Source organism: Callionymus lyra, chromosome 7, assembly GCF_982586985.1.
Source record: "Callionymus lyra chromosome 7, fCalLyr1.hap1.1, whole genome shotgun sequence".
In the NCBI taxonomy this organism is placed as follows: domain Eukaryota; kingdom Metazoa; phylum Chordata; class Actinopteri; order Syngnathiformes; family Callionymidae; genus Callionymus; species Callionymus lyra.
In genome coordinates this window covers 18929994-19454585 of record NC_141824.1, presented here as the reverse complement: position 1 = coordinate 19454585, position 524592 = coordinate 18929994, and the positions used below count along the sequence as shown (strand labels likewise).

General features: G+C 40.8%; 33 protein-coding genes, 1 long non-coding RNA gene and 4 pseudogenes across 57 annotated transcripts in view; 14 read left to right on the top strand and 24 right to left on the bottom strand.

Annotated features, from left to right (window-relative positions):
* Window positions 1-4045: 4045 nt before the first annotated feature.
* On the bottom strand, window positions 4046-17330 carry LOC148075330 (calpain-9-like). Its single transcript, XM_087796526.1, has 20 exons — window positions 17074-17330; window positions 16313-16382; window positions 16127-16245; window positions 14706-14839; window positions 13969-14140; window positions 12806-12877; window positions 12460-12548; window positions 12210-12284; window positions 11998-12140; window positions 10744-10898; window positions 10257-10462; window positions 8219-8267; window positions 8069-8143; window positions 7475-7538; window positions 7171-7235; window positions 6672-6740; window positions 6188-6266; window positions 5502-5618; window positions 5331-5389; window positions 4046-4834 (listed from the first exon to the last, which is right to left on the bottom strand). Exons 1-20 carry the CDS (start codon window positions 17287-17289, stop codon window positions 4808-4810), a joined length of 2055 nt encoding a protein of 684 aa, XP_087652652.1. The 5' UTR covers window positions 17290-17330; the 3' UTR covers window positions 4046-4807.
* A 5028-nt stretch (window positions 17331-22358) lies between these two features.
* Window positions 22359-45397, bottom strand: LOC148075328 (calpain-9-like). Of its 3 annotated transcripts, XM_087796513.1 has the most exons (20): window positions 45140-45397; window positions 41653-41722; window positions 41467-41585; window positions 40193-40326; window positions 37365-37536; window positions 36245-36316; window positions 35899-35987; window positions 35751-35825; window positions 35539-35681; window positions 34248-34402; window positions 33749-33954; window positions 31850-31898; window positions 31700-31774; window positions 31187-31250; window positions 30883-30947; window positions 29968-30036; window positions 29484-29562; window positions 23804-23920; window positions 23637-23695; window positions 22359-23151 (listed from the first exon to the last, which is right to left on the bottom strand). In XM_087796513.1, the coding sequence occupies exons 1-20, from the start codon at window positions 45353-45355 to the stop codon at window positions 23125-23127; spliced, it is 2055 nt and encodes a 684-aa protein (XP_087652639.1). In that variant the 5' UTR covers window positions 45356-45397; the 3' UTR covers window positions 22359-23124. The 3 variants fall into 3 exon arrangements, with proteins under 3 accessions (XP_087652639.1, XP_087652638.1, XP_087652640.1); XM_087796512.1 differs by having other exon boundaries at window positions 22359-23695; XM_087796514.1 differs by lacking the exons at window positions 22359-23151; window positions 23637-23695; window positions 23804-23920 and adding an exon at window positions 28877-29036.
* LOC148075329 (uncharacterized) lies at window positions 40344-40954 on the top strand. The gene is made up of 2 exons (XR_015711884.1): window positions 40344-40723; window positions 40839-40954. It is a non-coding gene; the product is annotated as an uncharacterized LOC148075329 (long non-coding RNA).
* Window positions 45398-55935: 10538 nt separating the features above from the next.
* LOC148075327 (calpain-9-like) lies at window positions 55936-69216 on the bottom strand. Its single transcript, XM_087796517.1, has 20 exons — window positions 68968-69216; window positions 68249-68318; window positions 68063-68181; window positions 66800-66933; window positions 66289-66460; window positions 65084-65155; window positions 64790-64878; window positions 64642-64716; window positions 64430-64572; window positions 63040-63194; window positions 62528-62733; window positions 61132-61180; window positions 60982-61056; window positions 60120-60183; window positions 59833-59897; window positions 58911-58979; window positions 58427-58505; window positions 57684-57800; window positions 57513-57571; window positions 55936-57016 (listed from the first exon to the last, which is right to left on the bottom strand). The coding sequence occupies exons 1-20, from the start codon at window positions 69181-69183 to the stop codon at window positions 56990-56992; spliced, it is 2055 nt and encodes a 684-aa protein (XP_087652643.1). The 5' UTR covers window positions 69184-69216; the 3' UTR covers window positions 55936-56989.
* Window positions 69217-71315: 2099 nt separating this feature from the next.
* On the bottom strand, window positions 71316-74308 carry LOC148075326 (uncharacterized). Its single transcript, XM_087794918.1, has 2 exons — window positions 73456-74308; window positions 71316-73390 (listed from the first exon to the last, which is right to left on the bottom strand). The coding sequence occupies exons 1-2, from the start codon at window positions 74306-74308 to the stop codon at window positions 71316-71318; spliced, it is 2928 nt and encodes a 975-aa protein (XP_087651044.1).
* A 9923-nt stretch (window positions 74309-84231) lies between these two features.
* On the bottom strand, window positions 84232-85835 carry LOC148075325 (uncharacterized; annotated as a pseudogene). The gene is made up of 4 exons (XR_015711818.1): window positions 85769-85835; window positions 85381-85474; window positions 85164-85251; window positions 84232-85025 (listed from the first exon to the last, which is right to left on the bottom strand). The product of XR_015711818.1 is annotated as an uncharacterized LOC148075325 (transcript).
* A 10300-nt stretch (window positions 85836-96135) lies between these two features.
* On the bottom strand, window positions 96136-118399 carry LOC148075324 (calpain-9-like). The gene is made up of 20 exons (XM_087796511.1): window positions 118090-118399; window positions 116934-117003; window positions 116748-116866; window positions 115658-115791; window positions 107583-107754; window positions 106883-106954; window positions 106544-106635; window positions 106289-106363; window positions 106065-106219; window positions 105390-105544; window positions 104774-104979; window positions 103580-103628; window positions 103430-103504; window positions 102236-102299; window positions 101927-101991; window positions 98975-99043; window positions 98462-98540; window positions 97848-97964; window positions 97677-97735; window positions 96136-96924 (listed from the first exon to the last, which is right to left on the bottom strand). The coding sequence occupies exons 1-20, from the start codon at window positions 118303-118305 to the stop codon at window positions 96898-96900; spliced, it is 2070 nt and encodes a 689-aa protein (XP_087652637.1). The 5' UTR covers window positions 118306-118399; the 3' UTR covers window positions 96136-96897.
* Window positions 118400-122728: 4329 nt separating this feature from the next.
* dhx34 (DEAH (Asp-Glu-Ala-His) box polypeptide 34) lies at window positions 122729-130214 on the top strand. Its single transcript, XM_087795156.1, has 16 exons — window positions 122729-123570; window positions 124471-124782; window positions 124869-125123; window positions 125197-125299; window positions 125798-126015; window positions 126079-126253; window positions 126318-126511; window positions 126584-126685; window positions 126837-127100; window positions 127177-127344; window positions 127954-128059; window positions 128237-128343; window positions 128896-129156; window positions 129232-129405; window positions 129520-129661; window positions 129732-130214. The coding sequence occupies exons 1-16, from the start codon at window positions 122896-122898 to the stop codon at window positions 129866-129868; spliced, it is 3393 nt and encodes a 1130-aa protein (XP_087651282.1). The 5' UTR covers window positions 122729-122895; the 3' UTR covers window positions 129869-130214.
* A 141-nt stretch (window positions 130215-130355) lies between these two features.
* Window positions 130356-139918, bottom strand: spred3 (sprouty related EVH1 domain containing 3). The gene is made up of 6 exons (XM_087795157.1): window positions 139544-139918; window positions 138257-138422; window positions 137981-138149; window positions 137853-137914; window positions 136590-136748; window positions 130356-134602 (listed from the first exon to the last, which is right to left on the bottom strand). Exons 1-6 carry the CDS (start codon window positions 139552-139554, stop codon window positions 133598-133600), a joined length of 1572 nt encoding a protein of 523 aa, XP_087651283.1. The 5' UTR covers window positions 139555-139918; the 3' UTR covers window positions 130356-133597.
* Window positions 139919-142778: 2860 nt separating this feature from the next.
* On the bottom strand, window positions 142779-145682 carry psmd8 (proteasome 26S subunit, non-ATPase 8). Its single transcript, XM_087795354.1, has 7 exons — window positions 145498-145682; window positions 144699-144771; window positions 144521-144623; window positions 144201-144366; window positions 143815-143915; window positions 143580-143691; window positions 142779-143183 (listed from the first exon to the last, which is right to left on the bottom strand). Exons 1-7 carry the CDS (start codon window positions 145600-145602, stop codon window positions 143046-143048), a joined length of 798 nt encoding a protein of 265 aa, XP_087651480.1. The 5' UTR covers window positions 145603-145682; the 3' UTR covers window positions 142779-143045.
* Window positions 145683-146172: 490 nt separating this feature from the next.
* Window positions 146173-148464, top strand: nup88 (nucleoporin 88). Its single transcript, XM_087796192.1, has one exon. It carries the CDS (start codon window positions 146175-146177, stop codon window positions 148317-148319), a length of 2145 nt encoding a protein of 714 aa, XP_087652318.1. The 5' UTR covers window positions 146173-146174; the 3' UTR covers window positions 148320-148464.
* A 2872-nt stretch (window positions 148465-151336) lies between these two features.
* ehd2b (EH-domain containing 2b) lies at window positions 151337-160010 on the bottom strand. 2 transcript variants are annotated; one of them, XM_087795210.1, is made up of 7 exons: window positions 159773-160010; window positions 158987-159298; window positions 157771-157947; window positions 156188-156303; window positions 153841-154253; window positions 153616-153780; window positions 151337-153298 (listed from the first exon to the last, which is right to left on the bottom strand). In XM_087795210.1, exons 2-7 carry the CDS (start codon window positions 159205-159207, stop codon window positions 152750-152752), a joined length of 1641 nt encoding a protein of 546 aa, XP_087651336.1. In that variant the 5' UTR covers window positions 159208-159298; window positions 159773-160010; the 3' UTR covers window positions 151337-152749. The 2 variants fall into 2 exon arrangements, with proteins under 2 accessions (XP_087651336.1, XP_087651337.1); XM_087795211.1 differs by having other exon boundaries at window positions 156206-156303.
* Window positions 160011-162232: 2222 nt separating this feature from the next.
* Window positions 162233-177339, bottom strand: bicra (BRD4 interacting chromatin remodeling complex associated protein). Of its 5 annotated transcripts, none has more exons than XM_087795142.1 (15): window positions 177301-177339; window positions 174707-174752; window positions 174413-174458; window positions 173972-174037; window positions 171750-173792; window positions 171383-171577; window positions 167329-167880; window positions 167069-167249; window positions 166089-166186; window positions 165887-166021; window positions 165749-165795; window positions 165522-165670; window positions 164641-164735; window positions 164463-164568; window positions 162233-164394 (listed from the first exon to the last, which is right to left on the bottom strand). In XM_087795142.1, the coding sequence occupies exons 2-15, from the start codon at window positions 174745-174747 to the stop codon at window positions 162740-162742; spliced, it is 5409 nt and encodes a 1802-aa protein (XP_087651268.1). In that variant the 5' UTR covers window positions 174748-174752; window positions 177301-177339; the 3' UTR covers window positions 162233-162739. The 5 variants fall into 5 exon arrangements, with proteins under 5 accessions (XP_087651268.1, XP_087651270.1, XP_087651267.1 ...); XM_087795144.1 differs by having other exon boundaries at window positions 171389-171577; XM_087795141.1 differs by having other exon boundaries at window positions 164463-164735; window positions 171389-171577.
* Window positions 177340-181348: 4009 nt separating this feature from the next.
* Window positions 181349-187698, top strand: napab (N-ethylmaleimide-sensitive factor attachment protein, alpha b). Its single transcript, XM_087795927.1, has 11 exons — window positions 181349-181533; window positions 182902-182981; window positions 183570-183686; window positions 184100-184146; window positions 184218-184295; window positions 184366-184421; window positions 185253-185337; window positions 185412-185516; window positions 185586-185654; window positions 186147-186197; window positions 186859-187698. The coding sequence occupies exons 1-11, from the start codon at window positions 181436-181438 to the stop codon at window positions 186958-186960; spliced, it is 888 nt and encodes a 295-aa protein (XP_087652053.1). The 5' UTR covers window positions 181349-181435; the 3' UTR covers window positions 186961-187698.
* Window positions 187699-188762: 1064 nt separating this feature from the next.
* On the top strand, window positions 188763-190172 carry b3gnt2l (UDP-GlcNAc:betaGal beta-1,3-N-acetylglucosaminyltransferase 2, like). Its single transcript, XM_087794917.1, is given in 6 exon segments — window positions 188763-188788; window positions 189538-189708; window positions 189779-189863; window positions 189865-189918; window positions 189920-190057; window positions 190059-190172. Coding segments are annotated over 6 exon segments (588 nt in total).
* Window positions 190173-190423: 251 nt separating this feature from the next.
* rasgrp4 (RAS guanyl releasing protein 4) lies at window positions 190424-206256 on the bottom strand. The gene is made up of 17 exons (XM_087795779.1): window positions 205921-206256; window positions 199514-199683; window positions 198440-198551; window positions 198306-198368; window positions 198105-198236; window positions 197900-198041; window positions 196769-196942; window positions 196594-196710; window positions 195271-195546; window positions 193576-193656; window positions 193259-193363; window positions 193058-193167; window positions 192598-192748; window positions 192489-192525; window positions 191865-191996; window positions 191612-191790; window positions 190424-190744 (listed from the first exon to the last, which is right to left on the bottom strand). The coding sequence occupies exons 1-17, from the start codon at window positions 205935-205937 to the stop codon at window positions 190652-190654; spliced, it is 2091 nt and encodes a 696-aa protein (XP_087651905.1). The 5' UTR covers window positions 205938-206256; the 3' UTR covers window positions 190424-190651.
* An 8421-nt stretch (window positions 206257-214677) lies between these two features.
* ryr1b (ryanodine receptor 1b (skeletal)) lies at window positions 214678-287393 on the top strand. Its single transcript, XM_087795154.1, has 108 exons — window positions 214678-214793; window positions 226997-227119; window positions 227226-227327; window positions 229092-229166; window positions 229228-229306; window positions 229398-229510; window positions 230314-230413; window positions 230527-230623; window positions 230709-230783; window positions 230854-231010; window positions 231079-231243; window positions 231328-231449; window positions 232691-232877; window positions 232942-233077; window positions 233146-233241; window positions 234400-234518; window positions 234655-234788; window positions 234847-235088; window positions 235835-236027; window positions 236089-236305; window positions 236381-236485; window positions 237137-237240; window positions 237307-237390; window positions 237959-238118; window positions 238183-238330; window positions 238404-238609; window positions 239224-239398; window positions 239458-239666; window positions 239740-240086; window positions 240957-241089; window positions 241161-241321; window positions 241812-241974; window positions 242041-242127; window positions 242434-242660; window positions 242730-243174; window positions 243509-244033; window positions 244109-244309; window positions 245492-245603; window positions 245761-245904; window positions 245970-246243; window positions 246380-246497; window positions 246560-246692; window positions 247086-247180; window positions 247253-247388; window positions 247447-247630; window positions 249399-249510; window positions 249577-249697; window positions 250328-250497; window positions 250567-250787; window positions 251197-251287; window positions 251354-251494; window positions 251558-251721; window positions 252426-252504; window positions 252568-252657; window positions 252731-252880; window positions 252953-253030; window positions 253190-253265; window positions 253671-253794; window positions 253863-253978; window positions 254059-254126; window positions 254846-254967; window positions 255125-255174; window positions 256216-256276; window positions 256364-256490; window positions 256560-256668; window positions 256740-256821; window positions 257538-257668; window positions 257741-258061; window positions 258823-259063; window positions 259131-259218; window positions 259804-259896; window positions 260183-260197; window positions 262668-262838; window positions 263146-263205; window positions 263279-263413; window positions 263960-264072; window positions 264147-264243; window positions 264314-264423; window positions 264484-264535; window positions 265104-265184; window positions 267613-267712; window positions 267878-267957; window positions 268119-268195; window positions 268263-268336; window positions 268789-268806; window positions 270834-270914; window positions 271035-271123; window positions 271198-271326; window positions 272293-272397; window positions 275032-275113; window positions 275530-276839; window positions 277173-277270; window positions 277571-277745; window positions 277819-277905; window positions 277971-278225; window positions 278952-279082; window positions 279155-279197; window positions 279259-279392; window positions 279465-279525; window positions 279590-279736; window positions 280615-280749; window positions 280813-280969; window positions 281539-281603; window positions 281684-281784; window positions 283790-283841; window positions 283917-284048; window positions 287147-287229; window positions 287338-287393. The coding sequence occupies exons 1-106, from the start codon at window positions 214746-214748 to the stop codon at window positions 284010-284012; spliced, it is 15198 nt and encodes a 5065-aa protein (XP_087651280.1). The 5' UTR covers window positions 214678-214745; the 3' UTR covers window positions 284013-284048; window positions 287147-287229; window positions 287338-287393.
* LOC148075313 (uncharacterized) lies at window positions 287200-292621 on the top strand. Its single transcript, XM_087794916.1, has 25 exons — window positions 287200-287229; window positions 287338-287426; window positions 288174-288388; window positions 288430-288550; window positions 288989-289036; window positions 289130-289150; window positions 289231-289266; window positions 289433-289468; window positions 289561-289590; window positions 289741-289767; window positions 289875-289901; window positions 289976-290002; window positions 290077-290103; window positions 290179-290205; window positions 290280-290306; window positions 290381-290407; window positions 290482-290508; window positions 290584-290610; window positions 290686-290712; window positions 290787-290816; window positions 290883-290903; window positions 290979-291011; window positions 291758-291796; window positions 292324-292412; window positions 292481-292621. Exons 1-24 carry the CDS (start codon window positions 287200-287202, stop codon window positions 292394-292396), a joined length of 1092 nt encoding a protein of 363 aa, XP_087651042.1. The 3' UTR covers window positions 292397-292412; window positions 292481-292621.
* LOC148075312 (galectin-5-like) lies at window positions 292482-292854 on the top strand. Its single transcript, XM_087794915.1, has 2 exons — window positions 292482-292646; window positions 292708-292854. The coding sequence occupies exons 1-2, from the start codon at window positions 292482-292484 to the stop codon at window positions 292852-292854; spliced, it is 312 nt and encodes a 103-aa protein (XP_087651041.1).
* A 44-nt stretch (window positions 292855-292898) lies between these two features.
* axl (AXL receptor tyrosine kinase) lies at window positions 292899-321759 on the bottom strand. The gene is made up of 20 exons (XM_087795155.1): window positions 321333-321759; window positions 314356-314566; window positions 314066-314166; window positions 313820-314002; window positions 310124-310204; window positions 309946-310061; window positions 306201-306390; window positions 299856-299995; window positions 299640-299784; window positions 299539-299556; window positions 298518-298647; window positions 298354-298445; window positions 296470-296565; window positions 296319-296396; window positions 296155-296247; window positions 295953-296074; window positions 295392-295501; window positions 294790-294949; window positions 294553-294689; window positions 292899-294486 (listed from the first exon to the last, which is right to left on the bottom strand). Exons 1-20 carry the CDS (start codon window positions 321409-321411, stop codon window positions 294033-294035), a joined length of 2736 nt encoding a protein of 911 aa, XP_087651281.1. The 5' UTR covers window positions 321412-321759; the 3' UTR covers window positions 292899-294032.
* Window positions 321760-324839: 3080 nt separating this feature from the next.
* On the bottom strand, window positions 324840-325803 carry LOC148075310 (uncharacterized; annotated as a pseudogene).
* A 569-nt stretch (window positions 325804-326372) lies between these two features.
* LOC148075309 (cytochrome P450 2B4-like) lies at window positions 326373-333149 on the bottom strand. Its single transcript, XM_087795097.1, has 9 exons — window positions 332907-333149; window positions 331405-331567; window positions 331185-331334; window positions 330819-330979; window positions 330570-330746; window positions 327375-327516; window positions 327134-327318; window positions 326926-327067; window positions 326373-326854 (listed from the first exon to the last, which is right to left on the bottom strand). Exons 1-9 carry the CDS (start codon window positions 333069-333071, stop codon window positions 326667-326669), a joined length of 1473 nt encoding a protein of 490 aa, XP_087651223.1. The 5' UTR covers window positions 333072-333149; the 3' UTR covers window positions 326373-326666.
* Window positions 333150-344209: 11060 nt separating this feature from the next.
* LOC148075308 (cytochrome P450 2B4-like) lies at window positions 344210-353735 on the bottom strand (annotated as a pseudogene). Its single transcript, XR_015711822.1, has 8 exons — window positions 353577-353735; window positions 351985-352367; window positions 351220-351380; window positions 350971-351147; window positions 345198-345335; window positions 344960-345141; window positions 344752-344893; window positions 344210-344680 (listed from the first exon to the last, which is right to left on the bottom strand). The product of XR_015711822.1 is annotated as a cytochrome P450 2B4-like (transcript).
* A 5656-nt stretch (window positions 353736-359391) lies between these two features.
* LOC148075307 (cytochrome P450 2B4-like) lies at window positions 359392-367810 on the bottom strand (annotated as a pseudogene). The gene is made up of 8 exons (XR_015711821.1): window positions 367652-367810; window positions 366157-366302; window positions 365937-366086; window positions 365371-365531; window positions 365122-365298; window positions 360494-360635; window positions 360045-360437; window positions 359392-359973 (listed from the first exon to the last, which is right to left on the bottom strand). The product of XR_015711821.1 is annotated as a cytochrome P450 2B4-like (transcript).
* Window positions 367811-369346: 1536 nt separating this feature from the next.
* LOC148075306 (cytochrome P450 2B4-like) lies at window positions 369347-376102 on the bottom strand. Its single transcript, XM_087795096.1, has 9 exons — window positions 375905-376102; window positions 374907-375069; window positions 374687-374836; window positions 374130-374290; window positions 373881-374057; window positions 370402-370543; window positions 370161-370345; window positions 369953-370094; window positions 369347-369881 (listed from the first exon to the last, which is right to left on the bottom strand). The coding sequence occupies exons 1-9, from the start codon at window positions 376067-376069 to the stop codon at window positions 369694-369696; spliced, it is 1473 nt and encodes a 490-aa protein (XP_087651222.1). The 5' UTR covers window positions 376070-376102; the 3' UTR covers window positions 369347-369693.
* Window positions 376103-384762: 8660 nt separating this feature from the next.
* On the bottom strand, window positions 384763-388959 carry LOC148075305 (cytochrome P450 2B4-like). The gene is made up of 9 exons (XM_087795094.1): window positions 388707-388959; window positions 387625-387787; window positions 387405-387554; window positions 386881-387041; window positions 386632-386808; window positions 385795-385936; window positions 385556-385740; window positions 385348-385489; window positions 384763-385276 (listed from the first exon to the last, which is right to left on the bottom strand). Exons 1-9 carry the CDS (start codon window positions 388869-388871, stop codon window positions 385089-385091), a joined length of 1473 nt encoding a protein of 490 aa, XP_087651220.1. The 5' UTR covers window positions 388872-388959; the 3' UTR covers window positions 384763-385088.
* A 7204-nt stretch (window positions 388960-396163) lies between these two features.
* LOC148075304 (uncharacterized) lies at window positions 396164-401935 on the bottom strand. Its single transcript, XM_087795093.1, has 5 exons — window positions 401887-401935; window positions 399573-399834; window positions 398257-398290; window positions 397905-398091; window positions 396164-396629 (listed from the first exon to the last, which is right to left on the bottom strand). The coding sequence occupies exons 1-5, from the start codon at window positions 401927-401929 to the stop codon at window positions 396274-396276; spliced, it is 882 nt and encodes a 293-aa protein (XP_087651219.1). The 5' UTR covers window positions 401930-401935; the 3' UTR covers window positions 396164-396273.
* A 1646-nt stretch (window positions 401936-403581) lies between these two features.
* LOC148075303 (cytochrome P450 2A5-like) lies at window positions 403582-415502 on the top strand. Its single transcript, XM_087796449.1, has 9 exons — window positions 403582-403813; window positions 412133-412295; window positions 412430-412579; window positions 412894-413054; window positions 413113-413289; window positions 414243-414384; window positions 414440-414627; window positions 414682-414823; window positions 415228-415502. Exons 1-9 carry the CDS (start codon window positions 403643-403645, stop codon window positions 415407-415409), a joined length of 1476 nt encoding a protein of 491 aa, XP_087652575.1. The 5' UTR covers window positions 403582-403642; the 3' UTR covers window positions 415410-415502.
* Window positions 415503-415737: 235 nt separating this feature from the next.
* Window positions 415738-423673, bottom strand: LOC148075302 (cyclin-dependent kinase-like 1). Of its 2 annotated transcripts, none has more exons than XM_087796450.1 (11): window positions 423359-423673; window positions 423250-423288; window positions 422856-423045; window positions 422537-422658; window positions 421486-421558; window positions 419052-419142; window positions 417718-417918; window positions 417540-417622; window positions 417426-417482; window positions 417217-417369; window positions 415738-416385 (listed from the first exon to the last, which is right to left on the bottom strand). In XM_087796450.1, exons 3-11 carry the CDS (start codon window positions 423021-423023, stop codon window positions 416290-416292), a joined length of 1044 nt encoding a protein of 347 aa, XP_087652576.1. In that variant the 5' UTR covers window positions 423024-423045; window positions 423250-423288; window positions 423359-423673; the 3' UTR covers window positions 415738-416289. The 2 variants fall into 2 exon arrangements, with proteins under 2 accessions (XP_087652576.1, XP_087652577.1); XM_087796451.1 differs by having other exon boundaries at window positions 417217-417324.
* Window positions 423674-424517: 844 nt separating this feature from the next.
* Window positions 424518-441147, top strand: tgfb1a (transforming growth factor, beta 1a). The gene is made up of 6 exons (XM_087795134.1): window positions 424518-425742; window positions 435854-436138; window positions 436218-436452; window positions 436526-436676; window positions 439122-439232; window positions 440314-441147. Exons 1-6 carry the CDS (start codon window positions 425412-425414, stop codon window positions 440359-440361), a joined length of 1161 nt encoding a protein of 386 aa, XP_087651260.1. The 5' UTR covers window positions 424518-425411; the 3' UTR covers window positions 440362-441147.
* Window positions 428727-463973, bottom strand: LOC148075300 (uncharacterized). 5 transcript variants are annotated; one of them, XR_015711837.1, is made up of 7 exons: window positions 463907-463973; window positions 462881-462978; window positions 457029-457098; window positions 455758-455836; window positions 454471-454571; window positions 437315-437468; window positions 428727-428779 (listed from the first exon to the last, which is right to left on the bottom strand). XR_015711837.1 is itself a non-coding variant. In XM_087795136.1 (6 exons), exons 1-6 carry the CDS (start codon window positions 463950-463952, stop codon window positions 437407-437409), a joined length of 456 nt encoding a protein of 151 aa, XP_087651262.1. In that variant the 5' UTR covers window positions 463953-463973; the 3' UTR covers window positions 436701-437406. The 5 variants fall into 5 exon arrangements, 3 of the variants coding, with proteins under 3 accessions (XP_087651262.1, XP_087651261.1, XP_087651264.1); XR_015711836.1 differs by lacking the exon at window positions 428727-428779 and adding an exon at window positions 430119-430141; XM_087795136.1 differs by lacking the exon at window positions 428727-428779 and having other exon boundaries at window positions 436701-437468.
* A 36-nt stretch (window positions 463974-464009) lies between these two features.
* Window positions 464010-470092, top strand: ppp5c (protein phosphatase 5, catalytic subunit). The gene is made up of 13 exons (XM_087795133.1): window positions 464010-464128; window positions 465999-466240; window positions 466520-466667; window positions 466781-466902; window positions 467053-467118; window positions 467206-467304; window positions 467405-467510; window positions 467585-467727; window positions 468610-468697; window positions 468768-468808; window positions 468888-469066; window positions 469144-469225; window positions 469296-470092. Exons 1-13 carry the CDS (start codon window positions 464029-464031, stop codon window positions 469356-469358), a joined length of 1479 nt encoding a protein of 492 aa, XP_087651259.1. The 5' UTR covers window positions 464010-464028; the 3' UTR covers window positions 469359-470092.
* A 511-nt stretch (window positions 470093-470603) lies between these two features.
* rsf1a (remodeling and spacing factor 1a) lies at window positions 470604-485102 on the bottom strand. Its single transcript, XM_087795969.1, has 18 exons — window positions 484485-485102; window positions 480878-480969; window positions 480643-480735; window positions 480382-480587; window positions 480093-480232; window positions 479922-480014; window positions 478010-479099; window positions 476837-477008; window positions 476581-476769; window positions 476412-476516; window positions 476210-476289; window positions 475288-475339; window positions 475114-475220; window positions 474986-475044; window positions 474767-474932; window positions 474489-474697; window positions 473318-473518; window positions 470604-473253 (listed from the first exon to the last, which is right to left on the bottom strand). The coding sequence occupies exons 1-18, from the start codon at window positions 484636-484638 to the stop codon at window positions 472463-472465; spliced, it is 3999 nt and encodes a 1332-aa protein (XP_087652095.1). The 5' UTR covers window positions 484639-485102; the 3' UTR covers window positions 470604-472462.
* Window positions 485103-485679: 577 nt separating this feature from the next.
* LOC148075297 (pannexin-1-like) lies at window positions 485680-494325 on the top strand. 3 transcript variants are annotated; one of them, XM_087795961.1, is made up of 8 exons: window positions 485680-485799; window positions 487271-487473; window positions 487891-488006; window positions 488599-488786; window positions 490235-490516; window positions 490580-490802; window positions 492068-492269; window positions 492853-494325. In XM_087795961.1, exons 2-8 carry the CDS (start codon window positions 487293-487295, stop codon window positions 492927-492929), a joined length of 1269 nt encoding a protein of 422 aa, XP_087652087.1. In that variant the 5' UTR covers window positions 485680-485799; window positions 487271-487292; the 3' UTR covers window positions 492930-494325. The 3 variants fall into 3 exon arrangements, with proteins under 3 accessions (XP_087652087.1, XP_087652088.1, XP_087652086.1); XM_087795962.1 differs by having other exon boundaries at window positions 485702-485799; window positions 487268-487473; window positions 492077-492269; XM_087795960.1 differs by having other exon boundaries at window positions 485702-485799; window positions 487268-487473.
* A 128-nt stretch (window positions 494326-494453) lies between these two features.
* On the top strand, window positions 494454-498244 carry LOC148075296 (mth938 domain-containing protein-like). 2 transcript variants are annotated; one of them, XM_087795963.1, is made up of 4 exons: window positions 494454-494543; window positions 495499-495636; window positions 495951-496046; window positions 497661-498244. In XM_087795963.1, exons 2-4 carry the CDS (start codon window positions 495505-495507, stop codon window positions 497799-497801), a joined length of 369 nt encoding a protein of 122 aa, XP_087652089.1. In that variant the 5' UTR covers window positions 494454-494543; window positions 495499-495504; the 3' UTR covers window positions 497802-498244. The 2 variants fall into 2 exon arrangements, with proteins under 2 accessions (XP_087652089.1, XP_087652090.1); XM_087795964.1 differs by lacking the exon at window positions 494454-494543 and adding an exon at window positions 494591-494613.
* LOC148075295 (mth938 domain-containing protein-like) lies at window positions 497954-500219 on the top strand. Of its 4 annotated transcripts, XM_087795965.1 has the most exons (5): window positions 497975-497998; window positions 498376-498457; window positions 499065-499211; window positions 499279-499374; window positions 499432-500219. In XM_087795965.1, the coding sequence occupies exons 3-5, from the start codon at window positions 499080-499082 to the stop codon at window positions 499570-499572; spliced, it is 369 nt and encodes a 122-aa protein (XP_087652091.1). In that variant the 5' UTR covers window positions 497975-497998; window positions 498376-498457; window positions 499065-499079; the 3' UTR covers window positions 499573-500219. The 4 variants fall into 4 exon arrangements, with proteins under 4 accessions (XP_087652094.1, XP_087652092.1, XP_087652091.1 ...); XM_087795968.1 differs by lacking the exon at window positions 498376-498457 and having other exon boundaries at window positions 497954-497998; window positions 499079-499211; XM_087795966.1 differs by lacking the exon at window positions 498376-498457 and having other exon boundaries at window positions 497954-497998.
* Window positions 500220-500351: 132 nt separating this feature from the next.
* On the bottom strand, window positions 500352-515168 carry ints4 (integrator complex subunit 4). 3 transcript variants are annotated; one of them, XM_087795958.1, is made up of 24 exons: window positions 515043-515168; window positions 513810-514004; window positions 512955-513072; window positions 512646-512752; window positions 511723-511837; window positions 511536-511624; window positions 511181-511231; window positions 510256-510344; window positions 510054-510174; window positions 509916-509987; window positions 509679-509853; window positions 509406-509611; window positions 509175-509317; window positions 507994-508109; window positions 503193-503326; window positions 502962-503119; window positions 502803-502896; window positions 502605-502685; window positions 502406-502536; window positions 501480-501539; window positions 501256-501415; window positions 501021-501164; window positions 500836-500956; window positions 500352-500767 (listed from the first exon to the last, which is right to left on the bottom strand). In XM_087795958.1, exons 1-24 carry the CDS (start codon window positions 515094-515096, stop codon window positions 500586-500588), a joined length of 2916 nt encoding a protein of 971 aa, XP_087652084.1. In that variant the 5' UTR covers window positions 515097-515168; the 3' UTR covers window positions 500352-500585. The 3 variants fall into 3 exon arrangements, 2 of the variants coding, with proteins under 2 accessions (XP_087652084.1, XP_087652082.1); XM_087795956.1 differs by having other exon boundaries at window positions 502605-502896; XR_015711868.1 differs by having other exon boundaries at window positions 500622-500767; window positions 501017-501164; window positions 502605-502896.
* A 444-nt stretch (window positions 515169-515612) lies between these two features.
* The window catches only part of LOC148075292 (leucine-rich repeat and fibronectin type III domain-containing protein 1-like protein), a 238486-nt gene continuing 229506 nt past the window's right edge, over window positions 515613-524592 (bottom strand). Inside the window, exons 15-16 of the mRNA XM_087795959.1 lie at window positions 520872-520909; window positions 515613-516580 (exon numbers count right to left, since the gene is read on the bottom strand). The gene's annotated coding sequence lies outside the window, so the exon portion shown is untranslated. The remainder of the gene's footprint in view (window positions 516581-520871; window positions 520910-524592) is intronic.

Genomic DNA, 524592 nt, shown 5'->3' with positions numbered 1-524592 from the left:
GAATTGATACAAAAACTTATCCCACCAGGATCGGTTCTCAATGGCAGTGAAGCATTTAAGAAAGTCAACGTTGATCTCAATGAAGTGGAACAGGACAGGAAGACGTCAAAAAAAAAACAGATCTTGAAATCAGTGGGCTAAGGTGCTACTCCACGAGTGCCCAACATGAAAGCATGGAATCTTGATGAGATGTCTTAAAGCATTATCTAAACAAAGTTGTAGGGCTTCGTATCACTTGCCCACAGCAGCCAAAACATGCCACAGATACAGCGGAGGACAGCGTCAAGTGGTGGAGTCCCTCATCATGACCATCTTTTGAAGTTATTCATTTATAAAGTTCTCGCCCGTCTGAAATCTCGAGAATGAGAGGTTACGAGAGCTAATCTCACCCCGCTTTGTTTATAGTCCCTTGTAGGCTGAGACTTCCAGGATTGATGACATGCCACATGGCGTGACAAACCTCAACACTCAAACCAGACTAGGTTTTGTTATGGTTAACACAATTTTACGTTTCAAGACTTTAAATGTCAAGAACTTCTCAGAGGTTTTAATTAACCTTAGCATCGATTTCCTTGTGAGAAAGTTTGTTGTTTTGTTACATGAATCACTTAAACATAAACGCAAATGTTGGGGTTTTGTTCCGATAAACCGACCCCGCCCCAGTCTCGATACGTGGTGGTGGTAAAGAAGGACACAGACACAGGAATGAGTTTAAGAGAATATGCAAAGGTTAGAGAAACAACTGATAAGATTTGTTTTTCTTGGCAAAGCTGAAATTTATCTCAGTGACATCTTGAAGTTCTAAGGAAACGGCCGATTGTTTTTCTCAGTGCACAGGTGGGGGAATTCAGGGGGAATTCTTTCATTCTCACGCACACAAGGAGCAGGTTCAGGCAGTGACACTTTAAAAAAATATACATTATTCAATTTTAAATTTAAGTCAGGGAGCTTTAACTTGTTACCTTCGATAAAAGTTACTTTTCTCTTGAAAATAAATTCAATAAATTAATAGAACAAATTAATAATTATAATATTATTAATAATAATGATCAAAATAATATTTAAAGAAGTAAGAAGAAAAATAAATCCTTTAAAATTTAAAAAAATGATAGAGGAAGATGAGAAAAAATCAAAATCAAAGAACCAAAACTTTAATTAACTAATTAAAATCCATTTTAAAATCAGAGATCAATAAAACAAAATAGTAAATACAGATATGAATAATTAAAACAATAAAATTAAAATCAAATGGAATAACTTGAAAATCGATAGTAATAATAACCAAGTCAGAAAATTGCTATTAAATCTAATTGAAATATTATACCAATGAATTAAAATCATTAAAGTCAAAACAATAGTCAATTAAGAAGGTATTATTTATTTAACTACCTAATTAGTTGCATATACATACTAATGTTTATATATATATAATGTATATATAATATATAATATATATATATACTGTATATATATATATATATATATATATATATATATACACAGTGGTATGAAAAAGTTTGGGCACCCCTGTACATTTTCATGATTTTCCTTTATAAATCATTGGTTGTTTGGATAAAAAAATCCATTTAAATCTATCTTATAGGAGACAGACACAGTGATATTTGAGAAGTGAAATAAAGTTTATATGATTTACAGAAAGTGTGCAAGAATAATTTAAACAAAATAAGGCATCTGCATAAATTTAGGCACCCTTATATCTTATTGATTTTAATACCTTTAGCACTAATTATTGGAACTCAAAATTGTGCTGTGTCTCAAATCGCATACTAGCGTACTAAAAGTTAGTATTTTTAGTGCGTTAGTGCGTCTCAATTCTTAGTATGCGAAATTTAGTGCGCCATGCACACTAAATTGGCGTACTAACACGCCCACAAAACTGAGCATGGTTCGATGGACACTAACCACACTAAACAGCCGCCATCTTAATGACGTTTTAAACGGAAGTTACGTCATATATAAATGCATATATATTCATATACTTACAGGTGTATTTTCCGCAGCAGTAGGAGGATAAACGCGTCTTCGCTGCTGATACCAGCTTAAATATCTCGTTATTATTTAGATTCTCATATTTTTCTTTATTTCTTTTTCCAAACTTGCAAAACGTGCTGCCAGCAGGTGTCGGCGATAGCGTTCAAACAGCTGGTTGAAACCATCTTTAAATAGAAGTAGAAGAAGAAGCTGTCATGTGATTTCTGGTTAGTGTGTAGCAGCAGTGTTTGATTTGAGACATACTATTTGTGGAGAATTTGCGTACTAGTTAGTACATACACTTAACTGATGCATACTAACTTCTAGCATACTAAGAGTAGTATGCGATTTGAGACACAGCAGTTGTTTGATAACCTCAGTGACCCTTGACCTCCATACACAGGTGAGTCCAATCATGAGAAAGGGTATTTTAGGAGGCCAATTGTAAGTGTTTTTCCTCTTTACATCTTCTCTGAAGAGTGGCAACATGGGAGCCTCAGAACAACTCTCAAATGACCTGAAAACAATGATTGTTCAACATCATGGTTTAGGGGAAGGATATGGAAAGCTATCTCAGAGACTTAAGGTTTTCAGTTTCAACTATGAGGAACATTGTGAGGAAATGGAAGACCACAGGCACAGTTTTAGTTAAGGCCCGGAGTGGAAAACCAAGGAAAATCTCAGATAAACAGAGGTGCAGGATGGTGCAACATCAACTTGCTGCAGATGGTGTCACTGTGCATCGTTCAACTATTCAGCGCACTTTACACAAGGAGATGCTTTATGGAAGAGTAATGCGGAAAAAGCCTTTTCCGCACAAACGGGGTCGCTTGAGGTATGCTAAAGCACATTTGGACAAGCCAGCTTCATTTTGGAATAAGGTGCTGTGGACTGATGAAACTAAAATATTTATTTGGGCATAAGCAGGCGCGTTATGCATGGCGGAAAAAGAACACAGCATTCCAAGAAAAGAACTTGCTGCCTACAGTAAAATTTGGTGCCATCATGCTGTGGGGCTGTGTGGCCAGTGCAGGGACGGGGAATCTTGTTAAAGTTGAGGGGCGCATGGATTCGTCTCAATATCAGCAGATTCTGGAGAACAATGTCCAGGAATCAGTAACAAAGTTGAAGTTGCGCCGGGGCTGGATCTTTCAACGAGACAATGATACACTGCTCAAAATCTACTAAGGTGTTTATGCAGAGGAACAAGTATAAGGTTCTGGAATGGCCCCAGTCCCCAGACCTGAATATTATTGAAAATTGATGGCGTGATTTAAAGCGGGCGGTCCATGCTCGGAAACCATCAAACCTGACTGAACTGGAGAGGATCTGTAAAGAAGAATGGTCCCAAATACCTCCCACCACAATCCAGACCCTAATTGGAAGCTATAGGAAGTGTTTAGAGGCTGTTATTTCTGAAGAAGGAGGATGCACAAAATATTGAGTCATTTTTCTTTTGTGATGCCTAAATTTATGAACATGCCTAATTTTGTTTAAATAATTCTTGCACACTTTCTGTAAATCATATAAACTTTATTTCACTTCTCAAATATCACTGTGTCTGTCTCCTATAAGATATATTTAACTGGATTTTTTTATCCAAACAACCAATGATTTATAAAGGAAAATCATGAAAATGTAAAGGGGCGCGCAAACTTTTTCATACCACTGTATATATATATATATATATATAGCACAATTGACAAAGAGGAATAAGAGTGACTGTCTGAACCAATTACAACACATATTAAATTATGTTTTTTTTAAATCAACAAACTCGAATCTGAATGGTTAACACAATCCTTCGACTGAATTGATTGATTTTTTTTATTTTTATTAAAAAATTAAATGTATTTTCTGATTATGTTTAGGCCGGCAGAGAAGGCCTTTAGGTACCCAAAATACCCAGTGCTGCTGTACATATACATATTTTAAAGTTCTGAATAAAAAAAATACTCATACTTTAATTTTATAGTTTGAGTTTTGGAATTTTTCCTAAACAGTTTTCCGATAAGGATATCAACGGTTAATGCATTAAAAAAATCCCACAATATTGACAATAAATGTCTGTTTTATTTTGGAATACAGTCAGTATTAGAGGTATAAAAACATAATTTTCCAGAAAATGTCAACCGCTTTCACAGACCAGAATAAACCAACATTTAATGTGGGCATTCAAAAAATAGAATCAAACTTTATTCCCATCATTAAACACACCAAGATAAAATATAATTACCCATGAAAGACATTATTTACTTTAAATTAAGATGTATTTCAAGAAATAAAGTTTTACTCTTAAGATAAATATTGTTAATGTTAATCGATCACCATCACACCAGAATAAACAGTTCCCAGGATAATATAGGCCCAGAAATCTATCCATGACCTCAGTGTCTATAATAAACATTTAAACGATATATCTGCACATACAAATGACCCGTTTATTGAACTTTCCCTTTGGGCTCTTGTCCCTCAAACAACAAAATACATTTAATCTATAGAGATGCGGACGTAACCAGTATTTTCCCCTTCTATTAACTCATTTAAAAATATGCAGAAACCCATAAAAAACATTAAATGCTGAAATCAAGATGTTTCGAATTTAATTGTTAGAGTTTAAAGTAATGACCAGTAACCAAACTGAAAAGCAACTAAATACAACTATAAAAAGGTAGTAAAGTTATTTTAAAACATCTAGAAATAGTTTTGAAATTATTTGATTCCACCAGAACTTCCATCAGAATCTAGATTTTGTGTTACAAGCTCAACAATCTTATCGTAGCCACATTACGGCTCAGTGGTAAACCGGGTCAGATCAGCTGTATAAGGTCCTGTAGAGCCACTAGAAGAAAGAAAAGGAGCAAATTATAAAGATCAAAATCATAGATCTTGAAAGAAGTTTAAATAAGAATCATGAACGGTGGCCAATGAAGAAGAGGATGTGGAGATTGTTCTTAGCATAACCGACTGCTGCCTCCCACTAGAGCGGTGTGTATACAGGGCGGCCATCTTGGTACAGTGCAACTCGCTCCTATTGTCCAAGGTCTAGCCATAGTTGCTAAATTATCAGAAACAATCTTTTTTGTTATTATTATTATGATCCACGCAAACTTTAGCATAGCTACCTGTATGACGTTTTGAACGGATCAAACCGATGACCAAAGATCGGACCAAAATTCAGCAAATAATTGTATTTTAAGATTGACAAGTATCTCCTTCCCTGCAGTTGTTAATGCGCCACTGCCTCTGATGACCCTGTACCAAGATGGCGGCGCTTTATACACATCTGTCTACAGTCGATGCGGCGTCTATGTATACATGTCCATGGTAGTTAGTACCTGTTTGTAGTCGAGGGTGATGGTTCCTCTTCCTGTTATGTCATGGCTCTGAAATGTGTCTGCGAAAAGAGAAATCACTGATACAATGAATCTTTTTATTTCATGTAATTCTTCCTGGCTCTTTAGGTGAATCTACCTGGATTTAAATCAGTTTGAAATACAAACACTTACGGATAGTTGCCTCCAGTTTGAGCATGAGGTAGAGGAAGCCGGGGTAGCTGATGGTCCCATCAGGCTCTGTGTATCTAAAAACCACCAGCTGCATGATGAACGGGTTGGCATTAACACCTGAAGCAGAGACACTTCAGATCAGGTTGGATCAGAAAGTAGAGGCTGAATTTAAAACAAAATCCTAACTCAAAATAACTATCTTGTGATGTACACTCAATCCTAACAATATATAGAGAACATCATATAGCTGCTGTAAAAATAACTGAACTATAGTTTAAAGTGCAAACGATTATCTAATAAAAGTATGAAAAGGGGATAAAATGAGGAAAAGAGATAATGTTAGTGTAAGTGATATGAAAAAAGTACAACATGCGATGACATAAAAACAAGCAGTAAATTAAGATTTCATTAATTATTACTTTTTATTGAAAGTTCTTTCTATTATGACACACATATATATAGAATAATTTATATGTATATTATTTTGTCAATTTATCATGCGGGACAATAAACACTTAAAAAGTGTAAATGCAAAACAGGAAAAAATGTTCAACTTGTATGTAGAGTTAAGTAGTAATTACAAGTGTTACCTGCTTGACTCTCCATCTATGAGTGAGCTACAACGGATATAAACAACTCTGCTGCACTGAAGATCAGGATGAACTGATGAAAGGTGAACGTCTAACCTGCAGCTATCAGCGCTGGGCGAATTTCTTCGTGATCCAGAACCATGTTCTTGTTTCTGTCCAGGGAGATAAAGATGTCCTGACAGGAAGTTGAAAAAAAGGATCAGAGTACAACGAGCCTGGTTGGCTTCATAATATCTACCACACATCTTCTTCATCCCTGCCCTGTCTTCCAGGAGCAGCCCCCATTAGGACCAAATTAAACCAGTCCATTGCACACACAGGACCCATTGTCAGCTGGAGTCAAGACCTGCTATTTCTTCAACGACAGCATCAGCTGTCAAAATAGCTGACTATCAGCTACTAAACGTGAGAATGTTTTCAGATCCTGAGACAAAAAACACATATTTTCTTTTTTACATCGAGTCAATTATTATAACCACAAATTAATGTAATTCTGGAGTTCGATTTCCTCGCAAGAAATCCCTTGTGCAAACTTATTTTGTTTTGCTGCTTAGACTTTACATTTATTTCAACTGCTTACCGTCCACTGACAGATCTTCTCCCACAGGCACTTGAATTCCTGCCAGCTCAGCCGGGCGTCCGCTTGGCTCTAGAATTTGAATTTAGGTGAAGGGAAATGTGCTGATAAATAATAAACAAACAAAATGAAGATGAATAAGAGTGCAGGCAGGATGGAGAAGATTGTGATGGACTGATTGGTTTCAAAAGGCAATAGATGGCACAATACATTTGAAAATAATGCCACGTTTCATTAAATGATTAGATTAGAATTAGAGAGCACCATCTAGTGGCCTTTCAAAATTAAGACACTGACAAGATCAGAAGGTTTGGAGACAAGGTTTATAAGGATATATGTTTAGATATGTGGAGAGAAAAGAAAGTGTTGGACCACGAATGTTGATGAAGAGGAAGAAAACAATGAGGTTCATTAAGAAATAGTGCATGAAGTACATGGAGGTGACTAGAAGATGATCAAGGCTTCATTCAACACGAAAAACTAAAAATCTCTGTAAGGATACATCTCTCAAGGCCACAAAGGTCTTGCATTGCTCTAGAGACAACATCTTCTCTGAGCCCTTCAGGTCTGTAACAACAAGAGGGAAAAAGATTAACTTTGTTTATGGGGGTGACTGTATATTTGTGTGCATGTATTGGTCGGGGTGTAATGATCTGCGTCAAGTTGGTTCATGCAGGTTATGTGTAAAATGTTCATAATACTTTAAATACAAAATATAAGTTTGTGATCAGGAGAATTAGAGAAAATGATCCTGTTGCTAATAGTTACATTTGTTTGTGTACCAGTGGGTGACAAACGTTACCGACCTCCATATCGAAAGGCTTCATTTAGAAGGCTGTAGAGATGGTGTGCTTTAAAGGAGCCCGTCCTCTGAATACACACAAAAGCAGGAGAGTGTGACGAGCAGGCAACATAACACAAGTCGACAGACATGAGATTTCAAAATGACTGATTAAAAAAGATGCCAAATACAAATCAAATAAAAAAAACAATAATACATTAAAATGTCCTTAATCACCATCTTATTCCATGAATCATTGTTCAGACGGTAGCGTGGTTAGCTTGTGGCCTAAGAAGCTTTGTGTTCAATCCCAGCTCTTGCTGAGATTGTGGCGTTGTGTCCCTGAGCAAGAGACCTTACCCTGATTTCTCGTGATGGGTTGAGCTGGTGCGATGCGTAACAGCCTACTCCCATCTTCGTGTGATTTTGTGTGTGAATGTAATTTTGTGTAAAGAGCTTTGGATGTAGGTATTAGTGTGTGTGTCAATGGTTGTCCGTCTTTGTGTGCCCTGCCTCTCGCCCTATGATACTGGGATACGCTCCAGTCTCCGCGAGCGATGATGAGATGATGATCAGAGAAAATGTATGAAGTTTTGTTTCCCATAATCCAGCCCACTACCTTGCTGCAGTACTTCTTGTACAGGTCTTTCATGAGGTCAGACGGTGGAAGAGCAGTCTTGTGAGGAGGGTTGTACTGGCAGAGACATGAACAAGACATTTGAGTGCCCTTCATTTTTCAACAGCGGTAAATGTAAATCCTGTGTCTTACCACCACCGTTCCTGTCGGGACCTTCGGCGGCAGCTGTTTCAAGGCTTCACTGTAACGAATGAAACCCACAAAAGGTTATCAGACGAGGCGATCACAGAAAGACGGCCAGAAAGCAGATTGAGCAGAGGTTGTTTCCTAGAAATGCATTGTGGTGTGCTCAAATGCAAGGCCTGGGGACCACAAAAGGCCAGAAAGACATTCTTTGCAGCCCACAAGAGCTTGATATATGTTGAACTAATATCTAATTCAAAATGAATAGTGTTCAAAATTAAATTGCCAAAATTGAGAAATTGTAAAAGTAGAAACAGCAGTGGCTCGAGTGGTGTTGAAAGAGGACAATGTATTTTACAACTAAACACAGAGATCGTTCATGCCAGGGCTGTCAGACTCAACCACACATAAAGAAATAAAGACTGATATTGGATGCTGTTGCACAGTTTGATTTTTTTTTTTTTTTTTTTTCCATGTGAGAGTGGCAAGAAGGAACAATTCTGCACAAATGTTTGTAAACCATTGCAACTGAGATTGAGGACATTCTTTGGGTGAGGGTCAGACCCACGACAAAGTTACTGCATGTGTTACAGATAAAGGAAGTAACTTGTTAAGTGCTTTAAGGAGTTGAAGTGTAATGTAAGTGTGAAGAGGGGGAATACCCGAGTAGGTTTTTTTATTTTTATTTATTGTATCTGTTAATTTTCAATTCTGTTGATTTTCTATTTGTTTGAAGTCTGCCAGAAGACCGAATGACTTTGATTTAATTAAAGCATTTTATGTCAATTTTATCTCATTGAAATATGGCATTTAATCTTTGGTTGGTCTGTGGTACGTACTACCCTAAAACTTAGAACTAATCTTTGATTTTTGATGAAGCACTAACTGTCGTGTTGCTTGGAATTCTCTGTGAAGATAAAAAGGGGAAACTGAAAAAGGGTTTGGCTTGTTTATACCTACATTTACACCTCACTGCTCTTTCAAGTCAGAATTAGGGTTACAATTGTTAGATTAAAATTATCATATGCGTATACGCCATACTTAAATTAATGCTAAAAGATAAAGTAGAAGTATAAATTAATCGCTTGATCTAAAGAGCGGGAACGTTTGACTACACATTTATAATCAACATTTCACTCCAGACTAATTCACTGTTTCAAGACAAGCTTGAAACAGAATTAGAGATACGAAACCGGATAATTCAAACATCTGTTTATCTGCAAATCACACCTTAAATTGTAGATCAAAGAACGAAGCAAGAAGGGGGAGCGAAAGACGAAAGAGAAAGTGACCCAAGCCTGAAAACATTTGAATAATTAGATTACAGGAAGACAAATTAGGATGACTCTCAATGGGGGATAGGTGGCACAGGGAACTTGAAAGAACCATTTGGCCGGAAAGGACGACCCCCTGGGCGGGAAATTTGACTTAAATGTAGCGGTGTTTCTACAGATCTGTACAGTCGCCGGGAGAAAGTGTGTCTGGTTGATCGTAATTGAAAGCTTGTATTTTCTTTGACTTGAAGCGGTGAAAAAACGACCCGTTACACACTCTGGATTGTTCATCTTTCTCCATTAAGCGAATAAGACCCCGGACGGCAGTGACGTCGTGGTTGAGCGACAGAAGCGACTCCGTGTTTTGATCCTTTTACAATAACCAACAAAACCATATATTTCACCTGTTATATGTCAAACTGTACAATATCTCTTTTGGGATTTTATTGTGCATGTGCATTAATGCAGCAAATATATTGCTGTACTGAAACACCAAAACAAGAATAATTAAAGTAATGTTCAGGTCATATTACTGTAGTGTAATGCCTTAAAAATTGTTATACAGTGATATTGTAATGTAACTTATCAATTTGAAATGAGATCAATAGGTGATAAATAATGCATTTTAATTCAAAGTTACTTATCCAACACTATAATATTAATAGGGATTTATCTATTAAGAAAGAACAATCTTTTGCAGAATGTGTATATCTCACACTGGCTTGTATATTATGTCCTAAATGCGAAGTGAAAACAATGCATGAAAAACTCACTTAGCAGCGTTTCCTTTTTCTGTCAGACAACGCAGAAGAAAGGCTCCCCGCTGATTGGCATTGATGGTGGATGGAATGATGATGTAGTTGCCGGGTGGCAGGGAGCCGCGAAGAACAATTTCACGGCGGTTTTGGTGTTGAATCTTGAGAACTGGCACTTGTTGCTCCAGGTCTTCAGCTTGTAGAAAGGTTTTGGTTGGATGAGCCTAAAGGAAGAAGATTCCGATTATTTTCAACTAATCAATGTCAACAACCACATAAAGTGACTGAATACAGGCATGTCTGAAGTGGAGCCCTGGGGCCATTTGTTTGGGCCTGCTTTCCATTAGGTACAGTTTTATCCAACTTATTTTAAAATTCTGTGTCAAGGTCAAATTCAGGGTCGAGGTGACAGAAGGGCCCGAAAACAAATGTGTTTGTGATATCCCTTTTTTTGCCTCTCGATCACCTTGACCCCGGGATAACACAAGGGTTAAGAAGTCTTTACCTTGTAGACGTGAAGACCGATTTTGAGCTGAATGTCTTTACGTCGTTCGTGCTTCTGCATCAGAGCAAAAATGAAGGAGCAAAGTTTTGAAGGAGTTGATCCGCTGTCCGTATGTTTCAAGGCGAAATGAAATTGTGTGTTTTGCCACAAATAATCTGAAAAACATCAAAGTATCTGTAATGACTCATCTGTTCCCAGGTAACATAAGCATTAATTAAATAAAAACATCAGATCATTCTACAGCATCAACAACTCCTACATTTAAGTCAAAGATTGAAAATGTGTAGAGCGAAAACACGATCTCTAAAGCACGGGTGAAATGGAAAATAGAACTTTAAATCAATTTATTTTGTGAAATGTTTCACTGAGGTGGTAAATTCTTCAATTGCATTCATCTTGAATAATTTCTTGTAAATAATAAAACACTTGTTCAAAGCTCTGTCTATCGGTTACCAGAATGATGTCAACGGGTGAAGATCTAATGCAAATGCTGCTGTTTAGTATGAAACATTGCAAATAATATACAGCAAATATTTTGACAAAATGCCTCGTAGATGTGTGGCAGCGGACCTCTCCAACATATATAGACCAGAAACATGTTTAAATGTCCTGAAAATGAAGAATACACAGTGGAGTTCAGCTGACTTTCATGACTTCACCTTGCTCAGATCTGTTCATACAACCATAATACAATTATAATGATTGTTAATATTACTGTGTAAGAACATTTAGCTCATTGTGAAACTACCTTTAACTTCAACACGGACATCCATTCATATTCTACTGCTGACGCCTAACTCAGCTACTTGATGGATACCTCAATAAACCTATGAATGTTTTAGAACTGCATGAGGAAACCCTCACAATCACAGGATAATGGTACAGACTCTACACAAAAAGGCCACAGGTTGCTCGAAGCAAACCAGCAAACTCTTTGCTGTAAGGTGGTTGTGCTAAAACAACACTGCCATGCGCCTCTTATTATGGACAAAATATGAAAAGAGTACTCATAGTTTGAAACATAAAAGATGAAGTTGTTTCTCTGGTGTTTCTAGTACTTAATTGTGAAACCTTTGCATGTGAAGTAAACAATAAACCAGTGGTCATTATCTGCCTCTTCTAGGGTTCTGGGATACACGTTTTTTTCTCTTTCACTTGAGTTAAGTCAAATACGAGATCATTCCGCATTTCCTATGAAGAGGGTTCAAAATGATGATCCGAGTCTACCAGAGGCACTCGTCACTTTGATTTTACCTTTGCATCCTCCAGCTGTGGACCCTGGAACCCAGGTCCCGTTACACATGGTCGTAGTCCAACTGCAGCCTTCCATGATCTCGTCGGTCATGTGACACACCTCAATAAGGTCAAAGGTTCGTTCAAAATCGGATACTGCCATCCTGTTGGATGGAGTTTAAGACAAAAGTTCAGAAGTTCCCATCACATCTTTTATTTATAATACAACCTACCAGAATTGCCCCTCATCCTTATCGATTCGACCAATTCTCTTCTGCTCCTTCTGACTCACAGTTGACCACTCAGTACTGGGGAAGAAAGAATGATGTTCAAATCAGCACATCATCGATGAGACAAGACAAATTTCTCAAAGTCCAGCAGCTTATTGCTCAATACTGAGCACCGGTGGAATGTATGAAAGGGAGGAAATTAATTGAATCATTCCATTTTCAGAAGTTCAAAATGTTAAAATTCTTCACTGACCCTTTATCACTCCACGGTCCTTCCGACTCAGTGTCTCCCCAGGGGTTGAGCACTCGAAGCAGTGTCACAGGACCATTACTTGTCATGACCTGTAACACACAAGTGAAGACTATTAATATAGAAGCATGTTTCGTGAGATTCTTGTTGACCTTTCCATCCTAGCAGAGAGAATTAGTGTAAATTCTGTCGCATCATTAAAGTAAACTCAGATTACTCATCCCTCGATGACAGGGAATATTTCAATTATAAGTTGGATCATGTTCCTTTATCTGATTAAACAAGAGGCTTTGAAAAACGCATTATATCCTCTAAAGCTGCCTGTGCAAACAAGAGTTTATCTACTCACCTGCTCGACTCCTGTGAGCGCGTAGGCATGTTTGAAGATGATGCAAAATGCATTTCTTTCCCCAAAATCACCCTGTGGGTAAAAACGACAAACAAGTCAAAGTTTTTCTATTTAAATGTGGGATAAAGGTCCTACACGAAGCTTATCCTGGGGATTTTATTTGGCCCCAAGTCATTTCTCTCAGCTCCTCTGATGATAACATAGCCTGGGTTTTTAATTTCCAATTTCCTTTCATATGTTAGCCACAACTTTTTATTGAGGCTCTTTCACAGGTTAGAAAAAAACATGTATTCATTGATTGACATTTTTATGTTATTTTGATACATCTTCAAATGGGACCAATGACCAATACTTTAATTGACATGTCATCATCTAATCAATGAGATGGACTAAAACATCTGGAGGCTCTTTGCATAAATCCTTCACCTAATGCATTGTTTTCAAAAACGAGCGATGTCAAATGTAAACAGTGACATCATCAAACCAAATGAAGAAGGTAAAAAAAGAAAAAAAAAAGCATGTTTATCAAAACAGGGAACTGACAGACATACACTTCTTTACAGTATTTAGGAATCAATATTGACACTAAACACTGGCAGTAGCTTCACACTATATTTGCCCATACAAACACACACAATGTTTGTGACAAAAGCATAACATTCATTATAAATTTTTTTTTTTTTTTTTTCTGGTCGAAAAATGTATGATTTAGTATTGAAATCTGCTGAAGGGATCCATATGTCCCTTGGGCTATATTCAGGACAAACATGAATTCTCCTTCAACTCAATTAAATTTAATTATTTTCCTTTTTTGTTTATGATTGCTGGAATAAACATTGCTGAAAAAGAAAAGGCGGCCTTTGTCCATCAGATGTGACTTAACTAGAATGGGAATTTCATGAACGAGCACAATTTTTATTTTAAATGAGTAATATTTGATATTTTATGTCCAAAGTTATTATAATTATTTTACTATAAATAGGCTAATGTGTTCCATTTAAGAAGGCATTTAAATAGATTAAACATAAATCTTATTAAGTAAAGTTAATCAGAAATCAATGCATTATTCTGTGACAGAAACGTTATGAGGAAGGAGGATAATCCAAAGCTACATCTGAAATAAACAGAAAAGGATATGGGCCTATTTAATGTCTCTACCAGACCTGGCGGTTGGCAATGTTGATGAGGGCACCTCGGGTCAGCTGGCCTTTGAGATGTGCTGCAAGGTTTCCTTTAAAACTACGGACGTCGATAACCTCAGTCACCCCGCCGGTCATGTCAACCATGGCCTCGTGTGGCATGCCCATGTCGAGCGATGTGTAGCCCCCTTTAAACCTAAGACAAAGAAGCTTTAGCTTTTGGCAAACATGAAATAAGGTATGTATGTATGTATGTATGTATGTATGTATGTATGTATGTATGTATGTCCGTCCGTCCGTCCATACGTCCTTACGTCAATCTAATCCATCCATCCATCCATCCATCCATCCATCCATCCATCCATCCATCCATCCATCCATCCATCCATCCATCCATCCATCCATCCATCCATCCATCCATCCATCCATCCATCCATCCATCCATCCATCCATCCATCCATCCATCCATCCATCCATCCATCCATCCATCCATCCATCCGTAATATTTGACAAAAGAATGTCGTTTTTGAATCCACAACTGACTTTTCACATGGTGCTGCATGAATCAGTAGCCTGTTGCAGAAGTTGCATCTCTAACATGTTTTTCCCCCAAACATTTTATTTGCATGAGCTAGTTTCTTTATCCCTTTTACATTTCCTCTTATTTTAATATAGCCTTTTACTGCTGCAACTTTGCAGTTTCCATGTCAGTCTTTATAATATGATGTCAATGTTAGATTATTTCTTTAACGTGTACTCACTTGGCATAGGCCTTCTCCAGAAGGCTGCTCCAGAACTCATTCCTGGTCGCAGAACGCAGGTAGACGAGTTTGTTATTTTTAACGGGCAAACGGTCGTCGACTACCACCTGCTTCCAGGTACCACAGCTCCAGAACTAGAGCAAGAGAAAGACAACAGAAAGATCTAAGTTGTCCACTGCTCATCGTGCTGACAGGCGCTCAAAGCAGCTAAATATATCTTACAACACACGGCTCATTCTATCTAACAATAAAGAAGATGTGGTAGCATGTTTGAAGGGAAATTATCCAAACAATCTTGCAGGTGTGGCATAACTCAAAACAACTTTTGGCAAATCTCCACCTCCAGGGTTCATGTCTAAACCTGAAACTTGCAGCTTTACAAACAGAAATCTTTGTAGACTTATGTTAATATCCTGTCATGTGTTTCAAAGACAGACTTTAAAAGGCCTCAGGTTGAACTACTTTTCAGTGTGACTAAAGTATTTGAATTGAAAAACGTTCCCAGTATGGATTGCTACTGCATTTTGCTCATTGCTCATGTAAGTACAACTGCTAATTTGGGATAACGTGCAATTTAAAAGTCCTATTTGATGTTGTAAAAATGTGTCTATGATAATTTAATCCTTGTGGTTCACCTTGACCCAGAGACAACACTTGGGGTAAAAACATGTATCTTTGTGTGTGACTGATACACCCAAGTTAACAAATAAGATGCACCCACACATTGTTTTATATTTGTAAATTCTATACAATCGTATACTTTGAACGATGCATTATTATTTAAATTGCATAATTTAAAATGATAAACATTTTGAACTCTAATCAAACATTGTTCAACTGTAATAAAATAAATATACTTAAATAAAAACAATTAAAAAAAAGTAATACAAAATTAAATTGTAGTAAAGCATTTTTTAACAGTTTTCAGCTGATTTTATGTGTATATGATATATATATATATATATATATATATATATATATAGGTGTCTATTATATTTGGATGTAAGGTGTTTTCAAAGAAATGCAAATCTCTTTAATAGACACTTAACTAAAGTAAATAAAATACTTCTTTGTTTATATCAGACTATATTCAGTTGGTCAATAAGATATTTTTATTTAATAAAAGGGAGTTGTTATTTACTTACTTGTTATTTTTTTTAATTTTTTTTTTTTAGAATCCCTTATTAGTCCCACGAGGGGAAATTCAACCATTCACACATACTGATGCGAGTAGGCTGCACACTTGCGCCAAGTTCACCATCAGGAGCAATCAGGGTGAAGTGTCTTGCTCAGGGACACAACGACACAAGCTTGTCTGGAGCTGGGATTGAACCTGCAACCTTTTGGACTGCAGGCAACCACTCTACCATCTGAGCTATGTCACAATTTCTCTTACCTTTCAACAGTGTTGAGATTTTTACCTTGAAAATGAACTGGCCGTTGTATCCATTTTGGAAGCTTTGCTCTTCAGGCACGACTTTCTTTAACAGACATGGATGCAGTGACAGTGAAGCGATGGCAGACAGTAACCAGCAGTCATCTGAGGAGACACGTGTCAGTGACCAACATACAAAGATGTCAAGTATAATGTTGAGTGTCTGACTTACTGACGCTTCCCTGGACAATATCCAGGTGTGTGGCTCCCCCGACAATAAAAGCAGGCGACTTTACCAGTTCCTGGAACAAAAAAGCTAATAATTCTTTTTTTTTAAAGAGTGTTGTATATGTTGAGGAACATGTAAGAAAAAGCCAGATACAGAGAGAAGCATATCTAAACCAGATAAAGCCAACGAATTACATATTGGAAAAAAGAGAGATCCCAGGTGGCATCCAAGCATCTTGTGCACTTATTCACAACTAAAAGAAAGATGGAGATAAATAGATGTATTTGCAAGAAAGAGGAAAGAGCTGAGCCAAAAAGCTCTCTGATAAATGTTACTCTCAACTACGGTTAGTGGGTATTGTTTAGGTTTTAACTGTTGCCACTGTACTTTTTTGTTTGTTTGTTTGTTTCAATATTTTTATTGGAAAACGAGAAATTAGATCATACTATACATCACAAAAACTTTATTTGACTTTTCCTTTTTTTTTTTTTACATACATAGAAGACAAAAACCGAAATAAATTAAAAAACAAAACAATTCAATAATAATAAAAAAAATAGGAGGAAAACAAAAGGACAATACAAGAAATCAAACAACTCACCCACTCGCACCCTCCCCGTATCCTGGCATTCGTAACGTAACCTCTAGATACGTTAAAATAAAGAGTAATACTTCTAACCACTCTCAGTCGGAACAAACAACGAGGTAAAAATCACAATCGTTTTTTGAGAAGAGCTCAGATTCAAGTACTTCAACTACTTTGCCCCTGGTCTTTTCCACGTGATTTCCCGATCCAGGTCCAACTCTGCACGGGGAAAGTTTGGGTCCACAAACAGCCTGTCTTGGACTTCATCCTGAGGCGGGCCAGAGTTTGACCGACGATTTCTCAGATAGCGCTCCGACTGTGACCCGAACAGCTGGTCGGGGTTAACCGAGTATATGTCATCATCCGTCGAGGACAATCTCGTGGACTTCTGCATGTCTGCACGATGATAGCTGGGTCTGGAATGTGAGCAGCGCCGTCAATTGGTCTGTCTGCTTTCTCTTCGTCAGGTCAGTTATATAGAAGCCTTCTACCCGCCCATCTTGGCTGAACCTTGTGCCGCTTAATTAAAAAACGTTCCTTTATTTTATTTTTCTTCAGGCTTAACCCACTTGTAACAACAGGTCTATTATGTCAGATGTGACTTTATATGCAAATTTACACGACTCTTTTCAAGACTGGTTCAAGCCTGGGTTGTGTAGAGGTAAATGAATGACACGAAACCGTGAATTAAGTTTTTTGAATGTATTGCAAAAATAAGTAGACAATGTTAGGACAGTAGGGGAGTGACAACAAAAAATATAGTAATAAAATAATAGGCACAAGCTGTGTGCAAAGAAAAACAATCCGACGCAAACGTCTTTAGTTTAAGTCCCTGAAAAACGCAAGAGTTCACGAGGATCCAGTAATCCATGGGACGCAAGTGTGTGATCATGAATTGATACAAAAACTTATCCCACCAGGATCGGTTCTCAATGGCAGTGAAGCATTTAGGAAAGTCAACGTTGATCTCAATGAAGTGGAACAGGACAGGAAGACGTCAAAAAAAAAACAGATCTTGAAATCAGTGGGCTAAGGTGCTACTCCACGAGTGCCCAACATGAAAGCATGGAATCTTGATGAGATGTCTTAAAGCATTATCTAAACAAAGTTGTAGGACTTCGTATCACTTGCCCACAGCAGCCAAAACATGCCACAGATACAGCGGAGGACAGCGTCAAGTGGTGGAGTCCCTCATCATGACCATCTTTTGAAGTTATTCATTTATAAAGTTCTCGCCCGTCTGAAATCTCGAGAATGAGAGGTTATGAGAGCTAATCTCGGCCCGCTTTGTTTATACAACAAGTCCCTTGGAGGTGGAGACTTCCAGGATTGATGACATGCCACATGGCGTGACAAACCTCAACACTCAAACCATGGTTATGGTTAACAAAATTTTACGCTTCAAGACTTTAAATGTCAAGAACTTCTCAGAGGTTTTAATTAACTTTAGCAAAGATTTCCTTGTGAGAAAGTTTGTTGTTTTGTTACATGGATCACTTAAACATAAACGTAAATGTTGGGGTTTTGTTCCGATAAACCGACCCCGCCCCAGTCTCGATACGTGGTGGTGGTAAAGAAGGACACAGACACAGGAATGAGTTTAAGAGAATATGCAAAGGTTTGAGACACAACTGATACGATTTGTTTTTCTTGGTAAAGCAGAAATCTATCTCAGTGACGTCTTGGAGTGCCAAGCTCAAAGTTCTAAGGAAACGGCAGATTATTTTGTTTTTCTCAGTGCAAGTGTAGGCTTGACCTGACCGTAAGAATAGCTGATTACATAAATTCTAATGAATTCTAATTCTGAATCCCGTAAGTTTTGACTTCAGGGAGAAGCGGGAAGCACAGGTGGAGGAATTCAGGGGAATTCTTTCATTCTCACGCACACAAGGAACAAGTTCAGGCAGTGACACTTTAAAAAAAAAAAAATATTAAATTTTAAATTTAAGACATAATGTGTTTGTTTGTTTGCTGCTGAGCTCAGTGTGTTGCTTGTAAGATCTGTGTGAATGTCTGAGAGTGTTCTTTATTAGATGAGTGTGTTCAAATGTGTTTTATGAATGTAATAGTTAGTTTGATCAGGTGTCAGTCAGACCTCTTTATTTATCTACCCACAACAAAAATACAGTATCTATTCTAATTTATGCTTTTGCTTATTCTTAACTATTTTCTTTAATTAATATTCACTTCAAGGAGATTTCCTCTTGGTCTGAAGGTGATTGGTTTATTCAACTAGTCATGTCACTAGAATGTCATATTTATTTTCTTATTTCATAGATGCTGCAGTTGTGGCTTCTTAGGTGTAGGCAGTTTGACTTAAAGGCTCTTCAACCTTTATTTTATTTTATTTGTGTTTATTTTCATTTATCTCTTAATCAATTCTTTTTTCTTTGACCTTCCCTCTTAAAGTATTTCAGATCTGATGTGAGTAACCCACTCATAATAATATTTACCATTGTTAGGGGTTTCTCTGTTCCGAGGAACCGACCCCTCCCCAGCCTCGTACGTGGTGGTGGAATGAAGGACAGACACATGGATGAGTTTAAGAAAAATGCTTGTTTAGTGAATTATGCAAAAGTCAGAGACAAACTTACGTGAACACGGGCGCTAGCAAGCAGAGAGATCTATCGCAGACGTCTTCAAATGCCAGAACGCAAAGATCAGACAAAATGGTGGATCTTTATAGTAGAATATTCAGGTTAACGCCTCTTGTCAATTGTGAATGTATGATTGGTCAGTAACTGTAAACACTTGATTCTAAGATGGCCGTCGCACGTGGTCGTAGTGGAAACTTACTGAAGGTTTGTTGTTTTCTAGAGAGAGTTTGTTCCCAGCTTCTTGCTGGACTGTTGTGTCTTTCAGTGGGAGTTTTCAAACAGGTGTCCACAGATTTGCTGGGAGTCTGGGATTGTTTAATCTTTCTGTGTGTGCAAGGCTTTGTGACCTCGGCCTTGTGTTGCAGTCAGTGAATCCAATGCAAGAATAGGATTATTTAATATGAATTAAATATGAAAGATTATCAGTAAATCAAGTGACTATTTGAAATGTGTTTTAAATCTAGATGATTGATTACAGTAAAGTTGTCATTTCCTTACACCATTAAGTTAAAACAGAGTAAAAGTTCTTATTTTCTTCCCTGTCAGGGAGCTTTAACTTGTTACCTGCAGTAAAAGTGACTTTTCTCTTGAAAAGAGGAGGTCAATAAATTAATAGAACAAATTAATAATTATAATATTATTAATAATAATGATAAAAATAATATTTAAAGAAGTAAGAAGAAAAATAAAGCCTTTAACATTTTAAAAAATGATAGAGGAAGATGAGAAAAAATCAAAATCAAAGAACCAAAACTTGAATTAACTAATTAAAATCCATTTTAAAATCAGAGATCAATAAAACAAAATAGTAAATTAAGATATGAATAATTAAAACAATAAAATTAAAATCAAAAGGAATAACTTGAAAATCGATAGTAATAATAACCAAGTCAGATAATTTCTATTAAATCTAATTGAAATATTATAGCAATGAATTAAAATCATTCAAGTCAAAACAACAGTCAATTAAGAACGTATTATTTATTTATTTATTTAATTACCTAATTAGTTGCATATACATACTAATGTTTATATATATAATGTATATATAATATATATATATATATATATATATATATTATATATACATTATATATATATATATATACAGTGGTATGAAAAAGTTTGGGCGCCCCTGTTCTTTTTCCATGATTTTCCTTTATAAATCATTGGTTGTTTGGAAAAAAAAATCCAGTTAAATATATCTTATAGGAGACAAAAACAGTGATATTTAAGAAGTGAAATAAAGTTTACATGATTTACAGAAAGTGTGCAAGAATTATTTAAACAAAATAAGGCATGTGCATAAATTTAGGCACCCTTATATCTTATTGATTGATACCTTTAGCACTAATTATTGGAACTCAAAATTGGTTTAGTAACCTCAGTGACCCTTGACCTCCATACACAGGTGAGTCCAATCATGAGGAGGCCAATTGTAATGCTATGTCTCAAATCGCATACTAGCGTACTAAAAGTTAGTATTTTTAGTGCGTTAGTGCGTCTCAATAGTACGCCAATTTAGTGTGCATGGCGCACTAAATTTCGCGTACTAACACGCCCACAAAACTGAGCATGGTTCGATGGACACTAACCACACTAAACAGCCGCCATCTTAGTGACGTTTTAAACGGAAGTTACGTCGTATATAAATGCATATATATGCATATACTTACAGGTGCATTTTCCGCAGCAGTAGAAGGATAAACACATCTTCGCTGCTGATACCAGCTTAAATATCTCGTTATTATTTAGATTCTCATATTTTTTCTTTATTTCTTTTTCCAAAGTTGCAAAACGTGCTGCCAGCAGGTGTCGGCGATAGCGTTCAAACAGCTGGTTGAAACCATCTTTAAATAGAAGTAGAAGAAGAAGCTGTCATGTGATTTCCGGTTAGTGTGTAGCAGCAGTGTTTGATTTGAGACATACTATTTGTTGAGAATTTGCGTACTAGTTAGTACATACACTAAACTGATGCATACTAACTTCTAGTATATTAAGAGTAGTATGCGATTTGAGACACAGCATAAGTGTTTCTGCTCTTGGCCAGTGCAGGGACGGGGAATCTTGTTAAAGTTGAGGGGCGCATGGATTCGTCTCAATATCAGCAGATTCTGGAGAACAATGTCCAGGAATCAGTAACAAAGTTGAAGTTGCGCCGGGGCTGGATCTTTCAACAAGACAATGATACACTCTCAAAATCTACTAAGGCATTTATGCAGAGGAACAAGTATAAGGTTCTGGAATGGCCCCAGTCCCCAGACCTGAATATTATTGGAAATTTATGGCGTGATTTAAAGCGGGCGGTCCATGCTCGGAAACCATCAAACCTGACTGAACTGGAGAGGATCTGTAAAGAAGAATGGTCCCAAATACCTCCCACCACAATCCAGACCCTAATTGGAAGCTATAGGAAGTGTTTAGAGGCTGTTATTTCTGAAGAAGGAGGATGCACAAAATATTGAGTCATTTTTCTTTTGTGATGCCTAAATTTATGCACATGACTAATTTTGTTTAAATAATTCTTGCACACTTTCTGTAAATCATATAAACTTTATTTAACTTCTCAAATATCACTGTGTCTGTCTCCTATAAGATATATTTAACTGGATTTTTTTATCCAAACCATCAATGATTTAGAAAGGAAAATCATGAAAATGTACAGTTTTTAAATCAACAAACTCGAATCTGAATGGTTAACACAATCCTTCGACTGTCGTTGATTTCAATTTACAAGAGCCACTTCTGAAACGACTGAAGGCCTCTAGTAGATTTCTTCTGGCAACACATGACAGCTCACGTTTTCCTAAACAGTTTTCTGATAAGGATATCAACGGTTAATGCATTAAAAAAAAAAAACACAAGATTGACAATAAATGTCTGTTTTATTTTGGAATACAGTCAGTATTAGATAAATAAAAACATAATTTTCCAGAAAATGTCAACCGCTTTCACAGACCAGAATAAACCAACATTTAATGTGGGCATTCAAAAAAAAGAATCAAACTTTATTCCCATCATTAAACATACCAAGATAAAATATAATTACCCATGAAAGACGTAATTTACTTTAAATTAAGATGTATTTCAAGAAATAAAGTTTTACTCTTAAGATAAATATTGTTAATGTTAATCGATCACCATCACACCAGAATAAACAGTTCCCAGGATAATATAGGCCCAGAAATCTATCCATGACCTCAGTGTCTATAATAAACATTTAAACGATATATCTGCACATACAAATGACGTTTAATGAACTTTCCCTTTGGGCTCTTGTCCCTCAAACAACAAAATACATTTAATCTATAGAGATGCGGATGTAACCAGTATTTTCCCCTTCTATTAACTCATTTAAAAAAAATGCAGAAACCCATAAAAAACATTAATTGCTGAAATTAAAATGTTTCGAATTGAATTGTTAGAGTTTAAAGTAATGACCAGTAACCAAACTGAAAAGCAACTAAATACAACTATAAAATGGTAGTAAAGTTATTTTAAAACATCTAGAAATAGTTTTGAAATTATTTGATTTCACCGGCATTTCCATCCGAATCTAGATTTGTGTTATTAAAACAAGCTCAACAATCTTGTTGTAGCCACATTACGGCTCAGTGGTAAACCGGGTCGGATCAGCTGTATAAGGTCTTATAGAGCCACTAGAAGAAAGAAAAGGAGCAAATTATAAAGATCGATATTAAAAGAAGTTTAAATAAGAATCATGAACGGTGGTCAATGAAGAAGAGGATGTGGAGATTGTTCTTAGCATAACCAACTGCTGCCTCCCACTAGAGCGGTGTGTATACAGGGCGGCCATCTTGGTACAGTGCCACTCGCTCCTACTGTCCAAGGTCTAGCCATAGTTGCTAAATTATCAGAAGCAATCTTTTTTGTTATTATTTTTATGATCCAAGCAACCTGTAGCATAGCTACCTGTATGACGTCTTGAACGGATCAAACCTGACCGAAGATCGGACCAAAATTCCGCAAATAATTGTATTTTAAGATTGACAAGTATCTCCTTCCCTGCAGTTATTAATGCGCCACTGCCTCTGATGACACTGTACCAAGATGGCGGCGCTTTATACACATCTGTCTACAGTTGATGCGGCGTCTATGTATACATGTCCATGGTTGTTAGTACCTGTTTGTAGTCGAGGGTGATGGTTCCTCTTCCTGTTACGTCATGGCTCTGAAATGTGTCTGCGAAAACAGAAATCACTGATACAATGAATCTTTTTATTTCATGCAATTCTTCCTGGCTCTTTAGGTGAATCTACCTGGAAATCAGTTTGAAATACAAACACTTACGGATCGTTGCCTCCAGTTTTAGCATGAGGTAGAGGAAGCCGGGGTAGCTGATGGTCCCATCAGGCTCTGTGTATCTAAAAACCACCAGCTGCATGATGAACGTGTTGGCATTAACACCTGAAGCAGAGAAACTTCTGATCAGGTTGGATCAGAAAGTAGAGGCTGCATTTAAAACAAAATCCTAACTCAAAAGAGTTATGTTGGGACGTACACTCAATCCTAACAATATATAGAGAACATCATATAGCTGCTGTCAAAATAATTGAACTATAGTTTAAAGTGCAAACGATTATCTAATAAAAGTATTGTAGCAAGCCAGTGAGCGTCAGGCAAAGAGAACAAGGGTGTCTTTTCCACACTGCCACAGACAGGTGACTTTAATTAACAGTGCACGTAAAGGCTTGTGTAACATGTAAAACATGGTGAGAGAGACTAATTCTCCCACACCTCTCAGTCATGGTGCAGAACTTGAGGACCCATAATGCACCAGTCGCTACATAGCCCCCACCTGAAGTCGCAGTCGTCCCAGACAACCTCAACATCTAGCACAAAGTCTCTAAACCTCCCAGGTCGCCGATGCTGTCGGGCAGGCCGTCTAGGTGCGACAGGTGTAGATGGAGAGTAAGGGTCCATGGGGCTCAAGGTGCCTTCTTCAGGAACATCACAACCGGCTGGGGAAGGACTCAGGGGACGGTATGGAGAAAGTCTGTCCTGGTGCAGTACCACCATGCGTCTTCTGTTTGGCAGCCGCACCCGATACACCACTTCAGACAAGCGGTCAATTACTTCACCAGGTCCTTGCCAGTGACTGTGGAGCTTAGGGGGAAACTCCCTTTTTGCGGACCGGACAGTAAACCCACACCTTGTCTCCCGGCTCAAAGGCACGCCCTCGGCAGCGTGTATCATAGGTACCTCTTTTGTCGGGTGCCAGCACTGTCTTGAGACTGCCGACTGCAGTCGTGTACCACCTGTAGTCGGTCCTTCAGTCTGCGGAGGTAATCCATCTCCTTTCCTCCAGGAATCTCAGGTTCTGGCGGGGCACCAAATACCAAATCCACTGGTGTCCGCAGCTCTCTCCCGAACATCAGAGCAGCAGGAGTGCATTGGCTGGATTCCTGCACAGCAGATCGGTATGACCACAGAACGAGGGGTAGGTGACGATCCCAGTCCTTTTGATGTTCACTCGTCAGGAGCGAACATCTCGTCCACCAACTTCTCTGCTGTTGTGATGGCACTTTGATCTGGTACTGCGTATGCCTCTGGCCACTTGGTGAAATAATCCATGGCCACCAAGACATAGCGATTGCCAGAGTCCGACACCGGAAAGGGACCAAGAATGTCCACTCTAACTCTCTCCATCGGAGCCCCCACCAAGTACTGTTGGAGTGGGGCATGGGACCGCTGTGTTGGCCCCTTCTGGGCAGTGCAGGCATCACAGCAGTGGACATACAGCTCCACATCTCGTCTGCATCCTGGCCAATAGAACCGGCTCCGAAGGCGATGTAGGGTCTTTGTATTTCCATAGTGTCCTGCCCCCACCGAGCCGTGGACATGCTGAAGAACTTTGGGCCGGAGAGCCTTGGGCACCATGAGCTGCAGGAGGTCTCTTCCTCCCCCTGGTGCCTGCCACCGCCGGTACATCACACCAGTGTGGACCTCGAAGTTGCCCCATTGGGAGTGGTATGCCTTCACCTCGGGTCCTAAAGCCGACACCTCCGACCAGCTTGGACGTTGTCTCGCCTCCAACCAACCCTTCACCGACGCCAAGGTTGCGTCAGCGGCCTGTTGTTGCTTCAGCTCTGGAGGTTTAAGTTCCAACCCATCCTCTTCCCCGCTGCTGGCGCACACCGATATCACCCTTTGTGCCACATGGTCCCGTTCTTCCTGTCGGCAACAGTACCGACACTCAGCTTCAGCACAGGGGCGACGTGAGAGGGCATCAGCATTTCCATGGAGCTTTCCTGCCCGGTGCTTGATCTCAAAGTCAAAACCTTGGCGCGTTTCCAGCCATCGAGCCACTTGACCTTCAGGGTTCTTGAAACTCAAGACCCAGGTGAGAGAAGCATGGTCAGTTCGAAGAAGGAAGTGATTACCTTGCAAGTATGGCCGGAATTGACGCAGGGCCAGGACCACGGCCAGCAGCTCACGACGGGTGACGCAGTAATTCTTCTCCACCTTGCTAAGTGCCCGGCTGAAATAGGCCACAGCTCGTTCTCCATCTTCCCCTTGCTGTGAAAGGACAGCCCCAACGCCAACATTGCTGGCATCCGTGTCCACAATGAAGGGCCGCTGCCCATCAGGATATGCCAAGGCGGGAGCTTCAGTGAGGGAAGTCTTGAGCTGAGTAAAGGCAGGGGAACAGTCAGCATCCCAGTTGAATGTTTTACCCTTATCTGTGAGACGATGGAGTGGGCTGGCAATGGTGGCAAAACCCTGGATGAACCGTCGGTAGTACGAAGCCAGACCCAAGAAGCTTCGCAACTGGCTGACATTTGCAGGGGTAGGCCAATCACGAACTACAGCTATCTTTTCTGGGTGGCGACCCCACGAGTACTGACAATGTGGCCAAGGAACTCAGTCTCTTTGGTCAGCAGATGACACTTTGCAGGGTTCAACCCAGCCTGACATAAAGCCGTGAAAACCTCACCTAGGTAAGCCAGGGCTCTGTCGTCAGTCAGCGGCATGCACCAGCAGATCAACCAGGTACACCACACAGCGGTCACGGGGCACGTTAGCCAGAACTCTCTCCATCAGTCGCTCAAACGTAGCAGGTGCATTGCAGAGTCCAAAAGGCATAACCTGGAATTGCCACAGTCCTTGTCCAATGGTGAAGGCTGTCTTTGGTCTTGCCTCCGGGGCCAATTCCACCTGCCAGTATCCACTGCGGAGGTCAAGGGAGCTGAACCAACTGGACCCAGCAATGTTGTCAAGCGCATCATCAATGCGAGGAGGGGATACGAGTCTTTCTTGGTGACTGCATTCAGGTGCCGATAGTCCACGCAGAACCTCCAAGTACCGTTCTACTTCTCGACCAAGACAACGGGGGCTGCCCAGGGGCTATCTGATGGTTCAATTACTCCAGCATTGCACATCTCCTAGATCTTTTCAACTGCCACCTTCCGCTTGGAGAGGGCTAACCGATGGGGGCGTAGACGTATGGGTTGAGCGTTACCAGTCTCAATAGCTTGCTGGACAAGTCCAGTCTGCCTACAGTCCTCATCCCTGGCAGCAAAAATGTCTTTATAATCATCAAGCAGACATTTCAACTGCTGGCCTTGCTGAGGTTCCATGCCGTCACTACTGCGCTGCCAAAGTTGGTGGATGGCTTCCGGCAGTCTCTGCAGAGGAAGAAGCTGGTAGGGTTGGTGCTAATGCCGGTTGTGGAGCACAAGATCTTGGCATCTCTCGAACTGCTGCTGTCATCCTCCGATGATCAGGCTGTGCCTTCTCCTCCCTACTAGACTTGAGCTCCACTTTTTCCTTGCCCAGGATTATGGTCTGTCCTACTACGTCGACTTGAGCTTCCCAACGACTCAACAAGTCCAGCCCAATGATACACGGATCATGGATGTTGGCAAGCCAAAACTCATGCTCCAACACTTGGTCTCCCGCTCGAACTGTCACCATCTTTTTCCCTAAAATTTAAAACTTTTCTCCAGTTACTGATATCAATTGGCTGTTGGTTGGGGCCCACATTTCGGAAACTCGGCTATTGGCCTCAAGGAGGGTGCCTGGACGGACCAAAGAGATGGTGGACCCAGTGTCCATCAAGGCTTGACATGGCTGACCATCCGGTTGGCAGTGCAGGTACAATCCTTGTGTATGTCCACAACGTCCAACCAATGTCCATCTGCCTTGGAGGGAAAGTGGATTTTGGAGTGGGCGGTCCCTCATTGCGCCACTCCACTGCAGTTTCCCACCACCCTGGTAATAGGGGTCGGAGCAGGGCAATCTCTTGCGAAGTGGCCGAGCTGGTCACACCGAAGGCATCGATCTGTCGGACGGGGTTGTCGTCTGGATCGTGGCGGCACTGAGGACAGGCGGACCTCCTCAACATCTTCATCATAGTCCAACATCCTGACCTGCGCCCGTGGACCAGGAGCCCTTGGTGGTGTATGTTGAGCAGCGAAGATCCCTTGTGCTCGTTCAGCTTCCCTCAGTGCCTCAGTTAGGGACACGAACATGCTGTCGTAGTTTTTCTGGTGCCAGCCCTCGTAGAAAAGTGTGGAGTGCTAGTTCTTCTTGGGATGTAGCATTGAAATGCGGATAGCCATGCCGGGCATACTGCTGCACGTCAGCGGCGAAGGTGCCCAAATTCTCCCCTTCTTGTAGATGGCGACTAGTCAGCTGCTCTCTGCTCTGGTCGGCATGGCACGGCTGACCAAACCGTCTCTGAAGTGCGGTGGTCAGGTTATGGAAGTCGAGGGTTTCCACTGGGGCTAGGTCTAGAAGCACTTGTGTCGCCTTTCCTTCCAAAGCCAGAGCCAAATGGGTCACAGCTTCAGCATTGCTCCACCCATTATGCCGCACTGTTAGTTGCACCTGTGCCAGGTATGGCGCAAGTGGTACCAGTCCTTTGTACTTGGGCAGCTTAACCGTTGGCTTGTGTGGAGGCGGACTCATCTGTATCATTGTGTCCTGGCCATCATCTGCATGTAGTTTTGTTCTTTCCTCCAACAGGTGACACTTGCCAGGCTGCTCCTCTGCTCCAACCCGCTCTTCTGGTGGTAGAGAATGCCGATCCAATCTTCGATCCGCCGGTGGCCAGGTCCTTCCTACCCCCAGGGGGCAGTGCGCAGGCAGCTCCTCTTCTCCGGTCTTCTCTTCCAGTAGAGGGCGATGTTTCCGTATGGCACTTGCTCCATCAGGTCTGTCTTTCATCAGAAGCCAGGCTCCTCCAGCCACCAGGGGGCGATCAGAAGTCATCTTTGGCATTGCTCTCTTCTCCACCAGTGGAGGGCGGTGTTGGCGCTGGAGCCCAAGATTTTGCTCAATTGCTCGCTGAAGTTCGTAGATTTCTCTGTCCATTGTTCAAGAGGAATCCCACATCTGACACCAATGTAGCGAGCGTCAGGCAAAGAGATCTAGGGTGCCATTTCCACACTGCCAAAGACAGGTGACTTAACAGTGCCTGTAAAGACTTGTGTAACATGTAAAACATGGTGAGAGAGACTAATTCTCCCACACCTCTCAGTCATGGTGCCGAACTTGAGGACCCATAATGCACCAGTCGCTACAGTATGAAAAGGGGATAATATGAGGAAAAGAGATAATGTTAGTGTAAGTGATATGAAAAAAGTACAACATGCGATGACATAAAAACAAGCAGTAAATTAAGATTTCATTAATTATTACTTTTTATTGAAAGTTCATTCTATTATAACACACATATATATACTGTAGAATAATTTATAGGTATATTATTTTGTCAATTCATCATTTATGGGACAATAAACACTTAAAAAGTGTAAATGAAAAACAGGAAAAAATGTTCAACTTATATTTAGAGTTAAGTAGTAATTACAAGTGTTGGAGGAAACCAGAGGCCCAGAGGTGAACCCACACTAGCAGAATGTACCTTTACCTGCTTGACTCTCCATCTATGAGTGAGCTACAACGGATATAAACAACTCTGCTGCACTGAAGATCAGGATGAACTGATGAAAGGTGAAAGTCTAACCTGCAGCTATCAGCGCTGGGCGAATTTCTTCGTGATCCAGAACCATGTTTTGGTTTCTGTCCAGGGAGATAAAGATGTCCTGACAGGAAGTTGAAAAAAAGGATCAGAGTACAACGAGCCTGGTTGGCTTCATAATATCTACCACACATCTTCTTCATCCCTGCCCTGTCTTCCAGGAGCAGCCACCATTAGGACCAAATTAAACCAGTCCATTGCACACACAGGACCCATTGTCAGCTCTAGTCAGGACCTGCTGTTTCTTCACCGACAGTATCAGCTGTCAAAATAGCTGACTATCAGCTACTAAACGTGAGAATGTTTTCAGATCCTGAGACAAAAAACACATATTTTCTTCTTTACATCAAGTCAATTATTATGACCACAAATTAATGTAATTCTGGAGTTCGATTTCCTCGCAAGAAATCCCTTGTGCAAACTTATTTTGTTTTGTTGCTTAGACTTTACATTTATTTCAACTGCTTACCGTCCACTGACAGATCTTTTCCCACAGGCACTTGAATTCCTGCCAGCTCAGCCGGGCGTCCGCTTGGCTCTAGAATTTGAATTTAGGTGAAGGGAAATGTGCTGATAAATAATAAACCAACAAAATGAAGGTGAATAAGAGAGTGCAGACAGGATGGAGAAGATTGTGATGGACTGATTGGTTTCAAAAGGCAATAGATGGCACAATACATTTGAAAATGATGCCACGTTTCATTAAATGATTAGATTAGAATTAGAGAGCACCATCTAGTGGTTTTTCAAAATTAAGACACTGTTTCGGGATTAAGTGTTTTCATTTCACTACAAATATGTTACTTGAAGACCCATTACTCCTGTGATGGGATTTATTTTAAAACATTTGTGAGAGCTCCTGCTATGTAAAGTTTAGAGCAGCATTGTGATAAAAATAATACACTGGTCCTTAAGGGCTATTAAATAGGTAGAAGAATGAGAAAATTCAAAATGTATCTTGAAAAACACTAAGAAGTCAGAAACTAAAACTTCATTATTAATTTACCTTTGCAGTTCTAACTGTTTATTTGAAGAAGAAAAAAATTCCCAATTATTTTTATACTGTCTTAAAAGTATGCAACAGGATTAACTTTGCCATGGTCAGAGTTCAGAGGACACAGAGTGAGAAGAGTCAGGATCGAAAATGCTGGAGTTCTCACTGGGAGTGATGAGATGGACAAGATCAGAATGTTTGGAGACAAGGTTTATAAGGATATATGTTTAGATATGTGGAGAGAAAAGAAAGTGTTGGACCACAAATGTTGATGAAGAGGAAGAAAACAATGAGGTTCATTAAGAAATAGTGCATGAAGTACATGGAGATGACTAGAAGATGATCAAGGCATCATTCAACATGGAAAACTAAAATTCTCTGTAAGGATACGTCTTTCAAGGCCACAAAGGTCTTGCATTGCTCTAGAGACAACATCTTCTCTGAGCCCTTCAGGTCTGTAACAACAAGAGGGAAAAAGATTAACTTTGTTTATGGGGGTGACTGTATATTTGTGTGCATGTATTGGTCGGGATGTAATGATCTGCGTCAAGTTGGTTCATGCAGGTTACGTGTAAAATGTTTATAATACTTTAAATAAAAAATATGAGTTTGTGATCAGGAGAATTAGAGAAAATGATCCTGTTGCTAATAGTTACATTTGTTTGTGTACCAGTGGGTGACAAACGTTACCGACCTCCATATCGAAAGGCTTCATTTAGAAGGCTGTAGAGATGGTGTGCTTTAAAGGAGCCCGTCCTCTGAATACACACAAAAGCAGGAGAGTGTGACGAGCAGGCAACATAACACAAGTCGACAGACATGAGATTTCAAAATGACTGATTAAAAAAGATGCCAATTACAAATCAAATAAAAAAAACAATAAGACATTAAAATGTCCTTAATCACCATCTTATTCCATGAATCATTGTTCAGACGGTAGCGTGGTTAGCTTGTGGCCTAAGAAGCTTTGTGTTCAATCCCAGCTCTTGCTGAGATTGTGGCGTTGTGTCCCTGAGCAAGAGACCTTACCCTGATTTCTCGTGATGGGTTGAGCTGGTGCGATGCGTCACAGCCTACTCCTATCTGCGTGTGATTGTGTGTGTGAATGTAATTTAGTGTAAAGAGCTTTGGATGTAGGTATTAGTGTGTGTGTGAATGGTTGTCCGTCTTTGTGTGCCCTGCCTCTCGCCCTATGATACTGGTATACCTTGCTGCAGTGGTTCTTGTACAGGTCTTTCATGAGGTCAGACGGTGGAAGAGCAGTCTTGTGAGGATGGTTGTACTGGCAGAGACATGAACAAGACATTTGAGTGCCCTTCATTTTTCAACAGCGGTAAATGTAAATCCTGTGTCTTACCACCACCGTTCCTGTCGGGACCTTCGGCGGCAGCTGTTTCAAGGCTTCACTGTAAACAAATGAAACCCACAAAAGGTTATCAGACGAGGCGATCACAGAAAGACGGCCAGAAAGCAGATTGAGCAGAGGTCGTTTCCTAGAAATGCATTGTGGTGTGCTCAAATGCAAGGCCTGGGGACCACAAAAGGCCAGAAAGACATTCTTTGCAGCCCACAAGAGCTTGATATATGTTGAACTAATATCTAATTCAAAATTAATATTGTTCAAAATTAAATTGCCAAAATTGAGAAATTGTAAAAGTAGAAACAGCAGTGGCTCGAGTGGTGTTGAAAGAGGACAATGTATTTTACAACTAAACACAGAGATCGTTCATGCCAATAAATAAAGACTGATATTGGATGCTGTTGCACAGTTTGATTTTTTTTTTTTTTTTTTCCATGTGAGAGTGGCAAGAAGGAACAATTCTGCACAAATGTTTACTTCCTGTACAGCCTGTAAACCATTGCAACTGAGATTGAGGACATTTTTTGGGTGAGGGTCAGACCCACGAAAAAGTTACTGCATGTGTTACAGATAAAGGAAGTAACTTGTTAAGTGCTTTAAGGAGTTGAAGTGTAATGTAAGTGTTAAGAGGGGGAATACCCGAGTAGGTTTTTTTATTTTTATTTATTGTATCTGTTAATTTTCAATTCTGTTGATTTTCTATTTGTTTGAAGTCTGCCAGAAGACCGAATCACTTTTTGATGAAGCACTAACTGTCGTGTTGCTTGGAATTCTCTGTGAAGATAAAAAGGGGAAATGTAAAAGGGTTTGGCTTGTTTATACCTACATTTACACCTCACTGCTCTTTCAAGTCAGAATTAGGGTTACAATTGTTAGATTAAAATTATCATATGCGTATACGCCATACTTAAATTAATGCTAAAAGATAAAGTAGAAGTATAAATTAATCGCTTGATCTAAAGAGTGGGAACGTTTGACTACAAATTTACAATCAACATTAAACTCCAGACTAATTCACACTGTTTCAAGACAAGCTTGAAACAGAATTAGAGATACGAAACCGGAAAATTCAAACATCTGTTTATCTGCAAATCACACCTTAAATTGTAGATCAAAGAACGAAGCAAGAAGGGGGAGCGAAAGACGAAAGAGAAAGTGACCCAAGCCTGAAAACATTTGAATAATTAGATTACAGGAAGACAAATTAGGATGACTTTCAATGGGGGATAGGTGGCACAGGGAACTTGAAAGAACTATTTGGCCGGAAAGTATGACCCCCTGGGCGGGAAATTTGACTCAAATGTAGTGGTGTTTCTACAGATCTGTACAGTCGCCGGGAGAAAGTGTGTCTGGTCGATCGTAATTGAAAGCTTGTATTTTCTTTGACTTGAAGCGGTGAAAAAACGACCCGTTACACACTCTGGATTGTTCATCTTTCTCCATTAAGCGAATAAGACCCCGGATGGCAGTGACGTCGTGGTTGAGCGACAGAAGCGACTCCGTGTTTTGATCCTTTTACAATAACCAACAATACCATAGATTTCACCTGTTATATGTCAAACTGTACAATATCTCTTTTGGGATTTTATTGTGCATGTGCATTAATGCAGCAAATATATTGCTGTACTGAAACACCAAAACAAGATTAATTAAAGTAATGTTCAGGTCATATTACTGTAGTGTAATGCCTTAAAAATTGTAATACAGTGATATTGTAATGTAACTAATCAATTTGAAATGAGATCAATAGGTGATAAATAATGCATTTTAACACTATAATATTAATAGGGATTTATGTATGAGGAAAGAACATTTTTTTGCAGAATGTGTATATCTCACACTGGCTTGTATATTATGTCTTAAATGCGAAGTGAAAACAATGCATGAAAAACTCACTTAGCAGTGTTTCCTTTTTCTGTCAGACAACGCAGAAGAAAGGCTCCCCGCTGATTGGCATGGCGGGTGGATGGAATGATGATGTAGTTGCCGGGTGGCAGGGAGCCGCGAAGAACAATTTCACGCCGGCTTTGGTGTAGAGTCTTGAGAACTGGCACTTGTTGCTCCAGGTCTTCAGCTTGTAGAAAGGTTTTGGTTGGATGAGCCTAAAGGAAGAAGATTCTGATTATTTTCAACTAATCAATGTCAACAACCACATAAAGTGACTGAATACAGGCATGTCTGAAGTGGAGCCCTGGGGCCATTTGTGGCCCTTGTGTTGCTTCTAGGTGGCCTTTCCATTAGGTACAGTTTTATCCAACCAGTTATTTTAAAATTCTGTGTCAAGGTCAAATTCAGGGTCGAGGTGACAGAAGGGCCCGAAAACAAATGTGTTTGTGATATCCCTTTTTTTGCCTCTCGGTCACCTTGACCCCGGGATAACACAAGAAGACTTTACCTTATAGACGTGAAGACCGATTTGGAGCTGAATGTCTTTACGTCGTTTGTGCTTCTGCATCAGAGCAAAAATGAAGGAGCAAAGTTTTGAAGGAGTTGATCCGCTGTCCGTATGTTTCAAGGCAAAATGAAATTGGGGGTTTTGCCACAAATAATCTGAAAAACATCAAAGTATCTGTAATGACTCATCTGTTCCCAGGTAACATAAGCATTAATTAAATAAAAACATCAGATCATTCTACAGCATCAACAACTCCTACATTTAAGTCAAAGATTGAAAATGTGTAGAGCGAAAACACGATCTCAAAAGCACGGGTGAAATGGAAAATAGAACTTTAAATCAATTTATTTTGTGAAATGTTTTACTCAGGAGTTCAATTCTCCAATTGCATTCATCTTGAATCATTTCTTGTGAATAATAAAACACTTGTTCAAAGCTCTGTCTATCGGTTACCAGAATGATGTCAACGGGTGAAGATCTAATGCAAATGCTGCTGTTTAGTATGAAACATTGCAAATAATATACAGCAAGTATTTTGACAAAATGCCTCGTAGATGTGTGGCAGCGGACCTCTCCAACATATATAGACCAGAAACATGTTTAAATGTCCTGAAAATGAAGAATACACAGTGGAGTTCAGCTGACTTTCATGACTTCACTTTTCTCAGATCTGTTAATAATAATAAATTATTTTATTCGTTCATTTTCTGTTGCTTATTAATGGGGGGTTGGAGGGGCTGGAACCTACCCCAGCTTCTTCACATGAGAGGCTGCGAACACCCTGAACAGGAAGCCATTTTGTTGCAGGGCACACCAAGACATACAACCATAATACAATTATCATTATTGTTAATGTTACTGTGTAAGAACATTTAGCTCACTGTGAAATTACCTTTAACTTCAACACGGACATCCATTCATTTTCTACTGCTGACGCCTAACTCAGCTACTTGATGAATACCTCAATAAACCTATGAATGTTGTAGAACTGCATGAGGAAACCCTCACAATCACAATCAATCACAATCACATAATGGTACAGACTCTACACAAAAAGGCCACAGGTTGCATGAAGCAAACCAGCAACCTCTTTGCTGTAAGGTGGTTGTGCTAAAACAACACTGCCATGCGCCTCTTATTATGGACAAAATATGAAAAGTTTGAAAAATAAAATATGAAGTTGTTTCTCTGGTGTTTCTAAGTCAAATACGAGATCATTCTGCATTTCCTATGAAGAGGGTTCAAAATGATGATCCGAGTCTACCAGAGGCACTCGTCACTTTGATTTTACCTTTGCATCCTCCAGCTGTGGACCCTGGAACCCAGGTCCCGTTACACATGGTCGTAGTCCAACTGCAGCCTTCCATGATCTCGTCGGTCATGTGACACACCTCAATAAAGTCAAAGGTTCGTTCGAAATCGGATACTGCCATCCTGTTGGATGGAGTTTAAGACAAATGTTCAGAAGTTCCCATCACATATTTTATTTATAATACAACCTACCAGAATTCCCCATCATCCCTATCGATTCGACCAATTCTCTTCTTCTCCTCGAGACTCACCATTGACCACTCAGTACTGGGGAAGAAAGAATGATGTTCAAATATGCACATAATTCCGGAAGTTAAAAATGTTAAAATTCTTCACTGACCCTTTATCACTCCACGGTCCTTCCGACTCAGTATTTCCCCAGGGGTTGAGTACTCGAAGCAGTGTCACAGGACCATTACTTGTCATGACCTGTAACACACAATTGAAGACTATTAATATAGAAGCATGTTTCGTGAGATTCTTGTTGACCTTTCCATCCTAGCAGAGAGAATTAGTGTAAATTCTGTCGCATCATTAAAGTAAACTCAGATTACTCATCCCTTGATGACAGGGAATATTTCAATTATAAGTTGGATCATGTTCCTTTATCTGATTAAACAAGAGGCTTTGGAAAACGCATTATATCCTCTAAAGCTGCTTGTGCAAACAAGAGTTTATCTACTCACCTGCTCGACTCCTGTGAGCGCGTAGGCATGTTTGAAGATGATGCCAAATGCATTTCTTTCCCCAAAATCACCCTGTGGGTAAAAACGACAAACAAATCAAAGTTTTTCTATTTAAATGTGGGATAAAGGTCCTACACAAAGTCATTTCTCTCAGCTCCTCTGATGATAACAGTTTACATAGTCTGGGTTTTTAATTTCCAATTTCCTTTCATATGTTAGCCACAACTTTTTGTTGAGGCTCTTTCACAGGTTAGAAAAAACATGTATTCATTGATTGACATTTTCATGTTATTTTGATACATCTTCAAATGGGACCAATGACCAATACTTTAATTGACATGTCATCATCTAATCAATGAGATGGACTAAAACATCTGGAGGCTGTTTGCATAAATCCTTCACCTAATGCATTGTTTTCGAAACGGAGCGATAGCAGATGTAAACAGTGACATCATCATACCAAATGAAGAAGGTAAAAAAAAAAAACAGGGAACTGACAGACATACACTTCCTTTCAGTATTTAGGAATCAATATTGACACTAAACACTGGCAGTAGCTTCACAATATATTTGCCCATACAAACACACACAATGTTTGTGACAACAGCATAACATTCATTATAACAAACAATATATTTTGCATTTTCTGGTGGAAAAATGCAGTTTATGATGTATTGAAATCTGCTGGGATCCATATGTCCCTTGGGCTATATTCAGGACAAACATGAATTCTCCTTCAACTCAATTAAATTTAATTATTTTCCTTTTTTGTTTCTGATTGCAGGAATAAACATTGCTGCAAAAGAAAAGGCGGCCTTTATCCATCAGATGTGACTTAATTAGAATGGGAATTTCATGAACAAGCACCATTTTTATTTTAAATTAGTAATGTTTTATATTTGATGTCCAATTTTATTATAATAATTTTACTATAAATAGGCCAATGTGTCCCATTTAAGAAGGCATTTAAATAGATTAAACATAAATCTTATTAAGTAAAGTTCATCAGAAATCACTGCATTATTCTGGGACAGAAGCGTTACGAGGAAGGAGGATAATCCAAAGCTACATCTGAAATAAACAGAAAAGGATATGGGCCTATTTAATGTCTCTACCAGACCTTGAGGTTGGCAATGCTGATGAGGGCACCTCGGGTCAGCTGGCCTTTGAGATGTGCTGCAAGGTTTCCTTTAAAACTACGGACGTCGATAACCTCAGTCACCCCGCCGGTCATGTCAACCATGGCCTCGTGTGGCATGCCCATGTCGAGCGATGTGTAGCCCCCTTTAAATCTAAGACAAAGAAGCTTTAGCTTTTGGCAAACATGAAATAACGTATGTATGTATGTAAGTAAGTAAGTAAGTAAGTAATTCTTATTTGTATAGCGCTTTTCTAGACCAGGGTCACAAAGCGCTTAAACAATCAAAACAATATTCAATAAAGTTTATATTTTAAAGATCAAGATAAAACTCATAACACAACAGGAGTTCCAGAAAATCAAGGAAAAGCCTGAACAAATAGAAACGTCTTAAGATGTTTCATAAAGGAGTCAGTAGACTCCATCAAGCACAAAGAGAGAGGAAGATCGTTCCAAAGCTAAGGAGCAATAGCCTGAAAAGATTTCTCTCCTCTGGTCCTGAACCGTGTGCGAGGAACCATCAGTAGATTCTGATCCACAGACCTCAGAGCTCGAGCTGGGGTGTAAGGCTGGATCAGATCAGTGATGTAAGGAGGAGCCTGACCATGAATAGCTCTGAAAGTAAGAACCAGAATTTTAAAGTTGATCCTAAAAGAAACTGGAAGCCAGTGAAGAGTTTTAAGGATCGGAGAAATGTGAGTTCTTCTACTTGAGCGGGTTAGAATTCTCGCTGCAGAGTTCTGAATCAACTGCAGGTGAGACAGCTCCTTCTTGTTAAGACATGAAAACAAACTGTTACAATAGTCCATACGAGAAGAAACAAACGCATGGATTACAAGCTCCAGATCATGTTCCGACAACATTTTCCTAAGTTTAGAGATTTTTCTCAGTTGAAGGAAACAGTTTCTGCTCAGTTTTCTGAGCAATCACTAGTGTTTCAGTTTTGTCCACATTTAGCTGTAGAGTGTTTTTTACTCAGCCATTGTTTGATTTCTAGCAAACAATTGACTAAGCTGTTCAGCCTCTGGGTCTCAGTTGGATCAAAAGAGCAGTAGAGCTGGATGTCATCAGCAAAAATCTGATAAGAAACATCAGGAAATCTCTGAATGATTATACCAAGGGGAATCAAGTACAGCAATAACAACAAAGGACCCAGAACAGAACCTTGAGGGACTTCACACAACAGATCTGCCGATTCAGACCTCATTTGATTGGCAGATACACTAAAACTGCGCCCAGAAAGGTAAGATAAGAACCATTCTAACCCAGACCCAGACAGTCCCACTTCATCCCTCAGTCTACTTAGCAGGATCTGGTGATCAACTGTGTCAAAGGCTGAGGACAGATCCAAGAGAACCAGAACAGTGGATTTACCCGAGTCAGCCGACATCATGATGTCACTGGACACTTTCAATGAAGCTGTCTCCGTAGAGTGATGTTTACGGAAGCCAGACTGAAACTTCTCATGGATGTCGCTTTGATCCAGGAACAAAGACAGCTGCTCAGACACCACCTTCTCCAAGATCTTGGAAAAGAAAGGGAGCTTAGAAATAGGCCTGAAATTACTGAGGTCAGTTGGGTCTAAGCCTGTTTTTTTGAGCAGAGCCTCCACAATGGCATGTTTAAATGCATTGGGAAAAACCCCTGTGGAAAGGGAGAGGTTCACCATATTTGTAACCCAGGGGCCAATTACATCAAATACTTTGATAAAAACCCTACAAGGAAGGACGTCATCTGAGCAAGAGGAGGGTTTCATCTTGTTCAATAGTGCTGAAATATCGCCCAAAGATACAGCAGTGAAGGAGGACAAAGAGGAGGAGAGAGGCTCAGAGACAGTAGGGGTTCCAAATAAAGGGGGAGAGATTTTCTCTTTGATCAATTTAATTTTGTCAATGAAAAATCTCAACAATGCATTGCTGTCAGCTTCACAGAAGACAGGCGTGATTTGAGGAGCAGTAGACACGAGTGAATTAATCGTGTCAAACAAAACTTTGGGGTTTTTCTTATTTGCTGCTACCAGTTTTCTGATGTAATCAGATCTAGCAGTTTCTACCATCTCATTGTAAGAAGACATCAGATCCCTGAGGTGAATTCTGTGCACCTCAAGTTTAGTGGACTTCCAGAGACGCTCAGTCTTTCGACAAAGTCTCTTCAGACTCAGGAGATCTTCATTTGTCCAAGGGCACCGTTTTTTCTGAATTTTCAAGTTTGATTTAACAGGTGCCACTTGATCCAGTATTTCAACACAATGATCAGTGAAACAGTGAATCAAACTGTCCACGTCTGGGCAGTCATAAAAGGAAAGAGCGTCAAACATAGCAGAAAAAATGTCTGCAGTACCAGCTGAGATGACACGTCTCTGACACTTAACTTTCAAAGGCTTAGGTTCAGGGATGAAGTCCAGGTTAAACAAGAAAAGAGAATGATCACTCAGATGGAAATCTGAGTGATGTATGTGAAGCTCATAATCAATATGTGAAGGATGTATGTATGTATGTATGTCCGTCCGTCCGTCCGTACGTCAATCTAATCTATCCATCCATCCATCTGTAATATTTGACAAAATAATGTCGTTTTTGAATCTACATCTGACTTTTCACATGGTGCTGCATGAAGCAGTAGCCTGTTGCAGAAGTTGCATCTCTAACATGTTTTTCCCCAAACATTTTATTTGCATGAGCTAGTTTCTTTATCCCCTTTACATTTCCTCTTATTTTAATATAGCCTTTTGCTGCTGCAACTTTGCAGTTTCCATGTCAGTCTTTATCATATGATGTCAATGTTTGATTCTTTCTTTAACGTGTACTCACTTGGCATAGGCCTTCTCCAGAAGGCTGCTCCAGAACTCATTCTTGGTCGCAGAACGCAGGTAGACGAGTTTGTTACTTTTAACGGGCAAACGGTCGTCGACTTCCACCTGCTTCCAGGTACCACAGCTCCAGAACTAGAGCAAGGGAAAGACAACAGAAAGATCGAAGTTGTCCACCATTCATCGTGCTGACAGGCGCTCAAAGCAGCTAATTATATCTTACAACTCATGTTCCCAGTATGGATTGCAACTGCAAATTGCTCATTGCTCATGTAAGTAAAACTGCTAATTTGGGATAACGTGCAATTTAAAAGTCCTATTTGATGTTGTAAAAATGTGTCTATGTGTCATGTTTTGGTGCTTTCCTGTTTTATTTTGTAGTCTGTTTCCTGTTTTGGTTCGTGTTTTATTTTGTGTCTTGACAGACGCTGGCAGGTGCGCGGCTGGGGGTGATTGAATGGCGGGTTCTTCCCACAGAAAAGGAGCGTCGCGGACCTGAAGAACTCGCCAGAGAATTGAGTTTCCAGACTAGGTTGGCATTCATAGATTCTCTCTGCTCGTGTTTCCTATGAACGTTTTCCTGAAGACCCCTGACGTTGTCAGCGCCTTGTTTTGCTCACGTGAGTCTTTTTCCTCTTTTGTTTTAGTTCCGGATCTGAGATCCCGATCTCCAGCCGCGTCCTGCCTTCGTCCCGAGTTCCTGATTTGTTTTTTGTTTCGGTCCCTTCCGACCGCCTGGAATATTAAAAGACTTTTGCTTGCACATTTGCTCCGGGAATATTTGTCCACTTCCGCTTCTGGGTCTCCTGCCGAGTTCCACCCGTGACACTATGATTATTTAACCCTTGTGGTTCACCTTGACCAAGAGACAACACTTGGGGTTATTATTTAAATTTCATAATTTAAAATTATAAACATTTTGAACTCTAATCAAACATTGTTCAACTGTAATAAAATAAATATACTTTAATAAAAACAATTAAAAAAAGTAATAAAAAATTAAATTGTAGTAAAGCATTTTTTAACTGATTAGCTGATTATATGTGTATTTTGAGATATATATACATAGGTGTCTACTATATTTGGATGTAAGGCGTTTTCAAAGAAATGCAAATCTCTTTAATAGACACTTAACTAAAGTAAATAAAATACTTGTTTGTTTATATCAGACTATATTCAGTTGGTCATTAAGATATTTTTATTTAATAAAAGGGAGTGGAGAGAAGAACAGTTATTTTTATTTCTCTAACTTTTCAACAGTGTGGAGGTTTTTACCTTGAAAATGAACTGGCCGTTGTATCCATCTTGGAAGCTTTGCTCTACAGGCATGACTTTCTTTAACAGACATGGATGCAGTGACAGTGAAGCGATGGCAGACAGTAACCAGCAGTCATCTGAGGAGACACGTGTCAGTGACCAACATACAAACATGTCAAGTATAATGTTCAGTGTCTGACTTACTGACGCTTCCCTGGACAATATCCAGGTGTGTGGCTCCGTCGACAACAAAAGCAGGCGAATATACCAGTTCCTGGAACAAAAAAGGTAATGATTCTTTTTTTTTTTTAAAGAGTGTTGTATACAGTGCCTTGCGAAAGTATTCGGCCCCCTTGAACCTTTCAACATTTTGCCACATTTCAGGCTTCAAACATAAAGATATAAAATTTTAATTTTTTGTCATGAATCAACAACAAGTGAGACACAATCGTGAAGTGGAACGAATTTTATTGGATAATTTAAACTTTTTTAACAAATAAAAAACTGAAAAGTGTGGCGTGCAATATTATTCGGCCCCTTTACTTTCAGTGCAGCAAACTCACTCCAGAAGTTCAGTGAGGATCTTTGAATGATCCAATGTTGTCCTAAAGGACTGATGATGATAAATAGAATGCACCTGTGTGTGATCAAGTCTCCGTATAAATGCACCTGCTCTTTGATAGTCTCAGGGTTCTGTTTAAAGCGCAGAGAGAACCATGAAGACAAAGGAACACACCAGGCAGGTCCGAGATACTGTTGTGGAGAAGTTTAAAGCCGGATTTGGCAAAAAGATTTCCCAAGCTTTAAACATCTCAAGGAGCACTGTGCAAGCAATTATACTGAAATGGAAGGAGTATCAGACCACTGCAAATCTACCAAGACCCGGCCGTCCCTCCAAACTTTCATCTCAAACAAGGAGAAGAGTGATCAGAGATGCAGCCAAGAGGCCCATGATCACTCTGGATGAACTGCAGATAACTACAGCTGAGCTGGGAGAGTCTGTCCATAGGACAACAATCAGTCGTGCACTGCACAAATCTGGCCTTTATGGAAGAGTGGCAAGAAGAAAGCCATTTCTCAAAGATATCCATAAAAAGTCTTGTTTAAAGTTTGCCACACACCAAACATGTGGAAGAAGGTGCTCTGGTCAGATGAAACCAAAATCTAACTTTTTGGCCACAATGCCAAACGATATGTTTGGCGTAAAAGCAACACAGCTCATCACCCTGAACACACCATCCCCACTGTCAAACATGCTGGTGGCAGCATCATGGTTTGGGCCTGCTTTTCTTCAGCAGGGACAGGGAAGATGGCTAAAATTGATGGGAAGATGGATGGAGCCAAATACAGGACCATTCTGGAAGAAAACCTGTTGGAGTCTGCAAAAGACCTGAGACTGGGATGGAGATTTATCTTCCAACAGGACAATGATCCAAAACATAAAGCCAAATCTACAATGGAATGGTTCACAAATAGACGTATCCAGGTGTTAGAATGGCCAAGTCAAAGTCCAGACCTGAATCCAATCGAGAATCTGTGGAAAGAGCTGAAGACTGCTGTTCACAAACGCTCTCCATCCAACCTCACTGAGCTCGAGCTGTTTTGCAAGGAAGAATGGGCAAGAATTCCAGTCTCTCGATGTGCAAAACTGATAGAGACATACCCCAAGCGACTTGCAGCTGTAATTGAAGCAAAAGGTGGCGCTACAAAGTATTAGCGCAAGGGGGCCGAATAATATTGCACGCCCCACTTTTCAGTTTTTTATTTGTTAAAAAAGTTTAAATTATCCAATAAATTTCGTTCCACTTCACGATTGTGTCCAACTTGTTGTTGATTCTTGACAAAAAATTAAAATTTTATATCTTTATGTTTGAAGCCTGAAATGTGGCGAAATGTTGAAAGGTTCAAGGGGGCCGAATACTTTCGCAAGGCACTGTATGTTGAGGAACATGTAAGAAAAAGCCAGATACAGAGAGAAGCATATCTAAACCAGATAAAGCCAACGAATTACATAAAAAAAGAGAGATCCCAGGTGGCATCCAATCATCTTGTAATAAGTGCACAAGATGATTGGATGCCACCTGGGATCTCTCTTTTTTTTAATGTAATTCGTTGGCTTTATCTGGTTTAGACCACAACAACCAAGAAAGATGGAGATATATAGATGTATTTGCAAGAAAGAGGAAAGAGCTGAGCTAAAAAGCTCTCTGATAAATGTTACTCTCAACTACGGTTAGTGGGTATTGTTTAGGTTTTAACTGTTGCCACTGTACTTTTTTGTTTGTTTGTTTGTTTCAATATTTTTATTGGAAAACGAGAAATTAGATCATACTATACATCACAAAAACTTTCTTTGACTTTTCCTTTTTTTTTTTTTTTTTACAAACATAGAAGACCAGAACCGAAATAAATTAAAAAAACAAAACAATTCAATAATAATAAAAAAATAGAAGGAAAACAAAAGGACAATACAAGAAATCAAACAACTCACCCACCCGCACCCTCCCAGTATCCTGGCATTCGTAACGTAACCTCTAGATACGTTAAAATAAAGAGTAATACTTCTAACCACTCTCAGTTGGGCAGAACTTGCAAAGCTTTAAAATATAGCAAAAAAGGTTCCCAAATACCTGTGAATTTTTGTGTTGAGCCTCTCAATGTATATTTGATTTTTTCAAGCTTGAGAAAAGATATGACATCTCTCAGCCACATTGAAATTGTTGGTGGCTTTGGAGATTTCCAAAGTAGCAGCAGTCGTCGTTGAGCAATCAACGAGGTAAAAATCACAATCGTTTTTTGAGAAGAGCTCAGATTCAAGTCTTCTGACGGGGTTCCAAAAACTGCTATCAGTGGGCATGGCTGAATTGTTTTCCCCAATACAGTGGATATACAGTTAAAGTAGCCTGACCAGTATGTGTATAATTTTAAGCAAAGAAAGAACATATGCCCCAAATGACAATCGGATTTGAAACACCTATCACATTTATCAGCTGCTTCCGGGTACATTTGTGAAAGTCTAAATTTAGAGTAGTGAATTCTGTTGATTACTTTAAAATGGATTAGTGGAGTCGAGCACACGATGAAACGGAACCGCCAATAATACACTGTACTTTTGTAATTATTGTATCACTATTGCCATTACGATCACCTGCTTTGAGAATTGACTAAAAGAACAAGATCACAGTTTTCTTTGTACAGTGTCTGCACCCTCTCTAAGATACTTGTGGCTGGTGAAAAGAAAAATTTGAAAATTCTAAACCTCCTAGAAATTAGGATGAATTTAAGTGAGCTGATCACAATCTAAGTTACAGGTTGAACAGGATTCTAGGGCGTCTAAAGCTGAAGAGGCGAAAACATCATGATGTTGGTTAATTTCCCCCTGAGAGCCTCACTGCATCCATAAATGTGCCAAAAACCACATGGTACCACAGGTAAAAACCTTTCCGGGGCTTTGTTTAAACCCGGCTTAACCAAGTTATGCTTGCGAGAAAGCATGTTTTGTTGCAACATGAATCCTTTAAGCATAAAGGCAAAACATGTCAAGTCAAGTCAAAATTGCTTCAGCACAATTTGTGAATAAATTAAATTATGAAACAGTAACTTTAAATATTCTTTTAAATCTTAATAATAGTTTCCTAACTATATCAGTTTTAGATCAAATAAATGTCTTTGCAAATTCAAACTACTTTACCCATGGTCTTTTCCACGTGATATCCCGGTCCAGGTCCAACTCTGCACGGGGAAAGTTTGGGTCCACAAACAGCCTGTCTTGGACCTCATCCTGAGGTGGGCCAGAGTTTGACAGAAGACTGCTCAGAGAGCGCCGTGACTGTGACCCGAGCAGCTGGTCGGGGTTAACCGAGTATATGTCATCCTCCGTCGAGGACAATCTCGTGGACTTCTGCATGTCTGCAGGATGATAGCTGGGTCTGGAATGTGAGCAGCGCCGTCAATTGGTCTGTCTGCTTTCTCTTCGTCAGGTCAGTTATATAGAAGCCATGTGCCCGCCCATCTTGGCTGAACCTTGTGCCGCTTAATTCTTCGGAAAAAACCTTCCTTGATTTTATTTTTCTTCAGGCTTAACCCACTTGTAACAACAGGTCAATTATGTCAGATGTGACTTTCCATGCACATTTACACAACTCTTTTCAAGACTGGTTCAGGCCTGGGTTGTGTAGAGGTAAATGAATGACACGAAACCGTGAATTAAGTTTTGTGACTGTATTGCAAAAATAAGTAGACAATGTTAGGACAGTAGGGGAGTTACAACAAAAAACAATAACAATAATAATAGGCACAAGTTGTGTGCAAAGAAAAACAATCCGACGGAAACGTCTTTAGTTTTAGTCCCTGAAAAAAGCAAGAGTTCACGAGGATCCAGTAATCCATGGTGTGTGATCATGAATTGATACAAAAACTTATACCACCAGGATCGGTTCTCAATGGCAGTGAAGCATTTAGGAAAGTCAACGTTGATCTCAATGAAGTGGAACAGGACAGGAAGACGTCAAAAAAACAGAACTTGAAATCAGTGGGCTAAGGTGCTACTCCACGAGTGCCCAACATGAAAGCATGGAATCTTGATGAGATGTCTTAAAGCATTATCTAAACAAAGTTGTAGGGCTTCGTATCACTTGCCCACAGCAGCCAAAACATGCCACAGATACAGCGGAGGACAGCGTCAAGTGGTGGAGTCCCTCATCATGACCATCTTTTGAAGTTATTCATTTATAAAGTTCTCGCCCGTCTGAAATCTCGAGAATGAGAGGTTATGAGAGCTAATCTCGCCCCGCTTTGTTTATACAACAAGTCCCTTGGAGGTGGAGACTTCCAGGATTGATGACATGCCACATGGCGTGACAAACCTCAACACTCAAACCATGGTTATGGTTAACAAAATTTTACGTTTCAAGACTTTAAATGTCAAGAACTTCTCAGAGGTTTTAATTAACTTTAGCAAAGATTTCCTTGTGAGAAAGTTTGTTGTTTTGTTACATGGATCACTTAAACATAAACGCAAATGTTGGGGTTTTGTTCCGATAAACCGACCCCGCCCCAGTCTCGATACGTGGTGGTGGTAAAGAAGGACACAGACACAGGAATGAGTTTAAGAGTTCTAAGTTCAAGAGCTCAAAGTTCTAAGGAAACGGCCGATTATTTTGTTTTTCTCAGTGCAAGTGTAGGCTTGACCTGACCGTAGCTGATTACATAAATTCTAATGAATTCAAATTCTGAATCCGGTATGTTTTGACTTCAGGGGGAAGCGGGAAGCACAGGTGGGGGAATTCAGGGGAATTCTTTCATTCTCACGCACACAAGGAGCAAGTTCAGGCAGTGACACTTTAAAAAAAAAAAAATTATTCAATTTTAAATTTAAGACATAATGTGTTTGTTTGTTTGCTGCTGAGCTCAGTGTGTTGCTTGTAAGATCTGTGTGAATGTCTGAGAGTGTTCTTTATTAGATGATGTTGTGTGTGTTCAAATGTGTTTTATGAATGTAATAGTTAGTTTGATCAGGTGTCAGTCAGACCTCTTTATTTATCTACCCACAACAAAAATACAGTATCTATTCTAATTTATGCTTTTGCTTATTCTTAACTATTTTCTTTAATTAATATTCACTTCAAGGAGATTTCCTCTTGGTCTGAAGGTGATTGGTTTATTCAACTAGTCATGTCACTAGAATGTCATATTTATTTTCTTATTTCATAGATGCTGCAGTTGTGGCTTCTTAGGTGTAGGCAGTTCGACTTAAAGGCTCTTCAACCTTTATTTTATTTTATTTGTGTTTATTTTCATTTATCTCTTAATCTATTCTTTTTTCTTTGACCTTCCCTCTTAAAGTATTTCAGATCTGATGTGAGTAACCCACTCTTAATAATATTTACCATTGTTAGGGGTTTCTCTGTTCCGAGGAACCGACCCCTCCCCAGCCTCGTACGTGGTGGTGGAATGAAGGACAGACACATGGATGAGTTTAAGAAAAATGCTTGTTTAGTGAATTATGCAAAATTCAGAGACAAACTTACGTGAACACGGGCGCTAGCAAGCAGAGAGATCTATCGCAGACGTCTTCGAATGCTAGAATGCAAAGATCAGACAAAATGGTGGATCTTTATAGTAGAATATTCAGGTTAACACCTCTAGTCAATTGTATATGTAGGATTGGTCAGTAACTGTAAACACTTGATTCTAAGATGGCCGTCGCACGTGGTCGTAGTGGAAACTTACTGAAGGTTTGTTGTTTTCTAGAGAGAGTTTGTTCCCAGCTTCTTGCTGGACTGTTGTGTCTTTCAGTGGGAGTTTTCAAACAGGTGTCCACAGATTTGCTGGGAGTCTGGGATTGTTTAATCTTTCTGTGTGTGCAAGGCTTTGTGACCTCGGCCTTGTGTTGCAGTCAGTGAATCCAATGCAAGAATAGGATTATTTAATATGAATTAAATATGAAAGATTATCAGTTAATCAAGTGACTATTTGAAATGTGTGTTAAATCTAGATGATTGATTACAGTAAAGTTGTCATTTCCTTACATTCCCCCTGATTGCATCATGAACTAATGATGCAATAAAACAAAGACAAGTCTGATTTCAATAATGATCGCAAATCTGATTATAAACTAAACATGCTAAACTATCATCCGTATAGTGCCACACAAAGATTACATATGGTGAGACAGCAACAGGGGAAACACAGATTCATTTAATTAATACAATTATACATTATGAGCATTTCTCTCAAATCACAAAAAAAAAAAAAAAAAAAAAGAAATCCAAAAAAAAAGAGTTTAATAATAATAATAATTCCAAATTATGCTATGAATTAAAACTGAAGTAATTGAATGCCAAATCATCAAAACAAACATATTCACACTAACTAACTCAAATCTAATAAGTCTATTTTGAAGTAGAGATTTTGATAAAATATATATTGATATGGAGCCAGTATCCACTGCTTCGAAAAACCTCTTTAACGAGGTAAAAAGAAAGAGCAGCCCCGTTGTCGGCGACTTGGATGTGGGCTCTTCGTGTGAGGTGTTGTTGACGTACTCCCCCGTCAACAGTGCATCATTGAGCTCGTCCTGCAACATAGGAAAGAAATGAACAGCATCGCATTCTTTGGACAAATGAGAAACAATACATCTTTAAATCATGCTTTTTATTTAGATTTTACTCATACTACTTCATGCAGACAAAATTAACCCCTTCCTATTTACTACCTAAGTCAGAGAGATAGTAAAACACAGTCGTACCTTATTCTCGAGCTGTTTTCTACATGAACTCAATTTAAACTAATTAAATGCAATCTGGACGAAGCTCCCTTCAGCAGAGTTGATCGGCAGAACCGTGCAACAAGAATCACCAAACATGTAACAAACCTATTATCCAGCTAAGTGTCTATCTAAGTCCTCCCCCTGAGGGACAAATAAAACAACCTCATTTATTATCTTTATTTTGAAGTTCCCCAAAGAACTGTTAAACTCTAGTATTAATTTGGTATTTATTATAGGTTAACACCTTTTAAGAATTCAATCAAATAATTTTGTCATGTGGATGAAGACTAGTAATTTTCAATGCTTATATAATTTAATTCCTTCAATAAATTACACTTGCAAGTCCATATGTTTTCAATTTAGAACCCAACTTGTTTGTTTTCCATCAATCTCTTGCTCTAGTTCTTTTTTTTTTTCAACTTAGATTTAAGGTATATTTATCTTTAACAAAGTTAATTTAAAGATTGATATGATTCTGTCATTTCTAAATAGATTATTTTCTTTTTTGAAGGCATCATTTATTTTATTTATTTCTGATAGGTCGTTAGAAGCAGCTTTAGAAACATATTTCCATTTCTTATTTAACTTTTTCAATTAATCAATTTAATTTTTAAGTTTCCAAATTTCATTTTTCATATTGTGTATTGTATTATTGGCTGCTATTAATGTAGATAAAAGCATTCTATTTTAATTTATTAAAAAATACATGTTCTTAAAATGATTAATTCGAAAATATGTTTAATCATAACAATATGTTTTCTGTTCTTTGAAACTTCCTCAATGTTTGGATAATTTCCAGCCCATCTGATTGTCCTTTTAAATATATATTACCAACATGTACCTTATTTTTGCATTAAGTAAAGTCTTATTAGTTTGAGGGAAGTTGTATTTATCTCAAATCATGATTTCTTGTGTTTGGTAATTTACACATCTTAGCTATTTCACCACATGTCCAAAGGGTAGTTTCCTAAAACTACATTTGTTCATGCATATATTTAAATGTCTGCTAGTCAAGTTTTTAGCTTTACTCATGTTGGCTCATGTTTCTTGTTCGACTTCTATGATATATTTAAGTCTGCAGTGGACAGTGGCTTCTTATTTCTCCCTCACTGGAGGGCTTCTCAACACCACCTCTAACAGGATAAGAATGATCAGAAGTTATGAGAAGGTCAGTTATGCATCTATTCAGGTGATGATGAGGACATTGTGTGTGTAATGAGTTGTGTATTCAAAACTTTGTAGATATGTGGATGTCTGTTAAAGTTTGTCATGTGTTTTATGTGATATAACCTTGAAGTTAGCAGAGAGTTCAAATGATCAGTATGTTTTGACTTCATGGTGAAGAGAGAAACAGAGGCGGGTTCGAGGGAATTCTTTCATTCTCTCACACACGCAGGGAGCAGTTTGTAACAGTGACACTTTTTTATCTTATTCAATTTAAATTGAAGACATCATGTGTTTGTTTGTTTATCTCTGAGATCACTGTGTTATTTGTAATATATATGTGAATGTCTGATAATGTTGTGTGTGTTCAAATGTGTTTTATGAATGTAATAGTTGATTAGATCAGGTGTGAGTCAGACCTCTTTGATTATTTATCTACAACAGAAATACAGTATCTATTCTAGATTACTATTTTGCTTATTCTTAACTAGTTTCTTTAATCAATATTCACTTCAAAGAGATTTCCTCTTATTCAATAGGTTTATTCAACTAGAGAGAAGAATGTCATGTTTATTTTTCTCAGTGTTTCTTTTAATTTATCTCTTAATCTATTATTTTTTCTTTGACCTTCTTACAGTATTTTAGTCTCCATTTTTAAGATTTTCACTATTTTAGTCTAATTCCCAAAGAGCAATATATCATAAATTTCACTCGCATCAAGATGGAGTGGTTTAGTATAGTCTAGTCTAGTCTATATAGTATAGTCTTTATTGTCTAGTCTCACTAGTCTAGTCTGGAGGTGACAAGTCAGCAGCTCTAGACAGAGTCACTTGTAATTAGTTAAAAATAAAATTCTGCATCAGTCGACCTCACACGTTTTTTTAAATTTTTTATTGCCTTATGGCTGCTTTCATCATAGCTCAGAGTATGTTATTCTGGGATTAACTGTTTACTGTTACATCTTAAGATATCATGTCTCTAACAGGCTAGATTTGTATGCTTTTTTCGTCAAATCGCAAACAACTTTGCATTTCTTAATCATGTGTCTCAGGGCCCTAGCTTCTCCACCAGCAACCACAGCAAGAGCAACACGAGGGACAGAAGTGTCAGAGAGAGCATAGAGAACACCTTGTTTGTTTGTTAGTTCAGCAGCCACACCATCAGGACCACAAAAAATGTCACTGCAGACAAGAGTCAAGTTCATCTTTGCGACCAGATTGTGCCATTTGTCTTCATCATCATGTTCATCATCATCCCAGATATAGTTCATAGTGCAGTGTGGGGGGTCCAAAGGTGGATCATAGGAATGAAGTCTCAAAAGTCCTTTCAAGATCAGGGAAATCATCAGATGTTCCATCATGTTGAACCAGTACAGCTGCCTCCCTCTCTGGAGCAGAAGTTCATTCTTGGTGGAGAGTTGGGTGAGGTTGAGTTCTTGTTTGTTCAACTCAGAAAAATTGCTTCAATCGTAGGTGTCACCAATAGGGAACTGGACCAAAGTTCCTGGACTAAAAGCCAAAAATGCACCATTGTTGACCAAAATTCTTTGTTTGTTTGTTTCCATACCCTCGTCCTCTTCTCCTGCCACACCCATGCACTCCAGTCAGTGGCCAATAGGGAGATATGATAGGACACTAGAACTATCATCAACTATCATCATCTCTATTTTTTAGAGAAGCTCTTTCAAGTCTTTAATTTGAATCTTAATTAGCTGTATCAAGCTAGCTCAAGAGCTCGATAAGAGCACTTTGTTTAACTATTTTATTTATTATGAATTCTCAGAAATCATTGATGTGAGTAACCCACTCATAAGATTTACCATTAAATTAAAAAACAGAGTAACGTTTCTTATTTTTCTTCCCTGTCAGGAGCTTTAACTTGTCACCTGTAGTAAAAGTTACTTTTGTCTTAAAAAGAGGAGGTCAATAAATGAATAGAACAAATTAATAATAATATTAATAATATTAATAATAATAATAATCATAGGTAAAGAAGCAATTACCATAATAAACAATTAAATGAAAATATGAAAGAGGAAGAATCTTAAAATCTAAATTAAGAATCAAAACTTTAATTAACTAATTAAAATATTATAAAATCCGAGATAATAATAAACAATAAAAGAAAAAGTAAATTAAAATATGAATAATAAAAATAATAAAAATAAAAATTAAATGGAATAATTTGAAAATAATAAATGCATTTAGATATACTAATCAATTAAAATTATTCAAGTCAAAACAATTGTCAATTAACAACTAAGTATTTATTTTTATTTATTTAACTTTCTAATAAGTTGCATATATATATAGCACAATTTACAAAGAGGAATAAGAGTGACCGTCTAAAGACCAAATACAACATATAACTTAATATTCCTCCAATAATTAACAAGATAAAAATCCAATCCCTAATTTACTAAAAATAATAAAATAGTAAATTTATGACTAATTGTTAAAATAATAAAATGTAATTTAAAGTAATAATTATAAAATTAAGAAAACAGAATAAACTGCAATTGATTCAATTAATTAATAATTAAATAATTACACCAATTGAGTCAGAACAAAAGTCAATTAAGAATCAAGCAAAGAGAAAACCAGCAGGGGGCAGCACAGCAAATACAACACCAAAGATCAGAAATTGAGAGTAGAAGAGAAAACAGGAACTAGATATCAACAAACGTACACACGTGCAAGCAGTCAATGACAAACTTGTTTCAGATAAGCAGTGTTAGCAACACAAAACAACCAAAGTTACACTCAATGTGACCAATTGTGAGTTGATCAATTGACAATGTGAAATAGGAAGAGAGGATGGTCAAGATCAATAATACATACAGCAGTGCGCCAACCATCAAGGTTAATTGTGTTATTGTTATTGAACACTGCAGAAGAAGGAGGAAATTGAAATGTGAGTTGTTTTTGTTTTTCTTCTTAAACCAATTATACCACTAATTAACTTTATATATTCATATATACCTCAATTAAGAAACAGGAATAATTGTAAAATAACAATTGTCAACAAAGAATGTTGCTTAATGAAGAGAGAAGATAATTATAGTAAACCCAACCAAAATACTTAAGAGATAAACAATGAAGGGAAGGAAATAAAGACAAATTGTTAACAATAATACTGATAACAAGAAATAATTGAAATCATTTTTTTTTTAAATTAAAAATAGAAATGACAACAATTGGTAAAGGTATAAGAGAAAATGTAAGAAGTAAAAAAAAAAAAATTGAAGGGAGGAGAAAAAGTAAAATTCAGAACACCAAAATAGGAACCTGAACAATCACTTTACACATTCACTTCAATTAACATTACTTTCTTTCATAAACAAACAGTCAAGAAAATAGAATTAAAGATGAAGAAAGAATTTGTGTGCGAAGATGAACCAGCAGGGGGGGTCAGTGAGGAAAAGAGGGAAGTCTTAGAAGTCCAACCTCTAAGTGAAACCACTCCCACCAAAAAGGAAACTTTCTTTCAGAGCTCAGTTGCCTTGCAGCAGCTGAAAAGACAACGTCTGCCAAGCAGCAGTGTTCTTATCAGCAAGAGATAGTGTCCAAAGACACACAAACCTGCACTCTCAGCTGAATCACAGAAAGTCAGAGATCTCACACAAATAAATGCTAATTTTTACAAGTACCGTGGCGAGAAAAAAAATATACAGACACAGACAATTTAAACAAACAATATGTCATGACAATACGACGACAACAGTATTTTACCAAAACAGGCCAGAGAGACACACTATGCTACGTGGAACGAGACTCTTGGCCAGCCTGTCGTGTCTAAAGTGTCGAAATCAGATTGGAGAGCCTCTCGATCCGTAATCAGTTTCAAAACACCCTGGATAGGAGACCGCTCAACTCATCCATTCTATTTCAACCCCCGTCGAACTAACTCTAAACTAATCATCAATGAGACTTTATCCATCACCGTGATTGTTCGGAAAAATTAACTAGCCCTAACTATACTACCAAATACCTGTGGAGCCCCTCGACACAGAAACAGAATTATTTCATTCTCATGCACACAAGGAGCAAGTTCAGGCAGTGACACTTTAAAAAATATATATTATTCAATTTTAAATTTAAGACATAATGTGTTTGTTTGTTTGCTGCTGAGCTCAGTGTGTTGCTTGTAAGATCTGTGTGAATGTCTGAGAGTGTTCTTTATTAGTTGATGTTGTGTGTGTTCAAATGTGTTTTATGAATGTAATAGTTAGTTTGATCAGGTGTCAGACCTCTTTATTTATCTACCCACAACAAAAATACAGTATCTATTCTAATTTATGCTTTTGCTTATTCTTAACTATTTTCTTTAATTAATATTCACTTCAAGGAGATTTCCTCTTGGTCTGAAGGTGATTGGTTTATTCAACTAGTCATGTCACTAGAATGTCATATTTATTTTCTTATTTCATAGATGCTGCAGTTGTGGCTTCTTAGGTGCAGGCGGTTTGACTTAAAGGCTCTTCAACCTTTATTTTATTTTATTTGTGTTTCTTTTCATTTATCTCTTAATCTATTCTTTTTTCTTTGACCTTCCCTCTTAAAGTATTTCAGATCTGATGTGAGTAACCCACTCATAATAATATTTACCATTAAGTTAAAACAGAGTAAAAGTTCTTATTTTCTTCCCTGTCAGGGAGCTTTAACTTGTTACCTGCAGTAAAAGTGACTTTTCTCTTGAAAAGAGGAGGTCAATAAATTAATAGAACAAATTAATAATTATAATATTATTAATAATAATGATAAAAATAATATTTAAAGAAGTAAGAAGAAAAATAAATCCTTTAAAATTTTAAAAAATGATAGAGGAAGATGAGAAAAAATCAAAATCAAAGAACCAAAACTTTAATAAACTAATTAAAATCCATTTTAAAATCAGAGATCAATAAAACAAAATAGGAAATACAGATATGAATAATTAAAACAATACAATTAAAATCAAATGGAATAACTTGAAAATCGATAGTAATAATAACCAAGTCAGAAAATTGCTATTAAATCTAATTGAAATATTATACCAATGAATTAAAATCATTCAAGTCAAAACAATAGTCAATTAAGAAGGTATTATTTATTTAACTACCTAATTAGTTGCATATACATACTAATGTTTATATATATATAATATATAATGTCACTGTGCATCATTCAACTATTCAGCGCACTTTACACAAGGAGATGCTTTATGGAAGAGTAATGCGGAAAAAGCCTTTTCCGCACAAACGGGGTCGCTTGAGGTATGCTAAAGCACATTTGGACAAGCCAGCTTCATTTTGGAATAAGGTGCTGTGGACTGATGAAACTAAAATAGAGTTATTTGGGCATAAGCAGGCGTGTTATGCATGGCGGAAAAAGAACACAGCATTCCAAGAAAAGAACTTGCTGCCTACAGTAAAATTTGGTGCCATCATGCTGTGGGGCTGTGTGGCCAGTGCAGGGACGGGGAATCTTGTTAAAGTTGAGGGGCGCATGGATTCCTCTCAATATCAGCAGATTCTGGAGAACAATGTCCAGGAATCAGTAACAAAGTTGAAGTTGTGCCGGGGCTGGATCTTTCAACAAGACAATGATACACTGCTCAAAATCTACTAAGGCGTTTATGCAGAGGAACAAGTATAAGGTTCTGGAATGGCCCCAGTCCCCAGACCTGAATATTATTGAAAATTTATGGCGTGATTTAAAGCGGGCGGTCCATGCTCGGAAACCATCAAACCTGACTGAACTGGAGAGGGTCTGTAAGATATATTTAACTGGATTTTTTTATCCAAACAACCAATGATTTATAAAGGAAAATCATGAAAATGTACAGTTTTTAAATCAACAAACTCGAATCTGAATGGTTAACACAATCCTTCGACTGTCGTTGATTTCAATTTACAAGAGCCACTTCTGAAACGACTGAAGGCCTCCAGTAGATATCTTCTGGCAACACGTGACAGCTCAAATATGATTGGATGAAAGCTCTCACATGAACGTACAATCCTGAAAGCAGTGCGCAACTTGTGCAAGCAAGAGGAAAGAAATTAAATGAAGAGAAAAGACTATGAGTTAAATTTAATACATATTTATGAAAAATAAACAATACATTTTTTTTTAAACTTTTTTCCTTTTTTTTTTTTTTAAAAATTACATTTATTTTCTGATTATGTTTAGGCCAGCAGAGAAGGCCTTGAGGTACCCAAAACTACCCAGTGCTGCTGTAGGTTTGTTAAACTAGAAACTAACATATGCATATTTTAAAGTTCTGAATAAAAAAATACTCATACTTTAATTTTATAGTTTGAGTTTTGGAATTTTTCCTAAACAGTTTTCTGATAAGGATATCAACGGTTAATGCATTAAAAAAAAAAAACACAATATTGACAATAAATGTCTGTTTTATTTTGGAATACAGTCAGTATTAGAGGTATAAAAACATCATTTTCCAGAAAATGTCAACCGCTTTCACAGACCAGAATAAACCAACATTTAATGTGGGCATTCAAAAAGATGAATCAAACTTTATTCCCATCATTAAACACACCAAGATAAAATATAATTACCCATGAAAGACATCATTTACTTAAAATTAAGATGTATTTCAAGAAATAAAGTTTTACTCTTAAGATAAATATTGTTAATGTTAATCGATCACCATCACACCAGAACAACAGTTCCCAGGATAATATAGGCCCAAAAATCTATCCATGACCTCAGTGTCTATAATAAACATTTAAACGATATATCTGCACATACAAATGACCCGTTTATTGAACTTTCCCTTTGGGCTCTTGTCCCTCAAACAACAAAATACATTTAATCTATAGATATGCGGATGTAACCAGTATTCTCCCCTTCTATTAACTCATTTAAAAAAATGCAGAAACCCATAAAAAACGTTGACGCTGAAATTAAGATGTTTCGAATTTAATTGTTAGAGTTTAAAGTAATGACCAGAAACCAAACTGAAAAGCAACTAAATACAACTATAAAAAGGTAGTAAAGTTATTTTAAAACATCTAGCAATAGTTTTGAAATTATTTGATTTCACCGGCATTTCCATCCGAATCTAGATTTGTGTTATTAAAACTCAGTGGTAAACCGGGTCAGATCAGCTGTATAAGGTCTTGTAGAGCCACTAGAAGAAAGAAAAGGAGCAAATTATAAAGATCAAAATCATAGATCTTGAAAGAAGTTTAAATAAGAATCATGAACGGTGGCCAATGAAGAAGAGGATGTGGACATTGTTCTCAGCATAACCGACTGCTGCCTCCCACTAGAGCGGTGTGTATACAGGGCGGCCATCTTGGTACAGTGCAACTCGCTCCTACTGTCCAAGGTCTAGCCATAGTTGCTAAATTATCAGAAGCAATCTTTTTTGTTATTATTATTATGATCCAAGAAACCTGTAGCATAGCTACCTGTATGACGTTTTGAACGGATCAAACCGATGACCGAAGATCGGACCAAAATTCAGCAAATAATTGTATTTTAAGATTGACAAGTATCTCCTTCCCTGCAGTTGTTAATGCGCCCCTGCCTCTGATGACCCTGTACCAAGATGGCGGCGCTTCATACACATCTGTCTACAGTCGATGCGGCGTCTATGTATACATGTCCATGGTAGTTAGTACCTGTTTGTAGTCGAGGGTGATGGTTCCTCTTCCTGTTACGTCATGGCTCTGAAATGTGTCTGCGAAAAGAGAAATCACTGATACAATGAATCTTTCTATTTCATGCAATTCTTTCTGGCTCTTTAGGCGAATCTACCTGGATTTAAATCAGTTTGAAATACAAACACTTACGGATAGTTGCCTCCAGTTTGAGCATGAGGTAGAGGAAGCCGGGGTAGCTGATGGTCCCATCAGGCTCTGTGTATCTAAAAACCACCAGCTGCATGATGAACGGGTTGGCATTAACACCTGAAGCAGAGACACTTCAGATCAGGTTGGATCAGAAAGTAGAGGCTGAATTTAAGACAAAATCCTAACTTAAAAGAGTTATCTTGGGACGTACACTCAATCCTAACAATATATAGATAACATCATATAGCTGCTGTCAAAATAATTGAACTATAGTTTAAAGTGCAAACGATTATTTAATAAAAGAATGAAAAGGGGATAAAATGAGGAAAAAAGATAATGTTAGTGTTAGTGTAAGTGAAATGAAAAAAGTGCAACATGCAATGACATAAAAACAAGCAGTAAATTAAGATTTCATTAATTATTACTTTTTATTGAAAGTTCTTTCTATTATGACACACATATATATAGAATAATTTATGCGTATATTATTTTGTCAATTTATCATGCAGGACAATACACACTTAAAAAGTGTAAATGAAAAACAGGAAAAGATGTTCAACTTGTATTTAGAGTTAAGTAGTAATTACAAGTGTTGGAGGAAACCAGAGGCCCAGAGGTGAACCCACACTAGCAGAATGTACCTTTACCTGCTTGACTCTCCATCTATGAGTGAGCTACAACGGATATAAACAACTCTGCTGCACTGAAGATCAGGATGAACTGATGAAAGGTGAAAGTCTAACCTGCAGCTATCAGCGCTGGGCGAATTTCTTCGTAATCCAGAACCATGTTCTGGTTTCTGTCCAGGGAGATAAAGATGTCCTGACAGGAAGTTGAAAAAAAAGATCAGAGTACAACAAGTCTGGTTGGCTTCATAATATCTACCACACATCTTCCTCATCCCTGCTCTGTCTTCCAGGAGCAGCCACCATTAGGACCAAATTAAACCAGTCCATTGCACATAGAGGACCCTTTGTCACCTGAAGTCAGGACCTGCTGTTTCTTCACTGACAGTATCAGCTGTCAAAATAGCTGACTATCAGCTACTAAACGTGAGAATGTTTTCAGATCCTGAGACAAAAAACACATATTTTCTTCTTTACATTGAGTCAATTATTATAACCACAAATTAATGTAATTCTGGAGTTCGATTTCCTCGCAACAAATCCCTTGTGCAAACTTATTTTGTTTTGCTGCTTAGACTTTACATTTATTTCAACTGCTTACCGTCCACTGACAGATCTTCTCCCACAGGCCGAGGAAGTCCTGCCAGCTCAGCCGGGCGTCCGCTTGGCTCTAGAATTTGAATTTAGGTGAAGGGAAATGTGCTGACAAATAATAAACCAACAAAATGAAGGTGAAGAAGAGAGTGCAGGCAGGATGGAGAAGATTGTGATGGACTGATTGGTTTCAAAAGGCAATAGATGGCACAATACATTTGAAAATGATGTTACGTTTCATTAAATGATTAGATTAGAATTAGAGAGCACCATCTAGTGGCCTTTCAAAATGAGGACACTGTTTCAGGATTAAGTGTTTTCATTTCACTACAAATATGTTACTTGAAGACACATCAACCCATTACTTCTGTGATGGGACTTATTTTAAAACATTTGTGAGAGCTCCTGCTATGTAAAGTTTAGAGCAGCAGTGTGATAAATATTAATAAACTGGTCCTCAAGGGCTATTAAATAGGTAGAAGAATTAGAAAATTCAAAATGTATCTTGAAAAACACCAAGAAGTCAGAAACTAAAACTTCATTATTAATTTACCTTTGCAGTTCTAACTGTTTATTTGAAAAAGAAGAAAATCCCCAGTATTTTATACTGTCTTAAAAGTATGCAACAAGTTTAACTTTGCCATGGTCAGAGTTCAGAGGACACAGAGTGAGAAGAGTCAGGGTCGAAAATGCTGGAGTTGTCATTGGGAGTGATGAGATGGACAAGATCAGAATGTTTGGAGACAAGGTTTATAAGGATATATGTTTAGATATGTGGAGAGAAAAGAAAGTGTTGGACCAAGAATATTGATGAAGAGGAAGAAAACAATGAGGTTCATTAAGAAATAGTGCATGAAGTACATGGAGGTGACTAGAAGATGATCAAGGCTTCATTCAGCACGGAAAACTAAAATTCTCTGTAAGGATACGTCTCTCAAGACCACAAAGGTCTTGCATTGCTCTAGAGACAACATCTTCTCTGAGCCCTTCAGGTCTGTAACAGCAGCAGAGGGAAAAAGATTAACTTTGTTTATGGGGGTGACTGTATATTTGTGTGCATGTCTTGGTCGGGATGTAATGATCTGCGTCAAGTTGGTTCATGCAGGTTACGTGTAAAATGTTTTTAGTAGATTAAATAAAAAATAAGTTTGTGGTCAGAAGAATTTGAGAAAATGATCCTGTGTTTGTGTACCAGTGTGTGACAAAAGTTACCGACCTCCATATTGAAAGGCTTCATTTAGAAGGCTGTAGAGATGGTGTGCTTTAAAGGAGCCCGTCCTCTGAATACACACAAAAGCAGGAGAGTGTGACGAGCAGGCAACATAACACAAGTTGGACAGACATGAGATTTCAAAGTGACCGATTAAAAAATTTACCATTTAATCATTTGAATATTTGTCAGTGTGTAGCAAACTGCAGCACTCCCTTCTTTACTACTGTAGCATAAGTGAGTACTACTACCCCCTGCTGTCACATTGAGCTCATTGCATAAATGTTTTATTAAAGGAAAACTAATGTGTTGATTTAAGTGCCTCTTAAATATAATAATAATAATAATAATAATAATAATCTCTATTTATATAAATAACCTCTATTATACTCATCAGTATGTGTCTTTTTGAACAAAACTCCCTTTAAAAAATATATATATTTACATTGGAGAATGCCCTTAAGCCCCGCCCACTGAAACCGCTTGCTTTTTGTCAAGATTGAGAAGTACCTCCTTCCCTGCAGCACTTCTGATGACACTGTACCAAGATGGCGGCGCGTTAGGCACGTCCGTCAACAGTCGATGTGGCGTCTATGTACATATGTCTAAGGTTCTCCCCGTGTTGCATGGGTTTACTCTGGGCTCTCCGATTTCCTCCCACAGTCCAAAAACATACAGAGGTTGATTGGGAACTTGGGGAAAATGTCCGTAGGTTTGAGTGTGTGTGTGAATAGTTTTCCGTCTTTGTGTGCCTCCCTGCCTCTCGCCCTATGATACTGGGATACGCTCCAGTCTCCCCACGACCCCCACAAGGGATAGAGCGGTAGAAAATGAATGAAGTTTTGTTTCCTATAATCCAGCCCACTACCTTGCTGCAGTGCTTCTTGAACAGGTCTTTCATGAGGTTCAACGGCGGAAGAGCAGTCTTGTGAGGATGGTTGTACTGGCAGAGACATGAACAAGACATTTGAGTGCCCTTCATTATTCAACAGCGGCAAATGTAAATCTTGTGTCTTACCACCACCGTTTCTGTCGGGACCTTCAGCGGCAGCTGTTTCAAGGCTTCACTGTAAACAAATGAAACCCACAAAAGGTTATCAGACGAGGCGATCACAGAAAGATGGCCAGAAAGCAGATTGAGCAGAGGTCGTTTCCTAGAAATGCATTGTGGTGTGCTCAAATGTTTACTTCCTGTACAGCCTGTACACCATTGCAACTGAGATGGAGGACATTCTTTGGGTGAGGGTCAGACTCACGACAAAGTTACTGCATGTGTTACAGATAAAGGAAGTAACTTGTTAAGTGCTTTAAGGAGTGAAGTGTAATGCAAGTCTGAAGAGGGGCGAAAACCCGAGTAGGTTTTTTTATTTTTATTTATTGTATCTGTTAATTTTCTATTATGTTGATTTTCTATTTGTTTGAAGTCTGCCTGAAGACCGAATCACTTTTATTTAATTAAAGCAATTTATGTCCATTTTATCATTGAAATATGGCATTTAATCTTTGGTTGGTCTGTACTTTCACTTTTTTTCCCCCTAAAACTTAGAACTAATCTTTGACTTTTGATGAAGCACTAACTGTCGTGTTGCTTGGAATTCTCTGTGAAGACAAAAAAGGGAAATGTAAAAGGGGTTTGGCTTGTTTATCCCACCTACATTTACACCTCACTGCTCTTTCAAGTTAGAATTAGGGTTGCAATTGTTAGATTAAAATTATTATATACGTATATGCCATACTTAAATCAATGCTAAAAGATAAAGTAGAAGTATAAATTACTCGCTTGATCTAAAGAGCGGGAACGTTTGACTACACATTTATAATCAACATTTCACTCCAGACTGATTCACAAGTTTGAGTTACGACACCGGAAAATTCAAACATCTGTTTATCTGCAAATCACTTTAAATTGTAGATCAAAGAACGAAGCAAGAAGGAGGAGCGAAAGACGAAAGAGAAAGTGACCCCCGCACGAAAACATTTGAATAATTATATAACAGTAAGACAAATTAGGATGACTCTCAATGGGGGATCGCTGGCACAGGGAACTTGAAAGAACAATTTGGCCGGAAAGGACAAACCCCTGGGCGGGAAATTTGACTTTCGTGGTCCTCGCCGGGAGAAAGTGCGTCTGGTTGAACGTAATTGAAAGCTTGTATTTCTTTGACTTGAAGCGGCCAAAAAAAACAACCCGTTACACACTCTGGATTGTTCATCTTTCAATCAATCAATTTGAAATGAGATCAATAGGTGCCTTAATAATGCATTTCAATTTTAAGTAACTTACCACCACTATAATATTAATAGGGATTTATGCAATAGGAAAGATTTTTTTTTGTTGCAGAATGTGTATATCTCACACTGGCTTGTATATTATGTTTTAAATGCGAAGTGAAAACAATGCATGAAAAACTAACTTAGCAGCGTTTCCTTCTTCTGTCAGACAACGCAGAAGAAAGGCTCCCCGCTGATTGGCATCGATGGTGGATGGAATGATGATGTAGTTCCCGGGTGGCAGGGAGCCGCGAAGAACAATTTCACGGCGGTTTTGGTGTTGAGTCTTGAGAACTGGCACTTGTTGCTCCAGGTCTTCAGCTTGTAGAAAGGTTTTGGTTGGATGAGCCTAAAGGAAGAAGATTCTGATTATTTTAAACTAATCAATGCAAACAACTGCATGACTTTTATTTAACCACTCTGCTTTCCATTAGGTACAGTTTTGTCCAACCAGTTTTTTAAAATTCTGTGTCAAGGTCAAATTCAGGGTCGAGGTAAACAAAGGGACCGGCAAACAAATGTGTTTATGATACCCTTTTTTTTGCCTTTCGGTCACCTTGACCCTGGGATAACAAGACATACCACAAACACATTTGTTTTGGGCCCTTTGGGTCACCTTGACCCCGGGATAACACAAGGGTTTAGAAGTATTTACCTTGTAGACGTGAAGACCGATATGGAGCTGAATGTCTTTACGTCGTTCGTGCTTCTGCATCAGAGCAAAAATGAAGGAGCAAAGGTTTGAAGGAGTTGATCCGCTGTCCGTATGTTTCAAGGCAAAATGAAATTGTGTGTTTTGCCACAAATAATCTGAAAAACATCAAAGTATCTGCAATGACTCATCTGTTCCCAGGTAACATAAGCATTAATTAAAGAAAAACTTCAGATCATTCTACAGCATCAACGACTCTTAAATTTAAGTCAAAGATTGAAAATGTGTAGAGCGAAAACACGATCTCAAAAGCACGGGTGAAATGGAAAATAGAACTTTAAATCAATTTATTTGTGAAATGTTTCACTCAGGAGGTCAATTCTTCAATTGCATTCATCTTGAATCATTTCTTGTAAATAATGAAACACTTGTTCAAAGCTCTGTCTATCGGTTACCAGAATGATGTCAACGGGTGAAGATCTAATGCAAATGCTGCTGTTTAGTATGAAACATTGCAAATAATATACAGCAAGTATTTTGACAAAATGCCTCGTAGATGTGTGGCAGCGGACCTCTCCAACATATATAGACAACAAACATGTTTAAACGTCCTGAAAATAAAGAATAGACAGTGGAGTTCAGCTAACTTTCATGACTTCACTTTGCTCAGATCTGTTAATAATAATAAATTCTTTTATTCGTTCATTTTCTGTTGCTTATTAATGGGGGGGGGGGGCTGGAACCTACCTCAGCTTCTTCGCATGAGAGGCTGCGAACACCCTGAACAGGATGCCAGTTTGTTGCAGGGCACACCAAGACATACAACCATAATACAATTATCATTATTGTTAATGTTACTGTGTAAGAACATTTAGCTCACTGTGAAATTACCTTTAACTTCAACACGGACATCCATTCATTTTCTACTGCTGACGCCTAACTCAGCTACTTGATGGATACCTCAATAAACCTATGAATGTTTTAGAACTGCATGAGAAACCCTCACAATCAAAGGATAATGGTACAGACTCTACACAAAAAGGCCACAGGTTGCTCGAAGCAAACCAGCAAACTCTTTGCTTGGTGGTTGTGCTAAAACAACACTGCCATGCGCCTCTAATAATGGACAAAATATGAAAAGAGTACTCATAGTTTGAAACAAAAAAGATGAAGGTGTTTCTCTGGTGTTTCTAGTACTTAATTGTGAACCCTTTGCATGTGAAGTAAACAATAAACCAGTGGTCATTATCTGCCTCTTCTAGGGTTCTGGGATACACGTTTTTTTCTCTTTCACTTGAGTTAAGTCAAATACGAGATCATTCTGCATTTCCTATGAAGAGGGTTCAAAATGATGATCCAAGTCTACCAGAGGCACTCGTCACTTTGATATTACCTTTGCATCCTCCAGCTGTGGACCCTGGGACCCATGTCCCGTTACACATGGTCGTAGTCCAACTGCAGCCTTCCATGATCTCGTCGGTCATGTGACACACCTCAATAAAGTCAAAGGTTCGTTCGAAATCGGATACTGCCATCCTGTTGGATGGAGTTTAAGACAAATGTTCAGAAGTTCCCATCACATCTTTCATTTATAATACAACCTACCAGAATTCCCCATCATCCCTATCGATTCGACCAATTCTCTTCTGCTCCTCGAGACTCACCATTGACCACTCAGTACTGGGGAAGAAAGAATGATGTTCAAATTAGCACATAATTCCGGAAGTTCAAAATGTTAAAATTCTTCACTGACCCTTCATCACTCCACGGTCCTTCCGACTCAGTGTTTCCCCAGGGGTTGAGCACTCGAAGCAGTGTCACAGGACCATTCCTTGTCATGACCTGTAACACACAAGTGAAGAATAATAGTATAGAAGCATGTTTCGTGAGATTCTTGTTGACCTTTCCATCCTAGCAGAGATAATTAGTGTAAATTCTGTTGCATCGTTAAAGTAAACTCAGATTAATCATCCCTCGATGAAAGTTGGATCTTGTTCCTTCATCTGATTAAACAAGAGCCTGTGCAAACAAGAGACTATCTACTCACCTGCTCGACTCCTGTGAGCGCGTAGGCATGTTTGAAGATGATGCCAAATGCATTTTTTTGTCCAAATTCACCCTGTGGGTAAAAACGACAAACAGGTCAAAGTGTTTCTATTTAAATGTGGGATAAAGGTCCTACACGAAGCTAATCCTGGGGATTTTATTTGGCCCCGGTGGAGCACTACCTTATGTTTCTGTAAGTCATTTCTCTCAGCTCCTCTGATGATAACAGTTTGCATAACTTCGGTTTTTAATTTCCAATTTCCTTTCGTATGTTAGCCACAACTTCTTATTGAGGCTCTTTCACAGGTTATAAAAAAAAACGTTTTCATTTGTAGTAAACTGGACATTTACATGTTATTTTGATACATCTTCAAATGGGACCAATGACCAATACTTTAATTGACATTTCATCATCTAATCAATGAGATGGACTAAAACATCTGGAGGCTGTTTGTATAAATTCTTCACCTAATCCATTGTTTTCAAAACCGAGCGATGGCAAATGTAAACAGTGACATCATCATACCAAATGAAGAAGGTAAAAAAAAAAAAAAGCATGTTTATCAAAACAGGGAACTGACAGACATACACTTCTTTTCAGTATTTAGGAATCAATATCGACTCTAAACACTGGCAGTAGCTTCACACTATATTTGCCCATACAAACACACACAATGTTTGTGACAACAGCATAACATTAATTCTAACAAACAATGTATTTTGCATTTTCTGGTGGAAAAATGCAGTTTATGATGCATTTAAATATGCTGAAGGGATCCATATGTCCCTTGGGCTATATTCAGGACAAACATGAATTCTCCTTCAACTCAATTAAATTTAATTATTTTCATTTTTTGTTTCTGATTGCTGGAATAAACATTGCTGAAAAAGAAAAGGCGGCCTTTGTCCATCAGATGTGACTTAATTAGAATGGGAATTTCATGAACGAGCACGATTTTTATTTGAAATGAGTAATATTTGATATTTTAGGTCCAAAGTTATTATAATTATTTTACTATAAATAGGCCAATTTGTCCCATTTAAGAAGGCATTTAAATAGAATAAACATAAATATTATTAAGTAAAGTTAATCAGAAATCACTGCATTATTCTGTGACAGAAACGTTATGAGGAAGAAGGATAATGCAGAGCTACATCTGAAATAAACAGAAAAGGATATGGGCCTATTTAATGTCTCTACCAGACCTTGAGGTTGGCAATGCTGATGAGGGCACCTCGGGTCAGCTGGCCTTTGAGATGTGCTGCAAGGTTTCCTTTAAAACTACGGACGTCGATAACCTCAGTCACCCCGCCGGTCATGTCAACCATGGCCTCGTGTGGCATGCCCATGTCGAGCGATGTGTAGCCCCCTTTAAACCTAAGACAAAGAAGCTTTAGCTTTTGGCAAACAGATGAAATAAGGTAGGTATGTATGTATGTATGTATGTATGTACGTACGTATGTACGTATATATGTATGTATGTACGTATGTATGTACGTACGGACGTACGTCCGTCCGTTAATCTAATCTATCCATCCATCCATCTGACATTCATAACATGTTTTTCCCCAAACATTTTATTTGCATGAGCTAGTTTCTTTATCCCCTTTACATTTCCTCTTTAATATAGCCTTTTACTGCTGCAACTTTGCAGTTTCCATGTCAGTCTTTATCATATGATGTCAATGTTAGATTCTTTCTTTAACGTGTACTCACTTGGCATAGGCCTTCTCCAGAAGGCTGCTCCAGAACTCATTCCTGGTCGCAGAACGCAGGTAGACGAGTTGGTTATTTTTAACGGGCAAACGGTCGTCGACTTCCACCTGCTTCCAGGTACCATAGCTCCAGAACTAGAGCAAGAGAAAGACAACAGAAAGATCGAAGTTGTCCACCGTTCATCGTGCTGACAGTCGCTCAAAGCATCTAATTATATCTTACAACTCATGGCTAATTCTATCTAACAATAAAGAAGATGTGGTAGCATGTTTGAAGGGAAAATATCAAAACAATCTTGCAGTTGTGGCATAACTCAAAACAACTTTTGGCAACTCTCCACCTCCAGGGTTCATGTCTAAACCTGAAGCTTTACAAACAGAAATCTTTGTAGACTTATGTCAATATCTTGTCATGTGTTTCAAAGACAGACTTTAAATGTTCACAAGGCCTCAGGTTTAACTACTTTTCAGTGTGTTAGTGCATAATGTTCATTGCTCATGAATGAGCACCATTTTTATTTTAAATGAGTAAAATTTGATATTTTAAGTCCAAAGTTATTATAATTATTTTACTATAAATAGGCCAATGTGTCCCATTTAAGAAGGCTCATTGCTCATATAGGTAAAACTGCTAATTTGGGATGACGTGCAATTTAAAAGTCCTATTTGATGTTGTAAAAATGTGTCTATGATTATTTAACCCTTGTGGTTCACCTTGACCCAGAGACAGCACTTAAAACATGTATCTTTGTGTGTGACTGATACACCCAAGTTAACAAATAAGATGCACCCACACATTGTTTTATATTTGTAAATTCTATACAATCGTACACTTTGAATAATGCATGATTATTTAAATTGCATAATTTAAAACGATAAACATTTTTAACTGTAATCAAACATTGTTCAACTGTAATAAAATAAAAAAAACTTTAATACATTTTTTTTAAAACAGTAATAAAAAATTCACCTTTAGTAAAGCATTTTTTAAACTGCAACAGTTTTCAGCTCATTGTATGTGTGTATGATAGAAATATATAAATACATTGTTATATATATATATGTATTACATTACATAAAACGTGTTTTCACAGAAATGCAAATCTATTTAATAAAGACTTAACTAAAGAAAATAAAATACTTGTTTGTTTATATCAGTCTATATTCAGTTGGTCAATAAGATGTTTTTATTTAATAAAATGGAGTAGAGAGAAGAACAGTACTTGTTACTTCTCCAAGCTTTCAAAAGTGTTGAGGTTTTTACCTTGAAAATGAACTGGCCGTTGTATCCATCTTGGAAGCTTTGCTCTACAGGCACGACTTTCTTTAACAGACATTGATTCAGTGACAGTGAAGCGATGGTAGACAGTAACCAGCAGTCATCTGAGGAGACACGTGTCAGTGACCAACATACAAACATGTCAAGTATAATGTTCAGTGTCTTACTTACTGACGCTTCCCTGGACAATATCCAGGTGTGTGGCTCCGTCGACAACAAAAGCAGGCGAATTTACCAGTTCCTGGAACAAAAAAGGTAACAATTCATTTTTTTTAAAGATTGTTGTATATGTTGAGGAAGATGTAAGGGAAAAGCCAGATACAGAGAGAAGCATATCTAAACCAGATAAAGCCAAATAATTACATTTAAAAAGAGAGATCCCAGGTGGCATCCAAGCATCTTGTGCACTTATTCACAACAACCAAGAAAGATGGAGATAAATAGATGTATTTGCAAGAAAGAGGAAAGAGCTGAGCCAAAAAGCTCTCTGATAAATGTTACTCTCAACTATGGTTAGTAAGTATTGTTTAGGTTTTAACTGTTGCCACTGTACTTTTGTAATTATGCCATTACGATCACCAGTTTTGAGAATTGACTAAAAGAACAAGATCACAGTTTTCAGTGTCTGCACCCTCTCTAAGATACTTGTGGCTGGTGAAAAGAAAAATGTCATTTACTAACAATTACTTTAACAACCAAGGGATAACACAAAAGTTTTTTTTTGCTTCTTTTGCTAGCGAGTGACTGAACTGCACACTCATGGTTTTTTTTTTTCAGACAAAATTGCTTCAACACAACTTTAAATATTATTTTTAATCTTCATGATGTTTTGTCCTAACTATATCAGTTTTAGATCAAATACATTTCTTTGCAAATTCAAACTACTTTACCCCTGGTCTTTTCCACATGATTTCCCGGTCCAGGTCCAACTCTGCACGGGGAAAGTTTGGGTCCACAAACAGCCTGTCTTGGACCTCATCCTGAGACTGGGCAGAGTTTGACCGACGATTTCTCAGATAGCGCTCCGACTGGGACCCGCGCAGCTGGTCTGGGTTAACCGAGTATATGTCATCCTCCGTCGAGGACACGCTCCAGGACTTCTGCATGTCTGCAGGATGATAGCTGGGTCTGGAATGTGAGCAGCGCCGTCAACTGGTCTGTCTGCTTTCTCTTCGTCTAGTCAGTTATATACTGTAGAAGCCTTTTCCCCGCCCATCTTGGCTGAACCTTGTGACGCTTAATTCTTCTTCCTTTATTTTCCTTTTCTTCAGGCTAAACCCACTTGTAAAAACATGTGAATTATGTCAGATGTGACTTTACATGCAAATTTACACAACTCTATTCACAAGACTGCTTCAGGCAGGAGCCTGGGTTGTGTAGAGGTAAATGAATGACACAAAACCGTGAATTAAGTTTTGTGAATGTATTGCAAAAATAAGTAGACAATATAAGGACAGTAGGAGAGTGACAACAAAAAACAATAACAATAATAATAAGCCCAAGCTGTGTGCAAAGAAAAACAATCCGACGCAAACTTCTTTAGTTTTAGTCCCTGAAAAACGCAAGAGTTCACGAGGATCCAGTAATCCGTGGGACGCAAGTGTCCTTTGACCACGTGTGTGATCAAGAATTGATACAAAAACACCCACAGTGAAGCATGTAGGAAAGTCATCGTTGATCTCAATGAAGTGGAACAGGACAGGAAGGTCGGAAAAAAAAAACAGACCTTGAATTCCGTGGGCTAAGGTGCTACTCCACGAGTGCCCAACGTGAAAGCATGGAGTCTTGATGAGAAATCTTAAAGCATTATCCAAACAAAGTTTTAGGGCTTTGTATCACTTGCCCACAGCAGCCAAAACATGCCACAGATACAGCGGAGGACAGCGTCAAGTGGTGGAGCGCGCAACTTAAAGGAAACCTCAGGTTTGTACTGAAAGCAACAATAAAACACAGTGAAACGAAAGTTACCTATGTAACTACGGTTCTATGAGTCCCGGATGACCGCCAGAGGCGGTGCTTCAAGCACTGAATGTATCCATCTCGCGCATGCGCAGTTCGAGTTTAATACCAACAAAGTCACCTGTGACCCCTGATGACCCCGGAAGGGGTATATCTTCTGGTGACATCAGAGGATCTTGTCCTGCAGAATCTTCTCGCGAAAACACAAGGATTCTGAGTGACAGAACGCTCTGGCGGTCATCCGGGACTCATAGAACCGTAGTTACATACGTAACTTTCGTTCTATTTCGTCCCTACTGACCGCCAGAGGCGGTGCTTCAAACACTGGATGACCCATAACAACAAGGTCACAAAGAATCCCAGTACATAACTCATTGAGGGGAAGCAACTGAGTCGGGCAACAGGACCACACCTAATGGATGAGGAGTGGGGACGTTCACCCGATAGAACCTGAAAAAAGTGCTTGGTGAGGCCCATGATGCTGCCTCACAGATGTCCTCCAGGGGTACCCCGCGTAGGGCTGCCCATGATGTAGACATCGCTCTGGTAGAGTGGCACCTCACCCAAATGAAGAGCTGGTCCGACCGTCTTATACTTGCGGTTGCAGCTACATAGGTTCTTAGAGCCCGCACAGGGCACAGCAGTCCCAACCTGTCTTCCCCTTCCGGGAGAATAAATTGTGCCACTTGAATGGGATGGTTGAGGTTCGATAATGACAGAACCTTTGGGAGAAAAGCCATATTTGGCCAGAGGGTAACCCCTGAGCCATCTGAGCTCCACCGCAGACATGACTCACTCACAGACAGGGCATGTAGTTCCCCAACACGCTTCGCTGAAGCAATGCCAAGGAGAAAGGCAGTCTTAGCAGAAACCCACTTCAGCTCTGCCTGAGCCAGGGGTTCAAAGGGAGGCAGACACAAAGCGTCGAGCACCAGGTGCAAATCCCATGCTCGGGCACGCTGTGTGCGTGGGGGGCGTAATCGCCATGTGCCCTTTAGAAAGAGGGACACCAGTCTGTGGGACCCCACTGTGTTATCATCTACCCGAACATGTCGAGAGGAAATGGCTGCCGCGTATACTCTCAGTGTAGCAGGAGACCGGCCACTGTCCAATAGTGACTGGAGGAACTCCAGAATCTTTGGGACTGAACAGTGCACAGGGTCCTCACCCCTGTCTGAACACCATGCAGTAAACAGTTGCCACCTATTTGCATACTGCAGACGTGTAGAAGGCGCCCTGGCGTTTAGTATAGTGTCGCAGACAGCATCTGAACACTGTGTCAGAAGCGGGTTGGGCCCTGCAGCGGCCAGACCCATAGTTGCAGACGAAGAGGGTCGGGATGCCAAATCTGGCCCTCTAGCTGAGACAGGAGATCCTTCCTGTCGGGGAGGTGCCATGGTGAGCTGCGGCAGAGCCTGCGCAGCAGTAGAAACCATGTTCTCCCTGGCCAGAAGGGGGCTACCAACAGCAGCCTGTGACCCTGCTGGAGGACCCTCTGTAGTGTTAAGAATAACAGAGGGATTGGGGGAAAAGCATAGAGGAGACCTTCTGGCCAGTCGTGCGCAAGCGCATCCTGGCCCAGAGGACTGCTTTCCTCTTTCAGGGAGAACCAGAGGGGGCAATGGGTCGACTCCTTTGTGGCAAACAGATCTACCTCTACTCTGCCGAAGGTGTCCCAGATATTGAGCACCACCTCTGGATGAAGCCGCCACTCCCCCGATGGGGGCTTACCCCGAGAGAGCAGGTCTGCGACCTGATTCCGGTCCCCGGGCAAATAAATTGCTCTTAGGCTGGCCAGGCGTGGAGCCGCCCACAGCAGGAGGTCCCGGGATGCTTGCAACAGCTGTGCAGACCTGGTGCCCCCCTGGTGGTTTATATGTGATACGGCCGACACATTGTCTGACCGCACAAGCACATGTCGCCCTCTCAGTAAGGGAAGAAAGTACTGCAGGGCCATATACACAGCTTGTAGCTCTAGAACATTGATGTGCTCCGAGCAGTCTGGAGCAGACCACAGCCCCTGGGCTGTACGGTTTTGCCACACTGCACCCCACCCTGAGAGGGAGGCGTCTGTTGTGATGGCCTCTCGGCGGAATGCAACCAAACCCATCTGCACGCCTTGGAGGAGAAAACCTCTCTCTCTCCACGGAGCCAGAGCAAGGAGGCAACGGTGTGAGACCATGAGTCTCCTGTGCCGGTGCCACCTGACATCCAAATGAAAGTTGTTCAGCCACCTCTGAAGGGGGCGCAGCGACAACAGCCCCAAAGGGACCACGGTGGCGGCAGCCGTCAGTTTGCCTAGGAGTCGTAGGAACTCCACGTAATGCAACCACGTGCCCCTGCAAAAGAGGGGAAGGAGGTGGAGGATGTCGTCCACCCGCTGTGGTGAAGGCCAGGCCTTCATTGAGACTGTATCGAGAGTCATCCCGAGAAAAATTGTGCTCTGTGAGGGAACTAGGCAACTCTTTGTAGAGTTCACCCTGAGACCAAGTCGAGACACATGGGAAAGGAGGCTTGTGGCGTCCAGGGTCGCCCGAGACCGGGACGACGCACAGATGAGCCAATCGTCTAGGTAGGGCAGGATCTTCATGCCCTGCGACTGCAGGGGCGAAAGGGCTGCCATCACAACCCTGGTAAATACCCGCGGCGAAAGGGAGAGGCCGAATGGGAGCACCCTGAACTGAAAATGACGTCCCTGAAAGGCGAACCTCAGGAACTGTCTGTGGTGTTGTGCTATGGGCACATGAAAGTAAGCATCCTTCAGGTCTATTGAAGTAAACCACTCCTGCCTGGAGACAGTGCACAGAACCTCTGCAGGGCTGAGCATGTGGAATCTCAAGACCTTCAGGAACTTGTTGAGTCCCCTCAAGTCGAGGATAGGGCGGAGTCCGCCATCTTTCTTTGTAACCAGAAAGTAAGTCGAGTAGACCCCTCCTGGTTGTAACAGGGGATCTATCTGCTCGATTGCACCCTTGTCCAGGAGGACGGACAACTCCTGGGTGAGGGTTTGGGCTTTTGCCGGGTCGCGTATGATGGTCATCTTGACCCGGCCAATGGTTGGGGGCCGGCGTCGGAACTGAAGTTTGTACCCGTTGGTCATGGTGGAGAGCACCCAAGGGTCCCGGGTGGAAGCAGCCCAATAGCTGAGCTGCTGTTGGGAAAAACAGCCGACGGCCGACCCCAATGCCTCAGCGCCGGGTCCCCCGGCCTCGAAAGGCTCTGGGGGTACGACGGACAGTATGTGGGGCCTGAGGCTGCCTAAAGGGCAGCCGCTCAGGGGCTCAAAGTCTGTGCCGCCTGCTGAGCAGGCTGTGGATGTGGGCGCTGAGACCTGAGGTAGCCTCTGGGGTAAGCCTGTGGATGAGAGCTGCGCTGGGAGGAAGCTGAAGATCCCCTAGGTCTGCCCGGAGGAGGCACACTCCTGCGAAGCCCGGACAGCTGCTGTTGAGTTTGTCTGGCTTGGACAGTTCGCTCAAGTGCCTCTAGCGCTGCAGGTCCAAACAGTTCCCCCGGTTCCACTGGAACACTGCGGAGGTTTCTCCTGCATGCCTCTGTCAGAGGTGATTGTGCCAGCCAAACCTGGCGGCGAGCCTGGACAAGAGTAGACATCAACCGCCCCAGCTCTCTAGACATCAGCGCGAATGCCTGCAGGGAAGCGTCGCTGAAATTATAGATGGAAGCATCCAGTGGGGTCTCCTGTATGGATGCTGATAAAGCAAGCATCAGGTGGGACATAGAATTACCTATGCGTCCCATGCGTGCCGCTGCGTCATAGGTTTTGGAGAGCAGGTCATCCGTCACCCGACACTGGGGATGAGGACACCTCACATCCGGTCTCAGAGCCTCATCAGGTGAGACAATTAACGCAGCTATTGCCGGCTCAACCGCTGGTATGCAGCCCAACCCAAACTTGGGTGCATCCTGCATGGCTGCCAGGGTCTGGACGTCTGAGTTTGCACGAGAGAAGGCTCTAGTGTCCCTCCAGCATGCATGCAACTCCCTCAAATATTCGTTAGATGGAGGCACAGTAAAGTTGACGGGAGCTGATCCGCGTCTGAAAAAGGCACTGGCCGAAGCTGGCTGAGCCTGCGGTATATCCAACTGCAGGCGAGCCAGGGCCGTACGAATGATGGCCCCCATAGAGCCGTCTTCAAAACCAACAGTAGAGCTGTGGGCTGAAGAACGGGAGCCCGCCACAGAGGCGTGGGAGGCTACACGCTGTGGTACCACCTCCTCTCCATTTTCGGCGAACTCAGTGGCTGAAGCTGCCATGGAGATTACATCTTCCTCCGGTTCCAAGATGGAGCAGGATCACCCAACTCTCTTTCACCAGTCCCAGACTTGAAGGCCAGGAAGAATGATCTCATTTGATCAACTTCCTCCGTTAATTGGTCCACCTTGGAAGCAAGTCCGGACTCTCTAACCTTCTTCCTAGAAGTGGGGCCTCTAGTCTCAGCAGCCCGCGTTTAGATCAGCGGGATTGAGCTGGAGTCTGCCGCTGGGCTGAGGTTAACTGCTCAGGCAACGAAATGAGGCCCAACAGTTGCTCTACCTCAGCAAGTCTGGCAGCCCTTATTCCCCGGGGCATGAAGCTGCAGTTCATACAGGGATCTTCTGAAAGACCTTCCCTCAGATGCTCGAGACCAAGGCATGAGGGACACATATCATGGCCATCTTCAGGCTGCAGAGAAGCCATACAGACTGAGCAGGAGTGGCCGCCAAGCATGTTAGCAACGGGCGAAAGGCCACACAGAGAAAAAACAACAAACGCTGGGAACGGGAGCGAAAACACAGCCTTCACCAACGAGTGTTACACATATGAGAGAAGTATTACAAACGCTGGGAGTGGGTGCGAAAACACAGCCTTCACCAACGAGTGTTTACACATATGAGAGAAGTATTACAAACGCTGGGAGCGGGTGCGAAAACACAGCCTTCACCAACGAGTGTTTACACATATGAGAGAAGTACTACAGACGCTGGGAGCGGGAGCGAAAACACAGCCTTCACCAACGAGCGTTACTCATATGCGATAGAAGGAGCACAAATGCTGGGAGAGGAAGCGAATACGCAGTCGTCACCAACAAGTATAAAAGAATCCACTTCAGTAGCTGAAAAGGCAGCAGTACAAATGTTGGAAGAGGGAGCGAAAACACCGCCGTGACCAACAAATGTAAAAATAACCAAGAGAGTGCAATAGCTTGCACCGGCACTCAAAGGTAGCTGTATGTCAGCGGTATAAATGTTGGGAGAGGGAGCGAAAAACACTTCCGTCACCAAAATAAATCAAAATACAACCAATGGCGAGTACGACAGGTCGTACTGATATTCAATGATATGTAAATAAAAATTACAATGTCGGGAGAGGGAGCGAACCCACTTCGTCACCGAAAGAAATCAAAATACAACTAATAGCGAGTACAACAGGTTGTACTGATATTCAATGATATGTAAATAAAGATTACAATGTCGGGAGAGGGAGCGAACCCACTTAATCACCGAAATAAATCAAAATACAACCAATGGCGAGTACGACAGGTTGTATTGATATTCAATGAAAAGAAAATTGGTACTTAGCCAAACGAAGACGATCTCCGGAAGTGTCCACGGCGAACCGCTACAACTTCTCCGCGTGAAAAGTTCGTTGCAGTCTCTGGAGGGCGAAAGTTTCGCAGCTCCGACAGAAGTCGCGTGACTACTAGCAACGAAAGAGCTAGTCCTTGAGCTAGCTCGGTGACATGCTACTTGCGCAGCGAGAAGATGAAAAGGAACAGATCCTCTGATGTCACCGGAAGATATACCCCTTCCGGGATCATCAGGGGTCACAGGAGACTTTGTTGGTATTAAACTCGAACTGCGCATGCGCGAGATGGATAAAATCAGTGCTTGAAGCACCGCCTCTGGCGGTCAGTAGGGACGAAATAGAATGTGGGTTACACACTGTTAGGGAAAAAAAATCACATGTAAATAAGACTTTCAACTCGGGAGGGAAACTTATCACTGAAAAGCTGATGTCTGCAGGTTTTGAGGAAAGCTGAAATGAAAGCAGATGACCAGATAACGATTCCGAATCAGAAATAAAAACTAGACATCAGCAAGTGGCCTAAAGATCTAGATCAGATCAAATTATTAACAATATCTATATACATGTGACAATGTGAAAATTCTATACCTCCCAGAAATTAGGATGAATTTAAGTGAGCTGATCACAATCAAAGTTACAGCTCGAACAAGCTTCAAGGGCGTCTAAAGCTGAAGCCACGAAAACATCATGATTTTGGTTAATTTCCCTCTGAGAGCCTCACTGCATCCATAAATGTGCCAAAATCCACATGGTCTGATGCCGACAGGTAAAAACCTTTCCAAGAATGTAATTATACCCGGCTGAGCCAAGCTATGCTTCTGTGAAAGCATGTTTTGTTGCAACATGAATCTTTTAAGCATAAAGGCCAAGCATGCCAATCATCTTCTCTGTATCCTTTTGTTCTGTGTTTTATCTCCATCTGTTGTTTTTCTCCTGACCTTATATTTTGTACTGTGTTTTAAAATCGGTTTCAAGACAAGTTGTAGTCAAAAAAAAATTACATACACCCGAGTGTCCAGAGACATTTTAGAAGTGATCCAGAGGCCAGAAAACAAACTTGACCAGAGAAAACACAAGGGATTTAACAATTACTTTTACAACCTCCACCACTGCATATGTATTTCTGTGGGACATCAAGTTCTTTCAACTTGGCCCAGAGACAACACAAGGGATACCACAAACCTTTTTTTTTGCTTCTTTTGCTAGCGAGTGACTGAACTGCACACTCACACATTTTTTTCAGGCAAAACTTGTGAAGAAACTAAAATATGAAACAGTAACTTTAAATATTATTTTTAATCTTCATGATGTTTTGTCCTAACTATATCAGTTTTAGATCAAATAAATGTCTTTGCAAATTCAAACTACTTTACTCATGGTCTTTTACACATGATTTCCGGTCCAGGTGGAGCGCGCAACTTAAAGGAAACCTCAGGTTTGTACCGGAAGTTGACCCGCAACAATAAAACACACTGAAATGTGGGTTACACAAAAAAAAAAAAATATGTTAATAAGACTTTCAACTCAGGGAAACGTTATCTCTGAAAAGCTGATGTCTGCATGTTTTGATGAAGGCTGAAATGAAAGCCGATGACCAGATAACTGTTATGTATCGTGTGTCTTTCCCGGTGTTTCACGTTTTTATTTTGAAACCTCCTCCCTTCTGTGTCTGTGCGAGTTTCATTTTCGGTCCCTTCCCCTGCTGATTAGTTATCGTATTCACCTGATCTGATTGCTGCAGCCTTCTTATTCTGCTCACTCTCCCTCAGTCATTGTCGGTTTGTCACACTCGCTGCCCCGTGTTGTCTAGTGTGTGTTTCACGTTAAAAACTCCTGATTCGAGATTGTTTTGCCTTCCTGTTTTTTTTTACTCTGGTACGTTCTTTCAGCCCTGGACTGTTTCTGAGGATCCCTCTGCCTGCTCCCATGAATAAAACTGTCAAGTTTGACAAACAGACACTTTCTGCTGCTGGGTTTCCTTCCGCACCCTGACGATAACGATATAACGATTCGGAATCAGAAATAAAAACTACACATCAGCAAGTGGCCTAAATATCTAGATCAGATCAAATCATTAACAATACCTATAAACATATAACAAAATGTCACCTGTCACCTTTCCTTTTTTCCCTCTACACGGCGGACTTTACCTATGACTCCAGCAGCTGTCAACTCCAGAGGTTTTCTGACGACTCGGCCATTGTGGGCTGCGTGTCTGAGGGGGGCGAGCTGGAGTACAGGTCAGTCATCAAGGACTTTGTTGACTGGTGTGAGAGCAACTACCTTTGCTTAAACACCGGCAAGACAAGGGAGATGGTGATTGACTTCAGGAAAAGTTCCCACCACATCAACCGGTGAGCATCCAGGGCTCGGACATTGAGCTAGTGGACTGCTTCAAATACCTGGGTGTTCACCTCAACAATAAACTGAACTGGTCCACACACATCAACGCCGTGTATAAGAAGGTGCCGAAGTCGCCTCCACCTCCTGGGGAGACTGAGGTCCTTCGGAGTGTGCAGACCACTTTTAAGGACCTTTTATGACTCTGTGGTAGCCTCTGCTATCCACTACGCTGTGGTCTGCTGGGGAGCAGGCAGCACGGACCGGGACAGGAAGAGACTGAACAGGCTGGTCACGAGGGCCGGCTCTGTCCTGGGCCGCTCGCTGGACTCGGTGGAGGAGGTGGGAGAGAGGAGGACACTCTCCAGACTATCCTCCATCAGGGACAACGCTCTTCACCCACTGCACCTGACCGTGGAGGAACTGGCCAGCTCCTTCAGTGGCAGGCTCAGGCACCCCCAGTGTAGGACGGAGCGTTATAGAACTGGTGTCAGGATATTTAACTCTCTACTTTAAATATCCTGATGCTAATCCGTAGTGTGTTTTTCTTTTCGTGTGTTTTTTTTTCCGTTTTTATTTCTATTTTATCTTATTTTTATTCTATTTTATTTTGTAAATAGTGTTAAATTTCTAATTTTGTAAATAATTGTATATTCTTAAGATCGTTTTTATTTTATTTTGTATTATCTCTTTTATTATTTCTTTTTCCTTGCACTTTATTTTTTTAAACTGCGCTGTTGTGAAAGTGTGTTTCCCCTCTGGGGATGAATAAAGCTTTTCTATTCTAAAATGTATAATTTTTAAGAAAACAAAAAAAAAGGTGGAAATTTGATACAATTAAAAGAAAAAACATACAATATACTTTCATATTTCCATATTTGTTTCCTGAATTGTGGCACCCTTAAATGACACAAAACACTGCAATGAAAAAAGGAGTCCCTTGCCGGCTGGTGTCATAAAGGGTCGCAGAGACTAACAAGAACAACCAAAAATTCGAACACTTCAATACAAATTAAAGAAAGAATACATTGAAGGGCAATTCAAGTAAAAACCCTCCAGACTCACTCACATATTTCAAATGTTGAAGTCTTCCTCTCCAAGATGCAGTAAGTCCCTCATCATGACCATCTTTTGAAGTTATTAATTTATAAAGAGAAAGGACACAAACACGGGAATGAGTTTAAGAAAAAATGCTTGTTTAGTGAAATATGCGAAGGTCAGAGACACAACTCACATGATTCATTTTGCTTGGCAAAGCAGAAATCTATCGCAGAGACGTCTTGGAGTGCAAAGTGCAAAGTTGTAACGAAACGGCAGATTGTTTTGCTTTTCTCAGTGCAAGTGTAGGCTTGACCTGACCTTTAGAATAGCTGAGCACATACATTCTAATTCTGAATCCTGTTTGTACAATCCTGTTTTGACTTCAGGGAGAAGAGGGAAGCACAGTTGGGGGGATTCAGGGGAATTCTTTCATTCTCACGCACACAAGGAACAGGTTCAGGCAGTGACACTTTTTCTATTTAATTTTAAATTTAAGACATCATGTGTTTGTTTGTTTGTTGCTGAGCCCAGTGTGTTGTTTGTAAGATCTGTGTGAATGTCTGAGAGTGTTCTTTATTAGATGATGTTGTGTGTGTTTTATGAATGTAATAGTTAGTTTGATCAGGTGTCAGTCAGACCTTTTTATGTATCTACCCACAACAGAAATACAGTATCTATTCTAGTTTATACTGTAACGATCCTGTTTGTTCTGTTCATTAATGTTGCGGGCACTTTAAGAAGCTGAGTCTGTGCGCATGCGCAGTTGTTGTTAGAAAGAGTTCGCGTTCAACTTGTGGTGTGAAGAACGAGCGGCGTTGGTTGTGGCCGAAACAATAACCTCTCTGTGAGTACAGCAAATAAAGAAACAATATCTGTGCAAGACAACCGTCTGGTCATTGTGTGGAGGACCAAACGTTACAATACTTTTGCTTATTCTTAACTATTTTCTTTAATTAATATTCCCTTCAAGGAGATTTCATCTTGGTCTGAAGGTGATTGGTTTATTCAACTAGTCATTTCACTAGAATGTCATATTTATTTTTCTTATTTCATAGATGCTGCAGTTGTGGCTTCTTAGGTGCAGGCGGTTTGACTTAAAGGCTCTTCAACCTTTATTTTATTTGTTTATCTCTTAATATATTCTTTTTCTTTGACCTTCCCTCTTACAGTATTTCAGTCTGATGTGAGTAACCCACTCATAATAATATTTACCATTAAGTTAAAAACAGAGTAAAAGTTCTTATTTTCTTCCCTGTCAGGGAGCTTTAACTTGTCACCTGCAGTAAAGGTTATGAGGCAATAAATTAAAAGGACATAGAATAATATTATTAATAATAATAAAAATAATAGGTAAAGAAGTAAGAACAACAATAAATCCTTAAAAAATTAAAAGATGAAAGAGGAAGATGAGAAAAAAAATAAAAATCAAAGAACCAAAACTTTAATTAACTTATTAAAATCCATTTTAAAATCAGATCAATAAAATAAAATTAACATCAAATTCCTTGAAAATCTAAAGTAATAATAACCAAGTCCGATAAATGCAATTAGATCAAATCAAAATATTATACTAACTTTGAATCTGATTGGTTGACACAATTTTTCGGCTGCCGTTGATTTCAATTTACAAGAGCCACTTATGAAACGACTGAAGGCCTCTAGTAGATTTCTTCTGGCAACACGTGACAGCTCAAATATGATTGGTGTCAAGGTGCGAAAGGAAACCCAGGAGCAGAAAGTGTGTGTTTGTCAAACTTGACAGTTTTATTTATAGGAGCAGGCAGAGGGATCGTCAGAAGCAGTCCAGGAAAACACATCAACAGGAACGAGGTACAAAAAACAGGTCAGGGGAACAGGCAGGCAGAAAGGCAGAAAAACGTACCAGAGTCAAAAAACTGGCAAGGCAGAAACAATCTCTAACCAGGAGTCTTACACGCGAAACAAATACTAGACAACACGGGGCAGTGAGTTTGACGAACCAACAAAGACTGAGGGAGAGTGAGCAGAATAAGAAGGCTGCCAGCAATCAGTGACAGCTGCGGAGCAGGAGAACACAAGATCAGGTGAAGACAATAACTAATCAGCAGGGTAAGAGACCGGAAAAGAAACACACACAGTCACAGAAGGGAGCAGGTTTCAAAATAAAAACAGGAAACACCGGGAAAGACACACATCAAAGACATAACAGTAAACCACCCCCCCCCCCCCCCCTGTCAAGGGACCGCCACTGGCGGTCCTAAGCCCACCAGATATCGGACGAAAGGAGGACACGGGATGAAAAGGCAGAAGAGAGAACATGACAGAGAAAACAAATTTAACGCAAATTAGCCTTAGCTCTTCTCATAGTTCGAGCATTGAACTCTTCAATCAGGTGGGGGGGGGTCGAATGTTCTGAGTGGGCTCCAAGGAACGCTCCACCCTAGGAGGTTTTGAGGCCGGTGGGGACACCCAAGCGGGTTTAACCTTTGACACGTGAAACGTGGGTTGAATGCGCATCTCCTTGGGAAGGCTTGGGCGGACCGCGACAGGGTTCACCACATTGCCGATGGCATAGGGTCCCATGAAACGGGGGGCGAGCTTGCGAGAAGGTAGGTGAAGATGGAGGTCTCTGGTGCTGAGCCACACTCGGTCCCCCACCTTGTAGGCAGGATCGTCTAAACGCCGCCGGTCAGCAGCAGACTAGGCGGAGGCCGCCGAAACTCAAAAGCTTTTGTCTAGCCTTGAGCCAGGTGGACTTGCACCGCTGCACCAGAGCCGACTCCGACGGGACTTGGACCTCCTCCTCGAGATCCGGAAAGAGAGGTGGTTGATACCCGTAGGCACATTCGAACAGGCTCATTCCCGTGGAGGAGCATGTGAGTGAGTTGTGTGCGTACTCGACCCACAGGAGAGCCTTGACCCAGGTGGTGGGGGCGCCGGAGACCAGGCAACGGAGAGAGGTCTCTAGGTCTTGGTTGACCCTCTCCGTTTGGCCATTGGCGATACCCTGAGGTGAGGCTGGGCCGGGCCCTGATGAGTCGGAAATACTCCGCCCAAGAGTGGGAGGCGAACTGGGGCCACTATGACCCGGGGCAGGCCATGGAGAGGAAAGACAGGACAAGTCAGGGCCGCCTTGGCTGTGTCTCGGGCGTCCCGTAGTTTGGGCAGCGGGACGAAGTGGGACGGAGTCCATAGAGATATGGGAACATGGACAATCAGGCACCAACAGGGGAAGCAGCTTCCCAGACGAGGGGGCGGATGAGGTCTTGCTGGTCGCACACAGCACTTTCAGGTCTCAGGAAGAACTCTGACGTCGTCGATATTTGATCGAAGTTCCTCTCACTGAAAAGTGTGACGACACGTCAGCGCTGCTGTCTGCCCAGACCTCAACGAAAGGTGGTAAGATTATTTCATTTCCTCTTTAATTCGGCTTTTTCAACCGAGTTGAACTTCAGTGACAGCTGGTACCCACGTGACCACTGCTGTTCGCCTCAAAAGATCCCGCTCTGCGCGCCTGTCAGTGATGTGGCGTCAGTGACGTCATCGGTGTTGAATGTAGTGCTGTGTCTCAAATCGCATACTAATCTTAGTATGCTAGAAGTTAGTATGCATCAGTTTAGTATGCATACTAACTAGTACGCAAATTCTCCGCAGATAGTATGTCTTTAATCAAACCCTGAAGCTACACACTAACCGGAAATCACATGACAGCTTCTTCTTCTACTTCTATTTAACGATGATTGCAATCAGCTGTTCTAACGCTATCGACACCTGCTGGCACCACGGTTCGCAGCTTTGTGAGAAAAAGAAATAAAGAAAACTATGGATAATGAAATATTCGAGAGATATTTACGCCGCTATCAGCAGCGAAGACGTCTTATCCTTCTATTGCTGGCAGAAAATGTACCTGTAAGTATATAAAATATAAATTATATATATATATACATATAGAGATTATTGTTATTATATATATATATATATATATATATATATATAGAGAGAGAGATAGATATGCATATATATATATATAATTTCTTTTTTTACCTGATAAACTGTGTTCTTTGCTAATAAACTTTATGTGAAGGAAGGAAAGATGGGAAAAGGGACCACAGACTAGAGTAGGGATGAAAAAAAGAAAAAACGTAGGTCTGTGATAAAGGGAAGGACAAAATTATTGTGGATGGAAGAAGGAAACAGATTGGGATATACATATCAGCATTGTAAAAATTCCAATATTAAAATAAAGTCTCAAAGTGGATACTGAGCAAGACTTATGCATTAATGCACTACTGCATTTTATAGCTTATTTCAGTCATTCAAAGTGCAATACAAAGGAAAACAAGAAGATTTACTTAATATAACTTTATTAAAACATGAACTTTTTTTCCTCCAACAGGCTCCAAACCCCAGGCAGTACTGCCAACTAAATGCCACAGTGCCACTTTTGGCACTGTACTTTGATGGTGGAGACCTCCGTCCCGACTTCCGCCTCTCCAGGGCATCTTTTAATGCCCTGATGGTTGCCCTTGGCGGGGCGAGTGACCATGGCTGGGGACCTGTCATTGAGGCCTTAGTTTTTCTTTTTTGGTTGGCCAGTGGGACCTCTTATCGTGTGGTCGGAAGAGCTTTCGGCATGCACCGAGCCACAGTCTACCGTGCAATACATAACACAAGCACGAAGGTCCTCACCCTCCTCTCCAAGGTCGTCCGTCACCCGACAGAAGAGGAACTGCCACTGGTGGGAGCTGGTTTTGCCCGTTTGGCTGGGACAGCAGCGTTCCACAATGTTGTTGGCAGCATTGATGGCTGCCACGTCCGGGTGAAGCCACCCGCCCAGGACGCAGACTGTTACCTGAATAGAAGATTATTTTATTCTATTCAATTTCAAGCTGTGTGTGACCACACAGCTAGATTCATTGATATTTGTGTCGGATTCCCAGGCTCTGCACATGATGCTGAAGCACAGCCCTCTCTACTATGAACGAAGGTACCCCCCACCAGGGTACTGTATCATAGGAGATGGTGGCTACCCCTGCCTGCGCCAGCCCATCGCCCTGTTGACGCCGTACCGCCAGCCTCTCCACAACCATCTTCAAGCCCTCTACAACGCCCGCCTGGCAAAAGCCAGATGTGTTGTGGAGAGAGCCTTTGGGATCCTTAAAACAAGGTGGAGGTCCATCTTCCTGAAGGCCTTGGAGGTGGTCGCCTGCTGCATCATATTGCACAATATCTGCCTCAGCAACGGCGATCAGCTTGAGCCAGAGGATGCTGATGTGGAGGGAGCAGCAGGCGACCACAACCGAGAACCAGCAGCCCCAGGTGCCATCTGTGGAGCAGACGACAGGCACAGGATGGCAATGTTGTGTGTTGCGCCTGAGCATGATTATATATAACAATAAATAATGTACATAGCAGTCACGACTCCTTATTAAAATGTGTCACAAATATGTCCTTACACTAACTTAAATGAACATTTTTTTTTTTTACAAAAAAGAAATACACAAAATAAAAATAAATTATTTTTTTAAAGATGACGACAGAATGTGAAGGAGATGCTCATCCCTGGCAGCAGTCTCCTTGTCTCTCCTCTCATCCCTCGCCCTCATTTCAATCATAATCCTCTCTTCTCTCTCCCTCATCTCCCTCATCATTCTCTCCTCTCTCTCCACGCTCTCCCTGTACCTCCTCTCCTCTTTCTCCGAGTCATCTTTTCTCTTCTTCTCTTCTCTCTCCATAAGCTCTCTTTTGTTGATTCGCTGGAGCTCCAAGAATTGTCCATCTTTTTCTTGGAGCTCATTCAGTGCATCCACAAAATTCACATCATCCACCCGCCGCCTTTTCTGGGTAGATGCTGTGAATGTGCTTTGCTGTGGGGTCTGCACAGAGGGGGGTTCAACCACAACCGCGTCCTGGGAGGATGAGGCGATGCGGTGTTATCGAAGGCTTGGCCCCAATCGCCTCATCCATCGAGGTGTACCACTTCCAGGATGCGGCAGTGACTTCACCCCCCTCTGTGCTGACCCCAGTTGAGGGGCACTTCAGCTTCTGTGAAGGAAAGAATTAGAGGGAATTATATATTTTACATCTCTATCCTTATTGTCATATGAAGCCATTCAACTTATAATAATGTTAGTACATGGTGTAATGTGTATGCCAGCAGGACATCTTAGCTTGAAAACCAACCTTGTACGCTTGTTTAAGGTTTTCCCACTTCTTTTTGGCGTAGGCTGGGGTCACCTTCCCCCCCAGCTCCCGGGCATTAATGAACACCCTGATTGAAATACAAGTTGACACAACTATGCAATGACACTCCTTACAGTAACATCAATCTCTACAAACATGTAAGTTATTAAGGTCTCATTCATGTTAGCATGATAAAATATGATGTTCATTCACTTACTCAAAGCCAGTGATGGCTGCATTACGCCTCCCTGTAAAAAGGGAGGCGTTAGCAGATCGCCACTCAATGAGGGCCCTTGTGTCTTCATCGCCCCCTGAAAAATAAATACATTTTTAAATGAAAATAAATACAATAATATCTATACTCACTCAATATCGTTTATATACTCTGTGCTGATACGCTAGCTTCAGCAATTCGGCTGTGAACACACATCTTATACCACAATAAACGTAACGTACATGTCATGACGTATGATTAGTGAGTGTTCGCTCGCAAGCTAGCGAAATAACATTAGCATTCACGTTTTCGTCCAAAATACACATAAACATACGTTAATGACGTTTCTATACAACAGCACTAGTGCAAACATATGAAATGAAAAACTTACATCGGTATAGAGTTGAAATATTGACCGAGGGGGCGTCGCTCCCAACGTGTTCTCTTGCCGCCTCCATTTGACTGGTAGTGACGTAACTTCCGTTTAAAACGTCAACGTCATTAAGATGGCGGCTGTTTAGTATGGTTAGTGTCCATCGAACCATGCTAGTTTTGTGGGCGTGTTAGTATGCCAATTGAGTATGCATGGCGCACTAAATTTCGCATACTAAGAATTGAGACACACTAACGTACTAAAAATACTAACTTTTAGTACGCTAGTATGCGATTTGAGACACAGCACAGGACTTCTGAATGTTCGCTCCATTACTAATAAATCCTTTATTCTTAATGATCTTTTCAAAAGAGTTAATTTGGATTTATTATGTCTTTCTGAGACTTGGCAGAAAGAGGAAGAGTTTATTCATCTGAATGAACTCTGTCCAGTAGGGAGCGCTGTCCTGGGGAAGCCTCGCCTCTCTGGTCGTGGGGGAGGTCTTGCTACAGTCTATAAGCAGAGTTGTTCTTGCAAAGTGATTCAGACACAGGAATTCACTTCTTTTGAGTCTCAGATGATCTTGGTTCTACAAGACCTTTCTATTGTGTGTCAATCTACCGCCCGCCTGGTCCTGCGGCGGTGTTCTAGAAAGACTTTAGGGACTTCTTATCTTCCATTATTCAAATGGAATCTGTTCTTATTCTTGGAGACTTTAATCTTCATGTTGATGACGTCACATCTTGCTCTGCTAAAGAACTTTTAACTTTAACAAAAGCCTTTAATTTTGAGCAACATGTTTATGAACCCACTCATCAAAAAGGCCACATTTTAAACTTGGTTTTTACTCTTGGCCTGGACATTTCTTATGTATCTGTACATGATGTCCATCTGAGTGATCATTCTCTTGTCTTGTTTAACCTGGACTTCATCCCTGAACCTAAGCCTTTGAAAGTTAGGTCTCAGAGACGTGTCATCTCAGCTGATACTGCAGACAGTTTTTCTGCTATGTTTGATGTCTTTCCTTTGATGACTGCTCAGAGGTGGACAGTTTGATTCACTGTTTCACTATTCATTGTGTTGAAATACTGGATCAAGTGGCACCTGTTAAATCGAACTTGAAAATTCAGAAAAAACGGTGCCCTTGGACAAATGAAGATCTCCTGAGTCTGAAGAGACTTTGTCGAAAGACTGAGCGTCTCTGGAAGTCCACTAAACTTGAGGTGCACAGAATTTACCTCAGGGATCTGATGTCTTCTTACAATGAGATGGTAGAAACTGCTAGATCTGATCTAGAAAGAAAATCAGATCAGAAAACTGGTAGAAGCAAATAAGAAAAACCCCAAAGTGTTGTTTGACATGATTAATTCTCTTGTGTCTCCTGCTCCTCAAATCACGCCTGTCTTCTGTGAAGCGGACAGCAATGCATTGTTGAGATTTTTCATTGACAAAATTAAATTGATCAAAGAGAAAATCTCTCCCCCTTTGTTTGGAACCCCTACTGTCTCTGAGCCCCTCTCCTCCTCTTGGTCTTCCTTCACTGCTGTATCTTTGGGTGATATTTCGGCACTAGTGAACAAGATGAAACCCTCCTCTTGCTCAGATGACGTCCCCCTGGCGTCCCTAAGGTGACGTTACAGGGGGGACAAAAACGTCGGTTTTAGCCTACCCGGGTCACCCAGTAATATACAGAGCACTCCCCGACCTCGGATTCAAACGACTTGGGTAACATTTGATGCGTCGCCTAACTCGTCGTTGCCATGGTAACGTGACGTGACGCTGTTGTCATTTGGCTACCGTAATTCTAAAACTATGAAGCGCACTTGAAATGTTAAATGTCAACACTGCGATTCTACCCCTGATTGTGCTTAACGACCTCGATCCACTTTGAGGTCATACACGACGACCATAAATTGGTAAAAAAAATGCTTCATTTGTATTTTTTGAAGCTTTGATTGTTCACGCATCGCGGAAGACAAGAGGCTCTCGCGGATTAATACATGCTTAAATAGGTCCTGTAAAAGTGACTAAATCGTATATTTTTAGGTGTTTCAACTCCACAATGTTTTATGAATGAGTAAAATAAAGTCTGGATGTGCTATTTTGCTTGATCCTCTTTATAATCCGGTGCGCTTTTCTATGAAGTAGAACCTTTCATTGAGATTGTGTTTATGGACATATGTTTTCTTTTTATTTGGCTTTAGTTTATTGAGCGTCTACGTGACGTTTGTCAACAGTAATTGCGATCCTGCAGAGGTGATGTCACACACGCTAATAAACTGATCGTGCAGGAATGTAGAGCTGTCCCACCACAGGAATAAAACGAGATATTGTAAGTAAGTAAGTGCTTGTTTGTTTAAAAGCGCCATGGAATACAATTGTAGATGTGTGCTTGTATAAAGACCGAGTTAAGTTTTGTAGTTTCAGCATCAGCTAAAAAGTTTTCAAACTGCCGCAAACGTAACTTCCGCCAAACCTCCGGATATTGACATCAGACTTGTTGTTACTCGTCCCAGAACATGCGTTTTTGTCCTTACGTATGTGCAGTAACTTAATAAACGTATACTTATATATTAAATACGATAAATATGTTATCTGTATTAATATGCGGAAGTGATAAATGAAATCAATATCTTAAATATTAATAAAATAAATCGCTACCATGACCTACCAATATAGCAAACTTTTTATTGGAATATAAATATATTTTCATCCTTTCAAAATAACAAAATATGTGTGTGAGTTACATTATAATTTAAAAAGCTAAGTTTTAGCGAACTAGCTCTCGTGTTAACGCACCACAGAAAGTTTCATTACAGGCAATGAAACATTATTTCTGAGTCGACTTAAAGCAATAATTATATCTTACCTCAATAGACGAGTGACGCGCACCAGGTTCCGTCAAGTTACTGCACAAACGTGGGCAACAAAAACGCATGTTCTGGGACGAGTAACAAGTCTAACGTCAACATCCGGAGGTTTGGCGGAAGTTACGTGTGCGGCAGTTTGAAAACTTTTTAGCTGACGCTGAAACTACAGAACTTAACTCAGGTCTTTATACTGTACAATCACACATCTACAATTGTATTCCATGGCGCTTTTAAACAAACACAATATCTCATTTTATTCCTGTGGTGTGACGGCTCTACATTCCTGCACGATCAGTTTATTAGCGTGTGTGACGTCACATCTGCAGGATCGCTTTTAAGGTTGACAAACGTTACATAGATCGCTCATAATCGCTGCTGAATAAAAAGAAAACATGTCCATAAACGCAATCTCAATGAAAGGTTCTATTTTCATAGAAAAGCGCACCGGATTATAAAGAGGATCAAGCGAAATAACACAGACTTTATTTTACTCATTCATAAAACAATGTCAACATTGTGGAGTTGTAACGCCTAAAAATATACAATAGTCACTTTTACAGGACTTTTTAAGCATGCATTACTCCGCGAGAGCCTCTTGACTTCCGCGATGCGTGAACAATCAAAGCTTCAAAAAATAAGCATTTTTTACCGATTTATGGTCACCGTGAACCACCTCAAAGTGGTTCGAGGTCGTTAAGCACAATCGGGATAGAATCGCACTGTTGACATTTCAAGTGCGCTTCATAGTTCTAGAATTACGGTAGTCAAATGACAACGTCACGTTACCATGCCAACGAAGAGGCGGGCAACGCGTCAAATGTAACCCGGGTCATTTGAATCCGACATCGTTGAATGCTCTGTACATTACTGGGTGACTCAGGTAGGCTAAAACCGACGTTTTTGTCCCCCCAATAACGTCACCCTAGTGATGCCTGGGGGCTATTGCACGGCGTCGGACGGTATGACGACTCGGGTGTGAGGACGTGTTGTTTATTCATAGGAGCAGGCAGAGGGATCGTCAGAAGCAGTCCAGGAAAACACATCAACAGGAACGAGGTACAAAAAACAGGTCAGGGGAACAGGCAGGCAGAAAGGCAGAAAAACGTACCAGAGTCAAAAAACTGGCAAGGCAAAATGATCTCGAACCAGGAGTCTTACATGCGAAACAACCACTAGACAACACATGGCAGCGAGTGTGACGAACCGACAATGACTGAGGGAGAGTGAGCAGAATAAGAAGGCTGCCAGCAATCTGTGGCAGCTGCGGAGCAGGAGAACACAAGACCAGGTGAAGACAATAACTAATCAGCAGGGTAAGAGACCGGAAAAGAAACCCCTGAGTTATCTATCATAACCTCAGGTTCTACGAGTTGGTGCGAAGCCCTCCAACGGCTTCGCTATGGGTTTACCCCGAGGCACCGCCTCGTCTCTGAGAAAGCTTAATCAACTCGCCACCCAGCAGGGGGCAGTCCCTTCCTATAAAGGCGGGAAGCACCCGCCGCACTTTCTCCAACTGAAAACTCAGCGAGAAGGGCGGCCGCTGGGCGACGAGGTTGGAGGGCTTCGCACCAACTCGTAGAACCTGAGGTTATGATAGATAACTCAGGGGTTCTACGTCATTGGTGCTCCGCCCTCCAACGGCTTCGCTATGGGTTTACCCAAAAGGCGAAGCCTGACGGGATAAATGTACCCCCAGCTGGACGCCGCTCCTGGAGCAGCATCACTAGGGCCCCGCCGGCCCAGGGTCCAAACCCACTTGAGCCGTGGGCCCTGAGGGGGGCACAACAGCGCTCAAAACAGTATGAGCTACTGATCCCGCCGTTACGTCGAGGAGATAGGCCTTAGCGAAGGTAGACGTGGACGCACAAGAGGCAGCAGAGCAGATATCCTCTGCTGCCACACCCCGCAAAAGAGCCACTGAGGCTGCCACGCCACGGGTGGAATGTGCCCTCAGACCGCTAGGAGCGGATCCACCCGCTGCTCGGTAGGCCCGGATAATGGCCGATCTCACCCAATGAGAGAACCTCTGGGGGGAGACCGCCTCTCCCCGCTGGCATCTACCGTGGCAGACAAAAAGGGCATCAGAGCGCCTAAACTCGGCCACCCGCCGCAAGTAACAGGCCAACGCCCTCACTGGACACAACAGGTGGAGACGTTCCTGACCCGGGTCCGAGTGAGGCGGCGGGTGAAAGGCCCGCAGCGTGAAGGTCGTCGCCCGGAACAAGGAACTCAGAATCTTCGGGCGGAACGCTGGGTTAGGACGCAAAGACACCGAAGACTCCTCGACGCCAAAGGAAAGACACTCAGGGCTAATGGAGAGGGCACAAAGCTCACTTGCTCTCTTCGTGGTTGTTAGTGCCAGAAGGAGCGATACCTTGAAAGACAAGATATCCAGTGGGACTTGGTCAAGAGGCTCGAAGGTCGGGCCTGTGAGAGAGTCCAGTACCAACTGGAGATCCCACTGAGGACTGGAAGGCCTTGCAGGAGGTCGAAGCCTGCAGGCACCCCGCAGGAAACGCACCACCAAGGGGTGGGCGCGAACCGAAGCACCCTCAAAACCGACATGCCTCGTCGCTATGGCTGATGCGAACACTCTCAGTGTCGCCACAGTCCGCCCGTTATCCAGCAAATGTTGCAGGAAAGACAGGATAGCGGAGACCAAACAAGAGCTGGGGTCCAAGGACCTGTCTGAACACCAGCGGGAGAATATCCCCCACTTTGAGGCATAAGCCTACGTGTTGATGGGGCCCGGGCGTTCTCCAGCGTGTGGAGAACATCCGGGTCCAAGGTCCCGATCAGCTCGTCCCGTGCAGGAGCCACACCTTGAGAGGCCGGCCCAGCACCGGGGGCGCTGTCAGAGTCCCCCCCCCGCCTGAAACAGGGCAGCGGGGCCCCAAGGGATGGCCCACGGGGCCCCGACCGCCATGCGCACCAGCTCTGGGAACCAGAGCGCCCCCGGGGAGTCTGGTGCCACTAGAATTAACCTCAGCCCCCCCCCGCCTCGTCCTCCGAATCAAGGGGAGAAGGAGCCGCGGAGGAGGGAAGGCGAACAGCAGACCGACCGGCCACCTCGAATGGGCTAAAGCGTCCACGCCTAGTGGGGGGCAATCCGAAGCCCTGAGGGAGAACCAAAGAGGGCATTTGAAGTTCTCCTTGCTGGCGAAGAGGTCTGCAACCGGGTGACCGAATCGAGACCAGATCTCGCTTGCCACTGCCTCGGACAGACCCCATTCGTCCTGGACGGCCCCCCTCGACAGTCTGTCCGCTACTGCATTCAGCTCGCCCGGGACGTGCTGGGCTCTGAGCGAAAGCAGGTGACTGTCCGCCCACAGCCAAATCTTCCTTGCCACACTCAGAAGGGCTGGGGATCTGACTCCACCTTGGTGATTTACGTACGCCACGGCGGTGGAGCTGTCTGAAAATACTAGGACGTTGGACCGTGACAGTTGGGGAGAGAGGTGAAGCAGGACATTGTGAATCGCCTTCAGCTCTAGCCAGTTTATGTGTCTGAGCACCGGACTGCTCCAGACCCCACTGGCGTAGGCCTGACCCGAGGTGCCTCCCCAACCTGTCAGGGAAGCGTCTGTAAACACTTGAGTGTAACGAAGGACGCAACCCAATGGAACTCTCCGCCTGAGGTTGGCGTGAGAGTTCCAAAACTGGATGTCCTGCAAAACCCGAGCGGGAAGGCGCACTTTCCGACCTCTTTCCCGCTTGAGGTCTAGCTTGAGACGACCAAACCATCTCTGAAGCTACCTCATGTGCATCCTGCCGCCATGAGCCCCAGGAGGGACATAACAGTGCCTGCTGTTGTCTAGTGACACCGAGCTTCCAGCAATGTGTTGTCAGTCGGAGAATGGGCTGGATACGCACGTCCGGGAGGCGCGCGTATCCTTCCTCCGAGTTCAACAGTACCCCCAGGTAAACTAACTGTTGAACTGGAGTCAGAGCGCTCTTGCTGAGGTTCACTGTGAACCCCAGGGTGGCAATATGGCTCAACACCTTCTGTGTGTGAGCGTAACTTTCTGCCTCTGACCTGGCAAGGATCAACCAGTCGTCCAGATAGGTCAAGATCCTTACCCCACTCACTCTCAATGGCTCCACTGCCGCTTCCACACTCTTGGTGAAGGTCCTGGGTGCCAGAGAGTAGCCGAACGGGAGTCGAGTGTATTGAAACACCCGACCCTCGAGGGCGAAACGCAAGTACTTTCGATGTCTCTTGACTATCGGTATGTGAAAGTACGCGTCGGTCAGGTCGATAGATGTCATCCAATCTCCTGGACTTACACCTGAAAGCAGTTCTTGACCGTCAACATGCGAAACGGGCGGGTAGCTATGAACTTGTTCAAATAGCTGAGGTCCTGAATGGGCCTCCAACCCCCGGTCTTCTTCGCCACGAGGAAGTACCGGGAGTAAAACCCTGTCATCATCTCGGCTGCAGGGACCAGTTCTACGACCTCCTTCTGCAGCAGAGTAGACACCTCGTTTCTCAACAGGATAATTTCTCCTGCTCCGCCATACGCGTCCAGAGAATCCCTGAAAACGCGGGGGTTGACGGGCAAAAGTAGCGCATAGCCCCGCCTGATTACTCCCCCCAGCCAAGTGGGTCTTAGAAGTAAAACCAGGCGACTCCAAGCCGAATAATGTTCTGTCAGAACCGCAGCCCTGGCGAACCTTGGGTAGTCCTCCGGCCCGCCCCCCAAGGGCGGGCCATAGACGAAAGGGCATCACACAAGCCGCGTCTCTATCTCTTGAATCCACAGAGCATGTACTCGAGTTGGATTCACTAGAACCCCCACTCTCATACATAAACCGGCTCTGTGGGAGAAGCGCGCAAGTGCGCGTGAGACACCTCAGATGCGCGTCGTGCGTGTTCCCTTCCCCCCCCCCGGAAGTCTTCCCAACTCCCTGAGCACTTCTTAGTGTCACCGGAGCTGACAAAACCCGCGATGTGGAGGAATGTGCTGGAGAATTAACCCGGAGCTGAAGTGAGTTAGGTCGCGCGCGCGTCGGCACCGCATCACTCACCCGGTCCCGTACATTCTCAAGCTCCGCTGGCGGTCCAGACCTGCTCGTCACTTGTGAGATCCGACCGCCACGCACCTCTCCAGTTGATCGACCAGACGGGGCGGAAGTACTTCGCCCTCGCCTGGTCTCAGGGCGGCGAGAAAACTTGCGCGTAAAAACACCAGGTTGCGCCAGTTCCATGGCGTTTCTCCGCCGCCAAACGTGACGTCCTCCACGGTGCCAGTGCTTGTAGACAGCGCTGTGGGGGAAGGAACAACCTCCGGTCAACATAGACATGTCTGGACTAGTTCCACTCACCTCCGCTGTCAAGCTCTGTCGGGCACGAGCGCTGGTCGACGCGGAAGTAAACACAGCTGACTCAGCCGGTCTCGCGGACCTCTGCTCGTCTGTAAACAAAACACATGTGGTTGGAGTCTGCCCCTCATTCGTGTGGACAGACTCCGTTATTACAGTCTCGGCATAACCCGGGTGAAGGGGTTTAAACCCTCCTTCGAACTGTGTTCTGAGAGGAAACTCTCGCCGTCTATGAACGGCGGAGCATGTTAGCTTAGCATTAGCGGCGAAAGTCTCTAATGACGCCTGTGAATACGTCACACTCACAGGCGGAGCCACATGCACACTACTAACATCTCTCAGAACGAACCACAGAAACGTCATACGTTCTCTTGTTTTATTCCCGACACATTCCCTTGAATGAATAGGGAGGGGGAGGAGCCCTCGGCCGTCGACTCTGCTGCGGCTGCTGGCTCCCCGGCTCGCGCTGCGGATCTTGGCGACGCTCACTCGTCGCACGCCGCCGCTGTTGCCGATGTTGTTGGTGCTGCTGGGGTGGCTGGTCTCTGGTGACGCTTCCCCCCAGCACCAGATGATGATGCCGACGAACGGGATCTCCGTCTCCGCGTATCCCCGTCGCGCATCGTCATCACGCCAAACGTGACGTCATCCATGACGTTTCTCACCGCCAAACGTGACGTCATCGATGGCGCCGGGATTTTTTTGACAACGCTCATCGGCGGTCAAACCCCGTCAGCGCATGTCAACACGGAAGTAAAGTAAACACAGCTGATCAAGCCGGTCTCGTGGACATTTGCTTATCTGGAAACAAAGCACATGGTTGAGTCTGCCCTTCATTCGTGTGGACAGACTCCGTTATTACAGTCTCGGCATGACCCGGACGAAGGGGTTTAAAACCTCCTCCGAACTGTGTTCTGAGAGGAAACTCTCGCCGTCTATGAACGGCGGAGCATGTTAGCTTAGCATTAGCGGCGAAAGTCTCTAATGACGCCTGTGAATACGTCACACTCACAGGCGGAGCCACATGCACACTAATACCTCTCAAGTGAACCCGTCGAGTGCGCTGCAGGAGGGCCATGAGACCTGCAAGAGATACTCACCTGATCGCTCTCGCATACCCCATGGTCGACTCCATGCAGCGAGCCAGTCGTCCTCCTCGTCGACATCTGTTCATGACCGATGGACGACTCAGCTCGACTCATCAGGGCCCAACACGTTGGAACGTGAGCTTGTCGAGTGCAGCTCACAGGACTGCCGTGTTGTTTTCTTAAACAACACGGCAGTCCTGTGTTGATCATAATCATGATCTGAGGCGGCGTGGGTCAACAAGCCTCGAACGCTTCCCAACACTGTCAAAAGCCGTGGGAAGCGCTCGGAAGGCCACATAATCATCACGTGTGATTTGGGCCTCTAGGCAAAACGAAGCAGACATGTGTGTCTCCTCTTCAGGGAGTCTTCGTGCACACATGGTTCACTTCAATATTCATTTGCCATCATTACATTCCACTGTCAGGAGCTTTCTCGCTGAGTTGAAAAAGGAGAAAGTGCGGCGGGTGCTTCCCGCCTTTATAGGAAGGGACTGCCCCCTGCTGGGTGGCGAGTTCATTAAGCTTTCTCAGAGACGAGGCGGTGCCTCGGGGTAAACCCATAGCGAAGCCGTTGGAGGGCGGAGCACCAATGACGTAGAACACACACAGACACAGAAAGGAACAGGTTTCAAAATAAAAACAGGAAACACCGGGAAAACACAGGAGACATAACAATTGGATGAAAGCTCTTATATGAACATACAATCCTGGAAGCAGTGCGCAACTTGTGCAAGCAAGAGGAAAGAAATGAAATGAAGAGAAAAAGACTGAGTAATAATGTAATACATATTTATGAAAAAAAAAAGAAAATTGAACTTTTTTTCTTTTTTTTAATTAAAAAATTAAATGTATTTTCTGATTATGTTTAGGCCAGCATAGAAGGCCTTGCTGGCCCCGATGGCCCGCCACTACAAAAATATTAAGGTACCCAAAACTACCCAGTGCTGCTGTAGGTTTATTAGACTAGAAACTAACATATACATATTTTAAAGTTCTGAATAACAAATACTCATACTTGAATATTATAGTTTGAGTTTTGGAATTTTCCTAAACAGTCTTCTGATAATGATATCAACAGTTACTGCATTAAAAAAAGCCCACAATATTGACAATGAATGTCTGTTTTATTTTGGAATACAGTCAGTATTAGTGGTATAAAAACATAATTTTCCAGAAAATGTCAACCGCTTTCACAGTCCAGAATAAATCAACATATATCGTGGCCATTCAAAAAAATTAATCAAACTTTATTCCCATAATTAAACACACCAAGATAAAATATAATTACCCATGAAAGACATAATTTACTTAAAATTAAGATGTATTTTAAGAAATAAAGTTTTCCTCTTAAGATAAATCTTGTTAATGTTAATCGATCAACATCACTCCGGAATAAACAGTTCCCAGGATAATATAGGCCCAGAAATCTATCCATGACCTCAGTGTCTATAATAAACATTCAAACGATATATCTGCACATACAAATGACCCGTTTATTGAACTTTCCCTTTGGGCTCTTGTCCCTCAAACAACAAAATACATTTAATCTATAGAGATGCGGATGTAACCAGTATTTTCCCCTTCTATTAACTCATTTAAAAAAATGCAGAAACCCATAAAAAACATTGAATGCTGAAATTAAAATGTTTCGAATTGAATTGTTAGAGTTTAAAGTAATGACCAGTAACCAAACTGAAAAGTAACTGAATACAACTATAAAAAGGTAGTAAAGTTATTTTAAAACATCTAGAAATAGTTTTGAAATTATTTGATTTCACCAACATTTCCATCACAATCTAGATTTGTGTTATTAAAAAAAGCTCAACAATCTTGTCGTAGCCACATCCCAGGTCAGTGGTAAACCGGATCAGCTGTATAAGGTCTTGAAGAGCCACTAGAAGAAGAAAAGGAGCAAATTATAAAGATCAAAATCATAGATCTTGAAAAAAGTTAAAAATAAGAATCATGAACGGTGGCCAATGAAGAAGAGGATGTGGAGATTGTTCTTAGCATAGAAATATATAGATAGACGCCTCACCGACTGCTGCCTCCCACTAGAGCATTGTGTATACAGGGCAGCCATCTTGGTACAGTGCCACTGGCTCCTACAGTGCATTACGTCTATAGAGGAACTATGTGTTTACACTATCACTAATTGCTCATTTTTCAAGCTATTTTCACTGGGTTTGTTTACGAGATGGACAGACAGACATAACAAAAACGAAAATAACCCAGAAAACGTTCAGGTCTTAATGGCTTGAAGTTCTATTGCATTTGAGTATATTCCTCTTATTACAGAAGTTTTTACAGTCAACAACTTTCTGGTGGCTTGTTTTACAGAAAATTAATTTCAAACGGCAGCTTCTATGGCCAGGAAATATTCAAGGTCTAGCCATAGTTCCTAAATAATCAGAAGGAATTATTATTATAATTATTATTATTATTATGATCCAAGCAACCTGTATGACGTTTTGAACGGATCAAACCGATGTCCGAAGATTGGACCAGCTGTATTTTAAGATTGACAAGTACCTCCTTCCCTGCAGTTGTAAATGAGCCACTGCCTCTGATGACACTGTACCAAGATGGTGGCGTTTTATACACATCTGTCTACAGTCGATGCGGCGTCTATGTATACATTAATACCTGTTTGTAGTCGAGGGTGATGGTTCCTCTTCCTGTTACGTCATGGCTCTGAAATGTGTCTGCGAAAAGAGAAATCACTGATACAATGAATCTTTCTATTTCATGCAATTCTTCCTGGCTCTTTAGGCGAATCTACCTGGATTTAAATCAGTTTGAAATACAAACACTTACGGATAGTTGCCTCCAGTTTGAGCATGAGGTAGAGGAAGCCGGGGTAGCTGATGGTCCCATTAGGCTCTGTGTATCTAAAAACCACTAGCTGCATGATGAACGGGTTGGCATTAACACCTGAAGCAGAGACACTTCAGATCAGGTTGGATCAGAAAGTAGAGGCTGAATTTAAGACAAAATCCTAACTCAAAATTATTATTTAATAAAAGTATGAAAAGGGGATAAAATTACGAAAAGAGATAATGTTAGTGTCCTGTGAAAAAGTAAAACGTGGGATGACATAAAAACAGCAGTAAATTAAGATTTCATTAATTATTACTTTATTGAAAGTTTATTCTATTATGACACATATATATATACATAATAATTGATACGTATATTATTTTGTCAATTTATCATGCGGGACAATAAACACTTAAAAAGTGTAAATGAAAAACAGGAGTTAAGTAGTAAATACAAGTGTTGGAGGAAACCAGAGGGCCCAGAGGTGAACCCACACTAGCAGAATGTACCTTTACCTGCTTGACTCTCCATCTATGAGTGAGCTACAACGGATATAAACAACTCTGCTGCACTGAAGATCAGGATGAACTGATGAAAGGTGAAAGTCTAACCTGCAGCTATCAGCGCTGGGCGAATTTCTTCGTAATCCAGAAACATGGTCTTGTTTCTGTCCAGGGAGATAAAGATGTCCTGACAGGAAGTTGAAAAATAAGATCAGAGTACAACGAGTCTGGTTGGCGTCATAATATCTACCACACATCTTCCTCATCCCTGCCCTGTCTTCCAGGAGCAGCCACCATTAGGACCAAATTAAACCAGTCCATTGCACATACAGGACCCATTGTCAGCTCTAGTCAGGACCTGCCGTTTCTTCACCGACAACATCATTTCAAAATTGATCAGGTAATCACAACTATTTGTTAAAAATAGCTGCCTATCAGCTACTAAACGTGAGAATGTTTTCAGATCCTGAGACAAAAAACACATATTTTCTTCTTCACATCGAGTCAATTATTATAACCACAAATTGATGTAATTCTGGAGTTCGATTTCCTCGCAAGAAATCCCTTGTGCAAATTATTTTGTTTTGCTGCTTAGATTTTACATTTATTTCAACTGCTTACCGTCCACTGACAGATCTTGTCCCACAGGCCCTGGAAGTCCTGCCAGCTCAGCCGAGCGTCCGCTTGGCTCTAGAATTTGAATTTAGGTGAAGGGAAATGTGCTGATAATTAATAAACCAACAAAATGAAGGTGAATAAGAGAGTGCAGGCAGGATGGAGAAGATTGTGATGGATTGATTGGTTTCAAAAGGCAATAGATGGCACTATAAGTTTGAAAACGATGCCGTGTTTCATTTAATATTTTAGAGTTAGAGACCACCATCTAGTGGCCTTTTTTATTATTGAGTGTTTAAATGCTTTGTGACCCTGGTCTAAAACAGCGCTCTATAAATATAAATGACTTACTTGCTTACTTACTTTCAAAATTAAGACACTTTTTCATGTTTAAGTGTTTTCATTTCACTACAAAGAAGACACATCTTCTTCTTCTGGAAGTCCACTAAACTTGAGGTGCACAGACTTCACCTCCGGGATCTGATGTCTTCTTACAATGAGATGGTAGAAACTGCTAGATCTGATTACTTTAGAAAACTGGTAGCAGCAAATAAGAAAAACCCCAAAGTGTCTCCTGCTCCTCAAATCACGCCTGTCTTCTGTGAAGCTGACAGCAATGCATTGTTGAGATTTTTCATTGACAAAATTAAATTGAACAAAGAGAAAATCCCTCCCCCTTTGTTTGGAACCCCTCTCCTCCTCTTGGTCTTCCTTCACTGCTGTATCTTTGGGTGATATTTCGGCACTAGTGAACAAGATAAAACCCTCCTCTTGCTCAGATGACGTCCTTCCTTGGAGGCTTTTTATCAAAGTATTTGATGTAATTGGCCCCTGGGTCACCAATATGGTGAACCTCTCCCTTTCCACAGGGGTTTTTGCCAATGCATTTAAACATGCCATTGTAGAACCTCTGCTCAAAAAGCCAGGCTTAGACCCAAATGACCTCAGTAATTGCAGGCCTATTTCTAAGCTCCCTTTCTTGTCCAAGATCTTGGAGAAGGTGGTGTCTGAGCAGCTGTCTTTGTTCCTGGATCAGAGCGACATCCATGAGAAGTTTCAGTCTGGCTTCTGTAAACATCACTCTACGGAGACAGCTTTACTGAAGTTGTCCAGTGACATGATGATGTCGGCTGACTCGGGTAAATTCACTGTTCTGGTTCTTTTGGATCTGTCCTCAGCCTTTGACACAGTTGATCACCAGATCCTGCTGAATAGACTGAGGGATGAAGTGGGACTGTCTAGGTCTGTGTTAGAATGGTTCTCACCATATCTTTCTGGGCGCAGTTTTAGTGTATCTGCCAATCAAATGAGGTCTGAATCGGCAGCTCTGATATGTGGAGTCCCTCAAGGTTCTGTTCTGGGTCCTTTGTTGTTTTTGCTGTACTTGATTCCCCTCGGTAAAATCATTCAGAGATTTCCTGATGTTTCTTATCACATTTTTGCTGACGACATCCAGCTCTACTGCTCTTTTGATCCAACTGAGCCCCAGAGGCTGAACAGCTTAGTTAATTGTTTGCTAGAAATCAAACAATGGCTGAGTGAAAACACTCTGCAGCTAAATGTGGACAAAACTGAAACTCTGGTGATTGCTCCTGATGATAAGGTTCCAGGGTTGAGTCAGTACTTGGGTGACTTAGGTCAGTCTGTCAAACTGAGCCTGAGAAACCTGGGTGTTGTATTTGATAAAGACATGTCTCTTGTTCAACACTGCAGAAAACTGACCAGAAAACTGTTTCCTTCAACTGAGAAAAATCTCTAAACTTAGGAAAATGTTGTCGGAACATGATCTGGAGCTTGTAATCCATGCATTTGTGCCTTCTCGCCTGGACTACTGCAACAGTTTATTTTCATGTCTTAACAAGCTGTCTCGCCTGCAGTTGATTCAGAACTCTACAGCAAGAATTCTGAGCCGCTCAAGTAGAAGAACTCACATTTCTCCGATCCTTAAAACTCTTCACTGGCTTCCAGTTTCTTTCAGGATCAACTTTAAAATTCTGGTTCTTACTTTCAGAGCTATTCATGGTCCTGCTCCTCCTTACATCACTGATCTGATCCAGCCTTACACCCCAGCTCGGGCTCTGAGGTCTGTGGATCAGAATCTACTGATTGTTCCTCGCACACGGCTCAGGACCAGAGGAGAGAAATCCTTCCAGGCTGTTGCTCTTAAGCTTTGGAACGATCTTCCTCTCTCTTTGCGCTTGATGGATCTACTGACTCCTTCAAGAAACATCTTAAGACGTTTTTATTTGTTCAGGCTTTTCCTTGATTTTCTGGAACTCCTGTTGTGTTTTCAGTTTTATCTTTCCCTTTAAATTATATACTTTATTGAATATTGTTTTGATTGTGCAAGCGCTTTGTGACCCTGGTCTAGAAAAGCGCTATACAAATAAAAATGACTTACTTACTTACTCAACCCATTACTTCTGTGATGGGATTTATTTTAAAACAGTTGTGAGAGCTCCTGCTATGTAAAGTTTAGAGCGCAGTGTGATTAATAATAATAAACTGGTCCTTAAGGGCTATTAAATAGGTATAAGAATTAGAAAATTCAAAATGTATCTGGAGTCAGAAACCAAAACCTAATTATTTATTTACTTTTGCAGTTCTAACTGTTTATTTGAAGAAGAAAAAAAAACTAGAATTTTTATACTGTATAAAAAGTATGCAACAGGATTAACTTTGTCATGGTCAGAGTTCAGAGGACGCAGAGTGAGAAGAGTCAGGGTCGAAAATGCTGGAGTTGTCATTGTCAGTGATGAAATTGACAAGATCATAATGCTTGGAGACAAGGTTTAGAAGGATATATGTTTAGATATGTGGAGAGAAAAGAAAGTTTTTGATGAAGAGGAAGAAAACAATGAGGTTCATTAAGAAATAGTGCATGAAGTACATGAAGGTGACTAGAGGATGATCAAGGCATCATTTAACACCAAAAACTAAAATTCTCTGTAAGGATACGTCTTTCAAGACCACAAAGGTCTTGCATTGCTCTAGAGACAACATCCTCTCTGAGCCCTTCAGTTCTGTAACAACAGAAGAGGGAAAAATATTAACTTTGTTTATGGGGGTGACTGTATATTTGTGTGCATGTATTGGTCGGGATGTAATGATCTGCGTCAAGTTGGTTCATGCAGGTTACGTGTAAAATGTTATATAAATACTTAAAATAAAAAATATAAGTTTTTGATCAGAAGAATTAGAGAAAATGATCCTGTTTGCTAACAATTACATTTGTTTGTGTACCAGTGTGTGACAAAAGTTACCAACCTCCATATTGAAAGGCTTCATTTAGAAGGCTGTAGAGATGGTGTGCTTTAAAAGAGCCCGTCCTCTGAATACACACAAAAGCAGGAGAGTGTGACGAGCAGGCAACATAACACAAGTTGGACAGACATGAGATTTCAAAATGCCTGATGATGCCAAATACAAATAAAACAAAAAAACAATAAGTCATTAAAATGTCCTTTAAAACACCATCTTATTCCATGAATCATAGTTCAGACGGTAGAGTGGTTAGCTTGTGGTCTGAGAAGCTTCGGGTTCAAAACTGCAGCACTCGCTTTTTTGCTACTGTAGCATAAGTGAGTTCTGAGTATTACTGCCTCCTGCTGTCCCGTTGAGCTCATTGCATTAATGTTTTATTAAAGGGCAAATAACGTTTTGATGTAAGTGTCTCTTAAATAGAACCTCTATTATACTCATCAGGGTGTGTCTTTTTGCACAAAACTCTCCTTTAATAAAGATATTTACATTGGAAAATGCGCTCAAGCCCCGCCCACTGAAAACGCTTGCTCTTTGTCAAGTTTAGTTTCCCATGACCCCGCCCACTCTGCTGTGATTGGTCAAACGTCGAGGTTTGTCAGAGTAGCGTCATAAAACCAGGAAGTCTCCGCCTCAATGAGACGTAAACAGAAAGAAGCAGGACGTGCTTCAGTGCTGAAGGAGGAGCAAAGCCCTTTATTACGAAATAATAGGCTCTGTTCTCGTAATCTCTTGTTCTGTGAGACTTCAGACGCAGAGAACTTTATAAAGTACTAACTTAAAAACGGAGCATCGTCATGATGAGGGACTTACATGCATCCTGGAGTGGAAGACTTCAACATTTTAAACATATGAGTGAATCAGGAGAGTTGGGTTTTAGTTGCCCTTTAAGCTATTGCTTTATTGATTAAAATGGTTTTGAATTACATAAATAAAATAAATATCCAGTAATAACTTTTGGGAAAATGAGAGTAGCTTGACAGATGTCTGCGCTGTCTGAGTCCTATCAAAGTTTAGTGTGAAATGGAGCATTTATTTTACGCTCTGTTACAAGAAGGATGTGGTTGGAGAATCAACATGTGCCATGGTCACATGCAGGTGTAAACACAGCTTTTAAAAACACAAGAGAACCTACAGTTTGTTGTTTAACAAAGGCAGTCGGATGCTTTGGAGTAACTCACCTGTGCTGATGGTTCTTACCTTGCTGCAGTGCTTATTGTACAGGTCTTTCATAAGCTGGAAAGGTGGAAGAGCAGTCTTGTGAGGAGGGTTGTACTGGCAGAGACATGAACAAGACATTTGAGTGCCGTTCATCATTCAACAGCGGCAAATGTAAATCCTGTGTCTTACCACCACCGTTCCTGTCGGGGCATTCGGCGGCAGCTGTTTCAAGGCTTCACTGTAAACAAATGAAACCCACAAAAGGTTATCAGACGAGGCGATCACAGAAAGACGGCCAGAAAGCAGATTGAGCAGAGGTCGTTTCCTAGAAATGCGTTGCGGTGTGCTCAAATGCAAGGCCTGGGGACCACAAAAGGCCAGAAAGACATTCTTTGCAGCCCACAAGAGCTTGACATATGTTTAATATCTAATTCAATATTAACATTGTTCAAAATTAAATTGCCAAAATTTTGAAGTTGTAAAAGTAGAAACAGCAGTGGCTCGAGTGGTGTTGAAAGAGGACAATGTATTTTACAACTACACAAAGAGACTCACGACAAAGTTACTGCATGTGTTACAGATAAAGGAAGTAACTTGTTTAAGTGCTTTTAGGAGTTGAAGTGTAATGTAAGTCTGAAGAGGGGGAATACCCGAGTAGGTTTTTTTATTTTTATTTATTGTATCTGTTAATTTTCTATTCTGTTGATTTTCTATTTGTTTGAAGTCTGCCAGAAGATCACTTTGATTTAATTAAAGCATTTTATGTCCATTTTATTTCATTGAAATATGGCATTTAATCTTTGGTTGGTCTGTAGTTTCACATTTTTTCCCCTAAAACTTAGAACTGATCTTTGATTTTTGATTTTTGAAACTGTCGTGTTGCTTGGAATTCTCTGTGAAGAGAAAAAGGGGAAATGTAAAAGGGGTTTGGCTTGTTTATCCCGCCTACATTTACACCTTGAGGCTCTTACAAGTCAGAATTAGGGTTGCAATAACCAACAATACTATAAATTTCACCCGTTATATGTAAAACTGTACAATATCTCTGTTGTGATATTATTGTGCCGGTGCATCAATACAGCAAATATATTGCTGTACTGAAACACCAAAACACTATTAATGAAAGTAATGTTCAGGTCATATTACAGTAGTGTAATGCCTTACAATTTAAATACAGTAATATTGTAATGTACCCAATCAATTTGAAATGAGATCAATAGGTGCCTTAATAATGCATTTCAATTTTAAGTAACGTATCCAACACTATAATTTTAATAGGGATTTATGTATGAGGAAAGAACACTTTTTTGCAGAATGTGTATATCTCACACTGGCTTGTATATTGTTTAAATGCGAAGTGAAAATAACTCATCAAAAACTAACTTAGCAACGTTTCCTTTTTCTGTCAGACAACGCAGAAGAAAGGCTCCCCGCTGATTGGCATCGATGGTTGATGGAATGATGATGTAGTTGCCGGGTGGCAGGGAGCCGGGGAGAACAATTTCACGGCAGTTTTTGTGATGAAAAATGAGGACTGGCTGTTGTTGCGCCAAGTCTTCAGCTTGTAGAAAGGTTTTGGTTGGATGAGCCTAAAGGAAGAAGATTCCGATTATTTTCAACTAATAAATGTCAACAACCGCATGAAGTGACTGAATACAGGCATGTCCGGGGGCCATTTGTGGCCCTTGTGTTGCTTCTAGGTAGCCTGTTTTCCTTTAGGTACAGTTTTATCCAACCAGTTATTTTAAATTTCTGTGTCAAGGTCAAATTCAGGGTCGAGGTGAACGAAGGGCCCGGAAACAAATGTGTTTGTGATATCCCTTTTATTGCCTTTGGGTCACCTTGACCCCGAGATAACAAAGTATACCCTCAACACATTTGTTTTGGGCCTTTTGGGTCACCTTGACCCGAGATAACAAGGCATACCACAAACACATTTGTTTTGGGCCCTTTGGGTCACCTTGACCCCGGGATAACACAAGGGTTAAGAAGTCTTTACCTTGTAGACGTGAAGACCGATATGGAGCTGAATGTCTTTACGTCGTTCGTGCTTCTGCATCAGAGCAAAAATGAAGGAGCAAAGGTTTGAAGGAGTTGATCCGGTGTCGGTTTGTTTCAAGGCGAAATGAAATTGGGGGTTTCGCCACAAATAATCTGCAAAACATCAAAGTATCTGCAATGACTCATCTGTTCCCAGGTAACATAAGCATTAATTAAAGAAAAACTTCAGATCATTCTAAAGCATCAACAACTCTTAAATTCAAGTCACAGATTGAAAATGTGCAAGAACACAATCTTTAAAGCACGGATGACATGGCATTAATAAATAATATACAGCAAGTATTTTGACAAAATGCCTCGTAGATGTGTGGCAGCGGACCTCTCCAACATAAATAGACCAGAAACAGGTTTAAATGTCCTGAAAATGAAGAATACACAGAGGAGTTCCGATAACTTTTATAACTTCACTTTGCTCAGATTTTTTTAACGTAATAGCGATTCTGAAAGATTCACTCACACAAATCATGTCAAAAGAATATGCTATTTTTCTAAAATAAAGACCATTCAAACCCTCTAAGAGAAAGTGTGGAAGAGTGCCACATGCAGTAACCTGTGAAGGACTGAGCACAGCTCAAATACCCAGGGCAAGGTTATTTAAAATCTTTGATTTTACCTCCTCTTCCTCCAGCTGTGAACCCTGGATCCCATGTCCCGTGATACATGGTCGTAGTCCACAGATTAGCGCAACTGCAGTTTTCCATGATCTCGTCGGTCATGTGACACACCTCAATAAAGTCGTAGTTTTGGCGGAAATCGGATGCTGACATCCTGTTGGATGGAGTTTAAGACAAAAGTTCAGAAGTTCCCATCGCATCTTTTATTTAAAATACAACCTACCAGAATTCCCCATCATTTTTTTCGATTCGACCAATTCTCTGCTGCTCCTCGAGACTCACCCTTGACCACGCAGTACTGGGGAAGAAAGAATGATGTTCAAATTAGCACATAATCGATGAGACAAGACAAATTTCTCAAATTCCAACAGCCTATTGCTCAATACTGAGCACCGGTTTTGTGGAATGTATGAAAGGGAGGATATTAATTGAATCATTGCATTTTCAGAAGTTCAAAATGTTAAAATTCTTCACTGACCCTTCATCACTCCACGGTCCTACCGACTCAGTGTCTCCCCAGGGGTTGAGCACTCGAAGCAGTGTCACAGGACCATCATTCATTGTCATGACCTGTAACACACAAGTGAAGAATATTATTATAGAAGCATGTTTCGTGAGATTCTTGTTGACCTTTCCATCCTAGCAGAGATAATTAGTTTAAATTCTCTTGCATCATTAAAGTAAACTCAGATAATCATGCCTCGATGAAAGGGAATATTTCAGTTATAAATTGGATCTTGTTTCTTCGATTTAACAAGATGGAACACGCATTATATCCTCTAAAGCTGCCTGTTCAAACAAGAGTTTATTTACTCACCTGCTCGACTCCTGTGAGCGCGTAGGCATGTTTGAAGATGATGCCAAATGCATTTCTTTCCCCAAAATTACCCTGTGGGTAAAAAAAAGATTGACATTGACATTTCATTATCTAATCAATGAGATGGACTTATACATCTTGAGGCTGTTGGCATAAATCCTTCACCTAATGCATTGTTTTCAAAACCGAGCGATGGCAAAAGTTAACAGTGACATCATCATACCAAATGTAAACTATATTTGCATGCGCACACTCACACACACACACACACACACACACACACACACACACACACACACACACACACACACACACACACACACACACACACACACACACACACACACACACACACACACACACACACACACACTCCATTTGTGACAACAGCCTAACTTTCAGTATAACAAACATGTATTTAGCATTTAGATAGTACAGGAATCACACCATCTTTATTTTAAATAAGTGATACTTGATATTTTTCGTCCAAAGTTATTATAATTATTTGACTATAAATAGGCCAATGTGTCCCATTTGAGAAGGTATTTAAATAGATTAAACATAAATCTTATTCAGTAAAGTTGATCAGAAATCACTGCATTATTCTGTGACAGAAACGTTACGAGGAAGGAGGACAGTCCAAAGCTACATCCGAAATAAACAGAAAAGGATATGGGCCTATTTAATGTCTCTACCAGACCTGGAGGTTGGCCATGTTGATGAGGGCACCTCGGGTCAGATGGCCTTTGAGATGTGCTTCAATGTTTCCTTTAAAACTACGGACGTGGATAACCTCAGTCACCCCGCCGGTCATGTCAACCATGGCCTCGTGTGGCATGCCCATGTTGAGAGCCGTGTAGCCCCCTTTAATCCTAAAACAAAGAAACTTCAGTTTTAGCTTTTGGCAAACAGGTCAAATGTATCTCTGTCTGTCTGTCTGTCAGTAACATTTAACAAAAAAATGTCGTTTTTGAATCAACAACTGACTTTTCACAAGGTGCTGAATGTGTCATGTCTCTTGTGTCTTTCCAGGTGTTTCCTGTTTTTATTTTGAAACCTGTTCCCTTCTGTGTCTGCTTCGCACCAATTCATAGAACCTGAGGTTATGGTAGATAACTCAGGGGTTTCATTTCCGGTCCCTTCCCCTGCTGATAAGTTATTGTCTTCCCCTGTCTTGTGTTCTCCTGCTCCGCATCTGCAACCGATTGCTGGAAGCCTTCTTATACTGCTCACTCTCCCTCAGTCATTGTCGGTTCGTCAAACTCACTACCCCATATTGTCTAGTGGTTGTTTCGCGTGTAAGACTCCTGGTTCGAGATAATTTTTGCCTTCCCGGTTTTTTTGGACTCTGGTACGTTTCCTCGCCTTTCTGCCTGCCTGTGCCCCTGACCTGTTTTTTGGATCTCGTTCCTGTTTGTTGTTTTTTTCCTGGACTCCTCCTGACGATTCCTCTGCCTGCTCCTATGAATAAAACTGTCAAGTTTGACAAACAGACATTTTATGCTCCTAGGTTTCCTTCCGCACCTTGACAGAAAGAACCGACCACCGATGAAACCAGCGGAAAGTTCCTCCCCCGTGTCCGGCGCGGGTTTCTTCTTTGTAGGCAAGAAGGACGGGTCCCTCACACCTTGCGTTGATTACCGTTCACTCGATAACATTACAATAAAGAACCGATATCCCCTCCCGTTAACGTCATCTGCGTTCGAGACTCTGAAAGGGGCCACTGTGTTCACCAAATTAGACTTGCGCAACGCCTACCATCTCGTTCGAATCCCCAAGGGCAACGAATGGAAGACCGCATTTAACACTCTATCCGGCCATTACGAGTATTTAGTCATGCCGTGGTTTTTCAGGCATTGGTGAACGACGTCTTGCGGGAGTTCCTTAATCAGTTTGTTTTTGTTTATTTAGACGATATCCTGTTTTTTTTCTAAGGACGAAAGGTCCCACCGCCAGCATGTACGCTCCGTCCTTAGCCGTCTTCTCACTCACCAACTATTTGTCAAGGCAGAGAAGTGCGAGTTTCATGTACAAACCGTCTCATTCCTCGGTTATATCATTAGCCCAGGTAGAGTCGCTATGGATCCCGCCAAGGTACAGGCGGTCTCCGACTGGCCGACTCTCGATACACGCAAAGCCCTGCAACGGCTTCTCGGGTTGGCAAATTTTTACCGGCGTTTCATCCGTAATTTCAGTTCTGTCTGCTTTCCTTTACACACTCTCACTTCTGAGTCACAGCCCTTCCGGTGGTCGCCGGCTGCCGAGGAGGCGTTCCGGGAGCTTAAGCGTCGCTTTACCTCCACCCCGTCCTCCGGCAACCTGATATCCATCTCCAGTTCCTGGTAGAGGTTGACGCTTCCAGCAATGGGCTGGGCGCGGTCCTGTCACAGAGAGCGCTGCAGATGGCAAGACTCACCCCTGTGCCTTCTTTTCCCGCAAGCTTACTACCGCTGAACGGAACTATGATGTGGGGGATCGAGAGCTCCTATACATCAAGTGGGCTCTGGAGGAGTGGCGCCACTGGCTGGAGGGTGCGGAGAATCCGTTCGTGGTTTGGACCGGTGGTCGTTATTCTTCGCCAGGTTCAACTTCATGGTAACTTACAGACCTAGGTCCAAGAACGGTAAAACAGACGCCCTTTCACGCATGTTTGACCCCACTGACTCTGACTCTGTCCCTGCCCCGTCGCTGGTTTGGGAGGTCGAGGATCGAGTCCGGAGGGCCAACCGCCCAGACTTCTCCTCCGACTTCCGGTCCACCTAACCGTCTCTTTGTGCCAGAAAACCTCTGCAAGCATGTCCCCCACTGGTGCCATGCGTCCAAGTGGTCCTGTCACCCAGGGAAGCAACGGTCCTTGACTCTGGTGAGGCGGCGGTTCTGGTGGCCTGGGCTTGCGAGGGACTTTACGGGGTATGTGTCAGCCTGTCTGGTTTGTGCGACCAGCAAGACCTCATCTGGGAAGCTGCTTCCCCTGCCAGTGTCTGATCGTCATTGGTCCTATATCTCTATGGACTTCGTCACCGGTCTACCGGCCTCGGAGGGCATGACTGAGGTGCTGACTGTCGTCGACAGGTTCTCTAAGATGGCCCACTTTGTCCTGCTGCCCATACAACCAGACGCCCGAGACACGGCCGAGGCGGTCCTGGCCCATGTGTTCAGTCTCCATGGCCTGCACCGGGACATAGTCTCGGACCGGAGGCCCCAGTTCACCTCCCGCTTTTGGGCGGAGTTTTGCCGACTCATCGGGGCCCAGCCCAGCCTCACCTCAGGGTATCACCCCCAGGCCAATGGCCAAACGGAGAGGGTCAACCAAGACCTAGAGACCTCTCTCCGCTGCCTGGTCTCTTGCACCCCCACCACCTGGGTCAAGGCTCTCCCACGGGTCGACTACCAGGAATGAGCCTGTTCGAGTGTGCCTACGGGTATCAACCGCCTCTCTTTACGGATCTCGAGGAGGAGGTCCAAGTCCCATCGGTGTCGGCTCTGGTGCAGCGGTGCAAGTCCACCTGGATCAAGGCAAGACAAGAACGTTTGAGTTCGGCGGCCTCCGCCAAGTTTGCTGCTGACCGGCGGCGTTCAGACGCTCCTGCCTACAAGGTGGGGGACAGAGTGTGCCTCAGTACTAAAGACCTCCATCTTCACCTACCTTCTCGCAAGCTCGCCCCCCAATTCATGGGACCCTATGCCATCGCAAAGGTGGTGAACCCTGTCGCGGTCCACCTACGCCTCCCCAAGGAGATGCGCATTCACCCCATGTTTCACGTGTCAAAGGTCAAACCCGCTAGGGTGTCCCCACTGGTTCCGGCTTCTAAACCTCCTCCCCCTCCTAGGGTGGTTGAGGGTGAGAGAGTGTTCACGGTACGCAAGATCCTCGACTCTCGGCGGGTTGGTCGGGGGTACCAGTACCTGCTAGATTGGCAGGGTTACGGGCCTGAGGAGCGTTCCTTGGAGCCCACTCGGAACATTCTCGGGGGGCACTGTTATGTCTTGTGTGTCTTTCCCTGTTTTTATTTTGAAACCTGCTCCCTTCTGTATCTGTGTGAGTTCTACTTCATATTGGTGCTTCGCCCTCTAACGGCTTCACTATTGGTTTACCCCGAGACACCACCTCGTCTCTTAGAAAGCTTAATGAACTTGCCACCCAGCAGGGGGCAGTCCACTTCCTATAAAGGCGGGAAACAACCGCCGCACTTCCTCCCTTACAACTCAGCGAGAAAGCTCCTGACAGTGGAATGTATTGATGGCGAATGAAAATTGAAGTGAACAATGTGTGTGCATGAAGCCTCCCTGAAGAGGGGAGACACACATGTCTGCTTTGTTTGCCTAGGCCTAAATCACACGTGATGATTATGTGGCCTGCCGAGCGCTTCCCACGGTCTTTGACAGTGACGGGAAGCGTTCGAGGCTTGTCGACCCACTCCGCCTCAGCGATCATGATTATGATCAAGACAGGTTAATGCAATGTTGTTTAAGAAAAACAAACAACATGGCAGTCCTGTGCGGTGCACTCGACAAGCTCACGTTCCAACGTGATGAGAAGAAAAAGGTTGTTGGGCCCTGATGAGTCGAGCTAAGTCTTCCCTTAATCGTGAACGAGACCGCGATGAGGAGGACGACTGGCTCACTGCATGGAGTCGACCATGAGGTATGCGAGAGCGATCCAGGTAAGTATCTCTTGCAGGCCATCCTGCAGCGCACTCGACGGGTTCACCTGAGAGAGATGTTAGTAGTGTGCATGTGTTTCCGCCTCTGAGTGTGACGTATTCACAGGCATCATTAGAAACTATCGCCGCTAATAATAAGCTAACATGCTCCGCCGTTCATAGACTGCGAGAGTTTCCTCTCAGAACACAGTTCGGAGGAGGTGTTAAACCCCTTCGTCCGGGTAATGCCGAGACTGTAATAACACAAGAGAACGTATGACAGTTCTGTGGTTCGTTCTGAGACAGATGTTAGTAGTGTGCATGTGTTTCCGCCTGTGAGTGTGAAGTATTCACAGGCGTCATTAGAAACTTTCGCCGCTAATGCTAAGCTAACAGAGTTTTCTCGCCGTTCTGAGACCAGGCGAGGGCAAGGAGCTTACGCCCCTTCTGGTCGATCATCTGGAGAGGTGCGTGGCGGTCGGATCTCACGAGTGATGAGCAGGTCAGGACCGCCAGCGGAGCTTGAGATAAACTGGACGCGGTGAGTGATGCGGTGCCGACGCGCGCGCGACCTGTTCTGAACTCACATCAGCTCCGGTTAAATTCTCCAGCACATTCCTCGACATCTCGGGTTTTGTCAGCTCCTGTTACACCAAGGGGTGCTCGGGGAGCTGGGGAGACTTCCGGGGGGGAAAGGGTACGTGCAAGACGCATCTGAGGTTTCTCACTCGCACTTGCGCGTTTCTCCCACAGAGCCGGATTTTATGTATGAGAGTGGGGGTTCTAGTGAATCCAGCTCGAGTACATGCTCTTTTGATTCAAGAGATAGAGAAGCGGCTTGTGTGATGGCCTTTCATCTACGGCCCGCTCTGGGACGTTCGCGGGGGCGGGCCGGAGGACAACCCAAAGTTTGTCAGGGCTGTGGTTCTGACAGAACATTGTTCGGCTTGGAGTCGCCTGGTTTTACTTCATTTCAGATCTCAGAGGGAAGTAATCAGGCGGGGCTATGCCCTCCAATTTGCCCGTCAACCCCCACGTTTTTCAGGGATTCTCTGGACACGCGAAAAATTATCCTGTCTAAGAAACGAGGTCTCTACTCTGCTGCAGTAGAGCTGCTTCCTGCAGCAGAGATGATGACAGGGTTTTACTCCCGGTACTTCCTTGTGCCAAAGAAGTCCGGGAGTAAAACCCATGGGTTGGAGACCCATACTGGACCTCAGCTATTTGAACAAATTCATAGCTACCCGCCCGTTTCGCATGTTGACGGTCAAGAAACTGCTAACAGGTGTTAGTCCAGGAGATTGGATGACATCTATCAACCTGACCGACGCGTACTTTCACATCAAAAGTACTGGCGTTTTGCCCTCAAAAATCGCGTGTTTCAATACACTCGGCTCCCGTTTGGCTACGCTCTAGCACCCAGGACCTTCACCAAGTGTGTGGAGGCGGCACTGGAGCCATTAAGAGTGAGTGGGGTGAGGATCTTGACCTATCTGGACGACTGGTTGATCCTTGCCCAGTCAGAGGCAGAAAGTTACACTCACACACAGAAGGTGTTGAGCCATATTGCCACCCTGGGGTTCACGGTGAACCTCAGCAAGAGCGCTCTGACTCCAGTTCAACATTTAGTTTACCAGGGGGTACTGTTGAACACGGAGGATGGAAACGCGCACCTCCCGGACGTGCGTATCCAGCCCATTCTCCGACTGACAACACAGTTGCTGGAAGCTCGGCGCCATGTGACGACAGCAGGCACTGTTATGTTCCTCCTGGGGCTCACGACAGCAGCTCACACGGTATTTCGGCTGTGCTTGCTGCATATGAGGGAGCTTCAGAGATGGTTTGGTCGTTTCAAGCTAGACCTCACCGCTCGGGTTTTGCAGGACATCCAGTTTTTGGGACTCTCTAGCCAACCACGGACGGAGAGTTCCATTGGGTTGCGTCCTTCTTTACACTCAGGTGTTCACAGACGCTTCTCTGACAGGTTGGGGAGGCCCCTCGGGTCAGGCCTACGCCAGCGGGGTAGACCAGTGTACAGTCACATAATCTGGCTAGAGCTAAAGGCAATTTACAACGTCCTGCTTCACCTCTCTCCCCAACTGTCACGGTCCAACGTCCTAGTGCTATCCGACAGCTCCACCGTCGTGGCGTACATTAATCGCCAAGGTGGAGCCAGATCCCCAGCCCTTCTGAGTGTGGCAAATAAGTTTTGGCTGTGGGCAGACCTTCACTTGCTTTTTCTCAGAGCTCAGCATGTACCGGGCGAGCTGAACGCAGTAGCGGACAGACTGTCGGGTGGGGGCCGTCCACGATGAATGGGGTCTGTCCGAGGCAGTTGAGAGCCGAGATATGGTCTTGGTTCGATCACCCGGTGGCAGACCTCTTTGCCAGCAAGAAGAACTTCAGATTTCCTCTCTGGTTCTCCCTCAGGGCATCGGATTGCCCCCATTAGGCGTGGACGCTTTAGCCCACTTGTGTTGGCCGGCCGGACTACTGTTCGCCTTCCCTCCTCCGCGGCTCCTTCTCCCCTTAGTTCGGAGGACGAGGCAGGAAGGGCTGAGGTTAATACTGGTAGCGCCAGACTCCCTGGTGCGCATGACGGTCAGGGAGCCGTGGGCCATCCCTTGGGCCCCCGCTGCCCTGGGCCGGCCTCTCAAAGTGTGGCTCCTGCACGGGACGAGCTGAGCGGGACTTTGCACCCGGGCGTTCTCCACACGCTGGAGAACGCCTGAGTGAGCTTTTTGCTCTCTTCACTAGCCCTGAGTGTCTTTTCTTGGCGTCGAGGAGTCTTCGGTGTCATTGCTGCGGGTGGCTGTGTTTAGGCGCTCTGATGCCCTATTCATCTGCCGCAGTAGATGCCGACGGGGTGAGGCAATCTCCTCTCAGAGGTTTTCTCATTGGGTGGATCTGCTCCTAGTGGACTGAGAGCACATTCCACCCGTGGTGTGGCAGCCTCAGTGGCTCTTCGCTGGGTGTGGCAGCAGAGGACATCTGCTCAGCTGCTTCTTGGGCGTCCACGTCAACCTTTGCTTACGCCTATCTCCTCGAAGTGACGGCAGGATTAGTAGCTCATACGGTTTTGAGCGCTGCTGTGCCCCCCTCCAGAAGACTTGGATCCAGGGCTGGCGGGGCCCTAGCGATGCTGCTTCAGGAGCGGCGTCCAGCTGGCGGTACATTTATCCCGTCAGGCTTTGCCTTGGGTTTAAACCAATAGCGAAGCCGTTAGAGGGCGGAGCACCAATATGAAGTAGAACCCCAGAGTTATCTATCATAACCTCAGGTTCTACGAATTGGTGCGAAGCCTTCTAACCTCGTCGCCCCAGCGGCTGCCCTTCTCGCTGAGTTTTCAGTTGGAGGAAGTGTGGCGGGTTTTTCCCGCCTCTATATGAAGTGGACTGCCCCCTTGCTGGGTGGCGAGATCATTAAGCTTTCTCAGAGACGAGGCGGTGCCTCGGGGTAAACCAATAGCGAAGCCGTTAGAGGGCTTCGCACCAATTCATAGAACCTGAGGTTATGGTAGATAACTCAGGGGTTTAATTTCCGGTCCCTTCCCCTGCTGATTAGTTATTGTCTTCACCTGTCATGTGTTCTCCTGCTTTGCAGCTGCCACAGATTGCTGGAAGCCTTCTTATACTGCTCACTCTCCCTCAATCTTTGTCGGTTCGTCACACTCGCTGCCCCGTGTTGTCTAGTATTTGTTTCGTTAAGGACTCCTGTTACGAGATTGTTTTGCCTTCCCGTTTTTTTGGACTCTGGTACGTTTTCTCGCCTTTCTGCCCGTCTGTGCCCCTGACCTGTTTTTTGGATCTCGTTCCTGTTTGTTGTTTTTTTCCTGGACTGCTCCTGACGATCCCTCTGCCTGCTCCTATAAATAAAACTGTCAAGTTTGACAAACGGACACTTTCGGCTCCTTCCTTCCGCATCATGACAGCATGAAGCAGTAGCCTGTTGCAGAAGATGCATCTGTAACATGTTTTTCCCCAAACATTTTATTTGCATGAGCTAGTTTCTTTATCCCCTTTACATTACCTCTTATTTTAATATAGCCTTTTGCTGCTGCAACTTTGCAGTTTCCATGTCAGTCTTTATCATATGATGTCAATGTTAGATTCTTTCTTTAACGTGTACTCACTTGGCATAGGCCTTCTCCAGAAGGCTGCTCCAGAACTCATTCTTGGTCGAAGAGGACAGGTACACAAGTTTGTTATTTTTAACGGGCAAACGGTCGTCGACCTCCACCTGCTTCCAGGTACCATAGCTCCAGAACTAGAGCAAGAGAAAGACAACAGAAAGATCTAAGTTGTCCACTGCTCATCGTGCTGACAGGCGCTCAAAGCCGCTAAATATATCTTATATTTATATAAGATATATTAATATAAGAAGATCCCTTCAATCTTGCAGGTGTGGCATAACTCAAAACAACTTTTGGCAACTCTCCACCTCCAGGGTTCATGTCTAAACATGAAACTTGCAGCTTTACAAACAGAAATCTTTGTAGACTTATGTTAATATCTTGTCATGTGTTTCAAAAACGGACCTTAAATGTTCACAAAGCCTCAGGTGTAACTACTTTTCAGTGTGACTAAAGTATCTGAATTGAAAAAGGATCCCAGAACGGATTGCAACTTAGTGCATATTGCTCATTGCTCATGTAAGTAAAACTGCTAATTTGGGATAACGTGCAATTTAAAAGTCCTATTTGATGTTGTAAAAATGTGTCTATGATTATTTAACCCTTGTGGTTCACCTTGACCCAGAGACAACACTTGGGGTAAAAACATGTATCTTTGTGTGTGACTGATACACCCAAGTTAACAAATAAGATGCACCCACACATTGTTTTAGATTTGTAAATTCTATACAATCGTACACTTTGAATGTTGCATGATTATTTAAATGGCATAATTTAAAATAATAATCATTTTGAACTCTAATCAAACATTGTTCCAATGTAATAAGATCAATTCAATTGTAGTAATGCATTTTTTAAACTGCAACAGTTTTCAGCTCATTTTATGTGTATATGTGTATTATATTTGGATGTAAGGTGTTTTTAAAGAAATGCAAATCTCTTTAATAGACACTTAACTAAAACAAATAAAATACTTGTTTTTATCAGACTATATTCAGTTGGTCAATAAGATATTTTATAATAAAATGGAGTAGAGAGAAGAACAGCTCTTGTTATTTCTCTAACCATTCAACAGTGTGGAGGCTTCTACCTTGAAAATGAACTGGCCGTTGTATCCATCTTGGAAGCTTTGTTCTACAGGCACGACATTCTTTAACAGACATGAATGCAGTGACAATGAAGCGATGGCAGACAGTAACCAGCAGTCATCTGAGGAGACACGTGTCAGTGACCATCATACAAAGATGTCAAGTATAATGTTGAGTGTCTGACTTACTGACACCTCCCTGGACAATATCCAGGTGTGTGGCTCCCCCGACAATAAAAGCAGGCGACTTTACCAGTTCCTGGAACAGAAAAGTTAACTTTTTTTTTTTTTAAGAGTGTTGTATATGTTGAGGAACATGTAAGAAAAAAGCCAGGTACAGAGAGAAGCATATCTAAACCAGATAAAGCCAACGAGAAGAGAGATCCCAGGTGGCATCCAAGCATCTTCTGCACTTATTCACAACTAAAAGAAAGATGGAGATAAATAGATGAATTTGCAAGAAAGAGGAAAGAGCTGAGACAAAAAGCTCTCTCATAAATGTTACTCTCAACTATGGTTAGTAAGTATTGTTTAGGTTTTAATTGTTGCCACTGTACTTTTGTAATTATGGTATCATTATTGCCATTACGATCACCAGCTTTGAGAATTGACTAAAAGAACAAGATCACAGTTTTCTTTGCGCAGTGTCTGCACCCTCTCTAAGATACTTGTGGCTGGTGAAAAGAAATTTTGTCTGCAAGTCATTTTCCAAAGATCACGACCACGTCGATATGTAACTTAGCTTGTTCTCACAAATGTGACTGTTAGACACTTAAAAGGTTTTCCTTCTAGGCACTGTGGCTTGGAGGAGCTTTTGAATTCCCTCAAGTGAAAATTCTAAACCTCAAGTTACAGGTCGAACAGGATTCAAGGGCGTCTAAAGCTGAAGCTGCGAAAATATCATGATTTTGGTTAATTTCCACCCGAGAGCCTCACTGCCTCCATAAATGTGCCAAAAACCACGTGGTCAGATGCCGACAGGTAAAAACCTTTCCAAGGATTTAATTAAACCCGGCTGAGGCAAGTTATGCTCGTGAGAAAGCATGTTTTGTTGCAACATGAATCCTTTAAGCATAAAGGCCAAATCATCTTCTTTTGTATTCAAGGTCTTTCAACTTGGCCCAGAGACAACACAAGGGATACCACAAACATTTTTTTTGCTTCTTTTGCTAGCGATTGAACTGCTCACAGATTTTTTCAGTCAAAATAGTTTCAGCACAACTTGTGAAGAAATTCAATTATGAAACAGTAACTTTAAATATTATTTTTAATCTTCATGATGTTTTCTCCTAACTTTATCATTTTTAGATCAAATAAATGTCTTTGCAAATTCAAACTACTTTACCCCTGGTCTTTTCCACGTGATTTCCCGATCCAGGTCCAACGCTGCACGGGGAAAGTTTGGGTCCACAAACAGGCCGTCTTGGACCTCATCCTGAGGCGGGCGAGAGTTTGACCGACGATTTCTCAGAAAGCGCTCCGACTGTGACCCGAACAGCTGGTCGGGGTTAATCGAGTATAGGTCATCCTCCGTCGAGGACACGCTCATGGACTTCTGCATGTCTGCAGGACGATAGCTGGGTCTAGAATGTGAGCAGCGCCGTCAACTGGTCTGTCTGCTTTCGCTTCGTCAGGTGAGTTATATAGAAGGTGTGGTGTCACATCTGGCTCAAAAACAAGAGAGCGCGCAAACAGTGAACTTTGGATCAACAAGCCTCTCTCTCTCTCTCTCTCTCTCTCTCTCTCTCTCTCTCTCTCTCTCTCTCTCTCTCTCTCTCTCTCTCTCTCTCTCTCTCTCTCTCTCTCTCTCTCTCTCTCTCTCTCTCTCTCTCTCTCTCTCTCTCTCTCTCTCTCTCTCTCTCTCTCTCTCTCTCTCTCTCTCTCTCTCTCTCTCTCTCTCTCTCTCTCTCTCTCTCTCTCTCTCTCTCTCTCTTAGTAATAATATTACATATTATTAATAATAATAATAAATAATAGAAAGTTCTTAACATATCAACAACTGTGAACATTTATAACAAGACAATATTTTCTAGGACTAGAATTTATTTAAAGATTGTACACAACACAAAGTACAGAAAAAGTGAGGAAATAAGAAAGTTAAATATTTTTTTATTAAAATTCCTGACCAGTGGGCAGGAAGGAGCGACAAAATGTAGCACAGGTGTATCAGTCTGGCACTGAAGGTTTTATTTAGTGCGACTAAAGTGTCCCTGGCTCTGATGCTCCCTGGCCATTAGTCACAGAGTCTGTCAGTTGATTGTCAGTCTCATAGACGTATAAATAAAAGACACCGCATCGACTGTTGACGGACGTGCATCAGAGGCAGCTGCGCATTAAGAGCTGCAGGGAAGGAGGCACTTCTCAATCAGAAAATACAATTATTCGCTAAATTCTGGACATGTACCTATGATACAGGGTGCTTGGATATTAAAAGAAATGCTGGTTTGCAACTGTCAGAAGATGCCGGACTTCTGGGCCGCTTATGGATACTCAAATGAGTGGAATATACAAACTAGATCTTGTGGGATCACTTTTCACAGGTAAAATGTAATTGAGGAATAACATAGTATGGGCAGGTTGTTATTAAATTATTGATTATTATTAATGTTTAGCCCTTTTGTATTAAATTGTTTTGGTAAATCTATTCAAGTCCAGTTGCATCAGAAGTAACTTCTGTCAAATTAGTTTAATTTCTAAGAGGGTTTTATTTAAAAATCTATTACTGAGGTAGTATCAACAATCTACTGTCATGTGTACGCTGCACTTCTTATTACATTGCAGTGATCCTAATCATAATTTTTGTTAGAACTAAAACCTGCACCCACTGCGGCTCTTTGAGGACCGGTTTGCCCACCCCTGCAATTATATAACTTACGAGCGCAATTGCTAATGGGGTAGTGTTTAGCAGGTGATCTGTTGTTCAAGTCTGACTTGGTGACGTCACTCAGTTGTAGAATTTTTGTCGAGCGAGAGGAGAAAAAAAAGTAAAAGGCGCACTCGGATCTCATAAGAGAGAGAGTCACCACTACGTGCACCCCCATGAATACATGTACAGCCTTGGACAAGCAGATTGCGAGACTCCCGCGGCGTCCCCACACATTGGCTTGTTTAAGCGCTTTGTGACCCTGGTCTCGAAAAGCGCTATATAAATAAATATTACTTACTTACTTACTTACTTGCCTTTATGGGGCTGTCGAGCTGCAGTGCTGAAGTTACAACAGTGCTCAAGCCTTGAAACAGTGACTGAATGCTGTGCAAGAATGTTTTTCCAAGCCGTGAGTACTGTAATCTCTCAGGTGGGCGTCGTGTTCCGGTGGGACAGTGGGCTGGTGAGTCATGTGGCGGGCTTGATTCCAATGTTGAATCGGGATCACTTCAGACGCTTGAGGAATGTTAGGAGACTCTGAAGTAGTAGTAGACGACGGCGATGACTGCTCAGGTTCACGGTGAGGATCTTCATCTCTCTCTTCGTTAAGTGGGCTATCCATGACAATTTCGGATTCTGATCCCACATCCACCACATTTTGTCCCACCACAGGTGACTGCTGGCCAGGCTGAATCACAGGTACAACGAGAGTCGCAGGAGGATACAAAACAGGTAAGTCTATCATTGTGGTGGATTGGACTAGGTCTGTGCTGGGGTTTTCAGGTAAGTAAGGCAGACCAAGGTCATTTGGATCTGGGCAGTCATTCTCTGGGAGGACAGAATCTTTCTCAGGCAGTGGGCGGATTTTCGGTTTAGGTGTTTCAGACGGTGTGCTGGGTGAGAGGAACCCACAAGGCAGCAGGAGATTCCTATGCAGTGTCCTGACAGGGTGATCCTTGCATTTAGGTCTCACCGTGTACACTGGAAGAGTGCCGGCCTTCTTCAAAACGATGTACACCTCAGACTCCCACTTGTCAGCTAGTGGGTGTTTTCCGAAAATCTTCAAATTCCAGTAGTACTCTGTCCCCCACAGACAATTCTGGTGCAGTGAGTCGTTTGTCATATCTCCGCTTGTTCCAAGCCATGACCTTTTCAGAGTTCTGGGTTGCGATCTTGAAGCTTTTCTCTGGAGTGCTTTCAACTTCAGGACGTATTGTGAGGGGTCTCAGGAAGTCCAAACGTCAAGTCAACTGGAAGGCGGGGTCGTCTGCAGAACATCAACTCCGACAGTGAGTAGCTGTTGACGTCAATTGTTGTGCAGTAATAAGCGTATATCAACAACTTGACAAAGTCCTTCCAGTGGGCATTTTCTTGTTCCTGCAGTGTTCTCCACATACTCAAGAGAGTCCGAATAGGAAGAACAAGTTCGTAAGTTCACCTCCGACCATCCTCTTCCTGACAAGAATGTAATTTTGGAGCTCCAGACGTGTAAGCTCTCGTAAAAGAAGTGGAAAATAAAGGAAGCGGTTCTTGTAAAGAAGGTGGCGGACTTTCACCTCTCTCCAATTGTGCTATGACGTGTCCGATCACTGGTTCAGCTCTTTGCTTGGCAGCGATGTCAGCAACAGAAAGTGATGGGACAACAAACAATGAAAACTGCTCGTCATTCACAAAGCTGTCTGGCAAACGGCCAACGTCGATGGAGATTGTTTGTACTAGAGCAGATACTTAAATTTGGGTCTTGGGATGACTGAACACGAGTTGTCGATCACAAACTGCCTGGACTGTATGCTTGTCGATGGTGACCCAGACCAGCTCTCTGTCCGCCCGATAACAAGTGTGCTCGGTGAGTTGAATGGCACAGTCTGGGGCGCTGTCTCCATGTTTCCACAACCCCAGAAACACCAACACTCACTCACAGTCTTTGAAGTTGTCCGTAGTAGATGGATGTAGTCCAGTTTATTTTCCAACGAGCGGACGTTCGCCAGTATGATGGTGGGGAGAGCTGACCGATGAGGGCAAACCATTAGCCTAGCCAGGATACCGCTGCGCTTTCCCCTCTTCTGCTTCCTTTTGCACCAATTGTAGCGCTTCCACTGTGTGTTGGTTGTAGTCGGGGGAGCAGGAACGGAGTAGCAGAGCTGGCTCCGGGAGCAGACCACAGCTGCGCAGCTCTTCCAAGTCCGCTATGTATATGTCCGTTGCTATGGTACTCCGAGCAGAAACTTACAGGGGAATGTGCGCCTTGAGTTCGAAGACAAACATATGCAAATAGGTGAACAAAATAAAAAAAACACTGATCTGTCCCTCATCATGACCATCTTTTGAAGTTATTAATTGTCACTGTTTTTTTGTTTTTTTTATAAGAATTAAAATATATTGTGCTTGAACAACAGTGACAATAATACACTGTACTAAATTGACAATAAATCAATATTTCTACAGTAAAAATACATGAAACTTTTTTCACTTATACTTCAAAACCTGCTGAACATGTAAAAGTAAATTCAGATCTTTTTCAACTATTAAGGTGTTTTTTTATATATATATAATAAAATACATTGTGCACAAACAGCTTTCTAAGAAAAATTACGCCATAAGTCAGAACTTAAATTATTTAGATCAGCAGAAAATAAATATTTCATATTTCCACCGCTTTTCTTCCAACAGTCTCACGCATGTCTGCAGACTCTGGTCGTAGATCCTTCCGCGTGTGACTTCTCTCTCACTACCGTAACACCTTCACAAAAGCGCAAGTGTTTAAAAGCTGGATCGCGGCTCACTTGACCGCAGTTAAAAAGGACAATGTCAATATTTTTTTTATAAAACACGGTACAAGCCTTGAATGTCTTGCGTTATTCACATATATTAAAACATCTTAGATTATTTTGTAAACATATATTGGAAGTGGCAACAGAGTGTAGTATAAAAGCCTACATGAGATATGTGTAAGAATATCTCACTAAATATGAATCATCTTACTAAATGTGGAGTCACCTCTATAAACTTTGAGGAAGAAGAAACAGTATTTGAAGTAAAATAAGCGGAACTAATGTTGCGGACAATTAAGTCAAACGGACCGGAAGTGTCTGGTATTGTTATTCTTCCGGAAAATAGATTCAACTGTTTTGCAATGAACTCAACTGAACTTCATCAAGAAGACCGGCGCGATAATATTTCAGACACGGATTTAACAAAGAATAATGATTTATAATCTGACTTAATATATACACGTTCGATTTATTTCTGGTTTGTTTTCACGGATCCTAAATTAAACATCTCACTATGAGCTCGGACCGCTGGGACTGGGACAGTCCTGAGTGCAGAACCCAGCTTGATGAAATCTTTTTCCGCCGGCATGACTACATACAAGCCGGCAGTGCTGAGCACCGCGAATTTTGGACTTTCTTCGACCGCTTTCGTAGATTTAAGGCGAAGAAGGAAATGTGCGGCTCAGGCTCCAGTCATCTACTCGACAGAGAACCAGACCTCCCCAAGAAGAAGAAGGTTCTGGATCTCCCGGAGGAGTACGATGCCCGGTACCGTATCAATGTTTCTGTGTGCACCGCAGACATCGACGAGCGTCTGGGGAGATCCGAGCACCGGGGCGGGCGTAGATCGCATGGTCCAGGTTCTGAGGAGATCTCAGAACTCAGACTGGTTCTGTTGAAATTTTTGGACTTCAACCAGAAGCAGAGCTTTGCTAAAATCGCCAAACTGCGAAGGGAGCAGAAAAACCTGCCCATATGCCAGTACAAAGAGCGGATCGTGAAGTTGGTGAGGAAACACCCGGTGGTGGTGGTGGCAGGGGACACGGGGTGTGGGAAATCTACTCAGGTACCCCAGTATCTCCTCTCCGCTGGATTCACCAACATCGCCTGCACACAACCTCGCCGCATCGCCTGCATCTCCCTGGCCAAGAGAGTCAGCCATGAGAGTCTGAATCAGTACGGCTCCAAGGTTCGTGTTTTCCTGATGAATAAAAGTATTCTGAGAAGCAAATGGGTCTGAAAAATACACTGTGTTCCAAATCAATTTTTCTGTAAATATCAGAGCATGCAGGTGGTATATAAAACTACAAAACAGTTTATGGTAAACATATAATATATATATATATATATATATATATATATATGTATATATATCCTTTTTTTTCTAACATATAGACTGTGATAGACTCAAGCTCCCCGCAACCCCAATAAGGGAATAAGCGGCATAAATGGATGGATGTATAATATCAAGAGATAATTTGAATGATTAACTGATGAAAATGATGGTTATTGAATATTTGACCACAAGACACTTGACAGTTCCAATTTTCCTTTTTCTTTCTATACTTTTTTATATGCAGTTTTATAAGAAACATATTCCTTTTGGCAATATGCATAATGGAAAAGTATTAGTTTATTTCTCCCCTAGAAAAACTAAACAAACAAAAGAAAAAAACAACAACAAACTCTCTACAAATGGTTGACAACATTAAATCATGGATGTGATTAGGTACAATGGCTGTGTCATGTAACACACTGTAAACAAAAACACGAAGAGTAAAAACAACATGAATTTTTCAGAAAAAAATGTAAAACTTGTTTTGTTAATTCTTAAGACTTTTACTTGAAAAAGTTAAAAATACAAAGTCTCACCCAGTGAAAAAAGGAATCAGGGCAACCAATCTAAATTTTAATAGAATTATTCTTCTTGCCACAAGAGGGGGAAATTAGTTAGAATGTTCTTAAACACATTTTTATGCATCAAGAAAGGGACGTGGGACAAAAAGCACCTGTTTCTCAGACCTTTTTTCCTCTTCTACTATATTTTTTCATCAGGGTGAGTAACTTACCGCTGTTGGATGGTTTTCAGGTGGGGCACCAGATCCGCTTTGAAACCACCCGCACCACAGCCACCAAGCTCTTGTTTCTGACTGAGGGTCTGCTGCTGCGGCAGATCCAGCATGACACCACGCTCGAGCAGTACCAGGTTCTGATCGTGGACGAGGTGCACGAGAGGCATCTCCACTGCGACTTCCTGCTGGGCGTCCTGAGAACCCTGCTGCTCACTCGCCCAGACCTACGGCTGGTCCTCATGTCGGCCACCATCAACATCAAACTCTTCTCCGACTATTTCGGTGGCGCCCCCGTGCTTCAGGTACCTGGACGACTGTTTCCCATTCAGGTGAGTTCAGTCACAAACCAAGACCTCTCTCTTAGCGTTAAGACCCCTATGAACTGAATATTTTTGACCTCTTTGAAACAAATCAGGTGATCTACAGGCCCATCCCTGCTGAAGAACAGGCTTCCCGCTCCGAGAAACTGGACCCCCGACCCTACCTCCGGATCCTACAGGGCATAGACCAGCGCTACCCTCCTGAGGAGCGAGGAGACCTGCTGTTGTTCCTCAGTGGTGTAACTGAGATCTCCACCATCCAGGAGGCGTGTCAGGTTTACGCCACACACACGCAACGCTGGATCGTGTTAGCGCTGCACAGCACGCTTTCACTGGCTCAGCAGGATAAGGTCCGATGAGGCCCGCCTGTGTCCTGTCATCGGAGTATTTCCATCAATGTGACGTGGATCTTGATTTGTGCAGGTGTTTGACATCTCTCCTCCTGGAGTCAGGAAGTGCATCATCTCCACCAACATCGCAGAGACGTCTGTCACAATCGACGGAGTTCGTTTTGTCGCTGACTCTGGTAAGAAAAACCTGGGAAATTAAAAATATAACTGCAGTGATGAGTTCACTGAAAGAGGGTAAGACTAAGAAAGAGAGGTGTGTTAAATGAAGTCACAGCGATGTTGAATAACTGCCGGATATTGAAAACTTACATACTATAAGGGTCCTTCAGGCCAAAAGAGCGCAGGCAAGAACCAAAATATGATAGAATTACTTAAGTTGAGTTAGATAAGAAAAGAAAAAAAGATTAAATAAACCTATACATATATACAAATATTTATTTATAAACCTTTAAATAACTTTTTCTTCTAAATTTGTATTCTCAATATTTAAACACATTTTTAAATAGGAAAAAAGGGGGAAGTCTGAAAAAAAGAAATTGAGAAAGTTGCATTTAGAGCCACATAAATGCAGAAAAGCTATCGTAGATATTTCTTTTATGTTCTGTTCTCAACAACAACGACTTTCTTGCACAAGGAACTACTTATTCAAGTCAGAACTTTATCTGATGTTTTAGGGAAAGTAAAGGAAATGAGTTACGACCCTAAAGCCAAGATGCAGCGTCTGCAGGAGTTCTGGATCAGCCGGGCGAGCTCTGAGCAGAGGAAAGGCCGCGCCGGTCGCACTGGTCCCGGAGTTTGTTACCGCCTCTACGCGGAGTCCGACTACGACGCCTTCGCTCCGTACCCAGTGCCTGAAATCCACCGCGTGGCCCTTGACTCGCTGGTTCTTCAGGTACCATCGTGACTCCTTCAGATGATTCAAACCTTCATATCTCGTCATGTTTTTGGCGTGCAGATGAAGAGCATGAGTTTAGGGGATCCACTGTCCTTCGTGTTCATTGATCCCCCGCCGGCGGCCAGCATCCAGACCGCCATCACCTACCTGAAGGAGCAGGGCGCCCTGGACCGGCACGGGGAACTCACCTCCATTGGACGCCTGTTGGCTCAGCTGCCAGTGGACGTCGTCATCGGTTAGCCGGAAAAATCTGTTCTCACCACCTGCCGGATCTAAAGCTTTTTCTGATCTTCTCTCAGGGAAGATGCTGGTTTTAGGTTCCCTGTTCAACCTAGTCGAGCCCATTCTGACTGTCGCAGCAGCTCTCAGCGTCCAGTCTCCGTTCTTACGCAGCTCCCAGCAGAACCCGGACTGTTCCACGGCCTGCACGCCACTGATCAGTAACCAGGGCGACCCGTTTACCTTGCTCAACACCTTCAACGCCTGGGTGGAGGTACCGGACCCACTCCTTCAGTCATTCACGCTATCAGATCTGACCATAGTTCTCTACACCTCACCTGCACAGGTGAAGGGGGAGCGAGGCGGGGGCTCGAGAAAGTGGTGCCGCAGAAGAGGCCTGGAAGAGCAGCGACTCTACGAGATGGTCAACTTACGCCGCCAGTTTAAGGCACGTATCCAATGACGTCCTCTCATGTATCGCACACCTTCTATTTCACTGCATAAACTATTCATTTTGCATTATTTATTTACATTATTTACACATAAGGTATGTAACAATTTTTTTGCATCCTGAGTTACTTTTTAAATGTCATATTCAGGAGCTGCTGAGGAGCCACGGACTATTGGAGTCGGACCTCGAGGCTCCCTCTGGCGGCGATCGGCAGCAACGCAGGCAGAGGCTGACTGAGAGGAAGAAGCTCCATCAGATGAAGAGGGAGCACGAGCAGCAGGCGAGCGGCAAACGCAAAGTCCTGAGGTTGGAGGAAGGCCAGGAAGGAGACATGTCTTCAGGGTCGGACTCGGAGCAGGCAGGGAGGAGCAGGGGCAAGAAGGAAAAATCGGAAAAGGACGTGGACATCCAGGTTTGTGGGGGAGGCACTGCTGTTGAAGCTCCAAAATCCACCTGTTTCCTGAATCTCATTCTGGGGTCTCCAACAGGAAGTGAAGTTCAAGTTGCGTCACAACGTCTCAGAGCTGCAGGACGCAGTGGGCCAGGACCTGTCCTCACGCCAGCAGGCCCTTCTCAAACTGCTGCTGTGTCGAGGACTCTACCCTCAGCTGGCTCTCCCCGACGATCACAATACTGCCAGGAAAGACTCGGACCAAGTAGGAGCCTTGTTTAAAGACTTTATTCACAATCCGACATGAGCGAGAAAATAACAACAAAATATTTTAAAAATTCCCTGAGCAAACGTAGATGCCGTGATGAATTCACTGAGGAGGGATGAGAGGGAAGAGAGTGCTATTTGTAAATGAAGTTAGAAGGTCTGAGAGTGATTTAATTTGAGTTAACAGACTAGTCCTTTCTTGTTGTTTCACATGTTGTTTTAGTTCAGGAATGTTACCACCTGGAGTGAATAAAAGTTCAGAAGTGGGAGGTTCTTATCGTTAATATGTTACTTTGTTTAAATGTATCATCTGATTTTGATTATTCATGTTTCTTTAGAGTTTTATTAATACATAAGAAAGTTGAAAATCCAGTTCAGCCTTTTTTATTTTTTAAGTTAAACAGGCAAAGATTCTCGTTAAATAAATGTAGATTGTCATGGAAAACAAGACAAAAAACCCTTCCTTTACAATGCTACACACATAAAATCAAACTAAAGGTCACTTGCTTTCATATACTTGGTTATGTAAGGGTTGAACCTGAATATGCCCCTGAACTGCTGGTGGAATGTATGTTGACAGTTGCTTTAATTTTGCTTCACATTTAAGGTCTTTCACACAAAGAACAAGCAGGGTGTGGTGATCCACCCGACGAGTGTCTTTGCCAACAACCCTGATGTTCTGCAGGTGCCTAATGAAGACGGCAGAGAGACAGGTAAGATTTAAAAAAAAACCCCAATCCTTTCAGTCAGGCATGCAGCCATTACATTATGAACACTTGTCTCTTTGTGAGGCTCACTTCACGGTTATAAAGTTGTTAGTCATAATGTTCTGGTTGATCGCATGAGTTGGAATTAGGAAAAACCTGCACAGTCTCTGCTCCCACTTGCAGGTCCAGACCGGACCAACAGCTGCAAACACCAACTCCTGGCTTTCGTCACTCTGCTGGAGACCAACAAGCCATACCTGACCAACTGCGTGAGAGTTCCCGCGCTGCAGGTGAGGAACGAGAGTGCGGACCTTGAATGGGCTCAGAACGCCCCCTGGTGGTTTGAAAGCAAGACGTTAGAGAATGGCTATGAAAGAATTGCGGGTATATATTTTTTGGTAGATGTTAATATTTTAAAATATTATTAAAGCGGAGCTGGATTCTTGAATGGAGAAGATGAAGATATATTATTAACAATGATGTTTTAAAAGCGGTTCACTTAAAAAGAAAACGATTTAAATCATGAAAAATAATAATGTCAATAGATTTTTAAAAATCATAATATATAAAAATATATATATATAAAAAATTGGGATACCCAATAATGTTTTAAAATAAATGCAATTTAGTCAAGTTAAATAACTGTTGTTTGATTGTGTAAGGTATTTCTTTAAAGACATGTTACTTGAACTGAATTATAAAAAAATATTACAAATAAGAAAAATGTTAAAATAAACTCTACAACAAGTTATATTAAGGGCCTATTAGTTATATTGAGGGCTGCATATATGAACAGTATGAGTGTTGAGTGTATTGTCATGTGTGGGTCAAACCATCTGCAGGCTCTGCTCCTGGTCTCCAACTCGGTGGACAGTAACGCGGACTGTTCTCGGCTCGTCGTGGACGGCTGGCTGGAGCTTGAACTGCTGAACCCTGAGGAGGCCCTCAGGCTTCTGTCTACCTCCCTCACCCTGCGGGCCGAGTGGGAGCGCCTCCTCCAGGCCCAGCTGGAGCAGGACATGTCAGACACGGGCCCCGCAGTGTCTCGCAGAGCCCTGGAGAAACTAAGTGAGGGGCTGGTCCGGTTCCTGCTCTACACCGAGGTACCTGTCCAGATGGAACACCATCCGCAGTTACAAATGCTTTGCTTGATTAAAATCTTTTCTCTTTTTTTTCAGATCCGCTACAACGTGCGACGCCTCACAGCCCTGCAGACCCAGAGCCTGTATGTTGGTCCTCAGATCGGGTCACAGAAACATCCAGAGCAGTTGTTTAATGGAGTGGAGGCCAAGCCTGACACAGTGAAAGGAGGTCTACGCGTCAGCAGCTTCTTCACCTACAACTGCCTGTTGGTGAGTGGCGCAATTGAGTCATTACTATGTTCAAGTTGCTTGCCTATAGGGGGCGCCACTCTCTAAGAAACATTGGCGGTGATCTAAAGCTTGTTTCATTTATTCTTACCTCAGGACTCTCGAGATCTCTACAGTGAGTGTCTACGCACCTTCTGGACGTGTCCCAACTGTGACCTCTACATGCCCTTCACCCCACTGGAGCGCATGCAGCATGAAGCCACCTGCAAGCAGGAGGAAGAACAGCCGCCGGATGAAGGTTGGACAAACTTCTTTTTACTTCGATCAAATCAGTGTCAGAAGTTTTGATACGTCGATACGTGTTTCAGAAGCAGGCACCAAGTCCACCTCCTCCACATCCCGGCTCAGCAGACTGTATCACTGTGACGTCTGTGACGAGGACCTGACGCTGACGCCCACCGAGATCCTCAAACACAAGCGGCAGCACATGTTTTCGGTGAAGTAACGAAGCCAAGAGGAAAGGTTTCACTGCTAACTCTGACGACTTCGTCGAGGAGTGACCTCAAAGGACAGTTTCAGACCCAGTGGAGATGTGTCTTTTCTCCTCTGCCTCATGAAGCACAACTTTCAAATGACACTGGAGAACGTCTACAGAGAGGGAGGGGCCTAGAGGAGGAAAGGATGTCCTCAGAAGAAGAGGGATGGTTCCCAGGGTGATGTCGAGAATCACAGGCTGGATCATACATGTAGTAGGAGAGACATGACAGAATAAAACAAACACACACAACAGTGTCTCTGTTTTAACTACACAATTGAATCATGGGAATAAAACAAAATTGTTGGCAAATATAGCTAGATTTAGCTGTGGCAGTTAAATCAGGATTTCAATTATTTTAGGATCCCTTGACCTTAAGATGTCCCATCAATGGAGCAAAAAAAATGACTTCCTGTTCACTGCGGTTGGTGCTCCTGGATAAGAAGACGCGCACAAGTTTGTAAAATATAGAGTGAGGGTTTAATAATGATACAAACCCACGATATGTAACACTTCAAAGCAGCACATTGGCACAAAGTCAGAAGTAAGACAGCACGGAAGTTAAAAACCTGTCTCCAAAAAAATAAAGAATAAATATCTCCATAAATAAATAAACAGGTTCATATCTCAGGAGTTACTTTCAAACCAATAAATACACACATTGAAATGAACAGAAGAATCGGTATAACCTCAAAAATTAAATACTTAATACAGTTACTCGGAAATGAAACGGTATTGATTACTCAAATCAAAAGGCACATTTATTTAGATGTGAGAATGTGTGGGGGTGGGGGCCTGCGTTGTGGTCATATGACTGCTGCTGTCGTCCAACCTGTGAGTTCTACAGTGGGTGGCAAAGGTTTTGTAAATTTGAGATGTTTGTTACATCTGTTCTGCTCACTTGGATAAAAATCTTTAGATGTTTTTTAAGACTAAGGAAGGCTTTCTAAAAGACATGTTGGTGATCCTGAACAAAATTTAAAGATGTAACGGGCAAAAATGAGATACAATATTATCGTTGCTATTAATTGGTGGACGAAAGGCTTTTATTTTGAAACCTCAAAGGACAAACTATCCCCAGAGTCCACTTTAGGATTCAGTTTGGATGTGATGACGCCTTTAAAGACCAGAAACGCTTTATATTCACAGACTGACAAAAAATAAATCACTATCCGACATGTTCTGGGTCTGGCCCGAGGTTTCCACCCAGTTTTACTTTGAATCTCACCTGTGCGACTCAGATCCTGCACAGTGAACTGTCAGACAGTATGAATTATATTGAGGATTGCAAAAATAATTGTTGGAAAACGATTAAATTACGATAAATAAGATGAGTGCACTGTGGCATCATGGGAAACAGAACGTGTGCAGTCTGCATGTTCTCCCTGTGCCTTAATGTGTGAGTGTCTTCATGAACGGTATGTCTTTGTATTCCTGTCTCCCACCGAAGTAGCTGGGATAGACTCGAGCTCCATGCCACACATCAGTAAAAATATAAAAGGTGGAAACTGAATAAATTGCGTAAGTAACGGGAAATGGTTAAAAAAAACAAGAGGGAGCAGAAGAGGTGAAACCAGAGGGAGGAAGAATGAAAACATTTAGACGAGGGTAAATCATCCAGAGAAATAGATGCAGGGAGGTGAAGAAAAGAGTCACACCATGAGGAGGACAGCGTGGTTGATCAGGAGCTGATGATCAACATTAGACTAAAGTAAAAGTAGTTCATAAATTAAATAATAATTAATGCAAAAAAAATGTAAAAGTTACTTTTAGTTTGTTGGATTCAAAATATGAGGAAAAGCAGAAAAATGTACCTCAAGTGATTTTTTTTTCCTTTTAGGCAATTGAGAAAAGCGTTTGCCTGGAACTTCTCCAATGAACAACCTCTGATTCAAACCAGCCCACTGAAGCGGCAGACACAAAAGCAACATCTTCAAGAGTCGCATTTGATTTTTGACCTCAGGGTTCGTCCACACTACTGCATCTTTTATCAATATTGAAAGTTCTCAGCTGACCAGGTGGCAAGGCTTCCTATGACATAAAAAAAAGGTTGTTCTATAAGATGTGTGATGAATCGATACGATTAAAAAAGAATGATCTCAAGAGAAAACACGATTAGTTCAAACTTCTAAATGTTTATGTTCAAAAAATAACTAAAATTCATTCGTCAAAAAACATTTTGTCGATAACAAATCCTATTTGCATTACATTTCCTGACCAAGTCACTTTGATATGGACATCTCAATTGATTTGGGAGACCCTGTATAACCTAATGTGACATCATCACTAGTCACAGATGCTTGAACATCCAAGGGCAGACGATGTGGAACCTACATCGGCTGCAGCTGGATCTTCTCCAGTGATCTCTGAAATAATGGCGACTTGAAAGAGGTTCTCTACTATCGGGTCAGGAGCCAAATCAAGGCTCACTCAAGGATTTATCAAAACTTTGAGTGCGAGATTATAAACGGACTTTAAAATAAAAAAGGATACAAGTTGCATTAAACAGTGAAATGTGGGAAATAATCTTCTAACTCACCCGCCACAACAACAGAAAAAAGTGGGACAATACAAAATTCCACACATTTGATTTAAACGTAACACAAAATCTGAACTTTTGCCCTAAAACCAACACCTGTTTGTGCCTCACAGACAATATGATACGATAAAATATAAGAGTCAAGATGTGAATTATGTGAATGAATAGGTGGCGCTAATGCTGTACGACCACCTGACGTCAGAAAGTAGTGATGGGTTGATGGAAGTTTCATGATACAGTGCCGTTATATTCAGAGCTCAATAGGTGGCGCTTTTAGTTTTAAAATAATGCAATTATTATTGAACTATTGGTTTTCGGCCAAAGGTTGGAGAGTGCCACCTAGTGGCCTTTGAAAATGAGCTTTTACTGTATCATGACACCTCCTTATGTTCCATAAAAGCTCTTTGCTAGCATACAGTTTGGCGTTTTTTAACTGGAGTGCATTAAAAAAAAAAAACACAGTAGTGTGGACGCACACTCGGCTTTGTTTCACAAGTTTGCAGACGTTCTGTCGAACTCTGAAGTAGTGTTTAGTTGCAGAGAGGGGCTTAAATCTCATTTTGACTTTTGCAGCTTTCCCTTCGTAAACAATTGTCGAGCAGATTACCTAACTCTCCGGCAGCGTGAACGTCCTCTATGCCTGACTTTGGGTCGAGCTCTGAGGTAATGTGCGAGGTAAACTGTGAAACACTGATCCTTAGGAGGTTCTCCAGTGTATGATGGTAAGGGGGGAGGTGCGTGGAAGGGGGTCAATATGTTTAACATTTATTAAAATATACCAAATAAAATTATATGTATATATATATATGTATATATATATACTGTATATATATACATATATACTGTATAATATTTGTCAGTTTCTTTCATTAAAAAAGTATATTGGAAACATTGTACACGTCACCTTTGTGGCTCTCTTGGGTGGCGTCCTCTCAGTAAATCCACGATGGCGGCAAACCTCCCCGACAAAGCAGGCGTGCACCCTCCGGTGAGGATTGCCGTTAAAGGCCCATGTTGGAAAATTGAGAAAGTGGAATGCAGTGGAAGGCTCTGGGACGTTGGAGGTCCTAAACTGGGTTAGATGAGGAATCCTCACCTAAAAGCTGTGTCACCTACAGGACTAATGGTTCAGGAAGACCCTCCCGCCCCAGAGTCTGGTCTCATCGGACCGCCTTGTGCTTTCCCCCACAGCAGCCGCACCTCTCCCCACACTGCAGGCAGGCGCGCAAAGGCAAGTAGCAGCACATGCAGGGCACAAAGAGCGAGAGTGCCAGGAGGGCCAGCCAGCGGGCGCAGCAGAGGGGTTGCGGGTGGCCACCTATGGAGTCATCGCACGAACAAGGCTCCCAGAACTCGCCCTCAGAGTCCGACATGCAGTGGTAGAGCAGACTGTCCGCGCACCAAACGCAGGTCCACTGGCGAAGGCAGTGCAGGGCGGGGTCCGGGGCGTCTCTGCAGCGGCCTCGCCCGTTCTCCGACGCGCTGAACACGGAGCGGCAGTAGATGCAGCGGGACGAGCACGAAGACGAGGCCTGAGGACACGGACTGTCGTCGTCGGGGGAAATGACCCCCGTGTCCCCGCCGCAGCTGGCCCCTCCCCCTCTCTTACGAGTCCGCGAACGAGACGTGGCTAGCGACGTGTGAATGCAGCAAGGGGAGGGAGAGCCTTTGCCCGTTTCCTGGGGTGAACCGGCACCTGAGGACACACCGGACATTGCGTTGGGTATGGACAAGCAGGTGGGCGAGGAGGATGAGAGGCGCTGGGAGGCCTTGCTGTCCAGGCTCACCGTCACGTCACAACCGGTCGTCCCCACTCCGGCCAAATCCTTCTCAAAGCGGACCACGCAGAGCTCAGACTTATCCTGGAGACTTCCCCCGCCTCCCACAACCACACCCCCAGTTAGCCCTCCAACCATAGTCCTGGTCGATCCTGCTCTCCTGTAGTCCTCGTACCCCCTGGAGCCCCACAGGTCCTTGCAAGGGTCCACAATTCGTAGATCCCCCTCCTCTAGCAAAGAGATGGTGGGGGAAAGCGGGGAAATGGGAGATGAGCTTGGGGGGCCGACGGGGGGAGTTGGTGGCGTGGCGGGAGCGGGTGATGCTGCAGAGGGGTTCAGCAAAGAGGTCATCTGCGAGAGTTGATGCTGCCCAAGCCTGGTGTGGATCTGCAAGGAAGAATTCCAGAGCAAGTGAGAAACAAACCATTAGGTAGTTTGACACCTACAAAATAATTGGATCAGATTTCCTCCGGCAGGAGTCCAGTCTGGACGCTCAGAGTCATAGTTAGTGTTTCAGCCACATGGCAAGACATTCTCACTTCACATAGCTTTGAAAAACTCCCATGATCCCCCCTGATATTCAGCATTGTCATGTGTACGTATGATAGGAATTACGGGGCGGTGTTGATTGTAATGTCAATTTAGGTCGGACTAAGAAGAATATCACTGATGCAACTCGCTCATACTTAAGTACAAGTTTGTATTTAGCAGAACTTAACGACGAACCAAAACAGTAGCATCAACGTGCTAATGAACAAATACATATGTGACAAAAGTAATACACAAATTTGATAAATGCAACTTATATTACTGCAGTTGATAAAAATAACTGGACTGTTTATTGTTTGTCGATGCGTTTTAGCTTGGATTAGACCAATATATATGGCTAGGTATTGATGGAAAGATTTCAGTACCGGTTCTGTTACTGATACCTTCGATCGACCCTGGTTACTAAACTATACTTTTTTCCGATACCAATCTTATAATATCAATTATAACAAAAAAAAGAAGATGATATTACACAGTACCAGTAATACCACAGTAATATCTTGAGTAAAGATTTTCTGCGTTGGTAAATTTCCTTTTCAAGCTGTTTTTCTTTCAAAAAAATGATTGATAAATAATCTCAAGTGCAACAAATGACAAAAACAATCTGATGTTCACAGCCTTTGTCATGTATCCACAAAAAAGTCCAACGCTTGGGAACAGAAAGTTGGCACCGAAAGACAAAGCTGCTCCAAAACTGTGTTTTAAAAGCATTTCGGTTGGTGCCACAAAAGTACCATAGTTCGATACCCAGCCATACTAATATACCTGCGTAAACTCCAACTGCGCAGTTGATATAAATAACCAAGACAAATCATCTCTTAACTTTACTATGATAATCAAATGTTCAAAATATAACATTGATTGTGAGCATTTTTGCAAGTTTATACAGAATGAATTTGCCTCATTATACTTTTTGTGGTTTTAAGGTTAAAATCATAATATGTATTTCTAGAATCTGTTAATATGTCACTAGTGTATGGGGTCGTGCTATAATAATAACTTTAATTAATTTGTGTCCGTCACATACACGTGATAAATAATCAAATATGACTTAATGTTGTTATGTACTCTACATTCAGCTTGGACCAGGTTCTTCCACTCTTGCATTAGACCAATGGAATGTATTGTAAATGTAACATTATAGTATCTGAAGAAAATCCTGAATTCAATAAAAAATGTTAATAAGCAAAAAACATTCAGTGGAGATTCAATCAACATGTTTTGTTTTCTCTACTTTCTGGTGTTACTTTCCACCATCATCAGAAATTGCTCTCTCAAAAAACAGCCATTTTGTGCATCAACACAAAGCATGGAAAACACACGCTAAATCGTATATATTATCCAAACACACGAGGAAGACTTTAAACAGAAGTGTGGTCAACACAATCATCGACTCTTGGTGTGGACGGAGCCTTAAATGAAAGGTTTCAGTGAAGCACAGATCTGTGGGTTTCGTGGGTCGACCATTGACAACCATTTTTTTCCCCCAATACCTAGAGTCACATTAGGTATTAGGGGGGACTTCCTGGAGGAGTCATCAGTAATGGCACTCGAGTGAAAATGTTTATAAACCGCTCAGCTCCCCGTTATTAGTGCTACACATTTATTTCACGTTCAAATGTGTCTTCGTTTGGGGAATTTGTCAAATGAAAATGAGTTCAATCATAACAGTTTCATTAAATCACTTTCCAGCACAACACACGTAGAAGTAAACCATACACTGCCGCTCTCTATTGACATCCTTCAAAAGATGAATGGATCCAAATGGTAATTGGTTAAAGCCTTCCAGGTGCGTTAGCCAATAACTAACAACACACTGAGTTACCTGAGCAGGTGTCTGAGTTGTGACTCCATGGATGGCTCCAAAACCAAACTCTTCGGGACGCACCAAGCAAGTGGAGGACGACTCGCTGGTTACGATGGTGATGGGTTTGGGCAGCATCTCCTTCCTGCTGTTGGACGATGACTCACTTCCTGTGTGGGACTGACAGAGGTGCGTTCATCATTTTGGTCTGTTACTACACATTTACTTCTCAGTCCAGTCCACAAAACTGGTGTATTTTGTGCACAGTCCATTTGAGAATCTCTCGAAAATGTTTTAACAATGTCTCAGAATTTTATAAAAACATTTGAAATGATCTAAAGTGTTAAATGACGTGTCAATGACACAAATATAGATCAAAACGTCAAAAGTCCCAATTCCCCATTATTAACTATTCTTTTTTACGAATTTCTTTTTTTTATAGAACCTTATTGGTACTACAGTGTACATTTGTAAAAATAAAGTTGAATTAAAATCAAGATTTATGTCTGTCCTGCAGTTTTAATTCAAACTTCACCAATTTTCTATTCACTCTAGATAGAGAGATTCTTTTAAACCAATGCTGTGTCTCAAATCGCATACTTCTCTTAGTATACTATAAGTTAGTATGCATCAGGATAGTGTACATACTAACTAGTACGCAAATCCTCCACAGATAGTATGTCTCAAATCAAACACTGCTGCTACACACTAACAGGAAATGACGCAACAGCTTCTTCTTCTACTTCTATTTAACAGTGGTTTCAACCAGCTGTAGGAACACTATCGACACCTGCTGGCAGCACGTTTTGCAAGTTTGGAAGAAGAAATAAGAAAAAATATGAATAAGAAACTAAATATTCGTGAGATATTTAAGCTGGTATCAGCACCGAAGGCGTGTTATCCTCCTACTGCTGTAAGTATATACATACTGTATATATGCATATAACTTCCGTTTAAAACGTCACTAAGATGGCAGCCGTTTAGGGTGGTTAGTGTCCATCGAACCATGCTCAGTTTTGTGGGCGTTTTAGTACGCCAATTTAGTGTGCATGGCGCACTTAATTTCGCATACTAAGAATTGAGACGCACTTACGCACTAAAAATACTAACTTTGAGTACGCTAGTATGCGATCTGAGACACAGCACAAGATAAAGTGACATTTTTGGTTGAATGTTGTTGTTTTCTTAAGCTTTGAAAAATCATATCGAATACTTCAATTCAAAAGTTTTCCAGTTTCGTAGAATGGCCTCGATATCGGATTTTCCTTTTTTCCAGGTACTCACGACTTGTCCATCGTCCTCAGTGTCTGCTTCCTCCGGCGTCGACGACGAAGGCGACTCTGATCCTTGAAGGAATTAAAAATAAACTCAGATAAAGATAACCTCCATTAAAAAAACCATTCTTGGGCTACCTCTGTCCAGTTTGTCAATAACTGCCTGCAGGCCTTTCTCAAAGGAGATGGCGTCGGCCGGACTCCGGAAGGTCAGCCCAAACTTCCGCTCCTCCACCCGCCAGTGATGGAAGATGGGGTTCACCTTGTTATACACCAGCCCCCGCTGCACTGTGCACTCCAACACCGGCTGTAGAAGAAGAAGAAAGAAAAAAAAAAACTGAGCTTGTGACCTTGCAAAGTTCACCGCCCTCTGACCCCCCCTCAGGTGGTGGTGGCGCCAAAACCAACACTCACCGCTCGGTCACGCAGTCGCTCCCCGCGGATGACGTACTCTCTCCGCCCTCTCCCGTCGTGGCTTCGACCCTTGCATATGACCACGTGACTGAGACCGCCACCTCCGAGGGGCACCCACCCGCCGCTGGAGTCGTCACGTGTCATCACCACCGCGCGGACACGCACACTGTGGGGGGGAGAAGAGTGCGCATGCGTGCGAAAAACATCCCGTTAATCAAAGCGACTTTGCTGAATCATACGGTTGACACACGTGCGCGTTTGTTTTTTTAAATGGACTAAGAGAAAGAAAAAAAAGTCCGGGGCTCTTGCGCCCTTTTTTGGAGACATGTCGTGCGGATTTCGGGGCGCCTTGAATGGGAGAGAAGGGAGAGGATGAGAGAAAGAGGGAGGAGCGTCCACAGAGATGTATCAATGAACGCGCCCTGCCGCCATCACAGGCCCCGGTTCTTCCTCCGCGATCCGCTCAATGGTATCGGATTCTGCTGGACTATCAGTTCGTGTTTAGTTGAGCTCACTCTGACAGACACCCCCCATCACCCCCCACACCCCACCATCCCGCCCTTCCTCTCATTAACAGTTCCCCCCCATTTTTTTTTATGAATGGGACGGAGCGGAGCCGGGATTCCGAACTCTCGCTTATTCACATTTTATTCGGATTTTAACGGCGTTTAAAAAAAAGGGAACGAGTGGGTGAGATGATGGAGAGGAAGAGCGGGGTGGGGGAGGGGGGGTGAAGGAGGTAGGAGAGGAGGGGTGAGAGAGCGAGGGAAGGGAGGAAGAAAAAAAAAAACACATTTCATTCATAAAGTTTGGCTTTAAAAAATCATAATGAAACCCCGAGACACGTTGATAAAAATCACAACGCCTCCATCCCTCCCTCGGCTCATGCTTCCTTCAATGACGTTCGCCATATTCCTTCTCTTTTTCTTTTTTTTTTTTGGCGTGGATTTTTTTACACACTGACTGATTTCGTGACTGTTGCCGATGTTGTCAATTGTTGCGTCGCTCCTGCTGCTGCTGATGATAGTGATGATGATGATGATGATGATGGTGATGATGATGATGATGATGATGGTGGTGATGAACTGCTCATGTAAGGAAATAGTCCTCATGAAGGCTCTACATGGATCCAGGTTGGGTGGATGCTGCTGCGTTCAGACGACGTAATGCTGTTTTATTCCACAAAGTGCTGCTCGCAGCGACAGCCCCGGAGAACAGGAGGAGGTGAAGGAAGGAAGGAAGGATGGATGGACACACAGAAGAGAGGAATCAAATGTAAGGACTTACTCGCCCTCCATGGTTCGGTGTTGCCCGCCGCTTGCAGCAGTCCACCCCCGGGGTCTCCTCTCTCTCTTTTTATCCTCCTTTTCAGGAAATGCTCGCGGACTCTCTCACGTCCTCCATCTATCTGCGCCCATTTTGCCCTCCTCCTCTTCTTCTTCTTCTTCTTCTTCTCTCCCCCACCTTCCCACCTTGATGTCGGTTCGGTGTATCAGGACAGGCTTGAGGTTGCAGCAGCCATTTTCCGCTGGCAGCATCCTCCCTCTGTCCCTCCTCCTCCTCCTATCTCTCTTCCTCTCTTTCCCTCTCTCCTCTTCCTAAAACACTCCCTCACTCCCTCTACCTGTTCCACCACTAATCATTGACAGCTTTCACGCTGCTCCACAGTCAACACCACGTGACTCCCAGTAACAGCCTCCTAATGTGTCCCAGTGCCTGTATTTGTCTCTTTAATATCGTTTTGCATGCGAATTATTCAGTTCACTGATGTGTTAAGGGGAGTTAAAGCTGTAGGTCCACGACTTTAGTGTACCCCTTGTTCTTTTTTTTTTAAGGGCATATGGAATATTTGTGATTAAATGGTCATTGTGTCTTCTTCATCTCCAAAATATTTAGTCCAAAACTTCCTCTCCTTTCAAATAAAAACCATCAGACCTACCTTTCAAGGGGGTCCCTCTAAATACATTTTGATCTTGAGGTTTTGTATATGCGTAGAATGATGCTTGGTTCTGTTTCTTTCTGGTGTATTGTGTGTGTTATCGTATTTCATTATTTTGTTATGTACTGACTACACAAAAAAAATCCTACGTTGTGAACAACACTGGCAAAAAATATTTCTGATACTGATTATGGTCAAATCCCGCTGATGACAAATGACAACAATTAATCTGGAAAATGCAGATGAAAGGCAATTTCTTGACAGTGAATGGATGTTGTGCGTCAAGGAGAACATTTAAATGTGTCTTATATCCCCTTTTCTGCCCTCTTAACATGAACAAATTGTCATGAAATGGGAGGAATATTGCTAACTTAGAATGAAATACATATGGTTTAAGTTTCATTAAAATAGGATGTATTTAAATGTTCATATTCTTCTCCACTTCTGCCCTCTTCTCACAAAACATTCATAGCCAGGTGCTAATTTGGCTCAAATTGGAATAATTAAAACTTTCATGGGAGTATTCTGCCCCTTACAATTGATGAAATGAGCTGAAATTCTGGAAAACTTAATTTAAATGAAATCAAAATTTTTGTTTTCATGGGGGTCTTTTCCCCCCGCGGTTGTGCTTCCTTTCCCACAAGGGATACCACAAACACATTTGTTTTTAGGAACACCAGGTCACCTTGACCTTGAGAGAACTCAAGGGTTATACTTCACTTAAAGTATACAAATAATTTTGTTGAGCAGTTTGAGGGTCTTTAAGTACATGTTCCTGCATGAACCATGTGACATGGAGAAAATATGGAATGCCTAAAAATCCTTTTCATCAGTCCAATGTCATTAATACCCTTGAAAATGTCTACATATCACCTCTTAAATTAATCTGTCATGAGCTATTTCACTTCTAATCGTTATGTCTGTCCCACCTAGTTGTAGCAGAAATGAATAGAAATGAAGACATTGAAGAAAAAATGATGCTCTAAACATGTTTCCATGCATGTACATCTCATCTCTCAGATTAACTTGACATTCATATTATTTATCGCTTTCTGGAAATAAGCCATTCGTACAGTGTGGTATCTCAGGTCATGAACTGTTGGTGAACATTAGTTTAGAATAGAGTCCTTTGGGTCGCATAAAATAAATTAGCGGCCCGCAAAAGGCCCCCAGGCCTTAGTTTGACATGTTGTTTCTATACAAATTGATAACCCAAGAGGGCAGCAGTGTTTTATTAATTTGTTTTTTAGGATTGTTTTTTTTGTTTTGTTTTTTTTGTTTTTTTACAGAAAACTGCTGAAAAAAGTACATCAATTATATTAAATTCAGCCCAATTTATCTAACTTTAATTATCAAAGTGGAGCAGAAAAAATCATACGAGGATTTTGATCAGGATTCAAATGACTGTTCTGTGTTTTGTACACAGATCAACAGTTCAAACGCACAACACAGCGGTCATGACAATATTCCTATTAAGAATGACGTCTTTGAACTCAACATTAAAAGTAGGATAGGAGTTGTTGTTTTTTTCCTGCAACACTTTTTACCGAATTGATTGAATCATCTTTACACCGTATTGGAGCCAAATAATGAAGAAACACAAAAATGAAACATTTAAGTCCGCTGTGAAATACACCGCACTGTTAAAAACACTGTTATAGCGTTGCAACTGTGTTCTCTGATATGATTGGGTCATGATATGTCAATCAAATTCAACTGCCATTGATCCCGCCCTTTCTCTTCCCGTATGAATGAGCCATAAGAAAATTTAGCTTCGTTGCTGCGAGGATTTAAAGGCGTAGTTTCAGGAAACATTCTTAATAAAGGTGGCTGGAATCCAACTTTGCTCGCAAAGTTTGGAACAACATACACCTCACCTTAAACAAAATAATCTTACCGAGCAAAAGCAAAACAACAGGTTTCCTTTAGATTCATTGCGACACGGTGACGTCAGGATGCTGACTTACCTTGTCGGGGTTCAACTGGTGATGTCTGAAAGGTCAGGCGAGGGTACACGGAAGTAGAACTGCTGTTATAGCAAATAGGTTAAAATGTATATACAGCATACAATTTAGTTTGGCTAGTTCAACTGAACAATACAAAGCACATCATACAGACATTCAAACCAGATTTTAGTCCGTTTAATATCTGTAGAAAATGTGGTTATTTTCCAAATCGCAACAACTTCATTGTTTTGTATAATAGATTTTAAAGTACTTTAGAGTTAACTTTTAGCTTTATTTTATCCATCAAACGGATTGTGCAGCTCCGAGTGAGTTTTAATAAGATGGAAAACCGCCCTAAATAGCTTTCTACATGATAAAGGTTCTAGGGGAGCAGTGTGCGAGAGGCCATTGCTGATCCACAGTCAAGTCGTGGCGGCAGCAGCCTTAACAAAAAGTCCAGCGTTTCTACATTGCCTTTAAAATGTAGGATAAATATTACATTGATCATTAACTTCAGCCTGTAACGCACTCATGACTTGCTGCTTTTGTCCAAAGTCAACATATAACATTTCTTTTGTAGATAAAAGACAAACAAACTACATAAACATTAAAAAAAAAAAAAACTCAATCACAGAAGCAGCCTTGAGTACACATCTTTATTTTATGAATATTAACCTGCAGAAATAAACACTTGTACTGGTGGACAAAGAAAGACGTCATATACAAAGGCAAGTCAAATGTCATGTTTATGAATGATTTGGGGAATAAAGTTTGAGGTCAAAATAAAAATGTTTACAAAAAGTGAGTCATCATACCGTCATTAAAGTTTCCTAGCCTCCACAGGGCAGCCCAGAAATATATTTTCATAGAACCAAGTGTGTGTGTGTGTGCGTGTAAGTGTGTATCACACAATCATCTCCAGCTGCCGAGCGTACTCGATGACTTGCTGAGCCAGCTCTGTTGAGGGAATGTTGACCTCTTCTGTACGCTGCTGCTGGCTGCTGAAAGAGTAGTAGACGTCCTGACTCAAACTCCAGCCTCTCTGTACCGACAAAAGACGGAAAACTATTAGCCATTTTGAAAATCAGATAAAGAAGTTATTCATTTGTTCACACAGTGAATAGTGTTCAATAATTGTTCTAATATTACATTTTACCAAATCTTAGGTACCATTGCATTTATTCTCTTATATTGCGTTATACTGTATTTAACAAAGTCTCTTTATTGCACAACATTAACCATTTTTAGAGCAATCTTTTTTTTATTAAAGATGTAATAATATTTACACGTCTCTATGAAAGAATCAAACCTGACATTATATTTTTTTAATATTCAGGTCCAACTATATATAGTATAAAGAGACATGTGATCATCGGGATGCATATATTGACAGATTTATGCAACGCTCAACATTCAGCAATGTTACACAATCACATACCTTTTTAGCATACTCTGTCATCTTTTTAGGGGAGGAGAAGAAAAGCACCCGCGTGGCTTCATTGAACTGGATCTGCTCATACGCCTTTTCTATGCAACCTGCGATCTCGTCACTGGAATGACATCACATGGCCAAGAGGATCAGAACTTATATTTTGTTGTGGTGAAGGATCAATAAGACATAGGAGGATTACAGGAGAGATACACTGAAACTAAAACTTTACATTGAAACTTACCGAATTGTGTCAAGTAGGATATCTATAAAAAAGGTATAGCTCTCCGCTGGGATGTTGCCTTTTGCGAGGAAAACCTTGTTGTAGCTTCCCTCCATCAGGTACTAGAGGCGAGAAAGACACACCAGAAAATAGTTAAGTGCTGAAAGTCAAACAAAACAGTAGATGCGTCTCAATATACATGACCATATACATTCAAATGCATCTTTTGGAAAGTATTATAGAAATAAATGTTTGCTTTAGGTCCGTCTTTTTTCTGTCAAACATGACAGACCTGCAGTGGTCAGTCAAAAACATCTTTAAAATGCTGTTGTCGTTTAACCTATATTTCCCAAAAAAGTTACCAAAAACAAAACTTCAGCAGAGCTCATTCCACTGTAACCAATTACCTGCTCTAAGGACACCGGGTGTCGAATGTAGACATTGGTCTGAATGTCTCGTGCGCTCAGTCGCTCTAGTTCTGTGTGGAACTCAGACACACGGTTCTGTGATAGTAGGAACAGCAGGTTGAGCCCGAGGATCTGGTGCATGTAGGCAGCTTCTGGCAGTTCATCCCTGAATCACGATGGGGGGAGAGAGAGGCCATTGTAAAAGTCCAGCATTTATAAGAATTAAAGTGACTTTAGGTTTTATTTAATACATCATAATGTAAAAGGGAACAACATTAAGCATACTAATCCATATTAAACCAACTGGTGGCATCCATTACTTGTAGTCAAAGTAGTAGCACTTTAGCTGGGCCATGTATCTCTCAAATGATGGGATGTCTTTCTTGAGGATACTCCAGAGGGCTCCAATTTCGAGAACATCACCTTGAAGACAAAGTAGAATATTTACAATGACTGTAAAATAAAATTCTAAAAGAATTGCTCATCATTGGTACTTACGAGCTAAAATAAGCTGCTGCTTGGTAAGCGATGAACCACCTGTAGGTAAAAAGTTCAGCTCCAGAAGGGAAATCTATGAAAGCAAACATAATTTTCACATTAGAACTAAAATATGTACAATAGCTTTAATTTCAAAAAACATTTCTTTAAATTATCATTACATTTGTCAAGTCAGCTATAGGTACATTCATTTTAATAATACGACAATAACAACCTTTGTTAGATTCCTCACAGTTAAAAGATGTAAAAATGAATCAATGTAAAATAAACAAAACCAACACGAGTGGTACAACAATTACGACAAGAGTTGTGACTAACACATTGTAATTAGAAACAGCCAAAACCAAAAATTGTTGTTGTTAAATATGTTTGATAGATAAAGATGGTGTGAATATCGAAAAAGGGAAAAACATTAATAGAATAAATTGTTTTTAACATTGCAAGTTAACGTTATACAATTATATATGTAAACAAGTGTTTAAAATGTTTTCATATCTTCTTTAGAACATGAAAAGTGACATGGGGCTCATAACTCAACAATGAATTAGCAAAACAGCTAACCAGTGTCAATGAATACCAAATGTTATCTGCTGAAAAGTCCTGCAAATAAACAACTTCAATGTCGTATCATTATAACAAATCAGAATAGTTTGGGTTTACATGAGACAGGTTTCCAGAAATCATGTCAAATAACAAACTCTAACCAACACTGTTAACTTAGCATCGTTAGCATGGTTAGCCAGCAACGCTAGCGCCAATTGGAACAGACACACAAACGCTCTGAAATAACGTGTTATACCTTCAGTTTTCCGAGCAGTTCGCCACATTTGTTCAGATTCGGATTCTTTTTGTTCCATTCCGTCTTGAGCGTTTCATACAGAGAAGCAGTTTCCCTCAACGCCATGGTGAGTTTGCAAATAATACGACACCGTCCGCCGACAAACGGTACTGTCGTAAATGTATTTGCTCTGTCGTAAAAGGCATCGCCACACAACCTATTGCTGCCTCTTTTACTCAATTTAATAACCTGTAACTTTATGTTGAAATAAGTATTGATGATGTAATGGCGTTATTAAATTGACTTTGATATTTTTGAATATTGAAATATTTCTTCTTAATTGTGTTTATTTTTTAATGGATGTATACATTTTTATAAATTACTTATACATAAATTGTATATTTTAGAACGGACGGACTTCATTTAAATGTGTATTATTTTATAAAAAACATTATGTTATATTTTAAAAAAAAACGTAACGGGCAAAATAGAAAATGCATTTTAGTAAATTAGTTTTTCTAGTTCTTATTTTTATTATTATTATAGTAAGGTCTTACGCCCTTATATATTGCGAACGAAATCATAGCAACATTTATTATATTATATTGTAAATATATATTTTTGTCTTTTTACCGGTGTAACGTCACACGACTGAACAAAGTATCTGCGCATGCGCAAAATACAGACGGCGGGCCAAGATGGCGGACCAGTGGATAAGCGACCTACCGAACCACGAGATTTTCGAAAAACTCCGACAGAAGTCGGATTTGACCTGCAAAGAAAATGTCAGAGGGGTCGCTAAGAACCTCACATTTTGTCTGGGTGGGGACTTTTTCATCTGGGACGACACCGAGCGAGTCTTTTACACGACTAACCTGCGACAACTGAACACGGAGGACAGCAGCAGCGGGAAGTTCCAGACCCTGATGTGCATCAACCCTCCACGGTTCGAGGTCTGCCAGCTTTTACTGAGTCCCTCCCAGCATCACATCGCCCTGGTGGGCCAGCGAGGAGTCTCTGTGCTCGAGCTCCCGCAGAGGTGGGGGAAGAGATCCGAGTTCGAGGGCGGCCGCAGCGAGATCAACTGCAAGACTTCCCCGGTGGCGGAGCGGTTCTTCACCAGCTCCCCGTCCGTGAGTCTGCGACAGGCCACCTGGTTCCCCAGCGAGACGGAGGAGTCCCACCTGGTGCTGCTCACGTCAGACAACGCCATTCGGTTTTACAGCCTGAAGACTCCGCAGACTCCGATCAAAGTGCTCTCCTTGTCACAGTCGGACGACGACAGCAGCGTCCGTCCCCCGGTCCGGTCCTACGCCGCCTCTCTGGGCGAGATCGCGGTGGCGTTTGACTTCGGCCCGGCGTCCTCTATTCCATCCAAGCGTGCGGTGAAGACCCTCAAAGACCAGCTCACCTACCCTCTTTACATCCTCTATGAAAACGGCGAGACCTACGTGTGCTTCGCAAGTCTTTTTAATGGCGTCAGTGTCAGCAGACCCTTGGGCCCGCTGCCCATGTACCCGGCAGCTGAGGACAACTACGGCTACGACGCCTGTGCCATCCTCTGCCTGCCCTGCGTGCCCAGCATCCTTGTAATCGCCACAGAGACAGGGACACTGTATCACTGTGTGGTGCTGGACCACGAGGAGGATGAAGAAGGGGGGTCCGTGCAGCCGTGGACGCAGGACACGGAGGCGACACCGGCTCTGTACGTGTTCGAGTGTGTGGAGCTCGAGCTGACCCTGAAAGTGGCCGGGAGTGAAGACGATGTTCAGGAGTTCGAGTTCACCTGTCCTATCCGGCTGCACAAGGACCCGCTTTGTCAACACCGGTACCACTGTACCCACGAGGCGGGGGTTCACAGCGTGGGTCTCACCTGGCTGAGTCGACTTCAGTCGTTTCTACAGTCCGGCGAGGAGGACAAGAACAGTCTCCAGGAGCTGGCGGCAGAGAAACACTGCATCGTGGAACACATCCTCTGCACCAGACCGCTTGCCTCCAGCCAGTCGGCTCCAGTCCAGGGGTTTCTGATCATATCTGACTTGTCTCTCGGCGCCACTATGATCTGCATCACCAGCACCTTCGAGTGCATTCTGCTGCCGCTCTTGACCTCCATTCGTCCACCGTCTCCTCCGCTGCTGTGCGCAAATCCAGGTCCAGGTTCTGGCAGCTCTCCCTTGCGGGGTCTAGCAGGCAATTCATTCGAGAAGCACATTCGCAACATCCTGGTGAGAAACTCCACAAACCCTGTGGTGCTGAAGGCAGGAGATAACAAAGATGCAGCGCCGCCACCCCAGGAGTGTCTGCAGCTCCTCAGCAGAGCTACACAGGTCTTCAGAGAGGAGTACATCCAGAAGCAAGACATGGCCAGAGAGGAGCTGCAGAAGCGGGTCAAACTGTTAATGTGTCAAAAAAGCAAGCAGCTGGAGGAGATGAATAGTTGCCGAGAGGAGAAGAGGAGCCTGAGCGGGGCAGCAGAGCAACTGGCAATAAAGTACGAGGAGGCCAAGGATCAGCAGGACGTCATCGTGAGAAGAGTGAAGTCGGTTCTGGGCTGTCTGCAGCGACGACTGCCCGTCCTTTCCAACAGCGAGAAGGACATGAAGAAGGAGCTGCAGAGCATCAGCGAGCAGCTCAAGCACCTGGACAACTGCATTAAGCAGGTCAACATGAAGATGAATTATCAGAAGTCGCAGGTGGACAAGGACACCCCAGCCAACCGGACCAGCATGACTCTCAACCCCAACCAGAAGAAGGTGGTCCAGGAGGTCCTAAGGGAGGAGGGACAGCAGATTGGAGACATGATGAAGCAGCTGAAAGATGTCAAAAACCATTTTAGCTTCTGAGAACTCAAGAGTTATCATTTAGCTCTGTAAACAACTTTTGATTCCAGAATAGTTCTTATCTTTCTCTCTCTGCACTTGTTGATAAATGAATGAAAAAAAAGATTATCACCTGTTTATCTTTCAATAAATAATCTTTTCTTGTTTTCTGCTTTATTTTTCATTGTCAGACTTAATATTTATGAGAGCAGCAATGATTTCATCACAATATTCAAATATTTAAAAAAAAACATAAGTAAGAAAAAATGATCATGCATCTGTAGTCAAAGTCGCTTTTTACGAGGGAAATTATGTTTTTAATTAGTGTAAATGTGTCATGAAAACTACCAAAAGAAACCTTCAGCTGATGATATAATTCAGTTCTTCGATTTACAGCTTTAATTCTTTAACACTATGAAAGAAATGGGTTTAAAAAAAGAAAGGGACAAGATATACTACTATACTACTACAGAAAATAAATATAGAGAAGTTGTTTGTGCCATCATAAAAATAATACAGTGTTTGCTAAATTATCTTCACCTCTGCCTCTTTAACATTGAATTTAAGCTCTTTCTTTTTCCTTAACAATTGTCCTTAGCTGAACATGTATGATAATATTGTAATATCTTGTTAAACACTAAAGAACATTTTTCGTAGAAGCCAAGTAGTCCAGTAGAGGTCGCCCTCCTTCCGAGTTGAATTGGGCGGAATGATGTGAGCGCGATGACGTAGATGGAGACCCCGTTTTTGCTGAGGTTGATTTGAGCAGTGAGAATGTGGTATTTGAGAGATCACCTTAAAGATAAAAGGATACAAGTTTGCATATAATGGTAAAATAAAAAATAAGAGGATTTGTAAATCTTAATGTCTGTTGTATCAATACTTAATAAAAAAAAGTGTATTCAAAAGTATCTGTAAGTTGTTTCTTACAACATTTTGTGGAATTTTTTCATATTATGAAGGAATCTCATGTAAACAATTCGAAAGGGAAAGCATAATAAAGTCTTACCTTACCTTATAAGTTCTATTACATAATGCACTTTTTAATGCCCGTTTTGGCATCCCTTGTTTTAAATAGTTTCCTGATGTTGGCAAATAAACATAGACTCTACATCCCAAATTTTTTTAAATAAATATTTATACACGATTATAAATATAATTGAAATGTTTATTTAACAAAGTCAACATGTTGACATTAACAACATGAAAACATTTTTTGAGAAAAGTGTATGAAGAATTAAAGAATATTTTCAATGTCAAGATGTTGACTTATATAAGGTTTTTATTTAACTCGGGTCAGGTTAAAAATTTCATTGCGGCCACCATTTTTATTTACGTCCCCGCTTGTGTGTACAGAGGCGTCAGATGTTGATGAAGAAGGTGCAGTGCAGCAGAGCCTGAGGAAAGTTCGCAGACCCGAGCAGATATTAATAACTTTGGGTCGGCCCTCTACATTCCTCACATCTGAGTCACCCTGAAGCCGAGCAAGAGGAGGAAAGATCTCACTCTTTCCCCATTTGTGTTTCTTTCCATGGAGGAGTGGAACGGGGAGGAGGCTGCTCCTCTCAACTCAGAAGACCTCCACACACACACACACACACAAGAGCTGGTGTTTGCTCCTCAGACACATAGTTTACTCAGGAGGAATCCAGAGGAGCGAACACGCTGGCAAAGTGTGTGTGAGCTCTGTGAGATAATGAGGGTGAGTGAGTGGTTTTGGGAAGTGCTGGTATGGAGAGTTGGCAGTGGAGTCTGTGAGTCATTGTAGCTCCGTCACTAGGAGACCAAGATCCAGTTAAATAGAACCATAAAGTTCAACATCACTACTTCATCTGAAGGAAGTTCCCTTGTTTTTTACTTTAGAAACCAGTACGTCTTTTTTATCCTAAGTCCAATTCTGGAACTTCTCCACTATCACTAGCTTTGTTCAGAACCTGGTCAGTGTTTGAGTGGCTCCCAGAAGAGGTGTTCAATTAAATGTTATATTAAATGATCACACGAATCACGTCGCAGCGAGTCAAGATATGAAGACTCAATACAAGAACCCAGAGTCAAGTCAAGGAAGTCTTTGGTCAAGTCAACAAAATCCTAAGTAAGGTCAAGTGTGTCCTGAGTCAAGTCAAGATAGTCTCGAGTCAAGTCAAGGGAGTCTTGAGTCAAGGCAAGATAGTTCTGAGTCAAGACAAGATAGTCTCGAGTCAAGTCAAGGGAGTCTTGAGTCAAGGCAAGATAGTTCTGAGTCAAGACAAGATAGTCCTGAGTCAAGTCAAAAGAGTGTTGAGTCAAGTCAAAGGAGTCTTAAATCAAGTCAAGATAGTCCTGAGTCAAGTCAAGAGAGTCCTGAGTCAAGTCAAGATAGTCCTGAGTCAAGTCAAGAGAGTCCTGAGTCAAGTCAAAAGAGTCCTGAGTCAAGTAATGATAGTCTTAAGTCAAGTCATGATAGTTCTGAGTCAAGTCAAGATAGTTCTGAGTCAAGTCAAGATAGTTCTGAGTCAAGTCAAGATAGTACTGAGTCAAGTCAAGGTAGTCTTAATTCAAGGCAAGATAGTTCTGAGTCATGTCAAGATAGTCTTTAGTCAAGTCAAGAGGAGTCAAGAGTCACTAGTCATTTTTGAGTGGCACAATGTCCAGTATTTCTTGTTACTAGAGATACTACTAAGTAGTTACTCTTAGTGGTCAAGACAAGAGCTTGGAATCAAGTCACGGAAATCTCGATTCAAGTTAAGAGAAACATACTGTAGGTCAGGCCAAGCGTGTCCTTACTCAAGTCAAGTGAGTCAGTAGTCAAAACAAGAGCTTAAAGTCACATCAAGTGAGTCCCGAACCAAGAGCCCAGAGACAAAGAAATGCAGTCAAGACAAGAGCTAAGAGTGTAGTCAGAGAAATCCTGCATATAAAAGATTGATCTCTACAGGGAGAAGCCTCTAACAACCACATCCACATTTTTTAAACTTTCTTAAGTCGTGACTCGCATGACTCTGTTTAAAGTCATGAGGTCGACGTCACCATCATCTGATTCGAGTTAAAGAACTGCCATCAAACACATTCATGTCCTTTTATTTGGTTAAAAGAGTTATCAGACGTGTACAGTAGTCAGTAATATAGATCATTCAGTCATCAGTGTGATATGTCACCAAACTCACTCCTGCACATCTTAATGTTGAAATGAAAAAAAAAAAAAAATAATAAGAGCATAAGCTTGTAAGTGCGAAAGCTGGAAAGTCTGTGAAAGATAATTTTCAAACTAAATAGTAACGACATGCTAAATGCTAAACCAACTCTTCACTGAAACACCTTCGTAGCTCTCCAGACTATTTAAATGGTTTTGTTCTTCTTATTAAGACTTTCTCTCGGATTGTTGAGAAACAAGAAACAAAAACGCTTAAAACACTTTTTAGAAAAGTTATTCTTGAATGCTAACAACAACACCACCTTTCTTCAATTCTCTATTTGCTAGCTAAGCAGGGATCTTCACAGGCCTTGATATCAACATAAATATGTATTGAATTTCAACTAACTAGCGTGGTTTGGGCTTGACTTTAACACATAGTTTAGATGAGCGTTTTTTTGTCGTCCAACAATTAGCATTAGACGACAACTATTTAGGGGATTTAAAGGCGATAAGGTGCACTAGCTATTCCCTTCAAGGACAATTTTAAGAGACGATAGGGTAACGTATCAACAGCTCCCCTGGGAGAACTTAAATCACATAAACTAAGCTTCAGATACATATTTGTATTTGTTACCTGACCTCAACTACGCAGCAATGGTCGGTTGGATTAATGGCAGAGCAAGACGACGTCTAGACAAATTAAAAGGCAACTTTGGAGTTCTCGAAAGATTCACAAGAGCAAGAGTGTGATGCTCATAAAGTACTTTTTCTTTGGTTTTTCTTCAAGTGAACGGGTCAATGTTAAAAGTCTTGCCTTTTTGCGATTTTTCAGAACGGCGAAATATAAACATAAACACCTCAACATAAGAACCTTTTAGCGATGCTTGATTTCTTTTCTCTAAATTCAAGTGAACACTTTTTAATGTGCTACTGAGGTTTAATGACCCTGATGATTCATCATCCAAAGTTTTTCTTCACTTTCCCCATGTGACATCATGATATCACTTCTTTGTTGTTTGTCCACTAAGCTAGGAAAATGACAACTATGTTTGCTACAATTGTGTTGAAATTTCCAAATGAATTAATTTATTAAGGAACATGGGAGGAAACTGGAGCACCCAGAAGAAACCCAGCATGCTTCCTGAAATACTAAAACCTAAGCATTCCTCCCAGAATAATAGAAAGCAGAATTCACATACTCCAAACATACAAAGCTATCTGACCTGTTTTAATATACAATCTTTTGGCTGTGATCAGGTTTTCTACTATCAGTCTCAGAAGGTAAACTTTGGCTCTAAAGAAAATAAAGGCAAATAATGTGAAGCGAAGAAGAGAGGCGAGTCTACGCGTCGGAACCCTTCTGCCGGCGTTTGGATGGAGGGACCAGACGGTTGGGCAGCTCCGGCGGAAGACCGTGACCATCCAACTTCACCTCGATGAGGTGGCTCGCTAAGGCAAACTCTTCGTCATCCAGCATCCCGTCCCGGTCCACGTCGGACAGCTTCCAGATGCGACCCAGCACAGAGTTGGGCAGGCGGGAGCTCACCATCCAGTCCCTCGCCTTGGTGCCGCTCAGCTTCCCCTCGTTGGGAGCGAGGTTGAAGAAGATCTCATCGTACTTGGGTTTGTCTTTGTTGACCACCCAGTCTTCCTCCTCCTCGCTGCCCTCGCCGTTCTCCTCACCAAAGGGGTCTCCCTCGTTGAAAGGGCCAACTCGGGTTCCGAGGAAAGCGCCTCCTTGAACCCCAGGTTCCCCAGTCGCCTCAAGCTCCTCCTGCCGCAGGAGAGGCATGAGTTTGGCGATATCACCGGAGAGCAGCTCATCCAGGGCGGACATCAGATTCGGCTTCAGGGTTTTGAACTTGGAGAAGTCGTGAACCATCAGTTGTTCCTTTGGAGAAAGACGATATGCTAGTGACACCATTCATAAGTTCCCAGACAATTTAATATGACCCATCTGCTCTTCTTCGTAGTCACCACCATGTAAGAAATTCTATTTAAAAACATAATGTTTTAGGCTTAATACATTTGGTAAAGATGAACGACATCACAAAATAAAAAGATTATTAATTCATGCCTGACGTGGAAGAACAGATTTCATTTCTACTGTGAACTTTGAACAGATAAACTGCATGTTATGGCTCCCCCCATATTTTCTTCTGATCTCTCATGACTGGATCCAGATGCTAGGACACTGGCGTTGCTCACCTGCATCTTAGTGCAGTCTGGAAAGTCTCCTGCTGAGATGTTGTGCTGCAGCTGGATCTTGGAGAAGATGACGGGCAGTTGGTAGATCAGGTTCTTCTTCTTGTTGTCCTTCCTGAAGACACTGGGCATCTCTTGCTTCAGGTAGCTGATGATATGGGCGTGTACCTGAGGAGACACCATAAACGTCACTTCCAGCCACGTCTGGGACCTCAATTATTCACTTACCCGGACAAGACGGGCCCTTTTGACCAGATCATTGAGTTTGCGTAGAGCTGCGTTGCGTGGGAGGTTCTGGATGTCGTTGAACAGATCCTCCTCCTCCAGCTCGAACAGCTTACGATTATCCGCAACCATCAGCGGCTCCGACCAGAAAGATCCGATGTAAACCCTTAAAACCTCAGGAGACCCAAAGACCTTCCCAAGAGACCACATGAGGGCTCCGTAGACCCTCATGAGCTGCTGGGTTCCCACCATGTCGGCTTTGTTGAGCACCACACGCAGCTTGTCCTCGTTCCCCTTTAGCGCGCCTATGGCCTCTGAGAACTCGTCGGAGATCTCGAGCTTGTGGGCGTCGAACAGAAGGATGATGCGGTCAACACGCTCCGCGAACCAACGCAGCACAGCCGGGAAGTCGTAGCCTGTTGGAGTGGACAAGAACTGGGGTTCATAAATGGCCCTTTTCAACCAGCCTGTCTTAGCCCAACTCGTCTCGACTCTACCCAGTTCGTTCCGTTTTCCACCAGCACCGTATGTCGAAGCAGATAATATTTTAGGGACCTTCTCCGATCTGGTTCCAAGCAAGCTAAGGCGGCTAAAAAGGTGCCAACTTTGTGAAGGAGTGAGGTACATCGGTCCGAAAGGTTCTGTCATCTGTGGCCGAGGTCCAAGACCTTCTTGTGTTTGGTATGTAGACCATTGCCTCCATGTTTTGCCGTGCTATGTTATGACGGCCCCGCCCACCGCGAGTAGTTAGCAGGGCTGGTGGAAACACAACAGAGTAGTGTCGAGCCGAGTTGAGTAGGGCTGGAAACGGTACTGGAAAAGTGCCAAAAGAGTCCTGCATTGGAGGTTGAGGGTGAGAGCAGAGCGGAGGGTCAACACTAACCCAAACTTGTTTGTTGACACAAAGACACTGGGTACAAGTGTCAGAGCCAATAGACGAGATTCCATAACTTTATATTGTCGGCTTGCGAAGTCTTCACTAATGGTGGACAACTCAAAGTAATTGTGAACGGAGATCGGAACGCATACCACCTTGAATCACTAAATTTCAATAATAAATTTCTAGGCGACCAAGGTGATAAAATGTTGGACTTGGATAAATGCATCTGTCATGATGAAGAAAGAGTTGATTCAAATGACTGAGCTATTGATGAGAAGGTCTCATCTAGGGTCACCAGAAGATTGTGGGTACGAGTAGTGAAATCTATTTTCTCCGTAGGGTGTTTGGACTTGAAAATAGAGAGAAAAGGTGAAGAGTTCTGTCATTTAGGAGAGACTCAAAGTAGAACAACTACTCATCCACATAGAAGCCAGTTTCGGCGTTTCAGTCAACGTTTAGCGTGACCTCCTGGACACATCCATGTGCCTGGGAACACAGGAAGACCAGAAGACCTGTAAGAGAATTTGTTTTCCCTCCAGCAGGTGCCCTTTGACTTGACCTTGGATAAGCTTTAGAAGATGGATGGATAAAGGGTGATGGAGTTTAAGCTTAAGCTTATTATTCATTTTTTGAAATAACAGTACTTATATTTAAATTATTGTATAATGTGTGAACTTCTTGGCGAAGGTATGCATCGTTTCAGCGGTTTTAGTTGGTGTGTCATGCAGTTCACTTCAGTGCTGCTGGTTAGAGTCTGTTTACATTTGAAGCTTATTGTTAATGATGTTACAAAATGTTGTTTTTTCGTTGACATTTGAGTGAAGCCACGCCCACTTTCATGCATCCTATTCCCCTTCTTGTTGTTTTCCAATTGATTAATCGTCCTTCTTAAACATACCAGTTAAGGAGGCTAAAACGAGAGCTCGGCACTGATTAACTGAACACGGTGGAGCCCCGCCCCCAGCACTGACGCAACAAGCTAGCATGATTACTGACACTACGGACACACACCAAACACACAAGCAACCTACATGCAGACAAACTCGCCCAGTAATACCACATGATAGTAACACTATGTAATACACTAAAATGTATAAACCACCAACACACACACTAGGCACACATGCTTACACAAATGTGTATCCTCTCACACACACACAATACACAAATCCTGCATGTATACACACACACATGCTTGCAACATTCCCACCATGCACACGCTATAAGTTTGTGTTCTTAGACCGGATTTAAACTCTGACCGCCAGGGGGCGCCCTAGAGACCCATCGTGGGATTTTCATTGGTCGCCACAACCGTCCTCAACTCTACACAAGCTCAACGTCTTTGTTGGCGGGACTTCCTCTCCGGCCGGTGCAGTCGTGTCCATGAGTTAGCCGGGGTTAGGGTGAGTTTGTGAGCGGATGTTCAGGTGTCACAGCCGGACCCCCGCCCCCTCTGCACCCTCTCCTCACCTTTGCGAGCCCGCTCACCTCGGCTGACTCTCTGCTTGGCCCCCGACAGAATCCCGGGCGTGTCGATGATGCTGATGCTCTCCAGGACCTGGTTGGGCATCTGGGCACACTGGAACCTGGAAGGACGAAGACCGGTCAATAGGGGGCGCCGACCAGGTCACGGAGGTCCGTTGAGAGTGTAGATGACTGAAGTCATGCCATTGTGTCGGCGAGCGTTTCCTGCGAGACAATTAGCAGCAGAACCCAACAATATGTCTGGCTAACGACGCGGGCGGAGAACAACAACACAACTTCCTGAGGATTCGGATCTTAACGAGCTCACCAGCTCCCTCGACAGGAAGTCCAAGACAAGTAGACGCTCAACGACACACAACAAGAGTTCAGTGGAAAACCAGAGTTAGGGACTTTCTACATGTAAAAGCTCTCACAGACACACATAAAAACTCAACACAGATACACATATACACACACAAACATACAAAAGAAAACACACAAATGCTCTTACAGACACACGCACACCAACAAACACACAAATACGAAAACAAGACACAGGCACACACACAAATGCACTCATAGACACATACACACAAATGCACCCACAGACACACACAAATAAAAAAAACAACACACATGCACGCACGCACGCACGCACGCACGCACGCACGCACACAAACAGAAATACATCGGGATACACACGCAACACAGACACACACAAGTCACTCACAGAAACACATGTACTCACATAAACACACACACATATCCTCACGACCACACATACAAATGCACTCACACACACATATCCTCACGACCACACATACAAATGCACTCACACGGTCACACACACATACACACAGAAATATGCACATACATATTAATGTGCTAACAGGCACACACACATATACAATAAACAACACACACACACCTACACACAAACCAACTAAATACACACAGGCATAAAAAAACACCACATGTGCCTACAGTTCACACAAAAATGCACGCACAGACACACAAACGCATGTACTTGCACGCACACAAATGCAACACAGATACACGTACACACAAGTTGAAGTACACACTAAACGTTCTACACAATCAAACAACAGATCATGAAGTGTAGACACACACACACTGGGGTAAACACAGGACAACGCAACACTGCTGATATACAGCCATGAACACATGGAAAAACACACACGTCTGAGTGAACAGGGGAAGCCCCCCCCCCCATGCTCCACACAGACTCAAAATGAAAGGGTACACAACTGATGGGCCACACACACACAAAAACATGTTTACATAACGAGCACACACAGACACACACAGTTACACACAGAGGCACAGTGTTCCACTAAAGGTTGTGACATCAGTGGAAAAAGTGGACCGGGGCAGAAGGAAGTCCAATAAGAATCTTCCTGAAGTTTTCCTTGTTGCTATGACGACCTCTGTCGTCGCCTCTCGGTCACATGACCTCAGTTTTCCACAAATAAGTTGAGCGCTCTGTGAAATCTGGCAGCAGGACGAGACATTCCTGGCTCTTATCTCTCCTCGCAGGTTCTGCTCACAGAGACGTCAGAGACGCTCACCTGTTGAGGAAGGTGTTTCCGAAGGGGTTGAGCTTCCGAAAGGGTTTGTTTGGGTCCACGATGAGGGCGTTGCCGGGGATGACCCCCTCGACCTCCCCATGCATGATGGCGGTGAAGCAGTCGGTGGTCGGTTCTGGTCCGATCCGGCTGCCCGGGATCTCCTGCTCCAGAAGATACCTTTGGAAAAGTTTTTTTTCTTGATTATGTTCTTTTTAATACAAATTTGTTGATGCCATGAGTCAAATATAATGTTTACCTTTTCACTGTTTTTTGTTGATTTATTTTCAGACAGTCCCTATTTTTTGGTTTACATTTATATTAATTTTCTTTCTTTATCTATCCGTTTTAAAATCTACTTTTGAGTGTTTTGTTTCTATTAGTAATCTTGATTGTTTAGTCAAAAACTAAAATCTCCTTTTTTTTTTTTAACAAATACATTTCTAGTTGATTTACTTTCTGACTGTCCCTGTTTTTTTTTCTCCAAGATATTTTCACTATCCATTTTTTTGTTCAATTCAAAAGAAAAGTTCTACTGTTATGTTTTTTGTTTAGTTTTATTGAAATATTCTTGATTATTAAGTCAGAATAATAATGTTTCCTTTTTTTGTTAATTTATCTTTTTGTTGATTGACTTTCTGACAGTCCCAATAGTCTAGTTTTAGAAAATATTTGCCTCTTAAATTCATGTGTTCTTTTTAAAATTACATTTTAGTTGATTTTCTGACAGTTAAAATACATTTTCTTTCTGAATAATATTTTTTTTTTAAGTAAACATTACTGTGAAATATATATATATTTTTTACGCTTAAATACTTTCTAAGCAAGAATTTATTTCTTACGGCCAACTTTTTCCGTTCTTAAATGTACTTTAATTATTGTATAATTTAAATACCTAAATGTGATGATGAATTGAAAGTTGAGATGTTTCCATCTTCCTTGTAATGGTATATTTTTTGGACAACATTTTTCTGGCTTCCCAGTTTTTGCGCTAGTTTACAAAGTGATTTTTCGCTAAGTTTTGCCCTCTCACAACGTGATCTTCCTCTGACACGACTGCTGAAGATCCGCACAGAGTCCCAAAAAGACGACATGGCTGGTCTCCTTTTGTGGTCTCTGGGTCAAGGCTTCCAGAAATATACAAATGCAGTGGTGGAGGTCGTTCACCTTGAACCCAGAGACAACACGAGGGTTAAGCACAACAAAAAAAACATCTTACTTGATAAAGGTGGTCTTGCCGGTGGAGTACTGTCCCACCACCAGCACCATGGGCTTGTTGTCAAAGTCGGCGTCCTCCAGGCTGGCGGAGTGGAAGTCATGGAAGCCGTAGTACTGCTCCAGGGGAAGCAGCTTCTGGCGGTACAGGGACTTGAGTCCCTCGGTCACGGTGCGGATCACCTCCGGCGCCTTCTTCACGTCCTTCCGCCCCCAGCGTGACATGATGTCCACGGATCTCTGGAGCTCCTTCGAGAAACGGAGAGATTTCCTCTGGACTCAGAAAAAACCTTCAGATGTTTCCTGTTAGTCCTGCCTGGAACAGAGGAGGGCGGAGAAGAAACAGATGGAGTAAAGGTGCGACAGAAGCTGCGAGATTCCTGAAAGAGGATTCATCCTGTCAGGGGGAGCAGTGGAAAAAGTCCAAACCCAACCCTGCGTCAGGACCTCAGCTACACTGAGAGATTCCTTTCATCTCCTCTGGAAGGTGAAATATGGCTCCATTGTTCGTGTGAGGAAAAGACCTCTTGGAAGGTCGACTGGACTTGGGGGGGGGGGGGAACAAGCTCCAGAGACTTGAGGTTTGACATAAACACGCTCGTTAGACTCGTCACAAGACTTGAATAAAATGGCGTTTGCTGTGGAGAATCAGACCACCGCCATTACACGGCTAAAAACTTTCTAAAAAAGATTTGTTGGGGAAAATTCCCCTCAGGCTCTTTTTCAAAACCACATTTTTTTTAACAACTGGAAAATCTAACTAAAGCCTCTCTTCGGGGGAAGCACCTACCACTTCTCCAGGCGGCGTGATCCGGCTCCAGTCGTCTCCTCTGGAAAAATGTTTGAGCTGGAGGATACAAAAACGCTTCTGTGGCAGGAGGTGCAGCGACATGCACGAGAGGAGCGGCAGAAGAGGAGGAGGAGAGACGGGAGGAGGCTCTCAGATGAGGTCCGGGGCTCAGAGAAGCAGAAGCAGAACCAGGCTGAAGACTTTTTCTTTTCCCCTCCCACAGTGTCGCACCTCCTCTCAGAAAATGCCTGGCACAGGATCATGGCAGGGATGAACCGTGGCCAGAGGGCGAGGAGGAGGTGGAGGAGGAGCTAACGGAGTGAGAATCACAAACTCCCAGAGTTCTTCAATCTGCGGCAGGAATGCTGCTTCTGCACCAACAAGTCGTCGGAAGACGAGTTTCTTAACCAGACCCTAGGACTTGAATTTTTTGGATCGTTGAATTGTTTTCTAGTTACATTTTATTTTTTATTTTATTTTTTATTTTAACATTACAGGATGATTTTCTCGTTTTTAATGACATCTTCGTCAAGAGTTTAAATTAAAGTTTTTAATATCTAGACCAGACGCCCTAAATCTTTTTTGCACTACGGACTGGTCTAATGTCAGAGTTATATCACCAGACGGATAAAAAAAATGAAAATGAATCTTATAAATTTTACTTTTTTGTTGATTTATTTTCAGACAGTCCCTATTTTTTGATTTATGTTTATATTCATTTTCTTTCTTTATCTATCCGTTTTAAAATCTACTTTTGAGTTTTTTGTTTTGTTTCTATTAGTAATCTTGATTGTTTAGTCAAAAACTCAACTTTCCTTTTTTTTTTTTTTACAAATACATTTCTAGTTGATTTCCTTCCTGACCTACCCTGTTTTTTTTCTCCAAGATATTTTCACGATCTATTTTTTTTTGTTCAATTCAAAAAAAATAATTCTACTGTTAATATATTCTTGATTATTTTATAAGTCAGAATAATAATGTTTCCTTTTGTCAATTTTATTTTTGTTGATTCACTTTCTGACAGTCCTTATATTTCTTTCAACCATGATTTTAACATTACAGGATGATTTTCTCGTTTTTAATTACATCTTTGTCAAGAGTTTAAATAAAAGTTTTTATTATCTGGACCAGACGCCCTAAATCTTTTTTGCACTACGGACTGGTCTAATGTCAGTGTTATATCACCAGACAAATAAAAAAAATAAAAATGAATCTTATAAATTTTGTGTTTTACTCCTTTTAACTAGTTTACAGCTTCATCTTTCAAGTAAACTTGACTGATACGAGCGTCTTGACATGTCAGAAGTCATAGGCTGAATACCTTTGAGACAGTAATGATCAATAGAACAGAAATATGTGTAGGTAATGCCCCATGGACTAGTACTAGTCCTCGAACCGAGGTTGGAAAGAACTTATCTAGGCTATTTCAAGAGTCAAAGTTTGCAATTTTTAAAACCTTTTTAAAACAAAAAATATTTTCACATCAATTCAATTTTAAAATCATCTGAAATTTAAGTAAAAGGGATTAAATTTTTACCTCATGTTTGATGTTTTGTGATGTTAAATACTTTTTGTTTAGGTTTCTTTTTATGTGCCTTCAAGCAGCTTTATGCGATTTTTAGTCGAGCGACACCAGTGGACTAAAGTGGTAGTGTTTAGCTCGACGGGAGACTACATTTCCCATGAGCACTCGCTACACGTCTCAAAAGTTTTGGTTTGCAGCCGTTGGACGAATTTTCTGTTTCCAGACTTCCATTGGCTGAATGAAGGATGGATGTCGATGAAGTAATTGATCAGATTGTGAAATATGACTTTGTAAATAACATGACTTTAACTTTGTTTTTGTACCGTAATTCGCCCACCCCCCCCCCACAACAAGCGCGATATGTAGCATGTTCACACCATCCCCAAGAACTTTTACAGTGAAAATAAAAATCACACAAAACACCCCAAGTCACGGTCTATGAGTCATTCAACTAGGTTTCAAGTTGATGTGTCATCAAGTTATTTTAGTACAAAAATATTAAGGAACCCACAACTACCCAGTGCTGCTTTAAATCATTTTCGGAATGGTGGATTTCTAAAAGTTTTTTGTTTTGTTTAACATTTAGTTCAGCGTAATTAACCTTTTAAATTCTCCATTTCATTCCATTTGACATCCGTCATCTCTAGTGCAAACAAAAACTATTGTTTTTGAGACATTTCAACAAATATTTTTGGTCTACAGGTTCAAATATGCAGCTATAAATATCCCATTACACACTCGGCTCCGTGCCTTTTAAAACTGCGACTCTTCATCACGACTGTAGGGATTCTGAAACTACTTTGAACAACTCAAAAGGAAAACATCTTTAAACGGTTGCATAATCCAATAAGCAACATTTGTAGGATCACCATGACAACGACTTTAAGAATTTGACCAGAAAAGTGACTGGAGAAGCTCAGAGACGACTTCAGCGATTCATAAAAGAAGCGAGGTTTAATTTACAGTTTTACTAAATGTACATTTCTTTTTTTTCTTAAAAAGTATCATTATACACAATAAATACAATACAAAATTAATCTGTAATACTATACTTCAAATTCTCTCACAGTCTTTTGTACATTATTATTGATCCTGACCCCCCCCCCAGTTGACCGCTTGTGCTGCTTGAATTAGCCGCTTTGCAGCGCCCCCTGCTGACTGAAATGCACGACTGCAGAGAGAAGGCAGGGTCGCTGCAACACAAGTCTCAAAACAGTCTCTGGCCAGATCAGAGTTAAAAGCTGATGCAACTGTGACGAGATGGTTCGATTCCCTTCAGTTGTGCTATCGGACCCTCGCACCCGAGGAACTGTCTCGACTTACGACGATGGACGAACAACCATTTGGACAATTCAAGGCCAACACAGTCAAATATTCAGAGCCCCCCCCCCACATACAAAAGCCACAGCCCCTTGTCAGTCCAGTCGGGGGCTCAGGGGCTGTTATCTGCTGCGAGTCTGTGGTACTAAACTGCCATTGTGGCCTCGACCGCCGACCTGAGGGTGCTGGACGAGGGAGGACGAGGCGGACCCGGAGGAGGCTTGGGGAAGGGAGGGTCTGTGGGAGGGGCCAGAGGAGCCTCCCGGGCGTTGGCTTTGGTGTTGTCGGCTGTTGCCCCCCCGGACGCCGTGCCCACGGGTGGGGGGCTCCTGCTGCAGGTTGAGGATGCTGTCGATGGCGCACTGCAGGTGCCCGTCCAGGGAGTCGTCGGGGGGGCTGCCGCTGGAGAAGCTAGTGTTGTCCATGTCGGGCGAGTCCGACTTGCAGCGTTTGGCGGGCAGGAGAGAGTCTCGGGGGAAAGAGGATTCGGGGGACGGGGGTCCGGGCGCATGCTGGTCCATGCGAAAGGGCCCGGAAGTCCTCAGTCTGTGTTTCCCGCTCGCCCTCTTGTACCTGCCCACCTCGGGGTCCAGGTCCGCCTCCTCCCCCACCCTCCCCTTTGCCGCGTCTCGACTCACCAGGTGTGAAAGGTGGTGCGTTGACTTGATTCCGTGATTGAACACCTCGTCGACGGGGCCCCCGAGGCGACCGCCGTCGTGACCCGACACCTCCCGGCCCCTCTTCTCCACCTTCACGCTGGCCACCACCGTCCGCTCCGGTGGGGGGGACGAGGGTGGGGACGGCGTGGGTTGAGGGTATGATACGGACTCGTCGCCTCCCCCCGGGACACCTGGTCGAACTCGGGGGCTGATGTTTTCCCTGTAGGTCTTTCTCAGGGGGAGGCGGCAGGTGGTCGGTGAGGGCGTGGCAGTGGACGCTGGGTTGTGTTTGACCCCGCCTGTGTCGCGGTGCTCGAGAGTTCCGTTCATTTGAGAGGAGGGGGGGGCACTTGATGAGTGTGTGGACGAGGTAGAGGAAGGAGGGGGGCCGTGACCTCTCTGGGGACCGGACTGCGAGGTTGATAATGAGGATTGTGTCGGGCAAGTGGACGACTGAGTCCTGATGACCGTGGGGTTGCCGGGCGCGGGGCTGGACCTCTGCTGCGACCCCACGGCATCTGACTGAAGACGAGCCTGCGGCGCAGGCTGGTTGCTCCGCGGTGTCTGAGGCGTGTGGACTGGGTCCAGGGCGGTGTTGTGGACCACCTTGCCAAAGCCGGTCTGGTCCTGTTTGATCTTCAACTTCAGGCCAATCCGGCGCCGGGCCTCGTAGGTCTTGATCGGCGGTTTGCTGGTTCTCTGAGGAAGTGCGTCGTCGTCGTCGTCACTGAAGTGAGAGTTGGAGGAGAACGTTGCGGCTGCCGAGGGTCGAGTTGAGGGGGCGCTGGGGGTCACGGTTTCTGCTGCTAACCTGCTGGGCGTTGAAGGAGGAGGCGGGGGCCCGCTGCTGGACCAGGACACAGAGGCTCCGCCTCCCCCATGCTTTATGACCAGCTTGTTTGGGAATAAGGGCGTGGACGGGGCAGGTGCAGGTGCAGGAGGGGGGTTCGGTGCGAGGGAGGGGGGCGGAGGAGTCGGCGCATGGGGGGGAGATGCAGGTTCTGGTTTTAAAGGGGGAGCCGAGGAGGTCCGGGGCGCCACAGGTGACACAGCTCGGGGCGACTTCTGCTGCGACAGAGAAGCGCTCTCCATCATCCGCACGTTCGCCACAAACTCTTCTGTGAAGGAAGTCAACAGGTGAGTCAGAGCTTGTCTCTGGAGGTTCTGAGGCTCTTATGTTAGGTACCTGGTCTCTCCTTGGCCAGGATCCGGTCCTGGTTGAGCGCAACCTTCTCCTCCTGGATGAACATGCGGTCGATCATCACCATCTCCGCCGACGGCCCGAGTCGCTGCTGCAGGTCAACATAGAACGTCAGTTTCCAACGTCCACGGCCGAGAGAACCACGGCTGAGAGTCGTACTCACTTTAGACTCGGAGAAGAGCAGGTAGCGATACTTGTCCAGCATGGCCTGAGTCCTCTTCAGAAGCTGAGACGAAACCTTCTCGAATTCATCGTCCACTGAAGACAAACAAGTCAGAGTCAGTCACATTCTGATGAATAAGTAACGTACAAGTCTAAGTGGGCTCATCGTTGCCCCCACGTGGCCAACAAATGAACAACAAAAATGTTGATTGCTTTTTACAAAATATTGTACGTAATGAAATGGAATAAATTTAATGGAAAAATAATAATGAACACAAAGGCTTGAGTTGATTCCATATAGTATGTAATAGACACACTGTTGCAAACAGGAAGAGTTTAAAATACATTTTAACCAATTTCTTTTATTTAAAAAACCTGATTAAACATGTGGTCAAAATCTTTTTACAGTCCAAGTCGTGGGCTTAGTAAAAATATATGCTTTATCTACCAATCTGATTTTGATATTGTCTATTGAGGCTTAATTGATCTTAATCATCTCTGTGTTAGTACTACTGCAAAAATATAAAAAAAAACAATTTTATTTTTGTATTGTTCCCTTTCTCTTTGACCAACATCTTTATAGGTCAGAAACTAAACAATCTACTGTACTTTTGAATCAACTGTCCAGCAGGCCACATAAAATGATTCATTGGCGGGCCAGTTTTGACCCCGGGCCATAAGTTTGACAGAAAATAGACAGTTTTAGGATATAAACGATCAAAACAGGCAAGTTGAAGACATGACGACAACGTTTTTTCAAGATGATTTTGTACTTTTAGACCTCACATGTTGACCTCTGTTCTACTTTGAACAGATCCTTGTTTGGTAATTGAGGAAGTCGTGATTAGCTGATATAATTGCTCAGTAGAGAGACGGCGGTACCTTTCTGGTAGTCTTGAGAAGAGTTGGCGGTTCCCTGGTAGAGGTGGTAAGGCAGAAGTCTATGCAGTGTGTCCTCGAAAGAGTCGAAGGGGGCGCTGTAGTTTGGTTGAAGGACGGAGCCTTGTTGTTTTCTCAGCTGCTCCAGCAACCTGCGGTGGGAACAAAAGGGACAGTCAAGCAAACTGCTTCATTTCCATCATCCAGATGTTGAATAAATCTGCACCGACCTCGCTTCTTTACTGGGCTCTGCACCAAAAGGCATCTTCATAGTCGTCTGAGTCAGAAGAGGACAGAACAGGAATTCAAATAAGTCTAAAATAACTACATTAAGGCCAGAAGCTCAACAAGCTGGAGCTCACATGTACCTGAGTTTGGACCAAGGTGGGGAGAGGAGGAGCAGGCATCTGAGTGAGCCCAGCCCCCAAGACCTGAATCTGTACCCCACCTTTGCCAAGAGTCATCCCTCCGATCGAGCTGATCACTCCTGGTTTTGGCTGAACCTGCAGGGTTTTGTACAACGAGGTGAGCGGCTGAGCAACTGAAGGATCCATCAGAGCAGCGTCTCACCTGTGCAGGCTGGGTAAGGCAGGCAGGAGTGACAGTCTGGTTCACCATGACTCCAGCTGGTCCTGGGGCTCCTGAGAATACCTGTAAGTCACTTGAGGCTGCAGACAGAGATTGGACAGGTTAGAAAAAGTTTTCAGGGACAAGACGTTAAATAAATGCTGTCAGAGCATTAAGCGCCCTGTGATTGCCATTTTCTGCAAATAGAAATGAACAGACATTTTTTAGTAATGTCATCTCCATAACACAGGATGGCGCCGTCACATCTTTCGCCTCGGGATCATTATGTGCATTTATGTGAGATTACAGAATAAAAAGAAATAACTTGCACTTGTCAGCCAATCATGTAGTGTTGTCAGTGACTATAAATGTGTTGTAAAAAGTATCGTCAGATCATTTATTTGAAGTTTGGTTCACTTATAAAAAAAAAAAAGCTTTTAGAAAATCTACTTTGCAACTGAATCCGACACCAACCCGACTCACATTTTTATCCACTTTGTGGTATTTCAGCATGTTAATACAAGTACAAAACGACCCCGTTATTTCGAGGGCTTGGATACTAAATTTACCATATTTCTATTGAATGAAATGACAATAAAGCCTTTAATCTATAACTTTATTTACACTACTTCCTGGAAAACTTTTTTTGTGAATGTCCAGCTTTGATTGGATCAGCCAGTCGCTGGATTACATTTAAGGAATGTTCTGATTCCTAATAATTCATTCAGTGTAAGTCCCCCCTGAGTCAACTCAGTAATGACAACAAATTTAATTAAGTATTGTAATATCAACTGATATTTGTCGCACATTTACCTAACGTGTGAAGAATAAAGGAATACCATTTATAGATATATTGAGTTTTTTATGTTTTGTATTTTTGTAGTAGGTGGATCAATTTGACTTCACACATAACATCCAGTCAGACTAATTCGGTCCGTCAGTCAATTGAACATCAGATCCACTCAGACTTTTTCTCCTCTCACCTGTAGCAGGAGTTTTAACTAGCACTGAAGTCGGCTGTAGCGCCAGAGGAAGCTGAGCGGGGGTCGTGGTGTTGGATGTGGACGTGATGATCACTTTGTCTGGGATCACGTCCTGTTGGGGTGTGAACTGTTGCAGCTTCTGCGCCGACTGCTTGACCTGCAGGAGGATGTTCTGTTGCATCTGAAGACACATCGATGGGTTTTTAATACTTGCTTTCTCACTGGGACAACATCGCAGTACAACACAAAAAGTCCGGTACCTGGTGCAGTTTGTCCAGCAGCTGCTTCTGCTGAGGCGTAGGCTGGGCGATGCCCGACAGAGTCTGAATTTGAGATCCCACGATTTGCAGGTGATGTTGCTGCTCAACCGTCAGTTGAGTTACCCCGGCTTTGACCACAGGAGTGGACGAGGCGCTGACGGGAACCGCCGTGAACTGCAGCTGCTGTTGAGCAGGTGGAGGTTTTGGGGACTGTGAAAGGGGCGGCTGGGACTGCAATTGGACTTGAATGTGAGTCTGTTGCTGCTGGACTGGAGTGCCCTGTTGCGGCGACTCTGCCATTTGATTATGGACGATAAAGAGCGGCGGGTGAGAGGAGGGTGTGCAGGAGCGGGAGGATGATTGTGACTGAGGCTTAGGCTCCGACGGGGGGCGCTGTTGTTGATGCGGGGACTGGATCTGCTGGCTCAGAGTGAGCGGGGACTGGGAGGGCTGCGGGCTGTCGGCTACTGGAGTAGAATGGCTGGTCAGGGCCGGCGAGGGGGACATCCGTTGTTGGATGTTTATGGACTGCTGGTGTCCAGTGGAGGGAACCTGGAGGACATTCAGATAATTTAGTACACATGCACAGGTGATGACGCCGGGACGGATCGTTGTTTAAAGATTTGGCATGCAGTACAGAGCAAACAGGATTGTGGTTCTGGATTCATCTCAAGTAAAAGGGAGTTGGGCGACCCATGGGCCCATATGTGGCCATTGATTAGATACTATGAAGCTACTGTGGAAAAAGTTTGGACACTATATACAATATCCAATGGGACCAGAAATGTTGACAAGACTATATTTTGGATCTTCCACTTTGAATATCTGATATGCAAAAAGATTCTAGGTTGCAAGGGTACTTTCCTCGCTTCCTACGGCTGATCACAGGGTGAGCACAAGTCGGTAAAAAGTAACAAGGTATTACAAGAAATAACATTTCATTTACATTTTCATTGAATGGGTAAATTTGTTAGGATTACCAACAACAGCATCACTGATATTTAATACGGTGTTTCCCGATATTTGTTAATCCAAATAAAACGAAGGAATGGCGGCATACGGAGATAAACGTCATTATAACATAAAACCAAAGGTTTTACTTAAATATGTGACTAGAAACCACTGAAGCCATTTGCAATGTGGATGTGGGAGTATTAGGTCCAACTTAAAAAAAAAGGAATTTAACAGATATTATAGTTAAGAATAGATTTCCAAAACGAATTATTATTTTGAAATAAAACAATTGTGAGTTAATAATTACAAACACAAAATAAAACTAGATTAATATATACATTTGACTTAATGAAAGAAAAATTCTAAATAAACTATTTATTGTGCTTTCTCAGAGTGAGGTGTAATAATGGCTCTCTACATAATAAACCCCTTCCTAGTTGCAACGTTTATTAATTTAATACGTCTAAACATACTCTCATGCACTGCAACAGTTGCAGAAGTGAGCAAAAATTTTAATGGTGAAATTAATATTAGTTATTCAAATATTCTGAAAGAAATTCATAATCCAAGAACTTTATTTCCGCCTCAGCTAATCATCAGCTAAGCATTTTACTTTAAATTACAGCAATCTGCCCGGACTGCTTTAACTTCTGACAAGTTTCCTATTTCAAACAATTAACGAGTCCATTATGATGGTGATAAACTTTGCATTTCAGGTTGTTCTGTATTGAATAAAGTTAGAAAAAGCAGTTGGTTCCTCCTTGTAATTCAACTGCATACCATTATTTGAACACAAATAATATAGAAATAATTTGTTTTTATCTTTTTTATTACTTATAATACATATTTAAAGGCGTTTTTACTGAATATTTTAGTCTGATTAATAGATCCAATTTTTAGGAACATGTTTAATAATATTTGACAGCAGCCCTTAAAAAGCCAGCAATCTGATTTCAAAGAAAAATACCATGTCAAACATAGACATGTGGTCAACATTTGACATTAAGGAAGTCAATGTCCCTTTCAAACATTCCCTGTCAACAATCGCCCAACTCCAGACAGCAGCACACAAATGTAGATCTGAGAGCATCAAACTGCACGGAAACAAAAGCGTTAAGACTTGTAGATCTAGCAGCTGTCTGAACCAAAGCAGAGAAAGCTTGTTTGCTGAGTAACGCAGGAAGAGAGCAGAGATCACTTGGAGAACTTGAAAGAAAAACGAGACGGTCAGAAGGTCTGTGGGCTGTGAAGCAGGGGGCAGTCCGGACACTTCAGGGGCTGGGATCTTTTGGATGTCTGGTTGACTGGGGTACAAAGTGATTGGTAGGGGAGTGGCACTCACATATGGAGAGTCTACGGGAGATGATCAGCATGGAGGCGAGATTGATTAGGTATTGATGACCAGGGCACACAGGAGGAGTGGATGTGGTTAAATATGATACCATACAAATAATAAATCAAACTCTGTTCGTTAACAAAGTCAAGTAACAATTTGAATCCCTTCGTAATCAAAATCGTAAAAACTAGTGAGACGTGTCTAAACTTATTTTCAACACAGAGCCCGCCCCCCTTATTACTATAAACTCATGTCAGCTGAGAGGGGAAACCTCCAGGTAGTGAGCAACTGAAGTACGATGCCAAGAACAGACGGATCAGTACAATACATGAGAAACAGACACAAGCTGAGCTTATTCATTTGGTCTACAAAAGTGGTTCTCAACCGGTGATTATATACCCATCCTATACCTAGATAAGTCTATAATAAGCAGCTCTGAGTGAAGGACTGGACGAACTAGACAAACCAGTTGTATCAACGATCAACATTTTTGTTAAATGACAGCATCTTAAATGACCGCAAAGCAAGGTAGCAACCCTAATAATTAATTAATTCTGGCTGGTAGTTTCCTCGATTGTTAGTTTTCCATTGTGACCCAAAAAAATGGCATTTTGAAAGTGACTCATTGTCTCTTCACCAAACATCGGAAATCTTTAAAACCTCCTTTATACAAATTCATTTTCTTACCAAGTTGCAACATTAACCAGACTAATAAGCCACTGGTACAGCTGCGTTATACAAATTTAGACTACAAAAAGACTAGGGTAAAATTACGAATAATCTCAGAATCATAATTTTAATCTTTTAACAAATCCACACAAGCCCCATCAACATTTTGCTTCACCAGTGTTCATGGTTATTAACACACTCATTTATAGTCATAAACTCCTGTGTGTCCTGGGTGTCATGCAGCAGATAAGCTGAAACTTAAGATAGAAGTTAGTGGCGTTCTTTAAAAATCAAAAAGTGTATGGAAACGCAGGATGATTTGTGTAGTCATTTGTTAGTATTTGATATCCAATCCCAGATTTAGTCAATTCCATCCTGATCTGAAGCTTGGAATGATCATGCTTGAACAAACACCGAAGCAAAGGCAGAAAGAGATGTGGCAGGCAGGTGAGTCTTGAGCTTGAGAAGGAGGGAGATGCTGCATTAACACAGACCAGAAAAGGTTGACCAGGACCAAAAACAAGCCAATACTCTTGAGAGACATGCTGACAGCTTTACCTGTTAAGTCATGCGTAATAGTTAAGGCTGATAGCCTCACCTCAGAAAAATCCCAATATCAGTGAATTATAGGATGAAGTTTAACAGTGTGTATGATATAGTCCCACACCTAAAGGTGACGTGTCTGCTGATGTTGTTGATGTGATGAAAACAGTTTAACTCCACTTTACACATTTATATTAAGAAGAAAATCACAACTTGTTGGACTTCTAATTTCCGTTAACAACTAATAAGTGAAAGTGATTTTCTGTCTGAAAGATCAGCTCAGACAATATTTCAAAGTTGTGGAAAGCCCACATCATATCCACAACATTCTCTTTGCATTTCCTGCTTTTAAAACATGAATTCAAAGTTTAATTTATGAACGACAAATAAACATTCCAGAGTATTGTCTCATTAGAGGTCACTGCCATCTGTGTGAATGTAGCTTGTGAAGAATGCAGAGAACATCTAAAAGGGGGGGGAGGACAGAGACTCTAAAACGGTGGCAGCAGCGGCAGTAGCAAGTGGGTTGGGCTTAACATAAGGGGCACGTACGTCTACCTGCTTCACCACTGCTGTCACGTGGGAGACACCAGGGGGAGGGCTGTGGCTTTGACTCCCCCAAGAGTCACCTAATTGGCTGTCATTGACAGCAGGGGCTGGAGTACTGATGTTGTTGCTGCTGACGATTACAGACGCTGGGACGCCCACCGAGGGCGTGGACTCAGTCTCTGAGTGTCGTTGCTGCTCCTGACCAAACGTACGTTAGCCATTTAAGGAAGAGGAAGGACAGAAGGGGGTATTGGAAGAAAGGGGGAGTAAAATATTGAACCAGAGAAGTCAGACCAAAAAATATCACTCCGTGCAGGTTATACATGTGAGTCAACTGAGCAAGGCAAGAGAGGCGACGGTAAACACTGACCTGCTGGAGGAACATCTGCAGAGACTCTTGACTCAAGATCATGCTTGAGCCCTGGTTGGTGAAAAGTAACCTTCCAGGACTGTGCTGAGCTTGAGAGGGGACCAGCCCCACTGCCGTCACAGAGGATGACGTTGATAAGGACATGGACGGAGAAGAAGAGGACACCGTGGCTGCTGTGGAGACAGATGAGATGGGCTGCATTGCGAGGACAGATGTCTGCGATATGTGCTGCTGAGCCGGGTGAGCCGCCTGCTCCGTCGAGCTTCCTAAAACAGCAACACTCTCCCCAGGCTGGCCTTGAGCCATTGTTGCTGCCCCTGCGCTGCTGCTGCTTGGAACTCCACTCGGCTGAGGTTGCAAGGCGGGCTGAAGGCTGACGGCGGGGCTTAAACCCTCCACCTGACTCAGCATGGTCAAAGAGTTCTGGATGGGCATGCCCTGTATTACAGTCTGTGCATGTGAGGCCGTGTGAGTCTGTGTCTGGCCTTGACTCTGAGACAATGAGACGGGCATCTGAAACAGGGTTTGTGTGCCCATCTGACCAGGCTGAAGCTGGATGGGTCCAGAGAGGATGTGGGCCGCACCAGGGTGACCCTGTGACGCCAACACCTGACTCAAGTTGATGTTTTGGTTTGCACTTAAGATCTGGTTAGCTATTAGCTGTCCACCAGGCCCCTGGCTGGTGATGATGTGGCCTCCAGGGTGTTGCGTTAGGATCTGCCCACCAGCCTGTAACTGTGGCAGGAGAAACTGGTGGTTCTGACCTTGTAGAACCGTCTGCGAGGGTATAACGATGCTGCCTGATTGGTTTAACAGGTGCACACTGAGGGGCTTCCCAGATTGTTGTGTTGCTTGCTGCTTAAAAAGGGTCTGATGAAACTGAGGGCCTTGTGTTGTCGCTTGGGTAGTCAGGACGACATTGGATCCTGGTTTTCCAGTGAGAAAGGTGACATTTTGAGCAGCAGACACAGGAATCTGCTGCAGTCCAAGAGCTTTCTGCGCATCGTTCTGGAGCGGTTGGTTTGCTGGCTGGGACTGTTGTTGCTTGAAGAGTTTTGGCTGGATGGCTCCTCCCTGGGCTGGCTTGGGCTGGATTGGGGTTGGTGTTCGCTGAATGATAACATTTTGCATTATCTGCCCTTGAGCTTGCGTCTGTTGACCAATTCCTGCACCTATAGTGGTGGTTCCGAATCCTACCACCCCTCCGGTAGCAGTCATTGTGCCTCCGCTAATGCTATTGGTGGTGCTGATGCAAACGGCCGGTCCATTCAGAGCTTGAGATCCCAAGGTTGCTTTGTTCCCTTGGATCAACAGTCCTCCTGGGCCTGAGAGCTGGGTCTGAGAGCCAGTGCCGGACACCTCTGCTCCAGGTTGATGCAGCTGATAACCACCCATGGCCTTTGCCAAAATCGGCTGCCCCGACTGGTTAATGGTCATGACTGTTGGTTGACCAACGACTTGGATCTGTCCAATACCCAAATGCCCAGACTGACTTCCGTTAGGAAGAGTTTGAAGACTCGAAATGGGTTGAAGTGTCACATTTCCAAGACCCACAGGCTGCATAAATGGTTGAACGCTGATGGCCTTGTTCATAACTTGTGGTTGTAGCTGCTGAGCGAGAACTGACCCAAGCATTTCTGCCGTGGCATTAGAAGGCGTAGCAGTCGTAGTCTGTGCCGGCCCAGGGAAAATGGCCGTAGCACTGCCAACGCCTATTCCAACTCCGACAGTTGCCCCTCCTGTCGTTGAGAGGCTGGCATCCGGCAGTGTCTGAACCACCTGTGTAAGCCCTGGGATTCCGAAGGAGCCAAGGTCCAACTCTGCTTCTGCCTCCTGCAAGCTTTGCTCTGTGATGTTGGCCTCAGCCAAACTCTGTTGCAGGATGTCACAAGGCTCGTGATTTGTCCCCAATCCATTGCTTCCACCTTCTCCATCGGGTGACCCTCCCAGGATGTCATCATCCTCAAGGAAGTCCAGGTCAACGCTGACTCTTGGCTCGTTGGCCGACAGCTGGACTGTTGGCTGGACCTCAGGAACATGGCCCTTGAAAAAGAGTCAAAGCAACAAAATGAGATGAGGAGGAAGGCAGGCGATTCCACTGGACAATATTTAACAGTTTTGACATAGGCTAGCCTAAGTGCACAGATGTTAGTTGTAGGGCGTTTGGATTTGCATGCTCCAGTGAAGGGCAGAAACGGACAGCACAAGGGGGCTTTACTCACCCCAGTGGTGGAGAAGAACGAGCTAGAGGGATCGCTCGAACCATCCAAAAGGTCGTCAGTGTCCAACTATAGACACAGCCCACCCAGCACAGGAGGGACAGACAGAAACCAAAGGAGGAAACCAACCAGCAGGCAAGTGCCAACAGGACAGAAAAACAGGTCAGTCAAACAAAAGAGGGGACTGGGTAAGGAGAAAGCTTAACACAGGTAAGGGACTCAAGTTGTTAAAATGAATAAATAAAAACATAGAATTTGGAAGGTGGAAATGTTAGGGGTCTCTGATCATGAAGACTTTTTCAAGATAAGAGTTAGCTCAAATTAAAGTCAAAGTAAGCAGAAATATTAGTTGGTAACACAATAGCAAGCAGGTAGCACAAGGGGTTTGGGAGGAGCAACCGTAGGCATACATTAGAAAAAGTTTTCTCAGATAAAGAAACTCACATGGGTCTCAGATCCATGAAGAAAGTCATTGAGAGCTTCTGGGTCACTGCAAAGGAGAAGATTGTGTTAAAACCATGAGAAGGCACAGAGACTGGATGAGCACTAGAAATGTTTGTTCTTGAACCAGTGTTGCTATAAGAATCTAAAAATATGCACCAGGAAGACTAGGGTTATTGCTTTGTTTGCATCATTAACAACAGATTCCTAATGGTGTTTAATTTAGCTTGGGGGGAGGGGGGGTCAAGCATTAAGAACACTCAAAATTTAGATGAAAATACCAAATAATGAACTTACCAAATAACATCTAGAAGGCACCTGCCGTCTTCATCATCCATGACAACTATGGGTGAGAAGATGTAAAAACATGATTCATTAGTCAAAACCAAAATTAATTATCCTGATAAACTGGCAATAAATGAAAAGGAAATGCAAACTGAATCTACATTCGTACAGTATTTGAGGACTAATTTACCCATTTGTAAACTGTTTACAAAATAAAAAGCTAGCAATCCAAAGAGAGAAGGTGAGTGATCCAGCAGAAATTGGAACAAGCTGCCCATCACTCTATATAACAATAGCTTCCTTGAAAGTACTCAAGAAGGTTTTTGGCTGAGGTGTGCTTGTGCTTCTTTGCTTAGGATTTAATAAGCCGATTGTGGTTTTCAGATTTAGGAAGTGATTTCGGTGTCGTTTCTTTTTATCCAAGCCTCATGTTTTTGAGAAAATAGACCATTTTTCACAATGTCTACTGACAATGGTTTTTTGTTTAATTTACCAATTCTTTGGGGCCATTAACTGAAGTGACTTCAGTCGGTGGCTCCTTGTATTACACCATTATTTTTAATTCACTCAATTAACTTTGATTGACTTGTGTGATTACAGTAAAATGATTAATACTAATAAAGACTTAATTCTTTGACTGAAATCAAAGAATTGACTGGTATTATTTTAGAAATCTACAATATGATACACAGAGAACATCAAAAGTGACAATGTTGCAACAAACCCACAACTACTTTTGCAAGAGAGTTTCAGAGTTTTTTGACAGCAGACAAAAATTATTCTGGAGCAGAAAATGTCATAACACAATTTCATCACTAATTTACTGTCTGTTGTTGATATCGATTTCCTTAAAATACAACAAATAAATGCAGATAGACAAGTTCTGTTTGGGTTGATTTACAGAATGACTAACATCCTGCTACCTCACCTAATCTTTGGACAGCAATACGAAACACAATAGCAATTGAATTTTTTTTCACAACGCTCCTTAAACTTTCCACTATTGGAAATATGTTTAGGCAAATCTAAACAAATTTGCTGTGAGTAATTTGTGTGTCAAAGCATGAAAATAAATGGTTGAGTGCTGCAGGGATTTATAACCAAATTGGTTTAAACCTAACAAAGAATTTAAAAGACAAATTTGATTTAAACCCCAACATGAAAAAACATTCTTTATAATAACATAATCTCTGTCTTCTTCTTACAAAAGGTTGCATGTTAAAATCAGAATATCCTTAAATCACTGAAGCAGGGTCTCTGGATCAGATTTATTTGTCCAAATATTGTTGACATACTGGTGGAAGTTCTGTGCCGTCTATTAAGTAATTAAGTAAGTCATTTTTATTTATATAGCGCTTTTCCAGACCAGGGTCACAAAGCGCTTTAACAATCAAAACAATATTCAATTAAGTATATATTTTAAAGATCAAGATACAACTGATAACACAACAGGAATGGACCGAAATTGCAGCCTTGTGACAAAAGCAAGAGCTAAAGCATCATAAATGACATCATTTGTACAATTTAAATCACAGGTTTACTTGTGTTATTTAGGCCTTAGACAAGTGCTAAAAACGTTAACTGGCGTCATCGGGTTCGTCTAATTCGTTTATAGTTGCTCAGAAAAAAAACGAAACATAATTTGATCACATAATGCATTTGAATAGGTTGTTTCAAGTCGACATAGTTATGGAAAAACAAATCATACTCGCATTTTGTTCAATACATTCAGCATCCTGGGTTCAGAAAGGTAAGAGGAAAAAAAAACACAACAAATCGAAAAAACGCGCGGGTTTCTCACATCCCAGTCCGTCTTAAGCTCGCTCTGTCGATCCTTTTCGACAACCGTAAACAATAATTTAAACCACAGACGCACTAAAGTTCAAGATCCACGTTTAAAAACTACGATCGAGGACGTGCAGTGGAGGCATCCGCAGCTTCCCTTCTACAAAGGCGGCGGATCGTAGCCATTACTCGGTCAGAGCCATTGAGATGAATGGAGGCGCTGCAAACGGCTAGCTACGTGCTAACTGCTGTTTTCTTACCATTTACGAGGCACATTACAGCATCCACCGGATAACAGGGTGACTCCACGGATTCTTTACTCTTCGGATTATTAGAATATAAGTCAAAAAGTTCGGCGTGTGCTCAATTTCCGCAGTTTTTAGCTGCATCTGGAGGGCATTTCGTTAGCCTGGGCTAGCTAGCCTAAGCAGTTATCAACAATATTCAGGCGTACAGCTAGCCTGAGCCTTTGACATTCAAAACAAACCACCAGGAATCGCGATTTTGCACTATTCGTGTAACTCGGCGCCCGGTTTTAGCTCTAAAAAGCCGCAGCTTTGTGTTGTAAAGTGTGGACACAGTTGCGCAGCGAGCTATCAGTCTCAGCTTGCAAGCAAAATATGAGTTAATGTTGGAATACTCTGGGATGAAGAGGGGGGAATGCTTTGGGAAGTCGCTGGAAAATGGCTCCTACACGGCGTCGTTGCGTCCGAAGTGCGGCGGGTGTGCACTGTGCAGCGCACGTGCACTGCGCCAATATCGCAGCTTTTGACGCAGTTATTGTTATTATTGTACAAATTGCAACATTGTAACAAACTCACCCGAGACGCTCGAGGTGCAGCCAGCGCGGGGTCTCCAGGACAGCCTCGCACGGGCTGCTCATCAGGACCCAACTACAGCCAGGAAACAAGAGGGCCTGCCGAGTGCCTGATCAGAATGGCAAGGGTTTGAACAAGAACCACGTCTCATGCCAATACAAACAACATAACATTTTCCCGTGTGGCTTGGAAACTAATAGTGAAAATAAACATCAACGATTAATTATGTTATGGGAGGACCATATAATTTTCAGTTTTTTTTTCCACACATTGATAGGAATTTAATATGCGTAATAATTGTTCAATTTAGATTTTTTAAACAATCAAAGTGTTGCTTAGATCCTCTATTTTTTGCATCCAAAATTAGTTAGTTAGTGTCAACTCCATGGTAATGACCAAGTAATAACCTGTCCTAAAATTAGATTTCATACTGTAACGATGTCAGTTGGAGGTTAAAATAAACAAAGACGATATAAACAAGCGTCAAAATCCCCACAGGATCGATGTGTATTGGTAATGTGGTGTCTGAAACACAGAATTCATGTTGGTGTAGTAACACTAATCGCACACCAGGTGTCAGGCGTTTTTGTTTTGATGCCCAGTGTGCGTGCATGTTGAACTATGATGAAGAACCTCAATAAAAGACGCATCAAAAGTTTGCAGCCGAGCTGTCGTTTCCTTCATGTTTTCCTTGTTCTGTTAGACACAACAGTTCTGGCGACGATGACTTCTACTTTGATGGATGCGAATAAGGATTCGAAGCATATTTGGAAAGGTCAGAACAATTCCATTCTATTCTATTCTATTTCTGACGATAGTGGGTAAGAAGAACCACACACTGTTAATGGATCTTTGTGCACCGTTAGAGAAGAAGTTGTCGGAGTTACTTGACTTGTTGCATTATGTGCCAAAGACAAACTTTATTGCAGAGGGATACAAGTTTACCTCAAGAAACCAACGCGAAGACGAGTCCAAAGGTGAGTACATGGGAAATCTAAGGAAGCTGGCTGCAACATGTAAGTTTGGGACATTCTTCTTGGAGGATTCACTCTCAGAGACAAGTGCAAAATTACATGACAGGATGGATCACACACTGTCAGCAGCTTGTGACATGAGGTGACCAAACAAAATGCACAGCAGTGGTCACAAAAGTCATTTAAAGCAAATGTCATTGAAAAAGGAATGCCTCAAAACAGAGAAAAGTTTCTAAAGCCATGTTACAGATGCAACGGAAAAGGAGATAAACCAGAGTACTGTCGCTTTAAAGAAGCTGAGTGCCATGTCTGTGAAAAGGAAAGGACACATCGCCAAGGCCTGCCCCACACGGACGAAAGGAAAGGAAAGACAAGACTATAGCATGGAATAAACGTCTGGATACTAAAGATAATGTGGAATATACCGCTCAAGAAAAGAAGTCGGGGAGAACAAATATCACAACAGGTGATTCAGTTCATGACGGTGACATGTCACCATCACATCTTTGTTCTGGACACTTCTGGACAGCAAGTCAAGCAGAGGGAGTTGAACGTAAAGAAAGAACAAACTGGTGTTGCAGAATTCAAAGCAAGTAGAATCTTACATTTGGAACAATTCACTGTCAGCACAGAAGAAGTGGACACACTTTGTGACAGTGCATCCGTCATGGTGAAGCCATATTGTGTTTATCTGAGGGTAAATGGAAGACGTTTAAAATATGGAAGTTGACAAAGGAGCAGCAGTGTCAGTCATTTCTGCAAACTGTGAAAGAAGGGTTAGAAATGTAAAATTAGTTCCTCCAAAATTGTGTGATAAAAACATACAGTAAGGAGACTCTCAGTCTAAAAGGTAACATTATGTCTCTGTGAAGTGTAACAGTCAGAATTACACACTGGACTTGTTAGTAGTTAGGGGTAACGGTACAGCATTGATGGGTAGAGACTGGATTAGGAGGATAAACTTACAATGGTCTTCAGGTTGGAAGTTGGAAATATAACATCATTGTGTGACAGATATGCACTAATGTTTCAGCCGAGCCTGGGGAAAGTAACCAGTGTCAAAGCAAAACTTCATTAGTATCTGATGCTGTTCCTAAATTTTTGCAAACCATGTTATGTTCCTTACACTCTTAGAGATGCTGTTGAAGCTCAGCTTAACAAACTGGAAGCAGACGGTGTGACCACCCCTCTGAAGCTCAGCCAGTGGCCAGCACCAACTGTGAATATCCCGAACGTGGATAAAACTGTAAGAAGTTTAAATATTAAAGAAGACTTTAAAACCAGAACTTAAGAGTAAACAAACACAAATGTTGTTGTTTTTCAACACTGTCTTTCTTATTTGGGACATGTGATTGATGCCGACGGGATTCATCCCTTGCCGAAAAAATGTTTACCAAAGCAACAGTTCCGACAAATGTAACTGAGTTGAAGTCATTTCTGTCGCTTCTTAGGTACTATGGTAAGTTTATTCAAAATGTGTCAACACTCACTTCTCCAATGACGGTGCTCTTGCAAAAAAATGCAAAATGGGAGTGGTCAGAGAGTTGTCAGAAAGCATTTGATGAGGCGAAAAAACAGCTAGTTTTTGACAGAGTGCTGGTACATTATGATCCAGACCTGCTCCTCATACTTGCATGTGATGCATTGCCTGTGAAGTGATATCTCCCAAAATGCCAGATGGAAGTGAAAAGATGGTGGCTTTTGCTTCGAGGATGCTTTCTAAGGCAGATAGCGAAAGAGGCCTTAGCACTGGTAGTGAGAGTGATGTAATTCCATGAGTATTTATACGGAAGGAAGTTTACGCTGATAACTGATCACAAACCTCTGTTTGAAGATTCTGGGTCCAAAAACAGGAGTACCTTCACTAGCTGCTGCACGGATGCAGAGATGGTCCCTGCTATTATCTACGTACTCGTATGACATCCAGTACAAACCATCTGAGCAACATGGAAATGCTGATGCGTTGTCCAGACTCCCGATAGAGGATCAAAACTTTCACAACCAAATCCATGGTTGGATGGTGTTATTACCTCTGTGTTGGGTCCTGTAACATATATGGTCAATGTGAATGGAACAAATGTAAAGAGGAATGTTAATAAAATGCTCGATGCAAATAAAAACATTTCCGGTGTAAAAGGTGGAATCGAACAAGATTCAAATGGACATTTTTCCTGTGGAAAATGTTGACCCAACAAAATGTTCCAAATGTTTATGAGTCACAGTCTCATTTACATAGTTCAGAAAGACAACCAGAATCGTTGGATATTTTAGGTGTCGACACCTAAGGAACGTCCGAGGCGAATTGTGCGTCCTCCACATAGAAAGAAGCCTGGACATGAAAGTTGATGCTGTTGTAAAAAAAAAAGGGGAAAAAAGGAAACAGTAAAAGAAAATAAATGAAGAAATTGTACAAATGTTCATGTTCGAGTGCAAAACAGGGGAAAACAAAATTTTTAATTTTGTTGTGTATTATATTGCTACAGGGGAGGACTTTGGGGGTCTGAAAAACAGAATTAATGTTGGTGTAGTAACAATAATGACACACCAGGCGTTTCCCAAAACGATGCCTCTCAACTGCTGCATCAAAGTAACATGATGCTGATAGTAGTAAATAAATAAAATAAATAAATAAAAAATAAAAATAAGAGTCCCCGCTAGGCGATTGTTACAGTACTAAAATGTTGGGTTAATTGATCATGGAAGATATTCCAGAGTCACAGAAGCGAAAGATATTAAGGTTACAATCTGGTCATTTAAAAAAAAAAGAAAAGTTGCCTTTTTCCTCTAGTATTAAAGTTAGAGATATATGTCGAGTATTATAGTTATATATATATATGTCCTCCTAAGTAAGTATATATTATTAACTTCAGTAATGACGGCTTCAGGTACCCTTAAATGATAATCCTATTTTATTATTTAAAATACACATTACTGTTCGTTTTTTTTTTAATTAAAAAAAATATATACTGGTAGCTGGTGTGAAGTAACTAGTAGTTTACTATTACAGGCAGAACTTTAATATATCAGCGGCGCAACTTTGTCACATGATATGGGCGTGGCTTAGTGGGTGACGTCACACGGCAAACCGCTACTGCTAGCAAGTTTTGTTGACTTGCGAAAATATCCGTCTTTCTTTGCCTGTCAGAAGCAGCAACGACGCCAACATGGACTACAGTTCTAAAGAGAAGGAAGCCGCGGCTTTAATGGCGGATGCGGAGAAGAAAGTGAAGTCGTCACAGTCTTTTTTCGCCAGTTTGTTTGGGTAAGTGTGTGCTAAGCTAAGGGCCAGGTAAGCGGAAGCTAACTGTGGAGGGTATCACCTGATGTGTCGTGGGACCCCAGTAAACACTATCATGTTTCCAACCCTGACACTTATCTTAAAATAAATATTTATTTACTTCTCTTGTTGCTACTGAGTTTGAGAAATGCGGTTACCCTGCAATCAGAACTATTTATTGTAAAGAAAATGCTGCTTTTTGTCTCAATATGTGAAACTTATTAAAAGACCACCAACGGTTGTTTTAATGTTATTTTGGTGTTAGTTGGATATTAACATCCTTTCAACTACAGTTACTACACTGATAACCAGTGGAGAAGGTTCCAAACATCCCCCTCTGGTGGAGAAACGCTTTACATACTAGTTAAACGAAACGATCCTATGTAATAGTGAGCTGAATGCTTGTTTTGATAGTATCTTACTTAGTAATCGAGGCCAACTAGTTTGTTCCTTTACTAATGTTTTTGATAGTTTTTACGTATACAAGAAGTTGGTTTGTCATTTGTCATTCAAGTTCATTTTCAAATGAATAAATGTATTCTATGCAATTTCATTACTGCTCGAAGATATTTAGAGATGCTTCTAATTTCCTCTAGATGTTCAGTTTATCAAAGGATCACAGGTACAAGCGGTCGAAAATAGTTTTCGCTTAAGGGTGGCTGGGCTCTATCTCCAAGATGGGGTGAGAAGAAAGGTCATCAGGCAGAGGATCAGAGTAGCGTCGCCGCTCCACCATATTGAATGAAGTGAGTTAAGGTGGCTTGGGCACCAGATAAGAATGCCTCCAGGAAGCCTCCCTGGTTAGACGGCATATCCCACCGGTAGGAGAGCAGGACACGGTTGAGAGGCTATGTCTCTTTGCTGGTCTGGGAGCGCCTCCCTGCTGAAGTTGCTGCTCACGCAACATGAACCCGGATAGGCGGAAGAAGACGAGACGAATGAGACTAGACAAAATCCTATTTATTACAAGTAGTGTAAAAACAAAAAATGATTTTTTTTTTTGTGGTGAAGTGAAAAAGCAAGTCAGTCACAATCAAGGATAAGATCATACAAAAACCTACACATATTTGAACAGTCACAACATAATGAAAAGGCATGGGAGGGGAAGATTATTTATTAAATAATTGTTTAGTTAAGCAAATGGGTTTACTTTATTCTGGTCATAACACAAATCAAAGGTGACCGTTTTTGTAATAGATCAAATGCAATTTCTGTTTCATTCAATGGAGGAATATCTCCGACTTCATTCTCTGAAAAATGTAATCTAGAGCTATTTTCATGCTTTTCTTCCCCCCTCAGACATGTTTACTTGGCTTGTTTCTTATTCTGTGTCTTTTTATTTTCTTCACTCAGGGGTTCATCCAAGTTAGAAGAGGCATGTGAAATCTACGTGAGAGCTGCTAACATGTACAAGATGGCCAAGAACTGGTGTGGTAAGTTCAGCATCACAGTGGAAGGACCTCACCAATTAAAGAAAAAGTGGAGGATATACTTTTATTTCATATAGTATAGTAATTGTTCGTATCTGTTGACCCTTTGAACCTATTTTTAAGTAGATCTAATCATGATAACTGTCAACTTTTTAAAGGGTTTGTCTTGACTTATATATGTATATTCAAGAAATGGATTTTCATGAAAATGTGACTGATCTTTCTAGAAGAGAAAATTCTGATATTTATTTTTCTTCAATTGGGGAATAGACACACTTTTGTATTTCGCTATCTTATCTTAAAGTGGCACTTGCTCTATGGAGGTGCTCCTGATTTTCCACACAGCTACACCATTTGTTTTGCTAGTGGATAAGATCGAGTTCAAGTAACATATTCCCATACTATGAAGAATTGCAAACATCACACAAATAATTCCTAAAACATTAGTTCATATGCAAGGCCTACACAGAATTTTAATTTTGTAAACCTGCTCTTTTGAAGGTGCAAACTTTTTATTTACAGTTACTCAACCACGACTATGTGATTGTAACCTCATTGTCCATTAATGTCCATGTGTTGATGTCTTCACAGCTGCCGGAAATGCGTTTTCCCAAGCTGCTCTCCTTCACCTGCAGATGCAGAGCAAACACGACGCAGCCACCAACTTCATCGACGCTGGAAATGCCTTCAAAAAAGCAGATCCACAAGGTTAGTTATCTCAGTGACTGCATCAACAAATACAGTGTTTTATTTAAATAACTCAATGCAAATACTTGAGATTTTAGATCATCATCTTAGATGAAAAAATAAACAGGGAAAGGAAAGATATAAAAATTATTATGTAGAAATTTGTTTTTACAGCCAGCTTGAAAAGTAATTTGAAATAAATAATTTTAAAATGTTTTTCCAATAACCGACCCTTTTATATTAAAATTAAATGTGTACATAATGAGATGGTTCGTCCTTGTATAATAATAAGGTTATTTTTAATCATCCCATAATGGTCCCTCACAACAGTCCCAGTATAAAATGACAATTCTCTTAAAGATTTTTAGAACTGGTGAATTTTCGCCGATTTACAAAGAGTCTGCAGGATCTTAATTTTCCAATTGTTTTCTCAGAGGCCATCAACTGCCTGAACCGGGCCATTGAGATTTACACCGACATGGTGAGACTTGGTGTCGAGCAAAGGTCCTGCAGCGTCTGCACAGTGGGCGTTCACTCTCTCTGTGTCTTCAGGGTCGCTTCACCATCGCAGCCAAACATCACATCAGCATCGCAGAGATATACGAGACTGAGTTGGTGGACATTGATAAGGTCAGTTGGAGATCATTGAAAACCCAGTTTTATTACTATTCACTATAAATATTTTCACTCTCGATTGCAGGCCATCGCTCATTATGAAGAGGCTGCTGACTTTTACAAAGGAGAAGAATCCACCAGGTAAAGCCATTATCTGTTTGTTTTAACTCCATATTCCTGAATGTATTTTACACTTAACTAGGGCTTGGTATCACCAGATTCCTTGGGATACTTTCATCACACTATCACAAAAACGTCTGGTGTGCGATACTTGATATATTGCATTAAAAGTCATCCATGGTACATCATAGAATCCGTGTCACTTAAGAAAATTAGAATTTATTAACTGCAATGAATTCATTCCACCTAATAAATTTACCACGAAATACAAGTGACACACACACACATTTGCAAGTATTATGTTCAGTTTCAAAGTATGTTTAATGGAAGAATAATACTAAATAATGCTTCAACCTTAAAACCAGTTTGTCTGTGCAACTTAACAGATGATTATTACAATAAAATGAATGTGTAAAGTGTGATCAACTTCTTTGTAAACATTAACAAGTTGATAATAAAATCTTTACTGCTTGTGAAAATTAATATTTCAATCAGTTTATTATATTATAAACAACTGAGGAACAACTTCAGTGATGAAACTTATTAATTCTGCATTTGTTTGAAAAACTGAGAGCATTGAACTTAATGTTAGAAATGATCTAAAGTTTGGTCTGTTGAGTTTAAACACTAAAAAAAGAAAGGATTGAATTCACATTTCTTTCCTATAATTTCACAGACTTTGAAGAGTCCATTCGATAAATCTTTACACTTGAGAATTCATACATACAGACCTCACACTTTGAATCTCACAGTGTTGCCTAGTATTGTTATTTTTGCACACCACTACACTTGCATATTTAGGCTTGACTCCCGTTGAGGAGTGAACAATTAATTTGAAAATATTTATTTCAGTTCAGCCAACAAGTGCCTTCTTAAGGTCGCGACCTACGCTGCTCAGCTGGAACAGTACCAGAAAGCAGTCGAGATCTTCGAACAAGTGAGTAGAAGCAGCGCTTGTGCACAACAATGTGTGTTATACTGAGGGTGTGTGTGTGTGTGTGTGTGTGTCAGGTCGGGACACACGCCATGGACAGCACGCTGCTGAAGTACAGTGCCAAGGATCACTTCTTCAAGGCGGCGCTGTGTCACTTCTGCATCGACAGACTGAACGCCTCAGTAAGTGATGCTCCTTGGCTTTCATCATGAACCCGCCTGCTGCTCTGATCTCTCGCCATCTTCTCCCAGCTTGCCATCCAGAGATACGAAGAAATGTTCCCGGCGTTCTCAGATTCTAGAGAATGCAATCTGTTGAAGGTGAGCCCAGAGTTGTGATGTGAGGCCGGGCGGGCACGTGTGACCCCCCATGTACAGGTCGTTTTTTGCTGTACTAGAACGAAGTGTAATTGTTCATCCACAACAGTAGGTGGCATTGTTTCTAAATCAAGCAGGCGCACAAAGCGAGAGGTATAAAATGGATAAGTAAACAAACTCTCAAAAAAACAGCATGGTCATATCTTTGACAAACAGGAAAAAAAGGGAGAGAGAGATGGAGATAATGAGTCTAAAAACGTAGGCAGTGGACAGCATGTAGCTAAATGAATTAAGACTTAACTGATGGACAATACTAATCAATATTTTTTTATTTAGACAATATTAATAAAGTTATTTGTTGTTTTAAGTTGTTTTTATTATATGTTCTTAATGTTAATAAGCATTACTTGTATAGTTATAACAATTAAATAAGGGAGGAATAGTGGAAAATAATTGAGGAGCACTGAGTTAAACTGTTAATCGCTGTCTATGCAGAAACTCATCGACGCACATGAAGAACAGAACGTGGACACCTACACTCAAGTGGTGAGTCCTACACTTTGATGGTTAAGATGACTGACGGAGGATGTCCTGAAAGGAAGGAGGTCCCTTCACTTACTCTTGTTCTTTACTCAAATATTTGACGTGAGTTTGAAGTGAGCTGAGCCAAAAGACGAAGCTCTTTTAAGGCATGAACTTGGATTAAAGTATTCAGTTGTGAGTCAAAATCCACTTTTACACCGCAGCAGATTTCAAGAGTCGGTCAAACCAGGTGATTTTATGCAGCATTTTAGGATCTTTCTCTTATTAAACTGTAAACAGGAGAATCAAAAGAGGTGGATTAGCCCTATTCATTGATATTAACATCAATTTTGAGACTGTACAAAACATGTCTAAAGCTGTTGATCACTTATTAGAATGTGTGACAAATGTGTGACGGATAAAAGGAAACAAAAACAAAACAAAAAAAGGGAAAAGCAATAATTAAGGATTGAGAAGGAAAGGTTGATTAAGAAGGTTTGAAGAAAGATTGTGTCCAACACACAACACGACACAAGAATGGAGGGATCAAGGATAGACACAAATGCAGGAACACACAAAGGAAGACTGTGATGGTCAGGAAAGAAAATGGCAGATATGAAGAGCCCTCAAAGATGATGTGAACGGTGATACATTTCAGAGCGACTGACACGTTTTCCTGACGCAGGTCAAAGATTTCGACTCCATCTCGCGACTGGACCAGTGGCTGACCACCATGCTGCTGCGCATCAAGAAGACCATCCAGGAGGAGGAGAGCGACCTGCGTTGACCCCCGACCTCTGCAGCCTCTGTCGCAATCCCAACGCCCCACGTTTCATCTTCCCACCTTTTTAAACAGATCACCGGCCTCACCGGAGGACTCTCAGAGCGGAACTAGCAACATCTGCTTTTTTTTCACTCTCCTCATTAAAAGTATCTCCACTAATTACATCCTCATGATTTCACTTTAGTTAGCGAGAAACGCTGGAACAAAACACTTCCAATGGCCTTATACTGTGGAGTTCTCAGGACGCCAACTGCCGGATCTTTTTGGATTCCTAATATGTAACTCGCTCGGACAACAGTGTGCGCTGACTTTTGAAACGTGTGAGTGTTTTCCAGAAAATTGAAAAAGGTTCTCGAACTACTTTCAAATTTGGTTAAGTTTCCTGAATCATTTCTGATCACATTATATATATCATCTTGTCAAATAAAATGTATGCCTTTGAAATCCATCTTTTGACATTTTGTAACGGATATAAATTTACATCTTTACAAACTTAAGAAAATGTATTTTTCTAACCAAAATGATTTGTCATCAATGAAAATGTACTGACCTGCTTGTACCTTTCACCTTGATGGTCGATTGTGTCTTATTTCACTTCTATTTAATGTTTTTGAGAATACATGATTATGTTTGAATGCAAAGAAAAAAAAGTACTCTTTTTACCCAGCAACACATGAACGTGTCATCGTGTGCCTTCAATGATATTTTAAAGACAATAAACCAGAGTTGACTTTAAACTAATGACAAGAGAACCAGCATGTTTTGTTGTTTATCCTCAGTTGTGTGTTTTCTTTTGGAAGACTTCTCTAACGTGACCACTGTGATAATAAAAACCAAAAACATTTGCAGTCACTAAAGTGCTCCTTTATTTTTATTTTATTTGAATCAGTTTTCTCAATGTTAAGGTTTAAAACTCATAGCTCACAGGCCAATTGAGGCCTGCAGGAAGACGTTTGTGGCCCACTGCCTGGCTGCTTCCCAGGTTCAATTAACACACTTCAGTCTTATGTAAAAATGTAAATTAACTTAGTTGAATTTACTCCTGTACATATGTTGTAGCATAAAAGGGTCTTTTGACTCACAACTGCAAGAGCTTGGGCTAATAATTGAGAAAAAGAGAAATACTTCGGTGGTTTTATGTTTAAAGGGATATTGAAGAAAGTCCAACATATTTGTTCAACATGTTTAAGCTGAAATTTAATTTTAATCAACAAAATATTATATTGTTTTCTTCTTTTTTTTTTTTTACCATTAGTTCTAGCGCCTTTCCAAATATTATATTGTCTTTTTTTCCAATAAATTTCACAGACAATATTTTATTTTAGATTTTTATTTGGTCTTTAGAAATAAAATTGCTGATTTTCTTTTTAAATTTATAACAAAATAAATATTCTGCTTGATCTCATGGTTAAGCAAAAGCGTGCCAAGGTGACACTGCTCATAAAGCTGCTTGAATTGTATTGTTGAATTAAAAAAAAGGGTTAATTTTATGGGGATTAAAAATCACTGAATATTAAAATATATTATATTAAATATTAAGACACTGTTTTCGTCACTTAGCTTCTTCACGTCCATGCAGGCTGCATTATTTAAGAAAAATAATTTGACATAGTTTATATTGTTATGGCAATAAAGGACGTTTTGAAACATCCTAATTTTCTTGATTTAATTCATTTATTTTATTGAATATTATTTGACTTCAATTTTCACAACATTATTTGTTCTTTCAAACAAGCATGGCGTCCAATGATACACTGAAGAGCGTTGTGCGTTCAAGTGCACCCTGGAGAAAACATGTTGTAGAAATGGAGGCAGAAGGGAAAACAGAGAGGTGAGCGCCGGTAAGAAGCTATGGTACTTTTTTTTTTTCATTTTTAAATCTGTAAAGCGGAAGTGGTTTGACGACATGCAAACTTGAGAGATGTAACGAGCGAAGCGACGAGAAATATAAATAACAGAAACGCTAAATAATTCATTTGATTTGATTTAATACCTTAGAATTGTATTCAATTGTAACATATCCTGTTTTGTATACTAAAATACTTAATTCAATAAAACTCGTTTTATTTGTATTTTCTAAAATGTTTACTAACGTAACTAACGTTCACATTTAATTATATTTATAAAACATTTTATCTTTATAAACAATATTAATTATGTTCTTGTATTTTAAGTAGAGCATTTCTTTTAATTATATATTTATTTGTCATTACAATTTTTTTTAGGTATAATTCCTGTCTATAAATATCCTTTCTCAAGAGCTTCCGTGGTCGGAAGATCTGTATATTAAAAAAAGGAAAACTCAATATTGTAGACATGAACGAAACATTATTTTCTTGATTAAAAAAAAATACTAAGCAGGATAACTTGGTTTAAAAAATATTAAAAAAAAGGAATTTAATTTTAGTTTTTTATCCTTGTGTTTAAGTGTAATTGAACGTGTTTCTGTGTTTTGCGTGTGCCGGTGTAAAATAACATTCGGGAAATATGTGCAGTGTGGTTACAAGGTTACCTCTGTCGCCCTCTAGTGCAGAATCTGGCCCTTCAGAGCTCTGGAAAAGCATAAGTGCACAAACCGAGCCTACTTGAGAACCGGTTGACGTACTTGTCTCTGCAGCAACTGGACCCAGAAAAAGACTATTTAACAAAAACTCCCTTAAAGTCCGGGTGCAAAGAAACGAGCAAGGAACATCTGCGGACCAATGTGTACGACTTTGACTCGTACCCGCCGCTGCTCCAGACCTTCTTGAAGTGGTCCGACCAACAAAACCTTTTTGCCCTTTGCCATCAAGTCTCTTCCTGGGCGAGTCTTGGGGACAAGAGGACGACGGCAGGCCCCGTATCAGAACCGCTTCCTCCTCGGCAAGACCTCCTCAGAAGACCCATATGTCCGCCTGATGCTGCAGTTTTAAGGCGCGACACTATGGTGACATCCTGCAGTGGAACTTCCACCAGTCTTTCTTTCAACCTGATGCTCAAACGTGACCTTAAGAACAAGTTCTATATTCCTGAGAACGCGCTAAGCATTCCCTTCATGCCCGTCGACACCGTCTACGTTGGGATATGTGTGGCATCACCGGGCTTTTCTCCTGAGAACCATCCGGGGTTTTCGAACATTTGACGTCAGAGAGAACGACCGGGAGAACATGTGTGTCTACGAAGACCTCATTAAAATACATAGCAGGCCCAGATTGGGTCCTCAGACCTTATGTTGACAGGTAAAGTTAAATTTGTGTGCTATGTGTACAATGGGGTACACACCAGAGCAACCCAAATTCTCTGCGGCGACCAGCCGTATGAAGTTGATGATTCTACAAATGATTCATTTTCTTTTTTTTTGGTCATAATGTTTTGGTCCTTTTGAAGTCAGAATATGTATTCCAGCCTTGAGGAACTCAGTCCTCAGTGAGGGAAGGTTTGATACACATGTTGTATGTATGCAGGTACATGCCAGCAGCGAGATGAATCTCGTAGTTCACTGTTGACTTTATTGAGTACACACACAACGGCTCGTCCGTCGCTCATACATTTTGACACATTCTTGGCACGACAGAAACACAGCAACGATATGTTATGCGAGGAAGCGGCGCCGACACAGAGACACAATGACACACGAAACATCTGTGGCCCGAAGAGGAAGCCTTTGGCTTCAGCACCAGAAACATTTAGTCCATGAGGAGTTGCTGGTCGGAGCTCAGTCCGGCTCTCGACTCTTGTCCTTGTGAAGGTGAAGCTCGTCCAGCTTCTCCTGGAGGAAGGACACCGGGGCGGAGTCTCCACGGCTTCTCTGCGTCGGGAGAGAAGAGGTCGTGTGACTCTGGGGCTCAAGATATCAACCGTCAAATGCAAGTTTGCTTCTGTATCGTATCAGCACCAAATTTTATATTTCATTTCATCCTTGAATGAAGAGATTTGCTTTTTAGCATTTTCAACAATCTGCTTTTTCATTTTACGTTTATTTTCCCTCACATGTTTTAGTTAAATCCTTTATTTACTCCTTTTTCACTTCCGCTTCCGGAAATTTGTCTACTGACTCCTTAAAGAAACATCTTAAGACGTTTTTATTTGTTCAGGCTTTTCCTTGATTTTCTGGAACTCCTGTTGTGTTATCAGTTTTATCTTGATCTTTAAAGTATGTACTTTATTGAATATTGTTTTGATTGTTTAAGCGCTTTGTGACCCTGGTCTGGAAAAGCGCTATACAAATAAAAATTACTTACTTACTTTAAAAAAATATATCATTGTTAAAAAAATTTACTGTAAATGCAATCCTAAATTAATCTCGGACCTTATTTTTGGTCTATATTAACCCCATATTGATATATTTATATAATATTTATTATTGACAAACCACATCTATTACGCTATAAAAAAGCTGAAGCTGGAAAGTCTTGTGCTCGGACCAATGTGGAAGAAGAATTTAAAATATTGTATCAAAACAGCTTTTCCTCCAATAATTTCACATTTCAATTTAGATGGCAATAACAATATTTCTTCTTCTATTTGATCTCTCCCCAAGATTTTCAGATTGAATCCCCTAAACTCTTCTGGATCTCGTTAGAATGTTTCCCTTCCTTTTTTTTTCCAATGTGATTTTGTAAAGTTATATTTCTGAAGACTAAGTTTAAAATGGTGGTTTTTATTTGGGTCTCACTTGTCTGTCTGGAGATGCCTGGGCAGAAGAAGAGGTGTGGTTGCAGACCTTCCTCTCCTTCCTCTCCGGGGTCCAGACGCCCGGGTCGGTCTGTGTGGAGCGGTGCGACACGGTGTCGTTGCCTCTGTCGTGGTTGGTGTGGTTGCCTTGCGGGAAAACGAACGTCTCTTCCTCTGAACCTGGACAAGAAGACACACCTTGAGTTTGAGTTGGGCGGTTGGATGGATGGAGGTGAGGGGGTCTGGGGACGTACTCCAGCTGCTGCCCTTGCTTCTGGTGTCCGGCAGCGGCGTGCAAGGACACGACCCCGAGGTGTTCTTGTGCTTCTTCAAACACTCCATTCTCACCAGGTCTCGACAGTGTCGGTGGCAGTTGATGCCACAGTCTGGGGAGTCGAGACACAAGTCAGGTGTTGGGCCTTTCTGTGGCGTTTTTACTCGGAATCACCACTAGGGGGTGCCAGATAATCCTGTTTGCTGGGCAATTACATTTCCTCAGGGGCCACATTTAACACACTGGCTTTTGTGAGCGGCAGAAACAAAAGAGCGAGAAATATAGAAAAGTAATCTGATATAATTTTTATTTTTATTTATATTTATTTCACCGAAAACATACTCACAAAAAGGAGAAAAGCGAAGGACACATGTCCTTAAACTAAAACCTATAGTCAGAGACTATCAAATAATAATATAAATAAATGAAGCAAAATTGATCATTTCTGACCTCATTAGTGTCTCATAATCTACATCCTCTATTTGTCTCTTAGGCCCAATTCTTCTTCACAGATGTGTCACCATCATCTCTCCATCATCTCCCAACTGTCTCCCCGCTCTGCCTATGAGTCACAGACCTGCACATGGTTTGAGGGGGTTCTCACCTTTGCAGTGGAAGCCTTGTTTGATGACGCCCCAAAGCTGCAAGAGAGCACCAACATCAGCTCCACACCTCTCAACCTTGACCCCCCAAATGAGCGACAAATCACTCACGAATCCTCCGCAGGTGTCGCAGGAGGTCGGCCTCTTGTACGTGGTTTCGTGGAAGTTGTGAGCGTCGTTGAAGTTGTAGCCCAGTTTGGCGCAAATCGACATTCCCCGCATGAGATAGGAGGTGATTTCCTCGCGGCTGATCTGCCCGAGTCTAGGGACAGACAGGTTTTTTCGCAAATTGAGGTCAGCCATTTTAAAAGGTCATGTTTCACCATGTTTTTGCAGATCATTCAATTATTTTATAATTTAATATCTATCTAATAAAAACAATACATAATCATACCAACAGGAAATAATATATGTGATAGGAATTTTTTCAATAGGTACGCTGAAAAGGAAATTTCGGCAAGTGTTGGCTCCTTGGCAGAGTTATGTGTTGTTTTTGTATGTATTTTAATATTTAACACTAAAGTGTTGTGACTTAGTTGCAGATATCTGTTTTATTTTATTATTTTCATACCTGTCGGTTTCGTGTGTGCAGAAGGAGAATGGGAAGTTTGCTGCAATCTTCTCAAAGTCCTCCAGTGAGATGTAGCCGTCCTGCTTCTGATCGTAGTTCTTCATGACGGACTGCAGGGGGCGGCAAAGCAACAGCAGCGACTCTTTTATTAGTTCTGCTTTGACTTAAGTGAGATACAGGAAGTCCTAAAAAAAGACTCACGTCCACCATCTGCTTCACGTGTTTAGAGATGGTGTCTGGGTCCAGTCGGGGCTTGACCCCCGACCCCCACTCTGCCACGATCAGTGGCTTCAATGGTGTGAGAGTCTGTGACACACACACACACACACACGAAAGCAGCACACATTAAAAACAAGAAAGACACACCCACCGCAACACACACTCCACCAAGGTGTAACTTTCATGTGGCTGCAATTTCTGCTTAGTTTTTGATATTCATGTGCTCCACCCACACGCACGCATGTACACACACACTCAAGGAGGTTGTGGCGCTGACACGGAGGTGCTGCTCCACTGACCTGGATTTTGAGGTTTTTGGGCTCCTTGGTGTACGAGAGCTCGTAGATCTCGTCCTCGGTGTAGTAAAGATCTAGAGAAAGCTGCAGCATTAAAAAACATCATTTAATTCCTCACAAGTTTGAGGTTGATTGTCAAACACTTATGTCATTATCACCTGATCTAACAGCTGAATACCCTAATATTCTTGACTAACACGTTGAAATGACATCTGTTTTCTAGAACTTAGATCAATGATATTGGCTGAAAATTGCACTCTGGGATTAAAAAACACTAAGCAATGATTTGAGACTGATTTTAACTTTCTGCCAATCCACTTCAAAAAAGTCTCCGTGGTAACCATATTTTCCCAGGCTCGATAGTATTACTCTGCAAGGCTGTGTAGTAATACGCTGCAAGACTAAGAAGTATTTCCTTGTGAGGCTTTGTGGTATTATTCCTTGAGGGCCTGTGGTGTTACTCCTTAAAGCTGTGTAGTATTACTCCACCAGGCTCTGCAGCATTACTCCACTAGGCTAAGTAGTATAACTCTGCGTGACTCTGTAGTATTACTCCACGAGCCTCTGTAGTATTTCTCCAAAAGGCTATGTGGTATTTATCCAAGAAGCTCTATAGTATTACTCCACAAGGCTGAGAAGTGTTACTCTCAGTGACTCTGTTGTATTACTCTGCGTTACCACGTAGTATTACTCCACGAGGCGCTGCAGTATAACTATGCATGGCTTGGTTTTTTTTTCTCTGCGAAGCTCAGTAGTATTACTTTGTGAGGCTTCGTGGTATTATTCCGCGAGGCCCTGTGGTGTTAGTCCTTAAAGCTGTGTAGTATTACTCCACCAGGCTCTGCAGCATTACTCCACTAGGCTAAGTAGTATAACTCTGCGTGACTCTGTAGTATTACTCCACGAGCCTCTGTAGTATTTCTCCAAAACGCCATGTGGTATTTATCCAAGACGCTCTATAGTATTACTCCACAAGGCTGAGAAGTGTTACTCTCAGTGACTCTGTTGTGTTATCAGTTTTATCTTGATGTTTAAAATATATACTTTATCTAATATTGTTTTGATTGTTTAAGCGCTTTGTGACCCTGGTCTGGAAAAGCGCTATACAAATAAAAATTACTTACTTACATACTTACTTACTCTGTTGTATTACTCTGCGTTACCATTTAGTATAACTCCACGGGGCGCTGCAGTATAACTATGCATGGCTTGGTTTTATTACTCTGCGAAGCTTAGTAGTATTACTTTGTGAGGCTTCGTGGTATTATTACGAGAGGCCCTGTGGTGTTGCTTCCTTCTAGCTGTGTAGTATATGTCTGCAAGGCTATATGATGTTACTCCTTGGAGCTCAGTAGTATTACTTCGCGGGGCACTGAAGTATTATTTTGTGAGGCGCCATAGTATTACTCTATAAGGCAGTATAATTAGCAGTATTGCTCTGCAAGACTTGATGGTATTAATCTCCAAGGCCCATAGTACTTCTCCATGAGGCTCTAAATATTTCTCTGAGATGCTCAGTAGTATTACTTTGCAAGGCTATAAAGTATTTTTCCGTGAGGCTCTGTAATATTACTCCGCAACGCTTTGTAGTATTACTATAAAGTAGTAGTATAAAAATGCATTCATTGATTTTGATCTCATACTCTGGTCAGCTCATAGTCAGATAACACACATCTATCATCTACTGTGGTCCAGTACCGTGAGCAGGTGCAGCAGGTCTTTGTTGGCCTCGAACGGCGGCGAGCAGCTGTGGATGGCGAGCAGCTCGTTGATGTTGCTGTACAGATGCTGCAGCTTACTGAGGTTGATCTTGTCCTCGTCCACAAAGTCCGGCAGGGCCTCGTTCAGGGAGATCAGGTCCTTCAGGTGGACCCCCAAGATGGGCACCTTGAAGCCGCTGCACTCGCTGTAGATGCGGCGATAGTTGCTGTAGTTGCTGCACGACGAGAGGAGCTCCGTCATCTCGCCGAGAGCCTGAGAGAACAACCAGAGTCACACAGGAGCTTCCACCAGACATTTCCCCGACTTGCAACGTGAGCAAAGTGCTGGACCATGGACCGGTCATAGGCTCCAACCCAGGGTAAGATACTTCTGTCCCTACATCATAGTTGTTTCGAACTCTATCACACAAATTAAACATTTACCAAACTTTCTCTCATAGTATTTAATTCTCATTAAATTACTTTATCCTCAGTTTTACTGTTATTGACGGTATTGAAGTATATCAGTGACATCATACTATTGAATGGTTGTATTTAACATTTCAAATATTACATTTCTTTATTGTTTTTTAAGTGTTTAGTTATTATTTAAATCTTAAAATATTGAAAAAGGTCAATTTGTTTTCATTAAATAATTCAATTCATTCAACTACATATTGAAAGTATGAATTTTCTTAAATTAATAAATGAATTAAAATATTTTTTATAGATTTATTGAATAGAATATATTATTTATATATATATATATATATATATATATATATATATATATATATATATATTCTAAATTAATAGTTTTTTTTAAACATACAGTTTACACAGTTTGAAATTTAAATTCCAATAATCAAAATAATTATTTTCTAAATGAAATTCTATTTGAACTGTTGGCGTTTTAAGTTCAATAGAAAAAGATTTGCACTATTATACCAACATTATTTACTAAAATAACAATAATTTATGCTTAAAAACAACACATCAATAAATAAAATTCCATTTCCAACATTTGAACAGTTACATTCAACCATCCAATATTCAGATGGCACTGATCTATGGAAGTAGATTACTTATACTTATATATACATATATAATTCTCTGTATAATTGTATACATTGATATCAGATCTTTGGCATCTTCAGAGGTCATGATACCAACGGTTATTTACTTTAGTTTTGAGCCAACCATCCGGTGGGCAACATACAGTCGCTGGGTGGGCCGGATGAGTTGATTGTAAGTTGGATTTCTCTGTGAGATTTCTCTAAGGAGATTAATAAAGTATATTGAACCTTGTGTTTCAGATTACCTTGGTGACGTCGGGCGGCAGCAGGTTGGAAGTGTCTTTGAGGCGAGAGATGGAGCTGTGGCACAGTCCTCCAGTGATGGCCATCAGCGTGTTGAAGTTCTGCAGAGCGCGAAGTTTCTAACAGAGAAACCCAATCAAAACTCTGTGACTCCTTCACAGAGGTTCAGGACTCTACCTGGGCCACGTGGATGAACTTGGTGAAGACCTGCGCCCTCTGTTGGGCCGTGTGTCGGCTCAGGATCATCAGCTGCACCCACTGAGAGACGCCGTTGCACATCATGACGGAGCGTTCCAGGGCCGGGTTGTCCCGCACAGAGCCGCGCACCACGTAGCTGCGGTAGTCCAGGAACTGACCAATCACAGAGCAGAGTCATGACAGGTCAGCCACTGATCAGCTTTTTTTTCCTTCTTGAGCATAAAGTGAAATGGACATACAAAATAATCAAGTTTGCAAGAAATTAAAAAAAGAAAAAGAAAAAAGAATGACCCAAAATAGAAGGTAAAAAACGAAATAATTCTTATACCAAATATTGCTTAAGTTGATTATATTTTTGAGAGGAAATAATAAAATTGTCTCAATTGGACAACAGCCGATATGTGTTAATACATAATAATAAAAGAAAAAGCACAGTTTATGATAAATAATTAAAGAAAAATACACAAAAAATGGGAAAAGACCATTTTTTATATATTTGTTTGACTTTATTTCTAAGACTGAATTAAAAAAAAGGTTTTTACAAAGGAAAAAAGCAAAAATAACAAGGTGAATTTAAATAATGTGTAAAAGAAAAAAGCAGCTTAACTCAAAATGGGGGAAAAAAAAGAGATAATTAATATCTTATATTATAAATTTTTGATATGAAATCTGAAATCTATTTATTTTTAAATCCACAATTAGATGGTTAATCATCATTATCATTACATTAAGTCATAATAAGTAAATAAGAACTAAATTAAAGAAAAAAAAATGCTAATGTTATTAAAGGGTTAACGAACCAGGGAAATTCTTTTGAGAACAAGATCATTTATTCACAATAAACCTTGTGTTATCGATGGGTCAAAATGACCCGGCGGCCCGAAAACAAAGGTGAACGACCTCCACCAGTGCAGGTGTATTTATGGGAGTCAGGGAGGTCGTTTTGGCCTCCGGGTCACTTTGAACCAGAAGGGTTTAATCAGATAATAAATTCATTAATATGGACGTCACAAGGCTGCAGTTGAATGTAAGCTGATGATTTTATAGCATCAAAAAAAAGTTTGTTTTTGTTTTATAAGTTCTGTCTTAAGTTTATGTTTTCGAACTCACCGACACATTACAGAAGTTCTTGAACTCCAGGTAGCTGAGATGTTTGGCCATATCGTCCGGCTCCATGTGGTCGAAGATGAGAGACACTTTCCTCTTCTTCACGGAGGGCGAGGGCGCCTGAGAGACGTCGAGGGCGGGGCTTCTGGGGAGCAGAGTTGAAGATTCCAGGAAGGTCTTTTTTTCGCCGCCAGGGAATGTCACTCACAAGCAGGATGTGTCGAGGAGCTGCGTCTGCGACTCCCGTCGGTCGGAGCGCACCAGCGCCCACATGTCCCCCATGGTCTGCTCCAGGAGAGGGTCTGCCTCAAACACGGCGGGGAACTGCCTGATCCACTGCCTTGCGTGACACAAAACATGTTTACTGACAGCAGCCAGAGCAGAAGAACCAGTCGTGTCCTCGACTCACCTGGCCAGGTGGCAGATCTGCGCCCGCATCTGTCCCCTGCGGTCTCCGGGAAAATCTCTGTATGTGGGAGCGAGTCAAGGACAAAGACAACCGTGTTCTGATCGGATTTAAATAGACTGGACCCGACAGGATATAAGTTGAGGAGCTTCTGCGCGAAGGTCTGAGAGGGAACCACCCAGCTGTGCATCATCAGGGTCATGTGGACCGTCTGCTCTGCTTTGGGACTGGACAGCCTCCCCTCTAGATCTGCAACGTCAGTTCACATCAGATTCTTTTTACAGCTTCGGACAGAGACGGTAGAAGGTTTAAGGCCAGTGAGGCGGACTATGGCGGACCTGGGTCAACCCACATGGCCCCTTGAGCAACCTCATGCATTCTGGTTTTCAAAATATCACTTTAAAAATACAATGCAAAACTGAACCACAAAATAAACACTTTGTTGGTGAAAAGGTTTTAAAAGTAGGTCAACAAGTTTATTTGGGAAAGTAACACACGTTTTCTTTTAACTTAGCTATGAAAGGAATAAATGTTCAGGGAAGTGTTCAGGTAATAATACATAAGAAAAAAGAAAATGACAACAACAGAAAAATCATGTGTTGTAAAAAAAAAAGAAAGGTAACACCTGTAACAGGTAATTCTTTTTTCTTTTTTTTTACCAAAATTACTCAGAATCCATTTTGACAATTACAATTTATGAGATGAGCAGAAAGACAAAACCGTTTTACATTTAATATCAATTGAAAGGTTTGGCTACAATATGGACTTTGGGTTGGCATTTCAGTCAAATTATGTTTAATGTGTATCTTCAAACCCTTTAATTAAAAAAAAAAATCAAAATCTCTGTGACAGGGAGAATTTACCAATCAGAGACCAGTTTTTACGCTGACATATGCAGGGAGAAAACAATTTTCAAGAAAACCTGTGAAGATCCGATGGACCAGAGAAGTCCATTTTCTTTCATACTTCCACATTAGATAAAGGTACACTTCTGCTTTTTTTATCCTCTAATGACTCTCCACTTACTTAAGACCCCTCAGCAGATTTGCCTACTTTTAAAATGCAACTTGACGATGTTAGTGTGTCGTTTTGTTTCTCTGAAACAATAAATACGGATATTTATTGACACGAAAAGTTGAGTTTTCCATCGTAAACGCTCGGCTCTTTCATTGGTATAACCTGGCATTACATGACCAACGCTGCAAACTCACCATAACAGTTTAGGCAGCGCTGGATGAGCTCGTCCAGGCTGGCGGCGCTGGCACTGGCGGGCGGACTCGGGCTGTGCAGGGCCCGGCTGATATCCTGAGGACTGGGACATGTGTACCTCCGGCGCTGGACCAGCTTCCTGCTCTTCGGAACGCCGTCACAGTTGGACTTCCTGAAGGAAGAAAAAGATGTTACGAGACATCCTGGCAATTTTCTAAGGCCTGATGATGCTGAGGATGAACTCTATTATTGCTGGACCCTGGCAACGACACCTGCCATGAAAGCTTCAGGGCTCAGAAACAAACTCAATAAAAGTAACACATCATTTAGAAAAAAGGTTCAACTGAGGGTTGAACAATCAAATTTCCTCAAGCCAAAGGTGAATTATTTTATTTTAAATATCCACAACAGTCCCTAATGAATCCTGTAAAGTGTTTTATTTTGTTGAGATCACTTCCTGTTTTGCTTTTCGTTATCTTTCAGCAGGAGTCAGGTGCACGGCTGAATTGGATTTGTGGCGGTCGATTCCCTCTTCTTAAGGAGTTCCAAAGCAGGAAGAGATCGCCAGTTGATCGCGTCTCCTGACAAGATTTGGCTCCATTCTGATCGACTTTGAGATGTCTGCGTTTTTTGTTAAAGTAAGTTTTTTCTCTCTTTTTAGTTTGCCCGTCTGAGTTCCGAATTTTGTATTATTTTGTTTTTGTTTTTTTGCCCTTGTTGGAGTATGTTTTGGATTTACCACTTCTGGATTTTTGGTGACACATTCAGTTAAAACGCCTTCATGATCACCCAGAATACCTGGAAGGGGTTTCTGAGGAGAGGAATGTCTGGACCTCTTTGCCCGACTGCTGCCCTCTCGACCTTACCTCAGCTCGGTGCTAGAAGATGAGTGAATAGAAAAAAATAAATCTAAAACAACATATAGATATGCTTTAAATTACTAAATATTTATATTATAATAATAAAGAATAGTGACTATGATATTAGTATGTGTGAATCTATGCTAGCTTTGTCATTGTGCTTCTAACTCAGCCTCCATCTTGTTTTTCTGTATTACTATCTTTGAACTCTTGAAAATCCACACGTCCTTTTAACAACTGTCATCAGATTTTGATTTAAATCGCTGGTCGTGATTCATTTGTCACGATGCAATGATTGTGTTGTTTTTCTGTTGCATATTTTTCAGGTTATTGTTGTGTTCTTGTCGCCAGCTGTTTGGTAGAAACGTGTGTGCAATAACATGAAGTTGTGTCAGTGAGGATTTAAGCGGCTGATGATGAAATTAGCAGGAAGCTCAGAGTTCAGAGAATTGCCGAAGAGTTCCGTGAATGACCAGGCCTACATCCCCTGAGTGTGTGTGTGCGTGCGCGTGTAGGTGCGTGTGTACACGTGTCATCTTCTCACAACACCATGCACGCGAACACAACACATTACTGGCAAACCCTGTTTTGATGATCCCGCTGACCAACAATGACTTTCACCACATGCTGCTCAACACTGGCGGACACACAGACGCACACAAACACACACAGTTTCGTCAATCGCTGTCTACGCTTTTGGGAAACTCAAACACACACACACACGCACACACACTTACCTGCACACAAAGCTAGTTGTTTGATCCTGTTTTGTGCTAACCACAGCACCACCAGATGAAGGAAGTTGTTTAAATAAAAGTTACACAATCTCTGACTGTTGTTAAACATTAGTACGTAACAATAATAGGGGCTTGACGCCACTCCACAGTTTATACACAACATCTAAACAAAACCGATACAAAACAATATCCCAGCTTCAGTCTCGCAACACAAAACACTACACACATATGACACGACAAACACATATACACAACAACAACAACAGTACAAACAAAACAATTAAAAAACATGTTTGAAACAAGTTCTCACACTTTTCTTAAAAACACCGCACTCTATCTAAAAAACAACACAACACTGTTTTTTTTTTAAAACCACAAAACCAGAAACATCTACGACAACACTACAAACATTGTTAACAATAACAATGCACTTGTCCTACACAACACGTATGACACCAGGACAAGACTGAACTGCCAACAACATAACTAAAATACTACACACTACCCAAAACAACCACAATGATACTTCCCCACACAACAACATCTACTGACCCACAACACACACTATTCAAAACACGAAACAGTATCATAACTCTTAACATTCTTAACAACAAAAGTTCACATATTTAAAACACCTCTACACACCTTCAACACACCACCACAACACAACCCCTAAGACAACAGCAGATGACTCAACAATTTTCTAAGACAACACACACAATGACTACAGCATTATACACTTTAAGAACAACAACACAACACATTTGCAACATAAACAAAACGCTCCCTGCTCAACCACAACAGCAACAGTATAATACCCAGTAAAACTGAAATTAGCATAGTTTTGATATGCTAAACTATGCTAATCCCCCCCATGATTTCAACACAACCTTTCCCGGTTACTGCACAACAAAACTCACTGACTTTCAACACAAAATTACCTCACGTACCACATTGACGCACGTACACAAACAAACCTTCTTCTCACCACTACACACTGCCTACACAACAACAACACCCATCTTATACGCAACCAAGCCATCATATTTGATTTGACATTAAAAAGAAATTGAAATATTTTCGAACGACCTCTGACCTTCGAGAGATCAACTCCGTGAGCAGGAATTCAACCAGCAGCTTGTCGCGTGACCATTGGCAAAACAAGGTTCAATATTATATTGTTGAGTCAGCAGAAAATAGTGTTGGGATTTCTTTCAGGAGGTCACATGACTGCAAGGTGGGAAAATGCTGTGAATATGTTCCTAGTAATCCAAAAAAAAAACCTATATATTTAAATAATTAAAGCATAAAAGCTTGACTTAAAAAAAAAAAAAGGTGGTATGATGTGGTTTCAACTGAACTGACTTGCTGCCGTGTATTTTTGTCCAGAACCTGTAGCGTGAAATGATTGGCGGAGGTTTCGTTATGACTCAGAGTGAAGCGGACTCACTTGCACTTTGCTTCTACAAGTGCTGATGTTCATGTGTGAGCGCGATGGTATTTGTGCGGGACTTCCCCTCGCGCTTCCTGAGCAGCGACAACCACGGTCCTGACGAGAGTCCATGCAAATCTGCTGCTCGGAGTGTGTGCGTTGACATTCAGCGTTTCTCACCTGTTCTTGTATATCTGCATTAGTTAAAGAACGAGTGAAATACATCGTTTTTAAACTCTCACAATGAGTCCTTACAGTAGATTCCATATTTGTTGTGTTGCAGAAGCTGGTCTTCTTCTATGGTAGGGGACCTTTGCTGCCACCTTCAGGAGGCTGGTGGCACATTTACGTGATGCTCAGACAGTTGCTAAATTAATGCTTGGAAGATTCATCAAACAAGTCATTAAAACTTTTTTACGGGCTAATTTATGTAGCAGTTTTTTTTGTTCTTTTTTCTGTGATGGTCTGATGAAGCTTCATGAAACAGTGTCATGTTGTTTAGAGGTCAGTAGGTGGCGCCATCAGTTTATGGATGGTGTGATGTTTCATTAGAAAAGTTGTTCAAAACAAAAGAAAATAGTGCAGAGACCGCCATCTCGTGGACTCTGAACATAATGACACTGCTTCATGAAGCTTCACCAGACTGAGAGAAGGTTTTATGATACAGTGTCGCAATTTTCAGTGATTTCAGTTAAAACAATATACGAGTAATGTGAACGTGTGTTTATTTAATTTATAGTTCAGATCAGAGCATATGGAGAGTGCCATCTAGTGGCCTCTTATTAAACCTCATTAACACATTTCTAGGTTGCAGATCATACACACACACACACACACCCCACACACACACACATACAGTATCCTTGTCACCGATTGGCTCATTGAGCCTCATGCGTCAGTTGTCAAAAACTGATGAGTAATGTTCTAGTTTTGCCTCAGCAGTGTTGTGTGTTTGTGTGTGAAGTTGATGAAACACACGTTGCTGTGAGGGAGTCTGGTAGAAAAAGTTAATGAGAAGCCATAAGTATATGAAGATTTCAGAATCAGAAAATAATTATTGCCAGTGTTGTGAACACAGAACTGTAATTCGTGGCATTACCTTATATGAAAAAGAAATAATATGAATAAAATAAAACAAAGATTACTAAAATAAAACACAATAAATTAAAGATAAAATAGGAGACATCACCATACATGGCTTATAAATAAATAATACATAAAAATGAAATACATAACATTTAATTGCAAAAGTTTGTTTTTCTTTAACTTTGCAACATTTACAATTTCCATTAAACGAAGCACCTTCTTTAGTCTCCTCTTCCATGACTGTAAGACGCATAAATTATAGTTTAATTCTAGTTCATGTTGCTTTGGCAGATGCTGACAACACAAAAGTAGTTATTAGCTACTCAACATCCTTACCTTGCAATCAATTATTGTTCTTAATTGTTGATATAGATTAAAAATAAAACATTTTCATGGCTAATAATCACAAGTGTCATACAGTTTCTGTTCCGGTAAGAAGGAGCAGATAAGAATGAATTTGTCGTCACAAAACTGTTGGATCGTTATCAGGTTCAAGAGTGGAAATAAAGATTCATTATAAAAACCTGTTATTCACAGTCAATTTTGTACTGAACAGCTGAAACTGATACAGTTTTCCAAAAATGTTTGCACAGGAAAAAAGACCGAAAACAGCAGCAGTCGTGTGGACAAACCTCGGGAAGTTATTTCTCAGCGGCCACTCTCCACTCGTCTATTCAGACTATTCACCGAACAGATTCCCCCCTTTTTTCAATGGAAGCGCCCCTTTACTGAGGTTCCCATCCATGTCAGGACTTCTGGCTGCAGACCCAGAACACCCCCCCCTACCTCACCCTCTGCCACCCACCTAGCCTCTGCCCCCCCTTTTCCAAACCTCTCTCAGCAGCAGGGGGATATGCAAATTCCTCTCTTTTCTTCTGTTAATTGATTAATTGAAGCTTTTGAAGGCTGAGATTGTGTGCTGCTCTTTTGCTCTCGCAAACCTACATTGTGCTCCGAGTCAGGAGGAAACCTTCTCTCGGTGAATCAGCTGTTTGTTTCCCAACACAATAAATACATGATTGTTTTCATCATTCTAATTCTAACATCATATTTTCTATTTAAACGTTTTTTTTTCAACTGTAATGTTTCATTTTCCATACAGAATAGTTGATAATAATTCATTACATACATGCATAGAATTCTTAATTAATCCAAATGGTTTGTTTATCTTAATCAATTTATTTTTATTTCTATTTATTTTTTATTCCATTTAAATATCATATTTTATTAAATCTTTTAAGTGTCATTATCAATGTTTCGGTTACATTTTTTCTTTTAATGTTTTCATCAAAATACATTAAAAAAAAACACATGTATAATTGTTTTTAGGGTTATGAGAAAATAACTAAGCACTGTAGATTTTTTTTTGTCACGATTATGTATTGATATTAATTTATATATATATATATATATGAATATCAATACACAATTTACATCAAATACAATATAAATATATATATATATAAGTATATAAGTAAAATAATTAATTACATTTTCTTTTACAATTAACGTGCAAATATTTTGTTTCATTTTTTTTGTTGCAATTGAACTTCAAATGTCATTATGACCTCCAGCTTAAGTTACATTGACAACAATCCCGCGAAACCCAGGCGATGACTGAGAACAAGAGGATACAGTGAACTCCACCAGCTTTTAAAGCCGATGTTTGGACATATTTTGGTTTTAAAAAACAATGTAAAGCAGTTTCCACTTCGTCAAAAGTCAAGCGGCCGGTAAATCGGGTCTCAGTACTACAAATACATCCTGTGATATATCGCAGTATATCCTATTTTTGCGCCTGTGTTATCACATTTATAGCATCACCAGATTCTTGCTATTACACACCCCTAATTGTTATCATTGACTTAATAATAATAATATTTTACAAGTAATTAAATACCTTATCTCAAGGGATAATTTATAATAAACCATGTTTTCTTAACTCATTTCTTTCTTAACTAGCCGGTCTCACTCTTCCTCTGGAGCGATCTCTCCACCTTAACAATGAGCGGCACAGCATCATTCCAGATAACAGTTTATCAGCTGCGGTCACAACTGCACCGTGAATAAAACCACATACATGTACTTTCTTGTCAGGCCTGTTACGAGCAGAAAAAGCAGAAGCTGAGTTCTGTGGAAAGGTGAGTCACCTGTGTTTGATGTCAGAGCTGCTTGTGTGCAGTACACACACAGTGACACCAGGTGATTTCAAAGCTGATATGCAGGTACACACAAGTTTTTGTGAAAGTCAGAAGAGAATCTATATCTTAGCTTGTTTTGGGGGTCCAGCCTACCTCTTGGTCTTGTTCATGGCAGGTCTGTCCTCCACAGCAGGTCCTGCTCCACTGGTGTCCACTTGGGCATCTGAAGGTCTACAGCTCCATTAACCCCCTCCTTGTCTTCTCCCTCCTCCTCCTCCTCTTCTCCGTGTGGTGCCCAGTCAAGCAGCAGGTCCAAGAGCCACCCGGGTGTGAAGGTCCACCACGAAGAGGTTCACGCAGAAGACGGGTTGTTCTGACGGAGGAAACTCAACATAAACAAGTCAGCATCTTAGATGGAGGAACTGGCTCTGACTGATAGGGGAACTCTCAGCAGTTTCTGTTTGTAGGAGGGACGTCGCTGCCCCGATAGAGGAAGGAGGAGGAGATGATCAGAAGAGCCAGGAAGCAACTTTTAAAATCTAGATTTACACAATTGTTCACGCTCACATTTTGACGTTAAGAGTCAAAAGTCTCTATATTATTGAAAACTTTGTCAGGCTATTAAAGATGGCGTCGATCCTCGAGTATTCTGGACCAACTGATTAAATCCGTCGACACAAAACCACATTTCTTTGAATCACCCGCGGAACACACTTGAGAACAACACGGTCCAATCCTTTTTACACCCAATCATCCAAATGATTGGATGCTTGATAAGCCTATCAAACACATCTGATGATTTTCCCGCCCTTTTTTCCGTCTCACTGCAATAAACTGTTTGCCGGGATTAAAAAAAACAACAACAAAATTCTAAAATAAAATACCGATTTATATCAAGTGAAAGAATTGTATTGTTTAGGCTCATTATGGGGTGTTTTATGAACTTGAATTGTCAATTAGAAACTGTTAATGCGTGAAAAGCGTGGCCAGGAACAGCTTTGTATATATTATATATTGACAATATACACAGAATTTGTCTTCAGCTGTTATTGACTCTTTAAGAATTTGCAGGTTATAGTGGGCATGCTAATGCTAGCTAATGTAGCATTACTGTACTCCAAGAACAGTAACGTCACAGGGAAATACAACAGGCTAATTGATAAATATCAAAGATGGAAGTTAAACTGGTTTTTAGTTATGAGGAAACTTTTTTTTTTTTTTTTTTGTTTAATAGTCTCCAGCAACCCATGTGACCTGGTATCATCCACCACTAATATCTGGAGGTCTTTATATCACGAGTAAGTGTTAAATTATATCTGTCAGTATTATTTATTTGAATCCTATCGGCATTATTTTAGCATTTTGTTTTTACATTTTAAACCAATATGTGTTCTATAGGTTATTGTATTGGGTCATATTCATTTTTTAGAAGTTAAAGACTGTGTTCATTCCTGTCAGTATCAAATTGTGGCATACTGTATTTCTCACAACGTAAAAAACTATGTTTTCGGGATTTTATTATATTTTATATGTATAAATATACTTTTTTTTACATCGTTCAAAACTGTTGAATTCGGGCAGTATTATATTGGGTCATATTATTTTTTCATTAGACGGTTGAATTCTATCATTATCTAATATTTTGGACAATATTATTTTTCTCAATGTTAAATCCTACATGTTCTTGTATTGGGTCCTATATTTTTTACATTATACTGAGAAAAATCTCTAAATTTAGGAAAATGTTGTCGGAACATGATCTGGAGCTTGTAATCCATGCGTTTGTTTCTTCTCGTCTGGACTATTGTAACAGTTTGTTTTCATGTCTTAACAAGAAGGATCTGACTCGCCTGCAGTAAATACAAAACTCTGCAGCGAGAATTCTGACCCGCTCTAGTAGAAGAACTCACATTTCTCCGATCCTTAAAACTCTTCACTGGCTTCCAGTTTCTTTCAGGATCAACTTTAAAATTCTGGTTCTTACTTTCAGATCTATTCATGGTCAGACTCCTCCTTACATCAGTGATCTGATCCAGCCTTACACCCCAGCTCGGGCTCTGAGGTCTGTGGATCAGAATCTACTCGCACACGGCTCAGGACCAAAGGAGAGAAATCTTTTCAGGCTGTTGCTCCTAAGCTTTGGAACGATCTTCCTCTCTCTTTGCGCTTGATGGATCTACTGACTCCTTTAAGAAACATCTTAAGACGTTTCTATTTGTTCAGGCTTTTCCTTGATTTTCTGGAACTCCTGTGTTCTCAGTATTATCTTGATCTTTAAAGTATGTACTTTTTTGAGTATTGTTTTGATTGTTTAAGCGCTTTGTGACCCTGGTCTAGAAAAGCGCTATATACTGTAAATAAATATTACTTACTTACTTACTTACTTACATTGTTACAGACTGTGTTGAATTCAGTCAGTTTTATATTGGGGCATATTATTTTTATATTGTAAGTAAGTAAGTAAGTAAGTAAGTAAGTAAGTAATTAGTATTTATAAAGCTCTTTTCCAGACTAGGGTCACAAAGAGCTTAAACAATCAAAACAATACTCAATAAAATATATACTTTAAAGGTCAAGATAATACTGAGAACAACACAGGAGTTCCAGAAAATCAAGGAAAAGCCTGAACAAATAAAAATGTCTTAAGATGTTTCTAGTAGGAGTCAGTAGATCATCAAACACAGAGTGAGAGGAAGATCGTTCCAAAGCTTAGGAGCAACAGCCTGGAAGGATTTCTCTTAGTAAGTAATTAGTATTTAGAGTGCTTTTCTAGACCAGGGTCACAAAGCGCTTAAACGATGAAAGAATACCCAATCAAATAAATACTGAAAAGACTTGTGTTAAATTCTTTTAGTTTTTTATCAGGGCATTTCTTTTTTTCATTGTTTAAGACTGTTAAATTCTGACAGTTTTATAATGGGGCATCATTTTTTTTCATTTTTCAAGACTTACATTCTGACAGTATTATATTGGGACACAATTTGTTTACATTGTTAAAGACCATGTTAAATTCTGTCAGTTTTATATTGGGGCACATTATTTTTACATTGTTAAAGGCCGTGTTAAATTCTGACAGTAATATATTTGGGCATGTATTTTTTATTATTTTATAAACGTGTATCATTCTTTCTCATCATTCTTCACAATGGTAAAGATTAGATTTTATATTCTGCAAATACTATATTGGAGCTTTTTTTTTTACATCGCACAAGACTGTGTTAAGTGCTGTCATTATCAAATTGGGGCATATTCTTTACAACGTAAAAGAAACTAAGTTTTGCCAGTATTATACTTGGGATTTTAATTTTGTCAAAGTTAATCAATTGTTCTTCTCTTAGTTAATCTAAAGGTGTGTTGTCAAGTGATTTCAGGTGCAGAGAGAATCACTGATTGGACACTTTTATATTGATCTTAAATGTCTGTAATATTCCAAATAAGAGATATACCTCAGGTAGAATCCAAACAAAATGGTTATACATCAGAACCTGTGTCATTAGGCTGCAGACTCTCTTTAAGCGTCCCTATATTAGAATTTTTACCGATTGGACTTTAGCCTTCTGGCTCAGCTCTAGTGGCCCATCCAATTAACTTTAATTTACGGAGTCAAATAATTCTCCCTCAACACTAGTGTTGCTGGATTCACGATCAATGAGTCCAGCATCTTCTTAATGGCCTCTATCATCTCCATTTCTTTGCTTTCTTCACCTCCTCCTCGGCGTGGCGGCGCTCACACAGGGGGGCAGTGTTTGCTCCGCTGAATGCATGCGTGCAGCTGGACGAGCACCTTCAATAGCAACATTGTGCCGACATAGCGAGAGGAAGAAGTGGACAGAACAGGGGACATTAATGTGTCCGAGTGTGCAGAGGTGGTGTCTGTTCTGAAGGAAGTGGAGAGAGAGAGAGTGTGAGAAGGTGCTCACAGCCAGAGCGCCACGCTGCCTGCATGTCAAGTCTCGAACACTCAGAGTGAGTGGATTTATCGCAGAAGCACAGTTTCCCATCATTGAAGCCCGATATCCAGTCGACATTACCTTCAGCACAAACTCTTCTGATTGAAGTTCGTATGAATGCCATGATATTGGAAATATGTATAAATAACAAGCATGAAATCATCGTAAAAGATCAACAAAGTTGGTTCTTAATAGGTTTAAAACTGGTGAAAAGTTAATAAAAATGAGACGACAGAACGACACAACTGTGTCACAATGGAAAGATTTTCCGATTGTGATTGTACTTGTCGATAATTCTGAAAGATTGTTTTGTGTGTTTACCATTATTTAGAGCTGCTTCAGGCACAGTGCTGCGCCAGCACATTTTCAAAAGTTCTGGTTTGGGACTACTTGTCTCTTGATGCACCTCATACTATTGTGTCTTCAATTGGTGAAAATACTGCAGCTAAGCCAACAACAGACTCATCACCTGATTGATGATGCAAGAGTCACATTTGTTTTTGTCTTGTATAAATGTGACTCTTGCACCATCTTTATCATCATAAGTTCACATATCAATCACGTACGTTGAAGTCATGTGGGAAGATGAAACCTCTCAGTTGGACCGAATCCTGAGATACCCTCAGAAATATGACAAATACTTTTGTATTAAAGCAGTGATGCAGCTCTTGTCTTCAGTGTTCTTTCCATTTTTTTTCATTTTATTTTTAAAGTAATTTACAAAACACTTTGCCTTTGAATAAGACATTTTACTTTATTGACATTATTGACACTTTAGGATCGTGTGTGGATTCTATTAAGTGAAATGTATTTCACTAAAGTAACAGTTATTATAACAGAGTAATATTCATCAACCAACTAAAAGAAGTGAAAACTCTCCAAATAATAGTCTGAATAATAATAAATATTGTGTAGAGCGGGACCACTGTTCATTGTGTCTTCTTGTTTGGACTATTTAACAGTTTTGTCTAAACAAGAAGCATCTGTCTTGCCTGCAGTAAATAAAAAACTCTGCAGCGAGAATTCTGACCCGCTCTAGTAGAAGAACTCACATTTCTCCGATCCTTAAAACTCTGCATCGGCTCCCAGTTTCTTTCAATCAATTTTAAAATTCTGGTTCTTATTTTCTGAACTATTCATGGTCAGACTCCTCCTTCCATCAATGATCTGATCCAGCTTTACACCCCAGCTCGGGCTCTGAGGTCTGTGGATCAGAATCTACTGATGGTTCCTGAACACGCTTCAGGACCAGAGGAGAGAAATCCTTCCAGGCTGTTGCTCCTAAGCTTTGGAACGATCTTCCTCTCTTTTTATATGTTTGATGGATCTACTGACTCCTTCAAGAAACATCTTAGGACATTCTTATTTGTGCAGGCTTTTCCCTGATTTTCTTGGACTTTGTTAAAGTGCTTTGTGACCTGAACTTTACTCTCACTGCATGTCAAATACAATGACATGGTCTGAAGGATGACAGAGTTGCCTGCAGGTCGCTTTACATCTCTTCCTGCATCTGAGTTAAGACGCTGCAGAAAAGGTGTAGTTTCGCAACAATGTTCCTGTCACACCTTGTGAACACTGGCTGACCTCAGAGATCACAGTTTCTTGTTTAAACTTTGATGCTAAAGTCAGTCGAGTTACAACGATATTGATATTTTCCAGAGCTGGAATCATTCAGCAATTATTTAATTTTGAACTTCACCAACCAGACGAATACAATTTATTTCAAAACTTTTTTTTTTTGTTTTAATTATTTACTGTTGTTCAAGTAAGAGAAAAACATTTTGTTTTATTTTATGCTCCTACCTATCATTTGCGTTTATATCAGAACAATTACTTTCTGAAAAACAGTTCATTTAATTCTTAATTAAAATATATATATATATTACTAAAATATAACTAATAACAAAACTGTTCATTAGCAGTAGAAATGCAATAACAAGTTAAACAGCTATTATTTTACATGTAAATAAAAATAAAGAACAATCCCCATCCATCCAAATATGAGTGTTGGGACTTTTTTTCAGTTTTTGAAACAACAACAAAAGCTGTTTTAATATACAAAAGGTTTGTATCAAGTATATCACTATACAAGTTTGGCGGAAATTGCACCTACAAAATAAAGCAATGTCCAGTTGCCGTAAAGATATATTTTTTAAATGTATCTGTTTAAATGTATTTAAATTATTTAACGTGTTAAATTTAATACAGTAATAATTGGGATCTTAACTGTTACTCAATATTTGTCAAAAGCAGTTGTATCGTTATTTCGGCGGAAGTTGAACTTTCAAATTAAGGTGAAGCGGAAAGAGTAATCGATCGGTTTAGCTAATTTGTACTGTAGCCAGATACACGTTTTCTCTCCGGCGTAAATACTTCTATTAACAATTCGATATGTACATCTTTTTTACTTGTCTTTTATCCTTGTCAGATAATTATTTTTAGTCGACATGTTTGTTAGCTAGCTCGTATGAATCTGCTCCACATAAACTTTTTAGAGTTTTTGCAACTATGTTAACATCTGTTGCCCGTGTAAATATATATTTAATAACGTCATCATAGTGTTCATTTTAGTTTTACATTAATATTTAATATTTAATATTTAATAATAAGGTGGATTATTTGCAAACGAATCTGAAATATTGTGTCGCCATCTGCTGGCGTCATCACGCATTACAAGAGAGATAGAAGTGATTTGGCAAATCTTCGGACTCGTCCTCCCAGCATCCTCCTCCTCTTCCTCCTCTTCCTCCTTTCTATCTGTCACACCGGCAGGACGTGGTTGCGTAGCTGCAGAGGGAGCCCAGCAGCAGCGGGAGGATGCCAGATGGACGCTGAAGAGGTGAGGATGTGTTTGTGTATCTGACCTTCTCTCTGTGCGGCATCTTTTTTCAGTCCGCGCACTCCGGCAGGGGAGTGTCACGGTTACGGAGGCAGGATTAACCTTTTCACTCGCGCACGACATGCAACAGTCTCGTAAGGGATGTCCTTAAAATCACACCTCGTGAGACACATTTCACTCTCCAAAATCTAGCAATATTTGATGTAATATTATGCTTGTTGTAGGGATTCAAATGGGGCTGTTGTTGGTGTCTGCAGTGGTCAGTACATGTGGTCAGAGAAGGGAAAAAGTAAGAAACCATTGGCTCTGACTAATAACATAGAGGAGGTTGAAGTGGCTGAAAAGTTATGCTGATCCATTAATGCAATACATAAACAAATAAACCTATTATACTCAGCATCATGTGAGGGTCTTTGTGGATTAGGTAACGCTGTAAAAGGTTCTGCCTAAATAAAACCAAAATAATAATAATAATAATAATAATAATAATACGTTTTACAATAGTTAACAGTGTAATATTCCATTTTTAAATTATATTCAAGTTAAATAAGTAAAATGCATTAGTCCCACTTTTATCAAAACTGAGTGACATTTATTTTACATTTCTAGGAAAATCAAGACTTAACTATAACTTAAATCTGAACTTTTTTTATTTGTTAAATAAAAGTCTTTTAAAATGAAGTTATAACTTCGATATTATATAAAAAAAAATTCACCAGGTTGATTTAAAACACCTAGAGTAAAAGTGTTTTGAAAATTTCATTTATGTAAATAAAAGTCTTTTAAAATGAAGTTTTCTCTTCAATATTATATAAAAGAATCTTTCACCAGGTTTATTTAAAACTCCTAGAGTAAAAGTATTTTGAAAATGTCATTTATGTAAATAAAAGATTTTTTTAAATGAAGTTATCTCTTCGATATTATAAAAAAAAACTTTCACCAGGTTGATTTAAAACACCTAGAGTAAAACTATTTTGAAAATGTCTTTTATGTAAATAAAATACTTTTAAAATAAAGTTATCTCTTCGATATTATAAAAAAAAAAATTCACCAGGTTGATTTAAAACACCTAGAGTAAAACTATTTTGAAAATGTCTTTTATGTAAATAAAATACTTTTAAAATAAAGTTATCTCTTCGATATTATAAAAAAAAAAATTCACCAGGTTGATTTAAAACACCTAGAGTAAAAGTATTTTGAAAATGTCTCTTATGTAAATAAATTACTTTTTAAATGGAGATATCGCTTCGATATTATAAAACAAAACTTTCACCAGGTTGATTTAAAACGCCTAGAGTAAAAGTATTTTGAAAATGTCTCTTATGTAAATAAATTACTTTTTAAATGGAGATATCGCTTCGATATTATAAAACAAAACTTTCACCAGGTTGATTTAAAACGCCTAGAGTAAAAGTATTTTAGTCATTTATTTTTTCGATTTATATCAGGGCTGGGGAATATAAGATTGTACTGGGCCACGTTATACATATGAATGAAAGAAAATCTCAGGTGTAGAAAATTAGCCATCATTTGAGAAAATAAACACAAGTTTCAAGGAGAATATCAATATTTAATAATATTAAAATTTAGCCCTTAACTTCATTTATTTTAAAACCATTACCGGCAAAATAGTCCAAATTATATTTGCATTTTCTATGTGTGCCACTGACTCCTGGTCGTCGACACCTGTACTGTTGTTATTTTGATAACTCTGCTCACACACCTGAGTCTAGATCGGATGTGTTCTCTGAGTTGCTGTGTCAAGGTGTGTGTGTGTTTTGTTATCGTGCACACCTCAATTCTAGAAAAGTCTTCAACCCTCAGATCCTTTTATAGCCTGAGATACGTCTGGGAGAGGAGGAGGCGGCTGTGAAGGAGTGGCCCACTTCTACTAACATGGTGTCACAGTTGGACGGTGGCGTTGTAAAGTCATCCCTCCTCCCGCCCCCTTCCTCCCTCACCCATCTCCGACCTGGATGCGAAAGGAAGAGAGGATCTGGGGAGCTCCTTCTCTGGCGTCACTCTCTCTCACCCCCGTCGTGAGAGTCACTGGACTCATGCTGTCCAGCACATACTGAGAGAGAGAAGGAGGAAGGGACGAGGCAAAAAAAAGGAGATAAACCCGAGGAGAGAAAGCTAAAGGATTCTCTCGTTTCTTCCAAGGAGCTGCAAACAACCCTCTTGGAAGGATGGCAGAAGGGGGAGAGGGAGAAGAGGAGATTCAGTTCCTGCGAACGGTGAGTCCTACTTTATTTTGTCCCGCCGGAGAACTCGGGTGAAGCACTTTCTCGATATAGCAGAAAGGCTTCTTTTAGTTCCTCCTGGCTTCAAAACCACTTCTTAAGCATCGTTGCTGCTATTCTGAAACTTTCATTCTATGATGCATCCCATCACATCCAAAACACCGGTTTATTTTTATTGGTTTTAATTATTTCGCAGATGCACCCGGTTCAAGAATAGAATGTGTGATAGACGGACAGCGGCCGGTGCGTCTGTTTGCATCCACGTCTATTTTTAACTGAGGAAAGTAGAGCCTGCAGGGTGAGCAACAAGCTGCCCATCGCCTGCAGGGGACAGCTGCCCCCGGGGGCTGCACTGGGTCTTCTGCAGTCAGAGGGACCCCAAATAAGACCCCAAACAGCTGAGTTGGTGATTTCCAAAGTTGAAGAACAGCTTGCAAATTGAAGTGCAATAGAAGTTCTGAACTTAAAATCAGATCTCCTCATGCTGAGAGTGGCTTCTGTCGATCAGGAGGTGCTGAAACTAGGATCAAATATATTTGACCAAAGAACACGTTTTACTGAACGTGTGTGCGCCAGATAAATATGTTTGTGTTGAAATTATGATTTTCTACAAGTTATTTTATCTATTATTTGTTGCAGGGAGGTAAGTTTAAGTTAGAGAAAGAGCAAATACATTTTATCAAATTGTGCAGGGACTTACTTAAGACCATGGCTCCTACGAGGTTTTGAATCATATTGTTGAACCACTACGGAATGTAAAACTGTAACTCAATATAAGAAATCCAACTTTTTTTTATTAAAACCATCATCACAGTGAAGAAATGATTAAATTCTGGATTAAAAAAATGACCGGTAGGAGACCACGGGGAAGACCCAGGACGCCTCGTGGTCCCCGGGGAAGAGCTAGACAATGTAACTGGGGCGACAGAAATCTTGGCCTCCCTGCTGAATCTGCTGCCCCTGCGACCCGAACCTGGATAAGTGGAAGAAGATGTGACGCGATGCGCAAGAAAAAAATCTAAAGTTTATTTCAACATTTTAGGGGATAGATTTATGTGAGACTGTTCAGTCATGGGGAAGTTTTCCATGTTCTTGTACCCAAAAATCCAGATTGTATTTATATTTTAAACTGTATTTCATGACTTGCAACACTTAAAATTATATTTAATGATACGGGCTGGACGACAGGTCAGTTGATTATGCCTGCTATAATACAAGCCCATTATCGAGTGAATACCTACTGGCTACAACCAGGATCTTTGACAGCTTTTCACGACAGCAAGTGGCAGCTTATTTATGTCTGATCATATCAACACTTGATGAGAATCAACCATGTGAATTATTCAAACCTCGACCACTTCAATGGCTCAGTGTGGGATGCTGGCCCAGCAGGGGTCAGTGGTCAGAGGCAAAAAAAAAGGCAGCACCAGATTCTTTTTGAGCTTCAAATGAAAATGTTGACGCAACAAAGGTCAGAATAATGTAGAATAAGCATAGATGGGATAAAAGTCTAACCTTTCATGTCATATTTATGCCACGTGGAAATTTGAAATCGGTTTCTGTTCTATCTTTATTTTTAGTTTACTATTGTGAGAGATGTTGATGAACGTATGTGTGGCTGAGATATATTTTAAGAGATTTGTTTACCCCGAAGTTACTTCTTAAAAAACGTATGATATAAACTTTGTTAAAATGGTGGTGTGGTCACAGTTCCACTAGAACTTTAACTAGCAACATGTAGTGATCGGCACCAGGTCGAGCGGGTTTGTAGATCCACCGGAGCTGCAGTCACTAATAGCAGCTTCTTTTTATAGTTAGTCAGTCTGGAGGGAGAAACCAGAGTCGCTGTCCTACTTGTTTTCATCCTTTTGGGAGCGACCGAAGACATGATTCTCTGTTTGTGTGAATGAAGAAGGTCTTCGTGTGACGTCATGTCCTCTGCTTGTAGAGCGTTCTTCCTTTTACAGACAAATGTTATGCTAGGTTTCAACTAGTGAAGTTATTTTGTTAAGCAAATTTTTCTCATTAACCTTTTGGTCGAAATGTTGGACAAACGTTCTCACTGAATTCTTTTCTAAACAAGTAGCTAGACCATCTTCAATCGATGTTAACTGAAGGATCAATGATACCATACGTTTTTTTAGTCAGTGGTGAAAGATACATTTTTGGTATTTTCTCATTTGAAGGTAAAGTTAGTATGTAAGTAAATAAGTAAAGGATATAAGTGCCCTCTAGACCAGGGTCACGAAGCTCTTTAACATTAAAAAACAATACACAGTTAAAATATATACTTTAAAAGATCAAGACACATAAGACAGACACTAAGGAGTCCCAGAAAGTCAGGGAAAAGCCTGCACAAATAGAAATGTCTTAAGATGTTTCTTGAAGGAGTCAGTAGATCCACAGAGGGAGAGGAAGATGGTTTCAAAGCTTGGAAGCAACAGCCTGGAAGGATTTCTCTCCTCTGGTCCTGAAGCGTGTTCAGGAGCCATCCGTAGATTCTGATCCAAAGACCTCAGAGCCTGAGCTGGGGTGTAAGGCTGGATCAGATCACTGATGTAAAGAGGAGCCTGACCATGAATAGTTCTGAAAGGAAGAACCAGATTTTTAAAAAATTGATCCTGAAAGAAACTGGCAGCCAGTGAAGAGTTTTAAGGATCGGAGAAATGTGAGTTCTTCTACTAGAGCAGTCATATTAGGAAGCTTTCTAAGTTAGCCATTGGTTGTTAAATTGAGACTAGAAGTGCATCATTTTTAAACTCAAATGCACCTGATTTAGTTTGAGTTTAAACATTTTGACACCCATGTTTACCCTTTTTTAACCCAAAAATCTAAACATCAGCTGCAAATGTAACCATACTTCTTCCATATTCAACTAAAGGACCCTATTTTCAAAAAAAATCTTTAGTGAGATGAGATATCTGAATCTGATTTTCTCTATTGTACTTAAAAAAGTAAGAAAATAACTTGATAAAAGGATTATGGGTTGGGTTGAAAGAACATTATTTTTTGGGGAATTTTCTTTGAAAAAGAAAATCTAAAATACTTTGTTAAATAACAAGAATATTCTAATACTTCTCGGACTTAATTGGAGAGGATCAGATCATCAAATGATTTTATTTCCACGCTCTGTTAAAATCGAATTCTAGTAGTGAAAGACCTGTGGATGGTAACTCCAGCTCACAGAAGACAAGCAGCCTTACTGTTTTGTTCTATCAGCAGTGGTGAAGTTATGCATCAGTAGAAATGTTCCTGAAATAGCATCAATAAAATTATGAAAAGTAAAGAATAAAATAGGTGAACAGTCACAGTCTTCCTTATATCTTCTATACCTCTTTGGTGGTGGTTGTTCGTCAGCAAATGCTGAAAAAGTATCTTATTAAATACATGGTTGGAATTAAATGAAATATGGGAAAAGTATCCTCTCCTAGTAAGTCTCGAACTGTAATTGTACATTTTAAACAAACACTGGTTTCATTCTCTTTTTTTTAAATCACTTTTTGTTTGTAAATAGTTCCTGCAGAAGGCTTTTGCTGAAATTCCTGATATTTTGTTTCTCTGAATTAGGTGTAATGTTGTTGTATCGCTGCAAGATAATTGTGTCAATGTGTGTGGATTACAGTTCCTGACAGCTGTCGGAATATCAACCAATCAGATAATCTGGTAAAAGACGCCGATAAATTGTATTCCTGGGTCCAATATTTTTTGACACTGCAATGGTTTGCTTGATCATTTCTAAAGGTTGTCTTGGTTTTGTTCTCTAAAAGCTGGTGTCTTTGTCTAGGATCTATTTTTTTGACAGTCTTGTAAATCTAATCTGTAGCTAGTTGTTACCTGGGAGTTCATGTGATTTAATGTGTTTGTTTGGAAGCAAACTGAATCACAAATGCTGGAACGTATTTCAATGAACATTTATTAAATTTAGGTTATCTGAGAAGATCATTAACATTTGGTGGTGTTCCATATGGATCGATGGAAGGTTTCCCTCACAAACTCTTGAAAAAATATAAATCATAATGGTATGAAACATTTTTACAATAAATGGATCAGACCATCGTAATAGAGGATTCCAGCAGCGCCCCCTCGTGTGAAAATAGTAAAGGGCAATATGGATCAGCAATTGCTTACCAAACTAAACAAGACCAGTCGTCTGTAATATAATAAAAAATATTTAATTAAAATCCAGATGTGTTGAGTCCGTGGCTTGCATTTACCCACTCGCTAATACGAACAATGTAGAAACGGCAGTGGGGGGTTTGACGGCAGTGTTGGGTTTGAAAGCGCAGGAAAGATCAAGTTCATTTTTTCAGATAAAAACTAAATAAAATCAATAATTTAAAAAATGAGAGAGGGACTGATGCTATAAACAAATACCAGTGACAACCCTGCAATTGTATCATTGAAATAAACATTATGCCCTAAAGTGACAATGTGTTTTTATTTATTTAACTAAACTTTTAGGTGTGACATTCATTTGATTCTATGCTGTGTCATGTGAAATGAGCTCCTTGGCTGAGGTATGTCCTCGTACCCAGTCTAAACACACACAAACACACTTACCAACAAACACATACACATAGCCGCACAAGAAGACTCGCGCAAGTGCACCCTGTGTCACATTAGCAACAGGTTTTTAAAGGGCAACGGATGAAGGGTCAGGGGTGAGGGAGGTGGCAAAATGGCTTTGGAAGTGCTGAGCCTGGGAGATGAACACAGTCACGATGAGGAAACGACACACAAACATTGCGCACCTGTCAGTCTGTCTGCTACGTCACAGCGGGTTCACACAATGAACAGGTGGTCGCTGTCATCGCTGGCACGAGACTGAACGGAGGACGGAATTATGTAACAGAACTGTGCTGGTGAACTCAACTTTGACGCTTTATGCAACTTAATTTATTCATACTTTTTTTTCTGCTTAAACCAGCAACGTCCAAAGCCTTCGATCACATTTCATGAAGCCCACAGAATCAATAAAAGTAGTATTTCTGATCCTGAAAAAAATGTACACAATTGACACAAACACTTTCAGTTTAACCAGTGAAGCCCTCTTTGAAAGGTCTGGACACAAGATCCAGAATATGTTCTTTTGTAGATTGATACATTGTGCTCCTTGTGATGGACCAGTGATCTCTGGTAAAATGAAATCAACCCTGTAATAAGAAACTTCAACATTATATTTAAACTTGCTCTCATTTTTACCTAAAAAAAACTCTTTGTAAGTAAGTAAGTAAGTTAAGGTTATTTGTAAAATGCCTTTCTAGTTTGTGTGCATGTTTATGAGTTCCTTGCATTAGTACGTCTACAAGCACTCAAGGACGCTTTTTGTCTGCTCTGGATGTTATGTTGTCCTGGGTTGAGGCTTGAAGTACAAAAGTACTATAGTCTTGGTCTTGTCTTGGTCTTGACACCCTTTGTTCTTGGTCTGTCTTGGTCTTGGTCTTGGTCTTGGTCCTGGTCGTGTATTGGTCTTGTCTTGGTCTTGTCTTGGTCTTGTCTTGGTCTCGTCTTGCTCTTGACAGTTTACGTCTCCAGGTCTTATCCTGGTCTCAGGTTATCTATGTGTTGCCAGGTCTTGATGTATAATAGTCTTGGTCTTGACACCCTTTGATGTCTGTCTTGGTCTTGGTCTTGATCTTGGTCTTGGTCTTGGTCTGTCTTGGTCTTGGTCTTGGTCTTGGTCTTGGTCTTGGTCTTGGTCTTGGTCTTGGTCCTGGTCGTGTCTTGGTCTTGTCTTGGTCTCGTCTTGCTCTTGACGGTTAATGTCTCTAGGTCTTATCCTGGTCTCAGGTTATCTCTGTGTTGCCAGGTCTTGATGTATAATAGTCTTGGTCTTGACACCTTTTGATCTTGGTCTGTCTTTGTTTTGGTCTTGTCTTGGTCTTGACACTCGTTGGTCTTGGTCTTTTCTTGGTCTTGGCCTTGGCCTTGTTTTGGTCTTGACATCCTTTGGTCTTGGTCTCTCTTGGTTTTGGTCTTATATTAGTCTTGACTGTCTTTGGTCTTGTTCTGTCTTGGTCTCGCTAGTCTTCACCACAAGTTTCCACTTGACCGAGCATGTTAGCACTACTTGTCATTTGGTTATTCAACTTAAACTGTCATGCTTCAACCACAACTTATTATCTTAGTACAAAAATACAAGATGCCCTCAAAACTGTGTCTTGTTAAAGTCTTATGATATTTTTTCATCCAAGATGCCAAAGACTTTTAATTAACCAGAGAGCAGGATGTGATTAAACCAAAGTAATGACGATATTGTCCTCCCCTGTGCAGAAACACTCTCATCCTGTTTAAACGGTTTTGAATTTGTTTCCTCCGGCTGGAAAACATTCAAATCAAAGGACTCATGTGGTGGTTCAGACGGTTCATCTGGTGCTGTTTTCTACACTGACTACTGAACTCGACTTCGAGTTCATAAATGAGTCCCTTAAGAAGAACATGGGGAGAAGTTTGGAGACAGTTAGCTAGGTCAGATTTTAAGACGCGTGAGGAAAAGAGACAGAATTTAACCAGGAACTTTCGAGATAAAGAAGACGATGATAAAGGTGAAGGACTTGGTGTGGTAACACCCGATAAAAGAAGAATTTTTACCATGATTAGAAAAGAGTGTAAATAATACTGTGATTAAAAAAATGTACTTTAGTTGAAAATTGACGTAAATAACAGTCCATTTACTTATTGTAACAGCCAGAGTGGTTCATTTAGTTGTTGTCTATTCATCGAAAACCTTTATTATTATTGCCTCCTTCGATGTTTCCTTCACAAGCACATGAATCAGATGTCAGACTCTGAGCTGCTTTGCTGGATACAGCAGCGTTTCTCTTGCCTCTCTCTCCTCATGTAAGACCTCAAGCTATCTGCTGGTCAGCAAAAGCAGGGAATGTGATAGTGACAGGTGCTGCCCCCCGAAATAGTCAAGTGAGTGAAGGGGGAAGGCCCAGCACACGGCAGCAGCGGTAACAGAGAGGAGAGGGGGATGAGATGATGGAGTAGAAATCATAAAAATACACAGGGAGGTGAGAAGTAGAAAAACAAGTAAGTGAGAAAAGAGACAAAATGTAAGAAATTTAGTTTCTGTAAAAGACTAGTGGTTTCATGTCTGGAGCTCAGTCATTTGGATGGGACTCAAAGTAGTATAACCATTGCACATGGGGGGTAAACAGTTGAGGTTGCTCTGGAAAGAAAAAGAAAACATAGAATGCCAAAAAGTACTGTACAATGTCATAGCTATTGATGTAAGAAGAGTATCATTATAAATAAAACCTATGGAGATTTCTGATTATGAGCTCAAATGGAACTCCTTTAGATTTATTCTTATCATTATAACCGTTAGAACAAATATTACTATTAGTTGTACCAAACAAAAACAAGGGGGCTTTAGTCATTTTTGTTTATATTGTAGGCCATTTAGACAAATAGATCTTACTTTTAGACCAAAAGAAATAGATAAATAACCGTTGTTTTTGAACATTTTGCACATTGCGAAGCAGTTTCCTTCTGAAGGGAATCCCCGTCAGCTGCAACCCATCGTCACTCTCAGTATCGAACCTCGCCTCAGCACCCACACACTGTAAATGTGCTGCCCCTCACTCCGTAAACGTCTGCAGGAAATCGATGGACGATTCTTGATGGGCGAACTCAGCGCTTTGTGATTACACATCGCCACTTAGAATGTTGGTTAAACTTTGTTGTGAGTTTCGACGGGAAGAAATAAGGATGAATTGAATTATATATATATATATGTATTTATTTTTTTTTTTTTTGTGTTTGTGTTAAAAGAAAACTGACCATTTCACAGTTTTGACACATTTTGATAACAAACTTTAACAAATGCAAACTACAAATATTGAATATTTCAGAAGAGACTTCACAGTCATTCATAAATGATTAGACCACCCTTGTTTTCAATGAAATTAAAAGTGGTATTTAAAAAAATCGAAAGTAAGCCCCCCGAAAGTATAGTCAGAGTTTATTCCAAATGGTGTTAAAGCTCTATTATTCTACTTATCATTATTACAAATTACTAATACCTGTTTTTAAGGTCTTCATTTTCTTAGCTTATTTTATGTGTTTAGAGGTAAATCTGACATTTAAATGTTTAGCTCTTTTGAATTCATTTTTATTTGATGTAGTTTTTTGTTTGTTAAAGAGATTAAAAAAGGAGAAGATAATGTTTTATTATTAGAGTTATTTCCCTTTTTTATTTTAACCTTCTTTTTACAAAAGTATTTACTTCACATTTAATGGATTTTTGTTGTTGTTTATGTTACTGTAATCCTGTCTATAATAATGTGGATCTTTTTGTTGTCTTTGCTATTATGTATCTAGTTTTTATTGTATCTTTCAGTTGTGTTTCTGTTATTCTCATGGTTGTTGTTGGCAAAGTATATGACGGGGAGGTCTTTCCCTAGTTTCTTTCCTGTCTGGGTTGGACTACTGTTGGGGGAACCCTGTCTCGCTTCTGTGCTGTCGAACGTCCCCAGAGAAAACACAAAAGGTGTCTGCTTTCCAGCGCCGTGTTCCTGGCTGTAAATCTACGCTGCCATGCCCACATCCTCCAGTGCACGCCGGTGTGTTTGTGTGTGTGTCAGTTCAGCTCTAATTGTCTCTCTCTCTCTCTGACCCGAGCACATCCACATAGTCAAGATGCTTCACCCTGCAAGTCCAAACATGGCAGGGGTGTAACCGTACCCGGCCCACTAATGCCGGCATCAAATGTGTGCATACGACAGATCTGAGCTGCACAGGTGCCAGCCCAGTGAGTCCGATGGGCGATAACCATCTTGTGACTTTCACCTGCTCCATTAGCAGCCGAGAGATTATCAAATAATGGTTTGTTTGTGGAGGACTTACACTAAAGTGTGGGAATCAATCCTGAGCTGCTGCTATGAATAAGTGTGTGATCTAACATCCAGAGTGGATGACTCACTCTCTGCCAGTGAACACAGACCCCTACTGCTGTTGTTTTTTTTTTTACCTCTGCCAAGGAGGTCACTTTATTGTCAGCCCTGGTCTGTTGGCAATATAACAAAATATGACAAATATATTTAAATGCAAAGTTCAAGAAATGTTGGTTCACAAAACAGATACATATGTTATGGTGGTTTTAATAACTACTATTTGGATCTTTTAAAGGATTCCTTACTCACTGTAGTGTAAGCTGCCCTACACTTATTTCAGTGCATGTGTTGTGCTAGCGAGTTCTGGACCTATTTGTACACATAAAAACTTTTTTAGTACTCTTAATGGAAAGAAAGTTGGTTTTAATTAGGGGTGTGTTTTGGCAAGGATCTGGCGATATGATACATAATATGATACAGGACATGACATTGTCCGAGTACTTGACTATAGTGTTGCAGAATTTATAGACCACATGACTCTTGATGATTCGTGACTGCTTTTAATGGTGTTGAGACCAAAATATGTCCGAACATCAGCTTTCAATGCTGCTTCAGTCGACTGTATCCTCTAATCCTCAACATCAACAACAGGATCTCACAGGATTTCATTATTATTTTAGCTGCAGGGAATGTAATGATTGCTGCCATCTAGTGGACTCTAGTTTAATCACAACACAAAAAGAACAAACATTGTGAATATTTTGATGTTAATTATAAATAAATAATGTAAAAAATAAATAAAAATAAGTGTTATTATTTTATTTAAAAAAAAAGTTTATTAAACTGTTAACCACTATCAAAAAATAAGTTGAATCAAAAAATAAAATAAATGATACAGTGCTGTCGAATATCGCTACAGTATTTAAAAAAAAAAGAAATCGTTATATATCATCGTATATACACACTTCAACTAGCGGGTGTCAACACGTGTAGACAGATAACAAATCCCAACCGTTTAACGGTGCTACTTTGGACCAATGAGGCGCATGTAAGTAAGTAAAGTAAAGGTTATTTGTAAAATGGCTTTTTCAGACCAGGGTCACAAAGCGCTTTAACAGACAAAAACAATATACAGCCAAAATACATGCTTTAAAAGGCCAAGACACATAAGACAAACACAGAAGCACAAATAAGAATGTCTTAAGATATTTCTTGAAGGAGTCTTTGTTTTGGTTTTTGGGACTGAGAAGGTATATTGGGGGGGTGTCAATAAATGTTAAAAACTTTGACCGCGAGTACAGATTTTTGAGTGCCGTGCATCACATGAAATTGTTTCGAGGTCAGTAAGTAAAACAAGAATGAATACATAAGGCTTATTCTTGAAATTTGGATTTTCGAGAAAATTAGAGTTTAAGAGCTCCTTATAGTTTGTCAAATATGGTAAATTAAGTTATGTGATTATTTATCAGATATGTTGGCAATAATTTTGTACCTATTTGCAGCGGGTCTACTAGAATATATACTAATATATAACTAATACTATTAGAAGGGCTTTGATGTAATTGGATTATAACCTCTAGTGGTTAAAAGTGATAACTGCGTTTAACTGGTTACGCTTTGACTGTATATATATGTAAATGTTGACACCCTTACTATGAATTTGATGCAACTCTAGTACCTATGTTCTCTCTCTATGCTTTGAGTTTAGAGGTTCCATGATACAGTGTTGTCATTTTCACTGTTCAGTAGGTGGCGCTCTCAGTTGACGTGAAGTTTCATTGAATTGGTGGTTCAGACTCGGAGCCAAGATTAGAGAGCAGTCATCTAGGAGGTTTTGTACATGACGGTTTGTCATCAGTATCTACTACGGTCTAGATAATCGTGTCCACTTAAATTGTTGTGATTTTCCATAAGGTTCCATTCACATACAATATGTTCACTCTTCGCAAGACTCTTCAAGCTGGCGGATCATCTCCATCCACACTTTGAGTAGCACTTGAGTTGTGGCGAGCGAATGCTCAGCAGGGAAGGTGAGGAGGCCATTTTGTTCCGTCGTCTGTTGTGCAAAAGTGAGAACACGAGGATCTGCAAGACACTTTCCTTGGGCGAGGAGAGAAAGATGATAGTCTGGTCACAGGGAGAAGAAGAGTGGCTCAGCCGGGGAAAATAACTCGCGGCTCGAGGACACCAGAGACGATAGGATTGTCGCGAGGGCACCTATCAGTGTATCCCTGTGGGGGGCACTTGAATCTTGAGTTCTGAATGAAAAATGTCAGATCCCTGATGCATCAAAGACACTGGAAAAGGACTTCACCGCGTTAAATGCCTTGATCTAAGAGAGGAGCATTAGTCATGTAAAAGTGATGGATCCACTTGTATAATGAGAGAGAGGTCGGAGCAGCTGGGAATGTTGAGTGTCAGCTGTGGGGTCTCACAGAGCGAGGTGGGAGGAGTGGAGGGTGGGGGGGTGTTTATGCCTGTACTTACGTCGGCCACTGCAGAGTCCAGACAAGTCTCTGGCTGTTGATTCTGTTGTCTTGTTGTGATGTCTGTTTGATCCAATTCAAAGTTTCTGTGTTGATTCTGTGGATCGAATCAGATAACACCAGGTACTATGGTTATTTAAAGGAGGGGCAGATCGTCTTCAGAACGTTGTGGTCAAATGTAACTTAACTCAAAATCCCACAACCACACCTTCAAAGCTATTCATCATGATGAGAAAACTTTTCTCCCGAAAAAAAGTTTCTTTATTATTGCCCTGAATTTATATTGTCTTGTGGTCCCCAACCCCTGGTCCATGGGACAGTACAGGACCATGACGCCTTTGTAACCGGCCGTGCAAAATAATAATTAAAAAAAATTCTGTCGCGAATGTGTTTTGTTTTGAATAAAGATTGTATTTTCTCTCAAGAAGCCTGTGATTGTTACATGTCAAGACGCCCGTTTCACTCAAGTTTTATTCAAGGGTTTTATTAAAAGAATAAACCTGTAAACTAGTGGAAAATCTTTTTTACATAAAGGTCGATCCGTGAATATACCGTTAATACCCAGATTAAACTGGTCCGCAGCCCAAAGAAGGTTGGGGGACCCCTGGTCTATATGATGACATATTGTTTTTTTGCAATGAGGCAGCGGTAGTGTTCTGGAACTCGCTTGGACAACACACACATTGCCGCTCTGTCTCTACACAGTAACAAATCTTTAAGGTGTCTAAATCCAGATACGTGTCATCTGTAAATGTTGTTTTTGTTTGTAGCCTGTGACAAGTCTGTAGTATTTCACAACATTTGCAGGTACAAACATGTCACTTGTTTTCATATTTTGTCCAGAGATGAAACTTTGTGTTTGTGGTCACAGGATGACCAGGTGGTTCTGCAGTGCACCGCCTCCGTGCTGAAGGGAGAGCAGATCAAACTATGTCTGTCCTGCGAAGGTTTCGGGAACCGACTCTGCTTCCTGGAGACGACATCCAACGCTCAGGTGAGAAGCCTTCAGATCAATGTGGAATCCAACTGTCGCTGTGGCAGAAAGTTGTCTACGATGTTTGTAACAAGTGACCTTGACACCGTCTTTCATGTGTTCACAGAAGGTTCCACCGGATCTGGCGATATGCAACTTCATCCTGACGCAGTCGCTGTCGGTGCGAGCGCTGCAGGAGATGCTGGCCAACACTGTCGAGATGAGCGACGTAAGAAGCCAGAGAATCATATCGTCTTGACAATATTGTCTTTACGTTTTCACTCATGTGTAGCTTGTTGATTTTTTTTCTTACATACTTTTATTATTTCAGGTTGCCCATAAGGCAATAACCGCTTTTGTTTTCATGATTAATTTAGTTGCTTATTTCAATCCCATCTTTTCATTTGACATTTTCTCATTTACAGTAAAACAACAAACATAATCAGTTATTGAAGTCATCGAAGAGCAGAGAAAAATCTGCCCCTTAGACTCCCTTTTTTATTTTTATTTTTTTAATACAATTTTAGATTACATTTAATCATTCATTTTGTTTTGTTGTAGTCTGTTGTTAAGATCCAGAAGTCCAACTTGGGTTGAAAACAGAATCATAAACTAAACAGGGATAATAAAAAGATAATAGAAAATCAGGAAATTGACACAAATAAAGTTAAAAAAAAATGGCTGTTGAACTGAAAATTAATCAGTGTTTTTTTTTTAAATGTGAATACACATTAAACATGTTTCAGTCGCAATAAATGCCTTTTAAAACATTGAAATTAAATCAATAGTCACTCAAATGAAGGAAAAATACCATCAGTGAGTGAAACCACTAAGTTGTCAGAAATGATCCACTATAGCCTCAAAAATATCAATGAATCAACCCATCAATACAAAAACATGTTTTAATACATACATTTTATGAGAAATTTGAAAATAAAAGGCCCAAAAAAAAGGAAATAATCTTCAGAAAAAAGCTCTTAAGGTAAACTAAACGCATATAAAAAAGATATAGAAAAGCATTGCTGTGAAGGGACAATGCTTTTAAAAATAAATAAAGAGTGGAAAAGTTCTGTCAAGTGAAGGTTCATCTTGTTTTCATTTTGTTGACCTGACTTCCTCCTCTCTAACAAGCAGACAGTCGATTTGGACAAATGGGTACGTCTGTTATCAGCCTCATATCTTGTCGCGTGATTGCAAATGAAGTCCTCGATCATGTGTCGCTGAAGATCAGCCTCCATTTCTCATCTGTCTCTGTCCCGAACTCCGTCTGTGTTCAAGCCCAAAGTCCGCCGTCGGTGTTTCCGTCTCATCTCTGGCGCTTCACATGATCATGTGATTGAACTTTAGCTCCATGTGATGATCTCTCCATTAGAACCTTCTGACCATTAACATACCAGATCTGAGAAGATCCCAGTCTCACACTGGCTGGACCGCGAGGATGAAGCAGGATTTGCAGAGAAGGATGGGAATAGAATGGCACGTTGCCCACCCACGACTTTGCAAGGACTGGGTTGAGAAGAAACCAGAGACCGCCTCGACTACACACTCTGGAAGTGGTGCACCTGTCCTCGTAGAGGCAGCGCTAATGTGGATCGGAGATAATAATGTCTCACTTGACAGATTTGCCGACATCCCAGAGGATTTGAGGAGCTTAACCCTCATGCCTGCCTCACATACAGTATAAGAATAAAGTCACTCCAACAGGCTGATAAAGGGTTTCTGATATGCACAAAAAATACCTTTTTAAATGTTAAAATTAGTATTAAAATATTGCAAATTTTAAAGGGAGATATTATTATTCTCTGGATAAATGCTGAGTCTGACTCCAGCCATGTGTTCGCCAGCAAAACAATAGAATCATGACATTCTGTCATGTTTTTGCTGAGTTCAATCTTTGTTGTTGGGTGATGATGTCTTCTTTGTTCGATGTGAGACGTCTTTGTCGGGTGATGTCGCTTCCTAAATATCTTCTTAACGCTGAACCCTCTTGCAGTCGTCTCAAGGTGGCGGTCATCGCACGCTGCTGTACGGCCACGCCATCCTGCTGAGGCACAGTCACTCGGGCATGGTAAGACGCTCACCTCAGCTGATCTCATCCGTGTCACGAACCAAATCTTTCCACCTTCTAGTACCTGAGCTGTCTGACCACATCGCGGTCACTCACAGACAAGCTGGCCTTTGACGTGGGTTTGCAAGAGGACTCCACTGGTAAGACATCTTTGTTTCTTCTTCCACAAACTGTGTTGTTCCCGGACTCACCTTTGAGAGCATTTAAGAGCTGTTTCTGGTTCGTTCTGAGGTGAGGCATGCTGGTGGACGATTCATCCAGCCTCCAAGCAGAGGTCAGAAGGTGAAAAGGTCAGAGTGGGTGATGACCTCATCCTTGTCAGCGTGTCCTCCGAGAGATACTTGGTGAGAAATTAAAAACTTCAACTACCATAATGAGAAGGTTATAATGATAAAATAATTTATTTTGATATTTTCATTTTCCCTCAATGTTATCTTTTTTTAAGTTTAGGAAATAAATTAAATATGATCATCTTTCTGGTACATTATCCCTTTATTTAATTTTTAGTTTTGAACTAAAAACCTTTTTTTCTTTCAAAAAATGACTTGATTTTGTGCGAAAGACAAAATAAAAATGTTATTTGTTTTTTAACTGTGTTCAGTTTTTATATATAATGTCTTACATGTCGTGACATAACACGATTTAGATTATATTAACCTGGTTCCAACTGCACTAATCGGACATAGCAATAAGTGTTAAATATTTTACAATAAATATATATTATAATAAAAAAAACGATATCTTTTTTTAATTCGTTAAGGGAAATGTATCGATTGCCACAAAGTTATATTTAAACTTTTCTCATTAACTTTTTTTCTATTATACTTTTTTTGTTGCCTCAATTGTTTTTTCTCACTTGAAAATTATTGACCAAAATTGTTATTCTAGTTATTTATTGATTTTAAATGTATGCTTTTTTATTATGCAATTTAGTTATAAATTAATGTTCATTTTGTACAATTATACATTTGTTTATCATTTGATTTGTTCATAATATTTCTAAAGAAGATATTTTTATCTGTATTATTGACGTGTACATAAATCTATTTTCACTTGTGTTTGGACTCAATGGTTTTGTCCTTAATTCCTCTTCTTTATTCATAAGTTCAACTATCGTTCATTAACTGATGCTCCGGTTCATCTTCAGCACTTGTCTTACGCCAGCGGAGACTTGATGGTCGACGCGTCCTTTATGCAAACTCTGTGGAACATGAACCCCATCATGTCCGGCTGTGAACTGGCTGAAGGTGCGAAAACAATTCCGGACTTATTTAAAAATTGTAGTCGGTGCTGCAGCTGTTGTAGTACATTTTGGGATTTGATCAGAAAACCTTTATTTGTGTCTCTCGTCAACCATCAGGGTTTCTAACAGGAGGTCACGTCCTCCGTCTGTTTCACGGCCACATGGACGAGTGTCTCGCCATCGCGACACCCGAGGAAGGCGAGGAGAAGCGCAGGTTTGGACGAGCACCACATCTTCACCTTCCTGTATTATGTTTTGTGTTCTATGAAGATGATGTGTGTTTCGTCTCTCTGCTGCAGGGTGGCTCACTATGAAGGAGGAGCCGTGTGCAGCCAGGCTCGGTCCCTGTGGAGGCTGGAGCCGCTCAGGATCAGGTGGATACTGAACTAGACGTGTCCTTTAAGTCTTTCCGTTCTCTTTCTTGACATCTATTTCCTGCCGCAGCTGGAGCGGCAGCCATATGAAATGGGGTCAGTCTTTCCGTATTCGCCACATCACCACGGGCCGGTACCTGTGTCAGGATGAGGAGAAGGGTCTTCTGGTGGTGGACCCCGAGAAGGCCAACACCAAAATGGCGGCCTTCTGCTTCCGCGCCACGAAGGTAACAAACACCCCAGGCTCAGCAGGGAAAGTTGTGTTGTTGACCCACATGTTTGTACGGCTCCGCAGGATAAGGTGGAGGTGGCTCAGAAGCGAGACGTGGAGGGGATGGGAATACCCGAGATCAAATACGGAGAGTCCATGTGCTTCGTCCAGCACGTGTCGACCGGCCTGTGGCTCACGTACGCAGCCCTGGACGCCAAAGCTGCTCGTCTAGGAATGATGAAGAGGAAGGTGCGGATTTTCACCCGGATGGAAATGAACACTTTAAATCTCTAGAGGGGGCAGGCGCTATAAAAATCTCATCCTTGTGTGCAGGTCATTCTGCACCAGGAGGGTCACATGGACGACGCCCTCACCGTCTCCCGCTCACAGACCGAAGAGTCTCAGGCGGCTCGGATGATCTACAGCACCATGGGGCTCTTCAGACAGTTCAACAAGTGAGGACACGTTTTTATTTGTGCAGGCTTTTCCTTGATTTTCTGAGTCTCCTGTGATGTTCTCTGTGTTATCCTGATCTTTTAAGTATATATTTTATTGAGTTTTTTTTTGTTTGTTTAAGCGCTTTGTGACCCTGGTCTGGAAAAGCGCTCTATAAATATAAATGACTTACTTACTTACAGAAGAACCTAGTGTGACTCAGAATTTTATAGCAAGGTGAGGTAAGACCGCGGCTGCATGATAAAAAATACTTTATTCTTTTATACCTAATATGTTTTTCAAAGTACTTTAATATTATGCACCACCTAAGAAGTTTTTAGAGCAAATTGATGTATCTTTTCCACTGTAACAAGATGCTTTTAATTTGTGAAACAAAACATTTTTTTCATTAAAAAGATGTTAGCTCATTTCTAAATTTAAAAAAAAATCTATATTTTTCTTCAACATAAAGAAAAATACAAATTGTGCCCCCCAAAAACTGCTAAAGTAAATTTTAAAACTCCAGCTAGCACTGTTAGCAAATAGCTACTTTAGCATTTCGTTTGAAAGGTCCTTCCCTTTACATTTACTATTCAAATAATCTTCATTTTTATTTTTTAATCATGTTTTACAGATGCTAAGTTAACCACAATCTAACTATTCAGGAGAAACTTTCCTAGTTGTTGTAAAAATGACCAAATGATTATTATCTCCAGTAGAATTTAAACATGCGTTATTAACAACACTTTAATTAATGGCTTACATCTTTTTTTTTATAAACAATGTATTACTTTTTAAACAGATTCTAGAGTATATATTTGTAATATAAATTGCTAAACATCAATAAAGTACTTGATTTATTGTGTTATGTTGTTAAGTTCATAGCTTTGTATTCATCATGTTTTGGGAAACACGGATGATCTCATTGGAGGTGATAAAAGTGGAATGAAAAAACTCCACTGCTTGATATGGTTCGAAAAAAGATAGTGAATCATTAGATTTATTGAGCAGAATCTCACGCTAATAATAATGGTGAGGTCTTCATATTACAATATTTTGGTTGAGATTGTGAATCGGGACTGATCCAGAAAATGGAAGCTAACGTTACCAAGTCTCCTGTACTTAAGTAATGTATTAGGATCTGGTCCTCCCTCTCTGTAGATATATATTTAAGAAAGAGTGTTTATCTTCTTTCTGAGAATTGAAGATCTGAATGTCTGTGTTGTCTCTTGTCCATTCATCACAACCTGTCGTCTCTCAGGGGTCTGGACTCTCTGAGCGGGAAAAGCAAGCAACCTTCAGCGTCGCCGCTCCCTCTGGAGGGCGTCATCCTCTCTCTCCAGGATCTCATCTTCTACTTCCGACCTCCGGAGGAAGAGCTTGAGCACGAGGAGAAGCAGACCAAGCTGCGCTCTCTACGCAACAGACAGAACCTGTTCCAAGAGGAGGTACTTCAACCTGTTGCCGTCACCCATCATCAGTGTCTGAAGCTGAAGTACCTGTCGTCACCAGGGAATGATCACTATCGTCCTGGAGTGCATCGACCGCCTGAACGTGTACAACACCGCCGCCCACTTCTCCGAGTTTGCTGGAGAAGAAGCTGCCGAGTCCTGGAAGGAGATCGTCAACCTTCTTTACGAGCTGCTGGGTATAGATCTTACTTTATGTGGCACTGAGAAGGGATTTGAGTTAACTTGTCCTCTTTGCTTCATGAAGCGTCACTCATCAGAGGAAACAGATCCAACTGCGCTCTGTTCTGTGACAACCTGGACTGGCTGGTCAGCAAGCTGGACCGCCTGGAGGCCTCCTCAGGTACGTCAGGGTGACAAACTCTAGACATAATTTAAGTGCAAGAATGTTCTATATCAAACAGATTATACCAAGAGATCAAATTGATGACACATGAGGCATTTGTGGCCTGTTCTTTGATATTCTGCAGCCCTCCATTTTTACCAAGTTTATGATGAGAGCGACTGGAGACCATCATTGTACAATATCAGATAGTTAATGGATTATGAAAGACTCCCTACTACCCTGCGCATGCACTCTTTTATCCTTCTTCGTCTACAGCAGAACCGCCAGATTGATAGGATTATTTTCCACAGCTGTCTCTTATTAAAATTCATAAAAATTGTCAAAGAAAAAATAAATTAAATAAAAATAAAAATCCTTTTTACGCACAATGAAAAATGACAGGAAACTTTGCTCCTCTACAAGTCACACACACGCACACACACACACACACACACACACACACACACACACACACACACACACACACACACACACACACACACACACACACACACTCAGTGTTGAGAGTTCAGTTAAAAAATTAATGCAAAATCAATCCCCCCTATTTCCTGGAGGATAATCTGAGCATCAACCAAGAGTTTTAACGACACATTTCGACTGATTGAATTTGCAACATTTTTCAATTTTACAGATAAATTATGAACTTCTAAACTCTCTTTGAACTGAACTTTAAGACGACGACATATTTAAAGGATTTAGTTGGCTGTATTATTAAATATTATAATATTAAATATATATATATATATATATATATATATATATATATATATCATTCTCATAATTAAACAAGTATATCTATTCAAAATTGATCCAAAGATCACCTTTTTAATAAAAAAAAACAACATTATAATATTTTTTTAATATAATCATTTTGCCTTTCCTTAATTTTTCCCCAATCTTTTTGCATCCCTATCAATATATGTATATGTATTATTTTTAATATAATTTTCCCTGTTCAATACAACTATGTTTCATGTTCTATTCATAATTAAAAAAAATAAATAAAATGATTACATAATAAACATTTGATTTAGTTAATTCAGCTTCTTTATATAATATACATAACATTATTCTAAAAAAAGTTTCTCAATAAAAAACAAATATCTTTTGCTATTATTGCTTGACTGATCAAATATCTCTTGTGTGTCTCTCTAGGTATTCTGGAGGTGTTGTACTGTGTTCTCATCGAGAGCCCTGAAGTGTTGAACATCATCCAGGAGAACCACATCAAATCCATCATCTCACTTCTGGACAAGCACGGCAGGAACCACAAGGTTTACGGTCACAAACACCTTTAAATTAAAAATGTTTACATGACTGCGGATTAAAATATCGCTAAAGATTTTCAGCTTTAAATCCGTGCCACAAAAACAAAATAACTTTCTAAAGTCGCATTTCTATTTCTCTCAGGTTCTGGACGTCCTGCGCTCTCTATGTGTGTGTAACGGTGTTGCAGTGAGGTCCAATCAGAACCTCATCACTGAAAACCTTCTCCCCGGGCGTGACCTGCTGCTGCAGACCAACATTGTTAACTATGTGACGAGGTAATTTCTTTTTAATAACTCTCCAAATCAACTGTTGATTATTCGTGTGTCTGTCCAGCTTGAGGCCAAACATCTTCCTGGGAACCTGTGAAGGCTCCACGCAGTACAAGAAGTGGTACTACGAGATGATGGTGGATTACGTGGAACCCTTCGTGACAGCTCAGGCCTCTCACCTGCGCGTGGGTTGGGCTATGACAGAGGGTTATAGCCCCTACCCTGGAGGAGGAGAGGCCTGGGGAGGCAACGGCGTAGGAGACGACCTTTACTCATATGGTTATGATGGTCTGCACTTGTGGTCTGGTAAGAATGTTTGACTAAAAAAGCAAAATGTCTCCTCTCTTGGGCACTCTGATTTCCACCTACGTTAGAAATCACTGTCAATTTTGCCATGTTATGTGTGGTTATGTAAGTAAATCAGCGCCATCACATTATTGAGTGGTTGAATTTACTTTGAATATTTTTTATTGAAATGTTGTTCCTTTTTTAAGCATTTCATTATTTTCTAAATAATTGAATTCGATCATTTCTATATTGAAAGATTTATTTCTTTATTAAAAAATGAGAACAATAAAAAGATTAATGCATTTATTTGTATGCATAAAGTTTGATATTCTAAATCCAATTTCACTAAACATATTATCATTTTACATTTTAAAATTTAAAAGACTAAGAATGAAATAATATTACATTTAGGAAGTGTATTTTTGATTTATTTGTATTAGAATATCAATTCTCCATTAAATAAAATATATTTGATTTTTTTAAATTCAATTTTTAAGAAACAATAATTGAACATATTAAAATACAAATAATTGAATTGATTATTTAATCTAATTTTACCTTTCAATATAAAGAAACTTTCAGTTATTAATTTTAAACAATAATATTGAAATGCTTAAAAAAATAAAAACATCGTTAAAGCCACACAGTTGAACATACAGTAAAATAACAAATATCTAACATTTAAAGTGCATCAATTCAAAGTGCAGTTAAACAGTAATAAATATTTTGCAACATGTTGACCTTCCGATGGATCTGTCCGGCAGGTAATGTGGCGCGTCAGGTGGCGTCACCGAACCCTCACACTCTAGCCGCGGACGACGTGGTCAGCTGCTGTCTGGATCTGAGCGTGCCCAGTATCTCCTTCCGCATCAACGGCCACCCGGTCCAGGGCATGTTTGAGAACTTCAACGTGGACGGCCTCTTCTTTCCTGTCATCAGCTTCTCTGCGGGAATCAAGTTAGTCCTGAATGAGTTTTAATTATTTTGTTCATTTACAAATTATTTTCTTTCTCTGCAGAGCTCGGTTTCTCCTCGGCGGTCGCCATGGTGACTTCAAGTTCATGCCGCCTCCCGGCTATGCTCCGTGCTACGAGGCTCTGCTGCCTCGTGATAGGATGCGGATTGAACCCATCAAAGAGTACAAGCACGACTTCAACGGCGTTCGTAACCTGCTGGGGCCCACACTGTCTCTCACCCACACATCCTTCACCCCCTGCCCCGTCGACACTGTGCAGGTAAACACAGCAGAAGGACAAACTGTTCAAATTAAAGTGCTCATTCTTTAAAAGCCTGCAATGTCGTCTGGCTAGATTGTACTGCCACCACACTTGGAGCGAATTCGCGAGAAGCTGGCGGAGAATATTCACGAGCTCTGGGCGATCACCAGGATCGAGCAGGGATGGACCTACGGCAGCGTGAGTTTGGACTTAATTCGAGCTTAAATTCAATTTTTTAAATCATATTTCTACCCATATCAAGCAGTGGAGTGTTTTCATTCAGCTTTAATCACCTCTGAGGTTATGTGACCCTTTGTGTTTATCTTTCTGTTGAAATGCAAAAAAACTACAAAAGTATTTTGATAAAATGGGATTATTGGACAAATTAAAGATGCATGCATAGTGTTTTGGACTTGGGCTTGAGTTGACCCTGGATGGTTTTGAACAGAAGTTCAGAATGAGCAGAAGGGAGAAAGACCACCATGTCCTTTTTTTAAATTAAAAGGCTGTAAGGTCAGAGAGAACCCAAGTCTTTTTGGGTGATGATAGTAATTTGTTGTTGACAGAGGAAAACTAGACAGAGGAAAATAAAATAATCAATATACTTTTTGTGTTCTTCTTGTGTTGGTGACCTGGATGAACAAAAACGAGGAGGTTGTTCAGCTTGACCCAGAGATAACACAAGGGTTAATATTTTACTTTCAACAACTCTCTTTGTTGTTTTACAATTCATTCAAAAATACAAACTTCCTTGTAGCAATGGAGTGGTTTCCTGCTAAAACATGACAACAAAAGATCTGTAGTATAGTGAGTTATAACCTAACCTGTTTGGATGTTCTATTTTTACAGTTCAGAGATGACAACAAAAAACTTCACCCATGCTTGGTTGACTTCCAAAGTCTCCCCGAACCAGAGAGGAATTACAATCTGCAGATGTCCGGAGAGACTCTCAAGTGAGCTACGAGGTCCCGTCATGCAATGTTTTAAGGGGTTTTTGCTGATTCTCTCTCATCTCACAGGACCCTCCTGGCTCTGGGATGTCATGTTGGCATGGGAGACGAGAAAGCAGAAGAGAACCTCAAGAAGATCAAGCTGCCGAAGACGTGAGAATGACATTTATTAAGTCAATTACAATTACATTGGGGGTCAAAATAACACTTGAGGTCACAGCCGTCATAGCGACTGTCTGTAAGAGCAAGTATAAATCTGACTGCGATATTGTTTTTTTTAATTGGAGACTTGGCCTATTTAAACTGTCTACGTGTTTGTCTTTATTGAAACACGTCAATCAGATTTACTGTAATTGAAAAGGCCCCCAGTGATGGACCCATGCTCTGCATACTGCTACATAGCTTTGCCAAAGTTTATTTATCTCCTTCTAATATGTTTGTAATATTAGTAAAATTATGTGTTCATCTCTTATTTTTACACCACATCATAAAAAAAGTTGTGATCTTGTTCAGAGATACAATTCCAGACCATATGAGACACCATCAATCTTCTCCATAACTAGAAACATTGTGCGTTTGATTCAAAAAATAGGAGTCTCTTAATGTTGTTAGTGGTTGAATATTTCTGTAAAATAACTGGAACTACTTCTACTTTGACTGAAAAATGTGGATTTGGGGTTTTGTAGCGCGAAGCTAAATAAAACTCATCTGTCTTCACCAGCTATGTGATGACGAACGGCTACAAGCCCGCCCCCCTCGACCTTAGCCACGTCAAACTGACACCCAACCAGAACCAGCTGGTGGAGAAGTTGGCGGAAAATGGGCACAACGTGTGGGCGAGGGACCGGGTTCGGCAAGGATGGACCTACAGTATCGTGCAGGTAGCCTGATTGTGAAAACATTATTGGTCAAGATGTATTTTAAACTTCCACTTCTTCTTCTCAGGACATCTTGAACAAGCGTAACCCTCGTCTGGTTCCTTACAACCTGCTGGACGAGAGAACGAAGAAAACCAACAGGGACAGCGTCAACAACGCCGTCCGCACTCTCATTGGTTACGGCTACAACATCGAGCCTCCAGATCAGGAGAGCAGTAAGTCTGGTCGTTTCTTGTCGACCAGCATCTGTGTAATGATGAGATATCAACTCAAGATCTCTCTCTGCAGCGGGTCACGGTCTGGAGAACCTCCGCGGAGACAAAGTTCGGCTGTTCAGAGCAGAGAAGTCGTACGCAGTGACTCAGGGGAAGTGGTACTTCGAGTTTGAGGCGGTGACCACAGGCGAGATGAGAGTGGGCTGGGCTCGTCCCAACGTCCGTGCAAACACTGAGCTTGGAGCAGATGAACTGGCCTACGTCTTCAACGGCAACAAGGTTGGTCGACTCCTTCTATTTTATGAAAATCTTTCATAAAATAGTTCAAATTTCGGGAACTAAACCTACTGTATTACTGCCTGTCTATCAACACCAGCCAGTAGTTACACACAATAGCTTATGTCACCTCATTTATGGCAAGGTTTGAAAACTTCTGCCCACCAGCATTAGCAACATATGATTTAAAACATTATTGATGGATATGACGATCGAATCTCAATTTTTAATATTTGAATTATATTTATTTAAATGTGTGGTCTGAACTTTTAACTAGTTCACATAGAACTTTAGACCTCAGAATGTACTGAGCCTGTTGTGAGGGTCTGTCAAGCCAAAAGACGGATGGAACAAATAATTGGAAGCCTTAATATGATTAAAAAAGGTACTCTGGTAAAATGGATTACTTAAGTCAATTGATACAACAAAGAGTGTAATTGTGCCATGAGATTAGATTATGTTTTTTTATTTGAAGTAGGTTTTAAATAGAGATGCTTGTAATTGAAGTGCTGAATATCTCGGTTAAATAAGGGAATAAAAAAATAATGAAAGCGCACAATGATGACACTCACCTTCAACTCAATAATACTGACTGTGGGTTCGTGAATCATTTTCAGGCTCAGCGATGGCATGTCGGCAACGAGCCCTTCGGTCGTCAGTGGCAGTCGGGCGACGTCGTCGGCTGTATGATCGACCTCGTAGAGATGAACATCATGTTCACCCTCAATGGGGAAATGCTGATCAGTGACTCTGGCTCCGAAATGGCGTTCAAAGACATAGAGATTGGAGAAGGTGAGAAGATCGATCATTTTTTTTAATCACTGATGACTATCTAACCGTTCCTCCCTCAGGTTTCATCCCGGTGTGCAACCTGGGCTTGTCTCAGGTCGGGAGGATCAATCTGGGCCGCAACGTGAGCAGCCTCCGCTACTTTGCCATCTGTGGCCTTCAGGAAGGATTCGAACCGTTCGCCATCAACATGAAGCGAGACATCACCATGTGGTTCAGCAAGAGTTTGCCTCAGTTCATACCGGTGCCCACAGATCACAACCATATCGAGGTAAACCACAAATTTATCCAGGAAAACTGACAAAATGACACGTTTGTATTTCAGCTTGTTCTCTTTCTTTCAGGTTTCCCGTGTTGATGGGACTGTGGACAGCGCCCCCTGTCTGAAGTTGACCCACAAAACCTTTGGCTCACAGAATGCCAACACAGACATGATGTTCCTTAGGCTCAGTCTGCCTATCCAGTTCAACGAAACCTTCAAGGTCCCTGCCGGCACCACCCCCCTCACCCGGGCCCTCACCATACCCGAGGAAGAGGTGGTGGTGGTGGAGCCCGACTCGGAGTTTGAGGTCCTGAAAAAATCTGCCAGCCGGAAGGAGCAGGAGGAGGACAAGAAGGAGGCCTCTGTGCCAAAGGAGTTGTCCGTGGAGAACGAGAAGGACACTGTGTCTGAGAAGGGAAAGAAAAGAGGGTGAGTATCCCTTGTTATCTTAGGGTCTAGGTGACCCGAATGCCAGAAAACAAATTGTTTTATCCTCTGAAGTGGCTCTGGGTCAAGGTGAAAGACCTTCACCACTGTATATGTATTTATGAAAGCCAGGAAAGTTGTTCACCCTGACCCAAAAGCAACACAAAGGAAAAAACAATTAATTTGTTTTCATGTCTTCGGCATGTCTTGACCCTGAGATAACACAAGGGGTATACGAGAGGTATCCCAGGGCCTACAGATTGTTAAGTTGAGTCCTTTTCTGTTGAAGAATTATTTGTCTAAAGTCAATTATATGTTTTACACAGTAAGAAAAAGACAGTGACAGTTTTGTTGAAAATCTAGATTAAAAAGTTGGAAAACTATATTAACCTAAATTAATAAAAATCAGCAAATAAAAATGTTCTAGTTTTGTTTGTATTTATGTACCAAATTGACAATAAATAGAAAGAAATCTATATGTCAAAAACACCTCATAAAATGGCATGCTTCCACAAAGTCTCTTATTTATACCCACAATATATTTATTTGAACAAAAAACATTTTGTCTTACATTGATTTAATCAAAATTATCGATAACCCCAATCGTGATATAGTAGGCGAAGAAGAAGTTGCGGAAACTTGCAATGGCCAAGGCTGACGAAACTTGTGAATTTAGAAATTAATTCTGAACACCAACATGTCATCATCAATTACTTGTCTAATGGATTTTTACTTAAAAATTCCATGTAAATTTATTTCCAAATTATTTTGTGAACAGTAATTTAAGCCGGCCAAGGTCTCAGTGAGATAAACAAAAATCACACAGTATTTGTAGATTGACAGCACATATTAATTTATCACCATGTTTTGTAGATTTTTCTCCAAAGCCAAAAAAGCAGCCATGAATCCGCTGGCTCCGCCCCCTCCTCCGACAGTCCCACGTTTAGTGGAAGACGTGGTTCCGGATGACCGGGACGACCCTGAGATCATCCTGAACACCACGACTGTGAGGACAGCTCTCTTGTCCTGATGATGACTCTTGTTTACTCTTGTATGATGACAACATTCTTCCCACAGTACTACTACTCAGTCAGGATCTTCGCTGGACAGGAGCCGTCTGGTGTCTGGGTCGGCTGGGTGACGCCAGACTACCACCAATTCGACCCCAACTTTGACCTTTCTAAAGTCCGCTGTGTCACACTGACTGTGGGAGACGACAGGGGAAACATCCACGATAGGTGAGTCGACACTTTTTGCTTCGTTTTACACAGTGAGGCTCGAGGGTCACAACCAAAGTATATTTCTGTATGATATTTCTTTTCTAATGTTCTCTTTCTTTCTTTTCTTTTGTACTTTTCATATTTCCTCAAACTAAATAAAAATATATATATTAAAATTAGGTTTTAATTAAGAATTTTAATGATTTACATTACATTATTATTACATTAAGTTTTTAATGTAATTGTGTGTAAAAAAAAAAATTGTCACCATTTTCCATTTCATAGTATAAAATGTTACCACTAAAATTGTAATTTATTAAAAAATATATATACTTAATATAACATTGAATGACTGCAGATGTATTTTATTTTGGAAAAAGTGACACAAACCGTAACACTTAAAAAATAAACCCAGACCAAATGTATATAATTGTGGTGATACAAGGGTTTTATTGAATAGCTGCTTGAACCAGGGCAGTCTTCAGCTGAGTCTGTTTTGTCTGCCCAGCATGAAGCACAGCAACTGCTACATGGTTTGGGGAGGCGACCTGGTCAGCAACCAACAGACCCGCTTCAGCCAGGAGGACATGTTGGTGGGATGTCTGGTGGACCTGGCGACAGGTCTCATGACCTTCACGGCCAATGGGAAGGAGATCAACACCTTCTATCAGGTCTGAGCGAAATTCGATATTTTTATCTACTGATGGTGTTCGAAGAACTGAAGGTCTTCTTTCCAGGTGGAACCAAACACTAAGCTGTTCCCGGCCGTCTTCGTCCAGCCCTCCAACCAGAACATGGTGCAGCTGGAGCTCGGCAAACTCAAGGTGAGAGAAGATGAAGGGAGTGAATGTTGTAGTCCTGGTTCTTAAGACTTTGGAGTATGATGAGAAGGGGAAACAATAACATTAAGAATAATCTTATTTTATATACTGTCAAGTGAATAAATGAAAGGAACAATATATAATAATTCATTTTACACTGGGTAAACCACTGATAACATATCAGGGTTATGGGCGGCTGTCGCACACAGAGAGAATCAGCCACTATTCATTTGAGATAAACAGTTGAAGGGAAGAATAAGAGGAAGATGATTTTCCACAGACCTGACCTTCTTCTGTCTCTCTGATCAGAACATCATGCCCATCTCGGCAGCGATGTTCCGCAGTGAGCGCAACAACCCCGTCCCACAGTGTCCACCCCGCCTGGATGTCCAGATGCTGACCCCGGTCATCTGGAGCCGTATGCCCAATCGCTTCCTTAACCCGGATGTGGGAAAGGTGAGCGAGAGACTGGGCTGGATGGTGGAGTGCACGGAGCCTCTCATCATGATGGCACTGCACATCCCAGAGGAGAACAGGTCAGTGATCAAACAAGAGATGATTCCAAGGTTTCATGACCAGGTGTGAGGAAAGTCATGTTCTCTCAGGTGCATCGACATCCTGGAGCTGTCGGAACGTCAGGACCTGATGAAGTTTCACTTCCACACGCTGATGCTTTACTGCGCCGTGTGTGCTCTGGGCAACAATCGCGTGGCTCATGCACTGTGCAGCCACGTGGACGAGTCCCAGCTCTTCTACGCCACAGAAAACACCTACCTGCCCGGACCTCTGCGGGGGGGCTACTACGACCTCCTCATCAGCATCCACCTGGAGTCAGCCAAGCGGGCCCGACTCGGCACCAACAGAGAGTTCATTGTCCCCATGACGGAGGAAACGCTCAGCATCCATCTGTACCCCGACGTGAAGAAGGCTCACGCCCTCCCTGGCGTCGGCCTCACCACCTGCCTGAGGCCCAAACTGCACTTCTCCTCCATCAACTTTGTCGGCACTGATCCAGATTTATACACGATCAGTCCTGTGTTCCCCCTGCAGGTGAGACGCTTAGAATGCGTTTTCAATACAGTGTTTATGAAGTACATTAGGTGAAATCCTGTAAATGACTCAGTACAGAACAGTTTGTGTTCTTCATCCGCCACAGTAAGTAGAAGAAGCAACATAACTAGCAAGATAAATGTTTGAGGCAACAACAACAGCAAGACACTATCTGAACCTGAAAATGTTTTTTCTGGTTCATAAAGGAGAAGCAGAGGTGTTGGATAACACAAATGTATTTCCAAAAATGGGTTATAATGCATGTCTTGATACTCCCATTTAGCCTGAGCTCAAAGGTTGTTGACTTATTATTGTTTATTCTGTTGTTTGACAGGAGCTGAAGACCAGAGCTATTAGCATGCTAACAGAAGCTGTGCTGGATGGCAGTCAGGCCATGCGGGACCCAGTAGGGGGCAGCGTAGAGTTCCACTTCGTACCCATCCTGAAGCTGATCAGCACTCTGCTCATCATGGGAATCTTCAACGACGAGGACACCAAACACATCCTCAAGATGATCGACCCCAACGTTTTCAGCGGGAAAGTGGAGGAGGAGGCAGAAGAGCCCACGGAAGGAGAGGGAAAAAAAGAAAAGGCGGACGACGAGGAGGATGAAGACGCTGATCTGGAGGATGAAGGTGTCGGTGATGAGGATGAGGAGCTGAAGGATTTAGAAAAGGAGGAGGCCAAAGAGGATGGAGAGGAGAAGGAGGAAGGGGAAGCCAAAGAAGGAAAAGTGGATGGAGAAAAGGCAGAGGAGGAAAAGGAGGCTGAGGCAGTGGAAGGAGAAACGAAGGAAGAAGAAGAAGCTCCTGAGGAAGGCCTGCTCCAGATGAAGCTGCCGGAGTCTGTCAAACTGCAGGTCAGTAGATTCTGAGTCAAAGACCAGCCGGTCTGTGTTGTTTAGATTCAGGCTGTACTGAACGTCTCCTCTCAGATGTGCACGCTGCTGCAGTACTTCTGCGACTGTGAGCTGCGACACAGGGTTGAAGCCATCGTGGCCTACTCCGACATGTTCGTGCACGAAATCCAGAGCAACCAGCGCGGTCGCTACAACGAGCTGATGAGAGCCTTCACCATGTCAGCAGCAGAGACCGCACGCAAGACCCGCGAGTTCCGCTCGCCACCACAGGACCAGGTATGAGCCTCACGGTTTCCGCCACTTGCCAGAGCTTGATGTTGTCTCTGTTCCCTTGAGATGCCTCCTTCTTTTCTGACGGTAGTACTGGTCCTGCAGTCAATCACACAGGGGGCCAAAATCTTGCAATGCCGAACAAAATGTACTTTTACCAAACTTTCTGAAACAGGAAGTATACCTCTATGAGTTTTACTGTAATTGGAAGTCTCAGTAAAGCTTTTACATCGATAATCGCTGTTTCTTATCTTTTCCTAAACACTGGCTGACCAACTGACGGCCTGATAAAATCCCTTGCGGTCAAGATTTGGTCCCCCTTAAGTCTACAGTCGTCAAATTAAGTTATATCTGGTCATGAGTTCCCTTAAATATGTGAACTATCAATGCATCACAAGTGTTTCACTTTTGCTATAAGTTTATTAAGTTAGTAGTTTTAGCGATCAACCATTATATTCAATAACTATAGCACAAAAACTACAGCAAAGTATTAGTTCTGGTCAGGGACACCGAAAAGTGCACAATAAGCAGAAGGATTCAGAGAGAACTCAAAATGTATCATCATAAATAAACTCTAAAAGTGTGACTAAAAGTCACAAATATATGTGATTCAAAATTTTCTTTCTGTTTACATAAAGGGAAAATAACAAGATAAAAAGGGTACAAAAGAAGGAACTGAAGGGTCGGCAGTATGTCACCCAGTTCTTTCTAAGTTAAGGTGGGTCTATTATTAGTGGTTCAAGAGTTTCTAGTTAGCTATCTTACTTTCTCTGTTGTTGATTTTATTTCTTACTATCATTTTCTTGCTGTAGAGATAATAGTGTTGAAAGGAGACTGACATTATTTTAATGCAGGATGGAGCTACAACTTTACAACCAGACCCCTTTCTGATATTTTTATTATTTAAGTTTTATATTTTCAAGTGAGTAAGTGAGTTGCAATATAAAGTATCAAATTAGTGAATCAGAGAATTGTATTTTATTTGCAGATCTTCCCTTACTATCTTATTTTCTCACATATATATAATATGTAAAACTGACTCAAACTTTCTAACCCAATAAGCTAACACAAAATGTTTGAAAAAAACATGATGAATATATATTTGTAGGACTTTTTATTATTAAATTTGTTCTGGAGCTTAAAACCCCTCATAATTTAAACAAACATTAAACAAACTATTGGCTTCAGGTTCTTCTGCTGACTAATTTCAAGCAAAATCCAGAGGACCAGCTTTGTCCTGTTCCTGAGGAGGTCCGTGACACTCTAGGAGAATTCCACAACGACCTCCTGCTACATTGTGGTGAGAACATCATTGAATCACACAGAAGCTCAAAACCATGAAAAATATAGTCTTGAAAATGTCTTGTTAAAATATCTTACCCCATAAAGACAAAATCAAGTGTGAGACTATGTGATGATGTCGCCTACTTTTATTAAGATCTCAATCTTTCTTTCAGGGATTCACATAGAGGAGGAGACAGAGGAGGAGGAGGTGGACGCGTCACTCAGAGGACGACTCCTCAGTCTGGTGGACAGGGTCAAGAATTTCCGAAAGAAGGAAGAGGAAGAGAAGCCAGAGGCCGAAGAGGAAGTGAAGCCTAGTACGACCCCCAGAACCCTATTCACTATTGTGTCAATAGTTCTACCAGTCCGTCTCTTCACACAGGCACACTCCAGGAGCTGATCTCTCACACCATGATCCACTGGGCCCAGGAGTCCTTCATTCAGAACCCTGAGCTGGTGCGGCTGATGTTCAGCCTCCTGCACAGGCAGTACGACGGCCTCGGGGAGCTGATCCGAGCTCTGCCCAAAGCCTACGCCATCAACGCGGTGTCTTATCAGGACACGATGGACCTGCTGGAGTGTTTGGGTCAGATCAGATCTCTGCTCATCGTCCAGATGGGCCCAGAGGAGGAGCGGCTCATGATCCAAAGCATCGGGTACGTTCCAAATGCAATTTATCCAAACAAATATAACTGGGAAGAACTGACATGGTTAATACTTCTTCCAAGGTCTTCACATTTTTAATATGAATTATTAAAACCACAGAGTTAACTAGACTTTAAAACATTGCAGAAATATCATGAACAACAAAGTTTTCTACCAACATCCCAACCTTATGCGTGCATTGGGCATGCACGAGACGGTCATGGAGGTGATGGTCAACGTACTGGGTGGAGGAGGAGACTCAAAGGTAAACGTCTCATTCCTCTCTGGCATCAAGAGTGCGTTGACACAAGCCTTGTCCACCTGCAGGAGATCCGGTTCCCCCAGATGGTGACCAACTGCTGCCGTTTCCTTTGCTACTTTTGTCGCATCAGCCGACAGAACCAGCGCTCCATGTTCGACCACCTCAGCTACCTGTTGCAGAACAGTGGCATCGGTTTAGGTCAGTGAAGCTGGGATGTTAAGTTACATGTCATTTAGCAAAATCTATGCAAATCCACTATCTCTGTTGAGTGTCATGGAGTCTCAAAACAAGAAGAACAAAAGGTTCCTAACCTCTAGTAAGCTAAACCAGGGGTCCCCAACCCTTTTTCTCCTCTTATGTTGGCAATATATTCACAAATAAGCTTAGGTTAAAAGCATTTCAAATTAATTAAAAGTACTCCCGTCTCCCCGTTTTCAGTAGGCGGAGCTTAAGGACTTTTTCGAATGTAAATATCTTTATTCGAGTTTTGCACAAACATACACATAATGATGAGTACAATAGAGAGAATATAAATCTTATAATCCTGTGGTGTGTCTTTGATTGATATCAAGTCCACTTTTTCTCTTGCAGGCATGCGTGGCTCAACTCCTCTGGACGTGGCTGCAGCTTCATGCATTGACAACAATGAGCTGGCGTTGGCGCTGCAAGAACAAGATCTGGAAATGGTGCGTGAAATGGAAGGAAAAGTCTGATCAATTTGTTTTTTTTACTTGTACCTGCTTTACTTTCTGGTGTAGGTGGTGACGTACCTGGCGGGCTGTGGACTTCAGATGTGCCCTATGCTTTTGTCCAAGGGTTACCCCGATATCGGCTGGAACCCATGCGGAGGAGAGAGATACCTTGACTTCCTCCGTTTTGCTGTCTTTGTCAATGGTCTGCGACTCCTATATATTCTCGTGAGCAGCTGTTGCTAACGTGTTCCCCCTGATAGGTGAGAGCGTGGAGGAGAACGCTAATGTTGTGGTGCGTCTGCTCATCCGTCGCCCCGAGTGCTTCGGTCCTGCCCTGAGAGGAGAAGGTGGGAACGGTCTACTGGCCGCCATGGAAGAGGCCATCAAGATCTCAGAGGATCCAGCACGCGACGGACCCACGGTCAAGAAAGATCGGCGCTTCATGTGAGTTCCTGCAGTCTCAAGAAAAGGCTAGTGATGAAGCTAAAATCCTTATCATCTAGAAATGAAAGATTAATAAAAGACCTGCTGTTAATAACCAATTTACATCTCTTTCTAATAACCATCAGTTTTTAACCCCACTTACTTTAAATGTAAAGATACATTTTTGTTAAGGATGTGAGTTTGTTTACTAATTATACTTTTAATTCCAGTTTGAGCTGTTAACTAGAATATATTTGATTACATTTTTGGCTTTTTTCATCAAAAATAATGAAAGTTAAAATAATTGTTTTCTGTCCATATAAGAATGGAATTATTAACAGGAAACCTCAAAACAATTTTTTTCCAGTTATAGAAAAACATGATTTTAAGGCTCCAACCTCACCTGCTGTTGCATGAAGACATTAAACCCTGGATGGCTCTGAACGGTTTTAACTTTAATAAAAGGAAAACCGAGGTCACATAGTTTGGACCTGTTTTTCTAGACCCCCCTGTTGACTTAGGCCAATTGGCACATTATGTGAAGCCAACTATGTCTTACCTGGGTTTTAAGAGGTACTGGGAAATGGGAGAAGTTATGAAGTCCAGCTTCTTTCACCTGACGCAGCTAAGGTTAAGCACTTTCTTGCACAACAGCACTTTGACACAATAAAAAACAGTTTCAACACAACATTACTGCAACACATTTTATTTTGGAGTCGGCCGGTCGTCCTTGGAACGTCTCCAATAATTTCAAAATGCTGCTATTTGGCTTTTAACTGGGACATGTAAGAGGGAGCACATAACTCCTAACCTTGCCTCCCTCTATTTGCTGTGCCTGGAGTTAATTTTAAGATTATTTTATTTGTTTTGAAATTATTACATGGCCTTGTTCTGCCTGTGTTTTTATTTTGTGCTATATCTTTTCTTGTACAGCACTTTGTTTCAACTGTTGTTTCCTAAACTGCTAAATAAGAAAGCTGAGTTGAGTTTGTTCCAGTCCTCAAGTATGTTCTAATTTTTCTCATAGGAAATATAAGAACAAGATGTATATATGAACAAAGGTAAAATTAAAATTAAGAAGTAATACTTTGGCATTCTGGTTTGCTAAATTGTCAATTGCAGGTACAGTACATGGTGGAACAGTGGTTAACTTGATCAACTCAGAGCAGGAAGGTTGCAGGTTTGCTTCCATGTTGGGGGGAGCAACTTGAGGTGTGGCGTTTTATGTTGTGCGGGGTTACTCCAGGCACTCAGGTTTCCTCCCACAGTCCAAAAAAAACCAGAGGTTACTTGAGGAAATTGTCTGTAGGTATGAGTGTGTGTGTGTGAATGGTTGTGTGTCATTGTGTGCCCTGTGACAGACTGGCGTCCTGTTCAGAGTGTCCCCCGCCTCTCGTCCGAAGAAGACTCCCATAAGGGAATAAGCAGCAGAAAATTAATTAATTATTGTCATTAGAAAAAGAAATCACACTTTCAAGTGTAAAGTACATAGTACTAGGTATGATGCCTTACAGTTTAATCTTTAAAAGGGTAAACTTTAGTAGTAGTTTTCCTACAATTATTGTAGGAAAACTACTGTGACTTCACCCCAAAAAAAAAAGAAGATGATTCCATCTTTCCCTTGTTTCTAGACTTGAAAATATCTGTTAAAACCTTGTTCTCCAGAAGGTTTCTTTGTGGAGGAAGATCAGGCAGAAGATAAATCTTCTTATTCAAACAAATCATGAAAATTCTTGAGATCTTCCCCTTACTTGGACTGAAATTATCCAAACTCGTCCCCACACGGCAGGTTCGGTGGCGAGGAACAGCATGAGGAGAACCGGGTGCATCTGGGCAACGCCATCATGTCATTCTACTCCGCCCTCATCGACCTGCTGGGTCGCTGCGCTCCAGAGATGCATGTGAGTCCGGTTCAAAAATACACAACAGTTTTGATCGTGTTGGATTATTAATGTTTGCCTTCACAGCTTATCCAAGCAGGGAAAGGTGAAGCTCTGAGGATCCGAGCCATCCTGAGGTCTCTGGTGCCCATTGAAGACCTGGTGGGCGTCATCAGCCTCCCCGTGCAGATCCCTGCACACGGCAAAGGTGAGATTTGGGTTGAAATAGATTTGATTTCTTTATAAATATAACTCTTTCTGTTTCCTGTAAATCTTTTTAAAATGATGTGTAACTATTTAATTCCATCTTAATTGTATCCACCTCTTTTATTATGTATTATTCTCTCTTTTGACCAGTTAATATTCTAAATTATCATTATAGAAATCAAATACAAATATATCTACACAGAACATTGCGCATTTCCCTACTGTTTTTGTGGGGTTTTTTCAAGATCGTAGAAGATCATTACTCTCTTATTATTTGTATTAATTATAATCATTATTACTATTATATGTTTTGATGATTAAATGATTGCATAAATCAAACCACGCATTCACATGAAAAGGAGAAGACATTACTTGCATTTTGTGCTTTCATCTTTTGTTTTACAAGATATGCATAGGAAAAAAACATGGTCCAGTTAATTTTCACTTGAATTTCTGCCCAAACTTTAGTATTAAAGTTACTTTTTATTCTTATCCAAGTGTTAACTGAAAATCCACAGATTTCTTGAGTGATTTTGGTTGTTGGCCTGTACATGAAGTTCTTGACATAATGAATCCGCTGTCTGATCATTTATTCTTGAGCAGAACATTAACATTTCTGGTGTGTCTTCAGATGCTCAGATTGTGGAGCCGAAGATGTCGGCCAGCTTTGTTCCGGACCACAAGGCCTCCATGGTGCTATTCCTAGACAGAGTCTATGGAATCGATAACCAGGACTTCCTGCTGCATGTCCTCGAAGTGGGATTCCTGCCAGACATGCGAGCCGCCGCCTCTCTGGACACTGTGAGTCCTAACATCAAGGTTAGTGGAGGGATTTGTCTCATCACTGATCATCTCTTCTTCCTCTCTCAGGTGGCTTTCAGCACCACTGAGATGGCCCTGGCTCTGAACCGCTACCTCTGCTCCGCCGTGCTGCCTCTGCTCACCAAGTGTGCGCCGCTTTTCGCTGGCACTGATCATCGCGCCATCATGATCGACTCCATGCTCCACACGATCTACAGATTGTCCCGCGGCCGGGCACTGACGAAGGCCCAAAGAGACGTCATCGAGGAGTGTCTGATGTCGCTCTGCAAGTCAGTAGAGCAAATAATTCAACCAGTCCGATACCAAAGTTTATGACAACTCTAGAATATAAATCTTGAAGGGTTGTAACACCCTGAATTTTTATCGGATCTAGGAAATTCAAACGCTATCTGAAAGAAGTGGAGTAAGGGTTAAAATGAACTTTTTGAAACAAAAAAAATCTTTCCAATAGGGATGTGTGTTATGGCAAGAATCTGGTGATATGTATCACGATACAGGGGCAACGATACCATAGATTGCGATACTGTAGGAAAAACAATATGTTTGTAGTATCGACGAGACTCTGGTGTTGCAGAATTTCCAGGAAAGTTAAAGGAAATAATTTAATGATTTACTCTCTCACCTTTTACAATGAACTAACCAACAAACAATTGTTAATTTGAATGTGATTTTTGAAAGGTGGCTGCGACCCTCCATGCTCCAGCATCTGCTTCGACGTCTGGTCTTTGACGTTCCCATCCTCAATGAATATGCCAAGATGCCTCTCAAGGTTTGAGGACGACTTCACTGAAAATGTCTCTGCGTTTGTTTCATTGTTTGTCTGATCCCTTCACAGCTGTTGACCAATCACTACGAGCGCTGTTGGAAGTATTACTGCCTTCCTAACGGCTGGGCCAACTTTGGTGTGACGTCGGAGGAGGAGCTGCATCTGTCCCGGAAACTCTTCTGGGGAATCTTTGAATCTTCGGCACACAAGGTGAGGCGACGACTATCCGAGTGGAATTAAGCTAATTCAACTTTTTTTATTTTGAACCTACAGAAATATGACGCAGAGCTCTTCAAGATCGCCATGCCGTGTCTCTGCGCTATTGCTGGAGCCATCCCACCAGACTACGTTGACGCTAGCTACTCCTCCCACATGGAGAAAAAGGCCTCAGTGGATGCTGAGGGTAACTTTGACCCCAAACCTGTGGAGACCACCAAGTAAGTCATGACAGCAAGAAAAGAAAATCAGGGGAGCGTTAGTCACTATTATATATTTACTCAGTCAGGGCTGCCCTTACCCTTTCTAGAGTTTTCATGGGTTCTGGTATCTTGGAGCTCAAGTTTCTATTATTTAATGGTTCAGGTTTTAGGGTCTATAAAGTTAATTATTGAATAAAAAACACATTTATTTCACAATGAAAGACAATTTAAAGCTTCCTTTTGTAGAAATGACGACTTAAATTCTTGCAACATGATCTGATGTGTAATTGTTTTCGTAACATCTTCATAAGTCTTTAAACCTATTCTCTGTCTTTGCCAGAAAACATTGAATCTTGTAAAGATTAATGAAGAAATCGATATTGAATTAACTAAAAAAAATATAGACATTTGATTTTCCAGTTCACCTTGACCCTGGGATGACACAAGGGTTAATGACTTGCCAGAAAGTAACATTTATAATTTATACTCTTTAGAAAATTATAAAAATAAATAAAATTGATAGGAAAACAAACTGAATGTGGTAATCAGGATATTAAACATAAAAGCTAATTTTATAGACTCAACACAATATTTATGAAAATCATCAATTGTTAAAGTCTATTATTGGCATATATTCAGCGCATTTTCTTTTAATAATTAAAGAAGAATTTAGAAAAAGATTAAAAAAGGGAGATTTGAGTAATTTCTCTATATTTCAACAGCACCATAATCCCTGAGAGACTGGACATTTTCATCAACAAGTTTGCTGAGCACACACATGACAAATGGGCCTTTGAAAAGGTCAGTGCTCTGTTCAAAGAATACTTTTAAACAGCCGTTCTTAGCAGAAGTATGTATTTTCAGATTCAGAACAACTGGACTTATGGGGAAGTGCTGGACGAAAACGCCAAGACTCACCCGATGCTGCGACCGTACAAAACATTCTCAGAGAAGGTGAAAGCTTGACATCCGATATCTGGTCTAACACGGTGTTATGACCCTCGCCTCATGCTTGTGGTGTCTGCAGGATAAGGAGATCTACCGCTGGCCCATTAAGGAGTCCATCAAAGCCATGCTTGCCTGGGAGTGGACTTTAGATAAGGCCAGGGATGGAGAAGGAGAAGTGGAAAAGAAGGCAGCTGCAACCTCCACACGCAAGATTTCCCAAACTGCTCAAGTATGATTTGGATTTCTTTTTAATTTTCAGGTTCGTTGAATCAGTGACAAAATACTTCTTCCCTCTCGTCAGGCAACCTACGATCCCAGTCACGGCTACAACCCTCAGCCCATTGACATCGCAGGAATGGCTTTGTCCAGAGAGCTGCAGGTCAGTTTCGTACAACAATGGGGGTTAGTCTTTAAAGACACATCCATAATTTATTAAAGTTTTAAACACCACGAATACAGCATTTAATGATTATAACTTATTGTGATTTTTCATGCAAATTCCAGTCGAATGTTGAACGTTATCTTCTCCTCTATGTAGTCTATGGCTGAACAGCTGGCTGAGAACTACCACAACACTTGGGGACGCAAGAAGAAGTTGGAGCTCCAGTCTAAAGGTTAAGAAAGTATTCTTACAGTGTATCCGTCTGTCTTTCTATTGACAATGTATTGTTCTCTTTGGAAACATTTGACAATTGAAAGAGGTGTTTTAACCCTTGTGTTGTATCTGGGTCAAGATGAACAACCTTCACCACTGCATATGTATTTCTGGAAGCCAGGGAGGTTTTTCACCTTGGCCTTAGGAATCCAAGGGATAACGCGTACATGTTTGTTTTCGGGCCACCGGGTCATCTTGACCCAGAAAGAACACAAGGGTTAAGAGTGTGGAGAGTGTTTTTTAAGTTTTAAAGCAAAGGCAACTACTCGCAGTGTTATAAGTCTTCTTCATTTTATACAATAACAATGAAATGTTTTAATTTTACGATGTATCACCGTAATAAATCTCCTTAACTCTGTCAAAGGGGGCGGAACTCACCCTTTGCTGGTGCCGTACGACACCCTGACAGCGAAGGAGAAGGCTCGAGACAGAGAGAAAGCCCAGGACATTCTGAAGTTCCTGCAGCTGAATGGATATGCAGTGACGAGGTCAGCATTTTGTTGTTGTTTTTATTGTCACCTTATTTCTCTCTATAACCGAGTTTCTCCCTCCTCAGAGGTCTGAAGGACATGGAGCAAGATATTTCTTCCATCGAGAAGCGTTTTGCTTATGGATTCCTCCAGAAACTGCTCAAGTGGATGGATATTGCCCAAGAGTTCATAGCTCATCTCGGTACCTCATTCCCCCATGATGCTTTGCCCATAATATCAGTCTTCGCTTTCATGTTGTACTTTCTTTTCTCTCCTATTCAGAGGCTGTTGTCAGCAGCGGGCGAGTGGAGAAGTCGCCTCATGAACAAGAAATTAAATTCTTTGCAAAGGTGAGTCCTTTCCCCACTAGTGTTTCAAGAGCTTTTTATAATCAGTTAATTCACTAGGACTAGATTGATTCATAGGTGTCGAATTTAAAAGAAATGGAGAGAAATAATTTGCTTGCAGGCAAAGAGAGAAACAAACGGAGAAATAAAGAAGAGGTTAAAGAATGTGATTAACATAGATTTAAAAAAAGAAATTGCACAATATTTAGAGATGGATGGAAGAGAAAAGAAAGGATGGTGCGTGTTTTAGAAATGCAGATATCAGAATTTAGGTAGGAATGAAGGTGAGAGCTGGTGGAAAAAAAAAATAGAGGAAGGTAGAAAAGATTTAATAATAATAATAATTTAATTTTAATGAATAGGGAAGAAATAAAGGATTCTATTGTTCCATGTTTCATGAAAGTCTTTTTTAATAAACATTTTTGCCCTTTATAAAACAATGATGAGCAAACAAAAGTTGACAATTATAAAGCTTTAAAAAAGGGAAACCAAGAAAAATAACAAGATTCTTCCATAGGCTTTATTTTGAAGTGGTTTATGATTGTGGTATATTGAATTTTAAAGCCATTTTCGCAGTTGTAGTCTGTCTAGTCTATTTGTGAATGTCAAGACAAAACAAATCTTAAAACAAAGAATGGAGGGCAGACGACATAATCTGTAATACCTCCATATGTTTACCAAAAAACGTTGAAGATACTTACTTTGCTTTTGTTTCCAAACAGATTCTGCTGCCGCTTGTTAACCAGTACTTCAAGAACCACTGCCTCTACTTCCTGTCCACTCCGGCCAAAGTCTTGGGCAGTGGTGGACATTCCTCCAACAAGGAGAAGGAGATGATCGCCAGGTCAGTAGAGCAAGTGGATCCTGGATCAGTCTGTGTCTTCCTCCCTCCTTCTTTCTGATGGCCATATTGTTTGTCCCTTAACTTCCATTTATGTTTTCTGTGTCTCCTCAACATCTTTTTCTCCTTCGTTTCTCCTGGTCCTCCTTTCCCGCATTAGTATCTTCTGTAAGATGGCTGCTTTGGTGAGGCACAGAGTTTCTCTCTTTGGTAAGAAATCTGCGTCGTAGCGCTTTGCTCTGTCAACGTATTCACCGTTTCCCTTCTTTAACATCTATACAACTTTTTTAAATTTTGGTAAAAACATTGTTGTCCTGTTACATTGTCTCTGAAATTCTAATTAAAATACACTTTACTTTCAAACCTGGCAGGGATCACAATGTGCCATGGCATTAACTAAATACCAAATGGATGAACTAAATGATTTAAAAACCACGGCTTATCCCTTGTCATCAAACTTCTGGTGAATAAAAACTAATTTATTTTTTTCCAAGTACAACTAATGTTTTAAACCCAACTCTCCTGACTCACTCTCATGTTTCAAATGTTGAAGTCTTCCTCTCCAAGATTCAGTAAGTCTCTCATCATGACCATGTTTTGAACTTATTGCTTTATAAAGTTCTCCTCTGTCTGAAATCTCAGCGAACGAGTGGTTATGAGAGCAAAGTCCTTGATGATGTAGGGGCGGGGCTTGAGATCATTTTCTAATACAAATATTTAAATGAAAAGAGAGTTTTGTACACATACTGATGATACAATGGAAGTCCAAAATCTAGTTAAGCCACACTTAAATCAGAAGTTGGTGCTGTGCTAGGATGTACAGTAGATATATTATGATTCAGAAACACAGGTCTGCTACATACTTATTTTGATATATTCCTTTTTGCTTTTTTGGTAATATGGAACAAGGAAGGGTTTGGAAGATTCATCATTGTATGTCCTTCTTTTCAGGTCTAGCAAAACATGACTTGTTATAACATTACAAAGTAAAATAAATCTTTGTTTAAGGGTTGCTAAGTATAAAGATAGGGATAACATCACCGGTGCAAGGCTGATTTGTCGATGTGTAACTTCTGGTTAGCTGACATACCTTTTGATTTCGAAGCTGTTGTAGTGTTTGATCATAATTGCTAAACAATGAGCTCCTGGGTGGAAGTCTATTCTCTCTGAGTGAAGCTGCCTTTTATATGTGGACATTAGAAATTAATTTAAATTGTTAATCATTGCAGTCTAATCAATCGCTCTTTTCAGGAACGGATGCGAGTGCAGTGGTGAACTGTTTGCACATCCTGTCACGATCCCTGGACGCCAGGTAAAAAACAAGTACACAATACTTGTAGGTCCTTTTAAAAAATAATGGTACATAGGACCCACTCTTTATGACCACGCTCTGTCTCAGAACTGTAATGAAATCTGGACCTGAGATCGTGAAGGCCGGCCTGCGTCAGTTCTTCGAGAGTGCTGCCGATGACATAGAGAAAATGGTGGAGAACTTGAAACTTGGCAAAGTTTCCAGCCGAAACCAGGTAGGAGGCACGTAGCTTAGAGCATGTTGTTGTTTCTGACTGCATATATTCTTTTCTCGCTCATGTCAGGTCAAAGGCGTGTCCCAGAACATCAACTACACCACCATCGCCCTCCTGCCGGTCCTCACCACTCTGTTCGACCACATCGCTCAGCACCAGTTTGGAGACGACGTCATGAGTGAGTGGGATGGATCCTCATTTTTAGTGGAAAAGTACTAAACTAACATTTATTTCCGTTCCAATCACAAGTGGACGACCTGCAAATCTCTTGCTATCGCATCATGTGCAGCATCTACTCTCTGGGCACCGTGAAGACGCCACACGTAGATAAGTAAGTCCTTTTGATGCTTGAGTGTTTATTCGAAAGTTAGTCTGAGTTATTGATCCCAGAAATCAATGAAGCCGTCAATGGCGGTTGAAAACATAAAAAAAAATGTACTATTAAACTGATCATGAAGAAAAACTTTTTTTGCCTTAACATTTTAATTTTCTTTCCATTTCATTACTAAATTAAATTCCGAGTTTAACTTACTATTATCATGACCTGATTGTCCCTTTGAGTTCTTTCCCATTTTTATCATCAATAGAAATGTGAAATTAATTACACATTTTTAAAACACATATTTTGTGTTTGTGTTTGATATGTGCTTAACGATTTTACCTAAATATTTACCATACCAATATAAATGTTTTTATATCAAGAATCCTGAAATAAAATTGGAAGTAGTATATAGTAAAACAAGCCCTTTAAACCTTGTGTTTGTGGTATCCCTTGTGTTGTCTCCGGGTCAAGATAAACGACCTTCCTGGATTCCATACATACGTAAGCAGTGGTGGAGGTCGTTCATCTTGACCCAGAGACAACCAAGGGTGGATAATGTGCTATGATCACACTTTTTGGATTTCCTTACTTCTTACTCGCCTACAACAGTCCCAATATAATATCGAATATCTAATTCTGTACTACATTTTCTTCTCTATCCTGTTCCTGTGAACCGTGTGGTCAAAATGTGGGATGGCGGTTAACTCGACTCTTTCCCTCAACAGGCAGCGTCCGGCTCTGGGCGAGTGTCTGGCTCACCTGGCAGCAGCAATGCCGGTAGCCTTCCTGGAACCGACATTGAACGAGTACAACTCCTTCTCAGTTTACACCACCAAGACTCCCAGAGAGCGAACAAGTACGATTCTGTCCCGCTCTACGACCCAAACCACCAATGTTCCTTACTGAGTCAGGTCCTCTCTTTCACCAGTCCTGGGCCTTCCCAACCAGGTGGAGGAGCTCTGCCCGGACATCCCAGAGCTAGAGGTCCTGATGAAGGAGATCCACGACCTGGCAGAGTCTGGCGCCCGCTACACAGAGATGCCCCACGTGATCGAGATCACTCTGCCCATGCTGTGTAACTACCTGCCGCGCTGGTGGGAAAGAGGCCTGGAGAACTTCCCCGACATGGACGGTCAGCTGTGCACCTCGGTCACCTCAGAGCAGCTCAACCAGCTTCTGGGCAGCATCATGAAAATAGTGGTCAACAATCTGGGCATCGACGAGGCCTCCTGGATGAAGAGGCTGGCAGGTCAGTGGAAACTTCACCCGAAGAGACCAAGTCAACTAGCTTCAATAACTCATTAAGGATTACATTTTTTTTATTTTTTATAAAATATTGAATATGTGTCATAAGGGAGTTCAGAATGTTGAATATCTGCCTTTATTCAACATTATTGTGAGTCCTTACCTCTTGAATAACATCTTGAAGAAAAGCTTTCTAACATTAAGTGACATGAATAATCAATCTGAGATGATGAAATTAAACTATTTGACATATTTACAATAACAAACCATCACTCCTGGACTTTTGTAATTCTCTTGGTTGTAGTGTCCAGGTGTTTGTGATAAGCCTTGAAACATTCCTAAACTGAAATTAATATTTATTCATTATCTTTGTCAGCAAGACTCAAACATGTGGTAATCTAGCCTTCTCACTAAAATAAAATTGCTTTGCAACTTGCTCTCACACTCTCTCTGTTTGTCTCACTCCCTCCTTGTGAACTCATCAATGCACATCTGTTAAGCTGTGTTTTAAGTGTTTTAGCTCCATTATTTAAAAAATCACGTTTATCATATGGATTTCAAATCAAATCGTGCTTGAGATTTCTGCATAACTTTTTGCATCTTCACATTTATCTGGTCTCTGTTTGGGTTTATTCCAATTGTGAGTCAAATATTCTCTGCTTTCAGATGGTGGTTTAATTTTCTAGATAGGATAAGTCGATTGAAATTAGAAAAATGTGGCTTGTATTCTGACTTCCTATTTCTTTTTTGCCTGTTGTCGTGCAGTGTTTGCGCAGCCCATCGTCAGCAGGGCTTTGCCGGAGATGCTCAAGTCCCACTTCATCCCCACCATGGAGAAGCTGAAGAAGCGCTGCGGGAAGGTCGTGGCCGAGGAGGACCAGCTGCGAATGGAAGGGAAAACCGAAGTGGACAGTGAGAACGGAACCATCAGAGACGAGTTTGCCGTGCTGTGTCGGGACCTGTACGCCCTGTACCCACTGCTGATCCGCTATGTGGACAATAACCGGTAAAAATTTTCTGTCAACATTATAAAATTAAGTAGAAAATTGCACACAAACATAAACTGTCTGCAGGGCCCGCTGGCTGACCTGTCCTGATCCAGATGCAGAAGAACTCTTTAGAATGATTGGGGAGGTCTTTATCTTCTGGTCCAAGTCCCATGTAAGTATGTTGCATGTTTGAATAATTCGGGGCCATCTCACCATCAAACCTTTTAAATGTTAAAACTTAGACTTTTTGTGAGGTTTTTTCAATGTTATGTTATCAACATTTTTGTATTGAATTCAAAAAGCTAAACCTAATTTTATTTAGAAAATGTATTTCTGAATTTGTGGAACTGGACTTTAAAACTATATTTGTAAAAAATATATGAATGTGTGTGTCGAATTAACAAATGATTTTATTAAATAAAACAAATTCAACCTTTAATTATTCAAATTATTCAATTAAAACAAAGTCAATCTTTTTTAGATGTAGATTATTTAATTATTTATTCAATAGATCAATGCTTAAGAACAAGGACAAAATATCAATAAACATTTTTTTTAACAATACATTTTAAATTCAAACCATTCAATATCCTCATGACACTGATATACTTCTATAATTGTCGGACTATTGATTTTGTCATCAATGTCATCTTTGCTTTACAGGAAATATAAATAACGATAGTCGATGGTTCAAAATCCTCATTTATTTATAATATTGACTTGTGCGGTCACTCCAATTGTTGTTTTGTTGCTTCAGAACTTCAAGCGAGAGGAGCAGAACTTTGTGGTCATGAACGAAATCAACAACATGTCCTTCCTCACGGCTGACAGTAAGAGCAAGATGAGCAAGGTGAGAGTGGACCTCATACACCTCCACATACGTCGTTTCACAATCACTTCCTTCCCACCTGGAGCCATCTATTAACAGACCATTAATGCTGCACTAACTCACACCATGATGTTAGACGTGTTTGTAAGATATCAAGCAGATTGTTTCCCTCCGCTGTCAAATTCCTGGGAATGACAGGAAGGTAGAGCAGGAAACGACCTGACCAGTGTACAGTGTTGAGGCAGACCTGTCGCTAACTGTGTTCTCTCCTCATGTCCTGTGTTGGGGCGCCACCCTGGCCCACTAGGCCGGAGACGGAGAGGTTAGACTGTGTTTGTGCACGAGCGCTGTGCTGACCGCATGGCACCCTCAGTTTGGGGAGGCATTTTCATCAAGCTCCACCTCGGACCACCACACGTGACAGTCTCACATGCACACACAGATGCACACACACACATGTGAATACAACAAGAATGATTGAAGTATGTTTGTGTGTGTTGCTGTACGTGAGTGTGTGTTTCTGTATGTTTGTGTGTGTGTTTGTGTGTTTGTGTAAACCTTCTGGAGAGTAAAATTTCTTGTAATCTGTTGTTTTTCTCTATCACTGTCCATCTCCCTAACATTCTGTCAACTTCTGTTTGTTTCTTTAACATTCTACAGTATCTACTTCTGTCTGTCTCCACTTCTGTCTATGGGAGTCCTTTATATAGATTTCTTGACCCACTCAATAACTATCCAAAAGTGTAAACCTAGTTTCTGGTTTGAAGAAGTACATTGTTGAAATTGTATGGAAATACAAGCTGAGAAGTTGTTAAACAAGTGCTAGTTTTGTTTAACTTGTTTGTCTTGTGATTCAAACCAAAGAACAACTCATCCGTCTCACATAACTGCTGGTTCTGAATCTTTTGTCCAGTTTTGTTTCAGATACTGAACATTGTTGTACAGCTGCGTGTGTTTGTCATTGATGTGTGAGTGTTTGTCACTGATGTGTGTGTGTGTGTTTGTGTGTGAATGATGCGCATGTGTGTGTCGGGGCCTGGGGTGGCTTGATGAAAGCTCTTTGCTGTAGTTGGTAGTCACATGACCGATTCTATGGCGCCCAGTTGTCTCTGAATCAGCCGAGTGCCATCATCTTCTGATTAATCAACCGTTTGTCTCTGGACTGTGTCTGAAGGACACGTTCTTCGTCCCCTGTTGTCCTCCAGTCTTGTCGCTTGGATCCCCTTCAGCTTCTGTGTTCATTTCCTGCCCTCGGTTGAGGGCCTTGTCTCCTGAATTTGCTCTACCTTTTCAGGTGGACAACGAAAGCAATCCCTTTCAAAACAAACATTAAAATAGACAAAATACTATATTGTAGTTAAACGTTGTCCAATACTAGCAAAGTTATCTGCCTATGTAGTGATATATTATTACTTAAAAAGGCTCAAAACATTTTTGATACAGTTTGGATATAAGATTGCCAGATATAAATACAATTCTTTAGATAAAAATAATTTGACTAAATATTACTTAATAAACCTCAATAACGAGCACAGTACACTTAAAATGAGAAACTAGTTTAGAATTTTTTTCAATCAGTATTTGTGGAACTTCTATGTGTTAAATTATGCAATGTGTATTTTTTTTAACAATAAAGGTTATATAGTAAAAAACAACAGCTTAATTTTAATTAAACTTTACTCTCTATTTGATTTTTCTTGTATTCATCATGAGTATATCTACTAGTGTTCGTACCAAATCATAGGGATGAATCTTTTTTTTTCTGTAAAGGTGTTAAAATAATTTTCTTATTTAAAAAAGAAATGAAGCCCATACAGTTAGAGCCTGGACCTAACATAAATATAATATTTGAATCTTGGGATACTCGCAAGTCGTGACACTTCAAATTACATTTACATCTTGTGTTGTTTTGATATGATGGTCCTAAATGTAAAGTAAAATCCTTCAGATTTAGTCAAGTTCTGTCAGTATTGTTTTGGGGTTAAATTACGTGAAACTTTTGTTTAAAACGATTTAAACAATGTTAAATGTCTGTAATTCAGAATTTCAGGAGGAAAAAGTAAATTTAAAATGAATTAAATTTTTATTTTGCCATTAGTTGGTTCCAATCCAAAGTGAACAAAAATCCAAAACAAGAATGCTTATCTTGTTAATCCTGGTATGGTTTTAAATAAATAAAAAATACCTATATATAGCTATATATATACCTATAATAACTGAAAGACACTTGTTGATAAACACACACTTATCTTAAGTCTGGTCTGTGGTTCAAAACCACTTCCCAGTCTTGGAAGTCGGCGCCTCCAATGTCAGAGGTCCTCTTGAGGCCAACAGGGCCGCATTACTTTACCTACTAACCAGACTTTCGCTCTCATTCATTGACACCATAAAATCACCCAAATCAACGGTTCTTGCTGTAGCTCACCAGAGAGACTCTTGCGTTGCTCAACAACCTCAGGACCTCACCTGAAGCACCAGGACAGGGGTGTGTGAGAATACGTCAGGTCTGTTTCTTGTGCTGCTCCATGTTCTGTCCAGTGAGGAGGTAGTGGGACATCCCTGACTTCTGACCACTGCTCTACTAACAGCCAGGCTGCATTTTGACCCTCCAGAGTTGTCGGTCTAGTCGTAGCTGATGATTCCTCCACGTCAGCATGTTGTGTTGCTACTCAGGATGAACCCCTGCGGTCATGATCACATGGCTGGTTTTGGAAGTGGATCCAGCGGCTGCTGGTGTGAAAGTGGATAAGTAAGTACTACGGACCAGAATAAATCTTCATTTGTCTTTTTAGTCTGGCGGCTCAGAGCAGGAACGTACCAAGAAAAAGCGACGGGGGGATCGCTACTCCGTGCAGACGTCTCTGATTGTGGCGGCGCTGAAGAAGATGCTTCCCATCGGCCTCAACATGTGCTCGCCCGCCGACCAGGAGCTCATCAACCTGGCCAAGATCAGATACTCTCTGGTACTGTGATGGTAACAAACACATCTTTTGCCAAAGTCCTGAAGATTCAGACACATGCCTGGTGCGGCTGGTCAGATTCAGAGATGTTTTACGTCTAAAATTAAATCACTTTACCAAACCTTAATGGTCATGATTGACAGATGTTTATTTTTAAAAAAGCAAAAGCGTCCAAAATAACTTTGCTGACTAAGGAAACAATGTAATTGATTCTCCGATATAGAAGGCAGTTTGTTTCGTTATCTTAGTCCCAATGACTGTGTTCACCACGATGCTGAACAAAATGTTTTCTCTCTCTCCTCTTGTGTAGAAAGACACAGATGAAGAAGTGAGAGAGTTCCTGAACAACAATCTGCACATGCAGGGAAAAGTAAGAGAAAGTTTTTACCCATTCATTACCAACACTCTACATGCTCTTCATCGTATTGGGATTTCCTGTTCAGGAGGAAGACCCAGCCATGCGTTGGCAGATGTCCCTCTACAAGGAGATGTCGGGGAAAGCCGAAGATGCAGAAGACCCTGAGAAAGTAGTGAAAAGGGTTCAGGAGGTGTCAGCGGTTCTTTATCACATTGAAGTGGTGAGTGTCTTCCAATTGTGTTTTCATGGAAAATTTAAGAGAAATCTTCTGATTTGATTATGTAACATTTGCTACTTTAATTCTTTAATGGTATATTTAAGATATATGATTTACATCGTTGACATCAAGCTGAGAGATTACAGTTTTAAGTATGTAAACTCCTTGTGTAGATAAAAGTAGATCAGATGTGGCCTATTAAAACTTCCTTTATTTATTTTTGGATATACTGAAACTTATGTTGCGGTCATCAAAAAAAACGACTTAAAAATATATGTTTATTAAAATGTTATAAAAAATATTCTAAAGTTTAACTGGTAATTAATTGTTTACATATCTAGAATTGTTTGATAAAGTTTTTTTATTAAGACAATGTGAGTCCAAAACATTCTCAACATTTTCACACTAAACCTTACATTGACTTTTATTTTGTAGGTCATTCATATGAATTTTAGATTCTTAATTAGGATTCTGATAGTAACACTGATTGCTTCGTGGATATGTTGGTTGTGGCCATTTTCATGTGAATTTGTTTTCCTTGGGCTTCAGACTGAACATCCCTTCAAGTCGAAGAAGATGGTTTGGCACAAGCTTCTGTCCAAGCAGCGCCGCAGAGCCGTGGTGGCCTGTTTCAGGATGACGCCGCTGTACAACATCCCAACGTAAACCTCATCATGTTTTTTAAAATCCCCGCCAGCTTTAAAAAAATCTCACGCAGAGTAAATGAACCTTACAGACACAGAGCCACCAACATGTTTCTGGACGCCTACAAGAGGAACTGGCTGGAGACAGAGGGCTACTCGTTTGAGGACAAGATGATTGACGACTTGTCTGTGAGTGTCCATGCGTAGGATTCCATGTGCAGCATAAAAAATGACCCTGTTCAATGTGCGGCACAACCAGAAAGCTTTGGAGGAAGAAGGGGAGGAGGAGGAAGAGGAGACAGAGCTGAAGCCTGACCCCCTTCATCAGCTGATCCTTCACTTCAGTCGCACCGCACTCACAGAAAAACTGTACGACTTCTCCTGTCTCCTGTGATGTGCGGCGTCTCACTGCTGCCGTATCTGTTGCAGGAAACTTGATGTCGATCATCTCTACATGTCATATGCTGACATCATGGCAAAGGTAAGACATTGAACCACACTTTAATTATTATGAGCACTGCTTAGTGGACAAATATGGTTATTTACCATCTGTGCTCTTTCTGAAAAGTTTTATGAATACATTTAATGTCATATAAATGTATTAATAACTATGTTATACACATATAGCAATTGTAATAATAAAAACAAGTAACCAACCATAGTCCTGACTCATGTTCACGTGAGTCAAGAGTGACAATAATTAAAACACGCAAGGACAAAGCTACTTATTCTCTATTACTTCTATGTTGTCTAAAGAGATCGACAGCTGTAAATGGTTGTCAAGGTTATGAGAGCTCTTCAAGTCACTGCCTATATGCAATATTGAGTTTGCAAGTTATGAAAACGTTGTTAGATTAAGATGTATGTATGTATGATGTATTTGAATAGTGAAAGATTATACAGAAACCACTTCGCAGAACAGAACCCACTGCAATAAACCACTGACCACTGTATTCCACAACTGTTTTAAGTTTATAAGACTTAGCCAACATTTAGTTTTGAGTTCTAACTCTGATGTTACTAACTCTGGTTGTGTCTTTGACCCTCAGAGCTGCCACATTGGTGAGGAGGACGAAGGGGGAGATCAGGAGGGGGACGAGCCATCCTTTGAGGTGCGGCAGACAGAGATGGTATGGGGGGACCAGGGGGAGGGAGTAATGGGAGTCAGCCAAGAAGCAGCTCCTGAACGGCCACACCACATCCTCACACCCGGCACCCTCCCCCCCACTTCTACACACTTCTTTCATTACATCTTCTTTTCCTCTCTTTCCCGTCCTCCACTCACACCAACCGTCCACCTCCCGCTCCGGTGGACTCACCTGTGCATGCCTTTGCCGGCCCCCGGGTCGGGTCACATGGTGAAAAGTGCATGAGCTGGGCGCAGAGAGACGAAGCGACTAAAGACAACAAAATGAAACTCACGTCGACTGCATCCCCGCATGATCCCGGGCATTTCCATCACATTGTGATATTCAGATTACAATATTCAGACCTATTCTCATTGACTCTGATCTGATACAACATTATGACTACCTCGCTCATGTGTAGCTGAAAACTTTCAGGCCACTTCCTGCCACAGTGTTTGTGACTCAAGAAATTTTTCACCTATAGACATAATGTTATGGCCACTCAGTTTAAAAGTCTCCATACCCTTTCCAAGGAAATGTTACGGCTGACTGCTGACGTGCTAAATCAGTCGTGTCAAACACAATTGAACAAGGAGTAAAACACTTGCGTTCTCTACTTTAGCTTTTACAAAGACACTGATTCTTCAAGTGACATCGCTCAATGGCTCAAGCAGAGAAGTTGCCACGCAATTGGACATTATTTATTTACATACTGTTTAACTTACAAAAAACGATAGATAGATGTATTTAACTTTAAATTAAAGTGAAGGACATTTATAGTGATGCTGTGCTTGCTAGCTTAGCTAGTGGCTAACTGTGCTAGTCTCAGTGAGGTAACATTTTCCACCCTTTAACACTTTTGTCTTTGTTAAGGTTGAAATATCATGAAAGGACAAAAGGTAATTTTTCATATCAATTTATAAGACAGGAAAACATTTATTTGGTGTGAAACAATTGAGTTTTTCTTGTCTGTTATGGGGTGGTAAATATCAACCTGTGCTCTATGAAATATGACCACTATCCACAATAATATAAATAATTAATTTTGCATTCAGGTCACAGGTGGAAATGGCCCCTATTTCATAGAGTGAGCCATAGATTATACTCTTTCATAACCGACTCGGATCCAACTTTCATGGAGACCTTTTCATCCACTTAAGTTTGACACATCAACATTTTCAACATTTGTACTTCTTGAATGCCGAGGATGAACCGCACCTCTTTCCTCCTTCACTCACCCTCTAACCTGACTGCTGTTCTCCTGCCCAGATAACAACTGCAGACTCTTTGATTTTGTTGCTCTTTACTTGGAATCAAACACGTGGATAGGTCTACCTCTCCTGCACAGACAGCCGTAAACTTCCTTATCTCACACACAGCAGCTCACCACGTCACACGCCGAAAACATCGGCTCAGATCATGAGGGAGGGGGGCGGGGACTCTGGGTTTTACTGTGATGATGTGTTTGCAACTGTTATGAATGTTACTTTGTCATTTTGTGATGCTCATTATAATGAAAAGCGTGAGGCAGGACGTCCTGTGCATGCTCCCGAGAGTGTTGGTGTGAATTGTTGTTCTGCCACCGAATCCTGTCGCCTCTGGAAGTTGTCTGGAATAACGTAAAAACCGTCACTAACACACACACAGTGGAAGAGTGTGTGAGTGTGTGAAAGAGTTGCAGTCTAGTTTTTATATGATGAAACACATCTTAGCACTCACAACAAGAACCAAAACGATCTAAAAGTTATCTTCTAGTTCTCTTTTCAGCCATTATATCAAACAAAATACTTAAGTTATTTTGTGGAATAAGGTAAGGTAAGGTAAAACTTTATTGATCCCTCAAGAGGTCTCCTCGGGAAATTGTTTTTTCCAATAGCCACAGAAAATACAGCAATTTTCACAGCAATTTTTCATAAAAAATAAATCAAAATAAAATAAGAACAAGAACAAAGAGAAATATTCAGTACATCTACTTTTATTTATGTTTATATTTTCATATTTATTTCCACTTTTGTTGGTGATTCATGTCACGCTAGTGTCCAATGAGTAAAAGATAATATGCGGGCCATAATTCTGAACCAAAAGTGGGAATATATTCTGAAAGATTAACAGAAACAAAAGTATGGAAACTTTATGTCCATTCATATTTACAAATGTATCCCTGTTTCTTTTTCTTCCAATTTATTTTCTACCTTCATTTATGATTTTTTGCCCTCCTAATAATACATATGATTCAGAGTTTTAAAACCAGGTGAGCTCAGAATGCCATGTGGGACTTGGAGTGGAGCCTCCCCAGGTGGTAAGGCACCAGCTCTGCTTGTGTTCCAAAAATAAGTGGACGAGTGTGTCGAGAAAGAGAGTGTGTGTGGGGGGCAGTGCAGTGTGTGTCTGCAGGCTTTCAGCCGAGTCTCTCGTGCTCTCTGCCCGGCAGGACAAGGAGATGGAGAAACAGCGGCTTCTGTACCAGCAGTCTCGCCTGCACGACCGAGGGGCTGCAGAGATGGTTCTGCAGATGATCAGCGCCTGCAAAGGTGCCTGTGACCCAAACACACACATTTGAAATCGCTCTTTAAAAAATACAAATAATACATCAATTTAATTTTAAAAATAATGTAAAAGTTTATTAGAATAATATTTTATTTTCATTAAAATGCTTTATTATTAGTAATGATGTTATGTAACTGTGATTGTGGCAGGTGAACCAGGGGCCATGGTTTCTTCTACTCTAAAACTGGGAATCTCCATCCTCAATGGAGGCAACTGTGATGTGCAGCAGGTATGTGAGGACCACCCGCGTTAGTCTTCATTTTCAACTTTTAAAGAAAAAGATGGTTCATTGTAAGATCCTGAAATCATCTACGTATCTTGGATAAGAACCAACTTACTGCTTGGAAATGGCCAAAGAGAAACAAGCTGAAAGTGTTTGTCTCTGTGCAGAGGATGCTGGACTACCTGAAGGATAAAAAGGATGTGGGATTTTTCCTGAGCGTCCAGGCTCTGATGCAGACCTGCAGGTTTGTTTCTCTTTATCTTGATTGAACGACACAAGGGACAATATTCACTGCTGATTTTGGTTCACAGCGTTCTGGACCTGAATGCTTTTGAGAGGCAGAATAAGGCAGAGGGACTTGGAATGGTTTCAGAAGAAGGCACAAGTAAGTGTCAACGGTCGACTGGAATTAGGCTTGATTTTGGGAAAGCTCAGGCTACATATTTGTGTTTCAGTTTAAGTCCATATTTGGAAATTAACCTGTTGTTCCTGTTTCATAAGTGATTAAGAAAAGAATGGAGGCATTAGGTGCTGAGAACAATTTTAGATCATATTGTCCTTCACTTGTTTAGTGACATTTTTTACCTGTTTTACTTGGTAACAATGCATGACGTTATTTGGGTCAACACATGAGTTGCTAAAATGACATTTAGATCAACACAGTGGTGACTCTTTTCCCTCAGTGTTTACAGTGGTTTCATTACTGGATTTGTATTTAAAATGTTAATTTACTGGCATTGGCAACATCATTGAGTCTCTTTGTCCTTCTCTCTCCCACTTCAAACTTCCTGTTTCACTCCTTTACCCTCCTCATTCCATCATGTTGCTGGTTTTCAGATAAGAAGCTAGAACGTGGTAAATGATTCCCTCCTCCTCTGTCTCTCTCTCCTTTTCCTCCTCCCTGTCCTCTCTGACCTCTCCAGCTCCAGTTTACCTCACTAGTTGTTGTATTGCTGTGAAATGCTTTTCGTTTCATACCTGAGGTCCTGGAAACAGAAACTTTGAATATAAAGTTTCTGTTTCCTCCTTGAGTTTTCACTCACAGATCTACTGTAACTCACCTGGATTACCATTAGGATGGAAATGCAGGTCAAATGATCCGAGTTGATGCCTTTTTTGGCTTCAATGAATCACTACAATAACCAATTTCATTTTTTTTAATTCGAGAAGAACTTGCGATTCATTCAGTTTTTGGTAGACGGTTATGTTTGTATTATTAGCTATAAAGCTAAATTAATCTAAAAATGCGCAAGCAATTTCATTTATGAACCTTTATTAAGTAAGTAAATAATTGACGTCAAAATTCACTAAATTATTGGTTGCGTTATAACTTGTTTGGTAGGATTTGAAAATGTGTGTGAGAAATTCATCATGGGCGCACACAAAAATCTTTCTTAAATGTACATTATTGAAGTAATATATTCTGTGTAAAAGGTACAATTCACTTTAAAGGTAAGTTTTTTCAGTTTATTCAGGTAAAGTTGGTATTTCAAAAAGAGTGTCCACAATCATTCACTACATATATTTTTGTTTTAACATTGATGCTCCTCTTAATGGTCTTTGAAGTCAAACTTGTTTTTTCATTTGATTTTCCCTAATAAAAATCTTGATCTTAAATACAGAATTTTATTATTGAAATATCAGATCAGTTATCTCACCTGAACTGTGGCTAAAACCACACTTTTGCACTCACAAACATTTGCCTAAAAATACACAAAGCCTGATACAATAGGATATTAATACAAAGTGCAATCGAACTTGGGGGTTAACTTAATTACATTGTGTCTTCGTCTTTGTTCCTCCTCATCGGAATAGTGTTTTGTAAAGTTCTGTTTGTGGCTTTGTTATACATGACTAAATGTGTTTCTCGTAGATCAGGTCAGTCTTCTTGATTGGCTGAAATAATTTAACTGAGACTACTAGCTTGAAACCACAACTCTGAACCCCCTAAGTTTACACTTAAATTGAAAGACATTGTTAAATTTAGTATGAGCTGATTAGCTTAACAAACACGGCAGTTGTAAGTGGTTTTTGGAGAGAATTGTATCTTAATTATACGTTGGGAATTATTCCCAAGACATTCCTGAATGTCCAAATACACTGAAATTGTTGCATGGATTTCCATCGTGATGATAAAAAGGAACAATATGAGCAATGTTTAGATCATGTGTAAAGTGAATCTTGAAATTTACCAAAAAAAAAAGAACATAAGTTACTTGTTCCCTGCTTTGGTTTCACATGTTCGTTCCGGCAGAAACACTGAGTCCAAGCCATTGTTTTGTCTTTTGTCTCACTATAATCTTGACTGTTATGAAGCCTGTCTTTTTTTAAACGATCCAGTATTGCTAATCAAAGAACCCTCACATATTTGATCAAGACTTCCTTTGATGCACATTTGAACTCTGCATTTCCAAAACATCTTATGAAGTCGAGCTCAAAGTTGTTCACTGAGTTCACCGAGTTCAGTAGATCTGTCCCGCATGTGTGTTTTTAAATCACTAATTTCTTGTCTTTTTGTTCACGTCAATGTAAACGTTGTTGTTTATTTTTGTTGTTGTGTTAATTTTTCTATGTCATGTGAATTGTCTTGTTACTCGTTGTTGTGTTTGCGTGTTTTGCTTTGTCTGTGATACGTTGTCAGATTGTTTTTTTGGGGGCAAAAGCAATTGTTTTACGCTTCTGAACTCTGAAGTGTTTCTACTAACCTTGTGCATTGAACACAGATGAAACCAGTTTTTATTTATTCAGTGGTAAGTGAAACAAAAGTTGTAGAAGGTTAATGAGGAAGAGAAACATGTAGCAATTACTAAAGTATTATTGAGGGACGTAAGGACATCAACTGATTTCTTACTGCTCTGAATATTTCAATACCCCTCCTCCAGATGAGAAAGTGATGGCTGATGACGAGTTTACGTGTGACCTCTTCCGCTTCCTGCAGCTTCTTTGTGAAGGCCACAACAATGGTGAGTCACAACACTTAGTGACTTTGGTCCTCGACCTGGTTTACACGCTGGTCTACTTTGGGACAGACTTGATCTAAATCGGCAGATCTGGGTTTCACCTCATCAATGAACTCCCCACAGATTTCCAGAACTACCTGAGAACCCAGACCGGCAGCACCACCACCATCAACGTCATCATCTGCACCGTGGACTACCTGCTGCGACTGCAGGTCTTCACTGCTCCCTCACAAACCTGCCCTCAGCTCCAAAGATCCAGAGAATAATATCACTTGAACTTCTTCAGGAGTCCATCAGCGACTTCTACTGGTACTATTCTGGGAAGGACATTATCGACGAACCAGGGAAGAGGAACTTCTCTAAAGCAATGACTGTGGCGAAGCAAGTCTTCAACAGTCTCACTGAGTATATCCAGGTGAGCTGACTCGTCTATTTGTCGTTTCTTCAGGGGTGACGATGAAAAAATTCCTCCCGCTTTTTAAGGAATACGGTAAACCTCTCAGGTCACCTGAGAGACCTGGACCTTCTGAGTTATGCAAGAAACTTAATCGTCTTTGACAAAAATAATTTAATTTAGCTGCAGTAAGTATACAATCTCAATTCAGGGCTGAATCCACTTTTTTTTTTAAGTTGGAAAAATTCTAGAAAACAATTAGTGAACATGATCAGGTGGCTTCAGGCGTGCGGCGAGGTAGAACTTGATAACAAAAATACCTCCAGTAAGTTTGAATATCACTAGATCATTAGTTGGGGAATGTCTTAGATGCTGTGGATAAACTAGTAGAAACTCAGCTCAACCCATGTTCAGTAAAAGAAAGTTTAAGGTCTTTCAGGACTAAATATCTTTACCCAAAGGAACGTGTCAGCTCATTATTTTCATCTGGCTTTCTTAATAAATACAATTGAGTGTCATCAGCAAAACAGTGAAGTTTCGATATACAATCATATATATATATATATATATATATATATATATATATATATATATATATATATTCACAATTCATATATATATATATATATATATATATATATCAATTGTGAATAGGATGGGACCAAGAACAGAACCTTGTGGAACACCATATATAAGCTTCGGGTGTGTCAACGAGCGGTGATTAACATGAAAATAGTGATATTGTCTGATAACAAAGACTAAAACCAGTAAAAGCAGTTCTACCTTTGGATTTTCTAGTCTCAAGAAGAACAAAACCAAGTTAATTTCAATTGTTGTGTTTATTTACGAGAACTATTTTATTTCTTTATGCACGTCTTTTGGCAGTTCCGCGGAATTAAACTCTTCTACTGTAAACAAGTTTGATGCAAGAAAAAAGAAGAATTCCAGTTTGTCATAATAGGATCTGTGACATGTTTTGTTCTCCAGGGGCCGTGCACCGGGAACCAGCAGTCTCTGGCTCACAGCAGATTGTGGGACGCCGTCGTGGGTTTCCTGCACGTATTTGCTCACATGATGATGAAACTGGCCCAGGTGAGGTTCAGCCTTTCAAATGTTCTCACTTATTACACCTCTTTTCTGCTGAATACTGTCACTTGTTTTGTGTCACACTTGTCATTTACAATAGATTCATTTCTGTTTGAAAATACTAATTGTATTCCATTTTTTTCCTCATTATTCCTCCAGAGCAAAGTATGTATTTATTTATTCATCAAACTTGAAATCTCAATCTTTTTTCCCCCCAACTTTTTCTTGCCCAGATAGTTTCTGCCTTTTAAGTTCATATTTTCATCATCTAACACCCTGTTGTGAAACCGTAACCTACAGCATTGAATGTTTGTAATCACTCAGAATCTTCCACACCGCCCTCTACTGGCCAGTGCAGTTCATGTTTGTAGACGTCACTGCTTTAACATCAGTTGAAGAACATCAGTCAGGGATAGCTAAATTCTAAGACTTTTGTGAGTCAAGCCAAAAGAAAGAAAGAACAAAGATTTACTGAGCTAAAATGTAATTGTATTTTCCTTCACTTTAGATTATTTTGGCTAAAGATCCTTCATTTAACCATAAAAGACTGACCTAAAATACACTTTATTTTCTTTTTTTCTTTAATTAATTTTGAGACATGAATAAAAGACAAATAAAATAAATGAAAAGAATAGTTTAACTAGAAATAAGCACCACTTTTTTTCTCAACATGATCAGTTTTCTAGTTTTTCTTTGACCCCATGAGGGCCACATGTTTCCGTCAAGTGGGCCGACTGTGTGCAGCAAGAACTTTGCCAGGATCTGTTGTAACTGAAACTTATCTGGAGCTGTGATATTTTTTGTTCGTCCCTAGCTTGATATTTATTTAAGCATATATTTCAATAGATACCTCACACTATTTATGATTATTATATTTCAACATTTTTAAGGCAGAAACAATTTGAGGTAACTGAATCTTTCCTTTAACGCTTTCAGACTTTTCTGTTAAATTCACCACAAAAAGAATTCTGTAATCTCTCTATTTGTTTGAAACTCAGAGTGTCTTTGCTTTTGACTAATGTTTGTTTGCTCTTGATAACATGCGTGTGACCACTGACCAGCATCATCTTTGTGCCAGTTCTGTTTGTGTTGTAATCCCTCACCTCTGATGTTGGCTCTGACTTCTTGAGTATGTGAAGAAAAGCTGCTTTTGAGACCTTGGCACAGAAAAAGTGCAAATAAATTGGCAAGAGACAGCGAATTTAATCTATGAAGTGGGAGGTGAATGTTTGGTTAGATACAAAGTCAGACTGAAAATATTCTTCACTTGTTCACCTGGTTAGATGCAGCCAGATGCAGGACAACATGACGTAAGCTTCTTTGTAAATAAGACTTCTCATCCTGCTGGCCGTGCTTCATCACCGTCATTACTGAAACAAGGTCCACACAGGGAGTTTTCATTTTCAGCTTTATGCTTTGACTGAAGTTATATCTCGACCGTACAAATCAACTTAAAGATGAAAACTATCATGTAAAAGCTGAGGATGCTGGAATGCATTTGATGATGTTTATATTTTACATCTGATCTAATCTTCTGATACATTTCTGCATCTGTGTTTAATGCTGCTGGATCTGCTGCTACATCCTCAAATGTATTTTTTTAAATGATACATTGGGACTTACTTACTCTATTCATACAACTTTAACACTTGCATTAAACAGATTTTTAAACTGCATTCCAGGACAACATTTTAAGATAAGAGCTTATTTTTGGAAATAATAGTCGCAATGACACATTTTCTGCTTTTTGACTTTGCTTTTGATTATCATGCTACATGTTTAAGGATAAGTTGGCATGCGCAATATTCCTCATATTTCTAACAAAACCTCTTGAATGTGTGGTAAACAAGAATATATTGTGATACAAAGTAATAAATCAATTATATGACAGCATTCACAAATATATTGCAGACAAGAAATAAACTTTAAATGTGTTTTATTTTTGCCTCCACTTGAGTAAAAATATGTTTCCCTAATGAGGGGAGGTGTGTCTCACTCAAGTAATGCGCTTCAGTATCATCTGAAAATTGAGCAAAGCTCAGAAGCTTAAATCAGTGGCACTGTAACTTTAATTAATTATTTTTCTCCTGTTTCGCCTCAAAAGATTAGAATTTTACTTTTCCATTTGAATTACTTTAATTCCTTATGATTGATTTATATTTTTGTTTTATTGATACACTCAACTCAAAGACACCTTGCAAATCACGGTTCATCGGGACATTTTAGTGTCGTCTTTGAAAATGCATGTTTAGCTGGAAATGCTAAATGTAGGGAATATATCTTTCGACTGTTTTGATTTATTTTTTTTAAGTTCTAATTGCCTTGCAAGAACACTATAACACAAATAACGCTTACTTACTTACTTTTAAAACACTGCTGTAAACAAAAAATTGTCATCACGTAACACTGGGAGGCGCAGATTTACATTTTTCAATGCGTTCATTTCACACCTTTAAACTTCCTGTGATTGTCTTGTATTTGAAAATGCAAACGCAGGATCATTTTTGGAGCACAGCACAAGCTGAGGTATATTCACATCTACTATCTATGCATCATCGTGGTTAATGGAGATTCGTACCAGAGTCTATTGCATGACTCAAGTTGATCAGTGTTGTTGTGCGTCTTTGTCCATGGTTGCAGGACTCCAGTCAGATCGGACTGTTGAAGGAGCTGTTGGACCTGCAGAAGGACATGGTGGTGATGCTTCTGTCTCTACTTGAGGGTACGTGATACACAGACGTATGACTTTAAAAGTTTTATTTTATTTACCAACTTTTAAAACGTATTTAAAAATGTTTCTAAGGATAGAAATAAGTTTGTAATAGTTTGTAAATGTGTTAAAAGTTTACATTTAGAAAGTTTTTTCATTTTATTTAGAACATTTGTGAAATAAAAAACAATATTTTCATAAATATCTTTGTTCGTTATGAGAGAAAATGAATTAATTTAGAATGTTAGTAATTGTATTTAGAAAGTTTGCTTAATTGTTTTTAATAGTTTGTAAATGTGTTTGTAAATTTGTTTTCAAGACTATGAAAGAAACCAGACCACAACTTGAAACCATGACAAAAAATAAGGAACTGATTACTCGTTCAGATGTTGAAATAATGTTTGTGACATGTTCTGTGTTCCTGGCAGGCAACGTGGTCAACGGAACCATCGCCAGGCAGATGGTGGACATGCTGGTGGAGTCGTCCAGCAACGTGGAGATGATCCTCAAGTTCTTCGACATGTTCCTGAAGCTCAAAGACATCGTGGCCTCTGATGCTTTCCGCGACTATGTGACCGACCCCCGAGGGCTCATCTCCAAGAAAGACTTTTCCAAAGCCATGGACAGTCAGAAACAATACTCTCCCTCAGAAATCCAGTTCCTCCTTTCCTGCTCAGAGGCCGACGAGAACGAGATGATCAACTTTGAGGAGTTCGCGGATCGTTTCCAGGAGCCGGCCAAAGACATCGGATTCAACATCGCTGTCTTGCTGACCAACCTATCGGAGCACGTTCCTCACGACACACGTCTACAGAACTTCCTGGAGCAGGCAGAGAGTGTCCTCAACTACTTCCGGCCTTTCCTTGGCCGCATCGAGATCATGGGAGCCAGCCGTAGGATCGAGAGGATTTATTTTGAAATCAGCGAGGCCAACCGCAACCAGTGGGAGATGCCTCAGGTCAGAGAGTCGAAGCGGCAGTTCATCTTCGACGTGGTCAACGAGGGTGGCGAGAGCGAGAAGATGGAGATGTTTGTCAACTTCTGTGAAGACACCATCTTTGAGATGAACATCGCCGCGTCGATCTCTGAGCCAGAAGGAGACGCCGCAGAGGAGGAGGATGACGAGGAGGAAGAAGAGGGAGCAGGGAAAGAGGGAGACTCTATTGAAGGAGAAGAAGGGAATGGCGAAGGTGAAGTTCAAGAATCCACCTCAGCTTTTGCTGACTTCCTCACCAGCGTGGTGGACTTCTTCAACATGTTCACCTTCCGCAACCTTCGCCGTCGCTACCGCAAGTTCAGGAAGATGACGGTGAAGGAGATGGTCATCGGCCTGGTGACCTTTGTCTACACCGTGCTGATGGGCATCCTGATTTTCATCTACAACATCTGCAAAGGCTTCTTCACACTCGTATGGAAAGCTCTGTTTGGTGGAGGTCTTGTGGAAGGTGCCAAGAAGATGACCGTCACCGAGCTCCTCGCCAGCATGCCAGATCCGACCCAGGACGAGGTGCATGGCGACGTCCCGCCAGAGCCGGGTGCTCGAGAAGTGCATGACATGGATGGTGCCTCTGATCTCTTGGACGTGGGAGACGGAGAGGAAGAGCCTGACGATGGAGAGGAGCGCGAGGGCGGTCGTCTGCCAGGATTCAACGCTCCTGGAGGACTTGGAGATTTTGGTGAGACGACGGCTGAGGAGCCTCCGACTCCGGAGGGAACGCCGCTGCTGAAGAGGAAGCTGGTGAGATGATTGTTTAAGTCCATTCACCGTTCCTGAGTCCAGGAAAGATTTGATGGAACCTCATACTTTGGGTGTGTTTTGGAAGTATTTGGCGATATAAAGCTATCATGATACATGGGCAACGATATATTGTTATACTGTATGATCAAGGATATACAGTATTTGAGTATTGTCTGAGTACTTGACTTGAAAAACATGTCCAAACATCAGCTATAAAAGCTGCTGGAGTTGACTGTATCCTCTTGTCCTCAGTCATCATTAGGATCTCTCGTGATTTTCTTTGTATACACACACATATACATATATTTATCAGTTTTCCTTCCTTTGCAACAGTTGGTTGCTGCTACTGGAGAACAAGAAGGGGAGGAAGGTGGAGAGAAGGTTGAGGCTGAAGTAGAAGAAGAAGTTGTACCTGAGCCAGAGAAAGCAGAGTAAGTAAAGTGAATTAACTCTCCTTAAAGGTAAACTAATGTGAAAACACAACTCTCCTGACTCACTCCCATGTTTCAAATGTTGAAGTCTTCCTCTCCAAGAAGCAGTAAGTCCCTCATCATGACCATGTTTTGAACTTATTACTTTTCAGTGCGCGGGGCTTAAGCACATTTTCTACTGTAAATATTTAAATGAAAAAATAGTTTTGTACAAACAGTTTTGTGCCAAGACTTGTTGAAGACTCGCTTCTATAAGAGTAGAAGTATTGAGTCCTAAGGAAATTTATCAAATTGTTCCAGCACTGAAAGCGGAGAAAAGCCAGAGAAAGTTGAGCCTGAGCCAGAAGTGAAGGAGGAGGAACCAGAAGAGGTGGAGGAGAAGAAGGTGAAGACGAAGGCTAAGAAGGAGAAGAAGACAGTGGAAGAAGGTTTCGAGCTGTGGAATGAGCTGGAGGTCCAGAGAATCAAATTCATGGTGAGCAGAAGATCAACAGATCTGATCCCAATTCAAGATGTGACGCTCTGATCACTTTCCTCTCTTCCTCCAGAACTACCTTTCTCGCAACTTCTACAACCTCAGGTTCTTGGCGCTCTTCATCGCCTTCGCTCTCAACTTCATCCTGCTCTTCTACAAAGTCAGAACATCCCTCACATTGTCGCCCACTCACTTCCCTTGACACGCCCTCTTTGACCCGCGCAGGTGTCCGACAGCCCGCCCGGCGAGGAGGATTACGAAGGTTCCGCTCTCTTTGAGGGCTCTGGTCTGTTCGAAGGTTCTGGTGCTGAAGAGGAAGGTTCTGGTTTTGAGGAGGGAGGAGAGGACGAAGAGGAAGAAGGACCCTTGTACTTCTTCCTGGAGGAGAGCACCGGCTACATGCAGCCGGCTCTGCAGTTCCTCAGCATCTTCCACAGCATCATCTCTTTCCTCTGTATCATCGGCTACAACTGTTTGAAGGTCGGTGCCACACGACCTTCACACCAGTGGGTTCGACATTGATTTGAATTTGCTATAAATTGTTTAAGATTCATTTATATATTAGCAAATTTCTTTAAAAGCACATCATGCAAAGATTGTTTATGACACCCCCAGTGTCAGTGAAACTGCAATGTTGTAGAACCTCTGTTTCGCTGTTGCCACAAACCACATGAACATTTATTTTTACAAAAGAGCTGTAAAGCAGTTTGGTGGTCACATGGACGCTCAGACTATCTGTTTGGGTCACCCCGGGAAAGTTACTTAGACAAGACCTTTTTTTTAAATAATATCTAGAGCAGGGGTTTCAAACTCCATTAGCCGGTCAATTCTTGTGGATACTGGGTCAAAACCCAGTGTTGTTTTCAGAACGTCTTTGACTATTTAAATGTATTTCATTGTTCAATAGATTTCTGTGTAGTTTGACTTTAATTTAGGGCATTTTGTCTAATTTTGAAGTGTTATTTAATTATAAAAATATGGTCCATCTTAACTGTTGGATTAAGTTGTAAACCTAATAATTCAGTGAAATATTTAAAGACATATTGTGTATTCAGTGTATTTCTTTTAGTAGCAATTGTCCTCGATCTTACATACAACCAATAATTCATAAAAAGCTGATTTTCGCTTGTTCTAAGCCCCGCCTCTCCGTACTGCAACAAACAAACATTGCAGTCGCTCAAGTCTGATCCAGTTGGTCTCCGGCAGGTTCCTCTGGTCATCTTCAAGCGGGAGAAGGAACTCGCCAGGAAGCTGGAGTTCGACGGCGTCTACGTGACCGAGCAGCCGGAAGAAGACGACATCAAGGGTCAGTGGGACCGACTGGTGCTCAACACCCCGTAAGTCGTCAGAGTTAAAGAAAGAGTTTGGAGAGAGTTTACGACACAAAATGTTGTTTTTTGTTAACACAGCTCCTTCCCCAACAACTACTGGGACAAGTTTGTGAAAAGAAAGGTGAGTGTTTGGTCGACTCTTAGTAAACGATAAATCCTGATTCATCGCTTTATTTCTGCAGGTTCTGGACAAATACGGCGACATCTACGGACGGGAGAGGATCGCTGAGCTGCTGGGGATGGACCTGGCGTCTCTGGACGTCAGCGCCATGACTCACGAGAAGAAGCCAGAACCCGACACCTCGATGCTCAGCTGGTGTGTTGAGTGAACATTGAGCCGCTCGCTGCCGAACCAAAATCTCACCGAAACGCTACTTCTGCTCTGCAGGGTCACGTCCATCGACATCAAGTACCAGATCTGGAAGTTCGGTGTCGTTTTCACCGACAATGTGAGTCCGGCTTGAGTTGTGTTTCAGCTCTTTTGAGATGTGACTGACCCTCTCTCTGTCACAGACCTTCCTCTACCTGGTGTGGTACTTTCTGATGTCCCTGCTCGGCCACTACAACAATTTCTTCTTCGCTGCTCACCTGCTGGACATCGCCATGGGAGTGAAAACTCTGCGCACCATCCTCTCCTCCGTGACTCACAACGGCAAACAGGTCTTGTGGTTCTAAGATACGCTGTAGCACTTCAGAGTCGTAAAAGTTAATCAACAGCAGGGGAGCGCCTCGTTTCTCCGAGAGAGAGAAGCAGAGCTTTGTGTTCATATATTCAGCACTTGTGAAGTAGAAACACAAACACAGAGCACATTCAACTGCACATGCGTCAAGAGGTTTATAGTTAATTCTGGAATGATCAGAGTGATTAGAATATAAAAGGTTCTCAAATCAAAAAACGGATCAAAACGCAAGCAGCTGCAGCAATGAGTTCACAGGGAGGGAGTGGGAGCCGATAAAAAGAAAATCTGAGCTGTTTTTTGAGTAAGTTAGAGATTGATTTGCGCTTCAAGTCTAAACTCTCATATTTTATAGTCTAACTTAAAACCTTCATAAAGAATAAGACAAATATTTTTTTGTATTGTTAATAAGTAAACTCTAAGTTTGATTATTAATGTCCTTTTGTAGCTCTTCCTATTTTATGACTTACTTTTAAAAATAAAAAACATCACTGCATATGATAAACTTATCAATATGAAACTACACACATGTAATTTCCATTATAATAGGATTTTCTAAATTCTGTTCACGACATACAAAAGAAGTGCTCTTAAGTAGTGATGGTCTTATGAAGCTTCATGAAGCAGTGCCATTATTTTCAAAGTCCACTAGATTGCAGTCTCTGCACTTCACAACAACAACTGTTCTAATGAAACATCACATCATTTTTAAACTGATGGCGCCACCTACTGCCCCCTAAACAACATGGCACTGCTTCATGAAGCTTCATCAGACCATCACTACTGTTCAGGGTTTTAATTACAGTGAACATCTGTGGTCATGTAATTGTCTCTGACTTCCTCTATGATGATGTCTCTCAGCTGATGATGACTGTGGGTCTCCTGGCCGTGGTGGTCTACCTGTACACCGTGGTGGCCTTCAACTTCTTCCGCAAGTTCTACAACATGAGCGAGGACGAGGACGAGCCTGACATGAAGTGCGACGACATGATGACGGTGGGTTGAAGGTCATGAGAACATCTCCACACGTTGAACCTCCGTCTCTCTCTCTCTCTGCAGTGTTACTTGTTCCACATGTACGTCGGCGTGCGAGCTGGTGGAGGAATCGGAGACGAGATCGAGGATCCGGCCGGAGACGAGTACGAGCTCTACCGTGTTGTATTTGACATCACCTTCTTCTTCTTCGTCATCGTCATCCTGCTGGCCATCATCCAGGGTGAGAAGGTTTTTTTTCTTTGTGAGGCCTTTTAACCTTGAAAAGATGTTTGCCCTTGTATAATTTCAGGGTTTTAAATGTCATATTTGTAATTTACAATTGTCAGAATTTTGGAGAAAATAATTAAAAGGAGGTGCACATGTACAAACAATAAAAAACAACACAAATTAATAACGAACAAAATATATTTAATATTTATAATACACAATTTGATCGAATTTGGAAAGAGCGGAACAATGGTATCAACCTGTAACTAACATGTCTTAGATTTTTTTATATTGTACTTGTAAACAAGTAGTTGTTACTTGTTGTACTTGTACTTGTTGGTGAGATGAGATGACGAACGATAATAATAAAGTAAAATATGTAGAAATATATATATATATATATATATATAGAATTTCAAATATTGTTTTAAATATCAAACACCTTCTCTGATTTTTCTGATGTAATGAAAATCTTGATTTCAGCTGCAAAAAAATTGAAATGACATCAAAATCCAAGTCTTACATTTAAATAACAATAAGAGGGGAAAATAACAGCTGAATGATACGATTATGAACTTCCAGGTTTGATCATTGACGCCTTCGGAGAGTTGAGAGACCAGCAGGAGCAGGTCCGAGAGGACATGGAGGTGAGACCGCCGACTCTGATGGACAAACTACGCGATACTCCTGGACGTTGTTTGAAAATATTGAAACTCTCTCCTTCCAGACGAAGTGTTTCATCTGTGGAATCGGCAGCGACTACTTCGACACGACGCCTCACGGGTTCGAGACCCACACTTTAGAGGAACACAACTTGGCCAATTACATGTGAGTCCTGTTTGCATGAGGTCTCACAGAAACATCTCGCTCATATTTGAGGATAGTTTAGTACGTTAGGGAACCTTCACTCGAGAAACATAAAAAATATTTTTACTCTAAAGTCCAGCCAGCAAGCTTAATTTCGTTTGGGGAAAAACACTTTGGGTTCTCTTCTTTCCCTCTCACAGTACAGGAATGCACGGATCTGGTGATCTAGATTTTTGTAGGTGCGGTTGCCTAACCTAGGTCACGCTGGTGACCTATTATTTTTTTGTAACATATTCTGGAGCTGCTGAACCGCGAATTTCTCTAAGGAGATGAATAAAGCATCCATCCATCCGTCCGTCCGTCCGTCCGTCCGTCCATCCATCCATCCATCCATCCATCCATCCATCCATCCATCCATCCATCCATCCATCCATCCATCCATCCATCCATCCATCCATCCATCCATCCATCCATCCATCCATCCATCCATCCATCCATCCATCCATCCATCCATCCATCCATCCGCATGCATGCTCTAAATAGCTGGGACAGGATCCAGTAGCCGACAGACAAACATTACCTTTACTCACGGTGTGCAAATATACTGCATGCATTACACTGCAAATACAAGCATAAGGAGGATTCATCCACCAACAGAGAGTCAAAAAAACATCAATACAAAAACAAGATTTTCTAATCTACTTGATTCTTTCTCAAAATAACACACGCACGCACAAAAATGAAACTATTCTGAATTTGTTTGTTTTTTTTACAGAGAAATCTATTTAAATCCAAACTAATTTAAACCTGAAAACAAGATTTTCTTTTTTCAACTTTTTTGTCCCACGACTATATTTTACATTTTAAGAATAAAAAACAGAGTTGAAACTGATATATTCTACTCTCACTAGGTTCCAGTTTTAAGCCTGGATTACCCTTCACTGTGCAAACACTTAATCCCTGCTCAGGTTTTCACGCAAACTCATGATAGTTTATTCTATGACCTCCGTACGAATGACAATTTGGGGGCTTGGACAGTGATGTGTTAAACAGAGGGTTAAAACCATCATATGATCATACTGCATTACTGAAAGTATTTATTTAAAAAATGTAAAATGGGATTTAAAAAACACCTGCAGCAGGAAAGAATGTTTGTTTGTCGTTGTGTAAAAACCGGAAAGTTTCACATGAAGCCTAAAACTGACTGGACCAGACCGAGAAACAAAAATAACTTTTTGTGAGTGACAGCAAACAGTAAACAGTTTAAGGATTTCAAAATAAGAACATTTAAAAGCGTATTTCATTTTTGTGAAAAAATGTATCTGCTCTTACTTTAAAAAAATATGGACTTGGTTGTTGATCCTGTTTTTAAGGTGATAAACCTGAATTTATATATGCTTATTGTTAACAGTAATTTCTAGAAATGTGAAAATTTCTGTTATTTATGACAATTTTATTAAAAAATACCACTATTTTTTTCTCTTAGAGCTTATCTGCTTTTTAAAGGTTTACATTTTTAGGTTGTTTTTCTTGTAACTAAAATAGTCTGTTTTCAGTTAAATAATTAATAACAAACGCATTAATAGACTATAAGTAAATATATTGTTTAGTCAAAGGTATATTTTAATTTTTTTATGGTTTTATAAAAAATGGGATCATTTAGTCTTTAAGAGATTTTTACCTTTGTTATTGCAAGCTGACCTGTAGGCCTGAAAACAAATATAATTATTTTATCCCTTGTGTTGTCTCTGGGTCAAGATGAACGACCTTCCTGGCTTCCATAAATACACATGCAGGTGGTTCACCTTGACCCAGAGATAACACAAGGGATACCACAATAACATTTGTTTTCAGGGTTCAGGGTCACCTTTACGCTGAGATAATACAAGCGTTAAATGATGCAATCTTGAGGCCTCAGGTCTCATTGTGTAGTTGTTGTTTTCTCGCCTCTTCTAAAGATGGTCATCATCATTCCAGGCGCGTCATTGAGCGCTCACTCATATCCTGGTGTGTCTCTTATCTTCAGGTTCTTCCTCATGTACCTCATCAACAAAGACGAGACGGAGCACACCGGACAGGTTTGTGACGCGAGTCTGGTGTCGTCTGGTGTCGTCTGGTGTCGGCAGCATTCCTCACATGTCGTTGTGTTGCAGGAGTCGTACGTGTGGAAGATGTACCAGGAACGCTGCTGGGACTTCTTTCCAGCTGGAGACTGTTTCAGGAAACAGTATGAAGACCAGCTTGGATAAAGTCCATAAGCTCAGCAACAACACGGAGCTGCCAAGGAAAGATTTTTTTATAAAGTCTTTTTCTGCACTTTTCTCAGCTCTGCTCCTCAACCAACACTTGCTCCCACAAAAAAAGCCTTTTAAAATCCAAACATGGCCTTTCCTGTCTACTGCAGCGTTTCTCCCTCTTCTGACTTTTCTCTCCCGACTGCCAGCGAACGCATCATAAAGGGAAACATGCTGCTCTGTTGACTTCTGCTGGAAACTCACCGGGAAATTCTGGTTTTCCTTGTCGTAATTCGCACAACTTTGAGGTGACCATCCTACTTGTGGCGCCGTTTGTCACGTGCAAGTATGCCTATCGATCTCAGCCGCCCCCACGTAAAACCTTCAAACATTGCAACGCCATGGCAAACAGCTAGCGAATGTCTCTGTGAAACTCAACATCTTGACTCGTAAGCCCCGCCCCCCACGCGTCACTTTCACAGGGCTCGCCAAAAATGCATCCCAGCTCTGACGCCATTTGTAGCAGAGCTATAAAATAAACCTCTTGGACCCATGAAACGCTACTTAATATTTGATGCTAGCTGGATGGCCTTAAAAACCCAGACGCCACTGGGCATGCTCCGCGTGTCCAAGCTCGTCCAGTGTGTTTATATTTCACTGCTGTCTTAGAATCGTTATTTATCAGGATTTTAGTTGGAAAACTTGAACCGTTGTAAAGGAAGAAACTTTTTCTCTCCGAGTAGCTGCTTGATAATGCCTTAACCAATAAGATGAAGTGTTCAACGTAGAGCGCGAACCCCTCATGATTTCAAGATCGTAATGTTTTCCCCCCTAAAATTATTTTGTACGTTGCGTTGTATTTGTGCGATGCTCGGATCATGAGGAAACTCTTTGCTACGTGACGCTGTGAGAAACTAAAGAAAACTTCACTTAAACTCGACGAATTCATTTATGAACCGTTTACCTCAACGTCTTCTCCTCGCGATGTTCGACAGTGTTGCGACGCGTTTTCCGAAAATCGCAAAGTCCGTCCGGTCTTGTTTCACGGGACACGGCGGACAATAAACACACTTTTGCACTCTTTAGTCTTACACGATTTTGGACGCCCGTGGTCACTCTGAGCCGGCGTCCTCGGCTCGCCAACGCCACGACTGTTTCTGTCAAGAGACGATTTCTGCTTTGACACCCGATGAATGTATGTGACAAACCACACCGAAGCAAAGATGTAATAAATAAACCATAGATGCATATATTTATTTTTATTTAGAGCTTTATCGACCCTGAGCCGTCACACTTGAATGCCTCGTGCTCGTGAAGCCTTCTGTGGTTTGAAGTAGGATTTGGTTTGGACCAGGTCAGAGGCGGGTTCGTTTATCTGCTGGTGACTCGCGTGTTATTTTTTTGGAGCCGTCTGCCTGACCGACCGTCGTCTGTTTCAATCCTGAATAAAGAGATTATTTTAAGGACATTCTTTTCTGTCTGCCTTCTTTCCTCTTTAGTTTCTCTTCTTATTTTTCAACCCTTAACATTTCACACAGTCAGCATAAGTCTAACTCTGAATTGTTTTGACACTTTTCTCTCTTTAACTCTCCTCAGTTAATCTGATGTTCACGTTCACCAACTCTTTACTTTACTTATTGTTATTATTATTAATTCTTGTTTATATTTGTTGACAGGTATTTATGTTTTTTATTTATTCTCTGTCAAGTTTTTCTGTGCAGATAGATTGTTTTTGTGTTTTTTCCTCATATATAACTATTATTTTTTTGTCGACTTTTGAGTTGATTCAAAAATAAATAAATGAGGAAATATTCATATTGATATGGGATTAAATATAAATAATATACATATATAAATAAATAAAATAAACATACATTAATATGAAGATGAATTCGACCAAAATACATAAAAAAAAGGTACATAAATGAATGTAGTAATACATAAGAATATTTTACATATATAAATAACTATATAACTACAAAAAGAAAAAGAAAATAAAAACAAGAATATACATATGTGGATTAAGAGAATGTACATAAATAATTGCATTAAATATGCAGAAATAGATTAGAAAATATTCATAAAAAAGTCTAAAAAAGTAAGATTATGAACATATTTGAATCAATAAAATATGCATAAATGAATATGAAGAGAAATAAGAAGAATATACAAAATAAAATTTACATCAATGAATGTAGTAATAAATAAGAATAATCCAAATATTTACATAACTAAAAACATAAATGTGGAAATAAATAAAAATAACCTACATATACCAATAAAAATTAAAATATAAATAAATAATTGTGGAAATAAATAAGGGGAATATACATGAAAATATAAATATGTAAATACATGAATATGGAAACTAAATAAGAATAATATACATATAGGGATTATGATAATGTACATAAGTAAAAGTGTAAATAAAAAAATAAAAAAAATTAAAATACATGCAAATTAAGGAAAATATACATACGACTAAATAAACAAAATAAATAAAGAAATTATACATAAATTATTTTGGCGAATAAAAAAGAAAAATGTACTGTAAATGAATGTGTAAATAAATAAGGTAAATATACATAGAATAATGTGTAAATAAACCATAACAATCCAAATAAATGAACTTGGAATTAAAACAATATCCAAAAATGGAACAAACAGGAACTCCTTACATTCACATCTTTGTTCCCTTATTTAATTGTCAGTCGTGTCCTCCCTCGTGACATGTTCCTCGTCAGGTTTCAACTTTCTTTCTCTATTTTCCATGTTTTGTTTTGTCATCTCTTAGCTCTGGATCCGTCCAAATGTGTCCCCCGGTGAAAGAACCGGTTTATCCACATGACGGTCGTCAATCAAATACCTCAGAGTTTCTTTGTTTTGGGCAGATCTGGACTCGTCAGCATTCCCGTACACAGTCACACAGTCACACAATCACACAATCGCTCCAGAGTTTGTTGTTTTAACATTCTTGTATCTGTTTTTTCATCGACCTACGCTGTGTCTGCTGTGTCATGTGACAATCTGGTTCTTGTCAGCAAACATTTGTAAATACCGCATAACCACATGTTCACGCCCACTGACTCACACACCCTTTCACACACACTCCACTCCCCTTCCCGTCTGAGTCTCTGGTTTCGCTACAGACTTAAAAGCCCAGGTCGACAGTGTCAGTTGAAGTCTCCGACAGACGTCAGCCATGTTCTCTCCTCAGCCCATCTACCGTCCGGTGAGTGACCCGCCCGCTCTCCTTCTATTCCTGTACTTCATAACATTCCTTTCTTTTTCCACAGCAGAAGTTTCGTGTTGTTGCTAAACTTCCTCTTTCCTCCCTCAGCACATCCCTTACCTCGCCCCCATTCAAGGAGGTCTGAGTGAGAATTCCAGCATCAGTATCCTGGGGGTCGCAAACAAGGACATGACCAGGTGAACCTATGAGAGGCAACGATACTTGTGATACTGTAGGAACAAGGATATATTTGTGGTTTTCTCCAAGTACTTGGCTCTGATTTGGTCGTGACGGCTTTTATTTGTTTGGATAACAAAATGTGTCCAAACATCAGCTTTAGCCCCTTGTGTTATCTCAGGGTTCAAGGTGAACCAGTAGCCCGAGAACAAGAAGTTTCCTCTGGGTCTGAGTGAAGGACTCCCAGACCCAGAGACATCACGAGGGTGGATGTAATGTCTGCTGCCATCTAGCGGTCGCACATTTAATTGCAACGCAAGGATAAACAAACACATTTTTGCACGTTAATCGTAAACAAAAAATTCTAATTGTTGTATTTTATTCATTCTGAATTGAAATATAAACCATAAAAAAACGATAATAAAAATTAAATGTGATTTGAAAGCCCGAAAATATTCGAAACATTGCTGTAGAAGATCAATTTGGGATCGTAAAAAACAAAACAAAATCACGATAGAAGAGTGATCTTGGATTGTGTCTCCATATCTTTGTTGTCCAGTGCAGGTCGAAGGTCGTGGTATGAAGTGTACATTCTTACACTTTGTGTACTCAGCCCCTCCTGTTTGTCCACATTGTGCATGAAACCAAACCTGTCTTTTATCACGAGTCCTCCCTTTCGCCAAACACCCGCCTGCTACAAGAAATCCCTCAACGTCCTGGTCCTTTGTCCTTGCGTCCTCCCTCTGACCCGACACCGGCTCCTGCAGGTTCTTCGTCAACCTGCTGTGTGGAGATGCTGAGACCAGCGACGTGGCCCTGCACTTCAACCCTCGCTTCGACGGCTGGGACAAGGTCGTCTTCAACTCCCGCAGCGAGGGATCCTGGCAGTCGGAGGACAAGGTCCGGTCCATGCCCTTCGCCAAAGGGGAGAAGTTCGAGCTGACCATCCTGGTGAAGAAGGAGGACTACAAGGTAAGTCCCGGTGAGGAGCTCGGCAGGTGACGGAGGAGATCTCTGATTCAGACCCGCTGTGCAGATCAAAGTCAACGGGCAAGAGTTTCACTCCTTCAAGCATCGCATTCCCGTATCCAGAGTGCGAGCCATGCAAATCAGTGGTGACGTTTCCGTGGAGACCATCAACGTGGTGAGTGAAGAGCAAAAATTAAATAAACTAACTTTTTTAAAAAAGACTTTCACAATATAGACACTTATGACTCTCGTAATAACACCCTGAATGACTGCAGCTAGCACTGTTAGCCTCTAGCTAAGCTAGCTAAGAAAAAACCTTTTTCAATTCTAGTTTAAAAGAAAAAACAACTTAAAATTAAATGAATGTTTCTATCAATCGTGTGGATCATAATTTATAATAATAAATGAAAAGCCGAAAAAAAAACCAACATTTTTTAAATGCATATGTTGCTAATAATTGGCATTTTTATGTGGAACTTAAAAATCAACACAGTGTTTTATCCTCACACCAGAGACACTAATATGAACTTAAAAAATAAATAAAAATAATAATAATAATAATAATAATTAATAACAAATGAAATGTAAACATGCTGTCCTGCTCCCTGTCTAGGAAAATCCAAACAAAGGTTACCCAGGAGGACCAGCAGGGGGTGCTGGGGTTCGTTTTTCCACTTTTAAGAAAGATGAATTCAAACAATCCAAACTTTATTTACAAGTATTCTTTCATTGATTTTTATTTTTTTATTTTTAGGGTGGCTACCCCGCAGGTCCAGTAAGTTCCTTAAATAATCCAACGTTGTTTTAATATTTGGTTTAGCAATTCAAAAGTATTAATGTTACTTTAAATCGTAGGGTGGATTCCAGGGAGAAACAGGAGGAGGCCCTGGGGTACGTTTTTCCCCTTCTTTCGTTAAAAATACGTATATTTTCAATAACTATATACCTTTAATGTCCGGTGAATACTCACTTTCATCGTTGTTTTAACATGAATTACTACTTAATAATCGCTAAAATATCAGTTGTGGCTGTAAGCTAAACTCCTATTTATCTGCAGGGATTTTTCCCAGGAGGACCAGCAGGAGGCGGTGGGGTCAGTTCTCTTCAAACAAATCTAACTTTATTTATAAAGTATATTTTTTAAATTAATTATCGTAAATGACTAATGATCTGATTGATCCGCAGGGTATGTTCCCAGGAGGAACAGGCGCAGGGGTTAGTTGTTCAAGTATTCCTGTGGTTCAATCAACACTTTGAAAATTGTTTAAATGTGATGTTTAAAGTTGCAAATAAATAAATATAGATGATTCTAATGTGGAAAAGTAAGATGCTAACAATAACATTTTTCCACTTAACGTCTCGCAGGGCAACCAACCTGGAGGAATGTTCCCCGTATGTACTTTTCTTTTTTTTTTTAATGATCTGTGGCTTCATATTTTGTTCATATACTCATTATATAATCATCAAAATACTCAATCGTTTTATGAATGGATCTGCAGGGAGGTTACCCAGGAGGACAGGCACCGGTATGTTCTTTAAATAAACTTTTACTTTATTTAACTTTAATAATGTATTAATATACATACACTTGAATCTGCAGGGAGGTTACCCAGGAGGACAGGCACCGGTATGTTCTTTAAATATACTTTTATTTTATTTAACTTTATTAATGTATTAATATACATACACTTGAATCTGCAGGGAGGTTACCCAGGAGGACAGGCACCGGTATGTTCTTTTAAATAAACTTTTATTTTATTTAACTTTATTAATGTATTAATATACATACACTTGAATCTGCAGGGAGGTTACCCAGGAGGACAGGCACCGGTATGTTCTTTAAATAAACTTTTATTTTATTTAACTTTAATAATGCATTAACATACATACACTTGCACCTGCAGGGAGGTTACCCAGGAGGACAGGCACCGGTATGTTCTTTAAATAAACTTTTACTTTATTTAACTTTAATAATGTATTAATATACATACACTTGAATCTGCAGGGAGGTTACCCAGGAGGACAGGCACCGGTATGTTCTTTAAATATACTTTTATTTTATTTAACTTTATTAATGTATTAATATACATACACTTGAATCTGCAGGGAGGTTACCCAGGAGGACAGGCACCGGTATGTTCTTTTAAATAAACTTTTATTTTATTTAACTTTATTAATGTATTAATATACATACACTTGAATCTGCAGGGAGGTTACCCAGGAGGACAGGCACCGGTATGTTCTTTTAAATAAACTTTTATTTTATTTAACTTTATTAATGTATTAATATACATACACTTGAATCTGCAGGGAGGTTACCCAGGAGGACAGGCACCGGTATGTTCTTTAAATAAACTTTTATTTTATTTAACTTTAATAATGTATTAATATACATACACTTGAATCTGCAGGGAGGTTACCCAGGAGCACCAGCACCTGGGGTTAGTTTTTTATTCGTTTTTTTCTTATTTATATTTTCATTATTTAAACAAATAATGTGTTTGTAGGGCGGCTACCCTGGAGCACCGGTATGTTCTTTAAATAAGCAATTTCGTATTTGATTGAACTTTATTAAATCGTTTGTTTTTTAAATAAATCTACAGGGTGGATTCCCAGGATTCCCAGGAGTCAGTGGGGTTCGTTCAATGAATTTTTAAATCACATCTGTGCAAATTCTACCTTATACTTTAATACGCATATTTACTTGTTATCAGCTGTATTTAATGATGGAATTCTCAGAAAACCAAAGTTCATGATAGTTACAAATTTAACATTTGTTTTAGGGTTGCTACCCCGGAGGAATAGGCCCGGTATGTTCGTCTCATGACCGACCGCGCAGTATATATGTCTATACGTTTTTAATTTCATAAGTAAGACTAAATAATAAGACTTTAAACTGGTCGATCTGCAGGGTGGATACCCAGGAGAGCCAGCAGGAGGCGCTTGGGTTCGTTTAGCCTCTTACTCAATCAATCAATTAACTTATTGATCACACTTATTGATCACTCATGCATGTGATTCATAAGAATAAACTCACTCAAGTTGAAAACAAACTTAAAACACTTTAAATTCTCCAATCAATGACTGAATCAGTACTTAATGAATCAGTACTTGATCAATATTTGTTGCTTTAATTGGACACACCTGGTTTAAGAAACGAAGATGATCAGGGCTGAAAATTTGTATTATTTATTTTTTGTGATTTCAATCAAACTTTCTTTAAATAAACACTTCATAGTCATGATCGCGCATCGAAATCAATACATTTCTCAACATATTGATCCTAAATGTGTCCAGATTATAATTTCTCAAACTAACTTCTTCTATCTTTTCACACACTAACCTGATTATTGAATTGAATTGAATTTTTTTTTTCTCTTAGCCCGGCTTTCCAGGAGCTCCTGGATCGGGAGGCTTGCGGGTAAGAGCCTGCTCTTCCTGTCGCGGTCATTGTAATTCTGGACTTGTTTCACTGACTTCTTAGGTACTAATGGTCTGATGAAGCTTCATGAAGCAGTGTCGTTATTTTCAGAGTCCACTAGATGGTGGTCTCTGCACTATATTACTTTGTTTTGAACAACTGTTCTAATGAAACATCACATCATTTTTAAACTGATGGCGCCACCTACTGACCTCTAAACAACATGACACTGCTTCATGAAGCTTCATCAGACCATCACTAATCTTAGATGAATAGTTGACACTGCTAATGCTAAATTAGCCTCCAAGAATGGTGTGTATTTGAACTCATATTTCCTCCCAGAGGAGTTCAGCCTTTACAATCAACTTACATTTTGTTTTTCCCGCTATCTCCTATTATTTGGCCTACTTTTGACCTTCTGCTCGGACGCAGCAGTGCCATCTAGTGGCCGTTTATTACTGGAGTTGTGTTTCGACTCGTCTAAAGATCGGTGCTGCTATCGTTTATCTTTTCCTCCCCATCTCCAGTCGACGCCCGTCTCCAACCCGATCCCAGGCGGGATGTACCCTAATAGAACCGTCACCGTCCAAGGAGTGGTGAAGTCTCATGCTGACAAGTGAGTTGGATCTCAGGAACGCCTCTCGCTCCGACCTCCTCTCAACGACGCCTTGACCTTCCTCTCAGGATGAGCTTCGACCTGATGATGAGTCGCAACAAGAACATCGCCTTCCACCTGAACCCGCGCTTCAAGGAAGGCGTCGTGGTGAGGAACACCAAGATGGGCGGCAGCTGGGGAAGGGAGGAGCGGGAACTCCAAAGGAACCTCTTCGAAGTTGGAAAACCCTTCAAGGTGAGTGGCGTCTTCTCCGGCTCCCGGTGATCCAATCTGACCTCTGACCTCTGATCTTCAGCTGACCATCCGTAGCGATGACAGGAAGTTCAGCGTCCATGTGGACGGAGGTCACTTGTGCGACTACGTCCACCGCGTCCAGCCCCTCGGCGAGATCGACCTGCTGAACATCAACGGCGACGTCCAGATCTCGGACGTGCACTTTTGAACAGTCGTCACAAGTAGCACAGCCTAGGAACCAAATAAAAGTGGTCGTGAAGACAAGTGGACTTTTATTTTTCTGACACACAGAATGGCGGTTATTCTGCAGCATGGGTCGTGTGACACAGTGAGCTGAGCTAAAAGACAGCGCCACCTTTAACATTCAGGTCTTGTAGGGGTAAAAAAATATAAAGGACCTCGACATTACCAGGTCTTTAGTGGTCTGGCACCTTACTGCGCTTATCAACTAGAGGGGTCTAGCTGCAGAACCTTCACCTGCTCTCTTCAGCCCCTCCCCATTCTTCTAGAACCGAAATTCCTTTTTTTTTTACAACAGAAAGAAAAATGGCAGATGAAACTAATAGAGATTAAATTCTGGAAATTACTTCGTAATCTATATGTTGGGACCTGAGAAGAGAGGTTGAGATCTGCTGGGAAAAGGGCATGAGATCTGAGGTCTGCAAAGTAGGGTCTTGAGAGAGCAGGTGCAGGGGCCTGAGAAGACAGGTCTGCAGACAGTCAGTGAAGCTGCCGAGTCTTCATGTGTAAACAAGTGCGAGTATTTAGTTTTATTACGGCTCCCTCTGCTGGTCACGTGTCAACTTCACAGACAGAAGGACGGTTACAAGGTCCGACCCGGGTCCTGGTATACACAGTTACACAAAAATAACCTCATTTTGGATAAAAGAAGCGTACAAAGATATAAACATTATGAACAAAAATACATTTGATATAAAAACATTAGTGCAAAGTTGTAAAAAATAGAAAAATTCAGCATTAAAAAAAAGTCCAACTGAGTCCAAAAAGTTTATAGTCCTGGACTTCAGCCCTGATTTGTACCTTTGAGGATAATATGGAAGACGTGTGGTAAAGGAGGGACGCCTCAGGAGGTGTTGCTTTCTGGTGGTCTACAGAGAGTCCAGAACCGGAGTCGGTTCAGTGGTCAGTCCAGTCAGGCAGTGATGAGCTGGATTTGTTTTTTGTTGCCATGGCAACAGTGTGATTGTGCGGCAGTTGGTGGCAGCAGAGTTCCAGCTGCTACAATCATCACACTGGGAAGACTTCGGAGACGATCCGGGCAGGAAATAGTCCGGACCGCGTCTTCCCTGGGAATGTTTTTCGGTCGTGTGTCTTTGTGCAAAACGTTTTCAGAGAATGTCTTAAAGTCTGGGTCTTGTTCTCGAGTCACTGCCAGGGAACCCTCCTGCATGGTTCCCGGTCCTCCAGCAGCGCTGGGGTGGACGCCCTCGTCAGGTTGGGGGTGGAGACGCATGAGGGCTGCAGGGGCAGAGTGGCCGTGGACGAGGACACCGGCATGTCCAGACTCTCCAGAGAGTCCGACAGAGCTCGGGTGGTTTCGTGTTGCGGACACAGGACGTAGCGGTTGGGCTGGTGGACTTCCGCCGTGGTCACAGAGTCCAGACCCTTCAGGCAAAAGGGGGACGACCTCCCGGCGGGGTCGCGGCCTCCCACCGCCCCGAGCTCCACGGAGGACTCGTCCATGTTGACGTAGAGGATCTCGTCGGGGTCCTGCAGGTCCGGCAGGTCGTCCAGAGCTTTCTCCAGCTCGCAGCGCAGGGACTCGAAGGAGGGCCGGTCTTTGGGGCTCAGCAGCCAGCAGGAGAACATGAGCGAGTATCTGAGGAGAGAAAGACGGTGAGAGAGCAGCTCCTGCCTGAGAGTCCACCAGAGGAACACGTCTCACATGCTGTCCAGGCAGTCGGGCGGCTGCTTCAGTCGGTTCCCCTGCCTGAGGTAGTCGTAAATCTCACTGTTCTCCACTCCGGGGTAAGGGGTCTGACCCCGGGTTGCGATCTCCCACATGGTGACTCCAAACGACCACTGAGGGGGAGAGCGATGTGAAACGATGTTCCAGATGTGACATCAGCTGTTGCAACATCTCATCGGGTCACTGACGCTGGTTCACTTCGGCATGACTCACCACGTCGCTCTTGGTGGTGTAGACTCGGTCCGCCAGACTCTCGATGGCGATCCACTTGACGGGCATCTTGGAGATGCGACCTTGTCGGTAATAATCACCGTTGTAGATCTTTTTAGAGAGACCGAAGTCGGCGACGCAGACGTTCATGTTCTCGTTGAGCCTGGAACAAAAAGAAAACTCCCGTCACATCCACAAGCTCTAGACTCAAACTGGAACTCACGCTTACATTTCTACTCAGACTTAAAATAAAACTTTCATACCTTAACTTAAATTCCAACCTAAATTTTAACTCGGACTCAAATTAAAATTAAAATTTAAACTCAAACTCTGACTTGAACGCCAACTTTAATTTGACTTCAGACTCAAATTTTGACTCCGATTTTAACACAAACCTAAACTTAAACTTTAACTTAAACTTCTATTTTAACCTAAACTTCCATTTAAAGTCAAACTTAAAGTCAGATGCACTCCTAAACCTCAACTCCAATTTTAACGTAGACTTAAATTAACATTTAACTGTGACTGAAACTTACACTCAGAGTTAAATTAAAACTCAGACTCAAAATGAAAACTCTTATCTAAACATCTGAATAGGTTCGTACATGCAGTTGCGAGCGGCCAGGTCTCTGTGGATGAAGTTCTTGCTGCTCAGGTACTCCATCCCTCGAGCGATGTCCGTCATGAACTTTACCAACATTTGCGATGGAAGATACTGCGGGACGAGAAGAACAGTTACCATCTCAGAGTCACACAAGCCTTATTGTTAAGGTATATAACAACTCTGTCCACCAGGGGGAAACAGCGCACATCTAATCAATTCAAGTGCTGGGACTGGCCAAACGAAACCCTAAGGTTACCAATCATAACCCAGGTGCTATGAATAATGTGATGTCCTCTAACAGCGTCCCGCCTTTACTTAGCCCAGCTGGCATCAGTGAGGACCTTGCTTACAAAATGGGTTTGGGTGCAGAGACACAGATGAATCCTCAACCCCAAACAGAAGACAAAAGCTGGACGCACCAAGCTCATTGCTCTCTTTACTGAAGGTCGGCAAGAGCAGAACTTTATAGGACAACATGTCCAATCAGACCTTCTAAATACCGGTCACCAAAACGTGACGACCCATGTGTGAGCATGTTGTCTGCTTGTGTGTTTCCACTGACCACTGGAAAGTCGCCCAGCCTGGAGTAGAGCAGGTAGCTGTGCAGGTCCCCGTGCTTCATGTAGGGTAGGATGACCACAGGCGAGGGGTAACCCTCGCTCTCCACCGTCTGCAGACACACACCTGAACACACACACAGCAGGGAACATCAGACGGTGCGATCTGGTTTGTGGTGCTGATGGAGGGAAGTTCTGGAGACGTACCAAGCAGACGCATGACGTTGGCATGGTCGAACTCTTTCATGCACGCCGCCTCTCGCAGGAAGTCCTCCATCTCTGAGCGTGTGCAGATGGCGACTGGGAAGAGAAGCGACAGGTGAGGACGAAGCTGAAGATGGAGACTGTAGCCATGGTAACGATAGACTTACTTTTCATGGTCTTCACGGCCACTTTGAGCACCGACTCCTCTTGTGTCAGCAGACCTTCCATGACTGAGCCAAACTCGCCTGAGCAAAAAAAAAAGAAGATGGATCTCAGTAAATCCACTGTCGCGTCAAGTCCGGACCCTTATTCACTCACCTTCTCCGAGGGTCTTTCCCAGAGTCAGTTTGTGTCGGTCCACCATCACGTCCTGCAGCTTCTGCTTCAGCTCGTCGCTGATTCCCAGACTGTTCACTGAGGAGGAACAGTTAGCATGAACACAGTTAGCTTCAGAGAATGAACGGCGATTGGCCGCATCGATGAGGATGAAAAATGGACCAAAACGCATACAGCTGCTGTGATGAGTTCTCTGAGAGGGAGTGAGATCAAGAAAGTGTCATAAACACCAGAGTGTAGAGTGTACTATGGGTGTTTTTTGAGTTGCAAAATAAGCGGGAAAGCAATTTGATTCAAGTAAGAAGACTAGTTGTGTTTCGACATTTCTCTCTGTGCAGTAACATCGGAGTTACACGAAGGGAATTGAACCATAAACCTTCTGTTTACTCAACCATGTACAATCTTTCATTTCAGTTTTATTGCGCCACTTGTTCAGGTCTCTACATCTGGACCTGACAGAACACATCCAGGTCCAGATGTGTCACCCCCCCCTCTCTCCTGTGACGAGGATGCTCTCAGTCGTCAGGCATGTCCCGACACATGTTGCCGTGACGACCGTCAGCTAATCTCACAACCCCAGGAGGACTCGACTGCAGAGACCTGGACAAAAACAGCCATAAATCCCTCCCGCGGTGTCACTTCCTGGATCGCGGCTGTATCATCGTGTTCTCACTACCCCCCCACCCCCACCCCAACTCCTGCAAGCTGAGACCTGCTCATGAAGATGGGACAATGTCGGGACTGTGACCTGGTTGAAGGTAACTCGAGCGCTCGTATCTTTACGCTCTGGTCAGAAAAGAAATCCAGTTCTTGCCGCTCCAGCTTTTTTTTTCTCCCCAACTCCCTGACAAAATCCTTTTCCCTGTAAATCTCGACTCTCAAGTCTCCTCAGGACTCTGCGGGTTCTGCTGTCGGACCGGTTGGAATTTCCTGGAAGGCGTGATTCTTCTGACGTGCTGATGCAGATCTTTATCTTTCATCTGATAAATGTTTGGAAAGCAGCTGTGTTTTCACAGTTTTACGACTAATTCAATCAGCCCGGAACGTTTGGGAATAATCAACGCTTGACTCGAGAACAAGATGATTAGATATGACCTTGTATTTATCGAACCAGACTATGTTGTTTTTGGTTCTAATATGAATAGTTTTTGAGTCACTTTAAAACTTTATTGACACTCTTATTTCTTATGTCCCTAAAGATTACACTGTATGTCCTGCATTACACGTGTGAAGAGTTACACAGGATTCTCATTTGACTCGATGGGTTCACTGAGAGGGAGTGAGATGAAGATAGGGGTGTTAAAGAAGTTGTGTTTTTTGGGTTATAAAGAGAGTCTTTAAGTGATTTGTTTTGAGTTATAAGACTAGAAGTTCTGTAGTTTCACATGTTTGACTCTCACTCACAAAAACAACATAAAGAAAGATTAGTTTAGTTTCAGTTTCAGGAATATTTCAAAACAGCAGCTAAAACATCTGACTTAAAATGCCATGAGTTAAAGTTTGTTACCGTAAATATGTGAAATAGTTCAAATGTATCATCTCGGTTTGATTAGTCATGTCTGTCCAGAGTTCCAACGTCATTAAATGTTATTACTCATTCATAGAGCATTTCTGAATAATTCTACAGCTTTAAATGATATCCCAGGCCATCTGTGTATAAGTTAAGTAAGGAAAGGGTTAACTAATAAAATATATGATTCATTTCTGTCAGTCGTATCGAATCATGTCGTGAGAACACCGTCCTCCAGAGGACACTGAATGTGGACCAAAAACACAGCTGTGCGAGACTAACACACACACACACACACACCCGTGTGATGACACCGTTCCAGGTGCTGCTCAAAAACAAACAAGAGATGAACTTACATGTGGCTTCCGTGGTCCTGCGGCTGTACGTGCGGCGGGCGCGGTACCTCACCACCAGCTCGCCGCTCTCCATCATCGGCTCGAAGGCGTCGCTGTGCAGGAAACAAAGGTTTGGTTGACGGATCAAACGATCGTCCTGTGACTCTACGGTCGGTCCAACTCACCCGAAACGCGTCTCCTTGCGACGCAGCTTGGCCACGTAGACGGCCATCAGCACCACGATGGCGACGGCGGCGGCCAAGGCCATGACCACGTACCACCAGTGCCAGGAGAAGGCCGGCGGCGAGTCGAGGCCTGCAGGGGGCGGCAGACGGTCAGCGAGGGTCACGATTAGCACCAGAAACATCAAGTGAGAATAGTAAAACTGAATAAATATTTAATTGTTCCACAAAAACTATTTTTATTATTTTTATTACTTTGTATTGACTAGTGATGGTCTGGTGAAGGTTCATGAAGCAGTGTCATTATTGTCAGAGTCCACTAGATGGCGGTCTCTGCACTGTTTTCCTTTGTTTTTAACAACTGTTCTAACGAAAAATCACATCATTTTTAAACTGATGGTGCCACCTACTGAACTCTAAACAACATGACACTGTTTCATGAAGCTTCATCAGACCGTCACTGAGGTCGAATTTTTAAATTCAAGTAAATAAAGTAAATTTTGCTAAATCTGAAAATCATAATTTAAAGAGTAACCCATAAATATTTCCCACATTAAACCTTTTACTAAAATACTTCAATAAACACAAAAGGTTAACCGAGGTCGAAGGTCAAACAGGAATATTTCTAGGCTGTCCCTATCATGATATTGTTTAATTAAACGTAACATAGTAAAGTTTTACGATTTAGTATCTGTTAAAGATTTGTGGGTCGACTTGGAGACAAAGAAGAGGAAGAACGAAAAAAAGTTCTATTTTGGTGAGAATCTAATGTTTCACTTCCTGTTCCTGAAGTCTCGATCTGCCGAAGGAGACCTTCGTGTCACGTTTGGATCCATCAGAACTTGAACAACAGAGCCGCCCTTCACGGATCCTCTCATAAATATTCACAACACAACCTCTCCTTCCCTCCATCCTCCCCCCCTCCACCCACGACTCTCTCTTCCCCATTTGCTCTTCCTTCCTTGTTTCGTTTCAGACCCACGGAGGAACAACAACTTCCACTCTTGAGGTCACAGTCGCTCACCTCGGAATTCTTCCATCCCTGCAGAAGATTGAAAAAAAAAAAAAGAACGCTTGCGTCAGGATTTTCCATTTAGAAATGATAAATGACGACAGTTGACTCACCAGGGTTGACCAGGGCGAGGGTCTGGATGCCGGTCCAGGGTCCTCGTCCGGCTCCAGTGTAGGCGCACACTCGATACGTGATGTTGCTCAGGGGTTCGGTCAGGTTGATGCTCAGCTCTGTGTCCAGTCCCGTGTCAACCACCAGCTGACGATTAAAAAAAAAAAAGGACCCGTCAGTGAGAACGTGACTCAAGTGGTCACGAGGGTCCGACTCACCTGCTGGGACGACGGCGTGAGGTACTCCACCACGAAGCCCTGCAGCTCCCCGTTCAGCTTCCCCGGAGGCTCCACCCACGTCATCAGAACCTCGGTTCCGTTCAGCACCAGGCTCACGTTGGCAGGCGGGTAGTCCGGCACTGGGGAAAAAACAGACGAAAAGGATGTTTTAAAGCGGATCCTTCGGAGACGCTGGAGCGAGGGAGTCGGGAGCGCGTCAGGCGTGCGATGTTTAGACAGCTTGACGCCTCCGGGATGAGCGGAGGTTCTGCAGCTGTCCAGCTGGACCAGGACGGAAATGTGAAGAATTCGGCTTCATTAGGAGGAAGAGATGTGTTTCTGAGACGTTCAGTTGGTTCCAGTGTTGGAATTCCCTAAACTTTTCCGACAAAGTCAAGGTCACAGCCAGGGCAAACTAACATTTGGGGACCAATCAAAATTCTTTCTTCATTATTTAACCCTTTGACCCTTTGACCTGGAAACAAATGTGTTGGTGGTATCCCTTGTGTTATCTCTGGGTCAAAGTGGACGACCTCCGTGGCTTCCATAAATACATATGCAGTGATGGAGGTCGTTCACCTTGACCCTGAGACAACACAAGGGATACCACAAACACATTTGTTTTCAGGCTTCTGTGTCAAAGGGTTAAATAATGAAGAAAGAATTTTGATTGGTCCCCAAATGTTAGTTTGTCATCTTGACCCTGAGACAACACAAGGGATACCACGGACACATTTGTTTTAAGGCTTCTGGGTCACCTTGACCCTGAGATAACGCAAAGATTAAGTGAAACAAACAGTACAGAACAATTAGACTTTAAGGTAGAAAATATATAAAAATAAGATAAATAAAAATGGTTATAATGATATATACTAAATAAATGCATTAAATATAAATAATAATATGTAATATATGTATTTTTAAGCGTTTGGGAGGCAATTCTATTGGACGAGGCTGTGGAGAATGAGTCTTACAAAATTCTTTCTTCATTATTTAACCCTTTGACCCTTTGACCTGGAAACAAATGTGTTGGTGGTATCCCTTGTGTTATCTCTGGGTCAAAGTGGACGACCTCCGTGGCTTCCATAAATACATATGCAGTGATGGAGGTCGTTCACCTTGACCCTGAGACAACACAAGGGATACCACAAACACATTTGTTTTCAGGCTTCTGTGTCAAAGGGTTAAATAATGAAGAAAGAATTTTGAGTGGTCCCCAAATGTTAGTTTGTCATCTTGACCCTGTGACAACACAAGGGATACCACGAACACATTTGTTTTCAGGCTTCTGGGTCACCTTGACCCTGAGATAACGCAAAGATTAAGTGAAACAAACAGTACAGAAAAATTAGACTTTAAGGTAGAAAATATATAAAAATAAGATAAATAAAAATGGTTATAATGATATATACTAAATAAATGCATTAAATATAAATAATAATATGTAATATATGTATTTTTAAGCGTTTGGGAGGCAATTCTATTGGACGAGGCTGTGGAGAATGAGTCTTACATTCAAATGCCTGGTGTTTAAAATAGTTTTTTAATCTGTTTTTATTTGTTCATAATGTCAAGAATCTCCTTCCTGTGTTTGTGAGGTTCTTTTATAGACGCCCCTGGAAATTAGATTCCGAAACAAATGTTTTCGATGTTCGTGTAAAAAGCCAAGAGAAAAAACCTGTGAGTTTCACAGAAGCAGCGAAAGTTTTGTCAAAGCTTTACAAGCTCGGTCACTCTCTGTACATTCGCCGTCCCTCGTACTCCCAGTCACTACACTGTTCCAGATGTTGCTGCACATTCCTGGTCGCCGCTCTCACAGTCGCTCCGCAGATACAGATGTTTCCCCCGCAGTCGCACTCGCAGCGACGTCACATTCTCAATGACTCCCAAGTTCCATCCGATCTCCCGAAGGAATAAGAGGGAAAAACTGCGGCTCGCTTGAGGAACACCCATCGCAGCAGAGCAGGAGCTACAAATAGTTGTGTGTGTGTGTGTAGGTGTGTGTACTTGTAGGTGTGTGTAGGTGTGTGTGAAGGGTTTGAATAGCACAGAAATCCATGAAGTGAAAGAAAACAAAACATGTTTTCTTTGTTGCCATTTCTGATTCTGAACCTCCATCCTGCTCACACACACACACACACACGCACACACACACACACACACACACACACACACACACACACACACACACACACACACACACACGCACACACACACACACACACACACACACACACACACACACACACACACACACACACACACACACACACACACTGACACACACACACACACACTGGGAAACAGTGCTCAGGCGATGGATGATGTTATCAGGAAGCGTTTGGCGGATGATTGCTTCCACATGTGGGCCAGCAGCAACAAAAACAACCTCAAGAGTCAAGTTCATCGGTGTCTCCACCTTAAACTCCGTCACTCCTTCGTCCAGACGCCTCCTCCACCTCTCCGCCGGCTTCACTCCTCCTCCTCCCCCTCCTCCTCTTCTTTCTCCTCCTCCTCACTCCTCTCCACAAGCTTCACTTTTCGTCCTCCTATTGCCAACTTCACTCCTCTTCTTCCTCCTTCTCCTCCTCCTCCACATCCCTGCCAACTTCACTCATCCTCTTCTTCCTCTCCTTCCTTCTTCTCCTCCTCCTCTCCACAAGCTTTACTCCTCCACTTTACCCTCTTCCCCTTTTGCTAACTTCACTCCTTTTCTTCCTCCTTCTCTTCCTCCGACTCTCCACCAGGTTCACGTCTCCTCCTCGTCCTCCCCCTCTTGCCAACTTCACTCTTCTTCTTCCTTCTTATCCTCCTCCTCCCCCTCTTTCCAACTTCACTCCTCCTCCTCCTCCACCTCCCCCTGTCGCTTACTTCACTCCTTTTATTCCTCCTTCTCCTCCTCCTCCACTTTTCCACCAGCTTCACTTCTCCTCCTCTTCCTCCTCTTCCTCCTCTTGCCAACTTCACCCTTCTTCTTCCTCCTTATCCTCCTCCTCCCCCTCTTGCCAACATCACTCCTCATCTCCCTCCTTCTACTCCACATCTCCGCCTATTCACTCCTCTTCCTCCTCCTTCTCCTCCACCTGCTTCACTCCTCCGCCTCTTCCTCTTCTTCCTTTTTCTCCTCCTCCACTTCTCCGCCAGCTTCCCTCCTTCTTCGCCTACTGCTCCTCCTCTTATTCCCCCTTGTCCTCCTCCTCTATCTCTCCACCAGCTTCACTTCTGCCCCTCCTCCTCCACTACTTGCCAACTTCACTCCTCCTCTCCCTCCTTCTCCTCCTCCTCCACATCTCCGCCAACTTCACTCCTCTTTCCTCCTCCTTCTCCTCCTCCACTACTCGCCAACTTCACTCCTCCTCTTCCTCCTCCTCCTCACGGTCCAGCTTCTTCTCTTTGTGTGTGAACAGCGACACAACAACGGAGCTCTTGTTGCTCACTTGAAAGAGTTCTGGCAACAGTAACTGCTGAGCTGCAGTAAGTCACCGCAGTGGAGAAGCGACGTCTTCATCCACCACATCTTTGCCGTTTCAACAACAACCACCTGACTCAGCATCTTCACCGGAACATTCCGACAATCCATCCTGACGTACCCATAATTCCAACTTGTTTTTTTTATTGCCGTTCTCAAGTCAACGTTTCAAAGGCATGTGAGTGATTTGAGATTACGAGTCGAGGTCACTTCCTCCCCCGCTGAAGTCCCCTTGTTCTCCTGAGGAAAGTGACCGTCTTTGGGAAAAAAAGAGTGTTTTCTTAGATTCCCTCCCCCCCCCCTGCTCGCTCCCACCACGGGGCCCCTCTCAGCGTTTCCCACAGCGACTTGCTGTGTGAGAGACAAATTTCGGGGTCACTGGGTGGAAAATTGAAAGACGAAAAGCTGGTTTCGACAAAACACGCAGAAGAGTGGCGACGAAGGCCGGTGCCAGGATGACACATTTTCACGGACACTGTTGGGCCGACATTAAGCAGAAACACATGTGGAGGGAGGAGTGTTGAAAGAGTGTTCAAATTGACCAGAATGTAGCAACAGTGAGGAAGCTCAAGTTTTGGTTGAATGATCCTAAAATGTAAAAAAAAAAAAGGAGCAAATTGAAGCTTCAACGAGCCGAGGAGGAACTAAACCGAGAGAAGGAAGTAATTAAATAGAACTAAAGAAGTATATCAGTGCCGTCAGATTTGTTTTTTTTATAGTTGATTATTAATTATTAATAAATTAATTATGAATAATTTCTTCATTTAAATGTTGAATCGAATTTTATTTAATAGTTGGATAAAATGAATACTATATTGAAAAGACATAAAAAAAAGTAATTGAATACACAAATTAGAATATTTTTAAACGATTTTACATAGAGTTTGATTCCAAGAATCCAAAAGTAAATATTATAATTTTAATATTTTTGGAATCCCATTAAAAAAGGTTAGTATGAGACAAAAGATTATCGAGGAACTTTTAGCCAATCATGCGACGCGTACACGACCACGAGTAGAAGCACATGATTAATTGGGTTAACTCCATTATTTAATAAAACGAATGCAACTTTTCAATATAGAAATTATTTAACACAATTATTCAATTAAAACAAATGAAAAAAATAAAAATTGTAATTGAAAATGTTTGAGTTTCAACATTTGAAATGTTAAATTCAGCCATTAAATATTCTGATGGCACATCTTCCATGTAGAAGACACACAAAAAAACATAAAATATAAATGGAAAAAGTATTTTTTTCTTCCCTCAGTGGCAACACTGAAATACACACTGAACATGAAGAAGAAGTGAAAATGAGTGTTACTCGTTTTTCTAAATCTGTACTGAAGTGAATTGAAACAAAGAATTCTAAGTAAAGAACAGAAACTTGAAGAATCCTGTTTATCCTGAAAAACCGCCTCAGTGTTTTCAAAGTGGCCGTTTCGAGGGTTTGTTTGTAGAATATGGCCAGACTGAAGCGGAAAACCCGTCATCATGGTTTGTCTCTCCACCATGATCCGGCTCGGAAAATCCCACCTCGGCTCAAACTGCTGAGCGCCACAGTTCGGACCTCGTCCAGGAGTTTCACATCCACCCTCTTGTCGGTGTCCGCCCTCCTCGGCAGAGTCTGAGATCGGACGCGCACACACACACACACACACACACACACACACACACACACACACACACACACACACTCCATGTTCGCGTGAACACGCAGAATGAGCGGCAGTTATGACTCACGGGTTCACAGACATCTGAGACATGCTCAGGTCCTTAGAACCAGATGAAAAAGGGTTTCTTTGACACAACACAACCTCATGGTAGATTTGTGTATGTTTATTGGTAACCCTTGTGTTAGTCTCTGGGTCAAGGTGACCCGAGGCCAAAAATTAATTGGATTTGTACTATCCCTTGTGTATTTTCTGGGTCAAGGTGGACGGTCTCCATGGTTTCTAGAAATACATATGCAGTGGTGGAGGTCGTTCATCTTGACCCATAGACAACACAAGGGATACCACAAACACATTTATGTTCGCGCCTTCGATCACCTTGACCCAGAGACAACACTAGGGATACGACAAACACATTTGTGTTCTGGCCTTCGGGTCACCTTGACCCAGAGACAACACAAGGGATACCACAAACACATTTATGTTCGGGCCTTCCGGTCATCTTGACCATGACACAACACAAGGGATACAACAAACATATGTGTTACCCTTGGCCCTGGGTCACCTTGACCCTGAGATAACACAAAGGTTAAATAAAAAAAATTAAAAATGTTGCTTCACTCAAAAATCAAATTAAGTTTCAATCCAACACGGCCGGGGTCGGTTTGTAAAAAAGTTTGAAAAAGTGTAACAATACAGGGATAAACGTAAAAATGGATTGTTTTCAAGAAAATAACCCTTCCCACACAGAAAGAAAAAATTTAGGAAAACATTTGTCCCTAAAATTTTGATATCTTTCAAACCAGACCTTCTTAGAGAGCAAAAACTACATGTCTGGTATTGTTCAGGGGACTGAGCCAAATATGGAGTCTACAAGCCACAATAAAACATTAATTTAACAACACATAAAAAAAAACCTCATCTTTTTTCAAACATTTTTTTCATGTTTTTTGTGTCCCTGTGTAGTTGAGTTTGTGAGTTAAAGCAACTCTAATGTTTATGTTCACTGTGATTTGAAGCAAACAACAACACGTGTTAAAGATATTATTGTTTTTCCTTCTATTTGTTATTGTCTGAGAAAAGGGACAATAAAAAGTGTGAGTAAAGGAAAAAAATGAATGAACAGACTGATGTTGACTCCAGAAAACCGGCGTCAAGTTAATAATTGATCGCAGGTAACTTGGACTTGGACCAGCAGCTCACCTCCTTCAGACGTACGGAGCTCCTCCCAGGACGACCACTCGGACGGACCCTGGCTGCTGTGACACGCCACCCTCACGGCGTACAGACTGTGAGGCTCCAGGTCCGCGATCACGTGCGTCGCCGGTGGGATGTTCACGTTCTGGTTGTGGACCATCTTGTCAGGACCGGCAGTCGGGTCCAGATGTTTGGCCTGTGAGTATCAGATTTAGATCAATATTTAGTTCATAGTTGTTGTTTATAAACTGTCATTATTTAGTATCAAACATTTGTCTCTTTTACAATGTAAAACAATAAAGACTCCAGTGGAAAATATATATATAACTAGACAAAAAATAGTACAATAATATGATTGTTTAAAGAATACTTGCAAAAGTACAATTATGAATTTATTAATGGGAAAAAATATCAAAGTCTACTTTTGAGTAGCAGATCAAAGTGGAATAAATTGTATATCAAATGTACTTTAAGTATGTCTCAACACAAAGCTACTAAAAATATACTTGTAAAGATACTATTTTAAGACAGGATATAATAGAAAATAAACAAGTCAACTTAACAACAATGCAGATTAATATCAACTGCTAATATGTCAGTTAAAATAGTATATTTTTTGTGAATTCAACTGTTTCAACTATGTCTTGTGGTTTGTTAGTGCTACTAGATTGTATATCTTTATAGGTTTAAAAGATACTTATATAGGACATACTTTCTATTTTCACCATTACACGCTAAACCTAAAAGAATTCATCTACATGTACAAACGTTTTGAAAATGTTACCTCGTAGCATTAGCTTTCATTTAGCGTGCGCAGTATTATGCTAATGCTAATCAAGTTCTGGCAGATATTTGGACGAAACTATTAACAGCTAATGGGAAAAAAACATAAATATAAGCAGAACACATACACTTAACTTACTTTTAAACAACATACACTTTTCAGGCGATTATTATTAAGATTACTGAGACACTGAGATTTAATTTTAAACCTTTTTGGCAAATAATTTGAACATCTCGAGAGGTATTTGATCCAAAACCCACATTAAGAGACACATTAAACATTGAAAAATAATTAGGATTCAAGTAAAAATGGGGATAAAAGTTAACAAAAATATATATATATATATATATATTTAATAAAGGGTTTTATTATATATTTTTTTGGTTCCAAAAAATCTGAAACCATTAATAATTATAATATAAAACTCACTAAAAATATTCTAAAATGATCTTAATTAAATATAAATGATTTAAAAATGTTTTAAAATACTGAGAAAGTCATCTAAGGGCAGCTTCATCAAAGAACAAAGGCGCCATGAGACCTTCACAGGTCTCGGTGGTTAAAAGCGTTAATTGCCAAAAACAAGAGCAGTAAAGTCGACACGACCGCTGCGAACTCAGCAAGGTGGGCTCAGGTCTGCTTACGATCAAGCACGCAAACCTGCTGACTCAGCGAAGACCCTCGCTGGTAAACACAATTAAAGTGAAGCACAAAGCAGGGAGGATGTCTGAGGCAGCGGCGCTGGAACCACATGAGAGCTGCTGCCGTCTGCAGCCACACGACTGGATTACCGGCCAGTATGACGGTTGATATTTGGAAACAGGGAAAGTATTCATGAGCGGCTGACTTCTCCCGTGTTTCCTGAGAGCCTCGTGAATGTGGCGTGTGTGTGCGAGCGAGTGAGTCACACCATCATTCATGACTCAGTGACTCGGTTCTGATTGTAAACAAGTGAGGTTAATCTTATTCATGAGTCACACACGTGCTGCATCCGACGCTGCTGAACCCCTTCAACACTTTAGTCATGAGTTTTCCATCTCAAGTCAATCTCAAGTTGTTGTTTTTTTTTACTTCAGGGATTATTAAGTTTAAAATGATGACTCGACTTCTTGGAAATGATCAAAACGTAATAAAGGTTTAGACAAACCTGTAATGACAACAATAACAGAAGTGAGATACAGTTAGATGGATGGGAATGGATTAGTGAATGGATGGATCAGATTGATCAATTCAATTATGAGATGGATTGATCCCATTGGGTGGATGGATGGATGGATGGATGGATGGATGGATGGATGGATGGATGGATGGATGGATGGATGGATGGATGGATGGATGGATGGATGGATGGATGGATGGATGGATGGATGGATGGATGGATGGATGGATGGATGGATGGATGGATGGACATATGGATAGATTGACCGATGGATAGATAGATAGACAGACAGACAGACAGACAGACAGACAGACAGACAGACAGACAGACAGACAGACAGACAGACAGACAGACAGACAGACAGACAGACAGACAGACAGACAGACAGACAGACAGACAGACAGACAGACAGACAGACAGACAGACAGACAGACAGACAGACAGACAGACAGACAGACAGACAGACAGACAGACAGACAGACAGACAGACAGACAGACAGACAGACAGATAGATAGATAGATAGATAGATAGATAGATAGATAGATAGATAGATAGATAGATAGATAGATAGATAGATAGATAGATAGATAGATAGATAGATAGATAGATAGATAGATAGATAGATAGATAGATAGATAGATAGATAGATAGATAGATAGATAGATGGATTAAACTACTATTCTGAAAATGTTGTTCCTCCACACATCTGTGTTTCGTAACTGAACTGTCTCTCTTCTTCTCCTCTGTTCTCATCCTCTTGTTATTAGATCACTGCCGGATCAGGTTTCATGGGCCCAGAGGCCTGTTCAACTCATGACGGCCACTAGGCTTCCTGGTGGCCGATTCTGCTCCAAACCCTGCAACTCTTTCTCCTCCTGGAGCCGAGCGGCACCACCCAGAAACGTCTGGTTCTAATAAAGCGGCCTCTCATACCTCCTGCCCCCCCGCCCCCTCCCACAGCCCTGAACAAGGCGAGGGGCCAGCACCGAGAGAATGGGGCACAAAAAAAAAATCTGGATTTAACGGTGGATTGAATGATGAGGGAATTTGGGCGAGTCTGGACCAAAGTCCAAAAATAGACAGTTATGGGAGTTTGTTAGTGATTCTACAGATCGTGCGCGCCTGTCATGTTTCCTATGAGGGACGATGAGGACATTTTAAAGGTCTAGCAATGGTTGGTAAACAGTTTCTTAAGCAGAAATCTCTTTCCCTCTAGTGCTTCTCAACAACCTCATGGAGGTCCAGCCCTGGAGCCGCTTAAGAAGGAAATATGATCGGCTGGTGACCCGTGAGGTGGAGTTAAAAACTGGAGTTTAAATGGAAGTATATCTGTGTCATTGGAGTATTTTTATTTTATTTTTAAAGTTGAAACTGTATTTTGTTTTTATTTAAATGTTCTGGGTTTTTCTGAGCATTTTTCTAAATAATGTAATTCTATGTTTTCTAACAGGTTTATTTTTTTAAATGGATAATTGAATGTAATATTTTTTATTTAATTGTATCGTTTAGTTCACTAAATACGTATAAAAAAAATAGGTTTTGAACAATTTAATTAAATATATATATATACATATTTTTTAATAACATGGTCCCAAAATACATTTTATAAACTCAAAAGTTTGTCATTTGTAGCCTTTTAAATTCAATATAAAAAAAGAAGCGGCACTGGACAATACCATAAGAGTAACAAGCTACTTGAACTTTCAGCCAATCAGGCGTTTCGCAGACGATCATGTGACCACGTGGGAAACACTGGACAATGTGTTTCTGCGTTTATTAATTTTTTTGTGTGTCTGATGAAACTCACCTGTACAGAACATCGGACTATGGGGTAGACGCCTCCGAACCCGGGAAGCCAGGACAAGCGAAGACTGTCCGTGGTGACCTCTACTGCGTGAACCCCTCGAGGTGGCGCTGGGAGAACTACAGGAAAATACAGTTTTAGACTCTTCTTCAAACGTCATTAGGGATTTGTACCAGCGTACCAGTGATGGTGCCGGATCCAGAAGTGGCCACGCCCTTTCTGTTATGTGCCTCGCAGGAGAAGGTGCTGGTTCTGTTCAAACCTGGAGGTAGAAAACAACACGGTGGTGAGAAATGTTCTGGAGGCTCCAGTGGACTTGTCAAGATGTGAGGAACCATGAGAGGTTCATGCTTTCCAGACGGTAACTGGAGACTCTATGGTTTGTGATTAGTATTCAGCGTTAGGAGAAAACCCCCCCAAAAAAAATCCTGCTGAAGAAAAAAGGGGGAGCATTCTTTTCTCAAGTGTTTGAGTCGGTCCAGTCCGGTCCAGTCGGTACAGTAGAGCCAAAAACAAAAGTGGACCACAGTCTCTGGTTGGGATTTATTTGAATGTCTTGGTAATGACTGTGTAATTAACTTGTAGCTATGATCCATCCAGGCCATCAATATCAGCTTTTTTTTAGCATTTGAAACATCAAATGCAATGAACTCAATAAGAAATAGGAAAAATAACAAATAAAGTTGCTAAAAAGCTAAACATGTATATTTTATTTTATGTATTTGTTAGACATTTCTGGACAAGCAGAAACATAAACATCAAATCAAACAAAAATAAATTAGTATGTTATTATAAAAAAATAAATACTTGAGAAAGACTGTGAAGAAAATTTTCTAATGCAGACCCGAAAAAATGCGGGCTGGGGGCCACATGAGGCCCTTTGACTGTATTCATGTGGCCCGAGAACAGTATTATATTGTATTTATTTTCTTTTATTCATTACTAGTCTATCAGTTTGCGTTTTTGATTCAGGGATTTTTGTCCTTCTCTCAGGTCTTTAAAAAACATATTTTAACGTAAGGCTCAAAACACAGTGACTAGTCCTGTCACACACTTCTGACTCACAACATGCACATACTTGAAACATTCCACCTCGCGCTGACACACACACACATGTAAACACAATCATGCGCCATACAAGCCACTATCACCGTTATCTAACAGCCGACACCGAGCATCAGCCACAAACTGGGCCCAGTGTTCTGCTCTGCTCTGTGCGCGACGGCTCCGTGACTCCTTTGTTTTGAGGCCGGAAGAAGAACAGAAGAACAGAGGGACAATATTCCACTCTCTGTGGCCACTGAGATAGAAAAGAACATCTCGAGTGTTGCACTTGCTCTCCTCTCTAACACGCACTGACCGCCAGATGCCGGAGTCACCATCGGTCAACAGGAAACACACGAGCGCAACAGAAGCTGCAGTCAGCTGGGACATCAAGTCTCGACTTCCTTTTTTTTTTTTACGTCTCCCATGTTTTACGAAACCCGTGATTCATCTGTCAGTTCAGCATTACCAAAGACGTACCCTGAAGCTACTGACCTTTTCAACTTGTAACATCAAAACCAGAAAAGCGCTGAGACAGTGCATACCTCTGCCAAGAAAAGTATGAAGAAGAATAAGAAAAAAGGCAAGTGAGAAGAAGATGAAGAAGATTGAGAAGGGAGATAAAGAAAGGTATGAAGAAATAGGACAAAAGGGCAAAGGAGGAGAAGGAAAAGACTGGAGGAGAAGTAATAAAAAGAAAGGGATGAAGAAGAATAAGGAAAAAAGCAAGTGAGAAGAAGATTGAGAAGGTAGATAAAGAAAGGTATGAAGAAATAGGACAAAACGGCAAAGGATAAAAAGGAAAATACTTTGGAGGAGAAGTAATACAAAGAAAAGGATGAAGAAAAATTAGGAAAAAGGCAAGTGAGAAGAAGATGAAGAAGATTGAGAAGGGAGATAAAGAAAGGTAAGAAGAAATAAGACAAAGAAGGATAAGGAAAAGACTTTGGAGAAGAAGTAATACAAAGAAAAGGATGAAGAAGAATAAGGAAAAAGGCAAGTGAGAAGAAGATGAAGAAGATTGAGGGAGATAAAGAAAGGTAAGAAGAAATAGGACAAAAAGGCAAAGGAGGAAAAGGAAAATACTTTGGAAGTAATACAAAGAAAGGGATGAAGAAGAATAAGGGAAAAGGCAAGTGAAAGAAACAGAAAAAGTCAAAAGGAGAAGTTAAATAAAAGAGCGATGACAAAAAGGTTAAAAGAAAAGGGGAAAAAGGCTGAGAGGTAAATGATAAACAAAGAAAAGGTAGAAATAAAGAAGACTTAAGCATCAATTTTAACGTCATATTAGTGACGAGTGGATCATGTGACCAGAAGTTTAAAAAAATGTTTTTTTTAAACTTTTTTTCTGAAGCTAAAAAGCCGAGCTTGTTCTTCACTTCTCTTCCTCATGTCTCATCAGAACAACTCCTGGAGAAAACTCTCTGACATTCTCCAGCACTTTGGAGTTCCCCCCCAAAAAAAACCTGCCCTGCAGATATGAACGTGCCAAACCTAAAGTGTAGATCTGAGGTGTGACATCATCATCGCACACTCTTACATAAGAGCCGTGTGAATAGAAGCAGTGTCCGGCTGACGTCCCCAGTTCTGCAGGACTTCTCTCTCAGAGATCCTGGAAACTAGTTCCCTGTTTGGACTGTGGTCTCTGGAGCAGCTGTCCATTCTTAAGCCGTGAGTGTGCGGTACCGTCAGACAGGTCGACGGCAGCCGGTTCTGATGATTCAATCCAGACTCCCCTGACTCAGACCTAACCCCCCCCCCCCCCCGTCACCTTCCGACTGCCAACCACTACTTTACCCAAATAACCTGCTGCTGTCCTGAAAAGATCCTCCAGGCAGCAAAACATGTTTCGAAACTTGTTTCTTGTGTCTCAACGTTATGAGAAGATCTAAGACTCATCTAAGCTCTAGAATAAAAAACATCTTTGCACCACATAAGAGATCCTCAACACCTGCTGCTCAAAACTTTACATTTTCAAATATCTACTTTAAGTTTCACGACTGTGAAATGTACTTCAATCATAGTTATGGTTATTTAACTTTAGACTGGTAATGTAACTGTACTTTAGTAACAATTATCACAGTTAAAGTACTTTTACTTGCGTAGGTATCCATACTAGTAGATGTACTTGGGATGGTAATGAACCATAGTAATATTACTTTTACTTTAGTTGATATTTAGACTGGTAAATGTACTTCTACTTAAGTAAAATGATCATAGTTATAGTACTTTTACTTGAGTAGATCTCTAGACTGGTAGATGTACTTGTGCTTCAGTAAAATGAACCACAGTAATAGTACTTTTACTTGAGTATATCTCTACACTGGTGAATGTATTTTTTCTTAAGTAAAATGATCATAGTTATAGTACTTTTACTTGAGTAGATCTCTAGACTGGTGAATGTACTTGTACGTAAGTAACATTTAATAATAGTGATAGTATTTGTATTTGAGTAGATATCTGATTGGACAAGCATCAGGGGTTGGTCAACGTGCGTCATCGCCACCTGGAAGTCTCCACCTCTTAGGGGCTCATTGTATAAACAAAGCGGACGTGATTCCAGTTGGCTGGGGGAGAAGTGAAGCCATTATTTGGTCATAATGGACTCCGCTCTTGTAACCTCTCATTTGTCGAGAATTCAGACGGGGGAGAACTTTATAAAGGAATACGTTAAAAACATGGTCATGATGAGGGACTTACTGCATCTTGGAGAGGAAGACTTCAACATTTGAAACATGTGAGTGAATCAGGAGAGTTGGGTTTTCACATTAGTTGCTCTTTAAGTAAAATGTGTTCATACTAACAGTACTTCTACTTGAGTGGAATCTAGTACCTGAGAGACGGAGAATGGAGGGCGACATGGCAACCTGGTCCTTCAAAGTGTTGAGTGGAGCGCCGTCCTGCAGCCAGATGACTCTGACGGGTTCTGGAGGTCCATGAGCAACACAGAGGATACTCAGGGAAGTGTTGGCCACCACGGATTTGTGCTGCGGCTCCTCCGAGAAATGAGGTAGACCTGAGTGATCGGAGCCGGTCAGCCTCTATGTAGTTTAGGATCACAGATGATCAGAACACAAACCTTCCAGCTGGATGTTTCCCTCCTCGGACAGGATTCTCATGTTCTGGGTTTCAGCGGCGCACTGATATGAGCCCATGTCCAGCAGCTGGACCTTCTCGATGCTGCGACAGAAGAAACCACTTCTTAACTTTTTTTTATTGTCGATCAGGATGTTTAAAAATATTGTGTATCAATGAGGTTTGAAGATGAAGTGCATCAGTGACAGTTTGAAGTTGCAGAACCGGTAAAGAGGCTGGTCCACATTCCCGCTCCAGGCGTGCCAGAGTCACACCACTGGACGGCGGACCTACCTGAGCATGCTGTGGATGGTCCAGCTGTTGCTGCCGGTCTGGACCTGGAACTGGTTGGTGTCGGCGAACTGAAGCGGGAGACTGTCCCTCAGCCACACCACGTCCGGCGGCTCTTCCTCTTCGCTGCCCGCCCCCTTCAGGCTGCAGTGGAGGGTGACCGGCTTCCCCAGGGACGAGATGACCGTGATGGGACTGCGATCGAACTGAAAATCTTTGAGCGAGAGAGGATCTTGTTAGTTGAACAAGCATCTCAACGAAACCACCAAAGAAGCTCTTGTGTGTCTTAACAGAGAAGGTTTCTAGGGTTTTTAGGATGATTATTACTAAGAGGAAGTCACTGTCAACGTCAAGATGGGGTGAAAGGGGAACTGTTTTTTGAATGATACCCTTAACCCTTGTGTTGTCTCTGGTGGTCAAGGTGAACAACTCCCTAGCTTCCAGAAATACATGAGCAGTGGGGGAGGTCGTTCACCTTGACCATCGGGTCACCTTGACCCAGAGATAACTACTAAGAGGTAACTTTCTCAGCATTCTCAACTGACAATCATTCAAATTCTCCTTCTATGTTCAAAGTTGTATTAAAATGATGTATTTACGCAGGATAAAAAATACATTATTATGTCATAATGGACTCTGCTTTTGTAACCTCATGTTTGCTGATTCCAGATGGGGGAGAACTTTATAAAGTAATAAGTTCAAAATATGGTCATAGTCTTACTGTATCTTGGAGAGAAAGACTGAAGTACGTAAGTCATGTATACGTTCCTTCACTAAATAGAGAAAGAACCTCAGAAAGCACAGATCTATTGCTGTAGCAGCAACACAATAAGTGATGTCCGCTACCAATCGAGGTAAAGTGACGAAACTGACGTAAATTCTAAGTGATGATATAAAGAATTTAAAGTATTTTGTGGACTAAAATTATTATTATTATTAAAATGTCACCCTGGTCACTTTAAATGAAAATGATAATGTTGATTATGCCTGAAAATAATATCTGCAGGTCGTAAATAAATGTTATTTGTTTACACGCGACACCAAACAAGTGAGTAGCGTTAGCTTGTCTAGTGCGTGAGTGAAAATACTGTTGACTTTGACACTAGTAGACTGATTCCTGCACGCTCTGATAATCCTGGTCCAGTTATCTCCCCGGCCTGATAGAGGGGCCGACCTGAGGACGACTGCCGATACTCTGACAAAGGCTCCTTGTTCTCAACCTCGGCTGATGACAAACAAGCTTTAGCTCTTTTCTCCAGAGCTTAACAACAAGCAACCTGTTAAACGTTTACTTCAACATGCTTTTGTGATATATATCACTTAACGTTGTCCCATTTTTCTTCCTGAATTGTTATTTTTACAGACAAAAATAATGTTTTCGAAAATGTCAGGAGATTTAGGAGCAGTCCATCCATCCGTCTATGTTTGCCTTTGATCTGAGATCAAGTCGCAGGGGCAGCAGTCAATGTAAATAGACCCAGAGTTCCAAAAAAACATAACACCTCTTCTGTTAAGGAAATATTTCCAGGTCATATCTCCAGCTTCAACTGTCTGATAGGAGCAGATGTCTTTAATTTCAAAGGGAGTTGAGGCACAGAGGAAAAAAAAAACATCTTAGATGCTCACACTTATTCTTTCGATCACTTCAAAGCTGGGGATGTCTGACCACAGAGATGATGATCTATAAATGACATTTCCTCAGGGGCCACATTATAAACTGTGTCCGTTGTAAAGGGGGTTTCAACCCAAAAGAGTAAGTAATATATTTATTTATATAGCCCTTTTCGAGACCAGGGTCACAAAGCACCTAAACAATCAAAACAATACTCAAAAAAGTACATACTTTAAAGAACAAGATAATACTGAGAACAACACAGGAGTTCGAGAAATTCAAGGAAAAGCCTGAACAAATAGAAACGTCTTAAGATGTTTCTTAAAGGAGTCAGTAGATCCATCAAGCGAGGAAAGTAAAGAAAATAAATATACATAAAATTAACCTAAATATAACAATAAAATACTAATTGACCTTTAATCAAAACGAAAATTATATGAAATAACTTTTTCTCTAAATATGGTTTTAATATATAATCAAATTAATGAGGTCACTTTAGAAAGTTGTATTGAGAGTAAAATAAATAAATAAATACAAAATAAAAAAGACAGCAAACCATGATTTTAGACTGGCATAAATATAATATTTCACAAAAATGAAAACTCAACTCCCGGAAAAGTCGAATGCAGATCATTATAAATCTGTCAAAGCTGCGAGTCACCTCTGGGGATGTTAGTGAATCACCTCCAAAGTGACTTGAACGAGTCATAGCTATGACTCGTCTGGACTTCTGTGACTCACTGCTTGCTTCCTTCCCCTTAAAGGCGAGAAGATAAAAACACATTTTTCTGCAGAAATGTTTCTGTTTTGCCTCATCCAATAAAAATGCGAAGCATCTACGGCATCAGCCAAGGTCGGACGTTCCTCCTCCCTGAGAAAAAGCAGATGGAAAATGTTGCCTTTTCCTCAAAAGAAATCATCTCCGGATCTTTTAAAGACTCTCCTTAACTTGTCGTCCCGCCCTGCTCGTCCGTTTCACGGCCGACCTTCGACCCTTGACCCCGTCCTTCTGACCCCGGGTCCAGGGAAACACATCAACGGTCATAATTCACCGTCTGTAAATGGACTTATAATGCCTTTGTCTTGCGTTCCTTAAATCTTGGGATGAGCACAAACATTTACACAGCGAGTCAGTGATAAATAACAAGGCCTCGCTGAGTTTATGCTTCGCTGGCTCGCTTTTGTCTGTTGGCTTTTAAAGTCGTTCTTTTATTGGGACACTCTGTGAGACCAGGTTTCTCCCCTGCACGACGGCTTCATATCAGCAGCTCAGATTTCTAAATTCTGAATGAATGTTGGAGATATTAATGCTTGTTGTTCACTTGGCCGATCAGCAGTCATTTCCATCCTAATTCCATCATTGAGCTTGTGGTATTCATGCCGGTCATGTGATCGTCTGAAACAGTGGTTCTCGACTGGTCTGGGTCTGGACCCTCAATCTCTCCGCAATCACATGCTGTCAATCTTTATTTAAAAGGAGCAAACAGGTAAACCTGAGACAAAACCATCTCTTTGTCAGTATTCATGTGGTCCTCTAGTCATCTCGAAAAATGTTATTCTAACCTATTCTGCTGCTAAAAAAAATTATATACTACTTTAATCATTAACACAACAACAACTAGTATTCATCTCATACTATACTATAGAATAATGAACAGTTAATAAACACACATTTTCTGATCTAAATATTAAAAAGAGTTTTATACAAACAAACACATACTGACGATAAAATAGAGTCCAATATCTATTTAAGATACACTTAAATCAACATAAAGTTGGGCTTGAAAACTAAATATTTTTTGGTAAAAATCTTTGTCAGCCTTAGTTTTCAATGCAAGAAAGACCGATGACTACTCCTTGACTACTTCAAAACATTATTAGGGGAAAGTATTAAAGCAAGATCAAAATCTTTAGGGTCTGGATTTAAAAAGGATCAAGTTCAAAACCAGGCAAAGGCAAAGAGGGACTGTCACCAGATAACAGACATCCAGGAACCAGAGAGAAGACTGAAGACTTTCTTAGCAGGGATATAAAGAAATAAAGAATCAATTCAAAGGAAGTTATGTCTCTTAGATGGCAAGTTGAAAAAATACTTTTTGTATTGTTGTGTGAAGGTGTTTCATGGTGGTAAAGATCTCAATGCTGCAGGAGTGAAAGTTATTCAACAGTTTCTCTGTAAATGTATGTTTCTGCTCCTGTTTATGGTTTTCTAGATTTTCAACTGAAAAATTATGTTTGTGAAAGATTCCTCAAGTTTGCCACGATAGCAAAGATGTGTGTGACTAATAAAGGGGCCGACTTAATTCCTGCTGTGTCCGAGAAAATCCTGGCACTGAAAGTCATTCTTTCCTTCTCTTTCAGTTTTTCAGAAGCCTGCGTGAGACTTTATTCCTGGTGGTTATTGTACTAAATGAAAACAGCCGCACCTTGTTTGCCTCACTCCCAGTGCTGCATTTATTTAATAATACGCTTGTAAACAAAACAAACGTGTGTGTGGGGCCTGTCTCCAGAGATTCATTTGCACTTTACTCCTCCCTGTGTCCCCCCCAAACTCCCCCGAGGTCCCACACTTTCGCCTCAATCCCTCCCCACTCAACTGGACCTGATCCACAGAAGCATGTTGAATGTCAGCACACATTCCAAAAATACCCAAACACAGTCCACATCTATCCTCGCGTTTTATCTCCCCTGACTTCTGAGCCTCGCTCCATTCACTGCTGCTCCTTTTGCCCTTTTCTCATTCAGACTCTCTCTTCATGCCTTTCTTTGGATTCACGGCCACACATTTTGCCGCCTACCCGACCCGGCTCCCCTCTTGCCCCCTCGCCCCATCCATCATGAGTCACAGTTCAGCAGACACTGACTCACAAGTCCAAAACTTTCCCCCCATTCCTCGGGCCTGGACCTGGGCCAACCTAAGATCCACCCGGACACTCCTGTGAAGTATCTTCTTGACGTTTATACAAACTTCCAACATCAAGACGGGATGATGATATCTAGCTGTCTAGACCAGCAGCAGACCAAACACTTCCAAGACCATCAGGAGTAAGAATCAACGAGACCAGACCGAGATGTAAATAAATTCCTTTCTTTCTTGACTCTTGTGCATCCAAAAATAATTATATTTAATTGTTATTCATGGTACTTAATCCAAACTAACCCATGATATTATTCTGCTAAAATATTTTCAAGTCACCTTACCACTCTAAATCAAACATTTCTCTTATTAAAAACCATGTTTTCCATAAACCAGGGTCTGACCTGAAGCAGTCTCAAGAGCTCCAACTGAATAAATCACAGCTTGGTCATTTCTCTGCTGCAGGTCAAACTTATAGTTCCTGACTGAGGGATGATGACCGGAACAGATGAGCTGCAGGTGGGGGCCCGCCCGGGGGACATGTTTTTACTTGATCCAGTCTGCAGATAGGACTGTTACATTGCCGTGAGACATGTGGCATCATAGCATACAGCTGACCAAGCACTGGTTCTCGCCTATTACTTGTGAACAAAAAAACAGGAAATCTCTTCTAGACTTGTAGTACTTGAGACCGGTCCACCACTGTTTTTGTAGTCCTGGACTTGGGTTCTCTCGTCCTTGTCTCAACTCAGAATAATTTGGCGATCATGAAGAAAACAAACTTTCATGTTTTTATTTGGCACGTGTGTGTTAAAATCTTGGCTTTTGAGCGACAAATCAGCAACTCTTTGACTTAATGTTGATGTTGCTGCAGCTGAAATAATACAACCCAACATTTTCACTGTGCAGTTGAACCACATATAAAGTTACTCTTATACAACCCGTGCTAGTTATGGTTTGATTTATCTTCTTGAAAAGTCTTGGAACGGACTTGGTTTGTCTTGGTTTCAGCTCAGGTGGTCTTGGCCGCAAATCCAGTAGTTAAAATGGATTGTATAAAGACATAAAATAGTAAAATAGCCATTTAAATTGTGTATTTTGTGACTTTTTTTTATATTAAAAATGTTTAGTATCAAAGGAAGTGTCAGGTTAAAGTTCACCTACAAGGTGCCGCAGAAATTGTGATGTCAACGATTATACAGAGACTTCACATAAAAGTGGTGAAGGGAAGAAAATCAGACAAGAACATTGGCCCCTTGTGTGACAACTTTCTAGTAAAAGGTATCTATATCATCAAGATGGTAACACATTTATTTTAGAATCTGTAAAAAAAAAAAGTAAATAAATAAAATAATAAGCTTAAATGTGTTACATTGTACTAAAATGTCACTTGTTGATTTGTTGATATCCTATTAACGCTTCTTTTAATTCCTTTGATCAATGTTTTGGCTTGACAGACCCTCAAACATGTCACTAGATATACTTTAATTTGCCAAGAAAATTAAACTGTCCATCCCTGTAAAAGTAGCAGTGACAGAATTAGCTGTAGTAATAGCAGTAAAAGGAGTATTTACACCAGTGTTAGTAGATGCTAGTTGTGCAATAGAAGACTGAACTGGAAGACAAGAATATAGTTATTAAAGTTGTATTGAACAATAAAAGATTAAAAGTATCATGGCCAGCTGAATTAGTATGGGCTTAAACTACTGCCATCTCAAATAAAAATATAGATACAATACATATGTGAAAACCATACATTAAGGAGAAAATAAACTAGAATAAAAGTTTCAGAAATATATTCATTTGATGTATTTTGTGTTTTGGCTGCTAAATATTTCATGTCAACCTGTTTTTTTTCTTCAACCAATATTTAAATACACAATATTGTTTTTCAATGCCAATTTAACCTGTCACTGTTCCGAGCCCATAAATTAGCTATATTTGTAAGAGCAGTAGACACAGTAGTAGTCCACTTAGAATTACTAGATGTGGTAACAATAAAGTTACAGTACAGCTAAAGTATACAGAAGTACATTACGTGGTGGAAGTTTTTTAAAATAGCTCTTAGCAAGAGTTCAACATTATCTAAAAAGTCGCAGAGATAAGTAGACATATCAGTAGAGTAGAGTACAGGAGTACTTGTGTAGTAGTTTGTCGTGATGGTGTGTTATAGTATAGTGATGAAATATAAATCTAAGAAGAAGTTCTAGTAACAAAATACTTTTCCCAGAGGTGTGTTTCACTGGTGACTATAGGCAGGGTAGTAGGTCGAGAGTAGAAGTGAGGTCAATAGGTAAAGTGTCAATGACAGCACCAGTACTAGAAGTGGCAGCATAGTAAATAACAAAAGTACCGGTACCACAGGTGTGATCTCAGCCACGCTCACAGTACCGGTACTTTTGTTATGAAAACAGATAGTGGCACCTTTGACCAGTCGTAAAAGGTGAGTTCTCTTGCAAGTAAACTCGCAGGTTTGTTGTGATCGACAGAAAAGGCGGACTAGACTCTCACCTCTGAGCGGTTCTGGTGCCGCTGGGCTGCAGACGGACAACATGACGAGAACCAGCGAGGAAAGTCCCGGTAATCGCATAGTTCTCACTGGGAAAGTTTCCGCCAACACGAAATCCAGTTGAGTATATATTTCCAGGGACGAGGTGGTTTTTCTTGTCTGATCAAAACATAAACCGGGTTCGTCGGGTCTACGGTTCCGGTTGATCCAGACGCGCCGCGCGTAAAAAGGCGCTCCGGTGAAAAGTAAATCCAAACTTTTTTTTTGTTAGACTTGAGCTCGAAGTGTGTGAGCGTCCCACCGGTTCTTTTCTCGTGAGTTCTGTCTCTCTCTCTCTCTCCTCCTCCGAGCAGGATTCAAATTCCACAACTCGAGTTCTGTGAGCTGCTCCTCCTCCTCCTCAGAGGATGGAAGGAACCCCTGCTGCAGGAGGATTGTCTTCTTCACACGATCCCTCCATTCCACCTTCGATTGCACTCGGACACCGAGACGATCTTCCCGCCTTCAGGAAAACAAAAACAAGTGAAGCAACTACAAAAACAACCGACTCAAAATGAAACTTTTGGAAAGAGAATGTGACTAAATCAACATCATTAACATCATTAAAAGAATCGACTTGATTCGACTCTATGCTTCATTTTCTTACCTAAATTTCCTTCATTATTTTTGTTTTTATTTCATTTTATTTACGACTATTACTGTAATTCACTTGGCTATTACAAAGACACGTAAGTTTAAGTCATAGCTCATACCTGAGATTAAACTCTTGGAGGTTATAAGCAGGGATACTTCCCATCAAATTTAGCATTTTTATTTATTTATTTATAAAAGCTTGTTTACTTACTTTACCACCCTATAACATAGACAGAAAAGGATTATGATGTTAGTTTTGCTAAACTGTAATGTCTGGCGAATTTAAAACTACTATTAGAAAAGTTGTTGCTGGTCGTATGGCAAAAAACGAACTAAAATGATGTGGTTAAAGTTGTGGATCATAGTCACAGCTAATGAAGGTAATAGGAGTAGAAGTACAAGTATTAGTTGAGTACTACTATGGTTATTAAAGTGCTAGGTTGAGAACTTGTTTTTAAAGTCACTATATTGATGCAAATAGTTTTCAGTGTCAGATTATTTATTTGAAAGGATAATGTGTTTTATGAGGTATAAAATAAGTAGTAAGTGTTGTGGTCATAATGAGAATGTGTTACTGTTAAAGTATTACCTGTAAAGGTTGTAGTCGATAAAGTACTGGAGTCATGTTACAAGTTATATCAGAGGAAAGACCATTTGAATTTGTAGTACAAATTAGTAAAGTAGTAAATTCTACCTGAAATGTGGTAAGCTGAGAAAATGACAACCCTGTGCAATGAAATATGGTCAGGTTTTTCAAAACCTCATCAACCCATTACCACTGCAGGTGTCTGGTTTCATGCTCTGGGAAGAAACCCAAGAGTATAGAAAATATCACCTGCAGGATTGGAGTTGGAATGTCTTTGAACGCAGCAGCCCGACCAAAACAAACATCTGATTATCATCTGTTGTCTACTGGATCCCTGAGCTTGACGTTTCAGGGGAAGATGAATCACTGAATGAGTTGTTTTTCTTTCCCACAGTGGGAACTCAGGTTGTGGACCTGCGTCCCCCTGTCTCTTTAAGAGCGGATCCAGCGGACAGTGTTGTGTTCCCAGGCTCTTTAATGGAGACACAGAGAGAAGGCGACTGAGAAAGACCCCATTGTAAGCCCTTGTCTTTTCACTCTCTCTCTCTACTCTCAGATAGACGAGAGAAGGGAGGGAAAGAGGGGGCAGGGTCACCCAGGGGGTCCTCTACAAAAGGACTTCAGGGGGAGAAGAAGGTTTTGGTGCTGGTTAGTCTGGAAGGAGTGGATGTTTGGGTTTGGGGGGGGGGGGGGGGGGGGTGGGCTTTGATTTTAGCCAGACGGAAATCCAACATTCCTGATTCTTGGAGGGATTTGGGAGTCAGGATAACACCTCTACCAGCTGATGTGTTCAGCTCTGAAAACAAACAGATCCTCAGTAACCTGCTGTAGAAAATCTGCGACAGGTTGAAGATGTTTTACCTGTATTTACCTGTTGTTTCTCCTCCTAACAGGAAAACACGCAAAACCAGCAAAAGTATGCGACACTTTTGGTTAACAAGAATATATAAAACATAAACATATCCAACTAAGACTTTGCAATATGTAAAAGTACAAAGCCATTTAGTGAAAAAGTTTTTGTTCAAATTAAGAAAATATTTATTTACCAAAATTAAAACCTTTTATTTTGGGTAAATATTCACAACAATATACTTGTGTGTTATGACACGAAGAGTGGGACTGGATCAAACATTACTCAATGGTTGCAAGGGAGAGTGGTATACACACTCAAAATCAAAAATGTAAAACTTTAGGAGGAAATTATTTTCTGCTTGAACTAGACTAACTGTTACAACATTGCATGTTGTTTAATTTCATAAACTTTTTATTCGAATGATAATCATAAAAACGCTATTGGTGGACTTTTAAATATTTATCTTTTACAACAAAAGTTAATATTTTAGCACGTATATGATTTAAAAAACAGATTTCTTGGTAATAAACACTTAAGTTATTAAATCGATAGCTATGACATTGTACTGCCCAGAACTCCATGTTTTATTTGCTGTTCGTCACATTAAGCACTTAAAAAACAAAACAAAACAAAAAAAACAACTATCGTAATAGTATATTTGTAAATGGACGTTCATATTGTCTTAAAACCCGCCAAACCTTCTTCTTGTAGACAAAATAAAACTTTATTAACCCTCTACCCCCCTCTGCTGGTAGATATATGCACTAAAGTTGATACACAAGTCGATCGAATTCAAAAAACAATAATTTTATCATGACGACAAAACATTAACGTTTCAACTTCTGTGCAGTAATGTTTTTAATTAATGTTAGTCATGTCAATGGGAATGATGCCTGAAGGGGTCACAAACCACTGTCTTTTTGAGCCGGTCCCAAGCCCGGATAAATGCAGAGGGTTGTGTCAGGAAGGGCATCCGACGTAAAACCTGTGCCAAAACCAAATATACGAAATCACAACCATGACTACCATAGCGGATCGGTCGAGGCCCGTGTTAACAACGACCGCCATTGGTGCCAATAACCTACAGTGCAACAATGGAAATTGGGCTACTGTGGGTAGAAGTTGAAAGAGGAGACGGGGAAGGCGGGTTCAGAAACAGAGAGACAATAGGAAATGCAAGAGTCTGGGACCTATGACAGATATTATGACAGGAAAAGCTAGAGAGTGGATTGACATGATGCAGAGAAGAAAGGTTGATATACTGTGTGTCCAGGAGACCAGGAGGAAAGATAGCAAGGCGAGAAGCTTAGGTGCAGGTTTTAAGTTTTACTACTATGGTATAGATGGGAAGAGAAATGGAGTAGGTATATCCTAAAAGGAGTTTGTTAGGAATGTCCTGGAAGTGAAAAGAGTGTCAGATAGAATAATCATTCTGAAGCTTGAAATTGAAGGTGTGATATTAAATATTATTAGTGGCTATGCCCCACAGGTGGGATGTGAATTGGAGAAGAAGGAAACATTCTTGAGTGAGGTAGATGAAGTGTTGCAGAATATCCCCAGAGGTGAGAGAGTGGTAATTGGTGCAGACTTCAATGGACATGTTGGTGCAGAAAATAGAGGTGATGAAGAAGTGATGGGCAGGTTTGGTATCCAGGACAGGAACACAGAGTGACAGATGGAGGTAGACTTTGCAAAAAGGATGGAAATGGCTGTAGTGAATACTTTTTTATCCAGAAGAGGAATGAACATAGGGTAACTTATAAGAGTGGAGGTAGGAGCAAACAGGTAGACTACATCTTGTATAGACGATGTAATATGAAGGAGATCAGTCACTGCAAAGTGGTGGTGGTGAGAGTTTAGCAAGTCAGCATGGGATGGTGCTCTGCAGGAGGAATCTGGCGACAAGGAAGACAAAGACGACAAAGGCAGAACATAGGGCAAAGTATTGGGAGCCGAAAAGAGAGGATTGCTTTATGGTTTTCAGGGAGGAATTGAGAAAGAATCTGGGTGGTCAGTGAGAGCTCCTAGATGACTGGACAACTACAGCTAATGTAATCAGGGAGACATGTAGGAGAGTACTTGGTGTGTCGTCTAGAAGGAAAGTAGATAAGTAGACTTGGTAGTGGAATGGGGAAGTGCAGGTGTATATAAAGAGAAAGAGGTTAGCAAAGAAACACTGAAGGACACTGAGAAGACTGAAGAGAGCAGACAGGAGTACAGGGAGATGCAGCACAGAGAAAAGATAGAGGTGGCAAAGGCCAAACAAAGGGTGTATGATGACTTGTATGCTAGGTTGGAAAGTAAGGAGGGAGAGTACGATTTGTACACGTTGGCAAAACAGAGAGATAGAGATGGGAAAGAAGTGCAGCAGGTTTGGATGATTGAGGATGGAGAGGGACATGTATAGATGGATAGGATCACGACTGAGTTAATCAGAGGAACAGCACATGTTAGATGTTTTGGAGATAAGTTCAGAGAGGCCAGAATGAGATGTTTTGGTCATGTTCAGAGGAGGGATAGTGAGTATATTGGTAGAAGGATGCTGGGGTTGGAAATGCCAGGCAGAAGGTCTAGAGGAAGATCAAAGAGATGGTTTATGGATGTGAATGAGGACATGAAGTTGGTCGGGGTGAGAGAGGTGGGTACAGAGAACAGGGTTAGATGGAGGAGGTTGATTCCCTGTAGAAGAAGATAGTTAATCATGTCAATTGACATTAATTTAATAACACAAAACAACGTTTTATTTGCCATTATTGTTTTTAGGGTGGAATACTTAAAAGCTAGAATGGAACAAAGAGACATGTTTTTACAGTGGATATGGTGTGATTTTTATTTTAAAGAAAACATGTTTCTGCAAAGACAAAACATTGAATTTCACCAAGTAGCGTTTACAAGACATGTTTTCATGGCTATGAAAGAACATTAACATTTATAGTAGTGACGGTCTGATAAACATGTGTGCCTGATTAGTGGTCCCTTTATATAAGTGATGGTCTGATGAAGCTTCATGAAGCAGTGTAATGTTGTTTAGAGGTCAGTAGGTGGCCATCAGTTTAAAAAGATGTGCTGTTTCATTATAACAAGTGTTCAAAACAAAGTAGTTAAAATAGAAAATAGTGCAGAGACCAGTCGAGGGTTACCACATTATCCTGGAAGAGACTTCAGCAACTCAAAATTCCAAATATTAAGCGCCACCTATGTTTATGTTTTTTTTTCAAAATGTATATCTAGATTTCATTCTCCAGTTTGACTAAATCTTCCTGTTTATTTGATGCGCAGCCTGGCGCGGAGCTCATGCTGACGCGGCAAATTTGCAAAGCCACTGTATTCAGGATCCAGGTCGATGCTGTCCGGACCACCCGGGCTTGAGACAGTGAAGTACTGCATTAGAGTCACCAAGAAAATAAAAAGTTCCATCCGGGCCAGCGCCTCGCCAACACAGACTCGTTTTCCTGTCAGATGAGAAGAAACCAAACTTATGAGCAAGACGTAAAAACATGGTTCAGCACGTGATGATATAGACCTGCAGAAAAGGGCATGAATGCCACGCTTCTCTTGAAGGTGCCATCTTTGGCGAGGAAGTGTTCGGGATTGAAAGCCTCTGGATTCTCCCAGTGGTTTTCGTCGTTCAGGACGGAGTGCAACAGAGGGATGATGACTGTGTCCTTAAACGACAAGACAATCAGTCACAAAAGCGTTCTGTACAGTACACTGAACTGGCTCAGAAATACCTTTGGGATTACGTATCCTCGGAAGGAAACATCATGCAGGGTGTAGTGAGGAAGGCTCATAGGGACAATGTCCAGGCAGCGCTGAAACTCATGGATGACGGCGTCGGTGAAGGGAAGAGACTTTTTGTCCTCCATGTTGGGTGTTCTGTCGCCAATCATAGAGTCGATCTCTTTCTGCATTTTTTCTGGAGACGAAGGACGGTTAGTGGAATGATGACATCATCACGAGTTCGGGACTCACCCTGGATGTGCGGGTGCTTGATCAGAGCACTGAGTCCGAATCTGATGGTGGAGCTGGTCGTTTCGGTCCCCGCCAGAAACAGATTCATCACTGTGGAGACCAAGTTGTCCTGGTGGAACTCAGAGTTGGGGTTGTCCTTCTCCTAATCAAAAAACAGAGATTCTACATTGTATTTGTTTATGGGTGTGAAGTGTCCATTTTGTCTTGCGAGATGAGTTTAAACTAGAGTTACATTAAAGTACTAATGACTAATGTGAAAACACAACTCCTCCGGTGTTGCTCATGGTGTGAGGCGTCAGGCGGGTGTATGAATACTCCCAAGCCCCCAGCCGAGCGCCTGTATATTGGAGAGGGTCGCCTCCCTACGGCTTAGGCTGAACGGAGGTATAACCCTGACATTTGTTTGTGCATTTGCACCAAACAGTAGTTTGGACTCCATCGTCCTTCTGGGTGACTTAAATGCACACATGGGCAATGATGGAGAGACTTAGAGAGGTGTGATTGGGATGAACGGTTTGCCTGATCTTAACCCAAATGGTCGTTTGTTCTGTGCTTGTGATGCATTGTCCATCACAAACACCATGTTCAACATAGGGAGGCTCATAAGTGTACTTGGCACCAGAGCTCCCTAAGCTGCAGGTCAATGATCGATTTTGTAATGGTATCATCTGACTTGAGGCGGTATGTTCTGGCCACCCAGGTGAAGAGAGGGGCAGAACTGTCAACTGATCACCATCTGGTTGTGAGCTGGCTCCGATGGCAGGGGAAGCCTCTGGAACTGACCAGGTAAGACCAAACATGTAGTTCGGGTGAACTGGGAACGTCTGGAGGACAAAGCTTGCAGAGGAGTTTTCAGCTCACACATCCGAGAAGCTTTGGCTGACATCCCTGTGGAGGTTGGGGACATTAAACATGAGTGGTCGGTGTTCAAAGCCGCCATGGCTGTAGCTTCAGTTGCATGCTGTGGTCTGAAGGTCATTGGTGCCTCAAGGGGCGGCAACCCAAGAACATCTTGGTGGACACCAGATGGCAGGGAAGGTGTCCGACTGAAGAAGGAGTCTTATCGAGACCTAGTGTCTTGCAGGACTCCTGAAGCAGTTGCAAAGTACCGCCTGGCTCGAAGGACTGCTGCTTCGGCTGTTGCAAAAGCTAAACAGCAGGTCATTGGCTCATTGATCTCTTGTGCTGAAGTCGCGGTGGTGGTCAGAAAGCTCCACAATAGCAAAACTGCAGTAATCGATGAGATTCGACCAGAAATGCTGAAGGCTCTCAGTGTTCAAGGGTGGTCTTGGCTGACTCATCTCTTCAACATTGCGTGGGTCGTCTGGGTCGGTACCTGACGAGTGGCAGACCGGGGTGGTGGTTCCCCTATTTAAAAAGGGGGAACAGAGGTTGTGTGTCAACTACAGAGGCATCTCTCCTCAGCTTTCCTGGAAAGGTCCTGGAAAGGAGGGTCGATCGATTGTTGAACCTCAGATCCAAGAGGAACAATGCGGGTTCCATCCTGGCCGTGGTACTACGGACAACTACGGTTCTCATGGTTGCCTGGGAGTTTGACTTGCCTGTCTACATGTTCTTTGTGGACTTGCAGAAGGCGTAAGACCGAGTGCACAGGGCAAAGTTGTGGGAGGTGCTTCGAGGGTATGGAGTGAGAGGCTCTCTACTTAGGGCCCTCCATTTACTGTATTCCTGCAGCGGGAATTGTGTGCGGATCCTTGGATGCAGATCAGATGCATTCCTGGTGAGAGTGGGTCTGCGTCAGGGATGTGCTTTATCACCAATCCTGTTTCTGGTTTTCATGGACAGGATTTCAAGGCGCAGCTCTGGGGGGGGGAGGTTTGCGATTTGTTGGCCTGAAGATCCGATCTCTTCTTTTTGCGGATAATTTGGTTATCATAGCTTTATCACGGTGCGACCTTCAGCTCTTGCTGGATCGGTTTGCATCTGAATGTGAAGCGGCTGGGATGAGGATCAGCACCTCTAAATCTGAGGCCATGGTTCTCAGCAGGAGAAAGATGGATTGTTCTCTCCGGGCTGGGATTGAGCCCTTGCCTCGAGTGGAGAAGTTAAATTATCTTGGGGTCTTGTTCTCACGTGAGGGTGTTTGGGAATTGGAGATTGGTCGGCGAATTGGTACAGCAGGGGCGGTATTGCATTCACTCTACCACACTGTTGTGCATAAGAGAGAGCTAAGCCAAAAGTCATAGCTCTCTATTTACCGATCAATCTTTGTCCCCACCGTCACCTACGGTCATGAACTTGGGTCATGACGGAGAGAGACCCCCCGTTGAAGCTGCTGCCCCCGCTACCCAGCGACGGATAAAGCGGATTAGAATCGATGGATGGATGGATGGAAAACCCAACTCTCCTGAATCAGTCACATGTTTCAAATGTTGAAGTCTTCCTATCCAAGATGCAGTAAGTTCCTCATCGTGAGCATGTTTTGAACTTATTACTTTATAAAGTGCTCCCCCGTCTGAAATCTTAGCGAACAAAAGGGTATGAGAACAGAGTCCATTATGATGTAGTAATGGCTTCACTCCTCCTTCAGCCAGCTGTAATCATACCCCACTTTGTTTATACGACAAGTCCCTTGGAGGTGGAGACTTCCAGGATTGATATGCGCGGTGACAAACCCTGATGTTTGACCAATCACAGCAGAGTGGGCGTGGTCATGGTAAACAAGATTTTCGCCTCAGAAAAATGTGTGTTTTCAGAGGGCGGGGCTTAAGCATATTTTGTAATGTAAATATTTCAATAAAAAGAAAGTTTTGTACAAACAGACACATACTGATGATAACAATAGAGGTGTTGTGTTATCCCAGGGTGAGGGTGACCCAAAGGCCCAGAAGCAATACCAAGAATTAAACTATTTTTTTTCGGGCCATCGGGTTAACCCAGGGATAACACAAGGTTTAACAAAACGAGTTTAATTTTTGTAGCGATTAACTGTACAGGAGCTCCACAGAAACACAGATCAGGAATGACCTGCATACATGTGTGAGTATACTGTGAATCTGAAGAGTCATCTGTAAGTGTTTTTGCAAGGGACCACTTATGTCAAAGTTATTAGTTCTGCCTGTTTTGTAACAGAAGGACATATTTGAGTGTGACGCCTGCAAACTCTGGTCACGTTCAGACTTGTGCTCTTGCACAAGTGTGTTGTTCTCAAGGAACCAGATCCATATTTCTTACATCATGCATACGGATAAGGAAGCAGTCAATGAAGTCCCTTGGGGAGCTGCGGTCGAGGGTCTCAACATGCCTCTGGACCTCCTTGTTAATAAACTCTCGGATTTCCAGCATCTTGGCAAACACCGTGTGATGGTACCCTGGAAGCCGATCCAACACCCGCGGGAAGAGGTTGTACATCTGGAGCGAGACGTTCAGTGGTTTGACTGATGTAATCACCAAAAACTGGATAAAATATAAAGAGCTCCATACCTGGCCAATGGGGCTTCCGCTGAACTTCACAATGTCATTGATGGAGTCGAGGAGTTGCAGGAACTCTTGGTCGTCGTAATTGAAGCGCCGTCCGAACACGAGGCAGCAGATGATGTTGGACACGGTGCAGCCCAAGAGGAACGTGGGGTTAAAGAAGGCATCTGGACACACAGTATAAGATAAACCTGTACTAAGATAAAATCAAGGGTAATCAAATGTACTAGTTGCTATGTGGTATGAAGGTGTTTTGTAGCCAATTCTGTTGTTTTAATTCCAGAAGATCAAAGTTAAATGACATTTTAATTTGACCAAGATAGATGTCAAGATTTCCTGAAATTTCCTGAGCGTTTCTGCATTAAAGCTCACCTTTCAATGAGATGATCCAGTCTCTCAGGTGTTTGCTTTCCTCTTGAATCCACTCCTCCATCCCCTTCCGACCCATCCCAAAGTCCCTCAGGGTCGTCAGTGTGAAGCGCCTCAGCTGCCGCCAGCGCTCACCGTTGCTGACTATCAAACCTGCATGAGGATTATTTTAGAGCTCCGATGGTGAGATTTGGATAAAACAAGTATTTGGCTGATGTGCTACCGAAGCCTTTGGAGGATATGAGAAGAGACGGCAGTTGTCCTCTTCCTGTGAAGTCATCTGCCTGGTCAACCAACGCTTCTTTTACCGCATCATGACCCACTAGGACCACTGTCCGCTTCCAGCCCAGGTACACCGTCAACACCGGCCCGTAGGTTTTACTCATCTAGAAAACAATCATCATAAACTCAATTAAAAGCAAGTTCAGATCAGCACATTTAAGGCAACACTATGTGTTATTCATAATCTCTGTGATGATTAGTTTGTCATCACCGGGGTCCCCCAGGTAACTACCCACTTTACAGCGATAGAGCCGAGATGGCACTTGCAGTCATTTCCATAATGGCTAAAGAACTGTGAAGACTTTTTAAAGCTCCACAAAAAAAAAGGTCATGTCTGTATTTACGGCATTGCAATTACACCGATAAAACTGTAGGGGGAGCGAGAAACCTGTTGATGTTCCACAAAGCACTCTCGGTACTCTAGTCATGATAGTAACCTGTGGTCTCTCAAACACATCTGCTACTTAAGATCACTGATAAAATAACAGCTTAGATTATTACTTTTCAAAATTTTCATGTTTAAATTTTACATTGTGTTGCTTTAAGACCAAAAAAATGCATCAGAAATTGTCTAATTTGTTCTTTTAAAATGACAATGTCATGGATGATGACAGTCATCGTCTGAACACTGTCATCAGTGAGCAGAGAAGCAGATGGAGTGCACGAATGCTCCTTCCCAGGTGCAAAACCAATAGACTCAAGGACTCATTCATTCCTCGGGCTATTAGATTGTACAATTCCGAGTTTGGGGCCAGGAGTGGAGCAAAAGTATCATGATGTTCTATTCTATGTTAGTCTTTGTATCCTTTGTCTTTGTTATTTTTCTTTGATCTATGTTCTTTATCTTTAGACTTAGATTGTATCATATTGTTCTTTCTCTTTATTTCTCTTTGTTCTTGTACTTATTTTATTTTTATTTTCATGAATAATTGCTGTATTGCTGTGTCTAATTGGAAAAAAAACAATTTCCCGAAGGAGACCTCCTGAGGGATTATTAAAGTTCTACCTAACCTAACCTATCCTAACAAGTACTTTTGCTAATATTAGGCTTAAATCTGCTGGTTCAGGTTTAGGAAATTATATTTCCTGAAGGGTCACGTAATAAAACATGGCTATGTCAAATCCGTCAAGTAAATAAAAAATGTAAAAGAAAAAATCTTAATATGATGGAAAAAAACTCACAGGAACAACTCTTGATATTATATATTAATGTGTTGTTTATGTGATGTTAAAGTACAAGATACACATATTAATTAATTATATATAAATATTTTGGCTTTATATTAATTTTAATATGTAATAAAGAACATGTTATTTGTAGAATTGAAACAGAAATAAAAAAGGGGAATAGATAGACAACAGAGCTTGCTTAAACAATTCTCATTATTCACTTCATGTTATCTGTGTTGTCTATGTTTTTATTAGACCTGCAGATCTTCCTACCTTCACATAACTCCTGAAAGGCGCGTTCTTGTCCAACTGAAGCACATTTCCAATGACAGGAAGAGCCCAGGGTCCAGGAGGCAAGTTGAACTTCTGGCTGCTTTTCATCTTCAGCAGCAAAAGCAGGATCAGCCCGGCCAGGAACGCTGTCGTCAAAAGCTCCATCGTGATCCTGTCACTGCTTCTGGTCACAGACACTGAATGAACGGCAGGACTTTTATAAGCCAGCAGTTGATCTCTCAACAGTGTTGGCAGCTTCTCCTGCACTCTCAGCTGGTTGTTTACTTCTGACTCAAGCCCAGCTGAAGTGGTAAAAGGCAGTGGTAAAGAGTCAAACTTTTTTGTAGCTTATTTAAAGACACAGTCATGTTTCAATTGGTGACGGAACATATTTTTAAATAGGAGATTTTAATTTGATGACAAAAAACAAAACAAATAATTTTTAAAGTAGTTTATTTGTGTTTGTGATGAGTGGGTACAATGTGTCTCTGAAGTCCTGGTGCAGAGGACAGGTTCATATTTGTCCTTTAGTTTAAAAAAAACAACTTAGGTTATTCTTTATTCTTCTTTGTTGAAAACATTCATACTAATCATGTTATTGGTACTGTGGATTTCTACATGAAATTAATATTGTTTAGAACACTTATTTTGACTGTTCATTTAACAGTATTGGGAGATTAATGCAGAGGCATGAAGAGCCATGGTTAGAATACTTTGTATATGTGATGCCCTTGTTTTTGTTTTCTTTCTGTGACAGGCGCAGGCAGGTGTGCACGGTCTTTGGCTGATTTCTTGGCGGGTTCTTCCCATTCTTAAGGAGCATCTCGTCCCGGAAGAATCCGCCAGAGTATTTCGTCTCCTTACATAGGTGTGAATCCTCTACTGTCTCTGGATCGTATACTATATACAGTAATATAAGTTGTCAGCATGTCCTAACGTAAGTTTTCTTGATCTTCTTTTAGTTGTCGGGCATGCCACACCCCTTCCTGCGTCCTGAGTTCCTGTGTACCCGTTTTCTATTGTGGATGCGTTTTTGTTTTTGACACCCGTTCTTGGGCACGTTTTGGATTTGTACCTCTTTTTGTGATTATGTGCTTGAACTTTTTACGAACTGAAATTAAAACGTTTTGGATTTCTACCAAAGCCTCTGAACTCTTTCCGCATCTAGGTCTCTCGACTTTGAACACCTGACATACTTTCCACTTAAAAAATTTATGCTGTGATTGACGACAGCTAAAAGGGTCATTTTTGAGGCTTTCATATTGACAAAACTACGGTGGCCCAGAACTGCAACACCTACAAACTCTGAAACAGAATAAAAAAGGTAAATTTATTATTATTTTTAAACAAATATACAGACAACATATCCTGAAACAAACTTACAAACTCTGATTTCTCAGAACTCTGAAATTTACAAACCGTCACGACTTCTCCCAACTTGGGAGGCCAGCCCACCTCATCAACCCCACCTGCAAGGGCTCAACGGAATACAAGAGGCCTCCGAGCAACCTAGTCGGCGCCTGATCATCAAACTGTTAAGGTTGATCTGCTTGCAAGTATAGTTCTACGTCATTTGGTGCTCCGCCCTCTAACCGCTTCGCTATTTGTTTAATCCTCGAGGCCCCGCCTCGTCTCTGAGAAAGCTTAATAAACTCGCCACCCAGCTGGGTGCAGTCCACTTCCTATAAAGGCGGGAAATACCCGCCGCACTTCCTACTTTACAACTCAGCAGAAAGCTCCTGACAGTGGAATGTAATGATGGCGAATGAATATTGAAGTTTTTGCTTGAAGTGCTAAGCTTCCCTTAAGAGGGGAGACACACATGTCTGCTTCGTTTGCCTAGGCCCAAATCACACGATGACTGAATATGTGGCCTGCCAGGCGCTTCCCACGGCTCTTGACAGTGACGGAAAGCGTTCGAGGCTTGTCGACCCACGCCGGCTCAGCGATCATGATTATGATCGAGACAGGTTAGTGCAATGTCGTTTAAGAAAAACAAACAACATGGCAGTCCTGTGCGGTACACTCGGCAAGCTCAATTCGTAGAACCTGAGATTATGATGATAACTCAGGGGTTATTCTTGTTGACTTTTTTGCCTGCCTGCCTGCTTGCCCAAATAGTAATTCTGACCTCACCTCACAGGATAACCGACCTGTTCAGTCCGACCTTCAGCCTGCTCCTCGAACACCAGCACTCCAGCCCCAGTCCACCACAACCTGCCCACCGGCCTTGTCTCCCTCCACCAGCATTGCTGCACAATTGGCTTCCTCTGGACCTCACCCCCCTCGAGCAAGACACTGACCCTTGATTAAAGAGTTTATTTTGAGCACAGTCAGCATTTGATTTCTCTGCTTTTCGGCTTACATCACACAAACTCTGAAAGAAATACTATTTCCCGACATTAATTTACAAACTTGAAAAGTAGATTACAATTTCCTAAAACAAATTTACGAACTCTGAAACTAAATTCGAATTTTCTGAAAGAAATATTATTTCCTGAAACTAATTAAGCGAACTCAGGAACCAAATAACAATTTCCTGACACAAATTTACAAACCTGGAAAGTAGATTAAAATTTCCTAAAACACATTTATGAACTCTGAAAGAAATACTATCTCCTAAAACAAATTTACAAACTTAAATATACAAGTTCCTGAAATTGTAACTTTTTTTCAGAATTTTTTAAAGAAATTTCAGGACATTTAGCTGTGCACTCCCGAGCCACCATAGAAAACCAACCAAATAACAACCTTGTTTTGGACATGAGGACAAGGGTGTTGTAGGTAAACTCTCCAGTTTACAGTGATGTTAACACTGACTCTGTTTGACTAGTATGGGGTACTCAATATTTTGATATTGAATACCATGTGCTCTGCCTGTCTGTTAGTGTTTTTGCCATATTCCTGTCACATTACATTATCTGTCTGGCTTCCCTGTCCCATGAAGAGCCGTGAACACAGATCTCACGGACCGTTGGACTTGATTTTGTTTAACCTGCGAGAACGGCAGAAACGCAGGGTTTTTCTTGAAGCTGCCGTCTTTGCCGAGGAAGTTCTCGGGGTTGAAGGTCCAGGGAGTCTTCCAGTGCGGCTCCTCTCTCAGCACCGAATTAGAAATTTACAACTTCTTATTTCATATACAGACTATGCTCAGTTTGAGATTGAATGTGTTGTGTGCGAAATAATTGTTGAAAAGAAAATATTGTGAACTTTATTTAAGAAAGTGAATATACTAAAATAAATAATCATGTCTGGAACAAAACCTAAAACAGTTTAAAAAAAAATCAGAGAAAAGAAGAAGCAGGATGGAACAAAAGTGTATTTGAGTGAAGAGGGAACTGAAACTTACGTTATCAAGACGGGAAAAGCAAGTTTTCTCACAACAATGCGCAGAAGATAAGAGGCCAGAGAAAAGGAAAGTAGCAGAGAGAAAACCACAAAGCAATCGGTGGATGCTACATCTGTCAAAGGAAAGGTCACATGGCTCGTGAATGTTACAAAAAACAGAATAAAGCCAGGACGAGATGATGATGAGGAAGAAGCGTGACTAGAGAAAGTAAATAGAGAAAAGACAAAGAAAAGTTCAGAAGATACAGAAGAAATAAATTACTACGTTCCAGAAATTGCAAACAATAACTCAAACAAAGCAGACATTTATTTACTCAGTCAAATGAAACCGATTACAAACTTAAACCAGAAATTATACTACTAATTAATGTTCGTCACATGCTATTTTAGTAGATACTGGAGCGGAACGAACAGTAATCAGTGACAGCAGGAGATAAAACCATAAGAGTAATTTCAGCAAATGGAATTGTGAAAATCAGTCCAATCAGTGAAAGACTGACTGTTCAGTTAAAACAAGATAGTGATTTGATTACTGCAAAAGTCTGGTACATATTTTCAAAGAGTAAATGCAGCAGTACAGCAGAGGGCGCAAAATGTATCAAATCACATAGGTTGCTCAAGTGGGTTGAGATCTTTCCAAACGCTAAACCAGATGCACTCATTACACTATACACTATTGCAACAGTTTATTTTCATGTCTTAACGAGAAGGAGCTGTCTCGCCTGCAGTTGATTCAGAACTCTGCAGCGAGAATTCTAACCCGCTCAAGTATAAGAACTCAAATTTCTCCGATCCTTAAAACTCTTCACTGGCTTCCAGTTTCTTTCAGGATCAACTTTAAAATTCTGGTTCTTACTTTCAGAGCTATTCATGGTCAGGCTCCTCCTTACATCACTGATCTGATCCAGCCTTACACCCGAGCTTGGGCTCTGAGGTCTGTGGATCAGAATCTACTGATGGTTCCTCGCACACAGTTCAGGACCAGAGGAGAGAAATCCTTCCAGACTGTTGCTCCTAAGCTTAAGAACGATCTTCCACTCTCTTTGCGCTTGATGGAGTCTACTGACTCTTTTAAGAAACATCTTAAGACGTTTTTATTTGTTCAGGCTTTTCCTTGGTTTTCTGGAACTCCTGTTGTATTATCAGTGTTATCTTGACCTTTAAAGTATATACTTTATTGAATATTGTTTTGATCATTTAAGCGCTTTGTGACCCTGGTCTGGAAAAGCGCTGTACAAATAAAAATGACTTACTTACTTACTTACTCACAGTAGCCAAAGCATTATGTAAACACATAGTTCCTCAGTTTGGAATTCCGGAGATCATCAGAAGTGACAACGAATCACATTTTGTCAATGATTGACAGCAACAGACAGTGCACATTGGTGACCAGGTCTTTATCAAGGTCATCAAGCGAAAGGCGTGGAAAAGGGATCGCTGAGAAGGACCGTTCCGGGTTCTACTTCACCACCCCTACGGCTGTTGAAGGAAATATCCCCTGGATTCACTTTTCCCACTGCAATCTGTGACATCTTGACAACCCTCCATGGCCTGAGCCTGCAGACCACAACTCATCCAAGCAACAATAAGATGCAGGACTTCAAACTACTGAGCTGAGACAACAACATTGTTCTGACAGGGTTTTCATCGTGCTAGTAACCTCTGACTACCCTGAGCACTGCAACAATGATTTTTTTTTTTTTTTTTTTCTACGCCCCATACTCACCACCCTCTTCCTAACCACTTTCGTCATCTGAGCACCATGGGCATGGTGGGAAACACCAGCCACAACTGACATAATGGACGGTAAAAAGGACAGTATAGAAAGAGCATACCAAGCCCACGTGACCTACACCTAGCCGAATGTAACAAATGGGAACCTTTCTTTCCAGTTGGTTTTGAGCGATCCAGACCCATCTTTAGCAGTGACATAGAGAGAAACCAGAACTTCACTTTTTTATTTTTTTTAGGTAGCGACACCACTGGTAAAGATTTGGGTAAAATGAATGTGAATCGCACCACTACTATTGAAGTTACACAACACATGTCCACATTTGGTGGATGTGCGGAGATATGGGGTTACGACAGAACCTGCCCTCTCAGTGGAACGGACTGTGTATGTTGGTTAAACTGATCATGCCAGTCACCACAGTTGCCTTCAGTCCAGAAACAGCACTCTCTTTGGATGACTCCGCCTTGAGTAGGAATAGGGCAAGAGAGCAGTTGGTTGGATGGGGAAGGACGACCCCACTTACATCGCTGCCATTGGTGTCCCTACGGGTGCCCCAGACCGGTATAAGTTGGCTGATCCCATAGGTTCAGGATTCGAGAATTTCCCTGTCATCACCGCCATCTTCCCCGTAACCACCCATCAAAAACATAGACCGTATTAGTCACATCCATTACAATGTCCAACATCTTGGTAATTATACAGAAGCTGATTTCTCGGCTATTCACAAACAATTGCATGACACTTCCCTTTAGTACAAACCAGGGTACTTTGGATTCCGAATCCACATATATTGAGGTGGAATGTTTAGATTAGTAGGAGTTATTATAAGGAAAATTGGAAAATCGCAACAAGTCACAGTATTTTGATGAAAAATGTAAAACTAAAACATGAATGTTTATTTACTACATTAATATTACAGGAGGGAAAAACATAAAGAATTTATGTTGCTTATAGTTTTATCACAATAAACATGTAGTGATGTTTGCTGCGGCTCAGAATGAGCTGGAAGGAAGGAGTTTGCCAGGTTAGAGTTTCGTTTCCCGAGAAATTACAGTTTGTGCATTAAGATACAGTGACCTTCAACAAGATAGGGGAGCTAAACTCAGCGTGCAGGCTGAGCTCACCGACTCGTACAGAAAAGAGGTCTTTGCTGGCTGCGTCCAGCAATAAATGAACAAACTGTTTGTATTCAAGTGTGTCATCATCTGAAATATGGGAAAAAAAAGCCAGCAAGCAGAGAGGTTCTTCAGTGGTTTGGGACGAGCCATGCCAAGCGCCTCTCCACTCCTTGCTGGTGGTAACAGACTGGATTCTGACTCTGTTTGTTATTCTAACACTTCATGTTCTCATTCTGATTGTCTGGGAGAAAATCCCTGACATAAACTAATTGAAAATGTATTATGTATATACAGTATATTATTTATTTATATTTAAAATTTAAATAGTAAAGTGGGATTGTGGGGGTGAAATATGGGGGTATATTGTTAAGACATCACCATAGCCGCCTGTTGCTCTTCGCATAAGCTCTCTGTTTCCTCTTGCTGAAAACTCTTCTGCCTGATCCACCAGAGATTTTATTGTGTCATAGCCGACCAAGACCACCGTTCTCTGCATGTCCATGTGCATCGTTATGACTGGACCGTAGCTTAAACTCAGTTGGATTCAAATGAAAACAAAAGACAAAACTGATTCTTCAGTCCTGATAATATTATTAACACCGTCATAACTTGAGAAATGTTTTGAAATGAGCCTTCCGATCAACCTGAAACAGGTTTCCTGCAAGAGGAAGTCCAGTCGAGCCTGGAGGGAGCTTGTGTCTGGTGGTGCCACTTAACCATCAGAGCAGAACCAGGATAAACGTCACCAGGATCAAAGTGGCTGAGAAGTCACGGGATGCCAACAATGAATTCTCTTCTAAGTTTATAACTTAGTTAAACAGTGACCAGAGGCAAACCCTTTATACAGCAGGGGACTGTTAAATATTAAAATATTTCACAGATGTGTCCTGTGATGAACTTTGGAGGTGCAGGATATACAAACACACATCTTTGGTAAGTGTTTACCACAACAAGTCATCCACCTCGTGTTGTTACCTCTATCCATGACCCTCATTGTTTCTTCTCTTCTTCATTTTTGGCTCATCCTCTCCAACTGTCCAAACATCTGACCTTCCTAACTTTGTCTCCCAAACTTCACCACATGTTCAATTAACACATATCTGATCTTGTCCTTCTCACTGCAGAGATTTGTGATCGAGCTTTGGCATATTTGTACAAAGAGATGATCATTCATCTTGTGCTATATTCTTGCATGAACGTCACTGTGGTTGAAATAATTCCCCAATCATAAATGATTTAACAATAAATGGTAACATTGGGCTTTCATGATGATTAATTATCATTCATAAACTAAATAAAAACATGTTCCAAAACCAATTATCAAATCATTTACCAGTCAAAATAAAGCGATAAATAAACAATATGACGCCTGGTCACCTGACCTCAAACCCACGACCAGGTTTCCACTTAAGCCCCTGATTAGCTCCGCCCTGTCTTGCCAGTTGTGACTTCTGTGGCGTCATGCCACCAGGTAAGCTCTCTGTGTGTGTGTGAATGTTTGCATGAACACTAACCAGTCCAGGTGTGCACCCCTAGCTGGCTATGCTAACTGTGGAGGGAGGAAAAGATGAACTTAGTGAGTTTGGTTACGATGAATAAGGAGGGGACAGAGGGAATGAGTGTGGCGTGTATGTGTGTGCATGTGTATCATTGACCATAGCTCTCCGCTTCCTGTAGACGGAGGCACTCCGTCACAGTCACGTTTCTCTTGAAGGTGCCATCTTTGGCGAGGAAGTGTTCCGGATTGAAAACCTCTGGATTCTCCCAGTGGTTTTCGTCGTTCAGGACGGAGTGCAACAGAGGGATGATGAAAGTGTCCTTAAACGACAAGATAATAAGTAACAAAAGTGTTCTGTACAGTACACTCAACTGGCTCAGAAATACCTTTGGGATTACGTATCCTCGGAAGGAAACGTCGTGCAGGGTGTAGTGAGGAAGGCCCATGGGGACAATGAATTTTATATACACATAAAATCCAAAATGTAAAACTTGTAAAAAAGGAAATTATTTTCTGCTTAAACTAGACTTATTATTTTAAACAAAAAACTATACAAATCACTGAAACTGTTTATATTGCAGTTTAATTTCATAAACATTTGATTCGAATGATTATCATAAAAAATCTATTGGTGGACTTTTAAATATTTATTTATGTAGCAGGACGAGGTTGTTGGTATTCCAGCCAATCCCGTCTTAGCCTTCTGGTTAAAAGGAGGCGGTGCGCACACTTCTCTCTCGCTCTGAATGGCTGGAGGCTGAGTTCCCACCTCAATCAGCGTCCTACGCTTCCGCTTCCGGGGTCAGAGGTAGGCTGTTAGCGACGACTGTGGTTCTCTCGTTGTGTTCTGTCCAGCTCTGTGGTAAGCTCATTGATCCTTTTGATAGATTCCTCTCTGGGTGTGTGCTTGGCTGCGTGTTGCTTCCCCTCTGCAACTTCTTTACAAAGTGGGTGACGCCGTTTCGTGCCGTGCTCCCCAGGAATGTTTTGATCGGTATGTGGCTAGGTGATTAGCACATATGGAGCTTTCCTCCTCCGGTTTTTTAGTTTATTTTTAACTCTGCTTTTATTGATCCCCCTAGGTCACTTAGCGCAGCCTCTGCTAAGACCACCCGCTTATTTCACTGCTGTTTTGTCTTGGGTTGTTTTATTTAAACTTCACCCGGAACTGCTGGGACGGATCGGGTGGCAACGATTCGCCCCTCCCGACCACCTCTGTGTCCCGACGGCCGACTGTGCGTGTGTGTGATTGGCTAATCGCACTAAGTCGAGCGAGCGACAGCGGACTGAGGCTCTGTGTCGCAGTTCACCCCGGACTCTTGAGTTCTTGTGTTCATTTTTGTTTACGTTTATTTCAATTGTGTCCGTTTCTTTCCGTGTGACTATTTTTGATCATTCTATGTTTTGTTGATTTGTCATTTGTTTAGTTTTACAGTTAAAGTATATTCATTTGTATTTTTTTCGTCATTGTCGTCACTCATTGTTAAAGTTTCACTCTATCTGCTCAGGAGCTGCCGTACTGCGGTGTCGGATTGGTGTCCCGGTGGTGGTGTTTCCCCCCTTTCTTTTGCACGTGGGTTTTGTTTGTAGTGTTCCCAGGGATCCCCCCTTTTCGTCGGACATCTCTCACCGTAGGTGTCAGCCCTGAGCAAGGGTAGTCGTAACCAGTATTGTTTTATTATTGTGATAAATTAATATATATAAATAATAAATATTCTTTCTGAATTACTGTCTCTGCTCCTTCCCACGAATGAACCTATGTGCTGACCTTTATATTAATATCCTCTGGGTGAAATTCCCAGGGTGGCGTTGTTGAACACACAAATTACATAAGTAATACTCTATCCGTGCTCGTGTCGCCACATTTATTACAACAAGAGTTAATTTGTTAGCGTGAATATGATTTAAAAAACTGATTTCTTGGTAATAAACGCTTAAGTTATTAAATCAATAGCAATGACATTGTACTGCCCAAAACTCATTTCAGGCAATCCATGTTTTATTTGCTGTCCGTCACATTAAGCACTTAAAAAATAAAAAAATACCATATTATCGTAATAGTATATGTAAACGGACATTCATATTGTCTTAAAACCCGCCAAACCTTCGTCCTCTAGACAAAATAAAACTTTATTTAGCCTCTACCCCCCTCTGCTGGTAGATAAATGCGCTAAAGTTGACACAAAAGTCGATCGAATTCAACAAACGATAATTGTATCATGACGTTAAAACATTAACGTTTCAACTTCTCTAATGTTTTTAATAAATGTTAGTCATTTCAATGGGAATGATGCCTGAAGGGGTCACAAACCAGTGTCTTTTTGAGCCGGTCCCAAGCCTGGATAAATGACGAGGGTTGTGTCAGGAAGGGCGTCCGACGTAAAATCTGTGCCAAAACCAAATATTCGAATCACAACCATGACTTCCATAGTGGATCGTTCGAGGCCCGGGTTAACGACGACCCCCTCTGGTGCTGATAACCTGAGGTGGAGGTTTGACTACATCAGGGTTCGGCTTGGAGTCCCTTCTTGTTTGCGGTGGTGATGGACAGACTGACAGATGAGGTTAGACAGGAATCTCCATCACTATGATGTTTGCAGATGACATTGTGATCTGTGGTGAGAGCAGAGACCAGGTGGAGGCGCTGTAGATGTGGAGATATGATATAGAAAGGAGAGGAATGAAGGTTAGTCGCAGCAAGACAGAATATATGTGTGTGAATCAGAGGAACCCAAGTGGAACCATGAGGTAACAGGGAGTGGAGACGAAGAAGAAAGAGGATTTTAAGTATTTAGGGTCAACAGTCCAGAGCAGTGGAGATTGTGGAAAAGAGGTTAGGAAATGTGTTCAAGCTGGATGGAATGGGTGGAGAAAAGGGTTCTCTGTGGGAGTGAGGAAGATGGATAGGATCAGGAATGAAACAATCAGAAGAACATGTTAGATGTTTTGGAGATAAGGTGAGAGAGGCCAGAATGAGATGGTCATGTACAGAGGAGGGATAGTGAGTATATTGGCAGGAAGTCTAGAGGAAGACCTTAAGAGAAGGTTTATGGATGTAGTGAAAAAGGACATTAAGTTGGTTGGGATTAGAGAGGGGGCTACAGAGAACAGGGTTAGATGGAGGAGGTTGATTCACTGTAGAAGAAGAAGTTAGTCATGTCAATGGACATTAATTCAATAACACAAAACAAAGTTTGATTTGCTATTATAGTTTTTAGGTTGGAATACTTAAAAACTAGAATGGAACAAAGAGACATGTTTTACAGTGGATAAGGTGTGATTTTTATTTTAAAGAAAACATGTTTCTGCAAAGACAAAACATTGAATTTCACCAAGTAGCGTTTACAAGACATATGTTTTCATGGCTATGAAAGAACATTAACATTTATAGTAGTGATGGTCTGATAAACATGTGTGCCTGATTAGTGGTCCCTTTATATAAGTGATAGTCTGGTGAAGCTTCATGAAGCATTGTCATGTTGTTTAGAGGTCAGTAGGTGGCGCCATCAGTTTAAAAAGATGTGCTGTTTCATGATAACAAGTGTTCAAAACAAAGAAGTGAAAATAGAAAATAGTGCAGAGTGCACTAGACTTCCATCTAGTGGAATCTGAAAACAATGACACTGCTTTATGAAGCTTCATCAGACACAAATTCATAGAGGCTTCTATATTAAAAACCGAGAGGAGGCAGCGACTTTACATTTCATGTCAGAATGAAGGTATGAACACAGTCTTATCATTAAAAGTTGGTGACCAGTCGAGGGTTACCAAATTATCCTGGTAGAGACTTCAGCAACTCAGAATTCCAAATATTAAGCGCCACCTATGTTTATGTTTTTTTCAAAATGTATATCTAGATTTCATTCTTTGAAATGACTAAATCTTCCTGTTTATTTGACGCGCAGCCTGGCACGGAGCTCATGCTGACGCGGCAAATTTGCAAAGCTGCTGTATTCGGGATCCAGGTCGATGCTGTCCGGACCACCCGGGCTTGAGACTGTGAAGTACTGCATTAAAGTCACCAAGAAAATAAAAAGTTCCATCCGGCCCAGCGCCTCGCCAACACAGGCTCGTTTTCCTGTCGGATGAGAAGAAACCAAACTTATGAGCAAGACGTAAAAACAAGTTTCAGCACGTGATGATATTGACCTGCAGCAAAGGGCATGAACGCCACGTTTCTCTTGCAGGTGCCATCTTTGGCGAGGAAGTGTTCGGGATTGAAAACCTCTGGATTCTCCCAGTGGTTTTCGTCGTTCAGGACGGAGTGCAACAGAGGGATGATGACCGTGTCCTTAAACGACAAGACAATCAGTGACAAAAGCGTTCTGGACAGTACACTCAACTGGCTCAAAAATACCTTTGGGATTACGTATCCTCGGAAGGAAACATCGTGCAGGGTGTAGTGAGGAAGGCTCATAGGGACAATGTCCAGGCAGCGCTGAAACTCATGGATGACGGCGTCGGTGAAGGGAAGACACTTTTTGTCCTCCTTTGGAGTTCTGTCGCCAATCATGGAGTCGATCTCTTTCTGCATTTTTTCTGAAGACGCAGGACGGTTTGTGAAATGAAGACATCATCACGAGTTCGGGACTCACACTGGATGTGCGGGTGTTTTATCAGAGCACTGAGTCCGAATCTGATGGTGGAGCTGGTCGTTTCAGTCCCCCCCAGAAATAGATCACTGTGGAGACCAAGTTGTCCTGGTGGAACTCAGAGTTGGGGTTGTCCTTCTCCTAAACAACAAACAGAGATTCTAAATTGTATTTGTTTATAAGCCCAAACATGTAGTTTGGGTGAACTGGGAACATCTGGAGGATGAAGCTTGTTTTTCAGCTCAAACATCCGAGAAGCTTTTGCCGACATCCCTGTGGAGGTTGGGGACATCAAACATGAGCACCTCCTGATCTAAGGCCATGGTTCTCAGCAGGTTAAAAGTGGATTGTGTTCTCCGGGTTGGGATTGCGCCCTTGCCTCAAGTGGAGAAGTTAAATTATCTTGGGGTCTTGTTCTCGCTTGAGGGTGTTTGGGAATTGGAGTTTGGTTGGCGAATTGGTGCAGCAGGGGCGGTATTGCATTCACTCTTCCGCACTTTTGTGCATAAGAGAGAGCTAAGCCAAAAGGCAAAGCTCTCTATTTACTGATCAATCTTTTTCCTCACCCTCACCTACGGTCATGAGCTTTGGGTCATGACGGAGAGAGCGAGATCTCGGATACAAGCGGCTGAAATGAGTTTCCTTCGACGGGTGGCGGGCGTCTCCCTTAGAGATAGGGTGAGAAGTTCTGTCACTCGGGAAAGACTCAGAGTAGAGCTGCTGCTTCCCTGCGTAGAAAGGAGTCAAATGTCACAGTCACATGTTTCAAATGTTGACGTCTTCCTATCCAAGATGCAGTAAGTCCCTCATCATGACTATGTTTTGAACTTATTACTTTATAAAGTTCTTCCCCGTCTGAAATCTTAGCAAACAAAGGGCAATGAGAGTCCATTATGATGTAGTAATGGCTTCACTCCTCCTTCAGCCAGCTGTAACCATACCCCACTTTGTTCATACGACAAGTCCCTTGGAGGTGGAGACTCCCGGGATTGATGCGCGGTGACAAACCCTGATGTTTGACCAATCACATCAGAGTGGGCGTGGTCATGGTAAACAAGATTTTCGCCTCAGAAAAATGTGTGTTTTCAGTGGACGGGGCTTAAGCATATTTTGTAATGTAAATATTTCAATGAAAAGAGACTTTTGTACAAGCAGACACATACTGATGATTACAATAGAGGTGTTGTGTTATCCCAGGGTCAAGGTGACCCAAAGTCCTAGAAGCAACACGAAGAAATAAACTATTTGTTTTCGGGCCTTCGGGTCACCCAGGGATAACACAAGGTTTAACAATTATTTTTTTTTTGCGATTAACTGTACAGGAGATCCACAGAAACACAGATCAGGAATGACCTGCATCTAAGTGTAAGTAAGTAAGTAATATTTATTTATATAGCGCTTTTCGAGACCAGGGTCACAAAGCGCTTAAACAATCAAAACAATACTCAGAAAAGTACATACTTTAAAGATCAAGATAATACTGAGAACAACACAGGAGTTCGAGAAATTCAAGGAAAAGCCTGAACAAAAAGAAACGTCTTAAGATGTTTCTTAAAGGAGTCTGTAGACTCCATCAAGCGCAAAGAGAGAGGAAGATCGTTCCAAAGCTTAGGAGTAACAGCCTGAAAAGATTTCTCTCCTCTGGTCCTGAGCCGTGTGCATGGAACCATAAGTAGATTCTGATCCACAGACCTCAGAGCCCGAGCTGCGGTGTAAGGCTGGATCAGATCAGTGATGTAAGGAGGAGCCTGACCATGAATAGCTCTGAAAGTAAGAACCAGAATTTTAAAGTTGATCCTGAAAGAAACTGGAAGCCAGTGAAGAGTTTTAAGGACCGGAGAGATGTGAGTTCTTCTACTTGAGCGGGTCAGAATTCTCGCTGCAGTGAGAGAGTTCTGAATCAACTGCAGACGAGACAGCTCCTTCTTGTTAAGACATGAAAACAAACTGTTACAATAGTCCAGACGAGAAGAAACAAACGCATGGAATACAAGCTCTAGATCATGTTCCGACAACATTTTCCTAAGTTTAGAGATTTTTCTCAGTTAAAGGAAACAGTTTCTGGTCAGTTTTCTGCCATGTCGAACAAGAGACATGTCTTTATCAAATACAACACCCAGGTTTCTCAGGCTCAGTTTGACAGACTGACCTAAGTCACCCAAGTACTGACTCAACCCTGGAATCTTATCATCAGGAGCAATCACCAGTGTTTCAGTTTTGTCCACATTTAGCTGTAAAGTGTTTTCACTCAGCCATTGTTTGATTTCTAGCAAACAATTGACTAAGCTGTTCAGCCTCTGGGGCTCAGTTGGATCGAAAGAGCAGTAGAGCTGGATTTCATCAGCAAAAATGTGATAAGAAACATCTGGAAATCTCTGAATGATTTTACCGAGGGGAATCAAGTACAGCAAAAACAATAAAGGACCCAGAACAGAACCTTGAGGGACTCCACACAACAGATCTGCCGATTCAGACCTCATTTGATTGGCAGATACACTAAAACTGCGCCCAGAAAGGTAAGATGAGAACCATTCTAACACAGACCCAGACAGTCCCACTTCATCCCTGGATCTGTTGATCAACTGTGTCAAAGGCTGAGGACAGATCCTCGAGAACCAGAACAGTGAATTTACCCGAGTCAGCCGACATCATGATGTCACTGGACACTTTCAATAAAGCTGTCTCCGTAGAGTGATGTTTACGGAAGCCAGACTGAAACTTCTCATGGATGTCGCTCTGATCCAGGAACAAAGACAGCTGCTTAGACACCACCTTCTCCAAGATCTTGGACAAGAAAGGGAGCTTAGAAATAGGCCTGAAATTACTGAGGTCAGTTGGGTCTAAGCCTGGTTTTTTGAGCAGAGGCTCCACAATGGCAAAAAACCCCTGTGGAAAGGGAGAGGTTCACCATATTGGTAACCCAGGGGCCAATTACATCAAATACTTTGATAAAAAGCCTACAAGGAAGGACGTCATCTGAGCAAGAGGAGGGTTTCATCTTGTTCACTAGTGCCGAAATATCACCCAAAGATACAGCAGTGAAGGAGGACCAAGAGGAGGAGAGGGGCTCAGAGACAGTAGGGGTTCCAAACAAAGGGGGAGAGATTTTCTCTTTGATCAATTTAATTTTGTCAATGAAAAATCTCAACAATGCATTGTTGTCAGCTTCACAGAAGACAGGCGTGATTTGAGGAGCAGGAGACACGAGAGAATTAATCGTGTCAAAGAAAACTTTCGGGTTTTTCCTATTTGCTGCTACCACTTTTCTGATGTAATCAGATCTAGCAGTTTCTACCATCTCATTGTAAGAAGTCATCAGATCCCTGAGGTAAAGTCTATGCACCTGTTAGATTGGAAATTATTCTACACTATACGTATACGCCATAAGTTAAATTAATGCTAAAAAGATGATCAAAATATAGAGTATAAAATACTAGCCTCATCTAAGAGCTTAAACGTTTAAATACACATTCACAACCAACATTTCACTTGCATACTGATATACACTGTGTCAAGGGTAGCTTGAAACAGACTAGAGATTATTCAGCGATTTAATGAAGGACTGTCTGTCTGCTCTGTTCACACCTGTGGACGTGAAACAAAAGGGCACACCCAAAAGAGGGGGGCTGGAAGACAAAGGAACTTGCCCACACAACAGGCAAGGAAGGAAGTTACTCTCCAGGTGACTCGAAACAGAAGTTAACATAAAAGAACCACTGCCCCGGAATAGGCGACCCCCTGGACAGGAAACTTTCCCTTAAATGTAGAGACAACTCATAACCAGAGACCGTCTTTCCCGGAGCTATTGACCTGTACAGCTGCCGGCAAAGAGCGAGTCCGATCGATCGTAAAAGTTTCTATGTTTGTTTGTTTTGAAGCGGTGAATAAACGGCCGTACACTCTGAATTGATCCTTTTTTCTCCATAAAGCAAAGTATTAAGACCCGGAGGTGACGTCGTGTTGGAGCGACGGAAACGGACTCCGGTTTTATCCGTTATACACCTCAAGTTTAGTGGACTTCCAGAGACGCTCAGTCTTTCGACAAAGTCTCTTCAGACTCAGGAGATCTTCATTTGTCCAAGGGCACCGTTTTTTCTGAATTTTCAAGTTCGATTTAACAGGTGCCACTTGATCCAGTATTTCAACACAGTGATCAGTGAAACAGTGAATCAAACTGTCCACGTCTGGGCAGTCATCAAAGGAAAGACGGTCAAACATAGCAGAAAAACTGCAGTATCTGCTGAGATGACACGCCTCTGACACCTAACTTTCAAAGGCTTAGGTTCAGGGATGAAGTCCAGGTTAAACAAGACAAGAGAATGATCACTCAGATGGACATCATGTACAGATACATTAGAAATGTCCAGGCGAAGAGTAAAAACTAAGTCTAAAATGTGGCCTTTTTGATGAGTGGGTTCAGAAACATGTTGCTCAAAATTAAAGGCTTCTGTTAAAGTTAAAAGTTCTTTAGCAGAACAAGATGTGACGTCATCAACATGAAGATTAAAGTCTCCAAGAATAAGGACAGATTCCATTTGAATAATGGAAAATAAGAAGTCACTAAAGTCTTTCAAGAACACCGCCGCAGGACCAGGCGGGCGGTAGATTGACACACAATAGAAATGTCTTGTAGAACCAACCAAGATCATCTGAGATTCAAAAGAAGTGAATTCCTGTGTCTGAATCACTTTGCAAGAACAACTCTCCCTAAAAACAGTGGCAAGACCTCCTCCACGACCAGAGAGGCGAGGCTTCCCCAGGACAGCGCTCCCTACTGGACAGAGTTCGTTCAGATGAATAAACTCTTCCTCTCTCTGCCAAGTCTCAGAAAGACATAATAGATCCAAATTAACTCTTGTGAAAAGATCATTAAGAATAAAGGATTTATTAGTAATGGAGCGAACATTAAGAAGTCCCACATTCAGCACCGATGACGTCACTGACGACGCCGCGTCACTGACAGGCGCGCAGAGCGGGATCTTTTGAAGCGAACAGCGGTCACGTGGGTACAAGCTGTCACTGAAGTTCAACTCGGTAGTAAAAGCCGAATTAAAGAGAGGAAAAGAAAAAATCTTACCACCTTTCGTTGAGCTCTGGACAGACGGCAGCGCTGATGTGTTGTCATACTCTGCAGCGAGAGGAATGTCGATCAAACATCGACAACGTCTGATGACGTCAGAGTTGTTCCGAGCGATCGCGACTGCACGTCTCATCCTGACCTGAACTCCAGACCGACTCGATCGCTTGTGGAAATCGCCCGGTACCCGAGAGATCAAACGATATTCCACAGAGTCCGAGTCGATGAGAAGCGGAGCCGGAAACATATTCACCGGACGTTGGTAACGGTCGCGGTTATAATCCACCATCGACTCTCTGATGTTGAAAAGAGCATCACGATCATAGATTCGAGATGCTTGAGACATATCTTTAGTGATATGAGCATAATATCTGGACAAGTAGTCGTTAAAACAACTGTTTTTGGCAATTATTGCAGGAGCTTACGTTCAAGCAGCCGATCAAAGGCTCACCGGAAGCGGAAGTGAGTATACTGTGAATTTGTAAGTATACTTACTGAGTAAGTGTGAGTATACTGTGAATTTGTAAGAGTCATATGTGGGTGTTTTTGCAAGGGACCACTTGTGTCAAAGTTATTAGTTTCGCCTGTTTTGTGACACAAGGACCTATTTCAGTGGGACGCCTGCAAACTTCGGTCGCGTTCAGACTGTGCTTTTGCACAAGTGTGTTGTTCTCAAGGAACCAGATCCATATTTCTAACATCATGCATGCGGATAAGGAAGCAGTCAATGAAGTCCCTGGGGGAGCTGCGGTCGAGGGTCTCCACGTGCCTCTGGATCTCCTTGTTAATAAACTCTCGGATCTCCAGCATCTTGGCAAACACTGTGTGATGGTACCCTGGAAGCTGATCCAACACCCGCGGGAAGAGGTTGTACATCTGGAGCGAGACATTCAGTGGTTTGACTGATGTAATCACCAAAAACTGGATAAAAAACAAAGAGCTCCATACCTGGCCAATGGGGCTTCCGCTGAACTTCACAATGTCATTGATGGAGTTGAGGAGTTGCAGGAACTCTTGTTCGTCGTAATTGAAGCGCCATCCGAACACGAGGCAGCAGATGATGTTGGACATGGTGCAGCCCAAGAGGAACGTGGGGTTAAAGACGGCACCTGGACACACAGTATAAGATAAACCTGTACTAATTTAAAATCTTTCATAAAGAGAGACTGTGGATCATTACGTTTTACAGCATCATCTCTTCAACCTGCATCATACATGACACAGACTCATCCCATTCTTTTTAACGTCTTTATATATATATTTTTTAATATTTTTAATTTTTTAATTTTCTTTTTTCCTTTTTATACATATGTTTCAGTATACACTAGACTGTACATAAACTTCCATGCCTCTTTGTTTCTATTTTCTTTGTAACATATTCTGGAGCTGCTGAACCGTGAATTTCTCTAAGGGGATGAATAAAGGATTGATCGATCCGTCCGTCCATCCATCCATCCATCTATCTAACGATGTTCAGCCGAGACTTACAGAAGATGAGGAAACACACTTTTGTTTATTATATACAGCAAAAACGTGTTGAGTAGTTCTGTCCTAAATAATGGAAGCTATTTTTTAATTGAACTGTGTGGTCTGTACTCAAATGTATGTACTAGTTGCTATGTGGTATGAAGGTGTATTGTAGCCAATTCAGGCGTTTTAATTTCAGAACTTTCAGAACTGAAATTTCCTGAGCATTTCTGCATTAAAGTGCACCTTTAAATGAGATGACCCAGTCTCTCAGGTGTTTGCTTTCCTCTTGAATCCACTCCTCCATCCCCTTCCTACCCATCCCGAAGTCCCTCAGGGTCGTCAGTGTGAAGCGCCTCAGCTGCCACCAGCGCTCACCGTTGCTGACCCCCAAACCTGCATGAGGATTATTTTAGAGCTCCGAGGGTACGATTTGGATAAAACAAGTATTTGGCTGATGTGCTACCGAAGCCTTTGGAGGCTTTGAACAGAGACGGCATTGGTCCTCTTCCTATGAAGTCATCTGCCTGGTCAACCAACGCTTCTTTTACCGCATCATGACCCACTAGGACCACTGTCCGCTGCCAGCCCAGGTACACCGTCAACACCGGCCCATAGGTTTTACTCATCTAGAAAACAATCATCACAAACTCAATTAAAATAAAGTTAAGATCAGCATATTTAGGGCAACACAATATGTTATTCATAATCTCTGTGATGATAAGTTTGTCATCACCCCAGGGTCCCCCAGGTAACAACCCGCTTTACAGCGGTAGGTTGGAGATGCCACTTGCAGTCATTTCCATAATGGCTAAAGTTCCACGAAGCGTCCGTTACTCTAGTCATGATAGTAACCTGTGGTCTCTCAAACACATCTGCTACTTAAGATCACTGATAAAATAGCAGCTCAGATTATTACTTTTCAAAATTTTCATGTTCAAATTTTACATTGAGTTGCTTTAAGACAGAAAAAATGCATCAGAAAATGTCTAATTTGTTCTATTAAAATGACAATGTCATGGATGATGACAGTCCAGTCCTCTCAACACTGTCATCAGTGAGCAGAGAAGCAGATGGAGTGCACAAATGCTCCTTCCCAGATGCAAAACAAATAGACTCAAGGACTCATTCATTCCTAGGGCTATTAGATTAGTTTGGGGGCAGGAGTGGAGCGAAAGTATCATAATGTTCTATTCTATGTTAGTCTTTGTATCCTTAGTCTTTGTTATTTTTCTTTGATCTATGTTCTTTATCTTTAGACTTAGATTGTATCATATTGTTCTTTCTCTTTATTTTTTACTTTGTTCTTGTTCTTATTTTATTTTTATTTTCATGAATAATTGCTGTATTGCTGTGTCTAATTGGAAAAAAAAACAATTTCCCAAAGGAGACCTCCTGAGGGATTATTAAAGTTCTACCTAACCTAACCTAACAAGTACTTCTGCTAATATTAGGCTCAAATCTGGTGGTTCAGGTTTAGGAAATTATATTTCCTGAAGGGTCACGTAATAAAACATGGCTGTTTCAAAGCCATAAAGTAAATAAAAAATGCAAAAAAAAAAAGGAAAATAAAAACCACAGGAACAACTCTTGATATTATATATTAATGTTTTGTTTATGTGATGTTAAAGTACAAGATACAAATATTAATTAATTATATATCAATATTTTGGTTTTATATTAATTTTTATATGTAATAAAGAACATGTTATTTGTAGAAATGAAACAGAAATAAAAAAGGGGAATAGATAGACAACAGAGCTGTTAGCTTGCTTAAACAATTCTCATTATTCAATACATGTTATCTGAATTTTTATTAGACCTGCAGATCTTCCTACCTTTATATAACTCCTGAAAGGGACGTTCTTGTCCAGCTGAAGCACATTTCCAATGACAGGAAGAGCCCAGGGTCCAGGAGGCAACTTCTGGCTGCTTTTCATCTTCAGCAGCAAAACCAGGATCAGCCCGGCCAGGAACGCTGTTGTCAAAAACTCCATCGTGATCCTGTGAATGCTTCTGCTCACAGACACTGAATGAACGGCAGGACTTTTTTAAGCCAGCTGTTGATCTCTCCACAGAGTTGACAGCTTCTCCTGCACTCTCACCTGGTTGTTTACCTCTGGCTCAAGCCCGACTTTTTTCTCAAACTTTTTTTGTAGCTTATTTAAAGACACAGTCGTGTTTCAATTGGTGACACAACATATTTTTAAATAGGAGATTTAAATGTGATGATAAAAAACAAAACAAATACTTTTTAAAGTAGTTTCTTTGTGTTTGTGATAAGTGGGTACATATTTGTCCTTTAGTTAAAAAAAAATTACTTAGGTTATTCTTTATTCTTCTTTGTTTAAAACATTCATCATATGTTATAAGTACTGTGGATTTCTACATGAAATTAATATTGTTTAGAACACTTATTTTGACTGTTTATTCAACACGTCCTCACACCCGAGGCGTCATACCGTCCTACGCCGTGCAATTTCCCCCTGGCGTCCCTAAGGTGACGTTACAGGGGGGACAAAAACGTCGGTTTTAGCCTACCCGGGTCACCCAGTAATATACAGGGCACTCCCCGACGTCGGATTCAAACGACCTGGGTTACATTTGTTGTCATTTGGCTACCGTAATTCTAAAACTATGAAGCGCACTTGAAATGTTTAATGTCAACACTGTGATTCTACCCCCGATTGTGCTTAACGACCTCGAACCACTTTGAGATCATACACGACGACCATAAATTGGTAAAAAATGCTTAATTTTTATTTTTTGAAGCTTGGATTGTTCACGCATCGCGGAAGTCAAGAGGCTCTTGCGGAGTAATACATGGTTAAAAGGTCCTGTAAAAGTGACTATATTGTATATTTTAGGTGTTACAACTCCATAATGTTGACATTGTTTTATGAATGAGTAAAATAAAGTCTGGATGTGCTATTTCGCTTGATCCTCTTTATAATCCGGTGCGCTTTTCTATGAAAATAGAACCTTTCATTGAGATTGCGTTTGTGGACATATGTTTTCTTTTTATTTAGTTGCGATTATGAGCGTCTATGTAACGTTTGTCAACAGTAATCGCGATCCTGCAGAGGTGACGTCACACACGCTAATAAACTGATCGTGCAGGAATGTAGAGCCGTCACACCACAGGAATAAAAAGAGATATTGTGCTTGTTTCTTTAAAAGTGCCATAGAATACAATTGTAGATGTGTGCTTGTATAAAGACCGAGTTAAGTTTTGTAATTTCAGCGTCAGCTAAAAAGTTTTAACACTGCCGCACATGCAACTTCCGCCAAACCTCCGGATGTTGACGTCAGACTTGTTGTTACTCGTCGTTAAAACTTAGCCTTTTAAACTATAATGTAACTCACACATGTATTTTGTTTGTTATTTTGAAAGGACGAAAATATATTTATTTTCCAATAAAAAGTTTGCTATATTGGTAGGTCATGGTAGGTGATTTATTTTATTAATATTCAAGATATTGATTTCATTTATCACTTCCGCATATTAATACAGATAACATATTTAACGTATTTAAGTATATAAGTATACGTTTATTTTAACCCTTTTGGATGAGGGATTAGATCTGTTGTAGTTCTTTTAAATGAAAGAATATATATAAAATAATAAGTATTTTATTTTAACAAAATACGTGTGTGAGTTACATTACAATTTAAAAAGCTAAGTTTTAGCGAACTAGCTCTCGTGTTAACGCACCACAGAAAGTTACATTACAAGCAATGAAACATTATTTCTGAGTCTTAAAGCAATAATTATATCTTACCTCAATAGACGAGTGACGCGCACCTGGTTCCATCAAGTTACTGCACAAACGTGGGCACAAAATGCTATCGATCTTTGTAAACAAGTCTGACGTCATCATCCGGGGGTTTGGCGGAAGTTGCGTGTGCGGCAGTTTGAAAACTTTTTAGCTGTATTTTAGCAAAATACAAAACTTAACTCGGTCTTTATACAAGCACACATCTGTGTGACGTCACCTCTGTACGATCAGTTTATTAGCGTGTGTGAAGTCACCTATGCAGGATCGCGATTACTGTTGACAAACATCACGTAGACGCTCATAATCGCAGCTAAATAAAAAGAAAACATATTTCCATAAACGCAATCTCAATGAAAGGTTCTATTTTCATAGAAAAGCGCACCGGATTATAAAGAGGATCATGCGAAATAACACATCTAGACTTTATTTTACTCATTCATAAAACAATGTCAACATTATGGAGTTGAAACACCTAAAAATATACAATATAGTCACTTTTACAGGACCTTTTAAGCATGTATTAATCCGTGAGAGCCTCTTGACTTCCGCGATGCGTGAACAATCCAAGCTTCAAAAAATAAAAATTAAGCCTTTTTTACCGATTTATGTTCATCTCTTAAAGTGGTTCAAGGTCGTTAATCACAATCGGGGGTAGCACTGTTGACATTAAACATTTCAAGTGCGCTTCATAGTTCTAGAATTACGGTAGCCAAATGACAACAGCGACACGTCACGTCACGTTACCATGGCAACGACGAGTTAGGCGTTGGGGTTGTCCTTCTCCTAAACAACAAACAGAGATTACACATTGTATTTGTTTATGGGTGTGATTGTCTACAGCATTAAGACGGTTAATATGAACGGGACTGCAAGTACATGATAGTCTGGCCCTAAAAATAAAAAGTTAGGAAAATACGTTTAAGATATTTTTCTATTGATAGTCTTTTTTATTATTATAGGTTCTAATAATTATGTTAAATCAAGACTGATATTTACTACGTTGTTTTTTTTCATTATCAATTTTCTCAATAATATATACCTGTGTGATGCCTGCAAACTCCGGTCGCGTTCAGACTTGTGCTTTTGCACAAGTGTGTTGTTCTCAAGGAACCAGATCCATATTTCTTACATCATGCATGCGGATAAGGAAGCAGTCAATGTAGTCCCTGGGGGAGCTGCGGTCGAGGGTCTCAACGTGCCTCTGGATCTCCTTGTTAATAAACTCTCGGATCTCCAGCATCTTGGCAAACACCTGAGGATTGTATCCTGGAAACCGCTCCCACACCCGCAGGAAGAGGTTTTACATCTGGAGCGAGACGTTCAGTGGTTTTGCTGAACTGATCACCAAAAACTGGATAAAAAATAAAGAGCTCCATACCTTGGCGATGGGGCTTCCGCCGAACTTCACGATGTCGTTGATGATGTGGAGGAGATGAAAAAGTTTTTGTTCAAATTAAGAAAATATGTATTTACCAAAATTAAAACCTTTTATTTTGGGTAAATATTCACTACAATATACTTGTGTGTTATGACACGAAGAGTGAGACTGGATCAAACACTACTCAATGATTGCAAGGAATAAAAAGTATATACAGATAAAATCCAAAATGTAAAACTTTAGAAGGAAATTATTTTCTGCTTAAACTAGACTTATTATTTTAAACAAAAAACTACAAAACACTGAAACTGTTTATATTGCATTTTGTTTAATTTGATGACAGAAAATTTGCAATGACATTGTACTGCACAAAACTCATTTTAGGCAATCCATGTTTTTTTGCTGTCCGTCACATTAATCACTTAAAAAATAAAAAAATACCATAGTATCGTAATAGTATATGTAAACGGCAGTGGCGGGCCGTGCATTTCACACCTAGGCCTTCACTGGTGTCCAACATGAACTAATCCACCTCTTAATGCCATCATTATGACTCCACGGCTATAGAAACCATCAATATTACACAGAAATGCAGTATAATAATAATAATGTCTATTTATATAGCGCCTTTCTAGACCAGGGTCACAAAGCGCATTGACAGCCATTCACACATACTGATGGGAGTAGGCTGCAACACATGGCGCCAGCACTGCCATCAGGGTAAAATGTCAGGGACACAACGACACAAGCTTGTCTGGAGCTGGAATTGAACCTGCAACCTTTTGGACCACAGGCAACCACTCTACCATCTGAGCTATGACGCACAGGGCATTGCATCACAGAAAGGTATCTCATGTAGCAAGAAAGAATGTCTAAGTCCATCCTCCTTTCTTTCCTCAAGAAGAGTTCGAACACTCTGTTGTACAGTTTATCTGTGCGTTTCAGTTCCAACAATAAGTCCCTTTCTATCGCTATGAAGTCTGCCGACCGTTCTTCACAATGTCCAGTTTTTCTGGAAAAGTCCGTCTTGAAAATGGTTTTGTGAGCATAAGTGCGACCAAATCAATGTCTTCTCCTCCGTCAGCCATTGTTAAAAAAGTTATGAAATCCACTCGCAAAATATTTGAGTTTGCGCCGCTGGCTATAGATGCTTTGCTGGATCTGACGAGTATTTCTCTGAACATCCAATCAAAGGACGTGAAAATGCTGACGTCACAGGACACCTGCAAGAAGGCCTAGGTGTTGCCAACTAGACATCTGATTGGTTAAAGCAACAGCGTCATTGCCACTTACTTTAAACTACAGACGCCAGCACTGTCGATTCTGAAGGCGTCGAGGCAGATTTTTGACCCTGGCAACACATGATGGCTGAAATAGGATTGGATAAAAGCTCTAAAATAAACATACACTAGTGGAAGCAGCGCAATCAAGAGAAAATCTATGAAATGAAGAGAAAGACTATTGGAAATAATTTAATACTAATAATATTATATAATTATATAATATTATATATAATAATATTCATGGAAAAAATATATTAAAACATAAGTCAGTGATTCTGTCTGATATAGTTTAGGCCAGCAGAGAAGGCCTTGCTGGCCCTGACAGTCCACCACGGGTAAACAGACGTTGCTATCGCTTAAAATCCGCAAAACCTTCGTCTTGTAGACAAAACAAAACTTTATTTAGCCTAGTGTCTTTTTGAGCCGGTCCCAAGTCCGGATAAATGCAGAAGGTTGTGTCAGGAAGGGCGTCCGACGTAAAATCAAAACAAAATATGCGAATCACAACCATGACTTCCATAGTGGATCGGTCGAGGCCCGGGTTAACGACGAATCGGAGGTATGACTACATCAGGGCTCTGGAGGTGAAGAAACGTGTTCAAGCTGGATGGAATGGGTGGAGAAAAGTGTCAGGAGTAAAGTGTGATAAAAGAGTATCAACCAAAAAGAAAATAAAGATATACAAGACAGCAGTGAGACCAGCCATAATCTATGGTCTAGAGACAGTGTTACTGAGGAAAAGCGAGGAAGCAGAGCTGGAGGTAGCGGAGATGAAGATGTTGAGCTTCTCTCTGGGAGTGAGGAAGATGGATAGGATCAGGAATGAGTCAATCAGAAGAACATGTTAGATGTTTTGGAGATAAGGTGAGAGAGGCAGAATGAGATGGTCATGTACAGAGGAGGGATAGTGAGTATATTGGCAGGAGGTCTAGAGGAAGACCTTAAGAGAAGGTTTATGGATGTAGTGAAAAAGGACATGAAGTTGGTCGGGATTAGAGAGGGGGGTACAGAGAACAGGGTTAGATGGAGGAGGTTGATTCGCTGTAGAAGGAGAAGAAGTTAGTGATGTCAATGGACATTAATTCAATAACACAAAACATAGTTTGATTTGCTATTATAGTTTTTAGGTTGGAATACTTAAAAGCTAGAATGGAAAAAGAGACATGTTTTCACACTGGATATGGTGGGATTTTTATTTTAAAGAAAACATGTTTCTGCAAAGACAAAACATTGAATTTAACATTAAAAAGTTAAAAAAGATGTGCTGTTTCATTATAACAAGTGTTCAAAACAAAGTTGTTAAAATAGAAAATAGTGCAGAGACCTCCATCTAGTGGAATCTGAAAACAATGACACTGCTTCATGAAGCTTCATCAGACACAAATTTCTAGAGGCTTCTATATGAAAAACTGAGAGGAGGCAGCAACTTTACATTTCATGTCAGAATGAAGGTATGAACACAGTCTTATCATTAAAAGTTGGTGACCAGTGCTGGGTTACCACATTATCCTGGAAGAATTCCAAATATTAATCGCCACCTATGTTTATCTTTTTTTTTCAAAATGTATATCTAGATTTTATTCTCCAGTTTGACTAAATCTTCCTGTTTATTTGACGCGCAGCCTGGCGCGTAGCTCATGCTGACGCGGCAAATTTGCAAAGCCACTGTATTCAGGATCTAGGTCGATGCTGTCCGGACCACCCGGGCTCGAGACAGTGAAGTACTGCATTAGAGTCACCAAGAAAATAAAAAGTTCCATCCGGGCCAGCGCCTCGCCAACACAGGCTCGTTTTCCTGTCAGATGAGAAGGAACCAAATTTATGAGCAAGACGTAAAAACATGGTTCAGCACGTGATGATATTGACCTGCAGAAAAGGGCATGAATGCCGCGCTTCTCTTGAAGGTGCCATCTTTGGCGAGGAAGTGTTCGGGATTGAAAGCCTCTGGATTCTCCCAGTGGTTTTCATCGTTCAGGACGGAGTGCAACAGAGGGATGATGAAAGTGTCCTTAAACGACAAGACAATCAGTCACAAAAGCGTTCTGTACAGTACACTCAACTGACTCAGAAATACCTTTGGGATTACGTATCCTCGGAAGGAAACATCGTGCAGGGTGTACTGAGGAAGGCTCATGGGGACAATGTCCAGGCAGCGCTGAAACTCATGGATGACGGCGTCGGTGAAGGGAAGAGACTTTTTGTCCTCCATGTTGGGTGTTCTGTCGCCAATCATGGAGTCGATCTCTTTCTGCATTTTTTCTGGAGACGAAGGACGGTTAGTGAAATGATGACATCATCATGAGTTCGGGACTCACCCTGGATGTGCGGGTGTTTGATCAGAGCGCTGAGTCCGAATCTGATGGTGGAGCTGGTCGTTTCAGTCCCCGCCAGAAACAGATTCATCACTGTGGAGACCAAGTTGTCCTGGTTGAACTCAGAGTTGGGGTTGTCCTTCTCCTAAACAACAAACAGAGATTCTACATTGTATTTGTTTATGGGTGTGAAGTTTCCATTTTGTCTTGTGAGATGAGTTTTAACTAGAGTTACATTAAAGTACTAATGTGAAAACACAACTCCTCCGGTGTTGCTCATGGTGTGAGGCGTCAGGCGGGTGTAGGAATACTCACAAATACCCGGCCGAGCGCCTGTATATTGGAGTTCGCTCCAGTGGATCAGAGGGTCGCCTCCCTATGGCTTAGGATGAACGGAGGTATAACCCTGACTGTTGTTTGTGCATATGCATCAAACAGTAGTTTGGAGTGTCCGGCCTTCTTGGGGTCCTTGGAGGGGTCCTGTACGGGGCCCCACCTGGGGACTCCATTGTCAATTCACTGTTCTGGTTCTCTTGGATCGATCCTCAGCCTTTGACACAGTTTATCATCAGATCCTGCTGAGAACACTGAGTGATGAAGTGGGACTTTCTGGGTCTGTGTTACAATGGTTCTCATCATACCTTTTTGGGTGCAGTTTTAGTGTATCTGCCAATCAAATGAGGTCTGAATCGGCAGATCTGTTGTGTGGAGTCCCTCAAGGTTCTGTTCTGGGTCTTTTATTATTGCTGTACTTGATTCCCCTGGGAAAAATCATTCAGATTTCCCGGTTTTTTCTTATCACATTTTTGCTGATGACATCCAGCTCTACTGCTCTTTTGATCCAACTGAGGCTGGACAGCTTATTCAATTGTTTGCTAGAAATCAAACAATGGCTGAAAAGTGAAAACACTTTACAGCTAAATGTGGACAAAACTGAAACTCTGGTGATAAGATTCCATGGTTGAGTCAGTACTTGGTTAACTTAGGTCAGTCTGTCAAACTGAGCCTGAGAAACCTGGGTGTTGTATTTCATAAAGACATGTCTCTTGTTCAACACTGCAGAACACTGACCAGAAATTGTTTCCTTCAACTGAGAAAAATCTCTAAACTTAGGAAAATGTTATCACAACATGATCTGGAGCTTGTAATCCTTGCGTTTGTGTCTTCTCGCCTGGACTACTGCAACAGTTTGTTTTCATGTCAAGAAGGAGCTCTCTCGCCTGCAGTTGATTCAGAACTCTGCAGCGAGAATTTTGAGCCACTCAAGTAGATGAACTCACATTTCTCACAATTGAATATTGTTTTGATTGTTTAAGAGCTTTGTGACCCTGGTCTGGAATAGCGCTATATAAATAAAAATGACTTACTTACTTCTGGGTGAATTCAACGCACACATGGGCAATGATGGAGAGACTTGGAGAGGCTTGATTGGGATGAACGGTTTGCCTGATCTTAACCCAAACGGTCGTTTGTTGTTGGACTTCTGTGCTTGTCATGGCTTGTCCATCATTAACACCATGTTCAACATAGGGAGGCTTGGCAAGTGTACTTGGCACCAGTGCTCCCTAAGCCGCAGATCAATGATCGATTTTGTAATCGTATCATCTGACTTGAGGCGGTATGTTCTGGCAACCCGGGTGAAGAGAGGGGCAGAACTGTCAACTGATCACCATCAGGTTGTGAGCTGGCTCCAATGGCAGGGGAAGCCTCTGGACAGACCAGATAAGCCCAAACATGTAGTTCGGGTGAACTGGAAACATCTGGAGGACGAAGCTTGCAGAGGAGTTTTCAGCTCAAACATCCGAGAAGCTTTTGCCGACATCCCTGTGGAGGTTGGGGACATCAAACATTAGTGGTTCAAAGCCACCATGGCTGAAGCTTCAGTTGCAAGCTGTGGTCTGAAGGTCATTGGTGCCTCAAGGGGCGGCAACCCAAAGACATCTTGGTGGACACCAGATGTCAGGGAAGCCGTCCGACTGAAGAAGGACTCTTATCGAGACCTAGTGTTTTGCCGGACTCCTGAAGCAGTTGCAAAGTACTGCCTGGCTCCAAGGACTGCTGCTTCGGCTGTTGCAAAGGCTAAACAGCGGGTGTGGGAAGAGTTTGGAGAATCCATGGAAGAAGACTTTCGGTCGGCACCAACGCACTTCTGGAAAACGGTCAAGCACCTCAGAAGGGGGAAGCAGCAGAGTGTCCAAGCTGTTAAAAGTAAGGGTGGAATGTTGCTGACTTCATCTGGGGATGTTGTTGGTCATTGGCTCATTGATCTCTCGTGCTGAAATCGCTGTGGTGGTCAGAAAGCTCCACAGTAGCAAAACTGCAGGAATCGATGAGATTCGACCAGAAATGCTGAAGGCTCTGAGTGTTGAAGGGTTGTCTTGGCTGACTTGTCTCTTCAACATTGCGTGGGCGTCTGGGACAAGTGGCAGACCGGGGCGGTGGTCCCCCTATTTAAAAAGGGAGACCAGAGGTTGTGTGTACAGAGGCATAACTCCTCAGCTTTCCTGGTAAGGTCCTGGAAAGGAGGGTCCGATCGATTGTTGAACCTCAGATCCAAGAGGAACAATGCGGGTTCCATCCTGGCAGTAGAACTACGGACCAACTCTTCGCTCTATCTACGGTTCTCGAGGGTGCCTGGGAATGATTATGACTTTCCTGTCTACATGTTGTTTGTGGACTTGGAGAAGGCGTACGACCGAGTGCACAGGGCGAAGTTGTGGGAGGTGCTTCGAGTGTATGGAGTGAGAGGCTCTCTACTGAGGGCCCTCCATTTACTGTATTCCTGCAGCGGGAATTGTGTGCGGATCCTTGGATGCAGATCAGATGTATTCCCGGTGAGAGTGGGTCTCCGTCAGGGATGTGCTTTGTCTCCAATCCTGTTTCTGGTTTACATGGACAGGATTTCAAGGGGCAGCTCCGGCGGGGAAGATTTGCGGTTTGGTGGCCTGAAGATCCGATCTCTGCTTTTTGCGGATGATTTGGTTATCATGGCTTTATCACGCTGCGACCTTCAGCTCTCGCTGGATCGGTTTGCATCTGAATGTGAAGCGACTAGGATGAGGATCAGCACCTCCTAATCTGAGGCCATGGTTCCCAGCAGGAGAAAGATGGATTGTTCTCTCCGGGTTGGGATTGAGCCCTTGCCTCAAGTGGAGAAGTTAAAGTATCTTGGGGTCTTGTTCTCGAGTGAGGGTGTTTGAGATTAGTCTGCGAATTGGTGCAGCAGGGGCGGTATTGCATTCACTCTACCGCACTGTTGTGCATAAGAGAGAGCTAAGCCAAAAGGCATAGCTCTCAATTTACCGAACAATCTTTGTCCCCACTGTCACCTACGATCATGAACTTTGGGTCATGACGGAGAGAGCGAGATCTCGGATACAAGCGGCTGAAATGAGTTTCCTTCGACGGGTGGCGGGCGTCTCCCTTAGAGATAGGGTGAGAAGTTCTGTCACTCTGGAGAGACTCAGAGTAGAGCCGCTGCTTCCCTGCGTAGAAAGGAGTCAAATAAGGGGGTTGGGGCATATCTTGAGGATGCCCCCTATGCGTCTCCCTTTGGAGGTGTTCCAGGAGCGTCCAGCTGGGAGGAGACCAAGGGGTCGAACCAGGACCAGGTGGAGAGGTGAATTATATCTCTTCACTGGCATCGGAGCGTCTTGTGATCCCTCAGTCAGAGCTGGCAGATGTTCCTAGGGAGAAGGGGGTTTGGCGCTCCCTGTTGAAGCTGCTGCCCCCGCGACCCAGCGACGGAGTAAGCGGATTAGGATGGATGGATGGATGGATGGAAAACCCAACTCTCCTGACTGAGTCACATGTTTCAAATGTTGAAGTCTTCCTATCCAAGATGCAGTAAGTTCCTCATCGTGACCATGTTTTGAACTTATTACTTTACTACTTTATAAAGTGCTCCCCCGTCTGAAATCTTAGCAAATAAAAGGGTATGAGAACAGAGTCCATTATGATGTAGTAATGGCTTCACTCCTCCTTCAGCCAGCTGTAATCATACCCCACTTTGTTTATACGACGTCCCTTGGAGGTGGAGACTTCCGGGATTGATGATGCGCGGTGACAAACCCTGATGTTTGACCAATCAGAGCAGAGTGGGCGTGGTCATGGTAAACAAGATTTTCGCCTCAGAAAAATGTGTGTTTTCAGAGGGCGGGGCTTAAGCATATTTTGTAATGTAAATTTTTCAATGAAAAGAAGGTTTTGTACAAACAAACACATACTGATGATTACAATAGAGGTGTTGTGTTATCCCAGGGTCAAGGTGACCCAAAGGCCCAGAAGCAACACGAAGAATTAAACTATTTTATTTCTGGCCTTCGGGTTAACCCAGGGATAACACAAGGGTTAACAAAACAAGTTTAATTTTTGTTGCGATTAACTGTACAGGAGCTCCACAGAAACACAGATCAGGAATGACCTTCATCCATGTGTGAGTATACTGTGAATCTGTAAGAGTCATCTGTGGGTGTTTTTGCAAGGGACCACTTGTGTTAAAGTTAATAGTTCTGCCTGTTTTGTAACAGAAGGACATATTTGAGTATGACGCCTGCAAACTCTGGTCGCGTTCAGACTTGTGCTTTTGCACAAGTGTGTTGTTCTCAAGGAACCAGATCCATATTTCTTACCTCATGCATACGGATAAGGAAGCAGTCAATGAAGTCCCTGGGGGAGCTGCGGTCGAGGGTCTCAACGTGCCTCTGGATCTCCTTGTTAATAAACTCTCGGATCTCCAGCATCTGGGCAAACGCTGTGTGATGGTACCCTGGAAGCCACTCCCACACCCGCGGGAAGAGGTTGTACATCTGGAGCGAGACGTTCAGTAGTTTGACTGATGTAATCACCAAAAACTGGATAAAAAATAAAGAGCTCCATACCTGGCCGATGGGGCTTCCGGTGAACTTCACGATGTCATTGATGGAGTTGAGGAGTTGCAGGAACTCTTGGTCGTCGTAATTGAAGCGCCGTACGAACACGAGGCAGCAGATGATGTTGGACGCGGTGCAGCCCAAGAGGAACGTGGGGTTAAAGACGGCACCTGGACACATAGTATAAGATAAACCTGTACTAATTTAAAACTTTCATAAAGAGAGACTTTGGATCATTAAGTTTTACAGCATCAGGAGCCAGAAGGATGTTCAGCCGAGACTTGCAGAAGATGAAAAAACACACTTTTGTTTATTATATATAGCAAAAAACTGTTGAGTAGTTTTGTCCTACATGATGATAGCTATTTTTTAATTGAACTGTGGGGTCTGTAGTTCAATGCCAATGAAAACTGAAATCAAGGCTACTCAAATGTACTAGTTGCTATGTAGTATGAAGGTGTTTTGTAGCCAATTCAGGTGTTTTAATTTCAGAACATCAAAGTTAAATTTAAATTTGACCAAGATAGATGTCAAGATTTCCTGAATTTCCTGAGCGTTTCTGCATTAAAGCTCACCTTTCAATGAGATGATCCAGTCTCTCAGGTGTTTGCTTTCCTCTTGAATCCACTCCTCCATCCCCTTCCTACCCATCCCAAAGTCCCTCAGGGTCGTCAGTGTGTAGCGCCTCAGCTGCCGCCAGCGCTCACCGTTGCTGATTATCAAACCTGCATGAGGATTAATTTAGAGCTCCAATGGTGATATTTGGATAAAACAAGTATTTGGCTGATGTGCTACCGAAGGCTTTGGAGGCTTTGGACAGAGACGGCAGTGGTCCTCTTCCTGTGAACCAACGTTTCTTTAACCGCATCATGACCCACTAGGACCACTGTCCGCTGCCAGCCCAGGTACACCGTCAACACCGGCCCATAGGTTTTACTCATCTAGAAAACAATCATCACAAACTCAATTAAAAGCAAGTTCAGATCAGAATATTTAAGGCAACACTATGTGTTATTCATAATCTCTTTGATGATTAGTTTGTCATCACCCCGGGGTCCCCCAGGTAACAACCCGCTTTACAGCAATAGATCCGAGATGGCACTTGCAGTCATTTCCATAATGGCTAAAGAACTGTGAAGACTTTTTAAAGCTCTACAAAAAATGCTCATGTCTGTATTTACGGCATTGCAATTACACCGTTAAAACTGTAGGGGGAGCGAGAAACCTGTTGATGTTCCACGAAGCACTCTCTGTACTCTAGTCATGATAGTAACCTGTGGTCTCTCAAACACATCTGCTACTTAAGATCACTGATAAAATAGCAGCTCAGATAATTACTTTTCAAAATTTTCAAGTTTAAATTTTACATTGTGTTGCTTTAAGGCAAAAGAAAATGCATCAGAAAATGTCTAATGTGTTCTATTAAAATGACAATGTCATGGATGATGACAGTTAACCTCCGAACACTGTCATCAGTGAGCAGAGAAGCAGAATGAGTGCACGAATGCTCCTTCCCAGGTGCAAAACAAATAGACTCAAGGACTCATTCATTCCTCGGGCTATTAGATTGTACAATTCTGAGTTTTGGGGCCAGGAGTGGAGCGAAAGTATCATGATGTTCTGTTCTATGTTAATCTTTGTATCCTTTGTCTTTGTTATTTTTCTTTGATCTATGTTCTTTATCTTTAGACTTAGATTGTATCATATTGTTCTTTCTCTTTATTTCTCTTTGTTCTTGTTCTTATGTTATTTTTATTTTCATGAATAATTGCTGTATTGCTGTGTCTAATTGGAAAAAAAAACATTTCAGTTCTACTAGTTCTAAAGTTCTAAATCAATAAAGTTCTACCTAACCTAACCTAAACTAATAAGTACTTTTGCTAATATTAGGCTTAAATCTGCTGGTTCAGGTTTAGGAAATTATATTTCCTGAAGGGTCACGTAATAAAACATGGCTATGTCAAAGACGTCAAGTAAATAAAAAATGTTTAAAAAAAAGGAAAAATCTTACTATGATGGAAAAAAAACCCACAGGAACAACTCTTGATATTATATATTAATGTGTTATTTATGTGATGTTAAAGTACAGATACAAATATTAATTAATTATATATAAATAATTTGGATTTATATTAATTTTAATATGTAATAAAGAGCATGTTATTTGTAGAATTGAAACAGAAATAAAAAAGGGGAATAGATAGACAACAGAGCTGCTAGGTAGCTTAACCAATTCTCATTATTCACTTCATGTTATCTGAATTTTTATTAGACCTGCAGATCTTCCTACCTTTACAAAACTCCTGAAAGGCGCGTTCTTGTCCAACTGAAGCACATTTCCAATGACAGGAAGAGCCCAGGGTCCAGGAGGCAACTTCTGGCTGCTTTTCATCTTCAGCAGCAAAAGCAGGATCAGCCCGGCCAGGAACGCTGTCGTCAAAAGCTCCATCGTGATCCTGTCACTGCTTCTGGTCACAGACACTGAATGAACGGCAGAACTTTTATAATCCAGCTGTTGATCTCTCGACAGAGTTCGCAGCTCCTCCTGCACTCTCACCTGGTTGTTTATCTTTGGCTCAAGCCCAGCTGAGGCCAAAGGCAGCGGTAAAGATTCAAATTATTTTGTAGCTTATTTAAAGACACAGTCGTGTTTCAATTGGTGACACAACATATTTTTAAATAGGAGATTTTAATTTAATGATAAAAAACAAAACAATTAATGTTTTAAGTAGTTTCTTTGTGTTTGTGATGAGTGGGTACAAAGTGTCTCTGAAGTCCTTGTGCAGAGGAAAGATTCATATTTGTCCTTTAGTTAAAAAAAAAAAAAAAACTTAGGTTATCCTTTATTCTTCTTGTTTAAAACATTCATTATAATCATTTTTATTGGTACTGTGGATTTCTACATGAAATTAATATGGTTTAGAACACTTATTTTGAATGTTTATATAACAGTATTGGGAGATTAATGCAGAGGCATGAAGAGCCATGGCTAGAATACTTTGTCATGTTTCCCATGTGATGCCCTTGTTTTTTTTTCTTTCTGTGACAGGCGCAGGGAGGTGCACCATCTTTGGCTTATTTCTTGGCAGGTTCTTCCCATTCTTAAGGAGCATCTCGTCCCGGAAGAATCCGCCAGAGTATTTTGTCTCCTTACATAGGTGTGAATCCTCCGCTGTCTCTGGATCTTATACTGAGTTTTTTCGGACTGCTTCTGTTCTGAAGTTGTCAGCATCTTTTGTTCCTGACGTGAGTTTTCTTAATCATCTTTTAGTTATCGGCCAGCCGCGCCCCTGCCTGCATCCTGAGCTCCTGTGTATCTGTTTTCTATTGTGGATGCGTTTTTGTTTTTCACAGCCATTGCTGGGCACATTTTGGATTTGTACCTCTTTTTGTGATTACGTGTTTGAACTTTTTACGAACTGAAATTAAAACGTTTTGGATTTCTACCGAAGACTGAACTGTTTCCGCATCTGGGTCTCACGACTTTGAACACCTGACATACTTTTCACTTAAAAATTGACGACAGTCGAAATAATAATTTTTGAGGCTTTCGTAATGAGAAAACCCCTGCGTTATCTTCATAATCTCAGGTTCTACGAATTGGTGCGAAGCCCTCTAACCGCTTCGCTATTGGTTTATCCTCGAGGCCCCGCACTTCCTCCAACTGAAAACTCAGCGAGGAAGGGGCTGCTGGGCCATGAGGTTAGAGGGCTTCGCACCAATTCGTAGAACCTGGTAGAAGAAGCCTTCAAGCTGGTGTGCATCACCCCTGAGTCGAGACCCCAGCTGTTCAGCCCTTCCCGTTGGGTATCCAAACCTTGAGTGGCCACCCCGAAAATGGAAAACCGGTTGGCACTCCCTCCGCCTAGCATAGAGCAGAGGGATCGGCCACTGGTCTCCTATCACCATCTGCGCTATGAAGCTTCATCAGACCATCACTAATTTATAGAGGCTTCTATATTAAAAACTGAGAGGAGGCAGCAACTTTACATATAAATCTGGTTTAAGGTTTAGAAAACATAAAAACACATTTTAAAACAAATTATTATCAAAACATTGAAGTGAACAGTGAAGTCTGTTAAAAACAATCAACAATACACTGCATCAGATGAAATCATGTCAGAATGAAGGTATGAACACAATCTTATCATTAAAAGTTGGTGACCATTCGAGGGTAACCACAATATCTTTGAAGGGACTTCAGCAACTCAAAATTCCCAATATTTAGCTTCACCTATGTTTCCTGGCTGCTCTGACAAAAAAATGTGACAGTCTGACAAATTCAAAATGTATTACTAGATTTCAATCTCCAGTTTGACTAAATCTTCCTGTTTATTTTATGCGCAGCCTGGCGCAGAGCTCATGCTGACGCGGAACATTTGCAAAGCTGCTGTATTCGGGATCCAGGTCGATGCTGTCCGGACCACCCGGGCTCGAGACAGTGAAGTACTGCATTAGAGTCACCAAGACAATAAAAAGTTCCATCCGGGCAAGCGACTCGCCAACACAGGCTCGTTTTCCTGTCGGATGAGAAGAAACCAAACTTATGAGCAAGACGTAAAAACATGGTTCAGCACGTGATGATATAGACCTGCAGCAAAGGGCATGAACGCCACGTTTCTCTTGAAGGTGCCATCTTTGGCTAGGAAGTGTTCGGGATTGAAAGCCTCTGGATTCTCCCAGTGGTTTTCGTCGTTCAGGACAGAGTGCAACAGAGGGATGATGACTGTGTCCTTAAATGACAAGACAATCAGTCACAAAAGCGTTCTGTAAAGTACACTGAACTGGCTCAGAAATACCTTTGGGATTACGTATCCTCGGAAGGAAACATCATGCAGGGTGTAGTGAGGAAGGCTCATGGGGACAATGTCCAGGCAGCGCTGAAACTCATGGATGACGGCGTCGGTGAAGGGAAGAGACTTTTTGTCCTCCATGTTGGGAGTTCTGTCGCCAATCATGGAGTCGATCTCTTTCTGCACTTTTTCTGGAGACGAAGGACGGTTAGTGAAATGATGACATCATCAGGAGTTCGGGACTCACCCTGGATGTGCGGGTGCTTGATCAGAGCACTGAGTCCGAATCTGATGGTGGAGCTGCTCGTTTCGGTCCCCGCCATAAACAGATCCATCACTGTGGATACCAAGTTGTCCTGGTGGAACTCAGAGTTGGGGTTGTCCTTCTCCTAAACAACAAACAGAGATTCTACATTGTATTTGTTTATGGGTGTGAAGTGTCCATTTTGTCTTGTGAGATGAGTTTTAACTAGAGTTATATTAAAGTACTAATGTGAAAACCCAACTCCTCCGGTGTTGCTCATGGTGTGAGGCGTCAGGCGGGTGTAGGAATACTCACAAGCCCCCGGCCGAGCGCCTGCATATTGGAGTTCGCTCCGGTGGATCAGAGGGTTGCCTCCCTACGGCTTAGACTGAACGGAGGTATAACCCTGACTGTTGTTTGTGCATATGGACCAAACAGTAGTTTGGAGTATCCGGCCTTCTTGGGGTCCTTGGAGGGGTCCTGTACGGGGCCCCACCTGGGGACTCCATTGTCCTTCTGGGTGACTTCAACGCACACATGGGCAATGATGGAGAGACTTGGAGAGGCGTTATTGGGATGAACGGTTTGCCTGATCTTAACCCAAACGGTCGTTTGTTGTTGGACCTCTGTGCTTGACATGGCTTGTCCATCACAACCACCATGTTCAACATAGGGAGGCTCATAAGTGTACTTGGCACCAGAGCTCCCTAAGCCGCAGGTCAATGATCGATTTTGTAATCGTATCATCTGACTTGAGGCGGTATAATCTGGCCACCCGGGTGAAGAGAGGGGCAGAACTGTCAACTGATCACCATCTGGTTGTGAGCTGGCTCTGATGGCAGGGGAAGCCTCTGGACTGACCAGGTAAGCCCAAACGTGTAGTTCAGGTGAACTGGGAACGTCTGGAGGACAAAGATGTCAGATGAGTTTTCAGCTTACACATCCGAGAAGCTTTTGCCGAAATCCATGTGGAGGTTGGGGACATCGAACATGAGTGGTTGGTGTTCAAAGCCGCCATGGCTGAAGCTTCAGTTGCAAGCTGTGGTCTGAAGGTCATTGGTGCCTCAAGGGGCGGCAACCCAAGGACATCTTGGTGGACACCAGATGGCAGGGGAAGCCGTCCGACTGAAGAAGGAGTCTTATCGAGACCTAGTGTCTTGCTGGACTCCTGAAGCAGTTGCAAAGTACCGCCTGGCACGAAGGACAGCTGCTTCGGCTGTTGCAAAGGCTAAACAGCGGGTGTGGGAAGAGTTTGGTGAATCCATGGAAGAAGACTTTTGGTCGGCACCAAGGCGCTTCTGGAAAACGGTTAAGCACCTCAGAAGGGGGAAGCAGCAGAGTGTCCAAGCTGTTAACAGTAAGGATGGAATGTTGCTGACTTCAACTGGGGATGTTGTTGGCCGTTGGAAAGAGTAAATTGAGGAACTCCTCAACCTGGATGTCCCACCCTCTCTATTGGTCTATTGGAGACAGAGCTGGAGGCCGATGGGCGGACTTCATTGATCTCTCGTGCCGAAGTCGCTGTGGTAGTCAGAAAGCTCCACAGTGGCAAAGCTGCAGGAATCTATGAGATTAGACCAGAAATGCAGAAGGCTCTGAGTGTTGAAGGGTTGTCTTGGCTGACTCGTCTCTTCAACATTGCGTGGGCGTCTGGGATGGTACCTGACGAGTGGCAGACCGGGGTGGTGGTCCCCCTATTTAAAAAGGGGGACCAGAGGTTGTGTGTCAACTACAGAGGCATCACTCCTCAGCCTTCATGGTAAGGTCCTGGAAAGGTCCAGGTCTCAGATCTGGGAGGAACAATGCAGGTTCCGTCCTGGCCGTAGAACTACGGACTAACTCTTTGCTCTCTACGGTTCTCGAGGGTGCCTGGGAGTATGACTTGCCTGTCTACATGTTCTTTGTGGACTTGGAAAAGGTGTACGACCGAGTGTACAGGGCGAAGTTGTGGGAGGTGCTTCGGGAGTATGGAGTGAGAGGCTCTCTACTGAGGGCCCTCCATTTACTGTATTCCTGCAGCGGGAATTGTGTGCGGATCCTTGGATGCAGATCAGATGCATTACTGGTGAGAGTGGGTCTCCGCCAGGGATGTGCTTTGTCTCCAATCCTGTTTCTGGTTTTCAAGGCGCAGCTCTGGGGGGGAAGGTTTGCGGTTTGGTGGCCTGAAGATCCGATTACTGCTTTTTGCGGATGATTTGGTTATCATGGCTTTATCACGCTGCGACCTTCAGCTCTCGCTGGATCGGTTTGCACCTCAATGTAAAGCGGCTGGGATGAGGATCAGCACCTCCTAATCTGAGGCCATGGTTCTCAGCAGGAGAAAAATGGATTGTTCTCTCCGGGTTGGGATTGCGCCCTTGCCTCAAGTGGAGAAGTTAAATTATCTTGGGGTCTTGTTTATCGCGTGAGGGTGTTTGGGAATTGGAGTTTGGTTGGTAAATTGGTGCAGCAGGGGCGGTATTGCATTAACTCTTATGCACTGTTGTGCATAAGAGAGAGCTAAGCCAAAAGGCAAAGCTGTCTATTTACCGATCAAACTTTGTCCTTACCCTCACCTACGGTCATGAACTTTGGGTCATGACGGAGAGAGCGAGATCTCGGATACCAGCGGCTTAAATAAGTTTCCTTCGACGGGTGACGGACTTCTCCCATAGAGATAGGGTGAAAAGTTCTGTCACTCGGGAGAGACTCAGAGTAGAGCCGCTGCTTCCCTGCGTGGAAAGGAGTCAAATTAGGTGGTTCAGGCATCTCTTGAGGATGCCCACTGTGCGTCTCCCTTTGGAGGTGTTCCAGGAGCGTCCAGCTGGGAGGAGACCAAGGGGTTGACCCAGGATCAGGTGGAGAGATTATATCTCTTCAATGGCATCGGAGCGTCTCGGGATCCCTCAGTCAGAGCTGGCAGATGTTGCAAGGAAGAAGGCCGTTTGGCGCTCCCTGTTGAAGCTGCTGCCCCCGCAACCCAGCGACGGATTAAGCGGATGACAATGAATGGATGAAAAACCCAACTCTCCTGACTCAGTCACATGGTTCAAATGTTGAAGTCTTCCTATCCAAGATGCAGTAAGTTCCTCATCGTGACCATGTTTTGAACTTATTACTTTATAAAGTGCTCACCCGTCTGAAATCTTAGCGAACAAAAGGGTATGAGAGCAGAGTCCATTATGATGTAGTAATGGCTTCACTCATCCTTCAGCCAGCTGTAATCATACCCCACTTTGTTTATACGACAAGTCCCTTGGAGGTGGAAACTCCCGGGTTTGATGATGCGCGGTGACAAACCCTGATGTTTGACCAATCACAGCAGAGAAGGCGGTGTCATGGTAAACAAGATTTTCGCCTCAGAAAAATGTGTGTTTTCAGTGGGCTGGGCTTGGGCTTAAGCATATTTTATAATGTAAATATGTAAATGAAAAGAGAGTTTTGTACAAACGGACACATACTGATGAGTACAATTCTCAAGGAACCAGATCCATATTTCTTACATCATGCATGCGGATAAGGAAGCAGTCAATGAAGTCCCTGGGGGAGCTGCGGTCGAGGGTGTCAACGTGCCTCTGCATCTCCTTGATAATAAACTTTCGGATCTCCAGCATCTTTGCAAACATCGTGTGATGGTACCCTGGAAGCCGCTCCCACACCCGCGGGAAGAGGTTGTACATCTAGAGCGAGAGGTTCAGTGGTTTGAATGATCTGATCACCAAAAACTGGATAAAAAATAAAGAGTTCCATACCTGGCCGATGGGGCTTCCGGTGAACTTCACAATGTCATTGTTGGCGTTGAGGAGTTGCAGGAACTCTTGGTCGTCGTAATTGAAGCGCCGTCCGAACACGAGGCAGCAGACGATGTTGGACATGGTGCAGCCCAAGAGGAACGTGGGGTTAAAGACGGCACCTGGACACACAGTATAAGATAAACCTGAACTAATTCAAAAACTTTCATAAAAAGAGACTTTGGATCATTCATTTTACAACATCAGGAGCCAGAACGATGTTCAGCCAAGACTTGCAGAAGATGAAAAAACACACTTTTGTTTACTATATATAGCAAAAACGTGTTGAGTAGTTTTGTCCTACATGATGGAAGCTATTTTTTAATTGAACTGTGGGGTCTGTAGTTAGATGCCAATAAAAACTGAAATGTACTAGTTGCTATGTGGTATGGAGTTGTCTTGTAGCCAATTCAGACGTTTTAATTTCAGAACATCAAAGTTAAATGACATTTTAATTTGACCAAGATAGATGTCAAGATTTCCTGAAATTTCCTGAGTGTTTCTGCATTTAAGCGCACCTTTCAATGAGATGATCCAGTCTCTCAGGTGTTTGCTTTCCTCTTGAATCCACTCCTCCATCCCCTTCCTACCCATCCCAAAGTCCCTCAGGGTCGTCAGTGTGAAGCGCCTCAGCTGCCGCCAGCGCTCACCGTTGCTGACCCCCAAACCTGCATGAGGACTATTTTAGAGCTCTGATGGTGAGATTTGGATAAAACAAGTATTTGGCTGATGTGCTACCGAAGCCTCTGGAGGTTTTGAACAGAGACGGCAGTGGTCCTCTTCCTGTGAAGTCATCTGCCTGGTCAACCAACGCTTCTTTTACCGCATCATGACCCACTAGGACCACTGTCCGCTGCCAGCCCAGGTACACCGTCAACACCGGCCCGTAGATTTTACTCATCTAGAAAACAATCATCACAAACTCAATTAAAAGCAAGTTCAGATCAGCATATTTAAAGCAACACTATGTGTTATTCATAATCTCTGTGATGATTAGTTTGTCATCACCGGGGTCCCCCAGGTAACAACCCGCTTTACAGCGATAGATCGGAGATGGCACTTGCAGTCATTTCCATAATGGTTAAAGAACTGTGAAGACTTTTTAAAGCTCCACAAAAAATGCTCATGTCTGTATTTACGGCATTGCAATTACACCGTTAAAACTGTAGGGGGAGCGAGAAACCTGTTGATGTTCCACGAAGCACTCTCGCTACTCTAGTCATGATAGTACACCTATGGTCTCTCAAACACATCTGCTACTTAAGATCACTGATAAAATAGCAGTTCAGATTATTACTTTTCAAAATTTCCATGTTTAAATTTTACATTGTGCTGCTTTAGGACAAAAAAAATGTTGAAGATGCATCATCTTCTCAGAAATTGTCTAATTTGTTCTATTAAAATGACGAACACTTTTGCTAATATTAGGTTTAAATCCAAAAGGAAAAATCTTAATATGATGGAAAAAATACACAGGAACAACTCTTGATATTATATATTAATGTGTTGTTTATGTGATGTACAAGTACAAGATACAAATATTAATGAATTATATATAAATATTTTGGCTTCATATTTATTTTAATATGTAATAAAGAACATGTTATTTGTAGAATTGAAACAGAAATAAAAAAAAAAGGGAATAGATAGACAACAGAGCTGTTAGCGTGCTTAAACAATTCTCATTATTCACTTCATGTTATCTGAATTTTTATTAGACCTGCAGATCTTCCTACCTTTATATAACTCCTGAAAGGCGCGTTCTTGTCCAGCTGAAGCACATTTCCAATGACAGGAAGAGCCCAGGGTCCAGGAGGCAAGTTGAACTTCTGGCTGCTTTTCATCTTCAGCAGCAAAAGCAGGATCAGCCCGGCCAGGAACGCTGTCGTCAAAAGCTCCATCGTGATCCTGTCACTGCTTCTGGTCACAGACACTGAATGAACGGCAGAACTTTTATAATCCAGCTGTTGATCTCTCAACAGTGTTGGCAGCTCCTCCTGCACTCTCAGCTGGTTGTTTATCTCTGGCTCAAGCCCAGCTGAGGCCAAAGTCAGCAGTAAAGAGTCAAACTTTGTGTAGCTTATTTAAAGACACAGTTGTGTCAATTGGTGACGGAACATATTTTTAAATAGGAGATTTTAATTTGATGATAAAATAATTGATAAAAAATATTTGTTAAAGTAGTTTCTTTGCGTTTGTGATAAGTGGGTACAATGTGTCTCTGAAGTCCTGGTGCAGAGGACAGGTTCATATTTGTCCTTTAGTTTAAAAAAAAACAACTTAGGTTATTCTTTTTTCTTCTTATTTTAAACATTCATCATAATCATTGTTATTGGTAAGGTGGATTTCTACATGAAATTAATAATGTTTAGAACACTTATTTTGACTGTTTATTTAACAGTTTTGGGAGATTAATGCAGAGGCACGAAGAGCCATAGCTAGAATACTAGAATACTTACTGTCATGTTTCCCATGTGATGCCCTTGTTTTTGTTTTCTTTCTGTGACAGGCGCAGGCAGGTGTGCACGGTCTTCGGCTGATTTCTTGGCGGGTTCTTCCCATTCTTAAGGAGCATCTCGTCCCGGAAGAATCCACCAGAGTATTTCGTCTCCTTACATAGGTGTGAATCCTCCGCTGGCTCTGGATCTTATACTGAGTTTTTTCGGACTGCTTCTGTTCTGAAGTTGTCAGCATCTTTTGTTCCTGACGTGAGTTTTCTTGATCTTCTTTTAGTTATCGGCCAGCCGCGCCCCTGCCTGCATCCTGAGTTCCTGTGTACCCGTTTTCTATTGTGGATGCGTTTTTGTTTTTGACACCCGTTCTTGGGCATATTTTGGATTTGTACCTCTTTTTGTGATTACGTGTTTGAACGTTTTACGAACTGAAATTAAAACGTTCTGGATTTCTACCGAAGACTCTGAACTGTTTCCGCATCTGGGTCTCTCGACTTTGAACACCTCACATACCTTCCACTTAAAAAATTGACGCTGTGATTGACGACAACTGATGATAATGAGAAAACTACGGTGGCCCAGAACTGCAACATTTACAAACTCTGAAACAGAATAAAACATTTTCTAAAACAAATTAAAGTGTAAAAAAAAAAAAAAAGCTAAATGTATTATTATTTTTAAACAAATATACAGACAAAATTTCCTGAAACAAATTTACGAACTCTGATTTCTCAGAACTTTACAAACCGTCACGACTCCTCCCAACTTGGGAGGCCAGCCCACCTCATCAACCCCACCTGCGAGGGCTCAACGGACTACAAGAGCCCTGCGAGCAACACAGTCGGCGCCTGATCATCAAACTGTTATGGTTGGTCTTCTAGCAAGTACTGTATAGTTTTTCTTGTCGACTTGTTGGCTTGCCCAAATAGTAATTCTTTTTTTTTTTACAAATTTTATTTTCATTTCAGACAAAAAAAGACAGTACAGAGTAACAAACAAACAAAAATATATATATATATATATATATATAGTTAATTATATTATATATGTAAAAGACAGAAAAAATAAAACAACAGGACAATAAGAAACATCAAAACAAGAAAAGCCAAGTGCCAGACCACAAAAGAGAAAAAAAAAAATAATAAGTTAACATTTTCAATGCTGCAGAAAAAAAAAAAAAGTATTTACAAGGAGGTCAGAGAGTTCACAAAACTCCCTCTAAAGGAACAGCAACAATAGGTGGGTTATGCTTCATTGTCACTTCCTGATAGCGTCCAGAAACGGTCCCCAGATCTTGACAAATTTCAAGTTTAAATTAGACATTGTGTATCTAATTTGTTTCAGATACAGGAGAGAAACCATATCATTGAGCCATTTTTTGAAGGAAGGTGGAGATGGTGATTTCCATTCACTCAGGATCACTCTCTTTGCAACAACCAGAGAGAAAGCTAGAGCTTGTTGCTGAGTGCTGGATAGATTAGAGGTTGATTCAGAACATCCCAAAACAACCAAAGCACCGGTCTGGATCACATTCACCTTGTATGCTTTAGAGAAAAAATTGAAAAACTCCAACCAATAAGATCTTGACCTGCAGCAAGACCAGAACATATGTCCGAGTGAACCCTCTGACGTTGAACAGCGATCACATGAGGATGGAATGGCAGGGAAGATTCTGTTTAGCCTTGTTTTGGAATAGTGGAGTCTATGAGCGACCTTAAATTGAATTAATTGAGCCCAAATAGTAATTCTGACCTCAGCTCACAAAAAAAACTACCTGGGCACTCCGGCCCCAGTCCACCACAACCTGAGCACCGGCCCTGTCTCCCTCCACCAGCACTGCTGCACAATTGGCTTCCTCTGGACCTCACCCCCCTCAAGCAAGACACTGACCATTGATTAAAGAGTTTATTTTGAGCATATTTAAGTCAGCATTTGAGCATTCTGCTTTTCGGCCCACGTCACACAAACTCTTAAAGATATACTATTCCCCGACATTAATTTACAAACTTGAAAAGTAGATTACAATTTCCTGAAACAAATTTAAGAACTCTTAAACTAAATAGAATTTTCTGAAAGAAAAAATATTTACTGAAACTAATTAAGCGAACTCAGAAACTAAATAACAATTTTCTGACACAAATTTACAAACCTGGAAAGTAGATTACAATTTCCTAAAACAAATTTATGAACTCTGAAAGAAATACTATTTCCTCAAACAAATTTACAAACTTAAATATACAATTTCCTGAATTGTAAATTTGTTTCAGAATTTCTTAAAATAAATTATAGGAAATTAGTGTGTGCACTCCCGGGCCACCATAGAAAACCAACCAAATAACAACCTTGTTTTGGACCTGAGGACAAGGGTGTAAAGGGTGTTGTAGGTAAACTCTCCAGTTTACAGTGATGTTAACGCCGACTCTGTTTGACTATGTGTGCTCTGCCTGTCTGTTAGTGTTTTTGCCATATTCCTGCCACATCACATGATCTGTCTGGCTTCCCTGTCCCAAGAAGAGCCGTGAACACAGATCTCAGATCTCACACCGTTGGACTTGATTTTGTTTTACCTGTGGAAGCGGCAGAAACGCAGGGTTTTTCCTGAAGCTGCCGTCTATGCTGAGAAAGTTCTCGGGGTCGAAAGTCCAGGGAGTCTTCCAATGCTGCTCCTCTCTCAGCACCAAGCGGAACGAACAGTAATCGGTGACATCAATTACATAACAGCAGGAGATAAAACCATAAGAGTAATGTCAGCAAATGGAATTCTAAAAATCAGTCCAATCAGTGAAAGTGACTGTTCAGTTAAAACAAGATAGTGATTTGATTACTGCAAAAGTCTGGTACAGATTTGCAAAGAGTAAATGCAGCAGTACAGCAGAGGGCGCAAAATGTATCAAATCACATAGGTTGCTCAACCTGATAAAATCCAAAAAAGGACAGTATTTAGACGCCTTCTCTTAGTTGGTTGAGATCTTTCCAAAGGCTAAACCAGATGCACTCACAGTAGCCAGTGCAAGTGACAACGGATCACATTTTGTCAATGATTGACAGCAACAGACAGTGCACATTGGTGACCAGGTCTTCATCAAGGTCATCAAGCGAAAGGTGTGGAAAAGGGATCGCTGAGAAGGACCGTTCCAGGTTCTACTTCACCACCCCTACGGCTGTTGAAGGAAATATCCCCTGGATTCACTTCTCCCACTGCAAACTGTGACATCTTGACAACCCTCCATGCAGACCCGGCGGCATTGGCGGGCATTGGGGGGCCGTGCCCGCCCCCAGGGTCAGCCGTGGCCGCCCTGGCAGGAAAGTAGGTTTTTTTACATAAGAGTGGCCAACCCTCTGCCCTGTCGAACGAAGCCAAAGCGCTGGCCTATTACAGGTGATGTAAATGTACAGTGTTGTAGCTCAACTCTTTAGTTATTTCCATGAGAGAACACACAACAACGCCAACAGCAATCCGGGATTCAAAATGTGTTTCGTTTATTATCTTCTCCGATCTCTTAACACACATCCATCATGTTAGAGAACAGCACTCCCAAGTGGTCATTAGGTTTCAACTACAGTTATTGTTATCATTTGACATTAATGGTTACAGTTGCTTATAGAGGCAGTAATAGTTTTGGTTTTCAGTATGGACATCCGTAATACCCTGAAAAGGAAAAGTAACAAGGGAGCGAGAAGGAAGCAGCGCCATCCATGTCTACTGAAAACACAAGCACTGAAGTCAACCTGAACTCTGGAGTGAACATTCAAACTGAGAGAGGTAGCTGCAGCTAAAGCCTTTACTTAAACTCACCAAGACACCTGCCTTGGACTTGGGCTCGGTGAAAGTTCAGTATTGTTTTTATCGTACCTTTTAAAAACAAGGCTCCTGTAGAATGAGCCTGTATTGTCATGTTGGTCATTTGGTGCCCTTTAAAAAACATATTTTTCAGCAACTGGGCTTCATGAAGTAGTCAAACAGATCACACATCACACCTAACATGATTATGTTCAAAAAGATGAAAACCTATTTGATTGTTCAATCCAGTGTTCAGGTTGACTTCAGTTCTTATGTTTTTAGTAGAAGTGAAGCTGTATGGTGCTTTAGTTAAATAAATGGACACAGCACTAAACTTTGTTGTTGGTTTTTAGGTTTTTTTTAGATTTTGGGATCAACCGTCACTTTTAAGTAATGGGAGAATTATTTCTCTGTACTGTGCGAGTAGTCCCAGAGCCATTGTGCAGCCTGAAGCCAATATGTTTTTAGGTTGAAAAGTTTACCCCCCTGAAAAAATGTAATGCCCCCCCTTAAATGTTTTTCTGTAGCCGGGTCTGCCTCCATGACCTGAGCCTGCAGACCACAACTAATCCAAGCAACAATAAGATGCAGGACTTCAAACTACTGAGCTGAGACAACAACAGTGTTCTGACAGGGTTTTCATCGTGCTAGTAACCTCTGACTACCCTGAGCACTGCAACAATGATTTGTCCCCCTTTTTTCTACGCCCCATACTCACCACCCTCTTCCTAACCACTTTTGTAATCTGAGCACCATGGGCATGTTGGGAAACACCAGCCACAAGGGACATCATGGACGGTAAAAAGGACGGTATAGAAAGAGCATACCAAGGCCACGTGACATACAAGAACGACCAAAACGAGAGAAAACGCCGGGGCATTGACCCTTGGGTAAATCAAATGCTCTATTACAAATGTCAAGAAGTAATCCTCTTTGAACATCCATGTCTGATAAAATGTAAAAAAAGCTTTTGTACTTCTTACAAAGGCAAAAGGTGATATGATATGTTCCAAAAAGGTATAGAATCATGAAAGTCTACTCTATACTCCAAATCATTCTGGTCTAAACTATAATGACTGACACGTAGAACTCGAGCTGAAAGGTCAGTCACTACGAAATTAATCAGAGCAAGTTCTCAGAAAGTCTTAAATTTTGAACCATATACATGGCCAACTCAAGATGTGACTACTTTTTGTTTACCTATACATAACAAAGTCTTGATGAAAATAATTGGGTTAAGTTAGCTATGGAAACAGGCAAATTAATGAATCACTCATGCATTGTGTGTATGGGTCCTAGACCCCTGTTAAGAATCGTGCCATTTAAACATGTTCCCCAGAACTGTATGACAGAACTAATGACTAAAGATAACACCAAGCCTTAGTGTAACAAATGGGAACCTTTCTTTCCAGTTGGTTTTGAGCCAGACCCATCTTTAGCAGTGACATAGAGAGAAACCAGAACTTCACTTGTTTCAAAGGTAGCGATACCACTGATAAAGATTTGGGTAAAATTAATGTGAATTGCACCACTACTATTGAAGTAACACCACACATGTCCACTAGAAGGGCTGAAATTTGAGATATGGGGTTACAACAGAACCTGCCCTCTCAGTGGAACGGACTGTGAATGTTGGTTACACTGATCATGCCAGTCATCGCAGTTGCCTTCAGTCCAGAAACAGCACTCTCTTTGGATGACTCCGCCTTGAGTAGGAATAGGGCAAGAGAGCAGTTGGTTGGATGGGGAAGGACGACCCCACTTGCATCGATGCCATTGGTTTCCCTACGGGTGCCCCGGACCGGTACAAGTTGGCTGATCCCATAGGTTAAGGATTCGAGAATTTCCCTGTTATCTCCGCCATCTTCCCCGTAACCACCTATCAAAAACATAGAACGTATTAGTCACATCCATTACAATGTCCAACATCTTGGTAATTACACAGAAGCAGGTTTTATCGGCTATTCACAAACAATTGCATGACACTTTTCTTTAGTACAAACAAGGGTACTTCCGAGTTAGAATTTAGTTTCCTGAGAAATTACAGTTAGTGCATTAAGATACTGTGACCTTCAGCAAGATAAAGGAGCTGAACTCAGCGTGCAGGCTGCGCTCACTGAGTCATACGGAAAACAGGTCTTTGCTGGTTGTGTCCAGCAACAAATGAACAAACTGTTTGTATTCAAGTGTGCCATCATCTGAAATATGGAATAAAAAGCCAGCAAGCAGAGCGGTTCTTCAGTGGTTTGGGACGAGCCGTGCCAAGTGCCTCTCCACTCCTTGCTTGTGGTAAAAACTGGATTCTAACTCTGTTTGATATTCTAACACTTGTCTCTGTTCTCATTCTGATTGTCTGGGAGAAAATCCCTGACATAAACTAATTGAAAATAATGGAACCATTGAAATATAAGTGCAAATAAAACGTTTTTTCAATTAAAAAAGTAATGACAACACAAGTTTACATTTTTATTTACGTGAGAAGATAGAAGAAAATATTTTGGTATAGGCAGAACAATTTTTTTAAATTATTTATATATATATATATATATATATATATATAGAAGTATTTAGATATTTAAAATGTAAATAGTAAATTGCAATTTGATATTTTAGGAGGTAATAAAGAGACATATGCATAAGGGTAATCAACAAAGGCCCTTGAAAACAATGCAAGAAAGACAAGAATACATTGGGAATAATGTATCCTCGAAAATAAATGTCAATGGGCGAGTAGTGAGGGGGCGATATCCAGGCAACGCTGAACTTCATGGGTGACGGCGTCTTTAAAAGGCATCGACTTCATGTCCGCCCCCATTGGAGTTCGGCCTCTTCCAATCAGACTATCGATCTCTTTCTGCATTTTTTCTAAAAAAGGAAATACAATTGGTCGGAAAATTCGAGAGCAGCCGTCAAATGAAGACTGACCCTGGACCTCTGGGTATTTCATCAGAACATACAAGGCGTATCTAAGAGTGGAGCTGGTGGTTTTATGCAAGCCAGAAACAAGCAAACATCAGGGCATAGAGTGAGATTGTCCTTTTATTTGGCTTGGTGCTTGTTCTGACCTTAAAATGTAAGAAAGTCCTGTATTTCTTAGAATACTGATGACAAATGTTGAATAGTTTCTGATATAAAAATGAAAAATGATGCATTTTAATGTCAAAACTGATCTAATAATAGCTGCCTGTGTGTAAGGCTTTGGAAATAAGAGTTTATAGGAAAACATACTGTAGAAATAAACAATCAACTAATTCATTCTCGGATCAGTGAACTTTTGAACACTTGAACCATGAACTGAATTGGTTTATTTTAAAACTGGTGAACTGAACTTTGAACTGGTTCACGTAGAAAGTAAACTTACCCAACACTTTTGAAACCCCTGTTTTAGAGGAACCAAATCCTCAGTCTTCTTCTGAGATTCTTCAGAAATATTCGGAGTTAAAGAACCGTCATGAAACGCTTTTCGTGTAATTGAGTGGTAATTCAACGTTGAATTTTCTCTCTGTCTCTTCTTAGCTTACTAGTGAAAACACGGTTCTACGAATGAATACGAAGCCCTCCAGCTGGGTTTATACCTCAGGACTCTGCCCCGCCAATTAATTAACTCGCCATCCAGTAGGTGGCAGGCTTCCTTTACCTATAAAAAGGGGGACGACCACCTTTACAAGAGGCAGAGTTTGGACGCATGGAAAAGGAAAACTGATCGACAGCAATTGACAGGCATTCTGGGCTGGTAGAGAGAGTACAGAGAACACTAGTTCTCGTGGCCGAGGCAAGGGTTAACAAGAGTGAAACCCCCCTAAATGACAAAACATCAAAGGGCAGCTTCTCCAATGGCTCAAATTTCGTCCTTTTTAGGGCGTCCAGAACACTGGCGGCAGAGATGCCTTCGCAGGAAGCGGGTCACCGAAGTGTAGCACCCTACAGAAACCCCTCCACAGCATGTATGATAGGCTGCAATTTCTGCAGCAAATACCCTGAGGGCCAACACTGCCTGCCAACTGTCCAGCAGAGACTGCATGAAAGAACAATACCTCCTGGACGGGAGGAAGTACTGTGAGTGACGTTACTGCACGTGAAAAACGAACCATTTGAGGCATAATTTTCCTGGTAAAAGAAGCCTTCAAGCTGGTGTGCATCACCCCGGAGTCAAGAACCCAGCTGTTCAGCCCTTCCCATGGGGTATCCAAACCTTGAGTGGCCACCCCGAAAATGGAAAACCGGTTGGCACTCCCTCCGCCTGGCATAGAGCAGAGGGATCGGCCACAGGTCTCCTATCACCATCTGCGCTATGAAGCTTCATCAGACCATCACTAATTTATAGAGGCTTCTATATTAAAAACTGAGAGGAGACAGACACTTTACATATAAATCTGGTTTAAGGTTTAGAATACATAAAAACATGTTTTAAAATGAATTATGATCAAAACATTGAAGTGAACAGTGAAGTCTGGTAAAAACAATCAACAATACACAGCATGAGATGAAATCATGTCAGAATGAAGGTATGAACACAATATTATCATTAAAAGTTGTTGACCATTCAAGGGTTACCACAATATCTTTGAAGAGACTTCAGCAACTCAAAATTCCCAATATTTAGCGCCACCTACTGGCTGCTCTGACGAATTTTTTTTCTAAATCTATTTCTAGATTTCATTCTCCAGTTTGACTAAATCTTCCTGTTTATTTGACACGCAGCTCTGCGCGGAGCTCATGCTGACGCGGAATATTTGCAAAGCTGCTGTATTCCGGATTCAGGTCGATGCTGTCCGGACCACCCGGGCACGAGACTGTGAAGTACTGCATTAGAGTCACCAAGAAAATAAAAAGTTCCATCCGGGCAAGCGACTCGCCAACACAGGCTCGTTTTCCTGTCGGATGAGAAGAAACCAAACTTATGAGCAAGACGTAAAAACATGGTTCAGCACGTGATGATATAGACCTGCAGCAAAGGGCATGAACGCCACGTTTCTCTTGAAGGTGCCATCTTTGGCTAGGAAGTGTTCGGGATTGAAAACCTCTGGATTCTCCCAGTGGTTTTCGTCGTTCAGGACGGAGTGCAACAGAGGGATGATGACCGTGTCCTTAAATGACAAGACAATCAGTCACAAAAGCGTTCTGGACAGTACACTCAACTGGCTCAGAAATACCTTTGGGATTACGTATCCTCGGAAGGAAACGTCATGCAGGGTGTAGTGAGGAAGGCTCATAGGGACAATGTCCAGGCAGCGCTGAAACTCATGGATGACGGCGTCAGTGAAGGGAAGAGACTTTTTGTCCTCCATGTTGGGAGTTTTGTCGCCAATCATGGAGTCGATCTCGTTCTGCATTTTTTCTGGAGACGAAGGACGTTAGTGAATGAAGACATCATCACAAGTTCGGGACTCACCCTGGATGTGCGGGTATTTGATCAGAGCACTGAGTCCGAATCTGATGGTGGAGCTTGTCGTTTCAGTCCCCGCCAGAAACAGATTCATCACTGTGGAGACCAAGTTTTCGTGGTGGAACTCAGAGTTGGGGTTGTCCTTCTCCTGAACAACAAACAGAGATTCTACATTGTATTTGTTTGTGGGTGTGATTGTCTACAGCATTAAGACACTTAATATGAACGGGACTGCAAGTATGTGATAGTCTGGCCCTAAAAACAAAAGTTAAGAAAATTGAAGAAATACGTTTAAGATATTTTTCTATTGATAGTCTTTTTTATTATTATAGGTTCTAATAATTATGTTAACTCAAGACTGATATTTACTAAGTATTTTTTTCATTACCATTTTTCTCAATAATAATACATTAAAAATACAACTTAAGAGACACTTTAGTTGCCCTTTAACCTTTGTGTTATCCCAGGGTCAAGGTGACTCGAAGGCCGAGAAGCAACATGAGGGATGAAACAATTTGTTTTCGGGCCTTCGGGTCACCTCGACCCAGGGATGACACAAGGGTTAACAAAACGTGTTTAATTTTTGTTGCGATTAACTGTACAGGAGATCCACAGAAACACAGATCAGGAATGACCTGCATCCATGTGTGAGTATACTGTGGATTTTTAAGAGTCATCTGTGGGTGTTTTTGCAAGGGACCACTTATGTCAAAGTTATTAGTTCCGCCTGTTTTGTAACACAAGGACATATTTGAGTGTGACGCCTGCGAACTCCGGTCGCGTTCAGACTTGTGCTTTTGCACAAGTGTGTTGTTCTCAAGGAACCAGATCCATATTTCTTACATCATGCATACGGATAAGGAAGCAGTCAATGAAGTCCCTGGGGGAGCTGCGGTCGAGGGTCTCAACGTGCCTCTGGATCTCCTTGTTAATAAACTCTCGGATCTCCAGCATCTGGGCAAACACTGTGTGATGGTACCCTGGAAGCCGCTCCCACACCCGCGGGAAGAGGTTGTACATCTGGAGCGAGAAATTCAGTGGTTTGAATGATGTGATCACCAAAAACTGGATACAAAATAAAGAGCTCCATACCTGGCCGATGGGGCTTCCACCGAACGTCACGATGTCGTTGATGGTGTTGAGGAGGTGCAGGAACTCTTGGTCGTCGTAATTGAAGCGCCGTCCGAACACGAGGCAGCAGATGATGTTGGACACGGTGCAGCCCAAGAGGAACGTGGGGTTAAAGACGGCACCTGGACACACAGTATAAGATAAATCTGTACTAATTAAAAAACTTTCATAAAGAGAGACTGTGGATTATGAAGTTTTACAGCATCAGGAGCCAGAAGGATGTTCAGCCGAGACTTGCAGAAGATGAAAAACACACAAACATACATGATGGAAGCTATTTTTTAATCGAACTGTGGGTCTGTAGATAGAGTCCAATAAAAACTGAAATCAAGGGTACTCAAGTGTACAAGTACTGTACATGTGGTATGATTGTGTGGTGGCCAATTCAGGTGTTTTCTTTTTAGAAATTCAAAGTTAAATGACATTTTAATTTGACCAAGATAGATGTCCTGAAATTTCCTGAGCGTTTCTGCATTTAAGCGCACCTTTCAATGAGATGATCCAGTCTCTCAGGTGTTTGCTTTCCTCTTGAATCCACTCCTCCATCCCCTTCCTACCCATCCCAAAGTCCCTCAGGGTCGTCAGTGTGAAGCGCCTCAGCTGCCGCCAGCGCTCACCGTTGCTGATCCCCAAACCTGCATGAGGATTATTTTAGAGCTCTGATGGTGAGATTCGGATAAAACAAGTATTTGGCTGATGTGCTACCGAAGCCTCTGGTGGCTTTGATCAGAAACGCCAGTGGTCCTCTTCCTGTGAAGTCATCTGCCTGGTCAACCAATGCTTCTTTTACCGCATCATGACCCACTAGGACCACTGTCCGCTGCCAGCCCAGGTACACCGTCAACACCGGCCCGTAGGTTTTACTCATCTAGAAAACAATCATCACAAACTCAATTAAAAGCAAGTTCAGATCAGCATATTTAAAGCAACACTATGTGTTATTCATAATCCTTCAAACAATCAACCAAACTTGACAATTAGTTTGTCATCATCCCGGGGTCACCAGGGTCACAACCAACTTTACCGCGGTGTATCGGAGATGGCACTTGCAGTCATTTCCATAATGGCTAAAGGACTGTTAAGACTTTTTAAAGCTCCACAAAAAAATGCTCATGTCGAGATTCACTGCATTTCAATTACACCGTTCAAACTGTAGGGGGAGTGAGAAACCTGTTCATGTTTCACGAAGATGTTGTTATTTAAGATCACAGATAAAATAGCAGCTCAGATTATTACAATTCCAAATGTTCATGTTTAAATTTTACATTGTGTTGCTTTAAGACAAGAAAAAAAGTTGAAGATGCATCATCTTCTCAGAAAATGTCTAATTTGTTCTATTAAAATGACAAATACTTTTGCTAATATTAGGCTTAAATCCGCTGGTTCAGGTTTAGGACATTATATTTCCTGAAGGGTCTCGTAATAAAACATGCCTGTGTCAAAGGGGCCGTCAAGTAAATAAAAAATGTAAAAGAAAAAAGGAAAAATCTTAATATGATGGAAAAAAACAAACACAGGAACAACTTTTGATATTATATATAAATCTTTTGTTTATGAGATTTTAAAGTACAAGATACAAATATGAATTGATTATATATAAATATTTTGGCTTTATATTTATTTTGATATGTAATAAAGAACATGTTATTTGTAGAATTTAAACAGAAATTTAAAAGTGGAATACTGATTACTTTTGAATAGACAACAGAGCTGTTAGCGTGCTTAAACAATTCTCATTATTCAATACATGTTATCGGAATTATTATTAGACCTGCAGATCTTCCTACCTTTACAAAACTCCTGAAAGGCGCGTTCTTGTCCAGCTGAAGCACATTTCCAATGACAGGAAGAGCCCAGGGTCCAGGAGGCAAGTTGAACTTCTGGCTGCTTTTCATCTTCAGCAGCAAAAGCAGGATCAGCCCGGCCAGGAACGCTGTCGTCAAAAGCTCCATCGTGATCCTGTCACTGCTTCTCCTCACAGACACTGAATGAACGGCAGGACTTTTATAATCCAGCTGTTGATCTCTCGACCAGAATTGGCAGCTCCTCCTGCACTCTCACCTGGTTGTTTATCTCTGGCTCAAGCCCAGCTGAGGCCAAAGGCAGTGGTAAAGAGTCAAACTCTTTTGTATCTTATTTAAAGACACAGTCGTGTTTCAATTGGTGACGCAACATGTTTTTAAAAAGGAGATTTTAATTTGATGATAAAAAACAAAACAATTAATGTTTTAAGTAGTTTCTTTGCGTTTGTGATAAGTGGGTACAAAGTGTCTTAGATGTCCTGGTGCAGAGGCCAGATTAATATCTGTCCTTTAGTTTTTGTTTTTTTTTAATAATTGAGTTTATTCTTTATTCTTCTTATTTTAAACATTCATCATAATCATTGTTATTTATATTGTTGATTTCTACACGAAATTAATATTATTTATACCACTTATTTTGACTGTTTATTTCACAATATTGTGAGATTAATGCACAGGCATTAAGAGCCATGGCTAGAATACTTTCTACTTAAAAAATCGACGATGTGATAGACGACAGTCGAAAGAGACATTTTTGAGGCTTTCATAATGAGAGAACTACGGTGGCCCAGAACTGAAAAATTTGAAAACTCTGGAACAAAATCAAACATTTCTAAAACAAATTAAAAAAGTCTAAAACAAAGCTACATTTATTATTATTATTTTTTAAACAAGTATACAGACTTTGAAATAAAAAATACAATTTCCTGAAACAAATTTACAAACTGTCACGACTCCTCCCAACTTGGGAGGCCAGCCCACCTCATCAACCCCACCTGCGAGGGCTCGACGGAAGAATACAGGGCAACCGAGCAACCCAGTCGGCGCCTGATCATCAAATTGTTATGGTTGGTCTTCTAGCCAGTAAAGTTATTCTTGTTGCAACCAATATTTTGATATTAAATAACATGTGCTCTGCCTGTCAGTGTTTTTGCCATATTCCTGCCACATCACATTGTTAAATTAAAAGTTATTATACACTATAAGTATACGCCATACTTAAATTAACGCAAAAAGATAATCAAAATATAAAGTAGAAATGACTCGCTTCATCTAAGAGCTTAAACGTTTTAATACACATTCACAATCAACATTCCACTCAGACTGATTCACTGTTTCAAGACAAGCTTGAAACACAATTAGAGATACGACACCGTTTATTTAAAACGTTGTCTGCCCTTTCACACCTTGGGTCGTGGATCAAAGAACGAAGCGGGACACATCCGGGAGGGGTGGAATAGGAGACGGAAACCCCCACACAAGAACATTTGAATGATTAGAAAAGGAAACAAATTAGGAAGTACTCTCCACAGGGGATCGTGGCACAGAGAGCTTGAAGTAACCATTTGACTTGGGATTCTTTCGAGTGGTAAACTAAGCTCCATTGGCACGTTATAGAGGCATCTATCACACCTTTAGAGACCGCTTGAACCCCGAGAGTACAAATCGAATGTTTTCTTTAAAAAAGCTTTTCTTGGTTAAATAATTACGTTTTTTATAGGTTACGCTGCCTTATGAGTACTTATATTATGATAAAAAACAAAAACAAACTATCTTGATTAATGCATCGTTAACGTTAATGTGTGTTTTTCAAGTTTTAAATAAAGAAATTTATAGATAAACTTTCTTGAATTTCTATTGGCTAAAAAAGAGAGTTTTTTTCTTGTAAGTTTTATGCTGCGAGTTTCGTTTTTTTTTTAAAAAGAGTAAAAAAGGCTTACTTGGTCTTTATCAATTTATATGAAAAAGTAGCTTTACGGTCAACTACCGTAGACTTTTATTGGTTGAAAAGCGTTTTTTGCTTGTGAATTTGATATTACAAGTTTTTTATAAAGAATTTTTATCATTATAAAAAAAGTATTCAAGCGTGTTATACATTTTTTTTGGGGAAAAAAAGCATTTCTTGCGAGGATTGATGCCGCAAGTTTATTGAAACAAGTTGAAATACTCGTTTCCTATGTTTGCGTTGGTTGCAAAGTGAGTACCTATATTACGATAAAATAACAGGCTAACAGGCAAAAACTGATATAGACAAATTTTCTATGCTGATTGAAATGGTAAAATGATAAAGTTAAATATTGAAGCTGCTAAAAAGGAAGTTGTTGATGAAAATAATGTTACTGATAAACAGATTCACCACCACCTTACCTAGAAGGTGAAAACCAAAAACTAAATCTACAACTGTCAGACAAAAAAATATTTTGAACCTTATGCCCAACTGTCTGTTGAATTGCAAGAAATGGCAATAAAAGAGAAAGTAAGCAACCGGGCACCAGTGTTCAATGTTACAGGAGAGCAGCTGATGATGGATCAAGAGGGTAATGAAATAGATAAAGTAAAAATGATTAATTAAAAAAAGATAATCGATAATGTAGCAATGATAACACACAGGCAAGAAATTCTCACAAGAGATCTGGTAGACACAGCAGAAAATACACTTAGCAGATCAATTGAGATAGCAATAAGACAAGTATATTAAGAAAAAAGAAAAATTACAGTGAGAAGAATTTTATACAGTTTGAGACCGTTTATCCCGGGGCTATTGACCTGTACAGTTGCCGGAAGAAAGTGCGATCGATCGTGAAAGCTTGTATTTTGTTTGACTTGAAGCGGCGAATAAACGACCCGTGAAACACTCTCAATTGACCATTTTTCTCCACAAAGCGAAACATTAAGACCCGGAAACAGGAAGTGACGGCGTGTTGGAGCGACCGGAACGGACTCCTGTTTTGACCGTTTTAACATGATCTGTCAAATGACCTTCCTGTGTTCCAGTGCTAATCTTACCTTAATTCTGTTCACCTGTGTCTTTTGGCAAATCATACTTTGTGCATTTAAGCACCATTTTCCTTGCAAAAGTACCGAACTAGTTACTAAAATGGTTGGTTACTCCTGCACTGAAGGTACAGAGCTACAGCGTGAGCTCCCTTTCTTGCTCACTCCTACTTCTGTCTGTCCCTTTACCAATGGTATTTGACATGCTAACATAAACATCTAATTAAATTGATTGAATTTTCGAGAGAAAATCCTGTGTTAGCATCTAAGAACATTGATATCAACCAAGTTTCATCATCCGTCCATAAATCCATACTTAAAATACACAATCACAGATCTCTTTAAAATTACTTTTTATTTTCTTTTTTTCAGGTTGACTACTAATTAATTTACCGCTTCTCCACCCTACTTTGCTTCCAATCATCTTTTTGACTTATTTCTGTTCCCTTTTTTTTCTGGTGGGTCCGGATGAGTATTCTTGGGTGGTGGTTACCAAACAGTGGAATCAGATGGATTAGAGCGAGGAGTGGCGATGAGCTTTTGCTGAGGCGCCACGTTCGCAAACATGCTGTACTCAGGAAACAGATTGATGCACCAGCGACACAAGGAAAAGAAAAAGTTACATTCGAGCCAACGACTGTCCGAGGCAGACTCGCTTCCATGTCCCAAGAAGAGCCGTGACCACAGATCTCACGGGTCTTTGGACTTGATTTTGTTTAACCTGTGGAGAACGGCAGAAACGCAGGGTTTTTCTTGAAGCTTCCGTCTTTGCTGAGGAAGTTCTCGGGGTCGAAGGACCAGGGAGTCTTCAAGTGCGGCTCCTCTCTCAGCACCGAGTGCAACAATGGGATGATCGTTGTATCCTGAGGAAGCAGGAAACTGTCATGGCAACAATCATAGAGCACAACCACTATTCTGCATAGGGAATAAAGGCAATTATATATTTATTTTGGATTTTAAAGTTAATATTCCAGTGTACATTTTTTCCTTATTTACTAAAGTTTGAATCAAAAGTAGCGCCATAATTAAAAACGTGTTAAGAGAGGATTGACAATGAAAGGAAATCAATTGAAAAGAATAGAACCTTTTTAATATAAGTTCAAATAAAACTTGATCTTAATTAAAAAAGTTACGACAACACAAGTTAACATTTTTATTTATGTGAAAAGAAAGAAGAAGAAGAAAAGAAAATATTTTTGTATAGGCAGAACAATTTTTTAAAATAATAAATATATATATATATATATATTTATTATTAAACCATCACTGTTGAGACCAAGTTGTCCTGGAAGAACTAAGAGTTGGGGTTGTCCTTCTCCTGAACAACAAACAGAGATTCTACATTGTATTTGTTTATGGGTGTGATTGTCTACAGCATTAAGACAGTTAATATGAATGGGACTGCAAGTAGGTGATAGTCTGGCCCTGAAAATAAAACCACTTCAACTAAGAATTATTACCACTACCTTTCAAAATATAGACACAGATGGACCAAGACCTTTCAGGATGGATACCAAGACAAGAAAAATATCTTCTTTAAACAAGACAAGACAACAGAGAAGAAAGAACAAAGAATCAAAAAATTTGAGACCAAAACTGTTCGAGCTCAGTAACAACATAAGACCAACTCAAATGAATTCCTGTTTCTGTTTTCGTCTGTACTTATATATTGGTTAGTTGACCGTGTTACCTAACTGTGACTTCGACTAGTTACCTAACTGTGAAGACTAGTGAAAGACATCTGTGGGTGTTTTTGCAAGGGACAACTTATGTCAAATTTATTAGTTGCGCCTGTTTTGTAACACAGGGACATATTTGAGTGTGACGCCTGCAAACTCTGGTCGCGTTCAGACTTGTGCTCTTGCACAAGGGTGTTGTTCTCAAGGAACCAGATCCATTCATACTAATTTTTAAAAGTTTAATTGTTATCAATATAAATGATTAACTGTTTTTATAAAGAGAGACTGTGGATCATTAACTTCATCAGGTGAGACTCCACTCCGTGTTTTTTGACCTGGACCAATTAAACATTTTTGGAACCTTCCTGAACCCTGAGTCTGTGACTGTTTCTATCCTCTGGTTGCCAAGAACTTGTTCCTGACAGAACAAACGACCCGGTTTGTTGAGCCCTTTGTGCTCAGGGACAGAAGCTGACCAGGAGCTCACCTCTGCACATCATTTAGAGACCAAGGAGCCCGCCAGGACTCACAGTTGCATCAGCTACTCTCCAACCTGCCAAGGGGAGCATCGGACGAAGCGCCGTCGGATCCAGCACCACACGGCACCACCACTTCATCCTCTTAGGTCCTGAGCGCTACTCTGTGGAGTCTGAGGATGTGAAGCTGTTCCTTACCCAGTGCGAACTCCACTTTGAGCTTCAACCTTCTGCCCACTGACCGGTCCAAGTTAGCTTACATGATCTTTCCACCATGGGGTTGATCATGGGCTAGAGCTAAGTGCAGCCGCCAATCTGCTCCTCCCTTTTCCTGTATCATAGGGCGAGAGGCAGGGGACACCCTGGACAGGACGCGAGTCTGTCGCAAGGCACACAAAGACAGACAACCATTCACACACACTCTAAATACCTGAGGACAATTTTTTCCAAAGTTCTCAGTCAACCTCTTTATGTTTTTGGACCGTGGGAGAGAGAGCAAGTATTGCACTGGTGGTAAAAGTGAGCTAGTGATCGCTCAGCAGAGTTCAATAGTTTTGGTTTGCCATCATTATTACAGTTGCCGGGAAAAAAACTGTTCTGTTTGTTGTAATACTCTCCGGTCTGCTGTGCCTCAGTTTGTACTTGCAGCGTTTGTTTTTGAGCAGAAAGTGAGCAGGATGCACTGAGTCTCTGATAATCCCCTCTGCTCTTTTCTTACAGCGCCGCATGGACATAGACTTCATGGTAGGAATTTTGAATAACCGGGGGACTACAGCTTGAGATAGTGATGTTTTGAAGATGTCTGTGTACATATTGGCCAGTTGTTCTCCACAGGCCTTCAGTACTCTGGGGAGCACTCCGTCGGGTCCCACCGCTTTGTGTGAGTTCACCTTCTTTAGAGCCTTCAGGACCTGTGTTTGTATCACCTGGAATGCAGTGTTCGTGGGGTCGCAGGGGGCTTTTGAAGGTGTGTCTGTGTTAAGCCTGTCGAACCTCGCATAGAAGCTGTTTAGGCTGTGGCTGAGGGAGTGTGACATCCCTCTCGGTACTCTAGTCATGATAGTAACCTAGGGGTCTCTCAAACACAATGACAAATACAAATAACCTTTATAACTTTCTTACTAAAAATCTTATTATGATGGGGAAAAAAACAGGAAAAATCTGTTACCTTACATGAAACAACGTCAAAGTACAAAATAAATATATAATTTGATTATATATAAATACTTTTGCTTCAAATTAATTTTATTACGTGATAAAAAAGGTGATATTTCTAGAATCAAAACAGTAATAAAAAGGGAGAAAAACAACACATCTTCCTACCTTCACATAACTCCTGAAAGGGCTGTTCTTGTCCAGCTGAAGCACATTTCCAATGACAGGAAGAGCCAAGGCTGCTTTTCATCTGGGGCAAGATGACCTGAAGCTCAGGTAGCTCACTTGGTAGCGTGCAACATATTTTAAAATAGGAAATTCCAATTTTATGAAACCCTTGTTTTAGAGAAACCAGATCCTCATTCTGCTTCTGAGATTCTTCAGAAATATTCTGTATGGAGAACTCAATGTTAATGACTGGTAATTCAATGTTGAATATTCCCTCTGCCCCTTCTTAGCGTACTGGTGATAACAGGTGACTAAATTATACTTTAAAGCAGTACTATGTAAGAATAAAAAAAATGTTCTGCTTCCCCAGTGAGTTAAAAACAGCATCACTGTCTTTTACCTCGGCTATGATGGAAAAATATGTTCCACCCATTGATGTAAAGTAGTTTTACTAGTCATGTTGCATCGGAAATACCACGGTTTAAATAATAGTTAAAGAAAATATAAAGAAAATGTTACATATTGCTGCTATATAAGATTCAAAACTACTTTCATTCTGCATCACATCAGGCTAAAAGAGTTGTTACATAATTTTTTACTTTTGTGTGAGATTAAAGTGCACAAGATAAACATGCAGATTAACACCAATAATCCTCCAGATCTAGAATTTAGATTCAAGATCGTTTCATCCCAGGGGTCAGCATTTGCGACTGCTCCAAAAACTAATTAATTATTATGGTGTTGTTTCTTTTGTGATATTTTTAAAATAACATATCATTTAAAAACATTTGTTAATCGTTTTTAAACAGTGTACGTGTTTATCAAAGGTACACAAAAATCACTTTTTTAAAAACAGATTTGTGGGTCACATCAACAAAATGTTTTTAATATTTTGTTTTAGAAAAGAGGGAAAACAATTCCAGAGAGACAAAGTGACATAACAAGAGTGTGTTTGAGATACAATCTTCTGAGGGCCGACACACAGAGTCCTCAGGGCACTGAGCTGACGGACAGGTCTACTCTGACAGCAAGAACAGAACAGGCCGCGAGGAAAAGTAAACCCCGAAAACAATGTTCATCCTAAAACGCAAACCCTCCACAATCGAACGCGTCAAAGTCGGAGTCGCCCTCGAAGTCGAAAGTGTTATAATTCTGAGAGTCCATGTCCTGGCTGCAGGCGTGAAAGGACCCCCCGGGGGTCAGGTCGGACAACCCGCCGTTGGTGTGGGGGATCTCGGGGGCTCTGGTCGCCAGCGGTGAGGAGGGCGAGCAGGAGTTGAGGTACCCAAGAGCCGAGGAGGCGGCTGCGCCTCCCATCAGCAGACACACGGCCCTCACCGCCCGAGCGTCGCTGCTGTTGCCATGCCGGAGACAGTCGGACACGCGGTGAGGGGGCGTCATTGAGACGCTGCGGAGGGGACCCCGGGGCGAGCCCGCTGGAGAGCATACATGTGAGAAATCATTATTTCCAACTTAATATTGAAGGATCTTAACCCTTGTGTTGTCTCTCAGTCAAAGTGAAATGGTGGCCCGGACACAAGGGATACCACGAACACATTTGTTTTCATGCTGCAGGTCACCTTGACCAGAGACAACAAAAGGGTTAAGATACTAATACACAATTTATTGATGTGATGTTCTGATGAAGCTTCTTGAAGTAGTGTCATTATTGTCAGAGTCCACTAGATGGCGGTCTCCTTTGTTATGAACAACTGTTTTAATGAAACATCACATCATTTTTAAACTGATGGCGCCACCTACTGACCTCTAAACAACATGACACTGCTTCATGAAGCTTCATCAGACCATCATTACAATTAAGGGTATCACTATACAAAGCTTTTGTGTAAGAATTGTTTTTTTTAAATCGTTACAGAAAATATTCACATGTTAAATAATGATAATTTAAGATAAGGAAATTCTCATGGTGTTCACGACACTAGCAATAAGTTTATGATTCTGATCCTGAAGCATATTTTGATATTTGACTTACCCAATTGGTATTTATGATATTTGTATTGTTGAATTACAGAAATTCAGTCAATTATCAGTTATATTTTAAGTTGTATTTTTCAATTATTTTTGGAATTATTCATGTTTTTAATTTTGTAATTAAAACTATTTAATGATTTTTATTACATTTTATTTTGGGGTTATATTTAATTAAGACACTTTTCATTCATATTCTTATTGTCATGTTCTGTCTTTTATGTTCCCTTTCGTCTCACTTCCTGGTCTTATTGTGAAGTCCTGATCCCTGTCTTGTTTTACTTCCTCTTGTGCTCCTAGGCTGATTTCCCTGATGTGTGTCACCTGTGTCTCCGTCTCACCTGATCCCTGTTCCCCTTGATTGTCAAGTTATTCATTTCTGGCCAATTTTTTAAGAATATAAAGATGTAAATCAAAGGTAGGAAGATTACATTAAAGAAATAAATATGCTTTTTGGTAGTGATGGTCTGATGAAGCTTCATGAAACAGTGTCATGTTGTTTAGAGGTCAGTAGGTGGCGCCATCAGTTTAAAAATGATGTGATGTTTCATTAGAACAGTTGTTCAAAACAAAGGAAAATAGTACAGAGACCGCCATCTAGTGGACTCTGACAATAATGACACTGCTTCATGAAGCTTCATCACACCATCACTACGTTTTGAATATTTAAGAAATGACCTCTAGGTTCACAGCAGTGTGTAGATGTGATGAAGTCTTTTCACCTTGACTCGGGCGCCGTTCTCTCAGCGACCCGCCTCGTTCTGTGACCTGCGACGGTGGCGGCGTTCCCTCGCCGACCCTGGGTGACCCCGGTTCTTTATCGTTGGAGGAGTCGGGCAGTGGCTCTCGGTCTGTGATGCAGGGCGTGATGCTGCGCTGCCTCTGCAGGGTCATAGGCGACATGACGCCCTGGACAAGAAAATAACATTTATACAAACAGTGTTTTCGAATGATCGTGGTTTTGATAGAACTGGTGACGAAGAGCTGAACTGAACGAGTCATTTCTGTTTCCGTTAAGTGACCAAAACGGTTTCAATTGATTGACACCTGGACCTTTATTCCAGCACGACTCACCTCTCGCACCTTCCTGATCAGCTTCAGCCACAGACTGTAAACAAAGAGCCGCCATTAGAATTGAACTTTGTGCGTGCTAATGTGTGTGTCAGTGGCACAAAAGTGTGTCGTAATCCCCCGCTGACACCAGGTGAAGGTTCGACCGCATTAGAATGTCAGCGATTGTTTAGATAAGTTGACTGTGTCAGAGTTCCTGGACACACTTTCACCTGCTGATGACACACGCTCAGCGTTATTCGTAACGGTCACGTGGTTTCCTCATTAACCCTTGTTTTGTTCACCTTGACCCAGAGACAACACAAGGGATACCACAAACACATTTGTTTCCCGGCCAGTGGGTCACTTTGACTCAGAGGACACACAAGTAGTTGGTCTGATGAAGCTTCATGAAGCAGTGTCATTATTGTCAGAGTCCACTAGATGGCGGTCTCTGACCTAATTTCATTTGTTTTGAACAACTGTTCTAATGAAACATCACATCATTTAGAAACTGATGGCGCCACCTACTGACCTCTAAACAACATGACACTACTTCATGAAGCTTCATCAGACAATAATTCCTCACAAGGGTTAACTCGGTTTGTATCAAAGAGAGGAATATTCATCACTTTCCACAGTTATTAACTACCAAAAACAAAACAATAATTAAATTCTAATAAATGTATTTGTATTAAGTTAAGTAAGTAAGTAATATTTATTTATATAGCGCTTTTCGAGACCAGGGTCACAAAGCGCTTAAACAATCAAAACAATACTCAAAAAAGTACATACTTTAAAGTTAAGTGTGTATTTTAATGATAAGTCATTATTTAGTATTTAGATACAATTGTCTTCTCTTATATGTATATTTAATACATTTGAATTGTATTTTTTTACTCTTAATTTTCTACTCTTAATATTATCTTTATTTAATTTACCTGTACATCTGTATAATAATCACCTTAATAATTATTTCTGGTGTACTTGTTTCTATTTCGGAAATTAAATATTTGCATTCTGCAGTCAAACATTTTAATGGTTGAATTATTGTTTTAATTTATGATTGGAAAAAGTTGTGTAAATTAATCTATAATTTAATCCAATTTTCCGTTTTCTTAATAGTTATCAATACTTTTTACCGTTTTTTTTCTATACATGTCTTTATTTTAAATAATCTAATACCAAAAGTTTTAATTTTTCATTTCAACTATATGGTGACGTTCTTTATGACCATCTTGTGATTCTGTTTTTTATTTATATTTTATTTTGAAGTATGACATACTGTGTTGAAAGTCTACATTCACAGAGAGCCAGGAGATGATGTCGAGGGGACTGACCTGCAGTCGTCGGGGTTGTCCGTCAGCAGCAGCAGGTACTTGTTCTGGGGCAGGATCAGGGCGAAGCAACAGTCCCTGCGGCCCCCTGCCGGGAGCTTGGGGAGGTCCACGATCTCCCGTCCTTCTGCGATCGCCTCACAGTTGCTGTGCAGAGCTATGATGAGGTCTGGAGAGGATTCAGGATCTTTGCAGACCAGCAGACTCCCCTCCATGGAGAGGACCAGATACCTCTCCTTCCACTGTTTGAACATGAATCCCCCTGCTGGAACAAGGTTGTCATTACAGTAGCTGGCCAAGAAATGAAACTTGATTTTGTTTCAGTAAATATATACGTATGTATTGTATTTTTTAGAGAACTTCTGTTTTGTCGTATTTTATGAGATAAATGGACTTATCTTAATATTATATTTTTTAGTAGCAAAATATTTAAAGGCAAGGATAGGAAAATATAAGCTTCATTCAGCCTATTTCTTTTTTCATTCATTTCATTGCACTGTAATATTTGTACAATACACACTTATTTATATATATTTATTTCACAAACTTTTTCATCCAACCATCCCTCCATATTCATGTTTTTTATTATTATTATTTTTTTTAATTATATTTGTCTTATAATTCATTTTTTACTTATTTTCACAATAGTTGTGTAAAAATTATAATTTTTGCCTCAAAATAACACAATCTACATCAGACTTTTGGATCATTTAAGTCTTCCATCTTGAATTCATTCTTAAATTGCTTCTAAATTGATTTATTGTATTAATTAAATAAGAGAACAATATCTAAAAAAAAGCATTATTATTATTATTTCGATTTGATGTGTTTTTGGGGTCAAACTAATAAGAAATTGTGGCATGTTTTGGACAAATATGAGCAATTATTGAAGAGAACGATCACTTCTGCATGTCTGGTGATTAGGATTATGTCCCGCTGAGTTCGACTGCCAAACAATCCTGGCCCAGAGTCAAAGTGTGACCATGTTCGACCATCAGGCCGTGAGCAGCGGAGCTGGAAAGTCTGATCCTGAAACATGACCCTGTTTTCTCTTTGCTGTGCAGAACTATATCCACGGTTGGATTAAATTCATGACACACACACACCCACAACACAATGGCCCAATTCTCCACTCACAGGATTAAAAGTCAAATTAGGATTTCATTTTGAGGTTTAGGAGTCAGGAATTGACCCACGTTTAGATGTGCTGGTACATTGCTTGGGTTAATGGATTATGGGTAGAGAGATATTGACTGGATGGATTAAAAGATCCTCAATGTATGGATGGGTGGATGGATTATTGATGGGTATGTAGAGGTTAAATTAATAGAAAGATGTGAGAGAGAGGATGAATACGATGAGAGGAATGGTAAAGTGGTAAAAAAGAGGGGACGTGTCATCAGTTCATTTAGGGCTCCCAGTCTAGAATGAATGGATTAATGTAGTAATAGAACAATTCATTACTTTATTGATTGTTTGATTGTTTAAGCGCTTTGTGACCTTGGTCTGGAAAAGCGCTATATAATTAAAAATGACTTACTTAAATGACTTACTTAATGCCAGATTATAAAACAGGAGGATGGATGGATGAAAAAACAAGATAAATGGACAGTGAATGGATTAATTGAGGAAAGTAAGAGATTAAAAATATGTTTTTTGTGCAAAAGAACAAACTCATTGATTGATTAAATGCATTTGTTTGAATACATTTGAAACACCAAGTGAACGAATGAATGTGTGGACGGATGATTGTTGGATCGATTCATGGAATATAAAACGATGACTGGTGGTTAAACCACTGGATGGATGCATACATATGTTGATGTGATGAATGGATTCATTTAAGATTGTATTAAAATCTTCTTTGAGAACGAATGAACGGTTATGGATGGATGGATGATGAATAATATATGAACAGATGCGTGGATGAAGGGGTGATTAGAAGATGACTGATGGATGGTACGTATGAATGGGTGAATGGATTACTGAGCAATGATTGTTTGATGAATATGGTTAAAGTGATGGATATTAATAAACAGTTCAACACATGATGAATGGATGGATGGATTTACTAACAATGGAAGAAAAGCTACAATGCGTGTTGCCTTTATGGATGGTAGTTATGGACGGATGAATGATAGATGCATTGAAGGCTGATTGATTGATGGATGAAAATACATTTTAGGTTTCGGAGAAAAGGCGGACATGTGGATGAATATAAGGATGGATGGATGGAGAAATGTCATCCAGTTTGAGTCAAACTAAAAAGCCAAAAAATGACGTTAATGAAAGGATGACTGAGAGGAAGACTTCCTACCATACTTCTTCATGTATCCGCGATGAATTCCAAGGGCACTCATGTTGGCGTTTTTTATGTGTTCACGAACGCAGCAGCCGATGATGTGAGACCACGATCATCTGAGCCGGGGAATTATGAAGCAGACAGACGGAGGGAGAGAGAGAGAGAGAGTCGGAGAGAGGGGTAATCCTTGCTATCTGGGCCGCCCCGGCTGCACTCTATTGCCAACTACAGACGTTCACAACCATCGCTGCTGACACTTGGGGAGGACGCTTAAAAAAACACTGACCTGCAGCCTGGACTTCCTTCCGCTGCAGCAGATCAACGCTCAGGGATTATCACGTGTGTTCTTGATACATCTGGACGCTGAAGCTCTGTAATCTGGTCAGACCCAAGTCGTCGTCACCTGTCGCACCGGCTCACAGCGTCACGTGGCACGACTGCAGCTGGAAGGTCGCGACCTCGCGGATCCAACAATCGTCGGAGCGGAATCAGAGATTATCACCTGGAATGTTCCCTCATTGATGAAGTCTTACAGGTTTCTTAAGCACTGGCGGATGAAAAAAAGCAAGTCATTTTGGATGCTCTGAGTGAACTGGTCATGAGCGAATCGAGAAATGCATTTACCTACTGTGCTATGAGTGGTCGAGAATCAAGGTTTGTCACCGTGCGTCATCACTCCCACATGTCTACACCTCCAAGGGACTCATTGTATAAACAAAGCGGGGCGTGATTACAGCGGGCTGGAGGATGAGTGAAGCCATTATTACATCATAATGGACTCCGCTCTCGTAACATCTCGTTCGCCGAGATTTCAGACGAGGGAGAACTTTATAAAGTGATAAGGTCAAAACATGGTCATGATGAGAGACTTACTGCGTCTTGGAGAAGAAGACTTTCAACATTTGAAACATGTGAGTGAGTTGGATTTTCACATAAGTCGCCCTTTAAAGGTTATCCAAGAGGTTCAAAAGTGACTCAACTGGACTGTGTAGTTTCTAGGAAGACGTTCCGCAGCTAAAGCTTATTTTTGCCTATCCTTGCCCTTAAATGTTTTTGCTACTAAAAAATATAATATTAAGATAATTTCTTTTTTCTCATAAAATTAGCTAAAACAATTGAGAAAAGTTGGTTAAAAAATACAATACATTTGTATATATTTGCTGAACTCTCCAAATGGGCTGGGGTTAGGGGCGTATCGGTCAACACAGGAGAGCCACCTCCGACGGCCAGGACAGGCTACATAAAACCTTATCTCAACAGAAGTGGGGGCTTTAAGGCATAACCTTTCAGCTACTCACTTTTGAACCTCTTGGTTAACCATGACCTGGATGAATGAGAACCTTCACGGACCTTTTAAAGATTCTCTCATGCCCCCCTTTTTCAATGAGAGATCTTAAGCAGCAGCCCATGATCAAACATCAATTAAAAATAATAATAATATGAGAAGATATAAAATATACTAAATTTAAAAAAAACATTGCTGACAAAAGGCATGTTGTGCCAAGTTGTGCAAGTCCTCATTAAAATAGATAACAGTTCTTACACAAAACCAAGTATGATATTTAGTCGGAAGTGAGAGTAAAGATTGAAAAATTGGTTGTAGTCAGTGTGAATAGTGAAACGGAAAAAAGTCGCTTTGCTGGCAGCAATATTTTGGAGGAAACTTTACCCTTTGCACAGACTGAGGTTGACACGCGATCAAAACACAAACAGTTACACAATCCGCGAACTTCTTTTGGGTCTACGCACTCTGCGCAGTCTTCTCTGGACTATGGAGTTCTCTGCCGGACTCGTTCTGGTGCTTCTGTTCCTGAGCCTCCTGTGGCTCTTCACGCTGAAAACCCGCAGAAATCTCAACTTGCCTCCTGGACCTCCTGGACTTCCACTGATCGGAAACCTGCTGCAGCTGGACAAGAACGCTCCTTTCAAAAGTTTGGTTGAGGTCAGATTCTCTTCTCTCTCTGTCCGTAAATTTAACTTGCATCTTAAATCGTGCTTGAAGAGGAAAATGTTTAATCCAGGACAAATCCCAGTGCACAAATAGTAACGCACTTAAATAAAGTTGGCTCGATATTGACAGATTCGATCTTTGCGCTCTAATACCTCTTTATACGAGTTATTAAATATAACAAAGCCCGATGTATTTTGATCACTGTTACACTAGCTATGTACTACACCCTCATGTTTGAAGAACAAATGTGTTGATCGCACGTAAACAGCAAAAATAGTAATAAAAGCGTGAAAGAGCCTCTGCAGGCGCGACATCCTATGAGGGACCGTCTACAAATTACTTACACTGACAAAAATTGAGTGTTGAAAAATATTGTCCGATTTTAACCAGCAGACTTTCTTTCAATTACAACTCTGATGGTCACCAAATTCATGTCACTTATGAAGTACCTTCATATCAAGTTACTAAACTCATTATTTTTTCAAATTTTCCTCTAAATTCTTTTAAATCACTATTTTCACGCAATATTTCACATATATTTTGTAATAGCTTTGTAATTACAATTGTGATGGTCACCAAATTCATGTCACTTATGAAGTACCTTCATATCAAGTTACTACACCCATTAGTTTTTTTAAATTTCTTCTTGAAATAATAAATATGACCATTTCTGTGCAATATTTCACATACATTTTTTAATAGCTTTGTAATTACAATTGTAATGGTCACCAAATTCATGTGACTTATGTAGTACCTTCATATGAAGTTACTACACTCACTATTTTTTTTAATTTCTTGAAATTTTCAAAAGTACTGTTTTTGTGCAATATTTCACATACATTTTGTAATAGCTTTGTTATTACAATTGTGATGGTCACCAAATTCATGTCACTTATGGAGTACCTTCATATCAAGTTACTACACTCATTCGTTTTTTTTAATTCTTCTTGAAATTTTCAAAATCACTATTTTTGTGCAATATTTCATATACATTTTGTTATTACAATTGTGGTGGTCACCAGATTCATGTCACTTATGAAGTACCTTCATATCAAGTTACTACACTCATTAGTTTTTTGAATTTCTTCTTGAAATTTTCAAAATCACTATTTTTGTGCAATATTTCACATATATTTTTGTAATAGCTTTGTAATTACAACACTGATGGTCACCAAATTCATGTCACCTATGAAGTACCTTCATATCAAGTTACTACACTCATTAGTTTTTTTAATTTCTTCTTGACATTTTCAAAATTACTGTTTTTGTGCAATATTTCACATACATTTTGTATTAGCTTTGTTATTACAATTGTGATGGTCACCAAATTCATGTCACTTATGTAGTACCTTCATATCAAGTTACTACACTCATTCGTTTTTTTTAATTCTTCTTGAAATTTTCAAAATCACTATTTTTGTGCAATATTTCATATACATTTTGTTATTACAATTGTGGTGGTCACCAGATTCATGTCACTTATGAAGTACCTTCATATCAAGACATGAATTTGGTGACCATCACAATTGTAATTACAAACCTATTACAAAATGTATTTGAAATATTGCGGGAAAAAAGTGATTTAAAAGAATTTAGAGAAAAATTGAAAAAACTAATACATGCAGTAACTTGATATGAAGGTACTCAATAACTGACATGAATTTGGCGACCATCAGAGTTGTAATTACAAAGCTATTACAAAATGTATGTGAAATATTGCACAAAAATTGTGATTTCAAAGAATTTAGAGGAAAATTTGAAAAACTAATGAGTGTAGTAACTTGATATGAAGGTACTTCATAAGTGACATGTATTTGGTGACCATCAGAGTTGTAATTACAAAGCTATTACAAAATATATTTGAAATATTGCGTGAAAATAGTGATTTAAAATAATTTAGAGGAAAATTAAAAAAACTAATAAATGTAGTAACTTGATATGAAAGGTACTCCATAAGTTACATGAATTTGGCGACCATCAGAGTTGTAATTACAAAGCTATTACAAAATGTATGTGAAATATTTCACAAAAAAAGTGATTTTGAAAATTTCAAGAAGAAATTAAAAAAACTAATGGGTGTAGTAACTTGATATGAAGGTACTTCATAAGTGACATGAATTTGGTGACCATCAGAGTTGTAATTACAAAGCAATTAGAAAAATGTATGTGTAATAATAGACAGAAATGGTCATATTTAAAATTTCAAGAAGAAATTAAAAAAACTAATGGGTGTAGTAACTTGATATGAAGGTACTTCATAAGTGACATGAATTTGGTGACCATCAGAGTTGTAATTACAAAGCAATTAGAAAAATGTATGTGTAATAATAGACAGAAATGGTCATATTTAAAATTTCAAGAAGAAATTAAAAAAACTAATGGGTGTAGTAACTTGATATGAAGGTACTTCATAAGTGACATGAATTTGGTGACCATCAGAGTTGTAATTACAAAGCAATTAGAAAAATGTATGTGTAATAATAGACAGAAATGGTCATATTTAAAATTTCAAGAAGAAATTAAAAAAACTAATGGGTGTAGTAACTTGATATGAAGGTACTTCATAAGTGACATGAATTTGGTGACCATCAGAGTTGTAATTACAAAGCAATTAGAAAAATGTATGTGTAATAATAGACAGAAATGGTCATATTTAAAATTTCAAGAAGAAATTAAAAAAACTAATGGGTGTAGTAACTTGATATGAAGGTACTTCATAAGTGACATGAATTTGGTGACCATCAGAGTTGTAATTACAAAGCTATTACACAATGTATGTGAAATATTTCACAAAAATAGCGATTTTGAAAATTTTAAGAAAAACTAAAAAAAAACGAATGAGTGTAGTAACTTGACATGAAGGTACTTCATAAGTGACATGTATTTGGTGACCATCAGAGTTGTAATTACAAAGCTATTACACAATGTATGTGAAATATTTCACAAAAAAAGTGATTTTGAAAATTTGAAGAAGAAATTAAAAAAACTAATGAGTGTAGTAACTTGATATGAAGTTACTTCATAAGTGACATGAATTTGGTGACCATCACAATTGTAATTACAAAGCTATTAAAAATGTATCTGAAATATTGCACAGAAATGGTCATATTTATAATTTCAAGAAGAAATTAAAAAAACTAATGGGTGTAGTAACTTGATATGAAGGTACTTCATAAGTGACATGTATTTGGTGACCATCAGAGTTGTAATTACAAAGCTATTACAAAATATATTTGAAATATTGCGTGAAAATAGTGATTTAAAAGAATTTAGAGGAAAATTAAAAAAACTAATAAATGTAGTAACTTGATATGAAGGTACTTCATAAGTTACATGAATTTGGCGACCATCAGAGTTGTAATTACAAAGCTATTACACAATGTATGTGAAATATTTCACAAAAAAAGTGATTTTGAAAATTTGAAGAAGAAATTAAAAAAACTAATGAGTGTAGTAACTTGATATGAAGTTACTTCATAAGTGACATGAATTTGGTGACCATCAGAGTTGTAATTACAAAGCTATTACAAAATGTATTTGAAATATTGCGTGAAAATAGTGATTTAAAATAATTTAGAGGAAAATTAAAAAAACTAATAAATGTAGTAACTTGATATGAAGGTACTTCATAAGTTACATGAATTTGGCGACCATCAGAGTTGTAATTACAAAGCTATTACACAATGTATGTGAAATATTTCACAAAAAAAGTGATATTTAAAATTTCAAGAAGAAATTAAAAAAACTAATGGGTGTAGTAACTTGATATGAAGGTACTTCATAAGTGACATGAATTTGGTGACCATCAGAGTTGTAATTACAAACCTATTACAAAATGTATGTGAAATATTGCACAAAAATAGCGATTTTGAAAATTTTAAGAAAAACTAAAAAAAAACGAATGACTGTAGTAACTTGATATGAAGGTACTTCATAAGTGACATGTATTTGGTGACCATCAGAGTTGTAATTACAAAGCTATTACACAATGTATGTGAAATATTTCACAAAAAAAAGTGATTTTGAAAATTTGAAGAAGAAATTAAAAAAACTAATGAGTGTAGTAACTTGATATGAAGTTACTTCATAAGTGACATGAATTTGGTGACCATCACAATTGTAATTACAAAGCTATTAAAAATGTATCTGAAATATTGCACAGAAATGGTCATATTTATAATTTCAAGAAGAAATTAAAAAACTAATGGGTGTAGTAACTTGATATGAAGGTACTACACAAGTGACATGAATTTGGTGACCATCAGAGTTGTAATTACAAAGCTATTACAAAATGTATGTGAAATATTGCACAAAAAAGGTGATTTTGAAAATTTCAAGAAGAAATTTAAAAAACTAATGAGTGTAGTAACTTGATATGAAGGTACTTCATAAGTGACATGAATTTGGTGACCATCACAATTGTAATTACAAAGCTATTAAAAAATGTATGTGAAATATTGCACAAAAAAGGTGATTTTGAAAATTTCAAGAAGAAATAAAAAAAACTAATGAGTGTAGTAACTTGATATGAAGGTACTTCATAAGTGACATGAATTTGGTGACCATCAGAGTTCTAATTACAAAGCAATTAGAAAAATGTATGTGTAATAATAGACAGAAATGGTCATATTTAAAATTTCAAGAAGAAATTTAAAAAAGTATTGGGTGTAGTAACTTGATATGAAGGTACTTCATAAGTGACATGAATTTGGTGACCATGACAATTGTAATTACAAACCTATTAAAAAATGTACGTGAAATATTGCACAAAAAAGGTGATTTTGAAAATTTCAAGAAGAAATTAAAAAAACAAATGAGTGTAGTAACTTTATATGAAGGTACTACACAAGTGACATGAATCTGGTGACCATCAGAGTTGTAATTACAAAGCTATTACAAAATGTATGTGAAATATTGCACAAAAAAGGTGATTTTGAAAATTTCAAGAAGAAGTTAAAAAAAACTAATGGGTGTAGTAACTTGATATGAAGGTACTACATAAGTGACATGAATTTGGTGACCATCAGAGTCATAATTACAAACATATTACAAAATGTATGTGAAATATTGCACAAAAATAGCGATTTTGAAAACTTTAAGAAAAACTTAAAAAAAAACGAATGAGTGTAGTAACTTGATATGAAGGTACTTCATAAGTGACATGTATTTGGTGACCATCAGAGTTGTAATTACAAAGCTATTACACAATGTATGTGAAATATTTCACAAAAAAAAGTGATTTTGAAAATTTGAAGAAGAAATTAAAAAAACTAATGGGTGTAGTAACTTGATATGAAGTTACTTCATAAGTGACATGAATTTGGTGACCATCACAATTGTAATTACAAAGCTATTAAAAATGTATCTGAAATATTGCACAGAAATGGTCATATTTATAATTTCAAGAAGAAATTAAAAAAACTAATGGGTGTAGTAACTTGATATGAAGGTACTACACAAGTGACATGAATTTGGTGACCATCAGAGTTGTAATTACAAAGCTATTACAAAATGTATGTGAAATATTGCACAAAAAAGGTGATTTTGAAAATTTCAAGAAGAAATTAAAAAAACTAATGAGTGTAGTAACTTGATATGAAGGTACTTCATAAGTGACATGAATTTGGTGACCATCAGAGTTGTAATTACAAAGCAATTAGAAAAATGTATGTGTAATAATAGACAGAAATGGTCATATTTAAAATTTCAAGAAGAAATTTAAAAAAGTATGGGGTGTAGTAACTTGATATGAAGGTACTTCATAAGTGACATGAATTTGGTGACCATGGCAATTGTAATTACAAACCTATTAAAAAATGTACGTGAAATATTGCACAAAAAAGGTGATTTTGAAAATTTCAAGAAGAAATTAAAAAAAAAAATGAGTGTAGTAACTTTATATGAAGGTACTACACAAGTGACATGAATCTGGTGACCATCAGAGTTGTAATTACAAAGCTATTACAAAATGTATGTGAAATATTGCACAAAAAAGGTGATTTTGAAAATTTCAAGAAGAAGTTAAAAAAAACGAATGGGTGTAGTAACTTTATATGAAGGTACTTCATAAGTGACATGAATTTGGTGACCATCAGAATTCTAATTACAAAGCTATTACAAAATGTATGTGAAATATTAGACAGAAATGGTCATATTTATAATTTCAAGAAGAAATTAAAAAAACTAATGGGTGTAGTAACTTGATATGAAGGTACTACACAAGTGACATGAATTTGGTGACCATCAGAGTTGTAATTACAAAGCTATTACAAAATGTATGTGAAATATTGCACAAAAAAGGTGATTTTGAAAATTTCAAGAAGAAATTAAAAAAACTAATGAGTGTAGTAACTTGATATGAAGGTACTTCATAAGTGACATGAATTTGGTGACCATCAGAGTTGTAATTACAAAGCAATTAGAAAAATGTATGTGTAATAATAGACAGAAATGGTCATATTTAAAATTTCAAGAAGAAATTTAAAAAAGTATGGGGTGTAGTAACTTGATATGAAGGTACTTCATAAGTGACATGAATTTGGTGACCATGGCAATTGTAATTACAAACCTATTAAAAAATGTACGTGAAATATTGCACAAAAAAGGTGATTTTGAAAATTTCAAGAAGAAATTAAAAAAACAAATGAGTGTAGTAACTTTATATGAAGGTACTACACAAGTGACATGAATCTGGTGACCATCAGAGTTGTAATTACAAAGCTATTACAAAATGTATGTGAAATATTGCACAAAAAAGGTGATTTTGAAAATTTCAAGAAGAAGTTAAAAAAAACGAATGGGTGTAGTAACTTTATATGAAGGTACTTCATAAGTGACATGAATTTGGTGACCATCAGAATTCTAATTACAAAGCTATTACAAAATGTATGTGAAATATTAGACAGAAATGGTCATATTTAAAATTTCAAGAAGAAATTAAAAAAACAATGGGTGTAGTAACTTGATATAAAAGTACTACACAAGTGACATGAATTTTGTGACCATCAGAGTCATAATTACAAACATATTACAAAATGTATGTGAAATATTGCACAAAAATAGCGATTTTGAAAATTTTAAGAAAAACTTTAAAAAAAACTAATGAGTGTAGTAACTTGACATGAAGGTACTTCATAATTGACATGAATTTGGTGACCATCACAATTGTAATTACAAACCTATTACAAAATGTATGTGAAATATTGCACAAAAAAGGTGATTTTGAAAATTTCAAGAAGAAAATAAAAAACTAATGGGTGTAGTAACTTGATATGAAGGTACTTCATAAGTGACATGTATTTGGTGACCATCACAATTGTAATTACAAAGCTATTACAAAATGTATGTGAAATATTGCACAAAAATAGTGATTTTGAAAAGAAATGTAAAAAACGAATGATCGTGGTAACATATATATGGAGGCCCTTCTTTAGTCACATGAACATGGTGACCATAAAAACTTAAAGTAAAGAGTTATAAAGACGGGAATTCAATGAAGTCAACCCTTTTTCGGTGTTCGTCTATTGGAGGACGGTCCCTTATACGCCGTCTCACTTGCCGCCTGCATAGAGATCCGTGTATTTTCTCAGGACAATATGACGAGATATTAAGGTTCAAACGCGCTTGTAGTCAATACAGCAGGTGACTGGGATTTGAAAAAGGTAACATTTGTGATTCAACACCTTAGCGTTCCCGAGTTATTAACGCGCAAAGATCGAATCTGCCAATATCAAGCCAACTTTACTTAAGTCAAAGACCCCATTAAATACGTTTTTATTATTTAATTTGATGCACATTGTAAATGAGAAAATAAAATGTAAAACAGTGTCACACTTACAACTGATACTATCAAAAATGTTTAAGACTAAAAACCTGATTGAAAAAACAACTTATCTTATCTAAAATACAAAGTAAAGCTTTTCAGATGCATTACTGAAATTGAATATTCATTTTATTCGATTTTAAACCTCCTGGGTCTGCCCAATGGCTTCCTCCCAGCAGCGTTATGAGATGTCTGGTTGATAGTGATGTGTTGATGAAGCTTCATGAAGCAGTGTCATGTTGTTTAGAGGTCAGTAGGTGGAGCCATCAGTTTATAAATGATGTGATGTTTTATTAGAACAGTTGTTCAAAACAAAGGAAAATAGTGCAGAGACTGCCATCTAGTGGACTCTGAAAATAATGAAACTGCTTCATAAAGCTTCATAAGACATCACTTGGAGGTGCTGATCCTCATCACTTTAAGAACAGAGGACGCCATCAACCTTCCACGTTTGACCTCAGGTTTTTAAAAAGTCTGTTTTCCATCAGCTGAGTCAGCGATATGGACCGGTGATGACCCTGTACCTGGGTCCTCAGAGGGTCGTGGTCCTGGTTGGCTACAAGGCTGTGAAGGAGGCTCTGGTGGATCAGGCGGAAGACTATTTAGGCCGAGCACCGATTCCTTTCCTGATCAAGGTGACACAAGGATATGGTAAAGTACCTCATCTGACGGTCTTACTTTCCCTTTTCATGGAGCTTCTTGGAGTCACATAAAGTTGAGGAGTTTGCCTTCTGGCTCAGCTCAGTCGCACGTTCGCTTTCTTTAATGGGTTTTGTTGGTCGAAGGTTTGGTGGTCAGCAACGGAGAACGCTGGCGGCAGCTCAGGCGCTTCACCCTGACGACGCTCCGAGACTTTGGAATGGGACGGAAGGGGATGGAGGAGTGGATCCAGGAGGAGAGCCGACACCTGGTGGCCCGGATAAAAACTACACAATGTGAGTGACTTTATGATCAATATCTTCAAACTTTTTCCTCTTCACTGTGAAATCCAGATGGTCTGATGAAGCTTCATGAAGCAGTGTCATGTTGTTTAGAGGTCAGTAGGTGGCGCCATCAGTTTAAAAATGATGTTTCATTAGAACAGTTGTTCAAAACAAAGGAAAATAGTTAAATTGAATTACAAGTTAAACTATCCAAATTATAAAATCATGCTCAACCCACCAGATATTTAATATCTACAGACTTTGCTTAGGTGGTCATAATGTTATAGCCTGCATGCATGCATGTAGTTAAGATCCTGTTGCTGCAGCAACGCCCTTTGACCCCACCTACTTCCTGAGCTGCTCCGTGTCCAACGTCATCTGCTGCCTGGTGTTTGGTCAACGGTTCGAGTACCAGGACCAGCACTTCCTGCACCTGCTGCAGATCGTCTCAGAGGCCCTGAAGTTCATGAGCACCCCCAGAGGACAGGTGAGGAATCACCGTTCCATCTCCCCACGTATCGTCTCGTGACCCGTCTCCGCCGCAGATGTACAACATCTTCCCTCGGCTGATGGAGCTCGTCCCGGGTTATCATCACACCGTCTTCAACCGGGTCCTGGACCTGAAGGCGTTCATCATGACCAAGATCCAGGAGCACCAGGACACCCTGGACCCGGCCTCACCTCGGGACTACATCGACTGCTTCCTCATCAGACTCAACCAGGTGCGTTAGAGTAGACCTGTGACTTCATCAACAATCAAACAATTGTATTACTAGTTCAACTGTACATATAACTGGTTAATAGATCTTTGTTTAAATATTTTTTTTCTCTTTTCTTTCTTTTCTTTTTCCTTTTCATGGGTACGCAGAAGCAACGATGAGTTCACTGAGAGGGAGTCAGTCAAAGATAGAGCTTTGTCAGTCAGTGTTTCACTTGAGTTTTTCATTGTTGTTTCAAATCAAATATAAATATTAGTTTAGTCTCAGTTCAGGATTGTTTCAAGTCCAACACAGCAGCTAAAAAAAAGATCTTAATAACTAGTCATGAAAAAAAGACAAAAGCAATTCAAGAAAACAAATGGATGACCATAAAAACAAACAAACAAAAAACGGTATAGAGTTAAAGCCATAAAAGGGTTCAACCAGAACAACAACAAATGACAGTAAATCCAAAATAATTTTGGACCCAAATCTAAGTAAAACTACTATTTAATAATACTCATTTATATATTTGATTAATAACTAGTCATTTCAAATTCTGGGATTTAATTTACTTTTTATTTGTCATTTCTTCTCCATTAAAATAAATAAAAGGAAATATAAGTTTCAGAAAATGAATAACCAAGTCAATTATCTTTATATAATCATTACAGGATGATTCATAATCAAATAAAATGTATATAAATAAGATATTAATGTAATTTGTATACCTTTTATATTTCTATTATGGAATTAATCCATAATTGCTGTTATTTGATTTTAAATTGTTTTATGGTGCGACAACAGAAGTTTTAAAACAGCAGTGTCCCATCATACACTCTACATTTTTAATTTAATTGTATATATATTTCATGAAAAAAAAAAAAACAACTTTCTTTTTTTAATATATGTATCATGCGATGTTTTAATAATATAAAAGCTAATACTTAAAAGACTTATGTACTGTGAACCTCCAGGAGAAGAAGGACCCCTCCTCAGAGTTCTACCTCAAAAATCTGGTGGGGACGGTCTTGAATCTTTTCATGGCGGGAACAGAAACCACCAGCTCCACCATCAGATACGCCCTCAACCTCCTCGTCAAACACCCCCGGGTTCAAGGTGAGTCGGCAGCTGCGAGGGCGTGGCTCGTATGGTGACCCCCATGTCCGTGCAGAGCAAATGCAGCAGGAGATCGACTCTGTGATCGGACAGCAGCGCCCTCCTTTCATGGAGGACAGGAAGTCCCTCCCCTTCACCGACGCCGTCATCCACGAGATCCAGCGAATGATGGACATCACCCCGATCGGGGCTCCTCGCTACACCCTCAAAGACGTTTCCTTCAGAGGGTTCAACATCCCGAAGGTACGTCACCTATGAAAGCGACTCGTAGCTAGCTCACATCCTGGGTCTCTTCAGGGCACCGTGGTTATAGGGCTGCTGCACTCGCTGCTGAAGGGCGAAGAGAATTGGGAGACGCCGCTGGACTTCAACCCTCAACACTTCCTGGACCACAATGGAAACTTCAAGAACAATCTAGCCTTCCTGCCCTTTTCTGCCGGTAAACCGACTCGTCTTTTCCAGATGACTTGAGTGGATTTAGTGATGGTCTGATGAAGCTTCATGAAACAGTGTCATGTTGTTTAGAGGTCAGCAGGTGGTGCCATCAGTTTAAAAATTATGTGATGTTTCATTAGAACAGTTGTTCAAAACAAAGGAAAATAGTGGAGAGACCGCCATCTAGTGGACTCTGACAATAATGACACTGCTTCATGAAGCTTCATCAGAACTTCACAAAGGATTTCACGTAACTGTATGTTCTTCGAGTGACACACATTTTTTGTTTCTCTGTTCGAGCAACCTATGAGTGTTCTTGTTTCGAGGTGTGACTGTGATTTTAAGCAATATAGTAAAAAGTTGTTCCAGGAAAAGTCAAATAAATCTCAGAGTTGTTTGCCGTCACAGGTAAAAGGTCGTGCGTGGGCGAGTCTCTGGCTCGAATGGAGCTTTTCCTCTTCATGGTGACGCTGCTGCAGAGTTTCACCTTCTCCTGCTCGGATGGACCCGACGGCGTCGACCTGTCGCCCAAAAACAGCAGCTTCATCAGCCTGCCGCGCACCTACCAGGTCGTAGCAACGCCCCGCTGATGGCGTCAAGACTTCAGCGTCAAAATGTTTAAAAGTGTTGAAAATAAACAATAAAATAACATAATAATCCAACCAGTTATTATGGAAAAATGACGTTTGGTGACGCTCAGGATTATCTCAATATCTTAGCACAAATTATGAGAAAAGTTTGCATGTAAAACAGTTTTCATTCAAATACGCTAATAAACAAATGTATAAGAAAGATATTGATTATAAATTGGGGCAAGAAAACAACAGAGAAAAATGTATGGATCCCTAATAAAGTCTGATATGGATGAGTTCCTCGTTGTGTATAAATAATGAAATTCATGTCAGATAGATACAAAACATGCCAAACATTTTGGATTAAAAATAATAAATAATTACAATTAATTTATTTTGATGTCATGACAATAATCCTGACTTTTCGATAGATTCTTCTTCATTTGTTGTGAATAAGTGTCAATAAAAAACAAGTTTTAGATGCTAAATGTAACCGGTCATTTTAAGATTGGAAAAACAGGCTTCAGTGACAGGTCTGTAATATGAGGCGTTTGTGGGTCAAGTGATCAGTCAAACTGTCAGTTTGCTGATGAACATTTCAGCGAGTTATCGATCCACGTTGACGTACTCTAAAGTAGCTTCACCATTTGAGCCTCTGTCACGCGAAACTTCCGTCGCGTTTAGTTTATTTATGAAGCCAATCCACCAGGGAGACGTTTAAACGACAATACAGTTAGTTTGGAAGAAATCTACTCATACAGAGTCACCCACACGAGGTCAATGTTGGCGGCACATCTATCAGTTTATTTATTTATTTGAATTCACTCATGAAGGACAAAGACACCTGAAGGAATGATGTATTCCAGGTGTGTGTGTGTGTGTGTGTGGGTGTGTGTGCTCAGATGTTGGGCAGGTGATATTTGTGCTTCACCTGCTTCTTCATGTCCGGAGCAGGTGAGATGTTGCTGTGTGGCAATTGGGGGAGATACTGAGCCTGGGGGTGGAAAGAGGGGGGCGTGGTCAAATACTTGAACATTAGTGAATGATAAACCTAGTCTACGGTAACATTATGACCACCTAAAATATATGTTAATGCAAAATGCAGCGAGAGGATGACTTGGTACAAACTGGTCAGAGTTTTACGCTCTGTTGCAATAAAATTGTTGGGATGCTCAGAAATAAAAATGTTTGGCTGAAAACCCCTGAGTTTCTATTCATAACTTCAGGTTCTACGAATGGTGCGAAGTACCAAGAAGTAGAACCAAAAACTGAAACACAGAAATATATATTTTGTGCAAATCATTGGTACCTTTCCATTTATGGCTATTATTGTGTCCTTACCTCACCAATATAAAGGTATTGCTTTACAAAATTATGAAAATATTTATCTGGCCGTGACATTTCAACAATGTACAAATTTGTCTAATGTAAAATAATAGTAATAAATATTTAAAGCTATTTGACTCATTAATATATATATATATATATATAATTAAAACAATTAGCAGAAAAATTAAATAATCATGTGTTTTCTGTGTGTTGGTTTGTAAATAACAGTCAGATAAAGCGTTTATTAAAATATATCCTACGCTCTTGAACGCACCTTAGCAATCCCAGCATCATTTGTGTGTAACAGTGAAGTCAAAGTTAGATTCTGCATCATCACAACATCAGCTGTTATTTTCGGTAATAAAAGTATTTGTAATCTAAAGCTGATAATTCACTTTTAGGACATTTTCAACAAACAATTTGTGGTGGAAAAAAATTAGGTGCATCCCTAATATGTAGCTATGTTATTATGGGGTGCTTAGAGGAAGATACTGACCCCGGCGTGTCGCCGCCTGGACCCTCGCTCGTGCCTCCGGCCTAGACGCTCGCCATCGCGGCCCCAGTTGATCCCCGACTCCTCCTGGAAGTACGGCAGCTCCAGCAGCTCCTCGCAGGACAGTCGCAGAGACGGATCCATCACCAGACACGACTAGACGCACCGAACCACATTCAACATTTCATCGGCGACGACTCGAGTGTACTCACCTTCATCACCTGCAAAGCGTGAGCGGAGGCGCCGTAGAAGCGTTTCTCCAGCGGCTCCTGTTAGAAGTCAAAGTTAATGGTTTTGCTCAGAGTCTTGAAGGTTCTGGTACGCACCGTGGTCTCCGGCTCCGGGATGCTGACGCCACTGAAGAAGACGTTGGAGCGGAAAACCTGCTGATGACGAGGAATCAGGTCCCCTGTGGTCAGAAACAAGACGAAAGGTCACGATTTGTGAGTTTTTAAATGGTCGGTGTACAAATATAGATTTATAAATTAAGCGCATTAGTGGCACCTAAGGTTTTCCGGATGAGATACAGCTGGTCAACGTCAGACTTCCCAGGCCAGAGCGGGTTTCCGTTCAGCAGCTCGGCGAAGACACAGCCGAGCGCCCAGACGTCCACTGGGGGTCCGTACTGAGTGTCCCCGACCAGCAGCTCGGGGGATCGATACCAGCGGGTCGCTACGTAGTCGGTGTAGTCGTCCTCCGGTCCGGCTGGGAAAAAAAAATATGCAGAAAATAGTGATGGACTGATGAAGCTTCATGAAGCAGTGTCATGTTGTTTAGAGGTCAGTAGGTGGCGCCATCAGTTAAAAAATGATGTGATGATTCATTAGAACAGTTGTTCAAAACAAAGGAAAATAGTTCATATACCACCATCTAGGTTTGGGTTTTGAAACAAGTCTGCCATGACGAGTTTCCTTGGATCATTGTTTCATTTCCCCAGGGGCCCCATTATAAAGTGTGACTGTTGTGAAGGGCCAAAAGGACAGAAGAAAGGTGGAAAGAGCCAAAATATGATTGAAGAAAATAATTAAAATAAAAATGTTTAATCAAGTATAATTATGTCCTGAGATTATAAAACACGGCTAAATATTTCAAATTGTAAATTTATTGTATTTTATTAACCGTTTATCAAACCATATTATCTAGTATTCCCTTATTTTGAGGGCGATAAAAGAAGGACAAAGAAATTATAACAAAATAATAGTAAGAATAGTAAAATAATAAAAGGTTAGCATTCAGACAGATTTCTACATGTCTCTTCAAGATGGACATCCGGACGCCCCCTAGTGGTCCACCAACGTTTTTGAGAAAAGTCATTCACAACTAATAATTTAAATAATAATGAATCACTTTTTCTAAAATGTGGATCATTTTGACAACATAAAGATCTTAAAATCGATTATTAATAAATTGAATGTATTTAGTTTTCTTTTATTATTAATTAATTATTTACATGTAATTTCTACATTGCCATGTTATGTTGTTGTTTTTTTTGTTGCTATTACATTATTTTTTATTACATCCTAGTAATTAGAATGACATTAAAATAATCCTTGAATCCTGGAATAATCGGCACCAAACTGAAAGTAGAAGCATCTTGGTGACTGACTCGGTGGCTCTAAGTGACACGAGCAGGTCTGAAGGGGATTACACGTCCTCCTGAGTGTCCTCATGTTAATGTATAGTAAGAGGAGACTGGAACACGAGTCGGGGAAACGGAGAACCTCGCAGAGTCGCTAACCGTCTGAAAGTGAGCAGGAGGCCGCCGCAGATCTGGGCGCTGAATTAACCATGAGAGAAACTTCCCAGACTAAATGCAGGTAACTGCTCGCATCACCTACTCAGAATGCGGGCGAAGCCGAAGTCGCAGAGCTTGATGACTCCGGTTTTGTTGAGGAGGATGTTCTCGGGCTTCACGTCACGGTGGATGCACTGAAACAAAGAGTCCGGGATCAGGATTAGGCCACACAATGGAGCCAGATTAGAAACAAACGTGTCGGGGTGAAAACAGGGGCTCAAGTTTTTCTGCAAATGATCTACAGATGATTGTTGACCCGCGGAAACATTTCAGAATCAGAGACGAATTTGGAGCTGGAGCCTATCCTAGTTTCTTCTGGTGGAGGCGGGGGACACCCTGGAAAGGACGCCAGTCTGTCGCAGGGCTTTCTAAGACATACAACCGTTTACACACTCACTTATACCTACGGACAATTTCCCCAAGTTCCCAATAAACCTCTGTATGTTTTTGGACTGTGGGAGGAAACCGGAGTGCCAGGAGTAAACTTTAACTTATTTTAGAGGTTTGTTATGTAACTAAACTTTGCATGTTTGATAATATTTTGTTGCATCATGTGACCTGAGTTCGACCTGCTGCTTACATGAGTGATTTACAGAAGAGCTAATAAAAGCTCTTCAGAGGAAACCTCACAATGCTGGTGAGATATGAACCATATGATCTATAATGACTCAGAGAGTCTCAGGATTCTTATGTCATAAAATTTATGACGATGTGTCTACAGCCGTGGACAGCGTACTGTATGTTCCACACAGTCCTTCGTGCCGCTGCCTGTTTTGGGGTTTGAATAATCTTTACTTACAATATTATTCTTTTGACATAATTTGTATCAGTGAATATTTCATAATCGTGATTACATTAAAAAGATGTCAGTCATTTTTTAAACATCCTAACAGAGATAGTTTGATATCATCCAGAATTACATACGAAACTCTCCATACTGAACAGCTGTTTGCATAGCTCTCCACCTGCTCAAGACAATTACAGTTAAATATATTTACAAAGTGTGTTGATTTACTAAAAAAAAACATTTTGATTAAAAGCAGTATTTTTCACTTCACTGGTATTTTCATGAAGGTAGGAAAGGAATGAAGAATGAATTTACAATTGAATTGACACTACACTGTCACAGTGGTTTTTGAAGGTCCAGCTGATTGTTGGAAGTTAGACAGTGTTAGGCAGTCTGAGAAAATGTAGTGCGCAATGAGCACTAAAAAATTGAGTGTGGATCGATGGACACTTTCCACCCTCAGCGACCGACATCTTAGTGACGTAGATGACGCTTAAACGGAAGCTACATCACTGCCGACGCGTCTTCGGAGCAGATGAATGTCTGAAGAAAACACTAATTTTAGCACAAAGCAACACAACAATAATAATAACACAATGAAGTTCTGTGTTGAAAAGTAGTAGAAGAAGCTGTTGAGTCATTTCCAGTAAGTGTGTAGCAACATTGGTAGATTCTAGACAGTACTATCTGTCGAACATTTGCACACTGGCCAAGTACGTACCTATTTAAGCTAAAAACGATTTTGTCCTCTGTTGGATTTGCATTTTATCTATTGGTCAGATGGCGAAAAAAACCCTGCCATGCCTGCGTTGTTAGTCAAGATTAAGTCACATATATCGAGTGATGTTGATCATGATTTATTGATCCCTTAGGAAAATTCCATTGCGAAATAAGTGGGATCATTCAAGGAGGAAAATGAGTGATGAAAAATCAAAAGCTTGCTCACTGAATTTACAAACTAAAACAGTATCTGTGGACGTAAAATCGCTTAATTGTCAGTTGTGACAAAAAAATAGGTTCGACTACCAGATGCAGGACCTTCACAAACATCACCGCCTTGACTCTGTAGTGTCAATAAAGTTTTAATTGACCATGGGGTCATTGCGCAATGTACACATGTTTTTTTCTTAAAAAATAGGTTTACAAGAAAACACTTGTTGTGTGAGTCTAAGGTAAAAGTGAAAGTTTTAAGTTTTAAGATGGTGTAATACATACAGTATTTTTCTTTTTTTTACTACAACTTTCAAAATAGTCTATACCGGTACTTCTACTTCAGAGACATGAAAAATCTTAATGAGAAATTGAATTTAGAGTTAGATAAAGTTCATGTTCATGCATGTACACCTGCATTATTTAAAGCTAGAAATCATGAAAAATGTATTTTTCTTCAGATATAATAATGGGATCATTCTTTGTTAATGCCTTGTTTAATCCCAGGTAAGAAAATTGGTGTTAAATTTAAGTTTTTGATATAAATAAAAAGCTTATTTTGATTCATCTCTCATTTGTATTCATCGTTTTCTTTGAAACATTTTTTGAAAAGATCCAGAATATTATTATTTTCTAAATCAGAGGTTGAATTTTTAGGCCATATCATAGACAAATCCTTCAAAAAATGTGTGGATCCAGATGGTTAATCGGCCTATCCCTAAGTTTCAGCGGAGTGTAGTTACAAACACTTGAAACTCACGTTGTGTTTGTGGCAGAAGTTGACGGCCTGCAGCGTCTGCCACACTATACTCTTCAGCTGCGCCTCCGGGACCCTGCGGACAAAGATGCAACCATGATATTATTCAAGCCATATGAAGCAGGAAGTGCCGCCTTCCAGTGACCTGGCGTCACCTCGGTAACCTCAGAGCTGCCTTTGTTTGCATCGTCAGCTTGAGTTTCTGATCCTTGTCACGTAGAAAGAGACGTTCATTGTCGCTCACTGTTGCCGTTTGATTCGAAAAGGTCACGACCGAAAAGAAACACAGCGCCCACTCTTTAGTTCTAGGAAATATACACACCTGGGTTTGGTTTGACGTTATGACTGACAGTTAATCTATCTGACAGTAACTTTTTCATGATACCGTGTCGAAATTTAAAAGCAATTTGTGTGTTTAAAAAAAAAGAAATCAGCAGCAGCAGTCACTACATCCTGTGCAGCTAAAGGAAGAATGAAATCCAAAATCCCTGCAATGACTAAGATCGAGAGGATACAGTCGACTCCAGCAGCTTTTAAAGCTGGTGTTTGGATATATTTTAGTTTCAAAACCATTCAAAGCAGTTTAGAATTTGTCAAGACTCCTGTGGTATGTAAAAACTGCAACACCAGAGAAGTACTAAACAATACTACAATGTTGCAATTTTGTTTTTTTTATTACAGCTGGAACTTGTTTTATAGATTCAATCAAATTAAATAGATGGAATAAAATTCCGAGTCCACTAGATGGCGGTCTCTGCAGTATTTTTCTTTTGTTTTGAACGACTGTTCTAATGAAACATCACATCATTTTTAAACTGATGGCGCCACCTACTGACCTCTAAACAACATGACACTGTTTCATGAAGCTTCATCAGACCATCACTATCCTACAATATCGCAATATACTACTACACTATATATATCATATTGCTATCCCTGTATTGTGATACATATCATATACTACGTTCTTGCCAATACACACCTGTAACACAGAGTTCATCATATGTTTAGATTCTTTCGACTACATGTAAGTTTAGATTCCGTTGAGTCTCACCCTCGGGGGTGCTTGTCCAGCTCGTTGAGGACGGTCTGCTCGCAGAACTCGAAGACCAGATGGAGCCGTCTTTTCCTCCTGAAGACCTCCAGCAGGTTGACCAGGTTGACATGTTTCAGCTGCTGCACAGCGGAAGAGAAGAGAGAGTTTATGTTTCTGGAAGTCGGGACTCAAGCTAGTTTGTCAGTCTTTTTTTTTTTTCAAGAGTGAATATATATTTATATTTCATGTTTGTCACTGTAGAATAACTTGGCATAATGTCCTTTCATTTTTGTGTCAAAGATCAAGTTGACCATGGGCATCCAAATAAAAGTCTCACCTTCAACATGCGAATCTCCCGCAGAGCGATCTTCTTGATGACAGGGTCGTCTTCAGATTCCACAAACTTCTTGATGGCTACGATCTGACCCGTGTCTCTGTTTCTGCACTTGAACACCACGCCGTAGGAACCCTCGCCAATCTTGGCCAGCTTTTCATACTTCTCCATCGGGCAGTCAGCCCAGTCTCACCTGAGGCGGGAAAAAGACATGTAAAATATAAATAAAATAGTTTAGCATGTTTGCACCAACACACACTCACACAATCCATACACATGCATTTTTAAATCAATTGATATCTAAACATGTACAGCCATAGAATGTGGTGGTAAATAACAATAATCAGATTCAAAATAGAATCAACTTCAAGTCAGATAAAAATGTATATTAACTCACCAACTCAGTATATGCACTTGCAAGTTCGTCATCGACAACCTTTTAATGTAAAATAAAAGAAATCATAAAACTTCTGCGTTTACGTGCATCTTCTTTTTTTTTTACGTACCTTACGCCAGACAAGACTCCGTTCAAATGTTTTCTCTTTGGTTCAATTCATCTATTCCGATTGAAACTGTTGAAACTTTAGTCCACATTCGCGAAGACACGAAGGTGAAATAACTGACCAGCACAGGAACTGTGACCTTTCATTCCACGGCGTCCCGCTCGCATCCAGGCAACAACGTACAAAGCAGATTCACAAAGGCGTTTCCGAACGTTAACTACGTGCGAATATTTAGACTTTTTTTTAAGTAGCTTGATAATTAAAAACAAGAAATTAAACTAAAGAGAGAGAGGATATTTTGGATCTATACGGTACACCTGGTACAAAAGTCCGCTTAGAAACTCGAGACTCAAATAATAGTTCCCCTCGTTTCAATATTTATTTCCTCAACAATATTTGATAATATATATCAAATATATACTTTTTTTTGTTTTATAATATTCTTGCATTATTATGGTTTAACTTGTCCCTGAATAGCTCCATTGATGCCAATATTGTTGGTTTTATTTAAATTGATGTGACTTTTCATAGATATTAATTCGAATCATACATTCTTTTACTTTTACAAAATACATGACAATGAAAAAATTGTCCCTGTTATCAACTCATTTTTTTATCTATAAAATAAAATCCAGCTGTTATCAAATAATTTACAACCTTAATAAAACATAATAATTTCCAGGAGATCAAACAAGACGTTTTCAAGAGAATGGAGCATAGAAGATGAGTTTTTATTACATTCCCCCATACTTAATTTACATTATTTTATTTATTTATTATTCATGTGACATAATACTGTCTGTCTGTGTTGTGTTCTCCATATGATTTGTTAATATTATTTTTCAGTTTTGCTTAGTGTGTGTAAGTGTACGCTAATATAAGTATGTCGTTAAAAAACAAATCCTAATATTGTTGATTATATTTTAAAAAAAATACAATAACAAAACTGGGACAGAATAAGTTCAATAAAAGAAAAGCAAAAATTAAAATGAAAAAAGAAACATTCTAAATATATCTTGGCCTGTAAACGAAATATAATCAAAACAATGAATTAAAGAATATGAATTACATTAGCAATTTCTTTCCTATCGTATGCTTTTTTGTTTTTTTTTAATTGACACCAATGGGGAATTTACCACCCGTGACCACTAGGTGGGGATGTCCGCTCAGGTTCGTGTCATGTTTTTCTCTTGTGAAAAAGTTAGGGGAACTTTCAGTCGTGTCTGTCCGCGTCATCCTCACTAACACCGGCGTTTCAGGGGTTTTTTCTTTATCATTCATCTCTGTCGTCATAAAACCCACGTGACATGGAGACAAAACAAAAGACGCCTTGTATATCAGTTGAAAGTTCGCACTTGAAGAGACGCTTCTTGTCAAAAACTGGTAAAAAACACTTTTGGCACTTTTTGTTCTAGTCTGATCGCGGTTGCTGCTGGTTTCCTGATGAGCAGAGAAGCAGCAGATGTTTTGGCTTCCTGGGCGGGGGGTTCTATTAGACTTCTAACGGGAAATAGAAGTTGTTGAGAGAGACTGAGAGAGAGAGAGGGGGAGAGAAAGAGAGCGAGGGGGAGAGAAGAGAGAGAGAGAGAGAACAAGAGAGGAGTAGGAGCTGCTCACAAATCACTTTGGTCGAGAGACAGTCTGGAGGAGGAGACCCCGGTGATGTCGATGGATGGATGACGGACAATGATGAAGATAATTCTCCATATCTGTCACGCGACCTCTGACCTCTCACGCTGGACTTTTTTTTTTCTTCCGAGCATGATCTGAGTCTCCAACCCCTACAGAGGAAGTCATCTGATCTGCTGCTGGTCTCTCTGGTGGTGAGCAGTCAGGCTGAAGGACCTCCTGGAAACATGTGAGAGGAGTCTTGCTGTGGAAGTCACATGTCGGCCCCAGTTTGACAGCTCCAGCCTGAGACGTCACTACTACCTTCACTGCTGAGTCAGACCTGGATCATCATCTCTCTCTCTGCCCACTTTGGGAATCTCTCAGAGAGGAGCACCAGAAGTCTCCCAGACAGACACTTGACTGACCTGAAGATCTCATCAGCACCATGAAGCTCGCCCTGTTGACGGTCATGCTGGTCCACATGGTGGGCCGAGGATGCGGCATGTCCACCTGTAAGACGCTGGATCTGGAGATGGTCAAGAAGAAGAGGATCGAAGCCATCAGGAGCCAGATCCTCAGCAAACTGCGTCTCTCCAAGGAGCCGGAGTCGGAGCAGAGGTCGGATGAGGAGCAGATCCCCGGCGACCTCCTGTCCCTCTACAACAGCACCAAGGACCTGCTGAAGGAGCAGCGGGACCAGGTCCAGATGGACGTTTCCTCTGAGCAGGAGGAGGAGGAGTACTTCGCCAAAGTTCTACACAAGTTCAACATGACCGGTGAGTACTTTCACTTTAGGGGTCTCACCTTGCAGCACGAAGAGCCACTCTGGGCCACTTGGTTCTCAACATCCATGTTTGAAATGAGCCAAAGAAATACAAACTTCTTGGAAATCTAGTTTAAGAAAATAATTAATATTTTTTAAAAGCTTTAATGCGTTCTTTTCCTCAACAGGGTTTCTTACTAGATAAATAGATTTTTTTTTAATGAGCCGTGTAACTTTTAACTAAGCAAAGCCCAAAGAAAATTATTTTGTGAACTGGTCATGTGACTAGGTACGTCACATAAAGTGTTCCCCACTGCATTGTTCCGTTATATTTCAACATTGAAAATTGTGATAAACCTTTTTGATTTAATTTATTCTTTTTAGTTTTCAGACGTTTCCATGAACATTTTTTAAGCACAATATTTAGTAAGTTTTGTTTTTTTTCCCAGTAGGTCAAAAAAGGCTATAAGATTTTCAACACCCCATCCTGTTGTTCGTATTGATAGTATGACGCTAGCCATTATGTTATCTGGAGTACTCCACTCACAAAATTAACTTTCACTGCTACTGCCAAAATTAAAAAAAAATTAAAAAAGATGAAAAACCACAAATAAGATCAAAACAAGACAATTAAGTACCAAAACTAAATAAAAAAACATGTTATGGAGTTGTTAAAAGTAGTGATGGTCTGATGAAGCTTCATGAAGCAGTGTCATTATGTTCAGAGTCCAATCGACGGCGGTCTTTACACTATCTATAATGAAACATCATTTTTAAACTGATGGCGCCACCTACTGACCTCCAAACAACATGACACTGCTTCATGAAGCTTGATCAGACCATCACTAGTTAAAAGTAGACGTGTACAATAAAAATAAATACTAGATAAAATTGTTAGACGTTTTCCTAGTTAGAAAAACCATAAGATGTATTATAAGACAGTCATAAATACAGTTAAAGGGCCACACTTGGCTCAGGTCTGGCCCCAAGCTTTTCGTATTGTAAACAGTAACGCTAACAAGCTAATATGCAGCAACATTTGTAATGTAAACAATGACTTAAAGAAATGTTTATCTTGTCACTTCAAAGGGACACTGCTTTAAGCCAAAATAATTGAAGTATACAGAAAGTGTATGTTTTTTCAGTCTTAAGGGCGGAGAGAGAAGTCTACCGTGGTAAACAACACTTAATAACACCCTCATAACAACTACATCCTCTTGTAAAGATAGCCAATAATTAAGACATTAAGACGTTAAAAAAAAAAGTTCTACAAATGAATGACCAACTTCAATCAGGAAGTTATTATCTCTTGTTTTTTTTCCAACATTCCAGTCAAGACAAGGGCAGTTTGATATAAGGGGGATTCCTTTTTTTTTAATCAGGAAACATCAACTTGTTTTTTAGTTAACACACGGAAACCCGATGATAATGAGCTCCGGTGCTTCATCACTTGATAACCAAACAAACCTTCACTGGGAAATTCTCGGCACTTCCTCGCCAATCCAATTGTTTTTCAGTCGTCAGATGGAAAAACAGGATGAATGAGGAGTGTACTGAGATCACGCATACCTCCTCCAAGGTGGCTTTATTGAGACACAGCGCACAATCAAATCAATTAAAAGAAAACATGACTCAAAATTTAGTAAAAATATAGATCGAGATTTGAACTAGTCGTTTCTATTTCCTGTGGTTGTTTTGTTAAGTTAAGAATAAGTCAGAATTGAGATAAAAGTGAGTCGATTTGTCGTCACTTTAATTCTGCCTAAAGTAACCCTGTATTCGCTTTTAAATAATGTGTCACTCAGTTGACCTGAAGGTTAAAGACAGGAAATGATTCACGAATGTGCAAACTCTGATAAGAAAGTGATATAGTTTTGTTTTTTTCCTGAATCTGGAAGTGTGTGAAGGTGTGATTCAACGCCCACGAAATGAATCCACATCGAGTCATTTGCTGCTACAATGCCTGGTTATAAACCCCCCTGAACATGTGCGCCCCCCTCTGATCCTCTCCCAACATCTTCAGGCTACATCAAACAGTTCAGAGATCACACGCGCAACAGGTTTGCTCTGCATCTGCTGCGATGAGATCAGAACTTTTACTGCCTGTTGTTTGGCTGCACGCACACACTTACTGCCAGGTAGTTGTTTTGTACTTTGATGGAGAGTGTTTTGGTCTTCGCCGTTCGGTCAAAAGCGTGGATGATACGGGTGTAGATCATCGAGTAGAACGCCAAGGTTCGTCTAAAACGAATGCCTTTAGCGTCCATTTCGTGAATCAAACCTGTCAAAATGTATTTAAAATGATCGAAACTTATATTTTTGTTTCATTTATAAATATATTTGTGACAAGAACATGAAAGTGCCACATAGAACTAATACTTTCAATGCTTTTTCTTTTCCAAATTAAATTTCAATTAATCTCATTATTACGAATAAATATTTGATTCTAAACAATATATCTTTAAGAATAAAAGTTAAATTTCTTGTATGGAAATCATAATTTGTGTCCAGACTCTTCAAAGACATTATTTATTCACATTACATCTCAGACAGCATGTGACATCAAACACTGATAGGAGTCAAGGTCTCAACTTACAACACAGTTGAATATGATCTATTTTCTCTTTTAGGTATAAAGGGAGACTTGGGAACTCAAAGTGATACTTCAACTTTCACTCATTTTCTACTCACCCTCATGTTGACTAAGGATTATTTTCAGAGTAATCTGTTCCTTTTTAGAGTTATAGACCAAACTGTATGTTCATCTTGATGTTGTGACTGGAGTTCAGTTTTCTTCGTCTTCATCTTCATCCAAAAAAAACACTTAAAAACATCCAAATACCTTCATTCTCACTTCTGTTTTATGCTGTGGTGTGTTGGGGTGGGAATGTGTCCAAGAGGAGTGTCAACAGGTTGGACAGATTGATCAGAAAGGCTGGCTCTGTGGTTGGAATGAAGCTGGACTCACTGGTGACAGTTGCTGAGAGGAAATCACGGAACAAACGACTGTCCATCATGGATGATGACAGTCGTCCTCTGAACACTGTCATCTGTGAACAGAGAAGCAGATGGAGTGCATGAATGCTCCTTCCCATAAGGCAACACTAATAGACTCAGGGACCTCATTCCTCGTTCTATTAGATTGTACAATTCTGAGTTTGGGGGCAGGAGTGGAGCGAAAAGATGATTCTATTACATGTTAAACTTTGTATAATTTTCTTTGTTATTTCACTTTGATCTATGTTCTTTATCTTTAGATGTAGATGGTGTCATCTTTCACTTTCTTTTATTGAACGTTGGTCTTGTTCTTGTTTTATGAATCTATCGTCTCTGTTGCTGTGTACTAGAGAAACAATTTCCTGAAGGAGATCTCCAGAAGGATCAATCAAGTCTGTATATTAGGCTTGTTTTTAGTGACACTTGCAATATGTTTGAATAAGGATAAACCTGTAGCTGGAGCTGAGAGACCTTCCATTTCAAACAAGCTTAATATATATATATATATATTTATATATATATATATATATATATATATATATATATACACAGTATATATGTCACCTGACAGAAATGTTATTATTTAAATGTACTATGAAGTGACGGGGACTTTAAACTGAATGTTACACTGGCTAGGTAAGCTAGCCGCTAACAGTCCTACCAAGTACCAAAGAGGATTGTACAAGATATACTTTTTTTTTTTTTACTTTATTTGACAAAAGCAGGATTAGAGATGATTTTGGTTTTAGAAAATAAACTTTACACTTATGTGGGGGCAAAAGTTAAATTTGTCGCTAACTAACTACACATACATTTTAGCAATACAAACTAAACAGACAGAAAAGTTAACGGTAACATGTTTTTTTTTTGTATCTATCAATTTAATTCCGAAACAACAAACAGAACAATGAATATTTCGGAAATGACAAAGATAGAGTGTTGCTGTTGATAGAAATACTCAGAGGATACTGTCACTGAACGCTATCATGAGAAGAGATGTTTTGTAGGTGAACCATAATGACTGTATTTTCACGATAAATGTACATTTTGCATTATGTACGATCGACTATTGATATTCATAGACTTCGGCTATAGTTTGAGAGAGTTTTTTCGTGAACTCGGAATCTAGCTCTCTAGTACGACGATCTTATATTTCCCCAGCGGCAGCACCGACCAGACATGAAGAACAACCTTTTTCTTAGATAACACTTTTCACCAAGTTCAGCGTCTTTTTTTTGTCATAGCATATCTTTCTCTTCCTCTGTTCGGCTGCTTCCTCAGCTTGTTATCGTGATGTTTGCTCGCTGGCGCTCGTGACGCGGCGTCCAGGCAGGAAGGAAGGCGATCCGTGGCCACTGAGATCCGGAGTGACTCAGGGCCGGGTACCCATGGGGAGCGCTGGCTTCCGTAGTCCTCTGTGGAATGCCAGAGAACACCCGTCAGCAGCTGAAGCTCCCAGCGGGGCTTCCTCTCGAAAACCTCCACTCGCTCAGGGAGAGTGAAGTGTTTGCGTATCGGCCCTAACGAGAAATAATAATTGTTCAAATTACTTGGGGGGAAAAAAATCGGGGCGTCCATTTTCTGCTGGACTGGAGAGGCCCCCGAAAAGGACTTAGCCTGAACAAACAGGATCCAGCAGGAATGCTCATTAGCAAGCTCGGATAACAACCGTCCCGAAATTACAAGATCAAATTTGGACGAACGCTCACTGACATCAAACCTCTTTCTCCAAAAAAAACACCCAAACTACATCACGACGTCAACTTCCTTTGAGCTCAACCAATCAAAGGGCTTTTAGTTACGATGTGTTGAGGTTTCATGATACTCACAACGATTGTAGAGCATAGTGCCATCTAGTGGCCTTCGAAAAGACACTGTATCACGAAACATCATCAAGTCATCACTAGCTTCTACTCTTGTGTCGCAGTTTGTGTCGACTTTTTCTGCTTCATGTTTGTGTTACTGTATGGTGTGTTGATCTTAACCTACATATTCTATCGGGTTTTTTTTTTAATTTATTTCGACAGTTGTTAATTCAGATCTTAGTCACAAACCAACACTATCAGCCGTAAGTCTTTACAAACAGGCTAGATCGTTTTTGCATTTTTAACTGGAGTGTCCTGATCCTGTGATTCTGTTACCGACATTCCTTCCTTGTTAAACGTTTCAGTGGTTCGGTTTTCCTTCGCTCTATCAGGGCCAAAGCCACAAGCCGGGGGGTCGCGCCGAGGTCTCAGTCGCAAAAACCATCCAGACTCACTCGCCGTGGAAACTGTTTTATAAACATCTCCAGGAGTCTGAAGTTCAGTCGCACCAACTCTTAAGATACAACTGGATTAAGAAGCTAAAGTATTCCAGGTTAAAACACAACAATCGTTTTTGTGTTGGTTACTTGTGTTTAATTCTTTGTCAATGTGTTTAAAAATAAGTAATGTTTAGTTAATTTGTGTTACTGAGTGAGTGAAGAAAGTATTCATTTAGTTTATTGACGACTTTGTGTTTTGACTAGTTGTGTTCTTGTGTTGGATCTTGTGGTATATTCTTTAATCAGTCATTATTTGTTGTGTTCAATGATTTATTTGTCCAAGTACATCAGTGCCATCAGAATATTAAATGGTTCAATTTACCATTACAAATTAATTAATTTGTTTTAAACATTGCATTTTTTAAATAGTTGAAAAAAACATTTTGTACATTGAAAGGTTGAATTTATTTTTATTGAGTGATTGAATCCAATCATTTGTACATTGAAACTAGTGATGATCTGAAACTTCATGAAGCAGTGTCATTATTTTCAGAGTCCACTAGATAGCAGGTGGCACTATTATATTATACCAACATTTAGATATTGTATTTATTCGTTTGTTGCATGTTTATAACATTGTAGTGTGTTGATTTGTTAGTTGTGCGTCCACATAAGTTATATTAAGTTATTTTTGTTTCTTTATCTGTGCGTTATTCATTTTGATCAGCTTTACCGTGAAGTAATGTTTTAAGTGAATTATTGATCGTTGGGTTCAATTGACTTGCTTTTGTGTCCACGATTCATCGATGCATTTTGACATCGTCGTCATTCTCTACTGCTTATTTGATTAGTTGTGTTTTGGGATTCCTTGTTAATTCAATTTCTTGTTAAACTTACTTATCGCCTTAGTGATTACTGCTCGTGTTGAGTTATTTGTTCTGTAGCCATTTCTTGTTCTCGCATTTTGTGATCGTCAACATTTGTTTGTTTATTGTTGGCTTGCTTTTAGTTGTAATCATTGTCTATTGTGTAATCTTTTGTTAAGAGATTAGTCGTCTTAAGTGGATAAATGTTGTGTTTAAGGAGTCTGTTTCGTGAGTTGGTAATGGGTTGTTGTGTTTTAGTGACTTTAAATATTTTGTTGTTCATGGTAACACATTTTCTCTCTCATGTCTCTTTTAGCAGTTCCTCATGTGTTTTCTGATAAGTTGTGTCCTTGTATGTGCTGTTTTAAGTGATATTTTGTGTTTTTTTTTGCTAATAAAATGCTGCATGTGTCAGAACGTGGAACAGCACTTCAGGGTTGAGCTTAAAACTTGAACTTCTTTAAACCAAACACTTCCAGAAAGAGAAATCTTTAAACAGCATCAATTTTTAAGAGCAAATAAAAGGAAGTAGCGTTTGCCAAAGAGCTGCGTTGGGCTGGAGGAGGTGAAAGGTCACGTGTGAAGCGAAGTAACGAGGCGCGTTAACGAGACATCGGTGGGCCGAGGGAGGGTGGAGTCCGGTATGGAGGAGGCAGGTATTTAGGCTGTTGCAGGAATCTTGTTCCTCCCTCTGTTAATTACAGATCTGTCTCCCTACCTGTCACAACAGCTGTCCCTGGCTTACCTGGAGCTAGGCCGGGATTCAGCGCTCAAATCCACCCACACCCAAAGCTCTGGGTGTTATCTTCACACACACTCGAAAAGACCTGCAGAAGACAATGCTTCGACACACTCGCCGGGCCGTCCCTAGCGAGGATGTGACCTCATTTCCTGTTTTGCAAGTGTTTCTCTTCACCATGCACACATGTGAACCGGAGTGGCATCATCCACGGACCGGAGCGGGGATGTTTCCAGTCTTGGGTGCGACCGCCAAAACTGTCATTTAATTTCCCACTGCGCTCCGGAGCGCTTTTCGGCTTGGGTTCCATCAGGGTCCGGCGCTAATGTGTTCCATACATGTTACAACATCTCAGGACGGCGAGGGCGGGATTCACACTGTGACTCATGGCAGGACGATCAATATTCGTTTGCTCTCATCTGGTGTGAGCTCACAAACAAAATAATCCACCAAAGTTGCAGAGTGTCCATAAGTCCAATACATTCACTCTTTTTAAGGGCAGCTGCTTTAAATTAAATCTTGTTTAGCATAACCACACCCACTCTGCTGTGATTGGTCAAGCATCAGCGTGTGTCACACAATGTCATCAATCCCGGAAGTCTCTGTCTTTAAGGGACTTGTTGCATAAATAAAGCAGGGGGTGATTACAGCTGTCTGGAGGAGCAGTGAAGCCATTATTACGTCATAATGAACTCGGCTCTTGTAACCTCTCGTTCGCTGAGATTTCAGACGGGGGAGAACTTTATAAAGTTATAAGTTCAAAACATGGTCATGATGAGAGACTTACTGAATCTTGGAGAGGAAGAATTTTAACATTTGAAACATGCTAGTGAGACAGGAGAGTTCGGTTTTCATATTGGTTTATCTTCAAGACACGAAAAATATATTAAAACACCTCAGACGTGAATCCATATTTTTTTGTATAATGTGCAGCTCGTAATGTTAGCCAGCAGCTAAGCTAGCGAGTAAATATGTAAACAATTTGTTTTTTTACTGATAGTTATTTTACCAATCTAGTTCAACTCTTAACATATCTTGTTAAAGTTATTTGTTTCAGGGCTATTTAGTTTTTCTTTTCAGAAAAATACACTTACACTTACTGATGAATACAATAGAGTCCAACATCTATTTAAGACAAATTAATTAATTGTTAATTGTAATTAATTTAAAAGAAAAAAAAATAGAAAAATCATTTTGGCTGATAACTCCACGTGCTAGTAAAACTGCATTTCCAAAAAATGACCAAAAATGGTGTCACTAAATGAACAGGTTTGATATTTTGAAAATACATTTTCTAATATTTCGAGACATGTAAGAAGAAGCTTCACCGTTAACTCCGTGCTGCTCATTCGACCTGTCAATCAACGCCATTCCTGAGCTGGCAGCAACTTCGTCTCTGGAACAAGTTGGAATAACTTTTACTGCGGAATCTTCAAAGTGGCGCGACGTAAGGTCAGCGCAAGTAACAGCACATATTCTTGTAAATGATACACAAGCAGGCAGGAGAGGCCGGATCCTCGCACAGCACAAGTATGCGAGACTGTCAGAGACTAATTCCTGGACTTGAGACTCTCAGCTCTGGCAGCTGAGACGAAGCGTTTGGGCTCCAGCCAGACCTCAGGCTCCATTCATACCCATCTCCAGTTTCTCAGCGCCCCGAAAAAAAACAAAAACCTTCACAACAGTGTGTCACACATTCTTCACTTTTGCTGTTGTCTTTAAGTGTCACACACCTCTGTCCACACCTCCTCGCTGCTCCAACACTTCGCCGCGTCTTCACTCTCTCGCTCGTGTTCCGAACATCACCGATAGAAGATTGAGTCACTGAAAGATTTATGGTGTTTAAGTCTAAAGGAATCTTGGCTCTGTTTTCCATCAGGCTGTGCAGGAGAATGTTCCAGCTGTCATGATATTCAAAGATGCACATGTGGGCAGCAGCACGGCAGCAAACACACGGAAAGGTCAGAGTTTGACCGAGGTCAGATTCAGAGGGATTCGGGTTTGCTCAATTTTGCTGACGGCTACATAAAACCAGTACAAAAAAAAACATGATTAATTGTGGTTCTACAAGTCTTGAATGACCAATACAATTGATGCAACTTGGAATTGAGAGATGACATATTTTGTTTAAGTGTCGCCACTTGAACAAGTTTCTAAGGACATGTTTCATCTTTAGTCGACATCTTTAGTATGAAACGTTGAATAATTGGAGACTTTCTTTGTATTTTTCATACTTTCAAATCACATGTAGATACAATTATAACTCTCTGATCCACAGTTTTAACTTTCAACTAGCTTAAAGTGATACTTTACCCAAAATTCAAATGAACGTAAATCATTTTCTACTCACCCTCATGTCGACTAAGAGTTGGGATTATTTTCGTAGTAATCTGTTCCTTTTTAGAGTGTAAATGTACTGTGTGTCTATGCTAATGTAGCGCCCGGCGCCTACATGTTTTATCTTCAAAAAGACACTTAAAAACCTCCAAAAACCTCCATACTGCTCGTCTGTAACGTCCATCTTGTATTGAAGCCTCGACAAGATGAATTGTTCCAAAAAAAACATGATTAAGTCTTTATGTCTTTATGATTAAGTTAGTTTATAGCGTAAGTTCCTAGTCTCTCAGGTCAGATTCAGAAAGATCTGGTTCCATCAAGTTCCTCCCGTCAACCATCTGATGGTCAACTCCCAGCACAGCTGTTTAAATAGCAGTAGTGTGATTCCGTTGAAAAGGTCGCTACGCGATCTGGAAAACCGTCTCCATGTTTTTTTGGCAACCCGATGCGGACAGAAAACTAGGTATGTTAGTCGTCTCAATACAGGATCTGGGGAATCATTCTGAAAGATGAAGAGGACAAACTAATCCTTTAGTCGTTCTGTACATTAATCCAGGACTTTTAGTCTTCTACGAAAACATGACACGATTATTTGTGATACACTCGCAATTTCCGAGACAAAACACTGTTAAAACTCTTTTATTACCATGAACCCTCTGGCCAACCATATACTTCATAGTTATCTTGATGTTAACCAATAGTTAGATTAGACTCTTTGATTCATTTTCCTCTTAATGGTTCTTAAAATGTATTCTTCAGTTAATCTTCTGTTTAAATAAAGTTGGGTTTTTGAAAGTAATGCAATGCGGAAATGAATCACAGATTTCCGATATCGTGTACTGAGAAAAACAGAAAGATGATGAATGTATTTTCTAGCACTCAAACTAGACAGAAGACAATCGACAGTAGAATCATGGCTCAAAATGTCTTTTTCTTTCAGCCAAAAATGAGACATCGAGCGCCAAGAGCTCCAAAATCCTCCCCATGGAGTTCGACATCTCGAGGATCAGGGCGAGTGTCGGCGACTACCGCCTCCTGACGAGCGCCGAGCTCCGGATGCTCATCAAGGGAGCCTGGATACCGACATCGCAGCGGGTGGAACTGTACCAGGGAGCCGGACCCAAGGCCCGGTATCTCACCTCGCGCTTCATCAACAACCAGCTGAAAGAAAAGTGGCTTTCTTTCGACGTGACGGAAACCCTGCAGGAATGGCTCAAGGGCTCCGGTGAGTTCATCGCAGCCGGTCATTAGAATTAGAGGCTTTTTTTTCCTTTGGTTTTAACGCCGTCGTTGTTTCATCGCAGAGGACGCGCAGACCTTCACGCTTCGGCTGTTCTGCGAATGCGACCAGGCCAATTCGAACGCCGGGTTCAGTTTCTCGATCTCCGGCATCGACACCGGGCGAGGAGACACGGGGACCTTAGAAAAGCGGACGAATCAGATCCCCTACATCTTGACCATGTCCATTCCCCAGAACGCAAGCAGTCCACCGGGCTCGCGCAAGAGGCGCTCCACCGACGCGAGGGACACCTGCGCAGGGTACGACTTTAAGCTCTTTAAATATTGTAATCGGCAATCTTCTCACGACACTTCATTTCTCGGTGTCCTGCAGTCAAACGGAAAGCTGTTGCGTACGGAGCTTGTACATTGACTTCCGGAAAGATCTGGGCTGGAAGTGGATACACAAGCCCACGGGCTACCACGCCAACTACTGCATGGGCTCCTGCACCTACATCTGGAACGCCGAAAACAAATATTCCCAGGTAACCTTTCCCTTTTGTTGCTGAACCTGTTAATATTAGTTAAGTTTCAAGAATGTTTGAAGTCCTACCACAGCACTGACTAATACAAATCCAGGAGTGAAGGTTTGTTATTATAAATATGGCAAATTCATCACTTCGTTTTGATTATTCAAGTCTGTTTAACTTATTAAAATGAAGCATCAATTTTCCCGATTCAAATGTTCTTATTTGGCTTAAGGGCAACTAATGTTTTCAGTGGGCGGGGCTTAAACACATTTTCTAAGGTATATATTTCAATGAAAAGAGAGTTTTGTACAAACAGACACATACTGATGATACAATAGAGTCCAACTCTATTTAAGATACACTTAAATCAAAATATTAATTGAACTTGATGTTGATTTATTGTAAAATATTGAACATTTTTTCAATTCGTAAACCAATTACCACCAAAATGTTTCGGTACTTACATGTATCTAATTATTTGCCTCGTCTTTGGCTGTTCGGACAGTTTTCAATAATACTAGACTTAAAATCTATTAAAACATTTGTTAAGAATTAAGTAGGCGTACAGGGATTAACCTCGTCTGAGCTGCTTAAAATACACGTTGGATTCCAAAATATCTGAACTTGACTGACAGACGATTAAGTATACTCACCTGAAATAGCTAACATTCCCAGCTATCAGTTGCCGCAAGACTAGGATCTCAGGACAGGAGAGAGAGAGGAATCCGACATGGTTGCCCGGAGCTCAGGTCCATCGGTGCCAACTCTTTGACATGTTACTTTCTGGGCTTGTTGACGTGGCGACACCTGTAATTACAGGTGATAACAGCTCGTGTGGTTTAATATTACAGACGTAGACGCTCGACATTTAATAGCAGCCTGTTGGTTCTGGGGTCGAGCAGTTGACTGCAGCGCCGTGTGAAATTAAATCTGACGATAGTTCAGGGGAGAATTCTGCAACCTTCGCTGAAGGAGAAGTCGTTTTATTTGGAGCTCGTCCCAGCGACTGTAATCCATCCTGTGCTGCGCAAAACTTTTTGAACGACCAAAATAAAAACCAACAGCATCATAGATGTTTTTCTTTAATCCTAATCAAAGTATAAATATAAATACATATCTGCTTTCAACAGCTTATTTTCTTAATATCAATATATATATATATATATATATATATATTGTTTCTTTGTATTCAAAATGTGGATAATAAAAGTTATTTTTCTACTGTAATTTCACGAAATAAAATACTTGTGTTAATAAGAAAATAATAATATTATTCTGGATTATTTTTGTGATGTTTTGGGAAAATGTTTTTGGTTTTTCCCTCCATAAATATTTTGGCATAATAATACTTTTTTTTCTTCCATTATTAAGGCAATAATTGATTTAAAAACTATATAACGATACATGTTATCAAGCATTATGATTTATCGTAACTCATTTTTTTGCACTGCTGAGTTTTCTTATTGCAGATACAAATTACACCGTTTTATTAAGTATTATTTTATGTAAAATAAATTAAATTATTGAGACAAAAACGCATTATGTGTGTGGTGAATGTAGAGGTGTATTTGGCTAAAACAAAAACATTGCAAACCTTTACATTACTTCGGGAAGTTTTTCATCCCACCTCTGACACCATTTGACAATATCATCCCCGCCATTGAAAAAACGCTGTAGAATGATGGCCGTAAAGAGTGTTGCGAGTTGTTTTTCAACCCAAGATAAAGAGGATGGAATCATGTCTGCCCATGTTTGACTAGCCTTTCCGACCGCAAACCTTGACCTTTTATAGCAACGTGGGCTTCTTTTTTAATAGAACTCACTGCGCCAGTTTCTCCGCGAGGGTTGGTGTTAATTACCAACCAGACACTCGTGGACACAATTACGATCAGTAAGGAAGTAAAACAAGTTTGTAAACTCGGTTCCTGTCTGGGAAGAATTACAATAGATCTGTATCAAAAAACTGTAAGAATGCGTTTGCTCCGTGGAACTGGTCGGTCCTGCTGAGTGCCACCAGCGTTCCTCTCCAGAGATGAGATGAATGAGAGATGACTCACTCCTCTGCTACTTCCATGATGAGCTCTGGAAAAAATTAGGTTTAATTTGATTTGGACGAGTGGGCCGCGAGATTTACAAGCCCATTGTGGCATTTAAACTTTTCTCCGAGGCGATCTGGCCAACTTTACTGCACAGCATTAGTTTAAATCACCGCTTTGTGGCAAATTTGAGTAATTAAATAAGAGTCCGGTGTCTTTGTTTTGGACCGGCTTTCGAAGCCAGCACGCCGTAAATTATCAACCAGTTGCTAATCCAGGCTTTTCTGAGCCGTTTAGAAAACCATTGCTTTTCTCTCACGCATGGAGCTGAAGTTAGATTAGATTAGATCGACTTTATTAATCCCTCTGGAGATCTCTTTTGGGATATAGGATGTCAGATTTATTCTGTGAAATCGTTCCTCAGATTTTGGCCTTGTACAAGCACCACAACCCGGGAGCGTCCGCGCAGCCCTGCTGTGTTCCTCAAGCACTGGAACCACTTCCCATCCTCTACTATGTGGGCCGGCAACACAAGGTACGTGAAATATCCAAATATTTATATAGATATACTGTATATGCACATTGGGCCATGGTAAAAAAAAACATTACCACTTTGAATTACTTTTAAAACATCCACTATTTTAAACATTTACATTAAGACAACTCTTGAATAAATTGAATAAACTCTATTAATGCATTTGTATTTGGACCTGGATGTCATTTATAACCACCTTGTAACAAACAGGGTCCATTTAAGAAATAGTTTACACATTTATTCCACAACATTCTATGTTTTCTGTCATAAAAATGTCCTAATTTGGTATTATATTTATATTTCGCTTTTTCATGTTTTACAGAATTTAAAAGGTAACTTTAGCAAAGAAAAAAGACAAAGCTAACACTGTTAGCTTCTTGCTAAGCTAGCAAGTATAGCTTTCAGTTCAAAATGTCCATCACTTTGTTATGGTTAGAACTATATTCTGTTATGTTTTGATAAATCATGAATCAAACGTTTGGTAACTTGGTTCCGGCAAATGTTTATTATAGGTTACAGTGTTTTTATACTGTACTTGTTAAACATGTAAGTGTTATTAATATAATACCATTTTTAAATTAAATACATTTAAACACAGTTTAAAGACAGGTTGCGATATATAACAAGTTAATACATGAGCAAAAGTAAATCTATACTTAATCTTGAGATTTAATATACGTCATGAACAGGAGGATGTTGAAAGTCTTAAAAGATCTTTTTCTCATAAAAAAATGTGCACTTCTAAAAGTACCTTAATTAAAAGATAAATGGAAGGAAAACTAAAAGGTGAATAAATAGCAGAAACAAACCAGATAGTGATAAAATATATTTGATTCAATCTTCCTTTATCTCTTTTACATTACTATGGGTGATTAAAAGAGTGTTTTACCTCCTTCATCCTTTCTCTTCCTCTCTTTTACACATGCTTCTGTCTTTCCTTCTCTTCTCTTCTTCAGCTGAAGCCTCCTCCCTTCTTCCACTCAACATCTCTATATGAATAGCAAACATCATAATCTCCAGTCAAGATGATGGATACGAAGCGAAACCAAGTCAATAACTGGCATCTTTGTTTGACTTCCAGGTGGAGCAGTTGTCCAATATGATCGTGAAGTCCTGCAAGTGCAGCTAGAACTTCCACCAAGAACGAACTGTCTTCGAAGGAACGGATACTCCTGTGATCCTCATGTTGGAGGACAACCATGAACTCATCCCATGTAGAAGAGACCTACATGTACATAGGATTTTTTAATGTCGTACACTTGTTCGATCTTTAAATTTATTAATTTATTTGTTGGAATCTGAGACGGACGCTTGCACCTATAGAAACTGTATATGCTGGAGAAAAAAACAAAATGGTGCCCGAGGACAATACATGGACGCATCAAGACTTTTAGAACCTGGATCTTCCTTAAGGCTTAAAAGGAATTTGAGTTGCAACATAACATCAAGTCCAGGCCTGGGAGAAAAAAGCTGCAACAACATGGACCACCACAGGGACTGATGGAGGATTGGACCTCAGCCACTTTGTTTATTTTCCTTAAACCACATGATGACTTTTTTTCTTTTTTTTTTCTCACTGCCATTTCGTCACGAACGTCACATAGCATTCCGTGCTGTCATGGCCGTGACTAATATCAGTGGCGGAATGAGAGCTGATGTTGTCCCTCTGTGGAGATTCATACTTGCTCTCTCTGCAGGGGCGAGGTTTTCGGGTCGTGGTTTTTCTGTTAATGACGGAATCGTTCGCTTTTATTGCTGTACTTCATTAGGAGCCACTTATCGCCTTCTCTCGCCATCTTCATTCTCTTCTGGTTATTTCCTGAAATGAAGTCTATTTTTAGGATCTAAAGCAACACATTCTTGTCATGCTTTAGAATGTAAATAAGTGAATAAACAGTGATTTTAATGACCTGTACGGGGACATCCATGTGGTCTGATGTGTGATGTACACATTTATTTTAACTTGAGATTTTGTCAGAGGTTTAACTCTTTTTAAAAAAAATCTGGAACAAGAAGATCCTTATATTTATAATAAGTAGACTTATTTAAAAAGTTTTGGCCTGGTCAATGTCAACCAACTTTAAACATCTTATATAATCTTTAGAAGTCATATGCAGTATTGGGTAAGTTACTTTAAAGTAGAAAATTAGTTAAATTACTTGGTTAGGTTAGGTTAGGTAGAACTTTATCGATTACAAATTGTTTTTTTTCCAAATTATCCACAGCAAATACAGCAGTTTTTCATGAAAATAATCAAAAAACAATAAGAACAAGAAAAAAGAGAAATAAACAGAAAGAACAAAATAATACAATCTAAGTCTAAAGATAAAGATAAAGAACATAGATCAAAGACAAATAACAAAGACAAAGGATAAAAAGATTAACATAGAACAGAACATCATGATACTTTTACTCCACTCCTGCCCCCGAACTCAGAATTGTACATATTTGAAAATAAACTTTAAGCCACTTGATACTTTCAAAGTATCTAGTTACTAGGGAAAATAACTTTTCAAGATAGAGGGATAAAGACAATTTAAACTAAAATAAAACAAGGTTGCACAGATCATATATTTTGTGGCTAATACAGATTTCCGATACCGATTTAATTTCAACTTAGAACCTAAACACACACAAAAAAAATCACCTTTTTTATATTACTATCGATTACACAAACCTATTAAATAAAAACAATAACATTTTACAAGACTTTAAAACACTTAAACAAACAACAACCTTTAAAGGAAAATAATAAACAATACAAAACTCAGTGTTACGTAAAATAAATAACTTGTAAAATAAGTGGACTAATCAAACAATGTAAACTTAAGAAACTAAAATCATCATTTCTATCTTATCAGCTGACAGACAGAAAGTCTATTTTAAATTCCTAAATGAAGTGATACATTGTTAAATTATAGTGTTTTGCGTTTAGTTTTAAAATGCCTTGAACGCACCTTAACAATCCCATTTTCATTGAATGCATCATTGATGTCAAAAAGGTGCAAAAAAAAGGGAACAGATGTCGTGTTTCTTCGTCTTTACCTCACCTAGAATCTATTTATCATCATGTATGAATAACAACTGCTTCCTGTAAAAAAATGAAAACGATCAGACTCAGTTGCTCTGCCAAGTGAGCTTATTGACGATGCCTGAAGTTACTCCAAAAGACGTGGGTACTATGACGCGTAATCAATAACGTGTTACTCAATAACGCGAAACTCCGAACACTAGAGACTATAGTTTCCGTAACACACTTAAAAAAATGTTATGGAACTCACTGAAACACTTTCGATACTGACAAGTATCAAAACATAGCTCGTCTTTTTGTGCATATTACCAGTAACTAGAGCTTAATCATGTGATCAACATGTCTTGTGATTGGCTGTAGCGTTACATGTGGTCGCGCCCTGCAGGGAAAACATAAACTAGTTAGAGCTCCATACATTGGGCTTTAAGTAAGTAAGTATCTTTTTTCGTAAAGCGCATTTCACAGACCAGGGTCACAGAGCGCTTAAACCACATGACAACACACAGTTAAAAATACATACAAATAAAAAACAAACAAACATGTATACTAGTGTTTCTTCTCTCAATTAAAATTATACGTTGCCATGTTGATAGTAACAAAAATGGAAAATATTGCATTTTGGAAGTGTTCTGATGTTTTCTTGTTGAACCGAATGGCTTCTAACGGTTGATACTTGCGCCCATACATAGCTAAAAAAAACAACAGAAAAGCGACACAACATGGAATTTGATCATTAAATGAATCAACGTTTATGTCATGTTAGCTAGCTTAGTAGTTTATGGTTAAAACACTGAAACATAGTTGAGCCAACAAAATGCTTAAAGTTGTTTCAATATTTGGATTCTGTACTCATGTTCAATTAGATCCTTGGAGGAGGTATGCACAGTCTCAGTGCTTTTCAGCAGGTCAGCATGTTTTCTGGATTGTAGTAAAGTTTTGGCTGTGAACTAAAACACACTTAAAAAAAAGCGAAACCCCCCCCCCTGGGGTTTGGCCTCACGCTCCCCATATTAAACATGTTCCGGAGGATCCAACTCTCCCTTGGGTCTGGGTTCGTTCAGGTGAAGCCAAACACACAGTTGGCAGGCAGGATAGGAAACTACAAAGCTTGTTATTCTATAAACCGGGCAACCGGCAAGTCAGCAAAAACCATCCCAGAATACTAATCCACTAAGTTTTCCAAGAGGGTAGGAACACGGTCCTGGAAACGAGGCGGAAGGTCACACTGGAAGACAATGAATGAATCCCTGGCGGAGGGGCAAGAGAGGAGATGGTGGGAGAAAAAAGCAGAAAACTGGCTAAACTGGCAACAGATGACTCTTGAATCAGAAGTGACAGAACTGTCCAGATGATTGTTGACTACTGAGCTAACCAGCAACTGTTGATGCTGAAAATGATTATAACTCTGATCCCACTTGAGAAGCCATCATGGGATGAAGCCCGGCTGTCACGGCAGGTTTCCAAATCTGCCTCCAGAGCGTCAACAGTAGGATCTAGTAATTATTGCTTGTGCTGTCAGAAGTTGATGTGGGATGAAGAGAGAATCTAAACACACGCCGGTTTCAGGTTTTTTTACACTTCAACCAGGCAAAAATAACTCTACAACCATTTGTTGAGACCCAGCAGAGGTAGAAATACTTGATGAATGTGTGTCTAATTTAAAACACGATAAGAATACTTTTTGATATGGTTTTATAGAAGAAGTTATGGAGATGATTTGCCAAAAGCAAAACTGTTTAAAGTTCAACTATGAGGATTTAAGTGAGTCTTAATGTTGGACTCTATTGTACTCATCAGTATGTGTCCGTTTGTACAAAACTCTATTTTTTAATAAACTATTCACATTAGAAAAAGTGTTTAAGCTCCGCCCACTGAAAACACTTTTCTGGCATAACCACACCTACTCTGCTGTGATTGGTCAAACATCAATGTTTGTCACCGCACGTCATCAATCCCGGAGGACTCGTTGTATAAACAAAGCAGGACGTGATTACAGCTGGCTGGAGGAGGAGTGAAGACATTTTTACGTCATAATTGATTCCGGTCTCGTAACCTCTCATTCGCTGAGATTTCAGACAGGGGAGTACTTTATTAAGTAATAAGTTCAAAACATGGTCATGATGAGGGACTTACTGCATCTTGGAGAGGAAGACATTTGAAACATGTGAGTGAGTCAGTTGGGTTTTCATATTAGTTGACCTTTAAATAAAAACGTCAGCAACTATTATCATTTCATGCTACCAAAACAAAAGATAGAAATAATCACATGTTAGCACAAAACAAAGATCACCAAAACAGTGCAAGCCTCTGCCAAAGATCTCGCTGCAAATTAATCATTAAATCAACTTCTAAGACTAAAAATGTATTGTCACATATCATGCCTCACTGTAGCAGGAGCAACCTAGAGCTTAATAATGTTGTATATTACCACAATATCATGAAAGTTGATGTATTTTAGTGCTTTTATTGTTTTTTGAATTCAAGGTTTCTGGCTCTTCAAGGCCACCATAGTTAGGTCAAAATCTTGGAAATCCCAATGAAACTACAGAACAGGGTGACGAAAAAAAAAAAAAACTCTACTTGGCAGATGCAATTTTCGATGAGTTCAGCCCACGTCAGGTTTTACTTTCTAAAATAAGCGTCTCTAAATATAACTTGCCGGAGGGATACACGACAGCGAGCATGCGAATAACACTTTTCATTTGTAACAAATCCACCGCCGTCCGGCGCGAGGAGAAAAATCCAGCAGTGGAAACGCGAGGCACGCCAGGTGTGTGTGGTCTATTCCTGGCCGACCACTGGATGCCTGTTTACTCTGGCCCGGCCCGAGGCCCGACGGAGGGAGAGCAGACGCTAAGCTCGTGGATGCGCAGCGCCGTGCTCGGCACTGGCACGTGGCCACATGCCATACCCACATATTTCTACTATCTCCTGCACCCAGCCCACCAAACACCCCACCTCCCCGACTGATGGGCCCCACCCCTCTCCCTCAGTTCTCCGGGGATTACTGGCAGCCCACGAGGCTGAAGTGGGAATGAGGCGAGCAGGTCCAGACCCGTTGGTAAGACACAGACTTAAGGGCAGTGACTGCATGGAAAATTAAACACACACACACACCGTACACATGAAAACAGTGAACCCACTGACACACGGCATGAGGCACCGGCCGACAACCGGCGTCAAATACCTTTCCTAAGCTTTGTCTTTGGCGAGCGCCGCGGACGACAGCGATCTGTGCGATCTTGTCCTCCAGCCGGTCGTGTCACCAGGGGGTCCCTCAGGAAAAAAACACACACAAGAGCGCCCACCGTTTTTTTCGGAGTCTCCTCCACAAAAAAATGGATAAACAGAGCCACGTGAAACATGATCGACATAATTCAACCTGCTCTTATCTCACCTCTCCTGCAGACTGATCTGTTGCCAAGACTGTTCCATGGCACAGAGCGAGGAGTCGGAGCCTGATGAGAACATTCTATCTCCACGAAAACAAGATCATTAGCGGCTCGAACAAGCACAACACCAGTTTTGGTTTAGGGCAGGGATGGGCAATTACATTTTCTCGGGGGCCACATAATATCCCGAGCCAAAATAACAGGCGTGAAGAAGTAAAAAGAAGCCTTATATGATGGGAAAACTTGGAAAAAATATTTCTTCCAAAATAGAAATTTGGGCAATTAACAATTGTATTCATGTCACTGTTATTATACTATGAAAATATTTAGTTTAAAACATCACTCAGATATAATAATATTAGATGTTTCAATGTCTCCTGACTCACTCACATGTTTCAAATGATAACAAGTCTTCCTCTCCAAGATGCAGTAAGTCTCTCATCATGACCATGTTTTGAACTTATTACTTTATAAAGTTCTGGAATCTCAGCGAACAAGAGGTTACGAGAGCGGAGATCATTATGACGCATGGTCTTCACTCCACCTCCAGCCAGCTGTAATCATGCCAAGTTTTGTTTATACAACGATTCCTTTGGAGGTGGATGCTGCGTGACAAACCTTGATGTTTGACCAATCAGAGCAGAGTGGGCGTGGTTAAATTGAACAAGATTTTAGCTTCACTGGGCCGGGCTTAAGCACATTTTCTAACGTAAATATTTAATTTAAAGGTGAGTTTTGTGCAAAAAGACACATTTAAATCAACACATTAGTTTCCCTTTAAATATAAAAAAGGTTTAAAGAACTCTGGGACGTAGCACTTTGATCCGGTTAAGGGAGACTAGATTATTAAAACATAAATTGTTTAACTTCCCCAGTGAGGGCCCAGGAAAGTGAGCCAACGTAAAGACGTCCATAAATCTGCAGTGGTGTTAATGGAATGGTCCCGGAGGGAAGTGAGAGTCAAGTAGGCTTATCCTTCGAACCAGTGTTCTCAGCAGCTGCTTCCTTTGGAGCCCTTGGGCTTTTTTTTGATGGTCCTGAAACAAACTGCTGACTCCTCTTATGCTGCACCTCGCAGCAGATCACGCTGCTGTGAAAAAAACAAGCTGTGTCCATGAGAACGTGTTACACAAGAGAGGAGAAACGCATGCTTCATACTGACAATGAGGCAGGTGTTCTTTTATCACTAACACCGTCCTGATGTCGAGTTTATACGACCGATCCTTGTTACCCTTCAAGTCTTTCGCTTTAATAGCGGCCAGGTGTTTCTTGCTCTTTCATGTGCAACTCAATTTATGATTCACTTTTATTGAAAACAATTCCATTTCAGGAATAATGGTTAATGGAAGGGTGATCAAACGATTTAAAGCCGCTTGTTTGCTAAATCTGTTTTACATGAAGCTTCGTCGGCCCGTCAGCGCCGGTCCCAGCACCTCTGTCAGCTGCCAGGACCAGGTTGAGGAAAGCTAAGGGTTTGTCCGCACGGTAATATCTGCCTCAGGTTCTGTCAGAACCTTTAGGTCTTTTGTCAAAACCTTTTAGTAACTGGAACCGCATCTTTTTTGGAACACTGACCCAGAGAAGACACATATGTAAATGCCTTTTTCAGGTTTTTGCAAAACCACTTAATCCACAGTCAGTTAATACTCACCCTCATAAGAGTTGGGTTTACTTTCAGAGTAATCTTTTCGTTTTTAGAGTTATAGGCAAACATCGAAGTCTATTTTCATGCATCAACTAGTGCTCAAAATCGCTGTCCAAAGTGACAAACTTAAAAAGTCCAAATACCTCGTCTGTAACGTCCATATTGTATTGATGCCTCGACATTAGGAAACGTTCCGGAAAAACGTAACCCTTGACCCAGGGTCAAGGTGACCCGAAAACAGTGTATGTATTGGTATCCCTTGTTTTGTCTCTGGGTCAACATAAACAACTTCCACCACTGCATATGTACGTATGTAAGCCAGGAAGGTCGTTCACCTTGACCCAGAGACAACCCATGGATACTTCAAACACATTTTTTTTTCCAGGTCTTCGGGTCACTTTGACCCAGAGATAACACAAGGATTAAACAAGTTTATATGTTGAGCTCATTAAGAGCAGAAATTTAAAAAAGTAAAATGTTATACAAACATGCGTAGATATTGCTTTCAGTAAACAGTGGTTTAAACAGTAGTTGCTGAATTAAAATGAACATACGCTTTTGCCTATAACTCTAAGAAAGAACGTATTACACTGAAAATAATCCCAACCCTTTGTCAACATGAGGGTGAGTAGAAAATGAGTTAATTGTGGGTGAATTTACTCTTTAACTAGCTTTCTCTTAATCTGGAGTCAGAGGGTTTTTTCTTGAGTCTTTTCCGAATGAATTCTCAATATAAAACTATCTGGAAGGTAGAGATAGAGCAGACCATACAACTTGTGGAGAAAATGTATTTTTTGGCAAATGTAGTTTAGAATTTTTCTTTCGATCAGTACCCAGAGTTTAGGACAGATATAGGAAGGAAGACTCAACTCTCTCGAAAACGGGGTCATTCTATAAACAGTTTTTCTTTGCTACTAAGATTTGTGAACTACTTTCTTTTGGGTACATTTTCTAGTACTTTTTATGTAAAAGGAAGGAAACAATTATATTTTAAATGTGTTGTACCACCAATTATTAACCAATTTGTTTCCAGGAAACACCTGTTGTAAAAAAAGACTGAACAAACTTGTTTATCTGGAGGAATTGAGAAATATCGGATCTGAATCACTGGCCGGCGTCCAAAGGCTATTTTGGGCGATGCCTTTTTCCGGACTGTAGCGATTACACGTCCGCTGATCCTCTGCCCCAACCGGTGTTTAAGAGTGAAGCAGCAAAGCGGCCTGGTGTTGTTCCTGTGGACTCAGCCGGAGCTGACGGTGTCCTGCTGCTGCTCAGCTCTGCTGCACAAACACACAGCTGCTCAAAGGCCATTGTTGCTTCAGGTGCCGAAACTATATAAACACGCACGGTTGTCAACACCGACCTCCTCGTATCTATTGAAATATAAAAGTTGATCTGGTTTCCTTTCAAAGCAACATGGTGATTTTTGTCAGTTCGTAGAGTACAACCGAGATCAGAATTGGGTTTCGCACGCTTTGGTATCGTAGCTTGTATCACTCTATAATTATATTATCCTGGGATGGCGCTGCCTGTCACAGCAGATCCCACAACTTTTACCACTGTTCTCTTGTATTCAGACCAATGCAAGAAAACAAAATGTTTTCCCTTTTTGGAGGTTAAAGGAGATACAGAGTTGTGTTGGATGTTTAAGAGTGAAGAGTAAAACGAGAACAGCATGTCCATCTATCTATCATAAAACAAGACAAACTGGCCCCCACAGACTGGTAGACTGACATCATGTCATGAGATACAAACAAATGTTTGTATTTTTATCAATATCATTGGGGGCATCAAGAGAAACTGAAATGTTGAACTTTTATTTTAAAACCATCTTAAGGATGGTATCATGCAGAAGTCAGACGGATGCAAGTGCTCCATGATAACAACTGAAACTGTAACATTTTCTCTCATATATAAAAACTTCTTTTTTTTTAAATACGGTCCAGTGACTTTTTTAATATTATTCATTCATGTGTAAAAACACTAAAATCTTTAAGTTTATTTATGTTTTCAATAAAGGCATATTTACATTCCAATTTTTTTAAATTGCCTAATGAATCCTTATTTATTCTAAATAAATTCCTTATTATTTCATATTTTTAAGTATCTTGAGTGAACACAAAGTATGGCAATACCTTTTTTTTTGGGGGGGGCGGTCATGTCAAATGTCTCTTTCAAATGACCTAACAGGCCTGGGAAGTATCGATGTAATATAGAGCTTGTTTTCAACAGTGCCGATGATGTGTCGGGGCTTTCCCTGGTCCACCTGTCTGCTCCCGGTCGCCGTCCCTCTCACTTCACACCTGCAGCTTCAGCTCGAGATGGTAATCGGAGCGTGAGTCAGAGGGGCCACTTTGCTGCTCCCTCACATCTCTTTGAAGACCCTCTCTCAGGATTCGAGAGAAGGCAGGTTGACCAGATAGGGGGGAAGAGATGAAGCGAATGAGGGCGAGGGCGTAACACGGGACCACACACCTCAGCTATCGCCTCACTACAAATGCACAAAAATAATGAAGTGAGGTCGCATCGAAATGCATCCCGGACATGTAGACACGCAGTAGCTCCTATCTCACGTGAAGTCGGAGCAGATCAGACACGCCGAGGGAACTTGAAACCTCTTCAAAGTGAAGAAGTACAAAGGAAACTTGTGGTTGAAAACACACAAAGCGGTGAGTCATGTTGTGGACTTCAGTGAATGAGCAGTTTTCTAAAAAAAGAAAGGTACCAATTACATTTCTGGCTCCTTTTTATGGTACCTCCCCTCCATTTCCTCCTTTCTTTCCTTTCTCTCCCCCTCTCCCAGGACACAGGGGAACAAATCTGCCCTATAAACAGTTTCATCTGTGCCAGGCCAAAAGAGGACAGGATCTGAATCAGGAGTCCGGCGGGACGACGAATTCCAGCAAATCTAACTTAGATCTTTCAGCCTCGATAGGAAAAACGTCTCCCTGGAGTATCTTAAAGAATTTTTATCACCTCTTTAACATCTGTCTTTTGAATTCAGACGCAGCAGTTTTTGTCAACGCTGTCTTCGTTTTTTTGCAACGGTCACACACATGCAGGTGAACCACAAACTACCTAAATGTGGCAGATTTCTTAAAGAGAAACACATGTTGTTCGATCCTTTGTGTAGCTTGTGCTTCAAAGCAAAGATAGAAACAAATATAAAAAAGGTCTGAATACATGAGTCAAAACACACAATTAGAAAGTGTCAAAAAAAAAACACAGGGCTAGCATGAAAAAGAAAAACAATTGCCACTTTCAATAAACTACTAGAAAAAGTATATGCAATCAAGACACTTTAGACGTTCAAACAAAACCACTGAAATTCAAGAAGAACTGATAAGACAGCGTTGCAAATAAATAGTTGTGTTTTGTCTTATTATAGAATGAAGTGAGAGGTGAGCGATATGAAAATCCCATCAGAAACGTTGCTGTTGGCCAATGACAAAGTTCTTGTTTGATGCTGGTTTTAAAATGTAAAGAACTAATTAATGGTTTCTCAGCGACACATCCAAAAACATTTTTCATTTCTTTTCAGCGACAAATTGACACAAAAGAGTTGTGATTCAGGTCAAGGAAAAAAGTCCTGCAAAACTAAAACAGATCAGAACAACAACAAGAAAACTAAAAAGCACCTTTGTGCTCATGGCTTCATTAAAGAAACATTTTCACCAACAAACAAAATGAACAATGAATATCTGGGCACAGGAATTACACTGAATGATAACGTGCTAAAGCGACTTAAGACCCTTTTTAAAACACGCCTTTTTTAAACAGTAACCCTTGTTTTATAGTTCCCATTTTTATTTTTTAGTTCCCTTTTTAAAAACCTTTTAACTTTGTACTTATCTTAACTTTCAAAACCATTCACTTTTCTTTGTTGTTTAATCTGTTTGTTTGGTGTCCTTGTGTGTACTGAAACTTTATAAATAAAATAATACTGATTATTTGAATTACTGCGTAACTCCTTTTAGACAACTTTTAGAGCAACATGTGGAGTCAAACATGAGGCTAAAAGGACTAATAATGCGAAGGTCCAGGTGGAGCGTCATAAACTTTGTGGTCAACAGGGTTGTGACCCACATCACTGTGAGTAAACCACTTAAATCACACTCCATTACTCATCACTTTCTTGGCCGCCTGACACAAGCGATACGACACCAACAGCCAAGTGACGAATCACAGCGTCGAACGAACACCCGAAACAACAGCGACACTTTGCACACACGTCACATCGTAGCCGCACCGAGAGGACCGAGTCCTGTTTTGGATTAGTGGTCGTGATCCGTGGGCTGCCGTGTCAGAGGTGGTTCCTGATGCTCAGACAAGAGATGTGACACCAGCGAAGGCTTGTGGTCGATGGGTCGGTCACCTCCTCCCTTCCCTTACTCCCCTCAAACACTTCCCCAAAAGAACAACACATTCCTAGTTCTCAGTCGCTCCGTTTATGACGCACCGTCCTTTGAAGGAGCGTGGATGTTTGTGAGTTTGCCTTGAGCCCTGTCCAAGAAATAAACGGTTTGGCATGGCACGCGGGACATGCCGTGCACCGTGCACACGCACCTGAGCAGGTCGGGGTGCGTATCTGTGCGGCAGCTGTTTTTCAAACAGCAGAGACGGAATCAAGGCCGGATCAACTACGACCCCAAGGGGGAGAAAGCTGTGAGTCACCGCGAGTGCTGTGATGCGGGACAAAACCGGGTGTCGAGACGTACGAAAACAAACAATCACAGGCCTAATTAAAGGCGGGGCCTGAGGGGGGGGGGCGACTGAGGTCAAAGGAAGCTGAGTCATGTTCTAACACCCATTTCCTGCGAACATGCCGAGATCAGACGTGAAATGATATGTTCGTTTGATGCGAGAGTTTTCTTGGAGACACGGACAAAGTTACATGTTACGCTTCTTCCTGTATAAAAAATGAACAGCAATTACATTTCTTAAGGTTCATGTGACATACTGTGACGGTGGTAGGACGCTATCAAACGAAGAGGAAAATATCTAATTTGACAAGAAAACCTGGGTAAAAAATATAAAATAGAATATCGACTGTCATTTTATATGTAATGTTATTATTATTTATTTAAATATCATTTTTTTGATTCTATTAATATAAATGTGAAGAACTCTAACAGAAGGATAGGCAAATTAATGGAGGGATGGATGGATGGATGGATGGATGGATGGATGGATGGATGGATGGATGGATGGATGGATGGATGGATGGATGGATGGATGGATGGATGGATGGATGGATGGATGGATGGATGGATGGATGGATGGATGGATGGATGGATGGATGGATGGATGGATGGATGGATGGATGGATGGATGGATGGATGGATGGATGGATGGATGGATGGATGGATGGATGGATGGATGGATGGATGGATGGATGGATGGATGGATGGATGGATGGATGGATGGATGGATGGATGGATGGATGGATGGATGGATGGATGGATGGATGGATGGATGGATGGATGGATGGATGGATGGATGGATGGATGGATGGATGGATGGATGGATGGATGGATGGATGGATGGATGGATGGATGGATGGATGGATGGATGGATGGATGGATGGATGGATGGATGGATGGATGGATGGATGGATGGATGGATGGATGGATGGATGGATGGATGGATGGATGGATGGATGGATGGATGGATGGATGGATGGATGGATGGATGGATGGATGGATGGATGGATGGATGGATGGATGGATGGATGGATGGATGGATGGATGGATGGATGGATGGATGGATGGATGGATGGATGGATGGATGGATGGATGGATGGATGGATGGATGGATGGATGGATGGATGGATGGATGGATGGATGGATGGATGGATGGATGGATGGATGGATGGATGGATGGATGGATGGATGGATGGATGGATGGATGGATGGATGGATGGATGGATGGATGGATGGATGGATGGATGGATGGATGGATGGATGGATGGATGGATGGATGGATGGATGGATGGATGGATGGATGGATGGATGGATGGATGGATGGATGGATGGATGGATGGATGGATGGATGGATGGATGGATGGATGGATGGATGGATGGATGGATGGATGGATGGATGGATGGATGGATGGATGGATGGATGGATGGATGGATGGATGGATGGATGGATGGATGGATGGATGGATGGATGGATGGATGGATGGATGGATGGATGGATGGATGGATGGATGGATGGATGGATGGATGGATGGATGGATGGATGGATGGATGGATGGATGGATGGATAGATAGATAGATAGATAGATAGATAGATAGATAGATAGATAGATAGATTATTTTATTCGAAATCATAAATAGATTCATTCATATGTATTTGGTGGTAATAAATTGTTTCATTTTATTGTAAAAGGTTTTTCTTTTCAGGTCAAATTATGGTTTGAATTATGGTGAATTTTTATTATTTATTCTTTTAATTTATAAACATATTTTGGCAATTTATTGAGGTTTATGTAAAAGTTGGTTTCATTAGTTTTATAGTGTGACTCCCAGCAAATGCTTTGGATTCTGAGTGAAAACAGCTCAACATTAACGGAGACATCTGTACAACGCACGGAGGAGACGAGCGTTTGGTATGACAAGATATGATAAATGAGCATCGGCTCCCCTTCATCTTTGGTTCCAAATTCATCATCGCGCTACTCTTACCTCCTGCGATATCTCCGAGATGATTTTGTTTATAGATACATTATGGATCACATCGGTGATGAAGAAGGAGCTCATAGGTTGATGCTTACTAACCTCTGAACAAACCTGCCTCAGTATGTGCCATCGTCTAGCTCGGCCCGGCCACCCAAGTGCTCAGGATGTGATCTAATTCATTACAGTGAGGAATCGGACTCCCAGAGATAGAGAGGGGAAAGTCTCGGGGAGTCTGGACGACACCCAAAGCTTGTCGGTGGTTAATGCTAACTGACAGGAAGGTCTAACGGTACAGCAACAGGAAGAGGAAACTCGCCCCCACGACATCCTGGATGGCCCGTTTTAACGTGTGACTGGATATTTTCAGACCCTGAGTTTGTGGGCTTGGCAGCTGGTATTGACAGGTCGTGAGTCTTTTCGGTGGCTTACGTAGCATCTGCGTTCCAGTTCAGTGTTTGTTAATGTGGAAAAGGAATGTTATACTCACTGATTATTTTGAAATTGTTTGACGTCGTAGCTGCTATTTTCGCTGCTCCCGTCTCGCCACACTCTGGTTCACGCCACATATGACGCACACCGATGGTTTTCCTGAGAGAAACACAAGAGATATTTAAATCCATACCTCTATGCACTTTGTCCTTTTTATCTGCATTTGTTTTTTAACTTCTGTACCATCCATCCATCCAACCATTTAGCCATCCACCCATCCATTTATCCATCATTTTATCCTTGCATCTATTAATCCATGTGTTCATCTATCCATCCAACTATTCATCCATCCTTCCATCTATTATCAATGTGTTCATCCATCAATCTATTCATTCATCTATCCATCCATCCTTCCATCTATTTATCCATGTCTCCATCCTTCTAGCTATTCATCCATCCATCCATCAATCTATTCATTCACCCTTCCATCTATTCATCCATGTGTTCATCCATCAATCCTTCCATCTATTCATCCATGTGTTCAGCCATCCATCCTGTGTTTACCCATCCATCGAAGTGTTCATTCATCCATCCTTCTATATATCCATCCAACCATATGTTGACCAATTTATCCATCTATGTGTTCATCCATCCATCATTTAACCTTGTATATATACATCCATCCATGTGTTCATCCATCCTTCTATCCATGTATCCATGTATTCATCCATCCATATATCCATGTATTCATCTATCCATCCACCCTTCTATTCATCCATCCATCCATCAAGTGCTTTTTTTTATTTTAACCTAGCATAAAAGAAACTTCTTACAGAAATAAAATAGAAAAAACAAGAATCTCATTATTCTATTTTTGCTACCTCTTAGACTCAAGGATAAATATCGTCATTCCAGGTCAGAAAACGAAAGTTTAATGTTGTTATTTTGAGTATTTTAATGAAGTAAATGTGTTTTTGCTGTGTGTCCTATTCGTTCCACACTACTGAATGCACCTTATGTTATTGAACATTGCGCTTGGCTGAGTCAATCCAATGAACATAAAGTATATTCATGGTTTTTCTAAGAAGATTTGAACAATTTCTCGTTCCAATTTTATTGTACATTTTTTTTTAACATACATTTTTATATTATAGCTGTTGTTTTTAAATCCAGGGCACTCTTTTGAATGTGTCACCTCTGTCTTCTAATGTTGGGTCTATCTTTCCTTAAATGGTCATTTCCCTTTCAGGAAAATATTTCGTCATTATTTTTTTCTCCAACAGAGGACGAGGGTGATTGTAGTGGGCTTCCATGGTCTTATTAATAAATGGGAAACACTGCTCACCCCAGGAGGTTTCCCTGGACCAGGTGAGACCAAGAGAAACCCAGACCACAAAGACAATGGACCACACAGAGAACTTTAACTGCAAAGGCAGAAACAAAAACAACATCATTAAAAACTGGTCTCGAGACCAGTACTGGTCTGGAAATTAAATAAATGGCTGAACACATAATGTCTTTATAGGTTTCCACCTAAAAACAAGCAAAGAATAAAAAGAAGTGTAATTCATCATCACCCTGGGACAAATGAAAGAAAGCTAATACTAAAAATAACTGGACAGGCACCAAGACAACATTTTTCCTCTGAACACTTCCACTCTTTCCTTTCATCCTGTTTTTTAAGTGGACTCTTTCAAAAGCTGGTTTCTCTTTCAAGTCCCACAGTCATCTCACGGTCAAATCGTGTTCACCCAGACATCCTGAGTCACCCATGAGGCAGGTCCCACTGTGTGGGAAAGCTCGACCATATGTGCGACACTTGCTCATTCATCGCACGTAAACAGAAGTGGCTATTTAAAACAAACTAGTTGCCGTTACATGTCAGCGCTACCGTCGACTGGAGCTCCCACGCAGCCGGATGAAAGGAGCGAAGCCGCTGTGCTGGTGCGCCACCGTCGCTTTGATAGATAATCCTCAGAGTCTGTCTTGTTTTATGAGCTCAACCACCAAAGGGTGGCCGTCTAGCACATTAGTACAAATATGGGGTGTGGGTGCAAATGCCCAGCCGGAGCTAATACACACTGTCTGACTCCAAAGCCTGAAATCATCAAGACAAGCTACAAAATAACAACTAGATGCGTGTTAATAAAGTGTTAACCGTTTAAGAGGTTAGCAGATTAAGCATCGTGTTTGTTTCCTGATTGTTTTCAAAGTGAAATGATGTAATTACATTAGCAGATTCTTATAAATGATCTCAATATCCTGGGGAGGTCTAAAGTCAAAATGGCAGCTCTGAGAGACATGATTGGAAAATGTATCTATTGTAGAAATTATGAAATAATGGGTCCATCAAAGAAGCTATTAGGAGTTTAGGATTTTCGGCTTTAGCATTTGTTCCAAACAGTTTGTGGCATGTAATGTCTTCTACATTGACTTCACATGTGAACCAGTTGCCTTTAAGTCGTTGTTTGTCAATACAAGTTATTCTTATGATTACAACAGAGATGGATCTTTGTTAACTTTTAGTGCCTAAAGCTTTACCAACTAAAAAGGGTGTCAAATAGCGAGATGAAGAATGCAAAGATTCTTTTTAAATAAGTCATGGTTTTTACTTACCAAACTGTCGACGCCATGTTAGAGACAGAAAACTGTCACTGAGTTGACCCACACTGTTTCTCTGAGATGCCTGGAGAATGACAGATGAACGGAGAGAATTACTTGGATTAAAATGTGACTAAGTACCTAAAGCAATTCTGGACTTCATTAGTGGTTGAGTCAAAATCCAAAAGAGACAATGTTGCCTCTGTGAGCAAATTTGCTGAAGTCCCACACCAAGAATGAGTACTGTCTGTTTCTGTCCAAGTGGATTTGCTTCTGGTGGTGGGAAGAGAATTGTGATACTTAGTGGCTGAGGGTACTGGCCCTGTCCATTTAGATTGATCTATTTCCTGTGCCCAACCGGTACTTTTGAAACAATGCTTCGAAAAGCTGTAAGACATAAAAACATGAAAACTGTCCAAAAACCCTTTGAACAATCTTCGATGGTTAACAGACTTTGTCAGGATTGTTTTAAAGACAAATTGTGTGTGTTTTTGTTGAAGTATGTGAAGGTCTTTGTCAGGCAAGTAGCTGCTTTGAAACAGCTTCTCTTCATAAAGACTGGTAACAATCTGTATTTTTAGAAATTTGAAACCAAAATGAATCTTGGAACTTTTCGTTTGGTCTTTTAAGAAAGAGACCTGACATTGTGCCATCTATCATTAACACTAGGTTTAAGGTTAGGGTTCGGGTTAGGGGTGCTGACACATCAAACTTGGTGTTGTTTAGTCTAAGTAGGAACAAGATTACTTCTCTTTAATAGGACATCAGATTGCAAGTTAAATAAATCTAGCTTTATAGACTGAAATCTGCTGTGATGAATCCTCCTCTTTCGTTGATGGTGGTCTTCTGTCAACATCGTAAACTGGGTGTTTCTATGTCCTTCTTACTTAGATTATAACAACCTTTTAACCTCAAACCTCTTACTTCAGTGTTTCTCTTTCACATCCTCTTGTCTGCTGCTGCTCTATCTATCTGCATTCCTTGCTCGGCACTTCTGTGCCGGGTTCTCTTTGGTTGAATTTTCTCATTTCCTGTTTGGGGTGTGTATCTGCTCTCTTGTTCTCCTGCCCAGCTCACATCAAACACTCAGGACACACACATCGCATATTCATGAATGAAGAGACGTGACCCTCATTCAACCCAACCATGTACCAGAGACTTAACCTCACATAGGCAACTCTGTGTAAGGTTGGCCAGAAGTTAACCAAGTTAACCGCTCGCGATGAAGGAAGAAACATGGGTTTGTAAAATAATAATCAGAAACCGTTTTCTTTAGTGAAAAGTGGTGCTTTGGCGGGATCATTTTCGAAAATTCAATCCAAAAATAAGTATTCACTCTAGACACCTAGTTTAAAATGTTACAGCTACAGTGTCCAAGTGAACCTGTTTTGTGTAGACCAAAGTCCTACCCGACACTCTTGCTAATACAACCGTTTCTTGATTATATGGCTAAAAAAATAAAACATAAATCTGAGACGGTTGACGCCCAAGCATTGCTACCAGATCAACTCTGGCCCATTTTAAAGGGGTTGGACACCCCTGTCCTAGAACATCTGTGGTTATCATGAAAGGGAAGTAAAAAGCATAATTTTTAGAGTGAAATGAAAAAAGTATAAATAAAAGAGTTTGTGATGAAATTCACCAAATTTTCAAAGCAAGTTCGTTATTGACAGCCTGTTCCAATTCTTCGGGGAACTTGGCTAACTTCCTGTACCAGTTGTGTAAATTTCCCATAATTATCTGTTTGGTTTGTCGGTCTCACAAAAACCACTAGAACGCATCAGCGGTATCAGGCTCTTGGAGTTGACTGGGTTTCAAACCTGTTAAAAACAGCCAAGTCTGCAAAAAATAAAAACAGGAATGCGGAGCCCTAGGGGCCGCAAAGGTATGGCGCAGTGGTTCCAGTAGCTTAATGTAACTTCTCACAGGGTTTTGGAGAGAAAGTGTCGAGTAATTAGACTCACATGTGCCATGGTGTTTCAAATCAGGCCACTTTTTTCAATACTTCAAGGCACCCAATCTCCCAGCACCTGAACTTGTTGAAAATCCTAGCTATTGTAATGGAACCCTAAGGGAATGCACTCAGTTACACACAAAGTGAGTCTTGCAGTGCTACTGAAAAATACATTATATTATTTTTTATTCAATCATTGTTTTCTACATCTTATTTGAGGGGGGGACTGGAACCTATCCCAGCTTCTTTAGGCGACGAGACAACAGTCTGTTTCAGGACACACAAAGACACACAACTTTTCACACACACACTCATACCTGCGACAATTTCCCCAAGTTCACAATCAACCTCTGTATGTTTTGGAACTGTGGGAGGAAACCGGAGTGCCCGGAGTAAACCCAAGCAACACAGGGAGAACATACAAACCCCGCCTCTGTATGTTTTGGAACTGTGGGAGGAAACCGGAGTGCCCGGAGTAAACCCAAGCAACACGGGGAGAACATACAAACCCCACACAGAAAGGCCGCCGCAAGTTGTCGGAAGTGACCTGCAACCATCTTGCCCTGAGGCGATCACGCTAACCAAAGCGGCCATTTAAAAAAATATTATTTTCAAATACAAATAAGACAACTTTTTTTCTAGCTACAGACTGTGTCCTTGGTCTTGCCCAAAGTTACCCAGACAAAATATCACACCCTTGCATGGGAATCTGCCATGGGTTACCAGGGACAAAATCCATTTTTATATGCAGACACAAGTCTGAGGCTAAAGCCCAGTTCGTTTGTATTATCATCTTAATATTTTGAGCAAAATGGACTTAAGTTTTCCCCACTGAGTCACGTCTGCCCTGCGAGAAAAGCTTGTCGATACATTAGTGGCAACATCGCCCACGCTCAGCATCGATTGCGGACACAATTGCCGCGATGGGTTGTCATCAAAGACTTTAGTGAGAACACCGGGTTCTAAGCTACAGATTTTAGCATCATTAAGAGTGACCTGTGTGCAAATGCTTATTACAAAAACATCTGAAACATGAAGAAAACTGTCGAAGAATCATGAGGAAGTTTAATGTGGTCAGACAGGCTGTGGTTTGTTGCGCCTCAATGTCCAGTTTGTTCCTTTGCTGTTTTTTCGACAGTGGAACCATTTGAGCTCCATTGATAACTGACAGAGATTCTGAGAACATCTATCGGCCTCGTTGGCAAAAGGCAATGTGTGTCGTAGCATTGTCATTTTGTACTGGACATTTTCACAGAAGTTTCTTTGAAGTCAAACTGTTTTCTGAAAAAGTATACATCTAAATTAGAATTCCATATTTTCATTGAAGAACACAAGCTTGTCTCTCTTCCTTTCTTGATTTTTTTTTTCAAGGTTCTACTTTATCTACTTTCTTTTGACTGTCAAAAACTTTTACAGTCTGCTTGTTCACATAACTTGTTATTCAATCTGATCATGTATTTAACAGTATACCGACTTTTACTTTGTTTGTTTGTGACTTATGTATATTTAATTTTTCATTTTAACCAATTGTGTTTTAATAATTTCACTCCTTCAAAATGTGTGGCTGCAGATCGTAATCTGGAACACCATCAAAACTTTATCTATTTCCATGTCCATAAAATGTTTCAATGTTGTTGTTTTTTTACAAACAAAACCTTGTAACTTTTGACGAGTGTATTTTCATCATCTGCACCTTCCAATGGAAACCGAGAGAATAAAAAGCCAGTTCAGAAATCCTTCACACTCCGTCGTAACTGTGACTAACATCACTGACGATAGCTTACTAAACACTTCAATCACTCCTACGGGCAAAGTGTAAACAGACGGCGCGCAAAATATGATCCACCCTCCCCCGGTTCCGACCCGCCCTGGTTACAAAACACTTAGAAAAACACTTTTAATGTGGAAAAGGGTCAAGTCGGAGCTTTTCTTCGGGCAGGTATGAAACACCTTTCTGTCTTTTCCGCTGACATGAAGTTTCCAGCTTCGTCAGGATCTACCGGAGGTTCCATCATAAGAGGGGGGCTAACATGAGCAACTCAGAGGGGGTTTAAAGAGGAGGATGGAAGTTGCTCTGGAGGATGAATGGTCGCCTTAATTCATCCTTAATTCTGCTCTAAGTCCCTGCCTGCAAGGAAGACATATGTTTCAAATAAGTGCGACCCCCCACATCTTCCCGAGGCGCAGCTCTCATTACTGAATTATTTGGAGAGAGTGCGGCAGAGGAGGAGAAACATGCTGGTAGTGCTGCTGCTATAAAACATTGGCAAGGTGTGACATGATTGGTGGGGAGTTAAAAGCGGGGGCTTAAAAACACTCGCAGAAGAAGAAATAGCAGGCTTGATGTGGAGGGGGAGTGAAGGAGGAGGAGGAGGTCGGTGGGGGGTGTATGTATGTATGTAACATATACTACACTTACTCCTCGACCTCATCATTCACTGGCTCCCGGCGCTGGAATGTCACTCACGTTCTGCTGACCTTCATCTTCAGTGTCTCCGTTTGCTCGTATATCTCACCGGCTACTCCGTTGATGTTTGTTTTAACTTTCTCAGGACCCCACCGCGGCCCACGCTCTGGCGTCCAGCACCCGGGAGGACGGATATTTCCCCCACTCTAATTTTCTCCCTCCCTTCCCACTGTCTCTCCCACTCACTGTCTGAGTTTACGCTCTCGCATGTTGCCGCTGCGTCACCGGCGGCCCCGGTTTGTTCATAACCACTCGCGGCATAACTAGTAAAAAAAAAAAAAAGAAATAAAAGTGGAATTAGACATAGTGTGGCTCAGAGACGGACGCGAGTCATTTGAATTCTGCTCAGAGAAAGTGACCTATTAGTCTCCGGGGTGTCGGATCAGGAGGGTAATGGTGAGTCACCAGAGTGTTTATCCTCTTACTCTGGTGTGAGGAGAGTTTACTTTGAGTCACGGAAGTCTAGGACGACAACCTTAAAACCCAACGTATTTCACAACTCATTAACTCGACTGGTAAGAATGTTCGCTCCAGACAAGTCAACAAGACTCCACGGCACGAGCTTTAGAAAAGGACACTTTAAATTAAGAAAAATAAAAACACTGGAAAGTCAGAATCAGAAAACTTGTATAGCCAGGCATGGGCATTACATAATATAAAAATTAAATAATAAGAACTTAAAACGTCTTCAAAAACAAAACAAATTGACATAATTACTATCTTTTCATCTCCTTCTCAAATTCTGGTATTTGTCTGGTATTTTCAATACAAATCAATGAAATAATCAACCTTGATGTAAACGTGGTGGCAAAATGAGTTATTAATTTTGTTCTTTGAATCTCAAGGAAACCTTTTTTTCTTAAGTTTGCCGCAACATGTTTAATATATATATATTTTATATCACAAGTTTATTGATTTAATGTAAGACGTGTTTACTATGTTTTTAAAAAACATCTCTTTCAAATACTTGTGGTCATTTAATACTTTTTTAAATCTGTCATTGGTTTTGTTTTTATGATTATTAAACTACTTAACGTTAAGGTTTGCCGCAACTATAAATCCAAACAAGTATTTATGAAAGGGAAATCTTTAAATTAAAATAGGCGTATTTTTGAAATGTTACTGTCGTCGCTCCTGCAGCACACCTTGTACATGTTCTGCACTACCCTCACGCGTTTCTCAGATTCTGCAGATGTTCTCGTTTGTCTGCAGCAGCGTTGTTCCTTTAATATGACAAAAATGTCTTACTTTGTAGAACAACAGATGTGTAAAGGAGGTCGGAACAATGTACCCAGGTATGAAACTCTAATGCGAAACTGTAGACTCAGTCTTTGGATCTCCAAATCTGTTTCTAGTTCAGATTGCGTGACGTTTCTGTAAACCCCTGATTTGAGTCGGAGTGTGCGTCAGCTACAAGTGTGTGAGTAAAGTTGTGTAAATGAGCACCTGCCCCACATTCGTCCATGTACCGCCAGCCCCGGGGCGACCGCAGCCTCCACATGGCCAAAAAACATCCACCACAACATCCGCAAGAGTCCAGACATCTGTAGGGCGAGCACAGGAGACCATGAGTAAAGCAGCACCTTCTGAATCCATCTGCTGTTCACAGTGACACAAAACAGTATATTTTATATCAAGAGCATCCACCAACAAAAATTGAAAATAGACAATATTTTATTTTTAGTACAAAAAAACAAGTCGAACAATAGCCAGTGCTTTGTTTGACTCAACCACTAAGATAAGTAGAGAAGGAGAAGGAAAGAGAAACAAATCTGTATTATTTTTAGAAAAAGCAGCATCAGCAAAAAATCATTTCCTTGCTCTGTAGATTCAATTTAATCCTGCTGCCAACGAACAAATTATATTAAGGTAAAATATACTATTAAAACACGACCTTTTACCGACTTACGCATACAATACATAACACACTACCTCGTGTGTGCGTTTATTTTTAAACACACGTACTTCTTTTATTTATAATTTTGCAAGTTGCGCTATAGCGGCCTCTGTCTGCTCGAGAACGAAAACGCAGGAGTATAATTTACTATACAGTTTATAAATACAATTTTATTCCCAGTGTCTGTTGTAAATTTGTGTTTCAAGATATATGGCTTTAAATATCGTTGAATCTCATTTACTTGACAAAATCTACGCAGGTATTTTTTTTGTAAGTTTAGACATTGAAATTTTCTGATTCTGATATTACATATTATTTCACTCTTGTCAAAATGAATTTACTTACGAAAACATGCTGCCAAAATACAACCATTTTTTGTTGATTTTCTTTTTTTTTTTGTATTAACAGTAACATTTTCCTTTGAAAGTAAATACCAAAGGATGACGCGTTTTTCACGGCACGCTATACAACTTTGTATAGATAGTTTTTATATCTATAAACGTGTAGTACAAGTATAGATATAAAACTAAAACTTAATTAATAAACCTTTAAATACTTTCCTTCACAATACTCACTCGAACTTGATGGTAGTTCTTTGCGCGTATAAATACATAAGTACATAAGTATAAGTATTGTCGTACTTTTGAGTGTCGTTACGTAAAATGACTCAGGAAACTACTTTGCGACCTTTGCGTCAATGGCGCAAGATTCGAAATACGTCAGTGAGAAGATGGCGGATGGTGGCAGCGATAGTGATGCGGAGCTACTCAAGGAGAAGGCGAATAAGTTCTTTAAAGGTGAGTTGACAGCGTTGGCAAGTTGGCGGCTTAAGTTAGCGGCTCGTTTTGGATACGAATCAAAACCCTGCTCACCGTGGCGGGTGTGTTCGCCTCAACTGTATCACCCTAAAGAGCCCATGACAAGCTAGGCTAACGCCGCTTATGTTAGCATGCTAACCATTCATTGGATTAGCCGAGTGATTTAAGCTAATGTGGCTAGTGCTAACTACTAATTCCGTCACACATGTGTTGGCTTTATCGTTTTAAATGTTAAATCCCCGCTTTGTATATTTAAAAAGAAAACCACCCCTTTGTTGATTTCGTAACCAACACCTGTAATATATTACACTTTATTAATATAGTATCAGAACTTGCTGTCATGCAGCGAGTGCGAACATGTGATCAGTAGCATGGTAGCCGCTTATGCCTCACGGTTACAAGTTTATCACATCCTATGGACCACAAGTGTTGTGATTCCTTTGTTTTAAATGCACACACACGACAGTGACTTTTACTTGGATGTGGACGTGATACAATCTGGTTCCTGGAACGAGGGCAAAGCTATGCAGTTTGTCTTTGTAATTGATCAGTTTTAATAGTCATCTTGTTGGCCTTCACCATCTCACAAGATAGTCAGGACGTAAACAATAGATAAAAATAGGAAACAAGTGGTTAGAACGTTTTTTTTTTACTGAAACACAGTATTTATTAGTTGATGTATAGAGGAGTTTGATATCTATACTCATTTTTCCACCTGCTTAATGGAGGATGGAATCATGTCTTAAGGATATAAGCTTTAATGTCCTCCAAATAAAATTCATGTTTACCTCACCGACAATTACCATGTGTACTTCACACGTGTATAAATGCATGAAATACTCTTATTATGACGTCAGACCGTGTTTTTCTGTTGTATAGGTGTGTAATAGCAGAGGAAATATAGCTTTATTCAAATCATGTCCTACTCATACAGGCTCTGAAAAGCAAAAACAAACAAAACGGGAAACGCGACACTGATATAGTAACTGAAAGTGGCGACATCAAGTTCTTTGTGTTCAGGTCCTTGGACCTCATGCAAACAATGAAAATAATCCAAGTTTAGTTGGTTTATCTATTAAAAAAAAAATCTAGAGCTTTGATTAAATCATGTTATTAAAGGAGGTGCACATTTTAGTTGTAAATTATTATTATATACCCTAAAAACAAGATATAATGAATACAATAAAATAAAGTTTCTTAATGTTGCTTACAATGTTATGTTACAATCATCATCATTGTTGCATGTTCAGCACAAATTACAAAGTATCAAAATGCTGGTAACAAGGCAGTAGTGCATTAAAGGTTGAATCCAGTGACTCTATGGTAGAGAATAGAAGTTTCTTTAACAAGGAGTGAACTGTGAGCCTGTCCCTTGAAGGTTACTCACTGACAGTCTTTTACATAGTTGACGGCTCTTAGGAGCATCAAAGCGCCGAGTCCTGACACTGAATTATGTTCCGTCATCGTCCTCGGGTCATCACAGAGCACAAGTAGTAGTTTGTACTGATATTTGTCATGATACTTCAGTTAAATGCTTGCCGATATACAGTATGTGCCACACCGGAAAACGAGACTCACTTAATGCCCCAATAAACCTTAATAAATGGCTTTAATCCTTGTCTAAATTGGACATTTTTTAATTAAAGTTTGCAACTTTCTAAGATTTTTTGTATTCATATTCGAGTTTAGAAGAGATTAACTCAGATTGGGTTCCACCAAACAATAATTCCTTTTCACAGATCACAAGACTCATCCTGATATTCTGTGTTTAATGTTTTACGTTTTCGTAGTGATATGTATTAAATCAGCACTCAATCTAATCAAATTTTGATTTTGTTCATTTTCCCAGATAAAGACTATGACAATGCGATCAAGTACTACACGGAGGCGTTGGAGCTCAATCCCAACAATGCCATCTACTACAGCAACCGGAGCCTGGCGTACCTGCGCACCGAGTGCTACGGATACGCCCTGGCCGACGCCACCAAAGCTCTGGACATAGACAAGAACTACATCAAGGGTTATTACCGGAGAGCCACGTCTAACATGGCCCTGGGAAAGTTCAAGGCCGCTCTGAAGGACTATGAGACGGTAACTATCGTTAAAGAAATGAGTAAAATACGAAAGGAGCATGTTGAAGGAGCTCAACTAAAATTGGGAGTTTGTAAGGATCACTGGTCAATGAAAGAACTTCTGCCCTGTTGAACAAATCTTCTACTCTTTCTTCATGTTATTAATAATCATATTAAATATATATATATATATACAACATTCAATGTAAAAACAACGCTCATTATACAAACTACAAGCGAGAAAGTTTTGAGGATTTCAATCAGAACTGCTTAACTAACCGATGTGTTTCCCTTACAGGTAGTCCGAGTTCGACCGAACGACAAGGACGCCAAAATGAAGTACCAGGAATGTAACAAGATCGTCAAACAGAAAGCCTTCGAGCGAGCCATCGCCAGCGACGAGCTCAAGAAATCCGTGGTCGACTCCTTAGACATTGAAAACATGAGTGAGTCGGTTAAACTTTCAGTTTTCGGAAACAAATGCATCTGGTTTTAAAGTCAAGAAACTCAGATTTGTGCCCTGAGTCGTACATTTATTGTTTGCGTTTGTCGATCCCAGCCATCGAGGACGACTATTCGGGCCCCAAACTTGAGGATGGGAAAGTGACAGTGAAGTTCATGAACGAAATGATGGACTGGTTCAAAGATCAGAAGAAGCTGCACAGGAAGTGTGCTTATCAGGTTTGTAACGCTGAAGATGAATATGAGGAGGAGACTGTGGTTTGATTGATTGTGGTTCACTCCAGTGATGTAGCACATTCAAAATGATTTTGAAAACATTGAAACGTTTTAAGCATATTTGTTAAGCCGTGACGTCTGCTTCCCTTCCAGATTTTGATCCAGGTTAAAGATCTTTTTTCCAAACTACCAAGTCTGGTGGAAATTGCAATAAAAGAGGTGAGTTTGACTCGACTGCTCTTAAATAAATGCTACAGTGACGTGAAGGTGGATTCAGCTCATCCCAGATTTTTCTTTCGTCCACAGACGGAAAAAATAACAATTTGCGGCGACACACACGGACAGTTCTACGACCTTCTAAACATCTTTGAGTTGAATGGTCTGCCGTCAGAAGACAACCCTTACGTATCCTTTTTTCAGGGACAGAAAAGTGATAAATGTCAAACTAATCATGTCAGAAACCTACATTCCTCCTCCTTGTTGACACCTTAATCTCCAAATCCAGTTGTTTAATGGTGACTTTGTGGACCGTGGCTCTTTCTCCGTCGAGGTCATCCTAACGCTCTTCGGCTTCAAACTGCTGTGGCCTGAGAACTTCCACTTGCTGCGAGGTGAGCAGGCTCGCATCTGTCGTGTCTTCGAGCGCAACATTGGTGTGAACTGAGCTCTGATCGTCTGTGCGCAGGAAACCACGAGACGGACAACATGAACCAGATGTATGGCTTCGAGGGAGAGGTGAAGGCCAAGTACACAGCCCAGATGTTCCAGCTGTTCAGCGAAGTCTTTCAGTGGCTGCCGCTCGCACAGTGCATCAACAGCAAGGTTTTGGTGAGAGGACTTTCCTGGATCTTTGACTGTGTTTGCAGCGGTGTGATGAAGAAGGGTTAAAGGTGGGGTAGATGTTCTTAAAAGTTGTCAGCAAGCAACCAAAATGTTCCCTCCAGCTTCCAGCATCAATGCCTACACATGTAGACGGTTAAACATTTTATTCCTCTCCTCCTCCTCCATGTTCATTTCTCATCAATAAGACAAGCGCATCATGTGATGTAGTCTCAGGCAGGAGACTCATTAAAGTTTTAAGATTTTATTGACACAAAAACTCACATGTTTTTTATAAACGATTGTTAAAAGATACGACAATTACAACACAGGTATTCATGCAAGTCTTTATTTGATTTTAACTGTTAGATTAAAAGTCAAATATAATGTGTTTTATAGGATTCAAACAAGGGAGCCTTGCTGAGTATGTAGCTTTGGAGTTTATTAACATTTTGACAGATTTTAGGAGCGCTGTGTACAACGTTAAAACGGTTTAAGGTCAATACGAAATAATTGAAAATATATAAGGATTTTAAGTGCACCTTATAGTCCAAATAAATATGAAATTAAAGCCAACATAACCTCACTATTTTTTTTATTTTTTTGTGTCTGATAACTACTGGATGGGCTTTGCTATAATGGGATTAACAGGTGTTTGAATTGAGACGAATTGAAATATTAATTGGCACTGAGTGTCACCGGTTACACAACTAGCCTCGTCTACACCTTTAGAAAAGTTGACACCTGTAAGTGCCACCTTTTCCTCATGGTGGGACATGTTGATGCACTGATGTAGTTTTGATTGTTCTGAAGCGGTCATGTGAATCATGTGATCAGGGATGAATCAAAAATATGTGGAAAAGACCTATTAACATCTCTGGTGACCTACAGGTGATGCACGGTGGACTCTTCAGCGAAGACGGAGTCACGCTAGAAGACCTGAGGAAGATCGAGAGGAACAGACAACCTCCCGACTCAGGTGGGTCCGACTTCACCAGTTGATAACGGATCAGAAGAGTTTTTCCTCATGTTCTTTTTCCCTTCGACAGGTCCAATGTGTGACCTCCTCTGGTCAGATCCCCAGCCTCAGGTGAGTCCAGTTCAGAGTCATCCACTGCAAAAACGAAAAGGACTAAAATGTAAAGCCTGAACCTGCGTCTCCCTCACAGAACGGTCGCTCCATCAGCAAGCGAGGCGTCAGCTGCCAGTTCGGGCCGGACGTCACCGAGCGTTTCCTGGAGCAGAACAAGCTGGACCTGATCATCCGCAGCCACGAGGTCAAGGCCGATGGCTACGAGGTCACTCACTCAGGGAAGTGCATCACCGTGTTCTCCGCTCCCAACTACTGGTGAGTCACCCCCCCACACCCCTCTTCCTGACTGGACCTGGACCGCCACTGCTAACTGCTGTGTCATGTTCCTCCAGTGACCAGATGGGAAACAAAGGAGCTTACATTCACCTCAGGGGATCCGACCTCAAGCCAGAATTTCACCAGTTCACTGCTGTGGTCAGTTAACATCTTTTTATTTAGTTTGCATCTCACGCTCGTGGTCGTAATGTTTTGGTCTCCCCCGCAGCCTCATCCGAATGTCAAGCCCATGGCGTACGCCAACTCGCTCATGCAGATGGGGATGATGTAGTCGCATCGTCCGCCGGAACATCTCACCACTACTTCACTCCCTCCAGTGTTCGGACGTCGACCCAAAGCCCCCTCCCCGTCCCCCAAACCCCCCTCCGAGAGTTTGGCTAGTCGTTCACCGTAGATCAGATGGAAAAGCACTTAGACTTCTCGCCACATCTTCACTGGATCATGTGACCGACCGGAGAGTCTCCTGCTCGGTTCTGGCGGTCCAAACTCGGTAGACGGGATCAAGTTAGTGGTTCGTACCAAAGATCCGTAACGATTGTCGGGTTCTCGGTCCAAGAACCCCAGGACTCTGGAACGTCGTCGTGTCAGATGAACGCGTGGTGAAGTGGGTCAGAGCAGCCTGTGGATCAGTGTTAGCGCCCCCCCCCCCAACCCCCTCCCCCAAAGTATGATCAGAACCCATCTGGTTCTTCCTGCCGGTCCAATTGGTTTTTGAACTGTTGATCCCGTCTATTCATCCTCCAGCAGCTTCACACCGGTAACTTCTCAAACTCATCATCACTACTGTACACACACACACACACAAACACACCTAGCACACAAACGTCCTAAAATAAAATGCAATTTTTGTCTTGAACGCACAGCTGCATCGTCTGCCGACCCTCGACTTTTTAGATAAAGATACACTGACGTGTATGTAAATATACTGTATCATTTATCAACTTTCTGTGTCATGTTTGAGAAAATGCTGAATAAAAATCAGTCCAGTGATTTTTGAAAACACAATCGTCTTCTCATGCGTCAGAGGCAGCGTGGTGTGTGTGACTCGATAGTAAATCAATTCAATGGAAGGAATTGATGTATATTATAACCAAGATGAGGTCGTGGGGGCAGCATCTTCATCAGGGAGGCCAAGATCTTCCTCTCACCAGCTTTTAGTGATGATCTGATAGCTTCATGAAGCAGTGTCATGTTAAGGTCAGTAGGTGGCGCCATCAGTTTAAAAATATTTCATTAGAACAGTTCAAAACGGAGAAATAATGTAGAGACTGCCATCTAGTGGACTCTGCAAATAACGACAGTTTCATGAAGCTTCATCAGACCATCTCTACCGAGTTTTAAATAGTAATTATTGAATACATTTGACAATAGTCAATAATAATGTACAATTGGTGATAAAAAGCTGTTATTTAAGGAATGAATTACAATTATTTTATTTTATCTGACATGTATATAAAAGGCAAGAACTGGAGTTCATAACAAAAACTAAACCAGGGGAAAACATGTGAAACTTACGTTTAGCTCCATCTAGTGGTGGACATGTTCAATAGTGATGGCCCATCCCTAATTTTTTTAGGATAAAACATTCTAATAAACTCTTAACAGCTCAAGTAAGTGAAAAAAATAGGTTAATGTAAGCATTTCATATTTAGATATGTAAAAAAAAAAAAACATGTTTAAAATGTAATAGCAACTCAGAGCACGAGAGGGCGACATTACCCGGTGTCGTCATAAACCGAACAAAGACAAGACAGGAACTTTTTTTTTTTTTTTAACAGTTATAAGACATTTTACTGAACTTTTTTTTTCCACTAAAAGTAAAACTTAAAAAAAGGTGTCAAAGAAGTCTCTTCATCATCATTATCATCCACATAGCGACGTCTCCTTCATGTAGAAAATATAACACTATTTTACAGAAAAACAAAAACAGCCAGAAGAGTATGTACAGCAGAACCGGACGGTTCCGGGGCGACGGACTTCACAATCTTCTAAATTGTAAAAATCAATCATCGTAGACATTGATCAACATTGGGTTTCACCGATCCATCATTGTAAAAAATAAAAAAAGGAAAAAGAAAAATATTAGTTTGTGTTTTCAAGCAACTTTTTAAAGACTTGAAAATATCTCCAGCTCTGACTCGGGAGAGACATGACAGGATCCAACATTGGACCAAGATGATTTTCACCAGAGCATCTTCATCTCTCACCAGCATAGAATACACTCATTTCCCCCCTTTAAGCCCCAACATACACATTTTTTTTGTACATCTTTCATCAACCATTGGAAGTTTCTGGATAACAGACATCTATATTTTCTGAAAACAACCTTTTTTTTAAAAGCACTTGGATCACATTCTGGTGCACTTTAATTCATCTGCACTACTTGTGAGTCACGATAAACGACTTCATGGTCCAGAATTGGCCCCAAGGCATCGGATTCAGGCGATTAAGGGATGTTTCTAGGCCAGAGTGGAGATTTATTAACTTGCACAGTTTGCATCAACTAATTGGGGACAAACCCACGGGTGGCCGGATCCACATTGTAAAACAGTTGTAGTCAGCAGACGAGAGTTGAAAATATTAAAATATTCTTTTAGTTTTCTCCCATTTATGAAGATTTAAGCGTAACAAGTCACAGCTTTTTTTTCTTATTTTATTTCATCTTATTTCATTTTGCCTGATTTATTAAATCCACCCAGATTTTCCCACCTTAGCATTTATTTTCTTTTAAACATGATTAACAATATTCAATCACTTTGCAACCTGATGAATTGATATTTATAGATCAGATTTTTATTGTGATATTTGAAAAAAAAAAAACTATTACATGTCTTACTATTTACATTTTCGACTTAAAAAACCCCCCCTTACCCCATTCACCGCCCTGTCCCTATGTCGTCATGGCGACCGGATATGGGATCATCAGTCACACGACTTCGGTTGTAACTCGATTTTCTGACATCAATTAAATCAAATCTAAAGTTTAATCAGATTCACTTTTAATTTGATTAATACAGATTTAATTCTGCAAATTCATAATCGGACTCTGATGAAGTAAAAATCTTTTTGTTTTCAGAGTTGATCTGAGATCGTTTGGTTCTTTAACTGAAACACATTTATTCTTAATGTTCTTTTTCCACGTTAAGTTGGATCTTCTGTTAAAAAAGTAACTCCATCAAACCTTCCCAGATTCTGAGCCACAGTTTTAGGATCATGAAACTGCCAACAGGTTTTGGAAGTGTGTCCCTAAGTCCAATCGCACACTGACGGAATAAGGGTGGGAGGGAGGAGTTCTGTGGACCAGAACCAGGGCTGGTGACGAGGACTCGAACCACGGCACAACAAAGACAGGTTTTAAAAAAAAGACTGATGACATCACAAGTGTGGACTGTTCTGGTCCGAGTGTAAAGAGTCCGTCCTTTCCTTCCCCTCTCCTGCCTCATCCTCCTGCTCCTTCTCCTCTTCCTCCTTTTCCTCCCCCTCATCCCCCCCGTCGTGCGACGGGCCGTTGGGTATGTCCGGCCCACCACTGTCTCTCGAAGCATCAGAAGTTCTGGAGGTCTGACAACCATGTGACGGAGACACGGCTTGACCCGTCTCCTTAACCTGAGCCTCTTCTTTCGCGACCGATTTTTTGACCTTCTCCTCTTTATCCTCTTTATTCTCTTTCTCCTCTTTAACCTCTTTATCCTCTTTATCCTTTTTATCGTCTTCCTCCTCCTCCTCATCATCGTCGTCTTCGTCGTCATCAGAGTCGATGCGGTTCAGTCTCTTCCGCACCGGACGGTCCTCGGAGGACGTGGACTCGGAGTCGTCGGAGTCCGACTCGTCCTCGTCAGTGGAGGGTCGGCGCTTCTTCAGCATCTGAGCGAGTCTCTTCCTCCGCTGCAGCATCAGCATCTCCCTCCTCTTCCCGCGACCCATCTTCTCCGGGTCCTCCACGTCTGTCCTCAGCCGGCTCCGCTTCTCCTCGTCCTCCCCTTTTCCCGACGGTCTCCTCTTGAGGGGGCGTCCACGGCGCTCCCCCTCGCCGCCTTCGTCGCGTCGCTCGCGCCGCCGCTTTCCTCTGAGGTCCTCTTCCTCCCTCCTCTTCCTCTTCCGTCCTTTTCCCTCATCTTCATCCTCGTCCTGGTAGTCTTCCTCCGACTCTCGGGATGACGTGGACACTGTGGAGGAAAACCATCGTAAGAACTCGGTCTTCAATCCCACCAAACGTGAAGACAAACCCACCGTCGCTGTAGTCCGAGGACAGGCGCTCCTTCCGTGGTCGTCCGCGAGGCTTCGCCACCTTCACCTTCTTGTTGGACCCGCGGGAGTTGTCTGAGGAATCTGTGGTCTCGCAGTAGTTGACCTGCTGCCGGTGTCCTCGCCTCAGACCGCCTCGCTTCTTCTCGTCGTCGCTGTCCGAGCGGTCGCTGTACTGGTCCGAGTCTGGGGGAGAACCAGAACCAGTTGTGACTTGAATCCAGTTTGACCAGAACTTGAGTTAAAAAATGACTTTTCTTTAAAGTAAAGATTGAAGCACAAAGATGGCACAAAACTCTGCTAAAGGGCTATTTTTATGCTGCAGAAAAAATATATAGTTTTCACATTAATGTCATCATGGATGTGATACGTGATGAGATAAAGATAAGATGATGGGAGGAGGTTCTGAGGAGGTTCTTAGGAGGATGCTACCGGGGAGCTGATCCATTATTGAAGATTTTTGGACTAAACAAATATCACTTCCACGACTACATTTTAGCCCTGAAATTGATTCTGTTGCACCCTGGAACAATCGTGTTACCTAGCAACCGTAAAAAAAACCAAACACAATTCAATCAGACAAAGTGTGACCCAGGGGCCACACCGGCCCTCTGTCTGCATTAACGTGGCCCTCATGAGGTCAAACATCACATAGAAACTAATTTAATTTTGTATTTTTTTATATTTATCACTTCTAAAACTTCAAATATTACTTTTATGCGGGTACTTATTGCCTCTGGAACTTAGAATACAACATTTTTTTTTTTTAAAGAAAGGGCTTTTATATTAGATTAAATAAGATTAAAGTTATCTAAAATAATTAATTTAGCTTGATTTTACAAACTTCATCATTGTAACCCGAGTTTATTCTCTTTAATTCCACCATTATGGGCTTGTTGCCTGAGAAGTTGCGGGTTCAATCCCAGCTCTGGATGAGATTGTGTCTATGCATCCCTGAGCAGGAAACTTTACCCCGATTGCTCCCGATGATTGAGATGGCGCGCTGCGTCGCAGCCTACTCCCATCAGTGTGTGATTGTGTGTGTCAATGCGTAACTGTCAAGTGCTTTATGTGCTGACAAAGCATAAAAAAAAGGGTATTTATGTAAGAAGAATTTACCATTTTCAGTTAATTTAAGAAATCTTCAAAGCCTCACCGATGTCTTCGTCCGTCTCCTCTTCTTCCTCGGAGGAGTGTCGGGGTCGACCACGTCTGCGGCCTCTCTGCTTTATCCTCTTGGGTTTGGCTCCGGCCTTCCCCGCCCGCTTGGGTTTCTTCGCACCATCCCAGCTTCCCCCGTCACTGCCGGCGTCTTCCTCCTCCTCGTCCTCCTCTCCTGCTGAAGCGGCAAACTCCTCCTCAGAGCTGCTCGAGGGGGAAGGACGGTAAGAGTCTGCGTTTCTCTGCGGCGCCCCCTTGTGGCGTGTACGTCACCTGTTGCTGATCATGAACTCGTCCTCGCTCTCCACCGCCGTGCTGTCGCTCTCCAGGTCGTTCAGCCGCCGCTTCTTCTTGCTCTGGGCGAGGTTCTCGGGCGATCTGAGGGGCGGGCGTCTCTCGCTCGCCCCGGACAGGACGGCGGCCATTCTTCGGGCTGGAACTGAAGGAGAACATTGTCACTCTGTCGTCTGAGGAGCCGCTGACGTCACTCACCATTGCAGTCGTCATCCTCCACGATCGCCTCGTCGATGGCGTCGTCGAAGTCGTCGAACCTGGGAGGAAAATCAAGAGTGAAGCGAACCTTAACATACGAGCGTCGAGGTGGAAAGACGTCTCCTCACCTGTAGCTGATGTTCTTCCTGGTCCTGGTGGACCTCCTGCCCAGATTTTTACTTTTTTTGGGATCCTTCTTCTTTGGGAACTTCTCCTCCTCGGCTTCCTCGCCGTCCTGTGAACAAAGAGAGGGACGTTAATGTTGTGTTGTTGTGGTCGGATCTTGCGTTTGTGTGACTCACAGGGTTGATGATGTTCTCCACGCTGATGCCGACGTAGACCAGCCGCTCCCTCCTGCACACACACAACAGTCAGAGACCCACAACTGTTTGTGACGTGCTTGTGTGCATCATGTGTGTGTTTCGGTTTGTTTGCTTTCGAGTGAATGTTCTCTTCTTATGTGAACCATCTTGGTTTATGAACAATCATCCAAATATGTGTTCATGTACAAAGATAGTTGTGTGTATGTAGGGTTTTGAAAAAATATAAAAAACACTAATATATCGCAACACATTTTGATGATACTCCATTATTCAACTGTTCTGTGTCATAATATATATTTTTTTGGCTTTTAAAATCACACTTTACTTTGATTATAGCTCTGTTATGGTTTACATTTCGTTCAAGCATTTGTCAATTAAATAATTCGCTGTTTTCATTTATAATTATCATGCAAATATCCTAAAGCTTTTGTTCATTTTGTGTTGCAATTAAACTTCCCGCCACAAGGTGACAGCAGTCATTACGTCCACTGCAGCTAAACAATGATATCCCCGCAAGATACTGGTGATGACTGAGGACGAGAGGATACAGTGGACTCCAAACATCAACGTTGAAAAAAGCTGATGAATATATTGTAGTTTCACAAAAATTAAACCGACATCAAGAGTCATATGGTCTGTAAATTCTGCAACACCAGAGTCAAGTACTCGACAATACTTCGAATATATCCTGTTAATACAGTAACACAATGCATCCTATTGTTGTCCCTGTATTGTGATACTTATCGCATCACACACACCACAATGTGTGATTATGATTGAGTGCTCTATGTGTGCGTGTGTGAGCATGCTAGGAAGGTATGTACTCGTTTGTGTACATGCATGTGTGCAAAACACAACTGAGCTAACATTGCTAATGTTGTTGAGGTGCAGCCACACTGACCTCCTCTCTGCTCGCTCCTTCTTCTTCAGAACACTGTCCAGGTTCTGCAGCTGCTCCTCCAGTTTCTCACACAGAAGCTTCTGGAGATTAAAAAAAACATCAAAACTAATGAGAACAACCTCTGAGAAGGCTTGTTAACCACTGTAACACCACAACATCGCAGAGTCTTCCCTAGTGGCGTCTGGAGCTCACACACACTTACATGTTGGCAGGGAGGACAGAACCACTCTCCGTCCGGGATCAGCATCAGCGGCGGCCGCAGGCAGGCCGTGTGGTAGCCGTGGTCGCAGGAGTCGCACAGCAGGATCTGCGACGAGAACGGCAGGTTTGAGTCAACTGTGGGCATCGGTCCACTCCAGAGGTCCGCTCACCAGCTCCGGGTGGTTCGGGAGGCCACAGTGAGAGCAGGCGTCCTCGGCGGGGATCTCCTCGTCCAGCTTGCAGGAGCGTTCCGATCCGCTCCCGCCCTCGCTCTGCTCCTTTGCGTCCTCGTCTTCGTTGGGTTTGTGTCTCTTGACTCGGATGTTGGTCCAGCGGGGTCGCCGGTTCCTCTTCCGGCCCTGAACACCATGACGGGACCGTCAGACGGGGACATGTAAAGTTGACGGACATGCAGCACACGGTTACCCTGCGTTTCCCGGTCGTCTCCGTCGGCTCCGCTTTCTCCTGCCTCCTGGAATTTTGCTCTTCCTCCTCGTCTTCTTCCTCGTCTTCCTCCTCTTCTTCCTCCCTCTTGCTTTTCTTGGACTGCTTCTTCTCTGGTTTCTCCTTCTGTCCCTCAGAAGCTCCTGGACACGGCCTGCGAGAAATTAACAGGATGATCCATTTAAAATTCGGAATGTTTCAAGATAGATTCAACAGAACTGTATCGATTACTTATTAACGTACAAATATTCACTGGATTCCAGATTTGTTTTTTTCTTGTGAAATACAAGTATAGATCCTTATAAAAAAGTAAGTGGATGTTAATTATTCTATGTTTAGTTTTCTTTTACAGACTGGCACGATACAAGAGCAACAATATTATGTACTGTATAGTGATACAGTAGTAACAAATATATATTTGTAGTATTGTTCAAGTACTTGACTCTGGTGTTGCATAATTTACAGACCACATGTGTCTTTACAAAGTTTTAACATTTTTTTTTAATTTTTTGGAAAACAAATGTCCAAGATCAGCTTTAAAAGCTGCTGGAGTCGACTGTATCCTCTCGTCCTCAGTCATTGCCTAGATATTTTGCTTTTCGCTGCGGGGGGATGTAATGACTGCTGCCATCTAGCAGTGGCAAGTTTAATGGCAACACAAAAATGATTGTGGATGTTAATTGTAAATGTAAATAAATTAATATAATTTTGCTTTATACACTCTTTATTGAATTATAAACCACACAAGGACTATGATAACAATAGAAAATTATTTGAATTCCAAACAGAAGTCTCTGACTCAGAGGATCCCCATCCCTGTTAATACTTAGTTATCTATGTTATGTTATGGATCTACTGACTCCTTCAAGAAACATCTTAAGACGTTTTTATTTGTTCAGGGTTTTCCTTGATTTTCTGGAACTACTGTTGTGTTATCAGTTTTATCTTGACCTTTAAAGTATATACTTTATTGAATATTGTTTTGATTGTTTAAGCGCTTTGTGACCCTGGTCTGGAAAAGCGCTATATAAATAAAAATTACTTACTTATTTATTACTATCTATGACATTACCAAACCCCTGGTCTACAAAAGCAGGACCACCTTCACACATGACATTATGAGAGCAGTGAACCGAGAAGACTGGTCAGTGGTACCTGGATATCCGGGCGGACCTCCTCAGACTCGGCCCCTCCTCCGTGTTGCTTTGTTCCTTCTGCGCCTTCTCCTTCTTCTTGTTCCTGCGATGAGGAGGAATCTTGATCTTCAGCCGGATTCCTTCCTTCTGCAGCTCGGACGAGGCGTGTTCTCGACCCGCCTTAGACCCGGACTCCTTCGCCCGGTCCTGGGAAGCCTCCCCTCCATTAACCTCCTCCTCCGGCAGAACTGCGCTCGGATGCTCTTTGGAGTCCTCCGGTTCCTTCTCCGTCTTTTCTAAAGACCCTTCGGTCTCTTCAGGAGCCGCTTCCTTTTCCACGGGCAGTTCATCTTTCTCGGGCTCCACATCAGGACCTGATCCAGATGTGACGAGAGGACTCTTCACCTCCTTGTCCAGCGGTCCCTCAGGGGTTTCCTGGTCCTCCTCCGCCGGGATCTTGGCTTCCTCCGAGACTTCACACTTTCTTACCAGCACAGACTGCCGACTCGCCTCCTTCTCCTCCTCAGGACCTCTGAGGCTCTGCTGGTCCGGCCCGTTCTGAAGCTCCGTGGCGGGGATCCTGGATTGCTCTGGGCCGCTACGGATGACTCCCACGTGCCCAACATGACCTATGACCCCTATGACACCATTCTGTGTCTCTTTGTGCAGGACGGACGCCCGGCCGTTTGTCAGCTCGGGCCGGTTCCCCGGCTGCTGTGGGGGGGCGACGGTGCCCTGGTTGTCCTTCATCTGGATCACAGATGGGTTACACACGATTATGCTGCTGCTGTTGTTGTTGTTGTTCAGGTGGTTGCCGTGGAAACTCTCGGCCAGCTTCAGCTCCCTCTTTTTCAGCGGGATCTTGGCCTGCTGGTTGCTCCTGACGACGGCTCGCTCCACCTCCTCCCCCTTGTTCACCTCCTGTTTTGGCACCAGCGACCCCGGCGCCATCACGACCGAAACTGCGTTTTTCAGAGCGTCCGAGTCTCTGGAGTCGGACTTGATGACGGTGATGGTGCTGACGCGGTTGTCAATGGACTGCAGCTCCACGTCCTTCTTGTCCTCGGCAGAGTTCTCCTGCTTGACGGTCGGCTCAGAGTCTTCTGTGACTATAAACAAAAGAACACGAGGAAATGATAATATGTACTTATCTGAAACATTTTAAAGTTTGTGTAACAAAACAACATCAAACTTCCTTACGAATCATTATCATCATCTCCTTTGAAACTAATATTGAACATGAATATATCCATGTTTATGGATGAACATTTTATTCAAGTTTCGAACAACTTTAGTTAAAGGTTAAGAGATAGCAATGCATTTTTTAACCCTTGTGTTATCTCAGGCTCAAGGTGACCCGAAGTCCCGAAAACAAACGTGTTTGAGTATCCCTTGTGTTGTTTCTGGGCCTCGGTGTCACCCAGAGTAAACAAGGATTAAATTAAATTTAGGACCAACTCCACAATAAACTGAAATTTTAAAAAGATTAAAAAACACTTTATAAATTAATGGGGTAAATGTTTTTTTTTTTTGTTTACATAATATTCACACACGTTGCCTGTAAGTGTAAGTGTTGTAGGTTCTGCTATGAATAATAGTGTGAATATATAATAAATTAAATGTTACCAAATATTTAAAAATTAAAAACAAACATAAAATATTTCTTATGTGTTCTCATTGTTAAGATTTATTTTAAAGACATTTTTTGACATTTATTTTTACATTTGTGAACCTTATTCTTGTTGCTCATTCAAACACCCCCCTAAAGTATTAACCTACTAAGAATTATATTTTATTTTTATTTTCAAAATAAGCTCTCCGATATAGTATATTGTACCAAGTGTATCATATTGTATATATAATTATATATGTATTTAAAAAACACATTTTAAACTGTGATTTCATTTGTAAGTGGAATTTTAATATGGTACCTTGTGTTAGAGCGCCCTCTTCCTTGATAATCTTCACATCCTCCTTCTTCTCCGTGGTCGCTTCTGCTGCAGTTCCTCCCACAGACTCGTCTCCTAAATAACGCCCCAACCATCAGCATTTCGTTCATCATCTGAGCATTGTTTTTTGTTTTTTTTAAATCATCAACTTGCCCTCTGCAGCTTTCTCCACGGGGCTGCCGCTCCTAGACGACGTTTGGTCCTTTTCTTGATCCTGGTTCTGGTCCTGGGTTTGCTCTGGAGTTAGTTGAGACTTGAGCAGCTCTAGCGCTTCGGCCAGATCGTTACGAGTCCTGAGAAGACACCGTGAAGTGACTACTTCTGAAAACATTTTAACAGCGATTACAAATGTCCATCATCGTCAATAACGGGTTAACTTTGGTACAATAACTGGGACAGAGTCGAGAAAAGATTCTTCACTCAAAAGGTTCGACTAGTCTACCTGACGATGCACTTCCAGGTGGATCCGTCGATGTCATCCTGCTCCTCTGTGTACAGTCGGATGTTCTGCTCTTGGTCCAGCTGCATCCAGTACATCAGGCCCTGGCGGTCCCGGCCGATGGGCTGCAGCCGCATCTTCTCGGGCTCCTCTTCATTTATCGCCATCTTGAACTTGAGGTTGTCGTCGAACTGGCACTCGCACAAATACTGAACATAAAGAAAAGTTTTTAGAAGCACCACATAAGGGAAGCGGACGGTGTACCTTGAGGATGCTGGACTTGCACTCCATGGACATTTCTTGGTAGCCGTTCTGTTCCAGTTCCCAGGCCCAGGTACTGTTCAAGTCTTGACACATCTGCAGCAGAACGATAGAAACTCTCAGTGCAACCATTCAACTATAGACAAATACAAATACACTACGAGTAGCAACAGTTTTAATATGCAAGCTTTGCTTTGAAGCAACTACCGTGCCAAGTATGTGAGCTTAAACAACTCACCTTGGCCAGGTATTTTTCCCAGCGGTCCGGCGTGACCGACTTCCCCAACTTTCGGAGCAACTTCACATGAAGCTCCACCAGGGGTTTAGGGACTGTGGAACACAAAGGGGTTTGGAAATCAAAGTTTTCATATCTGTATAAGCATGATATCAAAAAGGTCAAAAAAACTGTCAACATCATTGTGTGTGTTTGTGTTTAGAATTACAAAACATATCTTAATCATTTTTCCATTCTCATTACAGTTAATAGATTCCATGTGGTGCATTCGTGATTCATTTAGTTGTTGTTGATCTGTGTAAACACCGATTAAAAAAATACAAGGTATCAAAAGGTGTTGACGAATTCCTACTTTCATATTAATACGAATAAAACCGTCTTTAAACGGTGATACATTTTATTTTAACGAGTGTTTACACTTTCGCTGCCGTCTTTGAACGCGACGGGATACATTAACGCTAGCAAAACAACCATAGTCGAGCATTATTTAAAAAAGAAAACATGCCACAGTAGTGTATGTGCAAAACGCTGGTGATTTTTGAAACTATTTATTATGGTGACTGGAAATATGCAGGTCAATAAAGCGATGTTAGCATTAGAGGCTAACGAGCTAGCCGATGCGATCGCTACTGCGCAGGCGCGAATGGCGTTTATACTAGAGAAAAGGTATTTGGTTGTAAAAAGCGACGTTAGAATTATTAATTTTAAATAAAAAAACGGTATATATGAGATACATCAGTAATATAAAGTCCCGTAACAAGGAAAATTTGTAATTTAGTCATTAAGAACAAGGAGGCAACAGTACTGAATCATTTTAAAGTTTATGTTACAAAACAGTAGCAAACTTCCTTACATTCATGATCATTAACTCCTTTGAAAATACTAATGAAAAATGTTCATGGATGTAAGTTTCCTTCAGATCAAGTTACATTTATGAATATTATAACGTCTTTTTAAAACAACATAGGACCAAGTCGAAACATTATCATACACCTCATCATTTACAAGGGGTTGGGGGATTATTCCACCCATTTTTTTAAAACATAAAACATGGTTTTAAAAAAGATTATTGCACAAAAAACCCAGTGAACACATTACACATTCAACATGTATAAAAATGTTGGTTGGATACACAATCCTCAACCATTGTTTTGTTAGTTTCACTATAGTGATTGTGTGATGCTGCCACCAGAGTCAATCTATGAATTAATAAGAAAATAAATAAAATGTTCCCCAATATTTTGAAATTTGAAACCATTGTAATATCTTAATAATCATATAAGTATTGCAAAGGTTAGTCACAATGATAAATAATTCCTAAACACAACTTAATATACTATTGTTGGGCAAACATGGTCTCATAAACAAGGCCAGATAGGAAGATATTAAGGAAGATTAAAAATCTTATTTAAGGCCAAAGAGTTCAATATAATCAGGGGAGAGGACAATCATCAAAACATTTTTATTTAGTATGTTCCATTCTTCCAATATCCAGTTTAATCTTTTTTTCTTAATCCAATAATGGAAAATGTACTAATAACTCTTCAATCCGATGTTAAATTGTTTTTGTGGGATAGAAAGGCAGTAAATATTTTCTTTGTGAGATCTTAGCTTTTTTTATAGTGTGTCTTGCGCATAAAAAACAAGACTATCCGTCATCTCAACATTTACAGACAGATGTCTGGACAGTAAGTTCCACCATTGAATACTTCCAGTACACTGAAGGGATGTGAGATTTTGTGTAATACACATATTTGCTCTCAAGTACTTTTATGTGCAATGTCTGTAAAGCATCTCAATCTTATTTTAAATATTGTTGCCCGAGGACAATAAAATGACATCTATCCATCCAAGCTTTACTCTTCTGTAGATGATCAAGGTTTTTACCCTCTCTGAAGATCCAATATCAGAAAGGCAATAAAGGGGAAAGCATAAACATTAGTCCTTTGTCATGTTCCTTTTTCAACTCTGCTCCGCTTGTCCTACATTTCATTACTTACAATCTATCTAATCTAGATCCCAGGTTTTTTAAATGTTTTTACTCAAACTGACTTTTAAGATCAACAAAAGTGATTAGAGACTTCACTCTCCATCCAATAGCACAGAGAACATTGTGTTTATCCACATTAATGGTCTGTCAAATAATTAATCGTGAACCACAGATGATGAATAATTCATCACAATATCTTCTGCTGAGTGTTAAGATACGTCTATTAAAGTCATAATTACACATTTATAGGTCAAAGTAACATCCATAGACAACACATTCAACACTTTTTTTTCCTAATAATAAAACATGTTAGGTTAGGGATTTGAAAAATGTCATAGTTTTCACCTGTGTTTGTTTGGTTGTGTAGGTAAACAACATAATGGATCTGTTTTTATCTTATTTAATTTATTATTTGGTGTATAATATTACTAAAATAACATATATATATATATATATTTTTAAATCATACGTTGTGTTTACAACACTGGCAATAAAAGTTTCTGATTCTAATTCCAAGTTACACAACTCAAAAAACATCTTGTGAATGGATTTTCATTCATCGATTTAACAGATTGTTTGAAATGGGAAAAGCTGTGTGAAGACATCAAAACAACAACATTAAATCACTAAACAAATAACGGTTTGTACATGTTTTCAAAATTGTATCGGAAATTGTTACAAGGCGCTTTACACTTAACCTTTACTCACTTACTAAATATCCAGGAATGCAACTCACAAGTGCTTGTTCTCATCAATATCATAGATTAAATCCCTGTACAAGTTCAATTCCTGGCCAGGAAAACGTGCACGATTCTTGAACTATGGATGTCGTTTCATCAACTCTGTCATGTTTTTATAAGGACGACATGAAATGTGAGGTTTGCAGTCACTCATTTCTAGTTTAATAACGATCCAATTGCATTTTAAAAAAAAGGAAAAACATGGATCCTAGATCTTAACACCTTTTGTCATCCTCGACATACTTTGTATGACTCATTCAAATGACAAGAATAACATTTTTGTTTTTTTTATCACATTCATTGTGACTATTGGCTGCGAATAACAACATTCTCCAGGACTTTGTAACATACACTTGAGAACGTTAAGAGTTTTTTTTTTTATAAATAACGTATAAATATAGAATGTTTACTGGTCAGATTTCTGAAAAGCGAATGTGGAAAAGGTTAAAAAAGCGTTTTATTTATTTACTATTTATGTCTGCTAATTGAAACTAATACGTACTAATAGTGGATGAGGTGGATCGGTTTCCTGTGGTGACCCCGGTATATCTGGAGTTTGGGGACCCCTGCGAGCAGTTCCTGTAACTCTTCAGGGGCCCCGTTGGGTTAGAAAGGCTCGAATTTAATAACGCAAACGCGTGATGTTGTTTGGCGTCAGGGCTCTTGTACGTGGTACCTCCAAAAAAAAAAATCTAAGACCGGGGCGAAACGTCGTCACGACGGAGAGGAAAAGTGAGATCCAGTCCGGCGGGATCGGGACCAGGATGCCCGGCCACACACACACACAGAGACCGATGACGGTCATCACCCTCATCCCCGCCGCTGATGATGGTGGTGGTCGCCCCCTGTTCCTCCTCCAGTGTCGCAGCTCCCCGCTTACCTGTCGTCTTGTCCAGGAGATAGTCCTCCATCTCCGGGAAGGTCATCTCGGGAAGGTCCAGCGTCGCTCCGTAGCGCTCCAGGAAGGAACAGACCACGGCGAAGCTCGGGCAGAGCGCCGGGCCGGAGCTGCTCACCACCGGCGCAGCAGCCATCTTTCCGAGCGGAGAGGAACAGGAGGGGCGGGGCCGCGGCTGGACGCGGAACAAGGGGCCAATCAAATGAATGGAAGGAATGACGTCACGCTCTAGTCAAGTTGAAGTGCTGGGAAAAAAAAGCGACATCCGTTTCCGGACATTGGCAATTTACGAATTTCCAGAACATTTTTCCATCGACGCGATTTAAAAAAAAAAAAAGGCCATTTAAAACAACAGTGTGTATAATACCACGAATACTCGTAATCTGACGGAAGTAAATCACGCAATACAAATAAATATACAGGATTATTATTTTTTTTAAATGGGATGACGGAGCTGCTCACCAAAACACAAAGATGACGCCCAAGAAAACGTGACAAAATGTTTCAAACGGATTTATACACACAGTTATACAGATCACATAAAATAAAACCCATAGTATTATCATGGACAAATTCACGTGAAAATAACATTCAAACAAAAAAAAACAACAACCGTCACCATTAATGATAATAGCGATAATAACATGTTATAACACAACTCACATGTAAAACCATGAGATACGCATTCAAAATAAAGGATTAAACGATATAAAAAAATAAATGAGAACCGCAGTCTGAAATATCATTTGCTTTAGGACAGAATTGTTGGATTTCATACACATTTTGGACGTTTTACGTTGTGTTGATATATTGACTAATTCTATTCACTTTCATTCTCATTTTATTTAATATTGTACTATAATAATAGCTACTATTTGAATTGAGGTGACACAGTGCAACCATAAAAAAAACGATTAATTATTATTAATTAATTATTATTATTCACACAAAAAAAGCAGTTGTTGTGGAGATTATATCTTGTACAAATAATATCGTTATTATTTAGGTAAACATTGAACAGTCTAACGAAGTTATCTTTGTAATTTAAGCTTTGTATCTTCTTCACTCTGTTGTGTTTCCCTGAACGCATCATTCTCGGTGTAAAACGGAGTTGTCGGGCTGCGCTTGAACGCATCTATTATGAAGCTGAGCGGAAGGAGTCTCCGGCAGACAGGAACTGAAGTCAGTCCGAAACTTGATGTTCGTCCGCCGTGTCGCACGTTCGAGCTCCTGCTGCTCACCTGGACTCACCTTTGCTCCAGTCATGTTCGTTTGACGGAGTCACTACTTCTGTCAGGTACGACCGAGTCCTCTCTCGTTTTTGTTCTCTTTTATTAAACCAGACGCTTCTTTTTCACGCGTTATTTCCACTTTTCATTGACGGCAGCGAGTCCTGAGTTAAAAGTGCAGATTTATAACCGGTGCAGACAGCTGAGGAAAGTTTGCTGGTTCTGTTGGTGAATCCGTTCTAACTCGCCCGGAGCGGGTTTAAATTTAGACTGTTGCTGGACGAGCTGCTGGGGTAGAATGTCTGGACCTCACGGGTTGTTTTGCATCTTCTAACAAACCAGCCACAACAAATACACACTTCTGTTTAAGTCATAAACTAATTTATATTAAACTATGTTGTGAGATCGAAACTAAAAGGAACATTGGAGACTTAACTAAACTATTAAAAAACGCAAGTAAATCCTGATTCTGAAAAAAAAGAGAAAGTTTTAAAGTATCTCAGACCTACTTTCGCTTATGTGTTTACAGGAAATACAGTTGTAAAACACAGTATAAAGTTAAGGCAAAATAAACGATTTCCCTTTTACAATGTATACGTTTTTCACTTTCATTTATTTGAATAAAAAGTGAAAATAATTTCACTAGTCCAGAAATATTGATTGTAGAATATATGCTTAAGTAAGTAAGTAAGTAAGTACTTTTTATTTGTATAGCGCTTTTCCAGACCAGGGTCATAAAAGGCATAAACAATCAAAACAATATTCAACAAAGTATATACTTTAAAGGTCAAGATAAAACTGATAACACAACAGGAGTTCCAGAAAATCAAGGAACAAATAAAAATGTTTTAAGATGTTTCTTGAAGGAGTCAGTAGATCCATCAAACACAGAGGGAGAGGAAGATCGTTCCAAAGCTTAGGAGCAACAGTCTGGAAGGATTTCTCTTCTCTGGTCCTGAACCGTGTGCGTGGAACCATCAGTAGATTCTGATCCACAGACCTCAGAGCCCGAGCTGGGGTGTAAGGCTGGATCAGATCAGTGATGTAAGGAGGAGCCTGACCATGAATAGATCTGAAAGTAAGAACCAGAATTAGTAGTAACTGAAGAAGAAACTCAATATGCTTAAAAACTGCTTTGAATACTAAAAGTTGATTCATTACTTCATGTTTGCTTGCAAACTCTAAATGTTCTGGAATATAAAAACATATTTTAATGGAACAATGATGAGACTTTTCTAAAAAATACTGTCTGTAATTTGATAAAATTACCCTTTTCTTCCCATATTGGGGAAATTTAATGAAAATGATAATGTTTGTGAATGTCTGATGTATTTTTGAATTGAAACTGTCTGATATTATTGAATCAAGAAATTGAAAATGATTAAGAAATCCTAAATATGCAGATGGTTCAGTGTTTTTATGAGTGGGAGGAGCTTCAAGTTTTTATAGTTGTCATTAGCAACCACTCCCACCCTGTTGAACTATTCAATCAAACCTTATTAATGTTCATTCGCTTATTTGAGTTGTTTACCTCAGCAGGTGAACACAGTAGACGAGCAACATGGCGATCGCTCACGTGGCAACCGAGTACGTTTTCAGCGATTTCCTGCTGAAGGAGCCGAACCAGAACCGGTACCGAAGCGCCCGCACCGAGCTGGTGGTGGACAAGATGGTGACCTGCGTAGCCGTTGGGCTTCCACTGCTGCTCATCTCGCTGGCGTTTGCTCAGGAAGTGTCAGTGGGTAAGTCTGGTGACAGTTATGCAGAAACCATGTGTTAGGAAGCAAACTAGGAAGCAACTTGGTCTTAATGCAGTTTTGTGTGGCCACGACATCTTCTTTTTTTTTTAAGAGGTTTTGTTGTTTGCATGTCATCTGATGCAAAACAATAGGATATTGAGTTCAGGGTCATGGGATGCAGTGACCACAGTCCGTGCCTCGAATTTTTCGATAAGAAGGATAAAATATATTAACGAATATCAGGCTTGTATTTTAGAGGTTATTCATTTTTGTGTTTCCCTTAGAGTAAAATCCATTTTTTCTGGTTATTTAAAAAGTTGAATTGTGCGTTGTGTTCATTTTGTCGAGTACAACTCTTACTCCTTTAGGTGGAATGACAGCAGATGTCTTTGTTACCTCTCTCTTGTATCTTTCCTCCAGGAACTCAGATTAGCTGCTTTGCTCCGTCCAACTTCTCCTGGAGACAAGCAGCTTATGTGGACTCTTACTGCTGGGCCAACGTTCACACACACACTCTCAATCTGTGGCTGCACAAGGTACACACACACAACACACACATCTATATGAGTGTTACTCTTTTACCAGAAATTAAGTTCCTTCTCCTGTTTTTTGGAATCCATTCTTGACCTTTAAAGTATATATTTTATTAAATATTGTTTTGATTGTTTAAGCGCTTTGTGAACCTGGTCTGGAAAAGCGCTATATAAATACAAATTACTTACTTACTTACTTACTGGCTCTAATCCTGGGTTGTGGGGGCAGCATCCACGGTTAAGAGACCCACACTTCCCTTGTTTAATGGTGTTTATCAAAGTAGAATTAGACATTTAAGGAAAAGGGTGTTGTCTTGACCAAGTTTTAGAATAAGTCATGTGACAATTCAGCTGCAGGAATGTTCCAGCAGCTTTTGTCTTCATCAACTGAGGTTATTTTTAGATGTTGAGCCGAGTGACTTTATGTGTTCTTATATTCCTGCTGTGTGTGGTGAAGTGACGATGGTTTTTTAAACATCTAATGAAACGAAGAAAGAGGGGATTTTTGTCAAACACATGCTTTTAACAACTCTATATATCTCTACAAGACCCTGAGACGTTGTGCAGGTTTTGATCTCCGTTGTGTCGGCCTCAGTTCTTCCCGTACATCCTGCTGCTGGTGGCCGTGATGATGTACACGCCGGCTCTGTTCTGGAGGTTCTCCGCCGCGCCGCTGCTGCAGTCGGACCTCAGCTTCATCATGGAGGAGCTGGACCGATGCTACAATCGAGCCGTCACCTTCTCCAAGCGCATGGCCACAGCCGGACTGCTGTCCTCTGACAGGTATCTTCACATAGGATCTAACACATTGAATGAATTGGCTAAGAAGTGATCGCCTCATTTAGAAACTCTGCATAGATCACCATGTTTTTCAAACGGAAGGAAGCAAAGGAACTGAACACTTTCTGAACTAGAGGATGAAGTACACATGTGCTTCACAAATCACATTTAATCATAAAGTTGTGACATATTTTCCCACATTCTCTACAGTATATTAAGTATATTAAAGGTGTGTATTAGCAAGAAGCTGGTGATATGATGCGTGTTATGACACAGTTGCAACAATATATTGTCATACTGTAGTATCAACGATATATTTGTAGTATTGTCGAGTACTTTACTCTGGTGTTACAGAATTTACAGAACACATGACTCTTGAAGAAGTTGTAACTTTATTGCTTTTATTCGTTTTGAAACCAGAATGTGTCGAGTTGACTGTAGCCTCTCGTCCTCAGTCATACCCCAGATCTTGTGGGACGCCATTGTTCTTTATCTGCAGAGGCTGTAAGGACTGCGACTGGAAGTTTAATTGAAAACGAACAAAGCGTGAATTTGTGTTAGTTGTTAATACAAAGAGTATAAATATTTTACATGTTTAAAAAAAAAAGTGCCATATATCGGCATATGGATATTTTGTAACACCACTAGTAATTTTAGATCAGGTCTTGGCAGGGTGACAAACTTTTGTTCTTTAGTTGCACTTAATGAAATGCTTCAGTATCAAACACGTTTTGTCTTTTAGAGCCAAGTTACCCAGAGGTTAATCATGTGACTAGTCGAGGCATGCAGGAAAATTTTGTTGTTACCAAATATGTTTTGTGGTGACAACCACAGACCGAGTTCACATGCATAGATTTATGCATCACAAGGCATTCCTCTCGCCAGTTTTGAGTGTGGCATCTTGTGATGTATGTATCTATTTTTGAAGTTTTGTGTCATGGAGTCCCGTGTACCAAAATGAACAAATCTGTATTCGACTGTGGTTTTGCCACTAGGAGGCGCCAGTAAACATCTTAGTCCCGCTATAAAGCGATTTAAAACGAGAACAAGACATTTCTTTATACCGTTTTTTTAACTCATTTTTTTTGACAAATGTGTCATAAACGTTTGTTAGATTGGTCAAAAGTGTACTTTTTTATGACATATCTACTCTATTAAATACATTTTCATTTTGTAAGAATTGATCCTATACAATTGGTATCGAAAAAAAAGTTCAGGAACCGTGAGGGTCTCAACATAAGTACATGTAACAAAATATTTCAATTGATTCCAAGCCCTGGTGTTGCATCAATTCTTTATCATTTTATAAATCTCCAATTTTGCAAATGCATTCATTTGTGCGTTTCAAAATGAGGCCACTGCGCTGTAAGACAGACACCTGGTGTTCAGGAAGGTGAACTGCAAGTGGCTCTTGACCTCCTGATCCTCACCCCTCATCCTTTGTTCTGCAGCAGCGACCCGACCGAGGGCTGCTTCAACTACCCGCTGGTGGAGAAGTTCCTGATGACGAAGCGCTGCAGTCGAGTGCTGCTCCTCCACTACCTGCTGTGTCGAGGCCTGACTCTGATCACGCTGGTGGGCGCCTGCGTCTACCTGGGCTACTACCTGCGCCTGGCCACGAAGAGCGACGAGTTCGGCTGCGAGCTTCGCGTGGGCCTCCTCGCGTACGACCCGGGGATCCCAGAGAAGGTCCAGTGTAAGCTGGTGGCCGTGGGAGTCTTCTTTCTGCTCAGGTGTGTGTGTAGACGGTCAGGAAGTCGTCGCGTCCAGTACCTGACGGGGTCTCTTCTCTGCAGCCTGGTCAACCTGGTGGTCTTCATCGCTCTGGTCCCCGTGGTGTTCTACGCCAGCATGCGTCCTCTCCTGTGCCATGGGTACGCCCGCTTCCTGGAGGCGTACCAGTCCCTCCCCACGGTCGGCGTCCTCCCCACGCCCGACGGTCACTGGGACGACCTGTCTCTGTATCTGCTCTTCCTGGAGGAGAACATCAGCGAGCTCAAGTCCTACAAGTACATTAAGGTGAGGTGACTCGATTGTTAGGCTCATTAGATTGGACTTGATTATCACTTTATCTTTACACCGTATATATTTCCAATTAGTCGGTAAAGTAAGTAAGTAATTTTTATATAGATAGCGCTTTTCCAGACCAGGGTCACAAAGCGCTTAAACAATCAAAACAATACTCAATAAAGTATATACTTTAAAGGTCAAGATAAAACTGATAACACAACAGGAGTTCCAGAAAATCAAGGAAAAGCCTGAACAAATAAAAACGTCTTAAGATGTTTCTTGAAGGAGTCAGTAGATCATCAAACACAGAGGGAGAGGAAGATCGTTCCAAAGCTTAGGAGCAACAGCCTGGAAGGATTTCTCTCCTCTGGTCCTGAACCGTGTGCGTGGAACCATCAGTAGATTCTGATCCACAGACCTCAGAGCCCGAGCTGGGGTGTAAGGCTGGATCAGATCACTGATGTAAGGAGGAGTCCGACCATAAATGGATCTGAAAGTAAGAACCAGAATTTTAAAGTTGATCCTGAAAGAAACTGGAAGCCAATGCAGAGTTTAAAGGACCGGAGAAATGTGAGTTCTTCTACTAGAGCGGGTCAGAATTCTCGCTGCAGAGTTCTGAATCAACTGCAGGCGAGACAGATCCTTCTTGTTAAGACATGATAATAAACTGTTACAATAGTCCAGACGAGAAGAAACAAACGCATGGATTACAAGCTCCAGATCATGTTGTGACAACATTTTCCTAAGTTTAGAGATTTTTCTCAGTTGAAGGAAACAGTTTCTGGTCAGTTTTCTACACTGTTGAACAAGAGACATGTCTTTATCAAATACAACACCCAGGTTTCTCAGGCTCAGTTTGACAGACTGACCTAAGTCAACCAAAAAATGTGTAAAAAAAAAAAAGCTCCACGAAAAAGTAAAATTGATAAATCTTTCACACACAGAACTGACCATTAGATATTGGTGTGTTTTCAAGAATAACACTCTTGCGGGAATAAACTGAGACAGTTGTTTGTAGTGTTTGAAACGCTTGTTGATTTTGACCTGTCCATGATTTTTTTACTTATGATTTTTCCTCTTCTTCAACTTCTGTCTGTCCTCTCCTCGTGTCCAAATATCTGTCCTTCCCTGATATTGTCTTCACTCCTTTGGGACACTTGTTTCTCTTCCTCATCCTCTCTGTTCAACTCGGTATCTTCACCTCTGACGCCTCTGAGCGAAACAATCACGACACCAATCAGATGTTTGTGAAGCTGCAGTGTGACGGGCTCTAGTGTCTGCAGGTGCTGGAGCTGCTGAAGAGGCGAGGCGAGTGTTCCGGGGAGAGCTTCGACGCCATGGGTCTGCTGCAGACCCTCTGCCTGGTCAAGTTAGACACCGTGGACGGAAAGAAACCGCCAGACGCAAAGCTAGACGAATGCGACAGCGGCTGCAAGAGTCCCAACTCTGACGGAGAGTGTAAATTGGAGATGAAAGGTGAGGAATGCTGTCGGCCCGTGGGTCACCTTGACCCGGATATAACGCGAGGGTTAAGGATAAAACTTGGTTGTCTGGTTTTTGGGGCCATTTAAATTATGATTTTTATGATGATTGATTTTTAGTGTCCATATATTTTCAGTTGTTTTGAAGCATTAAAACTGATTTAGAGCAAACAATTTGTGCTATTGTTTTTTTTTTCTCAAAATTTGAATAATAATGAATTAAATGTGTAGTTGTTTTTTTCCCTTTAATTAATTTTTCTTGTACGTCAATATAAGTTAAAAAAAAAAATGAAACATGTGTTTTGTATGATATTTTGTTCTTGATTTTATTTGTATTAAAATTAAATATTATTAAATAGCAAGTACTTGCTTAGTTTTAAAACATGTTTTTACATGTTCTTCACATCATATTAAGGCTTTCTTTTGAGGCCCTCACTCACAGGTTATAGTGTGGCCCCTGAATTGAATTACCCGCCACAGGCTTGAAGTAGATTTACAGTTTATGTTGCACTCCTGTTCAACGATCTTTGCATCTTAAAATGATTCCGTAAAAAAATAAAAGTATTTTCTTGTTCCAGAACTTTCTCCGTTGCTGACGGCGAACAGCGGATCTTCGAGCGGCGGCGACGCTAACCTGCGGCAGCGAGCCATGTGAACAACAAACTGTGCCTGAAGGTCGTTCGTCATATAGAGATTCTAACATCATCACACTTGAATGTTCCTGTTGTTTCAGGAAGAACTGACAAAAGTCTCCCTGTTGAAGATCTCTTATTTATTTGTTGTCTTTGTTCAGATTTTTTTTTTTTTTTTTTTTCAATCCATCATGATCATTCATTAGGGTTTAGGCCGTGGCCCTCTGAATGAAAAAAGGTTCAGAAGAAGTCTTTAGGAGACTCAACATTGCATATTAGTCTTTTTAATTTTATCGTGTTGTTGATCGAGAATCCAATCATTTACAGCAAACATGAAAACCAACACATTATTTCCAGCTGCAAGTGTCAGTCTTGTTGTTTCAATGGTCAATCACAGCACTTCCTGTCACTTTCCTGCGAGAAGGAAATCACATTTCCAACATATCCGTGTAGATATGTCTTGTCTTTGTTACTAACAAATGGAAAACTCAGTGTCTCGAGTCTTGACGGCTCTCAAAGTTTCAGTCGAGCTCATCAAGAATGGTGCCTTCAAATCTTCAGTGAATTCCAGGGCCAAGTTCAACTATTGTATGACTTAAAAAAAATGATATCTATAACTTAAATATTAAGTGTTGATTCATTCATAATGAGAAAACTCTGCGTTATTACAAATGTTTTTAATCCAAAACGTAATAATTTAATCTATGAAGCAGCTTGTGTTGATCTGGAGTTCACTGCAGCTGAGTCGGCACCGGGACTGAATCTTCGAGGGCCTCGATAAACTGAGTTCATGTGTGTTTACTCAACATGTTATTTAATTCCCTCTGGGATGTGCAGAGAGCATGTAATTATTTCAAAAATATTTCTTAAACCAATTGACTAATTTCAAGTGTTGATCCTGCAGATATGTCACAGGGTTTTTTTTTCTATTGAAGGATGTGTTTGTAAGGTAGTGACACTGCAGCACAGTTGTGTACTTGTGTTTTGTTGATGGCTAGGAAACATGCATGGAGTTTTATTAGAGCACAGAACAAAAAAAAGCTGCGTCTTGATGAATTCATATTGATGTTTTTTTGTCAGAAACTCAGGGATGTAAATGTCTCACTCATTTTATACAGTTGTTTGGACTTTGCTGCCTGTGTTTTGCATGAACTGTGGTACTTTTTTTTTGCTACTTTTAAATGTACTTTTTGATGGAGTTGTGTCAAAGTTCTCAAATCAAAAATAATAATTCAGTGGTGCCTTAGACTTTCGCCAGATTCACACATTTCGTTTGTGTAAAATATCACTTTTTTAACGTTAAGGTTTGTTATTGTGAAATAAGAAATGTGTGATGGTTCATTAAGCTCTTGAGATGAATGTGTATTTTGTCAAAACTGCCTTCATACGTTTGTTAATAAAAGTGTGTTTTGAAATAGCCCGAGTTTACTTCTTCATAGTAGCAATACAATTAATGTAGTAGTCTGCGATATATTAAGTTATATCGATTTATTAATTGATTTTCTTGTTGGCGAACCTTATTTTGAAGGAACCGAGTAATTTTGATTAAACCGGATGTAGTCTTCTCGTGTCTCCGGACGTGACGTCATATTTTCCGTGCGTTGACTGAATCGAAACTTGTTTTTTTTTGCTTTCAGGTAATCGCTTTTTTTCTTATATATATGATATTGTGAGGCTGATTTATTGAATCGTGTTAAGGGTGGGAGGGTAAGGGTTTCATTAAAATGTAAAAAAAACAACACGTATCTCAATCTGTAATCTCTCTTGTCATACTTCAGAAATAAGTGAACTATTAAAATATATCACTGGAAACTTTAACTTTGGCTATTTTGTTTCAAGTTGATGGATACCAAAACACAGAGCTTTATTTACAACCTTTAAACAACATCTGGAAGTTTTGGCCAAAATATCAAACTGTTTCTAGAAATGTATAAATTCCAGAATAAACCACTTTATTTTAATCCTTTCTCAACTATAAACAGCTCTACTGATGTTTTACGGTTATGTGCTAAAGCAGGGCTGGGCAATTAAAATTCTTCAAGGGCCACATTAAATTCTGTGAATGTTGTTAGGGGCCGTCAAGCAAAAAGAAAGATGAGTAAATCCCTAAAAAAAAAGGACATTCGTCATTAGGGCGTGACATTTATTAAACTAAATAAGCTGCAATTTTATTGTTGTTTATATGAGTTTTTTTCAAAACATTTCTTCAACTAACTTAAAAAATATATTTTGAGGGATTAATATATATTCAAAGAATTACACACAAAAGGAGGAAAAAGTAAAATGTAAATTAATAATAAATACAAAATACTCTTTTTAATGCATTAGAACCATTTATACAGGATCATATTTGACATAACGAGGGCCGCATAAATACAGTCAAAGGGCCGCATGTGGCCCCCGTGCTACACAGGTCTGGTGTAAAGTCTTGAGTTTTTGGCTATATTTACATGATATTTCCTTATTTTACTCACGTGACCTACATGCACAAACTTCAATTCTTTTGAACAGTTTAAGATAATCTTTCATCATTTATCACTCAAGTTTGAAACCTCGGATAAGTGACTCCCCCCTGCCCGTGTGTGTCCTCAGTGAAGAATGTCTTCTCCAGAGATAGAGTCTCTCTCCTGGGGCGAGATGAAGGTCCAGGGCTGCTCCAGCTCCTACAAGGACTGTAAAGTCTGGCCAGGAGGCAGCCGGGCCTGGGACTGGAGAGAGACAGGAACCAAGGTGAAGACACTCAAAGAAGTTAAAATCATATTAGGATATTTCAGAAGTAAGTCCTATAAGATGAGACAAATCATCTTATTTATTGTTTCCTGGTGGGCTGAAGAAACCCTGGACGTCCATCATATGTTCTAAATGTGTTTTAAATTAACATAAATAAGGCCTCAAAGATCTGGTCATAACAGTGTGAAGATGTAAATGGTGTCGTGAAACACTTCGATCACTAGGGGGCAGCAGAGCCGCGCTGGTGAACTGACTATTTTAAATTGTCAATATCTAAGATAAGAAGGTAATCAAACGGTTTATTCTTTGCACAGCATGTCCCGGGAGTCCAGCCTGCAGATCTGGATGAAGTCCTGAAGTCTGGCGTTGAAACGCTTGTGATTGGTCGAGGCATGAACGAAGTTCTGGAGGTAACGACTGTTTGTGTCTCATCTTAATTTAAAATCATTCATGCTTTATATTCTTAAGCATTTTATTTTATTGTATCTGTACTATCATCAGATCACATGTCTCATGACAAACACTCGAGACCAGACAGTCGATAAAAAACTGTTGCTTATCTTCGGTCATTCTTGTCAGCAATGATATTTTGCACAAAAGACTTCTAGGCATGAGAAGGCATTAGAAGGTTGTGGGTTTGAGTCCCGTCATAGTCAATGTGTCATAAAACAGAAACACTTCTCTCAAACCAGAGATATTGGCTTCAGTCCTTTACAGATTTAACATAATATAAAGTTTACTGCCCTCATGATGTCAGAGTAAGACAATACAATTGTAAAAAAAAAGAAGTATTACAGCAAACTAACATTTACTTCTTATTTCTGTCAGTGTTTATTACAGATACTTATAGACCGATACATTGAGTCGCATTCTTTTAGTGTTGCTTTTTGTCAGACAAAATGCATTTGTTAAACTTTCTTCTGAAGATGGTCTCCATATAATTTTATTTTTATAGGCAGCAAATCAGACTTCTAGGTCTGAGAAGGTGTTTAAAGATTTTGGGTTCGAGTCCCACCAGAGTGGATTTAACATTAGATGTCCTCTCTGCACCATGTGAGTCAAATTTGATCAAACTTAATGATGTATATTTTTCCCCTTTTTTTGTTCTTTTTATGATCATTTATGTGAGTCTGCATGTATTACCTTTTAGCTATGATGAAATACTGACTTTATATAAGTTGTATTCTTCCATTGACACTCTTTGCTCTTTCACATATATTACAAAATGTATTTTTAAAATACATTTATCTAATGTTTCTTGCGGTCGAGGATCATCTTTACTCATCTGATCATTGTTGTCAAAGCCTTTCCTATTGTGTCGCAAATGGACTTCAAAGGTTGTGGGTTTGAGTCCCACCAGAGTCGAACTAAGATGACTAGATAGACAATAAGATAACTTTATTGATGATGATGATGATGATGATGACGACGACGACGACGACGATGACGATGACGACGATGATGATGATGATGATGATAATGATGAAGACGATGATGACGATGATGATGATGATGATAATGATGGTGATGATGATGATGATGATGAAGACGATGATGACGATGATGATGATGATGATAATGATGGTGATGATGATGATGATGATGATGAAGACGATGATGACGATGATGATGATGACAATAATGATGGTGATGATGATGATGATGATGATGATGATGAAGACGATGATGACGATGATGATGATGACAATAATGATGGTGATGATGATGATGATGATGATGAAGACGTAATGATGATGATGATGATGACGATGATGATGATGATGATGATGATGATGATGATGATGATGATGATGACGATGACGATGACGATGATGATGAAGACGATGATGATGATGATGATGATGATGATGATGACGATGACGATGATGATGATGATGATGATGAAGACGATGAAGACGATGATGACGATGATGATGATGATGACGATGATGATGACGATGATGATGATCGTGATGATGATGATGATGATGATGACGATGGCGTCCTCTCTCCTCCTTCCTCAGGTTCCATCCTCCACTCTGGACTTTGTGACCCAGAAAGGCGTGGACGTCCGAGTCCTACAGACGGAGAAGGCTGTGGCCGAGTACAACCGTCTAGTGGTGCAGGGCGCTAAAGTGGGCGGAGTCTTTCACTCCACCTGCTGAAAAGCTCGCGAGGGCCAACAGTGAATAAATACTGGTCCAGATCCTCGTACAATTGGAGACTGAAATAAAAAGAGAGGAAGTTGTTGATCCTAAAATGATCTTTATATAGCAGCGATGCTTCGAGTCGTGAAGGCCAGGCTTGGGTTTCAGGACAGAAATAGACTTTGAACGCAGGACGAGACACACCAGGACGACATGTAAGTTTGAAACTTGCTCTTGTCCGGCAGAAATAAAGACTTGTGATCAGAAATGTTTCTTTAGAGCAGCTGCTTGTAGAATAATGTGAGTTTTGTACCTTCAGTCGACTTACAAGTATTACTTCTACTGTATTGTTGAGTCTGTAAGTTCGAGTCCCTCCATTTACGAGTCTAATATGTTTACTAAAGGAGTAGTTTATTGAAAATAAAATTAATTAAAATAAAATGATTTATGATCAAACTAAATTTGTAATGTTTTTTATTTTGTGAATAATTTCTTGTGGTGATTATTTAATCCTTTGTCATGTGAAGTTTTTTCTTTTCGATCATGTTGTGACTTCTTCCCATCCACGTTTTGGCTCCATGGCGCCTCACAGTGGTCACAGTGTGGTACCTCAGCCCTTTGGAAGTGTGTCTGCGTTCTAAGAGAAGTAACAAGGAGACAATATTAAACAAAATGTACGTTGTATCTTTATTCTTTAAATCTCAAATTAGCTTATCTGTATTTGTTCTCTTTCACCAAACAGATGTATGTACTTACGAGTTTTACTTGTATTCTTGTTATCAATCCCCCGTCCCTTATTTTATCTCAAACATTTGCATCTTTATAGCTTTCTTTATCAACATGAACATTAATCTACATTGATTTTGAGACCGTCCGGCACATAATGACTTGGCGGGTTGTTCAAAACATGTACTCTTGAGCAGGGGTCCCTGATAAAATATAAAAAAAGAATTAAATTAAAATAAATCGTATAGAGTGTGTGTTTCATAGTCATAATCAATAATAGAAACTGTTATTGTTTCTGTGCGAAATGTTAACAGCTGCCTCACCTTAGTGATGATCTGATGAAGCTTCATGAAACAGTGTCATGTTGTTTAGATGTCAGTAGGTGGCGCCATCAATTTAAAATGATGTGATTTTTAAATAGAACATTTGTTTAAAACAAAGGGAAATAGTGCAGAAACCGCCATCTAGTGGACTCTGACAATAATGACACTGCTTCATGAAGCTTCATCAGACCATCACTGCTGTTCCAACCTACTGACTTAAAAACATGCACAGTTTGTCCACCACAGCATGTCCTCTCCCTCCATCTCCTCTCTGTCCTGGGGTCACATGAAGGTCAAAGGCTGCTCGTCCAACTACAAGGACTGTAAAGTCTGGCCGGGAGGCAGTCGGACGTGGGACTGGAGAGAGACGGGGACAGACGTGGGTTTTAACTCCACCATCAATATCAATAATACTTTGTCCGAGAGTCTGTTTTCGATGACCGCAGCATCACCCCGGTGTCCAGCCGGCCGACCTGGAGGAGGTGCTGCAGAAGGGCGTGGACCTGCTGGTCATTGGAAGAGGCATGAGCGAGGCACTTCAGGTGAGAGCGACACAAGCCCTTTCAGAGTCGCCTCAACAGTCCTGTCCCTCCGCTCAGGTTCCCGCCTCCACTCTGGACTTCGTCAAACGCACCGGGGTGGAGGTCAGAGTGCTGCAGACGGAGAAGGCCGTGGCCGAGTACAACCAACTGGCCGGACGAGGAGCTAAAGTGGGCGGAGTCTTCCATTCCACCTGCTGAATGTCAAAGAGATCATACGTTCTACTGTCTTTCCTGCTATTGAGAAAGGCTTAATGGAGACACCGGCCTCTTACAAATACTAATTAGTTACTCACATGAGTGAGCCGAAACATTATGACCACCAACAATTGACAAGGTCTTAGACATGTAGGTATCGTTCATGCTCCAAACTGCATTATTCTGAACTTTAATCAACCATTTTCTGTCCTGAACTCTACAGAACCAGCTAGCAACAGAGGTGTGTATCGGCAAGAATCATGCTATACAATGCATATCAATATATCAACAATATGATACTGTAGGAACAAGGAAATATTTGTCCCGAGTTTTTTCAGTAAAAAAGCTACTGGAGTCAACTGTATCCTCTTGTCCTCAGTAAATGTTTCTAATGTTAATAAAATGTAATAAAATAATATATATAAATGTTATTGAAAGTTAACCATAAAAGTACGATGACAAAAACAAAATAAAAATATTGCAATATTTATTTCTTGGTGGTGCTTTTCATTACCTCCACCAAGGAGAGGCATTAGGTTTGCAAATGTATAAAAGCGAGGTTGATAAAGGCGTTTCTAAATTACATTTAAGAGAATTCTATACATATTTATAAAGGCTTCAGAGGTTGGACATGAAAATACTTGTGAAAATACCATGTCCCTAAATGAGCTCCTTCTGGCAGATGTGTGTATCGTCTCATTTTCTAGTTTGAAAGTGCGTGTAAGGAACGTCTTGTTTCCGTCATGAACGTCACACGAGTGAAGGGCTGATGAGGTTTCACAGACAGTGTGATAAAGTCTCTTTATTTTCAAACCTACAGTAAACAGTGCTGCACATTGGCTAGGTGGTCATAATGTTTCGGCTTTGTTTAGCAGCAACTTGAATACCGATGTGCTGATCAATGTTAAGTCGCAGACATTAAAAATCAAACCAATTAAAGTAGTAAAACTAAAGAATAAATCACGACTTGCGTAGTTTATTCGCTGATGAAAGAAACACTGAGAACTGAGTTCATGTTATCGTCGCGCTGGTTTTGGCATGATGAAGACTTTCACAGGTTTGCTGAACGGGATGGTTCCCTCGACGGCTGCCTCTGTGGGCCCGAGGCCCTCGGTGCTGTCGCCCCATCCAAACTTTGGGGCGGAAGAGGAGGAGGAGCTGTAGGCCAGCAGGAGGCGCACTTCGATCTGCGACGGCTCTGAGGGGGGCGAGAGGTGGAGGCGGTCAGACGGCGGGGATTAAAACCGGAGCGATGAAAACACTGACCGGTCCAGGATGTGTGCGACAGGTAGACCTGCGTGATGAGTCGGTGCCGGTCCGGACCTGGTCTGCGGAAGTCACCGGGTTTCGGGTGGATCACGTGACTCTGGCCGTCGGGATAGAGGATCTGTAGGTGCGAGTGGAGGTGAGTGAGGGAAGCAGTTTGTGTGTTTCTGGTCCGCCCGACTGACCTGAACCTTCACGGTGGTCTCTGGGTCCTGGACGTGCTCCAGAGTGGCGTCGATGTCGAGCGCCACCACCAGACCGGTGGTGAACCTGAGAGGGTTGTCGGACTCTCCTGTGGGCTCGATGATGTTGGCCGTGGCCCGGTGGATCTGCCCGGGAAAAAAAAAGAGAAAGATAGAAGACGTCTGATCAGACGACCCTCCATCTGTTGCCGGGTGAAGAAGCCGGAGTGTGCCGGACCTGGGGGGGCAGGCAGAGCTGCAGGAGTCCGCTGTGCCGCAGCGTGGTCTGCAGGATCTTCACCAGCTCCACGGGTTTGCAGGAGGAGAGTCGCGGCATCAGCTCCAGCAGCTTCTCCACAAACGTGCCCTGGAGGTGAGGGACCTCCGTCAGGAACTCCCTGTGGGACCAGAGACGGCGATTCAGAGGCCGAGCGGAGAAAACTCGTAACGAACAGAACCGACCTGTGAAAGTTGTCGACGTCCTGCAGGAACTTCTCGCACCCGGTGATCAGAACCTCCAGCCTGAGACGACAAATGTTGATGGTTTTTATGTTTTCATCATAATATTGTGATGAAAAATGCACTTAATGCTAGTGATGTTCTGATGAAGCTTCATGAAGCAGTTTCACTATCTAGCCACTAGATGGCGGTCTCTGCACTATTTTCCTTTGTTTTAAGCAACTGTTCTAATGAAACATCACATCATTTTTAAACTAATGGCGCCACCTACTGACCTCTTAACAACATGACACTGCTTCATGAAGCTTCATCAGACCATCACTACTTAACCCCAATAGCTGAGTTCACTGAGGGGGTGTGTGGCAAAGAAAGAGCGTTGTTGTGTGAACCTGATTTTAATTTGATCAGAAGACTAGTTTTGTTCATGTTTGAGTCTCATTCGAAACCACCATAAAGAAATAATAGCCAAGTTCAGGAATTTTTATACCACAGCAGCTAAAAACACTAACTTCAACAAGTAAATATTTTCAGGAGTAAAAGTTCTTTCCTGTAAAAATATCAAATATCATCAGTTTGATTAGTCATGTCTGTTTATAGCTGGGATATAACGTTAAAACATACTGTTGTGTTTCTTTTTTTCTGGAACGAAGTATTCAATATTTACTTTCATTCTGATTACTTAAATGTTTAAACATTTTTAATTGTTGATTAAAAGCATTTCATTATTTATTTCAAAAAATGGAACACATGACGTTTGATATTGTAATTCCAATAATAACCCAAAAATTAATTAAATATATTTTAATTCATACCCTTTTAATTTCAATGTAAAAAAAGTTATATAAAAGCGCCACCAGATTAATACAGAAGGCCCTGCTATACGTCCATAGATGTGCTTGTATCTGCGGTGAACATGACCAAACACTGACCCCTGGCGGCTGCGGGCGTTCAGGACCAGCTGCAGAGCTTTAGCCTGCAGGCGTACATGATGGATGGTGGCCAGCTGTCGGCTCTCTAAACCTCCGTACATGAACTCCAGCTTGTACGATTCCTCCAGGATCTGAAACGTCGGGAAGGTCAGTGAGGATCACACGCGGCGATGTTTCAGAGACGAGAGCGAACCCCGACCTGTTGAGTCGCCGCCGTGGCCGTGAGGTTCTGTTTGAGGCACAGAGGGACGGCCATCGTCCAGAGCTTCTCCTGCAGCGCCTGAAGGCAGAGAGTGAAGTCGACTGTGATCTCTACGTCCACAGATGAACAAGCTTCACACATCACTGGCTTGTGAAACCTCAGTGATCTTATGAGGTCAAACATCCCTGGTCTTACCTTCATGAGCAGCAGCTGGCAGCGAAGGTACGTGGCACAGAAGTCAGCGGATCCAGCGAGTTCTGCCTGCAGTTCGCCGAGTCTCTGCAAGTCTCTGTTGGACCAGAACACAGATTCAACTTCTCTTCCCACCGACTGACTTCTGTGAGTGTGTTTTACCGGATGGTGAACACCAGCAGGTCCTGGGCTCCGGGAGCGTCCATGCTCTGGATGGTGCTGATTCTGTTGAGACTCTGCTGAAGAAAAACCTGGGCCGACTCTACTGAGCCTGAAGCGGAACCGGAGCCCGCCGGGTCCATCTGCTTCCTGCCGGGCAACTGAACACACAGAAACCACACTTTGACCACAGTGTCGTGTCCCGGGGACCCACAGTCTGTGCACCGTCCTCACCCTCAGCGGGGGCACCAGGTGGGACAGGCTGTCCCTCAGGTAGGCGTAGTGTCTGAAGGTGTGGTCGGAGAAGAGCGCCGGCATGGTGGGACAAGTCTTGGCGGCGTTGAACACCAGCACCAGAACGGCGATGTCTGAGAAAAGTGAGTTAAAGCAGCAATACGCAGGATTTGACAGATTGTTTCTGGCTCCCCCTGGTGTCAAAACACCGTTAATGTCATGGAATCTCTTCTAAATGTAAATGAGGACTGTAGCGAAATGCATATTTCACAATATCTCACAATATGAGTCAATACTATGTATGTACATTACCCGATACCATTTAATACGATATATTCAGTTCACGATATGATTTAATACGATATATTCAGTTCACGCTATATTTAATACCATATATTCAGTTCACGATACGATTTAATAGATATATTCAGTTCACGATACGATTTAATAGATATATTCAGTTCACGATACGATTTAATAGATATATTCAGTTCACGATACAATTCAATACGATGTATTCAGCTCACGATACGATTCAATACGATGTATTTAGCTCAAGATACGATTCAATACGATGTATTCAGTTCACGATACGATTCAATACGATGTATTCAGTTCACGATACGATTCAATACGATGTATTCAGTTCACGATACCATTTAATACGATGTATTCAGTTCACGATACCATTTAACACGATATATTCAGTTCACGATATGATTCAATACGATATATTCAGTTCACGATACGACTCAATGCGATGTATTCAGCTCACGATATGATTCAATACGATATATTCAGTTCACGATACGACTCAATGCGATGTATTCAGCTCAATATATGATTCAATTCGATGTATTCAGTTCACGATACGATTCAATACGATGTATTCAGTTCACGATACGATTCAATACGATGTATTCAGTTCACGATACGATTCAATACGATGTATTCAGTTCACAATACGATTCAATACGATGTATTCAGCTCACGATACGATTCAATACGATGTATTCAGTTCACAATACGATTCAATACGATGTATTCAGCTCACGATTCGATTCAATACGATGTATTCAGTTCACAATACGATTCAATACGATGTATTCAGTTCACGATACGATTCAATGCGATGTATTCAGTTCACAATACGATTCAATACGATGTACTCAGTTCACGATACGATTCAATGCGATGTATTCAGTTCACGATACGATTCAATGCGATGTATTCAGTTCACAATACGATTCAATACGATGTACTCAGTTCACGATACGATTCAATGCGATGTATTCAGTTCACGATACGATTCAATGCGATTTATTCAGTTCACGATACGATTCAATGCGATGTATTCAGTTCACGATACGATTCAATACGATGTATTCAGTTCACAATACGATTCAATACGATGTATTCAGTTCACGATACGATTCAATACGATGTATTCAGTTCACAATACGATTCAATACGATGTATTCAGTTCACGATACGATTCAATACGATGTATTCAGTTCACAATACGATTCAATTCGATGTATTCAGTTCACGATACGATTCAATACGATGTATTCAGTTCACGATACGATTCAATGCGATGTATTCAGTTCACAATACGATTCAATACGATGTACTCAGTTCACGATACGATTCAATGCGATGTATTCAGTTCACGATACGATTCAATGCGATTTATTCAGTTCACGATACGATTCAATGCGATGTATTCAGTTCACGATACGATTCAATACGATGTATTCAGTTCACAATACGATTCAATACGATGTATTCAGTTCACGATACGATTCAATACGATGTATTCAGTTCACAATACGATTCAATACGATGTATTCAGTTCACGATACGATTCAATACGATGTATTCAGTTCACAATACGATTCAATTCGATGTATTCAGTTCACGATACGATTCAATACGATGTATTCAGTTCACGATACGATTCAATGCGATGTATTCAGTTCACAATACGATTCAATACGATGTACACAGTTCACGATACGATTCAATGCGATGTATTCAGCTCAATATATGATTCAATTCGATGTATTCAGTTCACGATACGATTCAATACGATGTATTCAGTTCACGATACGATTCAATACGATGTATTCAGTTCACAATACGATTCAATACGATGTATTCAGCTCACGATACGATTCAATACGATGTATTCAGTTCACAATACGATTCAATACGATGTATTCAGCTCACGATTCGATTCAATACGATGTATTCAGTTCACAATACGATTCAATACGATGTATTCAGTTCACGATACGATTCAATGCGATGTATTCAGTTCACAATACGATTCAATACGATGTACTCAGTTCACGATACGATTCAATGAGATGTATTCAGTTCACAATACGATTCAATGCGATGTATTCAGTTCACAATACGATTCAATACGATGTACTCAGTTCACGATGCGATTCAATGCGATGTATTCAGTTCACGATACGATTCAATGCGATGTATTCAGTTCACGATACGATTCAATGCGATGTATTCAGTTCACGATACGATTCAATACGATGTATTCAGTTCACAATACGATTCAATACGATGTATTCAGTTCACGATACGATTCAATACGATGTATTCAGTTCACGATACGATTCAATGCAATGTATTCAGTTCACAATACGATTCAATCCGATGTATTCAGCTCACGATACGATTCAATACGATGTATTCAGTTCACAATACGATTCAATACGATGTATTCAGCTCACGATTTGATTCAATACGATGTATTCAGTTCACAATACGATTCAATACGATGTATTCAGTTCACGATACGATTCAATGCGATGTATTCAGTTCACAATACGATTCAATACGATGTACTCAGTTCACGATACGATTCAATGCGATGTATTCAGTTCACGATACAATTCAATGCGATGTATTCAGTTCACAATACGATTCAATACGATGTACTCAGTTCACGATACGATTCAATGCGATGTATTCAGTTCACGATACGATTCAATGCGATTTATTCAGTTCACGATACGATTCAATGCGATGTATTCAGTTCACGATACGATTCAATACGATGTATTCAGTTCACAATACGATTCAATTCGATGTATTCAGTTCACGATACCATTCAATACGATGTATTCAGTTCACGATACGATTCAATGCGATGTATTCAGTTCACAATACGATTCAATACGATGTACTCAGTTCACGATACGATTCAATGCGATGTATTCAGTTCACAATACGATTCAATACGATGTATTCAGTTCACGATACGATTCAATGCGATGTATTCAGTTCACGATACGATTCAATGCGATTTATTCAGTTCACGATACGATTCAATGCGATGTATTCAGTTCACGATACGATTCAATACGATGTATTCAGTTCACGATACGATTCAATGCGATGTATTCAGTTCACGATACGATTCAATGCGATGTATTCAGTTCACGATACGATTCAATGCGATGTATTCAGTTCACAATACGATTCAATACGATGTATTCAGTTCACAATACGATTCAATACGATGTATTCAGTTCACGATACGATTCAATACGATGTATTCAGCTCACAATATGATTCAATACGATGTATTTAGCTCACAATATGATTCAATACGATGTATTCAGCTCACAATATGATTCAATACGATGTATTCAGCTCACAATATGATTCAATACGATGTATTTAGCTCACAATATGATTCAATACGATGTATTCAGTTCACGATACGATTCAATACGATGTATTCAGCTCACAATATGATTCAATACGATGTATTTAGCTCACAATATGATTCAATACGATGTATTTAGCTCACAATATGATTCAATACGATGTATTCAGTTCACGATACGATTCAATACGATGTATTCAGCTCACAATATGATTCAATACGATGTATTTAGCTCACAATATGATTCAATACGATGTATTCAGCTCACAATATGATTCAATACGATGTATTCAGCTCACAATATGATTCAATACGATGTATTTAGCTCACAATATGATTCAATACGATGTATTCAGTTCACGATACGATTCAATACGATGTATTTAGCTCACAATATGATTCAATACAATGTATTTAGCTCACAATATGATTCAATACAATGTATTTAGCTCACAATATGATTCAATGCGATGTATTCAGTTCACAATACGATTCAATGCAATATATATTTATGAATATATTTATATTATAACCTTGTCTCTGACCCACTGCTGTTTGTTTGTTACACGACACCCATGGATTTTTCAGTTAGGTCGACCAGTCAAAGTAACGTGGCGTAGAGTATTTTCAGACTGATAACTAATCTCTATAGAAAATATGACAAAAAAGATCAAAAACGTTTGCCGTTATGATCATCCAAAAATAAAATAAATACACTAAAATTAAAATCATAAACATATTATTCCACTAATACTATACAACCATTTTAACCCACAGCAAATAACACACTCAATTAAAAAATATATCGTTCCCCCCCTGATGGCGTGTTGTTCAATAGAACATCTAATTAAAGAACCCACTGAAGCACAGCGTCCAAACTGTCTTTAGGCTGAAGTGAATTAATATCATCAACAATGGAAACACAACATAATGTCAACTCTTTGTGTGTGTTTGTGCCGACAGACCTTAAGGTTCACATCAGCTGAAGATGTCGTTCAATTACTATTACTTTTTAAATATTGATAACTTTTGTAAGCTTGTTTCTAAACCCTGTCCAATAATAATGATAACGTTAATGACATCGTGCTGCGAGGAGGATACAGGCAGGATCGTCCATGTCTGGTTCTGGTGTGTCGAAGTACGGGTGAGTGCTGAGCAGCTCTGGGACCAGCGGCAGCACCAAGGTAGGGTGACGAGAGCCCATGAACTTCAGACACCTGTCGAGCAAACGGGTCAGTGTAGCATCGAGCAAGCTTTTCAGAATATTTGGAATACTCCACAAACACGTTTAAGGCTGATAAACAAGATACTAGAATATCCTAAATTCAAAGAGCACTTGAAAGCATCACTCCCTGGTGCTCTAACGTCAAAAATAGCAACAAAATGCAGATCAGAAGAACACAAGCTACTGGTTTATTGACTACAAACATAGTAGCAGAAAGAAAGAGATGGAGCTTGCACTGCTGCCGTCTCTCTGGAGAAGTTGATGAATCCTTCAAATTAGGGCTGAATTATTAAGAATTTATTTCTTATTGCTGTGGGGTTTTTTCGGAAGAACAATTAATTTACCAAATTCAATTATATAATTAGACGCATTTCAAGTTCAATATAAAAATATCAGGACTGTTATTCAATTTCCTTTTTAAATTTCATCATGTCTTTAATTATTTATTCATTATCTTCTGCGCAAGAAATTAATCATTGTATAATATGATGGAAAAAACACTTCTTATCTCTAGACCAGGGCTTAATATGAATAATGTGAAAATGATGCATAAATATCAGGTATTATTATTGTAGATAATCAAGAAAAAGCAACAAAGCACTGCTTAATAGGCCTGGAATTATCAATATCAATATATAAATATATTAAAAAAAAATGTGCAGGAATCTTGTAAAACCTAGTTTGTAAACATACAATAAAATTGACTTGCATTCTTTGTTGCCTTATTAAGCAGCATCTTCTTTTCTAAACCTAAAATAGTTGCTCCTTCGGCACTAAAGACTGTGTTGTTTTGGTCCTACCAAGAAAAACTTTGCACTTCAAATTATTTGAGGATCCAGATTGTATTATGGAACACAGTCAAAATTAAATCATGTCCTGATTTAACTTTTTTGTAAAACTCTTCCTCCTTTTTAAGACATTATGCTTACAAAGACCTGACAATCATGAAAGGAGGTTTCCTTGCGGGAAGGAATCATCTTATCTGGTGGGTTTTATGGCACCATGCCAGCCGGGATTTACCCTTTTCAGTCGCGAAAGAAAGGAAATGCAGACTTACTTCCAGACGGAGTTGCGGTCGGAGGGATACTTGTTGAGGTTCTTCAGGAGCTCCAGCAGAGCCAGCTGGATACACTCTTTGGTGGAGACGTTGGTGAAGCACAGCAGCTCGTGCAGAGCTTCTCTGATGTCCCGGGAAGAATCCTGTACGGACAAGCATCCATGAACAAATCAAGGAATCATAGCCAGCATCTTTTCTCAGACTGTTAGAAATGGTGAGGGCTGTGGTCACCTCCAGCACGGCCAGAACCGTGTCCAGCTGGTCCTCCCTCAGGGTGATGTGGGTGGAGATCTCCCGGAGCACGTGGATGGACTGCAGCCGCACCTCCTCGATCTCGTCGTTGAACATGTCCACCAGGAAGTCCAAACACTTTTCGGCGAAGCTGGGAGACGAGCGAGCGAGCTGACACAGGGCCTCCACCGCAGCGATGCGCACCTCTGGACAGATCAGGAGGTCGAATGAGTGAAGGATTAAAATCTCCAGCTGATGCGTTTTTTTAAATACCGAACATCTCGTCCTCCAGGCCGTGAACAAAGGCCCCGCAGGCGCCAGAGGCAATCAGGTTGACAGTGTTTCTGTCCAGTTTCTCTTTAGGAGCATCGTCGGCCCACTTCCGTCCAGAGGAGAACTCTCCGGAAGCGAAAAGCTCTTTTGCCCTCTCGTGTGCCGTTCGCTTTCTCTGCGAAAAGACGAGGACGGTCAGCCGGATTGGTTGAGCGCCGGCTGACCTCAGCCACTCACCCTCAGATCCGACATCAGTTTCTTGTCCAGTGTTTGCTCCAGGAAGTGGGGACTCACAAGTTTCATGGAACCCTGAAGAACAACACCTCAGAGTGAATCTAACGCCGAGAAGACATGAGCGACTCTTCACATCCTCACCAGCGTTTTGGCCGCCTGCACTCGCACCATCCAGGAACCATCGCTGACCATGTGACTGATCTTCCCGAAGGCATCGTCGACCAGCCGGATCTCTTCGTTGGAGGACGGGATGGGAACAATACTGAGGAAACAGGAAACAAACAGCTTTTGATTTGCTTAATTTAAATTAAAATGTACTTATTCATTTAAGAGACAAACTCACCTCTCTGGATACAACAGGCTGAGAACCCAAACTATCTGCACAGCAGCAGAGCGGACCTGCTCGTAATCATCCGCCAGCAACCTGCAGGCCTGAACACACACTTCTGTTTGCATTGTTGGCAACAAACCTCGTTGACTTGCTTGTTTCAACTGCTTAGCTACAGCTGTATTACATTGGTTTTATCACATTTCATTTGAAAAAGAGTTTATTCTTTTTCTTTACTGAAACAATTTGGCCTCATACAAGACACTTTTACCTACAGTTAGAGAAGGTAAAAGTATGAAAGTATATCTCGTATGAAAGTATCAGTGCTTTCAGAGAATATACTTGAAAATGTAACTAACATTTTTTAACTTTTTGTTATGAACTTTTGAGAAATTACATTTTCGAAATTCAATAATTAGAAGCCTTTTAAATTCAATAAATTCAGGAAAATACCAACACTTTTTTTTCTCCAATTAATTATTTTTTGTTAATTTAATATGAAAAAATAGAATTTAGACATTTTTAATTATCACTTTTACTTAATCTGAATGTGAAAAAGATTCCTTCATTATGAAAATATCCTCTTTTTACCTCAACTATTAAATAAAAACATATTCAACCTTTAAATATAAAAAATATTGAATTCAATGATTTGATTTTAAATTAAAAGAATGATTCAATTATTTAAAAACCCCAACAACATTTAAATTAAAATATTTTAAAAATGTACATTTTAAATTTCAATATTCCGATGCTCCGTCTTGCTGCCTTAAAAGATTTGTGCCCATGTTTTTTCATTTCCCTTCCACCATTCCCTCTTTTCTTTGTCGTTAACTCTTTTCTTCTCCGTCACTCCCACCATCTCTCCACCTTCCCCTCTGACACTCTCTACGACAGCTAATTGACTAAAATGATCGAGTGGTTAACCCTATTAACCAACCTGCTCGTAGATGATCTGGTCGACCTTCATCCCTCGCTCGTGAAGCTGCAGCTGAAAACAAACCATGACGACAATTTATTGTGTATTCAACGTGTGTCACAAAAAATATCACAATTAACAAGTGACGGTCTGATGAAGCTCTATGAAGGAGTGTCATGTTGTTTAGAGGTCAGTAGGTGGCGCCATCAGTTTAAAAATGATGTGATGTTTCATTATAGCAGTTGTTCAAAACAAAGGAAAATAGTGTAGAGACCGCCATCTAGTGGACTCTGAAGATATTGACACTGCTTCATGAAGTTTCATCAGACCGTCACTACTAAGAACAGATAAGTCAGATGATTCGTGTGTCGCCCACCATTGCTTTGAGCGCTGCAGTCCGGACTCTTGGATCCTGGTCCCCGAAGTGGTCACTGATGATGCTCTGGGCGTCCTTAACTACTGAGGCTGTAGGAAGGATTAATAGAGTTCATTTGATGATCATTATAGGATTCATCGCTTGTTCACTGTCATCTTTAAAATCAAGAAATAGAGATGTCAATCACCTGAAGATGTCCCAGGACCTTCACACTCTTTGGTCAGTACTGCGTCCACCACACCAATACACCCGAGAAGCTGCAGACATTTGTTCCTCACCCCGAAGTATGTGTCGGACAGCAGCTGGAGGAGAACACCAGACAAAAGCAGGTGAGTAGGACTCGTGACTTTACACTGTTGGCAATAACAACTGTTGAATTTAAAACACAATAATCAAATATTCACCCATTCAAACGAGTGTTAATAATCGAGTACGAAAATAGTTTTGAAGAAGGAGTCGGATATTTCTGCTTCAGAATGAGTCAGATTCTCATGTATATGGGGTTCATATCAGTTGAGCTGCAATTCCCTCCAATCATCATCACCTTTGGTTTCATCATCCTCAACTCTCGAGGTGAAACAAATTGCTCAGAATTTCCCTTTCTTTCTCTGTATTTCCACTCATTTTTACAATGGAAGTCAAAGAGAAGGAGCTGGCAACTTGATATCAAACACAACCTCGCCTATTTTTTTAAGAGAAGAGGGGGATGCTGGGAAATACATATATTATAATTCACCAAAATTCTAATATAACATAGATTTCCATTTAAACAACCCCAACCTATATTTTCTATGTGTACGTGTCTGTCTGTCTGTCTGTCTGTGTGTGTGTGTGTTTTTATCTGTATGCGTGTGTATGTATGTGTGTGTGTTTATCTGTATGTGTGTGGCTGTATTTGCGTGTGTGTGTCTTTTTCTGCGTATGTGTGTGTCTGTATGTGTGTGTGTTTATCTGTATGTGTGTGGCTGTATTTGCGTGTGTGTGTCTTTATCTGTGTATGTGTGTGTCTGTATATGTGTGTGTTTATCTGTATCTGTGTGTCTGCGTGTTTGTTTATCTGTATCTGTGTGTCTGTGTGTCTGTGTGTTACCTTGCATGTGTGTGTGTTACCTTGCATGCCACATCGACAAGTGTCTGTCTGAGGGAAGGACTGTCGGGCAGCTGGGTACCAATGACCAACAGAGTGTCCAGCAGCTGAGCAAGAACCTGATGAGATTCTGAAACGCACACAAGAACAAGGTACGACAATAGATAAATATGACAAAAAGTTGTCGTCTTTTTCGTTGCAACGGCAGAGGGATTTTTCTTAAATTGAAAATGGATTTTGGTCAGAATTCCAAAACACTTTCCATGCTTATATTTACACTTGTGTATTGGTGTGTATTGGTGTGTGTGTGTGTGTGAGTCAGTGTGTCTTACTCTCGTTGCCGATGATGTTGATGACATCATCTACGATGCAATCTGGGTGAAAGTCGTGTGTCTTGGACAACAGGCCCAGCAGGGAGGCGATCTTCAGTCTGACAGAGTTATCAGTCTCCTGGTGAGAAAAAGAAATTGCACTTTGTTACACAACTACTCCTCTGAAGTGTGTCTGTGCGAGTCAGCTTTACGCATCAGCAACAAGAAGTGGATCGTCGATTTACCACAGCAAACATTCCAGTATCAGAACATGTTTATTGCTAGTGTTGTAAGCATGACACAGGAATAAAAATAATGAAATAAATATCAAGTAAAAAACAAAACAATAAAATAATAGAAACAACATTAAATTAGTAATAAATAGCTTAATAAAACAATAACAATCCAGTATCCTTTTGATTTCTTCAAATCCCAATTTATTTTCAAAACTTATTGATAAAACTTGATATAAAGTGTTAAAAAAAAAGAACATTCATGGTCTTCAAAAAAACAATGACTTTCAAAGACCAAATAAAATCCATTATAACCCGTACAAATGTTGATTTATTATTCTTCCCACATCGGGGGAATTTTAGTTGTAATAATCAAAAAGTAGAACAACAATAATAATATTTAAAAAAAAAGAAGATGTAAAACTAAAAGATTATAAATAATTCTAAATAAATAAAAAACAATAACTATTCACAAGACAAGACCTACTAGTACTAAAATTATTATTATTATTTTTTAAATGCACTTGATACAAAAGCAAAGTGTAGAAAAATAACTAATTAAAAAACACCACAGTTGGCAGGAATAATTTCTAATAAAAAAAAAAAAAAAAATTCAAAATACTTTTAAATGTTAGGTACTCACTTTGTAGTAGTGCTCCAGCAGGATCCGGACCACACTCTCCACGCTCTCAGCCTCTACTGGTTGGCGGGCGAACTGCAGCAGGTACTGCAGAGCATCTGTCGGGTTCGTGGCTTTGCAGAGGTCGACATGCAGCGCCGCGGACTTGCTGGGTTTGGACAGACGGAGCTTTTTGGCAGGAACTTCTTCATGAGGAATCTGGGAGAGAGAGAAGCTCCAGCTCAAATCATCTGTGGTGCATATTATAAAGATGCTTCATTCTTTTTTTTCTCCAGCTTTTCAAATCGACCTCCTCCACCTTCGTCTTGCCCTTTTGTATTCATGTCTTCATTCATCCACATTCATGGTCCAAACCATCTGGCCTCCCTAACTCTCTGTCTCCCACTTCTCCAATTGAGCTCTTCATATCTGTCCGTCCTTTCTAGTCACTCCCTATTCAATATCTATGTCTGACTAGTCTGTGTCATGCTTGAAATCTTAATGTATAAATAGGGGTTATGGTTATAACAACCATTAAATAGGTCAAAATATAAAGTATTGAGAAATGTTTCCATCATCACCATAGCTTTTAAAATATTTATATATGGCTATTTTATTATGTCAAACAAAACGAAAACAATAAAGATTACTGACAAAATTATACAAATAACAATAATAAACAAAATGAGGCATACATCCACAAACTCACTGCCACAAGTCTATCTGTAAATAAACACACTTTCTCTTTATAAAGAAAAACAAACCAAAAACAAAACACAGAAAAGTAAATACAATTTCAAGATTATCGCCATAGTTTAATTGATACCGTTATCCTGTTACTGTATACATAAGTAACAGGATTGTACTTTATAAATAAAGTAACGTTTTATTTTTATGATTTATTCGTTACACAAGCGCACAAAACAGAAACTAAATTCTAAATGTTGAATGTTTTATCTTGACAACTCCTGTCACCTTAAAAGAAAGATACATACAGCAATAGCACGTATATTATTATTACATTAAAGTAAACATAAACTAACTCAAGAAAATACGCTTTTCCTTCCGCAGTTTTATAAACCGAAGTAAAATTATGTCGCACATTTATTTATTAAAGTGTTAAAGAGTTGCTATTACTGAGGTTAGCAGTTAGCTTCAGTCGTGAGCTAGTTAGCTTTAGCCGTTAGCAGCCGTGTGTCAGTCTCCCGTTTAAAGTCTACAGACGTTCCGAGGCGATCACCTGAAGGTTCTGCTCACCTGAACAACTCTGGTGAATTCCTCGTACACTCGTTTCTTCAGGTGTGCAGCCATGACCAGGGAATCTTTGTTGTTGTGGAGCCCAAGCGAAAGGTGCAAACCACCCGGCTTCCGTAGCTACGGCAATACGAGGGAAATGTGATTTGTGTTTTTAAATATAAAATGTTTTGTTGTTGTTCTTGTCAGATGATCTTATAAACCCTTTTTTTTTAAATATACCAACGGACTATTAAACCCGCAAAGACAAACGCTTGGTTCCATTTTAAACACATATTCGCCTTTAATTTAATATATACGAAGCTATTCTTAAATTATTTTACTTAATACGTTTTTAATACTGTTTTTTTGGCTTTATTTATACATTTATTTAAAAGTTATTTCACATTCTATCGCAGTAATTCTTTCAATTAATTTATAACAACTGGGAAGTTCTGTTAACTAAGTCAAAAGAATCATAATGGAATTAAAAATGATATTAAAACACATCCTACAATGCTATATGAAAAACTGTTTCGTAATAGATCAAGCAAGAAATAAATCATTAAAATAAAGACAAAATAAAAACACAAGTTACCAAGAAAAATACTTTTTTTTTATTTCATTATAAATCCACATAGTTGTATTTATGAAAGCATAAAATCCTCATATCACGTTTTTTGTTTTCTCTCGTTTCTTCATTATATTCAAAGTAATTCATCATGGGTATCAAACCATCGAATACTGTTGGGTGAATGTCACATACAAACACAGACACTGTCGAACGGCAAAGTGAGACGGGGGTGGGGGGGGGGGGGGCGTTTTGAGGGGTCAGGGGTCGGCGCGAGTCTCGCTGGTCAGTTCCGCTAAATACATGTGACCGCGTGAGCGCCCCCGGCTCGGAGAAGTAGGAACACTTAAGGTCACCGTTGGTTCAGACAGTTCCGTCACTTCCAAATACGAAGCATCGTCTGTCCATCGATGCAGGATGTGCTTTCGGTTTGGTGATTCTCGGCTGCTGCTCCTCCTGCGAAACATTCCAACATACTCAGGTCTGCAGAAGATCAGCAGCGCTGGAGAGTCAGTCACTCATGGAGACAGAGAGAAAGAGAGACAGAGCAAGAGAAAGAGGTGAAAACGTACAAGTAAAGTGCCATAAAAAGTTTCTCAGTATTTCAGACAAGACAATGTGCTTTAGTCCAAGGCCAAACATGAAGTTCCTCCTTCGCTCCTACAGAGTTGTGCTTCAGTAAGTCTGCATATGCTTCGTGTTGCTGTCGTCCCACTTTGAAATCCTTTGGCATGTGACTGTGATCTGGAGACGAGAAGTGTGTCGTCTGCAGTGAAAACCTGGAGTCTGTTTTCTCCAGAAATCCAAACTGAGGATTCCCCGGTTTTTCTGGTGAGGCAACAGAAAGTCGAGTCTTGACCCTTTGACCTGCAGCCAGCACGGCCTCGACGGCGTGTGCGGTTCCACTGATCGTGGTCTGGGGTCAGCGGGTCGAACACCTCTGCGGGCGAAGAAGCGTCGGCGTCTGGATCACTGGGAGGTGACGACACACCTGAAGGGAGAAGAGCAGGTTCAGTGATCGACTCGGTCAAGATGAGGAGCTTCGTCTTTCATTCTTTGGGTTTATAATTCCTCGTAATTGAGCTGCTTTAATTTGTGAAATCAAAAAAGTTGATAAAAAATGCCATGCCATGAATGAATTCATCCATAATATTAATTCAGAGAACATAGAAAAAACAACAATTAGATTATTGCGATACTGTAATATGAAAAGAAAAGGGCTATAAATATAAACTCTATAACTATATAACTTAAAATACTAATTACTTGAATATAATTATAATTTTAACAAATAAAACAATTATATTTAAATCTGTGAAAATAAATAAAAATAAAGATGAAAAAAATATATATATTTATACATTATCAGAATGTTTGGTAAAAAAATAATATATTTAAAACATTATTGAAAGTAAACATTACTTAGGTAATTTAAAATGATGATATAGTATATAGAGAACATAGAAAAAACAACAACAACAATTAGATTCATGCAATCCTGTAATATGAAAAGAAACATGATTCAAATATAAATTATATAAATAAATAACTATAAATACTAAATACTTGAATAACTTTTTTCATAAATTATGATTTTAACCAATAAAACAATTATATTTAAATCTGGGAAAATAAATCAAGTTGTAAAATAAGGTTTTTTATAAAGAATAAATATTTTTATATCATCAGAATGTTTGGTGAAAAAATTATATTTAATATTTAAAACATTATTGAAAGTAAACGTTAATCAGGTAATATAAAATGATGATATGGTAACAAAGAATGACAAAATTCTCAGTTATATGAATAGGAAAATGTACTATGATATTATTATTCATATTTATGAATCAAAGGTATAATTGATGATGACGACGTGTAGTTTATAAGTGTGCAGTTCTTATAGTTATGCAATAAAGAAAATAACGAGCAAATCTTACTACTTATTTAATACAATGTACTTGATTCATTTTATAAAGGGACCCAAGTAAGAATAATGTGATATTATCCTCTTAATTCAAAAGACACTTGAGCGTTTCTATTTAAAATATTCTTCCACATTTTATATTTAATTCCCCTTCTTTCTACATAATTATTGATGAGTTTTCAAGGTATCCTTATTTTTACTGCAGTTCATTTTGAGCTAATTATTTGTTTACCACTTAAGGGCCAGATTTCTTTTGACACATGTGCCATTGTGTTTGTGTTGTGTTTTTTGTGTACTTCATACAAGTGTGGTACATGTGTGAAGACGGTGAGAGTTGTGAGACGGGGCTGAAGTCTGCATAGATGATGATGTTTGCCGATGATATAGTGGTTTGTATTGATAACCAGTGGAGATGTAAGCTTGAGAAACAACAACTGAAAGTAAGAATATGTGAGTAAAAGGTGGAGATGAAGAGAAATAATGTGTCAGAGAAAACAAAGACAAAGAGGAAGGAAACTTTAAAGGAGATTAAACATTAATTTACTCGTCTTCCTTCAACACAATGTACGTGTCAATGTTATGACGAGAATTATTTTGACAAAAACAATCTTAATATCGGATCTGCCGGTTCACCTCCCGGAGCGTCCGCACCTTCCACTTGTTGAGACTCCAGATACTTGGAGAATTACACAATCCCAACCACCCCTCATCCTCTTTAACATCCTCCAGCCCAGACTGTGACAGAGCCTGTCCTCGGGGGGGCTGAAGGAGCTGTGATCCCGCAGCAATGAGTCAGCGACTGCTCACCCACAGAAAAGCTTTTCACAACCATTTTTCTGGCTCTTTTATTTCGGGAAAGTAGCGGCTTCACACCCACTGACTCCGCCGAGACGCCTCTGTGGTTGCGGGCGTTTCGACAACACAAAGGTTTTTTTTCATTGTCTGGAAGCACAAACACGGCTCTCAAACAATGTTTTAATATTCAGCACAGACATTTCAGAGTGCTCTTTGATTCAACGGGTACGTGGAGCTGGAAAGTTCTTGTTTCCACCAAGTTTGTTTAAGGGAGGTTGTTCATTCATCAGGTGTCCTTCCGTAGATGCCTTCCTGACTATCCCACTTCTGATACCACTTGTTGCTTTCGTGGCAACTCATTTTTGTTTCTGAACTGCCAACTTTTTCTTGTTTTATGATAAGTTTTTGACTCTTCGGAATGCAGGAAAGGCACTGGTAATGGGGGCCAAGGTGCTTAAATTTCCATGGTTTCTATGGCAACACAGCCCTAAACTGATGGAGGATTTCTTCAGAACTTATCTCGGAGCGAAAGATGTGCCCTTCCCCAGAAATTTGAGTGAAGAGATCATTTCATGCACGCTAATCCAATATGAAAAAGTTGGACCAAATATCAAAGTATTTTGGTGTGTAATTGAACAAATATATTGTGTAAACCTGTATTTTAACCTCTGTGTACATGATTATTTGGTGTCATTGTGATCCTAGAAACGTTGAGATTTAGTTTAGTTACGATTTAGCTTAAAATTAAGTTTTAAAACTTACTTATTGAAGCCTTAAAGCTAGTATTATATCCTGGTTAGTTAAAGTACAACATTCAAATCTTATTACTTTATAAAGTTCTCCTTCGTCTGAAATCTCGGCGAACGAAAGGTTACGAGATTATGGTACAATAATGGGCTTTGCTCCTCCTGTAGTACCGAAGAACCACCTGATTTTTTTCTTTATACAACAAGACCCTTGTAGGTGGAGACTTCCGGGATTGACGTTCTGCGTGACGAAAACCTCGATGCTTGACCAATCACAGCAGAGTGGGCGGGGCTTAAACACATTTTCTAATGTAAATATTTTAAATGAAATAGAGTTTTGTAAAACATACTGATGATACAATAGAGTACAACATCTATTTAAGACACACTTAAATCCACACATTCGTTTCAGAGTAATCTGATAATCTGGTGGAAACTTGCCCCCTATTGGTGGTGTGCGACATCTTCCATGGTTGTCATGGCGATGTATTTTTTCCTAGATGGGTTTTTTGTGTGAGCGCACTTGGGACCACGGACAAGGACAGACACGCACGAAGGAAATATGAAACGAGACCCGGCGAGACAAAAGATGACAAGATCTATCACAATAACAGAAAAATGGGACGTTATTAAAAAAAAATGTGGGGAAGACGGAGGCGGAGAAACATCACATATTTGTCCTCAAAAGAAGCGAGAGATGAGACAAAAGAATACTGAGGGAAGAGGAGGAGAAACTAATGAAAGCAAGAGAACTTTAATGGCGTTTGATTATTACTGTACATGTGTGGATAGAGTGTGTAGGTTTTATGTGTAATGTAGGTATATATGAGGTATGTGCGTGTGTTTATGCAGGTTTGTGTTTGTCTCAGGATGGTGTGTGCAAATGCAAATGTGTGTGTGCAGATATGTACGTTTTGTGTGTGTATTTTTGTGCAGGTGTTTGATGTGTGTGTGTTTGTATATATATGTCTGTGTGTTTGTATATACAGTATATAATAAGGTGTGATTTTTGCAGGTGTGTGTGTTTGTCGATATATACTGTATATATAGATATATTTGTGTGTTTTTGTGAAAGTGTATATATGTGTGTGTTTGTGTATATATATTTGAGTGTGTTTTTTTGCAGGTTTATGTGTTTGTATGTATATACATGTGTGCGTGTGTTTTGTGCAATTGTATATATTTGGGTTTGTGTATTGACATTTTCATCCTTTTTTGCAGATGTAAATGTTTATTTATTTATATTTATTTGTGTGTGTATTTTTGTGCAGGTGTTTGATGTGTCTGTTTGTTTGTATATACTGTATATGTCTGTGTGTTTGTATATTTATATAATTGAGTGTGTTTTTTGCAGGTTTGTGTGTTTGTCGATATATATATATATCTTTATATGTATATATAAAGATATATTTGTGTGTTTTTGTGAAAGTGTATATATGTGTGTGTGTCTGTGTATATATATTTGAGTGGGTTTTTTTGCAGGTTTGTGCGTTTGTATGTATATACATGGTTGCGTGTGTTTGGTGGAAGTGCATATATGTGTGTTTCTGTATTTTTAATGTGTCTGTTTTTTTGCAGATGTACATGTTTGTTTGTTTATATTGTTTTGTGTGTGTTTTTGTGAAAGTGTGTCGGTGCTTATATATATATTTGTGTGTGTTTTTTGTGCAGCTCTGCGTCTGGTCTGTATTTTTTACACATGTGTATGCGTTTGTGTGTTCGTTAACAGTATGTGTGTGTGTCAATGTGTGTGTTTGTGTAGTTATGCGTATGGTGTGTGCATGTGTGCACATGTGTACGTGTGTGTGACCTCTCACCTTCTTCCTTCTCCAGTTGAGAGTCGAGATGAAGAAATCTGCAACAAACAAACAAGAAAAATCAAACCACTTTTTAAAAAAATAAGAACAATTGTTTGTGTTCATGCGATCAGACAATGTGTGTGTAAAGATGTTCCCGGAAATAAAACACATGATTAAAAAACAACAACTGCGGCGCGGGAGACGGAGAATCTTTGATCCACGATCAGTAAATCTGGACTTTTTGATTTTCATTTTTCTATTTTCCCCCTCCAATTCCTCTTTCCATCCCCAGCGCACCTCCCTCTCCCTCGTCATCCCTCCATCGTGTGAGCTCTCTGACTCATCTGTGTTTCATCCTCTCGATCGCCCGTCTATAAATAAGTCTGTAATCTTCGGTGTCTCTCATGAAGACGCTGAAAATCCTCTCCCCGATGTTCCCTTTTCATCCGACTCTGTTCCTCCTTTAGCGGAATAATAGTCTTTTTTAAATGGAGATTAAATCGACACTGTTGTGTTTCACTCTGAGCCTTCACGGACCTGCTGGCGATGTTCTCCTGCAAATGATATGCAGAACCTGTGTGTGTGAAAATAGATGAGCTGGAATTACACTTCATCCTATTAATGTTTCATCCCGGATCCAGCATGACGACTTTTTTTTTTTTGCCAACACACGACTGAAAATAGCCGCACACTCCTCAAGGCCATCTGATGCTCGTTTGTTTCCAAGGATTCTTGATGGAGATCCTTCAGAGCAGACTGACTCATCCTGCTCTGACCGGATCCTCAGTCAGTCCATGAGTGTGTTAGCGTTTAATGTGCGCTTGTGTTGACATTCATGTGCTAATGTGGGTCTTAGTATCTAAATGATAGTGTGTCCATGTGAAATACATGTGAATGAGCACTCGTTTGTAAGCATGTGTGTGCATGTTTGTGTGTCTGTATGAGTGTAAATGTGCATGTAAGTCATTGTGAGTGTGCATGTTTGTGTGTCTGTATGCGTGTAAATGTACATGTGTGTCTTTGTGAGTGTGCATGTTTGTGTGTCTGTATGCGTGTAAATATGCATGTGTGTCTTTGTGAGTGTGCATGTTTGTGTGTCTGTATGCGTGTAAATGTACATGTGTGTCTTTGTGAGTGTGCATGTTTGTGTGTCTGTATGCGTGTAAATATGCATGTGTGTCTTTGTGAGTGTGCATGTTTGTGTGTCTGTATGAGTGTAAATGTGCATGTGTTTCATTGTGAGTGTGCATTTGTCTGTGTTTGTATGAGTATGCATGTCTGTCTTTGTGAGTGTGCATTTCTGTGTGTCTATATCAGTGAAAATGTGTGTCTTTTGAGTGTGTGTATGCATATACTGTAAGTGTATTTGCAAGTGTTTTCTGCATGTGTCATGTCGGTGTGCACACATAAGTGTATCTTTGAGAATGGTGTGTGTGTTTTCGTGGATGTGTATGTATGTATATACAGTACATGTTTTTTAATTTTTGTTTCTGTATGTGTTCTTTTCAGTGGTGTGGTGTGGTGTGCATATCTTTGAATATCTGTGTATCTTTATGAACAATGTGTTTGTGTATCTTATTGCATGTTTGTGTGTTTCTGCATGTCATCACGATAGTGTGTTAGTGCATACTTTTAAGTATAATTGTGTGTGAGTTAGTGTGCGTGTGTCTATGTTTATGCATGAGCATGCGTGTGTGTTATTTTGGCTTTTCCTTGAATTTCTCGAACTCCTGTGTTGTTCTCGATGTTGTCTTGATCTTTGAAGTATGTACTGTTTTGAGTATTGTTTTGATTGTTAAAGCGCTTTGTGACCCTGGTCTCGAAAAGCGCTATATAAATAAATATTACTTACTTACTTACTTACTACTTATTTGCTTTATTGTGCGACTGAACCCATGCTAACAGAAGTAGAGGGTATAAATCACACGACTACAGTTGTGGGCCGCACGAAATTACATGCAGGGCCAGACGTGCCACAAGGCCTTGAGTTTGGCACTTGTACATGAGCGGAATAACCTTCGGGACACCCTGGACAGCTCCCCAATCCCTCACATAACATAAACTATACACACACACCAGGACAATCAAGTGGCAACGATTTGCCTTTCTCAAAAACTGGGAGGAAATCAGTGATCACAGTCTAAACAAAAGCGGAAAATGAAGGCTAATTGAGTGAAATTGCTTTTAAAATCAAGTTTAACAAGTGAAATTAGGGCTGCAAGAGCACTCACGCTACCAGCAGGGGTCGCTGTGACTCCATCTGACGCCGAGCGACGCCTCTGTGCCCTCTGGCTCCACCGAGTGTGTCTGCATGACTCAATCAACAGCCGCCAGCTCTCACTGGACGGTGTGTGTGTGTGTGTGTGTGTGACGGGAACGTGTGTGATTCAGTTCAAGGCATGTGTGTGAGGGAATTTGTGTGTGAACGCTGGGAATTCTTCAAGTGAGTGAATGTTTGTGGGAGCGAGAGTAAAGGTTTTGGCATTTTGTGTTGCATGATTGCATGTTTGCAAGTGTCAGATATATAGTGAGAAAAGGTGGATATATTAAGAGGAATGTGTGCGAGATAGTATGTCATAAAATAACATTTTTGTACAGTAGTCATTCGAGTGTTTTGGAAGATATTTCAAGGTAGTGAGAAAATATGTTTTTGTGTGACCGAAATTTGTGAAAAAATTTGTAGAAATAGAACGTGTGAGAAAGTGTGCGAGTAAGAATGTTGGGTAGTGATAAAGGGAGATGTGAGCAGAAGTATGGGAGCAAAAAAAAAGGTACTATTATGGTATTTGTTTGGTGGAGACGACAAAGTGTGATGGAAAACATTTGCGAGGAACTGGACAGTGTGTGTGTGTGTGTGTGACGGGAACGTGTGTGATTCAGTTCAAGGCATGTGTGTGAGGGAATTTGTGTGTCAACGCTGGGAATTCTTCAAGTGAGTGAATGTTTGTGGGAGCGAGAGGAAAGGTTTTGGCATTTTGTGTTGCATGATTGCATGTTTGCAAGTGTCAGATATAGTGAGAAAAGGTGGATATATTAAGAGGAAAGTGTGCGAGATAGTATGTTATAAAATAATATTTTCGTACAGTAGTCATTCGAGTGTTTTGGAAGATATTTCAAGGTAGTGAGAAAATATGTTTTTGTGTGACCGAAATTTGTGAAAGAATTTGTAGAAATAGAACGTGTGAGAAAGTGTGCGAGTAAGAATGTTGGATAGTGATAAAGGGAAATGTGAGCAGAAGTATGGGAGCAAAAAAAAGGTACTATTGTTGTATTTGTTTGGTGGAGACGACAAAGTGTGATGGAAAATGTTTGCGAGGAACTGGACAGTGTGTGTGTGAGACGGGAACGTGTGTGAGTCAGTTCAAGGCATGTGTGTGAGGGAATTTGTGTGTGAACGCTGGGAATTCTTCAAGTGAGTGAATGTTTGTGGGAGCGAGAGGAAAGGTTTTGGCATTTTGTGTTGCATGATTGCATGTTTGCAAGTGTCAGATATATAGTGAGAAAAGGTGGATATATTAAGAGGAAAGTGTGCGAGATAGTATGTTATAAAATAATATTTTTGTACAGTAGTCATTCAAGTGTTTTGGAAGATATTTCAAGGTAGTGAGAAAATATGTTTTTGTGTGACCGAAATCTGTAAAAGAATTTGTAGAAATAGAACGTGTGAGAAAGTGTGCGAGTAAGAATGTTGGATAGTGATAAAGGGAGATGTGAGCAGAAGTATGGGAGCAAAAAAAAG

Coding starts and splice junctions, on each gene's coding strand:
- LOC148075328 (XM_087796512.1), bottom strand. CDS start 45,355: ATGCAGAAGTCCACGAGATTGTCCTCGACGGAGGATGACATATACTCG. Junction 37,537..40,192: donor CTGGAGAAGGCCTATGCCAA/GTGAGTACACGT, acceptor TCTTTGTCTTAG/ATTTAAAGGGGGCTACACAT. Junction 33,955..34,247: donor TCGGTCTTCACGTCTATAAG/GTAAAGTCTTCT, acceptor TTCTTCCTTTAG/GCTCATCCAACCAAAACCTT.
- ppp5c (XM_087795133.1), top strand. CDS start 464,029: ATGGCGCAAGATTCGAAATACGTCAGTGAGAAGATGGCGGATGGTGGC. Junction 467,305..467,404: donor CGTCAGAAGACAACCCTTAC/GTATCCTTTTTT, acceptor CTCCAAATCCAG/TTGTTTAATGGTGACTTTGT. Junction 467,728..468,609: donor GCATCAACAGCAAGGTTTTG/GTGAGAGGACTT, acceptor GGTGACCTACAG/GTGATGCACGGTGGACTCTT.
- bicra (XM_087795141.1), bottom strand. CDS start 174,747: ATGGATGATGAAGACGGCAGGTGCCTTCTAGATGTTATTTG. Junction 171,578..171,749: donor TGCAGATGTTCCTCCAGCAG/GTCAGTGTTTAC, acceptor ACGTTTGGTCAG/GAGCAGCAACGACACTCAGA. Junction 165,671..165,748: donor GAGCCCAGTAAAGAAGCGAG/GTCGGTGCAGAT, acceptor TTCCCACCGCAG/GTTGCTGGAGCAGCTGAGAA.
- LOC148075312 (XM_087794915.1), top strand. CDS start 292,482: ATGAGCTTCGACCTGATGATGAGTCGCAACAAGAACATCGCCTTCCAC. Junction 292,647..292,707: donor AAGTTGGAAAACCCTTCAAG/GTGAGTGGCGTC, acceptor TCTGATCTTCAG/CTGACCATCCGTAGCGATGA.
- psmd8 (XM_087795354.1), bottom strand. CDS start 145,602: ATGGCGTTGAGGGAAACTGCTTCTCTGTATGAAACGCTCAAGACGGAA. Junction 144,772..145,497: donor AACTGCTCGGAAAACTGAAG/GTATAACACGTT, acceptor TTGCTTTCATAG/ATTTCCCTTCTGGAGCTGAA. Junction 143,692..143,814: donor ATCCTACTTGACACAATTCG/GTAAGTTTCAAT, acceptor ATGTCATTCCAG/TGACGAGATCGCAGGTTGCA.
- ehd2b (XM_087795210.1), bottom strand. CDS start 159,207: ATGTCACGCTGGGGGCGGAAGGACGTGAAGAAGGCGCCGGAGGTGATC. Junction 156,304..157,770: donor GGAAACACCTTCCTCAACAG/GTGAGCGTCTCT, acceptor TCGTCCTTCCAG/GTTCCAGTGTGCCCAGATGC. Junction 153,781..153,840: donor AAAGGGCCCGTCTTGTCCGG/GTAAGTGAATAA, acceptor GTGTCTCCTCAG/GTACACGCCCATATCATCAG.
- rasgrp4 (XM_087795779.1), bottom strand. Junction 196,711..196,768: donor AGTTCATCCACGTGGCCCAG/GTAGAGTCCTGA, acceptor TTTCTCTGTTAG/AAACTTCGCGCTCTGCAGAA. Junction 193,168..193,258: donor ACGTGAAGCAGATGGTGGAC/GTGAGTCTTTTT, acceptor CGCCCCCTGCAG/TCCGTCATGAAGAACTACGA.
- LOC148075313 (XM_087794916.1), top strand. CDS start 287,200: ATGTTCTCTCCTCAGCCCATCTACCGTCCG. Junction 289,151..289,230: donor GTGGCTACCCCGCAGGTCCA/GTAAGTTCCTTA, acceptor TTTAAATCGTAG/GGTGGATTCCAGGGAGAAAC. Junction 291,797..292,323: donor CTGGATCGGGAGGCTTGCGG/GTAAGAGCCTGC, acceptor CCCCATCTCCAG/TCGACGCCCGTCTCCAACCC.
- LOC148075309 (XM_087795097.1), bottom strand. CDS start 333,071: ATGGAGCTTTTGACGACAGCGTTCCTGGCCGGGCTGATCCTGCTTTTG. Junction 331,335..331,404: donor CATATCCTCCAAAGGCTTCG/GTAGCACATCAG, acceptor ATCCTCATGCAG/GTTTGATAGTCAGCAACGGT. Junction 330,980..331,184: donor CTGGATCATCTCATTGAAAG/GTGAGCTTTAAT, acceptor CTGTGTGTCCAG/ATGCCTTCTTTAACCCCACG.
- rsf1a (XM_087795969.1), bottom strand. CDS start 484,638: ATGGCTGCTGCGCCGGTGGTGAGCAGCTCCGGCCCGGCGCTCTGCCCG. Junction 480,736..480,877: donor GGGAAAAATACCTGGCCAAG/GTGAGTTGTTTA, acceptor GTTCTGCTGCAG/ATGTGTCAAGACTTGAACAG. Junction 479,100..479,921: donor AGAGGGCGCTCTAACACAAG/GTACCATATTAA, acceptor TTTTGTTTATAG/TCACAGAAGACTCTGAGCCG.
- napab (XM_087795927.1), top strand. CDS start 181,436: ATGGACTACAGTTCTAAAGAGAAGGAAGCCGCGGCTTTAATGGCGGAT. Junction 184,296..184,365: donor AGTTGGTGGACATTGATAAG/GTCAGTTGGAGA, acceptor TCTCGATTGCAG/GCCATCGCTCATTATGAAGA. Junction 185,655..186,146: donor GAGAATGCAATCTGTTGAAG/GTGAGCCCAGAG, acceptor CTGTCTATGCAG/AAACTCATCGACGCACATGA.
- LOC148075303 (XM_087796449.1), top strand. CDS start 403,643: ATGGAGTTCTCTGCCGGACTCGTTCTGGTGCTTCTGTTCCTGAGCCTC. Junction 413,055..413,112: donor TGAGCACCCCCAGAGGACAG/GTGAGGAATCAC, acceptor TCTCCGCCGCAG/ATGTACAACATCTTCCCTCG. Junction 413,290..414,242: donor TCCTCATCAGACTCAACCAG/GTGCGTTAGAGT, acceptor GTGAACCTCCAG/GAGAAGAAGGACCCCTCCTC.
- spred3 (XM_087795157.1), bottom strand. Junction 137,915..137,980: donor TATTGACAAACTGGACAGAG/GTAGCCCAAGAA, acceptor AATTCCTTCAAG/GATCAGAGTCGCCTTCGTCG. Junction 136,749..137,852: donor CTGAGGACGATGGACAAGTC/GTGAGTACCTGG, acceptor CACCTCTGTCAG/TCCCACACAGGAAGTGAGTC.
- ints4 (XM_087795956.1), bottom strand. CDS start 515,096: ATGGCTGCACACCTGAAGAAACGAGTGTACGAGGAATTCACCAGAGTT. Junction 511,232..511,535: donor CTGCAGCGCTCAAAGCAATG/GTGGGCGACACA, acceptor GTTTGTTTTCAG/CTGCAGCTTCACGAGCGAGG. Junction 502,537..502,604: donor CCACGGCGGCGACTCAACAG/GTCGGGGTTCGC, acceptor CCGACGTTTCAG/ATCCTGGAGGAATCGTACAA.
- dhx34 (XM_087795156.1), top strand. CDS start 122,896: ATGAGCTCGGACCGCTGGGACTGGGACAGTCCTGAGTGCAGAACCCAG. Junction 127,345..127,953: donor CCAGGAAAGACTCGGACCAA/GTAGGAGCCTTG, acceptor TTCACATTTAAG/GTCTTTCACACAAAGAACAA. Junction 128,344..128,895: donor TGAGAGTTCCCGCGCTGCAG/GTGAGGAACGAG, acceptor AACCATCTGCAG/GCTCTGCTCCTGGTCTCCAA.
- tgfb1a (XM_087795134.1), top strand. CDS start 425,412: ATGAAGCTCGCCCTGTTGACGGTCATGCTGGTCCACATGGTGGGCCGA. Junction 425,743..435,853: donor ACACAAGTTCAACATGACCG/GTGAGTACTTTC, acceptor TTTTTCTTTCAG/CCAAAAATGAGACATCGAGC. Junction 436,139..436,217: donor GGAATGGCTCAAGGGCTCCG/GTGAGTTCATCG, acceptor GTTTCATCGCAG/AGGACGCGCAGACCTTCACG.
- LOC148075296 (XM_087795963.1), top strand. CDS start 495,505: ATGTCTTCTCCAGAGATAGAGTCTCTCTCCTGGGGCGAGATGAAGGTC. Junction 495,637..495,950: donor GGAGAGAGACAGGAACCAAG/GTGAAGACACTC, acceptor TTCTTTGCACAG/CATGTCCCGGGAGTCCAGCC. Junction 496,047..497,660: donor GCATGAACGAAGTTCTGGAG/GTAACGACTGTT, acceptor CTCCTTCCTCAG/GTTCCATCCTCCACTCTGGA.
- LOC148075326 (XM_087794918.1), bottom strand. CDS start 74,308: ATGGCAGCTTCAGCCACTGAGTTCGCCGAAAATGGAGAGGAGGTGGTA. Junction 73,391..73,455: donor GCTGTCCGGGCTTCGCAGGA/GTGTGCCTCCTC, acceptor TCTCATCCACAG/GCTTACCCCAGAGGCTACCT.
- LOC148075306 (XM_087795096.1), bottom strand. CDS start 376,069: ATGGAGCTTTTGACGACAGCGTTCCTGGCCGGGCTGATCCTGCTTTTG. Junction 374,837..374,906: donor CAAAACCTCCAGAGGCTTCG/GTAGCACATCAG, acceptor GTCCTCATGCAG/GTTTGGGGGTCAGCAACGGT. Junction 370,346..370,401: donor CAAGCACCCGCACATCCAGG/GTGAGTCCCGAA, acceptor CTTCGTCTCCAG/AAAAAGTGCAGAAAGAGATC.
- nup88 (XM_087796192.1), top strand. CDS start 146,175: ATGGCGGACCAGTGGATAAGCGACCTACCGAACCACGAGATTTTCGAA.
- LOC148075305 (XM_087795094.1), bottom strand. CDS start 388,871: ATGGAGCTTTTGACGACAGCGTTCCTGGCCGGGCTGATCCTGCTTTTG. Junction 387,555..387,624: donor CAAAGCCACCAGAGGCTTCG/GTAGCACATCAG, acceptor ATCCTCATGCAG/GTTTGGGGATCAGCAACGGT. Junction 385,937..386,631: donor TCCTTATCCGTATGCATGAT/GTAAGAAATATG, acceptor TTTGTTGTTCAG/GAGAAGGACAACCCCAACTC.
- LOC148075302 (XM_087796450.1), bottom strand. CDS start 423,023: ATGGAGAAGTATGAAAAGCTGGCCAAGATTGGCGAGGGTTCCTACGGC. Junction 422,659..422,855: donor GGGAGATTCGCATGTTGAAG/GTGAGACTTTTA, acceptor TCCGCTGTGCAG/CAGCTGAAACATGTCAACCT. Junction 417,370..417,425: donor ACGCTTTGCAGGTGATGAAG/GTGAGTACACTC, acceptor CGGTGCGTCTAG/TCGTGTCTGGTGATGGATCC.
- LOC148075300 (XM_087795135.1), bottom strand. CDS start 463,952: ATGTACTTATGTATTTATACGCGCAAAGAACTACCATCAAGTTCGA. Junction 462,979..463,906: donor AGAACTACCATCAAGTTCGA/GTGAGTATTGTG, acceptor CTCGCCCTACAG/ATGTCTGGACTCTTGCGGAT. Junction 454,572..455,757: donor GTCCAGGGAAACCTCCTGGG/GTGAGCAGTGTT, acceptor TGTTTCTCTCAG/GAAAACCATCGGTGTGCGTC.
- ryr1b (XM_087795154.1), top strand. CDS start 214,746: ATGGCAGAAGGGGGAGAGGGAGAAGAGGAGATTCAGTTCCTGCGAACG. Junction 230,414..230,526: donor CGGCTGTGAACTGGCTGAAG/GTGCGAAAACAA, acceptor GTCAACCATCAG/GGTTTCTAACAGGAGGTCAC. Junction 242,128..242,433: donor TGGAGCTCGGCAAACTCAAG/GTGAGAGAAGAT, acceptor CTCTCTGATCAG/AACATCATGCCCATCTCGGC.
- axl (XM_087795155.1), bottom strand. CDS start 321,411: ATGCGATTACCGGGACTTTCCTCGCTGGTTCTCGTCATGTTGTCCGTC. Junction 314,167..314,355: donor ACCATCCACAGCATGCTCAG/GTAGGTCCGCCG, acceptor CTTCTGTCGCAG/CATCGAGAAGGTCCAGCTGC. Junction 296,566..298,353: donor CAGGACCACGGAAGCCACAT/GTAAGTTCATCT, acceptor GTTCCTCCTCAG/TGAACAGTCTGGGAATCAGC.
- LOC148075297 (XM_087795961.1), top strand. CDS start 487,293: ATGGCGATCGCTCACGTGGCAACCGAGTACGTTTTCAGCGATTTCCTG. Junction 488,787..490,234: donor GGACTGCTGTCCTCTGACAG/GTATCTTCACAT, acceptor TTTGTTCTGCAG/CAGCGACCCGACCGAGGGCT. Junction 490,517..490,579: donor GGAGTCTTCTTTCTGCTCAG/GTGTGTGTGTAG, acceptor TCTTCTCTGCAG/CCTGGTCAACCTGGTGGTCT.
- LOC148075327 (XM_087796517.1), bottom strand. CDS start 69,183: ATGCAGAAGTCCTGGAGCGTGTCCTCGACGGAGGATGACATATACTCG. Junction 64,879..65,083: donor CGCTCACAGGAGTCGAGCAG/GTGAGTAGATAG, acceptor TGTGTGTTACAG/GTCATGACAAGGAATGGTCC. Junction 59,898..60,119: donor TGAAGCCTTTCAATATGGAG/GTCGGTAACTTT, acceptor CTGCTGTTACAG/ACCTGAAGGGCTCAGAGAAG.
- LOC148075330 (XM_087796526.1), bottom strand. CDS start 17,289: ATGCAGAAGTCCACGAGATTGTCCTCGACGGATGATGACATATACTCG. Junction 12,285..12,459: donor GGACCGTGGAGTGATAAAGG/GTCAGTGAAGAA, acceptor TTTCTTCCCCAG/TACTGAGTGGTCAACTGTGA. Junction 10,463..10,743: donor TCGGTCTTCACGTCTACAAG/GTAAAGACTTCT, acceptor TTCTTCCTTTAG/GCTCATCCAACCAAAACCTT.
- LOC148075324 (XM_087796511.1), bottom strand. CDS start 118,305: ATGCAGAAGTCCATGAGCGTGTCCTCGACGGAGGATGACCTATACTCG. Junction 103,505..103,579: donor CCCCGACAGGAACGGTGGTG/GTAAGACACAGG, acceptor TGTCTCTGCCAG/TACAACCCTCCTCACAAGAC. Junction 97,736..97,847: donor CAAACTGGAGGCAACTATCC/GTAAGTGTTTGT, acceptor CTCTTTTCGCAG/ACACATTTCAGAGCCATGAC.
- LOC148075304 (XM_087795093.1), bottom strand. CDS start 401,929: ATGAGTGCCCTTGGAATTCATCGCGGATACATGAAGAAGTATG. Junction 399,835..401,886: donor CGGATACATGAAGAAGTATG/GTAGGAAGTCTT, acceptor ACCTTGTTCCAG/CAGGGGGATTCATGTTCAAA. Junction 398,092..398,256: donor TGATCAGGAAGGTGCGAGAG/GTGAGTCGTGCT, acceptor TTTCTTGTCCAG/GGCGTCATGTCGCCTATGAC.
- LOC148075295 (XM_087795968.1), top strand. CDS start 499,080: ATGTCCTCTCCCTCCATCTCCTCTCTGTCCTGGGGTCACATGAAGGTC. Junction 499,212..499,278: donor GGAGAGAGACGGGGACAGAC/GTGGGTTTTAAC, acceptor CGATGACCGCAG/CATCACCCCGGTGTCCAGCC. Junction 499,375..499,431: donor GCATGAGCGAGGCACTTCAG/GTGAGAGCGACA, acceptor CCCTCCGCTCAG/GTTCCCGCCTCCACTCTGGA.